The sequence below is a fragment of the Apus apus genome, chromosome 5 (genome assembly GCF_020740795.1).
Source record: "Apus apus isolate bApuApu2 chromosome 5, bApuApu2.pri.cur, whole genome shotgun sequence".
Taxonomy (NCBI): domain Eukaryota; kingdom Metazoa; phylum Chordata; class Aves; order Apodiformes; family Apodidae; genus Apus; species Apus apus.
The window spans coordinates 18025171-18541127 of NC_067286.1; the positions used below are offsets into that span (position 1 = coordinate 18025171).

The window sequence follows — 515957 nt, forward strand, 5'->3', positions numbered from 1 at the left end:
GAGAGGTGCGTGAGGACTGGAGGATAGCAAATGTCACTCCAGTCTACAAAAAGTGCAAGAAGGAGGATCCAGGTAACCGGTCAGTATCACGTCCATCCCTGGAAAGGTAATGGAACAACTTGTTCTTGGCACTATCTCTAGGCATATCAAGGATGAGGGGGTCATTAAGAGCAGTCAGCATGGTTTTACCAAGGGAAAGTCATGTTTGACCAACCTTACAGCCTTCTATGAGGAAGTGACTAGATGGATAGATGATGGTAGGGCAGTAGATGTGGTTTATTTTAAGCTGAAATAAGAGAGATTTAGGTTAGAGATCAGGGATAGATTCTTCACTGTAAGGGTGGTGAGACACTGGAACAGGCTGCCCAGAGATGTTGTGGGGTTTCATCCCTGGAGGTGTTCAAGGGCAGGCTGGATGGGGCTCTGAGCAGCCTGTTCTAGTGGAAGGTGTCCCTGCCCATGCAGGGGAGTTCGAACTTGATGATCTTTAAGGTCCCTTCCAACTAAAAAAATTCTGTGATTCTGTGATCTTGATTTCAGTAAAGCATTTGACAGGGTCTCCCACAGCATCCTTGTAGATAAACTGAGGAAGTGTGATCTTGATGATCAGGTAGTGAGGTGGATCATGAACTGATCAAAAGGAAGAAGTCAGAGATTTGTGGTCACTGGGACAAAATCTAGTTGGAGGCCTGTGACTAGTGGAGTCCCTCAGGGGTCGGTACTGGCACCGGTACTATTCAGTATTTTCATCAATGACCTGGATGAGGGAACAGAGTGTGCCCTCAGCAAGTTTGCTGATGACACTAAACTGGGAGGAGTGGCTGACACACCAGAAGGCTGTGCTGCCATTCAGCAAGACCTAGACAGGCTGGAGAGTTGGACAGGGAGAAACCTGATGAAATTCAACAAGGGCAAGTGTAGAGTCTTGCATCTGGAGAAGAACAACCCCGTGTACCAGTACAGGTTCGGGGCTGACCTGCTGGAGAGCAGTGTAGGAGAAAGGGACCTGGGGGTCCTGGTGGACAGGAGGATGACCATGAGCCAGCAATGTGCCCTTGTGGCCAAGAAGGCCAATGGCATCCTGGGGTGCATTCGAAAGGGTGTGGTTAGTAGGTCAAGGGAGGTTCTCCTCCCCCTCTATTCTGCCTTGGTGAGGCTGCATCTGGAATATTGTGTCCAGTTCTGGGCCCCTCAGTTCAAGAAGGACAGGGAACTCCTTGAAAGAGCCACAAAGATGATTAAGGGAGTGGAACATCTCCCTTATGAGGAAGGGCCTCTTTAGCTTGGAGAAGAAGAGACTGAGGGGCGACCTCATCAATGTCTATAAATACATTAAGGGCGAGTGTCAGGAGGATGGAGCCAGGCTTTTTTCAGTGACGTCCAGTGATAGGACAAGGGGCAATGGGTGCAAACTGGAGCATAGGAGGTTCCATGTAAATATCAGGAAAAACTTTACTGTGAGAGTGACAGAGCACTGGAACAGGCTGCCCAGAGAGGTTGTGGAGTCTCCTTTGCTGGAGATACTCAAAACCTGCCTGGACAAGTTCCTGTGTGATGTGCTCTGGGTGATCTTGCTCTGGCAGGGGGGTTGGACTAGATGATCTTTCGATGTCCCTTCCAACCCCTAAGATTCTGTGATTCTGTGATTGTGGTTGACATGAGGATTTTAGAGCACTGAGGATTAAACTATACCTTTAGTATTTGCTTTAGGATTTGGGATTACTGCCTCTTGATACAAGAGGGAATCGGTAGTAATTTTAAAATGTTTTGGTATTTACCGAATGAGATTTTTCAGTGGTTTTAATAAGAGAGTTAAAGATACAGAAAGTGGCAGGAAGAATATTCATCATCCCCAGAATGAAGACTTTCCTGTTCTTTCTAATACAGAGTTCTTAAACCTTTGGTATGAGCAAGGTCCCAGTTTTGTGTTCATATTTCATCTTCTCCCCTTGACAGTATCAACTGATTGTATCTGCCTGTCTCTTAAGGTGGTGGATAGGGCAGGAAAGGGAAGCAGAGTGCTCATGGCTGTTTGAGGGACATGAGAGAGAGAGAATGGGGCAAAAAAATGCTTTCAGAAATAAACCCACTTCATTCTTTTCTCCCTCTTGTAGGAGCAGCAGACAGCTAGATTAGCAAGGTCATCTCTGCATTTTTTGAGCCTTATCTTCTTGGAGCCAAGGAATATGAAATATTTTGGCAGAATCAATATCCTTGGCATAATTATTTGTAAAAACTAAGGTTACTGTTCTGTTGGCTTCTCCTAGTGCTTTTTGGCAGAGAATGAAGTTATTGATTGAATTTTGCAGATGACAACATGGATATTATAAATGCTCACTGTCTTCCCAGGTATGCATATTGGTATATAATTTGAATTTCAAGTGTGTGCAGTATTAAACTCATTTATCAGATATATGAGAAGCCTTTTCCCTGACCCTCTCAGAGGCCCTTGGTTGTTAGGGATAGTAATGGCATTATAAAAACAGGTAGGCTTCCCAGACTAAAGTTAGAGGAGGAGCAAAGAACACACAGCCTTGAACAGACTTGGTGGACAAAGTATGAAGAGGAGAAACAAAAGAGAAAATTTTCAGTGTCGGGTTCTAAGTCTGTCACAAAGTAAGATGGGAGCCAGTGTTTCTGACTCTCCCATCAGCTGCTGGCTAGACCCTTGTGGTGAATCGTCAGAAACTAGAGGGGTCCACGCTGACACTGTAAGGATCTTCCCAAAGTCATTCTCTGCAGAGCAATCTGTTGACAGTGAGTTGGGGATGTGTGTGTGTGCTGAAGCATGCTGCCTTTTCCGGGGATACTTGAGAAGTGATGAGTCCTTCCTCTCTCTCCACCACAGATGAAATGAAAATGTCTTTGCTTGTAGATATGGAGACAAGTAACTCTACAAAGAATAAATGGAAATAGTAATTTGCACAGAAAGCAATCAGGGGGAGGAATTAACTACTACAGTAAGTCACAAAGCAACAGACGGTAGCTGGATCTTAAAAAGGCCTTAATGTTTTCCTAGTTATAAATTCACTGAGTATACATTTTGAAGACAGAATAAGGTGTTTTTAGTCCTGCCATTACCTAAATTGCAACTTCTGTGAGGCATCTCTCCACTCCAACCCCCCACATTATTTAATTAACATTTTTTCCAGCACCTTGATACTTTTGGTATTTTCTGCATGTTACCTGGATAAGCTGGGGGAAAAAAAAAAAAAAAAAAGAGAGCAGGCTCTGTCATGGATCATGTTTTCATGGCTAATGTTGTGCTTTTTGATCGTGCTTGTGCATGAACTTCAGGGTACATAACCTCTTTTCTTTGACAGTGACTCTGTGGTCTGTGTTTGTGTGGTGTCAAACAGAGTCAAACTGCTGCTCAATTTAAATCTCCAAGCCATTTTCTTTATAAGTGAAAACTAGCATTCACATTCAAGCACTGTTGGTGTTCAGGCACCAGCACTACTTAAAGATTCCACAGGCCCCGTTTTGCCACTGACTCCCATGTTTGGGAGCCCATTTTTACCTAGGATTTTTGTTGCTGTTTATAATTAAAACAGAATTTAGCAGTGCAGCTGCAGCTTGATTGCAGCTCTTCTAACCTCAAACGAAAACAGTCCTGCTTCATCTCCTGCAGTTGTATTGACACGGTGAGAATGGGGGGACAAAAGAAGTAATAATGCCTTTCTCCTGTCCTGCAGAAAATGTAAAACCACTATCTGGCAGGGCAGAGTAGATGCTGATTCAGAATGATGAAAAGGGGAACACTACTGAGAACAGAGCTATGCTGTGAAGTTGTATAGATCAGCCACTTTTTATTGATAAGGCTACTTTTGTAATAATACCCTTTTGCTTTTGATGGTATTTCCACTGGCAGCATCAAATAAATGTCTTGCGGCTTTTCTGGAAGTAAATGGTTGCATCTGGAAAAATTTACTTCTCATTTCAGAGCAAACCCAAAAGAATGAAAGCTTTATTTAGTGCGAAGCATTCTGCAGTGCAAGGGCGAGGCACTAAAATTTGGGCAGTTTCTTCATGATGATGGGCAGCTGTCACCCAGCCTGACTGCAGCCGCTAACAAAGCAGGAGGATAACAGCATGACTCACTGCACATGAAAATGCTTTTGAATTTCTGATAGTATTGGAGTGGTCTGGAAAAGCAGTGCTGAAAGTGAGCAGCCCCTGGAAAGCCATCTGAGTTCTTTAATGGTATCTCTCCATCCAGTGTGGTTTTTTCACTGTAAAGCTTTGCTTTCTGTCAGACAGTAAAACTTGTGTTGCCTATCACAAGTAAAACTTGTGATAGGCAGGACTTCCTAAGTACACCCTTGAATGTGCATCAGCTTGAGCAAGGATGTTTGGTTTAGTTTAAGAATTCATAGAATCATAAAATGGTTTGAGTTGGAAGGGACTTTAAAGATCATCAAGTTCCAACATGGGCAGGGACACCTGCCACTAGATCAGGCTGCTCAGAGCCCCATCCAACCTGGCCTTGAATGCTTCCAGGGATGGAGCTTCCACAGCTTCCCTGGGCAGCCTGTTCCAGTGTCTCATCACCCTTACACTGAAGAATTTCCTCCCGATCTCTAACCTAAATCTCTCTTCTTTCAGTTTAAAACCATTACACCTTGTCCTTTCAATAGAATCATAGAATAAATTATCTGTGTCTTGGTAAATGTCTCATCCTTTTGTCATGACTAGTGGAATAGCATAGTTCCAGCTGGAAGAGACCTGCAATGATTATCTAATCCAACTGCCTGATCACTATTGAAAATGTATGTCAGAAGTTATTTAGGAAAGTGAAGCTGAGGTTAATAATTTGTATTAACTTAAAGATTCCTACAGTGCTGTGTTGAATAATCTTTGAAGGCACCTCTGGTTTTGAGTCTCCATCATCAGTGGTGTCCCATATATGGCCTATCTCAAAATGTAAATTAGGTGTCAGTAGGTCTGTCTGCAGGGTCTTGGCCTGAGGACTGACAACACTTTGGAGAATAAATCCATTTTATTTCCAGTTGGAACTAATTGGTAAAACGTGCATTCATAATAATGGTTGTTCTCCACTTAATTTGAACTATTCTAGGTAATTTCTGTAAATGTTAAATTAAAATTTAAGAATTAAGAAGAATAAGGAAAGAAATTAAATTATTATGAGCTAGTTCTGCCAGGCTTTATACTAGATCACACAGAATTTATGGCAAGGCAAACTTGGCTTACCCATCAAGAGAGGAAATATTAAAAGAAGTTGTTTAGAAAGAAGCTGAAATGCTTATTTTTATCTGCTGTCTCATGGATTGTTCTGGACATGATCAGAATAATTACTTCCTGTTCTTGTGTAAGTATCACATTTTTCTTCAAACTATTTCGCACCTCATGTTTTGCCCATTAAAAAGATTCTGTTTTGGTTTTGTTACTTCTGCATAAATAAGCATTTGTAAGCATGTCTAGTGAGTACACTGCAGAAGTGTTATCACCCAATTAAGTTTTGCTTATATAGGAGTTAATACATGGATTATGCATGTGTAACTGATACCAAATGCTGTGATTGTTGTACTCTCTTATTAATAAAGGGATAAGACAAAAAAGTTTTGCATAATTCTGCATGCTGTTACCCCTTCCAAGGGTTTTGAAGCCTTGTGTTTCGTAGCCATCAGTACTTCCTTATTTTATTGCAGTACCCACAGACCTTTTTACGAAATGGTAATCATGGTCCTCAAACGTGAATAATGAAGTACTTTGTTCCATATTGACAGGCCTGTACATGGCATGGGTCAGGGAAACACAAGTCTAGCCAAATACATCCAATTAGTAACTTTGCATTTTGAGATCTGACAACAAGGACAATTTTTGACAGTATATTTGTTTTGGAACTACTCTGTTGAGTCCACATATAAGTAGTGCAATGGGATTGGCAGTGTCCTATGCTACTTTTGTCAAAGTGGTGTCCCTAGCACAGAGTAGGGCATTGTCTCCACCATCCTGTTCTGAGGTCCCTGGTGTAGCCATACTGGAAGAATCTCAGGTAGCTGCTTGATGTTTTGCTTTACTGTGTTTTACCTCAGCACTAAAGCCAGAAGTCTGATTCTGATTCACCTCTAGGTTTGCATGTGCACACACAAACTATGCTCCTTATTTCTTTTTTTTTTTGACAACATCAAAGTTTTGCCCCTGTGGGGGCAGTGCCTATCTGACCATTGTTTGATATCTGAGCCTGAATAGACTCTAGAAAGGGGATTTCAAGTGGCTGTCTTGTATTGGAGACATACCCATCTTACGCATTTCAGTTAGCCTGATTTTTAAGCAAAAGTTATCTTAGCTGAGTGCTTTTTAAAAAGAATATAATGGAAAGTAGCAGAGATCAACTAGCAGACATGCTGCTGGTCCAGCTACCTTTAAGCAGCTGTTTATCCGTCTTTTCCTATAGTGTTTCCCATCAGCATTATCAGAGTAGTGTGAATCCTGCCATGAACCTTATTCCTCAGCTGGCATTTCAAGGTAGGAGAAAAGTGGCTTTCGTCCTTTCTCCCTGGGGGAGCAAAGTGTGTGATAATGTGGCTGTGGGGATGTACAGGTTGCTTTAAAATGAATGGATTACACACTTCTGCCAGTCTGGGAACATCTGCCTTTATATGATAGTTGTATGTCTATATAGATATATTCAGGGTGAAAATGTTTTATCTTCCGTGCACTGTTTAGGGTTTTTTAATCATGCAGAAGTACTTAAGATTAAGACTTTAATAAGCTCTCTACTGTTAGAGAGCAAGCCTGCCAATGTGAGATTGGGTTGGCAGCTCAGTGGATTAATAGAAACATTGAGTTGGATTTAAAGCCCTGAATTATAATCTTTAAATATGCTTAGGCATTGTGGTTATGCATTTTCTCTGGGGAATCATTACACTCTCTGCTTCAAAAATTGCAGTGAAAACGTAACGGAAACTAAAGCACAACCTTGCCTACTGGCAAATATACTTTTATTCTTGGGGCTTAAATTCCTTCTGTGTACGTTTGTATACCTGGAGTATAATTCTTTGTGAGTTTTGAGTTCTTACTGTATTTTTGCCACAGCGCCTAGACCTAAAAAGTAAGAATTGCAGAGCAGAGCTGAGGAACTTTTCTACCTGCACAGAGATCTTGCTTAGGCTTTCAAATAAGCAAATCTTGTTAGTTGGAAATACTGAAGTGAAAATGATGTTGAGGTTTTTGATACATGTTCTCAATAAGGTAGCCATGGGAGTTTTTCAAATTTGAGTAAGACTGGCTTGGCTGGCTACTTGACACCTTATTGTGTTGTTTTTGTTTTTTTTTTGTCCCCCTCTTCTGTGCAATTCTGTGATGTTTCTGGTTCATGTAACCCATTTTATTAGTATTTATCCTAAGAGATTTGACTAGTCCCACTGCAATGATAGTATAGACACAACGTGATGCATTCTGGGATGTCTGCAGACAAATTGAAAGGCTTGAGAATATTTACATTGTAGGAGATTGTTTTTTTTATTTATAGAATTTACCAGTCTGAAAGGTATCTGGAATTAAGAGTTACTTTACTTGTGTACACATTTCTAGGGATTATCTCCAATTTAATTTGACACTTCATACTGTAAAGCTCTCAGGGAATCTTTTAATTTTCAATGAAAGCTCAGTAAATTAAAATGAAAATCATTAGCACCGAGAATGGCAGTGTTGTCCTGAATCTCTGTTCATCCTTCAGGAGTGCTGTTTGTGCAGCTGAACACTCATCTGTGTCATTGCACTGATGTTAAGAAAGCTTTTTAACTTGCAGGACACTGTGCCCCATGTGACCAGTGACACATCAGCTGTAACACACCTTTAAATGTTAGGGATCTCAGCAATTTTCAGTAATATTTAAATTGCATAGAAATTCACACCCACTGCTCTCTGGATTGATTTCCTGTGAGGCTGGAAGTACTGAAAGTTGGAGGATATAAGAGAAATCAATGCCTATACCCCTTGTAATTGTTTTTTCATCATCTGAGTATTGGCAGTGTTCTTAAGTAGCTCTGTGAACCTTCCACACCTGGGAGGGAAGTAGATGGGACTACAGTCTGAAAAGGACAGAAAAGCAGCTGGAACAGGATGAAAGCAAGATCAAGGAAAAAAAGGGTAAACAAAATTACATTGAACATTTCTATGCATGCCTTTTACCTTGTATATGCTAGATGGAGTGGTGACTCCTGATGACAGTATCAGCTGCAGTACCTCTGCTAGTTACCTGTATGACTGCTGGGGGGGTTGGAAGATGAAGACCCCCAGCTGCAGTACCAGTAGGGCATCACAGCTAATGTCATACAGGACTGCATCACAGCATGCTCCAGAGGACTGGCTTAGTACTAGAACTGAGAGAACTACCATCTACACAAGCCCCAAGACCCTTAAATGTGCTAAATCATGGGGACTAGGAGGAATAGTTTATAGACAGATACCATACATGCTGCACTGTCTGTTGTAAATCAGCTGACTATTTCATGGGATGCTGCTCTATTTTTGTACATTACTTCAGGTCTGCTGAGGTGCCAAGTGTGGTCTGCCCAGGTTCTTGTCTGTTTCCAACCTTCTTCCATATTTTTAATCTATATGTCTCATACCTCTTGTGGGAAACTGTTCTTTTCTTCCCCATGTAAGTCTAAACCCCCGGTACCAGCTTGCGACATCTCTTATTTTTTGTTTCCCTTCTTCACTTGTCCTGGTGCAGAATTCTGGATTAAACTGGAGTCCTGTGGCAGCCATAGCAAAGATTGTTTGCATTGGAATAATCTAGTTCTGAGATGAAAGTATGTACTTGGATTTTTGAGTGTACATTAACTCTTTATTCCATCAGGAACAAGGGAATGTGATTTGCAGCAAGCTTGTAGTGGTGCCAGTTTTTCATGTGATAATTCTTCTTTCAAATCTGGTAGCACTTATTCCAAAGGATCTTTTGATAATCAAGATTGTCTTGTGTCAGGGTAACCAGCTGTAGTCCACAGGAATAGGAAGGTGTTTAATAGGGAAGAACCCCAATACATGGACTTCACAGGAAGAGATTTAAAACATCAATTTTTATTACCACCAAATATCAAGCAAGTTCCATGACAACAAGCTGTACTTCCAAGCTGGTAAGTTATTTTGTTTAGGGAAAGTGAGTTGGTAATTATATGACGTATCAGTTCAGTTTGTGTTTGCATTTGCAAACCCAGAAATCCTTCAGTTGTGCACTGGTCTGCATTGACAATTTCTGTTCTTCCCCCAAAAGCAGTAGTATTTTCAACCATGAGGTTTTGAGGCATCTCTGTTCTTGAGACCAAACAGCATAACTTAGCTGCTCAGCAGGAAAATAATCAAAGCACCTCTGGCTTCTAGGGGAAAACAGTCCTGTTTCTTTTTGTAATGCACTTGTGTGTCCAGTTCCTGCAGCTGAGATCATAGTGTGAAGAATTCTCCCAAATCACTTCACTTACAGCTCTGTGTATCCTCCCTAGTCAACTAATGCCAACATGACTTCCAAATGCAATTAAAACAGTGAGCTTTGGTGGGGGACAGGGCTGTGTGGTGCTCTCAGGACTATAAAGAAGCTTTTAGTGACTTTGACTGCCATAAGGACCCTCATTTCCTGGAGTATTTGCAAATGATTCCCCTTAACTGAGTCTGAAAACAGCTTTAACTCCCTCGGAGGGACGTTTCAATTCCTTGAGAAATAAGAGCCTGAAAATGAGAGAACTGAGAATTGCCTTTTTAAAGAACTTGGACAGTTAATCTGCTATAGCCCAAAATGTGGGGATGCATGTGAGCATTTCAAAATAACATCTGGGGCAACATTTCTAGGCTGAGGCATTTTTCAACTCGGTATTCTGGGTGCTTACTATCCACGTTGAGATACAATATCAGAATCCATTCATTTAATATGTGGACGGTAGGATAACACTGAGTGAGATTCCAAGGTAAATTGGGTTCAAATAAAAAAAAAAAAAAGAAAAAGGAAAAAGAATCCCCACAGCACTACTCCCTTTGGAGAATGCTGAACAACTAGTGACAATTCTCCTTGATAACAGTGCTCATCCAGCCATCGATCTGCAGGCACACATTGCAGATCTAGATTGAGAACAATTCAATTTAGTCTAGTCCAGAACTAGGATGACATGAATTACTTGGTTACTGTACTCACTTTTCCCTGCTGTGTAGGGACTGTGGTCTCCTAACTCTATGTCAAAACTGAACTTCGTAAAGCCATAGAAGATGCCTAACCTTGGGCACTTCAAAGTTATAAAATACAAATTAACTGCATTCCCTCTGCACTTAGGAGACTGGGACCTTGATTAACCAGGTACCCCGGCGTGCAGAACAGCAGGTTTAAATGGTACAGTAGAGGTAGAAGGGCTGCAACAGTGATGTGCTTAAGCACTACAGCCAAGGACAGGTATTTGAAGAGGAGGGAGATGATGAGGTGAATAGACTTTCATGAAACAGTACCTGAAAACCCTTTATTTCTATAATTTTTAGTATATTCAGGATGAATGCCTTATCCCTGAAACTCATCCTACTGTCCATCTGGAAAAAATAAACACATAAGCTATATACATTAACAGTTGGGTTTTTTGCTGTACCTAGTTTTATATAGATTTGATTATACATATTTATATAATTTATTTTGTTGGCTGTGATTTGAACCATATTCTGTAATAGCAGTGCTATGGGAATGTAAGGGGACATTTACTGCAGATAAGGATCCCAGGCTTCCCAGTTATTCTTGTAAGCACAAGTACAGGGAAGTCTCTGTTAAGCAATCCCGTAGTAACAAAATGTTCTACCTAAACAACTTCTGCATAAAAGATACCAGGGAGTTGTTTGAGAAACCAGTTTAACTGACCAGTAATTTCTTCATAAAACAAACCATACATTGAAAGATCACTTCTAGGCCCACTATGTAAGCTGTCTGTCATGCATTGATACAGATTTGGTAGCGATTGCTTTCTGGCTGTTGGAGAGGGAAATGTAAACTAACCCCTTGTTACAGGTCAACAAAACCAGTGATTTCTATTGAACAGAACAATCTGCTGTATTTCTGTGGTGCAACAGATTTATTGAGGGGTGGAAGGGAAGAAAAAAGCAAAGCCTAAGGTAAAATGACCTATATAGGTAACTGATGGGATTTCAGAAAAACAGCCTTTCAAATGGCACTGAGTAGCCAAGTTAATACTACTAGATGCTGTATTTGCTTGGGATTTTTAACATACAGGAAGGTAAGAAACATAGGGCTCTGTATTTTGCACCTTCATATGTCAAGACAAAACTTTGGATGAAGTTTCACAGGCTGCCCTAGAGTGTCTTTGAAAATTATTGCCATGCAGGCAGAAAGTACTTTGTATTGCACAGCTAGTCTAATCAACTAAGCATGATATTCCCAGGTTGTGCAAAGTGTATTTGAAAAATACAGCAGGATTTCAGCTGAACTACTAGACTAGTTGTTGATTAAAATAGAAACACCTCTGTCTATGCCAACGTAGTTCAAAACTAAGACAATTGAACTAGGATAGCTGCTGGAGGAAGGTACACTGGGCTTACTTTTTTGAAACAATTGAATCTTGAAAATCAATTACCCAAGTTTAAACTTTAGTGGAAAGAGAAATTAGACTGTAAATATAATACAGTTGCTTTGTGCCTATACATTTCTGTAAGAATCGTTACATTAGCATTCCTGAATTATAGAACCAATGGTGGATAAATGGACTTGAAAGGCAGCACGTTAAAATCCATATAAAAAGTTTTTTTTTTAAAAAATACCTACAGTGTGATGAAAATTTGAAAAATCACTGCTACAATATAAGACTGAAGTGGAGTTTTCCACAGTTAGAAAGGGATTAAAGACAGATGCAGTTAGCGAGACCATCTAGTGGTGCACTTAATGGGATAAAGAAAACTCAAGGAATATAAAAGTGCCTTCTGAATTAAGGGAGTTGTAGGACACTTCCACCAATGGATTAGGTTATCCTTCCTAAGGTTTCCTGCAATAACATCTAAAAACTTCTGGTCCTCCACTTTCAGGCTGCATCTACCTTTGCACTTTCAACAGTAAGCCTGAAATGCTGTTCAGGAGGCACCCAGTTCAGAGGCAATTTCACTTTGACCTGGAGGGCACAATAAATTGTATTGAAAAAGGCAGTTTTAGCTATGACTTCAGACAAGATAGTTGGCTAAACAGACGTTTTTCTGATCTGAATATGAGTTCCCTGTTGATCAGTTTTAATGCAGGCTGGTGTTAATTTTCTAAGCTTATGTAATTTGTGAATCTAAGCAGCTACCTCAGAAAAATGAAGATTTTTTTAATTCAAATTAATCAGTAACAAGACATGTTCTAAACAGAAAATGATTTGGTTTGGGTCTGAGTATTTTCTTACACTGTAAACCTGATTCCCCTGTATTTTCTGAATTGTTGTTGATGATCACAATTTCAGGTTACCCTTAAGAAGGAACAGAAAGTAGTGTAAATTTATCTGGGAACTGGGTAAGCCAATTAATAATTTAAAAAAAAAATCTATAAGGAAGGATAGGTCAAATCAAAGATAGGTAATGAGAAATGACAAAAAAGAAGTATGCTTTGTGTTATGTGGGTTTTTTTTTTCTGTTGTATTCACATCTCTGGGTATGTACATACTCACTGTATAGCTGGTAGAGTAGCTGGTTAGAAAGAATACAAAAGACATTCTGTTGTGAACTTTAAAGCATATTTAATAACTTCTAAAAATAAAATGTGTATTTTAAACTTTGTTCTTTATATGAATGCACAAAAACGTAGCATTGTAGTTGCAGCAACAAAATCCAAAGAATTGAGGAGACCTACCCACTGTGGCAAAATACCAGTGACAATCTAGGAGAATTCACAGTAGCATCCAAACAAAATTTCCCATGGTGGATCCTGACTTGTTTTTTTTTCTGTGAATTGTCTAACACTCTATCTATGAAGATCATTCATACTTAGCAAAAATCCTTGCAGACAAAGGTAACAAAGGATCTGGTTTTCACATAAATGCCATCTATGATCAACTGCTGGCTTCTGTTGCTTACCTTTGGTGCCACATTTATAGCACAACAATGAAACTAAGGGGAAAGTGGATGGCTTAAACTTTCTCCATGCTAACAACCTCCTGTACAATGGGGGAAAAGAGGCAGCTGGGAGCCACGTGCACTAAAAGATATAATCAGTTCCTAGTTTGTGAGAAGTGAAGGGGTTGGGTAGATTTGCATAGCAGCCATACTACTGATACAAGATAAAATATTTTTGCAGCATCTGTGCAATTCCTCCCACTCCTTAGTCTAAATAATACAATGCTGCATTCAAATAGTAATTATTAAATAGCAGAATAAACCTCTACAAGTTTATATTATTTGAGGAGGAAGAACAAAGGAGTGTTCATAGAACAGAAACTTGAGTGAATTTCAGTGATTGTGCACAGTAAGATGTGAAGCTGAATAATTCTGTTGTACAAACAGTAAGATTTGGCTGCTACCGACAAGTTAGTGTACTGGAAAATAAACTATAGTCTATTTAATATATGTATGTGTGTATATATTATTGTAATTGTGAAAATGAAAAGCCAGAAATATATTGGCCTGTATCTAAAAGCTAAATCTTGATACTGCTGAATTCATTAAGTCCAGCCATGGTGCCCTGTGCCTTCACATCTTGTTATTAAGCAGGAAGAGCAATGAATATAAATCAGGAGTGCTCTCCTTCAATGTCTTTATTGCCTTTGTTATGTCTTTAATTTAAATGTATTGAATCTTCCATAATGTTTAAAGATAAGAAGTGAAAATAACATAAAAGACTTCTCTAAAAGCAATAAAACACTAATGGAAGCCGTGAGAATTACTTCTGTGTTGCTCTGCATATATAGCATATAATCAGCCTTTTAAATGGGTATTATATACTACAAAGTATTTATAACCAACCAGTTCAACATGAAGTTTTATGCATAATATGAAACAATATTTTTAAAAATATTATTATTATTACATATCAGAAAATATTACGAGCTTGTCACCAGAGAAAGGATGCAATTATTTAAAAAAGAAAATGTGATAAATCTGTGGCTTCTTAGATGCAGTATATTCAAGGTTTGAAATTGGATTGTGCTGGTAATGCTTGAAGAAGCAGAACATCTGTTTAGCCTGTGTGAAGAAAGTTAGTAACATCAAATACAGAAAATAGTCCAGGTCATAGTATAAACAAGTTGCAGTAGTATCTCATTTGGCAGTGTAGGGGTAGTGTTTAAAGAAAGAATTATTAGCAGCAATATGTGGTCTGGTTTTTGTTTCCTTTCTTTTCAGCAGTTAGTGCAGTATGTTTCTGTTGCAGTGGCTGGGATCTGCAAAGTGAGTATTGCTCATACTCCCTCTAGATACGTGTTTTTTAAAACTCAGGCAGTTTAACTTGTAAAGACACCTGAACTGTGGAAAACCATTAGAGGGAACCACAAAGTGTGACTTGTCTTCAGTCTTCATTTCACATTTTTATTTCCTCTATACATTTAGCTGAAGTCTAGAAGTCTTCTCTATTATTCTCTATTACTCTGCCATATTACTGAGAGACTCACAGGATGAGGGTTTGTGATCTCTCTTCTCCTTACAGAAACACCAGGCAAACTGATGACAGCTGCCCCCTCAGGAAGCACACTTGCACAAAGGTTTGCTCTTACCCACTAAGCCTTCATAAGCCTGCTATCTCTGTGTTAATGTTTAGTGGCAGGGATCACTACAAATAGACTTGTCTACCTTTTATATTTCTTAAAAATCAATGTTCTATTAATGCATTAATCACTGGGTTATGCTGCTTTTCAGTGGTGGAAACTCTGAGCTGTCACCAGGAGGACCTGTGTGTACAAACTATAAACAACGTCAAGAATTAATGGTAGATCTAACCTGGACTCATGTCTATGCAGGTAAGAAAGGAACAGAGTGGAGAGAGGGAAGGAACAAATTTACACCATCTTTTGAAGAGCAGGACTGTTGAGAGAGCAGACTGGGCTCAGGAGCACAGAGCATTGAAATTGGTGATCCTAACACCAAGACTGTTTCTTGCTTGGGGTACAGGGTACCTGTGTGTGTGCTAGTCTCTCAGCTTAACCTCTGTCTTGGGTCAAGGTCTATTAACGATTGTCAAGGCTTGTTAGCATGGTAGTAAAAACCTTTAGTGGTGGTGAGGTTGCTGTTAATAGTGACTGGAAAACCACATAAAAGCATACAAATAGTACATTACTTTCAACTTAGCCTGCACTACAGAATGTCCCATGCTACAGAGGTTGATGCATAAAGGTGCAGAGTAAGATTTTGGGAGATACTTGCTCTTTCAGACACCAGACTGTCCTAAGCACTTCCTCACAAAACATAGAGTAGTTTGGGCCTGAGGGTGAGAATCACAGAATATGATGACCTGGAAGGGACCCATCAGGATCATCAAGTCCAACTCCTGGCCCTGTTTAGGGCACCCCTACAATCATGTCTGCAGGAAATTAGCAAAGAGGAAAAAAAAACAAAACACCACAACAAAACCTGAGCAATGAGTGTAGTATTTATCAATGGTGCAGGTCGAGATGTCAAGGAGATTGTTCAATAGGCTGTGGCTCAGCAAGTCTACCTTTACTGCTGGAAATTGCCTTTAAATCAGAGTAAGGAAAATGTCACTCATGGCTGAAAGGTGCTGTTTTAACTGCAAAAAGTACAGGATAACTTTTCCCCCCGTCCCCCCTAAACTTGATGCATGCTTCTAATCTGCCCCAGTAGTAATGGCTGCATTGAGATTTCTGGGAAAAAAGGGCACTAAGGTTGTCTCTGATCTCTTGTCAGTGGCTGAGCGGTCCTCAAAGACTGGGCTGGCTGCAGGGAGGAGCCCAGTTGCATGTTGCATTGCTCCGTTTGCCTATTCCCTGTTGTTCTGTTTCCCTGGAGTGCTTCAGCTTCTCACTGTCACATGTGCATTATCTGGGGTTTCTTGCTGATGGAGAATAATTTGTTTGTACAATAGGAAACATCTGTTTCTTAACCTTACCATAGAAGATGTGCACAGAATGGTACTACATTACTTGTGTTACCAATGCAGGGTGGGGAAATCAGAAAACTGGTGGCTCATTTTTGCCTAAGGAAAGTTATGATTTTGATTTCTGCTAATTCCGGGAAGCGTGGCACATATTCAATCCAACAGCCAGGTCGAGATGGGTCTGAAAAAAACAGAACTGAGAGCTAACTCTAGTTCTAACAAAGACTGATGTGTCTTAGCTGTTAGCATGCAGCTGAAAAAAAACCAAAATGCAAACAGCTAAGCATAAAGACATCTGAAGTCTTAATAACTCCCAGAAAAATAAGCAATGTGCAAAAGATTTTTCCTCAGCAAGGCAAACTCTATCATACCTGCAGATGATGATATCCCAAAGTACGTTAATGAAGTGGTGACATTCAGGAAAAGGAACAGCTGACAGGTCTGTAGAGATCTTCAAGTGTGGAAATGAGTGATACTTTCTGGCAGACTAACTTGAACCCGGGATGATAAAAAATAAAATCATAGTAAAGTGACAGAGAGAACCCACTCACAGGTTGTTTACTGAAATGAAGATACAGCTGAAAGTAATTATTTGTTTCCCAGAGGTATAAGTGATGGTGCCTCCAACAAGAAATACTACTTGTTTTTTTCAATTGGAATGTAAAATGAGATAGAAAGGTTCCCTCTTTCTGAAGTTAGATGCTGGGTATTTTCACCTTCTTTTAGAACAGTATGTGTTTATGAATGTAATATATATTACATATACAGTCAACCATCTATATGCCACTGGCAATTAGTGAGACAATGTCCAGTATTGTTTTCCCTCAACAGCCAGATCTCACTGTGCAGATTCTGATTAAAAGTCTGACTTGGCAGTGGCCAAGTTTAAAAAATACTCCTTAAAAAAAAACATTTCTGAAGATGATCCTCTCCTGGCTACAAAATCATATTGAGATACTTGGAGGCAGAGCTGCCCCATCTTGACATTTTACCTGTGTGCAAACTGTAGTAAAATTACAGTGCTAGCCATGCTGTACCCTCTTTTCATGCTGAAGAATACTCAATTCTACACCCTCTCTTCCAGACCATGAAATGCAGGAAGACAACCCAGGACATTTCACAGAGGTTGCCTCAGTGCAATCTTTTCCTAACATCCATTTGAAGATCAGCCCTTCATAAGCAGCTTTCTTTGCCTTGCCCATGGAAAAGGAACCATTGCTCTTTGTGCAACTTCATTGGAAGTTTTCTTCTTTTTAAAGACAAGGCTGCTTCTTTCTTACCTGTGTCAGTTCAAGTACTTATAGTTTCTTTTTTTCCTTCTTCAATAAAGGGGGGTAATTCACAAAATCTTCAGAAATATAGCATTATGTACAGTTTATAGTACAAATGGAAAAAAAAAAAGGTCAGATGAATGAGCATGAAGGAGATTTTTCCTGTGTCCTTTGTAGGAGGAGCGGAAAGATTGGGAAAGGTATCTATGCACAGTACGTGTCTGCCTTCACTACCTGACAATACATGGTCATTGCAAAGGTGAGTCCAAGAATCTAAGAGAAAAACAAACAAACAATTCTTTTTCAGTATGCAAAAAAGCTCCTATTTTTTGAAACAAAAAAAACCCACCAAAACAAACAAAAACCACAAACAAACAAAAAAGAGAAAAGCATGCTTACACTAGTTTTGTTCACACATGGAAGACATATCATTTTCCTGCTGTTTCATGTCCTTGTTCTGTCCCTACTTTCTGTCTGCTTTTTTTCCTTATCTGTATGGCTATTTTACAGAATGAAAAATGACAGCACGAGCAAGCTGATTTCTCCACAAAGAGTAGCCAGCAGATACTGGGAAGAGGTGTATTGAAAATAAATGTTTCATTGTCTTTTGCTTGAAACTATTCTACAGTAGCAAACCACAACTGTGGGGCTGTGTGGTTACCTCTGTAGCTATTTCTTTCAAAGACAACTGGGTTCATCCCTGACCCAAAGGATGCTGTGGTTTACTGTGCATTACTTTTCCAAAGGTGTGTGTGCACAGGTTCCTATGGGGGAATCACTGAAGAGTGTCCATGCATTAATCATAACCATCAATGCTTCACCAACAATCTGTGTGCCTTTCTTACTCAGCCGATTCAAGAGAAGCAGCAGGCAGGTGGTGGTTTTCTCTCAGCCAAGCTACTGACCTGCTGTGCCACATCCTGTAGATTATTTCATAAAAAAAAGGAGATGGGGAAGAGAGTCTTTTTTCCTTCAGTTGAAGTACTTACATGAGTGTACCAAGTGGTTGTTACTATTCCTTTGCAACACCACTCTAAAAATTATCATTGAAATTAAGGTTTACCAGGTAGAAATTTTTTGTATGAGTTCTATTTTAAGCACTGAATTTGACCACTTCATATTTACTCTTTACAAAAATAACAGTTCCTGTTAATGAGTGTTATGAATAAAAACTCCCATGAGGAGTCAGGCATTAGTATAAGTTGCAGCCAATATGTGACATATGATAGAGTAAGATACATGACCATGCTGCCTAACCTAACATTAGTGGGAATATGAGTGGAATTCTGATCCCAGGCTCTCTCTTGCTGCTGCCAGTGGTATCCATGCAAAATTATTAAAAAAAAAAAAGAAAAACAACAACCAAAAAAGGGTTAATCTGGAGTTAGTTACATGGTCTTAATAAACTTAGCGATGCCATTCTTGCTGCTTATGTGTTGAGTGTGAGAGAGAAGTGAAGCTGGAAACTAAAGCTCTGTCTTCACTGCATTTGGGAATGCAGTTTGAGCCATAAATGGAGGGCTGACATACAGCCAAAACAGCCTGAGCTTTAGCACAGCTTTCACCTGTTTATCCTCAGGCTAAGGTTTGTTCCATCAGGGCTACAGCTATTGGCACAACCACAGCCAGCTTGATTAAAGACACAAGTACATAAGACACAAGAGCCTGCGTTGACAACTGATTCTTCTCTGACCAGAGTTATGTGGAGAATAAATTAAGGTCAAAATCTAATAGGTAAGTCTATGCCAGTCTTACCTACCTCATTTCCCTGCAATTAACAGAAAAGGACCATGGATTTATTGGCAAGGTTGAGTAATGGTAGCAACTGCGCAACTTCTAACTTACCTTAGGACTGAGGATGGGGGTTGAAGAGTTAAGCTACTTTTAGGCTATCTTGAAGTTGGATAATTAGCCTAACTGGCTGGTCCTCTATGGAGAATTACTGGACAAATATAGGTATCCTAAAAGGCAATTCACCCCACCCTGATTAGGCTTCTCACTTTGGATGGCTGGGACTACCTCTCCATGGAGTCTATTCGAAGGCTCAGATAAACCACTGGGTAAAGTGCCTGCTCTTTGCAATGCATCATAAAACAGAAAATGTGTGTATTCCTAATGTTTACTTAAAATACTATGTACCTTGTGCATTGTTTTTAAACAAAATTATAAAAGTCAAATCTTGCAGAGGTTTACTCTAACATCCTGCAAATTTTGGAATTATTAAAACAGGCCTGGGCAGAGTACATCTGGATCTATTGTCATGTATTTAACTATGATTAATAAGAATTTGAAAAAATTGATCATTAACTGTACCTGCACAACAGCTGTGCACAATCCAAAGATTCCCACTGCTAGTAAGTTTTCCTGGAGCCATATTTTCACCGTTTCGTAGCAAGGCTAGAAAAAAACCCCAGAATATTGGATTAGCCATAAACATACATCTCCACTCATACACAGTCAGAAAAGAGCCAGATCAAACTAAACTGCTAGATAGCCTGGATTATCATTTCTGCATTGGAGCAACTACCATGTATGTCTGGGTTAAAGCCTGAACATGGAGTACTAATCATAATGACATCAAAAAGCGTACCTCCAAAATGCAAAGCAAAAATTTTGCCCTCTGTCTTGTAAATATACACAGCCAAGAATCATTCAGTCTTCAGTGAGTGGCTTTCTCATAGGTGTAAAGGAAAAACTGTTAATGCCCACCAGAAGATATGATGCTAACCTGCACTGCTTTTCTCAGTACCCCCAAAAAACCAGAAAGACTTTTAAGTCTTCAAATTGAAATTTTTATTTGGAGCTACTTGAAAAGGAGAAGGGAGCCATGCTTGCTTGGAGCTGAGCCTGTGCCACTTCCAATCCATGCATATGGAATCTCATTAGAGACAGCTTTACTTATTGTCTTCAGAAACCATTAGAACCAGCAAAACTTCATAATAATTCCACTTCATTGCCTGGTCTTAACTGCACACCCCTCCTGGGTAATTGAACCTTTAATTAGTATGAATACTCGCTGAGCTAATTTCTGACAAGAAGTTAGGCTCTGACTTGTCTGCTCCTTCTTGAGGACATGGTCAGGAAATTATCCAATGGAGTTTTGAATTTGATTACAGGCAAGTGCAGAAACCCATTGCAAAAAAAGTGCTGCTTGCAATTTAGTGACCATTTCCCATCCCCTGCTATCCAGTGGAAGCTGCTGAACTGGCACTCCAGGCTCCCATGGCCCTGGTGCCTCATGCTACCTGAGCCACAGGAAGCTACAGCTGCTGCTCCAGTGCTTGTTCTATGTGTGTGCACGAGCCATTTGCCTTTTTCTCTACCTGACTAGAGTAAGTGGGACATTAAAAAGGACAACTCTGTCATTTCTTAGCTAGATCAAACTAGATTGTATTCCAGATCAGTGTTGCAAGGCACTTGTCTGCAATGTGAAACAGCAGCTCAGAGCTTACTGGAAGAGAATACTTCAGCTTGTAAAAATAATGAAATTGGCATTTTCACTGCAGGTCAAATGCAACAGCTCAACATGAGCCTTCTGCAACCTTCTGATTAAAGATGAGTATGGTACAACATACCTTATCATTTGTATAGCCCTGCAGATTACTAGCTGCCTGCCCTTTATCTGGGTTGCAAGGCAGCTGCTGAGATGCTGCTTGAGAGCTACTCACTGCTTTCCACCAGGTCCCTGGAGAATGGAGTCCACAGTTCTCACTGAATTCTAAGCAGCAGGAATCTGGCACACGTGTTGTATTGTACACTTCAAACCAGTCAGTGTAGTTGGAGACTCCACAGCATCTGAACTGGAAAAAGAAGAATCGAGATGATATCCTAAGTATGATCTGTCACTGACTTCTTTTCATTTTGACTTGTGCCTCCTGGAGCTGGACATTCAGTACATTCCAGTTAGACCAACAGAGGCTTGATATTTTAAAGAAATGCAATATTTCCTCAGCTTTACCCAAATAGACCCTTTCCCCCACTCTTTTATATGTTTAAATACGGCCCTGTATGTAGGTTATGTTGATACAAGAAGGAAAGGCACCTATTTGCAGTGGCAGGACCCTGCAGGAGCTGAACCAGGACAATCCCAGCCATGTACTGAGGTTAAGAGTTGATGTGACTGAGCAGGATTATGACAAGCATTTGCAGCTTGTTGTCTGGAAAAAAACAATATTAAGATACAAATACAGGACCAAGGAGGTAAGAGATACTGGAAACTCTGTGGTGTTCTACTTCTGAAACTATCATTAGAGGTAACAAGGCAAATTTCTCTCTAAGCTTTTAATTATTGATCACCTTTAAAAATCTTTGTCAGTCAGTAAAAGATGTATTTCCTCCTCTTCCCTCTTTGGTGCAGTTCCTTAATGTCATCATCTGATGCTGCTAAATAGTGGTGCTGTAAGTGTCTGTATATGAAAAAAATAGTGTACAATGACTATGTCAGTGCTAAATGGGAAGACTTGTTTGACTTTGGTAGTGGGATGAAAAGTATAGGAAATGTACGTAACAGAGCAGGGAATGGCTCTGTGACCATCTTCCCCTTCTGGCAATCAGCATAGATTTCTGTGATACAAAATAAGCTAAGACTCATTACCATATAGATGTATACACCATCTGTTACTCCTGTGCTAACTCAGAAGTATGCATTTGTCAATACTTAGACACTTTACCACTAATGAGCAAAACAAGATGACACTGGACTGTAGAACTGCTCTCTGCTACTGGCAGTACTTCACACTTTTTCAAGGCTATGCCAGCCACCTACTTAGCCCTAAAATGACTTGCCAAGTTCTTATTTTTTATGTGATTTTATGTAAGCCTGTTCAGTATTTTTCACATCCCTATAGAGAGCATTCCTTTTGTTTCTGATAGACTCATATTCACACAAATGTCTTCTTCACCAGGACTAAGGACCTAATTCAGATACTGACATTTACACTGGCCTGAGGGAGAGTTTCCCCAATAAATAGGATAGTTTTAGTGCACGGAGGGCTGAGTGTTCAGGTCTTGTTGCACACACAAGATCTGCAACTCAAGACCAACAGAGGGCAGAAGTGTCAGGCACTGCCTTGTGCATCACATGCTGCTTCAAACACTCGCAGAAAGTAGTCCCCAATAGAGATGTTTCAGGGTTTACAGCACTGTTTTTCTTCTGACAAGCAAGAGTCAGAAATCTTTTCCCAACTAACATCTATCTCCTGAAGTTTCTGCTCAGAATTCTGATTTGGTCCATGGCAGGAATCAGTGATTAACTTGCAACTGTTTGATTTGTAAGTTTACAGGCTTCTTTTTCTACAAACTGACTTGAATGTAAAAAAAGTTTGTGACTTTCTTTTTTTACTTTATGTTCCTGCACACAAGACAGGAGCTCCATTCCTAACAGGTCCCAAAAGTGGATAGCAACAGCAAGAAACACATGGCATGCCTTTGAGAAAAGTTGATTTATCTGGAAAGCTAACAAGAAGGTTTTAAAGGCTGTCATCGTTAGAGTCAAGAGGCAGCTCTTTGATAGACAGCAAGAAGTGACAGCTTATAAACAGGAAGCCTTGAAAATGTGGTTCATCTGTGATGCAGAATGCAACAGTATGTACTGAGGCATTTGGGTGATGCTCTGGCCAAACCTAAGTGACATGAGTTTGCATAAAGTGGGATTAGACCCCTTCTCCTCATAATATAGCATGGCTGAGGGTGTCAAAGTCTGACAGACTAAGGAGATGAAGTACAAGTTTTGTAGTTAAGGGCTTACTAACAGCATTGAGGGCAGTTGTTCCTATGGAGCTTATGAAGCAGAATGTGGCTAGGCCATCATCTAGGGTTGGGACTCCAAAGAGTAAAAGCCAGAAGGTGGAAATAGGAGAGGATGCAGTTGCAAACACAAGGTGCAGTTGGACTTGTAGCTTGTTGTAAAGGAGCATGCACAGTTAGATGTGATTGTGCCTGCCCACATGAATAAACACGGGATGTTATGGCATAAGGTGACAATCGGGCTCTGTGGACACTGATACAGTGTTTGGCAGAGTTGCTCAAACAAGCAAAAACTTGTCAAATGCCTCTGATTATCTAAGCTCCTGTTGCTGAACATTTTCAGGAATGCTGACGATACGCTGCTGTCTGTTTTATGTGGGAGGCTCTGTCTCCTGAGGTGTCAAAACAAATTTTTTCGTTCCTTTGTTAAAGAGACACAAATCACTCCCCTACTGATTACCTGTGGGGTTCTGAAGCGAGCTCAGGTCACTCAGAGGCTGCTCAACACAAAAATTCACCAAAGGTCATGCTACTGAGAAGTGTTTTTCCCAGCCAAGCAGCACAAAACAGTGCTGAGGTCTCTCTACTGTATTTAAGGAACACAATGCTGCTTGCAAATAGCTTTATTGTTGTGTTAACAAGTAATTGCTTCTCTAGAATGGGGTATCTAGGGCTGGTAACTGATGTTAAACACAAAATTTCTACCTTAGTGCAATAGAAGTGTAAGGAGTTGGATTCTTGTATGTATTTTACAGGCAATCCCAATAATGAAGGATAAGTAGACCTTATTTTATTTGCCAAATTCCTGCAAAATCAGCCAGGCTGGGACAGGGTTAATAAAAATAAACAGACACCCAATCTTTGTTGCAGACAGATTTTAGCAATTCCGGGTTCTCCAGTTTTGTGAATGTGACAGAGAACTAGGGACAGGATAGGGTGCCTTTTTTATGCCTTTTTCCTCCATCACTGTAAAAAGTGGTGAATAAGACAGTTTTATTCTAAAATCATGTTTAATGAGGGAGTTGGATTACTGCAGCAGTAATCCTAAAGTATGGTTTGAGCTAACAGAACCAGTGACTAAGGTAGGGGGAGATGGGTCAAATTTTGTTCTCAGTTACAGTGGTCTAAATAAATATGAAAGCCATCACACAACAGTAAAAGTGAGCTGAACTTGCTCACTTTAGTGAAGCTAATGTGTTTTCTTCCTGCCTCTCAAATTACTGTCTGGTTAGTTAAAAGGAGAAGTGTTCAAATATTGATCACAAAAATGTTGGGGATGAAACAACATTTTAAAAATTAATGCCTATTTCTCATTTCCCAGTGATCTCCACCTGTAACTTTAACCAGTCCTAGTTGGTAAGGAGTATAATGTGGTTCAGGGTAACGTACATCCTAAACTATTAGAATTTTAGTAATGTTTAAAATCACTTTGTACACTTTTGTAGTCTTCAGTCATGACACAACAGCCAGCTGCTTGGTTTCTGATCCTTTTAAGGTTTGAAATGCCATTGAGAAAGGCTGTGAATTTGGTTAGCTGAAGATATTAAAAAGAAATCAATAAAAAGCTCTAATTTGAAATGGTTCCCTGAGCCAGAGGGGGAAAATGAGTCTAGTGTTTTCCTCTATCACGCATTTCATGTATGCAGCTCAACTCAGCTCCTTTAGTGCTAACCTGAACATACCAGTCACAGACCAAAACCACAACTTCGTCCTTAAAGATGGATCTGATGGACTCTTGTTTTTTTCTTGTTCCCACTTAGGAATTCTATGCTTCTGTTAAACAGCAGAAAACCATTTCCCAAGGCACTAAGGCTTCAGAGATGAAAGGAATCTCAAGGAAGAAATACAGTAAATCAACACTCAAAAGTCCTGTGTGCACACTGGGTATCCATACTCCCAGTTAAAACTCCCCTCTGATTTGTGATCAGCCAGTCCCACTAAAATGAAATGTGTGGTTCTGTTTCTGGGAAAAAAATATTCCAAAACTGCCATACACAGCTGTATTTAGGATGGTCTCTATCTAAGCTAATAGTATGAGAAATGAGAAATGAGGAACTGTGCTAGACCTAATATCCCTCATGTCTGAGCCTACTACTTTAACTACAGTGTCATCCTTCTGCTTAAGCTCTGTGAAATGCTTTTGGTAAGAAAGGAGTGTGAATTCAGAGAGGACAAGGGAGAAGGACTCCTGATTTCTGCTGTTTTTTACATAATGCTTTTTTCTGAGGCTGCTGTTTTTCATCCATGTGCAGACATGGCCCATAGCTCAACCGACGACTGATGTCTACTGGGCCTATTAGAAAAGTCAGTGCTGAGACACTGTCCTATGTGGCAAAGCATGGGGTTTTTTTGAGAGCTGTCTCTTAGCTAGAATGCAAACAGCAAGCCTGGGCTGGAACTTTCCTTTCAGAAAGTCCCCTGCCTTGCCCTAATCCTCCTATCAGTGATTACACACTACTGATTAGGGATGTAAGAGATAACAATTATTACTGAACATAAAAAAAAATAAAATACTTGGCATTTGCATAGTGCTATTAAACTGCTAAGTGTTTTACATAATTAACCATGCTGGAATTGTCTTCACTGCACCACTGCAATCATCTATTCCTAAATAGATTTGAAAGATACATGTGAAAACCAGTTATGCAGTGCGGTAAAAATGGATCTGTGGGAGCTCTGCTTTTCTCCTCAGTGCCAAGCACAGGGATCACAGAGACCTTAGCACTATGGCACTGTCAAGACAATGCATGATAATTTCATAGTTGCCCTGTTAGAAGAGAGAGTGATGTAAAATGACTATATATGGCTTGTTAGATTACACTTTCCTATTATCTTTTGGGGTCCTAAGAATTAGCCTATAGGCCAAAGGAATCATTAAGACAATTGAGCATGATCTGTAGCACTACAGAGACCATTGAGCCCTGCCAAACCCAAGCCTGTCACTGAACAAGACTTTTGTAAAAAAAATCCTGTCTTGAGTTCAAAGAAAAAGACTCCACCATCCTACTGTATAATGCATCCTTCACTCTCCACACTGCACAATATGATATGATATGATATGATATGATATGATATGATATGATATGATATGATATGATATTTAGGCATCAACACAATACAATTTTTAAAAATAAGTTATCCTGGTTAAAGGAGAAACAAAAATTACCATTTGTTACAAAAAACAAGTTCAGTTGCTAATGTTCTGACTGGGTAGGCGGAAGAGATTGGCTTGGGATATGGAGGGTTAATTAGGTTCACACCCAGAACATGCTGTTACAGAACCCAGAGGGTAAAAAGGAAAGAAAAAAATGCTCAGACTTACATCTGTTTGAATGATGCTCCATGCATTCGTTAGGCCAATATTTCCATCTGTCCCATACAAATGAAGCCCTTTCTTCAGATCCTGCTGAGCATACTTGTCAATCTAAAACCAAGAACAAAAGACACAAACGTCAGAATTTGCTGAGTACCACAGTTCAGAATCAAAGTGCACAAAGTAGGGAGATGCTGGACAAAAGTCCTATACTGAAATGAGTAAGAAATTAACCAACATTTCTTAAAGCCATCAATTAGGATGGAAGAGCACAGTTGTGTTGCTAGTCTGAGAGAGGCTTTGAAATTTAGCTGGTGTCCTACAGAGGTAGTGAGGTAAATGAACTGTTGAAAAACTAATTCTTAGGAACGGCCAGCAGAGAAGAGGAACAGCATAGTTGAGGGCAGGTGAGGACAGAAGGTCTATTTGGAATATTAATCTATCACAAATGAGAAAATCTGATCTGTTTGAAACTCTAGACATGATTCCTACAGGCTTTGAGCAGAGAGGGGCAAGAAAAAGCTGGCAAATGGTCCTCCTGGTCATTCTGTTTCCTGATAACCTCAATTTTCTTTCTTCCTCAAAATATTTTTATAATAGCAGGGACTTTTCAGCATGCTTTTATTCTAATTGTGTATTTGATTAAAATGAAAACTCACAAAACACCTCCAGCTGCCTATTCTGCCTTCGAGTTTTTCAGAAAATTATCTTTCTGAAAAGGAATTGCTGCACCACAGTGATTCATCCTGTCTCCTGACAAATGATCTCACCCAGCATTCACCAATCTGTCAGCTTCTTGTGTTTGTCTCTGTACTGCCAGTCCTCAGCTAGGCAAAAAGTCCATTGCAAAACAGGGACTGTAAGAACTATATTGAATATTCTGCAATTGGAATCTGCTGTGTTGTCCCATATGCAAGCCCAGGCCCTCACAAAGCACAACTCTATCTAGTGAAGGAGAACAATGAAGCATAATAAAAACTTTCAGCAGGCAAACCATTACTCTAAATGAAATGCCTATTTTCAGTCATGTGGAATACTGGAGATTTCCTTAGCAGAAAGAGATTCTGAAAGGTTAGGCAGTAAGAACCTTTTATCAATCTGGAAGTGAAGCAGAGAAAAATTCTTTTCCTCCTTGGGATTCATTGGTCAACAGATGAGAGGTGTAAGATTCCAGCTGGCATCACATCTGTGTACATTCCTGTGACTTCTGGCTTCAGACACATTGGAGGCTTGCTTATGCTTATCAGTGCCATCAGAATTTAGTAGAGTTTCTACTAACGTAAGTTAAATGAGTCCTATTGCTTATGTCTATCCACTACAATCCATGACTGCAAGAGAACCAGTTCTTAGGGTGGGGCATGCGTACTTCTAGCACTTTATCTAAGGGTCGATCCTGTTCCCACTAAAACGAGCACAAATAGTTTCTCACTCATTTCCACTAATTTGGATCTTAAATCTCTCATTGTCTTATTACAAAGTTTCCAAAAAACATGTACTAATCTAAGGTAGACAAGTTGTGCAGAGTTTCAGGCAACAAAGGAAACTCAGCATTTGAACTTGAGAAGAGAAAGCTACAAGAGGTGCAGCAAGACTGGAGAAAAACTGCCACAGAGGTCAGGAGAAGTGGCTGGAAGCAGCTGATGCAGTGAGAAAGAAAGGGCAAGGACCTATCTGTGCCTCAGCTGTAACAAAACATCCCTTAAAAAATCTTACTTAAACCTGCATTTAAATTCAGGCCAAATTAAAAAGTGGTTCCTTCTTAATCTGTATTCCCTTGGGCAGCTACTTAAACAGTAGCAATTTATATGTTTTATTGTTGGCTTTGTCCCCTCGTTGCCTCAGAAATCTAGAGCCCCAAGCAGAATTGTGACTGGCTGATTGACAAGCCCAGTTGCAGAAGCCAGAAATCCTTCAAGAGGACCAAGAACTGTCAGATTTCACCATACCTCCTTGAATGAGATAACAAAAAAATTATTATCAATTATTGAGGCAGAGATAAAAACTGTGTACAGCACCAATAACAAAAACGCTACGTAGCACAGACACACTGACAGCACTACATAAAATTCTGTGCTGCAAAAACCCAGAAAGGCTCATAATAATCTCTGTCTTTCTATTACAGATGGGGGACTGCAGCAGTCTTCTCAGTTCCTCGAGATGGTTTGACAAATCTCTCACCCTCTGCCTGAATGAAAAGCTTTGGAGTTTATCTGCTTACTGTTAAGACATGAAACAGAAGACAAGTACTACTCCCTGAGAAGCCCAGTCCTGTAATTTTGCTGCTGATAAGGAAGTGCTTTGGAGCAAAACTTCTTAGGCAAACAAGAAAGCTGAATCTGTGCAGAACACAAGTATTACCAATATTTACTTTTATTAAACTGAAGCTATACCAATTCCCAATTGCAAGGCTTTTGACATCATCTCCCCTTGCATCCTCACAGCCAAACTCAAGAAGTGTGTATTGGATGATAGAGCAGTGAGTTGGATTGGGAATTGGTTGAAGGAGAGTTGTGGTAAGTGGAGCAGAGTCTAGTTGGAGATCTAGTGGAGAGTTGGGCAGGGAAAAATTTAATGAAATTCAACAAGCACAAGTGCAAAGTCCTACGTTTGGGCAGGAGTAATCCCACGTATCAGTACATCTTGGGGACTGACCTGCTGGAGAGCAGCTCTGGGGAAAAGGACCTCAGGGTCCTGGTGGACAACAGGCTGACCATGAGCCAACAATGTGCCCTTGTGGCCAAGAAGGCCAATGGCATCCTGGGGTGCATTAAGAATAGTGTGGTCAGTAGGTCAAGGGAGCTTCTCTTTTCCCTCTGTTCTGCCCTAGTGAGGCCCCATCTGGAGTACTGCGTCCAATTCTGGGCTACCCAGTTCACAGATGGTAAGAAACTGCTGGAAAGAGTCCAGTGCAGAGCCACAAAGCTGATTAGAGGAATAAAATATCTGCCCTATGAGGAAAGCCTGAGAGCTGGGTCTGTTTAGCCTGAAGAAGACTGAGGAGGGATCTCATAAACACTTCTAAATATCTAAAGGGCAGATGTCAGGAGGATGGGTCCAGTCTCTTTTCGGCAGTGTCCAAATGACAAGGGGCAATGGGCACAAGCTGGAGCACAGGAGGTTCAAGTTAAACATAAGGAAAAACTTACTGTAAGAGTAGCAGAGCACTGGAACAGGCTGCCCAGAGAGGTTGTGGAGTCTCCTTCTCTGGAGGCATTCAAAACCTGTCTGGATATGTTCCAGTGTGATCTACTCTAGGTGATCCTGCTCTAGCAGGAGGGTTTGCCTACATGATCTTTAGAGGTCCCTTCCAACCTTGACCACTCTGACTCTGTATATACCAGCTCTTCAGCTAGTAGAAATCTGCCTGGCTCCACTAAGATAAATGGAGCTGCTCACATTTCTAGCAACTTGGCCTCATCACATGGTGTCTCCAGTGGTTCAAAACTGTGTTTCTATTAGGGTACATGCAAGCTTGTAAACCATTCCCTCTCCAAAACCTCTCTGACACTATGGAGTTTCAACCTTCAGCAATTAGAATTACTGTTTTAATTCTCAGGTACACTCTTCAGTGGAGATATTATAAATAAAATGTCTTGGAAAGCTAGTAGATAACAAAAGCAAAATACATTAATAACTGTATTAAATGCCTCTATTGTTTTAATGAAATAGACAGTTGCACCTCTTAATTGCACTTCATAAAAAACAGTCACTGTAAATGAATAAACTATATGGAGATTGCTTTCCATAATAACAGAAAACAAGGAAATAAACAAACTGCCAGTTATAACATGTATTACACAAAATGCAAGTTTCCAACATCCTCTCTACTTCTAATAAGATCAGAAAAAGCCATATTTCTCATTGGAAGTCACACAGCTTGAATGGAGAAGGAAAATAGTGGTTTCTCCATATGTTGAACAGAAATAAATGACAGTACCTTTAGTGAGTGAGGTGCTGGAGAACTGCAATATTTCCATACACAATGGAATTATACAAGATGGTTTTTCACCTAGAAAGTGGCATTTACCAAATGAGAAGCAGACACCCTGCTAAATGGCAGTGAAGTTCGTTGAAAGAAGAAACTGGAAATCTTGAAGGAAGGTTCACCTCAAACTGCTCCCGCACCTGGAGCCCTTTTGTATCCCAGAACATGCATATCCCAGCTGCCAAACCCAGCTGCAAAGTGGCAAGAGGCTTGGCTCCCCTTCCAGACCCCAGCAGCACTGCTGCTCTGAGGCAGATGCAGTGTTTCAAACCACCCAGAGCACATACCAACTTCTTCTGTAATTGCATTGTCACGTAAATGGTGACACACAGTCTGTATATCTAGATATCAGTGGCCATCTACTCCCCATTGACAATTAGTGGAGACAGGAGAGACCAATGAGTCTCAGTTCTTCAATTATGTGGTAGTCTCAAATGAAGGGAAAAGACATGCAGGGGTGGCAACTAGAAAAGTCAACAAAAGTCAGCATTAAAAATGCACATACTACTAATGTGAGCAGCAACCCAACAGTTTGAGCTACCCGATAAAACCCAACATATTAGTAAGCACTTGAAGATCACATGCTATGTGTAGTCCTGGACTAGATGTAAGCAGGCTCCCCAATGAAAGGGGATGCCCACATCATGAAAGTGATGAGTACCATTCCTAATCTAAAGAAGCCACCATTTAGGAAAATGGAATGTAAACTGCAGAATTGGTTCCTCTCAGCCAGACTACCCTCACAAGAACTGAACAAGGTCACATCTAAAAGTACATAGAGAATTGTCTAAAATAATCCAGACTCAAAACAACTGCTGGCCACACCACCTTCTCCTTCAGGTGGCAATCACTTTTTATCAGTTCTAAGCACAAGCTGCATCTTAAGCAGGATCCTTAAAGGGCTTATCTCCACTGGATATTTTCATCCTGACTTAACTGGCTGCCAGTCACCTAGAGGTCACTGACGCATTTGTAAAGGTTAGTCTGGACAATCTCCAAATACCCACAGTTTGCCTATGAGATCAAACTACAGAAATATTAGCTTGGCTCAGACATGTAGCTAGTGTCTATAAGTGCCTTTAAAATGTGCACATTGTCTGAAGCTTGTTTTCAATCAACTACAGCTCAACTTGTCCCCTGTAGTCAGAATAAGCCTACAGTACAGGCTATATCCTGTTACCTTTCTGACAGGAACAGAAACATGGCTGCTTTTAAAAAACTCTGGTTGTATTTTACACCTAACCTGCATTCATGTGATCTCATACACAAGCCTTCTGGAAGAGGTGCTGTTTTTTAAAAAAAATTGTGTTTGAGCTAAGGACCTGCAGACAGCTTGCCATATGCAAGTATTCCTTCTAGAAATGGCATCAAGTAATCCATGCAGACTGAAAACTGTCAATGATGACCTAGTATATTCAGAAACAGGCTCTGCCAGAAGGGTAAGTTAGGCCTCAGAGAGGAGCAGAAACCAAAGTGAAAGGTTAAATCTGCCACATACAACAACGGTCTCAAGAACACCTCTGAGGATGGTTCTCAGCTGCCTCTGGCTTATTTTGTATTTGTTGCTTATGCTTCTATATTTCAAAATGAGTCCCTCTTTCCTAATTAAGAGACTGAATTTTTGCCAAAGAGAAGCACTGATCCCAAGTCTTCTCTCAAAGCAACAGACTGTCTTCTCCCTCTCATCTCCTTTGGATTCCCTGATGTCTAATAATACTGGTTGAGGAAGCTCTGAGACCTTTTTCTTCATGAGGCATTCATCTGCATCTCTCCATCTATCTAAACTTACTGCTTTTGACCTCTGAAGAGCTCACATTTGACTGAAATTTGCTATCAGGTGAAAGGTTTATGGGGGCATATGAGAAAGAAAAGTCAGTGCAGCCACACTGAATGTATTTTAAAAAGTAAAATTTACAAATAAGGAACATTACTAAAAATAGGGGATTCATTCCATATTTTGGAAAGCAGGAAATCTGTGGAAAAAACAAGGAAATTGAAATGGACGTGATCTGATGGCAACAATTCCAACTTACAGAGGAAACAGAGTCATGGGTATATTCAACATAAACTGTATAAATGTTGAGTTGTATCATAATCTCTACATTGCAGAATTTACATCCATCAGAAATCTACTGAAAAGTTGAACAGATTTTATAGAATACCTAAAAGAAAAAGTCAATCACAGAGAAACACACTTTAACTCACATGACTGACAGACACTCTTGGATAAATTAGAGACAAGGTTAAAAAGCAGTCTAATTGAAGTCTTCAGGTACCTACATTGAGAAGCAATTCTCAACAGCAGACTGCACTTTAATGTATCAGAGAAAGACATAATGAGAATGAATGGTTAGAAGTTTAAGCTAGATGAAAACAAGACATAATTTTAACTGTGAAGAAAAAAAAAATCCTAAAACAAATTATTGAGGAATGAGGTGCAGTCAATGATGTGTTTGAATCAAGGCTCAAGAATTTTGCAAAATTATAACTCAGATGTAATTAGTTTGATGACATGATTACTTATTGAAATGCCTAGGACCACAGATGACCTTAACCATTTCATCTGGTCTTAAAATTTTTCCAGAAAGCTACAAGGTTTCCCAAGGATAGAGACATTGCTATTCATGCTATTCATGTCACCTGTACCCTGTACCTTGAACTTTGAAACAGAAGTTTACATAAAACATACCAGTTTGTTTACCACATCCCATCTTGGAGCTCCTTTAAAACTGGCACTGGTGATTTCAGGGCTCAGATCCCCCTAGATCAAGGCCCAAGCTTCCTGATTGAGCTCCCTATCTGCCAAACTCCCATCTCTTCACCCATGTCAGCACTCAGAAGCGCTGGTCTCAGTATTGCACTGGCTGCTGCTGTGTGACAGAGCAGGGGTCCTCCAGGAAATGTGTCATCCAAGCTACAAAGCCAGCTGCTCCACAGTCACCACCCACATACAGGCTCACTTCCCCTGCACTACATTTATGGCATTCATGTTGGAAGCTGCCTTTGCCTGGCTTCACGTGGAGCAGTGTGAGAGCCAGGACGCAGTTATCACCTGGTACTGTGGCTGAGCAGGAGACATCAAGCCTAGAGAGTCACAGGTGAGCAGCTCTGAGCTGTGCTGCCTTAACTCCCTTGGTACAGGCAAACACATTTTATTCCCTCTGACTTATAGTCAGGACTCCTAGATAGCAGCAAAAGGTGCCTTCAATATAACCTTAGTATTCAACACCACATGCTTATTTTGTCAGTCCAAACAGTTTATTCCTTTTGGATCCTTTAATTTCCTTAGTGGTAACACCACCTCTGACCCTTACCTGTCCTCCCAGATACTTCTGTGAGTTATCACAGCACTCACTTTGCAGGGTGAGGCATTGCCAGGTCCATCTTCAATCTATACCCAATTCATATAATGAAGGCAGGGCATCTGGCTTGAATCCCAGTCTACACAGACAGGGCTGTGTTGAACACAAAGCCCAGCAGCAAGATCAGTTACAGCCACAGCCACTGTGCTGTTTTGTTGCAGTCAGTCACTTGTAGGTGCTTTAGTTTTGCAGTACCTTCCTTCTAGAGAAGGACCCTGTGTGCAGCCCTGCTATTCAGAATCCTATTAACTTTTTGTTTGAAAAACTTCATTCATTTAAACTGTAACCATTTCAGAAAACACTGTATGGTGATTAGATGTGGTGACACCACCTGCCTTCCATGACTCAAAACACAGTAAAAGCTCACATACACTCAGATGTGACTGTGGCATGCTTTCATACTTATTTCAAAACTTAATATAGATAGATCTGGATCAATAGCAATAAATCTCCTATGGAATTCAATTATATTTGAAGCTGAAATAACAATTTTCCTTACATGGTCCTACAGGCCTAAAAACAATTGCTTTAGTGAAAATAAAATGTATACACATGGACATTCGAAGTGTAGATTTTTGTGCCTTCTGAGGTGTCACTGGACGTACTGCAGCATAATTACAATGAAAAAAACCCAAAAGCAACAGCTCTCCAACCATGTTATGTCAGAGGAGCAAGGTGGCAACACCTCTGACAGGAGGAAGAACTCAGAAACGACTGAAGCAGAATCTGGGGCATAAATACCAGAGAATTCAGAGTGTATTTGAAGGATGAAAGGCTTTGAGAAACTAGCTATGTGAGCACACCATGCAAACATGCAAGTGCAAAATGCTCCACTGAAGGTGAAATGTGACAGTGCTCACTGCTGTCAACACAGACAAGGGTCATCCAGAGTTCATTAGCACCCCTAAATTTGCACAACTAAAATTACTAGGACAACAATAGCCCTACAGAAAGTCTTAAGATAGGGACTGTATTCCAATTGCTCTGAAACTGCAAAGGTCACACCCCTGTGAACAAATTTAACTGAGGAGAAATTCTTTCCTTACTAACCTTGCATTAGTGGTAACAACTGACTTTAGTCTGTAAGAGAAGCATTCAGCCAAGAATCATAGGTGCTCTAAGCTGGAGGCTGAGCTACAAAGAACAGTGTTCATCTTGCAAAAGGGAATGTCTCATCACATGGACAAAAAAATTGTTGACAGATAAATGTACTACAGACAAGCTAATTATAGAATCAATATTGGAAACAGAGTTGAAACCATAAAAATCAAAAGCAACAGATACCCGGGTTTTGCATGAAGCAGCTTTGTAGATGAAAAATGACACCCAGCATACATGGTTTAAGCACTGAACAGGTAAATTAGATTATGGTAGGGGGATTTAGGTTATGGTTGGACTTGATGATCTTCAAGGTCTCTTCCAAGCAGGATGATTCTATGATTCTATGAAATAAATGAGTCCTGGCAACCTTAATTGAAAGGACTGAAACAGGTTTCACTTACTAAACCCACAGCACTCACCTCTTTCTACAACATAAATGGGACAACAGAAATGCTTAGACTGATCAGACCCACATCTGTTTTGACCTGATACATAATTTAGAGGAGGAAAAATGCAACCTTTGAAATTACTTTGGCCCTGTAGTTTTTAGGTGTCAGAGGCAACGTCTTAGAAATCTAATTCCTGTTTTGCAGGCTTCATAAAGTTTTCACAAGTAGTTTTAAACTTAAATCACTATTAATAAATCCATCATTTATTGATAGAAACATTAGGACTCTAATGGAATGTGACTTGTGATGAAAAAAGACAGAAAGGGATAAGGGTGGAAAAACGTGGTCTCTTCTGCCACAAAAGACCATTTTGACAGGGGAAAAAAATCAGACAGGAAAAAAATTAGTTTTTCTTTCCCCTGCCTCCACATGAGGAATTTAAGAGTTTTTGAAGCTGTTAAAATTATATTCTAAAACTTGGGTAAGAAGATACAGGCTAAAGTCAAGAACAAGTAAGCAGTAAGTTTTCTGTTTTCTTCTTATTTATAGAAACATTGTATGGATGGAGTGCAGTGAAATTCCATCTTCTGAAAAAGAAGGTAATAAACAAAAGCATGCCAAAGAAAGTAAAATACAACTGAGAAGCCCACATATCAATTTTTATCAATTTAATCCCTCGCCCTGCTGAATTCTGTGATTCTGGTTGAGGACATGCTGAAATGCTAGAAAGATTATTATTATATTTTGATTCATATTTAAGAAATCAGTATACAGTTGGCCCAAATTTTACCAAGTGGACAATTTTTAAACAAATTTAAGTACACCTCTCAGAGGCCCATTCCATATACAGAGGCCTCTATATCTCTGATCCTATCATGAAAAATCAACTTCATGCTGTATAGACATCTCCCTTCAGTGAAACTTTCCAGACAGTAAGGAATACATTACTCTTTTAATTCCAGATAGCAGTTTTATTTACTGGACTTTATTTATCATACCTTCATTCCCCTCAGCCAGCAATTATGATTTCTGGTCACTCATTTTGAACAGTGTGATAAAAAGTAAATTTCACATACTAAGTGACTTCATTGCAACTCCCCCAAAAAATCCCAACCGCCAGTGCAGTGCAAAGCACTGCTGTCATAGAAAGGTAGGCGATGCACAAGCAGAAGTCTCTGCATCTTCTTACCTACTGCAGATTGAGGCTGTGCCACAGCAAAAATTGACTTTATAAAGTCTCTAAGTACGTGGAAAAAGGTGAGAAAGAGAATCACAACTGAAAAATTGAAAAATGAATGAAAAATTAGGAATGTTTGGTGCAACTTAAAAAGAGAGGATAAAAGGGTTGCTCTGTCTAGGAGAAGCTCTCTGACTTCAGTGAGGTTATTTCTAAGTTCACACAAACAGAGTTTATGAAATGATGAGCTGCTTGCTGAGCTAGACTTTACCTATTTTAGAACACTTACCATCATCACTTAGAGCTGTGTAGGTATTTCTATGACTTTCTTATTTATTTTTTATATATACACAATGAATAAGAATATATGAGAACAGGAATATTAAATAAGGTTAATGTAATGCATTTTAAATAAACCTGCTACTTCTTATTTTAGATCTAAATTACATGCAAAGTAAGCACCTCTCAAATACTTGCGGCTAGATTTACCACTGAGAACTTAATGGTTGTGCTGATGAAAACATTTACATGCACCTGTTTGGGCCATAAAGAGAGAAAAATTGCACATCCAATACATCCAGCTTTATGTCCCACTTCTCTGCAACATGATTGCCTACTTAATATGCACAAATGAATTATAACAGGAAAAACTGGCAAGGTTAAAAGTCTGGACTATTTTTTTTAAAAAAACAAACATTTTCAGACAGCATTCAGCCACCTAGTACGAGCTGAAATCTATACAGTTCTGCTATTCACCTTTCAGTTCTACTGCAATAAATGCCATTATAAAGTTTTCAGACTAGTAATAAAAAAACTATGAATGTTTTTTTCATGTTAATTCAGTACAGGGATTGTGATGTTAACACTATGTTACCGCTTTCATAATTTCTCATTCTACCATATATATAATAAACAAAGGGATTTTGGATTCCTTACAGGTTAATTTTTATCTCAAAGTGAAAGCTGTGCAAGATTTGGGGCTTCAGACTCATGGTTAGCTTCTCCTTCCTTCCTCTTCCCAAACTAAATATATAAAGAGACTTTAACAAAATTAATTGCAGTGTTCAGTGTCCATGAATTTCTGTGCTTGTGTAAATAATTTCCTCGCAAAGCAAAATGAGGTTTTCTAGCTGCCATGGTTATAGGATACACGAGCAAGCCTGCTCAGGACTAATGCAGAGTAAGTAAATAATCTCCCTCATCACTTCTTTCACTGCGGGCTAGCTTTTAATTGCATTAATTTACTCTTGCCATTGGACTGCACTGGTTAGGACAGAGGGACAGCCAGGAGTGTCCTGAACAGCCTTTTCTGCCAATTTTTAGTAATAAACATTATTCCCAGCTTGGGGACCAATCATACTCCTATTATACTCCGGCAAAGTGCCCCTCACTCAATTCTTTCATCAGCAACTCTGATCTTCAGTGCAGCCATAACATGGGAAGGTGAAGCAGCCAGTGCTCCCAAAGGAAAAGTGGTAGCACCAAATCTTTGCTTTCCCCCACACCTACTCTGTCGCAGAGAGTCACTTACTGCTGAAGTCAGGAAAGGGAACTTGTCCTGATGGGGACCACAAAGGAAGACCCTGTGGGTGAGGTGAAGGCATAGAGCACTGTGGGATCAGTCTGGATGTTTCTCTTGTTGCAAACCAAGAAACTCACTTTCAGGTGCTGTACATACTTCTTAGAAGGAATAGCTTTATATGCAGGAAAAGACTCACTGAGCCACCCTTCCAAATCCTAAAGCCTTTCCTGTACGTTCTGAGACAGCCCAGACTTGGGGAGGAATATTGGTACATCCAGAAAGCAAGGAACATTTCCTAACTTTTTCTTTGAGTTAGAGGGAGGAAGGAGAATTTAATTTCCTACTGTATAAAATGCAACTCACCTTTAATTCCCCACTCACTTCTTGAAAATTCTGCTGAGATAAAGACTTACTCAATTTATTCTTCCATTTCATCTTGAAATGGAGGACCCAGTGAACTGCTAGTTCCTGATAAACCAAAGGAAGTGATCCAAACCTATACACTTACTAATCTGAATGTATCTTTACCCTTCACACACAACCATAGTTCAAATGGAATATGAGAGGCTCAGCAGTGTGGCCACACAACACAAAAGAGGGAATGATAAGATTCATTCTTACCCAAGGGATTCTTCCTTTGTGTTGCTTTGATGGGCAGTGCACTGAACCACGTCCCACCACTGTACTGCTCTTCAGCATCACTGTACCTCAGAGAAGACTTGCAGACATGAGAGGGGATTTGGGGCACCACACTTCACATGCCAGCATGTCTAATTTTCACAAAGTGTCAAAATTCAAGCCTATCTAAATTCTCTCAAAGTGGGTCAACAAGGGAGAGACACCCAAATCACTCAGCTTATAAACAATTTTTAATTGTGCTGGATGTAGTTAATTGTCAGTTAAATATAATTTCCCTTTAGTATGAATTTTTCCCTTGATCAGATTCCACCACCAACACTTAAAAGTGCACCTAGAAGTTGTGTAAGAACAACCTCTGTAAAAACTGTCAAATTCTTGCCTACTCAAATCTATTTGATCAGAACACAAGCTGTTTGTGTGCAACTTAAAATTTCCACTGAATAAGTGTTTCAAGGATAGAAGAAGAAGTGATTGACAAGTCAGAACTGACATGAGGACATCTCAATATCCTCTTCTCCTGGAAGGTTCGATTAACCAGTATATTGCAAGCTTTCAGGGATCAGAAATTTGATCCTCTTAATTAACACTATTTAAATTGTGGATTTATGTTGTTAAGCTGATCAAGGCAAACAGCCTTTGAGGAGAAACAGAATAATTGTGTGACTGAAGAAACATTCTTCAAGCATTTTTCACCTTTATCAGCTTTGTTTCTCAGTCCCCAAATGTGCCACTTTTCACAAAAAGCTATATAGACCAGGATTTCTTAACCTTCTCTGATGAATCTCCTCTGGAAAAGTTCATGTGGAAAAATCTTGAGAGAGAGTGATATTGGAATTATTGAATTTAAAATGCTATTTACAAACAAAACAAATCACAGAAAAAGGGGCGATTAATGAGCTGTATCAACTTCAAATATAAAAGCTGAGGGACAGACAAGGACCTTCTGAGTGACCCTTATGGGCACTGCACTGTCTTAACTGCATGGCATCCTACCAAAAAAACCCCACTCTCAGTCTGTGAAACAGTGATTTAAAATATCATGTTGCTCATTTGCATTGAAATAGTTTTAAAAGAGCATGTGGAAAGGGTTCATTGGTCCATCTCTAAACCTAGTTGTTAGCATCTATCTACTAAACAGGACATACCTGCTAAACCAAGGACCATATACAGGCAAATTCACACCAGGACAATGCCACAAGCCTCTCCACAGTGATGCTCCAGCCTTACAGGAGAGATTAGGTCTCCCAGGCACACAGCAAACCAAATGGCCAGCTACTCCAGGAAACATTGCTCAAAACATATCTGGAATGGGTGGAGGAAGGATGTTAGATCAGAAAACAGCCTTTGCATTTCCTAGATCAAGCAGGAGAGTAGTTTTCCTTTTTAGAGCCTGATCTAATCTCATCAAAGAGCTACACAGTAATGCTGACAGTTCTGTGGTGTCTAAGGAGTATGCTAGGAGTCGCCTCTGGATCAGAAGTAGGGAAATCAAGGAATCCAGAATCTGACTCCTATGAAATCTGCATGGTCCCACCAAAGACGTGGAAGCAAAAAGCCACATTCTCCATTTTACCATACATAGCACTAGCTGATCCTTATGGGATGAACACAAAAATATGACCATTCCCACTAACAAAATGTAATAAACGAGTTTGTGGAAAAGGACCACATTAAAACCTCAAAGCAGCTCAACGTGGAATGAGGTCTCTCCCTGTACATTCCAGGAATTCAAAGTAACTATTCAAAAAAGTAATTTCATATAAAATGACAGTGAAAAGCTATTTGGACAAGCACTCATTCCAATAAATACCAATGAGAAAAAGCTTCAACTCACATATTCACCATTGACTCAAATATTCCACTTGTGCTTCATCACTGCAAACTTGTGTCACCTGTGGGAGCATTTTATCATTGGAAAGTTCTTGCTGTTATATGCTTTCAACAAATAATCATAAAGTAAAAAGATGAAGTCAAATGGTTGGTAGACACACAGATTTCAGATACACTCAATTTTTTCATATACACTCAATTTCCACTTTTTTTTTGAAAACTGGTGACTAGTTGCAGCAGATACCCAAAATCAATACCCAGAACGAGGTTAAAAAAGCTGAAATTGGAGTGTAACAGATACACATTTCATTTTGTATTTGTGTTTTGTATTTTTTATGCCAGCACTTAGGGTGGTTTGTTGGTTTTTTTTGCCAGGGCAGTGATTTGAAGTACTGGACAGAAATGGCAATACCATACAGACAAGAGCGGACTCTCTGTCTCACTAAAGGATGGTGAGAAGTTCCTGAACACTGGAAGAGAGGAAATGCCTCTTCTATCTTCAGTAGGGACAGTAAGTGAGATCTAGAACTATGGGCCTGTCATTCTCACCTCAGTCTCTGGGAAGGTGAGGGAGCAACAGATCTTGGAAACTGTTCCCAAACACATGAAGAACAAGATGATTTGGAGGAGTTAGAATGGGAAATTATACTTAACTAACATGTCAGCTTTCCGCAATATGGTAACTAGGGGAAACAGGTTGCCCAAAGAAATTGTGGATGCCCCCTCCCTGGAAGTGTTCAAGGATATGTTGGACAGGGTTTTGATCATCCTGGTCTAGTGGAAGGTGTCCCTGCCCATGGCAGAGGGGTTGGAACCAGACGATCCTAAAATAAATAATAACAGCTTGACCCCATAGAAGACAACACACAGCTCCCACAGACTTCACTGGGGCCAGGATTTTACTATAGAAAGTGGCAACTTGTGTATTTATTCTGTGCTGACACTTGATATTTTTCCATATTTTACCCTAAATTCCCTTAAATGGATATGGCAAAACTCTGATATCCAGCAGCAGAGAGCCATTTCAGTGTCCTAGTCTTACTCATCCACTCATCTCTCATTGACACTCTCACATGAAAATCAACAGAGTTGAAACAGAGTTGAAAAAGTGATGTTAGGCAATCAGGAAACAATCCTCATTGCTCAGTGCTCTTCTGTGATAATAGCAGTCATTGTGAGAGAGATGAGTCTGCCATTTGAACGTAAATCAGCGTCAAAGACAGCACGACCCAGGCTTCCACTGAGAACACCCAACTATGCGAAGCCACACCTGGCCACTGACTGGCCATCAGCAGTGGTGGTAGCAGCAAGGGCACTCCACTGACATTTACTTAAATACCAGTCTAATCTTAACACACTTCAAGGTATGCAACACATTCTCCTCCTTCTTTCTTCATAGTCCCCATAAGAAAAAAATTTCCTTTTTTTCCCCAAGCTACCAGACATGGAAAAAACATTGCTTCTCTTTGTTTGAATGTACTCAGCTGCTTTTCTGTCAACTACAACATATTCCCTACTCATCAGGAAAAAGGTGGACCTGAAAGAAATGTGCAGAATGTTTTCGTGTGCATGTTGAATAGAGAGTAACGTTGATTGTCTTCACAGATTTTAAATATCCCTTCAACAATTTTGATTCATTCAAATCTTATTGCAACTCCTTTGGTCCTGAATTTTCAAAAGAAAAATGAAATGTCTTATGTAATAAATCTAACAAACACCTAGTTTTGAATCAAAATCCTTTTCTCTCACATGCTCCATGACTCTCCACTTCCATTATTCTCTAGCAAAAATTTTTTGTTGTTTTCTTATGTACCTTAAAATCGTCTTTCAGATCGTTTCTATTTCTGTTTTGACTCATTTACATCATTTACCAATTTTTAACATGCAATTCAGTTTGCACTTCAATAAGCCTCCAAATGTCAGCTCTGAAAAGGTTTCCTAAATGCTGAGGTTAGGCCTTTGTGAGCAGAGGCAATATCTGCACAGCTGAAGATGATGACACATATTGTTCTACTTGCCTGTGGTTCAGAGTGGCAAAGTGCAGATGGCAAAAACATCTGTCAGAGCAGAGTGCAAAATGGAATAGTCTAGAAAATAAAGACACACATTTTTGTCTAATAATTTAATATTCTCATTATTGAAAAATTAGGGGAAAAAACTCATTACGAAACTGTATCAAAGACAATTAGTAGCAGGAGGGGCTATGTAATTTGATGAAAGGGTTTCAACAAGGAAAAAAATGAACCTACATGAGAATTGTCCATTCTCAAGGATGCCTGCCCTTCAAATTAAGAAAAAAAAAAAGAAAAAGAAAAAAAAGCAGCACAACAAAACAAACTCAGATTGTGCCATGTGTGTTAAAACAATCTTTGTACATGCCTCATTCACTGGTAATGCCAGTACACAGTAGCAAAATTGGGTTATACTACCATAATCCAAATTATCAGAGGTATTGAAAGCTTCAAGTGGGAAATATGTGCACTCAGAAATGGTTGAAATAAAGTCTCTCTCTGCTTCCTGTTAAGATATATCCCTTCACACAAAATCTACTCTTTTCTATTCTGGCTCAGTCACCTCCTATTATCAAGCCAATCCCAGATTTTGGTGCTTATTTGTAAAAAGGCTCAGGGAGTCAAAGATCTGAAATTACTAGAGAATTAGTCTTTATTAAAGATTATTGCAGATACACCTTGTTGCTGTTTTACTAGCACAGACAGTAAAACAGCAAGCAGGTATTGATTACAATTGATTGGTCATCCTTATTGATTATGCTGGTTATGTAAATCAGGAATATATTTCAAAAGGTACAACAGCTGGTATCTAGAAAACTTGCTGAACTTCCCTCCTACACCTGAACTTTACAGCAAAGATTCAACACACAGTTATCAGCCAGAAAGACAACATGGTCTTGCAGTGCAGCAATATTTCCAATTAAAAGCTATGTTATAATGTGCATGCCTTGTAATCATGGAGTTTGGGTAATATAAAGCACCTCAACATGACTTGTGGCTTAAAGTCAACACACTCCACCCTAAGACAACTCAGAACTAGTAATGGTTGGGAGGTGCTGACTAACAGATCTCTCTTTCCTCAGTTTAACTAGGAGTCATTCTGTGTATACCATTGCTCAGTTACACAAAAAGGAGTTGAAAGAACTTTGGCTTGAAAATTACATCTAATAACGTGGTCTACCCACCACATCATTCTTTCATTGCAGCTAGCAAATCCAAGACAAGGCCTGTGTGTTCTCAGCCTGCTTACGGTCTTCCCTTGTCTTTTTGTATACATAAAAAATTTCAAACATTTAGTTTACTGTCATTTTCTTGTGTTGTCTGAAATACATTGTGACGCATCAAAAATGTTTGTAGAATGAATAAAAAATGTGCTGTCTCTTTCAATATACTACCTCAGTCATTACTTTGTATTTGATGTTGCCTGCATTTAAAAGTCTAAAGCTACCTTAGTAATTTTATCACCTTTCCAAAACATTCTTTTCTCTTTCTGTTATTCTTCCCCTTTTCAATTAAAATTGCATAAAGTGTGCATCAGCAGTTAAAACAGATGGAAAACCAGGATCAGTCACCAGCTAAAACTCATGTTGATCAGGTGTATATAAACCAGTGGCATTCACCTGTGTTCTATCAGCACTGACATCATAATGCATTCAGTTCCTGATCCACCTCGATGTTGAAGTAGCTTCTTATTTGACCACATGAGTCACGTAAAAGCTTGTCTTCTGGAATAGTAAGGTCCCATTACATTAATTCAGACATGAGAGCACCAAGTATTGCCCAGAAGACACTGAACCATCAGGATTTAACTTTCAACATATCTTCCCCCAGTCAGCAAAAGCAGAGCGTAATCACCACTTGTAACATGCTTTAAGACGCCTGGACAAAATATCTTGCAGTTGTGCAATGCATTTAATAAACAGCCATTACTGTCTCTAGAGTTTTCTTTTGGAGGGGCTGGCTGAAGACCTGCACCACCTGCACCATTTTGTCTGCTACAAAACCTGAAACTTGAGACATGGTGAGACATGAGCATGGGAAATAAAAATCACAAGAAAGATAGACTCTGACATTCTTCCACAGAGTATGTGTTAAACCTCCAATTAGGGATTTCAAACCAACAAGAAGGAAGCCCGGATACATCTCTCTCTCTTGTAGGCTAACTGATTCATTTCCAAATATTTATCAGGAGACTCTCAGATGATTTTAGTGATGTCAGGAAATAAAATACAGATCTAGCTGGCTTTAAGCCAAGCATGATGGCAGCAGCAGCTGTGTTTGATTCACCTATACAGGTCTGTAAATTAATCTTCCAGTCTGCCAGATCGGAGGTCAGAACTGGATTTACCCTGAGAAAAAGCACTATTCCTAACTGGGCAACAGGACAATATGAAAAATATTGTACTTATTGCAATATAATGCACAAAACTAGACTGACTAGATGATCTTTTGAGGTCCCTTCCAACCCCTAGGATTCTATGATTCTATGATTCTATGAAAACCCCTACTGACTAGGATGAGACACCAACATTCATCTTCACTTCTGAACTCAGTCAAAATAGGAAGATACATAGCATAAAGAACTGACAAGCTGCTGCATCATCTAATCTTTACAGAGAGTATTTGTATTAGGCATGGAGCTTAATTTAGGAAAGTTTGATTTTCCTTTCCCCACACCCATTCCCCTGCTAACACTTTATTCAAGGAATCAATTAGGCCTTGATCAACCAGTGATCAAGAGTTCCCAGTGGGGAGCCATAATGCATTGTATCTGCAGTTGTCATTCCTCTATAACACCTGTTTCTTAGCATGCACTTAATTATTTTCAACACTACTTTGCTATCCTTCAACAAGCCTGTTTAATAGCATTTTGGTGGAGTACTTTCAATGAAATCCTCCTTTAACAAATTAATTAGTGAAACTGTCAGGATTCCCTTTGGTGTGTTTGCTTTTTTCAACCCATCGGCAAATAAATTCCATCCCACTCACCTCTTCCTGCCTAAAAAAATTTTGAAGTGATGTGCTGGAGATCAAGATACTAAATGGAAAACTGTTCAAAGCAGAAAAAATAACCAATAATGCTTTAAAGTAATACTTCATTATTTTTCACTGATTTCCCTGTGGAGTGAAAGATGTGATGCATCTTAACAATCTCCAGAATTTTTCACTGCTATTAGCATTTCCCTAGCAATATTTATTTTAAAGGAAAGACACAAAGGTGCATTTTTACTTTGACAAGACTTCCATATATGATTAGGTCAGTCACATGGATTTAAGCATGCATTTAAGATATCTGCTGAATAGGGACAGACTTAAATCTATGCCTGAATGCTTTGCTGAAAAGAAGCCAAAATGAATTGGTTATAATTAAATTCTTTTGATGAATTATCTGTAACTCCCTATTGTGTGACACCAGTACTGAAATGCTAATAAAGTAGTTAAAATTAAGTTTATTACCAAGTAAAATAAACCATAAAGACACTTCTCTCTTTTCTTATTTTGTGTCACCATTTATATAACATTATTTTGCATTAAAGAAATAGAATACTTAAACAGGGCTAAAGCATCATCCTCACAGAGCAATAATTGCAGTGCATCACAAACTAGGAGAGAGATTCCTACATATACATCTGCAATGCTACTCCTGTTTATCTGAGAAATAGCTTTTAGCTATGTCAGCACTTCTGCAAAACCCTAACTCCATAACACTTCCAGACATGCTACATGCCAGGAACAGCTCAATCTGTGTGGAGCTCTTTTAAAACAAAACCCATACAAATACTGTTCTGAGATTGTCCCAACCTTGCAGTTATGTTTGCTGTGGTGAAGGAGGATACAAGGACCCAATACTTCAAACACCACTCCCAAGTTTCAACAGTAAGCAATTTTAAAACATGTGACAATGGGACTGTGTATGCAAAGTCAAACGCAGATGAAGAAACACTGGTAAATAAGGCAGGTCATCTGATTAAAGAGTGGTGCAGAGTGACCACCCTGCCAGTTCTGCAGGACTTTCCAAAGCCTGCTGTTTTCCAGTAACCATCAGTAAACTGCATACAATTTGAATGATCCTGTCCCTTCGGTTTATCCTCCACTCCTCCAGTTTTAAGAAGATTAACCTCTTCCCTGTGTTCACACCTTGGACAGCCCTGAGTGCTAGGCTGACTAGGAACTCAAGGCATTTTGTTACCCGAGCAGGCAACCTGCTCCTCTGAAGCTCTATCAAACACGGAAAAACTTAAGTGGTCTGGACAGAAGCTCAATGAAAACAAGAGTTTCTGCAGTAGGCTTGAACTAAACTTTCCACATGAATAATTTCTTCAATTTGATTGTGAACCCCTTCCTCAGATTGCTGAGTGGCTCATGAGTGCAAAAGGTGGAAGAGATTCACTTTTTCCACTTTGCCTTTAAAGACAAACATGAAAGAGGTTGTGAGGACTGAGCTATACTTGAAATCACATGAAATACATCCCAGTCTGCTGTCCATAAGCCGTATGGGATCAGGTAAAATCAGTAATTACAATAATTTGTAAAATGCTTTGAGAAACAAAGCAGGAAATGCCTCAATCTAAAGACTGTATTTTTATAAGCTAGCAGTAAAAGACATAGAGGAACTCATTACAAATTACTGTGAAACAGAAAGCAAGAACATTTCCACACATTTCATGAAAAACAGAAATAGCTGTTACTTTTCAGTTCTCTGCCATTCTGCGGGCAATTTTCAACATAGCTAAGCAGGCATAGAATTAAAGCTGTAATTTTCACAGGACGCCCAAGTGAGTTAATGGTATAATCTTTACTGAAAATTCTGGTCTTAACGTTAAGTTGCCAATAGCAGTAACTGCTCCCAAAATAAAATATCATAGTCAGTGATCCTTCAGTGCTTTTGTTCCTTAAACTGGCTTATGTTACTCAGTTTGACATTTCAAAAGCAAAAGAAAAAAAAAGGTGGTTTAGTTATTTGTGGGCATTAAATGTGGCATCACAGCTCTGTCTTTAAATCAGAAAAAATGCAGACATCTGAACAAACAATATGACTGGAAAAAAATAATGTATTACAGATGCAAAACCAATAATCATGGACTTTTTTTCCCCTGTGCCTTCAGGAAAATCACTGAAAAATAAACACTGATGCTAAAACCATAAGGATTATACAAGTTAGAACTGGTACAGGACTATGTATTTTATTAGCATAATTTATATTCTACCATTATACAATCCGGTGTTGATAAATATAAGGAGTATCCAATCTCTGACAGGATATGGCCAGGCTGCTTTCTTTTTATCACAATAAAGTTAACCCTATCAGTACTCCACAGATCTCTTCTAAATACATATAGAGCCTCACACAGAAAGGATCAACTTATAAAAATGTCCAGTGCTGCTCTGTAATAATGGAATTTAAAAAACACATATTAAAGACAATATTTAAGGTGTATATGGCTGGCCACTCACATGGTGCTGGCAATGTTACTGGAGTGTGGACTGCTTCAAACGGGGGCATAAATTTAGCCTGAAAAAATAATGTGCTCAGAGTGGTAACAACCTGCCTTCATTGACATAGTCACACAAAGTCCATTCAATACCCACATCTCTTGGGCTGATATTTCTACCCTCAGGTGCTCACTTTGAGCTGAAGACCACCAATAAATCAGTCACTCTACTGCTTTGGGAACAGCCAGGACAAAAGAGAAGTGCTATTTATTTTTTCTGACAACCATCCTGTAGGAATGCATTTCCTCATCCTATTCCCACACAGTCTACATTTCACTTCTGCAGAACTTAAGGAATTCATATTTTGCAATGTAACGAGCCAGGACAGTTGGAGGAATAGTGAACAAGGTGTGAGCTCAGGCCCTGCCAGAGAGATCTGTAGTGCAGCTCCAAGAAGCAAGGCAGTACTCTCCTTTCCCTTCCTATATAGGTACTCCTGAGCTTTCTCCAAGTCCCTCTCTCTTTACAACATCAGACTTCATAGCCAGTTCAAAGGGAGTTGTGAAACTCAGGGCAGCATTTATCTCATAAGATCAAGACAAATATTTCTCCAACAAGAAAAGGGATGATGACATTCTAGGGCATGGGAGCAAGTTGGCTGCTTAAAAGCTCAGAGAGGCTGCTGCCAACTCACTGCAGAGGCAATTTTGGAGCTTCTTACAAGCTGATGAATGAGAATGGATCAGTCTAGGCTACCTTGAGTGCCAGCAGCCTGCCCTGTCCACCTTCACAGCTGCACATTCTTCCACAGGAAAAGAATAAAAGCACTACGCCAAAATTCAACCGTGAGGAGCTGTTAAGAATTTTGTCTTGCTGGTTTTAGTAATTAACACACTACTAAAGTAACAGACCCAGCAATGGATACAGACAGACTACTGCAGAGTTCAGGGGTCCATGTGTTGTGTCCATATGCACCCGGGATGCACACACCCTGTGGCTGATATTGCCATGCAAGCACTAGCTTGCTACTGTACCCATTGTACAGCAGAGGAATCAAACAGACATCATCTACTGGGCAAGTGCTAGTAAGTCCGCTGCAACACTCAGCCCTGCTGTCAGCACAACTCAGTCTCTCAAATCTCTTGCCATCAGCCAAAACACCAGGAGCTTTCCATTTAGAATTGGTCACAGCTGCCTGCAGAGTTGTCCTGCTTTGAACCAGGATGAAGCCAATTTTCCTTTTACTGATTTTTTTTTTCCTTCAGTGAGCTTTCTTTTAACTAGTCACAGAGCCTTCCAACTAAGGCTGATAAGAGAGGAATGTTTTTCTAACTGCTGGGTCTTCAAGGTTGCATCTTCACTCTGCCGGCTCAGACACTATGGGGAGATCTATGACCCCCCAGTAGGAGGCTGAATTAGACAGACAGCAAAATGGGGCAGAGATATTCCATTCCATATATCTACGTAAGCTCAGAGGAAGGTCAGAGATCACAGAAGACAACTTCCTTCCTGCTTCTTCCCTTCTCTTCTGTCCATGGCCGGCATCCGGGGAGGACTCCGTCCATCCATCACCATTGACCCCCAGGCTCGAGCTCTCCTGACCCTCATCACTCTCCACTTTCTCCAGCAGCTCCAGGACTTCTCGGGACTGTTCCCAGCTAAGGAGAGTGCTGTGGGAGTTGCTCGGTGTGGGGGGAGGTGAGAGGCTTTTGCACATATCTGAACATATTTGTATATAATTGTATATATTTTCTTATATCATTAGTGTTTGATTAAAGCTGTGTAGCTTAGTTTTCAATCCAGCCAAGTCTCTCTCCTTTTCTCTCTCTCCTTCCCTACCCGGGTGGGAGGGGGAGGGAATCGAGAGCGTTGTTGTCGAACCTGAGTCAAATGGTGACAAGAGTCTTGGGAAACTCTCAGCTCCTGCCTCTCCATCTAAATAGAGTAATAACACCACCCTGCTTCACAGAAAGAGTATTGATTAAACTCTGTAGCAAGGGATGGAGTATGCACTCCAAAGCCCTTCTATTTGACAAAGCAGGAGTAAGTGAAAACTGCCAGGGAATCCATTATTCAACCTCTTCTCAAGCCAGAAATAAAAAATAACAATGTGCCCCCATTTTATGCTGGGAATAATTGCACATGTATATACACTCCTAATTAACAGAAGGCTATTAGGTACTTAAAAACAAAGGCTTATTTTATATATATACATATATATATATAATGTATATATGATACAGGAGCCCTCAAAGTCTTAATCTGCAGAGTCCCTTTCTGCTTTTGCACACAAAATTAGTGTTACTTTCTTCTGATGTGTGAGTGTTCGTTTAGGAAGTTCCTTATCTGATTTTCCAAAGTACTGCATTAACTGATTTACTGTGGTGGACTTTTCTGGGTAACCTACTTTCCCTTAGCAGTATGTGTAGCAATACTGTTCTTTGCATGAAGAAAGCCAGCACATAAATCCTAAGCATGCTGTATGAAAATACTAGTTTTATGCTACTGCTCTTTTATTCATTCTGTAGACAGGACTGTAAGTGTAACACAGAGACAAATATGATTTCCTCAGTGTAAGACCATGGATTTAAAGTCATGTAGGAATATTAAAGCCTAAAATTTGATAATCCACAATACACAGTCTACAGCAATTTCTTAATTCAGTAAAACTGCACTTGAACTGGAGCCCATCCTGTAGACACTGTTTTGATCTTATAAACAACTGTAGTGTACCTTCTGCATCAACTTGCAGTACATGACTTGGAGGAATGTTAGATTTCCTTATCTGTTTATTAAGAACAAATAAAAACCACCTTAAACCAACAGGCTGAAGGAAGGAGGGAATCCTTCCTGACACTTTTTCACTTTTTTACCTATGAAGAGGGAAGACCAGAATTCTCTGTGACACATGTGCTATGATAACAGTGCTGACTGATTAACGAATAAAAATGTTTCATTGTCATATTTTTTTCTTGCTCCTCCATACCCACACATTTCTCCAACTATCAGCCTCAACAACAGACAACAACAGGAAATTATACAAGATGATGATGTGGAGCAAAAGAAACATTTATCTTTTAAAACTACTCTGTAATATCATCAACTATTTCTTCTGTGTTCAGGACAGTTCTTTAGTATGTTGTTATTTAGCAACTCATACAATTTCTCTTACAATCTCTTTCCTTTCCCAAACTGAATCAGGGTAGTCTCCATAACCCCTCTTTGTGACTGCTCTCTATCACCTTTCTAGCGCTGCTAATTGTTTCTGTTACTCTTCACTGAAATAAAGAAACCAAAATTAATTCTTAAATTCACAGTGATGAAAGTTCATCAATTTATACAACAACATGATAATATTTTCTAACTAATTCAGGCTGCCCAGGGAGGTGGTGGAGGCACCATCCTGAAGGTGTTCAAAAAACAGGTGGACATGGTACTTCGAAAGATGGTTTAGTGGTTAGGGGTTGTAGGGCTGATGGTTGGATCTTGAAGGTCTTTTCCAGCCTCGATAATTCTATTATTCCCTTTCTAAACATATGCCAAGTGTTGTATTTGGGTTATGGAGGCCCATTGCTATTAACTAAATGCCTTTATCAAGTTGTTACGTAAGACATGTTATCCCAAGATCGTTATCCCAAGAGGTTACAAGTAATTTAGAATACAGTAACGCATACAAGTAATTTTGTATTGCCCCTTCTACTTGACTTACCTTGCAAGTTAATTCCATGTTCCAGCTACAGCATGCTGTCTGCTATCCACGCTCTTTTCAGTCCTTCAGAAGTGTACCTGACAATCACTCACAGTCCTGAATAATTTAGAGCCTTTCTAGAAAGTAATGTTGACATCATATCTACCACTTGTCTAGGTTATCACTAAACATACTGAATATATCTAGGTCTATTATTAATCTTCATTTTATTTTATGTAGGTTTTAATTTTTTTTAATTTATTTTCTGCTAATTTGTCTTTCCCTTCCAGAATAAGCTGTTTATTTCTCAGGTATCAGCTGACTCTTAATCCATGGCAAAATTTTGCCACCTACCCTGCAATTTTCAAGCTCCTTTAGATGTAAGTCACTTTGCTTGACAAATTTGCTTGATAGGCATGTTATGCATACTTAGGCCCTTGTTTTGGTCTAAGTAATGAAATATTTATTATTTTTTTTTAGAAAAAAAAAAAAAAAAGGATAAAGATAATTCAGATAGGCAATTTTGCCCTTACAACAGAAACACCAAGTAAGCACAGGAACGAAGATCAAACACAAGTGAAATTTGAAATCACAAACAAAAGCCCCAAACTTGTATACATTAATCTTGGCTTTCCACTAGAATCCGAGTACACATTTGCTGCAAGAGACAACTTGGAAAGATAATTGTGTGCCTTTGCCTGTGCTAAGGACATATCCTTTTTAACACCATTAACGTGGCTTTTCAATGATAAACATATTTCTTAAAAGTCCTATTAATTTTGATGGTTGTCTCTTCCTACATGTTCCTAATAAGGCTCGTTGGCTTTTTGTGTGTGTGTGGTTTTTGGGTTTTTTTTCTCTCTCTTTTGTTTTTTTAATGGCAGATGCACTTGGCAATATCTGTGACCTTCAATTATACACATGAGCAAGCAAGAGAGCCCAGTCCTGCAAGGCTGTTTATGCATTCTAAGAGAGCTCCTTCTGACTGGGGTGTCTCAAGGAAGACAGAAGCATTGTGTGCATACTAAGCCAAGTGCTTAATGATTTATTTATGAGAAAAAGGGGCATTAAAATTGCTGAAGGGAGAAGAAAAATGAAGAATCTGACTTACCTTGTCGGTGTAAACGAAGAACAGAATCACAACAGTGAGCTCCAACAGAAATATAATTAACAGCATGATAAAAAACTGTCAAGAGAAGAAGGGACAGGGGGGAAAAACACAAAGCAAAACCCATCAACATCTATTTCAGCTTTATGTGGATGCACAATAAGTACATCCAGCAGATCATGCAGAACGGGGAGTGGGAGTCACACAGGCAGCAAGATGCAAAGCTGCTGTGTTACAGCCGAATAGAAAGCATGCGACATGCAGCAACTGAAAAAGCAGATAAAGGACTAGTCAGGAAACAGAACAGTACCCAGGCATATGTATGGCTCATTTATATCACTAATTTCAGCAAAATAGCATAAAACCCCACAAAGATCTGTTGCCCCCAGCAGGCCAGTGCTCTGTTTGACAGTAACCCTTGAGGACTCTTCCAATGCTAAGATACCAGTGAAATCTACAGGTTAGAACTCTCATTGCAAGAGAAGATAGCCTGATGCACAAACCATAGTATCAGAACTCCTTTCAAAGGGAATTGTGGAAGAAGTGAAAGGCACACCAAAAAGCTTGTACACCAAATTAGCTTTACAAGCAGCTTCAGGTAGCTCCACAAATTAGCCACGGGTTTCAAATGAAAGGGGCTGATTTGTACTGAAGACATGAAAGCAAAGTAGGTATGTTTCTTTTTCTTCCCATAACCATGGAATTGTCTGAAACCAAATAGTCAAAAGCTCACAGGAGTGGATAAAAACACTTTTAACATAGGTAATTTCAGGTAGGTTCTCTAAAGCTCTCAGCTCTGATCAACTTCAGAAAGACAAAATGCCAAACACTTCCCAAAAAACATAATCTATGCTTTTTATGAAGATGCTGGATGGGTCTGCAGCACAGGTCTGGTGCAGGAGTGTGTCTTGGTTTGAGCCAGGATAGAACTAATTTTCTTTTTGTGAATTTACCTTTCAGTTAAGTCCCTTCTAAGTAGCTGCAGTTGCTGAAGTTAACAGCATGTTTTTCAGTCTATGACTGATCCTCGATGTTTATTGGTACTTCGGGAGAATGCTAGGCAGAGCCAAGGCCACTGCTTGGTTCTGAAAAATATCTGCTGCTCCAGAATCAGAAGGGAGTAGAGTAGTCACACCTGAGATCCCCCATCTCGGGAGGAGCGGTTCAGACTGGTGACCAAAATGGACCAAATTAAGTATTCCATCCCATACATGTCACATTGGGTAAAAATCTGAGGGATCAAGAGGGTCACTCCCTCTTTGTCCATGGCTGGTGTCCTGGGAGGATTCTGTCTGTTCATCTGCCTTTGATCCCAATCCCTGTGTCACTGTATCCCTGCATTTCTGCATCTCAGCTCCCATTTGCTGCTGTCTCCAGGAGTCTGGGACCCTCCCAGGGCCTGCCCTGCAGCCCTGGTGGTCACATGGGTGTTATTGACAGGGAGGAGGGAAGGAGCAATAGTGCAATAGTATTTAATTATTTTCCTTTTCATCACTACTGTTTCATTAAAGCTGTGTAGTTTAGTTTCCAGCCCGTAAAGAGTCTCCCTCCCTTATTCCTTCTCCCACCCCTATAGGGGGAGGGAGGAGGATTAACAGAGAGCAATCTGTCATTTGTTGAATTGCTAGCCCAGCATTAAAAGGTGACATAGTGACACAGTGGTTGCGTGGACCTTAGAACAAGTGCTATCAGAGCATTAAATGAAACTGAGTTTTGCAAAGATGGGTAAACGAGACAGAGCAATTTTGGAAACTTTTTCAGCTCAGGCAAAGCTCCTGGTCCTTATAACATAAACTCTATACACTTAGCAGCCAGCAAGGCTGGAATTCTAATACTGAGCAACACTGACTTAATTGAAATCCTGTCCCCTAGAGAAAAAAACCAACAGTTAGCCTCTCTTTAGTTTCAACCACAAGGCTGCAAACCTATGAAAGTTTAATAGCTTGAAGCCTTAAGAAAGCTTCTTCACTGTCTGCTAAGTCAACACCAAACCTTTGAACCTAGGGGTTTCTGTAACTGAATGGAAAGCAAAAGGTCAAGTAGGGGAAAATACCTTTCTCCACTAGTACAATTACACTGTCTCCAGAACTCATAGCATTTTGCCCCACAAGTCTTTAAGTTTACTTTTAAATCTGCATCACTAGTATCTTTACAGCTGCCTGACCCTAGTACTGTATCTATTACTGCCCAGTTTTGAATCACAGAACTCATTCACACTCATGATCCAAGCTGACTTCCAGATCATTACTATCCAACACCAATCTTCTGCAGGGTTTGGCAAACTAGCCTTGGTGCAGCTTGCTGATTTTTTACATTTCTGATTTTAGTCTGCTGCATAGCACTAATTGAGATAGGACAAAGCAGAACACTCTTGCAAAGATGCACAGACCCTTTGATAAATTTTCTTTGGTTGTGAGGTACTTTTTTGCTATTCCATAAAGCATGGCTTTTCCAAAATGTGCATGCGAACACCACTGTCAACCTGTGAATTCACTGGCATAAGCCTGGATTACACTAGGCAATTTCTAGAATGAAGGAAGGACTCATATGCATTACAAGCAGTGATCAGCATTTCCTACCACAGGACCCCAATTTTGTCAGCTTATAATTTTGCCAAACATCATTCGTCTATGCTGATACATTTTGAGTTCATGTCTGTCTAAAGCTTTTGGAATAACTTCAAAAATAGCACTTCAGTTACTTCTAAGAATGAAGCATGGCAAAGTATGTTATTCTGCCCAGGTTATACTTCTGGTGGCTTAAGATAATATCCTCTCACACTCAGATGTTTAGAGCAGGGACCTGAAACAAAGTGCAGCGCCATTTCAGGCACATGCTTTTTGTCTTTTCTGTGATTCAGTGATTCTGTCTTACCCAACTGAGTGGATTTTTGTGGCAAAGTTACTAGCATTCAAAAAACCGCATTTCGTACATCCAGTAGAGATGAGAGGGCTCAGCAGCCAAAACCTTCCAAATTTACAACCACAAAAAGCCTACTCACATCCTTCCCGCAACTCACGTGTGACCAGTCAACTCGTAAACCACCCCACAAAGCATCTGCCCCGCTCCTGTGGAACCTGCACATGCACACAATGCCCTTCTGCTGTCCCCTCAAAGCCAATGGCCTCCAGTCCCCCCTTCACAAGACATAACCTGGAACTGTAGGTGTGTCCAGGAACCAGAGTAAAATTCAGGGACCAGTTTTTCCTGTGCCCTCAAGAAAGCTCTCATTCCTTCTCTGCACTCATCATCACAGAGAAAGTAGAGATGACACCACAGAATTACTTTGCAGCAGATGTGGGAGCCTGAGGAAGAACATTTCTTAAGAGCAGAGGGGGAAAGGTTTGAATGAGGATCATAGAATCATAGAACGATAAGTGTTGGAAGGGACCTCTGGAGATCATTGAGTACAACTCAATGCTGCAACTCAGCAGCATTGAGTACAACTCAGTCCTGCCCAAGCAGGATCACCTAGGGCAGGCCACACAGAAACACATCCAGACAGGTCTTGAAAGTCTTCAGAGAAGCAGACTACACAACCTCTCTGGGCAGCCTGTTCCAGATCTGGCCACCAGTTTCACAGAAACTGGACCTCCTGACAGCAGCCCGTCAGGGCAGGTGATGGCACAGAAAAAGGCAAAGGCTGTGCAGCAGCAAGGGATGCCTGCACACATGGATACCCAGGAGGAGCTGTGCCTTGGAAAGGATGGTGGCCTGGGCAGGACCACACACTGGGGCTGTGGAATGGAAAGAGGAAGAAGCAGAGAGTGACAGAAAAAGGAATATACTCCATACTGACACCCATGGCTGAGTATAATGTGTGGGGAGTGGACTAGAGACTGGTAAGGGGAAGGAAAGTTGTCTGGCAGGAAGTTGAAGTGTTTTCTCAAGTATGTAACTGTCATTATTTCTTAATACCAGCATCAGTAATTAAAAGTTTATCTTAACTGAATCACCAGACTACAGTGCATGCATGGACACATGCATAATCAGCTCCTCTATTATAATAGCACCTTCCAACAGAAGTTCACTTCCAGTTCCATCCTCAGTATCATCCCTAAGGGAATGACTCCCGATGGGTATATCCCATTCAAATTTAAAAGGGAGAAACATAAGCCCACTAAAGGCTTACAGCACCCAAACATTCACCACACCTGTTGGAAACTCTCACAGCTCCTTTTCAAATGAATGATCTCATGGTGATAAATACAGAGGAAAAAAAAAAAAAAAGTTTTATTTTGCTTCACTGGGGCTGCAGGCAGTTGCTATAATAGAGATTTATGCATAGAGAAACAACAACCCCAAAACAAAGCATTTGTGTAAAACTCCATAAAAATAAATATTAATCTGACCTTGTACAATGATGCTTTACCATGCTACTTGTCAACTAGTGGGATGCAACCTAACTGAGGTTCACTGGAGAGATACCTACTGCACTACTTTTCCTAAATTACACCTGAAACAACCCCATGGAAGTTTTGATGAGAAGGGAGGTAAGATGATGCTTTTCTGCCTAGCTACCACTGATTTCCAGCCCTTAAGAAAACTAACACCAGTTTCTCAGCACTCACCTTAATATTCTACAAAGCTCATAACCTCCCACAGGTTTCCATTAAAGGAACAAAGGAAGTAGGCAATTGCTATAAAGCCTATATCATGGCTATGCATCACCCTCCTGATGTCAGAGAGAGAAATCTATTAGAGAAGTTGTCCCAGCCTACAGCTCCATCCCCATGGAGCTGTACTAGGCTTTGACACACTAGTTCCAGTTCCCTTCATCCAGCCTCTTAATATCACTGAAAGAATCAAGAGGTGATCCCTATGTAAATAATTTCGTCACAGCTCACAAAGCCACAGAGCAAGAAGTTAATTTTATTTTCTTCCCAAAACCCACAAAATTATTTGGTTTCTCAAATGTTATAGACACTTGCCTGTGCACGTGATAAGTGAGCATCACACACTAATACATAGGACTGGGGCTTTTGCTTCCCCATTGCCTCTCTTTCCCAAATTTTCTCAATAGTTCTATCATTTTGTTCAAATTGCCCATCCCTCCATGTCAGGAGCAGCTGACATTTGTGCTTGCATCTTAGAAATGACTTCTGCAACCTGGAAGACTTGTACAGAAATAGAGCAACAAATAAGAAGTGACAGGACAGTGCCCAGACAGTAACAATAACTGGAATTACAGTCAATAAAATCCCAGAGTACTGATCTACCACATGAACTTCACAACAAAAGGGAATAAATTTCCATCACAGTGCATTCTGATTCTACATCTCAGTACCAAAGTTTGTGCTGCTTGATTTGAATTCTTCTTTTGTTAGTTCCAAACCATTGTTTCTACTTACTCCTTTGTAGCATAAACAATGGTTCCTTTTTACCCATAGACTCCTCAGATATTTGTAGACTTATGTCCCTTCTGAGCCCTCTCTCTGCCGCGCTTTGCATATTTAGCTCTTCCTTGGAAGCAAATCTCTTTAGCCTGCAGATCTTTTTTTTTTTTTAGCATAAAAATGATAAGTTTTGTCATAAAGTGTGAAAATGCAATAATGTGTATGAGCAAACTTATGAACAGAAATTCCATTATGAAAATGGCATCTCTCTACATTTGGTTCATCAATTATTATTCTCTAAAAGCTTTAACAGTCAATTCCTTGTGATTGTGGCAAAGTTGTACATGTTTTATACCTACTGGATATATAGTACAGCTCTGTTTATGTTTGGACTATATTTATTATGAACATACAAAGACTCCTGCTGATCAATAAGGCTCAAAGAAATCTGCAGTAATTACTTCTGGGAAGATATATGACATATGTGGTTTAACACATTAACAGTGTTTAATTTTAGTCTCATTACTGCTTGAGTTGGGATAATTCAGTCTTACTGCATCAGTGAGAGCTGAGAGACTTGACATTCCCATAGTGTGTCACAGGATTTTAACTGGTATTTTGTGGCATTTCTAGTCATTTTCCATCTTCTCCAGAAACTGACTCAAAATCAATGATTTGTCATCAAATATTAGCCCTGTATCACTCTCACCTCACAACAGTAGGTAGCTGTAGGTCCATTTAACAGATCACTGATTATTATTCCTTAGCACAAATAAGTGTCTCTCTGGATTGACTTTTTTTATAAGTTGCTTCATCTCTTCTGCAAAGAAAATGCAAAGGTGTGATGGGATCTGGTGTTGATCTTTATCCCGGTCAAGACAGAAATTCATCCTGCTTGTGAAGTACAATGTGGCTGAAGAACTAAAATGTCTGACTAGATGTGGGAAACTGTCTTACAAGTCCCTGCACTACTCCATTAATAACGAAGCAGCTGATTGAGCCCATCTAACATAGCTAACAGAAATAGCAAATGCAATTAAAAGTCTCTGGCTTGCGGATAATCCAGTATTCTCCATTTATGGCAAAGACATGCAAAGTTTATTAGTGTCTAAACTTAAACGTTTTACTCAGACTTTTAACATCATTTGTGCACTTAGTAAATGGAGCTTCCTCCCTGAATCTACCATCCCCAGGATATTTCTTATCATCTGGAGCTCCAGCATGAAATGCAATCAGACAGCATGGTGCCCTGACAGGAGGAGGAGTGCAGCAGCAAGTGGTCCCCACACAGCCTAGGGAGAGAGTGAGCTGGCAGGGCTGGGTTCACACTTATGTTCACACCGAACATCTGGCTCACCCCAAACGCTGGGCAAACTGACAGAAGCTCCCCCACAAAAGTGGCAAACACAAAGTAGTTAGATATAAATGCAAGATAATTTAATAAGGTGACGTCTATAACAAGTGTGACATAGCTGTTGATAAATGCACTGACTATAATAGTGCTATTAATAGATGTGAATATTGCTAGAAATAATAATAAGTATAGAATACACAATACACCCAGGGATCTTTTCACTCCTACCCAAAAGGCGGAAGTCACAATATCTAACCCAAGGAGGTGTCCCTGCCTGGGGGGAAGAAGTAGTCTATAGACAGATAGAAGCAGCTTCATGTTCGCAAGCCATGGTACTCATGGTGGACTTCAACCATCCTGATTTCTGTTAGAAAGACAACTCTGCAAAGCACAAACAATCCAGGAAGTTCCTAGAGTACGTGGATGAGAATTTTCTTCTCCAAGTAATCGAGGAACCTACAAGGAGGGATGTTATGCTGGACCTTATTCTCACCAACCAGTAAGGGCTGGTGAGGAATGCTAAGCTCAATTGCAGCTGTGATTGTAGTGACCGTGAAATGGTGTAGTTCAAGATCCTTAGGGCAGCAAGGAGAGCTCACAGCAAGTTTACTACTCTTGACTTCAGGAGGAGGTCAGTCTCACCTCTGTGCCCAGCAAGATCATGGAACAGATCCTCCTGGAAAATTTGCTAAGTCATTTGGAAAATAAGGTGATTGGTGACAGCCAACATGGCTTCACTAAGGGTAAATCATGCCTGACCAATTTCGTGGCCTTCTATGACAAGGCTACAGAGATGGTGGATGGTGGAAGAGCAATTGATGTAATCTACCTGGATTTATGCAAAGCATTTGACACTGTCCCACATGACATCCCGGTCTCCAAACTGATAAGATATAGATTTGACAGATGGACCACTTGGTGGATAAGTAATTGCATGGGTGGGCGCACCCAGACAGTTGTGGTCAACGGTTCAGTGTCCAAGTTGAGGCAAGTGATGTGTATTGTTACTCAGGGGTCAGTACTGGGAACAATGCTGTTCAACGTCTTTGTTGAAGACATGGACAAGTGGGATTGAGTGTATTCTCAGCAAGTTTGCTGATTATATCAAACTGTGTGGTGTGGTTGACACCCTAGAGGTAAGGGACGCCATTCAGAGGAACACTGAAAGGTTGGAGAGGTGTGCTGTCCTTGTTTGATACAGGATGAAGCACTCTCCTATGAAGACAGGCTGAGAGAGTTGGGGTTATTCAGCCTCAAGAAGTGAAGGCTCTGGGAAGACCTCATAGCAGTGTTCCAGTACCTGAAGGGCCTACAGGAAAGCTGGGGAGGGGCTTTTCACCAGAGAGGGTAGTGACAGGACAAGAGGTAATGGTTTTAAACTGAAAGAGGGTAGACTTAGGTTAGACACTAGGAAGAAATTCTTCACCATGAGGGTAGTAAGGTGCTGGAATAGGTTGTCTAGGGAGGTTGTGGAAGCCCCTCCTGGGAGGTGTTTAAGGCCAGGTTGGGCAAGGCCTTGTGCAGCCTGGTCTAGTGTGAGGTGTCCCTGCTCATAGCAGGAGGGTTGGAACCTGATGGTCTTTCAGGTGCCTTCCAACCTTAACCGTTCTATGATTCTAATAAATTCCTGTATGGGCAATACATGGTGAAGAATCCCCTATGACATCTTAAGGCCTTTTTAGGCTTTAAGGTCTACACAAGCAGGACTCTGCCTCTTCTGACTGAACAACACATGTTGCACACTCAAATCAGAAGCAAAATCACTGTAGGAAAATTTTTTTTAAAAGTGTCACAAAACCAGAGGAAGAAATTAAGAGCTACCTATGGATCTTATTTTCTTCCAGGACATGGATTATTATTTAAGTTGCAAGTGTCAGGAAACATGGTATCTATGCAGGTGTGCTGTAACAATCAAACAGACATAAAAATCCTTCCTTCACAAACTGCCCAACAGTGTTTTTTACCAGTGACTGTGATTTCCTGGATCAAAAGTAAGTTCTAATTTACAATCACATTATACCATGTTCACATGCTCTTTCTGGCAGCTTCTTTCAATGTCCTGTTTCCCATTTAACTGAAGGTAACATTGCAATTGGGCCAACTGGCTCAGCTGGAACATCTTACAGTGGAGTTAATGGAAACTAGATCCTCGTGCTAGTTTCAACAAAATAAAAACTGACAAATAACTTTGCTTTGGGTATTTCTTTATCATTTGGACATAATACATATGATGAAAGAACTCAAAACTCTAATTACTAATATGTAAATGTGGACTAAATACTTCTTAAAGGTCATTGTAGCACATAAGACAGCTAAGCACATTGTGCTGTAATCACAGAAAAGTGACAAAGGCACTAAATGGAAGTCCATAAACTAACTTTCTCAAGCCAGACTCTCAGCTTATTACTTCTGTCACATGTTCAGGGCAGTGACCCCATTCAACAGAACAAAGCTGCAATTTTCTAATTACAATTGAACTTGTAGCAGAGGGACCTCTCTTATACAAACTTGAGCAATAAGAATAGCAGAAAAGTCAAATAAATCTTACTGAAGCAAGAAAGCATTGTTCGTCTGCTTCACTCATCAATTTACATCTCCATCCAGATGGAAGATTATAGATACCAGGTTGCATACTTATTCAAGAAATGGTAGTTGCTGATTTCCCTAGGGAAATCTAATGATGGAAAAGTTTATCATCTTTCACATTGTAGCTGAAGCAAATAAGAATCATGGCAGATATCCATTCTTTGTTCCCTGAGATCTTAGAATGACAGCTGCACAACTCAGTCCATCCATGTATTTTCACAGAATACACAGGATGTTTGAGGTTTCCTTTGCCGGCGGCGAGGGAAGCAAGCAGTCCAGAATCAATGTGATTGATAAAGCAAGCTTCGATTTATTGAATACACAGTGTTACTTTTATACCCTTTTCCAACCCTACATGTAGTGAATTCATTGGATAGTAACCATGCATAGTGAATTCATTGGATAGTAACCACGCACAGTGAGTTCATTGGATAGTAGCTACTTGTAGTGATTTCACTGGACTGCAACTACTTGCAGTGATTTTACTGGATAATAACACACATCTGAGTTCCAGGGTTCTTCCTTGTTTTCTATCATTCTACTTCTCTACCTTGTCCTTGAGTTAGTTTAAGCTAACAGAGATTGTTTATACTTGTGTTAGGCTAAAAAAAGAGATTGCTTGTACAGCTGCTGTTTGTGCCACACTCTCAAGGCCTCTCGAGGAGATAGCAGGGGCCCATGGCCCTGCTGCTCAAGCCATTCTGCAACATTCCTTTAATTTTTTTTACACCGTATTTTAAATTTTCATCTTATTCTACTCCTCCAAAAGCAGAGAAACAGGACTGGGTCTGTATCTTAAGAGATTAATGAGGTATTGTCCTGGCTATACATGGCTACAGAGTGAAAAGGCTGTTTCTGGGCTCCCCAGTTCAAGAGGGACAGGGATTTACTTGAGTGAGTCCAATGGAGGCTACAAGGATGGTTAAGGAACTGGAACACCTGTATTACGAGGAAAGGCTGAGGGACCTGGGGCTGTTTTGTCTAGAGAAGAGAAGACTGAGAGGGGATCTTATTAATGTATACAAATATCCGAAGGGTGGGTCTCAAGAAGGAGTGGCCAATCTCTTTTCAGTTGTGCCCTGTGATAGGACGAGGGGCAATGGATTCAAACTCAAGCACAGGAAATTCCACCTCAACATGAGGAAAAAAATATTTGCTGTGAGGGTTATGGAGCACTGGAACAGAGAAGTTGCAGAGTCTTCTTCTCTGGAGACTTTCAAGACCCATCTGGATGATGTGATCTGTGTGATCTGCCCTAGATTCTGTGGTGGTCCTGCTCTGGCAGGGGGCTTGGACTCAATAATCTCCAGAGGTCCCTTCCAACCTCAAACATTCTGTGATTCTGTGAAGCTCCTGCCAGCTCCTTGGTTGGTGGATACCATGTAAGTTTTTTGAAGTCAGTATAACTGTGAAGCTTAGGCTACCTAACCCACTCTATTCAGAGCGGCAGCACAAATTATTCCCAACTACTGCATGCATTGCAAAAAACTAATTTACAATTTAAACTTTACTTCTGTTTTTGAACTCCTTTCACCATCTACCCTCTGCCACTTAAAACACTCCTTCCTTTCCAAAATAATTGGTAAATGCCAGAGGTAAGCAATTATTGCCATTTACACCTAGCATCACAGCAGCCTAATAACAAACAGCTTACAAGTTTGCTCTGAAAACCCAATATAAATGTCATATGTGGAGAACACAAAGACATAGGATCAGAGGCTCACCTGTTCTGCAACTTAGTGTATGAAATATAAATAGATTGAAATGTCTCTTTGGTACTGCTCATTTCTGATTCACTCAACCACACTCCTTAAGCAATCTCATCCCTTATCACAGCACTGAACAGCAGCACCATTCATAAGGCAAAACCATACACAAACATCCTGTTGTATTTAACATCACATAAAATTCTGTTCCTCCAATGCAGGCGGGTTGAGCAAGTAAGTAGTTTGTCCTGACCTGCTATCTTCCACTCCATTTTAGGATCCTAATGGTGCTCCATGCCCACTGCAATATCTCCAACGTCTTCCTCAAACCATGCAATAACTGCAGCACATATTCCCAACTACATCCTCCCCCAGCTTGTAATTGCCACAACCTTCCCTCTTTCTCCTGCTTTTAGGAAGCAGAACAAGAGGTGCTCCTGCTGCACAGGAAATTTTTCTTTCCAGTCCTTACAGGTCTAAAGACTACCAGCAACCTATCATTAGGATGGGGTGCACTAAAGGAGAAAACAGCAAGTGGAGGTCTTGTGTACTTGACCCATCAAGTACAGTCCTCACTTCATGCACTAAAGAGCATTAGATTAGTCCTTACACGGTGCACTGAAAGGCATTAGAGTCTGAGTATTGTGCAAGTATATGTTAGGAGGCGCAGTACCCACCAACATTTGCATCTCCCCAAAAGCATGTTCATCTAGGGTTGGCTGAGCACATTCACCCTAGCTGCAGCAGTGACAGGTGATCTAGGCAGACTTTGCCCTTGCCAAAAGGAGTGATGACGGCCAACAAACCACACAAGCTAAAAGACTGAATTTCTTCCAGTACTAAGGTCTGACTGCCAGATCTTGACCTGATCCTGACACATAAGAAGACACTGTTCATTGCTGGTTAAACCTGAGCTAGGACTGCAATATAAAAACCACAAATAGGTGATCAAATTTGTGCATATAAGCTATACCATTAGGCTCAGCACCCTGTGGACTCCTGCTGCATTGGCATTGATGCTGTAATCCTCTAGTTACATCTGCCTGGCCAGGCACTTCCTCTACAAAGTAGGTATTTATAAGATTGTTAAAACTGTCAAGGACTTTCAGCCTTAGATTCTGACTTCAGCTTCTCAGTGTGAATTTCTACTAACAAAATTGCCTTAATTTCCATTTATGTTGCTTATTTTCATTTCAAACCACCTACCTGCCACAAAAAAAAGCCATTACTAGCCTAAACTGGCTAGTCTTTACTTTTACTGGTTAAAAAACAGCAGAAACAACAGTTAAGGCTGGGGATCTGGGAAGAGTCCTCTATAGAGGCTTGGAATCTCAGAGTCAGGTAAAGATTTTTACAGTGATTTTTTCTTGTGGGCTGTGTGCCTTGACTCATTTTGTAGTTATCAGGGAAGCAAAATTAATATGTGCAGTACAGTGAGTTACAGCCTTTTACAACGGATACACCATCTCACCAAACTAAACCCCAGCTTCAGTTACACTCTGAGGTTTGCCAAAGCCCTGGACATGAGCAGCAAGATCACCTCACTTCCTGGTCTTCAGTTGAACATGATCCAAAATATACATGAACATCAATTATAGCAGGCACTCACAACTCATGAAGTCCAGCTTTAAGAAGTATCAAATTACATCTGGCTAAATACACCAGGCATGTAGCTCAAGCCTCTGTTAAATCACTAACAGCTGGCACCTTATTAATCTTTGATTTCACAGCAGTCTCCTTGTGCAGGCATCTTTGCTTCCTGACATTTCAGCCTTTTGAGAGTTGATTGGCAAAACCAGCATTGCCAAATCTGAAGAACTTCATTTTAACCAAAATCAACCTCTTCATTATGTTTCCTGATTACATTGATCTTCCTGCCCAGGACTTCAGATCATCAGTCCCACCAGGGTAGACATTTGGAGTAGACAGCTAGCAAAACTGAGTAAAAAAAATAGTTCGAGGGTACACAGCAAAAGATATCTTCACAAACCTCTCCCTCTTCTCTGTAGAGTTCAAGGAAACCCACACCACCACTAACCATTCCCTTCTTGCAGGTCTCATTCTCCAAGCACAGACTTAAAGCATGGTCAGGAATGATCTACCAGCTCATAGAGCTATCAAAGACTAACTCAAACATGACTCTCATCTCATCCATGCCAAGTCAGCAACTTCTGTTGAAATACAAGACACTGTAACATGTACTGCAATAGCACCAGCACTTTAAGACAGCAAACACTGCAACAGCATAGCAGCTTAATACTCACACTCAGCAGGAGGCACTTGTTTTCTTTGATGGCACCTATGCAGCCCACAAAGCCAATGATCAAGACAAATGTCCCTGTGACGATCAGTAGGTTGGCAGCTGACAGGGATGGGAAAGAAGAGGAGAGGGTGGCAAAGTTCCCTTGGGTAACAGCCAGCCAGATGCCTACTCCAAGGATTCCACAGCCTCCCAACTGGGAAAATAAAGAGAAACAAAGAAACTCAGTTATTGTATCCAAAAAACCTCAGATATTAATCCATATCTATATGGCAGCTGTGCTGGGGTAAATCCAGCAGTGACACCTACTAAGAAATTATCTCTCCCTGCAGCACTTTCAGTAGAGAAAACAGACAAAGGACAAATAAAATTTATGAGGGGGAACTCATCAGTAAGATGCAACACTCAAGAAAAGGACCCAGATTTCCTAAATACAAGACACAATTTCAAATATCAGGTCTCCTTCTCTCCAGTGAAAAAGCAGATGCTGGGTAAAGGAGAAATTTCCAAAGATCTGGATCTCAAAGGAAAATAAAAAATCCATATCCTATTTAGGTACCGCAGAAAACTGCCAAGAATGGCTGAAGCACTTTTGATCCCCTGCTCTTCCCATTCCAATACACCACCTCCCATCCCTGGCACACGCCATAAACAAATCTTGACAGAGCACTCCCCGGTAGGACACCTCACATTTCCTACATCCTGTCCAAGGTCTAGCCTCCCTTGGAAGCAAGGGAGCATTTAAGAGTGTAAAGGGGACAGAGGAGAAGGGATAATCCTCCTGTAACATTAAAAACCCCACATATTTACTCCTAATAAATGGTTGCTGGCTTGGTAATTCAATCCTCAGAAGAGGACTTGGCTGGTTTAGGAAAAGTTTGAGAGAGACAGGTTCCCCAAGCATGTGAACAAGGAGAAGGGAGGATGACAGAGCAGGCAGCAGCCACCACACACATACACACACACACACACCACCACCCCCGATAAATAAATAAATAAATACACACACACACACACACACACACACAAGGAACTTTAAAAAAATTCAAACATTTATAGGCACACTGCTTATAATTGCAAGAAAGCCTGCAGAATTGCAACAACCTGGGTAAAGCTGAGCACTTATATAGAATTAAACCAAAGGACATTTTACATTATTATGCAGTTACACAGGAGAGCATCACTTAGGTTTCTTTCTTTCCTGCTCTACCTTTAAAATAACTAGTTTTTATTGAGTTTTATAACTGCACTTTATTATCCAAATCAATTAAAGGCTAGGAAATAAATTTTGTTCATAGAGCAGTAAGCCAGACCTAGGAGAATATCAATTAAACGTCTGTGTAAAGTGGATGAACATAAGGGAGCTCAGAAACCAGGGAAGAAAAGAGATGGAGCTGATCCTGGGGCAGAGCTAAGCCTCAGAAATGAAACACATAAGAGACATACAAAAGCCAAAGCATTTTTTTATAGTAATTGCTAAGGTCGCCTCTGCATGCCACTGAATTCCCCCACAGGAAGAGATAATAAACACAGCTGTGTCTCAAGGCAGAACTCTTCACACAAGCTGCAAAACAGACTATTTTGTTCAGAACTAAGGAGCCAAACCATACCTCATTGCAACGTACCTCATCTACATCATCCTCTGTATCTACACTGAGAGAAGACAGAATCCAGGACACAGAGACTCAAATAATCTCATACAGGCATCCCAGATAACCATATTCACCCTTTTGTGCTGTACCCTCTACAAGCACCACAGAGGGACAGTCCGTGCTCTGACCATATACACTGGAAATAATAGAATGGTTTGGGTGTGAAGGGACGTTAAAGATCATCTAGTTCCAACCCCACTGCCATGGGCAGGGACATCTGCCACTAGACCAGGTTGCTCAAAGCCCCATACAACTTGACCTTTAACAGTTCCAGGGATGGGACATCCAGAACTTCTCTGGGTGACCTGTGCCAGCCACTGTCTCACCACCCTTAAGTAAAGAATTTCTTCCTAACGTCTAACCAAAATCACCCCTCTTCCAGTTTGGAACCATTCCCCCTCGTCCTATCACTACACACTTGTAAAAAGTCCCTCCCCAGCTTTCCTGTAGGCCCCTTCAGGTACTGGAGGCACTACAAGGTTTCCCTGGAGCCTTCTCCAAGCTGAACAACCCAAACTCTCTCAGCCTGCCTTCATAGTACAGGTGCTCTAGCCCTCTGATCATCTTTGTGGTCCTCTCTGGACTCACTCCAACAGCTCCATGTTCTTCTTGTGTTGAGGGCTCCAGAACTGGACACAGTGCTCCATATGAGGTCTCACAGGAGTGGAGTAGTGTAAAATCACCTCCCTTGACCTGCTGGCCACACTTCTCCCGATGCAGCCCAGGACACAGTTGGCTTTCTGGTCTGCAAGCGCACACTGTTGGTCCATTTTGAGCTTTCATCAATGAACATCCCCAAGTTCTCTTCCTCAGGGCTGTTCTCAATCCATTCTCCACCCAAACTGTAATTGTGATTGGGATTGCAGGACCTTGCGCTTAGCCTGATTGAACTTCATGAGGTCGGTATGGTCCCACCTCTCAAGCCTGTCATAGAGAACATAAAAATTGTTGTAGTTGGTTCCATGCTGCCTGTTTTGATTTCTTTTTCTTGGTATGTAAGGAGCTGTTAATCTATGGGTAATTTTACTTATTTATCATGTTTCCTTTGCTCAATTTTTTCTTTCTCTATCCCATCCCCAACCCCTAGTCCCTGTTTGTGCCAAACAGTCAGAAGTAGAGTAATGAGATGCTAAGTCTTGACATTTTTCAGGGCTTGCTGACGTGAAATTAAACAAAACCAAAACTATTAACAGGGCTACACCGGACAATTTGCGGTCTTCCAAGCAAACAGTGAAGTCTTCACAGGTAAAAGAGAAAACATGAAACAAAAAGATTGGTAAGACGTCTACAGCTTAAACCTGATTTATTGGCAGCCAAATATGGGTTTGTATTGACTCCCTGTGGTGAGTGCAGGATTGACTTGAAAAAAACTACAACACAACCGAACACAAATCCCCCTAAAAGATATCAGGCTACTGACAACAGCATTTTTTAAATTCCCTTGTGAAATGTTTAACACATAATCTGCTTAATTTTTCATGATAATCCGTTCTCTTGCAAGCAAGAAAACTCATGGCAAAATATGAAACATGATGCAAATTCTTCTAACAATTTTCTTCCAATAAATGTTGCAATTTTTTGTGGAATCTTTTCTTCTAAGGCTAAAACAGTGTGTTATCAGAAGGGATACCATTATAGTGCTAAGGCTTAGGACACAGTAAAGCACCAAGAGATTCGGTTTAAGTGTCTTTTCCAGGAAAGATGTCAGCATAAATCTCGAATAGGTTGCTCAGTATGTCTGTCCTGAGTTGCAAAATCACGACTAAAGACATGAGTAGTGGGTTCTTTGCAAGCCTGGAAGCCTTGGCAATTGGCCAAGGAAGCAGCAATTTAATCTGATGAAGACAAATTGCTCCTAGGTGTTTATACAACAGTCAAACAGTAAAGCAGCTGGCTTATTCTAAAAGCATAGATCAGTCTGTCTCTCCTTCCACAAGCGATACACAGACATGTGCACTTGCTTTCTTGGCAGAAAAGCTGCCTACGGAATTAGATCCTCCAAACTGTTCTAATGGACTAGGAAATACGTTATTCAGATGTCAGTGCATACATTTAGAATTGATCTTACAGTATGGTAAACAAAGTAATCCCAAACAGCCCTGGATATATGCATGTTGTTGGAGACAATTATTCTGAAGTTACAGCTATGGACTTCAAATACTGCAAAAGACATTGCCTCATATAATGGTGTTGGTGTCTTTAAGTGGGTTTTTAATTTACATCGAAAATGCATCCAATTGAGGCTACTTATATTGTATCTGATTAAGATCTACCTTCTGTCCTTCCTCTTTTAGATAAAAAAATTCCCAGTGTATTAAAAAATACAGTGATAACAAATCCAAGTGGAAGGTAAGATCAGTTGTTTTGTAGTCAAACTAACTTGGAGGGATTTTCTTCTCCAGTGTCCACATATATAAAATAGAAGGGCTTTCTCAATCCCACTTGATACCCAGTTACTCTTGTGTGATTATGCTTCCCCTGCTAACTATGGAGCAAGGGTATACTGTGGAAAAATCAACATAAAAATAGTAGCAGCAGTGATGTGAACATTATCCAGCAAATGTTCTTGTAATGTAAGGGATACTTCAGTTACTGTTTTTTTCAGCTAGACACAGAGAGGACATGCAAATGGAATACATATCTACACTGACAGGATCAAATGAATAAAGAATCTTACACGGGAAAAGCAGAAGCGGTGTGTGCTAATGCAGGGGCTGTGACACTGCAAAAGTACATGCAAACAACCTATTGGTGTAGCTGTGGCCTGTCCTGGAGGAAGGAGTGGCCACTTCTGGAAAACACCTTCAAACACACTGGCCAGTTCTGGAAAATGCCTTCAAGCCAGCAGTTCATCGCCATTAGACTATGGAAGATCTTGTAGACATCCATCTGCACCACACCATCACTACTGCCTGCCAGTAGGCAGGATGACTGAATTTGCAGATTGTGACCCTTCACATCGATGGACACTTTAGCAGAGCTCACGTGACATACACTAGTAGTATCACTTCAGCAAAGCACAAGTTGCACTTCTTCTGCTAGTCAGAGGTCTGAAATTTAACAAATACAGGATGGCATACAGAAATGTAACAATTAAAGGATGGTATAAAAGCTAATTCCTTTGTGCCTTTGATTTTAGAAAGGTAAATGGAGTAGTAAATGGGAAAATGAAGCACATTTCTACCATTAGAATATTGAGGCTCTCGAACTCTACAGTGTGGAACTGAAAGATATGCACAAATCTCATCCAAAACGGCCATGAACTGAGCTGTGTCTTGTTAGCAACAATTTTAAAAGAATAAGGAAAAAATATTTGAAAAAAGATCAGTTAGTAGGGAACACATTCCTGGGACTGAAGAGATTGAAACAGCAGCAGTCCATAAACACGAACGTGAAATGGGAAAGGGGAATAGAGTATTATTATTCATTTTTCTTGAGATAAAAAAAGCTAGAGATTATTTGGTCTGCAGGCTGAAAACCAATAAAAGCAAGTACTTTTTCACAAAACATTTAATTAAATCTGGAATTCATTGCCACACAATTTTGTGGATTTCAAAACACAGCAGGTTCCCAAACGGATTATGCAAAACAAAGGGGGTCAAGGTATCACTGCATTTATTTAAAAATGATACTTTGCACGCAGCCCGTGCAGTGAAGACTTTAAACCATCCAAGCAACTGGTAAAAAATGCCATTTTTTCTCATATTCTAATTGACCATGATCAAAAATAAGGTACTCAGCTAGATAAAACCTTTTCAACATTATGGGTGTTTGTATGTTCTGCTTACTTCACCCTCTTCCCCTCCCTAGCTTTAACGTTCACATATAGTTTGATTTTGTTTGGGGTTTTTTTGTTGGTTTTTGTTTGTTTGTTTTTGTTTTTGTTTTTTTGTTGTTGTTGTTTTTGCTTGCTTGCTTTGCTTGGCATCAGCCTATTTTCAGAAACAGGGTTATAGATACAGACAACAATCAAGGAGGAAATTAATCATAGAATGGTTTGACTTGGAAGGGACTTTAAAGAACATCGAGTTCCAACCCCATGTCCTTCCTGTATTGGGGGCCCCAGAAATGGACACACTACTCCAGGCAGGGTCTCATGAGAGCTGAGTAAAGGGGGAGAATCACCTCCCTTGACCTGCTGGCTGTGCTTCCTTTGATGCAGCCCAGGACATGGTTGGCCTTCTGGGCTGCAAGTGCACATTGTCAGCTCATGTTGAGCTTCTCATCCACCTTCAGTCCCAAGTCCTTCTTCTCTGAACTGTTCTCACTCCATTCTCCACCCAGCCTGTATTTGTCCCAACCCATGTGCAGGACCTTGCACTTGGCCTTGTTGATCTTCATGCAGTTTGCATGCACCCACTTCTCAAGCCTTTCAAGGTCCCTCTGGATGGCGTCCCTTCTCTCCAGCATGTTGACCTCACCACACAGTTTGGCGTCATCAGCAAACTTGCTGAGGATGCACTCAACGCCACAGTCCATGTCACTGACAAAGATGTTAAATAGCACTGGTCCCAGTACTGACCCTTGGGGAACACCACTCATCAGGTCTTCATCTGGACACTGAGCCGTTGATCACTACTCTTCGCGTGCGACCATCCAACCAGCTCCTTACCCAATGAGTGGTCCATCCATCTAATTCGTATTGTTCCAGTTTAGATACCAGATCGCCCTCTACAACTACCTGAGAGGAGGATGCAGTGAGCTGGGTGTTGGCCTGTTCTCCCTGGTGACCAGCAATAGGACAAGAGGAAATGGGGTCAAGCTACACCAGGGGAGGTTCAGATTGGATATTAGAAAAAAATTATTCACAGAAAGAGTGGTGAGGCATTGGAACAGGCTGCCCAGGGATGTGGTGGAGGCATAATCTCTGGAAATATTCAGAAAAGGGCCCTTTCAAAAGAACTACAACATTGATGAGCTAATACACCCAATCTAAAAGTGATGGTTTATTTCATGGGCTAAAAATTCATTGAAACAGTTAAACATGTACTCAACTGCATCCTTATGCAGCAAAGCATTTAAAGCATGTGCTTATCTGCCACTGACTATAATTAGTCACTTCTGTAGTGCACTTAATTGCCCCTTACTGCAAAGTTGTATCACTGAGGATGCAAAAACTTGCAGAAATAGAACAGGTGAGGATGACATATTAAGGCAGCATTGCTGATAAAAGATTAAACATGATGATAGAATCTTAAAATAGGTGATCATCAGTGTCACAAGCATCCAATCTGGAAACTTGCCTAAACTCTAATTCAAGCTAAGGGTTATGAGTAAAATACTAAGTTAATGACAATTCACTGAAACACAGAACAAATGCATGACTCAAAAGAGGGAATGGGATGAACACCTGAAAACAAAAAGAATGTATGTTTTCAAGTTCTAGTTTTAACTACTGTCAAATTGAAAGTGTTGAGGCTTTTTCATCTGCTGCTCAAACATAGTTTCTAAATCCACCTGGGACGTCTGTAATGAAATCGATAAAGTTGTAAAGAGGAATGCATGTGTGAGGTCTGGAATCAGAATCCATCAAAAGTTAAATATTTTTAAAAAAAGCAAATGGAAGAAAACTGAGTGTGCTATAGATTCCCTGTTCTGTCCTATCCATAAAATAATACACGACTCTTAAAGTGATTTTGTAGCAAGAATTGGCAAAAGACCAGATCTAGAGCTTTAAATGCAATTTTAGTCACCTGTTACCACATACATAGCAGTAAATACTGAAAATACTAGAAAAAAATAAAAGGTAAAATTTGGTCTTTTATACAACACAAAAACTGTGATTTCTGTATAGGAGATTGTTGACAGAAAAATTTATGTAAACCATTTGGTAAGTCACTTGAGAGAAACTGAGAAAATTAGGATAATGATCATCAAACACTGACTCCAGAGGCCACAGCTCAGTTCACTGGTTTACTACAGATTTCTTTCGTTGGATAACATCCAGATTATTTGGTATCTTTAGTGCTTTTCTTTCCCCTAGGGGCATTGGATCAGTTTAGAGTAAGAGGTAGTGAAATAAAAAAAACAGGTTTCTTAAGGAGTACAAAGATAACAAAGAGGTTCTTTCGTATTACTCAAATATTATTTTAAATATGTGCTAACAGGAACAGTCTGCAGAAAAATAAAAGTATTTTTTATTGCATGTTTAATCCATCCATAGAAGTATGTAGATAGCACAATGCTGGTTGCTACAGAAACATCCATAGTGAATATAGATACTATAGCTGGAATGCAAAACGAGTTGTGTATCTAGAAAAGAAAATTGCTGATACTGTGAAAAAAAAAAAATGACAGCACCTAAAGCTTATATCCTCCCTCACAAAAGCTTTTGAGAAATAAGCACCTTGACTATATAAACCAGTATTTGATTAAATAGTCTGAACAAAGAATCTCCTGTGATCCACCTTGCAAGAAGCTGAAGTTAGTTCTGGAAGTTGAGTCAGATCAGAAAAAAAGTCTCTGGTTTCAGTCCTGAAATGGGGGGCATGTGGCTTTTACTAACACGTTTATCTCTCAAGGCTTATTTTAAAAGCATCTTTCCTCCAGGTCCCAAATTGTGGTGATGTATTCCACTATGATTACGGTTAATTTTCCTGATTGAGACCTTTCCAAAGAGAAATTGGTTTTCTTTGCAAAGATATGGTTCTACATGATACAACAGGTCTTCTCCAATTCCTGCAGTAGCAATGCAGCTATGCCATCCCCTCCCATCCACCCTTCTGAATTTCACTCAGCAGTCAGTAACAGTGTCAATAAGGATATATAGGGTCACCATCAAATACTGCTCTGAGATCTGCCAGCTTGCAGAAGAGGGCTGGAGGTAAGAACACCAGCAATACAACACTCCCTTGCCTTGGTGCCATCAAAGATACTGCCCCTCCTCTTCCTGAGCAGTTGCTGGAACACCTGAAGACAGAAGAATCCTCCACAGCACAGGAAGTCCCTTCCCACTATTCTCCAAATCCCTCCCTGAAAAGCAGAGGACTTTTAGGCTGACTCCTGGCACACCCAACTCTCCTCTTGAGCTCAAGCCCTGCTCAGAAATCGAGCACATTCTCAGAAAAGGACAGGAATGTTTTGGGAAGCAGGACTTCTACACAATATCTCAGCACCTAGAACACCAGATGACATGACTCCAGGACAATTGTCCTATCTGAATGAGTCACAGGCATGAAAATCTTCTAATTGCTATTTATTAAGAAGCTTCTTAATATTCACGTTCCCAGTAAAGCTAAAGACACATGCTAGTCCATATAATAACAACACTATAGCATCAATCAATGAAAGTAACATAAGGTATGAGGTTATTGTTGGGAACAAAACAAACTACAAAACAACGGGAGTACAAAGTGGAAGTGCTGAGGCCTCTTGAATAAAATAAAATTGTGTAATGAAAGACTGGTTCAGATCACTCCAACACAATTTCCCACTCTCTGCTTTTATCTTTATTTTCTCTCCCCACCTCCAGCCTCCCTGCCACATTTCACAGTGAAAATCTATTACTCTCTAGGACACAATTTAACTTCTTGACTGCCCTAAGAGCTCACATGCAAAATGAACACTCACCAGATTAACACTAAAAACAACTGGGGTATCAAAGATGCAAATGCAAACATAGCTACAGGGAGGACAGCTAAGCTATAGCTTAGCTATAGCAACACTAATGGTGAAATGTGAAATACATTAAGACACAGTAAGACCTTCATTTTCTGAGGTTTACCTTTCCACATAGATGAGAACGACCAAACTTGTACACCATAACTGGCGTTTAATGAGAAGCCTTTTTTAAACAGTCTCATCAATAAGCAGCTCACATAGTCAAAGGAAGGGTTTTAGTTCAATATCGATCCCTTGATCAGTTAGCAAACTTCTGAGCAATCACATCCTTATAACAAACAGTCTCACATCACAAAGCTCCTCTTTCTTTGAACACCATCAGAAAACTGAGTAAAACACACTCTGAACCTTTCATGACTTTTTAAAAATGGATTGTTAATATTTGTATAGGCAAACAAAGTATTTACTGCCATCACAACTGCCTAACAATGTAAGCACTTGTAACAAAATCAGTGTTATGACTGGAATAGCATCTCTCACTTCAACAGTTGTCATGGTTTCTTGTCTCTCTCCTGCCTGGCTCAACAATAATGTAATGGTTTGGGCCTAACATAACAACAAAGAAACAACCCCATGGCTGTTCACTCAACTCCATCCCCCCGCAAAGGCAAAGCCAAAGCCCAACTAGAAGCTCATGGGTTGAGACAAAGGACAAGGAGGGTTCTTCACTGATTAAGGTCACGGGCAAAACAGACTCAACTTGGGGAAAAAAAATAACTTAATTTCACACTAATCACACACACACAGGACACAGAGAACACAATGAGCAGAGCTTGCATATGTTACCCCACCCCTCCCTTCTTCCCAGGCCCAAATCACTTTGTTCCTGGTTTCTCTCCCTCCTTCCCCCAGCGGCACAGGGAGACAGGGGATGGGGTTTAGAGTCAGTTCACAGGCTGATGGTTCCTGCTGCTCCTTCCTCCTCAGGAAGAAGGATTCCTTACAGTCCTGCCCTGCTTCCCCACGGGGTCCCTCCCATAGGAGAGAGTCCTCCACGAATCTCTCTTTCATGAGTCCTTCCCACAAGGTCTGGAGAAACCTGCTCCACTGTGGACTTCTCACAGAGCCACAGGTTGCTTCAGGAACAGTCACCTCTCCTAGTGCTGAGGTCTTCCACAGCTGCATAATCCAAGTCCACTGTCAGCAAGTACAAGTCCACTGACCACAAAATCCAAGTCCACTGGCCAAGCTCACCCCTGCTGGTGCCTTCAGGGAATGTTCCACCACATTCCTCCATGAATGCAGGGGGACAGCTGCCATCTTGCCATAGGTTGCAGGGAAACTTCTGCTTGGGCACCTTCTTCCCCTTCTTCCTCACCAACCACCAGCACCGCTCTCCCTCTGCAGCTCAGCTCTTCTTTTTCTTCAAGTGCTCGCTCTGCTCAGCTCTTATTTCAGTTCTTTCGTATGTTAACCACAGAGGCACATCTATTGTGTCTCTAATGGCTCCTTGGCTGGGTTTGGAGCAGGGGGAGCTTCTCAGCTTCTTATAGGAGCCACCCCTTGGGGCCCTTGCCCTGCTACCAAAAATCCCACCAAATCAAACCAGCACAATAGTTCAAACACCTTGTCAAGAAAACTATTCTAATTGAGTGGGAGGACAAGAGAAAGCAAAGATTATTCCCTTGGTTTATGTTGGCAATTTTTAAAGATTGTTTATTTTTATTCAGCTTTTCACATCTGAGGCTTTTCTGCAGTCTTACTACTTCTATTTATGTACAATCGCATGCATCCAAACCCACTTCCAAGCAGGAGCAGTATGCCATCAGTAATGAATGCCACCTCAAATAACCCTTTTTTTTCTGTGCTAATTATCTTTAAAGGAAACATTACAGTCCTTTCTTATCACCAGCCAAGTATCTGCTATGGAAGCGTTTCAGATGGTTTGGAATAAACACATTTAGTTAGATCTGTGATCAGCAGCTACATTGCAACATACAGATAGAAAAGGCCACAGAATCCCTTGCTTTCACATTTTATTTTGCCTTTTCGGTTTCAGGGATCGTAGAAATGAGTGCCAAGAACATGAAGTAAAAACTAATATAAGCATTCCCATTGGGACTGTCCAAAGAACAAGTTTACACTAAGGGCTATCTACAAGCACCCTTCTGGTCAGTAAGTACTGGACTAAAGTCGATCTTCTTTTGTCAAATGCTACAGGGCACAACACAGAAACACTGCAAATATTTATTCTAAATTCAGGTCTATATGACCAGCCTTTAGATATCTGGAGTGGGATTCAGCTGACCTAACTTTAGATGTCAGTGCTGTTAGTGGTCTCTAGAAATATGCATGGCTCATCATAGTCCAAGGTCGTGTTTGGTTGACTGAATAGCTCCCTAAGACACCATTAATGGCATTGACCAGCATTTCCCTGACCAAAACAAAAGTCCAGATGCCTAGAATTAAGGCAACCTAGATCCCAGGTCAAATCCATATGCCCAGGTTCTACTTTCTTTGTCATTTGGAAGAAACAGGCATCTCCAAATGGTACTCCAGACTATGTTAGAATATGCATCTAGGACAAATCATCCTTTGGGAGACATACTACATGTACAGCGATTGCGAGTTAGCTGGACCTAAACAGTATAGACTTAGACATGAGGTGCCTGAGGACTGGAGGAAGGCCAGTATTACTCCAGTCTTCCAAAAGGGCAAGAAGGATGACTCAGGAAGCTACAGGTTGGTTAGTCTCACCTCTGTCCCTGGAAAGGTAATGGAACAAATTGTTCTGGATGTCATCTCTAAACATGTGGAAGAAAATAGTTATTGTGACTGGAACAGGCTGCCCAGAGAGGTTGTGGGGTCCCCTTCTCTGGAGATATTCAAAACTTGTCTGGATATAGTCCTGTGTAATGTGCTCTAGACAATCCTGATGTACTCTAGGTGACCCTGCTCTGGCGGGGGGGTTGGACTAGATGATCTTTCGAGGTCCCTTCCAACGCCTATGATTCTATGATTCTATGATTCTACTTTAGCAGGAGGGTTGGACTAGATGATCCATAGAGGTCCCTTCCAACTCTGACGATTCTGTGATCCTGTGAAACATTAAATCCCTCCTTTGCCCTCTTACCTAAAAGACCTTGTCACCAAGGAGACCAGCTCCAGTGCAGGTAAACCCTCACTAGGGGATGGAATCGTGGCAAAAAAGGCTGGCAAGGCGCTCTTTTGGGGCTTCTCACACCTGAGAGAACAGCCAGCCTGTGCCTAGTGCCGCAGCTTCTGCGTGGGCTACTGGGGCAGCACAGGCGGAGCCAGCACCAGCCCCGGCCTCTCACACTCAGACAAAAAAGCTGCCTCAGGCAGCGAGACGAATGGGACAGGCAAACAGAGCGTGGCACATCAGCCAGGGTGTGACAGCTCGGCAGTTCATGCAGGCAGGGCGAGCAGGGAGGGCATAGAAAGGGCGCTAACTTGTCCAGGTAACAATGGTATCCACCTGGCAGAAGACAATGGCATCTCTCAGCTTTGCACACTCTAGGACTGACACAGCTTCCCAGACTGAGCTCTCCGGGGAAAAGGCCACTCCTCGAAGTGTCAGGCTGCAGGGAGTGCCCACCTCACACAGCATTGTCTGATGGTAGCAGTGAGCACACCTGTGGGAGGTGTGCCCAGGTGGAGGAACTCCTCTGCCTAGTGGCAGAGCTCCGGGTGGAGGTAGGCAGGCTGAAGGCCATTAGGAAAGGTGAGAGGGAAATGGATGCTTGGGAGTTGCAACCTACCTCCCATGATAGAAACCCAGCAGGCAGTGAGAGCCCCTGCTACAGAGAACTCTGTCTTCTCTCCCCCTGACTCCATGTGATGCCTTGAAAGACAGAAGGCAATGATGTTCCTGCCCAGTGCAAGAGGCACCGCTAACATGTCTGCCCAACAGTTACACTGCCTTCCCTGGTGCCAGAGTAACAGGTATAGTGCTTTGCAAGTGGAGCAGGATAATAATGAGAAAGAAGGTGGCAGGACCATTAAGCCAGCTGAAATTCATTTATACCAATGCATGCAGTATGGGGAATAAACATGATGAACTAGAGATCTGTGTGCAGTCCCAGAGTCATGATCTCATTGCAATTACTGAGACATGGTGGGATAGTTCAGATGATTGGAATGCTGTCATGGATGGCTACATGCTGTTTAAGAAAGATAGGTCATCAAAGCAGGGTGGGGTGGAGTGGCTCTTTATGTAAAAGAGCACCTGGAATGTGTCAAGCTCTGCCTAAAAGAGAAGGAAGAACTTGCTGAGAGCTTATGGGTAAGAATCACCAGGAGTGACACTGCTGTTGGTGTTTATTACAGGCCACCTGATCAGGATGAATAGGTTGATGAGGCCTTTTACAGGCAGCGGAATGTATCTTCACAATCACAGGTCCTGGTTCTCATGGGGGACTTCACCCTGATACTTGCTGGAAAGGCAATAAAGCCAGGTACACACTGTCCAGGAGGTTCCTGCAGAGTGTTGATGACAACTTTCTGACACAGGTGGTTGAGGAACCTACAAGGGGAGGTGCACTGCTAGACCTGGTATTAACAGATAAAGAAGGTCTTGTTGGGAATGTGAAGGTTGGGGTCAGCCTTGGCTGTAGTGACCATGAAATGGTGGAGTTTAACTATTTTGCATGGAAGAGATAGAGAAATAAGTAAGATTACAATCCCGGACTTCAGGAAAGCAAATTTTAGACTCTTAAAAAATCTACTTGGTTGAATACCATGGGTCAGGGCGGTGGAATGTATGGATGTCTGTGAGGACTGGGCGACTTTCAAACACTACTTTCTCCACGCCCAAGACTGGTGCATCCCTATGAGGAAGAAATCAAGCAGAGGAGGCAGGAGACCTGCATGGATGAGTAAAGGTCTTCTGGAAAAAGTTAAAGGGAAGAAATTTACAGAATGTGGAAAACAGGACTGGCCACTTGGGAGGAATATAAGAACATAGAGAATGCAGGGAGGAAACAAGGAAAGCTAAGGCCCACCTGGAATTAAATTTGGCAAGGGGTATGAAGGACAACCAGCAGCAAAGACATGGGGAAATGCAGGCCTGCTGATGAATGAGGTGGGTGCCTCATTCATAGTGGCAGAAGACACAGAGAAGGCGCATTACTGAATGCCTTCTTTGCTTCAGTCTTCACTGCTAAAGCTGACCCTCTTCGATCCCAGACCCTGGAGGTAAGAGATAAGATCCAGAGAGAGGAAGACTTTCCCTCTGTAGAGGAGGCCTAGGTTAGAGGCCAATTGGCCAAAATGACCCTCCATAGTCCATAGGCCCTAATGGGAGATATCCACAAGTTCTGAGAGAGCTGGCAGATATTATTGCCAGGCCACTCTCCATCATCTTTGAGATGTCATGGAGAACAGGAGAGGTGCCTGAGAACTGGAGGAGGGCCAGTGTCACTTCAGTCTTCAAAAAGGGCAAGAAGGACTGAAGGAGCTAGAGGCCAGTTAGTCTCACCTCTGTCCTCGTTAAGGTGTTGGAACAAATCATTCTGGACATCATCACAAAACATGAGAAAGCAAAGAAAGTTATTGGGAGAAGTCAGCATGGATTTACCAAAGGGAAATCATGCTTTGACCAATCTGATTGCCTTCTGTAACGCCATGGCTAGCTGGCTAGATGTGGGGAGATGGATGCTATCTACCTTTATCTACCTTGACTTTAGCAAGGCCTTTGACATGATCTCCCATAACTAGATGATCTCTAGAGATCCCTTCCAACTCTGACAATTCTGTGATTCTGTAATTATTCTCTTTCCAAATGTCAGGTCAAGAAACTTCACAATCCTCCCTAAGGTTATTCGGAAATTACCTCATCTACTCTCGTTAGTTGAAATGACATATTGCTTTTTTACCTCCTTATGATAGAAATATGCCATTGCATAGGTAGTAAAACCCCATGCGTGTGCATGTCCCCCACACAAAAAGCATGATGAATCCAGTCATGTCAGTTTAGCAACTCCCTTCCACTCAATGCTCATGGAAAGTGTTCAGCTACACTTTCATTCTTGCATTGCCTGTTACATGGATTGCTTAGTAGCTCTTAGAGAAGTATAACTGACATGAATTCATAGCTTCTTTATTACTTCGCCCCCTCATGTTTTAAATTAATGAAAAAGTTGTAGTTTATTGTTTGTCAGTTTTATTTACACACATTTTCTTGCCATTAGAGGGAAAAGAGCTTTTGGGTTTCCACAGATCTTCAATCTTCTGTTCTGGGGCCTGAAATAAGATGGAAACAAAGACTTCCAGCTCATCTAAAAATAAAACTTTATGTCAAATGCTTTCTCAGCATGACCTTCCATCATAAAGCACTGCTACATAAATATGGCTTTATAAATTATACATCTTGAGTCTTTGCATGCTCACAGCAGTTTACCAATAAATGTTCTGCAATACCTGCTGTAAAAACCAGACATAAAATCATTGCCAGTGATGATAAATTATTAGAGCTTAGTAACAGTCAAGCTGAAAAAGCTGAAATGTCCACAGGGTGAATTGTAATTTAAATGTTACAGGTGGAAAAATAAAAAGCTTTCAGCTTTACTGCCTTCAGCAAAGAGAGGAAATCTACAGAACAGCCTTGTGACACTAGGCAGCGTACTAATTCCAGGATGTCCCCCAAAACAAAATGGTGGGATTTAATGCAAATTTAATACACGAGAATAAATGAGCTTCAGGGTAAAGACTGTTGCAGTGTGTCTGTGTGGGGTGATACAGGTCTAACTGGAAAATAAAATCAGAGAGAGAGTGGGATAGAAAAGGAATGAAAATCTTGAGAAGCATTACTTTATCCAAACAAGAACAAGAGGATATTTTGGATAGTGAACCATATTCTTGGGTTAACTACAAAATTACCTTCTCTGGACAGGAAGGTCGAAGGTGGCAACTGGACTCTCAGTATGAAATCTCTCAGTTCAGTTCAGGCTAAAAAATTGTCAATCAAGGGAAAAGTCCTACTTAATAGCTCATCATGAGGCCACTTATAGTCTGCAGCTATACTGTAGAGAACCTGTTCATAATTAATGATCCAAAGCCACTTAAAGCTAAATTACTGATTTAAAATTGTAAATTTGTAACTCAGCAACAAGAAAATGTCTCAAGATTATTTCATTGATTGCCATTCCCATTCCATAAACCATTTAACAGAAAAAACACCATCAAAGGGAAAGAAAGCTCTCATCGTTGGAGCCTGCCTTTAACAGCTTGTCTTCAGATGATGAAGTGAATCCCCAAGAGGCATTCACTTCAGTACTGTTTCTAGCATTTCGGTCCCAGCATGGTCTCCAGCTCTCCCAAGGGCAAGTGAGCTTTGCCTATCAAGTAACAGTAATGCTTGATGGTTAGTCTAGAATGAGGAGGCCACCTCACATGTGGCACATCTCAAGAGCTATTGTAATGCAGTGGGCTTTTGCCAAGACAAAAACAAACAAAAAAAGCATCCAATCTTCAGTTTACCTCCTCTCTTTCCCATGGCACTCTGCGAGTGTGACTGGCCAATAAGAAGATGTTCACTCACAAGAGAGGAAGTCAGGTATTAGAAGTACACAGTTGAAATATTGCAGAGAAATTTTTTGGAGCTCATACTGGCTACTACTAACAGGCATTTAAATAAGAATGCAATCATCAGGCACAGTCAGCATAACTACTTTGAGTACAAAATTTAACAATTCAAAGACACAATTTAACAAGTCCAAATGCCAGATCCTGCTCCTAGGACAGAGAAATGCTGGGCACAAGTATAAATTGGGAGAGGAGTGGCTGGAAAGCAGCCCTGCAGAAAGGGATCTGGGGATGCTGGTTGACAGCAGCTCAGTAAGAGTCAGCAGTGTGCCCTGGCAGCCAGAGGGCAAACTGCATCTTGGGGTGCATCAAACACGGTGTGACCAGCCAGTCAGAAGAGGTGATGCTCAGCGTTAGTGCAGCCTCACCCTGAGCACCGTGTGCAGTTCTGGGCCTCACAATTTAGGAAGGATATGAAGGTCCTTGAATGCATCCAGAGGAGGGTAACAAAGCTGGAAAGCATGTCCTATGAGGAGCAGGTAAGGACTTTGTGCTTGTCTAGTTTGCAGAAAAAGAGGCTGACAGGTGACCACATTGCTCTCTACAGCTGCCCAAGCAGGGGAAGTGGAGAAGGAGGTGCTGGGCTCTCCTCCCTGGTACCCAGTGATAGGGTGTGTGGGAATGGTTCAAAGCTGTGGCAGGAGAGTTTTAGACTGGCTACTAGGAAGCATTTATTTTCTAAGAGGGTGGTCAAACATTGGAACCAGCTTCCCGGAAAGGTGGTTGATGCCCCAAACCTGTCAGTGTTTAAGAGGTACTTGGACAATGCTCTTAACAGTTTTTAACTTGGTCAGCCCTGAACTGGTCAGGTAGTTGGACTAGATGATTGTTACAAGTCCTTTCCAACTGAAACCATCTAGTCTAATCTCAAAGAAATAGTTGCATGCACTTGGTAGAGAAAGCCAACAGAAAGCTCTCTCTCTTCCCTAAAACCAGAAAACTTCAAAGCTTCTAGACTAGTTAAAGGAACATGAGACTAGAAGGCATTTCTCACTTGCACATTCTGGGCTTTTGCGATCCCAGCTATTGGATACTAAACATCCAACAATGTGTAATGAAGAGATCTGGAATTCACCCTTCACTTCAGTCACACAGCCTCCAAGACAAACAGACCTGCTAACAGTGTTTCTTATCTATTTCACCCACATCACAACTGTTGGTGAAAATATGCTCCCTAGACGGTTGCTGACATGCTGCTGCTGCTGTCTTCGGGTTGGGGTACATTAACTCTGAGGGACCATATGTGAGATGCATGGTCTCATTTTTCACCAAGTACCTGTCTTCCCATCCCAAAACGCTTCTCTCAGATGCCACCTGCATCATCTATATCTTGTGTCTGAACTGTTCCATGCTGGAACTCAACATATGGTGGAGCAGGAAACAAAGTGCAAGTGTCAGTGCAGATGAATTTGCCCAAAGCAGCATGAAATGTAAGAGAATGTCTGTCTCTGTTGTTCCGGTACAAAGTGGCAGGGAATAAAGTGCATTCAAGGTAGAAGGACATACAGAAAGAAAAAAAGCAAAGGTTTAAAAGGGGAAATGTCAGAGGAAAGCTCTTGAGTAAGAGGCAGCCTTCTCAGACCTAGCCTGAGCCTTCCATTCACTGCAGTAGCGCCTGGAGATCTGATGAAAAGATGACATAATTGTGCCCCCTTGTTTTAACAGATAAAGTTGCTATTGGCAAGCTGTTATCTGGGTAATTGCTTCCTTTTCAGTCTGATGAATCTGAGATTTTTTTATCAGCCTTTCAGAGGCAATGAAAAGCTCATCCATTTTCTTCATTTTACCTGGATGAAATGGCCATGTGATTTGCTCAGTTCGGCAGCATTAGTGTGAATCATGATGAGGAAGTGCTAAAGCACAACCAAGACAAGCATGGAGCTACCAGGGATGTGTATTAAACCTCTCTGATAAAAACTAGTTCTTGCAAAGAATAATTATCCTTAGTTGTAATCTTTAATAGCCATGGTTGGTGCAAGAAGCTAGAGGAGTTTCTGAAATGCTTAAGTAAATACTTCTGTCTGGACCTTCAAGGAGCCGTGATTCAAGCATGACACAGTTTTCAGTGAGCAAAAAACTCAGCTCTCTTCAGGCTTTCTATGTAAAATATTATTCTGCTCTCCTAAGCCCAAGAAAAGTACAGTTAAGCTTACCCGGACACCTTTGTAAGTACAATCATGTATGTCCAACATGCTTAAATAAATGCCTACATTGGAAGAGGCAGAGTGGAAGACATTTCAGTGAGGAAGTGGAAACAGCTTGCCCTGCACTCTTCTTCCAAAGTGATTTCCCAACCATTACTGTTATTGAAAGAGATCCTTATTTGGTAGAGGTCTCATTCTGTCACGCTTGCTTTCACTCAGTACAGAAGTATAGGAGAGGCTTCCAGGAAATACAACAATTTTCAGACTGAAGAGGAAAACCACTGGCTCAGGCAAGATTCCTACTGCTTTGGTTTTACTCCAAACTGGTTCCAAGTCAGGTCCTTTCTTTTTATATATAATCCATCCAAAATATGCAGTGAGCCTTCACTGGCCTGACAAGTAGCTAGAACATCCCTGAACTCCAGTGATGCTGGTGACACAACAGCACTTGGCATTTAACACACTGAACACACTTCAGGGCTTTCAACAAGCAAAACTTCAGCTTCTCTCACTATTCAGAAGGCAAACCAAGCATACCATTACCTTAAAGCCAGCTAGAAATGGGAAATTATCTCAGACAAAGGACACAAAAGGCCCACAGTGAAACCGTCATGTCTCTTACCCAAGAGTGGCTCTCAGAAAGCCAGGCTTATTAAATACACAACTCACAATAAAACTTTGCTATAGGGCAAGAAAACCAATGGCAGAGAAATATTTTTTCTCTGCAAGACATCTGCTTGCTGACTTTATTGCTGTTGCCAACTCAAACTGCAGAATTAAATAGTGGCAATATTTGTATGCAAAGGAGAAATGTTCAGCACTTCAAATGAGAAATAGTTCTCTCTTTACATGGTCCCCCTATTGCTCTCCTTTGTAAAACAGACCTTGTGAGGCTCTAGCAGGAAAAGAAAGTCCAACATTTCTCCAGATGCCTCTCAAAGTATTGACAAATGAAACAGCTCTGCACAGAGGCTAAGGCAGAGCAGTTGGATGTGGGGTTGAACAGGTGCCAAACCCTTCTGTAACCCCAGGTATCACCTTTTGCAAAGCCACAGGGAATGGGGAGGCTGTCCCAGTTCTGTAGCTGTAGTGCTGATCACTGATCAAAGCGTGTTTGTTGTCTGTACCCAGAACTTAAGGTTACTATCCCTGAGCTGCTTTGGGGACATTACAAGACTTCTGCTGTATCCTGGGCAATATCCAGCCCCAACATTAAATTGTATCTCCACAAATTCTCAATACAATCTGTTCCTGGTGGCACTGGTTATAGGAAAGCTCACCCGTGGGGGTCACAACAGCTTACCACCACCTGTCCCACAGCAAACAGATTGATGCAAGGGCAGCCAAAGTCCTTCTGGCATAGACTGGGAGAAAAATATCAGCCATGCAGCAGACAGAGGGAGTTTGCAGCAACTCCAGCCTCATCTGGCCCATCTGAGACACTTCAACAGATTCAGTTCTGAGGAGATGATTTCTCTGTTATGCTGAATAGACACAGCAAGAGAGAAGAACCACATAATGCTCTGCACCAAGACATGCCATCTACCTTTCTGAAGTCAAAGCTTTTCTTACAACTGTGGTACTCTCAGCTAAATTCACACAGGTGTTGTTCATGTCTTCCACCCCCTGCTGTCTCCTCTGGACTAACTGAAGGTGAAGAGTTTGTGCAAGACTTTTTGCATCCACTCTGTTCCCAGCTTAGGTTTAGTAAAAAGCTGCTGATGTGGTGGCATTAATACATATGCAGACCTCAAGGTTTAGAGCTCAGTAGGTAGACTTGTATCGATGAAATGCTCCTTCCCTGGGTCTGCAGCTTCTTTAAATGGGTATGTGGCAGGATTTTTAACATACCCAGGAAAGTTTATCCAGTTCTAATCTGTTACCAGTGGTCTCTTCTGTCTGTATTTTAATGGGGTAAACCTGCAGTCAGACAGAGCCGATAAGAGAGAAAGAAATACTCTAGTTCAAGTCTGTCTGCACTGCAGAACACATCAGATAAAGCTGTTTGTGACACAACAGGAGTTAAGGGAAAGAAAAAAGAATTCCTATCACAACAAAAAAAGAACAAGCTGCTTTCCCTCATACATGCTCATTCACATGCCCATGAAATGCAATGAATACTCCTAAAGGGTATTCACTGGCCAAATCTCTGATGTAATTTGAAGTATTTCAATTGCCCTAAAAGCATGAGTCACATGACAGTTAAATCCAACACACATAAAACAGCACAGACCCACAGACTTCTAAGAAGTTATGCAAACATGCAGAACCTTTTCCCATGTAGTATATCTCCCCCTTCCACCTGATGCATGGGGAACATAGCAGCTAGTAATGTAGAAAAGCAAAATACAGACCCCTAACTGTCTTTCAATGAAAAGAACCATTGGCAATTCTATACAACTCACTAACTTTCTGCACATAAGCCAGAAACAAGTCAGCAGAGCACTTGCAGTGAGATTAGTGGTTTGGAAAATTTGGTCAACTCATACAATCACATTCAGTAAATGAGAGTTTAAAGTGGCAAGATGGTGTCTCCAGCACTCTTCAGAGGGAGAAGCAGCTTCAGCATGAAGTGTAATGAAGTTAAATGCACTGAGTCTCTTCCTGGTTTTAAATTCCACTTTCTGAGTTTGTTCATGAAGAATATCAGTCCAAAATAGGCCCAATTTAAAATGTTGAGCATAAAAGTCACCCCAAGGTTGGCTCTTGATAAATTTTGTCTTTTGAAAGACTCCTGCGTGGATTAGCCAGGGCATTTGTATAGAAGGACAGAACAAGGCAGTTCTCTCTCTTTTCTCACGATCTTCTCTTGCTGTTTCAAAGCAGGTGTGAAGAACTGATGCACAAATAGCATATCTGAGCTAGCCAGGGAGACCACGTGTAAACAAACCTTTTCAGTGCTTTTCATCAATTGTGCCTTTAATTGAACTACTGAATTACAAGGCAAGCAAGGAAGGAAAAGGCAACATTGCCACTTTCAAGCCTGTTTTGTATCATGCTTCACAACTTTGTAGCAGAGGCCCTAGTTTTGACTTGCATAGTGACACAGGTAACATAAATTCTGACTGTAAATTTTTATTACTGAGGAGAGGGATGCTAAGAACATACTTTTTTGTGCCTGTGTGTGGTGTGACCTTCATAACCAATCCACACGCCCTGCTCTCTTTATGTCCATGATCCATTCCCAAACTTCCTCTGATACCAAAGAGTTCTGGATCAGGTTTCCAGTCATTTAACCTTAGCAATGCTTATGGTCCTAACAGCACTACGTAGTATTTTCAGAGCAAACTTTTTTTAAAAGAAAAGGATGATACTGAATACAAATTCCTTAATTCTGGAGAAATTCCTTAGTTCTGAAGAAAACTGCCTGAAAGCCATAGACATATTCAGCTGGTAGGGCTTGTTTTGCATGTATACAAATGTCTCCAGATCATATAATCTTAGAATTTTTTAGGTTGGAAAAGACCTTTAAGATCATCAAGTCAAACTGTTAACCTAGCATGCTGCCAAGGCCACCACTAAACCATATCTAGATAGACAACATCCACCACCTTTCTCTCAACCACTAAGCAGGTCACCTTGTCATAGAAGGAGATCAGGTTTGTCAAGCAGGACCTGCCTCTCATGAACCCATGATGAATGGGCCTGATCGCCTTGTTGTCCTGCATGTGCTGCATGATGGCATTCAAGTTTACCTGTACCATAACCTTCCCCAGCACCGAGGTCCCATTGACAGGCCTGTAGTTCCCTGGATCCTCCTGCTGGCCCTTCCTGAAGATGGGCACCACATTTGCTAACCTCCAGTTAACTGGGACCTCTCCAGTTAGCCAAAACTCCTCGTAAATAATGGAATGTGGCTTGGTGAGCACTTCTGCCAGCTTCCTCAGTACCCTTGGGTGTAACATAGACTTCTGTGTGTCTAAGTGGTGCAGCAGGTCACTAACCACTTCTCCTTGGATTATGGGGGCTCAGTTCTGCTCCCTGTCCCTGCCTTCCAGCTCAGGGGACTGGGCACCCAGAGAACACCTGGTCCTACTACTAAAGACTGAGGCAAAGAAGGTATTAATTACCTCAGCCTTTTCCTCGTTCACTGTTTCCTCCCACATTCAATAAAGGATGGACATTCTCCTTAGCACTTTTTGTTACTAAGATATTTATAAAAACATTTTTTATTGTCTTTTAAGGCAGTAGCCAGATTAAGCTCTAATTGGGCTTTGGCCCTTCTAATTTTCATCCTGCATAGGCTCATGACATTTTAGTAGTCCCCCTCAGTTGCCTGCCCCTTCTTCCAAAGGCCACAAACTCTCCTTTTTTTCCTGAGTTCCACCCAAAGCTCTCTGTTCAGCCAACCTGGTCTTCTTTCCCACTGGCTCGTCTTTTGGCCCTGGGGGACGGCGGGATCCTGCACCTTCCAGATTTCCTTCTTAAAACACACCCAGCTTTCCTGGACTCCTTTGAACTTCAGGACTGCCTCCCAAGGGACTCTGTGAACCAGTGTCCTAACCAGGCCAAAGTCTGCCCTCTGGAAGTCCAGTATAGGAGTTCTGCTGAATCCCTTCCTCACTTCTCCAAAAATTGAAAACGCTGTCATTTCATGATCCCTATGCCCAAGACGGACTCCAACTGTCACATCACTGACAAGTCCATCTCTTTTGACAAACAGCAGGTCCAGGTCCAGCAGGGTGCCTTTTGTAGTTGGCTCCCTTACCAGCTGTGTCAGGAAGTGACCTTCCTCACACTCCAGCAATCTCCCAGACTGCAGTCTAGATAACTGAACTGTCAGACTCCTCTGAAGTTTTTTATGACACATGCTACCATAATAATAAAAACTCTTGTCATTTTTTAATACAGAACCTACTGCACATAAATATGCTGTGTTCAAGCACTTTATGAACCAATGAAATTGGCAGGTCACAAAATATTACATTAAAATAAACAGCAACAGAATTCCCCAAAATTAGAGCTGAGGTGCAGCTTTTCTCTGCACACCCTAGTTTTGCAACCTTGTGTTTCTAAAGACAGACATCAGTGTCACTGAACTGTGAACTTCAAAGTATGCAGCTTTATATGAAGAAAGCTGACAAAACTGAGTGAGTCAAAGGTCCTTTCATAGCCTTGGAAAAGCTCTGCCATTCAGTAAATGCCACACTCTCAAAAAACCTTTGATGGTGTATTATGGAAACCAGCAAGCCCAAAATAACTGAGATATCCTTCAACACTTAACAACATACAAATACAGAAAAGAAATTCCAACTGAAAGGGGACAAGTAAGAGAAAACCATATGACATCAAAAACACAAGTCTGAACTTCATGTGTGTGCAAACTGGGAAACCACCCCTCAGAAAAACCTCCATAATAAGTGCGATGTTCCACAGCTATAATCCATGGAGCTCCGTGGACTTAAAATTTACACCTGGCACTGTTGTTTATCAACTCTCCTTCACTAAAGGTTACTATTCCAGGCCCATACTTTTTCCCTTGTCCATCTAAGCGAGCTGCTCCCAGCTGCAAAAATGAGCTTTTCCTATCATCGCCTTGGCTGTTTCTCTACCCTCTGCAAATACAACTGTTGCCTCTTTCATCCTACTGCATCTTCCTTACAGCACTCTCAGCATCTCCTCCTCTGTTAGGAAAGGAGGGGAAAAAAAAAAAAAAGGCTCAAAAAACTTCAAGCCCTTCATCATATTTCATTGCCTTACTCACTAAAAATAATGGTCACCCTTCCTTATTCTGGACATCAACAATTCTTAAAACTCTGATTACAACCTTTATATTTGAGCATTGTCTTCTCAAAGGATTTTAACAACAATTCACTAAAGATGGATGTTTACTTGTTGTTATTCTGAAAATCCCATTATCGTAGCATGTGACAGAGTCTTCACTGACTAATCCTGTGTCACACGTTTAGGGAACATTGTCAAAATTACAAAGGAAGCCAATCAAAGCTGTTCTCCTAAAAAACTCCAGCATTCATTATCAACCAATTGAAAAGCCAAAAAGTTGCCAAGCAAACATAAAAGGTGAAACTGCTGCACTTCATGGTGATAACATATGTGAGGGAATGCTATCCTTGACAAAGTAATTTCTGGGAATTCAGAGCACTACAGCCCACTGTAGCTAGCCAATGCTATACTGTGGTAAAGCACTTCTACAGACCCCCTTGCTCTGACCAAAAGGCCCCTTGCAGATAGCCACATAACCTGACAGATCACAGCAGAGATGTTCTACCAACAGTTTGGTCATGCTATTTAACTTGCTTTTTCGGCATTTGTTAGTGACTGTGCTCATGATGGAAATCCTCTGATTCCTCTTCTCTGGCACTGCAAGTTTCTCCACTTCTAACAATTTATCTGGAAGAAAACTGTTCAACAGGTAGGTCAGGAGAGCAAAGAGGTAAATCAATCTAAGCCTGAAGGATCAACACATCCAAGCCTTTCTGCATGCTGCACACCTCTTGACCCATGCTGTAACTCCAGCTTTTATTGTTGAAAACAAACTCCTATTAAAACTCCTTTTCTATTAATCATTCATCTCTCTAAATTAAAAATTACTCTCTTCTGACAGTAAAGAATTAATTTGTGTTACAACACCATCTCCCTGCTAAACTAATGACTCACTGACAAAGTGGGTATCTGCAATTTGGCTACAAGATCCTTGATTGCTTGGGACCTGGAGGTTAAAAAATGCTGGCTGCAGGTGCTCGTCTGTTGTGAAGTTCATGTCTTGCAATAATTTCCACTAGCTGACCTAATTACATTGAATGCAAAGGTTAACTCCATGCCTTAGTATCCCAAGATATTACATCTCCAGGAAATTACAATTGTGGTTGTGTTATTCTAGTGAAACTTCTAAAGTAATTGGGGCGCATTATGGGACAAGGGAGCAATGAACATGCGTTATCAAGACTGTTATCACAATACAATAATAACTAGATGACTCAAGGAAGAGAGAATGCTGCAAAATTAGAAGCTATTTTCTTTATCAGCTTTTCCTCGTAGGGTTCCCTCAGGAACTTGCAGAAATTAAAAACTGTGATTGTGCTTTCTAAAAACCAGAGGTAAGCACACAGATACTGTGGCTAATGTTTTCAACATCCAACTTACTGCGTTTTGGAAGGGCGCAACCCCAGATCCTTTTCTCAAGCAAGCAGCTAAGAGCACGAACTGTCCCAGTAAGGGTTTCAGAGTGTAAACAAGAAACACAGATTGGCAAACAATAGTATTATAGCAAAGAAGGAAGTTATAAATGGAAAGATAGCAGGAAAGTCTCAGATCCACTGCTCCAATAATATTTCTACTACAGTCCACCAAGAGCTCTCCAAGATGTTTTGTAGAAGCAAAATACTGCTGTTGTCTAGTATGGTTTTGTTCGGGGTTTTTTTGTGGGTTTTGTTTGTTGTTGTTGTGGTGGGTTTTTTTTAAATCAATGTTTATGAAATATTTTTTATTTGTTATTGCTCATTGTGGGATGATTGCATTTTCCTGCAGAGCAGCATGAGATCTGTTTATTCAGGAGTTGCACAAGGTTCATACACTGCTATGCAGTATCACAGTAATTACCTACCCTTGCTGTCCATCTCTACACAACAGACACTGGCAGTAACTTCAGCTGAGGGCCACAAAGCATCATGTAGGACTATCAATGAATGTATACACTATAGAAATCCACCTTGCTCCTGAATCTTTCAACAGGTAATCAACAGAAAGCAGGAATTTTAAATTTTAAAAAGCTGTAGCCACAGGTTTGCTCAGTATGAACCATGCTGTCTCCATTACTTCCTTAGCCAGGTAAAGATCTGCACAATACAAACATAAGGGAGTAAGTTCAACATCTAAAATCCTTTTGCCAGTGAGGATTGCCTAGGCCTAAGTCAACATTATCTTGCAGTTCTTTGCCTGCTACTAGCTGGCTGGGATCTGAACTGGAAGGAAGCTAGTTAAACTGACAGAAATTATGCCTAACATTGATTTTTCAATTGATTTCACTAAATTCTTGTCCACACAAACCCCAGTGTGGACATTCCTGAATGGGTTTAAAATGAACTTATAATGATTAACTTATGTTGACGCTTTATTGACTCAGGTCCTAGCCACAGTAGGGAAGAAAAAAAAACAACCCACAAAAACAACAAACAAAACCAAACCAAAATAACCATGTTCTTTGAGTCAGAATGCAGCAACATGTCCTATGAAACATCCTAACAATACATCAAGGCTGTCCAATATATGCTCTTATCAAAATCAATGTTTACAGATTTGTCAAAGACAAGCTGTAAATGGGATGCTCATCCAATTTAAAAAGATCCATAGATTGTATCTAAAAGAAAACAACCCATTTCACCTAGAAGTTACTTTTATTCAGCTGAGGCAGGGAAGCCAAATGTGAAGTCTCAGCTCCAGCTGTTTGCTGTGTTTTGTTAATTTTATTCTGCATTTACTGGATAATCAATGTTCGTGCTGGCAGTTATCAGGCCCCAATGAAGGACAGGAACTTCTTAGAACAGACTACTCTGTTTCCAAGTGTTAAGCCACCAGGAGATGCTTAAGGTGACTTAATGTGCTTTGAATGGCAGTCATCTCATAACGTTATCCAGTCAAATCAGAACATCAAAGCCAATTTACAACTCACTTCCAGAGTGATGGCAGAAAAGACCTGTTGGCTCATGTCAGGCTACACAGCAACCTCTGTGCTAAAGCCAGACTCCAAACTATTGCCCAGAATGGGAACAGCACCTCACTGCTCTCTAATGGAAGGTGGCTCAAGAGCCACAGGTCTACTGTTGAGTCCTGTAGCAACAGAAACCATTTTCATAATGGTTGTGGAGCTTTATAAGAGCACTGCACATCCATGTAAGCTGGCTTAGGCAGAACTCCACCTCCACTGGAATCAGGGCATGTCTGAAACCAGAACATTTGCATTCCTGGTGGGAAGGGCTAAAGGCAGGTGGTTGTGGATCAATATGAGTTAATTAACAGATAGACATGCTCTATGCCAACAATTAGACTGAAAGGAAAAAAAAAAAAAAAAAAAAGGATACTTGTCTTTTGACCCTGGTAAAACCATTAAAAGATTAGCTCTTGACACAGGGCAAACCGTTTTGATTTGCTCATTTCTTTTAAACTTTGAAATATCCTCTATACAGATGTATTTGCCTTTGTAATTGCAGATGTGAAATTACAATCTTCTTCCCTGGAGAATTTTTTTTTTTTTTTGTCTCCTCACAGGAGCTCACTCTGATATTTTTTTAATAACTTGTGTGGTGTCTGGTGCTTGGGGAGTGCCTACGACAGAAAGCACTTTATTACTTCTCTGTTTGAGCTCACTGCAGAGTGCTCACCAGGCCCTATCACCGAAATGACAAATCTAGGCAGCAATTTAATCAAGCAGTGATTGAAAAATTAAAGGTGGTAGAGATTAATATGGATTTAGAACTCCTTTTGTTTGAACAGGTTTCAGCTAGAGAACATGACAGTTGGGGTGTTGGGGTTTTTTTCTCCTCTAAGAAAGGAAGGTGAGAGAGGTAATACAAAGGAAACTTCTTTAGGCAGATTTCTTTCCTCTTAGTATCCAAATGAAAGCAAATGGAAGAGGTTACACACAATGCATATTATTATCCTTAGGTAAATACCCATGTGTGATTTCAGCAATCATAAGCACACCTCTGTGTATAAACAAAGATCCAGCCCTAGAAACTCAGCTTCGACCAGCAGCAGAAGGGGAAAATTATGCCCAAGACATGTACAAATCTTGACATTCAATCATCAGCCTGTCTTATAAAGAAATAGATACTTTTTACTAACCACAAGCATACACTAAACATACATGGAATAAGGGTGTGCTACATTTGAAACACAGGAACTAAGATCTTTAAAAGCTGATAAGAAACAGCGAAAGAGTAATCTGCTAGACAGTTATACAAATGAAATCTGAAAGTCCAGCTCAGAAGCTGTGACCATAGAATTATAGAATGGTTTGAGTTGGAAGGGACCTTTAAAGGTCATCTTGTCCAACCCCCTGCAATGAGCAGGGACATCTTCACATATATCAGGCTATTAAAAGCTCTGCCAAACTTGACCTTGAATGTTTCCAAGTCTCTGTTCAGCTAGAAGGGGTTTTCTGTAAACACAGATATATATGGAGATATATATATATATATATATATATGTATATATAAAATATATATCCCTTGTAGAACTTCAGGTATACATTCACTGTTACTGCACTGCACAATTTAAAATGGTAAGGGAGGTGGAACACACCACCACAGCTTGGATCAGATTTCAAAGAAAGTCTTTGCATGATAAAATCTCTGCATCAGTCAACTTAGCTGAGGTTATAGAGAAAACAGCACTGTATCAAACCTTTTTGTATTACCCCCATTTACAAGTTACTACTATACATTTATAGAGTAAATTCACATGAAAGCTGGCTCAAAGTTGTTCTGTTTAACTTACTGTAAACACTTTGTGCATTTACTTCAATTTAAACATTTTTTTGTTTTGCTTTTAATCTAAAGTGCTATAAAAAGTCTTAACCAAACAGACATAAATTACAAATTACATATGATACTGGCCTTCATTTCCTCCCCAGCAATCAGTAGTTCCTGCCTCCTGCCTAGGCATCTTTGGAAAAATGTCAGACACACCTTATCTTCCACTAAGTGTTGAAAAAATTTAAACAAAACACAAAAAAGCATAGGGAAACAAAGATGATTATTTGTGGAATATTAACAAAAGCCTTGTTTGAATAAGGATTACCAGACCTTGCACTTCAGCTAATTGATTTGTTTTTCCCCAAATACTTATTTTTCCATTTTCCTTTTTTCCATGCTTGGCCAGAGTAAGTGATTCATATTTTCCCCAGATGTCTCCTGTCCTGGCATGCAGAAGAACACCTTGACACAGTCTCCCATAACATCCTTGTGAGCAAGCTCAGGAAATGTGGGATTAAAGAATGGACAGAGAGATGGATTAAGAACTGGCTACACAATAGAGCTCAAAGAGTGGTGGTCAATGGTGCAGAGTCCAGCTGGAGACCCGTAACTAGTGAAGTCCCTCAGGGATCAGTGCTGGGTCCAGTCCTGTTCAACGTCTTTATCAAGGACCTTGATGATGGGACAGAGTATCTTCTCAGCAAGTTTGCTGGTGATACCAAACTGGGAGGATTGGCTGATTCATCTGAAGGCTGTGCAGCCATTCAGTGAGATTTGGACAGGCTGGAGAGCTGGGCAAAGAGGAACCTAATGAGGTTCAACAAGAGCAAATGCAGAGTCCTGCACCTGGGAAGGAAAACAAAATGCACCTGTACAGGTTAGAAGGTGATCTGCTAGAGAGTAGCTCCATGGAGAAGGACCTTGAAGTCCTGGTAGACGAGTTCTGCATGGGACAGCAATGTGCCCTTGTGGCTAAGAAGGCCAATGGTATCTTGGGGTGCATTAGGAGAAGTGTGTCCAGCAGTTCAAGGGAGGTTCTCCTCCCCCTCTACTCAAACCTAGTGAGACCTCATTTGGAGTACTGTGTCCAGTTTTGGGCTTCCCAGTTCAAGAGGGACAGGGATTTAATTGAGAGAGTCCAACAGAGGGCTACAAGGATGACTAAGGGACTGGAATGTCTATAAATACATGAGGGCTGGGCATCAAGAAGGCAGGGACAACCTCTTTTCACTTGTGCCCTGTGATAGGACAAGGGGCAATGGACTCAAACTCGACCATAGGAAGTTCCACCTCAACATGAGGAAGAACGTCTTTACTGTGAGGGTTACAGAGCACTGGAGCAGGCTGCCCAGACAGCCTGTGGAGTCTCCTTCTCGGGAGACTTTCAAGACCTGTCTGGATGCCTTTCTGAGTGATCTGCCCTAGTTTTGGTGCTGCTCTGGCAGAGGGGTTGGACTTGATGATCTTTGGAGGTCCCTTCCAACCCCTAATATTGTGTGATTCTGTGATGTCTCCTTCAAATACATTTCTTCTCCAAACCCTAAATATTCTCTCTCCTCCCAGTTGCTGCAGAAAATTTGAGCCTGTGGAGTGATAAAGAGGGAACAGCCTTGCTAAGTCCTCTCTAACCCCTAACTCCACCTTCAATTTCCACCACTCCAAGATGAGCACATTATTTTATTATTCATTATTAAAAATACCAAGTGTCTCATCAGAACTGCAGTTGGGGCTGCAAGCAGATAGCCATTCCTGCCAGGGATCTATGGCCTCTGGTACCCAGCCAGGCAGACTAGCTGCAAATACCAGTCTCTTTCAGTCACTAAGATCTGGTAGCATCAATGCACTCCATAAACTTCCTTTTCATGCCACCCTGCTGCAGAGGCAGGGCCAACAGACAAAGAAGACTCCTGTTGGAGATCCATGAAAGAAAGGACTAGAAATTGAGAGAGTAAAGGTATAAACAGAGTAAAGGACCCCATAAAACACATCAAGGCTTTTGCTCCTCAAAAATTCAACCAGTAATGACTAGGAACTGTCAAACTTTCAGCTTCACAAACCTCCAAACTACTCTTCTCCATTCTCTTAATCTGCCCTGATTCAACCTCCCCCCACCCCATCCTTTGTAATTGTAAAGCTGGGTCATTTTGCAAGAAGCAAAGCTCTTCCAAAGCTCAGCAATGTCTTAAGTTTCCTTTTCATATTTTCCCTGCAGTAAATAACTGTTCACAAAACAGGGTGGAAAAAAATTCCCACCATCAACATGAAAAATAACATTACATCTATTTCTACAGTAATGAAGCAATTGCTAACTAGTAAGACCCAAACAAACCAAGCAGGACACAAACACAAGGAAATATTTGCTAATAAAGCTTCGTGCTCACTGAAGTGGCAAAGAAATGTGTGGCTATTTCCCCTTAGAAGGGTAAAAAAAAAAGTAATGTTTGTGAAGTTTTGCTCCTATCCTGGTATTTTTAATTTGGGTCACAGTTACAATTTAGTTCTACATTTAGAAGTGGGTTGAATGCAATAGCCTACATCCCTTCTCCCCTCTACACCAACCCAACAAATTCAAGTGGGAGAGGGCAGACAGAAGTCTAATAAATGAACCAAGGTCTCTTCCCCTTAGAAGGTCAAAAAATGATTTCCAGCTGCTATAATAAGCCATGATGGGACACAGGTGCCCCATGGCAAAGAACTGTGCTTCTTCCAAGAGGAGTTTTTGCTTCTTATCTTTGCTTAAGCCATATTAGTACCAAGAAGGAACCTCAAGTGAAAACACCACTTGACAAGAGATTTCAAAAACACTGATGTGGTGTAAGTCAACACACTACAGACGATACCAAGTGCCCATTATGCCCACTAATGCAATAACCCACTCAACACACTGTACACAGTTACAAGGTGCAATTTAGCAAAGCTAACTTTCAGTGAGACAATACAGGCATAGAAGCCTGCTACACACTGCTACAGCATTTTAATCAGGCTAACATAGCCATTGTTTTAGAAAAGCAAAGTTACCCAGAGGAAATATCTAGAGAAATTTAAGCATTACACTAGGCAGACATGACCTTTCTGCCTGGCTACTGCAGGGTCTCTTCCAAACAACAAGATCTCACACCAAAAACCAGCAATGGATTTTTTTCTGCTATTTCTTCGTCTTCTGCAGGGAATGGGAAGCCCAGCAACCATGCTTCAAACACCAATGGTCCTACCCACCTCATTAATCTTCCTAACTGGTTTTATTCCTCCCCTTCTTAAAATTTACCTTGCACAGTTCCTCTCAGTCTGCAGCTCCAAAATCTGCATCTCCAGCCTTCTGGCATTCACCTTCTTGCTAGTTTGCAGCCTCTAGTTCTCATCAGCTAACCGGTTCCAGCTAGGGAGGTAGCATGGCCCATCCTCAACCATTTCTCTCCATTCAATAAGCCCAGCAGAGCAAACAACACTGGGATTAGATTCACCTTTTACTAATACAGCAAAGAGAACCTCCAGTGACTTGGACCATACTTACACAATCCTGACCCATCACCAACCTAAAGCCCACACAAAATAGTGCAGCATTCTGTTTTAAGCTGACAAGAAAGTCATATATGCTTGCATGAGATGCAGTAATATTGGAGAGGCTGGCCCAAGTGAGAAAGAGCCGTGTCAGGCTTGGGAATTACTAGATAGGAAGAGTTAGACCCTTTGGAACCACAGAGTTTTGCTCAGTTAGTGAGCACCCAGAAAAGCTTATTTATTTTGCTGCCAGCTGTTCTGCCCCTGAAGGATGGGGATGCCACCTAGAAAGGTCTGCAGGAGAGAACATACATTGCTTTACCAGCAGATCATCTAAGCCTGGGTACAGATCTAGGCTGATCATATGGTCTCCTTTACATATTTACAAACCAGCTACTGCCCAAAGGGAGGAAGGTGACTTAAACCAGGTTAGGAAGGCTGAAGTGCCACTGACTGACTTTGTGCCCCATGGAGATAGAGTTCACTTTAGGCAATTATCTCATATGCTCCCTACCAGCTGCTCTACTCAATGATGATGGGCTGAAGTCCATACTAATAAAGACAATAAAAGTGATCTGGATACTGAAGTGATTCCAGAAATAAATTCCCACCTCCCCAAAGGCTGGAACAATCCATCAAAGAAGGAATCATGCAGCACATATGGCATACCAGAAGGGGAGAGCTGGAGCCAATCTATTTCATCACCTATGGAGAAAAAAGGAAAAGGAGCACGAAAAAGGAACCAATGGCTCATTACAAAGATGCAAGACACTATTTCATGTTACAGAGGATGACCTATTCAGTAGCGTAGGCATGAAGTAAGCAGTGTCTCTGAATCTACTCTTTTCCCTAAAAACCAGCCAATTTTAGACAGAGAGTAACTTGTCTTGCAAGCCTGACCAGTTACTTCAAGCAGAAATAGAGGTACTCGCCTGATTATTAGGAGGGGATGTGTTTCTATTGCTAATGGATGCTAAGTTACACTCACTGCTTCTCAAATCAGAATTCATAAGGTCAGATAAGGTTCCAGATCTCTATAGGTTTTAAGTTACACCAACATGAACCATGAGAGCATTTGGCTCTGCCTGAGCATAGGTGCACAGGTGAAAATAAAAGAAGATACATCTGAAAGTAGTAGATGTGTGACAGAAGATTATCTTGCTTTGCAGTGAACTGGCTGATCTCCTTTCCCACCAGATCTGATCTCTGTAATGGCAAGACAGCAGCAAGAGCACACAAAGCTCATACTTAGTTGCAGAAGGAAATCAAAATCCATGCTGTGCCCTGGCCATGGGGAGCCATGAGAGGTGATGCAGGAGTCAGTGCGTGAGGGTCTGCAGGGCTCCAGAATCGGTGCTCCCCTTGGACCAGGGCCACTTTCACCAGTTGTAATGCAATCATGGGACATCTTGTTCAGGTCTGCTTTCCTGAGCCATTCTGTGCACTTCTGTGGCCAGTTTTCAGAATTTAATTCTCACCTTAATTATCTTCTTACATATCTCGCATTCCCACAGCCCTGCAATGATGTGGGAAAGAAGGCTTTGGACCTGAGTTTTATCTAAATGTAACCTATTCTGAAAAGGGGCCTCCAAAAGTGCTATGGCTTTGTTTCACTGATTTCCCTTTGCATTTCCAGGTTTACATAAAGGTGCCTCAGTGGAAACTGGAATCGTGCTCTCTATTTCTAAATCCTCACATATAAAATTCAGCGCTTCTTGATTCCTGAGCCTTTTTTCCCTATCCCACAGACTCAGTGCTTTTCTTTAAAATACCACGTAATGGAAAAGGAGTTTAGCTGGATCATGCCTAGTTCTGTGAGGTTAGTACCAAGTGCCAATGGAGAATAGCTTGTTCCGTTTTTTGCCAAGTGCAAGTTACATGAAATATGCTGGGCCTGTGCAGGTTTCTGCTGAGATGCCTCTGTAAAACTGAAATTAATTTGTCTTTTAATTGGCTGGAAATGTTCATCCCCCTTCCTCACTTAACCTACAAACTTCATATATTGTATAAACATATGGATACTAAAATTACAGATAAGTTTAAAAATAAGTAGTATCTGCCTCTGAACCATTGGGCAGGTAAATTATAGCCTCAGAGACTATAGAAAAGATTTGGCAACCATGAGATACATGGTGATATGAACATCAAAAGCAGAGTAAATTAAAGCTGAGGTAATTAAAAAAGTTGGATACTCTCCAACTCCTCTGTAATAAAGTCAAATGGAACAAGGGCACTGGAACAGTGTCCCTGTGGGAACTGAAAGCAGAAGAGACCTGGACACAGAATCTCCATTTACTTTATTATTTTGTCAGTACTTAAACTGTCAATCTAACTTGGCTTTCTGCCTCCTCAAATTAAAGCAGCACAACTTTACAGCCTTAGTGCTTTGCTCTGTCTCTAGGGATCTTATGCAAACATTTACACCCTTCCGAGATCTAACAGAACACAGAAACTTGGAGTCCGCAGCTTTTTAAGGTGACAAGAACAATAGAAAAGAGAAACACAATGCTTCAGTCATACTGATCTTGCTTTTTGTTAAACTCTCTCTCAACATTTCAAAACAACTGCAAAAACTAACTGAACTGATTTAACATGTATTTCTAATTATACCTAGACCCACATGCCATCCTGTGCGTATCTGGAGCTGTGTGTAGGGTGCTGAGTTGCCATGAAGTAGAATCATAGAATCACAGAATGGTTTGTGTTGGAAAGGATCTTAAAGATCATCTAGTTCCAACCCCCCTGCCATAGGCAGGGACACCTTCCACTACACCAGGTTTCTCAAAGCCCCATCCAACCTGGCCTTGAAGGAGGCATCCGTAACTTTCCTGGGCAACCTGTTCCAGTGTCTCATCACCCTCACAGTAAAGAATTTCTTCCTAAAGTCTAACCTAAATCTCCCCTCATCCAGTTTGGAACTGTTCATCCTCATCCTATCACTACAAGCCCTCGTAGAAAAACCCTCCTAGGCTTTCCTGTAGGCCCTTCCAGATACTAGAAGGCTGCTGTAAGGTCTCCCTGGAGCCTTCCCTTCTCCAGGTTGAACTTTCTCAGCCTGTGATTATAGCACAGGTGCTCCAGGCCTCTGATCATCTTTGTGGCCCTCCTTTGAACTCGTCCCAACAACTCCATGTCCTTCCTGTGTTGGGGGCTCCAGAATTAGACACAGTGCTCCAGGTGGGGTCTCATGAGAGCGGAGTAGAGGGGCAGAATCACCTCCCTTGACCTGCTGGCCCAGCTTCTTCTGATGCAGCCCAGGACACAGTTGGCTTTCTGGGCTGCATGCACATTTTGTCGGCTCCTGTTGAGCTTCTCATCCGCCACCACCACAAAGTCCTTCTCTGCAGGACTGTTCTTAATCCATTCACCACCCAGCCTGTATTTGTGTTTAAATTTGTAAGTAATGGCACTTAAATCAGAGAGCCCTGCCCAGTAGGTAGGCCTTCGGCAATGCTCACTGCAGCTGACAGCTGAGCAGAACCACTTCCAGTAGCACACATGCTGCTGGGGCTTCACTGATCCTTGAGCACTTAACACTATTTTGGGTTTCTCATTCAAGTTTCTCATTCATTTTAGTTTATCCTCACAGGATCTGCTTGATACTGAACCCTGTGCACTCCTGATAGCTTTGATGATTTTTGTGTTTTGAGTTGGGGTTCATGTGCTCACAGCAAACTACTGAGCGTAAGGTCACAGCTGTTTCACTTTTTACAGCATAAGGACCTTTATCCCTTCCTATCTTGCCTTTCAGTACTTGTGGCAGAAGGTTGGGATGAAGATAAGTGCAAAAAGTTCCAAAGCCTTCTCATTATAGACAATTCTGCAAAAAAAAAAAAACAACCAGAAGTGCTTTTAAATCAAAAAAGCCAGGCTTTACTGAAGTATAAAATTGAATTGTTAACATTGTAATTAAAGAATAAAACTCAAAACAAGACTACTGCAGAGAGAAGAGAAATGAAAATGGGCTATAACCAAGACTCCCTTCACCCATAGTCTCCCTGCAAACAGGTCCTTGCTTTATTCCTGCCAGTCACTTTCTGCAGCAAACTGTGCCCACTTCTTTAGAAGTTCTTAAGGAACATGATCCTTAAGAAGTCTTCTCTGTCCCTCAAATGCCTGCTCTTAGCTCCATGCAGTGATTCTCCCACCTCCCTCTCATACTCCATGTCTCTGAAAGCCCCTTTCCTTGCTTAGCTGGTGTCCAGGGAAGGTGTGATTTCCTTCCAATGCCCAAGAGGTTCCCCTGACTCAGTTAACCCATTTGCAGAAACAAACACCAGCAAAATATTTGTGACTGCACAGGTCAAACACAGAGTCACAAAGCTGTTATCCTAGGAAATTAATGGGAAGTCTTGGCTGCTTCTTTTCAACAACTGCCAAAAGTCTGCTGTGCAGCAGACAGCATTCAGGGGTCATTTTTTTTTGCAAATATAAATACAGGGAAACTACAAATAAATGTGACCTGTGGGATATTAATATGTTGTCATCCAATGTCTACATTTTTAATGATGTAGTATAGTCTATGACAAATTTATTTCCCAATGAGCAGTGCTAGGGCCTCATCACCATTATTTTCTCCACTGGTTTAAAAGCTCTTCAATTTATGGCAGTAATAGCTTGTGCTGCTAGCAACCAACATGGAAACTTATACCTAGTATCTGCAGAGTATGCATGGACACAAGGGAATTGCAGCCACAGTACTAGAAGACCAAAGCAATGACAGCCTGCACCTTTGAGTCCCCTTAGATATACTGTGGCCCTGTTCAGGATTAACATGCTTCTTCCAGACTTGAAAAGTTTCACATTTTCTGGGGCTACATTATCTGGTGCCTACAGTATGCCTGCCTAGTGGTGTGCCCTACTACCAGGCATCCTACACCAGTGTTACTGATGGGCTCTGCTGATAAGCTATGTCTAGCACATGGAGGTCACCACACAGAAGGTAAGGGTCACAGTCAGCAGCCAGGTATAACTTCATGGGACTCAAAATGCCCCACATTGAAACCTTCCACTTCTCACCAAGCCAAGGAGGAGAGGAGTCAATTATCCTTGTTGTGTATCTCAGCATGCAAGAAGCCTTACATGGGGCAATAAAAAAAGCAAGCCTTTTTTTTTTTTTTTCTTTTAAAATGATTTTGTTGCTGCAATGGAATTGACTTTGCAAACTACACGGCACCTTTAATGCAAGAAAGCATTTAAGCAGGTGCAAGAGTCAAAACAGAAATGACATGAGAAACAGGTGAGAATGCTTAAGGCACAGCAGTATCTTAATTCTGAACTGTCAAGCACAGTGCCAGGCTCAATGATACAAGGAAACCCTATCACCTGACCAGGGGAGAAAATCTGTTGACTTTAAGTATGATATTTTCTCGGTGACTCAAGTAGATTAGCATATATAATCCAAAACTACTTTTCTCCCAATCTGCAGATACAGTTAAGCTTGTAAAGGATTCCATATAAGTAACTTTAAATATTCATGCAGTGCTCATTAACCATGTATCCCATCTACAAAGACAATCCTGGATTTTCCAGGCACTTCCTCTGCAAAAAATAGTATTCTTGCATACAAACATTTGCCTGCATGCTGCAATGACAGCTTACACTGCTGCTTGCAACATAAGACATTATTCAAATGAATTATGTTCATACTATTAACACAACAGCACACAAACTGTGAAAAGCCTTATTCCCTCTCCTAAGGCCAAGTGGAATTCAGAGCTCTGCTATACCTTTCCCTGAAGGGCCTTGTCAAACAGCATCAGTTTAATACCATATCCCCCTTTTCCTCATCACATTTAAAGAATACCCTGCAAAGATTTCTCCTGGCTCCTAAAAAGACTTATTTTGTCAAGTCTTCATCATCTGCTGAGAGCTGGAGATGTCAACATTGTCCTGCCTCTTATCTCTAGTGCCTTGCAGTAGAGGTAGAAGTATCTCCCTTCTGGACAGAATTACATACTCTCAGCCTGACAGTAACAGATATCACTTTACTGCATTGGGTAAATTGCATCAACTTGTAGCAGTCTACATCTATACCAAAGTGGAGCTGAGAGTTAGAGCGCAGAGAAACATAAAATATAGCTGTTCTGGGATAGTTTCAAAGATACAGTATTACAGCAGAAAGGAAAATTACATAAACTGTTATAGACCATTATCACTGATGTACCCAGGAAAGACTTTTGGAGAAAAATTGTAATACTCCTTTTACAAACTCCAGCCACCGCCAATCCAAGTCTCTAAGATCTGTGGTGAGTTGTGTTTGTGGCTATGAAGAAGGTTCCCAAACCATGGTACACAATAAGAAATCAGGACAACCATCTTTTTCTCTGAGAAGCCTGAACAACTAGTGATTTGCCTCTGTACATGCCCTAAAATGGAGTTGCAACCACTACTGCTGTCACTGCCATATGGTACCCCATAATGTCTACTTCTGGTATCTCAGCAAACTCAATATTCAAAAACCCCAGGCTACATTGTTAGTACAGTGGGATGTAATAAGACATCAAAGATTATGGAAGGATATTTCAGCAGCAACTCCTGACTCCTGAAAGGCAGAATTGGGTGTGAAGAGAAGCTTGGTGATGCTGACCAGTAACACCACAGAATGGAGACAGCTACTGTGTGCCCAAGTAGCTGCCTAGGCCAAACCAAGCCTTCTGATCGAGAAAAATAAATGTACTGTGATTGGGCACAGACATGGTCTGAATAACAAAAGTCCCAGAATTTATAGGTAAAGCCGCTGATTCTCCTGCTACCCTGCAAGGACTCTGTTCTTTCTCTAGCACCAGGAGGAAAAGTCCATAGCTGTATAAAACAGAATGGCAGTGTCCTCTGGAAGCTGACCTACCCAGACTCTTACTCACCTGTGATTAATCAGTTTAGCAGTAGGAACCCAATGCCTGTACTTTGGGTTTATAAGACAATTGATCACAAGCTTTTTATCCAATGGTACTAAATAGAGCTAACCCAATGCAGAACCTTATGTAAGAGAGTAGAGCTTTTCTGTTGTCTTAGTTTGCCAACAAGCACATAGCACTGAGATCAGTCAAAGACAGTACTATTCAAAACACACTTTTTGTAGTCCTTGGCCCCAGAATCTGCAATTCCCTTCAAATTCTCTTCAATTCTCACAAACACAATCAAAACCAAGAACATGCAGTCTTTGTATCTGAAAAACTACTCAGAGAGTACTGAGTACTCAGACGAGGCTGAGGGGTGCCCTCATTGCAGTCCACGACTTCCTCATGAGGGGAAGAGATGGGGCAGATACTGATCTCTTCACTCCTGTGACCAATGACAGGACTCAGGGAAATGGCAGGAAGCTGGATCAAGGGAGGTTTAGGTTGGATATCAGGAAAAGGTTTTTCACCCAGAGGGTGGTTGAGCAGTAGATCAAGCTCCCCAGGGAAGTGGTCACAGCACCAAGCCTGCCCAAGTTCAAGAAGCATTTGGATGATGCTCTCAGGCACATGGTATGATTCTTGGGGTGCCCTACACAGGGATGGGAGTTGGACTCAATGATCTTGATGGGTCCCTTCCAAATCAGCATATTCTATGATTCTATCTTTGTTTTAGACTAGAGGAAATGCTCTGGAAATCTGAATCTGATGTTGTCTCCTTTCTAATTTCCACTGCATGAGCTCTGATACTGTAAAGTGAAAGGGGAAAATCAGTTATCTTTAAATGAAACAACCACAAAAGCTTTTGCTTCATTTCCCTTACAATAGCTAAGGTTAGGCCTTATGGAAAACTGGTGCACTCTTACTGTTTACAAGAAACATTTTTGACCCTTTAAAGACGTTTATCTGCTTCTGCTATTTATCTGCTCACTGAATTTACACCGAGCTTTCAAAAAAATCTCTCCTTGGCTCTGTGCTGTCTATTAAATATCATAATTTGTGTCTTTTCCACCTGTCTGGTTACATGCTCCTACTGGGTAACAGAAAATACAGCTTAACTTTTCAGAAAACAGCCAGCCACGTCTTCAGTGTTCAACGTAACCCTTATATGGAATAAACTAGTCTTTGCCATTTACTTCTGAGACCTTCAAGGTGTGTAGATTGCAAAGAAAATGGGGAACCCACACTAGTGCCTGTCTCTGGTTTTTACCAGTGGAGGTGTTAGTTCTGCCGGAGAGCCCACAGGGGAAGCTTTCAGGACCATCAGACCCTTTTCTTGTGTTTCTACCGTCAAAGAGGCAATGCAGACACTAGAACAGAAATTATGGTCCTGAGGTACATTTATTGGCACTTGTTATGGGTGACATACCTAACTTGACGTGGATGTAAAACTTCAGGCAATAAAACCTGTGGCCCTAACAAAAACCTTCCATTCTACATTATCAAATATTTTCTCTTTCTCTAATTATATAGAAATACAGTAATATGAAGAATAGATAGATACAGCCATTAGGACATTATGAGATCCTTCTAACTGTGGTAAATCACAAGATATACCCCAGCCAAATCTCACTGGCACTAAGTTAGGAAGGTTTAAAATTTTTCACAGCAAACATATCTATGATTATCACACAGGAGTTGTCTGCTGTCTAGTTAAATTTTCTTTGCACCAAGCTGGTCCATGACTTTCAGGTATTTTGAAACAGTCTAAAACACTGTAGAGAAGGTCTGCTGCTGATGGAAAAGAGCTCTCCATTGCAACATGCAGGCCAGGAGAGCACTGTTAGCCCTCTGTGTGGAGACTAATGATGCTTTCAGAGCTGAAGAACCTGCTGCCTCTACTTGGTGCTTTATGTGCACAGCTAGCTAATGACCACGTTGTATTATGCATAAAGCCATTTTCTGTAATATGCTCATGTTGTTAATATGCTGTGGAGTGTTTTTGCTCTGTTTAAGGGGCAACCCTGGGAAACACTAATGCTGGGTGGCATGTAAAGAAGGACAATTCCAGTCCAGACGGCAAGAAGAAATCCATGAAGCGGCCAAATGTTTCCATCTGCTCAGTGACCAAAGAGACTTTCATGCCTCAGTTTATGCCTACTGTTGTGAGCTGCTGCCATAGTGAGGAAGGAATCTTCCTTGCATTCATAGAAGCCATGTTGCTGAACACTGCTAGTGATGCTTCCACTTAATTAATTGTCTCCACCAGCATATAGATGCAGCACAATCTTGTTGCTCACAGTTAACATCTAAGTCAAAGTTCCAGATTCTTAACCTGTTACTATCAAGCAGTATAGCATGAAATGCACTTGGAAAAAATTCCCATTTTTTTCCTTACCTTCCCCTTTTCCATCTTCTTTCTGAACAGGACTGTTTTCCAGAATGAGCATAACAACAGCTGTAGAGAAGCTCTGACTCCATGGGGTGGCCAATCTGCTACATCACTGATGCTACAAAGATGACTCAGCTCACTTTACTGTTTTCTACCTTAACAAAGAACATTCCTGATGTCTCTAGATTCCTCCAGTGCTTTGTGTCTCTGCTGGTGCTGAGGGGTGATGAAACTGGCACATTATGGAAATGAAATGTTTTTTGGGTAGCTGGCATCAAGGCTTAGTTTATGTGAAATGCTTAAGTCCCTTAGTCACATTTTAACAAACAAGTGGTGTTTCCTGAGATGCTGATACACTACCAGATGCTCAGGTACTCCCTAGCAGCTTTGTCAGCCTTCACTGTACTGCATCCTTCACACTGTTTGGAGCACTGACAAGGTCAATGATTGACAGCAATAATCACTGCAATGTGCTTCACCTGAAGGCCATTCAACAGTTTCATCTCATTCAGAAGGAAAGCCACCTGTTAAAGAGTTTCTGCGGAGCCTCCATTATACCTTCAGGTGCCTGGATATGCACTGTCTTCCAGATAATTATGCTCTGCTTGGATTAGTTGTTCAAAAATTCTTCTATTGACTTGGCCTGTGGATACATCTGCCTTGTTCATGAAACCTTTAAAGATTATTTTCTCCTGCTATAGTTCTGCAGAAGCAGGAATGGCTTTACTAGACTCCCAGATAATGCCATGGGAGATCCAGCACGCTGCAGTCCCAATCACTGTTTCACAGATTTGCCACCAATACTATTTTCTCAGGCAGCTACAAACAGAGAAAACATGCCTGACATGTGTTAATCAGACTTTATTGTATTTGTTTATAAAAGTGTTAAAGTCTTCTAATGTATTTTAATAAGTAGATTAAAAGAAGAAGCTATAAAGAAATCTAGTTGTCCTTTGGTGGAAATCTAGATTACAATAGGTATGCTTTCTTACACAGAAAATAACACAGTGTGAAGAGTTGGGATAATTTTCCATGACTAACATCCATAGAAGCAGCCTACACACTATGATGCTACTCTTGCTCCAAGGGTAGGAGAATTTTGTTATCATTCTGTGTGGCTTTGTGAGGAATTTTTCTCTGGAGTTTTCTCACTTACTGATTGTAACTTATGTAAGAACCTCTATGAGACTGCACTCATAATTGGACACAAATAGCATTAATGGGGAAAAAAAAAAAAAAAGTAATTAGTGACTGGAAAAATCTGGTGGCTGTACACAGTATTTGTTTTTGACACACATTTTGTACGTCTCATTATACTTATACACACTGATGACAATATTTTTATGCTGTGACAATTCATCCCTAAGTAAATAAACATCAATGCTTCAGTTAAAAGTAAACTCTAGAATGAGATTTGTCAGGACAGTCTAAAGCTGTTCTTCTTTGCAAAGTTTTAATTATGGAAGTGTTCTGGTGATGCAGATTTATTTTTTTAACTCTATATTTTACTATCTCATCTATCTGGAAGTTGAGATTGCTAGTACATTAATTAATGAATTGAAAATTTCTCTAGTTACACTGCTGTTTCACTAAGCACTTCTCTTCAATTCCTTACTGATAATCCCCAAAGCTCCCCTCAATGAAGCACAAACGGTATTCTTATACCTATGTTGCCCAGGATTCTTCTTCCCTCTCTTCCACCAGTCATTAAGAAATGCCAATTGTAAACTATACATGAAATCCAGAATCCAGGCCAGGTCCAATTTTGCAGGACAACAGACTGTAGCTAAAAGCTCAATATTGAGGTTCTACCAAGTGCTAGAATAAGTAGCTGACAAAACACAAACCCATTGATTCCAATATTTTGAACTTTTGCCTTTATCTTGCAACCATGAAGACAACCACCATAAAATTTATTGGGGCAGTTACCAGCCATTTAGTTTTCTATGTACATACTGTAGATTCAGAATGGTTTTGACAGAAATGGCTGTTTCTGCCTGAGGGACACCACAAGTACCAGGATCATGACAGTGTTAATCTTCAATGCTGATTATAGCACAGCTGAGACAGCTTTATTTACCATGCATGAGATGCTTTATGCAGCCACAACTGGAAAAGTTACTTTATATTCTGCTATAAATATGAAGAAAATAACACTTGGTGAATCTTCTAAGATAAAGTTAAATGAGTTGAAGCAGCCATTTTTTAAGAGCTACCTGTAAAGAGAAGCTGTGATTAACACAACCACTTAATCTTCCAGCAGATTAGAACTAAAGGAAGAACAGGCAGTGTATAAAATACGTGTTAGGCAGATGTTCTGTGAGGCCCTTTAAGTCAGTATCATCTCATATGAACTATCATATCATTTTATTGTACTTGACATGATACTGCTGCTCAAGAGTTTTCCAATGTAAAGGATATTTATAATTTAGGATGCTCCAGAAGTAAAATTTTGTGCAAACAAGGAACTAGGTCAGGTCATTAGATTCAGACTGAATGACATGCCTAAAGCCCTGTTTGTCCTATTCTTTTGAAATTAAATCTTTATTTTATGGAAGGATGACAGAGGTTTGCTTTGATCTTATTTGAAACCTAAAAGAATGCACACAGTGAAGACACAATGAAGGTATACCAGAGTAAATTAGTATATCCTAAAATATTAAAGTATGTGTCCTTAAAATTTGATTTTTAAAAGGCAAACAGAACTTTCTCTCTCCCTCTGTATATTTTATTTACTAGCTTTTATATAACTGGCATTATTTCTCAGCAAAACTCTCTGTGCTAACTTCAAGTTAGTTGCAGTATAGTGTGTGTGTACATATATATATGTATGTATGCGTAATATACCCTCACTCTAGAATAATTCAATCATGCTGAGATCCACTGCAGCAGGCTCCAAACTAAGAAGCAACTTGTTCAGGTACCTACCAGCTATACTACATTGTTTCTGTAATGTAAAAACAGCCTTAGCACAACAGGCATATGTTCAAATTAACTCTTGAATTAATGGTCATAAGCAGGTGATAAGTTAATCTGTTTGTTTGTTTGTTTGTTTGTTTGTTTGTTTTAGAATACCATTTCGCTGAACTCAGTATGGCTGTGGACACCTATTTCAATACAGATGAATGGAAATGATGGAGATTCATCTAATGTTTAACTTCGCTATATTGAGAACCAAGCAGGTGAACCAGCAGTTACCAAGTTAAATTTACATCAGTTTCAGCAGGGACTGGAAAAAAAAAGGAATTGAGGTAGAAAGTTCAGGTATCTCACACTTAAAAGAATTATGATACAGCCTCTTCTCCTTCAACCCATACTCTACCTAGGTACAGTAGGCAGCTCCTCTTCTCCATCAGTGACCCAGAAAATTTGAACTACAGGTCACACATATAGAAATGCTGTAGAAACTGGTAAGTTAGTAAGGAAATGACTTGTCAGGAACACAATCACAGTCTGTGAGTATCTTCAGGGCAGTAATATAAATGTATAAATGAAAGACAGGAATTAGTCAGCTTCAGGAGTTAGTAGGTAAGTTGGCAGTATAAATTAAGGAACAGAATAACTGGTGTGTCCAGAGAATTTGGCTAGGAACCATTACTGTAAACATTCAAGAACAGGTAAAATCAGGTATTAGTGGGAAAGACGCATTGAGAAGACCTGCAAGACCCCTGGAGCTAGACTAGATGTTTCTAAGGTGTCTTTCTGGTGCTACTTTCCCTATCCATGACGTTACGGTAAGGCCTACACTGAGGAAATATTTCATTCAGCAAACTAAATGTGGCTCCTTAAATTACAATGATCTGTAAGCAGGTGTTTCATTGACTCAGCACCTGCCATCTACTTCCTAACACTGATAGCTTTTCTTATGTGCTAACGTAGCAGGTACTGCACAACGTTCATAAAAAATCACAGTTGCTAATTATACTATTAATAATATTGAACCTATCTGCTGCTAATCTTATTTATATAAATAGTACTATTAATTCCATTATGCATCAGCAGAGATACTGAATGACACTATGTACTGTCATCTCCCTGAATGACTCATTAGGTTCACAGAGAAATATGATCTCCTTACACCTGGCTTGCCTGAGGCACCTATGGCTCAGATGTCTTTATTTCCAGTCAAACAAATAGCTAGTGAAGTACAGTGACATATTTTTATTAAATTAAAAAAAAAACAGAAAACCCTCCAGCACATGAAAGCTAGGATTGCAAAGCCTGACAGTAAAAGGTTGCCTGTCACACTTCAGGTCTCTCTCCAATACACGTGCATTGTGACGCACTGCAAAAATCATGTTTCCATAGGAATTATGGCTCACTTAACGACTCTACAGTTATTTGGTATTTCTTTTCAACCTCCACATTCAGTACATTGCACCACATCTTATTCTGTACACCCATAAACCCTATACCAATTGCATCATAATTCCAGGCCTTTATTTGCTACACTAACTACCATCAGAAAATGTCTCATTTTGCCTCAACATTCCTACAACATTTGGCATTATTACAGTCCTTTTATTGGTAGAAATTAAACTAACCTAGCATTGAGTAAAGCAAATGCAGCTAAAACTCTACATTTAAGTTACAAACTTTAGATCCCCAGAGTGTGATTTTCCAAAGTACTCATCATTTTTATGGCCCCCCATACATGCAGAGCACAGATCCAGGCAGTCATGCGTGCAGCTGGGAACGCTCAGCATTTATGCAAATCTAGCTTAACATATATCCCAACAAGTACTTGCTTAATTAGGTATGTGCAAACTGCAGCTCAGCACATTTCGGCATTGCCTAATCTATTGTCAATCAGCAATCCCTGGACATATTCACTGCATAGTTTCCAAAAAGGCTAAGGGCTCTACAAAGATCAGACTCATTCCCTGCCCAACCTTGCAACTATCCCATGTGTCCTGTATGATGGACTCTTGTGGAACAAAGTAGTATGGAAGCACCTAATTAAAGACCATGTCATAGTGCATGAGAACAAAGAGGGTGAGTGAAGACTGCAAAGACAAAGAAACAGAATTCCTGTGTCCACTAGACAGGAGGGTTTAACTTACTAACTTCTTAAAAGATTGCCACTTTTGAAAAAGAAGCAAAACAAGTGTATTTTCCTAGGTAATTAAGAAACATCATCACTAGATCTACGAAGGCACTATCCTACAGATTCCTGCAAGTCTTTAGAAACCCACAAACACTGGATGGCACAGTGAACACATGAGGATGTGTGGGTTTAGCAATAACCATATAGTGCCTCCTGTTCCCTATTTAAAAATTCAGAGATGAGTATGAACTAGCTCAGCCAGCCAGTGCTTTACTCCAGACCTGTGACCATTCTCTCCCACTATCACATAATGAAGAGATTAAAAAATTTTTAGCATAGAATTTTTTTGCTCTGTGTTTCTGTTAAATCTGGCAACCTTAATCTCTGCTTCATTGCTCATTCCAACCATGTGTTACCACTGCATAAATGATGCTTACAGTTTTGGGTAAGTCAACTTGAACAGTGATTAATTTTCTTATCTGCTAAACCTTTAAATATTTTATTTGCAAATGACTCTTTCTCCCAACTATCTTCCCCATTGTTTCACATATTTTTAATACGTTATACATATATTCTGGGAGATAGCCTTACCAGGCATCATACAAATGCAGTTTTTCTTTCTTTTTATGGACTTAGGATGTGTGTTCCTTTGTATTTCTATATTTAATATAACTTATTCCCAAGTTCATCCTGGAAGAAACACAGAACAACGAGTTAAAGCCTCACCTAAGCCAACCGCTAAGGAGCCCAACCCTAGGCATAGAGGAAAGCAGACAGCTCACCCAGCCTCACTCCTAGTGAGGTTTTCTGGCTCTATTTCTCCATGCTTCCTCTGAATCTGTACATGCGGCGTTTCAGGGCCTGCTCTAGGGGCTGATATTGCTGGGGGGGGAGGTGAGTTATTTGATGGGAGTGTGTTTGGTGTTTGTGTTTGTTTGGGGTTTTGTTGTGTGGGAGTTTTTCTAGGGGTGATGTGTTGTGTGTTGTGTGTGGTGTTTTGTTTTGGGTTTTTTTTATGATTTTTGGACTTGGTGATCTCAGAGGTCCTTTCCAACCATGACTATTCTGTGATTTTGTAATTCTGTAACACCAACAGGTCACCCACCCACCTCTGGTTTCAGAAAAGAGTTGTATCTCCATTCTACAAATAAATTAAATTAGGTTAGGGAGAAAACTTGCTTTAGCCCACTTGTCTCTCACCTTTACAGAGGAAAGGAGCACCCTCATAGATGATTATCAGCACTTTCCCATTGACCAATCACATCCCCTTGGGTTCAGTTGTTTGGCACGTTGCAGGACAACGATGAGAATCAGGCTCAGCTTTATTGTAAAAAAATTGTTCTTGAGTTGTGAGACAATCTGTAAGCTAAAGTCAAGCAAGATAGAAATATAGACTAAAATTAAAATGTTGAGGTAGCACCAGTCAGTGACTCGAGAAAAACACTGACATGAGAAGCTATAAAGCCCTAAGAAAAAAAAATGGAGAATCAGAGACATCAATTCAACACAAATGGTCAAAGATCAGCTTGACTGAAGTGACAGTGAAGACCAGCCCTTTCCTACTTGACTGATTACTAACAGACAATGAACCCACCACCCATTAAGTCTCTGCATCTGCAATGGAGAACACATCAATGTTCTGCTGTCCTGGTAGCACTTCTGTCCTAGGTGGCTACCATATGCATTAGTCAAAAAACTATGTCCTCTTAAATTGCATATATCCTGCTTGCACAGTCTCTGTGCACACAAAGATGCCCCAACAGAAGTGACCCACTAGAGGGAGGGTTACAGAGAGTCTGCAGAAGCAATTCACTAGTACAGTAAAATGATAAGCATCACAAACAGACACTTCCATGTGGCTGCAAAGAAGAAACAGAGAATGCTACTTTTTTTTCACAGCTTGACAACACAGAAGAAGGCAACAAGCTGATACAGACACAAAAAGGCAAGTAGTTCATTCTATATTTAACAGCATGCCAACAGCAGTATAATCTTTCTCTGAATATCCAGTATTTTTCTGAAAATTACATCCCCAGAGCACAGTAAAAGGGCCTCAAGAGAAAGAAAAAGACTGAGTGGCAGTGTTGCTACTGCTACTGCCATTGCTGCTCCTTACTCTGACTTGTGATATGAAAAGAAAAAGAACACCCAGGAGACAGCTGCTTTAAAGTAAAGACTGTCAGATCAGTTGTCTGTTTTCCACAAAGCAGCAATAATACATCTACATCTCTAAGGCCCTGAATGGGCATCTGAGAGAGCACTTTCCAGAACCTCCACTAGTAACTTTTCAATTCTTACGTACCTCTTTACACCACGTTCCACAAAGGTAACCTGTATCTAGTAGGATCAGACTGCCAAGCAAAATTTGTGGAACTCATGCAACCACTTCAAGATGCAGCAACTGCCCAGTTGCCTTCTTTACAGAGCCTACATATTTTCATTTCCTCTGTGTTACAAGAACTTAAAAGTTTTAAAAGAACACAAAGCTTGTGCACCTGTTTAAAGTACCAGAATATGGACAAAGTACAAGTCAACATACACAGATTTTTTCCCCTGGATGTTGAAAAGAAGGATGGAAATAACCTAATAGGCAGCTATTAGCGAGACAGTTTATCGATAAAGACAACCAGCCACAAACACTGTGACAATGTTTAAATTAAAACTCATACTGAAGTATGAGTATGCTGCTGGGACTCTAACACAAGCTGAAATGGGGTTTGGGTGAAACTGTGGAAACTGACAATTGTGGGCTGCAGCTGGTCACCAGACACTTCTACACTGCTGATTCTCTGCTGGAACAACTGTATGCCTATTGGCAAGTGGTCCTTGTTCAGGCAGAGAGCTGATTGCAGTGGACAGCTGGGGTTGACAGTTGCCCAAGACCTAGGAAATGGTACTGTAATTCTGAAGAAATCACAGCAATGTTACCTTCAGAACTGACTGGAAAAGGACAAATAGAATAAAATGGAATGGAAATTATTTCCTCTATTTTTCATCTGCATTGAAAATTTGTACTGTAATTTCAAGTGCATCCTCTCTCATTTGGGTAGGCAAAGAGTGGAGGACCTTTAGCACTCCTCCTCAGTGGACTTTATTCTTTGCACATCACAATCTGCCAATGTGATGCTCACTGGGACTGAATATGTCAAAGCCATTAGCAAAATAACAACAAACCACTGCACTTTTAAAAAATCTGTAAACAATTTTGGGATATGAACAAAAATAACCCTGTTGATGGGATCTTCATGTCCATGCCTGGGAATAGAATTCAGTCCTATGCAGCCCTGAAACTCAAACAGTGCACTGCATCTCTTACGTTAGAAAACTGAAATTACTTGTTTCTCTTGGTCTCAAGTACCCATTCCTATATGATCACATTTCTTTGTAATAGCTGAAAGAAAAAAATATTGTCACTTTACAATATGGATGTAAACAATCATACTGTAAGTGTGAATTAAAACCAGACTCCTTTGGGATAGGATTCACCTCTGTCTTCTCCCTTACTCCATGTTGTTTACTGACACTTGCTGCTTTCTGCATCTTCTCTCTAACTGTAGACAAATAAGACTCAAGACCGACTTCATTTGTCCTGCAATTTCTGACCTTAACAATTACCTACCTCACTCACTTCAGTATCTTCTTCACCTCACATTATCCATGCTGCTCTATCACTTTTCTTGACTTTTCAAGGCCAAAGTCCAACTTCCCCTGGTCTCCGTTCCTCATGCTTTCTTACCTCCACTGTGGTTAAAACCCAAAGGGAACGGTGACCAGGAAGATATGGAAAACCCACTACGTCAGGAAGAGCCAAGGCATGAGAAAACAAGCAACTGGAAGAAAAGGACTGAGCTATTTCAAGTGCTTTCAGATAGACAACTAGAAGAGCCAAAAAGTGGGGACAGTGGCAACACATGGAAGTCCAGACCTTATGTCAGGTATATACTGCTGTTTTAATGTAATGGGAAATTTTCTTCTTGAATTTTTGGTTCTGCTTCCACTTGATAGTGAGCCATAAATAGTCATTAAAAGCTGAGTGTATTTTTATAGCTGCTATTAGAATTGAATTTTATCTTTCTCCAAAAAGATTGTGTAATAAATTAAATTTCAAAGCCAAAAATAATCACTCACTGCCATATACATTTCCCCTACCTGCCCTATAAAATAAACAAAAAAGGAAGTTTTAATTTGATAATCAATATCCATCAAATTCTGCACTTCAGCTTCAAGCCAAAGGCTAATAACAATATTTGGATTAGTGACACATAGCAACGTGTCCCTCTTCTCTCTGGGTCCCAAGGCATAAGCATTTGCATGAATCACTAATGCACTGAATTGCTGATCAGATCAACAAAGCTTTCAAATACACTGTCTTGTTGATAACCTCTATAAACCACAACCATAGCTCTGAAATTATCCACACTCATGTACTTACTTTCCAGTACTTTACTATATAGTCCAACAAAAATATTAATGCACTAGAAATGCTGATGCAGCCCACTTAGAGCAAGATTTCTTCACTATACAAATGTCCTGGTTTTCTTTCATGTGAGCTATCCTTTTAGTAAATGTTAGATGTTAGGCTGGAGGATTCCAAGGAGGAGAAAATCTTCAGCAGTTCAGTCTTCATCTGTCCAACAAGGTTATGGTGATTCAGAAATGATGACATACTTCTTGACAAAGAAGCAGGGTGAGAGAAACAGGAAAAAAGAAAAAAAAAAAAAAAAGAAAAAAAAAAAGAGTATTATGGCAGATGGAGAGAAGGGACAAATGTTGAGGTAAATCTGCTCAGTTTTCTTCTGCTTTAATTTGGTTGCATCTGTCAGGTTGCAGGTCCTGTTGCAGGGCAAGAAATAAGCAGTTCCCCAGATGTGTCAGGAAGGAGCCTGGTAGTGTGGGGAAGATGATGCTAACACTGCTAACACTGACTCCAAATGCTGTGACAGACATTGGTCCACCCATTTCTCTCCTCTACAAAAGTTGCACAAATGTGGTAACAGGAGTTTCTCATCATATAATCTAGAGTACTGTTTTACCCAGCAGTGAGGATCCAGTTTTCTAAAGTGTAAAACTCTCCATTTGAAGAATGAATGACTTGAAATAGCCAATTCCACTGTTTCCACTTCCAAAGACTCAGTTTACTCATCACCTTGAAATGTGATATCAAAGCCAAATGAAACAGTCAACATCCTAGTTCTGTTTAACAGTATACTTGTGATGTATAAATTTGCAAATAAAAGGTATTTTATTAATCAAATAAACATGAAAGTTAATCTAACCAAGTAAATTGCTTCTTAAAAATGTCATTAAGGTAAGTAAACTGGACACACTGAGGTAGTAGTCTCTGAAGACTTCATATATTCTAACCAAGATCTGTACTAAGGAAAAAGCAAAGGATATCGGAAAGAAGCTCACAAAGTTAAAGCAGTTCTTTGAGTTTTAAAAAACACCAGAAGAAACGAGGTTGTAAGATTTTTCTATAGGAAAGCAAAAATGAATGTAAAATACTGTTTTAGAATAAACAGGTAGATGCCCAAGAGGAGGCTTGGCACAGTAGCACAACGCAACTTATGCCCAGAAACAAGTATGTTTTGTACATTTAGAAGGTATCGAACCTGCAGGTAAAACTCTTTAAGATCGGGAGATGAAAACCATTTGATTTACCAAACAGCTTGTAATTAAATTACCAAAATGTAGTCAGCTTTGTTTCCTAACAAGATGAAGCTTACGCAGGGACCACACTACCTACTTGTCCATCCATTTTTCTCTTGGCTCCTGCTCTCCAGCTATTTCTAAATCCATTCACTTTCTGAGCTTTCAAATTCAGACACGTGAAGATACTTCTAATACAATAAAGTTCCTTGAAGTTTTGTAAATATCCACAGCTGTGAAGAGGAAAGTCATACCTGTGGTGGCACCAAAGGAAAAGAAGGAAAAACAGCCATTAGACACTCTTTCTGGCAGCATCTAATCAGTATGTGCACATAATGTGCACATTGGGTAGCCAAAAAGCAGGCATTTAGCTCTGAATTTTATCAGATGTGTCTCTCTACACAGGACAGAGCCTTCTGCTGCTCTCCAGCCTGATTCTCACACACACACAACCCACTCACTCAACAGGCAGACAGGCACTGTAGGGAGATTTACTCAGAATATATAAAATCACTCAGAATTTTTATTTGCTAAATCACTAATGCTCAGCAATCATACAAATCCAGATGAAATAAAATGCCTGTTGGTTGTAAGAATAAATGACTAAGGGGTCCTGAATATTTTAAGCTTTTAGACCCATTTTCCCAAAGTCACTTGCATGTGTACTGGGTGTCCCTGGTGAGGTGGTGGGTGCAGAGTGGTCACTGTTAAAGAGAGGCCGTGGCTGCTCCGTGCTGGAAGTGGCTGGTTAGAGCTGGCTCCACAATGGATACACTGCAGGGCACAGCTCAGCCCATCAGATAAGATGGTGGTACCTCTGGAAAAACACATTAAAGGAAAGGCAGAAGATGGCACACAGGCACAGGAGGGGGGAAGAAAGGGAGTGGGAAACAGCAGAGGGAGCACCAAGGCTGGAGGAGAAGAAGGAGCTCCATGGCAGAGCAGACATTAACTACAGCTGGTGAAGGGTCTAGAGAGCAAGTCCTATGAGGGAATTGGAGTTGCTTAGTCTGAAGAAAAGGAGTCTCAGCAGAGACCTTATCACCCTCTACAACTACCTGAAATGAGGTTGTAGGGAGGTAGGTGTTGACCTCTTCTCCCAGGTAAATAATGATAGGACCAGAGGAAATGGCCTAAAGTTGTGGAAGGGGAGGTTCAGGTTGGATACTAGGAAGAATTTCTATACTGAAAAAGTGGTCAGCCACTGGAACCGCCTGCCCAGGGAGGTGATTGTGTCACCATCCTTCAAGAAATGTATAGATGTGGCACTTCTTTATCTAGTAACATCTGTTGATTTTGCCGTGAATTGCATACACTGTTCAGGAATTTACTTTTCCATTCCAGACTGACTGCTTTTACATCCTTAGCAAGCCCTCTGGTCTATCAGTTTTGGAGAAGAGGGAACTGATAAAGGCCAAAGGGATCATTTTCTACAAAAGGCCAATGTGATATTTAGCCTTACATATTTAGAAAGGTAGTACAAGTACCAAGTTTAACTACAGAAAATGTGCTTGCCCTATCAAGTTGACTCTGACAATGTCAGCAGCAGCAAGATCAGAGGAACTGATGCTGAAAGGTTTTAAAAGGCTAGAGTGCACAGAACAGGACTGTTTCTAGGACCAACGCATAAATCATTCAAATTCCAGAGACTTTAATCTACTAGGAGCATGGCACTAGCTTTGCTGTTTTGAGTAATTTCAGTCTCAACAGTTCAGACATTTCCCAGAAGCAGGTTAGAGAAAAAAATCATTGTTTTGTTCATGTTTAAAAACAAAAGAAAAAATATTTTCTTTTAAGAAGGTTTAGAGTTGCAGTGTGAAAGTGCAACTTGGCAAGGAAATAGCTTTCCAAGAATAACAATTCAAAAGCTGTTAGAAAAATTTAAGCCAAGTCCTCCTTAGCAAAAATATTCAAGTTTGTTGCAGCTGACTGGTGAAGATTCCACCCTGGGAAGTCTGCAGCCAGGACTGCCAGAGGCCAGCCAAGGTTTTTGTACAACGACAGATTCCTCACTCAGCATCAAAGGCAAATAAACAGTTTATTGTTTTCGTTCTCCTCAGGGTGGAGACAAAAAACCGTAAGATGTAAAGGTATAAACAATAACACAAGAAGGTGGTCAGTGTGGAAAGCAAAGAAGCATCCAAGTTTATGAAGATAAGGTAACATTTTTACATGCTAAAAAAAGCCCTAGGAACTTCCAAAGCCTAGAACGGAATCTAAAATCTGAATCTCAACATTTCAGAAATACCTTTCCTATTAGTAAATAGCTATGTAACATATTTGAAAATGTATTCTTTATTCCTACTTCTATTAAAAACCCAACCTACTATTTTTTCAGTTACTCCATTAACAAAATTGGTAGAAAATGCATGGGTTAATATGAATATTATGGTTTGAGGAGGCACAGGCTAATTTTATGGTATTAATACAAGGACCTATAGAGAGGGCATTGTTTTGGTCCCCTAGGGATCCAGAGGGCCTAACAGAGAGGGGTCAGTATTCCCTCCCATTTCCTGCCTTACCCTGTAAAAGCCAGGAGGGTGAGAAAGTCCACTCCTTCCTTTCTCCCTTCACTCATTGAGAGGGTACCTTGAAGAGAGGATCATGCTCTTTGTCTTCAAGCTTGCCATGAGCTCAGCAGGATGCAGCTCTGTAAGCTGCTGGGAAAAGCCTTGGACCCTTTTCCCAAGTTGGCTCCAAGAGACTTTCAGATACTTGTATCAGCAACCAGTGAAATCAAGTTTTGTACATACTCATATATTTATCATTAATATCCTACCTGTTACTATCCCATCCCTATTCTGTTAAATCTGTTCTAGTTTTAGCTTCCAACCTTCAAGTCTCTCTTCTTGTTGCCATTTTATGGTCCCCTGATAGGGGGTGGGTGTGCTTTGGTTTCCCTGATAGTGAAGCACCTTTCTCACTAATATATTACAGGATTGCCATTATTATAGGATGTAAGCACTAGATCTTTTTAATCTTTACCATAAAACATTTAATAAAAAAATGCCAAATAAATGCTACATAGGCTAGTTCAATTCTGGTGTTTTCTATTCTTCCAGGACTTTGCTGTTCTATTAAGTTACTTTTGGAATGTATCTTGGCACACAAATACACATGGAGATTGTTGCTATTTACACACAGTTTTATGACAATAACAAAAGCATTTTGTTCCACTTAATTCTGAAATACGGAATATTCTCAAAAAAAAGTTGTATTTCACAGGGCAGGATATTAACCAACTGAAGGACTGAAGTGTAATCCAGCAGTCACACCAAAATGATGGGACCCAGAACATCCTGGTGTTTATCCTTAAGTACTTACAAAATGGGAAAACTGGCTACCTCTGGCTTATCTCCATCTCATCTGCTGGTGTCTGGCACCGAATTCCTCAAGGGTGCCAGCCACATATAGTCAAGCATTTACAGTTTTTACACCTAGTGAAAGATACAGCTGCTGAAAGCTTTAGGAGCAGGAGGTATGAAACAATAACAATGTCACATTCTGAAATTGCTGTTTATGTATGAGTTTAAAAAAAGTTGTATCATCAATTCACTAACTTTTAGAGAGACTTAAAGTGCAACTTCCCTCTAACATACTTCCAATCTTGAGGCAGCTCTTAGCAGGTCTAAGTACTCTTGTGGCTCCACATGTTTATATGAATACTTGAAAGTACACTGATATTTCAGAGCTTGAATGCACTTACACAGCTCTGACTAATTTTTTATAATGCAGACATTGCTTATTTTGCAACAGAGAGGCTGGATTTAATGTTGTTCCTATCTTACGTGTTCAAACATGCATGCCTCAATAAAAATCTTCAAAATAGAGTACAGAGTATTCAAAGACATATAAATTATTAAAGTGGTTCAAACAAGCACACTAGGTAGGTGTTTTCAAAAACGTGTTTAAGTTATGCTCTTGTAGTCTCTGCATTGATATATAAATACAGCTTACTTAGTTTTCAAACTGAATCAGCATCCATGAGCTCACACCAAGACCTGTGGTTTCACAGCAGTTCATTTGCTATGGAAGGACACCTGCAGTTGACTAACAGCCAGGTTTCCAAGAAGAAATATTGAAGGACAGGAGAGATTTCCCTTGTTTTTTGTGCACCCCAATGAACAATCAGAACAAATTTGGAAACTGAATCAACTATGGTTTGATCCAGACAGGTTGGGAGCACAACTGGAACCACAAAGAGACACCTGAGCTCTAGGGAGGAAGGCAGTAAAGCAGTGTATCTACTATCAGTCCAATTAGGCACTTAGTTGAAAATGCATGGATAAATCCTGTCTTTCCTGTAGACAGTCCTCCACCTGAAATGTGGTATCTATAAGCATGGAAAGAAGCCTCGTGACTCTTTCTCTCCCTATATAAATAGTGAGTTTAAAGATAAGACAGACAACTGTCCTTTGCCATAAATAGCTCTCATCAGAAAGGACAAGGGTCTTCACTGTATCATCAAGAAAACCTTAACTGCTGCCCCTGCACATACAGCAATTTCAGCAAAAGCAAAATTATATTCCAGATGTCGAATCAGATTGTACTTTGGTTAGTTTCATGATATGATAGCAAACATTCAAGACAAGAAGTATCCTTGAAATTACTAATGAGAAAAACTAAAGCTTCAAGTCTAGACCAAACTCACAGGTCCTCTCCCCTTCCCTCCTTCACTTCAAACAACAGATTTATTAAGGCACAGCCCAGCAGTCTAGGTCAATTACTCTGAAAAGGCCAGGGCACATTTTATCAACTGAATGACTTTCCAACTCATTAAAGGTAAAAATAAAAGGGATTTGAGCAACAGCAGCTTCTTACGTGCTGATAGGATTTGAGATTTGCTATTGATTTTCCAAGTGGAGGCACTTACTTCTCCTTACTTTACCGAAAGGACATTTGTCATTAAAATGAATGACAAAAAATCTACCCTTACAAACCTCAGCTGTAGTTGAAGTTTCAGGGGATCTATGGACACCTGTTATTAAAACTCCTCCCTTATTGGCTACTACTTCTACAGTGTTTTCCTTAGCAATTTTGCTTTTAATGATATGGGAAAACTAGGCAGAGCACAAGGCCCATGTGAGTTCCAAGATGGAAGGTATTCTAGCACTTCAAAGACAACTAAACCAAATAAAGTTCTAAAATTGCTGTTGTAGGATCTTAATTCCTGACCAGCCCCAATTAAGTATGGGATAATTAATACGAAATATAATTCCATTAGCTGAAATACTAAATTTACGAGCCCATATGCTGAAATAAACAAATATGTGGGGAAAAAATGCATGTTATAAAAAACTAGAGCTAGCCCTAAAGCAGATACAGGCAAGTCAAAATTTCAGGAAGAAAAAGCAGAAGATCCAGAAAATAATTTCCCTGGCCAGAAGCACTGGGCCTTACAGATCTTCCTCTCTGGCTCAGACATCCAACTGCTCTAACAAAGTTCTCTCTCAAAAAGAGACAGCATTTTTGTCTTGATGAACTCAATAAAATCAAACTGTCTTCTTTTAGAGCAACCTCCTTCAATTCAGGACCTGCATATTCTTTAACTGAAGAAGACAGCAGAGGGACAAAGCATGATGCTGTCAATGCTGTACTGCTCATCAGCCCACCAGCTAAACTGCTGGTCTGAACTGCTGGTCCAAACTGTTAATCATGAGTCCTTGACTCTACAGAGCAATGACTTTCTCTGATGGAACACCCTGGAATATTTTTCATTAGTATTTATTTTTTGTTTCCTATTAATTGATTTAAAATAATACTTTTGCTCCGTTTGTATCCAATTTATTACATTATGAAGTTTCTGGCAAAGAACAGCATGCTCAAACATGAGCTTAGTAACAGTTAAAAAAGCACTCTGGCAATATTTTGTCACAGTTACTTAATGAAGACAAATCCAAACAACATCTAAACCTTGTTTTTTAAATAGCCAAGGCAATTATGAGCTTAAAAGAAAACATAATATGAAAGGTAACCACCAAGCAAAAATATGCCCAGCTCAATGGGACCTGTCACCTATCTTGGGCAAAAACAGGAAGCTTCCTTGGAGTTCTTGGCACTCTCAGGAACACCACAAACATTTTCCTGGCTTGGTTTCCTTTGTCACTACAGAGCTTATTGTAAAAAGAGGTCAAGTGATTTTTGTGGTATTTCAAATTCAGAGCAAAAGCTAGCCCATGTCATTCATCAAGGAATTTGCTAATGCCACATTCTGCGAAGTAAATTGCTTGTTATATCTCTTTTTCTGTAGGTCTGGTAAATGACACAGAAGACAAATGTATTCAGCCTTATGTCTTCAGACATAATGTCTTCAAATGTTTTCAGCCTTAAAATGTGGAAAACATGTATTTTTCATAAATTCACATGCTGCACTAGGAGGGCAAGTTGGATGCTTGGTCGCTTTTTAAAAGGTCACATATAGATGGGCATGCACCCAATAAGCTGTCCTAATTTTGAAGCTAAGTTTACAACAAATGTAGCTCACACAATGCACAATTATCTGAATCCCTCAGAATAAAATCACCAAACAAAATCAGAAATAGACATTAATTGTTGAAACACCCTTCAAAGCATAGCACAGAAGACATGGCAAAATGCCTTTGCATTCGGTTAAGATTTCTGAAGTGAATGAAGGGAATTAAGAGTTCAAATGTTACTGATGTTCTGTAGAAGCTGCACACTTTTCATCAAGATTAGTTTACAAGGCTGTATTTAAAACAGCAGCATAGGAGAAAGCCACATTTTTTTCACATGCAAGATAGACACTAAGATAACTGAAAGGTGGAAATTTTCTGACGTCCCTACACTAAACTGTGTGGACATAGAATCATAGAACTATTCAGGTTGGAAAAGACCCTTGGGATCACCAAGTCCAACCATCATCTCTACTCTACAAAGTTCTCCCCTAAACCCTAAACCACATCCAAACGACGCTTAAACACATCCAGGGATGGTGATTCAACTACCTCCCTGGGCAGCCTATTCCAGTGTCTAACCACTCCCTGTGTGAAGAATTTTTTCCTTATGTCCAATCTAAACCTACCCTTGGAGGGTAGCTTGAAATCATTCCCTCTTGTTCTGTCACTGATTACCTGTGAAAAGAGACCAGCACTAACCTTTCTACAATGACCTTTCAGGTAGCTATAGAGCCTGATGAGGTCTCCCCTCAGCCTCCTCTTCCTCAGACTAAACATTCCCAGCTCCTTCAAGCATTCTTCATAAGACTTTTTTCTCTAAGCCCTTCACTAGCTTAATTGCCCTCCTCTGTACTTGCCCCAGCACCTCGATATCTCTCTTGAATTGAGGTGCCCAAAACTGGACACAATACTCCAGGTGTGGCCTCACCAGTGCTGAGGACAGGGGGACAATCACCTCTCTACTTCTGCTGGTCACACTATTTCTAATACAAGCCAGGATGCCATTGGACTTCTTGGCCATCTGGGCACACAGCTGGCTCATATTCAGCCGCTTGTCAATTAGAACCCCCAGGTCCTTTTCTGCCAGACAGCTCTCCAGCCACACTTCCCCAAGCCTGTAGCATTGCATGGGGTTGTTGTGGCCCAAGTGCAGGACCCAGCACTTGGCCTTATTGAAGCCCATACCCTTAACATTAGCCCAATCATCTAATCTATCCAAGTCTCTCTGTAGAGCCTCCCTATCCTCATGTAGATCAACACTCCGGCCTAGCTTGGTGTCAGCAGACTTACTGATAATACACTCTATGTCGTTATCAAGATCATCAATAAAGATGTTAAACAGAAACGGTCCCAACACTGAGCCCTGAGGAACACCACTTGTGACTGGCCTCCAGCTGGGTTTGACTCCATTGACCACCACTCTTTTGGCCTGACTGTCCAGCCAGTGCTTGATCCAACAGACTGTATGCTCACCCAGGCCATGAGCAGCCAGTTTTTTCATGACAGTTCTGTGGGGAACCGTGTCAAATGCTTTTTGGAGGTCCAGATAGACAATGTCCACAGCCTTTCCCTCATCCAATAGTTGGGTCATCAGGTCATAGAAGGAGATCAGGTTTGTCGGGCAGGACCTGCCTTTCACAAACCCATGCTGACTCCTCCTGATCCCCTGGTTGTCCTCAATATGTCTTCTAATGACACTCAAGATGATCTGCTCCATGACCTTCCCTACTGAGGTCAGACTGACAGGTCTATAGTTTCCCGGAGCCTCCTTTCTGCCTTTCTTATAGATGGGTGTTACATTTGCTACCTTCCAGTCCACTGGGACCTCCCCAGTTAGCCAGGACTTCAGGTAAATAATGGAAAGTGGCTTGGTGATCATGTCTGCCAACTCTTTCAGCACCTTACGATGTAAGCCATAGACTGGTGTGCATATAAGTGGTGTAGTAGGTCTCTGAACACTTCTTCTTTAATTGTGATGACCTCATTCTGCATTCCCTCCCTGTCTCCTAGCTCATGTGGCTGGGTACCCATGGAACAGCTAGTTCCACTGCTAAAAGCTGAGGCAAAGTAGGTGTTGAGCAGCTCAACCTTTTCTTCATCCTTTGTTACTAAGATTCCCTCTGCATCCAATAAAGGGTGGAGATTTTCTCTAATCCTCCTTCTGTTGTTAATTAACTTATAGAAACATTTTTTGTTATCCCTAACAGCTGTAGCTAGTTTGAGCTCTAGCTGTGCTTTGGCTCTCCTAATTTTCACCCTGCATAGGTTCACTTCATCTTTATAGACTTCATGAGTGACCTGTCCCCACTTCCAAAGGTCATAGACTCTCTTTTTGTTCTTAACGTCCAGCCAAAGGTCCACATTTAGCCAGGCTGGTCCCCTACCCTGCTTACTGGTTTTTCGGCACACGGGAACAGCCTGCTCCTGTAACTTTAAAACTTCTTTCTTTAACACAGACCCACCACTTTGAATATAGAGAATTCCACTTCTTAGTGTGCAACTGGAAAGACAAAATGTAAATCTCCGTGCTAAAACAGTTCAACAAGATGGGTAACAACCCAGTTTCCATTTGAAGAGCTAAAAATTTAAAGAATTTACAAATGAAAGGAAGCTGGAGAAAGACAGACCTCCTTTCCCCTCATGTCAGACTTAAGAAAAGAAAGACATCTGTGAGAGCAACTTTCTGTCTCACCAGAGGATGGGTCTGCAGCAGCCTTTCTTGCCCCCTAAGAGTAATTTAATAGTGCACTTTCTCCAAAACAGCCAAGGTTTCTGCAGAATTAGTCAAGAGCAGGTGCTGAGCAGTATGAACTGTCTATCACTACGCTGAAGTGAAGCCAATAGGCTTATGAATGGAAGTCTAGACATACTTTTCTTGTATAGATTAATCTTTACATCAGCCTCCTCACTTCCTTCTCTCTTCCTTTGCACTTCTGCTGCCTTCTCTCTCATACATAGTAAGTACACCATTAGAATAACAAGCCATAGGCTCCATGACCATTCCCACCTCTTGCTCCCAAGCCTGTTCCATCTCCAGACCATCTGTACTTTCTGTCTCAGCAGAAAATTAACTCCATTAATAGCATCTGGGAGAAGATGAGGAAGCAACTAATTGGAATTTTAGTTGCTACCAAACACTTGTAAAGTGATGGAGGGACCAGCTAAGACCACTATAAATATACAATCCTTAATGATTCTGATGGGTCTTACAGTGAGCAGAAGGAAGCACATCTTAAGTACAAAGCAACTTCATAGGCTAAAATATTACAGAATGAGTCTCAAAATGTATCAGTTTGAAAGCGTGTTTGGATTGAAACACACGGTTACTCTAAAAACCCACATCTGCCTAACTTTTGTAGCCTGATGTTGCACTGTCTGCAGACCTCCAGCCACTAACACCATAAAAATAAGTAATGACAGTAATAATACAGAGGTTTCTGGAACAGCAGGGAGGGAATAAGCTGAGATAGATGTGCAGCAATAGCGCTAGAAAATTCAGCCACCTGCTGACTGCATAACAGAGAAAGCTCTTAAGAGGTAAGTCACAGAGGCAGTGAGTGCAAGTTCAGTTAGAGTGCTGCTTCCCTGCCTTCTACAGACCTCTGAATATTGTTTTCATTACTACCCTGAACACTATTCACAAGCATTTGTAAGAGGCAGTACATAAAATCTAACAGGAGCACATGTTCAGACCTTGAAATAGCCTGAGCAGTTCCTCTTCACAACAGCAGTGACAGTCACATCCAACTAACAGCTTTCCTACTGCTAAGGACATTGGCCTCATCACTGAGACAAATAAAATCCAAGCAGATTAGAGAGGAGCTGCTTAGCTTCTGTGAATACACAGATGCCCAGTTCAGTTTGCATCTTAGGCTCTATAAGCAAGGAAAAAAAATCAGCAATAAGAAAAAGGGAAGGATAGAATGAAGAAGACAAATGGAGAAAAGGAGGGAGGTAGAGATGGATACCACATTGACAGATTTTATATTGAATGAATGCTGCTGCCCACGAGCCTTGCTTCCCTCCTCACAAGACAGTGCTTCAAGGTGTCCAGAAATATTTGTCAGGTACCAGAAATAAGATGGATTTTATGGAGTTCTGAAGGGAGGCTGAGAGGGCAGGAGGAAATGAGGTGTTAATGCTGATCATAAAAAAAAATCACTGGAACCAGCCATAATGAGACAGTGGGAGTGTGTCTGAAGTGAAAATGAAAGTATTAAAGAACGTAGCACACTACATCACTGTCAGAGACTGCCTGGTGCCTCTGAGCACGTGGCATGATTACCCACGCGTGTCTCTTTGTGATTATGGCAGCTATCTGCACCGTCTCAAAAATTTAGCAGCCCTTTCTCATAAAACACAGCATGCCACATCACTGCAACTGGCACAATAAAGCACTTGATATTCAGAAGAGAACTGACCTTTAAGCACCCTGGGCAGTCGCTGTGACCAATGAGCCCTTGGGTGAAAGGGCTGCAGAGACACCACCAGCACTGGGTGGTGTTGGACTTCTCTTACGGCTGTGTTCCTGGAATGTCTGCCAGATGCAGCTTGAGATGTTCCTACATTATAGATTTTGATAAGTGTAAGCTATGAAGTAGGCTAGGAAATATAAAAAAATGCTTTAATCTCAGTATTTCTAATCTGTGTTTCATCATTAAACCAAACATTTATTCCCTTCAAGAGCTGCCCTCAATCTGATAACTAAGCCTAAAAAATTTGGGCAGGTAGATACACCAGCTTACTAATTAATGACACTCGTACAATTGGTCACATACAGGATCTTAATGAAGTCTGGAAAATTATTATTTTGGCAATTCTAAGGTGAAGAATGAGTTAAATAGGACTGTGCATTTCCATGCATTAAGATGATTGTAATGCAATTGTCAGGCCTAGCCTTTTTAGTCACTGAGAGTTACACTTTTATTGTTTATTTTGTCTGAATAAATTTGACACAAGAGTGCTCTCAGGCACTGCCATGAGGTTTCTGTATGCTTGGGTGATACAATCTGCATTTCTGTATTTTGAAATATTTAGGCTCATCAATAAAGCTAAGGGGTAGTGAATTAAAAATCAATACAAAGGCAGACTTTTTAAGGTAACACAGAGGGAGTTCATGGAATACATAATTGCTAGATTCATTAAAGACAAATGCAGGTAATGAATTTTAAGAAGGACCCAGTGTTATCATTATGCAACCTCACATAAAATGTCTAGAAAAAAAAAAATCACACTTCAGAGTATGAACTGATGGATACAAAGGTCATGAAGTAACTCTTCCGCCTTTTCAACCTTCAGTAAATTACTGCAGTTGATCAGATAAATTACTGCAAGGAGCTGAGGGTCACCTTGATAGAGGTCTATAATTGTTACAGACAGTGTGCTGATACGCCACAGGAGGCAATTCAATATGGCAAAGTCTGCATGAACAGGGTATTGTTTCCTGTTACGTTCCTAACATAAGGAATCTTGCAAAGCTTCCCTCATCCTTCCCAAATCATAGAGAGGGAAACAGTGAGTTCTTGTTTGCCTTGTGATAGCAGTGACCTTGGACAACCTTCAGAAAAAGTATGTACAAGCATATCTGTGACATAACGATGATGGAAAGAAATTCCTTAGACTTATGTTTTCAAAGGACAGCAAAAACTGAACAAGAGGGAAATCCTCTGCCAGCACAGACAGTGACAACCACATTTCTCTTTAAAGTAAAGCCCTCTTTTAATCTCATCTGAAAACCAGTGTCAGCACAACACTCAAAGACAACTTCAACACAAAATACTGGACTGCAGCTAGTTCAGGGAAAACTCATCCTAATTACTTATGGCACCCTGAAAAGCCATTAGGAATTTTTTATCCACCATCCTCTGCACATGTGTTGGCCACTGTCTTGTTTAAAGAAAAAATTCAAAAGCTGCAACTCCAAAACAAGTACTAAAATTTTAAAGGAATCCCCAAAGACTTCCCATGATACATTTACAGGATTGACTATACTAATAGCTGAACTGCTTAGCAGGGCTCACATGAAGTAGGTAACACCAGTTACCTAGTCATGTGGTAGATCTCTTCTCCTAACCAGTGTGACTCTGAGCACTTCTTTAAAACTCTGTCCAGTTCAGAGACAGAGGGTTAGGATTACTCTCACTACTCCAGCACAGCTGCTTTTCAGATTTCTTCTTTTTTGATTTAACATTTGTAAATCAAATTGTGTTTGAATTTTAGTGAACTGTAAATGGCAGAAGGCAATGGAAAACTGGACAGCACTTACAGCAGCTTCATAGAGAAATTTCAGAGAGGCTGACTGGTGTATTTTACAGCCATCAGCAGAAAAAAACATCTCAGTCACTGAATAAAATTTGTACAAATAGAAATTTTAGAAATACTAGGGCATGCTAATCAAAAACATGACTTCACAAAACCAGTATTTTCCACTGTAAAACTGATTTGCTGAAAAACGTTGAATACTATCACCATCTATGAAAAACATAGCCGAAATATCTCATTACAGTTTCTTGCCCCAAAGGAGTATGTAGCGTGTTTTTTTTGTTTGTGAACTACTCCACTACTACTACTACTACTTCCTTGAACTCGGATGAAGAAATTGCTGAACTGCATTTCCCTAACAGCATGTTGTTCTTCTTAAATTGAACTATGGGCCCACAATTTCTAATATAAACTGAATGGCTCAGAGATTACATTTCTGTAACACAATGCACCTCTTCCTCCTGAGGGTTCTCTACAATATGTTATAGAAACTGCACAATTCTGAATAATCCCTGAAGACATAATACAGAAGAGAAGCCTAACCCAAAAGGTAAAACGGAAAACACATCATGAGTCTAAACTGCAATCCCCATCTTGTATTTAGCTTAAATAATAAAGAGGCTCAAAATTAAATACTGCAGAACCAATGAATAATAGAAATTGAGCATTTCCAACCTGAGAAGTATTAAAATATTTCATCTGGATTAAAGAAAAGTCAAATGGAGTGTTTTGGAATTCCCACTATCTTAAAATGTCCTATTTCACATTTTTGTACCAACCTGGAACAAACTCAAATATGAAAATGCAAGCATTTCCCACTGTGATGGAAACTTCAGATTTTGCCTAGCTATAATCACTGTTAATTCCCTTTAATTTCAAAGGCAATGCTGAAGTCATGTGTAAAGAGAACAATTTGCCCTTTTCCTGTGGGTTTTTTTCCCCCTTTAAAGAACTCTCAGTTTCCTGAAACGTGAATGCTTCCAGTGACTTTTGGAGAGCTGCAATTTAGATGCTCAACAATTTAACAGGAACACATCAAGGCACCAAGCTCAGACAGAAGATAAAGCACATATTAATAATTCATAAAATCATAGAATCACAGAATCTTAGAATGGTTTGGGTTGGATCCAGCCACCCTGCATGTGCAGGGACACCTTCTGCTAGACCAGGTTGCTCAAAGCCCCATCCAACCTGGCCTTGAACACTTCTAGAGAGGGGGTATCCACAGCTTCCCTGGGCAACCTATGCCAGCATCTCACCACCCTCACACTAAAGAATTTCCTCCTAGTGTCTAACCTAAGTCTACCCTCTTCCACTTTAAAGCCCTTACCCCTTGTCCCATTGCTACATACCATGGTAAAAGTCCCTCCCCAGCTTTTCTACAGGCTCCCTTCAGGTACTGGAAGGCTGCTGTCAGGTCTCCCCAGAGCCTTCCCTTCTCCAGGCCGAAAAACCTCAACTTTCTCAGCCTGTCTTCATAGGAGAGGTGCTCCAGCCCTTTGATCATCTTCGTGGGCCTCCTCTGGACTAGCTCCAGGAACTCCACGTCCTTCTTATGTTGGGGGCTCCAGAACTGGACACAGTACTACAGGTGGAGTCTCTCAAGAGTAGAGGTGCAGAATCATCTCCCTTGACCTGCTGACTACTCTTATTTTGATGCAGCCCAGGACACGGTTGGCCTTCTCGGCTGCAAGCGAACATTGCTGGCTCATGCTGAGCTACTCATCAACCAACACCCCCAAGTCCTTCTCTTCAGGGCTGTTCTGATCTGTGTAAACAAACAGTAATACTTACATGGAAAAAATATTATCAGATAGTTCCCCTGGACTGCAGAATATAACAAAGACGAATCTCAATGAAACTATGACACTCCTCTTCTGAACTGTCCATGCATGACCACTCATTCAGGCATGTTTTTCTGTGAGCATTAGGTAGACTCTGCCCTTCTTGTTTCAAGAACATACATTAAGTTATCTCAGGTGCCAACTGAGTTGGTATGTACAAACCTGCAACAGTGACATGCAATCAAGTTCATGCAGTTAGGGAGCCAGCAGCAGCTACAGGCAGCTACAATATGTGTGACAAACTTGGGTGTTCCTAATGACACATGTAAGTGGTGATTTCAGGGAGGAAAATAACACTACATATTTCTCTCTCTGTTTGCCCATGAGAAGCCAGCTCCCCAAGCCAGCAACACATCTTTTCCACTCCCCATACTGCTATTTGCACAAAATCTTTCAGCATTAAATAGAAGTTCCCAAGAGCTAACTAGACTCCACCATGCCCAGGAGCAGTCTATGTGTAGACTCTTATGTGTAGAGAACAAAGAACTGCTAATCTCTTCCATGATGCTCCCAAACACTACATTAAATCCACTTTCCTGACTTCTGTTAGCTCTCACAAGTGTTTAAAGGTGATAAGCTTGATGCCACATTGACTAAAATATAAAGTTGTCATTTTCATATCACAGAGAAAAACGCTAAAACTTTCAGTTGTGTAGTGGTTAGTCCCATGTTCTGTAAAGCTCTGTATCCTCAGAAAGTCATGGCTTACTTGAAATTGCTAACCAGGGTGGCTTTGGAGGTAATGTGGTATATTAATCCTGTCTTGGTAGGTACAGAAAAGGGATATTGAAAGGATGAAAGCTAACTTGTCATCATAGCCCATTCTACAAATACTATCACAGGGGCACTCTAGGCCTATTCAGTTCTGTGTGGTTATCCTACCTACATTGTACAAGTAAATTTGGCAAGTTGAACAAAGTTTTGTTTAAGTGGTAGAACACAAGGCAAGATGACACTAATGAATCAGACCTAGCATCTGTTACCCATCCTCTAAGAATTCCCACATTAAACATCTATAATAACTGCCAGAGCAAAAAGCCAACAAGATTACCCCATCATGTGATGATCACCCTATAAGATCACTCCAGCACAACCAGCAACCCAGCTTTCTTTCTCCACCTATTAGGTATACGAGCTACAATCATCCTTATTCCTGCATCCTTACCTCAGCCCACCCCAGTGTCAGTGCACTGAGTCAGCCACTACTGCACTACCTTATGTCAAACAGTCATGTGTCATACTAACATGTGTGGGAAAGCTCAGCTTCATTCTAGCTGGCAATCAGATTATGCCCTGAGGTATCGATTGTGTTAAGGTCTGCCCTTTTATACACATTTGCATCATTGGGGACAGTGCCACTAGTAGCCTGTCGCACACTCAGCAGCTTAGGAAAGATTTTTCTTCTGGCTGAAGGAAGTTTCCATCTTGGCATGGAACACTCCCAATTAGTGATATTATAGCCTGGGCTTAAGATCGAGCCCCACATTGTGTGCCAATAAATTGCTGACACAAAGGAAAATGGGCTTAATCCTGGCTCAAACAAGGACGGATTTTGATGGCTTTTTTGTGGCTGGTTCCTTGTTGCATCTCTGCTGATAGGTCAGGAAGCACCAAAAGAAAGAGTACCAGGCCCCTATCTCCATTTAGTCGTATATTATAACCCAGCTGTGCTGCACTTGCCACATTTACCTTTTGCAAAAAAACATCCAACATAAAATGGTATCACGTGAGCCATGAGAAGACTAGAGAAGCAAAAAACTGAAATTGGATGCAGTCAATTAGTGAGAACCAACAGTGGCTCTTACTCTTTCCCTATGTTTTAAATGGCCTATGGGAAAGGCAGGCATCAGGCAGATACAAAAAAGGAGCTACTCACCTTCACGTTCAAGTTCATACTAAACCCCAAGTCTAAAACAGCAGAAAGTCTCTATTATCCCATGGAAGTTATTTGGTAGCTTGTAAGAACCTTGCTAGAATTAATCATTAGATGAAGCATTTATGTACTGCCAACTAAACACCTATCCGAAAGCAGCACTGATGCAAGGATAAAGCACATAGAACCACCACATCATCATGGTCCCGTTATACCAAAGATATGTCACCAGCAGAACAAGGAATAAACCAAACATCCTCCTGAAGCAGGTGGCATTGCCATAGGGAACTTCAAGGGCTGTTAAAAATACGCTTCTTTTTAGAAGTCTGTCTTACAGCAGTTCCTGTTTGGCTACTTTCTCACAGAAATACTTGTATTTTACAACACCCTTTCTCCTGTATAGAGTTACTTGGATGTCTGTATAGCCCCAGTCCTCTCCAATATGTGGCCACTGGACTTTTCTGGTGAATAAGTGGAAAAATGCATCTCCTGAAAATAATTATTCCCTTATTGCATAGTGGCAAGTACAGTCAAACAACAGGAAACCCACAAAGAGAGGCTTTCAGTAATAAGATCTTGTGATGCTGTACTAGCAATGCTAATTACTGACAGTCAGTCACCTGAGGCAACACCTGAACACAACAGCTATCTCCCACATTTGAAGAACATTGAAAGGACAGAGCCTCAGGGTACAACTACAGATATGCACTGATGCAAAGGATTCTGTGTCTCAAGTATGACATTCATTGAGCACAACAAAGGCACTTTGTGGTGCACCTACTGCAGCAGAGTGCGGCACAACACTGGCCAGGAGGCCCAGCCAGCAAAACTGAAGCCAGACACTGCCCTCAGTGCCAGTGGGGTGGGCAGAGCAGGCTGGGAACACCAGTGGGTGCCACTGGCATTCCTCAATGATGTGAGTTGCTGAGAGGAGCTTGGGGTCAGCTCGGGGATTCCAGTCAGGACTTGCAGGAGATGAGCTCAAGACAGGGCACGCCATCTGGCTATACTGAAGCCAGCACTAGGGCACTGCTACCAACAGCAGCCTTACAGGAAAAGCAGAAGCCACTGTCTGACAACCTGTTTGGCACAAGACTGTTTTTACAGCCATTCACAGCTTTAACCACCTTGAAATCTTACCATCAATGCAGCTTTCATAAAGGGATTGAGATAAACTTTAAGTAACAGGTAATTTCAAAAAGCAAGTATTTTCCAACATTAACTACAGTTGACTAGCCACTGATAAAGTTTACAAAATGTCTGTATGCCTACCTGTATATTGGGTGTGACTGCAATATGCATTTGCATGCAGACCTTTTGGCATTTCCCATGGAAGCAGGCATTTGCAGAAGGTTTTCTAAAGAGTAACAGGTATACAGTGCTGGATCACTGTTTATGATCCAAATAGTGTCAAGGTTTGACTCAGGATCAGCAATTTAACCAGCGACAATAATGCTCTCGATCCCCTCCCCCTCCCACTCAGGTAAGGAAAGAAGAGAGAGGATTGAGGAGACTTTCTGGATTGAAAACTAAACTAGACAGCTTCAGTTAAATACTAATGATAAAAGAAAATATGTACGATTATACACAAATGTGTTCAGGAATGTGCAAAACCCTATTGCCTTCCCCCACCCCCAGCAACTCCCCCAGAATGTCCTGAGCTGGGAGCAGTTCTAAAATGTCCCGGAGCTCCCGGAGAGAGCGTCAGAGCAGACAGGAGCTGAGGGGAGAGTTGTGAGGGTCAGGAATGCACAAGCCTGGGGAGCAATGGTGATGGACGGATGGAGTCCTCCCTGGATGCCGGCCATGGATGGAAGAGAAGGGAAGAAGAAACAGGAAGGAAGTTGTCTTCTGTGATCTGTGACCTTCCTCTGAGCTTACGTAGATATATGGAATGAAATATCTCTGGCCAATTTTGCTGTCTGTCTAGTTACAGATATGATTGTTCTGCCCTGCTAGCCTCTGTGGTGGCAGAACAAAGAAGCAAACTTGGAATCCCAGCAGTAACAGAAGCATTCTAGTGTTATCAGTTCACTAGCTGGAACACTTGCTGCTAGTTAAGAGAGCTCACTGAAGGAAAAAAAAAATCAGTATAAGGAAAATTGGCTTAATCTTGGTTGAAACCAGGACAAATAGTAAATCTGCTCTACATCAACACAATAATCTATTTATTACTATTCAAAATAGATTTATTTGCCCTTTATTTAGTTTATTACCTAACAATAAACTCTAAGAGGGAACATTATGGCCATGTATTATTACGTCAGTCTTTCATACTTCTGTTTGAAACAACTCTGCAGTGCAGCATTTTATCTCATTTACACTAGCTGGCTTATGCCTGTGAGATTTTTAAAATTTACTTTAATTTTTAAATATTTTTAACTTTTTTATTATTTTTAAAAATTTATTTTTACTTAATTAGGACAGTTAAATAGCCGTCTCTGCTATTCAGTCACAGCTCTGGGGCAATACATGAAATAATTTTTACTCTAACAGCACCTGAATGGAGAAATCCATGGGTCTGAACTGATGTCTTACTCACATCCTCTAGTATGTTACTGCATCTGAACAACAATAATTTCAATTAGATATAGAAATACAGATTCAGATTGTCTCTTAGGTGCAGATGACATCAGTAGCAGAAAACAGTGTAACAGCAACAGTCAGTTATAATAAAGTCACTCCAACATAAAGGGATCCACTGATGTTATAAAGGCTGCCATAGCACTATCTGTGTAAAAATAAATATTCCCCATTTCTAGTAACTTATAAAACAAGTATTTGCAGCTTATCAGCATTATTAACATCTGCAATCTGTTTAGTGTTTTCCATACAGTTCTAGTTCCTGGAACCCTGGATAACAGTAGTCTGAGCTAAGAACAAAAAATATGGTCAGGGTTTCACAGAACAGCTAAAAAATTAATGACTTTTAAAACTTTAAAAAATAAGACTGGAACAAAAGAATTCAGGTCTCTGTTTAAAGTATCCTAACTTTCTAGGTAAAGACTAGAATGATTGACTTAACTAACAAGTTAAGCCTTTGCTCAACACCATAAGTTAAAGAAATTGTAACATAAGCCTGTTACCAAACTTGTCAAAATGTAAATTCCATCAAGCACAAGAAGGATAAAAGGACCTAAAGTTCCACTTGCAGTATCTTTGGGTCTCAACATACATTTTAAGTTTTAAGCTGCAGGTTAGAACTTAAAGAGATGTCATTGAAGTCCATATGATGAGAAACATTATCCTTCTTATCTGCAGAGAACAGTTTTTCCAAAATCACAATAGCCTTATTTCCAAATAAATTCCAAATAAATTGCACTGTGCTGATGCAGGGAGACACAAAAAAATTGTAACTAGGTTTTATTATCTAAGACTAAGGAAAGTGCAGAAAACAAAACAGTAGATCTATTTTTAAAAATATATAAAAATTTGTTTTTCCAACAATATCTTAATGACTGCATGTAATACAGTCATTCTAAAACCTAAGTAAGTTTTAATATAATAGCTATAATAAACAGGTTTTAATACAAGAACTTCCAGTGAAAACCATTAAAGTTCCACCTAAAATTTAAATAAACAAAGATAAGAGTGTCATGATGTGCAATTGTTAGTTTTCTCACTTGTTTCCTTCCTTGGCACCATCCGCACTTTCCACTTTTTGCTGAAGTAGCAAGTGAAACTGTTAGGTGCCTTACCAGAGGCTCTCCTGGAGCATCATGAGAAGACACCAAATGATATGGGAGATGCAAAATCAGGCAGTGAATATAGTTCCACTCTGTAAAGATAATAACATCTTCAAAAACATATTTGCATATTAAATTTAATGGAGGCATAGTGCCTCAAAGGCCTCACACCAAATTGTGGAACACAAGCCATCTCTAAAGCTAGCAGGTATAAATGTCAACCCCCGTGAATTAAGCAGTAATACTTCCAATCAGATTAGATAGATAAAATGCCGCTCAACTGAAGTAAAAAATAAGGGAGAAGAGTAGACACAAGCTAATGGTGAATGAGGTAGTAGACCAACTGGAAATGAGCTTTTGAGGTTTCTCCCTAATTAGCCAAAGCAAAAATGGGGAAAATAAATCAGTCAAGACTATAAGGGCAAAATAAGAGAAAAAGATTAACTAGAAGGTTAGCCCTCAGAATTATTTATTGTTTTTTCCTGGTGAGTTGGAAGGGAAGCATTTCTGAGTAAACTCCCTTTTTTAAGTCTTGATTCATGCTGCAGTACTTTTTTGACCATGTGCCAAAGTCCTGTTTGTAGTACTTTTCTAAATTGAGACTTAAATCAACATCTATAAAAGCTTCAATCAAATCAATGGGAAACTTTTTCTAGACCTTATTAAAAGCTCTATCCGTCACTAAGTCAAAGAAGACTGAACCAAGAAGTGGATAAATCCAAGCTGCTTCTCCTGGAAGAATAAGCTCCAAAACCTCTGTGCTTAGTAATAAGTTTCTTTCATCCTCTGATATTAAATGACAGCACTAATAACATGCAATATCAAGTTATTAAGCATCTAGTCCTGAGCCATCCAATTAGTCTGCTACAATGTAATTAAAGAAAAACCCAGCATTAACTCAAAAGTGAAATTTCACCGCAGTTGAGATGAGCAAAGCCAGAGAAAGTTTATTAGAAGATAAAATTCATATTCATATTGGTCTAAATTCTGGGTAATTATTCTCCAAGGAGAATATGGATAATTGGGTCCAACATCCCTGAAGATCTGCTGTGTTTCTTGTTACAATAAACCATTTGTGCTTTGATGCTACTTCCCATTTTCTCAATCAGCTTCATCTGGCAAGGGCTATTGACCTGTTAATTTACTTGTCAAAATTTGTTAGTAGAGGCAGGAAAAAACAACAAAGCATGTGAGTAATACAACAGATTAATTTGTTGTAATGACTTTCAGGGATCCTAAACACTGTACTGGAGAAGAAACACATCTCTAAAACAGTTTAGTCTAAGCTAGGAATCACATGGTGGAAGAAGCAAAGCAGGCCAAGAGTTATTATACTATTTCATGTGAGGTGGCTAGAGAAAGATAAAAGAGGTGCAAAGTACACATCCAGCAAAGCACCAGACCACTTGACTTCAGTCCCAGGTGCAGTGCAGTCCTCTGCTTAATACACCTAGGTATGCTTAAGTTCAGTGTCAAGTAAGAGCCTTCTTGAATTCATTGTCCAACCACTATGCCTGATAAAGTTAATAGCTGAAGAAGGAACTTACCACCAAACTCTGACCTGTGGTGGTTTGTTAGCCTGCTATGGTGCCATGAAATATCATGTTGCAAAACTGACAGACCGTCGTCCCCCCATTTCTCTTCAATTCTCCTAAGAGAACAGTTTGCAGTTTAGTTCAGAAGATGGGACATTTTGTTCTCACAGGTGTAAGAAGGTATAGCACCCTCATATCATTCTTCACATTAACAGTCATGTAGCTGACACGTGTAGTGTCATGACTGATTCATGTAGTTATATATCAGTCAAAGTCGTAACAATAGAACCCTGACAACTTCTCATTATGCCCAGAATGACCTTTTGGCAACCACCACTACCTCCCACAATTTCTTCTGATGTATAGTCGACTAAGGTTGAATCAGCTATCTCTATTTCTTAAACCAGTCTGTTGTAGATAGAAAAAGGAATAAAATCCAGCTCATTTTAATACTGCTAATTTTACACATACAGAAATCAGGAATCAAACTCTTAAAACTGAAGCTGGATGAAAATGCAGGACACATTTCTTTTGTTACATGCTGTGAGTCTGGATCTACCAGAACATTTGAGTGACTCTACAAATTGTCACTTTTGAGTGACACCTTTTCTCTAGAAAAACAAAGTAACAAATGTGCTCACAGAAAAATGAAAACTAATATTCAGAAGTATTAACATGAATATAAAAGTTGGGATTTTAGGAAAAACAGCAAATACTTTAAGTATGACAAGAAAATTCCATGAGGACAACACTGTCATTTTACTACACTGGTCTTGTAAGGATAAGAAGGGTAAAAAAAAAAAAATAATAACATCTCTTTGTATTCAGCATCTCAAATTCTGATACTACAAGCAATACAGTTCAAAACATACAGCAATGCACCCCTTACACAGCTATTTTCCAGAACAGCAATACCATTTCAAAACCCTATATAAGTCAGACACATTTGGTTTTATCAGCTATACCATAATCTCCAGCACTACTCTTGGCAGTACATGAAGGTGTGTGTATATATATATATATGTATGTATATATATGTAGATGTGTGTTTATGTGTATATATATATAAAAGAGTGTGTGTGTGTTTATATTTGAATAATAGACTTTAAAGATCATCTAGATCTAACCCCCTGCATGGGCAGGGATAACTTCCACTAGACCAGGTTGCTCAAAGCCCTATCCAACCTGGCCTTGAACACTTCTAGAGAGAGGGTATCCACAACTTCCCTGGGCAACCTGTGCCAGTGTCTCACCACCCTCACATTAAACAATTTCTTCCTAATGTCTAACCTAAATCTACCCTCTCCCAGATTAAAGCCATTACCCCTTGTCCTGTTCCTACATACCCTTGTAAAAAGCCCGTCCCCAGCTTTCCTGAAGGCCCCCTTCAGGTACTGGAAGGCTGTTACAAGGTTTTCTTGGAGCCTTCTTTTCTCCAGGCTGAACATGCCCTTCTTATGTTGGGGGCTCCAGAAGTGGACACAGTACTCCAGGCAGAGTCTCAGAAGAGTGGAGTAGAGGGGGAGAGCCCCCTCCCTGGATCTGCTGGCCACACTTCCTTTGATGCAGCCCAGAATACAGTTGGCCTTCTGGGATGCAAGTGCACATTGCCAGCTCATGTTGAGCTTCTCATCCACTATCACCCTCAAGTCCTTCTCCTCCAAACTGTTTTCAATCCATTCTCCACCCAACCTGTAATTGTGGTTTGGGTAGCCCCGACCCAGGTGCAGAACCTTGCACTTGGCCTTGTTGAACTTCATGCACTTTGCATGAGCCCACCTCTCAGGTCTGTCAAGGTCCCTCTAGATGGCATCCCTTCTCTCCAGCATTATCAACCTCACCACACAGCTTGGTGTCATTGGCAAACTTGCTGAGGGTGCACTCAACGCCACTGTCCATGTTGCCAACAAAGATGTTAAATAGCACTGGTCCCAGTATTGACTCTTGGGGAACACACAACACATCACAGGTCTCCATCTGGACACTGAGCTGTTGATCATAGCTCTCTGAGTGTAATCATCCAACCAATACCTTATGCACTGAGTGGCCCATCCATTAAATCTGTATCTTTCCAATTTAGATACCAGGATGTCGTGCAGGACAGTGTTGAAAGCTTTGCAGAATACACACACACGTATGTAGAGAAGGGACTCTAGAACTGGAAATCACCTGGAGTTTCAGTTTTCAGGGCTGCAGGATAGTAAGTTTTTAGCATGCAGAATTCAATCCTACTCCGTGTCACAACTCCTTCAAGCAGCCTCTCTTCCACCAGCACACTCTGCATTTAAAAGTCTGACATTCACAGAAAAAAGGCACCAGGGGAAACAAAAAATAGCAAACCAAACATGTGAGGCCTCTTATATCCTGCTGATACACAGATACCACCAGCTACAGCAATCAGATGTTTTCTTTCCTGCATGCACATGGGAGAAGAAAGCAAAATTGAATTCTAAAAGCCAAGTATCAAGGGAAAAAAAATCCTGCAGAGAGTAAGGGCAATAGGGAAACCCTAGAAGCAAAATAAGGAGAAATCATATGAGAAAGTATGTACAGAAATCAGATACAGTAGCTCAAAGATTTTTGCTTGTTTGTTTTTGTTATTGGCTTTAATTAAAGAGTCTTTTTTCTGTTCACATGGTTCATTTTCCTCTCCCATCAGCCAGCAAAAATCTGGCCCCTAGAGATTACTTTACAGTAATTCCAAGGTTCATCATCAGTTTTTCCATCTCTTAGCTCTGTTTGTGGGTTTCTAGTCTCTGTCTTGCTGAGAACATTGACTATGCTGCATAGATCACACATAGAATCAACACTGGATCCTTCATAAGGCAGATTTCTTGTCAGATCAGACAAAAAGTTGTATGCTAATAAAGTCACTGTACATGAGACCAAAAAAATCTATAATTCTACAAGCTAAAGATACTGTTAATCAGGCTTAACAGGTAAAAAAATGAAATAGCTTTGCAAGCAGATCCATTTGAAATGGTGTGAAAAGAAATGTCATTTTAAGTAAAGTGGAGATGTAAAGGAAAGCCAGAGACTTCAGGATTTGCTCAGCACTCTCCAAAGAAAGAGGAAAAACAAGTTATTGAACTGGCTAAACAAGAACAATAAAAAAAGAGAGTGACTGAGAATATTACATCAGGCACCTGATGTTCCTGTGAGCCACTGAGGAACTAAAAATGCAAGAAGGCCTCCCACCATGTTGCCTGAGGCACTTCACAGCTAATTGACAGAAACACAAGCTCAATACCAGACCATCTGGTGAAATTCTTCAAGGAGAGCAGTTTAGATGATTCACTATTCATTTTTTTACCTTGGTAGGTATGAAGCCATTGACAATTACCTCCAGGGAGGAGGCATCCACAACCTGTGCCAGTGCCTCACCACTCTCACACCAAAAAATTTACTCCTAAATTCTAACCTAAATCTACCCTCTTCTACTTTAAAGCCATTACCCCTTGTCCTGTTGCTACATACCCTTATAAGAAGTCCTTCCCCAGCTCTGCTGTAGCCCCTTCAGATACTGGAAGGCCGCTATAAGGTCTCCCCAGAGCCTTCTCTTCTCCAGGCTGAACAATCCCAACTCTCTCAGCCTGTCTCCATAGAAGAGGTGCTCCATCATCTTTGTGGCCCTCCTCTGCACTTGCTCCCACGGCTCCATGTCCTTCTTAAGTTGGGGGCACCAGAACTGGACTCCAGGTGGGGTGTCATGAGAGTGGAGTAGAGCTGCAGAATCAGCTCTCTTGACCTGCTGGCCAGGCTTCTTTTCATGCAGCCCAGGACATGCACGGATGGCCTTCTGACCTACAAGTTCACATTGCACATTGTATTCAACATTGCCCTTCCCTCCAGCATGTCGATCTCACCACACAGTTTGGTGTCGTCAGCAAACTTGCTGAGGGTGCACTCAATGCCACTTTCCACATCACCAAAGATGTCAAACAGCACCCGTCCAAGTACCTACTCCTGTGGAATGCCACTCATCACTGGTCTCTACTTAAGACATTGAGCCACTGACTGCAGCTCTCTGAGTGCAACCATCCAGCCAATTCCTCATCCACTGCGTGGTCCATCCATCGAATCCGTATCTTTCCAATTTAGAGACCAGGATGTCATGCGGGACAGTGTCAAACACTCTGCACAAGTCTAGTCAGATGACATCAGATGCTCTGCCATTGTCCTCCACTGTGACCCCAACTCAAAAAGCCACCAAACTGATCAGGCACAATTTGCCCTTAGTGAAGCCATGTTGGTTGTCACAAACCAGCTCCACATTCTCCATATGCCTTAGCAGAGCCTTCAGGAGGATCTGCTCCACGATATTGCCAAACACAGTTTCTCATTAGATTTTCAGATGTCTCATTGCACCATTCTTTTTATAGTCATTAATTTACTGAATAGAGACAGAAATGAATGCTTGAGAGTGGTCAACCACTGGAAGAGGACCCCAGAGAGACTGAAGCATCTTCATCCTTGAAGATGCTCAAAACTTGACTGGACAAGCACATCATCCAGATTTAGTGAGAATTGCTTTAGCTGACCTATACAGTCACTAAAGATTCTTCTGAACCCAAATTATTCTGATTCTGCAATTGATTATCTTACATTGTTCTTCTACAGTCTAAGACAGCTGAAAGCCCTTCTTCCTCAAACAATCAGCTTCAGAGTGGCAATGCAACTACTTTGGCAGGGGAATGCAGCTGCTATTGGTGCTGCTGGAGGCCCTGATGTTGCCTCCATACTTCAAGTCAATCTACTGAAGTAATTCAACGCCTCACATAGATGGACAGCAATGTGGTTCCTTGAAAAGGAAAGACTATGAAATTTACTGGTACTCAACATAACAAAGCCATTTGCAAAAACTGGGTGGACAAATAAAAAATATTTATACAAAAATCTGAAAATCTCACAGGCATGACAGAATGAAGCCTGAATATTATGAACTGAGAATGTGAATACAGAAACCATAAAGAAGAGCTAGTAAATTCTCTTCACTCACTTCACATTCATTATGAACAACACTAACTAAAGAATGTGAAGGAACCTGAAGCCAAGCTGTAACACACCTTTTGATTTTATTTAAAAATATTTATACTTTTCATAGTGTGACACCTCCTCAATACTTTTCAGTGTATGAAAATTCATCAGAACTCAGGATAAATCCAGTTAATGTGATGTTTTTAACACACAGGAAGTACCTCTACGGAGTTTGTGGAGACCAAGAAGGTCACTAAAATGTATGCAGTGAGCTGGAAATTATTTTAAGTCATCAGATCTATAGAAGGTAAGTCATAACATTCCAAAGTAGAAAATGATCTGCAATTATTTTGCCTCTTCCTGGAAAGGCAAGACCCAGTGCCCTCAAGTCAAATTCAGAAACAAAGACTCAATTCAGAACTATTTCTTACATGTTGATTTCTTACTTATGATTCTATGATTCTATGTAGATAGCAAGGCATCTTGGGTTTGTTTATTCTTCTCTGAGGCTTGACTACAGCTTTAATTTTTAACTTTACTGTTAAAATCCCTTCGTGCAAGCTATTTAATTCAGCCTAAGGGACTTCTGAGCCACTGAAGAACCAGTAAGTACTCTTCATCACCTACTCATCCAGCTTCATGTTACTGCAGTGGCATCATCAAGACTTCCACAGACGAAAAAGAGGTTTTTCTCCCAGTAACTTTTCCTTTCTAAAACTCATTCATTTACTGTTAAGGAATTCCTTTCCCTCTTCTCTCATTTTACCCCGTGTTATCCTACTTTTTTTCCTCTTCTATATTCTGCCAGATTCTTAAACCATGCTGCTCACAATGACCACTGTTTTTCTTCTTACCCTCCCATTCCTCTCCCATTTTTTTACATACACTGTCTGAACCCCCAATGATATCAGAGGATTCAGAACCAGATTTGACAGATTTTATTTGAAAGGCAGCTAAAAGAGAAGTTGTCACCTCTTTGTTATGGGGACATAATGTATTCAACAAAACCATCCTGCACTCCTTCCTGCTTGTGCTTTCTATTGCCATACCATGCTGTAGACAAGTACAGTCTGATACATTCTGTTTACGACCTCTGAGATTACTTGTTTCCTTTGAACATCAGTGCAAATTATTTTATCAGACCTATACTCTTAAGTTCTACCATGAAAAATTTCATTCTCCTTCCTACCACTACTAAATTTTTCAAGTTTCTTTAAAATATTTCTTTATCTTCCTTATTATTCAGGGGACCTTACAACTTCTATCTTCCTTATCACTTCTTCCATAGAGTTAATGGAACTTCCAAATACTGCTCTTCTAGACAGTAACACAAAATATTTCTTAATAGGAAAACTTCATAGAAGACAACAAATCTAAGTCACACCAAGCTTCTTCTAATTAGCGCGTACCTAGATTTCTCTTAACAATTTATAAGCCAACTAATAAAAATGTAACAAGCTGTCTTTTATTAAGTACTCCACCAACTCTAATACAAATACATTGGCTCTGTCATTTTTGTCACTCCTTTCAAGTAGTTGTAGGTTGTTGATGGCCCTTTTGTTTCCCCTCACCTGAGTATGCAAATCCATTTATCCAAAACTCTGCCCATAATTCATGTGTTCAGCCATCCCAGCAGGTCTACGGGGCACCTGCTTCAGTTTCTTGACACCGTTTGTGAAGTGGGAGACCCAAAGCTAGACTCAGCATACCAGGCAAAGCCTCTCCAGTCTCAAATACAGAGAGAATAATTTCCTTCCATCTGCTAGCCACAGTTCTCTAAATGTAGCCCAGCATGTAGTTCACTGTACACACATACGGAGTGCGCTGTTGGTCAATATTCAGTTTGCCATCCCTCATAACTTGCAAGGCACTCACAGAAGGATTGCTACTCAGGCACTTGGGTTGCCTTGTTACTCTGCTGCAAGAGCAAAATTTTGCACTTCTTAAGGGGTCTCCCTTGGACTATCTCCAGTCTTCTTAAGATGTCTCTGGGCTGAGGCTCTTCCCTCTGGCATACCACCAACCGAAGCACATAGTTTCCATCCCTCAGGCTTTGCAACCAGAATTGGTCACAGCTATAGCTTCTTTTCCTTTCAAAAAATGGTTCCACATTCCACAGAAGATAGCAGGGCTCCAGCAGCATAACTGCCTTCCCAAATATGAGGTGTTAAATGCATCAGGCATCCTCAGGAGCAAATGTTTGAAGTTATTTTCCCAAGAGATAGCAATAGTGCTGCTGTATAAAAGGCAGAAAAACATTCCCATACATCTAGCTGAAGGTTCAGCATCCAATTTAAATGACATGTGCTATAAAGCAGAACAGGCACACACAGCAGCAGGTACCCAAAATGTGGTTTCGGATGTGTTCTGGTTTGTTTGGTGAGTTTTTTAATAGCAGGAGAAGGGCTGCAGGAGTGGCTCCAGTAAGAAGATGAGAAGCTCCCCCTGTTCCAAAACCCAGCCAAAGAGCCATCAAAGAGAAAGTAGATGAGCCTCAGCAATTAATATATGAAAACATCAACATAACACCTGAGCAGAGAAGCACTGGGCAAGAAGAGCTGTGTGGGAGGAGGAGAGCAGTGCTGGTGGCTGGTGAGGAAGAAGGGGAAGAAGGTGCCCAAGCAGAAGTTTCCCTGCAACCCATGGCGAGATGGCAGCTGTTCCCCTGCACTCATGGAGGAATGTGATGGAACACTTCCTGAAGGCACCAGGAGAGGTGAACTTGGCCACCGGACTTGGATTTTGTGGCCAGAGGATTTGTTGCCTGTGGACACTGATTGCACAGCTTTGGAAGACCCTGACATGTGGGGAGCACATGACTCTGTGGGAAGCCCAGGCTGGAGCAGGTTGCTCCGGACCTCGTGGGAAGGACTCATGAAGGAGAGGTTCATGGAGGACTCTCTCCCATGGGAGGGACCCCATGGGAAAGCACGGAAGGACTGTAAGGAATCCTTCTTCCTGAGGAGGAAGGAGCAGCAGGAACCACCAGCCTGTGAACTGACTCTAAACCCCATCCCCTGTCCCTCTGTGCAGCTGGGGGGAAGGAGGGAGAGAAACTGGGAACAAAGTGATTTGGGCCCGGGAAGAAGGGAGGGGTGGGGGTAACATATGCAAGCTCTGCTCTTTGTGTTGTCTGTGTCCTGTGTGCATCTGATTAGTATGAAATTAAATAACTATTTTTTCCTCCAGTTGAGTCTGTTTTGCCCGGGACCTTAATCTCTGAAGAACACTCCTTGTCCTTTGTCTCAACCCAGGAGCTTTGTCCTCCTCATCCCAGAGTGTGTGTATGTGGTGGGGGGGGGAGCTGAGTGAGCAGTTCGTTGTTGTCATGTTGGGCCCAAACCACAACAGGATGCCTCTAAAGCATTAAAGAATCTCTCCCAAAAGATACTGGATTTCTGCACGCACGTTCTAGCTTTCCTTTCCAAAAAGACAACTGCCTGTTAGACTGTACCACTGTAATTTTACACCAGTACAATTGCATTTGGCAAAACTTAGTAGCATCTCCTCCTGAAACCACTCAAAACACGGCCTGTGCAAATAATTTTAACATAACCTTATGTTTTGGGAATGGAAAGAACATTACTATCAAACCATTTGCATTTTAGGATACCCAGTTATATTGCAAGAACCTTTACTGCCTTACTGACTAGGTGAAGTAAAAGGTCCTCCTCTTGGGACTTTCTTCCTGAGGTAATAAATAAAACAAAAAAGTGCAGATTCACTTTGGTTCATAGATACATACTTTTCCCATGATGCTCTGCAGAGACACAGAGCTTGCCTGACATCCTGAATTGTCAAATTTAAGCCACTGAAAAGCACTAGCTGATGATAAAAGCACTTGGGCACTGCAGAATTATTCAGTTAAACTAGAATTATTTCAAGGAAAAAGCGATGTTGCAAGTACAGTTCTTATTCAACATCATACCTCTTTAATAGACATTTTTAATAAATTGTTTTTAAATGTTAAATTGCAGCTATGGAAAGGGAAGGGTTTTTAGCTTTTTACTCTCAATGAATAACTAAATTAGATTCAGACTGGAGATTCTTACGGTTAATGCAACCTGACCTGTGACTGTACCTGTGAGATGACTGCACTAACAAACGTTATTCATGCCAGGGTAGAGCAAACTCAAGGTAGACTGCATCACACATTTACTTTAACAAAAAACATCTATAAAACACATGAAAACATCTTTCAGATCTGCTGATGGATTCCATGCAGCTTCCTTCTCAATCTCTGCATTAGCTGCCAGCAGATGTTAATTTTTGGGTTTCCTCCCTGCTTCCCACTTCTTGAATTCTTGGCAGATGGAGGGTTACTCTCTGTTTTGGTCTTCAGCCATCAGGCTCAGATAGTTAATACCAACTGCTGTGCAGTACCTATTGTGTGAAATCAACTATTGGTTCAGGTCACATTTCTAGCTGACAAGCCTCTACATTCAAAATAAACCTCCCAAAAATGCCAAGTTATTTGCTTTGTTAACCCTTAGGACAGATTCAGCAGACGTTCACAGGCAATAGGCTACCACTTTTTCCTAACCACCTCTATTTGCCCACTGTCCCCTGAATCATATTAAAAAAAAAAAAAAAAAGTGAAGGCAGAATTGATTTGTTGGGGACCTCTGAAGGAGAAACTTTTTAAAGGATGTAGAATAGTGAATGTAGTCCAGCCACAGGCTTGTGGACAGCACAAAGGAAGCTGCTGCTGACTGACTCTGTCAAGGTCATCTGTCTGACTGTAGTTTGCTTCCTACCATCTGAGGCTTGTAATATCTGTGCACACAGCTCCTCAGCAATACACAACAAAATAGAAGTCAGCATTTTAGTCTTGAAAAAGGGCAATATGTCTCTGTGCTACAGAAATAGTGAGATAGTCCCTGCCATCCTCATGCCACTCCAAGAATCTTTGAAAAAATTATGCAAAAGCAGCTACTCTCCGAAAGGAAATCAAGCAATTTACAGCTGATTTATCTCTGTGACACACCACTTATCTGGAGTGCATGTTTTCCCTTTCTTGAGAGACTGAACAGACTAAGGATAATGGCACTAAAAAACATTCTAGCTAAAGCCATCAGACAGCCAAAATAGTAATCAGCATCTAAATTAGCATGAAACTCTGGGAGATCCCCAACAAGGCAGCACACACACACACTTCCATTCAGCCTACCAACATCCCCTGCAGCAAACCACAGGAATGCTGCTTCAGCTGCTAGCACAAAGCCTCAATTACCCCTGCATTTGAGGTAACAACTTAAAACTCCTGCTGCAGCAGCAGCACGTGGAGGCACTCCAAAGCTACACTCAAACGCCAACTGGCTGCACAAGAGCTCTGTTAGTCCCACTATCCTAACTATTGCAAGAGAAGAGATTGCAAGGTTGTTTGTTATTTGTTTTTTTTCCTATGAAAGCAGCAGCAGCTTCCTTACATCTACCTCCATTTGACAATAACAAGGTCCGTGTCAGCCATTAGAGCTCTTCCAATTCCCTGATGTTCCCAGCCCATATTTTATGTAAGGGAATGATCCTCTCCGCAGTCTGAAAGTAGCATTTGCCTCTCATCTACACCACTTTGGAGTCTGTACCAACTGCAAATGTCCCCCAGTCTGCTATGAACCTTTCTTCTTCCCCTGCCAGTGATGGAAAGAGAGTGTGAATCTCAGCTTTTCTAACACAAAATGCTGCAAGTTCAAGGTAAAGGTCTGAGTCACTCTGACTCCCCTGGGATCTCCCCCTATTCCCTCTGCCCAAGGGACTCACTCTAAGCTCAGCCCTGAGACTTCAGTCCCTGCCTCAGCTATTTCAGATAGGTGTCCATCTCTAGCTCTAGCCCTGCCTCAGTCTGGCAACAGACCTTATTGATCTGGACCCTGCTACGCATACTGATTTCCCAGCTTGACCTCAGACCTGCCTCACACACCTCTATGGACCAGCTGAGTGTCACTGAATGTGGTCCTGACCCTGACTTGTGTTCTCAGCTTGACTTTGAACCAGTATCATTACCACAGACATGTCTAATGATCAGGACTCTCAGCTGTCCCATATGCTCTCCCTAGCCTGGCTCTGCTTGTCTTGCTTCAGCTAACATGGACCCTGACCAGTCAGATCCCTGCCCTGCCTGCTGTGTTACTGTACTCAAGTGTCAGACTTTCATCTCTTAAGGAGCACAGTGGCCTTCACTGCACCTCAACATTCATTTCAGAGGTGACATATCCTGAATTTACCTATTACACAAACAAAACAAGCCCAAGACGTGCTAAAAAAGAACTGGATAAAACAGACATTCAAATATCAGGTGAGAAAGAATCATCATGGAATCATAGAATGGTTTGGGTTGGAAGGAACCTAGAAGATCATCCAGTTCCAACCTCAAACTCCCTGCAAGGGCAGGGATACCTTCCACTAGATCACGTTGCTCAAAGCCGTGTCCAACCCGGCCTTAAACACCTCCAGGGAAGGAGCATCCACAACCTTCCTGGACAACTTGTACCAGTGCCTCACTACTGTCACACTAAAGAATTTCCTCCTAATGTGTAACCTAAATCTACCCTCTTCCAGTTTAAAACCATTACCCTTTACCCTATCACTACCAGCCCTTGTAAAAAGCCCCTCCCCAGCTTTCCTGTAGAACTCCTTCAGGTACTGGAAGGCTGCTATAAGGTCTCTCCAGAGCCTTCTCTTCTCTAGGCTGAACAACCCTAATTCTCTCAGCCTGTCTTCATAAGAGACGTGCTCCAGCCCTCTGATCATCTTTGTGGCCCTCCTCTGGACTCACTCCAAGAGCTCCAGGTGGGGTCTCACAAGAGCAGAGTAAAAGGGGACAATCACGTCCTTTGACCTGCTGCCCAGACTTCTTTTGATGCAGCCCAGGATACAGTTGGCTTTCTGGGCTGCAAGCACACATTGCTGGCTCATGTTGAGGTTCTCATCAACCAGCTCTCCCCAGTTCCTTCTCTACAGTATTGCTCTCAATCCATTCCCTGTCTAGCCTGTAACTGTGCTTGGGATTGACAAACCCACGTGCAGGACCCTGCACTTGTGCTTGTTGAACATCATGAGGCTGGCATTGGGCCCACTTCTCAAGTCTGTCAAGGTCCCTCTGGACCTTTCCCTCCAACACGTCAAGCACACCACACAGCTTGGTGCCGTCAGCACTCAATGCCACTGTCCATGTCACCAACAAAGATGTTAAACAGCACCAGTCCCAGTACCCTTGAGGAACACCTCTTGTCACTCGTCTCCATTTGGACATTGAGCCATTGATCACTACTCTGAGTGCAACCATCCAGCCAATTCCTCATCCACAAAGTGGTTCATCCATCAAATCCATATCCTTCCAGTTCTGAAACCAGGATGTTATGTGGGACAGTGTCAAACACTTCACACAAGTCCAGGTAGATGACGTCACTTGCTCTTCCCTTGTCCACTGATGCTGTGAGCCCATCATAAAAGGTCACCAAATTTCCAAGGCATTATTTGTCCTTGGTGAAGCCACATTGGTTACCACCAACCACCTCCATGTTTTTTTGGGCCTTAGCAGAGAATCCAGGAAGATCTGCTCCATTATGTTCCTGAGCACAGAGGTGAGACTGACTGGTCTATAGTTCCCTGAGTCTTCTTTCCTTCCCTTTTTGAAAACAGGGGTTATGTTTCCTCTTTTATAGTCAGTGGGAACCACCAGACTGCCATGACTTTTCAAATATTACGGAAAGTAGAGTTGCAACTTCATCTGCCATCTCCCTTAGTAGCCAGGTCCCACAGACTTGTGCACTTCCAGGTTCTTTAGATGGTCTCTAACCTGCTCTCCTCCTACAGTGAGGAGATCTTCCTTTTCCCAGTCTCTGCCTCTGCCTTCTGTGACCTGTGTGAGCTGAGTCTCATCAGCTAGCTGCAGAAAAATACATCCAAAAATTGAGAGGACAACAGCTTTTGTTCTTTCAAAAGCATTTTGCATAGCCAAGGAAACTGGGGAGCAGACCTTCAGAGATCCAGTGCAGGTCAACCTTACATCAAGGGAACTAAGATCAACTTAAAACCTGAATGCAAGAACTTGGGATTTCCAGGGCCACGTCTTTCTGAGTCCACAGCAGAGCATACAGACATAAGGGAACTCATCCCGCAGCCATGAACAGGAAGTATCCATGTATTTTCATGTTCTCCCTAAAAAGCTGCTCTCTTCTTTTGCTACTACCATGTATTTTATATTTCTTGGAGAAAATTATGACAGATCTTGAACTTGTCAGCACAGAGAGAACCTGCTCTGATTATTCAAGTAGTGAATGAGGGCTTTCCAAATTGTGGTTGATTTGAGTGTTTAACATGCTTCTCTCCACTAGAGCCTATTACCTGATTTCATAAACTTCAGTGCCATCTGTCCTGCTGTCTGTGAAGTGTACCTTTTGATTACAGTTGATCACACACCTGGCCTCATTTGCTAAGGCCAAGACTTCCATTCTTGGATCTGCTGCCTTCTGAGCAGAACATCACTCTGGCTGATCACACTACCAAATGTGACCACAAAAGGGCTGCATTCTGAATAGGCAGCATTATCTTGGAATCACTCTAGGTATTTCATTCCTCTCAGTGGTAACAGACTCTCTTCATATGTTCACTGGCACTGAATTTAAGTATGCAAAATATACAGAGACTGAAACATATGCCACAAAAGAATGTCTGAAATCATCCTGGGAACTGGCTTCCACAAGCTGCCAGAACCCGTGGTTCTGGATACAGCTTCCCTCCAGTGGGGTATCTGGAAGCCCAAGATAAAATACCCAAGTATCAGAAGTTCCTACACCTGAAAAGTAGGAAGGGACTTTGAAAATACACACATTTCTGCACAGACACAGCAGAAAATACCAATAAACACCTCAATCACTTTCAAGCAGAAAATAAGAGATTCACCACTGTCGCAAGCCGGTACCGGGGGGCTACCGGCTGTCAGGATACTTTTGCGACTCCCCCTCTCAATGTGGAGGGGTTTGTGAACGAGCCCGAGGGTCACACGCGGCGCTGCCTCTCACGGAGCAACGGCCGCCGCGGGACCGTGTTTCAGGGTGGTAGCTAGAAAGCACCCGCACCCCACCACGCTCAGAAATTGCCTCTAAAGCCAAGATTTACTCCACAAACTAATAGGTTTATTAAGGGTTAACACAAACCGAGGGATGATGTTTAGGGACAATGCAGGTGTGAATGGCTACCGGGGATATCAATATGTATGTGGTGAGCAAGTGTCCTTTAGGGAGGCGATGCAAAGGTGCTTTTAAGGGAGAGGATTAAGGACCAAAGGGAGGAGGGAGGAGGGAAGGAAACCCGACGCCGGTCCTCCTTAAGAGGTCGCGCTGTGTGTGCAAGTATGAGGAAAGGAGTGTGTGTGTGTGTGTGTGTGTGTGTGTGTGTGTGTGTGTGTGTGTGTGAGGTGATGTTACCCTCCGGCGACTTGTCCAGCAGCGTCGGTCGGTGGCCGGAAGGCAGGGCGGCAGGTCCGTGGTGTCGGAGGGGCAGCCTCTCGGCAGCGGGTGCAGCGCCCGTTGGTTTCCCCTCCAGGGCAGCAACACGGGGAGGGGGCTCCGGCCCTGACCCCAGGGCTCGGGACCCCGGCACGCTCGGCGCTGAGGCTCAGGCTGGACCCGGGGCAGGCAGGCAGGGTCCCAGCACCAGTGTCCGCAGCAGGGGGGTGTCCCACGCAGAAAGCGTCCGAACGGGCCTCAGGTAGGAGGGAAGGGCCCACCTGCTGCCCTCGCCGCCTTTAATACCCCCGGGACCCACCTGTCCCCTCAGTGTCACTGCCCAGAGCCAATGAGCGTCCTTGAGCCCCAAGTTAGGGCAGTGACTACCAGTGGCACAGGATGACTTGTCGCCCATCCTTTCTGTCCCAGACCACATCTGTTGTTTTGGGTTCATTTGTCCTTGAGAAGCAAGTCTGTTTTAGTCCGTTAGCTGGGGATAATCAGGAGAGGCCTTCACTGGCTTAAAAGACATTTTGTGTAGACTTATGTGGGGAAGAAAAGAACAGTTTCCCACAACCACCCATCAGTTTCTTGCTTGGGTGTAATTACTGGGCATTACACTAACCTCACTGCATTGCTTATTATGCTCATCTTAATTGGCTTGCTGTTTCTTTGCACATCCTCCTGTCTGTCATTGCTGTTGGTTGTCTCTGCTCTGACACTTTGACTGTGAACTGATTTTCTGCTAAAGGTGCAGAAAGCCTGGGCTGATGTGGTCTTGGTCTTTGACTGGGGTTTTCAGAAACTGTAAAAACACTCACAAGTTAGTTGACATCAAACATATCTCAAATTACTTCTTTTTTTTTTTTTTTTGCCATTAAATTAACTTTCACCTCAAACCAAACAGTACTAAAGTGAAAAGGACTCTTTACAACTGTCAGTAAAACTGTAACAGGCAATAGCACTGACAGAATCAAATCTGTAACATAATTTCCCTTTCCTTTATCTCTTTCTCTCCCTTTGGTTTTAAACATCTATTCAGTAAATGAGTGAAATTGTCTTCTGTTTGGTTTCTCCAAGCTCCCGCACTTCCTAACAAACAAAGAACTTGTCAGCAACAGATGTTAAAGATCACGGCAAAATAAATGTCCCAAATGAGAGGCTTCTTTAGAAAATACTGTCTTCTATTCTGGTCTTTCTCCTTTCCTAAGTTTGTGCCCTGAATACAGCTTAAATCAGTAAGGTCATTCCCCCAAGGCAGCACTAAGGGCTACAGGGGGTTTAGTGTCATTTGAATCCTAAAGGATGAAATACCTGTTAAATAATGAAGTGTGCATCTCAGCTTGATGGAACTTCTGTTTCTCTAATTGTGGATTTATGTTCACAACCATACAGATGCAAGAGTATCAGGACAGTAGTATCCTTCCAAATGAAGAATGTAACACAGTAACATAGGAGATTTCAGTGGGATTGAGTGCACCCTCAAAAAGTTTGCTGATTACACCAATTTGTGTGATGCAGTTGACATGCTGAAGAGAAGGGATGCTGTCAAGAGAAACCTTGACAGGCTTGAGAAGTGGGCCCATGCCAACCTCATAAAGTTCAACAAGGCCAAGTACAAGATCTTGCACATGGGTTGGGACAATCCCAAGCATTAAAAAAAAAAAAAAGGCTGGGCAAAGAGATTGAGAGCAACTCTGAGAAGAAGGACTTGGAGGTGTTGCTTGATGAGAAGCTCAACATGGCCCAGCAACCCGCACTCACAGACCATATAAGCTTATAGAGTTATTATGGAAGTTGTGGATGTCCCCCTGTGGAAATGTTCAAGGTCAGGTTGGATAGGACTTTAAACTTCCCAGTTCAGATTCTATGGATAACACAGTAGGTAAAACTAAATTGAAATAAACAGCTCATCTCCATATCTATCCACAACATTTTGCCCTAGTTTGCACCTTCAGTTACAGTACTGAGTTGGCTTAATCCACACAAGGATTCACAGCCCTGCTTTTTTTCCAGCCCCTGCAAAATTCTCAGAAGCAGTTTGCTAAATCAGCAGAGGGAAAAAAAACCCCACAAACATCAAACAAACCACACTTCTGTTACCAGAGACACATTAAATGAGTGCTTATTATTAGCTTCAGGAAGTTCTGGATCCACATTTGCTGCCAACAGGAGAGACAACTGCCTCCCTGCTCACAGACATGCAAAAGGTTCATGTCAAGACTCCAACCCAGAAGTCATTTGGATATTACAGCTGTGTCACATCTGTGCAAGGATCTGAAACAAAACCCTTCATCAAGCGAGTCTCAAATTCCCATCTCTTGAAATCCAGGCTCAAATTGAGATTTTATATTTCTACTCCATCTCAAATCAGCAATGCAGCAGCTAAGCCTCAGCATGCCTGAGCAGTATGTGGTAGAAGTGAAAAAAAGAGCACAGTATAAAGTCTCCAGCTCTGCTTACTGCCAGTATAAGCACTGGACATGGACGCTCATTCTCCAGAAGCACAGGATGTCATAAGGTGCAGAAACATCAGCCTCTGTGACAGGAGTGAGAAGATAAAACATGGAGGAAGAAGTAAACTGTTCACAGTTTATGTGCTGCTCTAAGATGCACCTCTTACCCTTATCTTCTGACGTTGGCCCATGCTGAGCCCTGTGAGCACCAACAGGCTCACCACCTGAGGCCTTTATAAATCAGTTTATAAAGAAGTGACAGCAGAAAGCCTGCATTCATTCCATTATTGCTCAGTTTACAGCTCAGTTATGGGCTTTTTCTTCCCCTGACAATTCAGAAATCTCATGTCTCTAACAGCAGCAGCACAGGTAATAAAGAATTGCATATTCAGGATCATGCCTGCATATTCAGATCACATCTGCTACTTTAACTCATACTTTAACTTATCTGCATCTAGATGCCTAGAGGCAGCAAAGACTGCAGGCCATTCTTCCACAGTTTTACAAGGTCTGCAGAGAGAAGCAGTGTAAATACTTCTATTTGTCAAAATAATCACATGTATTGAAAATACACCAGAGAACAATTCTGGAACTAGGAAAAAGTTATTTTTACTTAGTCACTTCCCTGATCAAAACCACACTATAAAATTTATATTCTCTGACTTCAAAAACCTTTAAAATACAGCACATAACTCATCAGAGATAGCAGCATCGAAGGGAGACTGTACCAATAACCAAAATATCTGGACAAAAAGTCAATAAACACAAGTATCAACCCTGCAATAACAGGAAACAGTGGCAGGTGGGAAAACTGGCTTAAGCCAGTTTTGACCCAGCATATGTGTCTCCAAGGGTGCTTCTTCAGCCCCACTGCTTAGGCATTGACACAACAGATTGCTGTTGCTGCCACCCAACAGTGCAGCCCCATGTCTTTGAATCCATGCTGAGCCAGGCTAGAGACTAAGAAGCTCTGTCAGCATCACAAAAACTTCAAAGCTAAATTGTTACTACTAATGATCGTGTTGACTTTATTTATGGGTAGGAAAATACTTTTTCTTTTATTTTTTTTTTTTCATTTGCATATTTTTCTATACGGGAATGGATTTAAGTGCTTTGCAAAGTCTGAGGCCAAACAGAATGGCTATACTCAGGCAGAATATGGAGAAGTGTTTATGCACAGCTGTAAACACAACCCTGCTGGCAGCCCTCAGTGCAGACAACAGTTTTTCCTACCACTTCAGGTTCTTTTGGGCAGAAACTGTGAGTCTCATCAACCTGTCAAATAACTTAAGGGAAGGACAGAAAAACAATGCAACGAGAAGTGCCAGGCCAAGCACTCCCTAGAACCCTTGGGATCAATGCTGGTGCTTAGATCTCTAAAGCAATCAGCTCAGATATAGCAAGGTTACTTTGCCTACACCCAAACAGCAAACATGAAACAAGAACTTGCCTTTTCATTGCACTCTCATCTTGTATTAAAGCTGTCCTTGGAACATGCTCACTGATACTTAGACAAGTTATTTAACCTCACAGGGCTCAGCTCCTTTCAAGGGAAACTGCCTTCCTAATTTTCCTTGCCATTTTACATTTTTCTGGGCAGAAATACTCTTCCTAAGTGTTTGTGCTCTACCTTTCACAACACTGCCCAGTTTCAGCTAAGACACCTCAGTGATGCTGCAACACACACAAAAAAAACACCCAACTCTAAACTCATCTGCTCCATGTGTGGAGTCTGCTTCTAACAGAAGCAGGTACTGTGCTGCACAGGAATAACTCTCCTGGAGAGCAAAAGGCCAACAACCAAACTCCAAGCCAAAAAAACACAGAAACATGTGAAACACTTCCTGCTACCCTGCTCTTTTTGAAAAGTGCAATTTGAAAGAACCAGAGACTTTGAACAAGACATCAGTCCAAGGGTCCATCTCATGAGCTGGCATCACTGGCAGATAAGCACTGTGGCTGCTGGGTGCTGCTCAGGGAAAGCTCCATTAAACCAACGGAAAACCAGGCTGGACAGAGCTGGGAATTCTCCCAAGCAGACCTAGAGTAACCCTCCCTCTCCTCTTCCCACCCCTCTTTTTTTTGTGTGTGTTTGGTTTAAGGTGTGAAAACAAAACAAATCTGTACCTTGCATATTTTAAAGGAATTGCTTTTCTATTTAAAAAATACTTCTCTCATCAGAAAGTACACACATATCATAGCTGGCAATAGCTCCTTTGCATTTAACTTTTCAATCTGATTGTATAAATATGTGTACTGTGGAGCAAAAAACACTCTGACAGGTACACAAGGAGCCTGACAGGATAACTACTCCTCTGCCTACATGCACTAAACCATCAGGTAGGTAACTATTCTAGCTCATGGGCTCTTTTTTTTCTAAACACATTCTATTTACTTCATCATCTATCTGTAATGACTCCTCTCTGAAATTGTTAAGCTCTACCACATAGAATCATATTTAGATATGATTAAACTTATATGAAGAAATAAGATATCATCACTCACCTAACACTGTCACTTGGCATAAGGCTCTAGGCTTTTTGAGGTGAGAGGCACCAGAACTTTACACAACATTCAAGACTCAAGTGTCTTATTCTTGAGACTTCAATCCCCTTCAAAAGAGACTCACAGATTAAGCACAGCAGAAGTATCAAAAAATCACTTGTGCTTTTAAAAGCCTTGACCTTTAATGCATTTCTATTTATAGAAAGATACTTTTCTCCTCACACTGTTAGCTATATTATCTTTTTGAATAGGGAGAGTCACAATTAGTCCAGCAATTTATCTCCAACAGGAGCAGATGCATTAGAGAAGGCAAACTAAATTCTATAGTGCATAGTGAAAAAATACATTCCACATAGAAAACACCTTCCAAACCCTATGCTTTAATTCTTAACACATTAAGATTTAAATTTTTATTATGTCAGGAAACTCAAGAATTGAAGAGACTCAAGAAACCTAAGCATTCTCAATTCCAAGATATTTGGTAAAGAGGCACACAGGATCCCAAATTTCATATTTAGAAATGGTTTGTCTATATTCACTAAGATAAGAAGCTCTGGTAGGTTAATTTCCAAGTATTTTCCCTTCTTATTGAAAAAAGTGATCTTCAATATTTGCTGGACATCGTCTGTTCTTACTTTATGGAAAATAGGAACACATACCATCCTACACTTACCACACCTTCTTTGGTCAAACTTTGTCAAGTTTTTTGCATGTCAAAATGTCTTTTGACCTCAATAATCAACATTATTCATCAATAAAACCCTTTTTGAGGTTGATGGAAATGCAAATTAAATACAACCAGCGATTCAACCCCAGCCTCTTTACAGCCAAGTGGCCAGAGATAGTTTTCAAGGAAAATAAATTTCAGGCTTATTCTCACCAGAATTTTCAGCAGCTCAATTACAAATACTGTCAATGGACATGACATTTTGAGCACCCTTCAAGAATTTCACAACTTCAATGCAGTAGTGAATTTCACATACTATCTTGCATGTAAAGGAGATTTCTGACTTTGATTATATTTTTTTCTGAACTTTCATTGCCTAGGAACATCCCTAGTTCTTTATGTCCTGGAAGCTGGTAGCAGAAAGAGCCTAATCACTGCACCTTTGCTGAAGGACTGAAAGTATGTGAATACAAACATTATGCAAAATTCATATGGAATAGAAAGGCAGCAACAGAAGTGAGTTATTTAAAATTTAAGAATAAGGAGAGGGACATATTGGGAGATTCGCAATTTAAAAAGCAATAGCTTGTTAAGTTTGCTTTAATGAGCTTAGTTCATTAGTCATTACAGAGTGACAGGGAAAATAAAGCTGGAGGAATTGCTAATGATGTCAGAAGTCTGTATTATGCATTTTGTAGTTCCTAATCTCTTGAAACTAAAAACAAAACCAAGCCAAACAAAAAGTCCCATGATTTTGTATCAGATTGCCAGTAAACATCCATTTAAAGGGAATATTTTAGTTCCTTTTCTGTAGTAGTTCAATTAGATTCCACAAATAGGTCTCTGAAAGCAACATCATTTCTTGTTTCAAACCAGTTAGATGAGGCTTGCTCTCTTCATGTAACAAGAGCCTTTGCCATCCTACCTCCTTCTCCTGAAGTATTAGACACTGCTATGGCACAACCACCTTCTCGCTCAGTGCCTTCCAGGGTTGCCTATCACCATCACCTCCTAAAAGTCAATTATTTTGAACCTGATATTCCAAAGACTTAAAAGGTTGGGGTTTTTTCTTGTTTCTGCTAGGGAAATGTTAGGTTTTCTCTGACATCACTAAGGTGAGGCAGATCTTGATGACCTAATAAATGCATTTTTAGAGATTTCTGCTTTCATTCAGCTGTCTTCCAAATCACCTAAACCAGTGTTTTATCCAGCCTCTTTAATTTCAAGAGTTTGAAATGGTGAAAGCTGCAAGTAGAAAACTCTTCTTACATGATATTACAGTGCAATACCCACTTTGTGCAGCCATAGACACTGCAAGATGCAGCACTGTAGATCTTCAAAGCACACTCTCTCTTACTGATGCAAATCAAATGCTCTTTCTCAAATTCTTTTTTCTAAGGACAATTCAAACAGCACAGAGATTGCATATACATCCACCGTGAGGTCAGAACATGAAATACTGTAAATGTGTTTTTCCTCTGATAAGGGCAAAATACTTACGACAACAGTCAATTTGCTATCAACAACAGAAACTTGCCAGTCTCTGATTTTGTGTGGAGGATGTTCACTTGGGGCACTGTTTTTCTGCTCTCACATCTAGAAAGATATTTAGTATGATTTTGAAGGATCAAAAATCTGCTTTATACTAACAGGTGATTTATTGCAGTAGTCTCATTGAAAATAATAGGACTTAACTCTTCAAAAGTAATTCCATATGTTTGCTCCATAGACATCTTTGAATCATCTCTGTTTACTTCATGAATGCAAAAAAGCCTTCATTAATACACAGCTAAATATAGCATTCTCAGAACAACTGGATCTTCTTTATGCCTTAAAAATTTCTGACAACTCCTTAGCTGAATTCTGACAACAAAGACATTAGGAATACAATTTTGCAAGCAAAATTGTCACAGTGGACAAAAATGTCATCCCACTGGATTCATCAAAATGAAAACTACGAAATCAAACTACGAAAAAATGCCTGGTATTAAAATGTAATCTACATAAATTAAAATTAGATCATCAGGTCTTCAAAGATCCTCAAATGCCCATTCATGCCCTTTTTCACTATTCAGAAGAACTGTACTGTCATAATGTGAGGCTCTAAAAGGTGTAAGTGATTTTCAAAGTGTAGGAAAACAGAATCTAATGGCTGTGTGTAATTGTGCATCCACTGAAGCATTTGAAAAAAGATCCTTGACATCAGTGGTGCAACACTAAGTACCAAAATAACGTCCTTGAGGCTTGAGTTCAAGAAATAAAATCCTTTTTTGCTGCTGGCAGAGAAGATGCTCACTTGAAGGACATGACAGTTCTGGGTTCCATGGAAGTGTGCTAGCACACAACTGATTTTATTGACTCGCAGGATTAAAACCTTAATGTATTTATTCTAGTAGTTCTAGAATATATAAAAAAATCTCTTAAATGAACAAACCAATTGTCTTTGAAGTAGCCACTGTACACTTGGGAAGAGCCATGTAAAGGAAGGAGAATACAATGGTTTACATTGCCTTTACTTGCCAGCTTTTAGCAGAGAGAAAAGAAAAAGCAAAATACCTGCTGCAAGTTTGTGTGTTGCTTGTTAATCCTACTGAAAGGAGGTGGCAAGGAGGACACAGACAGGTAAGCAGTTGCATATGGTGGCCCCAAAATATTAGAAAATAACAAAATAATCTGTAAGTGCTTTTCCCCACCATTTTTTATTTAGTAGAAAGGCAGACTTGAAGAACGGCCTGCTGCAAAACTAAATCACCTTCTTCCAAATGGCTTAACTGGCTTTTGATAAGGCTTAACTTTTAGATTTTATTTCTCCTAATAATCAGGATCATTACAGTAATGCTTGAGGACCAAGTAAGTATGAAACCCCACTGCTTCAAGCACAATGTAAACAAAACAAAAAACATTCCTAACAAAGCTTTGTATATAATTAAAAAGTATAAGAGGGCAATCCACAATGATCTGCACCATATCTGATACTTTGCTACCTGAGAGCCAGGCATGTCCAAAGGAAAAGGAAACATATTTCTGGTCTAACTGCCTTATGCTATCAAGAAGCTGCTCAAAGAAGAAGCTCTGCAACGAATGGTGCAGAGCATAAAATAAAACACAGTCATTATGATCTTCCCCATTCCCTGAGACTGCACAGCTGGGTAACATGCATTTAAACTATGCAGTACAGTCTTGAAAGAGCCTGTGCAATCTGACAGAACAGTCGCAACTGCTTCCAGTTACTGCAAGGTAGTACAAAGTACATTCTTTGGTAATATCACAGAGAAAAAGGTCTTTCAAGGTACTTGAAAATATTACACACCAATCTCACTAACCAGTAACAAAAAGTATTAGGAAAAGAAAATCCAAAAATGTTAGTTTGGAGGAGCAAAGGAATCAGGAGTGTGAGCTAAAAAAGCAGCAGACTTGAATGCTTTGTATTGAGATTGAAGGTTTTTGCCTCCACAACAAGAAGTATTCAACCAGATGGAAACAATCTGATGGAATCAAAGTATCAACAGAAAGAATTCCTATCAAAGGGAAACACTGCTTTCTAGCTCACCTCCCCTTCTATACTAGCTGACCAGTGTCTTAGTTATTTCCGTAAGCATGTAGAGATGTATTTTTAAAGGTCAGAATGGATCATTACAACCACCTAGAACCTGAACTTGCTTGTAACAGCACAAACAAGCACTGTTGTACTCTCCAAGGTTCACATCCATGAAAGCAACCCTTGAATTCATTCCAGTGGTTGCCCCAGAATCCTTACCCAAACCCATGCCCTCCCATGCCAACTTTGTAACAATTTCTTAAATAGAAAATTCAATCTCACATGATAGGTGGTTACATATTAAAAGCTACACTGCCTTATTTGCTCAGCCCTTCCTTACACCTACTGACACTGAAATCCACAACCCCATCTTTTCACCCCAATGAGCACCCCTTCCTAAGTCCCTTCTGTTCTAGCCACATGAATATAGTTTGTAAATCCTTTTCATATCAAGGGACTGGATATGAAGTCTCCTCATCTGTATTCACAGCTGCCTTCACCTGAAGAGGTCTGCCACATCTGAGCTATTGATTTCTTTAGGCAGTTTCCTCTCATCAGCACTAAATGATTGCTTATTAGATGGACAAGGGGAAACTGAAGCGTGTGGGCAGCGTTATTCACTATAGAATCTAAGAGCTTTGCAATGAGAGGTGAGGCTGCAGAGGACAAGGAGGAGGAATTCTGTCAGGGTTGAAGGACGCCCACACCCAGGCAAAGCCCAGTGTTCTGGAAGAGTAGGTAAAATCAATTCTTTGCAACAGCTGAATTCCCTGAGAAATTGTCTTTAAGCTCCATCTTTAACCTGAGAGTGAACTTGGCCTTCATGATTACTGGGGAGCAACAAAGATAAAGAAGCTGCTGGATTAAGTATCTCTTACCCTTTTTGGATTAGGTCAGTGGTACCATAGAGTGCACTAGAGCTCAGAAAATTACTCTTGCAGAGGAAAACCAGAGCAGTATGTATTCCATAGCATTACTACAGACAATTAAGGTCTTTGAGTAAGTTTAATGAATGTAATGAAGCAGAGAATAGTGCCTTTCCTCGAGACAGCTGAGCAGCCCCACACCTTCTAAGTTTATGCAATACTGTAGTACAAGCAATTTTCTTTCTCCCATCCATGCATAGTTTCCAAACGGCAAAAAAAACTGAGGATGTCTACAAGTGTTCACTGGTTAATTAAGTATTTGGAAGGCATCATACTCCTACATTAACACCCTGAGGAGCCATTTGGGTTTGTCACCTTTATACAAGATTTCATGTCCTGGAAGTTAGATCAGCTTCCTGGGAACAGTCTGTAGAGAACAGTGTCTCAAAAGAATTTTATGGGCTACACTCGTAATCACATTGTTCTAGCCTACAATAGTTCTGATCCTAACAGCATTCAATCAGTATCAGTATTTAGGAGCACGACTTCAACAAAATGAAGGGAAATAGAAACACCACCACAAACAGTTAAATAAATTACATTTGGGATGTGAGGGGAAACATCCTTACTAAGATGCTTCACATCTCCCAGCTGCCTCTCCCCTGGCTTTCTTATACACTACACTATCAAGGACAATAAATTGGTTCTGATTACTTGTTAAAAATAGAAGACATCAATAAAAGTCACTTCCAACTTCTTTAACCACTTCATACTGCAGGAAACGTGCTGTCATAGGACCAATGTTTGAGCATGTTGTTCATTTCCATCTCTTGGTCATCTGCACTCTCACAGATAAAACACTGAAAACACAGGTGGCCTCCTCCTGCAAGACACCACTTTTAATCAGCCTCATCATTTCCCTCACATTGTGCACAAGTGCACACTACTAACTCAGTGCAGAGCATCACTGCTTTCAACACCACTACAGCTGTGCATGCTGCTACGGATTTGCAAAGTCATACTTTGAAGTCAAAGTATGACTTAACTCTGTAATCACTATAGGATAATAAGCATAATTTAAGAGTAAAAAGGAGTTGCTTAACTGAAAATAATTATGCACATAAAAGCTATGGTCTATTTTGGTTCCTCAACACTTAAAAAAACCTGTCTTTCTCTCCTTTGGGCATCCAGAAGAAAAGTGGCCTCTTTTTGCAGCAGCAATCTGACATCCTGGTGCCCAGCACTGATTAATCATTGAAACACTTCTGTTCCCCCAGCTTCTCTTAAGCTTAGAATGTTACATAGAAAAGAGCAGCTCAGACAGCAGTTGGTAAAACACAGCTCTTACAGCTGCATGAACATCAAACTGAAATGCTGCTACAACCTTTTCCCCTTGCTGCCCCTTGCCCCCTCTTTCCCCCCACCCCCTAAAAAAATAAAAGTATAATAAGCACACGGCTGCTGGGGAAGAGTGTATTTGCCTGGTAGCAGCAGAGCTATTTGTGAACACAATTTACAATTGGGATGTTATAAGTGAAGGTCTGTAAGGGATAGGATCACGGAATATGTCACCTAGCTTCCAAGCCATGCCTACTTACCATTAAGAGCTTCTGGAACATTTCTCTCCAAGGCTATGTGTGTTGAAAGGCAACTTTTTCACTAAAAAATGTGTATTAAGTGGTTTATGGCTTCAGGGTAACAAGAATAAGCAGTTTGAGTGAAAAGTCTCTGGAAGAACAGCATTCTTAAACAAAGCAAGTATTTTACCTTCAGAGGAAAGTGCCATCAGCCCTGAACTCAAAAGGCAGGGCGGAAGCCTCTGCTGCTGTCTTCTGTCTGTCAGACCAGATTCTGAAGCCTTTTCACATAGATTAGTAAATAAATCAATCAATAGGGCCACCAACTGTACAAAGCAGTGTTCAATGCAGACAAGAAAAATAACACTCGTCTACTCCATAACATCCATCTATCCATATATCACTGAAAGCCTGACCCTACTTGACTCAGAATACACCACCCAGTATCTCTGAACTAAAGTCTCAATCCACAATAAAATTACCTTGGTTTAAATGGTTACTATTTGTCAATTCATCTGCTGTAACAATGCCCGTGTGCTTTCAACAGTTTTTAATTATACATTAAGATAAGCAGAGTGTCCTCAAATACAACATTTATTTTAAGTGTATATATAAACTATCATCAGCACACAGCTGACATGAAATTTTAAACCAGAGATGTACAAAAACTGCTATGATATAAAGGCAGATGCATACAACAAAATTAACATTATCGCTGATAGTCAAACATGCCACCAAGGTACAAATCAAATTCCAGATTGGGGGCGCAGGGGAGTTGCCTATTAATAGGACCACCATACAGTGATAAGAAAATCTGCTGATTTCCCCATTGAAGTGTTATGATTAGTAATACTCAGAATCACAGAATCACCATCAAGGCTGGAAAATACTTTTAAGATCATCAACTCCAGCCACTCATGGTGGACTTTGCAATTTAATGGTTGTTTTACAGTGAACTCCGTGCTCAAAGCAGGACCAGCTGTCGTGGTTTGGGCCCAGCACTACAAGAAAGAAACAGCCACTCCCTCAGCTTCCCCCTGCGCGCACACACAGACACTGGGATGGGGAGGCCAACAGCCAACTAGAAGCTCATGGGTTGAGACAAGGACAAGGACGGTTCTTCACCAATGAAAGTCCCAGGCAAAACAGATTCAACTTGGGGAAAATTAATAATTTAATTTAACACAAATCACACACACACAGGACACTGACAACACACAGAGCAGGGCTTGCATATGTTACCCCACCCCTCCCTTCTTCCCAGGCCCAAATCACTTTGTTCCTGGTTTCTCTCCCTCCTTCCCCCCAGCGGCACAGGGGGACAGGGGATGGGGTTTAGAGTCAGTTCACAGGCTGGTGGTTCCTGCTGCTCCTTCCTCCTCAGGAAGAAGGATTCCTTACAGTCCTTCCCTGCTTCTCCACGGGGTCCCTCCCATGGGAGAGAGTCCTCCACGAACCTCTCCTTCATGAGTCCTTCCCACGAAGTCCAGAGCTGCTCCAGCCTGGGCTTCCCACAGAGTCACGGGCTGCTTTGGGAATAGTCACCTCCCCTGGCACCGGGGTCTTCCAAAGCTGCATAATCAGAGTCCACTGGCAGCAAATCCACATTCACCCCTCCTGGCGCTTTCCAGGGAATGTTCCACCACATTCCTCCACGAGTGCAGGGGGACAGCTGCCATCTCGTCATGGGTTGCAGGGAAACTTTTGCTTGGGCACCTTGTTCCTCACCAACCACCAGCACCGCTCTCCCTCTCCAGGACAGCTCTTCTTTTTCTTCAAGTGCTCGCTCTGCTCCGCTTTTATCTCAGTTCTTTTGTATGTTAATCACAGAGGCACATCTATTGTCTCTCTAATGGCTCCTAGGCTGGTTTTGGAGCTGAGGGAGCTCTTCAGCTTCTCACCAGAGCCACCATAACAGCTTAGATGCAAAATGGAAAATTGGATGCAAGAGAAGGTGTGGCCAAGGAAAGAAGGAATGAGAAACTAACCAAGGAGAAGCAGCAGGCCTGGTGGGGGGAGGGGGCGCCGGATGTGCTGTGTCCTTCTGAAGTCTCATGAAACAAAGAAATTGAACTCAACAGCAAACAAGTCACTATTAAGCAGGTATTTTTTACTGATGGCACCGTGCAGCCCTGGGGATTCTCCACCATAAATGCTCCAACAAGTTAGCAAAACACCCCAACTAATATACACCAAAAACATGCACATTCAGTTTTAGCCAATGAGTTCCCAGAATTCTTTCGCATAGTCATTTTACTTCCTGGAAATTTTACAGCAAAAGCAAATAATTTCATTAATAGAAGGTTCCTCAAAATTTGCTAAGGCAGGGAAAAATGTAACCTTACCTGCAGCTGAAATGGAGTCCTGCCTGCACCTATTCTATGGAACAAAGCAACACAAAAGGAATTAGAAATTCTGTATACCTTTGAAAGATACATGGATACTGAGGTGGTGAAGCTGCATTGCATACTGCAGTTCATCAAGGATCAAGATCGTTCTTTCACTAAAAGACTGTCACTTTAAAATCTTTGAAATGTTCTAAGCTAGTCCTATATTTTGGCCTTCACATCTAATAGTGTATTTGTAATCCAGCTACTGAACTGGACACTTTATAGCATCTGTCTGAACAGGATATCTTTATAGCATCTGTCTGAACAGGATGCATCTGCTTATGATATTTCATGTCTCCTGATGTCCTCTCCAGCTACTCCAAACTAGAGTTAGTTTACTGGCCTGAGTAGCAGCAGAAATGGTGCTGCTCTTACGTGGGATTTGGTGAATCCTTCTGCTAGCACTGTTTTCACAAAAAACTCTGGGAGGAAAGTTGAGAAATCTGAGCACAATTTTCTCAAAATTCTGGTTAGCAAGATAAAAAGCACCAGGCACTGTAGGTTACTCAATACACTTACTTTAAACAGAGGGTTTGCCATCTGTTCGGTCCTCTAATCACAAAATTTAAACCAAATGTAATTCACTACTGAATCATATAAAGTAAGCTATAGGAGATTTAAATTAATGGGGAAAGCTTTTTCTTAATGCAGAAAGCATCTGCAAGGTTTTTCTTACAGCATCTTTTAGGCAGTGATCCAATGAAAATGAAAGGCACGTCCTTCTCCAGAATGCTGCCAAACATGTTTCTGGCAAACCTGGATGAGTCCCTGGGGAGGACAGGCCTTAGTTTAGGAAAAATATATTGCAGGGAAACTTCTGTGCCCATTTATTTACCTATGCAGAGGCAGAAATATTACTGTAATAAAACGGGTAACACAGTCAGAATAGTCTAAAGATGTAACTAGGGCAAGAAAAAACATCAGCCTTTAATACAGTGATTGATAATATGGCAAAAAAACCCCAACACTCTAGTGATTAGTTTTTGACGATGCCATTTCTTACTTAGGGACTTATATGAAAAAAAGGCTTGTTTATTCTTTTTCTAACTATATCCAATTACAAGACTACAGTACTTCAGTTTGTTACGTGACACAGTCTCACTGTTATGGGAACACAGACAAAAGTAAGAGCTAAAGACAACACCAGTGTTTCTTAGAAGCTGGAATCACTTTTGTGTGAGAGCAGCAAGAAAGGAGGAGTCTGGTCTTCACTATTCAGCTTGTTGTGCCTACAGGCAGCTCTGCCAGTTGTCTGAACTACAAAATTTTGGAGACTCTGCAACACTCCTGTGGACTCTGACACTCAGTTTCATTATAAACTGAGATATGATGATGATAGCCAGCTGTCACAGGAAAGCAGCCCTTGCATCCCCCCATGTGATCTGGCAGCCAACACAGCCCCATGGAGAAGCATCATGAAAACATGGGCTGCTGCTGCTGGACTTCCAGTCCTTACTCAACCTGGAATTTCACAGACACACAGCATTTTGCTTGACCAGAAGCTCATTGCCTTAACCAGATTAATATGCCTAATTGCTACTTCTTGAAAAGATGTATATCAGTGAAATGTAATGAATGGGGAGGTGTGGGAAAGGAACAGGCAAATGTAAGGAACTTTGGATTTTGCAGAGTTGAACATAACTATCTCTTAAACACATTTTAATACCCAGCATCTTTCACTATAACTGAGCACATTTAGTGTAACCACATCTAATGATAGCACGAAAAGTCTTCACAATAAAGCCTGCATGGACAAATGCCTGTGTGGACTAGATCTCATATATGTAAAGAACTGCAATATATAAAAACCACTACTCCCATTAAAAAACCAGGAGTAGCGACCAACTTAAAAAGCGTGTGCTAAACAGAGCTACTGTGGACAGTCTTCCCTGACCTGACTGACTCTCATGTGCACTCTGGATTTAGACTCCAGACACTTATTTATATCAAATAAGGTCTAATCAGTTCGAAGGTGAGGAATGTAGCAGTCAATTATATGAACTGAAGGATGCTTCTTCCAGGGAACTCAGTCACTAGTCCTAATGTATACCAGCAAAACAGGCATTCATTAAGGGGTTGATAAAACAACTCCTAGGAGAGGAGAGTACTCACTTTTAAAGGCCAATTTCGTAAGAAATTTCAATGGTTTTATGGGTAGGGTGTCCTGTTTGCCCAAGCATTCCCCATTGCGCTATGTTAAAGAAAAGACAGCTTATAAAATTCTGAGCCGACAATCAAGACATAACTGAAGACAAGGACAGAATACTCAGGAGTGAACTACAGGAAAAAAAAGACCAGAACGGAAGCACGTTTTGGATACTTTTAAGGTATTAGGGTTATTGGGGGGAAAAAAAAAAAAAAAGAGAGTGAGAGAAAAAAGGCACAAGCCTAGAAATAGAAGCAATAAGGCCCTGTATGAGAAGCTCAAGTGCTAAAAAGGATGAGCCAGAATACCTGACAGTAAAAAAAGGCTTTGAAAAAGAGGCATTTCCTGAGCATGGCAAAGTGACAAAAATCAATGGGATGCTATTCAGGAAGAATAGATTAGATCACAACTAACGGGAATGTTACTGAAAGATCCCTGTAAACTACCAAGATAATAATAGTGGCTGAACAGAGGGAACTGTATCTTAAAAACTACAGAGCTACAAAATCTCCAAGCTATAGGAATGTGTGTCTTCTAGAAAAATTACAAGCCTAACCTCCAGAGCTAGCACAAACTGTCAACAAAATCCTGATCTTACTGGAGTCTGTGGAGTCTCTCACATTGGTTTCAAGAGAACTGAAACACCATTCCAGGCTTTATATACATGATCTTAATATCCCCAGATAAGACAACAATAAGTGATCTGGAATAACAGCCCCATTTTAGGTTTTCTTCACCTTCTCCTGAGGTGTCTGGGATGGGCTTGAGGTTAGACAATGTTTGAGTGATGAAAAATGAATGCCAAATAAATATGAGGGAAAAGGCTAAGGATATATCTGATGTGGATTCAGAACAATTATAACAATAATAAGAATCAGTTGCAATAAAACCATCAAAAGGAAATGTTTTAATCGACTCCTGTAGATAAAGAGAAGCAAGACATTCAGATGGGTCACCACTTCTGCAAAGAGAGAATCAGCAGCAAACCTTCCTTAGGAAGATGAGGAGAAGCTGGGTAAATGCTGGGTAAAAGACATAGAGTCTAGGCAATTGAGAGCAGTAAGCAAACATCCCAAGCAGACTGCAGGAGCAGCACTTGTTCTGCTCAAAGGTCTGCTGAGATGAAATCACTGTGCAGGCAAGAGCTGTTATAAGTACTGTTGATGAAAGACTTGGAAATTATAAGCAACAAAGGTGCTTTGTAAGACATACAAATGAAAGTTATACTCTCTTTGTTACATGCAAATTCCCACACATGTCCTCAGCACTTCTGTCATCTCTTCAATGCATCAACACAGATGCCTGTAGAAATCTTCCTACTACCCACAATTTCTTTGGGCAATGAGCGATGGCAAAAGGGTCTTGACTCCAAAAGCCCTATCTAGGGACATAATTTCTCAGTAGTTTACCATGGCATCATATGTGCAACTAAATGAGCATGGCTTGGTATCAGTCCTTTCCACGGAATTTCCATTCAGACATGACATGGCTAGAAGAAGCAGGAAGAATGCTCCCCAGGAACTGGCATGTTTAACTCTTTGAAGTCAAAACAGATGCCCTTTACAACCGAGTGACCCGTGCATATGACCAACGACTTTGACTTGTAGAAAAAAACCAAACACCTTGCAGCCTACCAATATCAAATGCTGCCAAAAGAGCATAATTAAACATTTGTTAAAGACTCGCACCAAATATGACAGTGCTGCTGCCTCTGTCTCTCTGTCTCTGGTATGCTATTTAACAGCCATGTCCTCCTCTGAAACACTCAATTTGAAGTGGGGGCAGCAAGTGTAGAGATGTCCAAATTTATGCTGCATTTTTACATTGTTTCTGTAAAGCTGCTTTCACATTTTATGAATTTGGTCAAATAACTCATGACTAAATATTTTTAATAGCTTATTTAGCTCTGCCTGATGCCAGAATTAAACTCTCCCAGTTTTATGATCCTTCAGTCAGGCTTACAGGTAGAAGATTAGAAGGAACTGTCAAAAACTTAGCATCAAGGGTAATTAAAAAAGATAACGTACATATATCTAGACCACTGCACAAACTCTCTGGAGAGTCAAGGGCAGCTATACAATTCAAGCCAATAATGCAACTTCCTGCTTAATTAAGAACATTTTCAGAGAAGCAGACAGCAAATTTAGGGCTTCCTAGGAGAGTACACTGGTCAATTACAAAGACAAACAACCACGGCAGAGTGGAAGACTTAAGAGACAGCTCATTAATAACATTTCCTTGGTGATAAAATCCTCTTGGGGATACACAGGTCCTCTGGTTCAATTTCCCCAGGTGCTCCTTCTGAAGGGTCAGGAAAGTACAATCTATCCAAATGAAATAAGAAAAAAAAACAAAAACAAAACAAAACAGAAAATCCCCGTCAACACTATGCGCACAATTGCAACATTCATCTAAAGAACAAACCCACCAGTCTGCACCTTCATGAGTAACTTCAGAAAGCAACAGAGTAAACTGCCAACAGAGGCAGAAGAGCAAAAACTGATGTGAGGAAGGGGAAATCCGAAAGCAGGGACTTGTAGAGGGGCATATGGAAGCCTGCCAGCACAGCCACACCCACAGAAGCAGCGGTATTTATCCATTGCAGGTAATTTTGTAAAACTGCAGCTCTGTTCTTCTCAGATTATAAAGGCTACACATTATTCAAGTCACAAGAAGCCCAAAGCCTCGGCAGCTGTTTTATTAGCCAATCCTATTTCCAAGTTTAAAAAAAACAACACAAACAACAAACTCAGTATGAGGTGCAGCAGCAGCCACAGAGGCAGGATGTCATGTGCCACAAGGTTAGCAGAGTGTTACAAGAAAACTCAAGTCTTGCTTGACATTCTAAGGGCTTTGCTTACTTGGAAAAAGGGACTTGATCAGACAAATAGAAGCAGAGCATTCAGGACTACCAAAACTACTTCAGCCTTCTGCCTTTCACATAAATCCTGAATTATATACACATGACATGGGTAATGCTTCTGCTCAGTCTTGGTATTTGCTAGAGAATCACAAGTCTGGAGTGTGTGAGGTGATGACCCACTTTTTCAGAGCCATGTCACAAATACCTTACTCAAGGGTAAAGCGCTCTTGCCATATTCTTCAGGCAGAAGCAGGGGGCACACGCTAGAAGTAGTTTTAACAGACTGAACAGTCTGAAGAGGGAGACTTGGAATAAAACTTCAAGGGATATAAAAAGTGTTCGGCTGTAATGGAAATTAAACTGGACACAGACATATAAGTCATATTAATCCTTTTGAACACACCAGGTTCAATATTGTTGCTATCATAAAATATCTACAGTACAGATGAATCAAGTAATTCCCAATCATATTCACTACATAGTAATTAACAACCAAGTAGTGGAAACTTCTTGAAGAAGTTAAGAAACACACAAACTCTTCAAACATACTCCTTTTTCCTTCCTCATACCATATGTATATAACTATACACAGCAAATGCCATAGACGCAAAGCACACTTCTTTTGGAATCCCTTGCAGTTATAATATTTGACAATGTTTTTTTGCCTTCTGGCACACCTATTATCCATCTAATAGCCAGGAATAGCTGCTATTAGATAATGGAGTTTTAAGGAGATGTTGCTTTCTAAAAGACTTCTGCTTTGCCAAATATTTTCGCATTTTATATATTAGAATTTTTTTAAAATAGGTCTTAACTTTAAGTAGAAAACAAAAGTTCAAAAAATCCTACAAGTAAAGCCAGTCTAACATATTACTACTATATTTCATTTATTATTTAATCCCCTTAAATTTTTAAAAGCAATGTCTGTATTAAACAGCACAATTTTATAGTTTCACGTGTACTGACATGAGTTAAGCTATCTGACACAAGCTAAATATCCCTCCAGCGAAGGAGATGAGTACTGGGTCTTGCAGCACAAACAAATGTGGGGATGCTGGCTGTGGAGAGGCCTAGATTTAGCTCACCATATTGATTTTAAAACAACTGTACAGAAACAAGGATTTTCTTTTATGCTATTGCTTAAGTGGTTTTCTGAGAACAGAAGTATTTATTGCCATGTCTTGTGTATTGTTTTTAATTGGACAGTAGAGGGAAATTGTTTATTTCAAATCTTTTGAGACCTTCCAGTAATAATCTTCTATTTTATCAAAAAGAGTTTAAATATAGTTCCACAGTAAGTAAACAGCCTGATTTGTAAATTCTTTCCCTAACAAGTAACCTGCCAAAAAAACCTATTGAGACTTTCTATTCCATGATCTATGGATCTTGATAATTATTTTGTACTGTATCCCTCTTGTATCTCTTATATAGATAGTGTCTCTTGTAACTCCCATCTCATCTCTTGTACTATTTATTTCAAGGAAACTGATATGATTTTATCTTAATAACCCTAAATATTCATATAAATTGATACATATTTTTGCTCTTGAACAAAGTATGCCTGTCTAATATATACACCTGTTGTTCTGGAGTAATCATTGTAACTGCCAAAACTGATAGATCTTTAAGTCACACAATTGTCACTTGTTACTTGAAATTCTAAGTGAAATAGGATCTCGTTAGCCAAAATGAACACTGACTCACAAAAACTCGGTTGTCACACTCTCCCATGCAGATGCCCACATATAGCACACAGCAATGAAACAATTCAGCTGAAGCAAATAATTCTGTAATCTGCATAAAACAAGAGTATGTCTGGGGTGAACATCCAGTGATTGTTTCCTATAGCTCTTCATTTTTTTAAGCATCTCTTTTCCACCTAAGGACAAAGTCACAAGCAGCAATGAATTGTAACAACAAAGTTGCTGTAAACCTGTTAGAAGGCTCTGGAGATCTTAGAACATGCATCTAAGACTTTTAAAACCTTGCAAAAGCTTCCTACTGTGCCTTTTACTAAGTCCAGCTTTACCTTATGAATCCAACTTCCTTGTATACTGGAGAATAGCCTCATTCCATTATACCTGCATAAAGCAGCACACACCATTACATTCCCATTAAAACCTCCCAGTGCAAATGCCAATGGCAACATTAGCACTAAGATGGGTGAGACTGTACTTGGTCCAGTACTTACAATACCCCAGAGAGGCAGCTTCCTTTCCTTCTTGTCATCACCTTTACAGAGGTACCAATACCGACTGGTACAAGGCTGTGGCACCAGCCTGAAACTCACAACACACACGCCACTCTTCACAACAGTGGCATGGGTTTCTACCCAGTCCTACTACATCCTTGGAGACTGGGGTTGAGCTGAGCATATGCAGGGGTCCCAGAGCCATTTTAGCAATGCTGGCATCCCTACTGCCCCATGACAACTGGTGCAGTAGAAACTATAAGGCACGTGTGCCTGTGGCTCAGAAGAGGCTGGACAACCCAGTGCAGCACAGTTACAGGCTTTTACACATCATCATAGCCCTCCGCAGTCTGCCCCGTCTTCTGCAGCAGGAGCCACATTAAACTTTGCGACAGAGACCAGGGGTAGCTGAGGCTTAAAGGTTTGCATCTAATTAATACACCACAGCTATCGGGAAACCAACTGTGCCCTTGCAGCTTCCTTACTTTACAAGTAATGCTTAGAAGGAATGGACAAAGCATTTAGCAAAAGGGGCAAAAGCCTAATTTGGGAACAGAACAAAGCAGGGTGTGGCTGCAGAGACAAAACCAAAATCAAACTAAAACTACTGTGTGCAGAACTGGACCAGTGAGCAACCTGCCATGTAGTGAGAAAAAGGCTTAAATTGGACTAATGTTTGAGGAAAATGGACCTGCTTGATAATTCAGTGGAGGATTTGACATATCTGTTGAGCACCTGAAACAGTCCATAGATACCTGTGATGAGAAAAAGGTGGCTGTTTTACTGAAGCCTGTAACTTGCTGTGCAACCTAACAGATCCTACTATACCAGCAGACAGCAAAGCATGTGCCAAGACATAGCCCACAGACACAGCACGTTTTCACTTTTACGGACACGATAAAAGAGGGAAAAATCCCACAAATCTCAAAATGTGGCTGGAATAAAAACAAAAAACCCTGCACAAACAAACAAAAAGCAAACACACAAAAAACAACAACCAACAAAAACCAAACCGAGCATTGCCAGTTAGGACAAAATGAGATGATGCACAAAGAGGATTAACTCACAAGCAGTAAGCAAAGGGAAGCAATCCAAAACCACATATTGATTTGGTCAAATGTGACTCCAAAGCACTAAGGTATGACTCAAAATGGAACATCTGTGCATCTCCTCAGCCACATGAACGAGGGCAAGTGCATATGCTTTATCTAACAGTGTATCCAGTAAAACACCCCTTATTGCTTTTAATTTTTGTTTTCCTTCTTCTCTTTAGTAACTTTTCATCCTACATAATACACCAGGTAGCTTTAAATCACCACTGAAATGTGTCCAGCCCCACATGTGTTTCCTGAACAAAAGCACACCAGCAGGAAAACGATGTGTGTGCTTTTGGTGTCGCAAGGGATTTTGTAAACCACATGAGACTTGGGTCAAAGGCAAATCCTGTAGGGACTGTGAAAAATTGTGATGTTTACAGAAGTTGTAAAAACACAGAATCACTGAATGGTTTGGGTTGGAAGGGACCTTAATGATCATCTAGTTCCATCTCCTCTGAATGTGCAGGGATGCCTCCCACTAGACCAAGTCACCCACAGCCCCATCCAACCTCATGAAATTAAAAGGAAAAACATGGTTTTTTGGAAAGAAATAGAGTGACATGAAAAAGTATAATCAGTTTGAAGAATAACAAGCCAGAGAGCTTAAGATTTCATAGTTGGTCAGTTCAGTTTGGAGACCATGGGAAACAGGGTACAAGTGGCCAGCACAGGGGAAAACAAAGTACTATAGAAAGAGATACTTACTCTCCCAGATAGTAGAGGTGAAATTTAAAATGAAGGGCCTTCTGCTTTCTAAATAACTTCACATCAGAATTATTAAGTTACTAAAATGGATTAGGTTGCAAAAGGGAGCACTCCCAACACATGCACAGGGAAATCCACACTGCTATTACAGAAAAGGTGACATGTAACTGTAAGAAGCTTATAGTCATACAACGGCTTGGTTTGGAAAGGACCTTAAAGATCATCTAGTTCCAACTCCCCTGCCATGGGCAGGGACACTTTCCACTAGACCAGGTTGCTCAGAGCCCCATCCAACCTGCCCTTGAACACTTCCAGGGAGGGGGCATTCACAATATCCCTGGGCAACCCATGCCAGTGCCTCACCACCCTCACACTAAAGAATTTCTTCCTAATACCTAGTCTAAATACTAGCTTGAGCTAAAAATACTAAGCAGGTAATTTAACAGGTTGGATATTATTTTGGAGATAGAAATTTCAACTGAAGTGACAAAGCATAAAGTATTTCCAAGCTCCAAACTCAAAAGTCGTAATTCACTGTAACTTTTGGGTAGAGCAAGTGGAATCTTAGAGGAAGGAACCAGCAACTGAGAAAGCAATAGAAAACAAAACCTGTGCTTAAAGGACCAGTTCCTTAACCTTGAAAAGCCTATGGAGTATTTGCTGAGAAATGAAAGCAAAGAGAAATGCAGTACTTATAAAATGGTAGAATTTCATCTAAGGTTCTACTAGGGTAATAATCTATGCTTGTATGAGTCAGAAGTGGAAAAAAATGAGTCTGTTTTTTCAGGATTACAATCTGACCACTACCATAACTGGAGACATACACTCACCACAGGAACTGGCTATTTTTCTGAGTGATAGTTAGCCTTTCTTCAAGAATCATCTCACTAACACTTATTCACAAATCAAAATTGGAGAGTGGTAAGAACACACAAGGCCATATTCAAGAAGACAGACTGATAAGAGTATGGTAAAGGTATTTAATCTCCTTGTGTTGGTTCTGATTGGAGGGGTTTGGTAGCACGGGAGGGCTACAGGAGTGGCTCCTGTAAGAAGCTGAGTGAAGCTCCCCCAGATCTAAAATCCGGACCTCCCTCTAAGGCCAAGACTATCAGCAGGGGAGGATCGACTTCTGCAGTTAACATATTCAAGAAGGGAAAAACCTCTAGTTTCAGCTTTCCATAGTAAGGAGCACGAGAAAGGCAACAGCCTGACTACAAAGAGGAATAGGATGCCTGGGTGCTCCGTGTTCTGACACTGAGCTGTAATGCAACAACCAAGATGAAGTCTTTTGTCATATTTGCCAGTGGGAGAGGAAGGGCATGAAAGCAGCACAATCAGCATGCTTTCCATGGAACAAACTGAATGCCACCACTGACAAAAGACATGGAGCAACAAAAACCTAAAAAGGAGCTCATACTGGTTATAATACATACAGCTAAAATGAATCAGCTCATACACACTTAAATTGTTCCTGCTTTTCTTTGCACTGAAAGACCCGCCAAAAACTCTCACGATTGCCTCCTTTTTTGCATCACACTGTTCTTGCTACCCAGTTTGGGGCTTGCGAACATCAGAAAAATACTAGTACACTACTAAAGTGAAAGTTTTACAGTTGGAGGTCGTGGAGTGACCCATGAATAAACAACAAAACAACATCTGCTCTTTCATGCCCAAAGATGCTTTGGTGTATCCTTTGGTAGTGGTAGCATGTGTACATAGGATGCATTAGACCATTTCTAGGTTTTTCAGTTTGCAAAGTCATTCTAAAACAATCAAGTACTCCGCATGGTTTTAACAACTACAAAGCAGATGGTGGATGTGTTAGAAAAGCTGGCCTTCAAGGATGGGAGCTCATAACAGATTGCAAGTGGTAGAGGAATTTGATTCACATTCAGGGTTCCAGTTGTTTTGTTCAAGAAAACAGTATCGAACATGCAAACTCAGCACACACAGCCACAAACAGATTAGTGAAAAGATTTATTCAGACATAAGCAAACAATATGTGCTAAAAACCTGAATAAATGTCACTTACAAAAAACAATGGAGCACAAATTTTCAACTGGTGAGTGTGAAGTCTTCTTGCAAACCTTTAGAAACTTGACAGGAGCAATGCAGTGGGTAGGTCAATTAAAGTCAATTTGAAGAGGGACTTTTAAAAATAGTAATGTAATAAAACAGCCACGAATAACTCCATCTAAATGTGTAGTTTCCACAAGGGGGGCAGGGATGTTAAATAATTGGTATTGAAACACAACCAATAAGATTTTTTAAACGGTTAAGTGGTTCAGGAGAAACTAGAGCTCTGTTTTATGTTTTATAAAAGAGCCATAAATCCATCTCACCCAGTATATTCTCACAATAGCCAGTGGTGAATAGTGAGGGAATAAAGAATGTCAGCAATGTCACAGAAATGCTGTACAGTTAAGATGACCTGGAGAAAAATCCAGCTGCTCCACAGAACCAAACATGCTCATGTATGGTGTTTACTGAGAGACTTGTAGCCTTGCTGCTACTACAGGTGACTCCCAGGTTGTCACAGGAACTGCAAGAAGCCCAGAATTTGCAGGTACCGCTACTGGAAGACTGTCTCCTATGGAGGAAGCCATCAGATGAGCCTTTCCAAGCAAAGGTCTTGGTGCTCATAGGGAAGTTAATGAACATGCTTACTGAGGATCTAGCTCCTTGTGCTCTCCCTTCTAAATATTGTGCAGATATCAAGGGCAAAACAACTGACAAGCAAAGAAGGAAGGAGGAAGTATATAACAAGCTGGAGCCACTATCTAATTTTGCCACAGCAGCTGCTGGCTGCTATCTTTGCTTAGAAATCAAGCTTTCACCCTTTTTTTTCTGCTCCTGGTGGAAGCACCTTGCTCACAGCTCAGAAGGTAGTGCTTTCTCATGCTGTCCATAGTTTGAGCCTACAACCACTGAGCAACAAAAAAATCTGATTTTCTACAGCAAACATTCACCTTCCCTTTACCTGCCTCCATTCTGCCTCTTCTGGTCCAGTGCTGTCCAATGGCAGCACAAAGAGAGCAACACTGCTCTTAAGACTTGTGGACTAAAAAAAAAAAAAAAAAAATATTAAAAAAAAAAATTGTTAACGCCCCCTCCCTTGCTGGGGGCTTTGCTGGTATATAATACTAACACTAATGCTAGGAATGGCACTTTTTGCCATTATAGCTGACACCAGTCCTCTGAACAAAACTAGCTTTCTTGGCACAAGTACAATTTTGCAGCTTATGTGAAGGCTTTTTAGTTCCACTGTAGACCTGCCATGTAGTCATTTGTTAAGTCAAAAAGATTTTTGCTCCCAAGTGCTAAGCGTTCTTTGAATATGAGACTTAAGTTGTTTAATGATAAGTATCACATGCTGTGCTGCCTGCTTGTTCATTACAGGCACATCTCTGTGCCAAAGAAAAACCACACAGGGAAAAAGGAAGTGAACCTCACATGGAAAAATAAAGTGCAAACTGAACTCTCCATGAAGGGCAGGTGGTTGATTTGGTTTCCACGCCTCACAGCACAGCTTTCCTTGCTATCCAAGTCTCAAAATAAATCCTGTTAGGTGCAGGGGGAAGACAGCTGTCTATTTCAATGGAGTGGGAGCAGGCACTTGGTAATTTTACTAATAAAGCATCTACTAATGACTGCAAGTGAAAGCTAAGAAACGTCACAGCAGTGGCTTCTACACAGATAGAACAAGGAATGACATACAGAAAAAAATAATTCCTTCCCGAAGAACTATGTAACTGTGGGGTGCTGGAGGAGGAAAAGCACTAAGTAAGAGCTGGCACAGATTAATTGGTATGCGAAATGAACGTGTGGAACACACAAAATCAGCACTAGTAATCACTAGCTTTTTGCAGTCATCAGATGTAGTGTTTACAGGCACCACAGTGGATGACTTCTCAAAAAAGAGTTTAAACAAAATATAGCTGGAGGGGAAGGGGAAGATTTAGTAACCAGGATTTTGCTGTAAAGCGTGGACTGGGGTGAAAGCATGAAGATGTTTGTGAGAAGAGCAGATAATCAAGTATGGCATAATGTGCAGAGCAGAAACGAGTATATGAAGCAATAATTTAATAAGCCAGTATGGATAAAGATGATCTGGATTTAGAGCCACCCCTAAAGCGCACAGCTCAGACTCCAAGAATAACATGACATAGAGCAATACCTGCTGCTGCACTATTTTGAAAGTGCTTGAGAACAAACGAAGGTATGGTAGCTGAAGAAAGAGTAAAAAGGGCTTTTATGAGCAATCTGGAAAAGCAAGAAAAACAAACAAACAAACAAACCCCAACAAAACAAACACCCAAAAGTCTTTGTATGAAAACTTAAAAAGCTGAACCATTCGGGTCTTTTGTCCTTGTACATCAACTTTCTGTCTCATCTAAACTAGTATTTCAAATGTATGGCATCTTTAGCATGAGGCTCAGTGGAATTGTGTTAAATTATAAGGCTCTGCATGTATTCACACTTAAAGTGGGTTGGGAGGGGTTTTGGAAGGTGTTACTCTTTCTGTTGAAGACAGATTTTAGATGCCTTACAGTATGACAGTCTAATCACAGCCTGCAACTTCAATTTCATTTACTTCTGTTGCATCTTGCAATAAGTTTAACATTTCCTGGAGAGAATTACAGGACAGTACTAAGAAATACAATTTACTCTCTCCAGTTTGCCTGAGTATGCAGAATTCATTCCATCCAACTCCACATTTCATATTTTACATAGCAGTGCTCATTTTACACTATAAATAGCAGAGAGAAGTGTCCTTACATATTTTATATTGATACTGTACATTATTCATATAGTAACATGTACAGATTTGCTACCTTAGCCAAAAGTTCTGCTCTTAATAAATAGATCACACAGTAGTATTAACAGATATCATGTTTGAAACAGTGCTGTCTGGAGACAAACTGAGAGTGGGATTTTATTCTTGCAGATACTCTGTGGGTACAGAGTTACAAACAATCCCCTTGCTGAAAGGTTCATATTCTAAAATATGTGCCCCACAAGTGTGAAATATGCACACCCAAAGTGGGTGAAAAGGATTTAAGACACAGGCAGAGAGAACTGGGAGGTGACAGTGCATGTTGATTAGTCCTTGAGTCACAGAATTGTTCTGGTTGGAAAAGACCTTTAAGATAATGAAGTCCAACCATAACCTAACTCTACCAAGTCCAGTGCTTAAATCTTGCTCCTAAGCACCACATCTATATGTTTTTTAAACACCTCCAGGGATGGGGATTCAACCATCTCCCTGGGCAGCCTGTTCCAGTGTTTTATTATCCTTTGAGTTCAAAAGTTTCTTCTAATACCCAGTCTAAACCTCCCCTGGCATAACCTGAGGCCATTTCCTCTTGTTCTATCACTTGTTACTTGGGAGAAGAGGACCAACCCCCACCTTGCTACAACCTCCTTTCAAGTACCTGTAGAGAGCAATACGGTCTCCCCTCAGCCTTCTTTTCTCCAGGCTAATCACCCCCAGGTCCCTCAGCAACTCCTTCTAGGACATGTTCTCCAGACCCTTCACCAGCTTCCTTGCCCTTCTCTGGACACGCTCCAGCACCTCAATGTCCTTCTTGTAGTGAGGGACACTGAACTGAACACAGAAACTGAGATGTGGCCCCACCAGTGTCAAGTATGGGGGCATGATCACTTCCCTGCTCCTGCTGGCTGCACTATTTCTGATGCACGTCAGGATGCTTTTGACCTTCTTGGTCACCTGGGCACACTGCTGGCTCATATTCATCTGGCTGTCAGTCAACACCCCCAGGTCCTTTTCCACCAGGCAGCTCTCCAGCCACTCTTTCCCAGGCTTGTAGCATTGGCATGGGGTTGTTGTTGTAGGACCTGCCACTTGGCCTTGTTGAACCTCATACCATTGGCCTTGGCCCATTGATCCAGCCTGTCCAGGTCCCACAGTAGAACCTTCCTACCTTCAGGCAGACCAACACTCCCTCCCAACTTGGTCTCATCTGCAAACTTAATGAGGGTGCACTCAACCCCCACATCCAGATCACTGATGAAGATGTTCAAGTGAACTGGCCGCAACACTGAACCCTGGGGTACACCACTGTGACTGGCCACCAATTGACAATACTGACGGCCAAAAAGTATATCAATGTTACTAAAGCCACTTAAAGCAATGAAGCTACTCTTTCTTGTGAGTAATGGAAGCAGAAAGCGGCCCACAGCAAGTAATTTGAAGATGGTATCTATTCTATAGGTATCTTTAAGGCAATTATTTTTCTCACCTATTAAGAGCCTTCTGAGCCTGGTTTCATTAAGGAAAGAAAATAATGAAATTAAACAGTGTTGTTTGAGTATCTCATCAATAACTCAGGATTTCCTTTGTCACTCTTAGCCTGTTTTGACAGATATGCACCCTTTCAAAGTCATTAAATTCCTAAAGGTTCAGAAGGTAGGCATTTAGGTAGCAAATGTAGCCCTTAGCAAAGCCTTCACTGGGAGAGAAAACTCCAGCATGAACCCTAGCCCCTATTAACAGAATCCACACAAGCGACTGTATGAATTACATCACCATGGGAAAAGCTCTAATCGGTACCTATATAAATCAGACATCAGATAATACAATCATCTGTCACACCTGATATCAGCACTCAATAGTTCTGCTTTTCATGGAAATGTCTTTTTTTTACATCTGTAATTCCGTATCAAATTACTCTCCTTTCTTTAAAAGCAATCCTCCTTGAAAATACATCCTCAGAGAGTCCTCACAAAGTCAGAGGCAGAGATAAGATGTCAATCAAACTGAGTAGTCTCTGGAGGGAGTAAGTAACAAAGGAAAATCAAAGACTTGGAGACAGTTAAGAGAAAATTACATAATGGAGTAAACTTCCCATGTTTTAATGAAACAGAAGGAAAGTCTGTATTGCTGCTTAATCAAATGTTAGTTTTTCATACATTATCCAGGTGTTTATACATATGAAAATATACAGCCTGTCCTATTTACAGTCAAACTGGCCTCCAAGAGCACCACCAATTGATAAGACATGTGACTGTCTTCCCTGCAGCATGCAGCAGCTCCAACTGATAAGCTCCACTCTATGGGATGAGTGGCAGGCCTTGCCTATCGGAGGAGAACCTGCACAAATGATGATGATGAGATGGAAAGCCTGCTCTTAAAATGCCTTACTGCTCTATTGGTAATTTTTTTTTTTCCACCAACTTAAGACTGCAGCCAAGCATAACTGTAAAAGATTGCTGTCCTCAGCCACTAACAATCTGTAATGATTCTGGCTGTTTTAGCCATCAATCTCATTCAGCTGACTGATGAAGGATGCAGATGAAGGACCAGGAATACAGTTCAACAAATCAGTTTCTTATTTCACAAAACTATCCAGGTTTGGGAATAAGCTCAGCTAACACCTCTGCTCTCAAGCTAATAATAACAGATGGTTTCCCAACAGGGTATAAAGAATCGAAGAGACACTCCTTTGCCTCCACCCTCTGGTCAAGTTCGGCCAGGATCACCAAAAGACCTTCCAATGCCCCATGGTGTATTGTCACATCAAGCTGTTTTTTCCGGTTACCCTGCACACTTAAAGTCTTCCATATATTATAAATCTTTGCATAGTTCTTACAAGACATAGCTGTGCCACTGAAGTTGAAGTGCAAGGAAGGAAAATTATGCCAGTAATGAGGGGAGTCTCATTTTCATTACTTCTCCTCCTTCTTTCCAATTACATCCAAGTAATAAAGATTGACTGCTGGCAGTGCCACTAGTGCAGCAGGCCAGCACATTAGCACAGAGCTTCCCAGACTGTGGTCTACAAACCATCAAGAGCAGCAAAGCCAGAAAACAAGACCCACAGCTGGTCCCTAAAATCAGGTTAAATAGGTTCTTGTTTTTTTCCACATGGATCCTACTTGCCAGTTCCTTGGCTCTGAGTTTCCATACATTTCAGATTTGCACTTCGTGTCTCAGAAGCCAGGATATATCATTCTCAGGGCAGTACCAGCTGGGAATTTTACATGGACCAAACACCAAAGCAAAGCGCCTTGCCTCATCTCTTTAGGCAGGAAGGTGGAAAGCAAAGCTTCAGCTGGCAACTCTGAGTTTCCAAAGCTACAAGATATTATAGCCCTGGGTCTTTGGGAGCCTACCCACTAGAATTAAGAGTCTTCACATATAATTTTGAAGACTTTGACTTCTTTAAAGTACATACAATTTTAATATGTTTTCACAACGGAAAAGAGACACGTGCATACAAATTATTAATTGTAAGTTTGATAGATAAATAATAAAACTAGTTAGTCTCACTTCCTTTTGTTGCTGTCTCCTCTATAACTAGTGTTCTAACAAAGCATTTTGCAAATTCTGTGATTTACTGAATTTCTCTATTGTTTAAAGCATCACCTGAACAGTCAGATATAGGTATTCTGTTCTTTGATGGGCAAATCACTACCAGTCTCAGCTAGTTTTCTCTAGCACAGGATCTCTTAAGGAAATCGGGAACCACTGGAAAGATAAGTACAGTTCTGTGCAGTGCCTGTTTTGAGTCTTGGGAGGTTTGGGAGAAGTCAAAAGAAAGTGGGAGTAAGTGCTGGCATAAGCCAAGGGGGATTAAGGAAATTACATTTTTCTTTCTATAGCACTCTCTACCTTTTTTAACAACAACAACAACAACAACAACAAAATATAAGGCCAGAAGAGCCTTAGATGACAAGCAAAGGAAGAAAACTGTTCATTTTACTGACTGTCATGAAGAAAATCTGGATGTTTGGAAGACAGAATGTGGAAAACAAATGTTCTTTCCTGGGTATTTCACAGTGAAATACAAATATTTAATTATTAAATAAAAATATTCTGTTTTGGGATCATATGAGCTCATCTTTAGTCTCAAGGTTTCAGCAAGTCAACAAAAGGAAATCGAAGTCCAATAAAAATGAATGAAGTCAGGCAAGTATCATGTATCAGGTGACAAAAGTTATTTCGGGAGCTTACAAACCAGAGCAGTGATACAATGATGGCTCCTCTGAATCTGGCAGTATTCCAGGAAATGGCCTCTGAATTGCAGTTTCCATTACAGCAGCATTGCTGCTGTCTAATAATTTTTTGTCCATGTTTCAGTACCTTAATACCTCAGAGTAGTTGCAAATACACCAAGAGCAATTTCTGCAGGAAAATGCAGAAATTTTTCATGGAGAGAAGACCTATTTGAGGACTATGAGATTTTTTCTCTACATTAGTAGCTGCTGGTTTGCTGTAACAATTGACTGATTCAGCACAAGGTAACCCCAGCCTCTGACATTTGTGAAGAAGCTTTGTGTTCTCTTCACCCATCAGAAAAAAGAGCAGAAATTTGCTCTGTTTTCACAGCTATAGAACAGCTTTTAATAATTTTGCAGCATGAGCGCAGCACCTAATCCAATAAAACTTGTCAGGAACATTCAAAAATCAAGATCTCTGAGATTTTGTTTCCTATAAATTCACCAGAGTTACAAAAAAAGGGTCTATTCCTCAGAAACGCAGCACCCATCAGAGCTGCACAGGGCTGAGGATTATTTTATCTCCCACTCTGCCGGAAAGATAGCTGAAAGTACTGGGAAACAGGCTGTAGGGATGTACAAAATGGATTGGTGTTAATGAACAGGAACAGGAAGAAGGAAATGAAAAAATTATTTTGAAGGAAATCAAAGCATTTGCTCAAAAAAAAAAAAAGCAGAAACAAGTTAAAATAGACATTTAATTCGTTTAATGCAGTAACTGCTCTCTATTAATGGAATAAACAACATTTTTTATTTGGAGGTCAAAGTATGAAAAAAAACATCAACTACTGTCTGTCACCAACCAACTACCTAGAGAAGGGTGGAAGGGAAAGGTAGAGACAGCAAAGCATGCATGCAAAGATAAACTCTGTCTTTTTGCAGAGATGCTTCTACTTTAATTTCACAAAGTAAAACATAACAGATAACTGACAACCTGAGAAACAAAACAGCATCATTATTAGTTTGTAATCATCCCAAGACTTTTAATCACTAGAAATGGAAAATTTTTTCTGCTTTTACTTAAGCCAGTATCTCCAAAAATCATCTCTTTTTAGTTACTTTCTCCTCTGTGAGAAGGTGAAGAGCTGCATCTATAACTTCATGCTGTGCAAACCTCATTTGGACATGATCACCATCAATCACTCCTACTGTGATGTAGCATGTGAAAGGGAAACAAAACAGAAATTGTGCTGCAGTATTTGACACCACCCACTCCCCTGCTCGTATGCTTTAGTTCACGGAGAACCCAGTTGGCATATGGTTATTCTCTCTTTTTGGGACCCCTGTCTTTTCTCTCCCTCTAAGCATTTGAAAATAGCTTTCATTGTTTCAGGAAAAAGACAAAACCCTTTTCTTGTCTCTCAAAGGATTAAGGCTTTCTTACTGAAAAGCACGAGAAAGACATATTTACTATGTGCCATTTTGCCTTAGTAAATACACATACATTACTTGCAGTGATACCTCTTCTTATCATACACTTCAGTGGAAGATGAATATTGTAAAAGGAATCAGAATGCAGTGAGTATCCTTTGTAGCAGTACCATGCACAGTCTTGAGAAGAGCTCTTAACACCAGCTTCCTATTGTAGCTCTCTAGCACACACCTCACCTATCTGTCAGTGCTATAATCTTGACCAGGAACAGTCAGTAGAGGCACAAGGCTAAAAAGAGCAAGAAGGATAGTGTTTGGCTTTTTCAGAAAGGTCTGAAGTAAGCAATAGATATAAAACAATATTTATTAATGCAGAAGCAACCAGAGTTGAAGTCAGACTGCAGTCTCACCGAACACTCTACCAGCTTATCTAGGATATAAAGAGAGCACCCTCCTTGTGTTTCACAGCTCTGGTTAGTACCACACCAATTCAGTGGACTTGCACTAGTTTATCACATCCTGATTCCTTGGTATGACTCAGGTCAGCAGAAGGTGCCTGCACTTTTCTGTTTTCTGATGCACCAGCACTGCAGCATGTCTGTTTTTAAACAGCTGTGCAGCAGTGCACATTAGAGAACAGCTCTTTCCATCTCACTCACAGTCCTCCCTGTACTTCTGACAATCCATGAGAGCACAGACAGTCATTAAAATGGGCATGGCAACATCCGATTGCAAACACACTCACCCTCCTCCTTAAATGCCAGGATAGAAGTGGTGCCACTTCACAATAAACCTTTTTTCCCTCAGCATGTTAATAAACCACTCTTGAACAACAAGGCACCTCCTGAGGACTTCCCACATACGAATCTGGACTGGAAACTTTGAACTAGAAATCACTTCCTCTTCTCCCCTAGCAATCAGGCTGCTCCCTTTTTTACAGGACAAAGAGCATTTGTAACCTGGACCACCCCACTGAGCTTCTTTAGTTTAGCCTGTGCAACCACTTCATGGCAGCAAAATGCCCAACCATCATCCTGCAGTTGAACAGCCACCTCATACATCAAAAAGATGGAGAAACACATGCCTGTATGTCCTAACAAGGTGTCCTGCTGACACATGCATGCCTCATAGTGATTTGATAACCTCTTGCCACAGAGTAGCAGCCCCAGAAGAAGTGAAGAGGGCTCTGGTTTCCTTCCACCCTTCAGAGCCATGTCTTCAGGAAGGAATGTCAGTGCTAGGACCCACCACTGATTGGGACAGAGTATGGTCACCTAAAGATTCCTGATAAAGGCTTTAATGTTGTGATGTGCCAAGAGTGCCATCCGCAATACAGCAATGAATGTAAGCATGTGCTCAACCTTAAAATCATTAATGGCCTTAGTGATTTCTCCAAGACTATGCATGGCTTTTAAGGCAAGCACACATGAGAATGAAAGATCAGGGCAACAAAAGGGCCTCTCAGTGGAACAAAGTGATGAAGGCATCCATGCAACTGGCTTCTATGAGCACACTCTATTGCCTTGTATCACAGTTTTGAAACACAGGGGCAGGCCAGGAAATGAGAGGATGAAGGAAAACCTCAGCAGCTTGTCCACATGAATGAGGCCACGGAAGGAGTAGCCTAGACACCAGTTTGTCCAACTTCCAAGTTTAAACTTCTAAGTTTAAAAGCAGCAACAAGTTCACATTCCATCTCAGTAAACAGACATAAATGCAACCGTCTCACTGTTTCAAACATGTACTCACCCAGAAGAGAAGGTTGAAGACAAACATTAGGTACTTTATACACTGCAGGCAGTTGTGAGCCATGCTGCACCTCTTCAGTTCTAGGAGAAAAATAAATGAGAGATCCAGGTAAAAGACAACGTACTTGTTTCCCTTGGGGGATGTGTACTTAGCCTTGGCGGCCTTAGGGCCTGGGTTGGTGTGGAATCCAAAAAAAGAGTTGCTGGCAGCTCCAAACTGGCCACCATACATGCTGCTGTAGCGACGAAAGGTGCCATTTGGGAAACTGTAATCCTTGCTGTCCAGGGAAGGGCTTCTGTGATAGGTCGACTCATCCGTGCTAGACCTGCGCATGGTGGCTTCAGCTTGTCCGGTCACAACTGCTGCGCTGACAATCGTCGGATGCCAATGGTGTGGGTGAAAGGTTTGTGATTTTTTTTTTTCTCTCTCCTTCTTGCTACAAAAATCCCCTATTGCTTTGCACCAGCTGTTCTTTTGTCTGCCATCCTATCAAGGAGTTACACGTGCTGTACAGCAGCAAAGTTTGTGAAGTCTGCTCAGCCAGGAGTTAGGGAGCAGCGTGCTTCCACATGAGAAAGACTTCTGCACAAGTAAACATGCCCTCCGGTGCCACAGTCGTCCCTCTTGGCCCACCCCACTACCAGATAGGAAAAAAAGAGAGAGAAATATACTGTACACAAAGCAACGACTTTTAAAAAAAGGAAGTGTGACCTCGCTTGGATTGCAAGTGCCATATAAAACCCCAGCTCCACATGCCACACACAGGCGAGAGTGCCGCTGCACAGGACTCGTAGGCAAGGACAGAAATTATCCAAACGGCAGGCACCTCCCGTGGCCCCTTCCTCTTCGCCACACCGCTCTGCCCCGAGATGCTCGGCTCACTTTAAAGATTCCCGTATCCCCGTGACGCGGAGGCAGCCCGCGGCCAGCCCGGCACGGCGCTCCCCTCCGCGCAGCCGCCGCTCCCCGAGGCTCCGCCGCGCCAACCGCGCTCCCCGCCCGCCGCGCCTCCCGCCGAGGCAGGGAACGGGCCGCCTCGCCCCGCGTGCCCCTCCCTGCCTCCTGCCGCAGCTCCCCGGTGCCCCCAGCCCGCTTCCCTGTGCCAAAGTAACCACCCTCCGGGGCCGGGGAGGGGCGGGCGCTGCCTCAGCCCAGCGGGGGCGCAGGCGACGTGATGGCGGCGAGAGCCCCCGCCTCGGGGCCGCCGGGCCCCTCCCGCTCCGAAACTCCGGGCTCGGAGTCACCGCGCGGAGATCGGGCCTGACGTGCCGTTTGCTTTAAAAGGGCTGCCCGGAGTGACACGCAGGCGGTGCTGCCGAAAGAAGCGGGAATGCTGTCATTTCTGAAGCATGAGCGGTCCCAGCACCAAGCCTGCCCGAGTTCAAGAAGCATTTGGATGATGCTCTCAGGCGCATGGTGCAATTCTTGGGGTGCCCTACACAGGGACAGGATTTGGACTTGATGACCTTGATGGGTCCCTTCCAAGTCAACGTATTCTCTGAATCTATGTTTCTATGTTCGGGATGCTTTGGGGGCGCAGGGTCAGCACGGGCCACGCTTTCTCTGCGGGAAGGCGCGTTAATTCCCTGGGAGATCCATTACTTGGATTTTTTCCGTTCAGTTCCATGGAATCGTAATTCAGCAATATGTATGTCCAGCTCATTAACGTCTCTAGCAGGTAACTCACTGATAGGCATCACAGCCCATACGCTGGGAGCCCTTCCCTAAAATCTGGCTATTCCCACAGGCAGTAATGAGTTGAAAATCTGCCATGCAACTTTTTCAGAAAGGAAAAATCTGACTGAACCTGTGGTAATTACAGTATTAACACTAGGGAAAGCAAGACTCATTTACCATCTTTGCCCGAAATTCCCTGTGAGAGTGACTCTTTTAGTCTCTGTATGTGTCACTCCTTAATCTGTAAAATGGAGATGGCCTTTTGCTGCCTTCCTTCTCTCACCTCTGCCTTATGATTTTGACTATAAACTACTGGAGCTTAGTGAGAACACGTCTCCATAGCATTTTTAAAAGGCTTGCCCCGGCAGAGAAATAATTCAAGATGGAAAGAGCTTTCTTGCAGGAATCATCTTGCCAGTCAGAGCACAGATCAAGAGATACAGGCACCAATTAATTAAAAAAATTAGTAAAAGTAAAATGAGCTGGTTTTACACATAGCCTGAGAAGTTCACCCTTGCAAACCACCCTCTATTTCTGTTCATTTACAAACTGCAAAGCCAGAGTCTAATTATCTCCCATAATTTCCTCCACAAACTAGAAATACATTTGGCATACTTGGTGCAAGCTTTAAAGAGAAAGAACTTGAACACAAAACACACGGGTAATATCTCCTGTACCACCTGTTTCAACAATTCTCAATGACTTCCAACTTCTCCACTTTTTAATTTCCCTGCCTCTAAGAACAGAGATACTACATAGCCCTGATGGAGCTCACTCTTCTACTCTTCCTCCCTCCCTTTCCTGCATAGTATAAACTGTCACCAGAAACCAGTCTTCCTTTCCTAGGATAAAGATGGTCCCATGCAAGCAGATCTGTTCTCAGTCTGAGTTTCCAACACACCTATTGTTTCTCCCATGGCACCAAACAGTTCTGCCTCCAATCTTCCTCCTTGTTTGTATGGCAACTAGACCAGTTTGGCAACGATATCCCAAAGGTGATTCCAACATTTTCTATGTCCCCTGTCAGTACAGAAATGTCTATGCTCAAAGCTCCATATTAAATGGCAAAAAGAAGTACTGGGTACAGCTATGCACAAAGATTATGAAAGTGTCAAGTTAGATAAGCGTTATTTAACAAGGGTGCCCAAGGTATTGGAAGCATGTAAAAGAGACCATTTTGGCGTATTTACTCTAAACTAGACATCTGAAGGTTCAAAAGCATCTCACTTGGATAAGAAAAGGGATAGAAATCACTTGATTTCAACCTTTCTTTAAGGTAAGAAACCATTAATTCCCAAGAGAATTAACTCCTTAATATGGGTAGAATAATTTATAAAGGCAAGATCTGAGGCAGAAGGGAGAGTTTCTAAATGTTGCTTTTTAAATAAAAAAATATTAAACATTGACACATAGTGGCTGTATTTCAGACAGATGCAGAAAAACACATTAAGTTCCACATGACCCTTCCCATTAAAGGGTGCTTTTATCCCAGCCTCCTTCCACCAACACCCCTTAGCACTCGTCATTGAAATAACAACTTGTCCAAGGCACTTATGAGTAAAATTTAGCTCTCAAGTCATTGCTGTTCTTCATTCTCATACCAATATCAACAGCTAATTAGAAGCAGTCATTTGGGATAGAGATTTTATATGGTTCCAGAATAACTCTTCTATTAAATCTTCTCTCTAGGAAACCCAACCAGAGTTGCTAGCCTAAACAGGAAATCCTTGAGATAGCAACATTGCACCATCAGGCTAACAGCAGCTTGGATGACATACTTACATGAAGAGATAAGACCTTGCATGGAAACAGCAGAAAAGCTGTAAAAAGAGAAGGGCTGATGTACTCTACTTTTGCCCATTGCTATTGGAAAGTGGATGAAAGGGGCAGGGATGTGCTGGGATCTGTGTCAACATTTAAGCCATTACAATAAAGCAATACTTACATGAACCAAGAATAATAAACATCCAAAGCATAGCATCACTGAGCCATTGTGTCCATAAGGGTGACTGAAGGGGCAAGTGAACTACAGCTTTCACAAAACTTTTTGTTGATGACTGAGCCTAAAATCACAGCCTAGAACTAGTGACCTCTGTTCACCTCAGCTTTCAATCTACCATTTCTCTCCCCAGCTGTATCTGTGTATTGCCACCCTGTGGCAAATTCATATTGATTCATCAACACAAGAAAGCAAGCACTGTGCAGTCCTGCACAGTCATATGAGCTCCAGGCAATAGGTAGAAACTGTAAAAGGTTTGAGCATCAGCAGTAGAACTGTTAACAGTGTTAGTCCTCACACCCTTTCTCAGAACAGCCTGATCCAAGGCTTCAGCTATCACCTGAAAACACACACCTATTGTTCAGCCCACAATTCCCACCTGCCAACCTCAGCCCTTACTGCCAGTCAGCATAGGCCCTGCACCACATTCCTACTTTCCTTGGCCAAATCTACTCCCAGTTCCCTCATTTGTTCATGTTGCTGTGACTGGCACCACTGCTCCCAGCCCTGCTCCGCCACCTTGCAGAGCAGGTGGCCACTACCTGCAGGTGGGCTGGTCATGGTCCCACTCCTCCTTTAAAGGGGGGCCAATCAGGATGAGGCCCATGGCAGAACAGGTAGCAGTGAGAGCACAGCCCAGGCAGCAGTGACACCAAGTGGGGCTGAGGTTGTGTGGTGCTACTTGGCCCTGATCCTGGGGGCAGAGACACCCAAGTGAGCTTTGTGTGTGTTTTCTGAGCTTGAGTGTTGGTTAATGTGTCATCGTTCTACCAAGCATCTCTAAAGAACCTACCTGCCCCCATAGTTTGGGTGAGAGCTGTTTTCTGGGCCTGTTCGGGCCCCTGCTCACCTTTGGCTCCTCTTGTGGTGCACCACATTTTTCCAAACCCAGCTTCTTCTTTTCCCTGTTCCATGTGCAGGGCTCCCCCTCCTTGTGCCTTTCTGTGTGTGATACCTCTGGATCCAAAGGAACCATCAAATGAAACCAACAAGTATTTCAATACTACTTTGGATCAGGCCTTCCTTTTATCCATTTTGAATATTACTTTCTCTTCCTGCTCTGTGATTTAACTCTCACGATCAGAAAACACCAGCCTCTTCATGTCACACAAAATGCAGCCACTAACTAACCTCCTCATTAATTTAGTCTCATTAGTCCTTTAGTGGTTGCACTGGCTTTCCCTCTACTGATGCCTCTTGTCACTGTCTTCAAAACTCTGCATACCTTCTCCATTTTGCATTAACCTCAGTAGCCTGTTTGTAAGCATCTAATAAAAACTGTTAAGAAGTGATCCATGAAATAAAATAAATTTTTAAAAATCCTGCTAGAAGCTATTACTGAAATATACTCTATAAATACGGAGTATGTATGTGACAACTCTTCCTATTCTGCAAAAGGGGGTGTGTGCAAAGGCATATACATGAGAGGTGATAATCTTTCCCAGTAGTTTCAGTGAACAAAATGTTTAAGATCAGTATTACTTCAAGAGTAGGAGCTTTTAATGGGTTAATAACATTGCTCCATACCACAATGTTACAATCAGCTAAGAGTGATCAACTGATAAAAACACTCCAAATGGTTGACTTTTTTATTTCATGTACATAGAGAGACCACCAGATAAAAGCATTAATCAAAACTGTTTGGCACTGCCTGACCCCTTCTTCAGCAATGTACCTAGCAAGCAATCTGTTCTCTCCCCCCCAGTGCACACTTCACAGCTACTGCTTACTTACATTTGATTCAGGGATGCAGGATTTGTAAAAAATGCACCTCTCCTAAAGCCTAGAGAGAAACATTACCTCTTCTGACTGGAGGGTGAACCAAAATTCAGGGCCAGGCTGGCTGTTTCAGCTAGGAGAAAAAAAGCTCGTCTTTGATTTGTTTGCTTTTGTATATTCATTTCGCATTACTACGAATGTCTAAAAGCATAAGGCAAAAGGGCAAATTATTCTTAATCTGGCAGCCTCATGCTGCCATAGATCTGCAGTCTCTGCTCAGCCCTGGCGAGTACTGTTCCATATAGTCATCAACAACATAGGCAGTAGGATCAAGCACTCCATCAGCAAGTTTGCAGATGACACCAAACTGAGTGGTGTGGTTGACACACTTGCAGGATGGGATACCACTCAGAGAGACCTGGAAAAGCTCAAGAAGTGGGCCTGTGTGAAACTCATGAGGTTCAACAAGGCCAAGTGCAAGGTCGTTCACATGGGCTGGGGCAACCGCTGGTATCAATACAGGCTGGGGGATTCAAAGGATTGAGAGCAGTCCTGTAAAGAAGGACTTGAGGGTACTGGTGGATGAGAAACTATACTGCTGGATGAAAAATTAGACATGAACTGGCAGTGTGCACTTGCAGCCCTGAAATCCAACCATATCCTGGGCTGCATCAAAAGAAGCGTGGCCAGGAGGTCAAAGGAGGTGATGCTCCCCCTCTACTCTGTTCTCATGAGACCCACCCCACCTGGAGTACTGTGTACAGTTGTGGAGTCCCCAACACAAGGACATGTAACTGTTGAAGTGAGTCCAGAGGAGGGCCACGAAGCTGATCAGAGGGCTGGAGCACCTCTCCTATGAAGACAGGCTGAGAGAACTGGGGCTGTTCAGCCTGAAGAAGAGAAGGCTCCAGGAAGACTTTATAGCGGCCTTCCAGTACCTGAAGGGGGTTTACAAGAAAGCCGGGGAGAAACTTTTTGCAAGAGCATATAGTGCAGACTTTCACTACTTAAAGGGGGCTTATAAGAAAGATGGGGGCAGACTTCTTAATAGGGCCTGTAGTGATAAGACAAGAGGTAATGTGTTTTTTTTAAAAAAAAAAAAAAAACGAGCTTAGATTCAGACTAAATATAAAGAATAAATTCTTTACAATGAGGGTAGTGAAACACAGGAAGAGGTTGCCCAGGGCAGTCATAGATACCCCATCCCTGGAACGATTCAAGGTAAGGCTGTACAGGGCTTTGAGCAACCTGATCTAGCTGAAGATGTCCCTGCTTATTGCAGGAGGGTTGGCTCTAGATGACCTTTAAAGGTCCCTTCCAACCCAAACTATTCTATAATTCTATGAAAATAACTGGGGGATCTAGGCATTGAGTCAGTTCTATACAACTAACTTGAGCATCACCATCCACAGGCTATGCAATGCAGAAATCTTCTGACATTGTTCTTGCTTGTCAGCCCCCTTTCTGACAGATCACACAGAGCAAAGCAGCAGCAACCAAAGGGCTTCCTCCCTAAATCCTGCTCTCTTCTAAAAATTTTCATTGTGCAAAGAGCCTGCACTGTCACATGTTGCCAAAGGCTATAAGAGTGGCATGAGTGGGTTAGACTTGGCGCCATAAAGCCAGCTCCTGAACCAAAAGCAAGATATGTCAAAGCAGCCCCCTAAGAAACAGGTAAATCAATCAGCCATCAGTCCTACTCTGAACAGGAGGTCATCCAGCTCAAGGAGGGGCTGTAAGCTAAGGATCTCTAAATAATATTTTATTTATCAAAGAAATAAGAATAATTTTTGTTAAGTCAAGCAGAAGAGAGCATGTTTCACTGAAACCTCAAACTTACTACATACATAAGAAGATCCCACAGCTTCACTTTTATTTCCAGGGTCCTTGCTCATCCGTTAGCAATTTCAGTAGGCTATATTTGCTGGAAAGTGGTTGAGTCCTGGGTTGCATGGGCAGGAGAGAAAGTCAGATGTTTTAGAGATTTCCTCAGCTACTACAAAGATCTTTTGATATTCACAGTTGTACCTGCAACTCCTGTAAAGATTTACTGATGCCTCTGACAAAACTTTGAAAAAATATTGCAGTCAGAAGCAATTTCACTTATATAGCAGACTTCAGGGTTTGGTGGTTTGTTTGTTTTTTTTCATTTTCTTTCTTTTTTTTCTTTATAAATAATCTGCATGAAAAAAAAAATCTTCAATACTCAATAGCTCATCTCCTTCTGCTCACATGCCACCTGAAGTCATGATCTTTAGTTTATGGCATAATTAGTTGCTATGGAAATAACATAATCATAGACACAGAGAAAATATTTTGGTATGATTTGCAATGCTATTTAAGCCTGTGCACAAGTTACTGTTGCAGAAACTCACTGCTATTTATATGCTCTCATCTGCATAATGGTTTTCCTCATCTCTTGCCTGTGCATTCAGACACAGTAGTATTGGTACACGCACCACTCGCACTGAAGGCATCTCCATCTCATGGTATTTGAGCATCTACATGTTGAAACACTGACGAGTGATCATGCATGCAGAAGAGCTGGTGCCAAGTCAGACTAAACAACAAAAAAATCTTAAAAAAATTACTTAGGACTGGGCCTGAAAACCTTGTACACCACAGATCTCCCTTGCCATTTCTGCTTTCTGGGCTTTTGTCATTATATTCTTTGCTAATTATTTCTTTTGCCCAAAAATACATTTTTTAATTAAGGACATTCCTTGTTTCCCCAACAAATTGTCTGTATTTAAGTCCTGAACAGAGAAGATTATTGCTACACATGAAAGACAAGGAGTGCCAGTCACTGAACTCCTGGAGAAGCAAAAGTGTGTTCCTCTACCACTGCCCTCAGTAATAAAAAATGAAAGAACAGAAATAAAAGAATCCATTTGACACATCATGCAAGACAAATTGTGGCCCAGCGAAAAGCTTTGTCAAGACCTCTTTGCGGTGTCAAAAGGTCTTGGCAGCATGAAGGCAATTGATGCACTTGTTTTCTTAGAATCAGGTTACTTTCTCTAACCTGAGAGATCAGCTGATGTTCAAAGAAATAGGACTTCAAACATGCACATGGCACTCAGGATCTTTCAGTCAAGTATAAAGCAATCAATCAGACATGAAAATCTTTAAACTACCCAGTTCTGATGGTTTATGAAAGCAGATATTGTGAAGCAGAAGCAAATAAACAATTACTTAGAAAAATTTTAAAATTTGTTACTTTTCCCTAATTGCCTTTTAATATCTTAATGGATTTCTTCCTTGAAGATTCAGAATGGATCCTTTCCTTGTCTTCCATCCTTAAAAATAGGGTTTTGCAAGCATATAAGCAAGAAGAAAAATTCATATAACTATATTTCAGCTCCATTTCCAAAACAATGAAGGCCCAGAAACATTCGCTGACCTCACAGGGATCTGAGTGCTCAGCACTTTTGAGAATGAGGTCACAGAAAGCACATTTCAGCAAAGTACTCAACCACAGTTTTCATTGCATTGAGATATCCATGTACTTAAATAGCAAGGACACACTTAAATGCCTTCATGATTGAGATTGTACACAAGCATGAGAAACAGTGGAAGGAATGCTGCTGCAGTGGAAGGAATTACTCCCTAAGCAGACATCCTTGTGGCTACTGCCTCACAGATCTGCCTGCAGAGCTGGCTGGGACAGGCCTTCAGCCAAAACAGGCACAGTTTGCTCAGGTGCCTTGAAATGGGATAAGGAGCTCTCCTACCAGCTAAACAGTCAACAGATGTGAACAACTATACAAAGACGCCAGGGCAGTGAAGTGAACTCTGCAGCTGCATTGCTGGTTCTGCATCTTTCTCCTCATTGCCAAAGATCTCAATTTGCTCCTAGCTCCCTTAGGCTCCTTCCAAAATCCTAAAGATAAATATACGTCTTTTTTAAAAAAAAACCCAAACAACACTGAAAATAACCCCCCCAAGGGAGCATTAGATGTCCTTTTCATCTTGAAAGACAACTCCTTGGACTAAGCAGACATTATGTTTTCAACATGAAAGTTGTGTTACACCAACTCTGCATTTCTTACCATGCAAGCTGTGCTGGAGAGTGCTTAAAAATAAAACTCAAGTATTTAAGAGCCTGCAGCAAATTAAAGAGTACTTGAAACAAAAACACTAGGTGATGATTAAATGCTAATATTAAAATGGAATGGACCTGTACAAAGCAAATGCAACTGGAAATACATTTTAAAATATTATGTTATCAGCTATTATTCCTTTTTTTGATGTTGTAAGGAATAGCAGGGCTCATATCGTCCTACAAAGTAAAAGTAAATAGCAGTGGATCTCTTATCCCTGATACCTGTAACCATTCAAGCGAAAAGAGGAGCTTCAGCTATCCAAAAGAAAAAAAAAAATCTGGGTAGGAGGCACAATCTTTGGCTTTCTACTTTGCCATTTTGAGCATTCATAGCAATGAACAGTCAAAAATCATTTCATGAGAGTTACCAGCAAACATTCTTTCAAATATATTTTTTTAACAGATAACACATAGAGGGTAAACAATTTAAAACAACAGCCTAGGCTTTACACTCCTAAAAGACATACTAGTGAGTGTAATAGTGGTAATGCTTGAAATTAAAATGCTCTTTTGGAACAAAAAGTACCACCTGTACTGGAAATAATTTATCTGTATCTACTTGTTCCCATCACCATAATCTGGCTCTTTTTTGTATTTCACTGTCACAATCTGTAAATAAGATCCTTCCTTAAGGAAGGGTACATCTACGCAGAAAGAAGAGACACCTCTATTTTAAGGCAGCACAGGTGATAGTCTTTCTGCAAAACATACCTTAACTCCGTTACCAAAGATGATACAGAGGCCCTAATTCAGCAAATTTGAGTTGTCTAAACAAAAAAAAAGAGAAACTCATCTTTAATTATTAAGGCACTTAGTGCTATTTAAATTTAATTGTGGGGCTTTGGACAGAAATAAGAACATAACTTAGAACTTTCATGATAAAGAATGAATTATAATCAGTGCCTGAATTTAGATGCTCTAACTGAAAAGCTGCTTCCAAAGTATCTGTTCAGTCTTTAAAGTCATCACCCATTTTGCAAACTGGCTCAGATTTTGGGTTTAATCAAAACCAGATTGGTACCTAAATTTCACCTCAGTGTTTGTGCTCAGTGTTTCCTGTTGGTTTGCACTAGATATTCCTACTCTGTAAGAAACACTTGGCACAGGACCTTTGAAAAATGTAATCCTACCCTAAATTAAGCCCTATTGTAGCTTAAACTGCTAAAAATTCAAGATCCAACATCTTCTGTGGTCTGACCCCCAAGCAGTTTGTTTACTGTGTTATATTTATGAGAAGTTTTATGAAGGCAAATTTATATATTAAAAAAATATTTCTTCATCAGATCACCAAAAAGCCAAGTGAAAAGTGATTAGGAGCATTTACTTACACACACACAAAAAGATATCTATTCATGATGGTTTTCAAAAATGGCAGGGAATGCAGAAAAAAGAACCCGCCCTACTACTTTCTGTATTCTGAAAGGTGCACACAATTTTGGAGGAGCTATGCCCTGTGCGTCCGGCACCGTGAAAAAAGATACCATACAACAGTACGTAGACTGTTGGGTGAACTTCATTTGTTTCAATTCTGCATTTCTGCTTTTAGAAAGGATTTCTTATTTCATGAGGAAAGAGGACGTCCTTAGAAACATCCTTATTTTACACATATTTCCAGGTATCTGAACACCATACTAAGTTTCCACAGAGCACTTGTCTTGCTAATGATATTTTCCTCAAATAATGCATAATTATTAGCCTATAAAACTGTAATTAAGATGCTTTATAGCCTTTTATAAGGATCACCTAAACCTATGCAGTAGTGTAAATGGTACTTATAATTTCCATTCATTCTGTTTACAGTGTGCAAAGAGATTCATTAAAAACTAGTTATTATTTATCCAAAGACTACACAAATTCCGTGGTCAAAGTCTGTCTGGATAAAGAAAACAAATAATCATTTTTTTTGCTTCCATTTTACTTGGAAATTGAAAAGCTAAACAAACTGCAACACAACTCTACCAGTTCCTATAGGGGTCAAACATTACTTACAAAGCCAAAACTGTACCTCTGCTGATTTCCATTTGCCCAAGAATCAAGGTGCTGAATGTACTTGCAAGAGCAAACAATGAAAACAGAATCATAGAACCACAGAATCATAGAATGGTTTGAGTTGGAAGGGACCTTAAAAATCATCTAGTTCCAAACCCCTGCATGGGCAGGGACACCTCCAACTAGATCAGGTTGCTCACAGCCCCATCCTACCTGGCCTTGAACACTTCAGGGAGGGGACATCCACAGCTTCTCTGAGCAACCTGTTCCAGTGTCTCACCACCCTTACACTAAAGAATTACTTCCCAATGTCTAACCTACATCTCCCCTCTTCCAGTATTCATTAATAACCTCTTCTCCTTTCACTACAAGGCCTTGTAAAAAGTCCATCTCCAGCCTTTCTGCAGGCCCCTTCAGATACTGGAAGGCCACTATGAGGTCTCCCTGGAGTCTTCTCTTCTCTGGGCTGAACAACCCCAATTCCCTCAGCCTGTCTTCATAGGAGAGCTGCTGCAGCCCTCTGATCATCTTCGTGGCCCTTCTCTGGACTTCCTCCATGAGATCCATGTCCTTCATATGTTAGGGGCGGCACAACTGGACACAGCACTCCAGGTGGGGTCTCAGGAGAGTGGAGTAGAGGGGGAGAATCACCTCCCTTAACCTTCTGGCCATGCTTCTTTAGATGCAGCCCAGGACACGGTCGGCCTCCTGGGCTGCAAGAGCACAATGTCAGCTCATGTTGATCTTCTCATACACCATCACCCCCAAGTCCTTCTCCTCCAGAGTGTTCTCAATCCATTATCCACCCAACCTGTATTTGTGCTTGAGATTACCTTGACCCAGGTGCAGGACCTTGCTCTTGGCCTTGTTGAACTTCATGCAGTTTGCACCTCTCAAGCCTGTCAAGGTCCCTCTGGATGGCATCCCTTCCCTCCAGCATGTCGACCTCACCACATACTTGGGTGTTGTTGGCAGACTTGCTGAGGGTGCACTCAATGCCACTGTCCATATCACTGACAAAGATGTTAAATAGCACTGGTCCCAGTACTGACCCTTGGGGAACACCACTCATCACGGTTCTCCCTCTGGACGTTGAGCCATTGATCATAACTCTTTGAGTGTGACCATCCAGCCAGTTCCTTACCCAACAAGTGGCCCATCTGTCAAATCCATACCATTCCAGTTTCGGCACCAGGATGACGTGTGGGACAGTGTCAAAGGCTTTGCACAGGTCCCGGCAGATGACATCAGTTGCTCTTCCTTTGTCCTTAAACCAGGACAGTCCACCAATGCTGTGACCCCCATTGTAGAAGGCCACCAAATCAGGCAGGATTTGCCCTTGGTGAAGCCATATTGGCTGCCACCAGTTACCCTTTGTTTTCCACGTGCCTTAGCAAAGCCTTCAGGAGAATACCCAGAAGATAATTACTCACAGCCTGGCTCAACCAGTATACCATGCTTGGAACCTGATGCAAAACACACTGAAATAATTGCAATGTGGTCTTCCAGTCTCAACACTTCAAAAGCCTGGTTACCCTTAATCCAGGCAAATCTTGGAGCAAGCTTCTGCCTCATGGATGCCTGGACATTGTAATGAGTCAGTTGGTTATACTTCGAGGAGATGGCACTAATTTTGTTTATGTAAGACAGAGAGGCAGGAGGGTTGAATCCAGGATTCTCTTCACCACTGTGTAATGCGATTTCTTTATTGATCTTTTAAGTGTCCTGGTTTGGTTTTTAAGGATTTTTTTTGTAGTGGGGGAAGGGTCCCAGGGGTGGCTAAGAACCTGAGAAGCTCCCCCTGCTCCAAAAATCAGCCAAGGAGCCATTAGAGGAACAATAGATGTGCCTCTGTAGTTAACATATGAAAGAACTGAGATAAGAGCTGAGCAGAGTGAGCAGTTAAAAAAGAAGAGCTGAGCTGGAGAGGGGAAAGGCAGTGCTGGGGTGAAGATCCTGGTGGTTGGTGAGCAAGAAAGGGAAGAAGGTGCCCAAGCAGAAGTTTCCCTGCAACCCATGGCGAGATGGCAGGCTGTCCCCCTGCATTCATGGAGGAACATGGTGGAACATTCCTTTAAGGCACAAGGAGAGGTGAACTTGGCCAGTGGACTCAGATCATGCAGCCATGGAAGACCTCGGCACCAGGAGAGGTGACTGTTCCCGAAGCAGCCCATGACTCTGTGGGAAGCCCAGGCTGGAGCAGCTCTGGACCTCGTGGGAAGGACTCATGAAGGAGAGGTTTGTGGAGGATTCTCTCCCATGGGAGGGACCCTGTGGGGAAGCAGGGAAGGACTGTAAGGAATCCTTCTACCTGAGGAGGAATGAGCAGCAGGAACCACCAGCCTGTGAACTGACTCTTAACCCCATCCCCTGTCCCCCTGTGCTGCTGGGGGGAAGGAGGGAGTCAATTTGAGACCAAAGTGACTTGGGCCTGGGAAGAAGGGAGGGGTGGGGGTAACATATGTAAGCTCTGCTCTTTGTGTTGTCTGTGTCCTCTGTGTGTGTGATTAGTGTGAAATTATATCATTAATTTTTCCCCAAGTTGAGTTTTGCCCAGGGCTTTAACTGGTGAAGAACCCTTCTTGTCCTTCGTCTCGACCCATGAGCTTCCAGTTGGGCTTTGTCCTCCCCATCCCAGAGTGTGTGTGAGAGGGGATGTTGAGTGAGCAGCCATGGGGCTGTTTCTTTGTTGTTGTGTTGGGCCCAAACCCCAACAGTAAGAAAGGAGAAGCACAGGAAGTATGGATTCAACAGGGCAGTAAAGCTCAAAGAACTGGGAGGGAAGAAGGACTGACATCCCTCACCACAGCCTATGAGGGCTCCCTGCTGGCCTGCCAGATCTGTGCAAGTGGTCCCAAAGGAATTCTGGAGAGTTCCTTCAGCCAAGTTCCTTCACCCTGTCCTATAGTGAAACATGCAGCACATTTCTAAACTCACAAAATAACCACAGCATTAATTTCAACATAAATATTGCCATTTTAAAAAATACAACCCAAAAGAAACCAACAAACATCAGCTTGTCAATAATGAATTGAAATAAGAAAAAAACAAATGTCTAGCAGTATGAAACTCCCCTGACTTGGCATAGCAAAGGCACACATTCTCCACTCCTCTGCTCCTTGCAAAATGAGCAGGATTCACTCTACTGCAGAGCATAACAACGGGCAGTCTTATGCTAGTTATGAGCTCCAGTATGAGTCCTGGCATAATCACAGAATCGTTCTGGTTGGAAAAGACCTTTAAGATAATGAAGTCCAACCATAACCTAACTCTACCAAGTCCAGTGCTTAAACCTTGCTCCTAAGCACCACATCTATATGTTTTTTAAACACCTCCAGGGATGGGGATTCAACCATCTCCCTGGGCAGCCTGTTCCAGTGTTTTATTATCCTTTGAGTTCAAAAGTTTCTTCTAATACCCAGTCTAAACCTCCCCTGGCATAACCTGAGGCCATTTCCTCTTGTTCTATCACTTGTTACTTGGGAGAAGAGGACCAACCCCCACCTTGCTACAACCTCCTTTCAAGTACCTGTAGAGAGCAATACGGTCTCCCCTCAGCCTTCTTTTCTCCAGGCTAATCACCCCCAGGTCCCTCAGCAACTCCTTCTAGGACATGTTCTCCAGACCCTTCACCAGCTTCCTTGCCCTTCTCTGGACACGCTCCAGCACCTCAATGTCCTTCTTGTAGTGAGGGACACTGAACTGAACACAGAAACTGAGATGTGGCCCCACCAGTGTCAAGTATGGGGGCATGATCACTTCCCTGCTCCTGCTGGCTGCACTATTTCTGATGCACGTCAGGATGCTTTTGACCTTCTTGGTCACCTGGGCACACTGCTGGCTCATATTCATCTGGCTGTCAGTCAACACCCCCAGGTCCTTTTCCACCAGGCAGCTCTCCAGCCACTCTTTCCCAGGCTTGTAGCATTGGCATGGGGTTGTTGTTGTAGGACCTGCCACTTGGCCTTGTTGAACCTCATACCATTGGCCTTGGCCCGTTGATCCAGCCTGTCCAGGTCCCACAGTAGAACCTTCCTACCTTCAGGCAGACCAACACTCCCTCCCAACTTGGTCTCATCTGCAAACTTACTGAGGGTGCGTTTGATCACCTTATGCAGATCATTGCTGAAAATATTCAAGAGAACTGGTCCCAACACTGAGTTGTAGGGAACGCCACTTGTGACTGGACACCAATTGGATTTAATTCCATTCACCACAATTCTTTGAGCCCAGCCATCCAACCATTTTTTTTACCCAGCAAAGTGTACACTGGTCTAGGCCATATTTAGCCATTTTCTCCAAGAGAAAACAGTGGGAAATGGGAAACAGTGTCAAAGCCTTTACTAAGGTCCAGGTAAACTAAATCCATAGCCTCTCCCTCATCCACTAAATGGGTCACCCTGTCATAGAAGGAGATTAGGTTTGTCAAGCAGGACCTGCCTTTCATGAATCCATGCTGACTGGGTCTGCTCTCCTGGTTGTCCTGCACGTCCTGCATAATGGCACTCAAGGTCATCTGCTCCATAAGCTTCCATGGCACCAAGGTCAGACTGACAGGCCTGTAATAATCCTGGTCTGGCCTTGGCTGCTCCTCCAACAGCAAACTCTGCTAGAAAGGAAACAAAGTCAAAGGTGGCTTTGGGAAGACAGAGTTACAAATCAGATTTTTGTTCATGGAGCAAGTTACAGATCCTGCAAACTTGTGCCTCCTGCAGCTGGAAGCTGACAGTTTCAGACGAGAGGAATTTATCATTATTATTTTAGTACGAGAGCAGCTCACTGATTGCAGCTTGACAGCTTGAGTTAATTAGCTGATGAAGGGTCTGCTGCAAACTGGCTGCTTCCACATCTGTGGACAATGACACAATCAGCAGAATGAAATCCATACTTAAAAGGTATTTTTAATCCCAAACTACAAATCACAAAATCCACAAAACAAAACCTGAAGATCAGAGGAATAACACAAGAGGTTCCCCTTCCCCTGATCCTCGGGAGAGTCTGGTCTCTGCTTCTTACTGAAGCTCACAAACAGACAGACTTGATTTTAAAAGGATTCTCTTTTAATTCCTGGAGTCCCAGTGGTTCTCAATAATAAGATTTGAGCTCAACCTGGCAATGTTCCCTTCTGGCTGTTTTCCCCAGCAGGGAAATACCAACTTGCAGGTTTTCCTTTACTCCTGCCAAACAGCAGGTGAGATTTTCCCACCTTGTCAGTTTTTGTCAAGATCATCTGGCCCCACATATCAGATCAGTGCACACAGTCCACATGCTATGTTGCATCCAGGTTTGCAAAATGTGACAGATCTTATGAAACAGTCAGCTAAAATAGTATGTCAGGCTGTAACATCCCAAGCTCCTGAGAAGTGGTGGAGAAGCACAAATGGCAGGGAAACCTGGCTGGGAAGTGATCTACATGGGCCTGGAGACACTGAAAGCCACTAAGCAGTGAGGGAGAACGGAAGCATATTGCCTATTGGGAACAAGAACAGGCCACTGCTGATAGACCAGGAGCCTTGTATCAGTAGGAACTACCGCACAAATTCAGCCAACTCTGCAAGACTCCATCTGTAATTATGCAGCATAGCTGTAAATCTCTCTGTGGTCCTAGTTCTTAGCACGGAGAAAAGCACTTTTTTCCTCTGCTTCTTATATCCACATTTTGCACTTTTTACACAGCCTGCTTCAGTTTCCCTTTTCCCTATCACCTAGGAATATGAGCTGAACTTCTAGGTGCACTCTTCCAACAAACAAAAAAACAAAAAAGGAAACTCCAAGAGTCATCAGGCATGTCTGAAATGTGGTCAATCAGAGGTTGCTGGAAAGCAAATAAGAGGAAGGACACTTCCTTTAGATGAAGATGATGACCTTTCAAGACAACCAGCTGTTGTCACCACAAACAATGAGCAGAGTGTATATAACTCAATAGTAATCTCACCTGGGCCTCCTCCTAAATCCTGAAAGGGGCTGCAGAGAAAGGCACACAGCTATAGGCACAGGAGCCAGCATTTAATAAGCAAGAGATGTGCATGACACACAGAAATGGCTGCATTCAGAAGCCACTACAAGGCTTTACTAGTTTAATTCTCGTGTGCTTTAATCTCGTTTTATTCATCCAAGCATGGACTCTGTTGACAGAATCCTCCAAGAGAAACATTTCAGTCCTGGATCCCTGCTTGTCTACACTTTTTGAAGTACCATAAAAGCAGATGAAGATTTTTTTTTGTGTGTTACAGGACTATTCCCCCCAGTTTGAGAGCACCTCAAACAAATTGGGTTCAACAACTTTACAATTATTTGTTTGTTGACCATGCTGAGCTCTGACGGAAGAGAGGCTCCAGTGAGAGTCATGCTTTATTCTGTCTCCACTAGGATGCTCCTGTAAATCTTGGGATGAATCAGGACAGCACAGGTGCTGCACACACAGTTTAAAAGTAAAAATTATACTGCAATGATGATTGAGCGTTTAGGAGACATCAAAAATTATATTTATTATTATACTCTAAACAAAAAAACTTTTCATGTTGGCATTTCAACAGACTGCACCCAGGATGGCAAGGCCTCAAAATTAGAAGAAAAAGAAATACACACATGTAAACACAAAGGCACCTTTTTATTTTTTGCAAGATTAATGAAGCTCTGGGGCTTATTCCCACCTCATCCAGCCAGAGGCAGGGACAGGCTGGTTTTTGCAGTGCATGAACACTCAGACACAAGAAGGAGTTTGTTTACCTGAACAACTGCATTTACTCTTCAGAAGTAGTGGTTCTCTCAAATACATGATGCTGAAGTTTTATCCTTCCTATCTGGGAGAGAGACCTTAACTTGAGAACTGCTTGTCTCATCTCAGCAGGTTGATGACACTAAAAGAATCTCCTTGGTCATCCCCAGGCAGCTGTTAAGAAATCCCTGCACTAGCAACAAGCTTAGCTAGAACTTTTCTATGGGATCAGGTTACAAACGCTCCTAATTTTAAATCTTCCGGCAAACTTACTGCGATGATGTCTGCAGATCTGAACCAGCAAGAAGTGAGTGTCAGTTTTTGCAATAACAGGGCAGAAGACATGCAGTTCCACACTTATCCTTACACATTCTTGAAGAAGCATCTGAATGCTGTCCAAAAATTAATTACATGGCATGACAAGCTCTGACAATTAGCTAACTAGACTGCTTGACGGCTAGAATTTTAAATAAGGATCTTTCAAAGGGGAAACTCTGGGACAGGCAGTGCTACTGTCATAACAGTCTGAGCTGTCATGAAAGCGCAGCACCAATGAGACAGCCCTACTGGCTTCACAACTGCTACTGCAAAGGAAAGAAAAGATCCTGGGGGAAAACGATCTATTTAACTTTACCTGTACCTCACATCCATCATCAGTACATCACCCCCTCCAAGATGACTGTAACAGAGAAGGATTTGGATCTTATCCAGACTACAGTCGGCTCCCCTCAAGCAGCAAGTAAAGCTAGGACCACTACCTGCTCTCACTGGGGGTGGAAGAGGCACTCTCTGTCACACCACATCAGGCAGAGGTCACAGGCAGGACTGCAAATGCAGCCAGTCCTTGTACAGTGTGACAGCAGGCCCAGCATCCTTGACACCTGCCTGACCCAAAAATGCACTGCCTCCCAAATCCCCTGTGTAACAATTCCACGCAACCCTGAAGGTTGCTGCTCCTCCACCTCATTCAGCGAAGAGCAGTTTTGGAAAAGGGCTCTTGCTGCTGCACACCATCTGTGCAGGTTTCTCTGATCCCTACTTGTGGAAATCAGTGTTACACTTGCACTTTTTATTCTTGGACTGGACTTTGTCAAAGTTGAGCTGCAACCTGCCAACTCATCTATCTTCTTTAGAATCAAGGTTCCAATCTCTGTCTAGATAGGTGCATTGAAGTGCTGTTCACTTAAACTAGATCTGCTTTTAACACCATATGCTAATAAACCACTGGGTTTTGATATTAATCCCTTAGAGGTTCACGCTCTTCAGTCATGATTCAACTGTATAAGCAAGATTCTCAGTTGCTGCAAAACAACTACAAGGAAATGAAAAGTACTGGATGGTTTTATGCCAACTGAGAAACCAGCCAACCATCTTAAAATTGTGGAGGCTTCTTCTCAGGCAAGCACCACTGTTGAAGTACTTTTCCCCATGTATATGCTGTCTTTTTCATTCCTGTTGGTGCTGTGGAAAAATACCCACAGCAGCACTTCTGAACTGCACCCTGGAATTTACTTGTATTTCTCCCTTTGTTTGAGCAGGGGCTCTGTTTTCCTGATTCAGTTGAGCTATACATGCCAAGGCTCGATATGTGTAGATTACAACAAAGGTGAGATGTCCTTCTCTCAAGCTGTCACCAGCCTCCCTGGAGAATGAGCTGCCAGCCAGGGCTCAGCATCTACAGAGGAACCTCATGTGTCACAATTAGACTCCCTCTTGCTCCTCCATCTGGGAGCAAGGCTGGCTCCTTTCTCTCTCAAGGTGAGCAGCCAATGACCATAACTCACTTCACACTGTGACTTGCTACCTGCCAATCTATGTACCCAAGCCAGCTTCATCTGAGAATCTGCGTTTTATATTTATTTTTCCTTCTAGGCAACGGGGTAGCAGGACCCTGCTGCTGAATACATTTCATTATAGCCTCCCATTGCTGCTGATTGCCATCGTTTATTCTGTATCAGGCTGCTCACCGTACCCCTGTTTTATGTTTTTCAAAGTGTTTTTGGAAGATGCATGGTCTGAATTAAGATGGCCCATACAGAGACACAGTGCAATATGGCAAGGAAATTTCTCTTAGGCAGATGAGAGGAGGCCAGGAGGCAGAATGGCTCCTTGGGTAGCGACCCACACAGCCATTGCAATGAGAAAGCCATTGGGATTTCTCAGCTCAGCTAGTCATAGAAACATAGATTCATAGAATATGCTGACTTGGAACGGACCCATCAGGATCATCAAGTCCAAATCCTGTCCCTGTCCCTGGGGTCCTTGGGCACCCCAAGAATTGCACCTTGTGCCTGAGAGCATCATCCAAATGCTTCTTGAACTTGGGCAGGCTTGGTGCTGTGACCACTTCCCTGGAGACTTTGTTCCACCGCTCAACCACCCTCTGGGTCAAAAACCTTTTCCTGATATCCAGCCTAAACCTCCCCTGATTCAGCTTCTTGCTATTTCCCTGACTCCTGTCATTGGTCACAGGAGTGAAGAGCTCAGTACCTGCCCCATCTCTTCCCCTCATGAGGAAGCCAGAGACTGCAATGAGGTCACCCCTCAGCCTCCTCTTCTCCAAGCTGAATAATCCAAGTGATCCCAGCTGCTCCTCATAAGTAATCCACTCCAGACCCTTCACCATCCTCATGGCTCTCCTTTGGACACTCTCCAATAGCTTGATGTCTTTTTATATTGTGGTTCCCAAAAATTGCATGCAATTGTATTCAAGGTGAGGCTTCACCAGTGCAGAGTAGAGCAGGACAATCACCTCCCTTGACTGGCTGGCAACACTGTGCTTGATGCACCCCAGGGCACAGGTGGCCCTCCTGGCTGCCAGGGCACTCTGCTGGCTCATCTTCAATTTGCCATCAGCCAGGACCCCCAGGTCCCTCTACAACACGCTGCTCTCCAGCCACTCGTTCCCTAGTCTGTACTTACCACCAGGGTTGTCCCATCCCAGGTGCAGAATCTGGCACTTACCCTTGTTAAACTTCATGTGGTTGGTGACTGCCCATCTCTCTAACTTGTTCAGGTCTCTCTGCAGGGCCTGCCGGTCCTTGAGGGAGTCCACAGCTCCTCCCAGTTTTGCATCATCAGCAAACTTGCTTAGAATTCCTTCAAGTCCTGCATCTGAGTCATTGATGAGGATGTTGAAGAGGCCTGGCCTAGGATGGAGCCCTGGGGACCCCACTAGTGACTGGTCACCAGTCTGATGTTAGCCCATTCACTGTCACTCTTCGTGCTCAACCTGTGATCCAGGTGCTCACCCATTGTATGGTTCACTTGTCCAGCTGGATGCTGGACATTTTGTCCAGGAGGATGCTGTGAGAGACAGTATCAAAAGCCTTGCTGAAGTCCAGAAATACTACATCCATTGGCTTCTCTTGATCAACTAGGTGGGTTACCTTGTCATAAAAGGAAATTAAGTTTGACAAGCAGGACTTTCCTCTCATGAAGCGGTGCTGGCTGCGACCAATGACTGCGTTGTCCTCCAGATGTTTTTCAGTACCTCCCAGAATAATCTTTTCCACAATTTTACGAGGCACTGTAGTTAGACTGACCAGCCTGTAGTTTCCAGGGTTCTCCTTCTTGCCCTTCCTGAATATTGGAACAACATTAGTCAGTTTCCAGTCAACTGGGATCTCTCCAGATTCCCAGGATCTCCCAAATATAATGGAGGGAGGCCTACTGATGACATCAGCCAGCTCTTTGAGGATTCTTGGGTGGATCCCACCAGGCCTCATGGACTTGTAGGGATCTAACTGTAGCAGCAGATCCCACACAAGTTCAGGGTCAGCTAAGAGTTGATCCTTGTTGCAGTCATGGTCCTTCAGTTCTGGGCGTTGAGTCTTGGTCCATCATCAGTGTTGAAGACAGAGGCAAAGAATGCATTCAGTACCTCTGCTTTGTCTGTATCCTTGTTGGGGAAGTGACTCTCCTTATCCTGTAAAGGTCTCATGTTGTTCCTATGCCGCTTTTTGCTGTTAATGGATTTGAAACTCTTTTTATTGTTCCCCACAGTTCTGGCCAGTTTCAGCTCCAGTTGTGCTTTGGCCTCTCGAATTTTCTCCCTAGAGTGGTTACCAGCACGCCTGTATTCTTCCCACATCACCTGACCAAGCTTCTACAGGGCACATCACCTTTCTTTTTTGCCTAATCTGCAAGAGCAGATCCCTGTTCAGCCAGGCTGGTCTTCAGCCTCATCTGCTTCACTTCCAACATTTTGGGATTGCTTTATTCCAATATTTAAACATCCTTTTTCTTCTCCCTGTGTGGGCTGATCCAATGCCCACTGAAGACAGTGGGAGGTCTACCTATGAGTCTGAAGAGAACAGACGCAAAGTTTTGAGAAACTTTTTCTTTTGGAGAATAATTTAAAGCTGTCTTCTTGTAGATGTGAAATATTTGAATATCAGACATCTGCAGCTATTTTACTGACAGATGCCCTTCTACACTGAGCCTGTTGTAGACTTCAGAAATCTTGATGTATCACCAGATGTGCTGAATGACAGGATTAGACCTGGCCTTTTGCTAACAGAAGGAAGGGAAATATGGGAGCCAATATACTTTGCAGGTGAAATAACAAGAAGGACTAGGACTTTTTCCCTGGAAATTAGGTAGGTTTTCAGACTGAAGCCAGAAATTAAGTTTCTAGTCCACCTCTGACACAGACCTCCAGTGCTGGGTAGGTCATTCAGTCTCCAAGCTCTGATTTTGATGTCCAGCTCTTTTTTTAATACCATCTCTTACCAGCTTGTTGAGGTTTCTAGGTATCAGTATAACACTGCTGGCATTTACGTGGAACTTCCTATGTTCCAGTTTGCACCCATTGCCCCTTGTCCTATCACTGGACATCACTGAAAAAAGCCTGGCTCCATCCTCCTGACACTCGCCCTTAATATATTTGTAAACACTGATGAGGTCACCCCTCAGTCGCCTCTCCCCCAGGCTAAAGAGGCCCAGCTCCTTCAGACTTTCCTCATAAGGGAGATGTTCCACTCCCTTAATCATCTCTGTGGCTCTGCGCTGGACTCTTTCAAGCTGTTCCCTGTCCTTCTTGAACTGAGGGGCCCAGAACTGGACACAATACTCCAGATGTGGCCTCACCAATGCAGAATAGAGGGGGAGAAGAACCTCCCTTGACCTACTAACCACACCCTTTCTAATACACCCCAGGATGCCATTGGCCTTCTTGGCCACGAGGGCACATTGCTGGCTCATGGTCATCCTCCTGTCCACCAGGACCCCCAGGTCCCTTTCTCCTACACTGCTCTCCAGCAGGTCAGCCCCAACCTGTACTGGTACATGGGGTTTGTTGTTTCACAGATGCTCTTGTTGAATTACATCAGGTTTCTCCCTGCCCAACTCTCCAGCCTGTCCAGGTGTCACTGAATGGCAGCACAGCCTTCTGGTGTGTCAGCCACTCCTCCCAGTTTTATAGCATCAGCAAACTTACTGACAGTGTGCTCTGTTCCCTCATCCAGGTCATTGATGAATGTATTGAATAGTACTGGTCCCAGTACCAACCCCTGAGGGATTCCACTGGTCACAGACCTCCAGCTAGATTCTGCCCCATTGACCACAACTCTCTGACTTCTTCCTTTCAACCAGTTCATGATCCAAACAACACTTCCTCAGTTTAGCTATGAGGATGCTGTGGGAGATGGTGTCAAATGTTTTACTTAAGTCAAGATAAACCACATCTACTGTACTTTCATCCTCTATCCACATAGTTACATCCTCATAGAAATGTATCAGGTTGGTTACACGTGACTTCCCCTTGGTAAAACTATGCTGACTGCTCCTAATGACCTTCTCATCCTTGATATGCCTAGAGACAGTGGCAAGGATAAGTTGCTATAACAACTACTAGTCTTCACTAAAGGGTTTTTTTGCTTTTACTAGAAGAGTAATTACATATGGCTGGTCATTCCAATGTTACTTACTCTGTGCTCAATTGTTACACTGACTGGGTGAAAACTCCCTTCAACCAGAACAAGTATTACAACTTATGTATTGACTTGATTTCTCCAAGAAAAGTCTGCAAATGGAAATGGAGGTTTGCCACATTTCTAGGAAACTTGGCATTGCCCTAAAGTAGCTCACTAACAGACAGTGCTCAGTATAAGCAAGGGAAGACAGCAGAGAAATGGGCATATACAGTGTGGACATGTGGTGATAGTGAAGAGGAGTGAGACACACTGTCATCACGTAGGGAGTATTTTAGCCTTGCTTAAAGAAATCAATTCATCACACAGCCACACAGTCAGAGCTAAGAATTTTATTGGATTTGGGCATGCAGTACTGATCACTTTCGCATTTCCTAAACATACAGCTTTTTCATAGTTCTGGCCACTGCATTCCCATCCTACTGATGCAAAACTACAGCTTTGGACCTCCTTTTCCGAGGTCTGAGTAATTTGCTCTCCTCTTCAGTGCTCCTTTCAGAGCAGAGAGCCCAACCCAAGTTTTGCTTTCCCTTCTGTCCCCCAACAGCCCTTGTCTCAACTTCCTCAAGCATATTTATAAGAAGGGAATAAGTTGAATTTCGACCACAATGACAAGTTTCCACAAAGGAAGAGTTCTGTTTTTATAGCTGGTAGGCATCTACACTGAAAAGATGCAAGCAAACATCTTTGAAAGGAACCACCCAAATGTTAATAATTGAGTGTAGGGATTCTTCAATTGATTTCAGATGAAGTCAGCTAATTCTTTTATAATGTGAACATATGGAAGCATAATGCAACATAGGTTGGTACTGCAGTACAAACTAGCATTCACTAACAAGGTAGCATTTTCAAAAGCCCAAATGAAAGCTCTGCCACAGGGATAAAACAAAATATAACTACAAGTCAGGTAGGTTTTGTTAGGAGAGACCAGTATCAAGGCTCAATCTTGTCCGCATTTACTAGATGCCTTGAGACTGTCTTTTAAAAGTCTGGTGAAACTCTCCTCAAGAAAGATGCTGCTGGAGCCTGAATTAAAACTAATAGATAAGAAACACTTGATCAAAAGCCCCAGAACAGAAAGGTATTATTATTAAATGCTCTTATGCTTTAATGCCCTTGCCTATTTACTTAATGATCTGGATTTTAACATCAGATCTCTTCAAACGTATTGCTGGTGAGGGATCTGTTCTGTACTACACCACGTTACATACCCCAATGCAAATAACAAAAGCCATAGTCAACAGAAATGCAACTGGATTTTTGGTCATGAATACAAATAATGAAATAAGAATTGTTATTTGTTCTTTTTTTACTGTGCCTACATGTGCAATTTTCTTGGTACTCAAGACAAAATACTGGGCTAAAATGGCCACTGCTGAGAGCCTTATGCCAATGAAATACAGTCATTCATAACAAGTAATCAGGTTCCACTTTAGATTGCTAATGTACATACAACAAACACTGGAAAAAACAAAGAGAATACACTGTTTCTTCACTTCCTCCTAGCCTTCTATTCACCTCATACCTAAATACTGCCTCCTGACAGAAGCAAGAGCTTTCTGGATCCATACTTTGCTAACTTGGCATGTACCCCAAAATAGATATTTTTATTATCATATTCTGCAGGCTAACAGAAAAAGAACCAAAACCCAACTAACAAACAAAAACAAACTAAAACTGAACTTCTGCCTTCACCATAGTCCTGTACCAACACAGAAGCCACCAGCACTGAAAGACGTCAGCCTCACAAAGAAATTTGCACAGGAGCTCTAATACGTAGGAAGATAATTGTGCAGAAAAGCCAAGTTTCAAAATGCCCTCTGCTGGCACCTGTCAGTATTACTAAGAATTCCACCCTGTTTCTAACTAGCCTTTCAGAAAAATAACTGAAAGTTTATCAGTTTAAGTTTTACTTTAATGTCCAAGTTTGTTGCTTTTAACCAAGCACAACAGAAATGTAAGTGCTGCCGTTCTCCTTGTACATAACATGGGTAGAGTATCTTTTAGTTATAGAGTAGTCTGAACATTTTTTCAAATCCACTAACATCTAGGGATTATCAACTTCATCGCTCTGACCAGTTGCTTTTCAAGAAGCTGCTATTAAGTTTTTCTTACCTTCCCACTGAGTACTAAAGCTCTAGGAAGAAAGCCATCCTCCTGCCATGGGCAAGTAGTGGACACTGAAATTGTCAGGATGAAGGAATGGCACGAGAGGCAAAACATGCACTTCAACACAAGAAAAGGAGGAACACTTTAACATTTACAAAATACATTCAGTGATGATAAAGCAAAATAATATCCATATAATAATACCATTTTCTACAGAGAGACAAAGTTTCTGCACTAGCAAGTCTTCCTCCCAGCATGATGATACCTGAAGCTTTGCAAGCTTTACGTCTCTACAGGCAACACAAGGAGAGCCCCTAGAAAAAAGACTGAACTGAGAACTGGAGCACTGAAAAGTCATTTCAAGAGAAGAGTTGAGACCCAACCCTTCAGAAAACATCAGCTTAAAAGCTTCTCACCCAAAAGCTGGCTCTAAAGCAGCACCTTGGTATGCTCTCACTGGTGCCCTTCACAGAGTTTCAGATCAAATAGCCTCAATTTGAAAGAAGGAATATCTTACTCCTCAAATCCTGTAAATTGACTGTGGGAGTCCCAAAACTCCAGCTGAATTCTTTCCTTCTTGGTAACAGATTTCAAGGGACTTACACAGAAATAGCAGATTAGAATTTAGGAAATAAACATGGAAATTAACCACAAGTTATGCAACAGTATCACTCATTCCTCTAGTTCCATTTGATCTGCAGTGGGGAGAAAAACTCCAATAAAACAAGCTAAGATTCAGTGCTGTATTTTCAGGACATTTTTACATATTCTGAAAAACAGGTCCTGGTAAGTCAGCTCACATTTGGCTCCAAATACTGAGATGAATTAGTTAGGTATTTCTTTATACTGAGCTTTTGCAGAATGATTAGTAGTGCTTGGAAAATAAAGACTCTAAAATAATTTATAACAAGATAAAAACTGATCAGGATATTACAAGTATTTAGTAAGATTTGGGTTTAAAATGAAGATGTAAAGAAAATACTGAATAAAGGGTCATGGGAGAATAATACATTTTAATAACATATTGAAAAAAAAAGTTAAGATGATAAACATATGATACCATCCTATTGTATCCTGTATAATTTACCATAGTAAATTGTTTTCCAGCCAGTCTACTGGAAAATGGCTTTGTGGAGAAGGACCTGTGGTTCTGGTGGCCAAAAAATTAAAAATAAATCAGCAGCTGCCCTCAAGAGCAAAGATCAGCTGTGTATTGGGCTGTATTAAAAGAAAGGAAGACAGAAGATCAATGGAAGTGATTAGTTTGCTCCACTCAGCACTTGCAAGACAGTGCCTGCAGTAGTGGGGCCAGTTTAGGGCTCCCCAGTACAAAACATTGACACACTGGAGTAAGCCTAATGGAAGGGCACCAGGATGATTAAAAAGCTGAAACATGTAATAAATGAAAAGCTGAAAACTGGGCCTGAACAGTCTTAACAGAGGGCTAAGGGAGGGTATTGTTGGCTTCAACTACATAAAGGGAAGGTATAAAGAAGATGAAGCGGGAATCCCTCCAGAGCTGCACAATAACAGGAGGAGAAGCAACGGCCACAACTTGTATTAAGGAAAATTCTCACTAGATACTGGGGTGAGGGAGCAAGGAGAAATCACTGTGTAGTTGTCCAGCACTGGAACAGGGGCTCCAATACATTGAGAATCTCCATCTTAGGAGACGAAGACAAAACTTAGAATTTAAGAAAGCCCTGAGTGACCAACCAAAAACAACTTCAAAGCTTGCCCTGCTTGGCATAAGGAATCAGACCAGATGACTTCTAGATGTCACTTCCAACATGAATCATTCTCTGATTCTATGATCTACAGGAAAGTCAGGGCTGTGTAATGCAGTAATAGAACTCAAACGGGCTGTATATTGAGAGCAAGGCAAGATGTGAAACACTACAAGAATCACAATGTTTTGGAAAAATAATGTGAAAAGACAACAGGCTGCCTGGGAGACAGAAGATTTAACCTACTGTGTCTCAGATTGCATCTCAAACATTAAATGACGAACATATTCTTACTGAGATCAAGTCACCTGACAGACAACAAGAGATACTTTGGCAGTGCTAAGCAGTAGAGAAAAAGTTTACAGAGACTTTTTACAAAAAAACATGGAAACATGGTTAGAAAATGTAAGTGGCTTGTCACAGAGGGACAGAAAGAGTTTAAATATGGCCACACAGGCATGGGCTACTTACACAGTTTTGTTAAAATAGAAGATATATGGCGGAAAAGCTGAACACCCGGAATGTAGGATGATGGGCCAGGCCCAAAGGACATTACATGTACTACTTTAGTTGATCTGAGAAGTATATGAAGTACAAACTGACACAGTTAGAAGTATTGTGCACTGAGAGCTCTGAAAAAGTATGACTTATAAATAGCGGAGAAGTAATACCACCATAGATCAGAGCTGTAGAGAAGAAAAGCATACAACTATCACAGCATTTTTCAGTTCTTTCTACTCCTGAAGCATCTGTAAAAGACCAGACACAATGACTATATGAAACGGAAGACAGAATGTTTCATCATAAACTTCCCTCTTTTACTTAATGAAAATAAAGTGATGAAAGGAGATAAGGTTAGCACTCCCCTTGGTAAGGATGGAAGAGGCTCCAGTGGCCTATACAACACACATATGGTTAAGGCACTGCCATCTACTTCGTGGCATCTAACCATCAACAACCCCATGCAATGCTGCAGGCTTGGGGAAGAGTGGCTGGAGAGCTGTCTAGCAGAAAGGGACCTGGGGATTCTGATTGATAGGCCACTTAATGTGAGCCAGCAGTGTGCCCAGATGGCCAAGAAGGCCAATGGCATCCTGGCCTGTATTAGAAATAGTGTGGCAAGCAGGAGTAGGGAGGTGATTGCCCCTGTGTACTCGGCATTGGTGAGGCCACACCTAGAATACTGTGTCCAGTTTTGGGCACCTCAATACAAGAAGTTCGTCAAGGTGCTGGAATGTGTCCGAAGAAGAGCCATGAAGCTGGAAAAGGGCCTTGAGAACAAGTCTTATGAGGAGTGGCTGAGGGAACTGGGGCTACTCTAGTCTGGAGAAAAGGAGGCTGAGGGAAGACCTCATTGACCTCTACAACTACCTGAAAGGACACTGTAAAGAGGCAGGTGCTGGTCTCTTCTCACAAGTAACTGGTGATAGAACAAGAGGAAATGGCCTCAAGCTGTGCCAGAGGAGGTTTAGACTAGACATTAGGAAGAACTTCTTCACTGAAAGGGTTGTCAGATGTTGGAACATGCTGCCCAGGGAGGTGGTTGAGTCACCTTCTCTGGATGTGTTTAAAAGTCATCTAGATGTGGAGCTTGGGAACGTGGTTTAATGTTGGACTTGTTAGAGTTGAGTTAATGGCTGGATGATCTTTAAGGTCTTTTCCAACCTAAGCAATTCTATGATTCTATGAAAAGTCCCTCAGATGTGACTGACTAGGGGCCTAAAATATCAATGGCAGTCGCTTTCAAAGCACTGACATCTTTTGGGGATGTATCACAGTAGTACAATACAAACTGGTATATTATCTGACCTCAAGTCCTTGAAAAAGCACTATGGACCAGGCAGCTCTAAAATACTTCAGAAGGCATTTAGAGTCCCTGACGCTCATCTTTCAGGTAGCAACTATGTATTTCTTTCTTTCACTCCTACCCTGTGGTGAAGCAAATAAAAAAATGTTTGTATCCAGATCCTACGTATGCTCTTCACTGGTTTAGCCCAACAAGCTTTAAAACGGAGATTATTATCATTATTGTCATCTGAAAGACAGAGGCACAGAAGCACAAACAAGTAAAGATTACTGAGCATAGCAGAAAGAAAGACAGGAATGGAAACAGTCACCTGTATCTCCGCAGCACTTCTTATTCAATAAGTCAACACACATTTTGTTGTTCAAAGCTTTGTTACTAGACTAGATCCACGAAGAAAACAGTCTGAAGACAGTTCAACAGCTTACCTCTTTGGCTTGCTAAAGGTGCATTTATATTTCATCCCATGCATACTGATGATATCTCCCATATGACTGGGCTGTTCTATCTAGTGCTGCACTCGTACTGAAAAGCTCCCTAGTAGGTAACTCCTTATTTTTAGGTTTTTTCCTGTGACACAGGAACTACTTCCACCACAGTGTGCTCAACTGTTATTAATCCATAGACAGAACTTGAATATCCCCCTATATTTGGCTGAGATTCCTTTCAATGGGGGGAGAAGGAGGGGAATTTATACAGATACATTTCCGGTGACTAGCAGGAATTACTAGCAGGAAATGCTTTAATGACAACAGAGAATAACAGAAAACAGCCTAAGCAAACACTATAACTGTAACAAGCAGGAGGCAGTTTTACATACTGTGAGCTTATCTTTTAGCTGCCTTGAAAGCTGAGGCTTGCAGTCAGAAGTGATTGCAATAATCTTGTTCACAGTATAAGTCCACATCCTCACTGATTAAACGATGCAAATCAAGGGAAATGTATGACTGGTGGAAACTGATACTGAGGTACATATTAGTTTACAGAGTCCAGAGAAGTCAAGTCCAAAAAGGCGAAGGGAATGTGGTGCTGACTTCTGACATAAAGTAAGGAGGCAAATTTGCCAGGCAAGGTCAAAATATTGTGCATCTGCTGTCTGTGACAAGAGTTCTCTGGTGTTAATACTTGGCGCCAAGCTACTTTCATTTAAGAAGCCAATCAGTCCTAGCATATTCCAAAGTATAACACAACTGGCTACATTTTAAAGACACTATTGATCAAAAAAATCCATGTCACATAAACAAAGTGCCTGGTTCCAGTCTCATCCTTGCAGCAGACATTTCTGACAGCATGTGGCATGAAGGGAGGGTTTGCAGCCATCTCCCACACACACACACTTCCCACCCCCCTACCCTATGCCAGTGCCCCCAGGGGGTACAAGTTTTTCTGGGAAGCTGCTTCAGCCCGACAATATGTTCCCATTCCTCAGCAAGAACAAATTAAGTATTTTAAAATTAATCTGAAATAGTTTGCTTTCACTTAAGTAAGTCACTATCTGCTCTTCCATGCAGCTACTTTGAATCTATTGTTACTGAAAGACACCAGATTGATAGCCCAGACTTTGATTTTTTGCAATGCTATTATTGTACTGAGGCAGTTTCCCCAGCTGCACTTAAAAGACACCAGCTAACAGGAAATTATTGATCCTACAGCCTAATTCAGCTCTGCAGTGCCATTTATTTGAAGTCCTACTATCCTCTGTGTCTACAACCCATACAGTACAGGCAACCACGGTAGGAAGCTCCTAGTCAATGATTTGTGTGTTAAATTTCATCCAACTTGATTAATCAAAAATCCCTGTCAGTAAAGCAAGCTATATCCAGTTTGATACAGCCACTGGCACACCTGCTAAGCCCACGACCCATGAAGCCTGATTATAGTGGAGGATTTCATGAGGTGAACACCTGATTCACTACAACCAGCTAGAAGTCACTAAACACATTTCACATCCCCAAAGACACAAGAAATCCAGTAACTGATTAGCAGCAGCTTCAAAGCAGCTGAAGGACTCTCTATTTCATTATAAGCTGCCAAAGCCCATGCATTTCCATCTCTGGCCACACAGCCTTTACTTTGAACTGCACAAATAGATTAAGGTTATCCTCAAAACAATAGGAAAATGTCACCCTGGATGAGCTGAACAGTGAGTGACAGAAAGCAAATAGTAGCTGCATGGGAGAGCAGACAGCAGCATGTTACTAAAGGAGAAAGCAAACTATTTTTCACAAAGGTGAAAACACCTGATTTCTTTATGCTAAGAACCCCAGTGGTCTGGGATGTTTTTGGCAGATGCTGACCAAATGGACAGCATTAAAACCACCTCAATGTCTGCTGCAGTGGGACAGAACAGCACATTGCAGAGGCCAGCCAGCACAGCTCTGAGCCACCACCATTACTGCTGCATACTAAAACATACCAAATAGAGCCAATGCCTCAGACAAGGAATCTGGCTGGTTTTCTGTATTTGTTTTTGCACCAAAGTAGAAAAGTGTTAGCCAGTGCAGTTTATAAAAAGGAGAATTGTAACTGCCTAGGACCCTTGCTCTGTGCTTAGGTTACTGTATCCTGTGTGACATTTTTGATTGAAAATCCTGGTCCCTGTGCATCTGAGGATTTTGCTGCAACAGACACATGGAAATCACAACTCAACAGCAAATGACTACAGAAAAACACACCAGCAACAAAGCAAACCCCACTACTAGGCTCCCAAAGCATGAAGTCACACAGAAGCAAGAGATGTAATGAAGTATTAGTACCTATGCAGGGCACAGTAATACACTTTCTTGCACACTAATATGGCAGGAGTCAGAACTGAAGGTTATTTAGACAAGATCTGTGAACACAAGTTTTACACCCTCTGGGATTATGAGTCAGCAACAGCTAAGGAAGGTGGGAAAAATGAGAAGAATAAAAATAGGAAAGATACATCCTCTTTATCTACAGAGAAGGCAGCCAAATTTCACAAAGGAACATCACTCTGAAGCAGAGATGTATATCTTTTGGGGGAGGTCACGGTTTGGGAGGGACAGGAATGGACTGACAGGACTACCTGAAGTGTCCAGGAAACTCAGCATGTCATGGAGATTGAGAGCACAAACAAGTCTCCTGGTCTGCAGAGCTGGTGATGGGAGTACTGTGGAAAAGGGAACAAAACCACTGCTGCTGGGAAGCCTGTTGGAGAGAGCCTAGAGGCATTAGCTTAGTTTGGACATAAACAGCATGGAGGGGGACTGTGAAAGCTGTGAACAGGCCTGTAAGGGAGAGAGGGAGATTCTGATGGAAGATCTCAGACCTCTCTGCTGAAAGACAGACAAAAAAATACTTGAACCAAAGGACCACATCCCCAAGCCTGATACCCAATTAGCTTGGCACATGGCTCTATTAATTTTGCTCAAATATTTTCTGTTTGATGACTGACTGAACTACTGCTCACTGAACCAGGGTTATCTCCCCTATGCATTACCAGCCTGGCAATCAGAAAGGAACCTGGCAAACAGGGCTAAGAAAAAGGACAAAGTAATCTGAGGCCTGCTGCCAAGTGACAGAGCTACCTGCCTGCCTGACAGCAACAGCACTTTCACTGGGAACTTGATTCAAGAGCTTCTCTTCCCTGCAGGTAAGCATGCATCACCTCAGGGGCAGTCCATCTGCTAACTTCACCACATGATGGACATGGAGGGGGATGTAGCAGGGAACAGCAGGAGTTAAGAAAATACCCTTTTGGCTTGTGTCTACCATCAGAGCTCAGTGATGCTCTCCCAAGTGCTGGTAACTTCAAGATAGAAGGTGCCAGGCAGTCCAATAACATACTTTCTGCACCCTGCTGCTCCAAGAGTCCATCCCACATTGTAAATAAGATTTTGCACTAAGTTCCCAAGGAAAGCAGAGCTCCTTGGTACCACTGACTGAGATTTTCCAGTGCATGCAAAGAGAGCAAACCAAGTTAGGTCAGACTCTGTAAGGGACCTGACGAAGCACAACCAATTAACAGAATTGGTCCCAGGACCCCTGAAGAGCCAACAGTGCAAAGGCTTGGCCATTGTGCTCCAGGCTCTTCACTTAGCGTGTCGTAAGATTTAATTGCTGTCCACCACTCCCCAGCAGTGGTTTATCTAAATACAGCTGTGTGATCTTCTAGTGATGTTTTCCTTTGGTGCTGCACTGTGACTCCAAGGAAATCATCTGGAGAGTGCAGTGGGGTGAAAAAGCCAGACACCTGCAATCACATAATAAACCATGGGTAAAATTTCACACAGCAGCTCATTGTTAACTGCTCTGTGAGATTTTCTGAGCTGACATTAGAATGACTCACTACGGCTTGCCAGAGTCCTCACACCCACCTCACCAAAGGCTAAGGCCAAAACTCTTCATAGTAGTTAGGAAATTCGCTGCTTCGCAGACAGCTGACACCTGAATATCAACTAAATTTCTGTTCAGATTGGGTTATCTATTCAAGAATATTATGCAAAAGACCGTGAAGTTTCTTTCTAACACTCATAACATTTTAAATTCCTTTTCCACTCTTCTTTCCACAGTCCCTGATGTCACCATGAGGAGCTGCTCCAAATCACTTGATTCTCAGCAGAGCAGCTGATCTTGGCTGACAGGGGTTCTGTTTTTTCCCTCTTTCTGAAGGTTTCCCTCTCCTCGGGAAGCACAAGGGGGGAGAAGGCACAGAGAAGGAGCCGGCAGCTCTTGTGAGAGTCGCTGATGAGACCCAGGGCACCGGCCACCACCGCCCTCCGGCTATAACGCCTGTCCCCTGGGAGCGCCAGCGGCCAGCAGTGCTGCTCCCCGAGCAGGCACGGAGAGCGCAGCGCGGCAGCGTGCGCGGGCAGGGAGGGCTTCTCTCCTTCGAAGGGCCGAGCTACGAGCTTTCTTCTGCAGGGCTCAGGTCACCCCGGTGGTGACTGATGCCTCCAGCAGACAGAGGCAGTGACAAAGGACGTAGCTGCACAAACAACAGGCTGTGGGAAATGGTGCAGGGTGCAATCCTGTATGCGAAAGGTGTGCACAGGTTGCGGACCTGCTGCAGCAGGTTGCTGAACTGCAGGAGGCAGTAAGAAGGCTGGAGAATACTAGGGAGACAGAAAAGGAGACAGATAATTGGCTCCAGACATGCTGAGGCAAACCCAGAGCCTAAAACTGCAGATACAAAAACTGCCCCGTTAACAAAAACGGAAAGAAGTGAATGATGTGGAAAACGATAAAGAGGAATGGAATATTGTAAAATCAAAAACCCAAAGGAAAAAAAGACTTCCCTCAAAACCTAAGGTGCCCCTGCAGAACCGTTTCACAGTTCTGCAGACTGAAGGGGAAAAACAACGCAAGTAAGACAAGCTGCTAGAGCCAACCAAGGCAGCTCACTCAGCGCATCATGTAATGACTGCTCAGAAGCAGCAGCAACAAGTAATAGTCGTGGGGGACTCCCCTCTCAGGGGCACTGAGGGACCCATTTGCTGACTGGACCTGCTTGCTAGAGAGGTCTGCAGCTTGCGGGGGGCTCGAATCAAAGACAGAACTGAAAGATCACACAAACTTGTACAGCCCACTGACTATTACCCTCTCCTACTGTTTCACATAGACACCAATGACACAGACAGGAGTAACCTAAAGACTATCAGGAAAGACTGTAGAGCACTGAGAGAGGCAGTAAAGGGCTCGAGCACAGGTAGTGTTCTCATCAATCCTTCCAGTCAAAGGGAAGGGGCTGGAAAGGACCAACCAAATTGGAAAAGTCAACAAAAGGTTACACGAGTGGTGCTTCAGTTACAGGGCTTCAGTTCCATAGACCACAGGACTAATAATGGAAAACCTGGTCTCTTGGGGACTGATGGGGTTCACTTGTCTGAGAAAGGGGAGAGAGTCTTTGGCCAGAGGCTGGCCAACTTAGTTAGGAGGGCTTTAAACTGGTGATGCCAGTGGAGGGGACCCTCAACTCATCCCACACCCACCACTTTGAGGACAGAGCCAGTAACAGGTGCCCAGGGCCTCCAGGAGGCAGGCCAACAGGAAGCATTTGACTTGCAAAATGTTATCCATGCCAGCATGACTGCTTTGAAGGGGGCCCATCTTAGATGCCTCTATGTGAATGCACAGAGCATGGGAATAAACAACAGGAATTGCAGATGTGAGCTTGCTGTGGGTAGTTAGGGTCCGGCGGCCGGAAGATTTCGCGCTGTACGGAAAGATAAGACCCCTCTCCTAACAGCCAATAGCACTTAGTTCACGATGTAAGCAGACAGAAGTGACACCACAGACCTAACTCATATAAACACCGTGGTAAACACTAATAAACGCCATTTGCCATCCACCACATTGGTGTCTGTGAGCTGATGGACCGAGCGGCCTGGGGTTGGCCGCCGTGCCGTTCTTGAACCAGGTCATCACGCCTTTCACGAAAGGCAACAGCTTGCCTGCAGGGCTATGACCTTATCGGTATCACTGAGATGTGGTGGAATGACTCCTGTGACTGGAATGTGGGGATGGTTTGGTACCAGCTGTTTAGGAAGTACAGGCTGGGAAGAGTAAGAGGGAGTGTCACCCTCTACATCAATGACCAGCTGGAGTCTGTGGAGATCCAACTGGCCATGGAGGAGGAGTTGAGTAAAACCTTATGGGTCAGGCTTAAAGGGAAGACAGGGGCAGAAGATATAGCAGGGGCCTGCTACAGGCCACCAGATCACTATGACTGAGTGGATGACGGCCTCTACAGGCAGACAGGAGCAGCTTTCCACTCACAGGCTCTGGTCCTCATGGGGGATTTCAACCACTGTGGCATTGGGGACAACACAGGAAAGTACCAGCAATCCAGGAAGTTCCTGGAGTGCATTGATGACAACTTCCTCCTCCAAATGGTAGACGAACCAAGAAGAAAAGATCCTATGTTGGACCTTTTTCTCAGCAACAGAGATGGGCTGGCTGATGATGTAAAACTGAAAGGGAGATTATGTTGTAGCAACCATGTCATGGTGAAATTCAGGATCCTTAGGCAGCGAGGAAGAAGCAAAGCAAGGTCACTACCCTCAATTTCAAGAGAGCAGATTTTGGTCTCTTCAAGGATCTGCTTGGTAGGGTAGCTTGGGACAAAGCCCTGAAGAGGAGAAGAGCCCTGGAAAGCTGGTCCATATGCAAGGATCACTTCCTCCATGCCCAGGATCTATGAGTCTCAGTGAAGAAGAAGGCACCCGAAGGTGCACAAGTCCATGGGACCCCACAGGATTCATGCACGGCTCCTGAAGGAAATGGCTGATGAACTCGCAAAGCCTCTGTCCATCGTATTTTAAAACTCTTGGCAGTCTGGAGAAATTCCCACTGACTGGAAAAGGGGAAATATAACTCCCATTTTCAAGAAGGGAAAAAAGGAAGACTCAGGGAACTATAGACCATTCAGTCTCACCTCTGTGCCCAGCAAGATCATGGAGCAGATACTCCTGAAGGCTTTGCTAAGGCATGTGGAAAATGAAGGGGTTATTGATTAGTGATAGCTAACACAGCTTCACCAAGGGCAAATCCTGCCTGACTAATTTGGCAGCCTTCCACAATGGAATCAAGGCTTCGGTGGAAAAAAGGAAGATCAACTGATGTCATCTACCTGGACCTGTACAAAGCTTCTGACATTCTCACATATATACATACATATCCTGGTATCAAAACTGGAATGGTACAGATTTGATTGATGGACCACTTGTTGGGTAAGGAACTGGCTGGATGGTCACACTCAAAGACTTGTGATCAATGGCTTGATGTCCAGAGGGAGAACTGTGAGGAGTTGTGCTCCCCAAGGGTTGGACCAGTGCTATTTAACATTTTTGTCAGTGACAATGGACAGTGGCATTGAGTGCACCCTCAGCAAGTTTTTCAATTACACCAAGCTGTGTGGTGAGGTCAACATGCTGGAGCGAAGTGATGCCATCCAGAGGGATCTTGAAAGGCCTGAGAAGCAAGCTCATGCCAAGTGCACAGAGTTCAACAAGGCAAAGCGCAAGGTCCCAAGCACAAATACAGGCTGGGTGGAGAATGGATTGAGAACAGTCCGGAAGAGAAGGACTTGGGGGCGATGGTGAACAAGAAGCTCAACATGAGCTGGCAGTGTGCACTCGCAGGTCAGAAATCCAACCACATCAAGGGCTGCATCAAAAGAAGCATGGCCAGGAAGTTGAGGGAAGTGATCCTGCCCCTCTACTCTGCACTTGTCAGACCCCACCTGGAGTACTGTGTCCAGTTCTGAAGCCCTCAACACAGGAAGGACATAGAGCTGTTGGACCAAGTCCAGAGGAGGGCCATGAAGATGATCAGAGGGCTGGAGTACCTCTCCTATGAAGATAGAGGTAGTTGGGGCTGTTCAGCCTGGAGAAGAGAAGGCTCCAAGGAGACCTCACAGTGGTCTTCCAGTACCTGAAGGGGCCTACAGGAAAGCTGAGGAGGGACTTCTTACAAGGGCTTGTAGTGAGAGGAGAAGATGTAATTAAACAAAACTGGAAAAGGGGAGATTTAGGTTAGACATTGGGAAGTAATTCTTTAGTGTGAGGATGGTGAGACACTGGAACAGGTTGCTCAGAGAAGCTGTGGAAGCCCCATCCCTGGAAGCATTCAAGTCCAGGATGGATGGGGCTGTGAGCAGCCTGATCTAGGGGGAATTGTCCCTGCCCATGCAGAAGGGTTGAAACTTTGATGATCTTTAAGGTCCCTTCCAACTCAAACCATTCTATGATTCTATGGTTCTTCAGCTTGTGGAGAAAAGGGAATCATGCATGTGTTCTCCTAGATCAGATAGTCTAGGGCTGCATCACACCCTAAAGTTGGTGTTTCAAATACTTATTTAATCATCTCCACAGTAGTTTTGTTACAGAGACCTCATCAACACCGGGTTTGCACGCAAAAACAACTTACTTCCTGTATCCTCCTCTCTGCCAAATCCCACTGCCAAATCTTTAAAAGGCAATATTATTCACAGCCACCCACAACATGTAGTTTAAGTTGAGAATTTTGCGAAACATTGGTTTTAGCTTCAAAATTATAATTAATTTGAATTGTAGTTCTAAGTGGTTGCAGAATGTTTTAGCAGCTGCTTTCTGGCCCTACCTCTCCCTTCCCATTTTCCCTTATCTCAGTTCTCTTGGGTGTTTTGGAATATTCAGCTCAGATAGAGGAATCAAATCAAGTTTTAATCAAGCATTCAAATCACCACAGGTAGGCTCATTCGACAGTTTAAATAACTAAACACTCTTGTGACAAAAGCCACCAACACGTGAAACTTGCATATGCTGTGGCTAAGTACCAATGCAACACAATCACTCTCACAAAAGACAAAGTGCAGATCCTTGCCAGACCCCTTGTACATATACCTCTTGGTGCTCTGGGCATGTGGGTACAAGTAGGAAGATGAATGAAATCTATGATAAATGACTGTCAGCAGGGAAAATCAACTTATTTTAAGATTTTTTTAATAAATACTACATGTAACTTCCATAAGATCTCCCACCAAATTTTGTTATGCTGATTTCCCTACTCACCTGTAATTTCTGTGATACTCAGCTCCTAAATGCAGCAGAAGATGAGCCCATTTAAGTTCCCTTCATAAAATAAATCTCTTCTGCTTGTCCACCCTGTATTCCCAGCATCTCACCATTCTTGGAGCTGCTCAGGCCACAGACTCTCTGTAGGTTATCCTAAGTGGGAAGCTTCTCCATCAAAAGCTACTGCAACGCTTCATGTGAATTCCTGGTTTTTACAGCTCAGGTAGTAATCACTGAGCAGTTATTCCATGGAGGTTAACAGGATAGACTACTGTTTATGAATTACCAAACTACTTAAACTAACACTCAATATGTTACTACCCTGGTTGAAAATTTAATGAAAGAAGATTTTCTTCACTGAGGGGAAAAGGGAAATTATTTCATAACTAATGGTACTTTTAGACATCTTAAAATAAATTTTCCATTTCATAGGAAGATTGTGGTGCCAGAATGTCTCTCCTGTTCTTCATTTATGACAAAACAGAAATTAGGGTTGGGCAGTTAATGAGCTACTTGTGTATGTCACACAAAGGAGATGCTGCAGTGCCGAACACTTCAGTGCCTGAGCCTATTGAAGAAAATAGCTTTATTATTCAGGCACATAACAAAAAACCCAAACCAAAACAAAACAGAACCTACACTAAAAGTAAGATCAGACATTGATAACCATATCTGCACCAGGCAGTCTGAAAGATGTAAGGCATCTCCCCGCCCAGCCTCCGCTAACATTGAGCACAGGAATTGTATCCCGCTTGTGTTGGAATGATACATTTCCTCCTCCCACTTTCTTTGTCGACAAGATTAGACTCCCCAGGATGAAGAGAAAAAAGAAGCACGCATGGCAGTGATGCCTGCAGTCCTGGTTCTGTGATAAGCAGAGACTGCAAACCCACTGCACTGAGTCCTGCCAAACATCTGCTCGTGTGAGCTAGATTATAGGACTTTTGGTTGGTTGAGTTGCTTATTTAAATTATAGCAGGGAACTGAATTTACATCTCTGAACCCTACTTTATTTCCTGAATTTCAAATTGCTTATTTGTTACTTTACCTGGCCTTAAGATTCATTGAGAAGGAAAAGAAAGCTCCCCAAACTCTGTCAGTATTCATATGCAACCTAGTGTAGGAAAAAAACTGAGTATGTGACACACACAATACTTGAAAATATTAAGTTATGTAAAGGTCAGGTTCTAACAGTGCACGGATAAAACCTATCCTACCTTGTGGATTAATTTACCATTAATAATGCTGCTACTCACATTAATGAGACACCCCTAGCACTTGATACTCAATGAAAAGACATTAAGATGTTGATCCTTTTCGAGTTCAGTCTAGAAATTAATAATACTTGAGGGAAGAATGACATACACAAGCACAAACAAATGCTACTTAACACAAAACCAGCATGTTTGAAGGTCTAGGCAGCCTTCATAAATAATGCTCCACTTTCAGCAAATGATGATTGGTCACTTCTTGCTCCTCTGCCAAAGGAAGACACTCTCTCACTGACATCCATTACAGAAAACAACATTTTGAGATTGGACTCCTGGGTTCAAAACCCCTGCTACAGGCTCCTTCAGGAAACAAAACTTCCTCCCCAAAAAACCAACAAAGACTATTATCACTTAGGTAAGCATCAGACGACTTTATACTATTTAAAAGCACAAATAAACAAGTTAAAGTTTATTTTATGGGGGATCCTGTGCCTCAAATACAGTCAGAACTTGGCCACAAAAATGAAAGTGCAACTTTTATAAAATATGTAATAAATTAAAATTCAAATCTTTGCTTCATAAACCCAAGTTATTGTGCTGATAGTCCTTTCACTTTAGGGCATGAAAATATCAATAAATAATTTCCATACATACTACTCAGAATTCCAAATTTCAAATAGGGCCAGGAAAGGTTATACAAAGGACAAGGAAAATAACATTGCACTGGCATCACTGTAGAATTTAGAAAAAGTTTGGCTATGAACAGCAATTAAACTGGGTTAAGGATTTACATACAGTGCCCTGAGACTAAGCTGGTTCCTAATTCAGCTATAGCCTTGCACAGAGAGTGTTGGCAGAATCGTGAGGTAATACTGTCTACATATTTTCTGTGAAGGCAGGGTTTATTGATATGACCATAATGCAGGTCCTTAATTGGATTACTGTATACATGCCTGAGCTTTTTGTTCCATGAAACACTTGTGAGACCTCACTATTTCATGATCACTTTTGTCCTACTACCCAGCATTCTGTGAAAAAAATAGCATCACTATTCTGCCATCAAGTACATTCAGCTCTGTTGTGGTTTGGAAAGAAGAAACAGCCCAAGGCTCAATTCCCCGCCTCACACATACTCTGGGATGGGGAGGACAAAGGCCAACTAGAAGCTTGTGGGTTGAGACAAAGGACAAGGAATTCATGTGCACCAAGTACAACATCCTGCAGAAAAATCTGCCGTTCTGGTTGGGACTTCACAAATAACTACAGCAGAATAGCCACTAGAATATTCATTATAAGGTATATGCAACATCCAATATATATTGCAATCCCTGAAGGCATATTTGTCACTTCTACAAGGACTATCAAGGGAGTAAAAAGAAAGTATTAGCATGCAGCACTTTTAAATTTAATTTATTTTATTAATCTCCATGGTGATTTTTTTTTAAGGTGGGCACATGAAAGAAACATAAAAAGTTGTTACTAGGTTCCTTATCTGACTGCTTTGGCTCTTAAGAACACAAAAAGCAACTGCAAAGCTGCTATCAAAACAAGTTGGGGATTTTCCAGCATCAGACACATTCCATCCCAGACAGCACAAAATGGATATAGGGGCTAAGGGCAGAGATAGACAAGGAGAGCCAGGTCAGCCACAGGAGGTTGTGCTGTTCAGGTGTCTTGAGTCAAGCAGTCTATTATGAGATCCATTACAGGTACTAAATCAGAAAGCATTAATTTAAATTAGCTCGCAGACTGCTCCAAGTTCTGCAAAGGATGAAAATTCCTCTTGTGCAACATCAATTTCGGCTGCAGTTACACCACCTGATTGCAACGAAGGATTTTCCTTTCCAAGACCTCTGCAGGATGTGCACTAGCATTGGACTTCAATATGACTCATAAGATCATTTGCGCTTATGTTCAATAGGATTTAGAAACAATTTCTAAAATATGAGAGCAACCAACCACTAAACAGTGCAGTATTGGCCAATGCCTAGATTAGTTGGGTCAATGCTTTGGCCCGGTGTGGTAATTTTTTGTTATGCGTCCAAAGCATAGCCACTTTTGACAGTGTTGCTGCTAAGTCAGAAGACTTATAAAATTATTTGAGAATCATCTGTAATCAAATCTATTGAAGAATATTAAGTGAAGTTTCCTTTTATCAATTTTTATTTGAAGAACCTTTTTTTCAGGGTTAATAAATTATGGTGGGCTTTTGCTTTGTCTTAAAAGGTTTCATGTTAGAAAAACAGAGCAAAGGATCTCGAGACAACACCTTGAAAGACATTAACAACAGAGTTTTGGGGAGAATTTCACAACTATACAATTTTTCAACTTCAAATAGTGATTTCCAACCATTACTCTAGGCCAAGTACAACTGCCCTAGAATGCAACCAACCCTCAAAGCCCTCTTGTCTCCCATAGCTTTATTTTTAGCTGCCTAATAGAAGAGCTAGATACCACAATACCTGTCCCAAATCTAAACATCAACCTTTTCATTCACTGGGAAAGGCACTATGCTCTAGAAACAGAAGACATTCTTTCATATCAGTGTACACCTTTTATTGGGTATAAAACAGCTTGCATTTTGTTGGTCTAAGGACTTCTCATGTGGATGTTCTTTTACCTGATCTCCATTTTGTTATAAATCTGCACACTGTCTGCTAAGAAAGTTCCCTCTAACAATGTGCTCCAGTGGGCTGACCCATCAGATCCTATTCTGTAACAAGCTGAACATCACCAGAGGTGCTTAGCTCTCATTATGGCTTGTGTACTTTTACCAGACAGCCTCTGCCATTGTACTAAATTGTCTTCTGTCAACACTTTGAATTGTTTGCCCAACAGGTAAAATTCATAGTTTATGCTTATCAACACTGTGGTTTTAGTGTCGGCAGAGGAAAGCTTGTAGACAGAAAAGCATCAAGAGTCTGCTGTTTGCATTACACCTCCTGGCATATCAATACCACATAGTCATGCCCTCACGACACATAATCCTAACAGACTGGAAGCATGTTAGCTACAGAAATTATTTTAGGATCATTCATAGTATCATCCTGCTAAAGACAGGAAGAGAGAAAAAAGTGACACACAGCATTTATGCAGTTTTTACATGACTTTGCTCACATACCTCTTGGCTATTTGCAATTCCTCCTATAGGCTGTGCCAACCTTCATACTGAGAAATGCCTCTCATGGTGGGGCTTCCAAATTTATCTTTAACAGCAAATACTTGAAACTTCACAGCACAGTTCTGGCTGTAAATAATCTAGGAAGCACATGCCCTGAAATTCCTGGAGAAGAACTGATTACCCCCCATGCCTGGGACTGAATTTTTGCTGCCTCTTCCCACTCCACCCCAGCTGCTCTACTGCACTTTCCAGACTGCAGTGGGAGTGCTGACAGATCACTCCTCAGATGGGGACAGAAGTTATCTCAGTCAGGGCTCTTCTTGGATCCTGACAGGAAAGGGCCTATTTTAAATGTGCTGATTATCATGCATGTGAATGCATCTACAGGTTGTTCATTGTAGACTGGAGAAAGACAAAACCCTCTTTCAGCAGACCCAGCTCTCTCCACTTGCGAATGCCAAGGGTGTAAGAACTGGACACAAACATAGCAATAGCCTCCAAGGCATACAATCTTAGCCTCCATCAACATGTGTCTCAGGAAATTCCTGAGCTGGATCTGGTATATTTACATTTAAATGCTTTTGACAGATCTGTTGGCATAATATTGTCAAATTGCATCTGGCATCCAACACATCTAACAGCAGTAAGTTCTTCGGGTTAACTACACATGGTGTGAAAAAGTCCTTCCCTGTTTCGCATTTACCACCTCACAATTCCAGTGGTTGTCCTACAGTTTTTATACCATAAGAAAGTGAGAATAATCAATCATTCCTGATTCATGTCTCCATACTGTTTACGATATACAAAAGATCACATATCCACCCAACCCCTTCCCTCCACCCACCTATCTATAATAGCACCAGTCCTAGATGCAGAACAGGTTCTCCAAGACACAGTGCACACTGTCAGCTGCAGAGGATTAAGGACATCAGTATCTAACCCAAAGCACATAATCATGCACAAATAGAGAATAATAGAATTGGGAGAGACTTGAAAAGACCTCATGGATGACAGGAGAATGGGTAATATTTTTGTCATACCAGACAGGCATTCACTTAATCTAATAACAAACCTGAACCTCCTACTCTGTGATTGAAACCTATTCGCTTTTTACATTATGCCTACAAAAAAGAGCTCTTCCCTTCTTTCCAGCAGCCATTTACACGTTGTAAAATGTTAACTATCCTCAGCAATCTCTGCCGAATTATTCTAATTCATGTAATCTTCCCTTTAGATTTTATTTTTACCTTGATCATTCTCACTGCACTCATATCAAATTGTCCAGTTGATCCACATGTTTCAACTGCAGCTCCCAAAATCTCATCTGAGACTGTACTCAGTGCCAAAGAGACAAATAATTTCCCAGGTCCCATGGGTGGTATGTTCTGGTCTTGCACTGCAAAATGGCTTTTCCTTTTGAAGCAACACAACATTCCTCACTTAAATTCACCTTGTGAACAACAATAACACCCAGACCTCCTCTTACAAGCCTATTTGTACTTAGGCAGTTAATTATTTCTCAAGTGAAATACATTGAATTTAACCATTTTTTTCAGGCTGTATCTACAATTTGTCAACATAATTTTGGCTACCATATGCATCTTCTCTGTTTTCTGACCCCTCAGAAAACCAGATCAGGACTGAGCACTACTTGTAACAAAGTATATGTGAACGCAAAAAAAATTCAGATTCTAAAACAGTATTTTTAAAATTATCTATGAATTGGGGTCTGAATTACCATCAAAATACTTTCCTCTTAGAATCACAGGTGCAGCTCATCTCTAACAATGCTTGGCAGGATAATTAAATCCCAACAGCTTGAGCAAACATCCAGATCTTTAGTTATTCACCTTAGCTGAAAACTCTGGGAGAGAGTTTGAAACCTTGTAATTCCTAACACAAAGGGTGCATAACATCTGGACCACTGACTGAATATTACGGGTATCTCTCATTGCTTCATCTACAGTAAGCAAAAATGGCATTAGATAAAGTGCTGCAGTTAGAAAGGACTTCCTCATGTTCTTGTTATGTTAGGCAGCTCTGCTATTGGTACAGGATATACCAAGAGTTTTGCCGTGTCACTTATTTAAAATACCCATTCAACTATTTTTGTGCAGTGCTCATGACTAACCTAATGTCCTGCAACTTATTTCTAACTCTTACTGAAACTCCCAAAAGGGGAACATACAGTGAGGCAAGCACATTGTACACAGGTAGGCAGGAATACAGGATCTATTCCTGTCCTCAGACTTTATACAACTCTTGGAATATCCTTTAAACTATCCACACTCTGTATTTACCCTCTGTAAAATGGCATTAGTGAGAAGAACACAAAACTCCTTTTTTTGGAGGTAGGATGGGCCTCCCAGGAGTGGTGCACTGGCAGCTAATTTGGCAGCTTTGAAGGTGTAAAGATGCCATCAGCACTAATACTTGTGATAAATAGTTTTTATTGCCACAGCACTTCTGTTGTAAAATCATCCTCATTATTCAGACTAGTGGCTGAAGAGCAAGAAAATTAGGTGACTCAATACCATCAGCAAGGCTGAAATAGAATCCCAGTCCTGCATCCAAGTGCAGTGCCTTAGACACCAAGATACCTCATGTAACATAAATAAAATAGATTTAAAAAATCCTGATGTTTGCTACTCATCCTGTAACTACTTAACACCTCACTGACTTAGCTTATGGCATGGAACAACTTTGACTTCTACAGTTTTACTCCTCATCATAGAGCGATATGCTTTACACTTTACATTTTTTTCCCTGTGAGATTTCCCAAACTCACTTCCATTGTCGGTCACAGATTAGCATCACAATGAGGGAGCTGAATTTGAAAACAATATTCTCTATTCTGAGTATGAGCAAGTTCAGGGAAGTAAGCTGTGCCAGTGTAACAGAAGAGAAAAAAAATAAGCACAAATAGCTTTGGGTGTTGGTTTGCTAAAGCAAAATCACTGGTGCACAGTGCCATGCTGAACTGTCAAGCTCTTATAACACAAGCCCACCCAGCAGTACCTGCTGTAGGCGCCTGTCTTACATGTCAAATGCCAGCAAAGCAAAAGGCAAGTGCCTGCAGCTGCACCAGGCACATGTGGGTAACGCAGAGCAGAGTAGTACAAGCAGTTGCACCGAGTGTCAGACAAGGGTGTGCAGCTACAACCCAGGGCCTAAAAAGAAAACAGCTGAATGCACTTGAACGCCATGCCTGGCTGCAAGGTTACCACGTGCGGATTTGCACTGTTTTGCCCTGGGCGCTAATGGAACAATCTGCACACTCAGCTGGCATGAATACTTCGAGCAACATGAAATGTAGCAACCCACTTTGGAAGGAGGTTCATACCTCACAGGGTGTGCCAAAAACTGCAGGAACATCAATTTCTCAAGGTCCTACTAGGAATGGCCTGGAAGATAAATATTTGAAATGCCTCAGAGACAAAAAAATAATTTAAAAAAATAAATAAAAAAAAAGGTATGGGGGGGTTTGTTTAGTGCTTGCAAAGGCAATGGTAGTCACAACAACTTTGGCCATAAGTACAAAATTCACTCTTTCATGAAATTGTGGCACGTTTTAAGCTACAGAGGATAATCCTCTGAACTTTGTCAAAACAGGATTTAAAGCTGTACATGTAGATGCAACACTACCAGAGTTTGAAAATTTAGAGAAATCTTTGAGATAGGCATTCATGTTTTAGGTACTATTTTCAAAAAGGACTATTGCAGAAAGACTTTGAAAGCCTAATTATTTATGAATTTAAGTTCCCAGGATTTTCCAAGAGTAGAAAATTTCTGCAAAAAAAATCCAAACCCGCCATGCAAAAATCAAGGACAAACACTCACACAAAAGGATTCAGGTGGGAATGAGCAGCACATCCTTCCAACCACAGTATATCATCATCCCAGGTCTCCGAAAGCTTGTAAGGTGTGAAGCTACTACACGTCTCTGAAGATGAATTCACACAGAAAAGACCCTTTTCAACATAACCTTTGGTTTAGTGGGAAATTTTGCACAGTTCAGAAGATTTTTTATTACATTCAGGAGACTACACTCCTACTGGAAAGCAAAATATTAATGTACAATACCTTGCCGAGAGTGTACAAGCAACACAGGTCCCTCCCAGAGTATCAGCGGTGTTGGGCTCAGACTCATCTCAGCTAGCTGCTCTGTCTGCAGAGCTCTCTCACAGTTAGTCTTGCACAGAACAAGAGCTGAGCCCTGAATCATTATTTCAGTCTCCAGCCATGGAATGCAGCCATTGAAAAGCCAGAACTATTTTTACCCCTGAGCAGCCGCAGCATTTCTGCCCCATGGAAGACTTCTAAAGCTAATGCCTTACCCTGAACACACACACACACCCTGAATTTAGTCAGCTAAGATGTGTGTTTCCCTGACATTTGGTGTGGTTTCTAAACTGCACAGCTGCTATCAACAGGACAAAGCAGCTCAACCCCTGGTACTGCTGTCAGTCCTCAGAAGTCAGACATTTGATCCCAGTTGTCAAAATTAGAAATTCCTCAGAAATTCTTTGCTCAAGGAGCTAAGACTAGCTCAGAGCAATGACTGTCTGTACAATTTTTGTACACCACCAGCCCCATCCTGCATTTAACAAATAGGTAGTAACATCTTCAGCTAACTGACAGACTGCAGACACAAATAAAAATCACTACATGTTGAATGAAATCACTACATGTGTTAAGGAAAACCAAAAGCCAAGGCAACCCCCAAAAAATTCACAAGACAGACAATAGCATTTTTTTTATATAGAACATCCAGAAATATGGAATTGTCTTTAGTAAATATTAGCAATATTACTAAATTAAAAATAATTAATAAATTAATAAATCGATAGATTAAAAATTAATAAGCAATTAACCAGAGCTAGACTAATTTTTCAAGATTATACAGAAAATACTGACCACTAGAAACTTTTGCAACTGTACTGTCTCAAATCTACAGTGTACTTCAGAAATAAAAAGGGCAATCTAGTCCTACTGGAGGGATAAATAACAACAAAAAGGAACTAATTAGATTTTTGCATAATCAAGTATAATTGACACAATATACAAGCACTTTGGCAGAGTTTGGCAAACTCAACACTCTGCAAACAAGTGCATAGCTGGACATATATAAAGGGTCCAAATACCTAAGGAACAGCAGACTCACTGACATAACTTGCTTGTATGTTGCTTTAGATAATGAAAAATAACTGCAGGCATTTCTCAGAGATATGTGGTTAAAATACAAAAGGCATGACACAAACGTGACAGAACTACTGTTTAAAGTCAATTATTAGTTCTTAACCTGTGGAAGCATGTGGAGGTTTAGGTAAGAATTAACAGCTCAACAGTATTACATCTTACTTTAAAAAATGGTCCCTGCCATCCTGAGTTTTCAGGATGATGAAAGAAATAGCATGCAAAGGGTGACATTGCCAAGTTCATAGGAAGACGTTCACGTTCACCATTAAGCAGCAGATGCCATAACCCACCAAGCCTCCCACTGAGATTTAGGGGCAGAAACCCCTAAGGTGCCTTCAGAGAATAGATGCAATGGAACACACAAACACTTAGAGTAACCTTAACGCTACATGTAACTTAAAGCCTAAGTTCTTGACTGGATACATCCAAAGGTGTGGCAATTTGCATTCTGGACATAATCCATTTATGAAAAAGTAATGGAATATTTACAGGGATATTTCTCAGATCACTCACAAGTGAGTACCTCTAGCATCACGCAGACTGATTCTGCAGCTCTGAAGGATGAAGCAAGACCCTGTACTGGCAATCCATCCTTTGCTGTTTCAGACACACAGGGAGGGTAGTAAGAAAGTCTAGTGGGAGCGCAAGGAAAACAGCAATGAAGGAAATGCCTTGGGGAATGAGAAAGCTACAATTAGAGTGTGTAGAGGAACATGACACATACTGTAAGAGGGGCCAGATTTTACATCAATGACCTAAAGCTCAGAAAATATATTAAACAAATAAAGGAGAAATACAAGCTTTAATGTCCAGAAGGCTGAGCCACTTTAGCCTAGTGCTGTGGGAAATAAAGTGAAAGAAATGCTGTTGCTGTGAATTCATGTGTCTATGAGAGATTACTCTCACTGAACAGCCTTCTGCTATTTCTGCAATGAGCTGACTCTCCACAAGTCCTTTCATTTGCAGTGAGACACCAGAAATCCCATCAGCTACAGAAAACCAAGAGAAAGTCTAGCTAATGAAAACCTTATGGAAGTAGCTTCACAGTTTCTATCACTTTTCACCTAAGAATTAGGATGTGTTTCCTACCTGCTAAATTATTAATAGTTCAAGAAGAGAGAGTGCCTCAAATTATTGACTCTCACTAATTAGTGAAAGTGTATAAGACTGGTATAAAACCCATTCCTTTCCAGCAGGTTCTTCTTGAATACTACCAAACAGAATTCAAAAAACCTTACACTAAGACTACCCCAAGGTTGTCTGATAATAACTTCTGGTTTTAATACCTTCTTCAGCAAGCTTCAAACCTTTGAAAACAAGAAGGTGAAGAGTCTGGATAACCTCAATGAATTTTTAAACAGGCTCCCTTGGAGACTGCCAACATGAGGCAGGAAATTATTCACCACAGCTGGACTCACTGGTTCATATAGTGACATTGAGAGAAAGTCAGAGAAGTGTCTAAAACTGGTAGTAGCAGTATGTGAGGCCACCTGAGGGCCTCAGTATTTGCTGATTTGTCTCTAAATTGAGAGTTTAAAATACTTCTTTACACACTTGGTTTTAAAACTCTCTTTTAAAACATTCTCTTTTAAAACTCTCTCTTCAACTACCTGAAGAGAGGTTGTACTCAGATGGGGGCTGGGCTCTTTTTCCAGGCAACTAGCAACAAGACAAGAGGACATGGCCTTAAGTTGCTCCAGGGGAAGTTTAGGTTGGGTATTATGAAGTACTTCCTCATGGAGAGCATGACTAGACATTGGAATGGACTTCCCAGGGAAGTGGTGGAGGCACCGTCCCTGGATTTGTTCAAGGAAAGGCTGGATGTGGCACTTAATGCCATGGTCTAGCCAATGTGGTGGTGTTGGTCATAGGCTGGACTTGATGATCTTAAAGCTCTTTTCCAGCCTTGGTGACTCTGTGATTCTGTGAAAAGCTAGTATTTTCCCCTCTGTCCTCAATTTTCTGCCATATGGAAGTGGATTGGGATCAACAGTCAAAATGAAAAAGAAAATATAAAACCCTACATGATGTGTACAAACGGTTTTTAGGTATCAAGAGAAGAAATCATGAAAAGTAATGCAGGAGTCACCACCACAATTACCAATTACCAAAAAGACTTTAACATAAGAAAGGAGGAAGGATCCTCTATGATTACAGAGGAAGAACTGTAATGAAAATATCCATCATTGGTGTTAAACAGTTCATGCAACTGAATGTCAACAGAACAAAGAATCTGAAAACAATTCAACAATTCATCAATTTTATAATTGCACTTTTCAGGACGAGTATCAAATTACTAGAAATAGCAGTTATAATGCAGAAACTCAGAGGCACAGAAACTCAAGTCTTCTGTTACTCCTCAAGTAGTACAGCCAGGTTGTGGATCCTGCTTAAACAGAAAGTGAAGGGAATGACCTGACAGCTGATATAATTGCAGCTATTTTCTAGCACCACACTGGGGAGATGGCACAGGAAGGAGGGGAAAGGAAGAGATTTTTAAAAAGGAGGTGTATTTCTAGCTTAGATCCCAAGCAAACTACCTGTTAATCCTTTTGCACTTGCATACAGACAGAAACCAATCACAAAAAGACACTCACAAACACACATTGCTTTCGTTTTCTTCAGCAGCCTCAAGTGCTAGCAGTCACAGTTACCACCACTACCCATCCAAAATGCACATGCATAAGAGAGAACACCTTTACAGCTACTAAGAGCCAGGTCTGCATTCCCAGTGCAGGACAGCTGCTAAGGCTAAGCTTCCTTGGTGTTTCATAGCATTGCAACTTTATACCTAGTGCCATTAGAAGTCTTATCCACTTCAAAGAGGTGAGATGTTTACACAATTAGCCCAAATTGGGAGGCAGAGGCCAAGAACTGATTCACCTGAACTGCTGTAAATCCAGACTGCAAACAAGCTCAAGTTGAGGTATTTGCACTTCAAAGAGAAAACTGGAATAGTATCTCTCAGCCTCTGCTTTGGGCTTGCACTAACGCAGCCATACTGCTCAATGGCTTCTAAGTTCAGCCACATTACTCAAAAATTATCACTATTTCTTTTCCCATTTCCCCTGAGCTACTGAGCATTTGCTCTGAGCTACTGTTGAAAAAGAATACTGTGCTAATGTTGCTCTGACTCAGAACTGCCTTCCTTCATGACCTCAAGACCTTGCAACACAGTTATTTAATATGTAAGTTATCTAAATGTATTGCCAAAACGAGGTACAACTACTGAAACTGAATGTGCCTGTAATATTAAGGGCACTCATTTTTGTGTACAATGCATGTGGTGCTGTTGCATATGTTAACAAGAAAGTTTAATTCTACATGCAACAGAAACACCAAATTCCCTGCAACAATAACATGTCAAAGCAGCAGCAGAAAAGGACAACCACTTTAAATTTAGTACTGAAGCCCACCTCCTATGTGTTTACCTTCAATTTTGGTATCTTTTATTGTTATATGTTACTTGTCGGATAATGCAAAATGCATCAAATTAGGAGTTTCTTTCAGAAAATTGTGTAGATACTTTCCCTACATTCTTCCATTACAGCTTGGTTTCTCCCTCTTAATTACTTCCCTTATCATTATCCCCTCTTTATTTTACACTCCTACATCAAGAGCTAAAATGGCAGCAACCTCTGTAAATATATATATATATATATATATATATATAAGGAATGTCATAGCACATACTGAAAAAAACAATAATCCATTGTGTTACCACATTCATGTAACTGCTCCTAGTCTTGTTCCTTAGAACACAGATTGGAAGGAAATGAAGGACCAAATCACAGCAAGATGGTAACACAGGTGTTCAGCATTTAACTTTTCAAAATGGAATCGCGCATGCAGCACTCAACAGAAAAAAACCACAACACTCTTCTTCCTCAGGCAGTTCAATTTGGAACAGTGCACGTAAAAAATGCTGTTTAGCTTGTATGACTTGCAGCAGCTGCCTTCCTTCCCATAAAGTCTCCTTTTATAAGTAGCACTGGCTATGCTAAAACATTTTTCAGGACTTCCAGGCTTTCCGGAGAGGAAAACTAAGAAAGCAGTGCATTATTTGGTTTTGTATTTCTGAGAATCAAGCTATTCTCTCAGTGTAGCACTTCCATATTTCAGCTCTTTCCCAAGTAAATCCAGCAGAATACCTCATTTACCCAAGGCTGTCCAACATGTGGGAGTCCTAACCGTATGCGCAGCATGCACAGTAGGTACAGCAGCATGCAGTTACCCCAGGTTTTTTCAGAGTAGGCTGGAAGAGTGAGGACAGCTTTTGCTGTGTTAGCTCAAAGCTGACACTTTTGTGGCTTATCAGCTATGCTTTTAACACAGGACAGCTAATGCCTGACCAAAGGATACCAGGAATGGCAGCTGGTGCAAGATGCTCTTACCTAGGAAAGTGCAATGGTTTATGTACAGTGTAGATCTAGAGATTAATAACTGAAGCTGTGATCAAAGGACACAGCTGAGCCTTGACTGATCACAACAGGACATCTTTAATTTGATGGATCAAAGCTAGAAAAGGTATCTCTCCAAGGGATAGATTGGATCCCACCAGTTTCTCAGCAGCACACAATGTAACACCACCCAAGAAAGAAATCTGAGACACATATCCAATATTCAGTAGAACTCTGCAAACATCTGATTGCTTGGAGGTGGGGATTCAAGACGGATCCAAGAGCAGTCAGTTTAGGTGATCCAACAGTCTGGTGCTACCTGAAGACCAGGTCCCTGGAAAAGGGCAGCTAGTGGGAGGACCAATATTGGAAGGAATACCTAGAGGCTAATGTCAATGCATGCACACTACATGGTTACAGGGCTACCTAGACAAGTGTTGGTAGTAAACATGATGACTCATACAGGGATTCCAAAGGTGTTACATACCTTGCTTACTTATAAGCTCTGGAAAAGCCACTGACAAACAAGCAATAAAATACACATTCAATTTCTTTAGCTTGTTCAGTCATGCAGCTTCTCTGCAAAAAATACATAATTTTCACAGGAGTGCAGAAAGTACTTTATTATGACTATTATTATAATTTCTTCATAAAAGTAATCTATGTAGAAGGCTATGGATTCAGAAAAGCATTTTAGCATATATCTAACTAAGCAACTGAATAGCCCCATTTCATATACAACTCTGCAAACCAAGAGGTGAGAATCAGGGGGCTCTCTACTGATGTCTGATGAGCCAAAACTGTGCTGCATTTTTCCTCAACTGAGACACCCCAAGTAAAACATCAGAATATTTCCTGATATACTGGCTAAATGCAAATGGAAATGCTCCTCTAGATCAAACCACTCTCTTTAGCATGAGATAAACAAGCAACCTCTATCGAGTATTAGGAGTGCACTATTTCTGGCAGGTCCTGCACACCACCAATACAGTCAGAAAGATCATAATGCCACTCGAGGCTTTGTGCAGTTCTTGGCCTCAGGAAATCAATTCTTCTCCTTCTTTTACTTCAGAATACACCAAAATAAAAAGAAAGTAATATTCCTGCAGACTGGTAGAAGAAGTCCCAAACACACGTTTCTCCCTCCACTTTTAAAGCCCACTAGGGATGAAGTGAAAACATGCCAGGGAATGAAATGGGAGAATCAACAATCAATGAAAGCTGGACCCAAGTTTCTGCTACAAACTGAAATCAGCTGTGTGGATCACAAATTAACAGCATTAGTAATTTTGCCATTTAGAATAAAATACTTCTGTGCATTTTCCCCACTACTATTGTTTATCATTATCACAGGGGCTGGTATTTAAATCTTCCCTGAGTTCCGTGGCATATAACAAAGACCTGCCAAAAGTAACTGGTGCTGCTTCACAGTCCAGCACTAACCCATGCATGCTTGATTCTTTGTAAACACTATTTTTTCCTAAAAGTAGTAATTTGCGTCAAAGATGCATCATTGTGCTCAGCCTCCAAGCACTGTAGATTGGCACAGCTCAGCTCTTACTGTGGAATGCCATGGATTTATCCCTGCTGAGGAGTCAGCCTGTGTATTCATAGGCTATGAGGATTGTTAGGCTCATGTACTTTGCATCACACCAGCATTTAGCATTCCACACCACATTCCGCACCCATATACTGGATCAAGTTTTTCTTGAGAGAATAAGACACATAAAGATGACAACAAATGAGCACATTAAACCTTTATAACGCTAAGATCAAATTGTGCTGGAAATAACCCAATGCAATGCACTGAAAAATTGTTAAGCCATAATCATATTAGGTAAGACCATCATATTTATGACAGCTTCACCATTTTCATTACAACTTTGGCAAACACGTAAAGCTTTTTACTCCCCATTTAACAGCTATTTTTGTCAAGGCCAACATCACCTATTAATAGTATACTATTAGAGGCTCTGGCTGCATTTTAATCAGAACTAATAACTCCTTTTTCATTTGAGGAAGAATAAAAGTGCTGTGACCTACCAGTTTGGCTGGCTGCTGATGTGAGTGTACAGAAGGCACCCATCTGCATCCAGAAGGGCAGCACAAGAAAAAGCAAATTCTGTCTACGGCATTTAATTCATAGATTTTTGTCTTGAGACAACAGAGTATCTAACCTGGTAAATTAATCTGAGGAAACAAAAAGGCAGAAAATACAACAATCCCTGACTAATACATCTGCTGCAGAAAAGACCAGGCAGTTAAGCAGAACTCAAGGTGATGCTGAAACCCCTGCTGCTGTCTGTCTAATTTCCCACGTGTAACTGCCATTTGAACTGCACATCTAAACCCACCAATCCACAAAGTTTTAAGGTTTTCAGAGTCTGAGCTTTGTCAATTACAGTAAAAAAATGAGTGTCAAGGTTGGCACCTCCAGTATCCCTGCTGGGGACCTTTAAATGACAACATTTAAATGACTCTAGATCTATGCAACACACAAAAGAATGCTTCTGCATAGTAAACAAAACTCAAAATTAAATATTTTCCAAGGAAGGAGCTAACTGGAACAGCAGTTGTTCATTTCTGCCTAGCTAGAAATTGTGGGTGACATTCGTGTTTAAGGCCTCAGATGAGTGATCTTTGTTTCAATTTGCCTCTCTTTATTCCCTTGCTCCCCTTCTTGCATTCTTCAGTGGCTCCTAGTAGCAGCTTTGCAATACTATAACCACAGCTCATGTGTATACATGTCTCTAGTCTGCCTAACACACATACTGCAATACTACAAAGCTAGTAATACAACTTTTAAGATGTCTAATTTGCAAAAATCCTCCACAACACAGAATTATGCCTAGAAATACACTCTTCATTCCACAGGCAAGACACTTTAGCACACATATGTTTATGGTTATCCTACTACGTTCTCAGAATCAGCAACAGTCAGTTTTTAAACTATGATTCATGAATATCCGAAGCTCTCCCCATAACATAATCTGAAATATTTACAAATACCTAGCTAACACAGGCATGCTTTGGTAAGACAAGATTTCATGTAACCTGCAGCTCTTCCTATAAGGGAAGCATCAATTTTCAGAGGCTGGGTTGCCTTTGTAAATATATCCAAGGAGATGCCTTTTCAACATCCTGGAAATACTGAAATGAAAACAGAAAGGTATACATATTCAAAAGGAAGGGAAGCTTTTCATCTCTGCTTCTGCTGCTTGCAATACTTGCTATGCAAACCTCTGTAAAAGCACATGAGGAAAATAAAAATAACTTTAAGATATGAAAAATAAAGAATATGACATAATAAGAAAATATTACATTTCAGACACATCTGAAAGGGTTTCTGGAAGGTTTTCTTCTGGTACATCAATAAAGAAAAGGAAGACATGAGGAAATGCAGGCCTGCTGATGAATGAGGTGGGTGCCCTAGTGGCAGAAGACACAGAGAAGGTGAGTAACTGAATGCCTTCTTTGCTTCAGTCTTCACTGCTAAAGCTGACCCTCTTCAATCCCAGACCCCAGAGGTAAGAGATAAGGTCTGGAGAGAGAAAGACTTTCCCTCAGTAGAGTAGGACCAGGTTAGAGGCCACTTAGCCAAACTGGACATCCATAAATCCAACGGCCCTGATGGGATGCATCCACAAGTTCTAAGGGAGCTGGCAGGTATTATTGCCAGGCCACTCTCCATCATCTTTGAGATGTTATGAGATGTCATGGAGAACAGGAGAGGTGCCTGAGGATGGGAGAAGGGCCAATGTCACTCCAATCTTCAAAAAGGACAAGAAGGAAGATCCAGGGAACTACAGGCCAGTCTCACCTCAATCCCCAGTAAGGTGTTGGAACTTCCAGACATTGTATCTTCTGGACAAAATATGTGAAAGCACAGAAAGTATGCAGAGCAACGCCTGGCCTTCTTTTCAGCCTATATGATTCAAGGTTTCCAGTATTGTAGAAGTGAAAATTTCACATGACAGCCATAAATTAAAGAATGATGACAAATAAAGAAACCTAATCTGTCACACTGCAGGGTTTTATTTTACTTGATAATGCATTGAGATATATATACACACGAGAATGAAAAGCATATTTTGACTTTTAAAGCCATCCTAGTTTGTCTGTGCCACACCGCCCAAGCTGTCAGGAGAAATGTGGGAGTGCTGAAACATTTTAAATAACAACTTCTAATTAAGAGATTAAGTTGAATTTTTACAAAGTTAAGAGTATGCACAGCTTCTCTCACACAAACAGAAAAATAAAAATCATCTGGCCAGTCACTTATCCAAAGCTACAACTGTGACAATTGCAGGTTTTTCTTTTCCAGAACAGCCTACTTTGGAGGTTGGCAGAGGTAGTTACCACTTGCCTGCCCCCTCCAGACAGCATCTGCAGGACCCTGCAGATATCTGCAGTATCTGCAGAAATACTCCTAGATATGGTCATGACTGACTATTCCATTCAGCTATCATCACCTCCAACAGCAGTTTAGTACTACTAGTAAAGTAGTACAAACTACTTCAGTAGTAGTAGTTTGGTGAAGGGGTAGTACAAACAGTCCTTCAGATTATTTGCTGGATGATGGAGTAACAGGATGGGGAAAGCAGCTACAGCCTTGTCCTCCTCTCCCTTTTTTTCTCTCCTTTCTCAGTGATCTAAGAGGCAGAAAAGTACTTGCTCCCTCCCTTTGCTCTTTCTCTCCTTTCCTTACCTCTTTGTATGGTTTATCTTGAGAACTGCTGGCCATATACATAAGTAAGAGTGAGGTCAAACTGTTTAAAAAGAAGATTGATTTGACCTAGAAATGTTACAAGAAGTACTGTGTAACAAAGATGCCTGTGGAAAGTACCAGGGAAGACCAAAGAAATTCATAGGGGTTCTTTCCCATGGGGACACCTACAAGGAAATACTTTCCTTTGCTCCCTGTCTCCACCTTGATTCTGAAAATAAGCAGTGTGATGCACATTTTGATATGAAAAGGGTGAAAAGGGGGCATGTTTCAGTCCCAAGACATGGTCAGCATACAGAATAAAGTGAAGGAGTCTCGACCACACCAAATACATAATTATTGGGGGGTTGGTTTTCCTATATAAAGGGAAAGAGACTCTCTGCAAAGAAATTCCCTCTAAGAATTTACATAGACACTGGTAATTTCTGCAACCTCACCTGCAAAGCATAGATTTTTTGTCAGAAGGGATTCTGCGGGGTCATGTTTTTTTACAGATTACATTTACTGATATTTATGCCTTACAGTGTTACAAACACAGCTTGCGTTTCAAACCAAGAAGGTTTGTGGATACCCCCTCCCTGGAAGTACTCGAGGACAGGCTGGATGGGGTTTTGAGCAACCTGGTCTAGTGGGAGGTGCCCTGCTGATGCAGGGAGATCAGAACTAGTTGATCTTTAAAGGTCCATTCCAACCCAAACTATTCTGTGATTCAAGCCACATTACAAGAGAGATACAGGGAATAGGGTTTTTAATTCATGCTTCAGTACTGGCAATAAACTGGCCCCTGCATTAAATGGTTCACAAGACTTATGATGCTGACAGAACCCCCCTAAAGGAATCAAGTACCACTACAGGAAATTGCCCATCAGTTGTTCTGCTATTTTTCTAAGGACACTAGGAGGCTGTTCTAAGTCCTTGCCCTTGCACTACAATTTAGCACTGTAATTATTAACATATAAATGTGGGGTCATGTGATAAATTGGGTCAGTTAAAGATCCAAAGACGCCTTTCCCTTTCTGCCATGTTTCTGACCCCCCACCACTTTGATGCTCTGTTTTCATGGTGCAGCCCCAATTACAATAATCTTGATGCAACTGGTAGGCAGCAAACAACACGGTAGGAAAGGTAAGTGGTCAAGGTATCCAGCAGGCAGTCATTTCATCCTATGGAATCTGTACTGCATTTTCAGAAGAGGTGATATTCACCTCACAAACTCTGCACCTGGAGAAGAGAAAGTTTAGAAAAGGTCTGGACAATGACAGCAGCATGACAAGAAATCTCCCCTTTTCTCTCTTTAACCTAGAAGAAAGTAACAAAGCTCTCTTTTGTCAGCATTGTGTTGTCTCATTTCAAATTAGCTCTCATACAGAGAGAAGCAAGACAAAATTCCCATGGAGAGATAGGGCATACTTGTTTTTACAATTGCTTTTGTTCCACGAAGCAGTACGGAAATGCAAGATAAGGATTTGTATTACCCAGAGGCTACAGGAGTACATTTCCACTCAGACCACATGTGTAAGTCCCATTAATGCGAATACGCACCAAGCATGCTCAGCAAGAGCAGAACAGTCACTGCTTTCACAGAATCACAGAATCTTAGAGGTTGGAAGGGACCAGGAAAGATCATCTAGTCCAACCCCCCTGCCAGAGCAGGATCATCTCGAGCACATCACACAGGAACGTGTCCAGGTGGGTTTTGAATGTCTCCAGCAAAGGAGACTCCACAACCTCTCTGGGCAGCCTGTTCCAGTGCTCTGTCACTCTCACAGTAGTTTTTTCTGATGTTTACGTGGAACCTCCTATGTTCCAGTTTGCACTCATTGCCCCTTGTCCTATCACTGGACATCACTGAAAAAAGCCTGGCTCTGTCCTCCTGACACTTGCCCTTAATATATTTGTAAACACTGATGAGGTCACCCTCATCTCATCACCCTCAGTCTCCTCTCCTCCAAGCTAAAGAGACCCAGCTCCTTCAGACTTTCTTCATAAGGGAGATGTTCCACTCCCTTAATCATCTTTGTGGCTCTGCACTCGACTATTTGAAGCAATTCCCCGTCCTTCTTGAACTGAGGGGCCCAGAACTGGACACAATATCCCAGATGCAGCCTCACCAAGACAGAATAAAGGGGGAGGAGAACCTCCCTTGACCTACTAACCACACCCTTTCTCATACACCCCAGGATGCCATTGGCCTTCTTGGCCACAAGGGCACATTGCTGGCTCATGGTCATCCTCCTGTCTACCAGGACCCCCAGGTCCCTTTCACCTACATTGCTCTCCAGCAGATCAGCCCCCAACCTGTACTGGTACATGGGGTTGTTCTTCCCCAGATGCGAGACTCTACACTTGCCCTGGAGCAGCTTCAGGCCATGCCCTCTTGCCTTGGTGTTAGTTGCCTAGGAGAAGAGCCCAGCCCCCACCTGACTACAACCTCCCTTAAGGTAGCTGAAGAGAGTGATAAGGTCCCCCCTGAGTCTCCTCTTCTCCAGGCTAAACAAGCCCGGCTCCCTCAGCCTCTCCTCATAAGACTTTCCCTCTACTCCCTTCACCAGCTTCATTGATGTCCTCTGAACCTGCTTCAGCACCTCAATATCCTTCTTGAAGTGAGGGGCCCAGAACTGTACACAGTACTCGAGGTGAGGCCTCACCAGTGCTGTGTGCAGGGGGAGAATTACATCCCTACTCCTGCTGGCCACACTACTCCTGATACAAGCCAGGATGCCATTGGCCTTCCAGGCCACCTGGGCACACTGCTGGCTCGTGTTCAACTGGTTGCCAACCAGTACTCCCAGGTCCCTCTCTGCTGCGCAGCTCTCCAGCCACTCTTCCCCCAGCCTGTAGCGCTGCCTGGGGTTATTGTGGCCAAAGTGCAGGACCCTGCACTTGGTCTTGTTGAATTTCATGCCATTGGCGTCGGCCCATCGACTCAGCCTGTGCAGATCCTCCTGCAGCTTCTTCCTACCCTCTGGCAGACCAACACTTTCTCCCAGCTTGGTGCCATCTGTGAACTTACTGAGGGTGGACTCAATCCTCACATCCAGGTCATCAATAAAGATGTTTCTTTATTCTCACAGTTCTTCAGAGTGCTTCCTCAGTGTGTCCTCTAAACACTGAATGCTCCCTATTCTCCACACCTTTCTGTTTGCTTCTGTAGTTCAATTGGCCTCTATGCTTTTTGCACCTTCTCTTTCCCTTCCACGTTTCATCTCACTTGCAAACACAAATTCAGCTATTATGATGACTTACAAAATTACACATCCTCTGTTCAAATGAGAGTCTCAGAATGTTTTCTTCTATTAGTAATTACCATGAACTCATCATGCTTAATGCAGATATCTTAATTTTCTTTCTTTTAATTCTCTTCTTTCCTCATGACTTGTGAACAATTACAGCATCTTCCTGTTGCACCAGCCCATAACTGGAATAGAGTACTCATCTTGGAGCTCACTCTTGATTCTTGAATCTAAGCTATATCTCAGCCTAGTGACCGTTTCCACATAATGCTGCTAATACACCATCCATCCTTTCACCTGCAGAGATAAAACTCTCTTGACAAATGCAATCTTGTTCTGCAGCTTTTTACTCAAAATGCTGCTTTAAAGGCATTTTCCTAGACCACTCCTTTGGCAATGTTACTACTTTCTATGCAAGACTCTTCTCGTTCCCTTCTCTCTTTCACAACAATAAGTACATATCATTGCTAAGTTTTCTACAGTTCTCTGTACAAGTTTCTCTCATCTATTCTTCAATATCAAAAGATCAATTTCTACTTCTGTTGTAGCCCCAGGGATTCTATCAGCTCTAGTCCAGAGCCTGAAAATGCTTTATACCCCATGGGTGGCTTCTAGCTCCACAGAAGTCTGTGGAATGCAGGGCCCAAATTTTTTTTCTTACATTTTTGAAAACAGTGAAATTATTTGCAGTATGTAAAGTTAAGCATGTGCCTCAGGCAAGGTCTGCTTCAGAAATCATTTACTGGTATCATTTGTGCAAGTATATCCTGTCTTGACACAACTGAAGCAGCTAATTCTATAATAGGCACAGCCTATAGCAATGACTTTGGTTGGTATGATTAGTATTAGTGGGTAGAATTTTTAAAGAAGTCAAACAATTATTCCAGGAAAAACATTTCTGGCAATGGAAACACAACTGTGTTAAGGCTGTTATTAGTATAGAAAAGTTCTAATAATCAAACAAACAAGCCAATCCCAAAAAACCTCATTCAATCCAATAAACTTTTGTGACATAATGACATCTAAGCTTTTCTAGGACTGGGACGTGGATATGAAAAAAAACCAGCCAAAATATAAAAGCTAAACCAAGTATATATATGTAGGATCTATAGATGCATGCAAATATAGAGATCAACCTAAAAAAAACACTTGAAAAGAATGTATTTCTACTGCTAAAGCTGAAAAACTGACAACTCAAAAATAAAACCCATGCAGCTTCAGTGTAGACTGTGATTCTTCACACTATTGCAGAAACACAAGTAAATCAGGACATTAAAAGATGCATCTAGGATTAAAGGACTGCTTAGACATTGCATCATCCATTGGCTTCTCCTGAGAGTATCTGGAAGAGGGATGATACCACTTAATGCTTATGGCTAGAATTATTATTACAGACACAGCACCAGTTATGGCATATATGTAGCGAAGATGTAGAAGTGTCTAATTTATCAGTTAGACACTAGCATTAGATGTCTACAATGCCAAGGATACAAAAAGAAGACACAATGGTTTTACAGTACTCTAATGTAAGAGTTTTGAATATAAAATACTGTCATTGATGGACCAAAAATACTTCATGCTCACACTAAAAGTTCACCTCTGAGTTGGTAAGCAGGACCACTATGCTTGTTTCCATTATGCAATGTAACTGATTTAATCAGAATTGTGTTAGTATAAAACTTTTATAACATACTAAAAGTATGAGAATATATTGATTTTTTCCTAGCTAAGCTAAGAAATTATTAAGAGACAACACAGACCACCTTGCCATCACTTTTGCAGCTCCTCTTTAGAAGGATTTTCTCTCCCTACTAAAAACTTCAGTCTGCACATAAACCAGCATAGTTGTTGAACTTTCAAGAAACATTTTCCATCATATGTACAAGGTAGTGGGAAGGGCAGAGAAACTACAGGATGATGAAGCACTGCTCTGAAATCAAAGGCATTGCTCGTACACTTCTTCAAAAGGAGCAGAAATCTGAGGTTTTTGGATTGAGACAATACTATAACTAAATGTAGATCAGCATCTTCTAATGAGGACTCAGGAAACAGATGTTGCTGATAGTACATTCACATCATGTGATGCTTTTTAATGAAGGTAGGAAACAAGTGGCAAAGTGTGCGTGTATTTCTATAGCATTGCTTTTCTGAGGGGCTTTGCACTTACAGTCTGATATCTATTTTATTCCTACAAAGAAGATTCACTTAATGTTAGTTATAGTTACTTTGTTCTACTTTAATAGCATTCTTTATTTTCTTGAAAGGCTGGCAATTACATATTTATGTTCACTAAATGCATATCTGCTTCTTTACCTACACTAATGAGAAGTTTATCTATTCTTCCATTCTATTTCCACAACTCATTATAAATATGCAAGGCTTGAACAATTACTATTCAGCTCTGAAGTCCAACACACACAAAAAGAGGGTACTCTGACCCACAGGAGTCTAGCAATAACACTGTATACTTTATAGAGGACAGTGTTTCATTGCAGCAATTCACAAAGCTCTACAAATACCCATGAAGTTCCACAGCTCAGTTTAGTCACATTCTAAGACAGAAGAAAGGAGTTACAACTGACTCGAGGGAGCAAGCCCTAGCTCTCAACTTCTCAACCAATGCATCAAGCCAGCTCCTCAAAATTATTAGCTCCATTTACTCTGCAAAGCCCAATCAAGAGAGATTTGTATGGCCTTGTGGCCATACCCATTTTTAAGCCTCCTGAAATTAAAGAACCTCCTTTATTTCACTGCAATTTCTTTATGTTTGCATAAAAACCATATAACTGAACTTTATATGCCTTTTCCTGGATTTGTAAGTGCCCTAGCAGCCACAGACTGACAGCTTTCCTCTAGAATGCATGTTAAAGGCAGGAACTCCGAGAAAAATAACCCTACAGGGGCTAACTTGCCCCTATATAAATATATGCATCCCATCAGGACAAGGAGCTTATTCCTTTCCTACCTTTTACTCACACTACCCCATGATCATCTTTTTATTGCTACTGCTGAAAACCATGTTCTGCAACTGCTTTCTTTGCTCAGATCTCTCCTGTTTATGGTGGATAACAAAAGTGCTCTTGTGTCTTACTCCCAAATCCAGCACCCTCCAAGCACAAGAGGAAAATTTTTAAACATGTCCCAGGGGACATCACCAGCAAGTACAGCATGACTAATTACAGTGATTAGACTAATGGGAGAATATTATCTCATTGAAACAAGAGGACATTTGTCACATCCTATCCATGGGGAATGGCTCATTTCCAATCCCCTGAGCTGCTGTTCAGCTGTCTTACATGGCTTGTACCTGGCACTTTGGCTTTCAAGTGTTCCTAAAGCTGCTTCCTTGGCAGAGAAGACAGAAAAACCCCTGACAGGCGAGGGTGCTGCGAGACAGGCTGTTGTGTGGGTTGCAATTGTCAGATCTGTCACCTGCAGTAAGGTGTTAAACCAGCATCTCCTTAGAAAATCCATGAAAGCACCACTAAACACCCCAACAGAATACAATGCAACATTGCCAAATGGAATTTAGCACTTTTGCCTCTTCAGCCACATGCTTCTCTGTACATTCTCTGTACACAGCTGTCTTGTGGCCATGCTGCTTTCAAATGTTTCTTCTGCTCCAGGCAGTTGAGCTTCTCTTATTTAAGCCTGAGCCCAGCCCTGCAAAAAAACCTTAACATATAAAGGCTCTTATGACTTGTTCTCTAGACCCTTCACCAGCTTGGTGGCTCTTCTCCGGACACACTTCAGCCCCTCAATGTCCTTCTTATAGTGAGGGGCTCGAGGTGTGGCCTCACCAGTGCTGAGCGCAGGGGCATGATCACTTCCCTACTCCTGCTGGCCACGCTATTCCTGATGCAGGCCAGGATGCTCTTGGCCTTCTTGGCCACCTGGAACACTGCTGGCTCATGTTGAGCCAGCTGCTCACCAGCACTCCCAGGTCCTTTTCTGCTGAGCAGCTCTCCAGCCACTCTTCCAGAAGCCTGTAGCACTGCATGGGGTTGTTGTGACCTGAGTGCAGGATCTAACACTTGGCCTTATTGAACCTCATACAATTGGTCTCAGTCCATCAATCCAGCTTGACTTGGTCCCTCTGCAGAGCCTTCCTACCCTCAGGCAGATAAACACTCCTGCCCAGTTTCATGTCTTCTGCAAATTTACTGAGGGTGCACTCAATCCCCTCACCTAGATCATTATTAAAGATATTGAACAAGACTGACTGCAACACTGAGCCCTGGTGGATACCACTGGTGATCAGCTGCCTACTGGATTTAACTCCGTTCACCACAACTCTCTGGGCTTGGCCAGTCAGCCAGTTTTTTACCCAGTGAAGAGTACTCTGGTCTAAGCCATGATCAACCAGCTTATCTACAAGAATCCTGTGGGAGACTGTGTGGAAGGCTTTTCCAAACTCTAGAAAGAAAATGTCCACAGTCTTTCCTTCATCAACTAGGCGGGTCACCTGGTCATAGAAGAAGATCAGGTTTGTCAAGCAGGACCTGCCTTTCGTGAACCTATGCTGGCTAGGCCTGATTCCCTGGCTGTCCAGCACCTGCCATGTGAGCTCACTCAAGAATAACTTCTCCATTATTTTCCCTGCTACCAAGGTCTGGCCTGCAGTTCCCTGGATCCTCCTTCCAGCCCTTGTAGATGGGCCTCCAGTCATGTGGGACCTCCCCTGTTAGGCAAGATTGTTGATAAATGATGGGAGAGGCTTGCTGAGCTCCTCTACCAGCTCCCTCAGTACTCTTGGGGACCCCTCAGTACTCCCACCCATAGACTTTTCAGTGTCCAGGTGCCAAGGTGAAACCCTTGGATGGCTTGAGAATGACAAGGTAACACAGAAATCACCAGCAGCTAAAGTCACCGCCTTCTGACAATCATGAATGGCTGTCACTAGACACAGTAACTCCAGCAGCAAAGAGATGCTCTGGAGTTAAAACAGACAAAAGTAGGTTTGAATGGCCATGTTCTCATTGAGCAAGAAGTCAGGAGGGAACACAGCTGGCACAGCTGACCCCAAGTGACCAAAGGAATATCCCATACCCCAGGATGTTGTGCTCAACAAAAGTTCAGGCACAGGAGGCTGAAGGAGGGTCATCTGTCTTATGGCATTCATCTTCCAAAGAAGTGCTTTGCTTTGCTTGCTGAGGCCTGCCTGCCCACAGGAAGTTGCTAAACATCTGCGTGCCCATGGGAAGGAGAGAATACATTTCAGATTTTACTTTGCTTGCCCACAGTTTTGTTTCACTTAATAAACTGTTGTGTTTTTTTTTTTTTTAATTTTGCTCTTCCAGTTCTCTCCCTCATCCTTCTGGGGGAGAAGAGGGGAGTGAACAATCAGCTGGTAGGTGTTTACTTGCTGGCTGGGATCAGTCCACACACTGTACAGTATATCTAACTGGACTTCAAAGAACAACATAAACTTAATTTCCTGGATTTTCCCACGCAATCATAAAATCATAGAATGCCAAGTTGGAAGGGAACTCAAGAATTAGCTGGTCCAGCCTTTCCAGGTAATACTATACTTCATATGAGATGGCTCAGCACCATGTCATGCTGAGACTTCAAACCGTCCAATGTGGCAGAATCTACTACTTCCTTTAGGAGACTGTCCTCATGGTGAAAAATTTACCTCTTGTGTTCAACCAGAATCTCCCCAGAAGCAACTCATACCCGTTACCCATGTCTTTTCCATGTGACTCCTTCTAAATAGGGAACCTCCATCTTCTTGGTATCCACCCTTTAAGTACTGGAACACAAACCCAGTTGTCTCAGCCTCTCCTCATATGGCAGGTCCTCCAGTCCTCTGATCATCCTTGTGGCCCTTCTCTGGGCCCTCTCCAGCCTCTCCCATCCTCTTTGTAGAGCAGGAACCAAAACTGAATGCAATACTCCAATACTCCAGGTGTGGTCTGACAATTGCCAAGTAAAGCAGGATGATGACTTTTTTATCTCTGCTGGTGATGCCCCTGTTGATGCAGCCCAGCGATGCTTGCTGTTGGCTTTCTTTGCTGCTGCAGTGCATTGTTTACTCATGTTGAGCTTGTTATTCACCAAGACCCCCAGGTTCCTTTCCACAGGGCTGCTCTCCAGCCTGAACTGCACTCCAGCCTGAACTGCACTCCTAGGTTACATGTTCCCAGGTGCAAGACCTTACACTTCTCCCCACTGAACTTCATAAGGTTCCTGCTAGCCCACTCCTCAAGCATGTCTAGGTCATCCTGGAGGGTGGCTCCCCCTTCTGGAGTGTCAATCTCTCCATTCATCTTGGTGTCATCAGCAAACTTCATCAGGGTGCTCTTCATCCCAACATCCAGATCACTTACCATAGAATCACAGAATCATCCAATGTTTTGGGGTTGGAAGGGACCTAGAAGATCGTTTAGTTCCAACCCCCCTGCAAAGTCAGGACACCTTCCACTACATCAGTTTGCACAAAGCCCTATCCAACCTGGCCTTGAACACCTCCAGGGAGGGGGCATCCACAACCTCCCTGGGCAACTTGTTCCAGTGTCTCACCACCCTCACAGTAAAGAATTTCTTTCTAACATCTAACCTAAATCTCCCCTCTTCCAGTTTAAAACCATTACCCCTTGTCCTATTGCTACACACCCTTCCCCAGCTTTCCTGTAGTCCCTTCAGGTACTGGAAGGCCACTATAAGGTCTCCCCAGAGCCTTCTCTTCTCCAGGCTGAATAGCCCCAACTCTCTTCGACCTTCTTCACAGCAGAGGTGCTCCATCCCTTGGATCATCTTTGTAGCCCTCCTCTGGACTTACTCCAACAGCTCTATGTCCTTCTTGTGTTGAGAAGTACTCCAGGTGGGAGTCTGACAAGTGCAGAGGGGCAGGATCACCTCCCTTGACCTCCTGGCCACGCTTCTTTTGATGCGGCCCAGGATGCAGTTGGATTTCTGGGCTGAGTGTGCACATTGCTGACTCATGTTGAGCTTTTCATTTACCAACACCCCCAGGTCTGTCTCCTCAAGGCTGTTCTCAATCCATTCTCAGCCCAGCCTGTGTTTGTGCTTGGGGTTGCCCCAGCCCAGGTGCAGGACCTTGCACTTGGCCTTGTTGAACTTTATGAGGTGGGCATGGGCCCACGTCTCAAGCCTGTCAAGGTTCCTCCAGATGGTCTCCCTTCCCTCCAGTGTGTTGATCACACCACAGAGCTTCATGTTGCTAGCAAACTTGCTGAGGGTGCACTCAATGCCACTGTCCATGTCTCTGACAAGGATGTTAAACAGCACTGGTCCCAGTACTGACCCCTGAGGAACACCATTTGTCACTGGTCTCCACCTGGACATCGAGCCATTGATCACTACTCTCTGAGTGTGACCATCCAGCCAATTCCTTATCAACCACCTTCTTCTTTCTTGGGATGCACTGCTCCTGGGCTTGGAGGAGGCAATATTTTAATATTGACCAGCTGTCCTGGGTCCTTCCCCAATCCAGGATTTTATGCCATGATACCCTATCAAGCAGATCCCTGAAGAGGCTGAAATCTGCTCTCCAGAAGTCCAGGGTAGAAAGCTTGATGCAGACCCTCCTTCTTGCCCTGCAGATCATTAATTCCGTCATTTCATGGTCACTGTAGCCAAGGTTGCCCTTAAACTTCACATTGTCCACCAGGCCACCCTTGTTGGTGAGAACGAGGTCCACCATAGCAACTTTTCTTCTTGGTTCCTCTACCAACTGGAGGAGGAAGTTGTCATCAATACATTCCAGGAACTTACTGGATTGCTGGTGTCTTGTTGTATTGTCCTTCCAGCAAATGTCAGGGTGGCTGAAATCTCCCATGAGGATCATGGTGTGTGAAAGGGAAGCGGCACCTACCAGCCTGTAGAGCGCTTGGTCATTCTGGTCAGGTGGCCTATAGCTGACTCCCACTGTAGTAACACCAGCCCCTGTCTTCCCTTTAACCCTGACCCATAAATGTCTGTCAGCTCCTCATCCAACCCCAAGTGGAACTCCATGGACTCTAGCTGGTTGGTTATGTAGAAGGCAATGCCCCTTCCTCTTCTCCCCTGCCTGTCCCTCCTAAAGAGCTTATACTCATCCATTCCCATGCTCCAGTCACAGGAGTTTTCCCACCATGTCTCAGTGATGCAAATAACATCATAGCCCTGCAGGCTTGCACACATTTGCAGCTCCTCCTGCTTATTTCCCATGCTGCACGCATTGGCATAGAGGCATTTAAGTTGGGCCCCTATTGAAGATGCCTCACTGCCTGGGATTCCATTATCCTTCATTTCAGGTACACTCCTGCTGGCCTGTGATCCCTCTTCAGGCCCAGGGCATATCTTACTCAAATTGGCTTCAAAAGGGTGGGAATGGGATGGACTGAGGACCCCCCCTCACCCAGCAACTCTTGCTTGAAGTCCTCCTTACCAGACTGGCAATTCTATTGCCAAAGATATTCACACCCCTCCCTGAAAAATGAACCCCATCTTACAAAGCTGTTAAACAACATTGGGCCCAATACTGATCCCTGGGGGACCCCACTTGTGACCAACTGCCAGAATGAGGAGGGTCTATTTACTATCACCCTCTGGGTACAGTCGGTCAGTCAGTTCCCCACCCACAGCACAGACCACTTGTCAAGGCTGTAACAAGTCAGCTTCTCCAGAAGGAGGCTGTAGGCAACCGTGCCAAAAGCCTTGGAAAAGTCCACCATTCACCCTGCATTAACCCAGCGGGTTACTGTGTTGTACAAGGCAATCAGGTTTGTCAAGCATGATTTGCCCCTGATACATCCATGTTGGCTTTTCCCAATCATGTGCTTCAACTGACTTGTGACTGTCCCTAGGAGGATTTGATCCATAACTTTACCAGGGACTGCAGTGAGACTAATGGGTCTGTAATTACCTGGGTCCTCCTCTGGACCCTTCTTATAGATGGGGGTGAATGTTAAGTCTTCCTCCAGTTTCAGGGACGTCCCCATGACTTCTCAAAGATTACGGAGAGGAGCTCTGCAATGACATCAGCATCTCTCTCAACATACTAGGATGGATGGCATCCAGACCCATCGATTGGTATAGATCAAGCTCCTGTAATAGTTGACAAACCAACTCTTTGATGCAGGTCAGTGCCTGCATCAACCTGGACTTCTGTTCCTATGGCTTGGGACCCAACAGCACTGGTAAAGACAGAGGTGAAGAAGGTGTTGAGGACCTCTCCCTTTCTAGCATTGTTGGTGACTAGTTCACCTCTCCTGTTTAATAGTGGGTGAATACTATTCCTCTGTTTCTGCTTGTTGTTAACATATCTGAAGAACCCATTCTTGGAGATTTTGACATCTCTGGCCAATTTCAGCTCCAGCTCAGCTTTAGTTTCCTAACTGCATCTCTGCATGCCCTGGCAATGCCCTTGTAACTTCTAGCTGGTAATGTTCCACTTTTCCACCTCTGGTACATTTCCCTTTTGGTTCTGAGCAGACCCAGAAGCTCACAGTTAAGCCAAGGGGGTCTCTTGCTCAGCCTGCTTCCCTTGCCTATAGAGGGGATGAACCGGTTTTGTGTATCTAGGAGAGTGTTCTTTAAAAACTCCCAGCACTCACTAGCTCCGTTACCCTCCATGGAAGCTTCCCACAGGATCCCTTCCAATAGAGCCCTGAGCAAGCTGAAGTTTGCTCTTCTAAAACCTAAAACCTTTGTCCTAGAATTAACCTTCACTGTGCTCAGCAGTCACCCAAACTCCACAATATTGTCGTCACTGCAGCCAAGTCTGCCACTAACCAAGATATTACAGAGCAGGTTTTCTTGGTTAGTGAGTAGTAAGTCCAGCTGTGTTCCATTTCTGGTTGGCACATCCAATATTGGTGCGAGGAAGCAGTCTTCTACACATTCCAGGAACTTGATGGATGTCAGGTGAGTCACAGTGTTGTTCCTCCAGCAAATGTCTGGGTAGTTAAAGTCTCCCACAAGGACCAGGTTTAGTTGACCCAAAGCTTTCCTAAGTGACCCAAGTATCATTTAATTGGTCACAACATCTTGGTTTGGAGGTTAGTAATAGATGCCTACTGTAAAGTCTCCCTTGGAGATGACCCCTCTGATTTTGACCCAGAGGCATTCAATAGGGCTACCACAATTACCACAGTTGACTTCTATACGTTTAACATTTTCCTTAACATACAGCATGACTCCTCCACCTCTTCTCCCCTGCCTGTCTTTACAAAGCAGCCTACAGCCATCTATCACAGTCCTCCAGTTGTGTGACTCATCCCACCATGTTCCAGTTATTCCTATGATACCATAGCTGTCTGACTGGGCACGGAGCTCCAGCTCCTCCCATTTATTTCCCAAGCTGTGTGCATTAGCATACACACACTTCAGGTGGCTGATCTTTTGGCTCTCATTTAAGAAGACAGTGGAGGCACATTTTACACTACTCTGGTTGGCCTGGTTTATTTCCCAGTTGGTTGCAGCCGTGATGGTGGTGCGATTGCTCCCCCTGGCACCGGTATGCCACTCCCAGGCTACTCTCTAGTAAGCCCAGTTTCACCCCTGTCCCCCCCTTCAAGTCTAGTTTAAAGATTATGGACACACACACACAAAAATGTATTTAAAATGTTTCCATTTATCTGCCCAACTCTTTCCATCTGCCTTCCCTACTGTGAATGTTGCACCTCTTATTGCATCTCTTCACTATGATTAAATTCTGACACACTCATTTCCATGTTCCCCTGCTCCTGCCAGTGCTCTGCCACCTCTGAGTGGATACAGCATCAGAATGTAAGACTGAGATGATCTCATCTCACTGCTAAACATTCAGCTCTGCAATTCCAGCAATAAAACTGTGGAAGTTTTAAGCCACTTCCTAATGTGAGGTCCTGTGATGACTTGATCCTCACCAGCCACCTCAATCTGGTGGGTTGTGCTGCTCCCTCCCTCCTGTCCCTCAGTGGATGACTGGACTAGGTGATCTTAGAGATCTTTTCCAACCATGACAATTCTGTGAATCCTTGCTGAAGAACAGGCAGACGTCTTCCTAGGGTAAACAGATTTTGATTTGTTCATCATTTGTTGATGTATGGGTGAATAAGAACAAAGATACTCAGCAGCATTTCTCTCAAGCCAGTGAAAAAAATGCAATGTAAAAAAGTCAATCATGCAAAGCACTTCTGAGTGCCACAGTCATTCTTCCTCAATGTAAAGTATTCTTACTGTTGTCCCTGTGCCAGAAATGGAAGGACAAAATACTTGTGCAGGATGTAAATGGATTTTGGATGAAAATGAAGGATATCTTGTAACCAGGAACAGATAATAGCTTTCCAGCAGATAGCTCAGTAACTAAGTAGATGCAAATTAAAAAAAGTTTTCTCTGAAAATTCACACTTTCCACATATTCTTAAGGATTTATCTTTCTCCCACAGCAGATGAGTAAACCCTGCTGACTTCTGTGGAGGAAGGCCAAAGTTTGCAGTAGTTAACATACTTGTTCTTTGTTCCCCAGGAATATCAAACTGTCACTCTAGAAAGGCTGCATTCAAAATGAGTACTGAAAAGTGCAGAAGTCCTGATTATTGTCCCATAACATGTGAATCACAGCACAATTATGAATTACACACTACAGAACCTGACATTTTCATTGCTAATGTCACCTACAGCTTAAGGCTATTTTCTCCATAAAATCAAGCAAGGTATTTTTTTCCTCCCTTCAAAAGTAAGTCTAAGGTCTATATTTCACAAAACAATGCCATAATTATCACACATTAACAACATTAATAAAAATGAGATGATTCTTTGGTCCATAAGCAAAAAGGTTATAAGCCACTGGCATCTCCCCCCTTAATAATGACCTTGTGTTTATTCACCTCTTTTTCTGGTCTGAGACTTCTTTTTACTTTTAGAATGCTCCAATTAAACAAACAAACAAACAAAACCCACACACAGACACAAAAAAACCCAAAGCAAAACCACAAACCAAAACCAAACAACTGAATAATCCTGAAAAATCTTACTTCCCTCTAATTTTGGAAATTTTTTTGTTTCTGGTTTGGTTTGGTTTTTTCTATAAAATAAATTGATAAATAAAACTGATGACCAGTTCAAGAATTGTTTCTATTCCCTAAAGCAAGCAAAGAGTGATTCAGGTGTAACGACTCTCCAGCTCCCAGCTGACACCATCCATGTTAAGAGTCCTCCATGCATCAATAAGCTTGTGTTTACAAGGCATCGACGTATTTTTACATTTCAGTCCAATTCTGGCAGATCTTTCCATGGATCTTCCTTTACCTTTGTCATTACACTAAAATCACTGGATTCTTAGCCAATGCCACAACACAACAGAGCAAATAATTAACTATAACTCTCTAGGAAATGGATCTTAAAATACTGACAGAGAAAGAAAGGGGAGAGTACAGGGGTCCTGAGGTAAAAGGAGACAGCAGGCAGACAGTGGTGACACACCTCAAAGGAATTAATGGGTGTTCCTCTGATAAGGCAATGTTTCTCACATGGCCAACAGGCCAGCTGAAGTGCCCCTACACCAATGCACACAACATGGGCAACAAACAGGAGGAGCTGGAAACCACCAGGCCGCTACAGAACTACAACATAGTTGCCATTAGTTAAACTTGGTGCAACAAATTCCATGACAAGGGGTTGCAAACTGAAAAGAGGGTAGATTTACACTGGCTATTAGGAAGAAATATTTTACAATGAGGGTGGTGAAACACTGAAACAGGTTGCCCAGAGAGGTGGTAGAAGCCTCATTCCTGGAACTATTCAAGGCCAGGTTAGACAGGGCTCTGAGCAACCTTGAAAATGTTCCTTCTCACTGCAGAGGGGTTGGACTAGATGACCTGTAAAGGCTCCTTCCAACCCAAACCATTCCATGATTTGCACGACTCTCCAAACAGCATGTTACAAGGATTAAAGAACCAGACTATATTCTCTGAAACCACTGCTCATTTGGCATATTCCCTTACCGGTTTTATTTTCCTATTTTGACCATCTTTATACTGTTTCAAAACACAGACAGGGTGACTCTCCTCTCATCTAACTTCTGATGTCCAGTTGAAACTTTTTCCTGCTGTTCCCCTTCCTCTTGTGAGCACTGAGAAATAAGCACCTTTCAGACAATCTGAACTCTTCTCAGTACCATCCATGAGAGCAAAGAGATAACATGTGAGGGGTAGAGCAGAATAGAATATTTTAGTTTGAAGGGACCAAAAACGATCATCTAGTTCAACTGCCTGACCAATTCGGGCTGACCAAAAATTAAAGTATATTATTGAGGACCTTATCCAAGTACCTCTTAAAATGCTAACAGGCTTGGGGTATCGACCACCTTTCCAGGAAGCCTGTTCCAATGTTTGACCACCCTCTCAGAAAATAAATGCTTCCTAGTAGCCAGTCTAAAACTCTCCTGCCACAGCTTTGAACCATTCCCACACACCCTATCACTGGGTACCAGGGAGGAGAGCCCAGCACCTCCTTCTCCACTTCCCCTGCTTGGGCAGCTGTAGAGAGCAATGTGGTCACCTGTCAGCCTCTTTTTCTGCAAACTAGACAAGCACAAAGTCCTTACCTGCTCCTCATAGGACATGCTTTCCAGCTTTGTTACCCTCCTCTGGATGCATTCAAGGACCTTTATATCCTTCTTAAATTGTGAGGCCCAGAACTGCACATGGTGCTCAGGGTGAGGCTGCGCTAACGCTGAGCATCACCTCTTCTGACTGGCTGGTCACACCGTGTTTGATGCACTCCAAGATGCAGTTTGCCCTCTGGCTGCCAGGGCACACTGCTGACTCTTACTGAGCTGCTGTCAACCAACATCCCCAGATCCCTTTCTGCAGGGCTGCTTTCCAGCCACTCCTCTCCCAATTTATACTTGTGCCCTACTCTGTCCTAGGAGCAGGATCTGGCATTTGGACTTGTTAAATTTTGTCTTGTTAATCATAGCCCAGTGCTCCAATCTATCTAGGTCAGTCTGCAAGATGTCCTGCCTCTCAAGAGAGTCAACAGCACCTCCCAGTTTGGTATCATCAGCAAACATGCTAGCGGTGAATGTAACTCCTGCATCCAGTTTGTTTATACATAGAGAGAGAGGGAGAACAGAATGGGCCCTGGAACTGAAATCTGAAGGACACCAGCCAGTCACCAGCCAGATGCTGCCACGTTCACTATGACCCTTTGAGCTCTGCACTTCAGCCAGGTCTTCACCCAGCACACCGTGAGCTCACTCATCCCACAGTTGTACAACTTGTCCAAAAGGATGCTAGAAGGGACAGTATCAAAAGCCTTCCTAAAATTAAGAAAAACTGCATCCATCACCTTCCCTTCACTCTCTAGGCAGGTGACCTTATGACAGAAGTATTCAAATTAGCTAAACAGGACTTTCCTTTTGTGAACCCATGCTAACTGTGCCTGATGATTCTTTAAATGCCTTTCAATAGTCTAGCAGAGTTGGGAGTTACAGCTACCTTTGTAGCCTGCAAGATTAAAGGCTAAAAACTTGACAGATTCCTACATAGACTCAAGAACATGGTGAGATGTGGTTCATTCTAGAGATCACATAGGCTTAAATACCCAAACTGTCTTTAGTGTCTATGCTGCAAGAGAAGATAACAGTTTGCAGAAGCTGCTGACAAATGGATCACCTGGTGGATAAGAAACTGGATGGATGGTTGCACTCAAAGAATTGTGGTCAATGGCTCTAAGTCCAAGTGGAGACCAGTGATGAGTAGCACTCCCCAAGGGCCACTACTGGGACCGGTGCTGATTAACATCTTTGTTAGTGACATGGACAGTGGAATTGAGTGCACCCTCAGCAAGTTTGCTGATAAAATCGAGCTGTGTGGTGAGGCCAACACAATGGAGTGAAGGGAGACCATCCAGAAGGACCTTGACAGGCTTGAGAGGTGGGCCTATGCAAACCACATAAAGTTCAACAAGACCAAGTGCAAGGTCCTGCACATGGGTCAGAACAATCCCAAGCACAGTTACAGGTTGGGCAGAGAATGGACTGAGAAAATCTCTGAGGAGAAGGTCTTGGGGGGGTGTGTTGACAAAAAGCTCAACATGAACTGGCAATGTGTGCTTGTAGTCCAGAAAGTCAACTGTATTCTGGGCTGCATCAAAAGAAGTGTAGCCAGCAGGTCAAAGGAGGTGTTTCTCCCCCTCTACTCTGCTCTGGTGAGACCCCACCTCAGGAAGTGTAAGTTAGAAGAGTGGACAGTGAGATGGATCAAGAACTGGCTAAACAATAGAGCCCCAGAGGGTTGTGATCAACAGTGCAGAGTCCAGTTGGAGACCTGTGACCAGTGGTGTTCCCCAGGGGTCAATACTGGGTCCAGTCTTATTCAACATCTTCCTTAATGGCATGAATGAGGGGATGGAGTGTATCCTCAGCAGATTTGCTGATGATACAAAGCTGGGAGGATTTGCTGATACACCTGAAGGCTGTGTAGTACTCTGTGTCTGGAGTACTGTGTCCATTCTGGGCTCCCTCATTCAAGAGGGACAGAGATATGCAGGAAAGAGCCCAATGGAGGGCTACAGGGATGATTAAGGGACTGGAGCATCTGTCATACAAGGAAAGGCTGTTCAGTCTTGAGAAGAGAAAAAGGGTGGATGTCAAGAACGGGCCAGACTCTTTTCAGTGGTGCCCTGTGACAGGATGAGGGGAAACAGCACCAAGTTACAACACAGGAAGTTCCACCTCATCATGAGGAAAAACTTATTTTCTGTTAAGGTGATGGAGCACTGCAACAGGCTGTCCAGAGAGGCTGTGGAGTCTCCTTCTCTGGAGGCTTTCACGACCCATCTGGACATGTTCCTGTGTGATTTGCCCTAGGTTTTCCTGCTGCAGCAGGGGGGTTGGACTCAGTGACCTTCAAAGGTCAACATCTGTGATTTTACGATTCTACTGTGTCCAGTTCTGGAGTGTCCAACATAAAAAGGACATGGGACTGTTGGAATGAGTCCAGAGGAAGGCCACAAAGATGATCCAAAGGCTGAAGCACCTCTCCTAAAAGGAAAGGCTGAGAGAGTTGGAGCTGTTCAGCCTGTAGAAGAGAAGGCTCTGAGAAAACCTTATAGCAGCCTTCCAGTACCTGAAGAGGGCCTACAGGAAAGCTCGGGCTTCTAGTGATAGAAGAGGGGGTAATGGTTCCAAACTGGAAGAGGGCAGATGTAGGTTAGACATTTGAAAATAATTCTTTACTGTGAGGGTGGCAAGACACAGGTTGCCCAGAGAAGCTGTGTGTGCCCCATCCCTGTAAGTGTTCAAGGTCAGATTGGCTGGGGCTCTGAGCAACTTGGTCTAGTGGGAGGTGTCCCTGCCCATGCAAGGGGGGTGGAACTAGATGATCTTTAAGATCCCTTCCAACCCAAATGATTCTGTGATTCTACTACTGATTGTGACAGCTATCCTGCACCTTATAAACCTTTACCAACCATCACAGGAAACCAGCAGAATAATGAACCACCGTTTTGCAAAACACTTCATATAATCTTCTTTCAAGCATACTCCCATTTATCACAAATTCACAGCTCTTTTCCTATTAGCCTATTAACAAAAACCCACTTTGTACCTCCTGCATAGGAGATTGCACATCAAAACTGGAATGGGCTGCCATCCTCAAGAAGATGTACAACATGCTAAACAGTAAAGCAAATTAAAATCCATAGATTATAATCTGATCCTGTCACTGAATTAGCTCCGGTATGATCTCCATTAAAAGGAAGATCAAAGTGCCAGCATCCAGGATTGGAATCTCGCCTTTTTACTTAATCTACTTCATGAAGGGGCTTTTAAATACAGAATTTAAATCCTGTTTCACTTTTTCTGTGTTACCTGTGCCCACAATGATCCTTTATTTAAATTTTCAACTTGCAAGACAGAGCTTGAAAAACACCTTCCCCCACAGTGAGTAGGAGGCTTTTTCTGCTGAAAACAAAATCAAAAGGCAATGTAAACTTCCAAGTGGAACACTGCTTTTTCCCCACGTTTCCCTCCCTTTGTGTTTGTCTGTACTTTTTTGACTCTTTAATTACAATCTAATTTTGTAAAGTGTAATTTTTAAAGCAGTATCAGAACTCAAAATAGAACCACCTGCATTGCAAGTTAAGACTCCTTATTACCCATGGGATTATCATTGAGGACAACTGACGAATCACACACTGCTGCACACTGTTGTCCTCAGTGCAGCTACATAGTTGCCAATCTGGCATTTTGTAGGTAAACCTCATTTTGTTGTAGAAGTCAATACTTCAAGGAACGCAACTGGCAGAATTAGCAAGCTTGCATGATTTTTCGGAGGCAGATGGTGACTGTTTATTCAGCTCCTGCTCAGGTTTTAGCACACAGCTCACACTGAGGTCTGGCACATGCTGGGAGCAGCACCATGGGGTCAAAGGGAGAACAACACATATGCAGGACACAGTAAGCAGGAATTGATAAGGGCTGCTCTGTAGCTGTCCTTACCTGCAGTGTGCTATCCCCTGCAGCCATCATCTACTGCATCTCTGCAAAGTACCTGCCTGGCAGTTTCTTCAAAATCCCCTAATCAATGGAAACAGTAAAGATGCAGCTTCCAAGCTGAGAGCTATAAATGTGGCAGCTCACCCAAAAAGCTTCTGATGCAATTCCAACACAGTAGCCAGAGTGCTGTGGCTTAAACAAACACAAACAAAACCAAAAAAGCCCACAGTTCTCCCACTCTTCCCCCAAATCAACAACAACAAAATAAAAAAAATCCACAAACCAGTATCATATTTGTTAACTTTGACCACAATTTCTTCCTGTTCCAACAAGTTAATAAACTTTTCCAAATTTGTGGGGGTTTAATTCAATTCTAATACTCAAAGTACTACGTGAAGACTAAAAGAGAAAATACTCTATCTCAACACTCATCACTTTTTTTTTCTCAAGCTAAATTGAAAACACCATTGAATAGGACCAGCATTTGAACTGAAACATGCTACAAAATGTAGGAGGTGTTCACAGGGAACAGTTACATGATCAGTTAAAATCATTTCAACATCTAGATTGTAAGTCCTCCCTGTAGCAAAGTCACCTTTATAGATGCCATTCTTTAAGTGATAAAAACACACAAAGTCCACTCCTCTGCATCATTCAAATATGGGTATCTGATCTCTGGGCTCCACTGATGCCTCAAGCCTCAGAGAATCTGGTGTTCATTTTGTTCAAAGTTAATGCCATGTGTATGACATTTGGTAAATTGAGTCTCTCTTTGTTTCGTGGGCAGATTTCTCACTTCTTATCTTTCCATGGTCTGAAAAAGATTGCTTTCAAAACTGAATTTGTCAAATCAACCACTTCTGAACAATCCTTAGAATGTGCACCTTCTGAGTTGATGCATTTTCTTTTGTTTATTTAGGACACCTAGAGAATCGATTCAATGAAACCCTGCTGGCCCTCTCCCACAGATGATGGTAAGTCATAATGCAATATAATTGTGTAAGCAGTTAGTATGTATCCATACACACATTTAAACATATATATCTATGGTCATATGCCTACACCTATAGCTGTCTTTACCACTTGCAAAGCAGGTTTTAACAAATCTGAAATGAAATCAGAAAACTAGGTGAAGTGTAATAAAGACCAGTCAGTGAGATAACTGGATGGCATTTCTGCTGTCAAGCCAAGGATTTACAGGGCAGCTTCTGCACCATCCAGAACACCAAGAACAATGGGACACAAAGCAAATGCAAGACCTGGGACCTGCTGGTACATCATTATGCCTGATGGATTCTGTCTTTATAGTCAAAAGCCTCCAGTGGAAGACTTAAAAGTAAAATTAAAAGCAATCATCCCCCCACAAAAAAACCTTTCTCCCCTACCCCCACTTATTCCTTAGAAATGTAAACCTTTAAAAAAGTATGACTTTTCTTTAATCTAGTAAGAAATGTTATATTTTCAAGATATTTATGGGGGGGGGGGGGCGGAGTTAGTAAAAATCTGCCCTTCAATTCTTACTAAAACTGAGACAGTATCTGGTTTGCTAGATGCTCAGGCTTAGAAGTATGTTCATGAAGTTAAGTGTCTGTTTCTGTGTTCTGTTAGGAAAGCAGAAGTTTAAACAACGAAATTGCATACACAGATTCACTGAAACACAGAACTGAAGACACAGGGATTTCAAAATTTTCTAGAGACTGAGCAATAGTCTGTCAAATGAACAGTTGGTTTGTTGAGGATATATAAGAGACTGATAAAACCTGTAGGAAGCTTTATTTACTCCTTCAGTGAGGCTAACCATGCCCAAATGCCTCATCATGCCAACAGCTGTAGGTGGACATGGATGAACAAGAGATGCACCCTGAGAGGAATCTAAATCCCACTTGAAGCAAGAGTCAGGAATTAATACTACACACAAAGAAACACTACAACTCTGTCCAAGAAAAATAACTACTCAGCAGAATGTGCTATCTGGAACTGTATTTCACTTCAAGTTCTGGGCTTTCCCAAGAGAAATAATGTCCTAATACTGGACAGGAGACCAACATTTGCAATGAGAGACAATGCAACAAGTAATTAACCATTAACAAACGTGTGGTTTTTGTTAGCAAATTAGACATAATAAGAGATTCCTTGCTCTTCGTAGTCCCACCTTGAGAGGCATTTTTTGTGGGAGGGTCTCAACTTCCTCAGCCATATTCAAAATCAGGCTTCATCAGGCCTTCTGGAGACATTTGCAAAGCATCTTTGTTCTCACTGTCTTCTTCACAACACTAGGAGATGCTGAAGATCTTCACACTTAGAAAGTGGGAAAGCACAACACCTCCCCATCATACTGTCACATTGGAGTTTGAACTCTTTTTGACACTAGATTGTGTCAGGAAGGGGGGGAAATGCAAATTGACAGCTTCTGCAAAGCTTGGGAATTGAGTTCCTTGAACTCAATTAATCTGGTTTAGAAACTATCCCAAACCACCATCTGACACACAGCAAAGCACAGAAGTTCTCAAAAGGAAAGTGGTTGCTGCCAAAGTTGGCCTTTGCTCCTCTTATTTAGAGGAACAAAAGAGTATGGGAAAAAAAAGAAATTATACACCCACAAACCATAAGGGGTACTTAAGGTTTCTAAGAAACTAACATAATGTTTTCCAAGTCTGCTTTTCTTTAGGAATAAAGTTACGTATATACAGATATGCATAAATACAACTATATTACAAATAGAGGATGCCAACTTAATACAAAATTTTGGACAACGCTTCCTTAACTAGAAATATAAGGCTGTGAAGTGTCTTGACTTTTTACAGATGTGACTATTTTGTCACAATTAGCTCTATTACAGACTTCCCACAGAACAAGGAGACAGAATACTTGGACTTCTCCCTGTTCATGACTGATCTTGATGGGTATGTTCAAAGGCTTTTCTGTGCCCTTATACTAATAAATGTACTACTGCTAATGTGCATCTAACAATGTGCCACCAAAAGATTTTAAAGGAGGTGGTTCAGCTGGCCATAGCAGCTCCATGGGCTGCTCTCCATGGACTACACATTACCTTTGCTGATTTCCATTGTCCACATGTGCTAGGTGAGATGAGATAATTTGCACCCTCCCATACATGCTGTATGCTTTGTAACTCAGAGAGCACAAGAGAGCTTTCCCATGACCAGAAAGGCCTCCTAGGAGTGGCAGTCTTCCTTTCCATGATAGCCAACATTATACACTGTCTGATAAATAATCTGACCATTGTATACTCTCTTTCGAAAGAAGACCTATTACGCTCCTTCAGCTTTGCTGGCAGGCCACTTCATTTTGACCTCAGGAAATACGTAATTCTAAAATTATAGAGATTACTCATTTTGGTCAGGAGATAAACATTATTAATTGTTTGGTAAGAGACGGGGCAGAGAATCAGTGACCAACCAATATATCTAAAAGTCTTTGAGGACATTTCAATTGAAGTCCAAGGACATTCCAGATATTCCTCAAGGGACATGGCCAACATCTGTCACAAGAATCTCCATTTTCTATCCCTCCACATTTGTAACAGAACTATACAATGGCAAAAGTGCTTGTACTTTGCAAGACCTTTGTCACGGTTTGAGGATCAGCAATTGAAGCAGTGACAATAGCGCTCTCAATCCACTCCTCCTCCCACCCTCAGGTAGGGAAGGAGAGAACAAGGAGAGATTTTCTGGATTGAAAACTTAACTAGACAGCTTCAGTTAAATACTAATGATAAGCACATATGTACAAATACATACTAGCATGTGCAGGAATGTGCAAAACTCTTATCGCATCTCCCCACCCCCAGCAACTCCCATGGCATCTCCTGAGCTGGGAGCAGTTCTGAAATGTCCTGGAGCTGCTGGAGAGAGCAGCAGAGCAGACAGGAGCTGAGGGGACAGTTGTGAGGGTCAGGAGTGCATGAGCCTGGGGATCAATGGTGATGGATAGATGGAGTCCTCCCTGGACACAGGCCATGGATGGAAGAGAAGGGAAGAAGAAGAAGAAGCAGGAAGGGGCCTGACTTTCGTGATCCTATACTGAGCTTATGTAGATATATGGAATGGAATACTTTGGTCAATGTTGTTGTCCGTCTAGTCTACTCCTCCTTACAGGAGGGCTGCAGATACGACTCTTCTGCTCCTCTAGGATCTGAGGCCACCGATTCAACAAGTAGGGCAAAGTGTCCTTGATGTCTCAGCAGTAACAGAAACATTCCAGCGTTATCAGTCCACTAGCTGGAAAACTTCCTGCTAGTTAAAAGAGCGCTCACTGAAGGGAAAAAAATCAGTAAAAGGAAAATTGGTTTCATCCTGGCTCAAACCAGAACAACCTGGTTACTCACAAGTGCTTTGAAGAACATTCTTCATACATCTGGAAAGCTGCATAACATGCCTGCAGTTTGTTTTCTGTACTTAGGTTTGACTATTGGCTCTTCTGATGGACTACTAGTGAAAAAAAAGGTCAGCAACTGGTATACAGAATTTCATTTGCTGTCATTTATCATACCAGGCTGCTTTTCAAAAAGCTGTATGAAGTCAAGCTTGTTGAAATTCATCCACATGACAAATGCTTATTTCCTGTCTCTGCTTCAATTGTATAGTGACATGTGTGCCCTTATTAGATTTAGTACCTGCTGAAGTCAAAATGGCAAAGAAGATCTAAATCTTCACCACATACATGTCTAGAAACCCTAAGCAGGGGCTGACTAAAAGCCAAAAAACAGGACAACCCTTCATCTCAGCTAAAGTATCTTTCACTTGCACACTATCAAAGTTTTTTAAAAAATTACTGTAACCTGAGGCTCTCTTCAGGAAGTTTCTATTAAACTATAAGGCAAGGCAATAGATAATACTTGGTAAAATAAGAAAAAAATACCTGCCGCTCAGTGACACTAAAAGCATTATTCAGTTGATATGAAGGAATTGCATAGATTTAACCTCAAACTAAATTTGAAACAGTTCTCTAACAACAGGAAGACCTGTTGAGATTGAGGTTATAAACAGACCTTGCATCTTCCAAAAGCATTACAAACAGCACTTCTGCAAAGGTTAGGCTTAAATTTTAGACTTAAATTATTAGATTAATATAAATACAATATGCACCTGCACTATAGAAATCACTTCCAGAAGGCTAGCTTCCTTTTATAATTCCACTGGCAGTAGATAACTAGCTTGTGCATGTCATGATACAGAGGGTATGACTTGCCCTTGGGTTATCTTTAGTGCCCTCGTCCTGAAAACTCTTAAGACCATTTCCAGAAGAGAGGCACTTTCATGATTATGATACTCACTATGAAGAGCACTGTGTGGTGGGTAAATTAGCTACAATTTACCAGTCATATCAGGAGCTGGTACAAAATTGCATCACATAGAGTGTAAGGCTGTAGTTCCAAGGCTGTAGTTCCACACGATTATTTTTACTAACAGTAGATCTTATTCAAGAGGGATAACTCTGCCTCTCCAGTACAACTCTGCTCTTCCCACTCCAGAGTCCACTGTCACCTTTCTTAAGCCAATTCAGCTACTTGCATTGCCATGCTCTAAATTAAAGCTGTGAGATTAGGCAGCTAAAATAATGCAAACATAAATAAATGAAACTTTAATGAAGCTATGGTAATTTCCACCAGTTTCAGATTTGACCCTGTGCTGGTTTTGAACTGTAACTACTTCTCAATTTCAGGAATTTGTGTTTCTGTCATTTGGGTCTAAACAGCAACTACAGGGAGACAGCGGCATCTAAACAGACCACCACGTTCATCTGCTGCTCACTGGGTGCAAAGTATTGAAGCTGTGTTGGTCAGTGGTATATTCTAATATATGCATAATATTTCTCCCTTAGCATAAATGAAAGATAAGGGTGAACTCACACTTGTTTGCAGGCAGTTAGTTTTAACCATCTCCTATCCAGCCAAACAACCCTGGCCTAGCAAGACCTTTTGAAGCAACCAGGGAATTTCTGCTGACCCCAGAAAATGAAGCCGTATCTAGCTCTTGAGGCTGACCTGAAACCAAGACCTCCAGTGAGAGACAGTGCTTCGTTTTCCACCCAGAGTCAAAGCAGATCCTCTGAGAACTGACCACAGGCATTTGCACACAGCCAAGCTAGGTCAGTTCTTGGCCAAATAAAAGATGCTGGTTCACCAGAACTGCAGGCAACAAAAAAGCACGCAGAACATCAAGAACATAAGGAAGCAGTGATCCAACACACCAAAGAACATGAGGCTGTTCATGAGCCCCACGCAGAGGAAAGACTTTTGATGGAGAAGCAACTATGCACACTCCCCAGTGGAAGGGGCAGGGGCCAGGCACTTGAGCAAGCTAAAAGTTATCCCTAGCTCTTGTTTATTCAGTAGATATTTGCCTTCAGTATATTTTCCCATTCCTATTGGAAATAGCTATGCTCTCTCACCAAACTTCTGTGAAGCTTCATCCAAACAATGCTAAAACTGTAAGGTCCATAAATGAAAGAAATCACAGAGGTAAACAGCATTTCCCCCCTGCCCCCTCAGCTTTAAATATTGCTACTCTGCCCATAGCACAGCTGAATGCTGCTCCCTTCCTTTGGGGACCTTGGAGAGAGCTGCAGGAGCTGTTCTGGGGCTTTTTTTGGGCTGAGACTTTACCATTTGGCTCCCAGCTGAGCTACAGCATCCATCCTAGAGCAACAGCAGAGCTCACACATTCAGCAGTTAGTGTCTTCAGACAGGCATAAATATTCCACAGTGGGTGGCTGCGATGGATGGCAGCCTCTGGGTGATGAAGACAAAGTTCTCTGCTGAAGCAAAATGGGACAGCATGGCTGGGAAGCCAGAAGAGCTCCAGTTCTGGAGGGCACATCCAGTGTCACTGAGCAATCCCTGTGTATTAAAAACTACTCATTTCAATTTCATGAGGAACTTGCAGCCTGTCTCTGCATTTTCTCCTCTGTTTCCACTCCTTTTATTTGTTTTTCTCTTCTTAAGTACTCTTCCTTTGCTTTTTCCAGTCTTTTCATAAGACACATCTGCCTCACCTCTTGCTTCACATGATGCACTGATCTCCTCCTCTCCTTCTCTAAGCCAAATGTCCTTGTCTGACTCAAGATGTTTCCATGTTTAAACTCTATGATTATGAAAGAGGTGAAGGCAAAGGGTGGGAGTTTTGTGGAGTCAGCACACAGATACGCAGTGCAGTGTTTCAACCTCTGGCACACATTTTTAGATGAAGAGTTGAGAAGATTGTATACTTCTGCGCCTTTAAATAAAATGAAAGGGCACAATCCTGAACCTGACTCATTGCTTGGGACAGTCTCAGAGCTACTTTAAGCAAGCAGTGAGGTACAGAAGCAATGCCAACTGTAACCATTGTAGGTCCTGGTATGTTTAGAAATTAATTGAAGTAGCTACTACAGAGTAAATATTTTAAAGTGGTTTCAGGAGTTCCATTTCTATATAGACACTCTTACTCCAGAACAAATGTTGTCACAGGGGATTACATCCATATAATTAACCTAAAATAGTTTATCCCAGGAAAAGTCCAGTAGATGTATCTTATTATCCAATGAAATTCAGTTCCCTACAACTTCACTCATTTTGTTTTAACTTACTGGCTACTTAGGGCACCTCCACTACAACCTGTGATCTTACAGAAGAAAGCAGAGAAGGAAGAGTATCCACTGCATTGAGAAAAATAGGGATAGGAATAAGAATAGACAGGGCTATAAAGAGAATACAACCTTTCACCCTTCAGTAACAAGCCATAGCAGTTTGTGGGTCAAAACCAGAGAAAGATCACACACAGCTAGGAGCTAATGAACATAGCTGTGACTCAATGCTGCTAAACATTAGGCAAGCAGAAGACAAGAGTATATATAGTTAAAGGGGTATGCTCCAGGATATTGTTATTTTAATATCTCACTTTTTCCTGAGTTGGCCAGCCAACAGTACTACAAGTTGGATTGAAAGAGACAGGTTCAGAGCTTGTTTCAAATCTCTTGGAATAGATGGAGGTCTTTGAATTCAAAAGGACTGCTGGATCAGAACGTCAGCACGGCTCCTATGCCTCACTGTGAGTCTATAGGCAGTAGCCAAGAATTAAACACAAAGCTTATGCCTCTTTACTACCTCACTCCCTCCTCTCTGCGTCTGGTGAAGTCCTGGCCAGACTGAGGTGGAAAAGCCTCACTTGCTATCGTAACAGAAGGAAAACACCCTATTTCATGCTAATAAAACCCTATTACTTTGAACATGATTGAAAAGCTCGAGCTGCCAGTAACTGCCATTTGCTTTTAAAGAGGGGTGCAGGTTGAGCTCACAGTGAAGAGAAGAAGAAACAGTTACACTGCTAATCACCCTCCATGGCTTGTCTCCATGACAGTGTGCTTTATGCAAACTTGTCTGCTCATAGAATAGAGCTCTTTTTCTTCTCTTTTCCTGAACTCCAGGATAGACTCCCCAGCATCACAACCTCCTCAGGTTAGGCTGGCAGAGCTTCAGCTACCAAACACGTGATGGTCCAAAGCAGTCTTTCTCAGCCACTTTGATTAAGAGAAAAAGTTTTCATGGCTTGTCCATTAACTGTACAGTTAATCAGAAAAACCCTAAAAGTGCAATTCATCTGGCTTCCCAAAAGCTCACCAAGTATGGAAGTAGCAGAAGATATGTGAAAAGCAGAGGCTAGAGATTTTTTTCTGAAACAGATTTTCTGTGTACTGCAATCACACTTAACTGCCCTTGGTAACACAGGCCATGCCTGAAAACCCATCGCCTCAGAAATGCTAGTATTTTCCAGATATATTATACCTTAGCATCACCTTCATATTTATTGGGGGTCTCCAGGGAGTTTACAGACCAGCTTGTATCTACACTATTGGAGTAGGGCAGAGCCAGCTCAAACACAAGTCCTTTTAGTAATCTCCACATTTTATCTTTGCAGCCAAATATTTTTAAGAGCCCTTTACTCAAATTTTCAGAGGAGCTTTTGTCTACCACTTAGGCAGCTGAAGAGCAGAAGAGCGGTTTATAAACACGCCTGGAGCTCTGCGGCTCCTGAGATGACACCAAAAGTAGGACTTTTTTTAGTATATAAGGGACATGTAGTATCCTAAAGACCTGGAAGACGGGGCTACCCATTTAAGGAATTAGGGACAAACTGAGCTCATAACTCTTGCCCCATTCTTACAGAATCCAATCCTGTCACCATTGCTTTCAGAAGCCTGATTTTATCTTTTCACCACTGCTGCCAAGAGACAGCTTGATTGCAATGAACATGTTTGTAATGAGATCAGTTGACCCAGAAAAGAAGTACTAACATCAGTCTGGACTAAAAAACAAATATAAGTAAAGGCTCTCTCTGACTGGAAGAAGTGCATGCTAAAATGTTGGACCAACATAGGTACTGACCTGTAAAAGGAGACCGGAACAAAGGTCCCTGGTTCTGTGCTTATGCCAGGTTCCTAAGCTTTCTTAACTTTTCCACAGGTTTAAACATGTTAGCAACCTACTTAAAATAATGTAATTAAAATAAGCAAAGAGTGCAATTATCTTTGCTTGAAGAAGGTCTAAAGTTTCCTAGATTTTTTCAAATTTTTTTCTCAAAAAGCAGAGGCTTTCTTGGATGTTTTATATTATTAAGACAAAGTAATTGATTTTCGCAGAGCTCATTTTTAGACTCCTTTTAGAACTGTAGATATTCATTTACTCATACAAAATATGCTTAATAATATATTCTGGTTCTACTTCCTTGTTTCATTTACCTAACGAAAGCTGCTTTTGAAAGGGACAAGTTTTTTGGGTGCCAAACCCAAGTTGTAAAGGACTCCAAAAACACTGTAACAGCACATCTCTTCACCCAGGCTTCTATTAATCAGACATTTTTCATCTTCACTGACTGAAAATGGCAATGTAAAGTAAAATAGTGCACTCAAGCAAAAAAAAAAACAACCTGCAAATCCACTCTCAAATAGTTTTCTTTGCTTCAGATCTGACTCTTTCTCCTAGCCTCTCAAAAAACCCTTCCCACTTATAGAACCTCCCAAAGATCATAACCAAATTAAATACATAACTTGTGTTAATGTAAAGTGTGTATGCATGCATTGAGGTAGAATCAGGCAATTATGAAGCACTGCAGACAGGACTGGACACCAGAATATAATTACAAAAAAAACCCCAAAGCCATTAAATTTAAGAGATTTTAGCTGATGTCAAGAATGGCTGGACTAGATGAAGAAGAAACAAGTTCCATTTAAAAGACAATCAGATATAAATGGCTTTTACTCCTCCAAGTAAATGGATTCCTTGTTAACGTATTATAGTTACGATTATAGTTCATATTACCGACAGTACAAATCCAGCAGCAACACCAGTGGATATTTTAAGCTACATCTGTCCTACTGTTTACAGCTAAATTCTGCTTAGGGAGCAAGAACTCTGCTTCACTTCAGTGTCCTCCTTCCATGCACTGCAGTCAGATGAAGACAAAGCTCAACCTGAATTTCATGTAACTGCTTTGTAGGACTGAGCAGCTTACCACAGAGGGTCTGGGATACTGTTTGTATTCAAATCTAAATCTCCTGAGCACTAGTTTGTCCCAACCACGAGCCCAGATTTCTCCTTTACTGCAGAGCTGACGCTCCAGTCTCTGAGCTCCCATTTCATAGCAAAAAAATAATGACAGGAGCTTCTGGATTTCCTGTTTAACATTTCAGCCTTCTCAGGGGAAATAAAACAAAATCTCCCTACAACAATAGATAAGTCAGACAAATGAAATGTCAAGCTACTTTAGAAATTAGCTAGTTAAGATAATACAATCTCTTGGGTAGCCATTAATTGCATTCTTTTATGCATTTGGCAAAGATGCTTCTAGAGATCATGTGACAGCTAAGAAAAAAGGATGTGTTATTTTTTTACTTCTTTAACCTTAATTCAGTGCTGACAAAAAGATACTTGATTAATACCTGGGGAATGTAAAATCTTCCTTGCATCCTTAGGAGAAACAATATCACTGACAGTTCTATTAACAAACAAAAGCAGAGGCGCTGCACTGCTGGACAGAGGGAACACTGTGCTGGAATTCCAGAGCAGGGATCCTGATGCCAGCATTCCTGCCAGCCAAGTGACCACGGGTACAAACTTGTTTCTCTGTTACATACCTGCAATGTGAGGTTAATCATACTCCATGAAACACTGAGATCTATCAGCATAAAGCATGTTGCAAGAGCTCTGTATTTTGATTACCACCAAATTCCCTAGCTGTATCCACTGCATAAAAGGAAAAAAAACCTCCATATAAACCAAATGAGCAGCTAAGATGTGAGTAAAACAGCAATTAAGGATACAGCTAAATTTATTGACTTGCACTGCTTCCTGCACAACAAAGATGATAGTAAGAGCCCTAAGTCACTCAACATCACAAAAACAAGATCAGTTAGACTTAACTTTTCCTATTATGCTTTCCAAATGACTTACCATTGTCATTGTAATAACAGCATGAAAAACATTGCACTCTTCAGCCTCTATCTTTTATTAACCAGGTGCTATAGGAATTTCTGTATATCCCTAATCATAATGAAAATTGTTATTCCCATTGTCAGCGTGGCTAGCTGGCAATTAAATCTATTTTGAACAAAACAACTTTTTTTCTTCCATAGAAATAATTTCCTTTGTAAAAAATTAAAGATATATTAGGTTAAAAAGCTAATTCTGATCCATCCTTCTGCCTAGACACTATTAGTGACGTTCCCTAATTTCCCAGCGACTCTAAGAAGAGCTGGGGAAATTCAGCATGTCTCAGAAACTGAGCAGGACCTTTGAAGAAGATTGTGATATGATAATAAAAGCACTTGCAGCAAACCCTGTTTCTGCCCTGAGAGCCCAGGGATGTGCTAAGCAAAGCTCCAGCTTATGAGCTGTCTGAGGAAGGAATTTTTGGGGCCTGCCTCGCATATTGTAATTCTTTCCTTCACAGAGATGCACACAGATGAGCAGAGAGAAACTCTTAGTTCGCAAATCTTTTTCCTGGGCTCAGATTCCTGGTCTTCTGCTGTCACATTTTGGTCTAAAATCAGGGTTTCACCTTCATTACTTTTGTTGTCATTTATAGTTGGAAAAGGGCTTCTCAAACTGAGATTTTTCACTTCTTATTGATTACAGCTGTCAAAGGAGCCTGGAGGTGTTCTCCATCCTGTCAGCCTCAAGGTGTTTAGTATGGCAAACCAGTTTCCCTGTCAGTAGAAAGGCAAGAAGCAGGAAGAGCTGAAGAAAAACAAAAACTGGTGGGGAAAGGAAAGCATTACTCCCTTCCTCAATCACTCCACTCCTAACATCAAGCACAGGGGCAACAAGTCTTTTCACAGCACAAAGATAATTTTAAATCCCTCAGCACCTACAACCTAATACCTTCTAGTCTAGATTCCTTGTCTGTGTATAAGTACTGCACAGACACAGGCAGACATTTCCCTCTCTTTCTGCCAGTAAGACAACACTGCCATTTTTTTTACTGTTTCATCTCCTCTTCTGTACAACAGAAGTGATAGTTTTGGCTAAACCTCATCTCCCAGTGATACTGCTCTTGAGATGATAACTTACACTGCCTGATTTCAGTGGTGCAATACTACTTGGGAAACTCAAGCATACTTTGAATAATTTGAAGTACAAACACTTTTTATATCCATAACAAAATACATTCACTATTAGCCTAAACAGATACCCCTAACATTCATTCATCATGTTGCGCTAGAAGCCCTTACACCACATAAAAAAAAGAGTATGTTCACAGTTTGTAAATACCATCTAAAAGACTCAGTATAAAAATGTGTTCCAGACAAATAAATGTTCCTTGTGGGTTTTTTTCCTGCATGCTTTACATGGTAGCACTGTGCACAATGCTGCAAGGATAAGGGAGCAAACATGGCCATAGAAACAGTATATTTTAAATTATACCGTTATGCTATATGAATATTTACAGTAATAAAGCAAAGAAGCCCTCTGATCCTTGTCTGCTGGAAGGTCTGCTAGAATGAAATATATAATCACACAAAACCAACAGAATTGTCACTGGCAATGTGGAAAACTGGGTCAGGCCAGCTGCTAACAGCTGCATCTCCTTGGCCTAAACCTAAAATTCAGTTTGAAAACTGAAAGGGAAGTTGCTCAAGTTTTGACACAGTAATTTGGAAAACAAAAACAACCCCTAGTCCAGTTACAGACTCTATTAGGTGATAAATGACGACCACTCTACCAAATTAACCTGCTCTATTTAACTGTAAAACCTACCTGGACAGAATAGCCATTCTGAGTGACCTGTAATAACAACAGATATTTTAGTCTTCACAGAAAACACACGGGAGGAAATGTGACAAGGAGTTTTTTCCTAGCTTTGACTGAATCAATTAAACTGTCCCAGAGTAATGTTAACTATACAAAACAGATCTTAATTCCAGTCGTAACTAACATGAAAGTCATAGATACATATAAAAGCAAAGGAAATACCATTTCACACAGAGAAACAGAGTTAGGAGCTGGAGAAGGGTAACTGAAAATCAAGAAACATATAATTCCTGATAGACAACAGCTTTTGAGAGTACAAGAACATCTGAATCAAAAGTAAATATTAATTAACATCAGATACCTGACTTCAATTCTGCTTCACATAACAAACCTTGGTCAAATCTTCAGTTCATGGGTTGCAGAGTTCCTCAGACCTACACAAATTTAAATAATCACCTGTAACTTCCAGTTAAAAGGCACACCATGCAGTGGTGACCGCTTTCCTGGTTGTCTCCAGTAGCTTGTCAATAGTAAATGCTTGCCATGGACTTCTGTTTCAGCTGCAAACCAAAAATTATTTTTCTTTCCAGATTTCTGACAAAATCTGACTTTCAACTGGAGGTTGGGGCTGGTCAGTACGCGACCTGAGGCCTTAAGTTCAAATGCAATTATCTACTTGGAATATCACTTTGGATCAATAAATCACAGCCATTCACATACCTGATGCAGGAATGAGAGCTCAGAGCACTTGACGTGATCCCAGTCGACAAGGTGGCCTTCTCAGCAACCAGCAAACCAGGGACCTGCAAAACAGGAGCCTGTATTTCAGAAGCCACATTTTTTTGCAAAAGACAAGGAAAACAACTCTCTGTGTGTCTTTTGGGAAGGACAAAAAAGACCCACTCATTAACTGGACTAAAATAGCTGGATTGAAACCTAGCAGAAGAAAACTTGGCAAGGTGCAAGAGTTTTCATCAGTGTGACTGTAAAGGGATGGTACATGAAACTCATAACTTGGCTCATGAAGTTACCAGGATGACAACAGTGACACCGACAGCAGCGGGAGCAGAGCCCAGGGGAGACATCAAGCTGATGGGATCAAGCTCTTCACTCTCAATGAGAGTTAAGCTCCTTTCTCCCATGGGCACTTCTGAACATCCCACTCAGCATGCTTCCAGCTAGGCCCATGTTCAAGCACTTAATTAAAACCGGGTAGCATTATCAGCTTTTTGCATAATCAGAATCACATTAAACACTGGATCAGATATGAGCACTTCACGGACTTAAGACTCAAAAAAGATGCAAACAAATTCTACACAACCAGAACATATAATGCATAAACCCTTTTTTTTTTTTTTTCTGGCAGGGGGAAGGCTCTTGAAGAACAGGAAATACCAGAAACAAATACTGCCAACTTAATCCAAAGAAAAATTAAAAATCATCTTCCTAAAATCAACATGTTTTCATAAAACACTGAGCATTACAATCTCTTTATTACCTAATATTTCAGCTTTTTAGAAAGTTATGCTTTTAATCTTTTTCTCTGTAACAACAAACACTAATTTTTTATTTATATATTTTTCAAAAAAATCTGAGATCTCCCCCACATCTCAAGAATAAAAAATTGGAGTTTTCTTAATAAATGAAAAATAAATCAATAATTTTTAAAAAAACAGTAAAATGTGTCAATAGTTGAACAATACCGTACAAAAGAATTAGATGACAAGATGGAGAAGACAAGATAACAGGGAAAATTAAACCTTCATCCCAGGTCAGGTCAAAGCTCATGTGATGTTCGGTATAAAAACTCAGCTTCACAGAATCACAGACATGTTGAGGTTGGAAGGGATCTCTGGAGGTCATATCATCCAACCACTCTGTTCAAACAGGGACACCCAGAGCCAGTTGCTTAGGATGATGTCCAGACAGCTTTTACAGATCTCCAAGGATGGTGACTCCACCACCTTTCCAGGCAACCTGTGCCAGTGCTCAGTCATCCTCACAGCAAAAAGGTGTTTTCCTGATATTCAGACAGAACCCTCTGCATTTCAGTTTGTGTCCACCGCCTATTGACTTATCACTGGGCACCACTAAAAAGAGCCTGGCTCCGATCTCTGCTGCACCCTTCCCTTCAGATATTTATATATATTGGTAAGATTCCCCCCAGGCCCAAACCTTGTTTTCTCAAAGCTGAATAGTCCCAGCTCTCTCAGCCTTTCCTCATACGAAAAATTTCCTCCTTTCCAGTCCCATACATCATCTTCATGTCCCTTCACTTCTGTAGCAATAAGACTTGCATACAAATGCATACTGCTTCTCAGCTACACAAAGCCTGACATCTCAAAGCCTGCAGGGCACTTGGCAGGTGCACCTTAGATTTTGTTCTAATGCAAACCACCTAGGAATCAACATTCTTCCAGCTTGCTCCCAGCAGTTTTTAGCACAAATGTGGCTTGGTGACACTTTCCTTCATCCAGGAGCCCAGAGAACTTTAAAAAATGTGTCGAGTTTATCTCATGCTATGGCTCTGCTCAGCTTTTCCCACACTCTTCATCCCCTAGCACCCCAATTATGGACTGGATGAAAGGCTTTGAAGGGAGAAATTTTAAGTGGAGACTATTATAAGGAGAATAACAAGAGTTTCCCACAGTAACTGAAAGGTGCACTTGTTCTAGAAGAACCTGGACTGGAACAAATCATTCTGAACATCATCCCAAAACATGTAAAAGCAAAGAAAGTCACTTGGAGAAGTCAGCATGGATTCACCAAAGGTAAATCATGCTTTGACCAATGTGATTGCCTTCTGTGATGCTGTAAGTGGCTGGCTAGATGAGGGGAGAACACTGGATGTTATCTGCCTTGACTTTAGCAAAGCTTTTGACACTGTCTCCCATAACATCCTCATTAGGAAACTGAGGGACTGTGGGCTACATGAGTGGACAGTGGATTGAGAGCTGGCTGTGTGACAGAACTCAGAGGGTTCTGAGTTCAATGGGGCAGGGTCAAGTTGGAGGCTTGTAACCGGTGGTGACCCCCAGAGGTCTATACTCAGTCCAGTCTCATTCAACATGTTCATCAATGACCTGGACGAGGGGACAGACTGTATCGTCAGCAAGGTCACTGATTATACCAAACTGGGAGGGGTGGCTGACACTCCAGAGGGCTGTGCTACCATCCATTGTGGACAGGCTGGAGAGCTGGGAAGAGAAGAACCTGATGAGGTTCAACAAGGGCAAGTGTAGGGTCCTTCACCTAGGCAGGAAGAACCCTATGTGTGAATACAGGTTAGGGGGTGACCTGCTGGGAAGCAGTTCTGAGGAGAAGGATCTGGGAGTCCTGGTAGATAGTAAATTACCCATGAGCCAGCAATGTGCCCTTGTCACCAAGAAGGCCAATGGAATCCTGGGGTGCATATGGAAGAGTATGGCCAGTAGGTCAAGTCATTCTCCCCCTCCACTCTGCCCTGGTGAGGCCAGATTTGGAATACTGCATCCCCTTCTGGGCTCTCCAGTTCAAGAGTCCAGCAGAGGGCAACAAAGATAATACAGGGATGTCACCGTTTGACTCAGGTCGGACAACAATGCTCTCGATCCCCTTCCCCCCCCCCCCAGGTAGGGAAGGAGAGAGAGAAAAAGAGAGAGACTTGGCTGGATTGAAAACTAAACTACACAGCTTTAATTAAAACACTAATGAATCACACAAGAAAGTATATATACAATTATATACAGATATATTCAGATATGGGCAAAAGCCTCTCGCCTCCCCCCACCCCCAGCAACTCCCACAGCACTCCCCTGAACTGGCAAGAGTCCTGAGAAATCCCGGAGCCGCTGCTGGAGAAAGCGGAGAGTTATGAGGGTCAGGAGAGCTCGAGCCTAAGGGTCGACGGTGATGGATGAGCAGAGTCCTCCCCGGACGCCGGCCATGGACGGAAGAGAGAGCGAGAAGAAGGAGGAAGCTGTCTTCTAAGATCTCTGTCCTTCCTTTGAGCTTACGTAGATATATGGAATGGAATATCTTTGGCCAATTTTGCTGTCTGTCTAACTCAGCCTCCCACGGGGGGGTCAGAGATCTCCCCATAGTGTCTGAGCCGGCGGAGTGAAGGTGTAACCTTGAAACCTCAGTAGTTAGAAAAACATTCCACTGTCTTATCAGCCTAGCAGAACACACAGTTGCTAGTTAAAAGAAAGCTTACTGAAGGAAAAAAAAATCAGTGAAAAGAAAAATTGGCTTAATCCTGGCTCAAACCAGGACAAGGGATTAGAGCATTTTCCTTATGATGAAAGGCTGAGAGAGCTGGGACTCTTTAGCTTGGAGGAGACTGAAGGGAGACCTTATTAATGCCTTCAAGTATCTAAAGGGTGAGTGCAAGGACAATGAAGCCAGACTCTTTTCAGCAGTTCCCACTGACAGGATGAGGGGCAAATGGGCACAAGCTGGAACATGGGAAGTTCCATTTAAATGCGAGGAAAAAACTTATTTACTATGAGGGTGAAAAAGTACTGGAACAGGTTTCCCAGGGAGGTTGTGGAGTCCCCTTCCCTGGAGATATTCAAAACCCACCTGGTTGCAGTCCTGTGTAATGTGCTTTAGGTGCATTAAGCTGCTTTAGCAGGGAAGTTGGACTAGATGGTCTCTAGAGGTCCCTTCCAACTCTGACAATTCTGGGATTCTGTGATTTTTACACCAATGCAGTGACTAGCGCAGTTACTGTTTAAGGCAAGATTAGTGCACTTGGAGTGACAGAAACCTAGCAGAATGGACAACTAAGAGTTCATAGAAAATGCTTAAAGATCCAAAAGTCTGAAGAGTGAGATCAGAGAGTGCTTTAACCCCTTCAAAAGGCCTCCAGGCTTTTGACACTTAGTCTCCTTCCATTCAAATTCATCCCAAAGGGTGAACTTCAAACACCTGTTACAACTGAAGAAGATGGCACCAGAGGATGTCCTTTATTCAACCAGTCAAACTCTACATGAATACACACAGATATTCAGCACTCCTGCCTTCTACTTTATGAGTAAATAAAAATAATAATAAAAAATTTTGTATGTTCTAATTACTGAATAAATTATAGATTTATTATATTAGGCAGACAGAAGAAATAGGGCCATTCCTTCCTATTTAAGCACACTCTCAGTCAACAGCTCGAAGTGCCACACAAGGTACAAAATCTACTTTCCCCCACAATGTCTTCAATCCAAAGTGCATCTTTTAAGACAGGAATAGATTATTCACAACTGAAAAAATGCTTCCAAACTCTTGTTTCCCAGAAGCTCTCAAGAGAGCATTTCACAGAAGTGAGGCATGAACAGAAGGACATCTTGGGAGAACTCTACATATTAGAAAGGATCTCACTGAGACAAATAGGTCCTTCTTTTCATTTCCAGCAGTGTTGGTTTAGTGGTCAGGGCGAACAAAAACCCAGAGAACAGAACTGCTCTCTGTTACTCCCCTCCACCCTCTCAGGGGAAGGTAAAAAGGGAATAAGGAAGAGAGACTTAAAGGTTGGGTTTAAGAGACAGGAAAAGGATAGTTACATGTGGGATAAAGAACAAACATACAAATATATACAAAACCCAGTTTCGATATAAGGGTCCGTAAGGACCATTGTGGCAGAGCTGACTTGGGAGAAGGGTCCAGGGATCTTCTCAGCACTGGATGTATTTAGATCCTGCTAGCAAGCTGAAGATGAAGAGCACAAGACTCTCTCCAAGAACTCTGAGAGCAGGAAGGGACAGAATTTTTGTCCTCCTGGTTTTTACAGAGTATGGCAGGGAACGTAGGAAATTTGAGAGAATAACTGACCCCTCTCTGTTCTGCCCTCTGGATTCCTTAGGGTCCTAAACCATGCCCTGTCTCTAGGTCCTTGTTTTGAAACCACCAAGTTACCCTATGCCCCCTCAAACCATAACACCAGCTTTATCAGACCAAACAGAATTCCATATTTGTTGTCATTTCAAATGGCAAAAATAGCAAAACCAACAAAAATCTGAGTAAAATTAAACTTGGAGGAATTGTTTCTACAATGTACCTATCTGTAGTTTCTGCCTTGTTTTCAATCTAAGAAAGTGTGTATCTTGTGTATCCGTTGATCCAGCTTGACTTAACGTTCTTAACATACCACCCTAACTTTAACTTCTCTGCCGTAGATTCTTTTGCACTTTAGCAGAGATCTACACATAAAGGATACAACTCACCAGAAATAAATTCTGGACTTTTGCCTGAAGCACAGTAACAGCTCTACTGCACACCTAATGAAACATAACTGTAGGCAAATTTACCAAAACGGTTTCTTCTCTTTTCTTTTTAATCTTTTTGTTTTATGAACTTATTATTTTCTTTCCTGCCACAAAATCAGAATAATAAGGAATGTCAGAATCCATTTTGTTGAACATTTTTAAAACCATACTGGCCCCATCAAAGTATTAACCACAAAGTTATTCTTTAAACTTTTCATTTAACTTTCACAGAGTAAATAACCCACTATCTCTTAATTTTCATTATCTACATTTTGTTAAATCTGGATGCTCTGTTAGCCCATTACTACGGTTGTTGATTTTTCACTGAGGTTAACTCACAGTATTGCAGATAACAAGCTCAAAGGCTATGCAACTTCAGGCTTATTTGCCTGTAAGTCACACTGTGACTCTCCAAACTCCTGCTACAGAAGTTCCCTTTAACAAAAATTCAGCGTCTGAGAAACAATCATGTATTCAATTTAACTACACTCTGTTAAAGCAAAAGAGACCTGAGGTGTAAGGTCAAAAAAATGTTTCTGTCCCTTTCTTTTGCTTGTTATTTAAATTCTGCCTCTCTGGAATGAAGAAAGCACTGAAAATGTTTTGATATATTAATTGAAAGGTCTTATTTAACATTACTGTACCCAGTACTAGAAAATACCATCCTAGGAACATGCTTAGCTCATTTTTTTATGAGAGCTTTAAAAATGCATAGCCAGTGCTGACAATGAAACACATCCAACCATCTTAGAATCATAAATTATTTCTTTAAAAGCCTGGTACAAAGACCAAATCCATTGCTCTTCAGCACCCACTCCAACTGATGAAGCAAGCTGAGTTTACAGGGGGAAGAAAGAAGTATCACAAATGTAAATCAGAAATCCAAAGGGTGGTATGGCCAAGGTTAAACAGATCAGATTAAATGAATGATGTTTCCATTGTGCCCTAAAGGCAACTAACAGGGCATTTTACCACCTGGGAGAGAAAACAACTCTTAGCTCAAGGCCTCCCTGCCCCAGTACCCAAGGTTCAGCCTTGGCCAAAATTCAGAATTAAGAGCAGGTATGAGCCAGCTGACAGGGACAACCAGGCAACTGAAAGGAGTGGGCAACAGTCCAAATCTGGCTTATGAAATACCTGAACACCAGCAATGTGAGCCACAGTCCTTGTCCTTGCAGCTGGAGAGAAGGTATAACTAGCAGCACTTTTCAGGTAGTTCCCACATGGGATGTGATTTTTAAGGAGAAAAAAAAAGAAAAAAATATTATGTACTTTACCACCTGTCTCTCATCCACATGTATACCTCTAACAGTGGTCAGTCCTCATCTCACTGATGTATGAGACTCCTTAGCAAGAGAAGGCTTTTCAGAAAACAATTAAAAAAAAAATAATCCTGGCACACTAAATGCTCTGTTTTTCACCAGGACTCAAAATCGGTAGATTTTCCAGTCCTTTGTGAAACACTCCCCTTCAGCATTATTAACTGCATTGTTTTCATTTCAAGGGGAGAATAATTGACAAAATGCTTCTCCAAAGAACAAAGAATGATTAATTCTGACAAATTCTGACAAATTCTGAAAAAGTGACTATCAAAAGAGTCACTTTGGTATAAGAACTTGACTTCTCATTGACAACACACTACCACCACCACCCGGCTTCGTGGTTTTACAAGGGTCTTCGTGGTGCTGTCTGCTGCCTGAACACAGCATCACCTACAAGGTCTGCTAACAAAAGATATCTAAAAGTCTGAGGTATCAAAAGTGAATTGATTCTGAAATTCCCTGAGGTATCGCATCCTATAGTTGATTTTCATCTTCTCTTTATATTCTCTTCTTGCTATCAGTGGAGATCCTCAAGAATCCTCTTCTCTGCATTTCCTGGAGCACCAGATCAGAAAAAGGGACTGAATTTTCTTTCTTTCTGTTGACAGAAATACATCTACACCTACATGGTACCTGAATGCTGCTATCTACTACATGAAAGCTGGGGAGCGACTTTTTTACAAGGGTGTGTAGTGATAGGAGAAGGGGTAATTTTTTTAAGCTGGAAGAGGGTAGATTTAGGTTAGACGTTAGGAAGAAATTCTTTAGTGCGAGGGTGGTGAGACACTGGCACAGGTTGTTCAGAGAACTTATGGATACCTCCTCCCTGTAAGTGTTCAAGGGCAGGTTGGATGGGGCTTTGAGCAACCGGGTCTAGTGGGAGGTGTCCCTGCCCATGCAAGGGGGATTGGAAGTAGATGGATGAGCTTTATGGTCCTTTCCAATCCAGACCATTCTATGATTCCATTCTATGATAATGTGTGATAAGAAAAGGCAGTAATGATGAGCTTCACAGGCTCCCAAATCTAAAAATATTTTCCTCGGCACTGCATATTATCTTGACATATAAATAATTTGTGTTCACAACTAAATAAGATTAGAGCTGAGTCTGGAAAACTCATTACACAAATAATACATTTCAGCAGCTCAAACAGAGACGCAGTACCATGGAGATTAGGACAATACTGAAGAAGTCACCCAGCTCCACCCTCAAGCAACTCATGTAGCTGAGGTTTTCCCAAGGATAAAGCCATTTCTTTTTTTCATATTTCCTCATCAGATACAATTTAGTACCAGGTATGCCTAAACTGTCCAGAAGCCAGTATGATCCTGAGGAAAACCAAACCTTACATCAGGCTCCTGAAGGTCACAGAACCAGATATACAGAAAAGAGACTGCAAGGAAGTGAGGATTTTACTCCCATCCTCAGAGACACAACAGACTTTAGAAAAATGGCAGGGGCATTTTGCAATACATTTAAGCTTCAACATGCAAAACCAGAAAGATTATTACATGTCAAGACAGTTCAATCCTTTGCTTTTGCTTACAAAGACCAAGACATTTATCTAACAAACAATGAGGTTTTTTTATCTTAGCTGATACTAAGAAGACATCTAAAGTAACAAGATAGGGCAGGCAAGGACAAAATTGGCGAGAATTCGGTGAGCATCAGTCCTTCAATACGTGGCACCACTGCTGGCAATCGGAGTTTTCAGGGCACTTTGCAGGTACAAGGCACTGTGAAATTAAGGAGTTGGGATGCTTTCTGCTTGTGACTGAGGAACAGCCTTCTGACTGGCCTTGCTGAGCAAGATTGGTCACACAGAGAGTTGAGAGGGTGAATTGCCAGCCTGGGAGAATGCTTGAGTCCCAGACCTGGAGGTCTGGAGAGCTTCCAGAGCACAAACATGAGAGCCATGGACACTGTCCTGGCTTAAGCCAGGATGAAGCCCATTTTCCTTTTACTGTTGTGCTTTTTTTTTTTTTTTTTCCTCTTCAGTGAGTTCTCTTTTAACTAGCAGCAAATTTTCCAACTAGTGGACTGATAACACTGGAATGTTTATGGTACTGCTGAGACATCAAGGGCACTACTTTGCTTTACTTGTTGAATCTGCAGCCTCAGATGCTACAGGAACAGAAGAGTCTATCTGCAGGCCTCCCTAAAGGAGGAGTGGCCTAGGTGGACAGCAACACTGACCAAAGTATTCCATTCCATATATCTATGTAAGCTCAGTGTAAGGTCAGGGATCACGGAAGTCAAGCCCCTACCTGCTTCTTCTTCCCTTCTCTTCCATCCATGGCCAGTGTCCAGGGAGGACTCCATCTATCCATCACCATTGATCCCCAGGCTCATGCACTCCTGACCCTCACAACTCTCCCATCAGCTCCTGTCTGCTCTGCAGCTCTGGGACATTTTGGAACTGCTCCCAGCTCAGGAGATGCCTGGGGAATTGCTGGGGGTGGGGGAGGCAATAAGGTTTTTCACATTCCTGCACATACTTGTATAGAATTGTACACATTTTCTAATAAGTAGAATTTAATTAAAGCTGTTTAGTTTAGTTTTCAATCCAGAAAGTCTCTCTCCTTATTCTCTCTCCTTTCCCTACCTGGGGTTTGGGGGGAGCTTATGGACATGGTTCAGTGGTGGACTTAGCAGTGCTAGGTTAACGGTTGGACCCGATGGTCTTAAAGGTCTTGTCCAACCAAAATGAATCTATGATGCTAATGAGGAACATCAGAAGTACCAGTTACTGCCTCTCCAAACTTAAGCCAAAAAATCTACAGTAGGAACACTGAAAGGCTGCATCTCCTTCTGTTCCACCTCTTCCCCTTAATTAAAATAATGTCTAGGAATTAGATGGCCTACAAGTATTTGCTTTAAACAGCAACTTCTTTACATTCCTACTAAAAATACAGAAATATACAAAGCATAAGTATGATTCTGCTAAAAAATTAAAATCCTATTCTTCATCACTATGAATCCAAAATATTGTCACACCAAGAGTGTTCTGAAGATGTAGACAAGATTACTGGAGTGAACATTTTAACAAACTGAAATCATGGAAGATCTGGGAAATGAATGAGGAAATTTCTTCTGTCGTTTCCTATCACGTTCACCAGCACATCTTCTGATGGTCCCAGGGCTGTATTTTACAGGATACTAAAAAAGGAAAGGCAGCCACTTGGAAATTTATGAGCAGCCAAGGGAACATACTGAACACCTTTCTTGCTTCATTCTTCATGCCACTGGCATAAACTGGGTTCACAGTCAGCTCCCTCACTTAACAGCCCTGTGTATCTTGCATTCATATATATCTCCCTGTCTCCTAGTTTTTAAAACCATTTACCAACATTCATTTCTTCTCAGCTGCCTTTCTCTCTCCAGGGTTCTCTTTACAGCCCTAAGAGAACTCAGGAAAATACATATTCTACCATTTATGTTTATGTTCCCAGGTCCTTAGCTTAAAGCACTGCATTCATCCTTCCTCAGGCTGAAGACAACCAAGTGCTACACTCTCCATTACAGGCTAAAAAGGCTGACATTTAAACTTGGCTGCTTACAGTAATAGAAGCTACTTGCTGGTACCACCAGCAAGAAGCACAAAATGAAAGGCTAGTCAAAGCCAAGGTTTTTTCCTATACAGGAGTTCTGTGCACAGGAATCAGGCCAAAGGGTTGGTTTTTAAGAGATAATGACAGTATAAAGACACAAAAATGTTTCTTCCTGGCAGGTATTTGCTTCTCATTGCCTTGGTTTTCTGTATATGTTCTACAGCATTTAAATCCAGCTTCTGGAGCCTCAAAAGCACAAAGTTATCTAATACAATAGTCTAACTAAATTCCTAAAAGAAATGCCTCAAAGCCATTTGACTGAATGAAGAAGCAGAAAAGCTTACCATCGGGTGGCCTTCTCAGCTATAGAATTTGCAGCACAAGCATCAGTACTCTACTGCTATTTGCAAAAGTTCAGTCTGCCAGGGCTGAAAATAGTATTTGGAAATAAAAACTACTGACTGTGGCTCACAGTGAAGGCAAACTTTTTAGAAAACAACTTCAAGCCATGGTTGAGATGTCAATTCCTGTATGAAACTGATCAACACTCTCTGTTAACAGCTGAGAGGCTCTGAGGAGACCTATCTTTACAGAGATTTCAACCTTGTTGTCCTTCAAATCAGGGGAAGAAACTGTAGTAAAACTGAACTGGCAAGATGCCAAACCAAAACTGAAGCTCAAGAGAGGTGACCACATTACTTCCTAACATAACCAGGGCTTGGGACTCACTGTTAGATGTCATGTACTTATTAGGGTTATGTGACTTGTTTCTATTAAGAAGAGGAAATAAGGACAGATATAGCATTTCCTGGATAATATTTATTCACAACATAATACTTTGAAAATCTTGTTTCCTCAAGTAAAGAAATCGAACAGCAAGAGATAGTTGTTTAGATTCTATCTCAGTTTCAATGTTCCTGTCAACCTGTCCTGTATACAAAGGTTTGTTGTCACTTTTTTCCGGGCCCTTGCCACAGGTAATTCCCTCATTACAAGTAGGCCTTCATGCCAGTACCAGCTTCAGAGATGCTTATCACATGTTTTCTACCTCTGGCACTTTTTCAAATAGTCATTCCAGCAAGAGATCTCAGACTCCAACTGGCTTTCCAGAAGGACCAAGGTGAGGCTCCTTCTGCAGAGTGTTCAGCACACCACCAGGATTTCATATGAATGCACTTAAAACTACTGCACATTGAGTCTAGTTTAATAGAAAGGGGGAAAACTGCTAAGTTCCTAAGTAGGTCTCTGATAATAGCAGGATGGAAAATTAAACCTCAGGAAAGATGCAACTTTAATGTTACATATACCGAGTACCTTCAACATATGAAGTCACTCAAGTATTTAATGGCACTTGAAGAGCAGTAAGCCCTATATTTAGTAAGAATAACATCTTTAATTGAGCTTTTAAAAAGTGACCAGGATTTTACAAGTATAGATTCACAGCATTACTTCAAATGAAAATCTTTCAAATAATTTCTTGTTACACATCATTAAGCTGCAGCATTCAAAACCAAGACAGAGAACACAGCACAAAGATGTAAAATGATCTGTCCGAGGTCACCTGAACATTTTTCTGAGAGGCGAGAAACTAATTTTTACAAAACTCTGTGTCCTGACCAGAAAAACAGTCTTTCCTCCAACACTGCATCTTATAGAATCACAGAATGTTAGGGGTTGGACTGGACCTTGAAAGATCATCTAGTCCAACCTCCCTGCCAAAGAAGGATCACCCAGGGCAGGTCACACAGGAATGCAACCAGATAGGTCTTGAATGTCTCAGAACCTCTCTGGGCAGCCTGCTGTAGTGCTCCGTCACCCTTAAAGTAAAGAAGTTTTTCCTCATTTTGAAGTGGAACTTATCTTGGGGTGATTAAAATATAAGTAGGTACAAACAGGTATTAATGTAAAAGCTACATTCCTCCCTGAAAAAAGGCAAGCATCTCCTGACTTACCCAAGCAAGATATATACTATAGCAAAAAACTGGGTCTGCACAAATCAGGATGGAGTCAGTTTACTGCTAAGGTTGCACTCTGTCCCTAAAACATCTTGGGTGGAATAAATGTCTTCATTATATTTATAATGAAGCTAATCAATTTTGGGATCGTAAAATAACCCTGTCCAGAATACTGATGAATCACGTGGCATGTCTTCCAAGGACTCTATTGTTAAAGATGCCTTTTTTACTGGAATTTCAATAATTAATCATGTTTTGGGGTAGTTTTATTTTTGTGTGGCTTATCCTTTGATGACCAAATTTCCATTTATAATGATCTATTCCTTTGTGGATTAATTGCTCATGTTATTTTCTCTATTAACCAGATGTCAACATTTGCACTATAGGAGACTGTTTGAGTTATTTTCATACTACTAAATCTGGCATCCTCAGTTTTAGGGGTGAATGAGCATCTTGGTCATTTTAAACAAAGGTGTTATTAGGATCTTACCACTCTTTTTAAGTAGGCTGGTGGTTCTGTGGTATTATCCACATATTTGTATTATGCCTAAGAATTTACTTTTTTTCTGTAAACTGTAAGTGCACAAGCATTTAGTTCACCCACTGCTGAGGCCATTACCTAGATTCTCATGCACCTTTAGAAGAGTTTCACACTTCCCAGCAATACACTGCAACTCCTTTCTGGATGCTATCACCCACAGTGCTCCCTGAAAAGCTGTTTTTGTCAAAATTGCTTACTTACATTGAGGAAAAATAAATTACCAGTGCTAGTATAAAATACTACAAATCATTGACCTGAGCTAGGTAACCTGATTGTTCCTGGAGCAGGTAAAGGAGTACACACGCACACACTGCTCTGTTCACATAATGGAGAGGCAGTAACCTTTGGAAGGTGGCCATGGACAATCACCTCCTTTCCAGCACAACAAGGTCCAAAAAAACACACATAGGCCCTGGAGGAATCACAGCCCACAGCCCTGATTTCAGTTGGGTGACATTACATCCAGCCCTGATGAGGGCTGCTCACAATCCTTTCCCCAGATGTGACTCAGTCATAGAGGCCAACAGGAAGAGGAGTAAGAACCTGGTTGCGCCATTTCCCACACTATGATGCTGCATCCTTCCCTACGTTCAGGGAATAGGAAGCAATAGCAGCTCAAATTATGATCCCTGGACTGCTACTCTGGCATGTAAATTTGGGAATGGTACAAGTAAATTTGTTCTTTGCACAGGAGGAATGGAGGTCTTCACAAGTCCCTAACTCTCTCATGCAGAAGTACAGTCAAGGTCACACTACATCAGATTTTTAAGAAACATGCTTTTTCTGTCTAGAAACAGCCCTGGCCCCTCTTCGTCAGCAGTTCCAATACAGACTTATAACACCTGAGTTTTACTTGCTAAGCCCTGCCAGTTGGCACTTTTACAATGGCAGAGAGCAAACTGGACATGTAAAGTACTTAGGTTAGTGTTGGAAGCATAAACAAATGGTGCATCAAAAGTAAACATGGTAGAAACCACACTTTTCATAGCATGACAAAAAATTCCCAGAGGATATGTCAGGTAGAACTGAAATTCCCCAGCTGTGGGCTCTCACTTCTCCTCAGTGTCCTTTAACCAGCACTACAACTGCTGCCTTAAAATCTGTTAATGAAAAAGCAGTTCTGTGCTTGCCACATATGTTTCCAAGCCATTTCTTTCATTCTGGGATGGTTAGCATTTCCACCATGTGACTCCAGTCAGACAGGAAGGAATAAATACCTCTCTCAGCTCAATCTCACATAGGAACCTTTTCCCTACCCCATCAAAGAAAAAGATTCATTCTGTCTTACAGCAGTCCACACACTGCACTGTCTGCACAAGAAGGACTAACAGTTTTGGAGTCCAGGAGGTTGAGGAGTCCAAGAGGCCTTCTCAAGTGGCTCTTGAGGAGGTACCTGGAACCTGGACGGCAACACTGTCAAGCTGTCTTACGAGGAAAGACAAATTGAAGGAAGTATATTACATCTTGAAACACTGAAGTCCTTTCTAACATGTTTGGTTCCTTACTCAACTTCTGTCCTAGGGCCAAACTACAACCTTTTCAATTCCAAAACCTAAGGAGGGCTGCTCATGGTGTAAAGCACTTGTCAAGGTGGTCCTCAGTGAGAACATCACCTAACCAACCAGCTCAGCAGAAGATATGTGCATGAAGTAATAAAGTACTGCCTGATAGAGGCTCAACTCAGTAATAACTGGGAAAGTAACTTCAATAACCCCTGCACGGAATGCCCTCATTTTCCAGTCCATGAATACAGTCCCTCCCTTGACTTCATGGTCTGGTTAGTAAAGATCTGCAGCTCTGTCCATTTTGGACACAAATAATACTTTCATATGTGCTGGTAGATGTTGTGCAGAAGGCTCCTCATTTCATAACATAAAGCTTTTCATACATATCTGATTCCTTATAGCATTTTGTTGGATTCTGTCATTCCAATATCGTATCAGTTCCTCCCCATCTCCTCATGCTATTTAAATTACACTGTTGCTCTTGCATCGTATTCCTGGGGTCATTAAGTACCTGAACTCTAAACATAGTCATTCTCTGCCCCAGAAGAGCAGGGGGACAATTGTGCAAGGCAGGTCAGAGCAGCCCCTTCTAAAAGAAAATGAAAGCCTGGACTTGTGCTGCTCTCTTAAACTTGTGCTATTGAGCTGCCATAATGACATACTACATCCCATTAATCAGCAATTACACACTGACAGGGACTGTCAATCTAACACCATATTCATTCAGCAGAACTAAATGTACCATTCCTGTCCCCAACACTGCTCCCATGACTAAAACTCTTCAAATTAAAGCTAAATGTGGGATTTAATGGAGTACAGAAAAGTCCAAATTCTGAATTAAGAAGGAGAGAGGTTAGAGCATTTACAGCCTCATCACATCCATGACTGTACAGCCTGAGAAAACAAAATTACTCTGCAAGAATCTGCAAGAACCAAAATCATCTGCTAATGTCCATATTAAATTTGTAGTTTGTTCTTACAAATACCCCTGGTACAACCAACTTTTTGTTATCTACATGTGCTTACTACATCTGAGACAGGCAGTCCTCTTCAGTGCTATCCTGTCAGAAGTCCCCCTTGGTACCTATTATACCTGCCCCCAAAAGCACACCTCAAGCCCTGATGTTTAATCTCACTCTGCTTGGCAGAACAAGAGAAGCCAGCACTCTGTCACACAACCGCAGCTGAGAGAGTGCAGCTTTTTAACATCACTGGAGGCTTAAGATGAAACACAAGCTAGAGACCAGCACGATCCAGTGGACAGAAAGCCGGCTGAGACTCCCTGTCTCCTCCATTCCGACTGCAGAAAGACATGCCCTTCACATGCTGTAATGCCACTGAAATGATTGTCCAAACGTTGTTGCCTTCGTGCTGCTAGTACAAGCATTCGTGCAAGTGCTGCTGGGTCCACTTTACGCAAAATCCTTTAGGACAGATCAGAGAAAAATCTGCAAACTTTTTACAATAAATTGATAGATTCAGCTCCCTGTAGACTGTCCTGATGTCATATCTCTGTGGGATTGTCACCAGCCCTGAGAAGTAGCCATGGATAGTGACATCCTAGCTGACACAGCTGAAGTCAGAGAGGGACATCTGGTAAGAGCCGGGGGACCCATTCCAGGAAAACACGCCTGCTCAGGGGGAAGAGAAGCAAGTGCCCAAGTGCTGTTCTGAGTGGAAATTGTATCAATCAAGAGCACGCAAGCAACATCTTAAATGACACCAATGAGGCTGCAAGCTCTACTGGACTGTGGGGTTGCCCCAGGGCTAAACTCAGTCACAACATCCAAACTAGTTCTCTATGTACCCTATAGCCAGGGGAGACAAACATCATCTGAGCCCGACTTACCCCACCCTAAAATAAGCATATTAAATAGCTGTATTGAAGCGTTTTCTGGCCTAGATGCATCAGATAGCTAAAGACAGAGAAGATTAATTCCACTTTGATTAACTGAGTCCTGCCATAATGGGATTCAGCATTCTAGGCTGCAGCTAAGTATCTAAATTCTAATCCAGAATAATCTAAATCCAAAATATCTAAAATATCTGAGTGACTTCAGGTTTCTTTTTAAAATGTATTAGACTTTCAACTTCAGTGCAACTAAACAACTTACATAGCTGTTTATATTTTGAAAGTATTAAAGAATTTTAAAATCCCAAACAAAATAAAGATCCAGAAACACACAAATGGCCTCAATGCTCTTCATAACATGTCACTTCCACAGCATTACAAAGCACACCCTGACTTCAGGCCACTGGGGCGACTGGTTGTGTTTTCTTAAAACCCTTCATTAGCAGAGAAGACCACGGAAAGGAACAGGAAAACATACCTCATTAACACATGGCTCAGAGGCTGGTGACATCAGCAGAATTTTGATTTTTTTTTTAATCATAGGGAGGCTTACAAGCCACTGGGCCTGCTGGCGACAGATGGAGTTGAGCTGTCTCAAAGGGGGAAATGGATGCTAGCTCATGAGTTGGTGCAGCTCATCAGGAAGGCTTTAAACTTACCGGATGTCTGCTGGAAATACAACACAGTGGAGAGGAAGCAGTCTATGAAGTTCTTCAAGTGTGTGGAAAATAACTTCCTGGTACAGCTGTGAGTGAGCCTACCAGGGGAGGTGCCTCACCAGAGCTGCTGTTTACAAACAGAGAAGGACTGGTGGGAGATGCGGTGGCTGGAGGCAGTCTTGGGCTTAGTGACAGAGAAATGAGTTCTCAATTCTTGGGGAAGTATGGAGGGATACCAGCATAATCACTATCATGGACTTCCAGAGGATAGACTTTGGCCTTTTCAGGACACTGAGAGAGACCCTTGGGAGAGAGTCCTGAAGGTCAAAGGGGTCCAGGAAAGCTGGACATCCTACAAAAAGGAAGTCTTAAAGCTGCAGAAGCAGGCTGTCTACATGTGCTGTAAGACAAACTGGTGGGGAAGAAGACTGGCCTGGCTGAGCAGGGAGCTTTTGCTGGGACTCAGGAGAAAAAGGACAGTTTACTTTCTTTGGAAGAAGGGGCAGGCAACTCAAGCAGGGTACAGGGATCTTGTTAGGTCATGCAGAGATAAAAATAAGAAAGCAAAAACTCATCTAGAACTCAATCTGGCCAGTGCTGTAAAAGACAACAAAAAATGTTTTTACAAATACATTAACAGCAAAAAGAGAGCCAAGGAGGATGCAGGGTGGACCATAACCACCAAGGATGAGGAAAAGCCTGAGGTATTTAATGCCTTCTTTGCCTCAGTCTTAAATTGTCAGACCAGTTATCCTCAGGGTAGTCAGCATCCCAAGCTGCAAGACAGGGACAGAGAGCAGAATAAATCCCCCATAATCCAGGTGAAAGCAGTTACTGACCTGGTATACCACCTGGACACACACAAGTCTATGGGGCTGAGTGGGATCCACCCAAGAGTACTGAGGGAGCTGGCGGTGGAGCTTGCCAAGCCACGCTCTAATCATTTACCAACAGTCCTGGTTAATAGGGGAGGTCCTAGATGATCAGAGGCTTGCCAACATGACACCTATCTACAAGAAGGGCTGGAAGGAGGATCTGGGAACTACAGGCCTGTCAGCCTGACCTTGGTACCAGGGAAGATTATAGAGTGGTTCATCTGGAGTGTGCTCACACGGGAACTGCAGGACAGCCAGGGGATCAGGCCCAGCCAGCATAGGTTCATGAAACGCAAGTCCTGCTTGACCAACATGATCTCCTCTATGAGCAGGTTACTTGCCTAGTGGACGAGTTGGAGCTCATAAGCCTAGCTCCTAGCTGGAACAAGTCCAGAAGAGGGTCACACAAGTGATCCAGGCTGAAGCACTGGTTCCGTGAAGTTAGGCTAAGAGACTTGGGCTGTTCAGCCTGGAGAAACAAAGACCCTCTTCTTCCCTGGGTACTAAACTGGCTGGATGGCCAAGCCCAAGTGTTGTGGTGAACAGAATTAAATCCACCAGCGGCCAGTCACAAGTGGCACTCCCTAAGGCTCAGTGTTGAGCCCAGTCTTGTTCAGTATCTTGGATAAGGGCATCAAGAAGACATGTTCTCCAATGTGAAAGATATTTTTAAATACATTTTTAAAAATACATCTTAAAAATAATTCATAAATTAGAAAAAAAATAATTTACAATTATTCCTACTGGAAACCAATGAAAGACATTCTCCTGTTTAGGAATCTTAATACTGGAAACTTTAAACTGCTTAATTCACCAGGTATAATCACCCACCTAGGAATATGATTTCCAGCAATGGAAAGGAACTATCAAAATAGTAGAAACATCAAGAACCACTCAAGCTAAAGCTGTGCAAAATGCAAACTGAAGAAAAGCTGGATAATTTATTACAGACTAACTAACTACTGCCACTAATTAATAAGCTGTATGGTACTCTGTCATTTCACATCCTCAACAAAAGCAGTATGGCTTCTGACAATGCAATCCAGCAGAAGGAAAAAATTACGGGCTAGACACAGGAACTGCTGAATGAGGGTCTTCAGCCCAACTTAACCAGGAAGCCTAGGTTACCATAATACTTCCTCCTGGAAATCTATTAAATTTGCTTATATTTATTAAACAATAGAGATAGTCTACTACTAAGAAAAGCAAATCCTGCCAACTATAAATCAGTGTATTACTATCAGGACAACAAAGCTGTCCTGACATACAAAAAATAAGGAACCAGCCTGATTCATATTCTACAAACAAAAGCAAAGGTCACTCATCTCCTAGCACAACGTCATACTGTATAAATTAGCAAGAAGGACACGGATGTAGCGAATTAGGCACAGACCTCTGTCCTAGTTCAATCAGGAGAAGCTAAATAAACATATTTTTAGAACTAGCAGAATGTGCTAATTGAGTGCATATTTGCAAAATCAATATATTTAGCCATAAAAAAAAAAAAAAAGTGCTGTATTTGAATCTGGATCATGAACATGTTAACTTCTGATAACAGGGTCACAGCAGGAAGTCATGGTAGAAAGTACAGAGGCCATCACTGACAGAATCACGTAACAGCATTTTTAGCTCTCACAAATAAATCACAGATCACAACATTTAGCACTTGCAAGGCTACTGCAAGAGTCCTTGATGTGAAGAGATTAGCTGTTCCAGCTCTATTATTTTTAGGCCTGCTAAGTCAACCAGAGTTCTGTGTAGGACCCTAATGTAAAATACTCCCCAATTATCTGATTTGGGGATTTTTTTCCTCCACGAAGGTACTGACAAAGTCTTCATTTTAAGACACAGCTGTACCCACCACGTTGAAACTCTGTCATTTCTTGTTCTGCAACTTGTGTACTGTTCTCCATTTTCCTCCAGCATAATTTTTTATTCCATATACCAAAAGGATACGTAGGAGAAAAAGTGCAAAGGTAGGAGAGGAAAGCTCAAAATCTTAAGAAATGTGGGTAGTGCTGACTTTAGCAGTCAAGAAAGAACAATGGAGGAGTAACTGCCTCAGCACACAGTGAAGTCTGTGAAGGTGAAAGCATTTTTATATGCACTCACAAACACATTCAAGACCTTCTCCAGCAAACAAAACACAGCATAAAAGTCAAAAGAGAAATTAAATTAAAGATAAATTTGCTTGGCCTTTTAAGAAAAAAAAAAATTAAGAATCTCATTATTTAGTTTGATTTGATCTCTTGAGATCAGCAATGTTGTATGGAACCCAACTCCCATCTCCAAGCAGCCAAGGACAGATTCTACCCTTCTTTATATCACAGAGGGCATCATACCCAAATATCTAGCTATCTAGAAAGATGCATCCCTTCTGATTGCAACTCAGCCAACAAGCTCCGCTCTCCTATTTGCAAGTGCACAGACTACAAGTCTCCCATTTGAATCCAAGCTTCTTGAGCTTGTCCAGGTCCCTCTGGTATCCAATCCCTCATCTCCAAATTTGCTGAGGTGCATGCACTTGATCCCACTGTCTATGTTGTTGATGAAGATAAACAGTTTTGTAAGAGTTTCTCTCTGCTCCTCCCTTCCTTCTCACACCTTTCCTCTATACAGTGTGGGCTCTCCACAGTCAGCAGATGCTTTTGGGAATATCCATCTGCTTCTGTGTGGGTCTCCCACAGGCTGCAAGTAGTATTTGCTCCACCATGGAGGTCCTCCTCCTCCTTCCCTGACCTTTATGTTCCCTCTGTTGTTTCTCACTGTTTTCCCTCTTCCTCTGCCTGTGTGGTGTTTTTTGCCTTTAAAATATGTTTTAACAGAGGCTGATGGCCTCAGCTTTGGTGTGCAGATGTTCCCCTCAACATCACTGAGGAGTCCATTTTTAAATATCAAATCAAGCAACATAAAATATGAGAAAGCATTCTAAAAGATATCAAAACAGCAAGAAGGTTTTCCTTTTTTTTTTCTTTTTTTTTTTTTTTAAGACATAAGAAGATATACTTCAGGTTTTTATATTTCAAGCAAATTAGTTTTGCCACTGTCCATAACCAGAATATGGTAAGTATATACTGCTGACTGCCAAACAGGATTTAAAATAAACAAAAATAAATTAGAACCATACTTTTCAGTAACACAACCTGCCAACGGACTGTAGCTGTTCAATTGGCCCAGACCAGAAAACTGAAACACAGTCCATGGGACACCAATGCCAAGCCAACACAAAACACCATGGGTAACCAAGGATCCATCAACACAAAAGAAACTGCAGCAGCAACCAAAACCTCAAAAAAAAAGGTAAAAAGCATACAAAAGCCAAAATGCTGAACACTGTCATTTATTGTTAAAATCTGCAGAGGAACTATTAACTCTCAGAATTATTTTTTTCTTAACATTTTTAATTAAGTTTTCATTTTTTTTAAATGTTCCTATGTTCCTCCTAGTCCTTCTCCCCATGGGAAGACTGTCCACAGCATAATCTGTAATAGCTGCAGAGAGGCAGCTTTTATAGAAAGAAAACACCAGGTGTAAAACCTAGGAGAGTGCTGAGGCTTTTTTCCCCACCTCCAAAAGGACATTCTCCCCCAAAACCCCAAACTCTCTCATAATAGCAAGGCTACACGTGTTCCAAACAATTATAAGCCATTGCTGCATTCCAAGAAAACAGCATCTTAAGAAAATTCAAAGAATCTTTCCAAACTCACTCAAGTCTTTGCATGCTTAAATTCCCTTTAATCCGCATCCATGCTCACAAGTCCCAAGTTGTATAGAGGAGCCCTGCAGAGGTGGTCCAAAGCTCACCCACCATGATCTTATGACAGAGCCACCATTAATGAAGAGCTATTTAGAGAAATTGCCCAACACCAGCAAATTTGTACTTTGTATGCTCTGCCACTGTCAGACATCATGAATGAAATGACAAATTATACATGCAGAACACTGTATTTAAATGCCTTTTCCTCTGCCTACTCCTTATCTGCCCTTTCTCAGCACATAGAATAATTCATCAGAATGGAATACTGAGAGGTTTTGATGCCAACACTTTAGTTTATGCAAAACCTCAGCAGTTTTGGCAAGTACTAATAGGTGTGGACAAACAGACCACGTCAGGAAGAGCCCAAGGCCCATAGCAAAGCCTGGCAAAGAATGCTTAGCACTTACCTGTAAAGAAGCTGAGCCATTTCCTGCACAGGGATTTCATGTATGGCTTGGGTACATGTGCTTCAAAAATCTTGCCTAGCTAGGGATAAGTCATTCCATCTCCCTCCTGTCTTAACTCCCCATCTGTAAGATGGAGACACTGATGTCTTCTCCTCTAGTAGACTGTTGCAATAACATCACGGAGGCTGTACAGTACTTGAACACTAACTATAGTTACAGGGGCTGTGTTAGTACTCTGGAGGGAGAGGCTCAGCAAGCCCTTGGGGAAGGGAAAGAAAGCATGTCTTTTAAGCATCTAGAAAGATTAACAAACACAAAGTCTGACTAGAAGCCAAAAGGAACCTCACACTAAAATCATTTAAGCACTTCTGAAAACCATTCCTTTGCTCAAAGGTTTAAGCACCATTTTTCTAGCACTTTAAAGAAGAATCAGTATCACAGAGTGATGGACCTGCCACAATTTAGCACTGCCTAGACATCTGCTGGAAACATACCTTTTGTGCAAGGACAATTTGGTGAACAAGCAAATGCCAGTCAGTGCAGATGGATGATGAAGACACCACAGAGAGGTACTTAAGATTCCTATTAATCTCTCTTTTTCTTGGCACAATGCTAAGAATTTACTGTCAAATGTTTAAAACCCTGAGCTCTGAGATATTCAGTCAATAAACTGAAAATCAGAATTTAACCCTGTGAAACAATGAAAAGTATTACTTTTTTTGCATTTCGCAGACTAGGCCTATAACTCCATAATGTTCAGTTAACCAACAGCTTTGAACAGGCATTAGCACTGTAAAGAATCCATGGCACTGCATACAGAACACCACTATTCATTGTCTTACTATGGTGTAAGGGTTCAAAAACCAATTTGAAAACATCCTAAAAAAAACCCAACACCATAAAGCTGATTTTATGGTCAGTAATTTTTTTTATCAAAGACAAGGGCGTAAAATTCACTCTCCATAGCAAAATTTATCCCTGGCACCAGGAAAAGAATCTCAACATCTCACCTGTATTCAGCAAATCAAAGGGATTGGGTCACAACTGTCTTCAGATGGTTCAACCAGGATGAGATGAGGAAATTATTCTAGAGTAACACTGAATCTCTACTTTTTAGAGTGTTCTAGGTCCCCTCATATTCATGAGAGACACAAGGACACTACAGTTCTCTTAGTTTGTGGATCTTCGGGGTTTCTTGTTTTGTTTTTTTCCGCAGCAAAAATGATCTGCAAAACAGGCTTTTTAGCTCAAACCAGAGCTCAATAAGCATTGGAGTTCAAGCTCTGGTGTCAGCCAAATGGACAGTCATTCCCCAAGCAATGAGAAGCATGAACAGCTGCAGCTCGTCAGAGCAGCTTGCTAACCCTGAAACCCAAACATTTCACTGTAAACAGAGACATGGAAAACATGAGTGCTGAAACAGCCTTCAAGATAAAGAAGAGCCAGGACAGAACAAAGCTAGATTATATTATTAAGATCTGATATACCAAGAGTGGTTTTGCCCTATAGCATCTCAAGATGGGGAGGGAAGTAGGCACAGAAAAATGATGGCACCGATACCTTCCTTCCACAACTTTCATCTGACCTTTGGTAAAGCCCAGCAGACATCTCTCCCGTCTGTGCTGGATTCAATGTGCCTTTTCTGTCTCCAAGACAGCCAAAAGTAGGGTCAGGGACAGGGTCAGGGACAAAAGTAGAAGTCAAAACATCAGTCAGCCTCTCCTACCTACAGAAAATAGTGGCTTTTCACATAAGAGACCACAGCACTGTACAAGCATTGGCAGGAGGCCTAGATCTGCCAGGTTCTGTAGCTGGCTGGCTGAGAGGGACAGATCTGACAAGGACAAACATTTCCAGGACACTAGCTGCAAGTACACAAATAGGCTTAGGGACAAAAAACAGTCATCCAGGAACTGCACTGAACAAGAGACAACTCCAAGGCACAGGATGGCTGGAGCTATGCAGCACAAAACTGGCAGTGTATCTGAGATTTTAAAAGTAACTTTATGCTGACCAGCCTCAATTGCATTTCAGTTTTCACACAAACACTTAGTCAAGGACAATCCCTGCTGCAGGCATGTAAACCACAGAGCAGCACTGCTCCCATTTTCTCCTCCTGCCTGTCACCCTGCAGCCATCAGTTCTCATGCAGGGCTCAACAGACATCAGCTTCTGCTGGAGGACCCAGAAACAAGAGTGACCAGAGACAAGACCGGGCAGGAGGAGAAGGCTTGCAAAGTATTTGCCTGATGCTCTTTCTGCAGGGTCCACTCTCACTTAGGACCAACGCGAAAGTCCTTACATGCCCTTCTCCCTTACTCTGACAGCCAAAATCACAAATCAACCTGTGTTGCAGTCCGAGTTCGACTCAGGCTAGCAAAACTCGAGTCGAATCAGGATCGCCCCTTCTCCTCAATTAGAGGAAAAGCCCCAATTTGCTGGTTTTACTGTCGCAGTGGGTCTGTCCCTAGCTTGGGACCAACTGGCTACACCGGGTGTGTCTCTAGGACACAAACTGCGCCCAGATGCACGCGCACCAGCACAAACACAGAGACTGTGCTTAAAATACCACTTTAGTGTAGCAGGTTAAAAAGGGGGGTGGGGGTAAATCTTTGGGTGCATAACGTTTACACTGAGGAACTGGGTATTTGAGCGTGATATGTGGTGGTAGAGAGAAAGAAAAGGAGGGAGGGAGGGAGGGAGGGAGGGAGGGAGGGAGGGAGGGAAGGAGGGAAGGAGGGAAGGAAGGAAGGAAGGAAGGAAGGAAGGAAGGAAGGAAGGAAGGAAGGAAGGAAGGAAGGAAGGAAGGAAGGAAGGAAGGAAGGAAGGAAGGAAGGAAGGAAGGAAGGAAGGAAGGAAGGAAGGAAGGAAGGAAGGAAGGAAGGAAGGAAGGAAGGAAGGAAGGAAGGAAGGAAGGAAGGAAGGAAGGAAGGAAGGAAGGAAGGAAGGAAGGAAGGAAGGAAGGAAGGAAGGAAGGAAGGAAGGAAGGAAGGAAGGAAGGAAGGAAGGAAGGAAGGAAGGAAGGAAGGAAGGAAGGAAGGAAGGAAGGAAGGAAGGAAGGAAGGAAGGAAGGAAGGAAGGAAGGAAGGAAGGAAGGAAGGGCGTCCCTGGCCCGCGAGCAGTGATTCCAGCTCATTTAGTTTTATCAGCTCTTTTACTGTGCTCCAGCTCCCTTCTTCCGTTTCTTCGGCTCCTTTCACAGGAGCGTGAGAGAGGAAGCAGGAACTTAGCCCCAGCCACAGAAGGCTCTCTTTTATTTGGTCTCTTATTCGTCTTTTTCTTATCTTCTTTTCTTCTCTCTCCTTTTTTCCTGCAGCCGTTAACAATGAACACAACAACCGATAATAGCCCACAACAACTGTTTGATCGGTCTTTTTGTCCGCTCAGGCCCAAGGTGCAGCTCCTGCAAAGGCTGGATCCTGGCTGCAAACACAGCAAGGTGGGGTTGGCTGTCTCTGCCCTTCATTGTGTAGGTCCCAGCCGCAGCCCACCCCCCCTGTGTCCCTCCCTCCCTCCCTCCCTCCCTCCCTCCCTCCCTCCCTCCCTCCCTCCCTCCCTCCCTCCCTCCCTTCCTTCCTTCCTTCCTTCCTTCCTTCCTTCCTTCCTTCCTTCCTTCCTTCCTTCCTTCCTTCCTTCCTTCCTTCCTTCCTTCCTTCCTTCCTTCCTTCCTTCCTTCCTTCCTTCCTTCCTTCCTTCCTTCCTTCCTTCTTCTTTCTTTTCTCTCTTTCTCTTTCTCTTTTCATCTGTTTGTCTCTCTATTGCAATCAGTTTCGGGGAGAGACATCTTTTGTGGAGGCCGGTTCTCCCAACCTGGTTGAAGTGAAGCAGCCATCCAGGCCACAATGCATTCACCTGAGTTCATGTCAGCTTTAGTACTCAGAATGCACTTCTAGTAAACAATAAGAATACAAAGAAGACTGACATGCATATGCAGGGACTAAAACACTGAGACAGAGATTTTGAGGCAGCAATATTTCCTCTTCCCACCCCTCTTTCCTCCTCAAGCCCTGTTCCTGTTGTACTTTCATGTGCCTCTCACTGCAAACAGAAGATTTTTGCCAAGCTACTGAAATGTCTGGGCTCTGTTGTGTGGGTGTATAAATGAGCCATTGTGGCCTCTCGTGTGCACAAGAGGAACTGCAGGAAACACATTCCCAGACCTGTCAAGACTGATTTCCTTATGAAGGAATAAAAGATGGCTGACTTATTTTTCCCCTTCAAGCAAGAAAAAAAAAAAAAAGAGAGAGAGAGAGAGAAAGGAAAATATATTAGTAACTAAAAGGTAAGGAGAAATTTCTGAAGGGTGCTGTCCTATAATTATTAGTGTAATAGATGTGCTAGGAGACCTGAGCTGCTTGTACAACCAGGTGCTGTACAAAGTGCATGATGCAGCCCCCTCCTGGAAGCTTAACAAGAACAAACAAATTGCCCAAGGTAGCATGACAGATCTGCAGCAGAGCCTGAGATCTCAGCCACAGGAAATACAAATTTCCTATATAAGCCTTGATGTTGCAGCTTTGAGACACTGCTTTCCTGCAGTATGTCTGTCAGTTGCCTGATCTCCTCACAAAGGCTACCCAAACTCCTAGTAACACTGCAGAAGCTGAGAAAGTAAACATCCAAGCCATGCTGAGGGACAGGGATGCAGTCTATGTCATTATCTGGTCCAGGTATGTTCCCCAATTCACCTATAAAACCAAATGACCTGGCAGAATGAACTATCATTTTCAAGAGCCAAGCAACCTCTTTGTCAAGACTTAGAAGCCACCAAACATTTTGAGGGAAAGATATTTTCATAGAATCACAGAATCATTTAGGTTGGAAAAGACCCTTAAGATCATGAAGTCCAACCATAAAACTAACACTGCCAGGTCCACCACTAAACCATGTCCCTGAAGTGCCACATTTACATGTGCTTTAAACACATCCAGGGATGGCGACTCCACCACTTCCCTGGGCAGCCTTGATAACCCTTTCAAGTAAAGAAAATTTTCATAATATTCAGTCTAAACCTCCCCTGGCACAACTTGAGGGCATTTTCTCTTGCTCTATCACTTGTAACTTGGGAGAAGAGACTGGCCTCCACCTGGCTACAACCTTCTTTCAGGTAGTTGTAAAGATCAATAAGGTCTCCCCTGAGCATCCTTTTGTACAGACCAAACAACCCCAGTTCCCACAGATGCTCCTCAAAAGGCTTATGCTCTAGACCCTCCATTAGCTTTGCTGCCCTTCTCTGGACACTCTCCAGCACCTCAATGTCTTTCTCGTAGTGAGGAGCCCAAAACTGAACACAATACACAAGGTGCAGCCTCACCAGTACAGAGTGCAGGGGGACAATCACTTTCCTAGTCCTGCTGGCCATGCTACTTCTGCTGGCTAGGTTGCTTTCTCTGGGCCCAGACATCCAGGAGGTTTTTTACAAAGCAAACATTATACTCATCCATAACTGATCTTAGGAGGCAGTGAGAATCTCTAAACCCACTGGGAGGCACTGCAGTTTTCCAGTGCACCTTGTGCCATTTCAGGGCTCAAAAGACCCTATCATCACTCATAAGTCCAACACTCCTGCTTTGCACTCTCTGCATGTTATCAGAGTTCACATGTTAGAGACAAGGAAGGAGCTGTCACCATACTAGATACTTTTTGGCGACAGAAACAATTCCTGGCTTCTAGCTCAAAGGGCTTACGTCATCATCTGCACCACCACATAGTAGTGGCATGCAGCATGATGACTGTTTGAAAGATTATGATGCAATCTAGTCCAAGATACAAATAAACTGCCACATTGTGGCTCCTTGTTCTTCTTTAGAGGGCAGTCTGAACACACAGACACTTAGAATCATAGAATCATTAAGGATGGAAAAAACCTTCAAGATCATCAAGTCAGCCCTACAACCCCTAACCACTAAACCACCTCCCGAAGTGCCACATCTACCTGTTTTTTTTAACACTTCCAGGGACAGTGCCTCCATCTCCTCCCTGGGCAGCCTGTTCCAATGCATCATCACTCCTTCTGTGAAATTTTTTCCTAATATCCCATCTGAACTTCCCTTGGTGCAACTTGACCCCATTTCCTCTTGTCCTATCACTAGTCCCTAGGGAGAAGAGGCAAACACCCACCTCCTTACAACCTCTTTTGAGGTTGAGACACTTGCAAACCTCTAGCTAATACACACATACTCATTTAGCACAAGGAATGCAGATTTGTTCCTTTTGATCTACAGCTCTCGGGTTCATTCCCCAGGGATGGCATTACTCCGGGTTATGTCCTTTTGTAGGAAGAAGCCAAAATTAAAAAGATCACATCTGTTGATATTTTATGAAGATTAACTGCTTAACAGATCTATGCAAAGTGGTAGTCAAATGGAAAATAACTTCTCTCCTGAATTAATTTCATAAGGGCAAAAGATTTGTTTCCAAAATGTTAGGTTGGAGTTCTTGTTGGCTCTTGGACTGAGTAGATTACAGTACTTGTCAGATCCAGGCCAAAAAGGCAGAACTAACCAGAATGCAAACTGCATATCCACCATATGTGAAGAGCCAAGAAAATAAATCCTAATGCAGGAAGTCCCCTGGGATTTATTTCAACACCAGGACTGAACACTGGAAAGCCACTCAGCACCTTTCTCTTCCCTTGCTAGGATTTTCCAGGATGTAGGGGACTGGTTTACAAAAGCCTCCATACCTATCTTAAATGAGGAGTACAACATAAGCATCTTGGGAGTGGGAAGACATACTTACTGCCCCAGATAAAAGCATTTCTCTTTGGATACCCCACCAGTTTTATTATCTTTATCATTTTGTGCCCACCAAGTCGAGTAGTACCACCTTCCTCACCTCATTCCTGGAAACTTGAGGCATAGAGAGGCTATTTGACTTATTCAAGGCCATACAGGAAAACCTAAGGCACCATAAAAGTGTTACACTAGGGTTTTTGCATCACCAGCACCGCAGTAGTTCTTCTGAGGCTGTTTTATGTATTAAGTAACTCTCACAAAGGGACTACTTGATAGTAAATCTCTACTGCTAGTAAGGAAGAGGATCTGTTTAAAGTGTAGCAGAAACACAAGACTTCCATTCAAGAGATAAATATCCAATGACAGTATGATGCTGTGCATTCTCCAATGGGAAGTCCTCAAAGGAGGTTTCTTCATAGTTCCCATCATAGTCCAGGAATCTAACCCTGAAACCCATCAGAAACAAACAACACAGTCTTCTGTTCCCTCTCCACCCCACACATGCACTCACCTAATCTTCCACTCTTCCACACTATGTTAGATACATTTGCATACTTTTCTTTTAGCAAATACAAAAAACCAAAAAAGTCAGGATTTTCCAACAGTCTTCATAGAGAATAGCTATGCAACCCTTCCCATGACAAAACACAGTCTCAAACCAGCTAATACCTAATTTCCTTTGTATAACTTGAAGCACTATGATTCTGTCTTCTTTTTGATTGACATCAGCTGACAAGGAATAATTTCTGGAACACTTCCAGGGTAAAATTTTGGTTATAAGAACAAAGAACACAACCAACGCTACACAGTTCTCATCCACCTCTTACTTTTTGCCCTCCAGTTTTCAATCTGCTGATTGCAAATTTTGGGAAATTACTCTTCTTATTTTTATTATTAGAGCAGTTTCCGGAGGATCCAGCTGAGATCACAGTACCATCACACAGCATACAGGCGGAGCACAACATTACTTGCATGGCCACAGAATGCGAGAAGGCCCTGTGCTCCTTAGTAGCCCTCCTATCCTCATTGCGGTGCTGCCTCACCAAAACTCTCTTCTACTACATAGTTCATGTACTTCCTTAAAAGTAGGGGTTGTTTGTTTTTTTTCCAGGCTATCATGCACACACTTTCCCACTATCTTCTGCACTGAGACCAAACTTGTCCTCTTCTGCCACCATCATCCAGTATTTCTCATTTGCCTTTCTCACCTTCTCCCCAGTCAGTCCCTTATCTCCTATCTCTTCTGTTCAACTTTGATCCTATGTTGCTCTGTACACGTAGTCAGAAAGTTTGTCAATATACTCGCTCTCTCGAGGCTGTTTTTTTGGTATAGTGCATAATGCAACATTTCTTATAGGAAGGATCAATAGGTCTAACATAACTAATCATACAACTTCGCTTGCTTTTCAAGATTCTGATTTGCAGAACAGCTGAACTACCACGACTCCAGCAGGTTTCCATGTGAGCTAGTGGGTATTCAATGCTTCAGAAAAAAAAAAACCACACAGTTATATTTGCTCCACTACATAAGCAAGTGCAGAGCCCAGCTTAAGAGCTTCGTTGTAGCTAATTTCTGTCTGAATACTTAACTGGGATTCAGAGCTCCCATTCATTTCCTACCTTTGTAAATTACTTACTGATTCTTGGTAAGCACCTGAACTTTTCTTCCTCAGTTTTGTCTGTAGAACAGAGGTGACCATATCTCTGTCACAGAATTGCTGCAGCTTTAACTCTCATGAGTTCACAGTGCTCTTTGAGGTCTTTAGATCAAGGCTGCTGGGAAGCACACAGTCCTACAGTCTAATAGGAGACATGCTCTTGCATGACAGAATGCTGAAGAGCAGTCAGTAATTGAGTGAACTGGTGCTTTCCTGACACTCTTGTCCTTCAACATTTTAAACTTTGAACACAGCCTATTTCACATTTGATTTCTGTTTTTGCTTTCCCTCTTCCTGTTGGAAGCAAGCATCTAGGTACAGCCTTGTCTGATGAGAGGAAAGAAAGAATTCTCATTTCACAATGACCTACCACTGCAGACAGTGTTTGCCAGCAAGCCAATCAACCAAGGAAAACAGGAAAGCACTTCTTGTGCCACTGCTATCAGGGAAATAAGCACCACTCTGCAGCAGCCACAAAGATCACAGAATCATACAATGTATGGGGTCAGAAGGAACCTTTAAAGGTCATCTAGTCCAGCCCCCCATGCAGTACACAGGGACCTTTTTAACTAGATCAGGTTTTTCAGAGCCCCATCAAGCCTGACCTTGAATGTCTCCAGGGATGGGGCCTCCACAACTTTCTGGACAACCTGTTCCAGTGCTTCATCACCCTCACAGCAAATAACTTCTTCCTAATATCCAATCTAAATCTACCCTACTCTAGTTTAAGACCACTGCCCCTCATCCTATTGCTACACACCCTTGTAAAAAGTACCTCCCCAGCTTTCCTGCAGGCCCCTCATATACTCAAAGGCCACTACAAGGTCTCCCTGAAGCCTTCTCCTCTCCAGTCCTCTGCTAATTTTTGTGGCCCTTCTCTGGATTCATTCCAACAGGTCCATGTCCCTCTTGTGTTGAGGGCTCCAGAGCTGGACACAGTGCTCCAGGTGGGGTCTTACAAGAGTGGTGTAGAGGGGCAGAATCATCTCCTTTGACCTGCTGGCCACACTTCTCTTGATGCACCCCAAGACGCAATTGGCCCTCTGGGCTGGGAGTGCCCATTGTTTGCTCATGTCCAACTTCTTGTCCACTAGCACCCCAAGTCCCTTTCTGCAGGGTTGTTCTCTATCACATTATCCCCCAGCCTGTGTTGATAATGAGGATTGCTCCTACCCAGGTGCAGGACCTTGCACTTGGCCCTGATGAACCTCATGAGGATAGTCTCACAAATTAAGCTCAGTTTCCACTGTTCCAAATAAAAAGAACTTCCTGCAAATCCTTATGTCTTATCCAAATTTTATGCCTGTGGAAAGGTTCTGTAAGGCACTGAGACTACCCAGAAAATTAAAGCTACCACCTGCATTCAAGCCTTGGTACTGCAGTGATTCCTACAAGCCTGCTTTTTTTCACATACATCCAGAAAAAACAAGGCCCAAGCAGGCTTGCCTCCTGGTCTCCATGCCTCACCCTCTGCAAAGTCAAGAACAGCTTCCATCAACATGCATGTCCCAAACATGTTTGTAGCCTGGAAAGTGACACTTAGTATTTTCTACCTTGATTATACTCAGCGCCTCCAATTAAGTTCAACATCCTGTTCTGTTAGGCACAATACAGGCATACACAGTAGGAGGCAATTTCTGTTTTCTCATGGAAACTTGTGAGAATCCTTTTAGTTTCTGTGAGGTAAGGCCTCATCAAGCTGGTGACAGAAAAATAAATCTTTCTTTTCTTGACTGCCAGTCAAGAATGCCAATAAAGAATAGCCTGCAGTGGCCTGTGCTGAGTGACCAACCCACTAATCTGGATAATGACCCGCTGATCCAGCTGTATGCAGAACCAGGACCTAAACACATCAGGGCAAAGGGAGGGTGAAGGCAGAGACTGAAATGCTGAAGGGGGATGGTAAGAAAACAGAAAAGGCACAAAATCCAAACAGGCACAGGGCAAAGACCATCCTTGAGAAAAGAAGGATATTTGATAGGAAGAACAGCTAAAAAAAAACCACCGCACCTGAGTCACGTGACATCCAAAATGTTTGTTAGTATTCTGGCTGCTGGATTAAAAATAAATAAAACATTGGCCAGACTTCTTCCTAGCTGCCTTCTTTTGCTAAACTTCACCTGGATGTGTTTCTGTGCCTTTTTCCTTTTCTGCTGTTTATAATGGCAAACAATGACAAGCGACACCTCCCCTTTGAGGCAGCAGGTAAGGCTTCATTTCTGTGTCAGTTAAGGTCACCTGCATCTGCTCAGTCTTGTATCTCAAGGGTGTCAATTCATCATTGCCAGCTCAGCCAGAGACTGGGATAATCCGTTTGCAGCCACTGTGAGTCTGGTTCGGAATTCCAATGCAGGCAAACACTTGCCAAGCTTTCCCCTGGTGGACATGCAGAAAGGACTAGAAAAATTTCCAGGCTCAGGCACACTGGTGATTGCTGCCCATGCACCTCTTGCAAGGCCAATGTTTTTCTTCCAAGTCTTTACTGAAAAGCTAACTCTTCTCTGCTGTGTATTAAACTGTGCTATACAGGAAGGAGGCAGGGTATTACAGGGCATTGATTATACTGATTTGCAACAGCAAAATCCTCATTCATGCCATACGCTGAGAGCACATGATGTATCTTGTGGTGCATTATTTGCTTGAAAGGCTGGATTTTATGGCAGGCTGATTCAGAAACAATGAGCTTCAACATGGAAATTCCAGTGCCTAAAACATGCACATGTTTTACTTTTTATTTCTTAGAAGTTACATGGATCCATTCCTCTCTTTGGGTTAAATTCTTGAAGACTTAATCAGACAAGATGGAAAATGCTGCACAAAGCCATCACGTTAAAATCTGTGTTCATCCTTAGCAGATTAATTCCACTCCCTTGAACCATGTTGCTCTATTCAACTCTCAGTGCTTAAGATTTCAAAACCTGGTCATCTGTTGAAATGCACTGTCCAGACATAAAGCAGCACATGACAATTCCACAGATTTCAACACTTGCTTTTTAAAGAATTAATATTAGCTTAGTTGATTAGCATTGTTAGGCGGGATAGAGAAAGAAGGGGAGAGGAAGAGAAAGTGTGGAAAAAGTAAGAGTATATTAGAGTCTGACATGGCTGTTCCTCTTCCAGGTAAAGCATTCAGAAAAAAAACATACATCAAAAGCAAATAAAGTCATGGAAGGGGAGAGGAAGGTCAAGGCCTCTCACCTAGCTGTCTCCTTTCCTCAGACACCTCTACGATCAGCACAGAGAAAGGACCTGCAGGATATTCAACACCTCACACTCTGAACAGAGGAGCCCTTCTCCCTTAATAGCAAAGAGAGGCAAGGGAGATGTGCTGGATGATTTACCTGGCTAATCTGAGAGACCCAAGTTGGGTATCCCTCAAAGGGACAAACACATAAACAAAACAAAAAAACAAAGTCCAAACCTAGTGAAAAGCAAGCAGCTGCAGCTATAGCATTTCTAATGTATTGCATTAACTCACAGGCTCAGATGTGTGAAATTATTTAGATTGGAAGGGACACCTGGAAGTTACCTAGCTCAAAGCAGGTCCAGCTAGATCACCTTACTGGTTTTGCTACCAACCCTCTCCCTTGACTTTCTTGCTTGATTTATCCTGTTAAGGGAGGACTCATTTTCCTTGACTGTGTCTCAGAATGGTGAAGGAAGTAGTGGGTCCCAGGCTTTTTCATCCTTACCTCGCTGCTTGGTAAACAGTGATCCTGGTAAGTCCTCCATCCTGGGAAACACTCCACTTCCACCAGCAGAGATCCGAGAGCTCTTTAAATAGAGTATAGCCCACTCTCAGGGAGGGTCTTCTGAATCCACAGCATCAAGACTTAAGCCCAGACTCTGAAACCTAGGAGACTGTGTCACTTCCTACAGTCTTCGTAAACTACAGTATTCTCCACTATAATCTGATATGCCTATTATCCAGCAAGGTGTAGTGACTTCAAGAGTTCCAGCTATTTGGCCTCCTTGTCTGGTCATGGTGAGAAGCTTCAGAGGCCAGCTGCTTTGCTACAAATGTCTTTACATGGTTTTCCAGTTTCTTATTTTCACTGATGGCCCATTTGTATCAGGGTTTGGAAGGGACCTTGGAAGTTCATCTAGTCCAACCCCCCTGCCAGAGCAGGATCACCTAGAGCACTTCACAGAGGAATGTGTCCAGGTGGGTTTTGAATGTCTCCAGTGAAGGAGACTCCACAACCTCTCTGGGCAGCCTGTTCCAGTGCTCTGTTACTCTCACAGTAGTTTTTTCTGATGTTTACGTGGAACCTCCTATGTTCCAGTTTGCACCCCTTGCCCCTTGTCCTATCACTGGACATCACTGAAAAAAGCCTGGCTCCATCCTCCTGACACTTGCCCTTAACATATTTGTAAACGTTGATGAGGTTGCCCCTCAGTCTCATCTTCTCCAAGCTAAAGAGGCCCAGCTCCTTCAGCCTTTCCTCATAAGGGAGATGTTCCATTCCCTTAATCATCTTTGTGGCTCTGCACTGGACTCTTTCAAGCAGTTCCCTGTCCTTGAACTGAGGGGCCCAGAACTGGACACAATACTCCAGATGTGGCCTCACCAAGACAGAATAGAGGGGGAGAAGAACCTCCCTTGACCTACTAACCACACCCTTTTTCAAACACCCCAGGATGCCACTGGCTTTCTTGGCCACAAGGGCACATTGCTGGCTCATGGTCATCCTCCTGTCCACCAGGACCCCCACCAGGTCCTTTTCTCCTACACTGCTCTCCAGCAGGTCAGCCCCCAACCTGTACTGGTACATGGGGTTGTTCTTCCCCAGATGCAAGACTCTACACTTGCCTTTGTTGAATTTCATCAAGTTTCTCCCTGTCCAACTCTCCAGCTTGTCTAGGTCTCACGGAATGGCAGCACAGCCTTCTGGTGTGTCAGCCACTCCTCCCAGTTTAGTGTCCTCAGCAAACTTGCTGAGGGCACAATCTGTTCCCTCATCCAGGTCGTTGATGAAAATACTGAACAATACCAGTCCCAGTACTGACCCCTAAGGTACTCCACTAGTCACTGACCTCCAACTAGATTTTGTCCCATTGACCACCACTCTCGGACTTCTTCCTTTCAACCAGTTCATGATCCACCTCACTACCTGATCATGCAAACAACACTTCCTCAGTTTATCTACGAGGATGCTGTGGGAGACAGTGTCAAATGCTTTACTGAAATCAAGATAATCCACATCCCTATCATCATCTATCCACGTAGTTACTTCCTCATAGAAGGCTATAAGGTTGGTCAAATATGATTTTCACTTGGTAAAACCATGTTGACTACTCTTAATGACCCCCTCATCATTGGTATGCCTAGAGATAGTGCCAAGAACAAGTTGTTCTATCACTTTTCCAGGGATGGAGGTGAGGCTGACCGGTCTATAGTTACCCCGGTCCTCCTTCTTGCCCTTCTTGTAGACTGGGGTGACATTTGCTATCCTCCAGTCCTTAGGCACCTCTCCTGTTGCCCATGACTTACCAAAGATGATGGAGAGTGGCCTAGCAATGACCGCCAGTTCCCTCAGCACCTGCGGGTGTATTCCATCCAGAAACATTGATTTATGGATGTCCAGATTGCTTAACTGATCCCTAATCCAATCCTCATCTACCTTTCGGGGCTTCAGGGATCTGGCGCTCCTGGGGAGAGTCTGCAGCAGTAAAGACAGAGGCAAAGAAGCCATTCAGTACTCTCACCTTCTTTATATCCTCTGTCACCAGGGCACCCACCTCATTCAGCAGCAGGAATGAGCAAGCAAGAAAATTGCCTCTAGTGTTAGTTCTATCTGCAATGTATTTGAAGAAGCCCTTTCTATTGTCTTTGACCTCACTAGCAAGGTTTAGTTCCAAGGAGGCCTTAGCTTTCCTTATTGCCTCCCTACATCCCCTGACAACTCATCCCTCGCACAGGCTAGAGGGACCTCTGCTAACAACAAGCCCCCCACCCTCTGAGCACACACAGTGAAATTCCTGAGCTTTGCCACTTTAAATGGAAGCGAGGGATGAGTTGACCAATCGTGTGTATGAGCGATAGAATAATGCTAGAGATCAAGTTCTTTCTCACATTTTTGGGTATAAAAGTAGCACTTGTGTTTCAGAAAACTGAGCTTGCTCTGTAGAATACCACCCTGCTCCCTTTTCTGTGCAGAATTGGATACTAAAGCAAATATCTTGAGCCTGTGTGTGGATCGGCTTCTTGCACACCGGGTAACAGACCCTGCTTTCGGGACAACATTCTAAAGGGGTATTATTTTTGAAAATTTTTCTGCTTCATGGGCTCCTTAAGTTTTGGTGCATATTGAGAACATAAGTGAACTTTGTGCTACCTAGAAAGAAATCAGGGTAAGCATGACATTTTGTTTTTCAGACTGTCATGGTACCACATTCACGCAAGGAGCAAGCAAGAAAATTGCCTCTAAGCAGCCTCACAGTAAATACAAATGCAGTATAATCCACTCATCATTCACCCACTTTAATGGAGAGAAAATCTATATCTGAGAAAGAGACAGGATCATAGTTCAAATAAAAAAAACCCCAAAACCCCACAAAATTAAAATCAAAGGTAGATAGTGAATAATCTATCCCTCTGTAAAGTACAGTAATCTCTTTGAAAAGAACAGCTGTAATCTGACACATCCATGGTGACATTCGCAAAGCCAAAAGAGAAGGAAAGATATTTGAAGAATTCTTTGTCCTACGTCATCATGAAAGGCTACTGCTGAAAAAGACACTTGATCAAAATAAGTTCGTGCTGCCTCAGTTCTCAGCTAGGCAGCAGATCTGGAACAAGCCCCTGAACTTCACAATTCCCTGACACATCCTTACTGTGCTCTGCTGCTGTCCAACACACCCCACTTTGTGTGATGACTGTTTCCCTTCAATAAGCTCAACAAGTCAAACCCAAAAGGACTATTATAAAAGCTGCCAGCAGAGGATCCTGCCTACTCTGCATACTTGGCACTGAAGGTCTACCAAGATTTACACAGGCTACCAAATTAGGCTTCAATCTCCTGGTACAAATCACTGCTTTTGGAAAATGCTGACTTAAGACCACTCCATCTCTTTTATCATTCCACATACATGCCTTCCCTCAGCCCAGCTCACTCTTCTCAGTGAGTGCCAGGTCAGCTCTTCACAAAAGTCAGGTAGTGAACTGGGCCAGGGAACTGAGGCAGCTTTAGAAAAACTACCCTCCCACTACCATCTCTCACAAAATATATTTTCTGTTGTTTTTTTTCTCTAAAGAGGTGAGCCAGGCTCGTACCCTAAGCAGGGAGGCCGAATGTGCAGTTGCAGAGATAGTGATGCTGCTGTGCCTCAGGTGTGCAAGGTAGTGGCAGCAGTTTGAAAAACAGGTAAAGCTGTTTAAAAAACTGTATTATGGAACACAGCCTTCATAAGGTCGTGTTTTACATTCGTTTTGCAAAGGACTTGATGACTAAATAAGTGGGGAGACCAGGTATAAAGACTACTTGTCCTCCTTTGTCATGGTAATGGATGATAATGTTAACATTAATAGTACTTTAATCACCCATCAAAATATTATCACCTACGGGTAGTGGGGGGGGGGGGGGGGAGGGGGGTTTACAATGTGGCAAAAATAAATGAGGAAAGGAGAAGAATGCTCCTGAAGTCTCTTCATTTATGCTGCTTAGGAGGGATGCCTTGCGCTAAGCTGATGTGTCGCAGAGTCATGCATCTGTACATCTGTTCAGTTATTTCAAGTAGTTCAAACACAAAGTGTGAAAGGCCATACATATAAAAAACAAAAGTGCATGAAAAATATATGTTAACAGTACTGCATCAGTTTTTGCAACAGATTATTTTGGGAACACAGGAGTCTGCGGAAAGCATGATTGTCAGGATTCAAAATTACTGGTTACATTTTTCACTAGTAATGAGCTATTAGAAACTTCAGAGTTTTTACAGAACCATAAAGGAGCCACTCCTTAAATTTCAAAAATCTTTCCACTATAATATTTGTATGAAACGAGATTTAAAGGGGAGAAAGACATTAAGAATACAGAGTTCTCCACTGCTTGGAAAGCACTGATTAGCGGGCTCATCCCAACACTAATTTTCTTCACTTTCCCTCCCCAGTAGATTTGAGAAGCTCAATGACTTCAGGTAGGCAGCCTGCTGGCATTAATCATCTCCAAGATTACTCTCACTATAAAGAGAGGTACACGTACAGCACCTGTCTTTATACTGTTAGTGTCTCCTTATGCTGAGGGGCTACCTTAGTCTAACTGGTGTCAACTACAAAACCAGCTACTAAACCATGTATGTAGGTGTACAACAACCTTGGTCAAAGCTGAGAGGGGAACTAAACAAATCCTTATCTACAGTAGATTTTGTACCTTAGATGTTGGACTATAATAACCACGAGAAGGAATAGCATTAAAAAAGAGAATAAAAGATCTGTAAGAGGCGCCTAAAGTAACAGAAGATGAAGTCTATGTAAACTATTCCAATCGATCAGTCCTCATCACTCAGCAGCCAGGAGGGCCCATTTATCTTGCATTCATTTTTTATGGTATGCTTTTGCCTTGAGCTGGACTTGATTTGTGGCTATCTGAATGGAGAACATTTAAATTTAAAGAAGGGAGTGACTGTAAATATGTAATGTAAGTACTTTACAAATGTTATTGTAAATGTAATGCAATTCAGAAGCTGCCTCTTTTCAATTAATACATAAGACAGAAACCAGGTGAGCACACTCCACTGTTTTAAAGCTTTGGTACAGCAAGCAGGGGAGCATCCCTCCATAAAGCATAGTATGTAAAACATGAGCCCCAGCTTGCCTATCTACAAATCAAGTGTAGTGTGCTCTAGTGTGTGTAAGATTAAATTCTGTAAAACAAAATGTAAAAAGAAAATGTGTGTTGAATTTTAGTGCCTAAGAGACCTTGTAGGTATTACAGCCATTTGCTACACCCCAAAGATGAGATTATCACCTTTTTTTGTGCACCTCAGAGTTGGCCTTTCAAAACTCTTGAGTTTATATCCATATTTTCCAAATACAGTACACACAGAGAACTTATTAGAAAGAGACAGGACTGAGCCTAAATTAGCAATCATCTTATTAACAGTGGCAGTTACAGAAATCATTTCCCAGGAAATAAGTGCTCCAGAAAAAAGGATATATAGTCAGCCCAAATTTGGACACAGAAGGAAGAGGTGGATTTGTCCTCCCTGTTTTTATTTCAAAAAGCCACATGTTAAATCAGTCACTGTGAGGCACTGGCCCTCAGGGCCATACTTGCTGGAATTCGAGTCAATAACTCCATTATAACCCCTAAACAAAGCCTAGTTTGCATCCCAAAAGGCCTCCCTAAGAAGATGGGGACAACGCTGATTCCTTTTTTCTATAGTCTCAACGATACAACAATTTCTTTGCAGATGTCTAAAGCAATAAATTCCCCTACTGTCCAATCTTTGTGCTGAAACATCAACATACACTTTGGAGCCACCACTACTTTCTCTTGTTCTTCTCTTTTTTCCTTCTTAAGCACCTTGGACAAAAAAACAAACGGCTCAAAAGTCATGAGCTGGGAATGGTATTTAACTGAAGAGTCATTAAACATCAGTACACTGAACAATGCTCCTTGAAACAAGGAGCCATCATTATTTTCCTCCTTTGACTAAGTTACAGCAGATAAAGACAAAAGGCCTACTACATTTTCAGGAAATTTATTGCTACTTCCTTGTTAGAGTCAGGAAGTTTTAAAGCCTGTGCTCTCACAAGCAGAGCCACTTAAAACCACCTTTTACACATTTAGGACTAAAACAGTCCATGGGCAGTCTATGGGCTATTGATTTATTCTGGCCAACTGCAACTTTACAGGACATGGCTCATTATAAAATGCTCATAGATGTTCTCTTAGTTCATGGTTCATTTACAGATTATTATAGCACTGTTACTTCATACATCAGTGCTTCATAATAAACAAAAGCATTACCCTGGAGGGGTTTCAGTTTAATCAACATTTCTTCAAGTCAAGTTCTGTTTGAAAATGGTGAAAAACTGCAGGAACTCTCCCAAGGACAACTGGCTTAGAAGGGTGCCCTATCAATTTTATGAAAGCCTGCACATAATTTTGTCGATGTGAGGCCAAATTATAAGTTTTCCTCCCAGAATGGGCACTTCCAAGGCTATGGTTTATTTCACCATGTCTTTGAAAGCTAAGATTCACAGAGTGATTTCAAGCACACAAATGGCTGAAAGTGAAACATCTAGTTTAACAAAGGTCGTATCACTGGCTTACATTTCACCTGAGCTCCAAAACTGACTAGGTTTATAGTTCACAAGTTTATGAGATTATTCTCCAAAAAAAAAATTTAAACTTTTTCACTAAGGTCCACTCAAGTGCTGGGCACTGCTGGAGATCAGAGAGCTTTAATGCTTTTTAGCTGGTAGGGATCACTACTGAGGGCTACCATTCTCTATTTAATTTTAGTTGTGGTCTAAGTACTATTTCTAAAATGTAATAGATTTGAAAGTTAGGTAGCTTCTTACTGTACAACAAATTAATGTAAAAAATAGACTCAACAAAATTATAAATTGCAAATGACCCAGCTGGAAATCACAGTTCAAAACAGAATGCAGAACCCTCTTAGATCTCTGTAGACCTCTGCATTGGAGCCACAGCAAATATGCCTGTATTTAATGGAACACCACAAACAGCAGTTTGCAATACAAATCTCAGACAGCAAAGACCCCAAACCTCTAATTTTCTTCCATGATCCAACTGCTACAACCAGCTCCAGTGGAGAGAGTTTAAACTGAAAACCAGAAATCTGTAGCACCAAAAAACTCCAACCCAGCAACAAATTATAAAGTGATAAGGCCCCTGTTCCTCAAAACTCTTTGGGAGCTTTCCCAAATTACATGGCCACAGATCTGAAAGACAGGGGTTTTTCTAACCATTCCTCTGCCTCACATCCCTCTTTTAAATGCAGTTTTGTAAGAAAGGATACAAGCAGGACAGCTCCATGATTGCTTAAGCTGTATGACATCCAAAATCAGCTAGCATTCAAGAAAGTCAGGAGAAAATACAGATTTTTCTTCAAGCTTCTCCAGAGTTTTTATATGCATATACAGTTGACATAAGTATGCATGCTCAAAGCACTACTGAAGGCAAGAGTTGAAAAGGTCTGTCCTGTTTTGAGCCAGGATTAAGCCCATTTTCCTTTTACTGTTGTGGTTTGTTTTTTTTTTCCGTTCAGTGAGCTCTCTTTTAACTAGCAGCAGGTTTTCCAGCTAGTGAACTGATAATGCTGGAATGTTTGTTACTGCAGAGACGCCAAGGTCACTTTGCTCTGCTTGTTGAAACTGTAGCCTTAGATGCTACAGGAACAGAAAAGTCTATGCAGCTCTCCTGTAGGGAGGAGTGGACTAGGTGGACAGCAACACTGACCAAAGTATTCCATTCCATATATCTACGTAAGCTCAGCTTAAGGTCAGGGATCACAGGAGTCAACTTCCTTCCTGTTTCTTCTCCCTGTCTCTTCCATCCATGGCCAGGGTCCAGGGAGGACTCCATCCATCCATCATCATTGATCCCAAGGCTCATACATACCTGACCCTCACAACTTTCCCCTCAGCTCCTGTCTGCTCTGCAGCTCCAGGACATTTTGGAACTGCTCCCAGCTCAGGAGATGCCATGGGAGTTGCTGGGGGTGGGGGAGGCAATAGGGTTTTGCACATTCCTGCACATACTTGTATAGAATTGTACATATTTTCTCCTATCATTAGTATTTAATTAAAGCTGTCTAGTTTTGTTTTCAATCCAGAAAAGTCTCTCTCCTTATTCTCTCTCTCCTTCCCTACCTGGGGGGTGAGGGGATCAAGAGCACTGTTGTCGCTGGTTTAATTGTTGATCCTGAGTCAAACTGTGACAAGGTCTCAAGAGTTCTTCTGTCCAGTTACCCAACAATTTATACACAGGTACATGGGAGAGATTATATACTAAAACCATATCATCAAATTATACCAGCAACAGCAAATACATGTCTTGGAACACATCAAGGAACTTTCTAGCTCCTTGTAAGTGTCTGAAATTGGGCCCCAGAAATCATGGCCCCAGAAATCACTATTATACACATTCACTATATCTGTAGCTTTTATGTATATATTTAGTATAATCTCTAGCAACATGCAGATGTATTATATGCATTAATTAACAACAACTTGTTTTTAAGGAGCTGGAACAGGTTGAGAATTTCACTGAAATGCCTTCTCCCTGTGCATCCAATTTTCTCATGAGTCTATATCTCCAGCTCTTACTCTACTACAGTTAGATTCAAACAGTTTGAACACCAACCGCTTCCAGTGATGCCACAGCTGGAAGCAAAGATGTAAAGAGGAGGAAGAGACGACAAACATAAACCAGGAATCAGATCCCAGCCAGAGAAACAAACTGACTTTTGCTGAAGGATGTTTTTTTTTTAATTAAAAGATTGAAGAAGTAGGTTGTCTGCCTGAAGAATTAACAGGTGGTGACTCTAGTTAAGTACTAATTTGAAGCACAGCCCAGGTTCAAGAATTAATAGAAATTATTGCTGAACTGTAAAAACATTAGCATCATCATCGTCATTAGTTATACCCATCAGAATAACAACTCACTGTGAGTCTTTCCTTCATAGTTACACTAGGATACAGTGATGTGAGGAAGTCTGTGGCAGCAGATAGGTATCTGTAAAGAAAATCAATTACAGGTTGTGGCCTGATGCTAAATTTCACCAAGCTGGTCTCTTTATGCATTAAAATGGGTCTTAAAAGCATGTGTCTTTGTATGGATGAGGGATGGGGGATCAGTGCCTGTGCTTTTCTTCAGACAGGACAATGCTATGGATATATGGTCAGATTAGGAGGAAAGGGGGGATTTATATGACAAAATGATGACCTGAACATCCAAGAGTGAAATTTAAGTGTCCTGCCAAAATATTCCATTTAAAAACAAAGATTTCATGCAAACCGGACTTACTTCATCTTAAAACATCAATCTGATCCGTTGTAATCTAAGATGCCCAATGTTTTAGCCAATGCCCATATTATGCAAGATTACAGGGACAGATACATGGGTTGAATACAGGAAGGACATGCATGATGGAGTAGCAGGCACCAATTCTTACTAACCACCAAGGGTCACTGTTGATTCACTTAGTCAAGAAAATAGTGGGGAAAGTACTTTTGATTATAATAACAAGAAACTGATTTCGTCTGAGAAGGCACTCTACTCCCTAAGACACCTGTCAAGAATGATGATACTCTGCTAGGGGACTTCCCTTGGCAAGAGCACTCCTGACTGTAGCGCACAGTCACTAAGACAGGATGCAGGTTGATTGCAGTTACCCTTCCATTACAAATTTCAATTTTACAATTACAAATTGTTCACATCTTACTGCAGAATTAAGTGTGCTAGTAAGATCCCTAGCTTATACATGCCCACAGACACCATCAGCAACTTGGATATCTGGCCTGTCATCCCCAAGCCATGTATTAGTCACAAGCAAAGGGCAACATGGAATATCTAAATTGTTGGATTTCTTTGCATGGGCTAATAAGGGGTCACAGGACACAGATAAGGATAGTTACCTATTTTTTCCTTGGAAATAGCCTTCTTGTTGGTTTCTGATCTTTTTCCTACTTTCAGGATACTTCTCAAATTCTGTCCACTGGGCCAATACCAGCTGATTTCACTACGCAGCCTTGTATTATCTTCCTTCTGGTTCAAAGAATTGCTATCATGTCATCATCTTATTTGAACAAAAGATTATTTTAAGGACCAATTTACTGTATCTCAGACCCTCTATCTTCAAATGGCAGGGGGAGAGAAAAAACTTCAGGACTATCAAGACAATGTGCTAACACATACACCAGAGTACTGCATTACCTCAGAAGATGGCAGCACATCTTACATACCTATAGGATTTCAGGGTTGTTCTTTTCTTTTTAAAAGGAATGGTGTGCAGCCATAAAACACTCCAAAAATTACTAATTTACACACTCTGGAATGGTCCAGCTGCTGTACTGCAGCTTTGCACGTGTAATTGCATGGTACAGCTTGCACAGACTCTGCAAACATTAATTAGCCTTTTGGATATCTCAAATCTAGAATCCTAGGGGTTGGAAGGGACCTCGAAAGATCATCTAGTCCAAAATCTACAAAGACTCTAGTTGCAGTGAGCTTGCACCTGTCTGAAGAACTGGGCAGGATCCTCTGCAACAGCAGCTCCAGTTTGAGCCATACCTGGTCCTTGACATTGCAAAGGAGAGAGAAGTAAATGGGAGTACTCTGAGCTCTTCCTATTATCATTAAGACAGAGAAAGCAGTGAACCACGCAAAGCAGTCTAGCACCACCCATGGAGAGAGACAGGCAGGTGAATGAAGACACAAGCATTTTCAAAAGCTTGTACAGGGCAGTGAGGACTGAGGGAAAAGCAAACTAAGACTTGAGAATAAAAGGAGCAGAAAATTGCAACTGACTGGGGAAAGGCAGGGAAAAATGATAAGGAAATATGGTGTTTGATGCAGTCAGGAGAGAAACTGTAGGTTGAAGGTAGACAAAAAGTTGCCAAGTGATGAAGGGCACAGGTACTGAACCAAAGCTATAGGGAAGGAGCCTGACACTAGCTCTAGAGCCACACTGGGAAAAGGCAGGCTTGGAACCAGAATAAGGTACAAAAAGAGACAAGAGCCATCACTCCTGGGAAAACAGACACATGCATAAATCCTGCACTCCAGTGAATATCCACCTCCTGACCAGGATGAATGCTTTCTGAGTCACTGCTTCTCTGCTGTCAACAAACTTGTGTGCAGCCTTCCGGCACAGCACCTCCAAAATAAGCACTGTTATATATAGATTAAGAAATCACAGAATTTGTGACTTAGATTTTTGCTAATGTGAAGTCACTCACATGGGCCTCTATCTCCACCAGAGGACAAGTGGCTACTCAGCTGCAGATAGAGGCAGGCAGCATCAGCCTTTAGGAAACCCGCTGCAGGAACTGGTGTTAGTGTATATGCAGCCACCTGGGATTGTCAGTCATTCAGGAAGATTGGCTGGATGAATATTCAAAGGCCAGTACTCAGAGGACAGCAGGTATCCAAGCCTCTTGTGCTGTAAATATTCAGAAGGAATATGACAGCAGCAAAATACCTTCAGCTCTTCACATTCCATTACACATTAATTACCTGCACATCTTAGCTATAACTTATATCACTTATTTGCACCTCTTTTGAATTAGGGGACAAATCACTTATGGGGCAGACACAAAAATCCCATTCACTCAGCATCAGCATGATAGCACCTTCACTTGAGATCATCCCTTACAAAAATGTGCAGTACATTAATACTGGGGCTTCAGCACACAGCAAGTCCCTGCCCTCCACACATTCATAGGCTTGTTTAATAGCAAGACCCTCTATGGCCATTAACAGGACTGCTCATGACAGGAAATCAGACCCATGAATATAGACCATGTTGAAACTCAGCTGAGGAAAAAAAGGGTGGATGAGCCTGGGCCAAGGAATTAAATGATAAAACAAATACAGCAGTATACATTTGAAGATCAGTTTCTCAAACAGACTCTCACCTGCAGTGTCACCACTGAAACTTCCCTTTCCAGGGAGATACAGCTGGCTACAACCCCACATCCAGAAATGGAGCAAGGAGCTGTGGCTCAGTGTCTCCTTCCCTTTGGACTCCTGCTGTGGCACCTGGTCTGCACTGTATGCACACCTGCAAAGCTCCTTCACTGGGATTCAGAATTGCTCAGTAACAAAACAATGCTTGAAAAGGAGCTTTGAATCTGACAATTCCTTCCTTTAGGAAATGACAAAATAAAACATGAGCAAGAAAAGAGCAAAGGCATAATTAATATGTATCCATTTACTAATGGCAGACAATTTGCACCATGCCAGAAGTTTCCCTTCCATTTAGCAGTACCAGAAAGAGGACTTCTGACCTGATGACAGGGCTCTCTACCTGACCTCAAGCATAATCAACCTAAGTAAAGGAAGAGAAACTATTACTGTGACTTCTACCACAGAGACTTGAAAGGTCAGAGTCAGCAGCACAGCCATAGTGAAACTTATGCTACTGAAGGACCATCACCATAGTTTCAACTGTAAATACTTTCTCTGCAATAGCAGAAATAGAAGATGTCTTGTGTTCATTGTCCAAACTGAATTAAAAAAACCCAGATATCAACCAGTCAGGTACATCTATATATACACACACAGAGAAACATGCACACACATAAATCTCTCAACAACTGGGAATGTTTCCAGTTTTTGATACTGTGTCTTGTTTTAATATTGCAGTTTCACTCTGAGTTATGCCAAAGCTATAACAGATTATATGACACTTGCACCAGTACCTGTGTGGAATGAACAGAATGGGAAGGTGGGAAGGGAAAGATGGCAAGGAGCATAGCAAGCTCACAGTGTTTTAGATAATAACATAACAACTGAGGCCATCTGAGTCTCACCAGGCTTTAGCACAAGACTGAACTGAATTGTTTTTGCAGTCATAAACACATAAGTCATCATCTTCACTGTGAATCATTCACATAAGCATGAGGGCAAAATTGAGCCCTGGCTGTGCCAGACACTCAAAGAAAATGCCCAACCACATAAAGCTGAAAGCTACATTTGAAAAACACATAGGCTGCCCAGACCTATCTGTCACCACCCATCCAGTCCCGTGCTGTCATTATCTGTCATGTCTATAACTGGCTGCAGCCTGCCAGGAGTTGGTTCTCAAAACACATCTGGAAATAGAAGATCAGTGAAGATAAAAAAGTGGGCAAATTCTGTCTCTGCACCAACATTCATCAGCTAAGGCAAGGAAACAAGCCAAACATTTGTGTAAGAGTCACCTTAACAAAGTTTTGTCACAGCACCCATGTCTCTCTTGCTGTCAAAATAAACAGTCTGAATGCCCTTTCTGTAGCTACAGAGACATCAGCCTCTGACATTTGATTCTGCAGACTTTACCTTGTAATCTTTTTTTTGATTTCACAACACTTCTACAGTAGAAATGCAAGTATCTAGCAACATTATTAGCTGTTCTGGTGGACACTACCTTGGTGCTTTCTAAGGAGGTAAGGGAGGAAGGGAATAAGTCCCAGCAATTACATTTACTTTGAAGTTCTGCGGCAGTCAGGCAATCTTCCTGAAAACAGACAGTAAATTGTGCATGTGCTTGGAAGAGGCTTAAGTCCCCACCTGCCAGTGTGGACTACTTATAAAATTATGCCCTGGCCTTTATTTCACAGAATCACAGAATGTTAGGGGTTGGAAGGGACCTCAAAATATCTTATCGCCCAACCCCTCTGCCAGAGCAGGATCCCCTAGAGTAGCTCACACAGGAACACATTCAGGTGGGACTCCACAACCTCTCTGGGCAGCCTGTTCCAGTGCTCTGTCACCCTCACAGGGAGAAGGGTTTGCCTCATGTTTACATGGAATCTCCTATGCTCCAGCTTGCACCCCCTGCCCCTTGTCCTATCACTGGACATCACGAAGAAGAGCCTGGCTCTGTCCTCCTGACATTTGTCCTTTACATATTTATGCACATTAATGAGGTTCCCCCCTCAGTCTCCTCCAAGCTAAAGAGACCCAGCTCTCTCAGCCTTCCCTCACAAGGGAGATGTTGTGGCTCTGCACTGGACTCTTTCAAGCAGTTCCCTGTCCTTCTTGAACTGAGGGGCCCAGAACTGGACACAATACTCCAGATGTGTCCTCACCAAGACAGAATAGAGGGGGAGGAGAACCTCCCTTGACCTACTAACCACACCCTTTTTCAAACACCCCAGGATGCCACTGGCCTTCTTGGCCACAAGGGCACATTGCTGGCTCATGGTCATCCTCCTGTCCACCAGGACCCCCACCAGGTCCTTTACTCCTACACTGCTCTCCAGCAGATCAGCCCCCAACCTGTACTGGTACATGGGGTTGTTCTTCTCCAGATGCAAGACTCTACACTTGCCCTTGTTGAATTTCATCAGGTTTCTCCCTACCCAACTCTCCTGCCTGTCCAGGACTCTCTGAATGGCAGCACAACCTTCTGGTGTGTAGGCCATTCCTCCTAGTTTTGTATCATTGGTGAACTTGCTGAGGGCACAATCTGTTCCCTCATCCAGGTCACTGATGAATGTATTGAATAGTACTGGTCCTAGTATGACCCCTGAGGGACTCCTTATACGAGAGACTTAGAGTCCCTTGAGGGACTTTATATGAGAGTGCTGAAATAGAAATGAATGGTAAAGTTCTGCCTAACTTTGAAATAAAACAAAACAAAACAAAAACATTTTCTAAGGTTCCAGGAGGAAACAAAACAAAACAAAAAAACCCACAGCCAAACAAACAGAACAACACATACTCCAGCCATGCTGATGGATGTATGATGCTGATACATGCTCTTTCTAAACTACCAAATCTGTTCACAAAAGCCCTGTATCAGCCATTGGGAATGGATAACTCTAAGCCATTTGTAAGGTAAAACACAACTGAAAAAGGGAAATCTGAGAGTAAAATCTGCTGCCTGCTAAGCACTAGCCCCTGTTTCTCCAGCAGAGTTTAGTGTTGTGTGAGATAAAGCAAAACCAAGAAGTCAATATCCTAGGAGATCTGTGAATGAGAGATGGTTGTCCAGATGGACCTGGGGGAGTCATGTAAATGTATTACAAGCATCAAGATGGATATTAATGCCTGACCCTGACAAGGTCTCTCTTCTTATTTAATTGCTCGTTCATGAGTAAGTTGAGTCCACACGGGACCATGAGTTAAAATTGGCGGGCTCTGTCTAGGCTCAACTCTGAATGCCATACAGTACTACTAAAAAGACTGAATCTCCAAAGCACAGGTCACTATATTATCAAGCACTTGCTGACAGCTAAAATAATCCAATTTAGGGGAGAAATACACCTTGCAATGCACAGACAGACTGGTATCTGCACACTGATTTGGCAATGATCTTGCTAGGAAATTTGCTACTGAAACATTTTCCTCTCCTCTATAAATGCAGTCTTGTTTTACTTAGATTTGTTTAAAATCTTGCTGTAGAGACTCCTCCCCAACTTAAAAGCTACAATTGCAGTAACTCATGATTCTCTTCACCAGCTCTTAGTTACTTCTTTTAACACTGAGGGTCCTTCCTGGCTTGTCACCACACTTATCCTGTATGACACACTGACCTCCCAGCTCCACTACACCAAAATCAGTCTGTATCATTCCTCTGCCAAGCTTTTCAGGAATCAGTTTTGTCCTGTCCTCTGTCCTGACAATGCCTGTATGTATGGATACCTGTTAAAAATCCTCATGGCCTCCTTCTGTCCTCACATCAGAGATCTCATCAGTTAGAAAGATCAGAAAGTAACCACAAACAGCAACCTTATAGTAGTTGGGCAGCTATATATATATATTGTACACCATTGCCATGTTCTGCCAATTCTCTTCATGTCCATTTATTGCCTCTGAATTGACTTGAATTCTTTAGGGGTATTATTTTTTTTTATTATTTTTTTTTCCTGGATAATAAGCCTTTGTGTAATACATTACTGTTGTCCATGTGGGATTCTAGGCACAACTGTGATAAAAATCCTAGGTGACAGCAGTAAAATAACTACTGGCGTTAGCTTAAATGCCAAGCTGAGCTAGAAGAGTCTAGACTCAGTGATAAATCTAGGTTTCTAAATAACCCATAGTCCCAGAGCATTCAAGTGACTCATTTACATCAAAGACATGGATAATATGCAAGATGTTGTTATAATCAGACATCTTGTAACTGTTCCTAGATAAGTGTGCCTCTGACATTAAGAGCCAGTAACTGCATTTAACTTGCTGAATGCTATTTAGCAATGTACTTCTAAAAAAAGCTGTTGACAACAAGGAAACAGCCCCATGGCTGCTCACTCAACTCTCCCTCTCACACACACTGTGGGATGCAGAGGACAAAGGCCAACTAGAAGCTCATGGGTTGAGACAAAGGACAAGGAGGGTTCTTCACTGATTAAGGTCACGGGCAAAACAGACTCAACTTGGGGAATAATAATAATTCAATTTCACACTAATCAAACACACACAGGACACAGACAACACAAAGAGCAGAGTTTACATACGTTACCCCCACCGCTCCCTTCTTCCCGGGCCCAAATCCCTTTGTTCCCGGTTTCTCTCCCTCCCCCCAGCGGCACAGGGGGACAGGGGATGGGGTTTAGAGTCAGTTCACAGGCTGGTGATTCCTGCTGCTCATTCCTCCTCAGGAAGGATTCCTTATAGTCCTTTCCTGCTTCCCCACGGGGTCCTTCCCATGGGAGAGAGTCCTCCATGAACCTCTCCTTCATGAGCCCTTCCCATGAGGTCCGGAGCTGCTCCAGCCTGGGCTTCCCACAGAGTCACAGGCTGCTTCAGGAACAGTCACCTCCCCTGGCACCGAGGTCTTCCACAGCAGCACGATCCAAGTCCAGTGGCAGCAAATCAGAGTCCACTGGCCACAAAATCCAAGTCCACTGGCCAAGTTTACCCCTCCTGGTGCCCCCAGGGATTGTTCCACCATGTTCCTCCATGAATGCAGGGGGACAGCTGCCATCTCGCCACGGGTTGCAGGGAAACTTCTGCTTGGGCACCTTCTTCCCCTTCTTCCTCACCCACCACCGGGATCTTCACCACAGCACTGCTCTTATCTCAGCTCTTTCGTATGTTATCACAGAGGCGCATCTACTGTCCCTGTAATGGTTCCTCGGCTGGTTTTGAAGCAGGGGGAAGTTCTCAGGTTCTTACTGGAGCCACCCGTGGGGTCCCTCCCCTGCTACCAAAAATCCCACCAAACCAAATCAGCACAGAAGTTTTCTAAACTAGTCTCAAGAAACACAATTAAAGCATTCATTATAAGCAGAGTCTTCACAGAGCCGAGTTAGAATTCAGGAAATCATAGGTATTTACTCAAACAGTTATAATTCTATGTGACTGTAACAGGCAACAACTGCCCGGTATATGTACTTATGATACATTGTAACACTGTTTCCAGCACAGAATATGTAGAAGAGAAACAGCTGCAAAAAAAATACAAGGGTCATGAATCCTCTCCAATGTTGAAGACTGCACTCAAGAGAAATTTCCACAGATTACTGAAGAGATGCCTGTGCCACGGAGGAGAGGAATGCAGGCACACTCACGTAACAAACACCCAAGCCCACAAAACTGTGATTTACACAACTAAACAGCTTCAGGAAACCACCATGTTTTTGCGGGGCACATTAAACCACATCAGTAAAGACAGAGCCACACCAATACCGTGATGGGATCTCCAAATTCTGCAGTACCGTCAGCTTAGTTTCATGCCACAGTTTTGGATGCAGAACTAATGGTTCAGCCTTAATGACACTGTGCATTAATTCCATCATTTACTTGAGCACAGCAAACACCCTGCAAAAGGAAAAAGAGCTCAAAAATAAAAGAGAACTCTCTTTTACTGGCAAATTCCATGTGAAAACTGGAGGATAGAAAAGAGCCTCTTCTCTTCCAGAGAGCCTCAGCTGGTACAAGGCTAAAATTATTTAAGTCCAGAAACAACACAAACTATAAGAAATCATGGATTTATTAAGTTACTGTTTTTAAGCATTCAGGCACTAAAGACATTGAAATGGTTAACCCTGTCTGAAAGGAACTCCTGGAAAGCTCCTGAGTGTTTGAATATGCAGAAATGATACCCTGAGGTTTTTGTTGTGTTTTTTTTTAAGTATAGTTTAGTGGGCATGAAAACTGCCATTGTAGAGGAGATTCTCTTTAAAGAGACTTCAGACTCTTAACTCTGCCATGATGCTGAGGAAGTGAATGAAACTGGTGGTCTTCAGTGGGGGTTCATTTTCATTTATTTCTAAAACAGATAGAATTCCTGCCTCGTTCCAACTTACACACATTGCATTTGGACTCCCTAGCAAAGGAACAAAGCCCAACAGAATGAGAAAGAGAATAAAAGATACATAACAGAAACTGACATTTTAAGCAAAGCCTAAACAAGCCCGGATAAAATCACTTAATCAAGTGCCTCAAAAACAAAGGGCTTCATCTTAGCAGAGAAAGCAAAACCTCGAATAATTAAAATGAAATCCTCATCTGCACAAAGTGCACCGTGGTTTTGCCAATGACATCAACAGGGTCAGGATTAATTTATGTGTTAAAATACACTAACCTTATTGGGATGCTCTTCATTGTAAGAATTTCAGTTAACACTGTGGAAATCTAATCTAAATTCTGTCTCTGTGCACCACAATACTGCAGTGGCAGCAACAGCACAGAAAACCACAGCATTTCAAAGATCCACAACTCATCAGAACAAGCATTTCTGCTGAAATCTTAGTGTTTAATAAAATCAAACCAATGTTGACAATATTAAAAAAAATAAAGAAATACCGGATATAAGTAATTTTACCCCCCAACATTTTCAAGATTGTTTTGCTCACTTTTCATTTTTTAATTACTTCCCCTTCTTTTAAATTCCATAGTTCTTTCTACCTATTACATTTACTCTTCAGATGTCAGAATCTAAACAAAATATTTCAATTTTTAAATTAAAAACAACAAAAAATATATACAGACTATAAGTCAAATATCTCCCTATGCACACATGTGAGGCCTTAAGAGTTTTCCTCCATGGAGTCTTTCAACGTTTTTAGGTTTTGCTCCAAGTGAGTAGGAAGCAGAACCCTTAACAAATTTCCAAATGCAAGAGGAAACTGGCTTCCCACTCCCTACATGGTTATTTCCACATATCTTCTTAGCAACTGATTTTAAACAGAGATCAAGAGAAAGAAAGGTGGGCCAGATTCTAAAGGTAATTAAGGAGAAATTCCAGAAAATCAAAAAAAATTTTTTAAACAATGGTATAACTGAACTCACACAAGAAGTACAAAGACACTTCATACTAAAGACTGGCATCCAAGGCTCAGAAGACAGTGTACGTTTTCCTTGAATTGAGCAGCCCAGGAAAGCTCCAAGGGGGAATGCTACATTTAACAAAATAAACAAAGCTGGCAACTGTGAAATGAGAATGATTCACATTCAAGAAGAAAAATTCAAATTAAAAATAAAAAAATAAAATTATTCAACTAAATTTAAAGTTTTGTGTTACATCACAATTGGTCTGTCTCAGAGATGACTGCTGGCATCAGCTGTTAAGTAATTAGGACTGCAGCTAGTAACAAGCTTTCAGCAGCTGCCACTTTGTTCAGATACAGATTGAATAAATGCCCATAGAGAAACATGGCAGTGTTATCACAAGCTGCCTGTCTGAACACACCACACCTCCCCACTCACTGCTCCCATTCAGACACGGATTATAACCACACATATTGACAAGTAATCTCAGGAGACAGTGCAAGACAGCACAACATGTTGGCAGTCAGCAGAGAGCTACAGCTAGAGCCAGTTCAAAGTAAACATCCCTGAAATATATACGAACAAGAGTGTTGAGTTCTTCAGCACCATTTTGTTCTACAAATTCTCATCTATGAGGCTGCTCTATTTTTTTTTTTTTTTTAATAAATACATATATATATTCTTAGATAAATGCCTAAAGAGAATAGGAATGGCATTGTGGGAATGATCTAACATGAGACCTTGAAAGCTGGAATTCACTGCACTTACCACTATGCTTATGATTCACATAAACAGTGAGAACTCATTCATCACTTTTTCAACAGCTTTTCCTCATTAACACTTCGTACACAGAACTAATCACATTTTCTTAGTAGATGAGCCTAAGTCCTAAAAAATACATATTTCTACAAACAATCCCTTCTCAACACCTACTGTACATGACACATCTGGCATTTTTCTCTCTTAATCAACACAGTTCCCATTGGCTTTGTGTTTTAAACACAGTTATTTTAAACAACTCAAATTGTCAACAACAAATCATGTTTTGTGCCTTTAGATGTCTGCAAATAAAATTACTAGAGACCACCTATCAATTACTAACCCCTGAATGTGTGTCTTGAGACACAGAGAGGACATGCATTCCTCTTTTCCTTGCCATCTTCTGAATACCTATACGGTTCTACACAACTGTAACAAAAGAGGAAAGAAGACATCTTGAAAGCCATCGTGAGATGTGAAGTAATCTCCTTTACACAACTCTCAGTGGGCAGCATGCATACAGACTGAGCAAGAAGAATCTTCTCCTTCCTATTTCTTGTCAGGAAATAAACTCCTATAAAGGGATCACATGCTATAAGAATGCCTGGTTTACTTAATTCTCTATTATTAGGAATTAAGGACTAAGGAAAAAAGGATGAACTTAATTTTTTTCATCCCAAGAAAAGGCTAGGAGCTATATAACCCTGTGTCAACAGGTGGTGTGGAATACTCAGACTTCTGCATATGCTTGATTACTACCAGAGTGTCAGTCAGCCACAATATCCAGAGTCCATGGTAGAAACAGGAGTTCTCTCTTCCACTTCATTTCATAGATGAAAAGTTTTCCCACATAGTATATAGCTACAGAGCTTTCTAAAGCTGCCTCTGTGGGAACTCTGGTGTTGGCTTTCCCATTACACACAACAAAAAGTGTTACCTCACCTCTGACACCAAAATTGCACCTGTCTATAAAACAGCTGTCTTGCACCGTTTGTCATTTAAAAGAAAGCCCTGAATATATGGAGAGTACATTGACATGTGGCTAAGAAAAACGTTGCTAAGACACACAGCTTAATTGCATCTGTCAAAATTGTATTTGTGCTTACTACACCTGATGAATCATCACCACACCCTTTCTTACTGCCAGACTGAACTCTTTAAGGACAACAGAAACCTTAGAACTCAGCCACCTAGAAGTCTTTAAATAAAGATCTATAAATAATAACAAATCTATTACATGAGTCTTCATGCAGTCCTTGTCATGTCACTAAAACCATTGTGCTTAAAGTCTTCCTGAAGTTTCACAGAAGGGTCTTATAAGTTCCTCCTCCCCCCCGTCAAACTTGTATAATCCACAATGGTTATCATAGCCCCTCTGCCCAACTACATTTCAGCTGGAAGATATGTGAATTTTATTGGCTTATATTTCTTTTGCACAGCAATTAGTCAATTCTTTGTAATCACATCTTGGTCAAGCTACACTGATCTGACTGCTTTCAAGTACCCTGCTTCTGCAACAGCATGTTGGTATGGTTTACATACTAAATAAGGCTCTAATCTTAATTTTAAAGTGCCCTTATATTCTTGATTGATGAAAAATTTCTTTCCTTAAGTATCAGCTTGCATCAGTTCTGCTCTTTTGCTGATGAAAAACATCTCTGCAAGGAAGAAGTAAATTTATGACCATAGCTCCTTATCTTTTCACCAGCATAAGACTCTTCAGTTCTTCCAGAGAACTCCACTAGATCTCTCCTTGATTGACAAGTTCCTGAAACTCATATTCCACCTACAAAAGGTAAGACACTGCTCTATCGGTTGTAATAACTGTGATTGCATGTACAGAAAGACCTCCAACAATAATGTTACAATCCTGGTCAAAGAACTCTGTTTTGGTTCACTGCATATCACTAGGGAAAGTAATCTGACTCTTCTGTATATCAGCATCTGTAAAATGGGAGATATTGACGTTTTACCTCCTCATAAAAAAGACCAAAGCTCATTTGTTATTTAAAAATTTCTGGATGGATGGCAGATGCTAAATATTTTCAGTAGTATTTCACACCAGTGAGATTTTAAGTACTGCAGTTCCTCATTTGCTGGATTTCCTGATGAACTGATAGGCCGACTATCATTTATTCACAGCTGAATACCCACAGTGTCAACTGGGGTTGAGACAGTGCTGTACACAACTTTAATCCTGAAGCGTTCTACAGTACTTGTTTGTTGTGTTGGGGTTTTTTTTGGCAGACACATATACAAAGAAAGCAGATCACCTCTGCTTCTCTATGCAAGAGAGTGACCCCATATGAGACTGATCACCATGAGTTACTCAACCAAAAACATATCATGCTCATAGCAATGCCTTGAGCTAAGCTACTTACATGGGTCTTATGGCTAGTGCTAAGCAAAAGTTGTAGGCTTTACGTGCACCGATCAAGGAGGCTTTAACTACCGTATGTGAAGAAGCATTTTCATTTGACTAATCCTGCAGTGATGCCCTATCAAAGTAAATAAACATCCAGTGTATTGGACAAGCTGGTGAAACCTCCCTCAGTGCTAATGCAACTTCCCAGGCTTTTCTTACCTTGCTATCGAGTTATCTAGATGCTGTCTCTGCATGGACCTTGTTTGGAAAAGTTAACTGCTCCTCAAACTTGTCTTCAAAGTTATGTTCAATCTTTCAATTTAGTTAAGCAGCTTCACTTCAGACTTAGTCTTAGCTGAAGTTGTTTAGTTTATCACGTACTTTATTCTTCAAGTTACAGAGACAGAACATTTTCACTTGAACTCAAGGTCTGGTTGTAGTAAAATTGAATTTTGTACAACTGTTAAAATGAAGAGTCAGCAACAGAACTGAAGGACGCCCTCCCAATCAAATCACACCTGTGTCTTGGAAGCAGCACCCTCTTCTCATATGCATGCAAGTAGGCTGGTATAAATTGACTGGTGTTACAATGCATTGATCCCTGCCTCAGACTTTTTGCTTCCACAGGAGACATCATGTAAGCACCTAAGAAATCACTTTTTGGCACCTCAGATTTTATGACAAAATGGCTTGGATCAAGAAAGCGATCAAACTGACTAATAAAGATTTTGAGCTGTGCAGCATAAACCATGAAAATGGTCACTTTATGAGCACAATAATTATCTCCAGCTAGGCTGCTCCAGCCTCAGGAACTTGTTTCCCAGGTGTTGTATACATTTGAGTTTCTATCTTTTGCCCCACAGCTACCCCAAAGCTGGCCCAGGTGACAGTGAAGTGGCAAACCTCATCATGTGTTGTTTGCTTAAGTTAATGAAAATCCCTCTTGCCAAGCCAACAGCTACCAAAAGCTTTCACAGATGCTGCTTGTGCAGGATTACTAAAACACTTGCTGAACAATAACCTTAGTGGAGAATGGTGAGACTTAATAGAAGTATAAAATAATCAAAAGGCAATCAAGAGCAGTAAGAAGTTTCTGATCATTTTCCCCTACTTTAAAATTTACAAAGTGGGGGAGAGGATTGCCTAATCTCCTCAGTTTGTAAATGGCTTTTAGAAAATGAAAGAATGAAGACAATATTAGACAAAGATGAGTAATAAAATTTCAACAAAGCAATCAAATTATGGAGTGATATAGTATGAGATTAAAAGGCACACATTTCTCATGCAAATAAAAATCCCGATCTCACTTACCTCTCAGCATATAAATGAAAAATTGTAAGTCCTGGGATACAAATGCATAAGTACCTTGCCCATTGGTTTCAAACAGTTACTTGTTCCTTTTACACTCAATTTGATCGCCTGAGCTCACAGCATTTCTAGAACATAATTATTTCAAAGAAAATCGGTAGCTGGAGCAGGAAACATTCTTTAACCTTGAAGAAACACCTTAAGAGCAATTAAGTTTCAGCTGATTTTTTTATTATTATTCCTTTTCAGGAGAAGAGAGAAGGGATTGAACAATGCTTTCTATTACATTTTATAGCAATAACTCAGCACAACACCTTTACTGTTAGAATGAACAAGTAATTGAAAAACAAATTCTGCCAGTTTCATTACATTAAAAACGGGATTTTTATGAAAACAAAATATTTGTCTTTAAATCCTGAAAAATGGGAGGTGTTTAGTTTTAGTTTGTGAGTGGGGTTTAGGTGTTTTTTTTGTTTTCTTTGTCTTTTTTAGTTTTGCTTTGGGTTTGTTTTGGTGGGACTTTTTTGGTGTGTTTGCGTTTCTTTTAAGCACATCTTTACCTACTACTTAAGCACTCAGAGACTACAAAAAGCAATTGATTTGTGGGGATAAGTGCATGCTAGACCTTTCCATCCACATAGCACAGGCTGCTTTGCTCTGTATTCCATCCTTGCTCCAGGAGTGTAGAGCACGAGTACTTATAGACAAACTGAGCATGTGAGAGGAGGATAGAGGCCATCCTAATTGTTCTTGCTCACTAATTCCATCACTGACTACTACCTCAAATTAGAAATGTTCACTGAAGCCAAGCATGCAGAGACAGGACTGTTTTTTCCTTATGAGCCTGCCAAGCAGGCAACTCCTTATCCATCTTCTCCTTCCATAGAGCAAAGGGAGCCAATACTGTCTGCATTGTTGATACAGCTCTCCTGACAGTAATGATCTACATCAATCCCAGGTATTATTAGCCAGGTTTACACTTGAACCTCTTTGCGAAGTGGGGCAGGCCAAATACAAGCCTGGTAGAAGAGAAAAATCATAAGACAGGCTTGCCAGCCAGCAAAACAAAAAAGGACAAAAGACTTTTGCAAAAAGAAATTAAAAGCCTGAATTGTGACATGTTTGGATTTTCCTGTGATATACTCAGACTGCAAACTCTGCATGACAATCAGCATCTCTCCCTAACTTCACAGCATAAAGCACTAACTGGTACAGAACATTGGTTCAACACCACATTACCACACAAAAAATAAAATATATGTGCTCTGAATCTGAACTTGTGACAGGCAGCGCTAAAGGTGGAAAAAGAAATAAGATGCTTATCAAGTTTGTGAAATGTATTATTTTTCTCAAACTCACACTGGCTTTGAATACAAGTACTAAAGAAATAAAAACAGGCAAAACACACACCTGTAAAACAGTTTACATTCACAGTGGATTTTTAACTGAAAGAAACCAGGGAAAGGAAAGAAACCACAAAAGAAACCTGGGAATAAGCTGCATAACACCTCTATAGGACCCCTACCTCTTCATCATTGCCAGCATCCTTTCACCAAATTCTTTTCAGTCCTGCTAACTGCCACCCAGAAAAATACTGATCAAAACTAAACCCAAGATGACTGAGACACTGCCATAGTCTTTTCATTTTTCTGTTATTTCTCCTCCTCCTAGAAAGAACAAGTATATTGAGATCATCACCTCTACAGAGAGATGAGTTATCATGCAGTACACATCCAGCAGCTGACATCCCAGGCCCCAGACTACTCTGGACCCTGGACAATATGCTATTAAGAATAATTATTCAGAAAGCCAAAACCCACAGAACAACACTTATAGATGTCTCCGTCTCTTGGATTTAAAACGATCCCTATCACCTTGTCTCAGAAAGACTCCATGGCAAAATTTGACACAGATATGTTATTTGAGCTCAGGACACTTTTACAGAAGCTGAAGGGAGATTGAATTGGTCTTAAAGTCAACTTTGAAATAGGGATCGAGTGGCAACTAGTGGAGATTTTCCTAAGTGCACCTTGATGGATTTCTCTGCACGATGTAACCTGCATCAAGATCCTATTTCATTCATTAAATAAATTATATGCAATCTAATTATGTAGAAAAGCTTTCCAGAAAAAAATGTGTACATATGTGTGAAGACACGGGGAATGTGAATATGATCACATGGCTCTAAGCTGCTTCTTACCAACCTGGTACAGATACTCAGATATATAGATTTACACTAACCAAGCACCAGAAGCCAGCCCTACAGGAATACACAAGTGTAACCAGTCTATCCTCCACTCTCAAAAAATGAACAGGTGGGAGTGAAAATGGAAGAACTGAGGAGAAGGTAGCATGAACTTCCTCCTGGTGCATCCTCTTCCTTAAAGTATTGTATCTGACTATTAAAAGCTTATAGCTAGGGGCTAGGATTGAACTGTTCTGTTTAATACCCCATAAATCCCTCCTCCATTAATTTCTCTAGTCTACATATGCTTTTAGCCTCAACAACATGATATAGCAATGGGTTCCAGAACTCCATTCTGTGTTGCAGGAAAAAACATCTTCATCTGCTTTAAAACCACTACTTATTTCATTGTGTGATTAATGGCTGATTTATGAGGTGTACAATCATTTCCTAATTTATCTTCTCTCCCTTACTCATGATTTCATTACCCTTCTTCTGCAATCTCTCTCATTTACCTCTACTCCAGGCTGACGAGTGTAGAAATGGATGAATTCAAGCACAGCTGAAAAAAAGATGTCATTTTATTTACCTCTTTAATAATCTCTGTACACAGAGCTACTGCTTTGAAAGACTCATTAGAAGCAACTTTCCCAAAGCAGCATTAATTGAGGTATGACTCAGCATTACTACCCTCAAGTAATTTGAAGGGTTTTTGGTAGGGAAAGGAAGAATATTATTTTCTTTTTATGTGCTACACTTTACACTCACTGATAATGCATTTTAAATGTCATTTTATCACCTGGTCACTCAGTATTGAGCAAACTGCAACATTTCAAACCGCTTTTAAGTCTGGCTACCCTGATTATTTTTATAACACCATCACATTTTATTAGTATCACACCCTAGTACTATACAGCTATAACACAGACATAAAAATATTTAGAAAATAATTTGCCCACACAAACAGCTAGGACCAAACAAGGACAAGAAATTCCAACAGAGCCTTTGTAGAAGTTTTTGGAGTTCACACTGCTCAGGCTTCCTGTCCAAAGCACTGTGCTCCTGGTGCATGGACACTGAGAAAGTGGTGGCTGAGGTTATTATAACAACTTCTAAATTTGGTAAAATGAAAACAAAGTTAAAGATAGGAGAAAAAGTACCAACTATACATCTGTTTCAAGAATTCTCAATTAATATTATTCATTGCTTGTCACAGGGAGTCTTCTCTTTAAGGTGCTTTAAATCTTAAGTGAAAATATACAGAGAAAGTTGTGTATCTGTCAACTTTTTCTATTATAGTAACTCTCTTAAAAAAAAAAAAAAAAGAAGAAAAGAAAAGAAAAAAGTACAAAACCAACTTTCTGGTCTTTTGGATTGCAGAAGTAAGCCTGGCAATACTAACTCTGAATGTTCATAAAGCAGAAGACAGATTGAAGACAAAACCCAACACTGTGAAATAACCTCATGATTTAAAAAAAATCTCCTGCTTTTGGAACCATGAGTCATCATTTGACTACTTGTGGATTGGCTGTGTTATTACAATAAGACTAGGAAATGTGCCAATTAATGTATTAATATTTGCAGTTTAAAATATCATGGCAGGCAGAGAGATATGAAAAACAATTTAATCTCTCTCCAGAGCACTTAATATTTTTTAATTGTCTCTCCATTTAATGGACACAGTGAATGCATCCTGTTCAATACCCAAATGCAAGAAATTAATGTAGGCTACAGGTAAGATTCAGATTCTGCAGAAGCTCAACTTTTTCAAGAAATAAGGACTTCTTAGCTGCTCCCCAAGATGCCCAGAAATATTTTTCAGACATGACTCCAAGCAGCAAACAATGCAGCCCTGTTCCTCTAGAAAAAAACACATAAAATGGTCACACAGGCACATGTTCAGCCCTTCCAAAAGGTAAGGATGTCACAATGAAGTCTCATTGGAGAAGTCTGTGATACGGGCCAGTCACTCAGATATTGCTGGGCAGATTGGCCAGCACAAGAGAAACACAAAGGCAGATTTGGAAGATACAATGACTACAGCCACTGCCCTTCCACCATCAGCAGCATACTAGGGTATCTAAAGATGTTTTTTTTGCTCAGGTAGAGGCATTTGTTCAGGGATCAGGAAAGAAAATTTGCAGAGCTCCAGCAAGCAGTCATGCAGCCCAGGTGAATATATAGCTAGTTTCTTTCAGTGTTTTCATAACCTAGAAAGTAGAGGGTTATGTGAGTGAGTGCCTAGTGTTCAAAACAAGAGCAAGGACCTTGCAACAAGACCACGAAACCCATGGCATTGGAGCTTGGTTCTGCATCGTTGCTTTGGTCTAGCTGCTTGGTTCCTCAGGCTCATCAGGCTGTGATCTGTTCCTGTTAATGCTCATCTAAACAAGTGCCTCAATTGTGACCACATCAGTGATACTCCCTCATACAAATCCTGTTCCTGTATCTTTTCTTCTGGCTGTCAGGAAAGACTCAGGTGATGATCTAGCTGGATGTATACAGAAAGCACCCACTGAGCTCCACAAAGGAGGGTTGGCTGCCTGTCCTTAAAACATAAAGTAGCCATAAAACAACAAATAGCAATATAGAAAGCAACATGCACAGAGTTGGCAGTAGAAACCACTGGGAAAAATGGGGACAGAAAGGCTAAACACACACAAAAAGAAGTTGCAAAAATATCAACGAGGTATAAGGTAAAGAGGAGCACAGAGAAAACCTGCAATAGCAACTAGGAATTGGCAAAGAAGAACCATAAAAGATGGGCAAGATAAGCAAAGAACAGAGTGACACATCATCCCTTCATTAAAGTAATATTGTGGGAGTTTTAATGTAGATTGAGGGCAATCACAGTCACCCATTTGTATGCTGGCCAAAGAAAACATGCAAGCCCCATGGGCACAAAGGTTCTGCACTAGAGCAGCTTTGTCTCCAAGGCACAGCTAAAGCTGCAGAACTTATCAGCATCATGCTGCCAAAACATAAAATGATCATTGTATAGATGAAAACAAGGAAGACTCCTGGGAACACATCTCACCACAGAACAGCACAATCCTTACGTTGTCAAACAAACAGAGCAGCACATATTCACTGAGAATGATAGGCAATTAGAGATACAGTCCAAACCTATCAAAAAATCAATTGACAGATTTACAGTCCAATCCAGATTCTCAATCAGACCCTTAGTTGTGATGCACGTATATTGATAACAGAGCTGGATATATCATTTTGCCACACTAAAAGGAAATAATTCCCAGCTTAGAACAGAACCAGAGTCAGCTAAATAAAAAGCATTAGAAGCAGATTCCTGGCTCTTTTGGGGAAGTGCAAACATTGGGAGGGGGTATAACATACTATGTCCTGTAAACAAAGATTTTTTAAAAAATTATGTGAAGCCAGCCATGAGAAACACATTGGTCCAACATGAGGGTGTTTGTTCAATAATTCTATCTTAGAGGCTTTATAAAGTGCACAAACAATGACACATACAAAACATAACATGATCAAAATTAGTCCATAAAATTGTCTGCCAAGGGAGAAAAAATTTGTTTTAAGAAGGCTTTGGTTGCTGTTAGTACTGAAACCACAGCTGGCATGATTTCTCTCATTGATGAGGAAACCTGCATTCTGTCTTATGCAATATTTACACTTCACTGTGCTTTTGTGGGGGCAAGAGAGGAGGACAAGGCTGAACCAAGCATATAGTGATAAGCAGTGAAAGTACTGAAGGAATTGCTGAGCATTTAAACCACAGTTCCTGCATATTTTACTAAGCACCTTACCAAACACAGTGGGCACACAGTAATGGGGAGATCCATCTTTTCTCCAAAGGGCTTGCCATCCAAGTCCCCAGGAGAGGAACGATTCAGACAGCTCTGAGGGAGGCACATGAAGGAAGCTGTCATGATGGCATAGCTTGCCAGCTCAAAGCTTCTTACCAGGGCAGTCCTTAGTGAACACTGAAAAAAGCCAAGCAGAGGCAGCCTTGCTGCTGCTGGAGAACAGGAGCAGAGTGGCTCAGCAGGGACCATGCCAGCCCTGGTATGCTTTACTCTCCCGTTCCATAGCCCCTCCTTCCTGGGCAGCAACAAGGTATTGCCATAGGCAAAAAAAGGGGAACATGAATGGGTATTCTGTCACCCTCAGAAGCTTTTCCCTTGGGCAACTACTTCCAGGGCCACACCTGGAGCTGGCTCTGCAGGTATTCCCCCCCATGCAGCAGCTGTCTCATCATCTCCTAGCTTGTTACCGGCACAGGCCAGAGCTAAGGAAAGACTGAAAACGAGAAAGGCTGTCAGCTTTGTTGATCTTTAACCAGGACTACTCTTGGATGCCAGATGTGACATGGAAGAAAAGATGAAGGAGGTTTTGTGGAAATGCATGACAACTGTGCACTCAAGACTGACAGAGCAAATGGGGGGTGATGTCTTCAGTTCTGCATTGGACAAGATATACAGGTTAAGGGTAGGATATGAAAAGCTGTCAATTAGGACAAGTACTTTGCACTTAGGTGGTGGAAAAGGAAGCCCTGTGAGATGGCAGAAAAGGTGTTAAAAGTAGTAAGCCAGAAATACAGGGTTTATAACCACATTCTTGGAACAGGGAAAAAACATGCAGCTCTGACAGACAATGAAATGTCTCAGGAGCCACACAGACTAGAATGAACTGCACAGGTAGAAATTTCACAGATTACTGTAGCAGAACTGTGCCCTGGAGCCTTACCTTTAAAAAACCTAGAAGGACTACATTTCAAGTTATGTCTTGAACTGGGCAAAAACCAAGCTGTACAGAACAAAGAATTACCATGACTGGGATTAAAATCAGTCTCAGCACTTGAAAAATATGAGTTTTGTGAGCAGTGAAGTAATGGCAGCTTTCTTCCTTTCATGTATTTGGAGAACTTTAAATTTGCCCCTAAGCTGTTTCCTGCCTCCCTAGCAGCCAGTTTTAGCAACAGGCAAAACCAACTGTTAGTCCCCTCCACAAGTGTCCTGGGGATAGGTATTACAAGCTTCTACATCTTACCTGAAGCTCTGAAACAAAGGGGTTTTTTCCAGAATGTTTAACTGAAGTGGACATGAAAGAAAATTAACTTGACTCAGAAGCAAATTTTACAAGCAAAATTTACAAATAATTGCATGGATCTGGCAATTGCAAATGCTGGGGAAGAGTCATTATTTTAATAGTCCTTCAGCCACCACTAACTCTTTCAAAGAAGTATCTGCTGCTCTTTGTGTGCTCTTTACCCATCATATGATGAAAAAAGTCACAAGCCAAATATTTGTTTTTTCTTACAAGTCACCTTTAATATTATAATCCATTTTGACATCAGGACAGGGAGTTAATTTTGAAGTTTAAAGTAATTAATCACTGAGCTAGGATCTGAGTAGCACCAAGAAGAAATGTGTTTCAAAACCATGTAATTACAAGTCTTCATCCAACCATTTGAAATGTCTAATGCAGTCATGCACTCCCGTGGTTTGCATTCACAGACAGGCTTTTGCATTTACCTTAATCTCTGGGAACTGAACTACACTACAGAAAACCACAGAGTGTTCAGAGTATTGATATGACCACACATTGAGCTGCAGACTCTACCTTTTGACTTCATGCTTGAGCAGAAACCTTTGAGTGACAGCACCGCATTGTGATATAAGGCAGTAATTACCCTGTGATGAGCACCCCAACTGAAAATATGTCTCCACTGCTTTAAAAATAAATCCTTAGGATAAATCCCTGGCACCTTTATACAGCCAAGCTGGGAGGTGAAAAGAGAAGGTAGTATTTTATTGATTTTGCAAAATAAGAACTGAAGTAGGTAGAGTTTTGATATATGAAACCATGTAGGCACCTAATCCTCTTGAGATCAGTGGGAGTTAGAGATCTAAAATATTCTTGCAGATTTGGCCACAGCAGATATGCCCACAGTCACACCAACACGATTTATGTTTTCTTGGACAGTTGGGGATCACCTTCAAGCCTCAGCCCCAAATCCCTAACTCTCAGACTCTGGCTTCAATCCTAAGAAACCAGATGGCTCCAAAGGCTAGCAAGCTCCACCTGCACAGTAGGACCAGCTCAGTCATGCTATGGCTCTGTCCCTCTCTGCAGCATGGACAATGAACCAGTCCCTTTGCTTTCAGGTGATATATGTGTATAGTTGCCAAAATCTGCATCAGAGCCCTTGAACCCTTCTCTGGGAGCTTACATGCTCTCTTCTCATACACATTTTGGAAAGCTGCAGGACACTATCCACTTGTTAAGCAGGCCACAGAAACCTAATCACTTTCCTTACTCTGAAGGAGAAAGGATAGTTCTAGGTCAGGGTTAGGCAGACTAACATAGAGGAAAACTGCCCTGTTATCATCCACCTACTACATCAGCTGTCCCAGCTCTCCCCATTTTATCTATACTTGACACTTGACTAAGCACCTAAGCATTTCATGTGACATCATTATACAATAATCACTTCATTCCTGGGAGCTGTGTTTTAGATTAAGTTTTGGCCTTCATATTTGTAAAGAAAAACTAAGTATGACCTTAAATGGTTTTTGATGTATGAATACTTGGAGAAAGCAGCATATTGTGATCTTCCCATCAGACTTGGGAATGCTCAGGGATCACAAGAGTGGAACAGAGGGCTTCAGCCTCAGAGGTATCTACAAAGTCATGCACATAAGAAAACACAAGAGGAAGAGTTCAAATCATTGGGTCATCTTAGGAGGGCTTCTTCTAGTCCTGGACACTGTGTGTGCATCCAGTAAATCAGCCTTGCTGGTATACTGCACCTCATGCACAATGAGAGCAGGCTCAGTGCATACAAACCAGATTGTAACAGATGCTGTGAGATGTGACATTCAAAGTGGCACTTCTGAAAAGGGACATAGTTGCAAGTCTTCTGGTGACACATCCAGAAGAGTTAAGTGGCACAAGTAAATACTTGAGCAAATGTCAGTGCTCCTACCTGTGTACTTGCAGCCTTCTTAGCCATCAAGTTCTTGCAACATTACAGAAGATCACATCAAAACATTAAGATTAGAATTTAAATAGTGATTATACCAATATTACAACATTCTGATAGCAAATGCAAACACCATTAAAAAATTCAAGAAAGGACAAAATTCTCACAGCAACACTAAAAATAATATATTTATCATGTGAATATGTTAATGTGCTGTCTTTCAGCCTCACAGGTTGTGCTAGGGGATGGTGAGGGTATTTTTATGTGTGTTTCAACAGTTAGGACCTTAAAAATAATAGTAATTCTTACCCACCCCCCCTCCAGAGTTCACACCCGGGATTTGCTGCCTTTAATGGGGCGGAAAACTTGTTTTGTCCTCAGAATCTCAGCAATGCAATTTCAAATAATACAATGGTATGGTTGTTATGCTACCAGTGAAAGGTGCTGCCTCCACAATCCTGTAAACTGAAATCCTCCCTACTGCAGCTTCCGTCCAGCCACCACAATACGCTGCCCTTCAGCCAGTCTTTGGCCTGATTTAGCATCACAGGTCATTTGGTTCCTTCTAAGGACCATTAAACTTTTGACCCATTAAGTTGCAGACCCGCTGTGGCTATACCAGCTTTAATACAACATACCAACCAGCTGGCCCTAGCATCACAGCACTTCATTAAAGCCATTGCAGAGCTAGGAGATGGCAGGATTAGACAGCAATGCCGTGTTGATAAGAAGGAACACTGAATTTTAGGACTGGAAATCAGGGTAGATCCATGAGTTTCTCTGGAAAGTATGTTGTCACAAAACAATAAAACATTGTACAGGAATGGGATTATTTTATACTGCAGCATTAAACTCTGCTTCTACCAGAGGATCTGATTCCCCTCCAGCCCAGCACAACATACTTCAAAGCCTTGAGAATCTCCACACTGATAAAGGGTCCTGAAGTGACAGGTTTACACACTGGACAATCCACCGTGCTCCGACCCTGCTGAGCGGCTGTGAAACCTCTCCTAAATCTCACCTGCACGTTCTGGTCTGTGCTACAGGAAAGGTCTCTGCACAGCATTCAGCCCCAGTTTGATTGAATGACAAAAGCAGTTTGGCCATAGATCCTAGTCTGTTACAAAGAGGATTTTGCAGCAGACAGTAAAACCACAGCAGGAAGCAGTGAGTTGAGAAAAGTTCAACTCTAGTACTCATACTGGCAAGGTACTGAATATTTCAAGCCTATGGAGCTGGGTTTTTGATTGCCCTTAATTCAACATAACTCTGAAGAACAAGTACTGCATTGCCTAACCTCAGCTGAAGCTTCATCCCTAAGTTCTCAGTACCTGTAAGAGCAGTGGTTTGATTTAAGTTCCCTCCCTCAAGCCAAGATTTGTAATTTCCAGCTGAAGGGAACGACAGAACAATGCTGAAGCCCATGGGACCCAGAAGATTAAATGGAAAAATATTTATTTATTTATTAACCAGATTTATTCAACTGGTATGGGCCAGATGAGACAAGATGGGTTCTTAAGAGGCTAGGTCCCCTGGTATAGAGCACAGACTGAACTACCAACATGGTACATGCCAGTCATTAGGATGCTAATTGGCCCTGACAGGCCTCTGCTGACTTAAGTGAACATCCTACTCTCATTACCTGGAAGCATTGCTGCAGGGAACAGCTCTAAGGAGCCTAAAGGAAAGAAGTAGGTGTTAGGAGGCAGAGAGATGGGGTGTGTTTATAGTTCACTACAGCTGCCTGCATCCCATATTTTTTAAAAAAAGAGGAAAAATACTTATGGTTTTCTACACGATGCTGCTAAAAATTTAACTGAAAAAAAAAAACAACAAACCACAAACAAGTTAGGGTAATTTACATTTAAATGGACTTTGCACATGAAGTAGATTATTTTGCTAGTCAAGTTTACAATTACTTTCTCTCCTCCTTTCCCAGGATAACATGATTCTTCTCCAGCACCATCTTTACTTTCTCTATCCCCAACCTATCCAATTAAAACATCAAAAATAAATTAACTTGTCAGACTTCTCCACCAACAACTCCTTCCTACTGCTCTCTTCCTGTCAGAGCTTTACTCCATCTGGAAAAATTGTGGTGTGTTGAGTGTTTTGTTTGTCTGCTTGGGTGGCCGTATTTGCCATCTAAGTACTAGAGTTCCAGGTTCAAAGCAGAGAATCAAAACTTTCTGAACAGCTCACTGGTCATGAAGAGTGGCTGTTTCCAGTTTTGGCTGGACAGCATTCTTGTAAGCCTGGGAGAGCACCAATGGGGAAGTGCAAAACTGAGACTTCGCATTATCTACAAATTAAAGGCTAAGAGTTATCAAAATGTGGACTGCTGAAAAATAAATATTATTTGAAGGTATGTTTTGTATTTCACTGCAAATGACTTTTCTCAGGTTAAAGCTGTAAAGAGAAAGCTTCCTACCCTGGTACAGCCATCAGATTATTATCCGTTATTGATTTTTCAGGTAGGTAGTGGTTAAGTTACTAAAAGAAGTCTGAGGACAATCAAAAGAGGCTTCAAAGCCTTGGGACAACTGGTTAAAGGGATCAGGAGCACAAGCAGAGCTCTCTTCTATCTGTACAGTTGCAGAGAATGATGAGAGAAGGAACAGAAAGACCCAGCTGATCAATACCTGGCTCCAAGCCTGGTGTCACAGGCGGAGTTTCGGGATTTCGATCATGGGTCAGTCTACATGACACCAAGCCTGATGGTGACGGGAGGGGGACACCTGTTCCAAAGGGGGAAAAGGATCTTTGCACAGGTGTTGGTAGGGCTTATTAATAGAGCTTTAAACTAGATTTGAAGGGGGAGAGGGATGAAACTAGGCTTGCTAGAGATAAGCCTGGAGGTGACACACCAGTGCTTGTGGCACAACATGCTAGGGAGACCCTCTGGTCTGCTGTCTTAGTGGAGGCAGGAGATGGTGAGCTACGCGGCAGGAAAGACATAAGCGCTATTGATGGGTTAGAAACCACAGAAGCACCTGAGAATGGTCACATAGGAATTAGGGCTTCTTCCCAAAAGCATGGGCAGGACCTGAAAGCCATAGTGCAGCAGGAAAACTATGATACAGATGCCGTCACAGAAGCATAATGTGATGAGTCGCACAACTGGAACACTGAAATAGATGGCTACAAACTTTTCAGAAGGAATAGGCAAGGAAGGAGAGGCGTTGGAGTGGCCTTGTATGTTAGGGAGTGTTTTGATTGCCTGGAGCTTAATGATGGTGACAACAGGGTTGAGTGTTTATGAGTAAGAAACAGGGGGAAGGGAAATAAGGCAGATATCATAGTGGGAGTCTGTTATAGACCACCAAAGCATGATGAAGAAAGTTCTGGTTTGAGGCAGGACAGAACAAATTTTCTTTCCAGTACTTTACTTTTCAGTAAAGTCTCTTCTAAGTAGCTGCATTTTCTGAAATTAACAGCATGTTCTCCAGTCAGTGTCTGCCTCCATGCCTGATAACACTCCAAGTTTACAGCTATTGATGGAAAATGGTATGCAGAACCAAGGCCACTGCATGGGTCTGCTAAACTTCTTGTGTGCCAGAAACAAAAGGGAAGGGGTCACCCCTGCAACCCTCCTGGTGGGAAGAAGCAGACAGGACAGGTGACCCAAAATTGATCAAAGAGGACTGTGGAATAATATTCATAGACAAACAAAAATAAATATTTCTTCTGACAGCCACAATTATCCATCACTTTTCTTAATCCCTCACTACCACAATACCGAGGCAATGCAGAGTATTAGCTCCCTAGAACTTCAGAGGGTGCAGACCAGAACCAAAGTGGCAGGTGAGATCCCCCTTCTACCCCAGCACACCACCCAGGTGCTCCTGCACAGCCTATTACATGCCATAAATACCAATTCTGTGGTCCAGATGAGAAGGTTCTCATGAAATAACATAAATGAAATAAAAAGCTTCCACACTTGAACACACTGATAAATACTTGCAATGCAGGTAAGTCATCTTTCCTCCCTTGCATGTCATGTGAATTCCTAGCCTTCTAAAACACGCATACAATTAGATTGTGTCAAGACTATATGACTAAGGTGATGAAGGGAGGGAAGGGGAGAAAAGTAACATGAGAACTATGTTCAGTTACTGGAACTCCAAAGTTATCTCCTAAAATTACTGTAGAACACAGAGGGTAGGGAAAAAACCCAACAATGGGGGCAGGAAATCAGGATGCAAGTCTCTGTGCAAGACTTTTGTACTAGCACTGCAGGAATAAAATTGAAGTTTGCAGTGCAAGCACACAAAGAATGGTGGGGAAGGTAAGAGAGACAGAGGTGAGAAAGCACCTGGGATTTCCAGTCCTCTATTACAAATGGGGAGAACAGGACCACTGTTAATTGCCCACTCTGCTCAACTAAACCCTTTCCAGCAAGCCTCTGCACAATCCTTCCCAGATGGACTGTAGAAGAGAACCTATCAACACTGCCAGAAGGATCCTGGAGAGCCACAGAATTTGTGCCTCTCTGCTGCATGCTAAGACCTCATTACAATCTTTTCCAACTGTGACAATTCTGCTTGTGATTCTGTGTGTAATTCTATAAAACATGACTCGAAAGTGTGTGCTTCCTATTGTCAGTTCCATCAAGCCCCTGCAACCAGCTTTGTTTTCCTTTGTAAACAGGTTTCATTGCTTCATAAAATGGATGTATTAGACATCAATAATAAACAAAAAATAACTCGGGAAGGAAGCAACACTCAGTGTCCCAGAGTCAACACAAGAAAGAAGAAAAAAACATTAGCTGGAGTGTTCCAAGCCAGTTAGTGTTACAAAGAAACAAAATATTGGTTATGACACAGGAGAAAGCTCTTCTGAATACCAATGTGCTCCATACGGTGACAAAGAAGCAGTACTTACCTGAAAGCAGATTAATTAATATACCATAACACCTGAGGAAATGGAAAAAGGTAGAAAAGAGAGGCAAGCAAGCATAAAAACAAATACAGCAAGGCCTCTGACATCTGCTTCATATAGCTTCTTCTCAAAGGAGATTTATATCTTTTCCTTGAAAATTCAGCATTCAGGGAAATGGACTTAGAAGTACAACTCCATAATAATAACCCCCTTTTCCAGTCCCCAGGAAACTATAATACTGATTTACTGACCAAAGAAATATATGTGCCTCAGAGTTCCATACAAGGCAGTTCTGTCTTCTGAAGTTAATCCAGCTCTAAGATAGATAAGCAAAAGGCTAACACTAGTGGAAAAATACCACAAAAAGTATTTGTGTAGATAAGAGAAGCTTTCTGAAGGCCAGTGTTCCTGTCATGACAGAATAATTATCATTCTGTAGATAAAGAGCTGCAGAATAGAAGTAGAAAAAGTTACTCTCTGGGTACCAGGACATGTTTGCTGGTTGGGGACTTTGGTTTACTGAAAATGCCTGAGCAGGAAATATTTTATATAGGATTTGTTTGAGCAAATGTTGACATCAGCATCTGTACTAGCTTTCTGGACTACAGTCAATGGTGAGAAATTTGCACCTGTAGGGCAGGATTCATCTCTTTCTAAAGCAGTTGTCTAAAACAGGGTCCATGAATTATATCCTAAAATATCTATTTCTCTTTACTGACTGGAAGAGCCCAGAGAACTCAGATGCAGACTGCTAGTTCGTAGGCATCTGAAGCTAATGGTGGACTTATTTCACCAATCATCCACATGACTGCAGCACCTCACTGGAGTCTCAAGTACAGACACAGGGCTTGCAAAAATGAATCTGCTTTCTTCTTACTACAATGACTGGAAATCTTACTCTGGAGAATGCAAATACAAGTCCCAAACTTCTATATAATCTATGTTACCAATTAAAATTAATCAAGATGCAGCTCTTATCGTTGCATAGATAATCTTTTAAATACAAGCAAAACGCAAGTAGGAGCAACGCTGTAACACTGAGTCTGCAGATTGATATAAACAAGACTTGAGTGATGCTCAAGAGCATGAAAAGAGCCATCAGAGTAAAATTCACAAGACAGTTTTGCTTTTACAAAATATTCTCCCTTAGATTCATGTCAAAAGAGCTGCCTCTCAGCTCCTAATCTTGCCTCTAAATGCAACTTCTGTGAGCAGAGAGGAAGATGATGAGCCCCAGATTTCTGTTTAAACAACTCTTTTTACTGGTTAACAAGGCATATAAGCACTAAAATAGAACTTAATAATAGAACTTTTGACACTGCAGGTGTCCAAATCCATGGCCAGGCAGAAGAGCCCATATAGCCCTAACTGACCAATCCCTGATTCAAGGGGAACCTAAGCTGTTCTTCTACCCTCTCCTGTGCTGGTTTATCCTATTGACACAGGCGGCTGGGAGCAGGCTGCAAGAACAATCAACACAGCCCACAGCTCCCCTCCCTATTCATTTGCAAGGGGTTCTCTGGGAAAAGCACAAGCAGGACTGGGCCACCCTCACCAGGATGCCAGCAGCTCACTGCTGGCCAGCATCTTTCTCCACATGCTACTCAGGAAGAGAAGCATTCTGTGTGCATGTTCACATCTGGGAAACATGAGACAACCACTGTAGACAGACCAACTGTACTGTGTATGCAAGAAGTACAGCTGTCACCAGCCTATAGTATAAACTGTGCGTTCCCTCCACCTGGAAGGGCTGGGCACAGCTAGGATGAAGTCTCTATTCAGGCAGGAATTTACTAATGCAGTGGACATTTACCCTACATGAGCTGAAACCTCTTTGACTAGGGACCATTTTCTTGTCCTGCAGCTGTACAATGTTTACATAGCATGAGTTGCTAGTTGGGGCTCATGAAGGCTGCTGTGGTACAAACAAACAAAAACAGCCTTATTCAGACCAAATTCCAAAGGCTTTTTTCCTGCCTACATTCAAGATTAAATACACAGGTTTGGGCTAACCTCTCGATTCAAAGTAAGCCAGACACTGACCTTCTCCATTGGCAAGAACAAATAGCTATGGAGAAGCTGCTTTAGGACTCAGAAGCAGTCACTTATTAAAACTGAGAGATTACTTCTACCACAGAAAGCCAAGAGGACTCAACAAGCATATCCTCTAGTACACATGAGAAACCATCCAAGCTTAACCTCCATTTCAAATGATAATTACTTTCCAGCATACTCATCTGAATTTTTCCTATCTTCCAAGGAGGATAAAAAAAAATGACTGATAAAGAGTTCTTCATCTTTCCCTTTCTAAATTTACATAAATTATGTAATTGTACTTTTAAAGGACTATAGCAAGTGACTAGAAGAGAACTGCACAATGAACTAACACTACATGTGACAGAGCAGGAAAAGAATACTTTCAAAAGCAGAATAGCACTTTCTCCTCCTAAGAACTTGAAAAGATAAGGTAGAAGGCACTATAATTGCACATGTGAAAAATTATTCAAAGACATGTATGGCAAGATATTTTAATTGCTGTGTTTATCATATAGTTTAAGTTATGTAAAGAATGCCCAGAGCACAAGGATGGATGCCATCTTCAATATGATGAATGCACTTAAAGATACATGCTTTCTTAACATACATATCTTATAAATTAAATACGTATATGTAAATATATATATATGTAAATATGTACACTGGTAGTACTATACAGCAGGAGGGGCTCACAGGCATTTTCTAAAGGCAAAAGCTTGTCATTGTGAAATGATTTATTAATTATTACAAATACTATTATGACCATGGAAATTAAACGCCTGAAAGTATTTTGCCAAATTCATTTAACTCTGGAATAGCACTCCATGAGAAGAGGAAGGAAAGAGCAATTCATTTTCTCTTGGTAGGATTTCAGAAAAATACAGAAGGGGGTTTATACGCAGTAGTATTTGGGGTTTTTTTAAGAGGTATGGGGCATTTACTCCACGGATTTTAGAACAAATTTATTAGTATCACCACAATCAAAACTTCACTGTAGGGGACTGTGAAGCAGAAGAAAACAGTCCTTACACTAAGAGTAACACAATGGTTCTCCAGCAGCAGCTCAACTGACTGGATAAATGTTTGTAGCCTTCACAATACACAAAATAAAGTGCATCCTGAATGCAAGAACAGTGATGTATGGTACACAAGGAGCTCAGTCTGCCAGAAACTTTGTGTTTGGCAACAGTCCATTGTTCCAAAAAGGATAGATGCCACTGAATTATGGTATATTACAGGAGACAGTGTGGAACAGTACAAGGAATGAAGAAGAAAACTCAAGCCAGCCTGACCAGTATCCTAACACGGGCACTCCCAACAGTGAGAGAGATACCTCATACATTTCAAGTGGGTTTTTGGGACCATGATCTAGCTCATCTTCACTAGCAGCCCTGTGCTACCATCACTGTAAGCCCAATGCAAAGCAGCCAGAGAAAGCATGTCAGCAGAAGGGTTTGGGAAAGGACAAGTGCTCAGCTGTGCCAGGTGAAGTGTCATTGTCCCCCAGTTTAAAAGCAGATACAGAGATCGACTGTGCAGCTCACTCACAGACAGGCAGAGCGCCTGCAGCACAGCCAGGTACGAAACCCTGCCTTTGTGCACAGCAGGCTGTGCCTTGCTCACAATAACATCCTACTATTCTTAAGTGCCAGTAGAAGGAAAACAGCACTACGCCAAGCAGTGGGAGAAACCCCTCAAATCTTCTTGTTATACAAAGCCTGAAGGAATGTGCATTATAGAAAGATTTACTTTGCTGGCATGAAATCAAGACAACCTTCAAAGAAGCCAGAAACCCAAGGAGAGGCAAAATATTTCCAAGTAGTTCCACTTTCCTCACACAAGCCAGGAAAGATCAGAGAGAGGGTCATAAATAATGGACTCATTCTTTGCATATACTCTTGCTGGTGCACCAGTGTCATCTGAAGATGGAAACTGATAGTGAACCACTTCTGCATACTCAAAGATACCCTAAAAAGGACCTTGTTGTGGAATGGAAGTGCTCGGTTTCTGAAGTTCAATCTCTTGTAATTTACTAATTTCTTTACTAAGTCTGCAAGTATAAGAGCTCTTCTAAGAAAAATCAGATTTCTGGTTATAAAAGCCTCTGTAAAATAACAAAGAAATGCATTTCAAGATGCAATGGCTAAAGGTAGCTTATTCAAATTAAGGTAGCTATTTAAACATCAAAGTAACCAACCATTGACAGAACTCCCCTAGAACACAACGAGTCCCCATTATTTGATGTCTTCAAAGCAAGACCAGAGGATCCTCCTCAAATACACAGTCTAGCTTAAGTCACAGTTAATGGTTAGATGCTGAAATTAGTGCTAATGAAAATAGCCTTTTCCCAGACATTCTTACTGTGAGCAGTTATGGTCACACCAAAATTCGATTATGATTAATTTAATTGAGAATAGGTGCACAGAAGTGCTGGTAAGAGTAAGAGACCTATTTCAGGGAAGCTTGGCTTGCTTAAGCTGGCAAAATACCACCTGATAAGGAACAAGATCACTGCCTGCAAATACACTCACTTGAGGAGCAAGAAATTAGAAGAGCCATTTAAACGACAGGATTATCTTGGTGCAGAAATGAGAAAAAACAACCATGAACACTTCCATGGCTGGAGGTTAGGAAAATCTGAATATGGAGCAGTTATGATCTGGAGCAGCCTCCCAGTGAACGAACTGAAAGAAGAGAGGAAAGCAGATAAAGACAGAACCTGAGAGTCTGGAGAAAAGTCTCCTGCTCCATATGTTGATTCCTCAGCAGCAGGGAGACTTCCCTGGGATTGAGGCTTGGAAAGTCAGACTGTGTTGTCCAGCTCAGAGCTCAGATAGTAAGATAGTAACTGTTACTGATAGTACTGATAGTACTGATAGTAACCAGCTGTTACTGGAGGAAAAGGATTTACTTGGGGTTTTTTTGCTGTTTATTTCTAAAACAAGTTTTTATTTTGTTTAGACAGAAACACAACTTCTGTTTTTCCTTAGTTCTCCAACAGCTCTGGGGAACACACAGCAGGAACAATACACAGTAAGAAGAGATCATTTTGGATCCAACCTTGAATAGCCTGCACAGTCAGACAGGGCAGCATGAGTAGCTCTCTACTCTTTCTGGTGGTGATTTCACACATGTTCTATTGTAAGATCCTTTGCCTCTTACCCACAGAGGAAGGGGAAACTAACAGGTACTAAAGAACCAACATTAAAGCCCAAGAGGTTCAGACAAACAAGCAGCAGTGCTCTGCAGTAGCCAGGCAGCACCAGCTGCTGGGTTGTCAATCTCTAAGTAGCATTCTTCTTTCAACTGACTAGATTCACAGGCCCCAGATTCAGCAAGCCTTTCTGCAGCACACCAAAGTCATTAATCGTATGAAAGTTAAAGGCAATATCATAGCAACCTAGTAAGGAAGCTGTTTGAGTTGCTCTTGCTCTCTCTTCTTCAGAAGCAGCTCACCACAAAATCATTAGAACATAAACACTAGGACTCAGGAGAGCTTGTTTACCCTTTTGACAGTTCACCTCCTACCCTTAGCCTCATCTCTTTAGATCAGGTTCCATCTCTTACCAGACATACACAGGGATCTTGGAGAGAATGTCTATCATTAGTGGCTTAGCAACATCTAAAATTACTTTCCCGCTTAGACCAGAAGCCTTCCCTTCATCTTGCAATATGAGGCATTTGAATTGGAAGCTGTGAGAGCAAACTATCACTAAGAGGCATCATTCCTTAAAAAATAACAGACTAACACTAACAGAAGTAACCAGAAAAAAATATTCAGGAAGCAAAAGTCCTAAGCTTTCCATAGCCACTCCATTGGCCTGCACTCACCCCCTCTGTACACAAAGCCTCCCCTCTTCGGAAAGCGTAAAGAGACTCCTGTGTGCTAAGAACTGTAGTGTGAAAACAAAATTGTGTGTTGATGATGTTGAATTGATTTAATGAAGCAGTTTCAATTCCACCTTTCCTTCCTCCCAACTCCACCAACCCCACCAACTCCTTCCAAGAGGGAAATTTGTTTGGCTTAATAGGGAGGGAAAGAAAAACCAAGCTAAAAATAGCCATGCCATTTAAAGCTATGAACAAACAGTATGAAACAGGAATGCAATTAATCTGCCCACCAAATTCCTACACTGCTTTCTCAGTCCATTCTTCAAAACATTTCCGTAAGTATCAAATACCCAGACTTATCTCTGCAGAGCCAGGGGTATCCCAGAACTACCTGCTTCCTTGCAGGTAAGATAACTGCCCTTGGTGTAAGAAAGAACAGGTTATGAGACTGGATGAACCAAAGATATAATCCAAAATTGTTAAGTACTAGAACATTTGGGTAATATCTTTGCATCCTATAAACCAATATGAACAAAAATTAAGAAAAATGCACCAACAGAACACAGAAATCTTGTTTTCCTTTACTGCGGAACAGACAAGTTACATGATCTCTTAAAAACTACCTTCCCACTAAAAAGCACTTGCACTGTTATCCCCATTTTAAACGCCACTCACATCTATTCCTGACAGCAATAGCTGTCAACACTGGAAGAGCAGAGTGATCAGCCATCCTTTCCAACCCGGGCTGGGAGCCAAAGCAAGGCTGGCTTATATACTGGCAGTGCAGAGCCAAACAAACTTAGTATCATAGGATCAGGGGTTGGAAGAGACCTCTGAAGACCATCAAGAGCAACCCCCCTGCTGCAGCAGGAACACCTAAGGCAGATCAAACAGGAGCACGTCCAGATGAGTCGTGAAAGTCTCCAGAGGAGAAGACTCCACAACCTCTCTGGGCAGCCTGTTCCAGTGCTCTTTAATCTATTCCATTCCCTATGCTACACCATTAGCAAGCAAGCAGATCAAACCCCAAGGAGTATCCTTGCAATCTGAATATTAGAACCCTAACTTGATTTTAACCTATTCTTTTTCCACTATATCATCAGTGAGATTTAGATAATGTCATAAGCGTCACATGTACTATCCTATCAGTGCAGACAGAAGCCTCTTGGCAGAGTTGTCTTTCATTCCCTCACTCCCAGTTTCCCATAGCATGAAGCATCACAGCATGATGCCACGGAGTGCTACAGACACTGCTATGATATACAATATGAATTACATTTTAAAAAAGAAAACCACCTCCCTCCTCTTACAGCAGATGAGCCTTCTGGAAGGAGAAAGGAAATGCCTCACTTTCATCTAAGAGTTCAGAGGGAATGTTTTATAGCCATCAATCCTATCAAGATCTAATTCATTGACTTACTATTTTGAGACAGGCTGTGCAGCCATGAAACAGCCAGGCGCTGAAAAAAACCTTTGCCCAGTGACTTTTGGAAAGCAAGGTGAAAGATGTTCCTGCTTAAAGCCAACACACAACAAGCAGGCCAGCTGAGTTAAGCAGATGTGACTACATAGGCAAAGCCACAAGAGGAACAAAGCAGCAACTGCTACAACAACCCCACGTGAGGAATGTGAACCCAAGCTCTTTGCAACCTCTGGTGTCACAGGTCCAGGCAAGCACTTTCTCCAAGAGAAGTGAGACACTCAGTGATCAGAGTGGGACAGTGGATGCTGGGATCTCATGCTCACACCTCGGTATCATTGGCATGGTACACAACCTTCTCCCTGCTTTTCCAATCCATACACAGTGCTCACCATCTCATTTTGACTACTAAAATGACTTCAGGCTGTGCAGAAATATTAGCGAAAGACATCTTGGTTAATACTTAGGCTACTTCTTCAACCATTATACTGGAGCATTCACTGGCTCTGTTTACTTTCAGTTTACATCCAAGGTGGGAAGAGTTAACAGAAAGGAAACTGGCACAGAGACTAAGTCATGCTACTGAATTCTCAGAGGGAATTTGCAGGCAGTTCAGTGAGCTGAAACTAGACTTGCAGAGCTCTAAATCAGCTACCAGATCATTCTCCTTTCAACAGGCATACCAGCCAGCATGCATTTATGCCGCTTACTCAGAAAGTCTGGTGGCTAAACAAAAGAACAAGCAAGTCAGAGCAGAAAGTCAAGGGTACTGTGGATGAAAGTTAGAAACAACTGCATCAGCAGGGCTGCCAGTGCAGCATGTACAATGCATCCAGCATCACATCAGGGCTGACCTGTTCCTCAGGGAGCTTTGCTCAAGCAGGTGCAACTGTAGACTCCTGCCTTCTCAAAGGTGCAGTAGTCAAATCTTATAGCATAGAAAAACTTTTGACATCATTCATCTGCAACCTCACGCTTCGCTGCCAGCTATTTTAACAGATGTAAGTAGAGGTGGCTTCCAAAGGTTGAACAGGGATTCAACTTTCTCGTGGCAGTGTAAAGGATCACAAGGGTATGGACATTGACTCAAGTGAATCAGAAAGCAGGATTAAGTGTGTGGAAGCAATCCTGCTTTTGATCTGAAAGCCAAAAACTTCAAAAAGCAGCACAAGCTGTTTCTATGCAGAAATGCATAGTCTAGGGCTCCTGTACAGTACTCAGCACAGTGCATCTCAGGTTTTATGTGCCACCACTGCTCCCAGTGACACCCCTTTACAATGACTCTCTTAAGAAAACATCCACAATCACTACAGATGATTCGTCAGGAATGCTAATTGATATAAATTGGCATGTCTTTGCCACAGCCAGTAGATTCAACCAAATACTTGTTCATGTACCATGAAGTTTCTGATTTGAGTAGTGTTCTCCATCAGCTGACACAGGACATACCTTGCTTAAACCCCTTGTCTTTCCTACATTTTACCCAGCCAAAATTCATGGGCTACATGATCCATTTCCATCAGGGAAAATGTCTGCAGGCAGGATCAAGGATCTAAGTGATTAAGAGAGGAACAGGGTGTGTGGGGAGAAATCACAGACAATCTCTGTCAAGATTATGCTAACTTCAGCAGAGGCAAAGCTCACTTATAGGTTTACTAGAGGATCTCAGAGGAGGTTACAGAGACTGAGCTCCCCATGGCTTTTTAGCTTTCTTGCCATTAAAACAGTCACTTCTGAACAATACTAAATTAGAAAGAAAGAAGGACCAAGCTAACCAAGCTCATACAATGTGGAGTTCCCCATCACACCAGCACCAAGTGTTTTGTACTTGATCAAAGAGAAAGGAACGGAATTAAATGAGTTAAGAAACCTTGATCACAATTATCAGGAAGACAAGTGGTAAAGTAGGGTATAAACACGGCCTTGATCAGTACTTCCTAACACATAAAATATGCATCTCAGGGCATGTCTGTAACACTGGAAGCAGTCTTCCAGCCGAGCAGTTGCTCTTTCCTTCAACTCAGTCTCACTTTTAATTACTTTTGATTAAAAATATTACTTTCACTCAATATTCAATTTCTGAAAGGTATTAAACCCTCCATATGTTGCAAGCTGGCTCTATCCTTCCAGGCAAAACACTAGAAGGAATCTTTCTTATTTTACAAGTCATATATAATTTATTCATCCACAATATTGACAAAGGCTAGAAATCCACATTGTGTCCAGTTCTCTTCCTGACAAGCTTTCAGTAGAGATTCTGGGGCCTTTTCCTTTTAAAGTCTTGCTTCCTCCTGCTATTGTCATTAGTTCTTAGGACAGCTCAGCATATTTACTTCCCTCATGCCCAAACCCATAACCCAAAATCTACACTAAGTCAACATTCAATGCCATGTAACTGTACAAGTGTCCTATGCTCCCTTAAGCACTTAGTATTTTTTTTGTTCATTGAGTCCTCAAGTTTTCCTCAAAGCAAAAACTTGCACATGCATAGATTTGCTCCTACCCTTCTAGTCTTACACATGGATTCCACACAAGAGATACATGACTGACATATTCAGCTCTCCCAACCAGCCCAGGACAGGTAAATAATTGTCTGAAAACCAGAGATGGCTTTGCAAGCAATTGTTATGCCATCATTTTAAAGATGCAAAATATCAAAATCAGCTGAGTGAGTTTTACTAAGTTATTGGCAGAAGAGAATGATTGATGAAAAGAATCACAGGCAAGTTACATGGAAATTCACAGATACCTGTAGGAGTAGAGAAGTATTTTATTCACTGTATTTCTTTTAGGCAGAAATCAAAGAGTTTGAAGGAATGAGGATTTTCAGAAGTTTTCACTTGTTATCCAAACAGCACTGAATTAGCTAGCTCCCTTAAACTGCTGGGAAAATTTCAGCCTCTATTTTACCTAGGAACAGACTCAAGAACTTTTCAGCACTGAGACACCCTCTCATCTGCCACTGCGTATGAAACACTTGGAGTATTGTGTCCAGTTCCAGGCTCCCCAGTTCAAGAGGGATAGGGATATACTGGCAAGAGTCCAATGGAGAGCTACAGAGATGATTAAGGGACTGGAACACCTGCCTTATAAGGAAAGGCTAAGAGACCTGGGGCTGTTCGGTTTTGAGAAGAGAAGACTAAGAGGGGAATTTATTAATGTTTATAATTATCTGAAGGATGGATGTCAAGAAAGGGCCAGTGATAGGATGTGGGGAATAGGATGAGGGGAAACGGCACCAAGTTACAACACAGGAAGTTCCATCTCAACATGAGGAAAAACTTCTTTACTGTGAGGGTGAGGGAGCACCAGAACAGGCTGCCCAGCGAAGTTGTGGAGTCTCCTTCTCTAGAGACTTTCAAGACCCATCTGGATGCATTTCTGTGTGACCTGCCCTAGGTGTTCCTGCTGCAGCAGGGGGGGCTGGACTTGATCTTCAGAGGTCCCTTCCAACCCCTATGATTCTATGACTCTATGACTAAATGCCATACACATATGATGTATTTGCTTCTGGCAATCTGAACAAGTAGTGAAGTTTGATCTTCTTGCCTAAGCAATAATTTTCTCTTCTCTTTGTATTTAAATTTTTCTTTCTGAATCTGTTCTCAGGTACAAAGTATTTTGTCCAATTCTTATATTTGACCATTGAATGAATAACCAGAACACACACTCAAAGTGCAGAGTCTTTCATCATCCCACCACCGCAAATGTCAGCACAAGGTGTGCAGGTGGCCAGAGGAGCTTGCAAGGGTAAACTTGAAGCATGAGCATTTCAGGGTAGGGGTAAAGGTATGCATCCATTTGGCTTGGCATTGTTAAATCCAATATTTTTGCAGAATTAAGCAAACTGACAAAGTATACATAAAGAAAAATATTATAATCACAGATTATATCTAATAAATCCTCACTGAGGAAAACAGAGTGTGTGTAGGAGAAACTCACTGTGACTGGTGGTTTTGCAGATGACACACAAGGTGCAGCTGGAAGTAGCTTTTGATCTCCCACAGCAATAAGAGCCGTCCCTTCAGTGCTGCCACTGGAAGACACAAAACAGATCCATGAGTAAAGCAGGCAGGTGGTGACAAGGAGTCACTTCAGGAACAGACTTTTCAATCCAGGATTACAGTTGGCTGCTTCACAACCCCCTTTACTCTCCCCTTTGTACTTCCCCATACACACTTCAACCTCAATAAAGTTTGTTACTAAAATAAAAACAAAATTTAGGTCACCAAATAAAAATTGATTTATTGGAGCACATTTCCAATATAGAATTTAAAACCATTTAAAAGAGGTGACTTTTTCTCATTGAATCAACACACAAACTGATCAAGTGACTGTGAACATGCAATGGCAAAAGACATAAGGCATGCTGGACATGCAGAGGGAAGTCCAGGTAAAGAGTGCCTATAGAACAGCAACTTGTAATTTATGGTCCACCAGCATCCTAAGAAACAAACTTTGTTGCTCCTAGGGAAAAATGCACAGAAAGTTTTCAGAAGAGAGCATAAGTTTATGTTTCCTATGCAGAGCAAAAGTCATGGCAAGGGAGTGTAAAATTGATAAATATTTCTAATCATTCAAGTTTCTGAAATGAACAAATGCCAACAAAGCAAGCTCAGCTGGCAGGAGTACTTTATGCAACAAATACCCACATATGAAAAGCACCTTTTGTTAGGACAGGTAAAATTACACTAAGTGATGCTGCACAGGAAAAAGTAAGGTTGTAGCTATACTCAAATCCATAGCAACATTGAAATGCATATCCAACCAACAGTTTAGTTCTACCTACAGAAGCAGCAATAAGGTCTGTACTGTAGAAAAAACCTTTTGGAAAAAAAAATAAATAACCCCTTCCTCTTCTATTGCAGGTTTCTCATTATAGTAGATAATGAATTACACCACTGCTTTGTGCCACAAGATGCTCCTTAGCATTGTTTCAAATTGCAGACAGATTTTAGTTAAGCACAACACTATTAGCTCCACTGTAAATTACTTAGGATTAAAAAGCCAGCCCCTACAAAAGAACTATGACATCCTTACTGACCACAGTCAACCAAGATTGCAGTTTATCTACCTACCTGAAAACATCTGGTCTGTAGATCAATTGTGCCTGGTTTACTCTTAGTTTTTGTTGTTTTTTATTTAATTTTGCTATTTCAGGTGCTGTACTGGTTTGGTGGGATTTTTTTGTAGTGGGGGAAGGGCCCCAGGGGTGGCCCCAGTAAGAACCCAGTAAGAAGCTGAGAGGCTCCCCCTGCTCCTAAACCAGCCAAGGAGCCATTAGACTGGCAATAGATGAGCCTCTGTGATTAACATACGAAAGAACTGAGGTAAAAGCTGAGCAGAGCCAGCAGTTAAGAAAGAAGAGCTGAGCTGGAGAGGGGAAAGGCAGTGCTGGGGTGAAGATCCTGGTGGTTGGTGAGCAAGAAAGGGAAGAAGGTGCCCAAGCAGAAGTTTCCCTGCAAGCCATGGCGAGATGGCAGCTGTCCCCCTGCATTCATGGAGGAACATGGTGGAACATTCCCTGATGGCTCCAGGAGGCGTGAACTTGGCCAGTGGACTCAGATCATGCAGCTATGGAAGACCCCACAGCAGGGGAGGTGACTGTTCCCAAAGCAGCCTGTGACTCTGTGGGAAGCCCAGGCTGGAGCAGCTCCGGACCTCGTGGGAAGGACTCATGAAGGAGAGGTTCGTGAAGGACTCTCTCTCATGGGAGGGACCCCGTGGGGAAGCAGGGAAGGACTGTAAGGAATCCTTCTTCCTGAGGAAGATGGCATGGCAAGAACCACCAGCCTATGAACTGACTCTAAACCCCATCCCCTGTCCCCCTGTGCTGCTGGGGGGAAGGAGGGAGAGAAACCAGGAACAAAGTAATTTGAGGCCAGGAAGAAGGGAGGAGTGAGGTAACATATGGAAGCTCTGCTCCTTGTGTTGTCAGTGTCCTGTGTGCATTTGATTAGTGTGAAATTAAATTATTATTTTTTCCCCAAGTTGAGTCTCTTTTGCATGTGACCTTAATTGGTGAAGAACCCTCCTTGTCTTTTGTCCCATGAACAGGAACACATTTCATGCCTTATTTTTCCTATAGGAATGCAGGAGGATGTATGTATCTGAAGTTTTATCTACTTTGCTTTCAACACTGTCCAGCTCCAGAGACAAGGCAGAGGAGATGCAGAAGCATGGACATTACACTGCCTCTGGTGAGGCTGTAGTGTCGTGTATAACCCAGGGGTGCCATTGTGCCTGATAAAGGACATTAACAAAAGCCAGGTCACATATGGCTATTCAGGCTGCAATCCTACCTCCTTTAACAGAGGTTGTCACTGACATCAGAAGTGCCAGCATTACACTAATGAGGGGATGTGATCTCAGCAGGCTGCATCTAAATCTATTCTTAGACTCTACAAGACATGCAAAATCCTCCTCTTTGAGTACTGCAGCAATTTCCCTTGATGTGTCCAACATGTGAGCCCAGGTAACTACAGTTTCAGCAAAGAAGGTCACCACTAATGCTGTAACCTTGTTGTAGAAGGCCACCAGATTTGTCAGGCATCACCAGCAGACAGACCAGGACTCCACTTTCCTCTGCTATATAACGCCAGGCAAAACATTTTGTCTGCTTGCATTTCACTTTCATTCTCAGGTTGTCTCCTTTTTTGACCAAGGACCACCTTTAAGATGGCACAACGAGGCCTCTAAGGATTAACTTTAGTAACAACAGGGAAGTCAGCTGCAGTGTAACTCCAATTAGTGCTACAAAGCTTCCCTCAAACCCAGCTACATCAGACATCCTGCTCCAGAGACCAGAAGCTTGTATTCAATCTTTCTGTCCTGGCTTGCGTCAAATTCTTACTGGCTCTCTAAAACAGTCACAGATTCATGGAATGGTTTGGGTTAGAAGGGACCTTTATGAAGGTCATCTGGTTCCAACCCCCCTGCATGGGTGGGGACATCTCCCACTAGATCAGGTTGCTCACAGTCACATCCATTCTTACCTTGAACACTTCCAGAGATGAGGCATCCACAATCTCCTTGGGATACCTGTTTCAGTGTCTCACCACCCTCACAATAAAGAACTTCTACCTAATATCTATCCTAAATCTACCTTCTTTCAGTTGAATAGTGTTAGCCTTTGCCCTCTCACTACATGCCCATGTTAACAGTCCCTCCCCAGCTTTCCTGTAGGCCCCTTCAGGTACTGGAAGGCCACTAAACAGTCTCCCCAGAGCCTCCTCCAGGTAAAACAACCCCAACTCTCTCAGCCTGTCTTCATAGGGAAGGTGTTCCAGCCCCCTATGATCTTCATAGCCCTCCTCTGGATCTGCTCAAACTGTTCCATGTCTTTCTTATGCTGAGGACCCTAGAGCTGAACATAGTGCTTCAGGTGGGGTTACATAAGAGTAGAGCAGAAGGGGAGAATTCACCTCCCTCAAGCTGCTTTTTTTGCAGCCCAGCATATAGTTTGCTTTCTCGGCTACAAGCACACATTTCTTGGTCATACTCAGTTTTCCACCCACCAATACACCCCCAAGTCATTCTCTGCAGGGCTGCTCTCAACTCACATATCACTTATCCTGTATCTATGCTTGGGATCACCTCAACCCAAGTGCAGGACCTTGCACTTGATCCTGTTGATCCTGAACCGTGTTTGCATGGACCCTACTCTCTAGCCTGTCCAGGTTCCTCTGGGATGGCCACCCTACCTTCTCGAGTATCAACAACATTACTCAGCTTGGTGTCATCCACAAACTTCCTGAGCGAGCACTCAATCCCACTGTCCATGTCCCTGACAAACATGTCAAATAATGCTGGTCCCAATAAGGACCCCTGAGGGACACCACTTCTCAGTGATCTCTATCCAAATATTGGACCATTGACCACTACTGTCTGAATATGACCATCCAACCAATTCCTTATCTACTCAATGGTCTACCCTTCAAATCCATGTCTCTACATTTTAGAGAAAAGGATGTTGTGCAGGACTGTATCCAATGTTATGCACAAGTCCTGGTAGATTACATCAGTTGCTCTTCCCTTATCCACTCATGCTGTAACCTTGTTGTAGCAGGCCACCGGATCTGTCAGGCACAACTTGCCCCCTAGTGAAGCCATGTTGGTTATCATCAATCACCTCTCTGTTTTCCATGTGCCTTAGCATAGTTTCCAGTAGGATTTTATCCATATCTTGTCAAGCACAGGGATGAGACATACTTGTCTGTTTAAAGGCAAAGACTGAATTTGGCAGTTAGGAGATACTTAATACCACGATATGCTAATATTGCCTGAGTTTTCACTCTTTTGAGACCAGCCACTTTTTTTTTTTTTCTTTCCCCTTAAACCAGAAAATAGCTTCACCCTCCTTATTTTGAGGTAAGACCCATGTGATAAACACCATTCTGCACTCATTTGGGCAGCAATCCTGAGAAACAACCATTGTCAAAAGAGACAGCATTAATGGCATTGAATGGTGACTCTACAAAGGAGGAAAGGCTTTGCTGTAATCTCTTCTTGCCAGTGCTCACACAGATATCCAGGACTAGGTATTTCCAGGGACAGCAGGCAGCAGGGAATTGCATCAACTTCTGTCACAACGGCACACGGGACATGTGTAGAACTACTCAACTTCCCTGCCTTGAAGGAAACAGAAATTCCTTGTGCCACACAGCTTAGACACAGCCACCTTCAGCAGTGTCAAGGTGCATTTTTCAGTGTCTGCTCTGCTTTCAACTACTTCAACTATATCAGGAAATGTACTGATTGCCTATCCTCTTGCACTAGCACACAGCACCTATAACAACAACAACAACAACAAAGCTATTCTGAAAACTCTACTAAACACAAGAGACTGTGGAAATTATGTTTTAGAGCACATATGAACACTGCTTGCTCTTGGTTGTAAGAGCAAAAAAACTACCAAAAGGAAATGTCAGTAAGTTTCATCTCTACACCATCACCACCAGTCTCCCATGCATCCTAGGCTTTTGGGTTTGGTTTGGTTTTTTAAATTATTTTTAAATTAAGGTAATATTTTATTTCTCGCCCACTTGCTCTTTCCTCAAATAAACTTCACTTGACAACTTGGAATCATTCTGTTTATTTGAATTCTCTTCCTTCAATTCCTATTGCTTGATACAAGATGTCTCCTCACCCTCAGAAAAAGACTACAACTCTTCCTACCATGCCCATACCCATCACCATGCACTCAAAACCCAGAAAATCTGCCAGATAAGCCATCTCAAGCTGATATCTGCTCAAGCTTCAATGCTTGAATTAACCCAATGGATTTTTATATTTATATAAAAACAAAGGGAAATATATAAATAGATACTTCCTTTCCACTCCTATTTTAGGATTTCCTGAACTGCACACTATTCTTAACCTCCTTACATCAGCATTAACCCTGACAACCATATTCCTGCAACACATGCTTCACTCTTCCCTCTGAGAACTACTGGGTGGATTTTACTCTTTGGATTTATTCCTTACAAAGTGCAGAATATGGAACTACAACACACTTGAATATCAGTTCTTAAACTGATGCATAGATGTAACTTCCACTGAGTTAGTGCAAACAGCAGATCACCACTCAAGCACTCTGCCCTAAACATTCATTTGCACTCTATATCCCTAGTGTGAGTTCTACTGCAAACCTGTTATCTTCTGAAAAGGACCACCTTCTATCAGCTTTGTCCAACACCACGAAAAGCTCTTGAGTAAACACTAAATCCCGTAAAGGTCTGACTCACAGCTACATGCCCTATATCAAGAAATGGCACCGAGCTGCAAGGCTACCAATGATTCTGTGTACTTGAGACCCATGTACAAGTTACAACTAAAGAACTCTCCCCTCTGACCAAGATTAAGGCTCCAGGGAATAGTTTTTCACCTTTACCAAACTACACTTAGGAAAACAAATAGACAACTGTTCCTGTTTTTTCAGAAGCAACTGAGGCTGAGTCCAACAACATGGCTGGTAAACTGTAAGATATCTGAACTCTTTCTATTCTATCATATGTAATACTGTACACTTTCCAGTACCGTATTAAGCAACATAACCATCTGTCACATATTGTTTAATCTTTCAGCAGCATTCCAGAGAGAGTTACATGACCTGCAGTACTCAATTGATAAGGTTTTCTTAAATACTTGCATCCTGTGTTTCTGCTTGAAAAACTATCTGTGGCTCAGTATGCAGCACTGAAAGCTGCAAGACCTGTGTTCCTCCTTTGGCTGTTCTCAAGTCTCAGCCTGACCAATGAAAAAGTTCCCTTTTCTCCTGTGGAGGAGCTTTCACTTTTATCACTTTTATTCCCAAACACAGAGCAGAAAGATGAGGCTTTAAGTTTTTATGTACCCTGGACACTCTAGATGGAATCAGCAAGACAAACAACCCATCCTTTAAGACTGTCCCAGTGAAGTCTGAAGGCAGTTACTCCTCAAAGTAGGCAAATCTACAAGGGAGAGTGAAATGCAGCAGACTCCTGAGAGCCTCTTTGCATCATCCATTGCTTTCCATCCTTGTCATCTAACTCTCAATGCCTGATGCTGACCATTCTTTCATAATTCAGATGCTATTATGAGGTGCACTAATAATTTAATCATTTCAATATTTGTAATTAAATCAAAGTGATTAGAAATCCTAAACAGGAAATCTTAAGGTCACCAGCTTTAAACTTGGTTACCATTTTCAGGTGTTATACCTGAAAAGGGGCTGATTCTCCCTGCTTAATAACTATGAAAACATATAGATGTTTAGATTTAAATACACCATATACTGAAGTTCCGCATGCAAATTTGTTTAGGAAGATACATCACCACTCATTTAACTAGGCAATTATGCAGCAAGTTCCACATTTATTCAGGTTTCGATTTTTTCCCTTTTTAGATTAATGAATTACAGATTTGCTTCTTACTAAAGTTGAGGTGGGTTTCTTTCCCCTCCTTCCCTCCCTCCCTCCCTCCCTCCCTCCCTCCCTTCCTTCCTTCCTTCCTTCCTTCCTTCCTTCCTTCCTTCCTTCCTTCCTTCCTTCCTTCCTTCCTTCCTTCCTTCCTTCCTTCCTTCCTTCCTTTTGTTGAAGGGTTTTGTTTAGCTTTTACTTAATGTCAAGCTATTCTTGGGGGATAACCAAAACTCAATTAAAATCTACAGAAACATTTATTTACTACCTAAACTTCGCCAAACCCGATGGCTCAACATGAGAAAAAAAGTAAGTTTAACAAAACACACTTTACACTTAAAATTGTTTTTTAAATAGTATTGTCCATAGTTAAAGAAATAACGAAATGCAACTATTTTATCTCACCAACTTAAATTTGGTCTTTCTTCATTCCCTCCACAGAATAAGCTCTGTACCATACTCAACTCCCAGTCAGTCTCACAACTTCACAAGTTACCCATCAAGAAACAGATATTGCTGAAAAACTTAAAGGAGAAATTTTCTTACATCTGATAAACAGGCTGTTACTCTCAAAGGTTATCCTAGCACTGCAGTAAACTCATTTTCCAGACAATTAAACCATTGATTTCACATGGTTCAAGCACTTCAATTTTCCTTTAAAACCCTAGCAAAACCTGCACTGGTAAACACTTTTTAATTTAATGGTTAAAGAAAGTTTAGATCTTAACCTGATTTGTCATTATTGCAGATTCAACACTGAAGAGGTTTCTCTTCAGAGAATACATTTAATTTCATACATACGATTACACACACAGATTACTGTTTAAATGCATTGATTCCAATACTTGCCCAGTGATTCTTAAAACTGTCCCAGTGCTTTTCAAAACATGACAGATACTTAGCTCCTGAAACATATTCTCAGTGAACATAGTCAGTTATCTCTCACTGCAAGCTTTTCAGTAGAGATTATAGGTATTTTCTAAAGGATTTACTTCAATCCCTAAAGAATCATAGAATGGGTTGGAAGAATCTTCTAATGGTCATCTAGTTCCAACCGCACTGCATGGGCAGTGACACCTTCCCCTAGACCAGGTTGCTCAAAGCCCCATCCAACCTGCCCTTGAACACTTCCAAGGAGAGGAACAACTCCTCTGGACAGCCTGATCCAGTGTCTCACCACCCTCATAGTGAATAATTTCCTCCTAATGTCTAACCTAAATCTCCCCTCTACCAGTTTAAAGCCATTACCCCTTGTCCTATCACTACACATGCTTATAAAAAGTCCTTCCCATCTTTCCTGGAGGCCTCTTCAGATACTGGAAGGCTGCTAAGAGGTCTCCCTAGAGCCTGCTCTCCTCCAGGCTGAACAGCACCAACTCTCTCAGCTTGTCTTCACAGGAGAGGTGCTCCAGCCTCCTGATCATCTTCATGGTCCTCCTCTGGACTCACTCCAAGAGCTCCATGCCCTTCCTGTGCTGAGGGTTCCAGAACTAGACACAGTGCTCCAGGAGGAGTCTCACAAGATTGGAGTAGAGGGGAAGAATCACTTCCCTTGACCTGCTGGCCATGCTTCTCCTGATGCAGCCCAGGACACAGTTACCTTCTGGGCTGCAAGTGCACATTGCCAGCTCATGTCGAGCTTCTCATAAACCAATACCCTGAAGTCCTTCTCCTCAAGGCTGCTCTCAATACATTCTCTGCCCAACCTATACTTGTCCTTGGCTTTGCCCCCACCTAGGTGCAGGACTTTGCACTTGGCCTTATTGGCCTTCATGAGGTTGGCATGGGCCCACCTCTCAAGCCCATCCAGGTCTCATTGGCTGGCATTCCTTTCCTCCAGCTCATTGACCACACTACACAGATTAGTATCATCAGCAACCCTGCTGAGGGTGCACTCAATAACACTATTCATGTCACCAACAAAGATGTAAAACAGCAGTGGTCCCAATACTGACCCAAGGAATGCCACTCATCACTAATCTCCACTTGGACATTGAGTTGTTGACCACAATCCTTTCAAGTGTGACCAACCAGCCAATTCCTTATCCATGAAGTGGTCCTCCCATCAAGACCATGCCTCTCCAATTTAAAGACAAGGATGTCATGTAAGACAGTGTCAAATGCTTTGCGTAAGTCCAGGTAGATCGCATCAGCTAATACATCTCTTCTAGTATCACCATACTGCATGCATTTGTCCCTCTGTCATTCTTCTAAGCAGAACAACTACCTTTTCCATGTTGTGATGGTTATGGACCTGAGGTATTATGAGGAAGGCAACACCACCAACAGCAGGATCCTCCCCACTCTTCAGGGGGGTAGCACAGGTAATGCAGCACTGCATGAGCTAACTGATGGAGCCTGTTCCAATGTCTGATAACCCTTTCAGCAAAGAATTTCTTCCTAACATCCAATCTAAACCTCCCCTGGTACAACTTGAGGCCATTACCAATCCCCACCTCTTTACAACCTCCTTTCAGGTACTTGTAGAGAGCAATAAGGTCTCCCCTCAGCCTCCCTTTCTCTAGGATAAAAAACCCCAGCTCCCTCAGCCAATCCTCTTAAGACATATGCTGCAAACCCCTCATCAGCTTCATTCTTTGGACATGCTTTAGTAGCTCAATGTCCTTTCTACAGTGACGGGCCCAGAGCTGAACACAGTGCTTGAGGTATGGCATCACCAGTGCTAATTACAATGGCATGATCACCTCTCTACTCCTGCTGGTCACACTATTCCTGATGCAGGCCAGGACAGTGTTGGCCTTCCTGGCCACCTGGGCACACTGCTGGCTCATGTTCAGCCAGCTGTCAGACAGCACCCCCAGGTCCCTCTCAGCTGGACAGCTCTCCAGCTACTCCTCCCCAAGCCTGCAGCCCTGCTGGGGGTTGTTGTGGCCAAAGTGCAGGACCTGACATTTGGCCTTATTGAAACTCATACAATTGGCCTTGGCCCATCGATCAAGCTTGTCCAGATGTCTCTGCAGAGCCTCCCTGCCCTCAAGCAGATGGACACTCCCTCCCAACTTAGTGTCATCTGCAAACTTACTGAGGGTGCACTCTATCCCTTCATCATTGATAAAGATGTTAAACAGGAGTGGCCCCAGTACTGAGCCGTGGGGAACACCACTCGTGACTGGCCACCAACTCCATTCATTTAACTCCATTCAACACAACTCTTTGGGCCCAGCCATCCAACCAGTGCTTCACTCAGCAAAGTGTGTGCACATCCAAGCCACAAGCAGCTAGTTTCTCTAGGCGAATGCAGTGGCAAATGGTGTCAAACGCCTTGCTAAACCCAAGATAAGACAACATCCACAGCCTTTCCCTCATTCAATAAGCGGGTCATCCTCTCATAAAAGAAGAACAGGACCTGCCTTTCATAAACCCATGCTGACTGGGTCTGATTACCTGGTTAAATTAAATTTATTTCCCCAAGTCATCTGTTTTGCCCATGACAGACACTGGTGAGTGATCTCTCCCTGTCCTTACCTCGACCCATGAGCTTTTTGTTATATCTTCTCTCCCCTGTCCAGTTGAGGAGGAGAGTGATAGAGCAGCTTTGATGGGCACCTGGTGTCCATCCAAGCATTTCACTTTGACTGTCCTTCTCTCTTGCTGTTTGCTAGAACCACACAAGAGTTGGTCGAGTAGATTAAATGCTACAGGTGAAGATTAAATTTGTAGAGATGACAGCTGTTCACTGGCCACTGGCATTCTAACAGCATTATGGCTACCCAGCATATTTCTTGTAAGAACCACACCAGACCCACAAGTCATCAACAAATGCAATGTCTGTCCTCTCCCCAGCAGTTTCTGCTATCTGCCTTTGCTCTTCTCTTCTGTCTCACCTTCAGCCTGGCACAGTCTACAACTGCTCTCTGGTTTATACTTCATATACATGCTGTTATCCACTATGTACAGCCAGTGTTGTACTCTTTTGCAAACACAATGCTTGGCTGGTGCCCACCCACTACAACTAGCATGCACTACTCTAATGAAGACAAAGCACCTCTCAATCCAGAACCAAAGCAAATAGGCTCCTTATGGATATGTCTGCTCATAGAGCCATGTAACCATCACTGAGGCACGGAGGTTGCCTGAAGCCCATTAGTTAGCCAGTCCCTACCCTGAGCAGAAGGCCAACCAAAACAAATGTTTTATTTTCAACTATGAGAAATGCCGCTGTTGCTACCTACAGTGAGACTATACTTAAGAAATATGCTGTGGCTGTATCATAACTTTGTGTCACTTAAGATATATGCAAACCCCTGCTATGAAGATAATGTCCTCCTGCTTCTGGTCTGCTTTAATACCAGGCAGTCCATGGAAGATCAGGCAGAGAGGTAAGATACCTCACAGCTGGATGGTAACAAGAGCCAAAAGGTAGCCACAGGAAGCCAAGCAAAGTTTGGAAGTAGCTGGAAGAAAGTAATTCTTCATTATGGGCAGGCTATGAAGTATAAGCTGATACAAATTGCTCATATTTTATAGAGCAGGAGAGAGGCTTAAGAAACAACAACCAAAGTTAGAAATACAAGTTTTTTCTTGTACTTGCTCATCTGTGCTTTCTGTGATATGCCAATGCCATAATATTCCCAACACTAAGCCAGGTACACAATTTCATGTCCAGTCAATGCAAATCCAGCCAGCAGTTCCACACTATTCCCTCCTATACCTTAATGTCTCAATGTAGATGACTTGTATCAACTATTACCTGTTCTCAATTACATCCAGTTCCCTGCAAATACAACTAAGATACGTACAATTACTTGATAGTTCCTGATACAAGAACGTGGTGATATTTCTTCACCATACAAACATATACACAGCTGTGTCCTCACTGCATCCCTCCACCTGGAAGGAAATCCAACCACTGGGGGAAGTGAGGAGGAAGAATGCAGGAAAAGAGGAGGATGAGACTGCAACAACTTGGAAGCCATCCTCTTTCCCAGAAAAGAAAGCAGAGATTAGCCTAGAGATTCATCTGTGCCAATACAGCACACTAACAAAGGTACCTGGGACCTCAAGCTTCCCCCCTTCACAGCCCTGTCATACTTGCTAGGACACAAGTTCCTAAGTGGAGCAAAACATATGAAACTCCCCCCAGTTCCATGAAGCAAGGCCAGTTTATACTGACTAATGACCTGGCTCAACATATCCACAGAACTGATGTACTATTTACCATACAGAGCAGGATATTACAGTAAATTATGACAGCTGCCATGTGGAGCTTTTCAATACTCTTCTCCATGCCTTTAAATACAGCTAGCATTGGAGATATTCTTTACCAGGAAAAAAACAAAACAAAAAATCCCAAAAATCTACAGATCAGCATGTCCTGGAGTCCAGCAGTCCATGAGAGTATTACTTGCCAGCACTTACGAAGCAGTAACATACGTAGCGTAAAGGTTTTGCTAACACAAATTCACATATATCATTTTCAACCTAGGTGAAGTAAAAAACAGTCTCCTCATCACCCCTGATTTAAAGCCTGACATCCTCCTCCCTCCTCTATGAACCAGTCAGTTCCCCTTTCTGTCATTACATTGTTGTATGTCTTTCACTTTTAAAAGGCATATGAATAAAGGCATAGCCTGAATTCATGAGGAGAAAAAAATTCCTACACCTTCTGAAATGTCTCAAATTCTAAACACTTAAATACATTCTCTTATGCCACTCTACACTAAAAGCTCTTTACACTCCTCAAAGTGTCACTCTACCTCTGCACCTTCCACACCCTTGCTGCTGTACTTAACACAAAACACTTGGCACAAGGGAGCAACGAAGACTGCAATGAAGTCACCCCTCAGCCTCCTCTTCTCCAAGCTGAATAATGCAAGTGATCTCAGCAGCTCCTCGTAAGTCATCCCTTCCAGACCCTTCACCATCCTCATGGCTCTCTTTTGGACACTAAATGCCTCAGACACAAGCTGTGATTTTTATACATCTTAGTCTTTACTATATGTTTTCTTACCTGTGAAACACAGGTTTTCATCATCATGAACACCAGAAAATACATATTTTTTTAATATGTTCACATTGGTTCAAGGTTCAGCCCCAAAGCAGACTACACATTCTGATTTCTTATACTGCCTCTGATGCTGGTTTTTGCAACACTGGTTTGCTGGTACAAACTGGATCATCAAAACAACCAGTTTGAAGCACATACTCCAACAAGCTCACTTGTCCTTCAGTACAGCTAAGAGTATACAAACACAGCCAGGAGAGACAAGGCCTGAGGCAGTTCCTTGGTCACTCTAATTGGTGCTGCTGAAAAAGGCAATCTGGTTCACACTTCCCTCCACCTACCTGCTCTTTACCTGTCTGCTCTCTCATGCTGACACAGAAAATAAGGAAGCCCTTAGAAGGCTCTGAATAAGATCTGCAACCTGGGTTCAAGTCTTGTGGTCTTGACTGCCATTAATAATTTAATTATCCTATGTAGCGCACAGAGACCCCTGTGTGCTTTCCGGGTTCTTACACATGAGCTGCCAGAAGGAAGACTGAAATCTGTACCTATACATGGAAATTCTATTCTCTGCGATCTCTTCGTTGTCTAACTCCTGTTGCAAGGCCAAGTACCCCAGGAACCCAGCCCCTTTGCAAATCACACCACTAATTCCTTAGTTCCCTTCTTGGCATTTTATTTATATATTGTGGATAATTATGCCTCCTTTTTCCATATTAAGCAGAGCTCTTTTCTCTGCTTAATCTGTACATTGTCTTGGGGAAGGGACTGGCCCTTCTACATGTGGCAGTTCAAACCTACTAGCACTCTTGCAATTCAGATGACAAGAACTTAAAAGCCATTACAAAAATTAATTAATGGCAAGTCTAGCCCACAGTTTATGAGCTGTACACAGCTAATGGAGCAATTTGCTGGGGCTCACAAGGTTCTCCCAGAATGGGTAATTTATAAACTAAATCCAAAACATTACTAACTCCAGAGCAAGCACAGGACAATCATGGCCTGTCCAGTGCTCAAACAGTACTTCTGACAGAAGCTCAGTCCTCCAGGTTGACTACTACAGCTGATTCCTGCATCTCATGTCTTATATTGAAAATGATGAGTGACTTTCTCTTAAGGGAAGGTTGCATACTGTTAAACCCCATCAAATAGATTCCATGCCAAGAGCAACCGCTTACTGCAAGAGCAGCTGAGGTCAAGTCAGCACCCTGCAGGTAGATTCGGATCTTGCTGCATTCACTGTATTAGCTTTGTCTGACTGAAGCAGAAGATAAGGCTTTCTGCAGCTCTTTCTACCAGCACTTCTGTAACACAGGAACATTTCTGAGAAGAAGGGTAAAAAGGTTAGATTTTGACACATCTAATCAAAGACTCAGATTACTGAAACAGAAAATTAAGTTTATTGGTACAATTGTATGCAGCTGATGAATTAAATTTTCTTTCAAACAGAATCTAGATAGGAAATCTTAAAAATAAATTTTGCCACTTTGAGTGCTAATACAAGAGGAAGGGCCTGGTTTTTTTCCAAAATGTCTCAATCCTTCTTCTTATTACTATGCATTGCTAGCACTAAAAGGTAGGTTCAGAATCTCCAGTGAACATGCAGAGAAAAAGAAGAAATAAGCAGACATCAGTTATGCAAAGAAGCAAACAAGATCCTTCTGATGCAAATTTTCTGTAAGCAGGTCCAACACCTCAGAGAGCTCAGAATTACAGAAAATCCCAAACCATGCCACCAGCACATTAAGGAAAAAATTTTGTGATCCAAACAAGCAATTATTAAGAGACCTAGAGAACAGGAGCAGTACAAGATACTTTTGCAGATTACATCCTGCTTCATCCATTGTGCATGAAGTGCTCTAAGTATACCACAAGAAAATATATGTGCCTGCTGAGGACTTTTACTCATTGTGGCTTTCATTTTCCCCTATACACACTAATGGATCTTGAAAAATACAAATCAGCTTCTCCCAAGCTTAAATGGGTGTTGAGTATTTTGAGCTCTAGGTATCTCAAACTTTAAATACAGCAAAACGAGTTCAGTTAACTTAACTTTGCTGGCTGCAGAAAAATATCCTAGAAACCTATCTCCTCACGCACCTAATTCATCTTCTCCACATGGCCACACAACAGCAGAACAGTGGGCCAGTGACAGGCACTGATGCATTGCCTTTTAATGTTAATGTTGGAATGAAGCCATGACACAGGCATTTGTTACTCCTTTTCCTCCAGTGTGTAACAGAACACAAACAAGGTCTTCTCAGTGAGACCAGTAAAAAATACTTACTTTCCTAAAAGCAACACAAAGTATCTTTACTTAATGCTTATTTTCAGAATGCTAACCTAGTTTCAATTTAAGAGGATTTTTTAAAAGGAATTATGTTACAGCCTAATTCATCCATATTCTACTTAGGACATTCAAATAACCTTTTGAGAATTCCAGAGAACAACGCCCATCCCGAATTTCAGTATTAAAATTTTCTTTTTATAGTTGCACACACACACATAATAAAGCTTTGACTTTTGAGGTTAACTCAAACTTTATAAATATAGCACAGTGTCAAGTAGGCTTTCAGTAAGCACCAAGGAGTGAATGCTCCTATTTGCATTTTCCTTAAATATCAATACTTCAAAAAATACAGTTGAAAAATTGGGACAGTTTCTTTCTCTTTCACGCTCTACAGCTACAAACCGGGTGGAAAAGTCATAAAACTACTTGTTCTAGAAGCCTAAATGTCACAGAACCTGTCTTTTCTTTCAAATACTGCCTAGCTGTATCTTCTAGAGTAAAAATATTTGTTGAAAATCAAGCTTCCAACTAGAAAACAAACACTGAGTAATGGCTCTGTTCAAATATTTAGTTAATGGTATATGCTGGACACATTATGATAAATCCATCTTTCTCCCAGCCAGGGAGGGAAGGCAGGGAAAATAAGTTAGAGCAAAACTAAAATTTAAGTACCATATAGCTGTCATTTCAGTCTCTACTCAAATATGTTCAAATCACCAGTAACCAACTTGGCTATAGCAAATGATGACAAAGCTAACTGAAAAAAGCATACAACACAAGATTTAAAAGGGCTGATGAAGTTTTCTGATTGTCAACACGGATGACAGTCACAGTCAAGAATGTGTGTCACTGGCTTCAATTGTTATCCTCAGCTTCACAGTCCAGAATCTTCAGAGTTGGAAGGGATCTCTAGGGATCATCTAGTCCAACCCCCCTGCTAAAGCAGGATTGTCTAGAGCACATTACACAGGACTGCATGTCCTAGAGCAGATTACACAGGAACACATCCAGGCAGGTTTTGAATGTCTCCAGGGATGGAGACTCCACAACCTTCCTGGGCAGCCTGTTCCAGTGCTCCGTTACCCTCAGAGTAAAGAAGTTTTTTCTCATATTCACATTAAACTTCACGTTTACCAGTTCGTGAGCATTGCCCCATTGTTCTGTCACTGGGCACCACTGAGAAGAGTCTGACCCCATCCTCCTGACACCCGCCCCTTTAGATATTTATAAGCATTGATGAGATCCCCCTTCAGCCTCCTTTTCTCTATGCTAAACAGACCCAGCTCTCTCAGCCTTTCCTCATATGGTAGATGCTTTAGTCCCTTAATCATCTTAGTGGCGCTATGTTTGTTTCAGGGTCCTTGAAGGATAGGAGACAGTTATCTTTTTAAAATCACACACTCAACAATGGTTGCATAACTACGCACAAAGCTGTGCTTCCCTGTGATTTCCCCACTGCGGCTAACATCTGACAATGTTCCCAAGCTGAACACCAAGAGATGAGGAAACAAATGCAACGTCTCAAAATAATTGGGGACTGAGGGTCATCTCCAAGTCTCTGAGACCATCAATACAGAGGACTACAATAAGTGAACTGTCTCCCACCCTGCAAGTAGTTTGGCTTTGTCATGCATGAGTGATTTGGCAACCTCTGTTTCTTACCAGAGACCTCCAACAACTTGGGATTGTTGCTGAACTATTGAAAAGTACTTAATGAGCACCACATGTTCCCCAAGTGTTCTGGAATGCAAGCTAGAACAATAGAAAAACAAGAAAGCTACACAAACAGCTCAATAAATGGCAACACAAGCATTTTGGCTTTCATGTGCATCTTGCAGCAAAATATTCAGTGACCAATGCTCTCTGCCAGCTTTGGAATGCCTCTGCCACCGACGTGACTGATAACATTGCCAACAGTAAGTTTATCACCCCAGCTGGCATGAAATACTCATCTTTGCAGCTGGAGCCCTGATCTCCAGCTGGATTAAGATACACAAATCTCTGGTGTTGCAGGTCACAAGCAGAATTCTGTGCATGCTCTGAGCATATTATGCAGCCCCATCTGAATTCCTGTTACCGACATGGAAGACAGACAGTATAAGAGGAGTGCTATTAGAAGGCCCTATTTTCAATATTTACATAGACTCTTTAAAAGAAACCCACAACAACACTGATTTAAGAGTTTTCAAATCAGGCCTTAAACAAATTTTACATTCAAAGAGAGCAAGCATCCTACACTTCCCTTTAGTCCACAGAGAAACTCAGCAGCAGAGTTAAAAATCTCCTTGGCCCTGCAAACCACCATTCTCACTGCTACAGCTACATTCATGCAAAAAGATATACACAGCCATATGTATTTAGAGCCTTATACAATAAACCAACACAAAAATCAATGCTAGGTTATATTGTGGGAAGTGTCATCCAGATTGCCAGCAGATCGGAATTTATTGCTGCAGGAGACCAAGAAAAAGTCCTTGGATGATGCACTGGCAGGCAGATGAAGTAGAATAGCAGCTTTCAAACAGCAAAAGCAGCCTCTTCAGCAAGGTGTTGATGTAATTGAGATGAGGTACTCAAGACAGCCTGCAGTATCCTAAAGTCGCCCTCCTGGCACCAGAATTTCAAGTCAAGGCACCTCTGCAAAATAGTTCAAGGTAGAAGAAAGTGGATTCCATCAAGGTGGGTGAAAGGGGGGAGGGAAATTATTTTTAAAAACCCACCCTTTCTCACCAAAAAAGCTACAGGAAACATGGGGACCACCAGGCAGAAGGATCTGACCAGCTCTCTCTACACAAGAGTGAGCTCCCAGGAAAGCATGTGCTTTTTTGCACATGCACAAGAGCAATCTGCTTATCTATGTCTCAGGAACAGCAATGGCTACAAGCAACCTGACATCATGCAGAAATCAGCTGCAACTATCGAAAAACCATGTCACCCTTAAGATACAAATTTCCACTCAAAATCAACAGATTTGACTGAGCTGGCTCAACATGCCCACAGACTTTCCCTCCCTCCACTGACTTACATTTACTGCCCCTTGCTGACAGACGTTTTCCCAGCCTTGTTCCTCACCACACTGTAGATAAATCACTTGACTTCACAGTTAAGAATAACACAGCTTCTGAGACTTAGCTGAGACAGCACAACTCTAAGAGGCACTCAGTTCTTTCAGTGCCAGGATTTAATCCCACCTTGCACAACAACTTAGGAACAAGTGCAGTGGTGCCACCACTGGCCCCTTCCAGGGCCTAATGCAAAGCTAAGGGGAGGCAGGGGTCAATGTAAAGTTCCAGTTGGTTCAGGAACTTTCATCTTTTTTATTCCAAAGCTGTCAAAATAAACTGCCATCAAATATCAAAAAGTCCCAGTGTTCTGCCTGAAGTGTAAGAACTTTTCCCCTCTACCACTAAGCTGTAATTGCAACTCACCTGAGTCATGGAAGAACATTTCTTAGTAAGCTCAGTGTGCATGCTGGATTTCCAAGGAAAATTACTGCACTTTTTTGTGCACTAGCTCTCCCATCCACCTCATCTGTAAGTTATGCAGTTAACAGACAAGAAACACAGATAAACAAACACTAAGGTAAATCCTCCCTAAAATACACAGCTGTTTCCATTGGCAGAAGGAAGTGAGGTCGTAATACTGTGCAAGCTGTATAAATCAATGTAAGCAAAATTCAATATTTAAGTAAACTTTCTTTTATACAAACTTTGTTTGAAGAAAGGATTTTCTTAAAGAATGAGAGCAGAATCCCCTCTTTGCAATGGAATGGATGCCAATTCCAAAATCCACTAGCCCTCTGTGCCTAAAACAATTATTCTAAGAACATTTGCACTATTGAGGATCAGATTTAAAACTGGGATGCATTTGCATTGACAGTTACTGTCAGCACACAAGTCTCCCAGGTGAAATCAATACACCTATAGGAATATGGACAGCAGGCAGATTTTAAACCTTGTCCAAGTCCTGAATGCTAAACAACAGGATCTAAAGATTTGCCAATTTATTGAGGAGATTCAAGGCACACAGACATGTAAAGGTATTTTCTAAAGCACCTAAGCAAGTTAAAAACCTTTGAAAATTTTACTAAGCATCTATTCACATCTTTAGAAACCTAGATACATTTTAAATCCAACCCCATGAGCACATTAAAGTCAATTCAATCTGGGGAATTTCATATGCATACTAGACCTCATTCTCCAAAAGTTGTGTTTATTCACACTTATCTTAGTTGAGGAAAGCTTTTTAAGATGTCTCTCTTCTAGACTGCCTTGCATGAGAAAACAGGAAAAACTGTGCATGTGAATGAGCAATGAATCTAAGAACAAAAATGGCAGCTTGGTCCAAGGGACAGTATGTTTATTAGGGGTTCAAAAGAAATGCAATCATGCAACATGATCTGGACAGTAATTTTTCCACTCTGAGCCAACATTTTTCATCCTAGTGAGTTTATGTGTTTTTTGATTCAGAGAATCTCTTACTATAGTACCTGTACCTGTCCATAGCCATGGTGACCTCTAACAATGTCTCTAAGCACTGCTGTAACTCAAGATACATACAACCTGATTTCCAGGTAATGGTCCTCAAGAGCTCCCCAGCTCTAGGCCCATTTTCTGATGAGAATCTGGTTAACCATATAACATTTAGAACAACCTGAGCCTACCACTGGGTATGGTTTTTCCATGTATATAGCATGACTTCTCAAATCAGAGTCCCTAAATACCTAAAATATGTTTAAACATGTTTTAATGTGCCTTTCTTCATATACATATATACAGTTGTGGGGGTTTTTTTAAATATATATAGACACAGAAGAATGCAAGTAGCAGGCTCTTGGGTATGCTATTGGCATTTCATAAAGGTCACCTTTTCATGCAGAAAGAAACACAGCTGAAGGTTAATTAAATTAAATTCCACATTTATTCAAACTCTCCAAAGGAAGGACTTTAATAACATCCTTAAATAACAGCCAGGATTTTTAAAATAACTTTAGAACCTGATGATCAGACGGAAAAATTCAACTGTGTTGTACATGTTTTATTTTTCATTTCTCTTTGAGAAGTTTGTTGTGGGTTTGGATTTTTGTAATTAAAAAAAAAAAAAAAAAAAAAAAGGAAAGAAAAAAAAAAAAGAGCTGGAACTAGTTTACAGCTTCACAACTTCTGCTGTCACCACTCCAAAACCTATGTCTAACAATAGCTGCTCAGAATGTAGCCCATGCAGTCCTTTGAATGGCAATGACAACCTTTCAGTCAGGACCTTTAGACCTTTATGCTGATGCATGTTAGCACAAAACCCAGCAGAAGAAATCATAGAGTAATAAAACAAGCAAAATCCTGTTAAAGGCCAAAGTCATTTCAACCATTACATTTCTGGGTCCTTGCTATGAGCATGCAACAAAATACAAACAAGGTGAAGCATGTGAGAACTCATTACTCCCCTCAATTGAAGACCACGCATAACACACACATCCTGCCTCCATTAGTATACTCAATCCCATACAAACCCAGTTAGGCCCCAGGGTTATCACACGCTCTGAACAGGGTGCTCTTATTCCTGTGAACTCACATTAAGAAGAGCAGAAAGAAAGGCTGGGAAAGAAGCTCTGCTGTGGCATCTGCTTCCACCAGACCAGGAGGGCAGGAGGATCAGCTCTCATGGTAGGAAGGATACAAGGTTACAGGTACCCAGCTGAAAAGGTTAGAAGATACTGCCACTTGCCCATGTCCTATAAATCACATGCTACAAGTTAACACTAAACATATAATTTTTAGTGATGCTTTGTTACACAGCACTAATTCTGATGCATTTGCATCACCAGATCTGCAAAATGAGACCAGGAGACAGTGCCCTGCACTGACATCAGGACAAGAAGAAAATCTACACACATAGCCTTTCAACCTTACAACTTAAACACATTGTTCCCAGAAACAGAATGAAAGTTAACAGCCCTGTGCAAAGGACAGCTATCACAGCACAGAACTCATAATTTCTCAGGAAATGTTTTAAAGTTCCTTGCTCTGGACAAAACTGACAAATAACCTAGAAATAGAAGAGGAAACAATAAGCAGCCACCTGCTTCAGGGTTCCCCCTCCATCCACAATGCCAGGTGAACTTCCAGAGAAGCAACGGCCGAGACGGCTAGTGAGACAAGATAACAATCTTCCCCCCTCTTCAGATTTTCTTACTAATAGCATACAACAGGGTCTGGCTTCATTAAAACTTCAGAGGAGTCAGGTGGAGCAGACACAGCCTTTTACCATCTAGAGAAACCCTGGAAAAAAATTACATTCTCAGATAACCAGCTATTCCCATCTAATAAACACATACAAAAAGCCCATCAGGATCTGTGTTCTGTACATAGGGCTCAGAGCATTTAAGATATTGTTACAGCAGTACTGTTAAAAACACACTACTTATAAATATTAATTCCATACCACAGATTTCATTAGCAGTAGACATACTAGTATAATCAGATATCTACTGTCCAGACCAATTAAAACAATTTAAAACTCTTATTCTGCAAAGAGGAATAAATAATAGATCCAGTATAGGCCAGATCCTATTACATGAATTGTTGGGAGATACTGATTTACACCAAACTGACAGAAGTCTCTCACTTCCCATATTGCTGCAAACATTCTGTCCTCTCACTAGCATTTAACACATCATTAGATCCCTCAGCGTGAAGGAATTCACTGAATTATATGTGGCCAAGACATCAACATCTGGTCCTTTTTACAACAGCAGACAACAGTCACTTCAAAAATTTGTTCCCTCTGACCTGCCCTTCCTCAAGTGCTGCAATGCTCTTTTCAATCTGGTGTGATCTATCAGAGTTTTTTGGCATAAGACAGATTCCTTGCAAATGCAGAGGAGGGATCAGAAATAATCTGCTTATCTCTCAACATACCACATATACGCATATAAATCTTCATAAACACCTCATGACAACAGACCACTCTAATGCAGCAGCAGATGTCATATACGCAGCTCTAGCCATGGTCCCATTAGAATTTAAATTGAATTGGCAGTACCAGATCCTCACATACGAAAAAAAAATAATAAAAAAATAAATTAAGCATACTCATTTGAGCCAATAGGGCAACATAAACCCACAAAATCTGTAGTTCTCTGCTTGGCTAAATGAAGAGCATCTTTTATCTGCTCTGCATGCTTATACGACTTAAGGACTTGACATCTTGTTTTCTTTTTGGTTAAAAAACCCTTCTTGAGTATGTCAGCTGGAATAAAGCCACATTAGTCTTAGAAAACAATATAATCTCTGTTGTTTATTATTTATCTACATGATCCAAGATGTTTATAAGATACACTCCCATGTTTCTGCTCCTTACAGGGAATCCTAGTATTATTCCCCTGAAAACCCCACTTTGTTAGGGGCAAATGCTTCCTAGTTAGTTGCAAGAAAACAATTTTATTTTAAAGGGATTGTCAGTCACTGGTATTTGGCCTAAGATCAATTTCCTTGTTTGTTGTTAACTAAAACACACAGAGGAAAAAGGGAACAAACTGCACCAAGCTGCCTGTTAAGTCATGTCACTTAAAATGCTAGTGGATGCACAGATACTATGCTGACAAGTAAGAAATACCAAAAAAAAATGCAGTTACATTAAATAAAAAAAGATAGGAGAAATCCAGAAATACGAACTTCAGCAGAGCTACCATTTAATCCGACATTCTAACCTTCTTCAAATACATCTGCTATTAATATAAAAGGAAACCTTTTCTCCTTGAGTAAAACTCATAAAGTAGCATGGCAATCCAACTAAGCTCGAAATCAGTAAAAGGCATTTAGTTCTCCCTTTAAACACACATATTTAATCACTCTTTCTACAAACAAATGAAATCAGCTCTTGTGGAATTTGAGAGAGGGGCTTTTCAAGTGAGATTTTTAATGTTTTTAATGCAGTTGTAAGAGTTAATGCCATTACTGAACAAACAAGTATCTTTGTGAAGTGCAGAAAAGCTATGAAATAATAATGAGGGGGAGAGTAGGGGAGTAGGGTTAGTGTTCAGGGGAGAAGAGAGAAGGACACAAGCATCAGAGGGAGCACAGAGAATGTCTGAAGAGAGAAAGAAACAGAAATAAACAACATAACACTTCTAAAAAGGTTTTAAAATAACAGAAAATATTCAGCCTTGGACCTGACAAGTAGGCAAATTTATTTAGGGAGAGGCCCTACTTGTTAGTAGGAAGGAATGCAAAATTTTCCTTGTCTGCTTATCTTCAAACCAGGGCTTTAACCTAAGTTTGAAGGGGGAAGGGATGTAACTGGACATGCTAGTGAGGCCCCAGTATTTGTGGGGCAGTGTGCTAGCAGTTTTGAAAATCATGCAGACTACCACCCCTCAAGAGCAGAAAAAAAGTGCTCAGCTCCCTCTCTGAAACGCTTATACACCAATGCATGCAGCATGGAGAATAAGCAGGAGGAGTTAGAAATCTGTGTGCAGTCAAGTGGTCATGATATGGTAGCAATTAGAGAGATGTGGTGGGACAGCTCATATGAATGGAATGTGGTAATGGATGGTTACGATCTTTTTAGGAAAGACAGGTCAACAAAGTGAGGTGGTGGAGTCGCTCCTTATGTGAGACAGCAACTATCATAGCACCAAAGAATCATAGAATACCAGGTTGGACGGGACCTCAAGGATCATCTGGTCCAACTTTTCTAAGTAATACTATAGTTCATAAGAGATGGCTCAGCACCATGTCAGGCTGAGACTTCAAACTGCCCAATGTGGTAGAATCTACCACTTGCCTTGGGAGATTATTCCTGTGTTTGATTGCCCTCATGGTGAAAAATTTACCTCTTGTGTCCAATCAGAATCTCCCCAGAAGCAACTTGTGCCCATTACCTCTTGTCTTTTCCATGTGACTCCTTGTAAATAGGGAGCCTCCATCTTCTTGGTAGCCACCTTTTAAATACTGGAACATGGTAATAAGGTCTCTCCTAAGCCTTCTTTTCTCAAGGCTGAACAAACCCAGTTCTCTCAGTTTCTCCTCATATAGCAGGTCCTCCAGTTCTCTGATCATCCTTGTGGCCCTTCTCTGGGCCCTCTCCAGCCTGTCTACATCCTTTTTGTAGAGCAGGGACCAAAACTGAACGCAATACTCCAGGTGTGGTCTGACAAGTGCCAAGCAGAGTGGGATGATGACTTCTTTATCTCTGCTGGTGATGCCCTTGTGGATGCAGCCCAGCATCCTGTTGGTGTTCTTTGCTGCAGCACACTGTTCACTTATGTTGAGCCAGTTATCCACCAAGACCCCCAGGGTTCCTTTCCACAGGGCTGCCCTCCAGCCAGGTGGATCCCAGTCTGAACTGCACTCCTGGGTTATGTGTTCCCAGGTGCAACACCTTATACTTCTCACCATTGAACTTCATAGGGTTCCTGCTAACCCACTTCTCCAGCCTGTCAGGTCATGCTGGAGGGTGGCCCTCCCTTCTGGAGTGTCAACCTCTCCACTCATCTTGGTGTAATCAGCAAACTTCATCTGGGTGCTCTTGATCCCAACATCCAGGTCACATGAAGATGTTAAACAACATTGGGCCCAATACTGATCCCTGGGGGACCCCACTTGTGACCAGCTGCCAGAATGAGGAGGAACTATTTACTACCACTCTCTGGGTACAGTTGGTCAGTCAGTTCCCCACCCACAGCACAGACCACTTGTCAAGGCTGTAACAAGTCAGCTTCTCCAGAAGGAGGCTGTAGGCAACCGTGCCAAAAGCCTTGGGAAAGTCCACCATTCACCCTGCATCAACCCAGCGGGTTACTGTGTTGTACAAGGCAATCAGGTTTGTCAAGCATGATTTGCCCCTGATACATCCATGTTGGCTTTTCCCAATCATGTGCTTCAACTGACTTGTGACTGTCCCTAGGAGGATTTGATCCATAACTTTACCAGGGACTGCAGTGAGACTAATGGGTCTGTAATTACCTGGGTCCTCCTCTGGACCCTTCTTATAGATGGGGGTGAATGTTAAGTCTTCCTCCAGTTTCAGGGACGTCCCCATGACTTCTCAAAGATTACAGAGAGGAGCTCTGCAATGACATCAGCAGCTCTCTCAACATACTAGGGTGGATGGCATCCAGACCCATCGATTGGTATAGATCAAGCTCCTGTAATAGTTGACAAACCAACTCTTTGATGCAGGTCAGTGCCTGCATCAACCTGGACTTCTGTTCCTATGGCTTGGGACCCAACAGCACTGGTAAAGACAGAGGTGAAGAAGGTGTTGAGGATCCCTTCCAATAGTGCCCTGAGCAAGCTGAAGTTTGCTCTTCTAAAACCTAAAACCTTTGTCCTAGAATTAACCTTCACTGTGCTCAGCAGTCACCCAAACTTCACAATATTGTCGTCACTGCAGCCAAGTCTGCCACTAACCAAGATATTACAGAGCAGGTTTTCTTGGTTAGTGAGTAGTAAGTCCAGCTGTGTTCCATTTCTGGTTGGCACATCCAATATTGGTGCAAGGAAGCAGTCTTCTACACATTCCAGGAACTTGATGGATGTCAGGTGAGTCACAGTGTTGTTCCTCCAGCAAATGTCTGGGTAGTTAAAGTCTCCCACAAGGACCAGGTTTAGTTGACCCAAAGCTTTCCTAAGTGACCCAAGTATCATTTAATTGGTCACAACATCTTGGTTTGGAGGTTAGTAATAGATGCCTACTGTAAAGTCTCCCTTGGAGATGACCCTTCTGATTTTGACCCAGAGGCATTCAATAGGGCTACCACAATTACCACAGTTGACTTCTATACGTTTAACATTTTCCTTAACACACAGCATGACTCCTCCACCTCTTCTCCCCTGCCTGTCTTTATGAAGCAGCCTACAGCCATCTATCACAGTCCTCCAGTTGTGTGACTCATCCCACCATGTTCCAGTTATTCCTATGATACCATAACTGTCTGACTGGGCACGGAGCTCCAGTTCCTCCCATCTATTTCCCAGGCTGTGTGCATTAGCATACACACACTTCAGGTGGCTGATCTTTTGGCTCTCATTTAAGAAGACGGCTGAGGCACATTTTACACTACTCTGGTTGGCCTAGTTTATTCATCAAACAGTTTTAGTGGTGAAGGTGGAATGATCATTGCCATTTTGGATCCCTCTCCCCAGATCCTTCAGTTTAAAGCCTGCTTCACCAAGTTGGCCAGCCTGTAGCCAAAGATTCTCCTGCCTTCTTATTGAGGAGTATTCCATCCCTTCCCAGCAGGTTACAGTCCTTGTAGCCCCGGTACATGAGTGTTGTTGGTTAACAAGGAGGCTGTAGTCTGAAATCCTGTGGCTGCAATGGGAGGGTACCCCTCCACCACACATCCATGTCACACACATACTTCAAGGCTTTTTGCCTTCTCACAACACCCCTCTTACTCACACAGTAATTGCACCTTGAGTTCTCAATGAAAGCTCAGCAGCCATAACAAATCAAGTGCATGTCCAGGTTTGCTGCCCTTTACACTCACAGGAAAATTATATAGAGAATCTTGAAGACAGCACTCATGCAGTTCTGTGGAGAGTCATCCCTCATATATATGACCACCATAAACTTATTTCTACATAGACTATGTTTTGCCCTTTAGCATATTAACCCATTGCATACATCCCCAAGTATGTGTATGAAATCTCTCTCCACAGGTGCCCTCTACTTCTTTCAGTCAGGGAGTTTAAGTAGATGCTCATTATCAGAAAACTGAATGATGTGTCTGACAGGGCAATCAGTGGCTTTTTAAGCAAAGGTAATAGACAAATATTAAAATAGCTATTATACAGATCTCATTTCCATCTACCATTCACAGCGCTCATAAACTCTGTTCCTTTCATTTGTACAGTTCCATTGCTAAAGAGTAAAAAAACCAGACAAACAATACTTCATGATCCTTCTCTCACACAAAAAGCCTTGTTTTCCTTCCATGTGCTTTATGGTAAAAAGTAAACTCCAAGAAGAGATACTCAACTTTGCTGAGTATTTTTTTAGGTTTACTGCCTTTGAGACATACAGATTAAACCTCTCTTTACAAAGACCTTAGAAACAGCTGCATTCTTTCAATGGCAGATGCATGGATAACTCTCTCCTCTCTGCATTTCTATGAATGGGACCTTGTAGTGATATAATTAATTTATTCTTTAACGCACAGGCACACAAACTTGTCCCAGCTGAAAATACATCAGCTAACACTGTATAGCAAGGAAGCCAGAAAAATTGTATCTGCAGGAACAAGGTGTAGAAAAAGCCTGCTTCTGTGCAAAGCAAGCTCCTGGGACCTGAAGAGGTAAGAGTGATGCACTGTTCACACACTTCTCTATCAGGAGAAACTTATGGCATTTGGTTGACTTAGAGAACCAGTCAATCAGAAGTCAGTAAAGAAAAAGCAGAGGGAGAGAAGAAGAAATGAAGCAGTCATCTGCAGAGGGAATTATGACTGAGAAGATGGGCTGATCTTTGGGGATGCCTGCCACAAGCTGGCCTGGGGTAGGGCTGTGGGCCATCCTCTGTTCTGTGTCACAGAAACCTTTCCTTCTTAAAGGAAAAGGCAGCAGCTTGTATGCAAAACATCAACATGTACAAGTGCGTGCAAGAAAAGCAAAACAGTACTGGCCCGCAGGCCAGACTAGGTCCAGCTGCTGAGACAGTTGAACCTCTGAACCACATCAGTAGTTTAAGCCTATTTTTGTTACAACCTTCTTATCTCTGTCTGATTCCCTGGTCTTCACATTACAATATTAATTTTTAAAAAGATATGTATTAACTCCTATAAAATTACAGCTCATCTCAGAGTTAAAGATATTAATCTTTCCTCTCTGTAAGCTTGTTGCTAAAGCTCTGCTGTATTATCTGGAGTTGTGTGCTTTGCTATGAACCACTACGACACGCACCATGACCACACATTCAAGGTTGAAATGCGCAGAAAGACGAGACAACAGGATCACAAGAAAATAAAGAAGTAGTTTTAAATACCTGGTAACCATGATTCCTCTTGCCCTCCCTCACTATGATAGTTTCCTGCTTTTGCAAAATCACAGAATCGTTTGAGTTGGAAGGGATTTTAAAGATAATCTAGTTCCAATACCCCACATGGGCAGGGATACCTCCCACTAGATCAGGTTGCTCAGAGCCCCATCCAATCTCTCTTTGAACACTTCCAGGGATGAGGCTTCCACAACTTCCCTGGGGAATCTGTGCCAGTGTCTCACCACCACTCACACTAAAGAATTTCCTCCTAATGTCTAAACTAAATCTCCCCTCTTACGGTTTTAAGCCATTACCTCCTGTCCTCTCACTACAAGCCCTTGTAAAAAGCCTCTCCCCAGCTTTCCTGCACACCCCATTAAGGTACTGGAAGGCCACTATGAGGTCCCCTCAGAGCCTTCTTGTCTCCAGACTGAACAAACCCAACTCTCTGATCCTGTCTTCATGGGAGAGGTGCTCCAGCTCTCTGGTCATCTTCATGGCCCTCCTCTGGACTTGCTCCAACAACTCCATGTTGGGGGCTCCATAATTGGACACAGCACTCCAGCTGGGGTCTCACAAGAGCAAAGTAAAGGGGGAGAATCATCTCCCTTGACCTGCTGGTCACACTTCATTTGATGCAGCCCAGGTCATGCTTGGCTTTCTGGGCTGCAAGCACACACTGCCAGTTCACCATCACTCCCAAGTCTTTCTCTTCCAGACTGTTTTCAACGGATTCTCCACCCAGCCTCTATTTGTGCTTGGGACTGCCCCAACCCAGGTGCAGGACCTTGCACTTGGTGTTGTTGAACTTCATGAATTTGGCATGGGGCCGCCTCTCAATCCTGTCAGGGTCCCTCTGGATGAAGTCTCTTTCTTCCAGCGTGTCAACCTCACCACACAGCTTGGTATCATCAGCAAACCTGCTGAGGGTGCACTCAATTGCACTGCCCATGTCACCAATAAAGACGTTAAACAGCACCAGTACCAACCCTTGGGAAACACCACCCGTCACAGGTCTCCATCCGGATATCAAGCTGTTGATCACAACTCTTTGAGTGCAACCACCCAGCCAGTTCCTTACCCACTGAGTGCTCCATCCATTGAATTCATACTGTTACAGTTTTGATACCAGGATGTCGTGTGGGACAGTATCAAAAGCTTTGCACAGGTTCAAGTAGATGACATCAGTTGCTCTTCCTTTGTCCACCGATGCCATGACCCCATTATAGGCAGCCACCAAATTAGTCAGGCAGGATTTGCCCTTGGTGAAGCCATATTGACCGTCACCAATCACCTCTTTGTTTTCCACGTGCCTTAGCAAAGCCTTCAGGAGGATCTGCTCCATGATCCTGCCAGGCACAAAGGTGAGACTGACGGGTCTATAGTTCCCTGGGTCTTCCTTTCTTCCCATCTTAAAAATGGCAGTTATGTTTCCCCTTTTCCAGTCAGTGGGCACTTCTCCAGACTGTCAAGACTTTTCAAATAGGATGGACAGACACTTTGTAACTTGATTGGCCAGTTCCTTCAGGAGCCGTGGATAATCCTGTCAGGTCCCATGGACTCGTGCACCCTCAAGTCTTCAAATTCTCATGAACCTGCTCTTCTCCTAGAGTGGGGAGATTTTCCTTTTCACAGTTCATGCCTTTGCCTTCTCTAACTTGGATGGTGTGACCAGAGCCTCTGCTGGTGAAGACTGAGGCAAAGTAGTCATTGAGTACCTCAGCCTTCTTTAAGTCCTGCATGGCCAGGTCTCCACATTCCTTCTGAAGTGGGCCCACATTTTCCCTCATCTTCCTCTTATTGCTGACATACCTGTCAAAACTTTTCATGTTGTTCTTAATTGATGAAGGCAAGCAAAACCCCTAGTACACAGACAGCTGACCACCATGGCAACAAATCAGATATTGGACCTTAAAATCCACTGAAATCTAATGACAGACCACCAGCTCCAGTAAGCCTTCGATCAAGCCCAACCTCCAAGTCTCATTAAACTCTTCTATTTAAAAATCAATAGTTCATCCCTCAGCTATAACAGAAACAACAGAAGCACTTGTTACAATCAGACTTACATCTTGTGCAAGCAAGAAGAATAAACAGCTCCATAATGAGATTAATCAAAGTGAAGTAGTTTTAATAAGCTTAAAAATGACAGCACATTAGTAACTGTTCCTTTGTGGTAAACAGAGCTGGTAATCAAGCCAGACTCTGCAGAACTCCTTACTCATCATTGAAGCAGAATTAGGTCTGTAGCAACATGAATGAGCAAGTGGCCTGGACAGTCACAAACCAGGGTGGAAAGGCTCAGAAGAAATTCTATTCATCCATCAAAAACCCAGAAAAAGACACTACTGTCTTAGAAAAGCGATCATCTTTATTGGTCACTTCAGTGCAAAGCTCAGGTTTATCTGTCAGACATCAAGACATCTTGCACTGTCAGCACCTAGCACAGCAAGGATAACAGCAGTCCCTGAAAGCAATCCTTTCTCCCTGTGCTAGTTTGGTTTGGTGCTTTTTTGGAAGTGGGGGAAGGGCCCCAGGGGTGGCTCTGGTAAGAACCTGAGAACTCTCCCCAGCTTCTAAACCAGCCAAGGAGCCATTAGGGGGACAATAGAGGCGCCTCTGCGATTAACATACAAAATAACTGAGATAAGAGCTGAGCAGAAAGAAAGAAAGAAGAGCTGAGCTGGAGAGGGCAAAGGCAATGCTGGTGTGAAGATCCTGGTGGTTTACGAGGAAGAAGGGGATGAAAGTGCCCAAGCAGTTTCCCTGCAACCTACAGCGAGATGGCAGGCTGTCCCCCTGCATGTCCCAGACCCCGAAGATAAAGAGGTAAGGTCTGGAGAAAGGAAGACTTTCCTTCAGTAGAGGAGGACCAGGATAGAGGCCACTTAGCCAAACTAGACATCCATAAATCCATGGGCCCTGATGGGATGCATCCACGAGTTCTGAGAGAGCTGGCAGATATTATTGCCAGGCCACTCTCGATCATCTTTGAGAGCTCAAAGAGAACGAGAGAGGTGCCTGAGAACTGGAGGAGGGCCAACATCACTCCAGTCTTGAAAAAGAGCAAGAAGGAGGACCCAGGGAACTACAGGCTGGTGAGTCTCACCTCTGTCCCTGTGAAGATGTTAGAAAAAAATCATTCCAGATGTCATCACAAAACATGTGAAAGCAAAGAATGTCACTGGGAGAAGTCAGCATGGATTCATCCAAGGGAAATCATGCCTGACTAACCCGATTGCCTTCTATGATGCCATTACCGGCTGGCTAGATGATGGGAGAGCAGTGGATGTTATCTACCTTGACTTCAGCAAGGCTTTTGATACTGTCCCCTATAACATCCTCATTGGGAAACTCAGGAAGAGTGGCCTTGATGAGTGGACAGTGAGGTGGATTGAGAGCTGGCTGTGTGACAGATCTCAAGAGGGTGATCAATGGATCAGGGTCAAGTTGGAGGCCAGTAACCAGTGGTGTCCCCCAGGGATCACTACTCAGTCCAGTCTTGTTCAACATATTAATCAATGAAGGAGGAGACAGACTTTATCCTCAGCAAGTTCACTGATGATACAAAACTGGGAAGCATGGTTGACACTCCAGAGAGCTGTGCTACTGTTAAGTGTGACCCATACAGGCTGGAGAGCTGGGCAGAGAAGAATCTCATGAGGTTCAATAGAGTAAGGGTAGGGTCCTGCACATGGGAAGAAAGAACACCAAGCACCAATATAGGTAAGGGGTGGAGTTTTTGGAAAGTAGTTCAGAGAAGGATCTTGGAGTGCTGATAGACAGTAAATTATCCAGCCAGCAGTGTGTACTTGCTGCCAAGAAGGCCAGTGGAATCCTAGGTCGCATAAAGAAGAGTGTGACAAGTAGGTCAAGGGAGGTCATTCTCCCCATTTGTTCTGTCCTAGTGAGGCTACAGCTGGAATACTGCATCCAGTTCTGGGCTCCCTAGTTCAAGAGAGACAGGAAGCTACTGGAGAGAGTTCAGAGGAGGGCAACGAAGACGATAGGGGAATTAGAGCATCTCTCTGATAAAGAAAGGCTGAAGGAGCTAGGACTCTTCAGCCTGGAGATGAGAAGGCTGAAGGGAGATCTTATCAATGTACACAAGTATCTAAAGAGTGGATGCAAGGAAGACGGAGACAGGCTCTTCTCAGTAGCTCCCAGTGTCAGAACAAGGCACAACGGGCACCATCTGGAACATGGGAAGTTCCATTTAAATATGAGGAAAAACTTCTTTACAGTGAGGGTGATGGAGCACTGGAATAGGCTGCCCAGGAAGGTTGTGGAGTCTCCCTCTCTGGAGATATTCAAAACCTGCCTGGATGCAGTCCTGTGTAAAGTGCTTTAGGTTATCCTACTTCAGTAGGAGAGTTGGACTAGATGATCTCTGGAGGTCCCTTCCAACTCCAGAAATTCTGTGATTCTGTGATTCATGGAGAAACGTGGTGGAACGTGCCCCGAAGGTGCCAGCAGGGGTGAACTTGGCCAGTGGACTTGGATCTTGTGACCAGTGGACTCTGATTATGCAGCTTTGGAAGACCTCGGCACCAGAGGAGGTGACTGTTCCCAAAGCAGCCCATGACTCTGTGAGAGGCCCAGGCTGGAGCAGCTCCAGATCTCATGAGAAGGACTCATGTAGGAGAGATTCATGGAGGACTCTCTCCTATGGGAGGGACCACACAGGGAAGAGAGGGAGGACTGTAAGGAATTCTTCCTGAGGTGGAAGGAGCAGCAGGAACCACCAGCCTGTGAACTGACTCTAAACCCCATCCCCTGTCCCCCTGTGCCACTGGGGGGAAGGAGGGAGAGAAACCAGGAACAAAGTGATTTGGGCCTGGGAAGAAGGGAGGGGTGGGGTAACATATGCAAGCCCTGCTCTGTGTGTTGTCAGTGTCCTGTGTGTCTGTGATTCATGAGAAATTAAATTATTATTCTTCCCTAAGTCGAGTCTGTTTTGCCCGAGACTTTAATTGGTGAAGAACCCTCCTTGTCCTTTGTCTCGACCCACGAGCTTCCAGTTGGGCTTTGTCCTTCCCATTCCAGAGTGTGTGTGGGGGGGGAAGATGAGTGAGTGGCCACACGGCTGTTCCTTTGTTGCTCTGCTAGGCCTAAACCACAACAATCCTCTATTACTCTGAACACAGAACAGGACCCCAGGCTCCAGATGGAATGAACCATGCTTCTTTAGAGCAACTAATTTGTGAAGACCAGCTAATAGGTGTCCAGTTTTCTTCTTCCATTCTTGTGACAAGAACTTATCCTGACAGTTCTTTGCTGCCTTTTTCTTGGGTCAGGAAATTTGCCTGGAGGAACTCAATCTCCTACTGATCTTTCTTTTGTCAGCTTGGCAGCCTATGGCTTTGTGATGCTCTTTGAAATTTGTTTTGCTTTTTCTGTTGAATTAAGTCTCATCTTTATTCGAAGTTATAATTTTTCAGTGATACCTCTTCAGAACTTTCAAGCTAAAACACTGAAGTGGGAGAGGAGAAAAGAAAGACTATCTGTATGAGACTTTTCACTAGACATTCTACTTATACAGGAACATGCAGTACCTTCCTCTTTTCCACCTGCCTATGGGCACTCAGTATCTGCAGTCAATATCCTCACTGTACCTACCTTCAGAAGCCCCCTGGAGACAGCTACCTTCATTTCACAGATAGCTAAGCGGTTTGACAGAAAAGCTGGCTTACTCAAACTGTGAAACTGAAGCTCAGCATTGAACTGCATGTGACTGCATTTCACTTTTATTTATCTATCAGTTTTAGCATTTTTAAATTCATTTGAGGGAAAAAAGTTGGATGAAGTGATAGGAAAACCAACCATTACAGGAGAGAAAAAGTTCAAACATGATACGCTAAGAGAAAACCCTTCTGAACTTGCTGAAGTCTTTACAGCAGAGCCCCTCATGCACTCCTTAACCAACTCCTAGACAAGTGACTTCAAGCAAGAATACACCCACATTGACAAAAAATGGTAGAACAGCTAGATAACCACTCAATCCTATCGTTTATCTTCCAAAACAATTACAACCTGCCAGGAGGAATGCCAGCTGGACCCTGAAAGGTCTGTAAAACTTGGAAAATAGTGGAATTACTCAGTGAATTCAAGGGAGGAAAACAGACTCCAAAACCCAAAGAATTGACTGCTAGCTCCAAAACCTTTTCTTTTATTTAAGTTCCTATTTCAAAAAGCCATTTTTTCATTTTAGATATATTCAGTCTGTTTTTATGAAAATTCATCGTCACTACAGTAAGTGGTTAACTGTTCAAGCAAATAGACTGAGCTTCTTCCAAATGCTATGAAGTCTTTGCAAATAGACTCTGTCTATCCAACATAAGAAACAGGCTCTGAAGTGGAATCTCCGTCACACCATTACCATCACACTCAACTAAATACATATAAGCTACCAGCACAAGAACCTAACAGAGCATCAGCCTTCAAAGTAGAATGTCTGTGGTCACAAATGCTGCATGACCTCTCAGTAAACAAGTCAGATGTTGCTCTAAGGACTGTGTTTGGTATTCAAATCACACACACAACTTGAGCCAGATGCAGTCTCAGAGGGACATTTTGGTTCCCTGTACAGCCAAAGGAACGGAATAGCAACTCCAATACATCCCATTTTGAGGTAAGTCGTGTTTGAGGCGGGATGAATCTGCTTCTTTCTGTTCCCTTTCTCTTTCTTTTCCCCTGTCATCTGCAGAAGAAGGAAGCCCTAAATGACTGGCTAGATGTTTAATTCTTAGACAGCTTTAGTTATACAGAATTAACATAAAACTGAAGGTTTTACTATTGACCAGAAAAAAAGTGGTCCACAGCTGGATCACTCCCTGTAGCAGCCAAGCATGTCCTTTTCAGTAAAAGCAGCTAGTTGATTTGAAGAAAGAAAAAAAAAAAAAAAAAAAGGCTGGATAATAGCCAAAATACAGCTTTAGGCTGTAAAAAGAAACAGATTTTGTTCTTAAACACCAGACTACTCTTCCCCTCCTCCCTCCAATGCATACGTGAATTCAGGACACCAAAATAAAGGTCTGGGACAATTATAAATGTGATGTAAAGCATGGAGTTTTTCCATGATCTTCAGAGATTTTATATATAACCTGAACTGTCCTGTTTGCCTGATTCACATAACGAAGGTTTTCAAAACACTATTTTGTTCTTAAGTGATAAAAAAAAGTAATCACTATAAACAACATCCTCAAGTGGCATTTCACCTGCTGACTAAGATTAGATGCCAATTTAGATCACAGGAAGATATAACACTTCAATTTCTTTGTATTATGATATTTTTACTAGGCTGCAAAGATTACCTACATAATTCTCCGTATTTTTAAACCATAAAAATATCTTGTCAATTTTATGTGAGGCCTTGAACAAATCTTTTCAACACTAAGCTACTGGAGCTAATTTGCATTGCACTTTGTCTTGTTACTTCTGCCATTTTTACGTCACCCCTCCAGCACAGCTGAGAAGATGACAGAGTATCCCAATTCAAATGCATGACCGTGTCCCTTAAAGAAGAGTGTCCACAAAAAAAGGGCCAAACAAAACAGAAAGCAGGTAAGAATTACACTGCAGCCTTGTTTCTGTGCACCAAACAGTAAAAAGAAGGCAGGAAAACTTATGCAAGAAAAAAATATCTCCAGGTAATTGTCAGCTTGAAGACATTATTACATTTTATGACATTTTATGGCCTGGCTTTAGGCCTCAAAAAGAAGTAAAAGTCTATTTGAACAAGATACAGAGAGAAGCCTATCTTTGACAAGGAATCAGCACAGGAACATGCCCAAAGGGCTAAGATACAATGCCCATGCAGACACAGCCTTTTTAAAGATGAAGTTTCTTAAATTAAAACTGTGCTTTTAAAGCTCGGTGGTTCATTGCTAGAAATAAAAAGTTCTCTCTCAGGAAACACTTTTATAAACAAATTCAAAAATCAAAAGGCTAGTTTGAGCACAGTAGCTTTGTTATGGCAAAAAAAGAGATGGAACAGCCAGTCTTTTAACATTTTTCATGCTGCCCAAAAAGCAAAATAACTACAGTTGATTTCAGAGTAAGCATGGGAATTTTACATAAAAATTGTGACCAAGAATCTGGCATACAAGGCATGTATGCTCTGACACCGTCACCCCTAGTAATATCAAAGTATTTTTTTAATTGGCAGCACTTTCCACTGTAAGTCCCAAACCCTTGCTATAATCTACTCCGCAGGCATAAGTGGAGACAATCTTATCCCTCCCCACCCCACAGATAAACAGTTGATACATAAGCAAACCATTTCTCTCCTAGGCCTATAAGGTCTCAAGAACTGCTTATACAGCATTGTCAGCACCTTCAGAAGGATGCTCCAAACACTCTTCAGATAGCCTCAGGGAATCAATGCTCATGCCCCAGGGAAAGTCAATTGCAAGTAGGTTGCTAAATCCCAAAGACAGTTTTGGAAAAATCCTGTCCATAAAAATAAATTATAAAATTGTATTGTGTTAGGTGTTGGATTGATGTGTGGTTTCAGTAACAGGAGAGGAGTCTTGAAGGTGGCTCCTGTGAAAAGCTGCTGGAAGCTTCCCCCATCCAAAAATCCAGCCTCACTTCTGGTTGAGGCCCAGCCCATCAGCGATGCACATCTGCGATTAACATATTCAAGAAGGGGAAAACAACTGCCCTAAGACCTCAGGGCAGAGGAGAGGAGAGGCAAGACCAATGCTGGAGCAGAGATACCAAGGTCAGTGAGGAAGGATGGGGAGGAGGTGCCCAAGCAGAGGTTCCTCTGCATCCTGGGGTGAAAGGCTGTGCCTCTGCAGCCCATGGAGGAGCATAGTGAAGCAGATGTGAACCTGCAGCCGGGGAGGACCCTGTGCCAGCAGAGGTTACTGCACCCAAAGCAGGCTGTGACTCTGTGGGAAGCCTGTGCTGGAGGAGCCTGTTCCTGAAGGACTGCACCTCATGGGAAGGACTCATGTTGGAGGGGTTTATGAAGGACTCTCTCCCATGGGAGGAACCCCACACTGGCGTAGGGGAAGACTGTGAGGAATCCTTCTCCCTGAGGAGGAAGGAGCAGCAGAAAACATGGGATGAACTGGCTCTAAACCCCATTCCCTGACCCCCTGTGCTGCTGAGGGGAAGGAGGTAAAGAAATCAGGGAATAAAGTAATCTGGGCCCAGGAATAAGGGAGGGGTGGGGTGAAGTATTTAAGCTTTAAGTCTTTGTTTTGTCTTTGTCCTGTTTGCATCTGATTATTGATAAATTAATTTATTTTTTTTACCTGAGTTGAGTCTGTTTTGCCCGTGACTATAATTGGGGAGTAGACCCTCCTTGTCTCCACCTTAGCTGGATTTTCTCCTCTCCATACCATAGTGGGGTGAGGGAGCAACCACATGGTGCTTTGTTGTTGGCTGGGCCTAAATCACAACATTAATTCACTAATTCATGCTTTCTTTGATCAGCAAACAGCACAGGGATGGCAGGAGCTTGTGAGCTATGCTGAAGTGAGTTTTCCTGGCAGATGGATTGCCTCCATCTTTAAAAGAACTACCTTTCCTATTTTTTTTGCATTTGCTGGATCCACAAGGTGCTCTCTAGCTGTATTTACAGAGTAGCTGTGGAGCAAAAATGCTTTTGGCTTAGGTGCTTAAACATAGATGTAGTGAACATTAAACACAATCTGCTGGTGTAGACACTTTCTCTTCTGTGTTACATTGTTTCTGCTGCTGACTGTATCACTGTCACATGCAAGTGCCTCCCAGCAGCGCATGAAGTGCAGAAGCTACTATCTGATGTTCAGTTTATTCTTTCTTTTCCCTGAATGAGAATCATGCACTGCAGCATGACTTGTCTTGAGAGGGTATAGATTTTAAAGAGGTACAAAGAGTTTTTTGAAGCTGAAAGCATGTGCCTCGAATGAAGGGTGGTCAGGCACATCATATGCAATAAAAGTCCATTTCAGACACTATGACCAATATCCTCCTCTTCCGTCTATTAAAACAGCCTCTTCTGCATTTTGAACAATGTCCCACTGAACCAAAAGCCAAATCATCAACCACTGTCCTGCCATAAACATTCAGGGAAGTTATTATGACACATACTAGTACTGAAGTACACCCTGACTGTAACAACAAATCATTCACTGATGCTTCTAAAGTATTTTGGAATCCCTTAATAAGAGGAGCTATCAGTTTATTATCCATTGTATAGAATACCAGCCATTTTTTCCACTCTGTTTTGCAGACTTCCTCATTTTCATGTCACCTGTACCAAATGCTTATACTGTCCTTGAACTAGAACAACTGTTTTCCAGTTCCTTGAGAATACTCCTCACTATAATTTGGCTTTTTACATCTTTATCCTTACATCCAGTTCCTGAAACAGGCCTGCCTAGAATATTTGATAAAATCTGAATTAAATTGTCTAGTAATAAGTAGGCAATAATAATGAATATCAAATGGAATAGTAATGTTGTTATGAAAATGCTGTATCCCTAGGGAATTATACAATTCCATTTTCTTAATAGCTTGTGCACCTGATAGACAGAAAACACTCGCACAGAACACTGGAAAAATAATTAGATTTTTCAATGCAAACTTTTGCATGGGACAAGAATGGTTTACAGAGGTGTTACTGTTTTTTGACAAGTCATCAAAATCCACTGGCCTTAATACTAAAAATCTTTGTTGACAGAGCAGAGAAAAAGACAAAAAAATCCAAAAACAACAAACAAAAAACAAACAAGAGCCATTTAAAAAGTATTCCTACAGAGAGGACAAAAGAAAAAAATAATGAGTTCTGCTCAGAAAGAGTTTTCCTGTAATTCCCCAGTGGACCTATAAATAGCAACTGATAAAACACCTGTTGATGTAGCATTCTTCTCCATGAAGAATTAAAGTTCATACCACCAGCAGAAAAAAAAAAAAAAAGCTACAAGAGACAACAGCATCCCTGTTACTATACTAGTTATTATTGTTACTAATACTATTTCAGATTTTCAACAATAAAAAGCCTTCTAAGGCCCAGAAAGTCACATTTTAGTCCCATATTTAGGTAAGAGACAAACTGTTCTTTTAGAAATAAATTAGCAATTAAAATATAGGTATTTGATTTGACACCAAAAAAAAGCTTCCAAAGAAGCACATCTGCCATTTCTGTGCTGGGAGACTGAGATCCTGCGAGTGTTAGAAGCACTGTCAGCACAGGAACCTAGAGATCTTGGAGGTCTAGAGCTCAGCTCCAAGCTGTTAAGTTCAAAGTCACCAAAGAAGTTCTGGTGATAAGCAGATGTTTTAAACTGTAGGGGTCTAGCATGAATAACCATCTGATTTTCCTGGATGAAAAAACAAGTCTGAGTTGCACAGCACATTGCTCTGATCACAGTGGTCTTCTCTAGAATGAGGACCTCCAGATCTCAGCTTAGGACTCTTCTTGAGTACTATGGCAGGTGAAAGTGTCAACCAACACTAGCAGAGCAATGGAAAGGATGAAGATATAAATATGTATTAAAAAATATACATATTATTACTGGATTTTGATGAGTGCACTATATGAATGGGATTGAAGTAACTCAAAACCACTGCAACCAAACAGAACAACAATTCTCAGGGGAAACCTGTATCCTGAGTTAAAATTTTTCAACCTTTACACACTTCAGGCTGACTTGTTTTGCATGCTGTCCTCTATCACAGCGCCACAATGATTTCAGAAATGCTTAACACACAAAGCAGTTATAACATGTAAATAACAGAAATACTATTCTTGCAAGAAATATTAAAAATACCAAACCTCTGCAAAATGCTACAACAGAATTTGCACAGATCATCTAGTTCTAACAGCATGACAATCCACTTTGAATGGGTGCCTCATGGGAACCACAACATTGAGGTCCCCAGACAGCCATTTCACACATTCACAAGTTTGGAAGAAATACATGCATAGCTTTGCAGTTGAAGACACAGAAAACAAACTTTATTTAATGCATGGAGTCTCCCCACAGCAGTATCCCCTTTTCAGCTAACAGGATTCAGAATGACACCATTTCTTTCCCTGAGGAACAGGATTCAGCTCTCATGTAATCTCCAGTATTAGAGCATACATTTCTCTTTAGGAACTGACCCTTGCTACCCTCAAACCACAATGCAGTCTAACTGTAATGCATGTACTTGCATAATTTCACTAGGAGCATTTTTTTTTCCTCAGCAAGATCCTGCTTTGTAATTTTTGTATGTGGGTTGGTGGAAGCCTAAGGAAGCCAAGAAACAAAGCTTTGCATATTTTTCAGTTAACTGGAAAGACAGCTTCTTTAGAGAAACACTGTGGTGTAGTCAGCCTAGGGAAAGTCCCCATCCCACTTCCCTTTGCCCTACTGCTGTAAAATATACAGGGATTTTGGTAGCCCAGGTCTCCAGCTGTTATTGCCAGCCAGTCACTGTAAAGATTTAGAACTTTACCTTGCACCATATCAAGCAAAGAGTGTTTGCTTTTGCACACAGGATCACTAATAAATCTATATGAAGAGAATGTTGCACATGGGTAGAAGGACAGTATCATAAGAGTCAGATAAAAGCTTATTTTATAATAAGTTATTAATTATGTTATCTTAGAGTATCTAAGTTTCTTCAGCTAGTTGCCCCAGAAGAGGTTGTCTTGGAATTCAGATCAGTTTGGTTCCTTGAGGGGAGCAGTCTGGAGAAAAATTGTGTCAAGGCAAAAATGTCAACCAAGTAGGTAATAAATGTTCTGAGTGGGAAGATAGGAAGAAGTGAAGCTGCCCTGAGATAGCAAAGAATAACACAGATTAGTACTCAGAAGATAGTCTGTTACTGTGGTATTGCTGGTTTCACCTCTTCTACTGTTTTTATATACGGATTCACCTTTCTGATGCCAAATAAATATTGTTTACTAAAGCATCCCCTTCTCTGGAGAGATTCAAAACCCACCTGGATGCAGTCCTGTGTAATGTGCTGTAGTCCATCCCACTTTGGCAGGGGAATTGGACTAGATGATCTTGAGAGGTCCCTTCCAACTCTGACAATTCGGTGATTCTGTGATACAAATGACTCCAACACTCCCAAAAGCAAAGGCATCCTTTCCGCACTCCTATTGTGTCAAACCTGCTACATACCGCTGGTTCCAGTACCAGCCCCCGAGGAACACTACTCATCACTGACCCTCACTTGGACATCGAGCAACTGACTGCAACACTTTGAGTGCGACCATCCAACCAATTCTTTATCCACTGAGTGGTCCATCTTTCAGCTCCATGTCTCTCCAATTTATAGACAAGGATGCCATGTGGGACAGCATCAAATGTTTTGCACAAGTCCAGGTAGATGATGACAGTTGCTCTTCACTTATCCACCAATGCTGTGACCCCATCATAAAAGGCCACCAAATTTGTCAGGCATGATTTGCCCTTGATGAAGCCCTGTTGGTTGTCACCAACCACCTCCACATTTTCCATCTGCCTTAGCAGAGCCTTCAGGAGGATCTGCTCCATGATATTGCCAGGCACAGAGGTGAGACTGACTGGCCTGTAGTTCCCAGTTCTTCCTTTTTTCCCTTCTTAAAACTGGGGCTATGTTTCTCCTTTTCCACTTTCTTTTTCCACTTCTGCTTTTCAACTATAATCGAAAGTGGCTTTGCAACTTCATCTGCCAGTCCCCTCAAGACCCATGGGTATATCCCATCAAGTCCCATGGACTTGTGCACTTTCAGGTTCCTTAGATGGTCTCAAACTCCATCTGCTCCTCCCACGAGTGGTTCTTTGTTCTCCCAATCCTTGCCTTTACTTTCTGTGACTTGGGCAGTATGGCTTGAGCACTTGCCAGTGCAGACTGAGGCAAAAGAGTGACTGAGTCCCTCAGCCTTCTGTATATTCCTGTTAACCAGGTCTCCTGTTTCCTTCCAGAGAGGGCCCACAGGAAGACTTCTCTAGAAGAAATTCTTTAACCATGAGTGTGATGAGACACTGGCACAGGCTGCCTAGAGAAGGTGAAAGTGTTCAAGGCCAGGTCTTTGAGGGACCTGTGTCCCTGCCCATAGCAGGGGGATTTGATCTAGATGATCTCTAAGGTGCCCTCCAACCCAACCATTCTATAGTTCTATTAAATTCCCATTTATAAGGGCATGCCTCATAATAAGAACAGTTAGTGAGCAGGATTTAAGTGGTCAGTCTAAGCTGCTGCAGTATGACACAAGATCATGCTGCTGCAGCACTCTGATCCAAGAGCAAGGGAATGAAATACATCTCTCCTACTTCATCAGCTTGAGAACATGGAACAGTGATTACTAGACTGCAAGCAATAAGATAACACTTACTATTCCATCACATTACTGTTCTCTTCACTGCCACACACACAGAAGTCTTTTGTCTTTCTTACTTCCATGTGCTACCAACTGCATTTCACACAGGACTTGGTCTGATCAGAACTCAGAGATCCTCAAGAAAGGAAGCGGATTTAAAACAAAGCACCACACTCAAATTTTCAGTACCTTTCTGACCTCTAGCTTGCTGTGGGGTACACACTATGACAAGCATCACAGAATTTTAATGCAAAGATTTCTTTCTGTAAGGAATATTTATAATCCTTTTAATGGAATATCCCTTAACAACTCAGATAAACTGCCCTAGAAGAAGCACTTGCACAGCATTCCATAATTCCATTAGTGTCCCTCCTTTCCAGCCCACTGTAATCTATTATGGTGCCATAATTTGCAAACTCAGACTCTAGCAAGATAGAAAGAGGCAGGCAAGTAGTTTGACTGACACCACCATCAACAACAAGAAGAGTCTTTCAGGAGAAAGACCAGAAAGTGATTATTTGCTCTTTGCTTCAAAAGAGGTTATGCTTCTTGGCAAATCAAACATATTTTGGCTGAGCTTGCAACCTCTAGAGAAGAGGCAGGAAATAGCAAATTAATTACAGTATCATTATAACTATAACTGGATGGAACTTTATACAGCTTTTATTGAAGACTTCTGTTGAAACTAAAAGGATTTTGCATATTATTTTTTGAAGTTGTTTGCTTAATCTTTATAGAACTTCAACTACTGGTAGATAAAAACAATGCACAGTATCTAATGAAGATTACTATGAACACTATCCTTCCTTTGGGAAAGTATCTTCAAGTAGATGAGTCAGAAATACTTATGCAAGCAACAGGTATTTTTTAATTCAGTTTCTCAGAAGTGAGAAACTGAAGAAATGTTAAAATTCCTGCCCACTTGGCAGAGCATAGAGTCTGCCTCTCTCTCTGAGCCATGACATGGTAATTTGCAAAATGAATTCAATGCTGAACGTATCTGCTATTTTACATCTGGTTCCTGTTATTCTGGCTTCCTGAGAAGCCAATTGAAAAAAAATAAAATTCTGATACCTGCTGATTGCTTATACTTCTCAAAAACTCCCTTCATTTGCTCTGCATTCACTGCAGCCAGGTTATTTAGAGGCTATTACCTTAATCCAACAAAGAACTTAAACATATTAATATGTCCAGTGAAGGCAAGGACTCTAATTGAGCAAAATGCTCATATCCTAATTACTAAACTGAAGTACCCTTGCAGTTTAATAATTATGCCTGTTTTGTAAGTGCTAAGTCAGGCACTGAGCACAGTGGGAGTTCAGTTCCACCTTCCTAGGGACAACTTTTCATACACCAACTATCAGATTCTTCTTCCTCCAAACTTTTACCTCAGCTATTTACAACTGACATTGGGCCAGAAGAACAAGCAGTCAGAGTGCACATGCAACATCCTGTCTGCCTTGAGGAATAACCAGAAAACTAGCAGTACAACATTTGTACAACAAAAAAGTTTGCTGCCTCCTGTCCTCAATACAGTCGTGACTGCTCAACAACTTACCATCAAATAAGACACGACCAGGCTCTCCTAAGTTACAGTGTGACAGTCCTACATTGGGATTTGCTCCTTGAAATCAAAACAGCATGTAACTTTGTATGACCACAGACCTATCCAATGCAGTTTAAGAGCAAAACCTGCAAGCAAGTTAAAAAACAAGTTTGTAAGGGCTAAAATACAATTGCAACATTCAAGAAGTCCACAGAAATGCACAATAAGACAGAAGGGTTCTTCCTGGACTGCTGCTGGCTTGTTGTGTTTGACACAGGCTGTCAGTACTTTCACAGCAACTGCTCTACTCTGCTCTTGCTCCTTCCCATACCAGCAGGCAACCCAGGAAACATCACCTCTGTAACACAAAAGGGGGGCAGGGGACATGATAAGCAACTACATATTCCCCTGGCACCTTCTTTCTCAAAGTCATATTGCAGTAACTCCACAGTACCTTCTGGGTTTTGGTCTCCTTTAAAAAGAAAAAAAACAAGCATTACCTTTGCCAGTGGGTATCAAGGAAATAAACAATCTCAAAGCTCAAGAGAAGCAAGACGCACTCTCACTTGGAGCTCCCTGTAATCAATTCTATAGGACTGACATGGGACAACCCGACTGGGGGGGGCATACATCCCTCCCATAAAGAATCTTCTGAAGCTGAACTGCAAGTCCACAACTGAGAAGCAACACACAGATCACAGAACGGTTTGGGTTGGTGGGACCTTAAAGATCATATAGATCCAACCCACCTGCATGGGCAGGGATACCTCCCACTAGACCAGGTTATTCAGAGCCCCATCCAATCTGTCCTTGAACACTTCCAGGGATGGGGCTTCCACAACTTCCCTGGGCAACCTATGTCAGTGTCTCACCCTCGTCACACTAAAGAATTTCCTCCTAATGTCTAACCTAAATCTCTCCCTTCTTCTGGTTTTAATCCATTAACCCTTGCCCTCTTACTACAAGTGCTCTAGGTGATACTACTTGAGCGGGGAAGTTGGACTAGATGATCTCTAGAGATCCCTTCCAACACTGACAATTCTGTGATTCTGTGGATAGGGCTTTGAGCAACCTGATCTAGTGGAAGGCATCCCTACCCATACAGGGGGCTTGGAACTAGATGATCTTGAAGGTCCCTTCCAACTCAAGCCATTCTATGAAAGCTAACAAACATCTTCCTCTTCTCATAGTGCTCAGGTTCCCCTAAATTTTCCTGTTACAAAATTGTACAAGGGACATTGTTTTCTCACAGGACAAGGAAGAGGAGCCCAGATATTGAAGGAACATACTAGTGCAAAAATATTTCAGTGGATTTCTTTGGACTACTGATGCAGAATTCAGGTATTGGTGATAGAGTGACCAAATACCAAAATATACATTTTTCCAATAATATTATGAAGTAATAGCAATAAATTATCTTGGTAAGGAATCTGGTTTACATTAAACAGAAAAAACCATACCGTAATAGCTTGGACACGCTAGCAAAAGATTACAGTATGCAAATAAGAAGGTGGAGACAGGGTGAGAAATGGAACGTGACATACTGCAAAGAAGAAAAACTATTGGCTATTTCATGGAGTGAAAGATTTTTATTTCTAAATTCTCCAGATTTTGAAAGCCTAACTATCTTCTTTCCCTCCCTTCCTAAGCATCCTGGCTGTGATGCACAGTGGGGAGAGGGGACACTACATCACCCCACTGCCCCCTAGAAAGGTTTCATTTCCTTTTCCAGAGGGACTGTATGCCAATTTTACAGTAACATGCTCTGCAATTCCTTACCCTCTTCTCACCCCAAAACACCAAAAACAAACCAAAATCCTGTACATTTCCAAAGCAAAGCATGACAGAGTGTAATCCTAGGAGTTCTACTTCTGTGTGTCCCATGAAGCTTGCAAGAGAGCAGCCCTAAGAAATATGTAGATCCTGAAATTCCTCAACTGTTTGGTTGGCCTCAGTGTTGTTCCAAATGTTGTCTCTTGTTTCATGGTCACACAGCCAGTAGCACGGAAGAAAGCAAAGTGGTAGTTGGCATCCATGAAAATTAGAGAACATTCTTTAGCTCAAGGAAAGAGGAAGAACCTTATTCACTCAAGGCAATGCAAGAGTCATTGTCACTCACCAAAATAGCTTATGAACTTCGTCAATTAAGGCAGACAGTTTGATCCTGGTGTGAGTTTTAAATAAGAAAATGTTTTTCTCCCTCTTGTGCAAGACCACTGTCTAGAATTACTCATCTTTACCATAGCAGAAAGAAAATAAAGTTAATATGCTGACAAAAATGTTGCTTGAGAGCTTGAAGTAACTGCAGCCCCCGACATCTTCTTTATAGTTGGCACTGTATTTTGAAAATGGGAAAAGGAGGAAGGGGAATAAGTCACATCACACATTCACAGAACATGACTGATCTGTCTGAAAGAGAAGCCAAACTCTGAGTTTCTCCTGTCCAAAACAAAAAAGGACACTTACACCTATTAAGTGTCCTATGCGAGCACCAGTACACTGAATTCAGCTCTTACACAAAGCTAAAAGACACAAGAAGGGTACCTGGGTGGGAAGGTGAGACCTCCACCTTCTGACAAATGGTATTAAAATTGGTTGACAGAGTCAAACATTATCAGCATGGGGTGACTGTCTGTGTGTGACCGACAACCTTAACCATGCATGATCATGTAAGTTCATTTTTTCATTTGTAGTTTCCAAAGGAAACATAAGAGGGAAAGGCATTTTCACTGGCATCCAAGCAAAATCAGTTTAATCTATCTCCCTTCACAACTATGCAACTAGTTTCCAATTCAAGAACAGAAAAAAAAAAAGTTAATTGACCAGTAAAGGCTTAGAACAAGCCTGGTACTTCACCATCAGATGGAAATGAGGGGAATCAAGCTACGAACAGCCATGCTGCAGGCCTCCAAATTTCTCCTCTGCCAACACTTTTCTCACAGGATGCCTTCAGGTCTAATCAGAAGAACCAACATAGTATTTGCAAGAAAGACAGTAAGTGTACCAAGGTAATTTCCAGTAGTCAAAATCCACACACAAAAAACTAGTGAGCTCACATACAGACATCCACACACAGATAAGACTGGCAAGTGGTCTAGCCTACACAAATGTTGAGCAAAGGACACATCAGTACTGAAACACACTAAGCAAAAGTGAATGGAAGAAAGCCACCCAAAAGCTGCACCCCGAAATCCATCTTTACACAGGAGGGTAACTAGAATGAGTAAGCAAGTGAATGTTTTAACTTCCGCGTATCCAATATTCTCCAATGGTTTAGTCACTATAGCAAGAACCCAAGCCTTTAAAGACAGATGTGCCTAAGAAGCTAACACTTCAGAGAACTTGGCGATTAGCTCCCCCTCCCAAAGAACTGAATTAGACAATTATCTTCAGAAGCCAAAATCAGGCCAACATTTAAAGGCCACAAGGGGAATACAATGATTGCAAAGGAAAAAAGCAAATATGAGCACCTAGCCATTGTTTAAGTCAAACACAATGGCATTAATAATTAATACTAATTTTGAGTTCTTCTTTAAGACATATTCCTACAAAGACTTATTTTCTAATTACGAGCTCCAGTGGTCATGCACATTAAACAATGAAAACAAAAAGCAGCAGATATGAACATTGTGACAGTCCCATTATCTCTCAAGCAATGCATGAGGATAAAGCTGTTAGCTATCCTCATAGGCAAACTTTACTTGAAGTGTCACTTCTATCCAAGTTGTGTATCTGTCTGTTTACTCTCTATCTATACCAAAAGCAAACAAGTAGAGAAAACACAGTTGTAGATTTAAGTTCTTGCTTACAAAGAATATCTGTAGTTTAGATATCACATCCTTAAAGTGTTCTTGCTTGCTTGCTTTTTAAAAGCACAAACCTGAATCAATCACCCTCAAGAGATTTGGAAATGACTGGATTTTCTTCTTTCATGATGTTGAACTTCTAAGGGATTCCTTGCTCATTTTTCTCTTTAAAAATGCAGGGGCAGCAAAGATTTGATCTTCTAGGTTAAGTGCTCTTCAAGCGCACGTGACATTGCTGTTTTCCCACAGAGCACTTAAGGCTTCTAACAGTCCTTCATTACCTCCCTAAGAGCCTTCATTGGCAAACAGAGCAGTACTGTATTTCTCAGCTGAAAGGGTTTAAGAAGTATTTAGATGTCACCTCAAGGCCCAGCTGAATAAAACAAGCAAAAGCAGAATTTTGATGCTCAAGAGTCCCAGCACACATAGCTCCCTAGGGTTTTATCTCCTGTTTTACTAGATATGTTAAGCAAGAAAGAGAGGCATGACAGTTTATGATGAGATTCACTTACAGCTTCATCCTTGAAGCAGGTGAATTTCAATATTACTGAGAGCAAGAAAACACCACCTGATTGAGAAGCAGCAGGAGATGTGCAGCCTATGCTAAAGTTAAAGCACTACCCTACAAAACAAAACTATATTGCTTAATGGTTTTGTGTCTGCTGCCTTACTGTTCTCCCAGCACCACAAGTGATTCCAGACAGACATCAAGCCCAGAAACACATAAAAAAGCCCAGAAGTCTCAGAGAAGGTAAAACCTACTGTTTTATTAGTGGAATAACCTACAGGCATTTACTAATGCTGATTTTAGCTTAAGGTTAAAACCAAAACTAAAAGAGCTACTGCACTGAAAAACACAGGCTTCTCCCAGGACATCACCCAGGATAGACACATGGACAATGAAGAGTTATGTTTGGAAGACATTTGAGTTATCCCCGTGAGCAAGCAAGAGACCTGCACTCAGGTATCAGTAGCTGACTTCAATTGGGGGAGAAGGATTGTTCAATTACTTCTCAATATTCCAAATGTTGAAGATTAACCTCTAGCAAGTCTTTCATGGATTACACAGAACAGACTTTCAAGGACAATAGAATGTGATGAAAGAAAATTCAGAGACAAGACTGTGAAAGACTTTTTGCCCAATATGCACTGTTGCATCTTCTTACTGGGGTAAAGGAATGCAAGCTGGTCCATGCCTTAGCCTGAATTCCTGAATAGAGACATCAATAGTAGTAATACAGGCACACAATTGAAACCAGTATTCCTGTGCTGATTCATATTGAAGGTAGGACAAAGAATAACACGTTCCACATAGCACATTTCAAAAGATATCAAATTTACATTTCATTTAATAAATATAGATCTGCTTTATTCAAAATTGCTGCTATTCCTATTGTAGTTCGTAACAAATGCAAATTTAAAAAATGCATTATTCATATTCACTGTGTGAATCAAGAAAATTTGCATACATTAGACTGACACAAGGTGAGTTCAACTAATGTCAATCACATTAAAAAAATAACTATAGGATCTACTCATTCCACAATAGCAGTGACTGACATCATGCAGCAAGCGAAATATTTTGACCTATCATATGATGCTCCCAACATACAAGGATTTCTTTTTTGATGTGAGCACTTAAGTGTAACCTAGCAACAGCCAGAGTTTGTACTGTCTTTCACATGCATCTGACCCAAATAAAGCATATATTTTTGTCCTAAACCCTAACAGCTTTTCTAGCAGAAAGTAATAAAATAAAATTATGAACTACACGCAAATATGAACATATTAAAATGGAGGAATATATTTCAGTAGATTAAAGGTTTTGCCAATTTAGTTTTCAGTCTCACATTCAGTCTAACATTCCCTGGGTGCTGCTTCTTACCAATATGTAAGAAAAACCCCACTTAGCTCAGGAGGGTTTACTGGCACTTCATTTCAAGTCCAGGATTGTGATCCTGCTTTTTGTCATCTCCTCCACGCAGGATCCTGAGCTCCATCTCACATTCACTGTGGCCAAGGCCCTCAACCATTACTTCTTTGTTTTTAAGATGTATCTAAGCAGAATACCTTCCACTTTTGCTCTGCACACTGCTTGTTCCCAGCACTTTCTTTCCCCTCACCCAGCCCTTCATAGATACACAACCCAGATGAGCATTACTAGCCTTACCCAAATTACTCCCATCAACCAGAAGTTGATGCAGGCTGCCTAAATGCAGTCCAACAGGGACATACCTGTAAAGCAAAAAAGCTGTTCCCAAGGGCCCTCATCACTCACATTATCAGCATTTTGGGATGAGGCACTATGGACTAGACTGTGTCATGTGCACTCCTGGAACACAGCTTCTAGTTTAGCTTTATACAAAAAAGGAATAAAATACAAACTCTAAAGCTACTTCATTATTCAAACTTAAGTGCGGTAAGCTGGGACAATCAAGAGAATTACCTTCAAAAAATGCATTCCTAATGCAAATGAACTGCCCAACATTGGTGCACAAACAGAAGTCCGTGGTCAAGTTCACACTACATTTATTGCAAAGGGCTAGTACTACAGGTTTGGAAGATGCAAGATGCTCTGCAGAAAACAATGTGGGGCAACCTGAACCCAAGAAAATCTTGTCCTAGTTCCTAGAACTTAGGTAACTGTTCAAAATCTCCAAAACACAATAGGCTTGGTATCTCTTCCAAATATACCAAATAGCTGTTCTACCTTAGTAGCATCTGAAAAATGTACATTGCTAAGACATACAGGCACTGTTTTTGAAACACATTAGAGGGAAATATTCAGGTTAGAAATAAGCAGGCATATTAAGTGGAAGTCAGGCTGAATAAAGATCAATCTTTGGCTACCAGTCTAGTGTTTTACTTGCAGCAATAAGGCAACACTTCGGTGAGCAGTAAGATGTATATGCTAATATACAATTCTGTGTCCTACATCCCAATACATTGCTTAGGTTCTTTACAGGAAATTCTGTCAAAATGGGCTTTAAGGCAAACGCTAGTGTTTTCTGTGTGCATTCTGACTAGATAAAAGATATCAACATACACTTTCCTAACTATCCAAAGCTCAATGTTAGTTAGAAAGATATTTTTATACATACATATGGGGGGCAGTGTTTGGGCTCACATGCATAGCACTGAGTGTTACAATTAACTGAAAATCAGATACCTACTTCCGTGCTCAAAGGTTAGGTCTTCAAGAGTCTTCACTGTTTACTGGACAGACTTTGTACAACAGTCAGATCTAGCATACGGAATGCTTCTGAAGTTACACACTTGAATAAGAACATCCACATTTTAAAATCTTTAGATGCCTCAATAAAGTAAGTGAATGCTTTTATGTATGCATTTTTAGAGGAGGAAAATAAGAATGAGTGAAAAGCCTAATTTAGTTGTGTTTATCCAGAAGTCAAGCTTATCTCCTATTTACGGATACACACACACCTTCGGAGAGTCAATGGAAAATCCCAATTGTAAGCATAATGAAGGAGCATTTATACTTAACAACTTGGCCTAGCTGTTTCAAATACCTAGACTGAATGCCTTGAGGAGTGGTCATTAAATACATAGACTAAGAAATGAGTTGGTGCTTTTCAAATGAAGTGGCTGTAAGCAAAAAGGGAAGGAAAAATCCTTTATGAGGTCTTCATCCTACTCTTTTCTGATTTTCTCTATTAAATGGCATAAGGAAAATAGACATCAGCTTCATCAATGGCCCCTCTGTATGGGAATTCAATACTAAAATACACTGATTAAAAACAGTCAAATCTGCAGCCTGGAGCAATTTTTGAAACCTAAGCAAGACATTTGTAAACCTTCCTCCTCCAGACTTCATAACAATACACAGGCATCCACAAGCATCAGGAAGAGAATCACAGCCTCTACTAGGAACTTGGGCTCTTACTTATTTTCATTCCAATTATTTGCACAACCAAGTTCGAAAATTCTTCAGCTGAATAGCCATAACAGAACAGCTATTTCCAGAGAGCAGCAGCAGCTAAAATATATAACACATCAAAGATCAAAAATCAGCAGGACAGCAAGGAGTGCCACATAAGCCTGTGTACCCATCTGATACATCATAGAATATTTGTTAGTAAATTCAATAGAAATATAACCTAATAAAAGTTTACTAAAATAATGAATTTCTATACTAAGGGTTGCTTTTAAAACAAGGTGCTTTGTGAAACTATCAGTCAGCTATGCCAAGCATCCTGTAGGTTGTGACAACATCAAGTCTTCTAAGACCCTGGGCGCCTACAGACACACTGATGTGGATTCTGACCCACCTGGGCAACCTGCCAGCGGGAGACTGGAGACAGGACCAGGACAGAGACAGGAAAAAGACGACAAAGGACTAGAATCAACAAAGACCCCCACAGGAGACCCTCAAGCACGCATAATTACAAAGATAGCCAATTCCAGGAAATAAAATGACTATGTAGAAGAATTCTGGGAACTCATTGACATGGAACTGAATATGCATGTTTTTGGTGTATATTAGTCGGAGTGTTTCACTGACTCGTTGGAGCACTCATGGTGAAGAATTCCCCAGTGCTTCCCAGCGCTGCAATAAAGAATGCCTGCTCAATAACAGCTTGTTTGTTGTTATTGGGTCTTGATCTCGGAATCCTTACCCAGCCGCACCTAGCCTCCCACTGTGGTGAGGAGTGTTAGAAAGCAAGGGGGTTTGGAAACTCCAAATTTTTGTTTCACATCAGTAGCTGGAAGGCTGGAGCTCAGGAGACTGGGGCTCCATTCCCAGCTACAAGTATGCTAGAGACATTTCCTGCCCATCTTCTTTCATTCAGAGGACATATTCCTGAGGACAGCACCTCTCTTTCCTTGTGCAATGCCTTAATGCTACAGTGTCTCAAATAATCAGCAGAGCTAAAGGTAATGTCCTCCTCTTCATGCCTGCAGAAGGAAAAGCCTGGCTGACACGAAACTGTCGTCCCAAAAGCAGGGTCCGTCATACCATGTGCAAGAAGTCAATCAAAACTGCAAGCCATCAGTAACTGTAAATAAGAGAGAAAAGTGCATAATCGAGGCAAATTAGATTTGAAACAAAACATTGAAGGTAAAGGAGTAAAACAGCACTCTTCATCAGATGAGACATCACTTAGTCATGATCTTGAGTGTTCACACCTGCTCCACAGTCACAACTCCCACAGCTCTGAAATGCACTGCAGCAGCACCCCAACACCTCTCTTTCTGCCAAGTCTAAGCAGTATGAGGTTCATTTTGCAATTCAAGTTCCAATTTAGTTAATTGCTGTAACACCTTCCAAGCCTCTACAGTATGTTTTGTGCAGAACGTCTGCATGAAGCAAAGCAGCTCTGGGAGTCTGCCTCCCCCAGCCTGGTGCAAACTCCCAAGCTGCTGAACACAAGGGCAATCTTGCCACCAGATAACAGTGGACCTGGGCTGCTAGCACAGCAGCATCCTTATTGATCACGTACTTACACGGTCACTTGGTCCTAAGAACCCTGTTCTGGTCACAGTTTGCCACCACTCTTTTTTTTTTTTTTTTTTAAATCTGTTATATCACAACGGCTCCAGTTCAGTGAACTGCTGCTCTTTGTGCCTTCATAGACTTGAAACCCTTTGGAAATGCACATCAGAATACTTAGCTGGATAAAGATTTGTCAGCACTTTGCCAAAAAGGGACACAGATTACAGGAAAATAAACTATACAGGATCTTTATTTTCTCTGCATTGAAAATCCTTTCCAGTTCCCCTTATTTCACCCCTGCAGCTATTCATCTGTGTAACATTCACACGAACCTGTTTAGTTTAGCTCCTACTCTATTACCATGGGTTTGGCAGGTCATACAAAGAATGTTTAGGTGTTGCAATAAACATTCTTTGTCATTATGTGGTATTTTCAGCTATCTAAACAAAAAGCACCTATATTGCACCTTTCAACTGCCAAATCAGTCCTTCATTTGAGACTCAGTGGTGACAAAAAAATTCAGCAGCATGACCCCTCCATCCTGATTACAGCTGCAAAGAGCCACAAGAGTTGGTGCCAGTAAAATGTAAGCTACTGCCTCATTGGAAGTGAAATAACCTCTGCAAATGAAGGAGGAACAGAATACCATCTGATCTTGTAACTCATATCAGTGCCTGAATGTCGTTGAGTGTTGAAAGTTTCCAAGACACTGAGTAACATCCTGACCACCCTCAAAACTTACCAATACTACCTCACATTAGGCAGGCTCAAACACTAGCTTGAGTCCAACGAAATCTTATCTCACCACTTATGCACGACAAAGGTGCAATGAAATCTGTGAAAAACAGCACAAAAGCAAGTGATTTGACCAAATATTGTGTCTGGCTGCTGGCAAGTTTATCTGTTTAATGACAAAACATGGTTCAGAATAACCAGGTACCCACTCAAAGCTGAGACAGGAAGAAAGAGCTCCTGGTAAGAGTCAGCTGTTTCACCAGCTATTACATTGCAAAGCTTTCATCAGGTAAGTTAATAACAGCAGAGAAAGCTGCAGCATGGATACCATTACCTGCAAACAACTGAGATGTCAACACTTCTAAATGCTTCTAAGATTGAATGAAGGGGAGAACTACTCTACAACAGACATTCATATTTTGTTTTTTTTCTGGCCTAAATCTATGAAGGAATTCATTTATTTTTCTATATTACTTAATAACTACTGAAAATACTACTGATTAACCATCCAAACAGAAAATACTGACTATCACAGCTATGTTCTTTCCCTCTTTCAAAAGATATTAGCCTCAGTTCAGATACCTGAATATATCATTTCAGCCAGGCATGTTTAATGAAAGCTTTACCTACTACCACAGAATTTTTGAAGTAGGCAATGGGTTGCCTTTTACCCTTCTAGCGTCCTAATGAACAAATAACTCTTTCCTCGGAATTGAAGAAAATACTGCAGCCAGCAGAGCTCTGTTGAGAGACATTAATTACCTACTTGAGTACGCATGCAAAAGCAAGCTTCTTCACAGCTAAGAGAAAAAGAAAAAAGCCAACCAGTTAGGAAAAGGTAGCAAAGCTGCTGTTACAAGTTTCTCCTTCCTTAGACCTTCTGCACAGCTCAGTGCAATGAGAGGTACAGTGTTCAGAAACAGCAATAAAGCTAATCAGCCTGGGGAATTTGTTTCCCTTTGAAATGGACAAGACAGGTTCTAGTAACAACACATAGTGCTGCCTTACACAGTGCCACCCGACTCTTTTCAAGAGGAAGAAACATTGTGAGCAGAAAACCTAGAAGGGAACACAATGTCCTAAAACAAGAAAACTGCACCCACAAACTGTGTCCTCAAACAAACATAACCGGAGTGCCAGCTTTCTAGGGACTGGATGTTGCTTGGAGCTCTGCATAGCCCAGAGACACCCAGTGGCTGAATCGTACATCACAAACGTGTAATTGATGGGAAGGTCAGAGACAGTGTGTTCCCAGTTCATTTACTCAGTAGAATCTCAGATCGGCATGATGATTCTCTGCTTACCTCCAGCTCTCAGACTGAGGGTGGGAATGGACAGGAAGGTCTATGAGAGACTTGATTCTGAATCAGTGACAAACAACAAGAAAGTTCAGAGAAAGGAGGAAACTGCAAGGTTGCAAACCAAGCTTTATCCTGCACCTGTAGATGTTACAAACATTCCCTGGCCCTTTCTGTGCTCTGCCGTTCCTGAGGAACTTCCTGCAGGCAAGGCTCTGCCTTATTTGATGTCTCTGGCTGAGTTTGGTTAACCTTTAGCTGCAGTCTGAATTGGGGCTGTGCCACGCTAAAATTAAAATGGCAGCTAAATGCTCCCTGTTGAGCTGCTACAGTTCTGTCCTGGTTTGAGCCAGGATTAAGCCAATTTTTCTTTTCACTGATTTTTTTTTTCCTTCAGTAAGCTTTCTTTTAACTAGCAACTGTGTGTTCTGCTAGGCTGATAAGACAGTGGAATGTTTTTCTAACTACTGAGGTTTCAAGGTTACACCTTCACTCCGCCGGCCCAGACACTATGGGGAGATCTCTGACCCCCCCCGTGGGAGGCTGAGTTAGACAGACAGCAAAATTGGCCAAAGATATTCCATTCCATGTATCTACGTAAGCTCAAAGGAAGGTCAGAGATCATAGAAGACAGCTTCCTTTTTTTTCTCGCCTTCTCTTCTGTCCATGGCCGGCGTCCGGGGAAGACTCTGCTCATCCATCACCGTCGACCCTTAGGCTCGAGCTCTCCTGACCCTCATAACTCTCCGCTTTCTCCAGCAGCGGCTCCGGGATTCCTCGGGACTCTTGCCAGTTCAGGGGAGTGCTGTGGGAGTTGCTGGGGGTGGGGGGAGGCGAGAGGCTTTTGCCCATATCTGAATATATCTGTATATAATTGTATATATTTTCTTGTATGATTCATTAGTGTTTTAATTAAAGCTGTGTAGTTTAGTTTTCAATCCGGCCAAGTCTCTCTCTTTTTCTCTCTCTCCTTCCCTACCTGGGGGGGGGGGGGGGGAGGGGATTGAGAGCATTGTTGTCGGACCTGAGTCAAACGGTGACAAGTTCACAGCAGCAGTTACACTTCCTGGCTTAAAGGAGTCTTAATGACTCCCGACAACTAGTCAAGATACATGCACAGAAGAGAAGTAAGGTGTCACTCTGCACGTTACTAGCAGCACAGGACCAGACTCTATACTAGAAAAAGAGAGAAGGAAAATAGATCCAGCTTGAAACAAACTTTTAGCAGCTCTACAAAAGTATATAAGCAGAGCTTCCTTTAAACTAAGTAGCAGCACAGATGCAAAAGGTGGCATGTACAATAGCTGTCCCATGCATTGCATGGGCTTTCCAACTATAGGTTTGACTCTATCCAACCCAATTTTAGGCATTTGTGAAATACCCAAGCTAGGTGGATCATAGTCAGCTACCTCTAAAGTCATTGGAGAGATACGGACACCTCTCCCCACTAAGATGGAAGTCATCATCTAGACATAAGCATCTCTCCATCTCTTATTTTAGACCCATCAATTTAGTGGCATAAAACTAAACCAAAGAGTATTAGGAACAGCTGGGTTACACAGGACCAACTAAACAGAATTATATTATGCTTCCTTACTTGACCTACACTATTGTTAAATCTGATTAGCAGTGCTAATCAGATGAAAATAAAATGGTGAAAGCACAATAATCTCCAGTGAAACACAAAAAAAGTGTATTTTAAGCTTCTTGTGGTTCCTTCTAAAAAACAGAAGTGCAAACCTTGTTTACAAACCATACCACATGCACAGAGACAATTGCAACCTTCAGCAGAATTCCAGTAAGACAACCGTTTTTTCTAGAACTAAATTGTCATTTTTCTAAGGAAACTGCGCTTTTTGGAAATAGCAACTATACTGTAGCAAGGGACTAGCATTAGGAAAAAGTAATAGGTGTGAATGGGTGACCTTGACATGATCATTCTACCATATCAGACTTAAGAATAGTTTCATTCCTGCCCAAACGCTCAGAAATGCAGCAGCACCAGTAACCCAGAAACCACGAAGGTGACTCACTTGTGTTCAACCAAGCATCAACTCAGATGCTCAGAGGAAACAACAAAAGGCATCAAACAGGAGACAGGCTAGCCATGCAATACAGCAGCATGAACTGGACTTGAGCCATTCCTTTCACTGATTTGCTGGGCACCTCACTTTCTGCCTCACTTTTAACCCCCATAAAATAACCCCTCTTTTAGCAGAGGTTTGATCTACAGGTGAACATTGCTGAAAACCAGTAGGTGTTCTCGGAATTTGATCTGCTCACTGCGTTCTGATGACAAAGAAAATAGTACAAGGATATTTCATGTCTCAACACCCCCAACCCTAATGCACATCTGAACGCAGAGAGGAAGTGAGGGAAACATCTCAAGTTTTGCAGGAAAACTCACAGACAGAACAGCTGTATAAGCCTGAGAAAACAGAGCAGGCAAGGCTGATCACTGAGAACAGCACATGACCAGTATGATATGAGAGAGCATAAACAAGCTTGGAAGACTTAAGGTCTTCTTGCAAACAAGGGGCAGCACTTAGGATCCTGCTAGTCCCCTTAAATCACACTCTGTATCTGGTCTTGTGCTCTGCTATCAGATCAGCAAAGTAAGAAAAAACAGGTCAGGGACAGAGCTAGGTCAGCTGCAGCTCCCTTCTCCCAGTTGGTCAGAGCTCTAGCTTCCAGTACTCACCTCTCTCCTTCAGCCCTGCACATGCAATCCCCTTTCAGATATCTCCCATATGACTCAAATTCGATACACTTGCTCTGCTCGGCTATGCATATAGAGACACTGCCACTCACACCATGTTCTACTTTGTTAGTGACATATAAGAAGTAAAAAATTAAGAGGGAAGGCTCCTTCTCGCTTCTTCTTCCTACATCGTTAAAGCCTCACCTTTTGCATGAAGCTTTTAAAAAGAGAAAATAGATCTGAAATTAAACGGGAGGGGTGTAAAAAAGTGTCTGGAATAAAATACCATATGTGCAATGCCTCTTCTGCTGTTCTGTGAGCTGAAAAAGAAAACATCACCTTCACTGACAGAAGCAACAGGGCTGTCTTAAATAACTGGGGGATAGGAGGAGACAAAAGGGGCAAAAAACCCACACATTTTCCACAGTTCAGAGAAGAACCCCTTTCAGCAGCCATGAGTAAGAAACTTGCAGAAGTGACAGCTTTGCTGCCTCTCTGCTCAGCTGGCTCTCCAATCTGCCTAAGAATCAGAATCCAACACCATAGGAAGGGAAGGTTTTGTTTTCAACACTGTTGGCTAGTGGCCTCACACACAGGACTACAGAATGCCATTTTCCTCACAAGTTATGATGGGGCAACTTATTTTAATTGGCATAAGCTGTGAAGGAGAGCCAGTCTGATCTATTCTGGCAGCAGGACACTGTGAAAGGCAATTTCACATGCATACACTACACAGCCATAACAAAGTATGCACATGACACACACTCTGTCTTAGAAGGAGACCTTTCAAGAGAGACCTTTGACTTCTTAAGATAAACTGAAGCATCTACAATCAGATTCTTTAACTTCCGATCCCCATCATCCTTTTGTTGCTACATCAAAGTAAAATCCTGTTTGGACTTCTTTCGTAACCTTCAAGTGCCCATTCCCTCATATTTTCACAGTAGTCTGCCCCTAGAGACACAAGAGGACTTTCCCACCCTGTTGGCACCATCTGCTCCTTGTGACACCCAGTCCAATCCATGCCACTCAGCATAAGCTCCAGGCTGAGTGCTGGGTAAACAGTACCAGATCCATCACACTCCAGTGATACTTGCTGACATTAAGGCTCCTACATAGATATTACACATCAAGGCCAGACTAGTGAGTAGCAACTTTTTGTGTGTCTGTGGTGACGCAAACTGTTTCACAGTAAATCTAGAAACTACTAACAGTCACACTGCTCTCATCATCATCACACACACATGCGTTTACTACACTCACAGATGCCAAACACCAGCCTGGCTTTCTGCATCCTCTGTGACCTCTTCCCTCCCTGGTCCCTCTAATTTCTTGTGTCCCCTCTGACTTTTCAGACTTAATAAACACTATGGCAGCTTGGAACATCAGATTTCAGAAAAGCTTTTTTCTCCCCAATACTTCCAACTTTCAATGAGTCCCCAGAACGCCAGTTCTTCTGAACTATGGCTCAGCAACATGTCACCTGACTGTCTTGCAGGTATCCATAAAGCGGATCTAGTGCCTAACTCTACTGTAGCACTACCATATGTAAATCTTCAAATACTTCACATCAAAACAAGAAGTTGCAAATTTAAAACAAAACAAACAACTTAAATTAAACTTAAATTAAACTTAAACTAAAATCATCAACATACCAGCTGCAACAGCAGCATTTTCAAGAGGATTTTTTTTTAGTCTTTGTATTATTACTATATCATATCTGCAGAAGGCAAGCCAAGGAAAGACACAGAACCAAGCCTTGCATCCAAACAACCTCTCTGCAAGCAAACGCAGATGTATTTCAGGGCTGGCAGAACACCGTGCTGAAATTAAGTGGTGCGGGTTCTGACAGAAATTCAGTTTTTCAGATCTGGTATGAAATCTGTAATGCATGTCACTGAATAAAAGCTTCCATAGGCTGCACAGAAGCACCTAAATATTTGTCCTGCTGCTGTTTATCCATAGCTGGCACACATTCAGAGACTGCAAAACAAAGCCAAATCAAAGCTCAGACTGACTTTTCTACCTCCTATTTGCATTTCACTTTTCCCTCCAGGGATCTTGCATGGTTTGGTTTGGATTCCATCCCGGCTCAGTCATGAACAGAGAAATTTATCAAACATTTTCAGTGCACCAAGACATTTCATTTTAAATTCAAGTATTTGAAATTACTTTGAATGCACATTCTTGACATTTTAATATTATTCTGGGTAACTTTTTAATCCACCTATTTTTTACTAAGTGGTTAAAGTATAGGGCAACTGGACCAAACTAAAAACAGAAGATTGCATCAAGACAGACAACCAGAGAATGAAAGCTGTTTGGGTGGAGTACCACGTTCCCATAGGAAATGAAAACTTCATCACTAGCTGTTCAAAATTCACTTATACCAAACATTTTCCTCCATGAAGCAAGACAAAGCCATGAGCCAGCAGCAAAAAAGGAAACTCCGTGAGGCAAAAAAGCTAGTTCTGATTTTCACCTCTTTCACTGCAGAGGCAAATAAGGGAACAACAAACTGCCAAACACCTTGAGGATGTGGAGCAAATATCATAGAATGGTTTGGGTTGGAAGGGACTTCAAAGATCATCTATTTCCAACCCACCCTACCATGTGCAGGAACACCTTCCACTAGACCAGCTTCATCCAGCCTGGCCTTAGCATCAGAGCCAACTTTGCAAGTTATACAAAAGGTTGCCGAACAGAACTAGTCACCAACAGGTAAAGGCAGGGTTACTACACACACTCTGTGTGTATATGCGTGTACAGTTATACATATACTAAGGAAATACCACGAGGAAGGGTCATCAAAACTGTTTTCCTCATTGTAACAAATAACTTAGGCAGCAGTAAAGAACAGTTGGCTCATTCACAGCAGCACTTCCCATCAGAATCAATATTCATACAGTAAACGGGGCTTACAGTTACCAAAAGCCACATGTTACAAAAGCAATCTGACTTTGGATATATCACTGCTAGTACTGAAACTGGAACCTGTTAACTGGGGGCATGGAGAAAGAACCCAAGGGGGGGGGAAGCCAGAAAACAAGGGTTATTCAATTGTAAACATTTTGATACCGAAAATAGTGTGTTCTTGCATTAGTGAAAACAATGGTCCAGAACTGGATCTCCTTTCACAATACAGTACAAAGGAACCTGAAACCATTCTTGTCTAGCAACAGCTCATAATGGGTCCCACGAATAAAGGACTTGGTAATAACCCAGCAGCCACAAAGCTTATGACAGCTTTCTCAGGAACTTGGGAGAATCTGAATTCTTTCCAATAACCTCCTTTGTCTCCCAGAGGACTCCCCAAACAGCTTTTCAAGCCCTAGGAGTTGGGCCAGTTGACAGCAAAGAGGATACCCAAAAGGCACTGTAATGACAATCCCACATCAGAGCAGGAATGCAGGCAATCAATAAAATGGATATTAAACAGGTTCACAATAAACTGGCCCTAAAATAATTTAAACAGTAGGACACTGCCAAAATGAAATGGTCATTTACTGACAGAGCAAAGAAGCATAAAACCCCAGTAACAGTAAGAGATTACAGACAGCTTTCAGAAAACAAATGCTTCTCAAGTCTACCAATGCATCTAGATGAAGAAATCTCTTCTAGTTCTGAATGAACCTGTATCCTCAGCTCTAGCAGGGGAGCAGGATCTTTGGGCAGTTCTTGTCTTCTGATATAGAAGCACTTTCTTATCCATTCTTCTTACGTGTGTGTGACAGAAAAGTCCTAGTCATCCCACAGTCTCTTTCCTCCAGATGCCCTCCTTCACTCTGACAAAGGCAGAATGCCTAAGCAGCAGTAGCAGTACAGGCAGAGCCACTGTAGCACAGCAGGCCACTACCCCTGTGGATGAAGCTAGCAATGCTTGAAAAGAGGGCGTAACTGGCATTTCTCTACAGCAGCAATAGCTCTTCTATGCTCCACAAACCCTTCCTTGATCCATAAGGAGGCTGCACATGTGCCAGAAAGAAACCCAGTCTTTCATCCACATACCATTTTCTTCTGCAGGATAGAAGGGAAAGAGTATTTGTTCAGCATGCACTTTAAGAAGACGGAGCACCTCTGCTTTAAATTGCCCCCCTACAGTGGGGATGTAGCTCAACAGAGAAGCAGAAACATACATCTCCCATGGAGAAATACAAATATGTCCACATACACCTCTGGCCCAGATGCAGAAAAGTGGCATCCTTTGTGTAACACTGCACATGGCTAACATTCACCCACACTTCAGATAAAACACTGTACAATTCAGTTATTATAAAGCTAAGCAGAATCCATACACACACAATTCATCTTCAGATTTTTCTCAATACAAAGAGAAAAAGCTGTTTTTCACAGAACACAAACATTTCCTTAATATTAAAGTTTTTTTTAACTTCTCTACTGAGAATGGCAACTGTCATAAATCAAGAAAAGAAGTGAAGCAGCTTGACAAGGTAACAGTCTGTAGGAAAAGCCTTGGCTAGGGGGATGTCACAGGAAAGAGAACCTACGTCCATTCACTCAGCATACCACTCATCACGCTAGAGGGGTGGCAAGCGTGAAAGGTGGAAAGATGTCTTTAGTTTATGCCTACTTTGGAAAGAGTCTGTTTAAGAAATCAAAATAAACGGGGGGGTCCTCAAAATACTCAGCATATCCTACAGGAGATGAGAAAAGTGCTGTCCAAATAACTTTGGCAAGAGTAGAGTTACATACAGTTAAGTACCATTTTAGATCAGGCAGGGATTTGAAAGCAAGCTGCAAAGAAAACTGCAACCTTGATCTTGCTGTTCTTTTCACTTAGACCAAAAATGAATGCAAAACCCCAACCAAACCCATCAGTCCCTAAGCACAACTCAAACAGCCTATTGTTCCGAGAGGACTTATCAATCACTACAGACAACTCTTTCTGATCAGATCATATGATTGAAGGCTTTACTTTATTATTCCCTCACAGCACCACCAAGCAAAGCAGCAGCAGTGTATCAGATCAGACAAAGGAACTGCTGCCTTTTAGAACAGTCTCCTGAATAACTGCTCCCTGATGTGCACGTGTGCGTGATTTAGCTGTGCACAGCACACCATTACTTACTGAGTTTAAAGAGGCAACACAACAAAAACCAACCAGGACATTCATAAGTCAAATTGGTCTTCTATCTCGAGTTTATTAAATCTTCATTACTATTTAACCCAGTATGATGCAGCATTCCCAAGTACTATACATGTGCTGAAGAGCATTTGCCTTGAAGTGACCTTACTCAGAACAAACATGACCAATAAAACTAGTCCTAAACAAGTTAAATACTGCTGACATCTGAGGAAGAAGAGAAATGAGGGAGTAGACGTGTTTTTTCCAATCCTATATCAGTGCTTAAAAAAAAAAAAAGTTTAGCGGGAGTTAAGGACGATAAACCATTTCCATGAAGGACTATCTTACCTTTTCATAATTAATGTTATGTACACACACACAAAACTACGCTCACCTGCCACATATAGCAACCTCTACAGGTACAACAGCACATGAAACTGAACAGTGCAAAATTCTGTTCATGGCATCAGACACAATGGTGTCTGATTATCATCATGATAACCATCAACAAATAATTCTTATATCTGTCTCTAACACTAAAGAACCTTACACCACATAAAATCTTTACCAAAGCAAGAACTGCCTTTCCGGAGTGCAAATCCCTAGCAAGAACACCTCAGCTCACTTCTAAGCACAACCCAGGATACCCTAGAAATGCAGATGGCCCAGCTATGCTTCTCCATAGCAACGCCCTGCCTCTGAGGGCCCAGTGCAAATGGGAGGACACCTGAAATAGCACTAATGTACACAAGCAGCACAGAAGGCTCCATAAATCTTAGAAAGATACTAAACATCACCATTGCTCGCCATCTTCTCCTAGTTCATTACCAGGAGCAATCTAGATATGCCACAGAGATCACTAAAGATATCTAAAGCCAACCGCATCCTGGGCTGCATCAAAAGAAGCACGGCCAGCAGATTGAGAGAGGTGATCCTGTCCCTCTACTCCACACTCCTGAGACCCACCTGGAGTACTGTATCCAGTTTTGGAGTCCTCAACACAGGAAGGACATGGAGCTGTTAGAGCGAGTCCAGAGGAGGGCCATGAAGATAATCAGAAGACTGGAGCACCTCTCCTTTGAAGGCAGGCTGAGAGAGCTGGGGCTGTTCAGCCTGGAGTTGAGAAGGCTCCAGAGAGACCCGATAGCAGCCTTCCAGTACTCAAAGGGCCTACAGGAAAACTGGGGAGGGACTTCTTACCAGGGTGTCTAGTGATAGGACAAGGGGTAAGAGTTTAAGCTGGAAGAGGGGAGATGTAGATTAGAAAGAAATTTTTTCGTTTGAGGGTGGTGAGACACTGGCACAGGCTGCCCAGGGAGACTGCGGAAGCCTCATCCTTGGAAGTGTTCAAGGGCAGGATGGATGGGGCTCTGAGCAACCTGGTCTAGTGGGAGGTGTCCCTGCTCATGCAGGGGGGGTGTGGAACTAGATGATCTTTAAGGTCCCTTCCAAACCATTCCATGATTCTATGATCTTTATGACTATATATACACTGTCAAGAGTCCTGAGCACCATCTCGACACCCTTACCCTTGTCCAGTGAAGCCAAACAAAGCCTCTGCCCCACAAAAAGAGCAAGATAAAGTCTCTGCCCTCTTCTAAAGCAGTAAGCAGTGACCTTTACATCTAACACAAGGACACCTTAAATCATTTTATGGAAAAACATTTTGCATTTTTTAATGCATCTGTGGGACTTCCTCATACACTCTATTTAGCAGAGACATCTGTTATTCAATATGTCTATATATTTTTTTACATAAATCCCACCCTCTGAATCTTTTCCATCGGTTGTCACTAATGAAGCTTTGTGTGCAAAACCAAGTGCATTCTGCCCCCATTAGGAAGCTTATTACAGCAGGAAAAACAAGCAATTAACAAGGTGTAAAATAAACATCCTGCCACCTGCCTTTTAATAGCAACCCCACTTCAAACAAGTCGCAGTCTCAACACAGCTCTCAGAATTGGCAACTGATATTATATATGTATTTATGTAGCAGCTGCTCTTCATTGCAACAAATATTAGAGACTTACCAGATAAGGTCAGCATATTTTTAAAAATACATAGCAAGTATGAAACCCTGCTTTGAGGCCTCAAATGTTGCTTTTAATGAAATTAGCAGCATCAGGCTTGTCTGGTATTACAGTGAAACTGCAGTCACATCATCAGCATAGAGAGGTTTCCCTTCATTTCTACTTGCCTCGCAGCTTCTGTATTTGTTTCACTAAATCCAGGGGCCTGAGCAGCTATTAAACAGCAGGCAGAGCAACTGAACAATGCAAAGCTCTACCGAGTAGGCAAGTCTTTCCTCTTTCCATCATCCCTGCTCCTCCTTCTTGGCTTTCTTCACTTCCCCACATCACATTTAAATCTATATTCAATTGCAGGCAGGGGGGCAGGGCACATAATGGGGCAAAAAGCCACGCACTCAAAAAATCAAGGGGAAAACAAATTAAGATTCCAGCTTACTCTTTGCTCCTTGAGCCTGCAAGCTTTGAAAGGCAAAGAGAAAGTCCTTCCAAAGTCACATGAGATAACTTCAGATAGAGCCACTTTTCTTTCTTTTTTGTGAAACAGGGTGAATTACACACTTTTGAGTAGTTAACTGGGAGTAGAAAAAGCCCAGCAGTAAATCTGCAGGATTTAATAGAGTTGGAGTGGAGAATCTGCCTGAGAAAACAGCAGCCAAGCTTTGTCTTGCATGGATTTTTTTCTTATCTTTCCCTGTCGCTCTGGCTCTCTCCTGCTACATATTTATTTGTGAAGTTTTCCATGTCACATTTCATTTCCTGACTAATAATGTTCTATTTAATCACTCAATTCATGCAAGTCTTTTTTCTTTTAGGCTTCTCTCCCTGGCTTGTAGAGATCTGAGGAGTACAACATTGAATATGGTAACAGGAATTTCTGCAATCATGTTCACATTTCTGAAGAGTTAGTCAGAGATGGAGTGAAAACTGGTAACAGGAAACAGCACTTTTAACTTCAAAAAGAGCCAACAGGGCTACACACAGGTTTATAGAAGGTCATGATCAACAGTACCAAAAGAATCCTTTGCTGAAACATTACGCTAAGAAGCCCTGAATTTAAATAACAATTCACTACTCTTGAACACAACCCCTACCTAACTGGCAAACCATATCATACAAGTCTTCAGTTCTCGTGATTATGTACGTGTGTGTAGAAAAAAACAAGTCAGAAGAAGGGGAACACCAGAAAGCAAAAAGCAGTGAAGTCTCCACACCTATGAGGATACACACCTAAACTTGACTTACTGCAACCAACAAAGTTAAAAAAAAATAAAAATACCAGTCACTGTTTTCTCATGCTACTAGTATGAGTGTAGAGATCACATGACTCCTTCCTACAACCTTAATTACAGAACCAAGGTCACGAAGGACATAATTTGCCAAATGAACTGCAGGAGGTCATATGGCCACTCAAGCTATAAAAGTATTTTAAGAGTAGTTCAGCTAGGTCACTTAATGGAATTTCAGTTGGTCATTTTTTTAAACAAGCAGCAATATTTTTCCTTACATTTTGTGGATGCGAGACTAGGAAGCAGGATCTACTTCTTGGTCACCAATCTAGGATTTTAGTAATCATCATTAACAGCTGCAAGGAGCTGTCAAGCCCAGCTGCATTTCGTGTGTCTAAATAATGCCAAGAGTAAAACTCAACCCAACAGTAATGGTGGGAAAGAACACTGTCAGCTCTCAGATGTTGTTCAGATGACAGGAAAAAGCCCTGCACCATATTAAGCAATAAGTGGGATTTATTATCTGCAACACCCCACAACAAAGACTCACATGACAGAATCTGTTTCAGAAGGACACCAGAAAAGCAGTCCATAGTTCTCAAACTTACTTCAATTATATGGAAGTTTCTTCTACTCAATGCTGAGGAGTGTTCCAATGGATTACCAGATCTTTGAAGGCCCAAAGAATGAGCAGTTCGTGGAAAGAGACCAGAAATGGGATGAGAATTTACTGTGAAGAAGACCCACGCAGTTCTAGGATTACTTCTTGGAAACAGAACTCCAACGCTTCTTCAGAAAGATGCTTAAAGAAACCTAATTCTCCAATTCTGCCAGTCCTCATCCCTCTTCAAAAGAGTGGTTGAAGAGACCAAATTTGACTTAATACTCAAATGCAACAGCTGAGTATCAGCACCACCCAGCTCACCTGAAAAAGAGGAGCTGAAAGGTGGCATGCCACAAATGGGAGCTCACTCCACACAGTCACCCTAATCAGCATGAGCTACAGCCCATAAAACATTGGCTCTGATTCCTAGTAATCACATGTATGCACATCACCCCCAAAATCTTTTAAACAAACTTAGGCAGTTTGGCAGAAGGCAGTGAGGTTGAACAGATAATGTTCTCAGGGTGTAGCAATCCCTGTATTTCCTAGGATCAAAGAAGCCACTGCCATAAAAGACCTATTAGTTGATCAAGCCCACCACCCAGCCAAAGCAGGTTATCCAGAAAAGACAGAACAAAATTATACTGTAAGGACAAACTGAGTAAATTTTTCTTTGACTAAGCAAAGTCAGACATGGAAAATAGGTCTGAAAATTTAAAAAAAATCAGGGTTTGGGTTTGTTTGTTTTTTAAGAAATAAGCAAATATATTTCTACAAAGCAGCTATAAGATACTAACTTTAATTATACAGCTCTGCCATGAAGCCCCTGTGACAGCCCCTCCTTCTCACTTCCAATTACAAATTTCCATCTCCACACACAAATGCTTTTCACTGCACAGTTCTGTAAGGAAACAGCTTTGGAGCCCTGGTGCTGAAAATGCATCAAGGCACAATCTTCAAATTCTCAACCCCCCCAGAAAAAAAGAAATCAAAGGACAAAAAGAAAACAGACAGTTTGGCTCCTGCTGGCCTATAATAACAGTAGATTGCATCTACTCTCCATGCCAAGTCAATTATTTTTATTCACAACTGTGCAGAACTGTTTCCGGGACTGCAAAAATGACTGTCTTTTCACTAGCAATCGGAATGGTAAAAATGCTTTCAAATAACCTCAAACCCTTATTTTGTTAAAATCATTTGCTCTTTTACAGTTCAAGTTAGGTCTGGCATTTCTGTGCAGAAGGTCAATAATCCAGTTGTTCAAAAAATAGTCACGAAAGACGTATTAACATAAGCTATGCATTAAGAAAGAATTATTTATATGCCTGACAGAAATGGCTCTGTGCTGTGCACTGTATCAACTCACAGATAATTTAGCACGAAAATAAAACCCTTTTGGAGAATTTCTGTTCTGCCCAAGGACAATTAGCATACTGCTAACACTGTAGCAAGTGAACAGTAAGAACTTAAGAGTGTTCAGACTAATGTTTCATTCCCAGAGTCTCCAGAACGGCAGTGTCTGTCCCTAAAGTTTGTAGTCACCACAACGCGCTTTCCTTTGCTAAGCACACACAGTCTGTGCCTAACGCTTCCCCAATCCTTTACATTAATGAAATACAAGTAAACAGTTTCAAGATGAATTATCCTCTGCTACCAAACCTCCACGGCTTGGGGTACTCAATAAAATCGGTTGCTTTTCCTGCAGCCGCTCATTGCCTTCGAAGCAAGGGGCGCTTCCCTTGTGCCTCAGCTCCCGGGGACACGGCTCCTGCTTCCGCAGGCTGCATCGCGCGGCGCTGCCCCCGAACAACACGCGGTTGCCCCGAGGGCAGCACACACCTCTGCTGAGCCGCTTCACTTCTGTCTCGCCCACGTACGCTTCGTAACAAGACGGAGCAACACCGAAAGTTTAACGGGACAGCAAGTCCAATCTGATCCCAGAGTTTAAAAACTCTGGCTAAACCTGCCGCCACAACAGCGCCCACAACTTGACTGGAACAGGACGGCGGGTTTGCCTTCAAAGCAATAAACACTGGGCTGCGCAGAACAACGAGAACAGCAGCCCGGTGGGGCGGGCGGGCAGAGCAGCAGTCGCTTCTGCCCCGAGGGAGCGCGGAGAAAAGCCGGGAAACAGCCGGGAAGCGGCGGCGCGGGCAGCCTGAGCGCCGGCCCCTGCGGCGGGGCCTCGGGAGCGCGCATCACCCGCCCGGAGCCCCCCGCGCCCTCCCCGGCGCCGGGGGGATCTGCCTCCTGCGTGTACGAGCTCTCAGCCCGCGGAGCCCGCGCGGGGCACCCCAGCTCCGTCCCACAGCCCTACCCGTCAGGGTCCCCGTCGCGCCCGCCTCCGGGGCCGGGCTGGCGAGCGCCGGGCTCCGGCACCAGTTGCGCCTCCCGCCCCGGGCGGCGCGGCTACCTCCGCTGGGGCGGGCGAGGAGTCTCGTGGCTGCCGGGGCCTCGCGCGACGCAACAAGTGCCCCCCCCGCCGGGAAGCGCGGAGGCGCAGGGCGGACGCCGCGCGCGGTGCCTCGCGCCGCCGCTGCCGCCCAGCGCGGCACACGCGAAACGCGAAAGCCAGCCCGCCCCTCGCGCGCACTCTCTTGAGCCGCGCGGGACGCCGTACGGGCGGCGCCATCCCGCGCCGGAACAGGGGCGCGCGCGTCGCTTCCCCGGCCCGCGGGTCCCGGCGGCCGTTCCTGGCGCGCGAGCCGCCGCTGCGGTAGGTGGGCCCGGCGGGGCCGGGCGCTCCCCGGCGCGGCTGGCGTGGCTGGCCTCCTCCGGGAGGCCTGGCCCGAAGAGCGGGGGCTGCCTCAGCTCCGCCGCTGCCCCTCGTGCCGCCCTTGGGCGTTGGGTGCGCGGCTCCCGGCGCCGCTGCCCAGCGCCCTGCTCAGGACGGCCCCGAGCCCGGCGCGGACAGGGCTGGCGGCCGGGACCGCTGGGGTGAAGCCCCCTGAGCGGCGTTGCCGTCGTTCAGCGCTTCCCCAGCACAGCAAGGCCTTTCTCTTGCGGTCACGGAGTCTGTTGAGCTGCCTTTTGAGACTTGCAAGAAGTCTTAATTTCTTATATTTTCATGCGGTATTTACTAAATGATCAGAGGTATTAAACTGTATATATTTTTTTTAATGTTACAGCTGCGGTGCAAAAATGATCATTCCAGTCCGGTGTTTCACATGTGGCAAAATAGTTGGAAACAAGTGGGAAGCCTATCTTGGCCTTCTGCAAGCAGAATATACAGAAGGGTGGGTATTATTTCTGTATGTTCTCTGACTCAGATTTCAGATGAGATTGCACTGAGTGCAGGAACACGGTATTACAAAGCAGCTGTGAAGAGGCTAAAAACTACTGGTATATTCTGAGGCTGTTATCAGCGGTTATGAATTAGGATAGGTAATAAAAGTTCTTGTTACCCTGCTAAATTTTTCTGAGTAGTAATATAGGAGTTGCTAAGCCATAACCTTTATAGCCAAAACAGCCTCAAATATTTAGCTGTATGGAATGGGAAGGAAAGAAACAAGCAGTACAGTCAGTTTTGATAGCAGTGTGTTTTTTTTGAAGGGGAGAGAAGTTACAAGTATAAGGAGTAACTAAGGTTGTTAGGTTTGCCACTCTTAGGTTTTCTTAAAATAATTTCATGTTAGCTACCTAGAGTTGCTAACCTTATTTGAAAGTCCTGCTTTGCTGGGGAGAAGAGGAAGTTTTAATTGCTCTAAATACCAAACTGATAGTTCTGACGCTGCTAAGAAGCCTGTGCATGCTTTGCATAGCCAGAATTGTCTTGTAATAGTTGAAGGAGGGTCTAGCTGTGGTGGCACTACTTCAGAAGGGTTTGAGAAGAACCCTCTTGAGAAATATTTGCAGTGTCATCAAGTTTAAGTATGAAGAGGAAAAAAATACATGTTTGCACTTCAAAGGACTGAAAAATATTTAGAAGTTCGAGAGACTTTCTGAAATGATGTTGAAACTGTTAAGTAGAAAGAGAAGAGTTTGGTTTGCATTCACATGGTTAGGCTTACTAATAGGTTTTTTAATGGACTTATGTCTATGAACTATCAGAGCAACACAGATTTCACTGCCTTTTCTCTAAAGTAAATCTGAAAATGTTGTAACAGTTTAGGATACTATTTTATCACGTGTTAAACAGTGGAAGACAGAACAAGCAGGGAAGGAAAGCTTTGAGTCTTGAGCCGCATGCAAACTTGTAGGAAGTTAAGATTAATCTCTGCAACACAAAGAGCAGAGCTTGCATGTTACCCCACCCCTCCTTCCGGGGCAAAAATCACTTTGTTCATGGTTTCTCTCCCTCCTTCCCCCCAGCAGCACAGGGGGACAGGGGATGGGGTTTAGAGTCAGGTCATAGGCTGGTGGTTCCTGCTGCTCCTTCCTCCTCAGGAAGAAGGATGCCTTACAGTCCTTCCCGGCTTCCCCACGGGGTCCTTCCCATGAGAGAGAGTCCTCCACGAACCTCTCCTTCATGAGTCCTTCCCACGAGGTCCGGAGCTGCTCCAGCCTGGGCTTCCCACAGAGTCATGGGCTGCTTTGGGAACAGCCACCTCCTGGCACAGGAGTCTTCCAAAGCTGCATAATCAGCATCCACTGGCCACGTTCCTGGCACCTTCAGGGAATGTTCCACCGCGTTCCTCCATGAATGCAGGGGAACAGCTGCTGTCTCACCATAGGTTGCAGGGAAACTTCTGCTTGGGCACCTTCTTCTTCCTCATAAACCACCAGGATCATCACCCCAGCACTGCTTTTCATCTCGCCAGCACAGCTTTTCTTTTTTAACTTCTCGCTCTGCTCAGCTCTTACCTCAGTTGTTTCGTATGTGAATCGCAGAGGCGCATCTATTGTCCCTCTAATGGCTCCATGTTTGGTTTTGGAGCAGGGGAAGCTTCTCAGCTTCTTACTGGAGCCACCCCTGGGGCTCTTCCCACGCTACCAAAAATCCCACCAAACCAGCACAGAAATGGATAGACAAAATGGAAGAAATAAACTTGTCTGAGCAATTTGTGGTTAAAAAAATCCCCACACCTTTCTGTTTCTCCCTTAAAATGGCTTTTTTTTCCCCACAAGTTCTTGGAAATTAGAGGAAGAAGGGAAATACAACTGAAGTTGTTTTAGCTGAAATGTATAGTATGGCCTCTAAAGTTGTGGTTAATGTTAGCATTTTGTGTCTCTGATAACTGCATTTCAAAGTTCAGAACTTTCCAGATAGCTCTTAAATAGCAACAGACATCAGATACTTTTGTCCTCAAGTGTTTTGGAAAGTTTAGCTACCATGTGATATTATTATAAACATACTTTTTTAAAAAAACATGCTTTCTCTTAAATAACTTCTGCAACTGCTAGTCCTAGAATGAATAGTCCTGCTATTTAAGCCCTTGAGTTACTGTTAATACATACAAAGACTAACTGACATAATCAGAAAAGCTGCTGGAGTTTGACTCCATGAAGTTAGACCATACTGCTTGAAGCCAAACAACCTTTTACCATGGCCCAGCTTTCGAGGAGGCTTCCTTTCAGTCATGTGTACAAAATCAAGGAAGTAGAAAAATATCTGACAGCTTCTTACAGGAGAATTACAGGTTTCAGGAAATTACATTTGTTTTAAGCAAATGCTGGCTTGTTGTACTGCATCATATAGACCTAAATGCCTGACTTCAGTCATATTTAATTCATGTCAAATTCCAAAGGAGTACCAGAACAGCTTTATGGTTAATAGGTTGGTGCTGGAGAGCTTGAATAGTGTCACTAATCTTTAAGAGTTCTGATAGCAATATGCATTGAAGACAAGCAGTGGTTTAGGCTAGCAATGACAACCTCATACATTCTCCACCCAAATGTACAAACTTTGAGCAGTCTCTCAGAAGGAATTAAGTGGAAAGACAGTAAAACACCACTTTTTTTGTTGAGTAGTCTGCACATATTTGTTTATTTATTTGTGGGGACCAGGTTGTATAACTGAATGGCTTCTTATATGGGAAGTGGAAAGGACTCTACCCTTCTTCAGAATTAGTATCCCATCCATATATGGGGTAGTTTGCATTTTTAGTTATTTTCGTTTCTGTCTATCTCTCACCCTTTTAACATGGCTTAGATGACAAATTTATCTCATAAAGTAGCCAAGTATCATCCTTGGTTATGTAGAAATGTTGTGTTATAATGGAGCTTATGCTAACAATAGCATGGATAACAATGCTTGGAGATGCTGTTCCTTATTCCTGTGTCAGGTGACTGTCTACTGATTTTGTTCTACCTTCTAACATACAACTAGCAAGACCTGTGGCCAGCACAGGTAATTACAAACTGTCCAGGATTTTTAAAGAAATGGTAATGACTGCCCATTTTTCATAACTGTGTTTTTGTTACTACATTCACACCTCTTGATTGATCAGACTTTTTTAACCAAATGAGCTCCTCTCTTTTTTTTGTAGACAGGTGTTTGTAAAAGGAAGACTGAGTTACTGTGAAGACAAAAACTTTCTTTCTGAAACTAAAATACTTTCTTCTCAGATACTTTGCTATTTTATGGCCAAAAATGCCCTTACAATTGGGGTAGTTAAGAAGAGGAAATTTGTAAGAATTAGTCTGTTCCTATGAAAGTTTTGCAGACTTACCTGAAAATCCTGTAGCTGTGTCAGCTAGATGCTATCTTAAACACAAGATCATGTGGTCTTGCAGGCCAGAGAACAGGCAAACATCCTGTCAAAAGCAGTAAATGGAAAAGAACATTAATACCACATGCTAAATTTCTACTTCTTCATTTGAACTGCAAACTAGTTTTCCTCTATGACTAAGCTCGAAGTAATCAGTATGTCACTTAGGAACACACACAAGTGGTTCTGACTCACTTTATCCATTTTATTTTTTTTCAATTGTTGTTCATTAATAGAGATGCCCTGGATGCCCTTGGTTTGAAGAGATACTGCTGTCGGCGAATGCTGCTAGCCCATGTGGATCTGATTGAGAAGCTTTTAAATTATGCACCGCTGGAGAAATGACATGAAAAATGTACTATGCTGCAAGCCATGTGGAACGTATCTCTAATTCTAAACTTCAAACTGGACTTCAGGCAGTCAGTTGTGAAAGCCACCTGTAGCAGAAAGAAAAGATCAAGTCCATTTAACCAAGAGTTGGAGCTTAAATTTAAAGTTTGGATGCTTCTTTTTAAGTATGTGTTTGGAGTTGTTTAGTGAACTTTTAGATGCTTCTGAAATAAACATTTGTTCATTTAGAGAAATTATATTTAATAAAAAATGTTGAACAGAGGAGGTCTTTCCCTTTAGCCTTTTCTACAGTTTCTGGATCAAGTGTATACTTGTATCTTGGCATTTGCTTGTGCTGGTTACTTCGAGGTTAGGAGTACTATTAAGTATTCAATTCAGTGTTTTGTGCTAGGCAGGGAAGAGGCTTAGAAATAGTGGAACCTCAGGGGTTCCAGCAACAGGGAAGTGGGTAAGTCTGGTAAGAATGGATGTGAAAGCTTCTGGAGCTAGCAGTGTGTGCTTTCTAGTGTAGTTAAAGCTAACTTGCAGTCTCTACCCGAATTTTTTAATTGGTGCTGCTTTATTATAAAATCACATGCTGCAGCGCCCTTCATTTAGATAGTGTTCCCACAGAAAGCACTGGATGTGAGATTTTACACATGCTGGTGTGAACAGGATCAAAGTCTTGATCTTGCCAAGCACCTGCACCATTCTGTAGCTGGTACACATGCAAGCTTTCCAGTTTTTAGTAATTTTATTGGTTTCACATTGCAGTGTGGTACTGGCCTGGCCAAAAGGAGGGTGCTCTACTCTCCTGGTGGAATGGAACACAAATCAGCTGAACATGCAGGGCTTGTGAAGGTTACCTACACTCAGAGCCAGGCACTGACCTTGCCAAAAGGTCTTGCCTTTTTGTCTCACAATCTGCTTGAAAGCTGAACCACATTTCATGCTGTTGTCTGACATCCAGAAAATAAATTACTCAAGTGTTTTGTGCACAGATAGACATACCCACCTTACCTTAAAATGAAGGAGTCCAGAGCCTGTATCTGTGCACGCTCAGGGTTCTGTTTAAATGCATCATTAGCCCATATGGAAATGTAGGATAAATCACCTTTTACAACCACCTTGAAGAAAATAGGCTGGAACAGGTGAGAATCCCTTAATTTGCAGCCCTGGTACAGTTAAAACTTTTGGCACACACCTACTGGGTGCTGGGTAAGAAGTGTCTCTGGATTCTTTTCTGTAGCTGAAGTTGGCTTGAAAAAAAACTGGCCTTCCAGAGATGGTAATTATTTCATATGCTTACTGGGTCAAACTTGTATGCACAAACATTAAAACTAGATTGGCTCACAAAATAAGTTAAAGAACAGCTTGCACTTGGCTGTCACTCCCACTGATCTTTACACTTGAACTTCATTTTCTATTTAGTACAAGGTAAGAGTGGATGTTTCCCATATTCAGCAGTTCTTCACTGAAGACATGTTAAAACTATATGCTTTATCCTAATGAAAAGAGAAGCCATTTCAGCATAGTTGGTTGGATAGCTTATGTTGTTCAGACCTGCTGTATTAGGTAGCTAAATGCACTTAAAAATCCTTCACTTATTTTTCAGGTATTTTTTAAAAGGGACACTATGAAATATTATATATTGTACTTGTGTAGGGCACTTTATCATGTTTCAGTGGAGCGTTACATGGAGATACATGCTAGCTTGTTCACAGAAAGATCAAAATGTCAGGCCCAGCTCTCATTCTATGAGCTGTGCTGAGAAAGCACAGCAGCTCCAGCTTGGTGTGTCTGGCAGAGGCAGCTGTGCATTATGCCGTGCAGAAAGCTGTCCTGCATCAGAGCCAAGGAGCTGGATTAGATGAGCCAATAGGACTCTTATCTATCTGCAGAAGCATTTTTCTAATTTAGCTTTCTGCTTTGGAATAACATGTTCCTTTTCAAAGCTGCTGCCAAGGTACCTGATATGAAAGCTATGGCTCTTAAATACTGCAATGAAGATGCAATTTGCAAAAACACGGCAGGCCTCATTCAAAAACTCAAAGGAAAGAGAGAAACCACCTTGGTTGCTCTCATCGCTGCTTTTCAGACAGAAAACAGGGTGAAGTGGAAGCCAGTCATAGTCTGGTGTTGCTCTTGTCAGACAGACAGATGTTACACAAGGAGGAACAAAAAAGCTCAGGTAGCAAAACTAAGTCACCAGAGACATTAATATTAGCTCATGCAGCATGTGACAACCTGTCTCCATCACAGCTTTTCCTTGGAAGTTTGCAAACGCAGCATTGACCAAAAAAAGATAATTCTGTTATGTGGCAAAGCAAATGGTTTATCGTGTTCATATGAAAGGTTGTCTCAAGAGTTTTGTCCCTGGGAGGGTTAGGAACACTGGCAGAGCATAAATCCTGTTCCTTAAAGAGTAAGTGAACTTTTCAATGCATTGCTATAAATCTCAGCTTTTACCCCTGCTCTTTGGTAACTAGGAAAGTAATTCCCTTTTTGCTGTCATTTCTCCTGTGCTTGCTTCTGCAGCTGTTCATAAGATAAGTGTATTGGAACAGCTTTCTAACTTGCCAGATCTTTCTGAGAAAAGCCATTAACTGTGCTTACAACAACTGTACTTTTTTAAAGCTAGTGGGGGAGACACATGCTTAGTAAAAAAAAAAAAGCCTCTGTTTTCCCTGAATGTTAATAAAAAGAAGCCCTTAGCAGAATCAACAGGTAGGCAGAAGTGCCAAAAAAAAAATATATAAAAAAAATTGGTGGATATGCAGCCCTTAATTACATGCAGAAATCTGTCAATTAGAAGATTTCTGGGGAAAAAAAAAATAAAGTCCCACCACTCCTTTGCAGTAATTTATCCACTTTCTATATGAAGCATTTTGGAAATCCGTTTTGTGAGACTGTTGCAGGGATCACACTAACCTGATACTGGAAAAGCAAGCAAGCACAATCAGAAGTGTAACAAAAGAACCCATCACCCAGGTGCAGCCTCCCTGGGGCCAAGGTGGCCTCAGACAAGACTTTCACACATCACTATCATAATAATGATAAAATAGTGCCTGAGCAGCACACAATGGAAGATGAGGTCATGAAAGTACAGAGGAATCTGCTTGTGGAGCCCAGTATCTCACTTCTACCTGGAGCATCAGCACCAAAGTTGTATGTGCTTGGAAAGCTGTACATTTCTTGAAATGACAGCTTTAAATAAAAAAACCCTGTTGATCATGATTCTGAGTCCATCTGCAGGAAGGAACTGAAATGCTTTCATGCCTGTCTGTAACAGCCTTGTATTTCAAAAGGAGTTTTGCTCTGGAAAACAGCCTCTTGCTAGGACCTTACCCCAGGGTGATTTACTGAGAGAGATGTGTGCTGGGTTTTTGTTCTTCCCATGACCTTTTGTCAAATGCAGCCTGGAACTGGATACTAAAGTCTGACTTCTTGTATGTACTTCTTGTCTATACAAAGGAAAACGAAACTCTGAAAGACCCGATTACAACCAGAATATAAACTCCATAGCTGTATGTTTCCACAGAGATGTTTAACTAGCCCTGTGGCTGCAAATCTACATTTCACTGGTAATAAACTATGAGAATCCAGAACACACACTACCTCTTTCCCTGCAAATAGCTCTATAGGAAAAAACGATTCCCCCAAAAAACCCAATCCCAAATAGCCTATTTGCATCTAAAAGCAGTTTAACTCCAAATAGGTTCTAACTTCAGTACTGATCCTAGTAAGAAAATAGCATTTCTTCTTAGTCCTCTCTCTGAACAGACCCATGTATACCCATTTGAACTTAATTAGCCAGCAAGATTTTCTTACTTCTGGAAATTCTCAGTTGATACATCTCCAAAATAACGTTGTTTCAACCTGGATCTGACTGCTCAGATGATGAACACAGCTTTGACTTCCCTTCAGCGCGTTTCTGCCATGATTTACATCCCAGATTTGGTTTCAGATCCAATTTTTATTCAATTCCTCCAGCCAGTGATAAAACATTTTAAATTGTTCAATAGGGACAGCACAATAGAGGTGTTTGAAAACCAAGGACAGGAATCTCATGGCTGAGACTTTGGCTTTGCTGTGTTGCATGGCTTGATGTGTTGCTGATGAAGTCTGTGGGAGTCTTTTAATTAACTTGAATGTGACTTAAAACAGCCTGGTCTCGTGTGGTGCCTTACCCCACTTGAGTGTCCAGGATTGATTTGTTTTGTTAAGTTCTGGTAAGAAAGGCTGTTTGAGGTGCCCAAGCCTTAAATACTCAAAACAGCTTTCAGATCTTGCTGCAGACCTCAGCTGTGTGCACCTCCAGCACATAAGGCCATTAAAAAAATAAATATTACCTTTGGCTTCCATGACTCCAGCCATTCAGGGGGAGCTGCAAAGGCAGCCTTCACTTTGGGCTAGCTCTTGGTCTCAGCACAATATTTACGTGGGAGTAGGTGTCATTTAAACCCTTATCTCTTTCTCCTTGACGCTTCCTTAAAGAAGTAGGGAATGTAGAGCAAATACATGCAGAGAGGATTAGGTTTCCTACCCCAATCGTATTTCTCCTTCTCCACAAATGCCCGTCTTCCAGTGTTTGTCAGTTATGCATTTTTGTGACCTACGCTTTGCCTTGTGCTTGGAGGTCACACAAAGGTGGGGTGAAGACATGGAGTTCCCAAACACCACACAGGTTTCCCCACACTTTCCTTCCAGGTGCACCTGCTCCTGCAATGAACACTGTGTTATTGTGTCTTAAGCAGCTAAGCTAGAAAATTCATGCAGGAAAGTTTTTAATTTATCCCTCTCAAATACAAAACAAGTGTTTTAATAAAACAGGTCCATTATTTCCTTCTTTCAGGAGCTGAACGAACAATGATCAAAGAAAGGCATGGAACAGCAGCCAAAAAGCTAGAAGTTTGAATACTTTGGGGAGTGCAAGAAACCAGCAGTTAACAGCAAACTTCAAGGCAAGCACCAAAGGCTGTGGTCAAGACTTTCCATAGGCACTAGCAATTTTGAATTAAACCACACACCACCCCAAGGGCTGAATTTGGAGCCAGCTAGGAAGAATGAATACTGAATAGCTGCTCTTCAGGAATCAGACCTCCTTTTAAAAGCATGTCTACTTGGAGCACTCCAAGAAATTAAATACTTTAAAAATAAAAATGGAAATCAATCAGTGCCAGCAGTCAGAGAGCTGAGATCAGCACCCACCTTTAGGTGCTGACCTTTCTTGAGCTGCTGCTTCCCACATTTACTAGTGGTTCATCACACTCGAAACATATAAATGTTATTGTCCTTACCAAGATCTCCACAGAGACCCAGTCCATGTGCATGAAGGTCAATGGGAATGTTTTTTCCAATGCTGGTGTATTTTGTGTCCATTCCATTCCACGCTCTTTACTTTCTCCAGGCTGCTCACCTAGAATCACAGATGGTTTGGAAGGGACCTTAAATACCATCTAGTTCCAATCCCCCTGCCAGGAGAATGGTCACCTCCCACTAGATCAAGTTGCTCAAAGTTCTATTCAATCTCTCCTTGAACACTTACAGGGAGGGGACATCACAACTCCTCTGGGCAACTTGTACCAGTGTTTCACCACCCTCACAGTGAGTGAAGAACTTCTTCCTCACATCTAATCTAAATCTACCCTCTACCAGTTTAAAGCCATTGTCCTCTCACTACACGCCCCTGTAGTAAGTCCCTCCTCTGCTTTCTGGTAGCCCCCTTCAGGTACTGGAAGGCCTCTACAAGGTTTCCCTGGAGCCTTCTCTTCTCCAGGCTGAACAATCCCAACTCTTTCAGCCTGTCTTCACAGGAGAGGTGCTCCAGCCCTCTCATCATCTTTGTGGCCCACCTCCAACAGCTCCATGTCCTTCTCATATTGGGGGCTCCAGAACTGAACACAGTACTCCAGCCAGGGTCTCACAGGAGCAGAGTAAAGGGGCAGAATCACCTCCCTTGACCTGCTGGCCACACTTCTGGTGCAGCCCAGGACAAGGCTTGATTTTACCCACCAACCTGTCCCTGTTAGTGAGAACAAGGTCCAGCACTACACCTCTGTGACTGAGGCACCCAGAAACACACAGGAACTGACTGAGCATTTATTCCAAGCAACACTATTTAGCCCTCTGATAAATCTAAAAGAATACCACAGATCCAGATGTCATTTGGGAATATTAATACACTACACCACAACTACTTAGGAATTCCTAAGCTTTTTTGACTAGACTTAACATCAATAATCTTAACCTGGGTAACAAAAATACTAATCCCACATGTGCACACTCACTCAGACAAAATGGAAAGCCTCCTCCTCAAGTGCTCAGAATCACTTGCCCAGCAGGGACAAGGCTTACAGATATATCTAGAAGAAATATATCACTCACCAAAGATGAGGTCACTCAATCCTGAAAAGTGTCCTTAGGTGGTGTCCCAACCTAAGGGGGTAGGCTTCCTGGTAGACCTGCTACTCCAAGGGAAAACCCAACCAGCTTCCCAGCAGGGAACTCTGTTTTTATAGACCAAGTCACATCTAACCTGTCATTCATTTGTTATTCTACCTGCGGTTGAGACACCCCATGGCTGGGACCCTGTTCATTGTCAAGAGGGCTCCCCCCTGGCAATTCTCAAATTGCCTGTGAAAAGCAGGTGCCACGATGTCTGCTGGCAGGTCCACAGCCCAACAGGGGTTAAGACCAGAAATCAGTCTCAGTACCATCCACTCCGACCTAAGGTGGGAACATCAGGGATTCTTTTGCCATCTCCAGAGAGCTTAACAGATAATGTAACAACCCCAGCACCTGTGGAAAGGGCAGGGCTCTGCCACAGCCTCTCTTCATTGACTCCTGTATCCCATGGAGAAGGAAGTAGTAGTCAATGCATTCCAGGAACTTCCTGGATTGTTAGTGCCTTGCTGTGTTGTCCCTCCAGCACATGTCAGGGTGGTTGAAATCCCCCATGAGGACCAGGGCCTGTGAACACTAAATGCTCCTATAGAGCCTGTATCTGCCTATAAAGGGCCTTATCCACTTGGTCTTCCTGGTCAGGTGGCCTCTAGCAGACCCCCACTATATCACCTACCCCTGTCTTCCCTTTAACCCTGACCTAGAAGCTCTGGGTCAGCTCCTTTTCCATCCCCAGTCGGAGCTTCATGGACTCCAGCAGGTCACTGATGCAGAGGGTGACACCCCCTTCTCTTCTTCCTTGCCTGTCATTCCTGAGGAGCTTGTGTCTATCCATTCCCATGCTCCAGTCATAGGAACAATCTCACCACATCGCAGTGATGCCAATAACATCATAGCCCTGCAGGCGTGCACACATCTGTAACTCCTCGTTTGTTCTCAGTGCTACATGTATTTGCATGGAGACATTTAAGTTGGGGCCCCATTGAAGCTCTCTTACTGGCTGGGATTACATTCTCCTGCATTTCAGGGGTTCTCCTGCTGGCCTGTGATCCTTCTCCAGGCTCAGTGTACCTGTTAGTGGCATTGGCTTCAACTTGGTGGCAGTGGGATGGATTGAGGATCCCCTCATCCAGCAAGACTTGGCAAGCATGTGGCCAAATATGGTCTCCCCCTTCTCTATGAGATGGACCCCATCAGTCCCCAGGAGAACAGGTTTCTTGAAGGGAGTTCCATGGTCTAAGTAGCTGTAGCTACATCTGAAGGCTGTGACACCCTTAACCATTAATTTATTTGCCCAATGCAATTTGCCCTTGCAAGCTCATTCCCTCTGACTGGGAGGACTGATAAAAAGACTACCTGTGGTCCTGAGTCCTCCACTGCCACTCCCAGGGCTCTGTAATCCTCCATGGTCTTCAGATTGCTCCTGGCTACACCACTGGTGCCTAGGTGAAATGTCAGGAGTGGATAATAGTCAGTGGAACTTTGAAATTTTAAGTAGCCTTTCAGTGATGTTCTTGGTACAAGCCCCCGATGAGCAGCAGAGCTCTCTGGAGAGTGGGCTGGGTCAGCACTTGGGTGCCTCTGTATCTCTCAGGAGACAGCGTCCCACCTACTATCACCAGTCACTGCCTCTGGTTTGCACTGGTTGTTACTCACCAAACCAACTGGGCTGCCTTACTGGGCTGCAACAGCTTAGCTGATACAAAGAGTTCTTCCCCGCTCAGGATGCAGAGCTGTGAAACAGTTCTGCAAGGGCACCTCAGGCTTTGAGGGAGGTCTCTTCCTCGTGCTGGTTTTTACCTTTGAAATTTTCCATTCCTCTTTGTTACTTCTCTCCTTTCTGTGTGTGCTGGTGGGGTAGTCATTGGCTGTTTGGCCTCAGGCTGTGGATTCACTGCAGCCTGGATTCCTGCCTTGTGAGTGAGGTCCGATGAGTGCCCCTGACCCGTGCAGCTGTGCCCATTAGAGGAGCTCCACACCACTCCACTCCCTGGGCTGCCTTTTGTGTGAGAGGCAGATGGGCTCCACCCATGCCTCCTCAGCAGCTCTATCCCTACGCTGTCTGCGCTTCCCTAGCTCAGGGAAACTCAGAAAAAGCCACCCTTGCAGATGTGTCTGCCCCAGTTTTTTGCCTCGGCAACGGAGCCTCAGCAAAGAAGCCTCGGAGAACATCAGCAAGGGCAAAAATCAACCCTTTGCCTATCTCCATGTCATTGCAACATCATTGCTCATGTCTTCCAAAGAAAAACACATCACGTTTAGGTGTATATTTAGGGACAGACCTTGACAAGAGCGAACAGGCTTGTTACCCAGGCCACGAGCAAGCCACCGGTGCAGTGTCGCCGTTTCCCTGCCTGAGACGACACTCATCTCACCCTTCAGAAACCATCAGAGATGGGGAACAAGGAGAAGCCTGATCTCACCCAACCCTCAGTGTCTTCTGGCCTACCTCTTATCAAGGATCCCTATCACATACTGTCCTAAAAGATTGTAAAAATGCTTTTTGACTGTTAGCAGAGCCCACCCAGTGCAGGAACTGCTGATGGAAAGCTGCTGCCCTGAGCTTGTGCAGCAATTCCAAGATCAGCAGCATCACTGCTGATGGTGACTAGTGTCCAATAGTGTCTGATCCAGAAGGTAAAAGAACATCTCTAAAGCCCAGTTATCTCCAGCTACTTACTGAAAGCTACCTTCTTCCCCCTACACCCTCCCCTTTTTTTTTTTCATTTTAACTAAGTCTTCCCTTTGGTAGCGCATGGGAAAGCGTGCTCCTCCTCAGACAATGCTAGAAGAGAGAATGGATAAAACATCCACTTGATGGAAAAACAGCATAAATGGTAATCAGAGCAGTGTCAGCTACTCACAGTGAAACACTGCACTGGTGAAACAGGATGTGCTCCTACCAACATTCACCAGCCACTACCCACCAGATGACAGGCTCTGCCCAGCATTTATACAGGAACAGTTTGTGATATAGCCAAAGCTTCAAGCCTCCTGTTTCCAAAGAAAGTGGAAATGCAGAACTTTTATAATCGAGTTTACAAATCTATATGCAGCTATGGAATAGCTACCACTGGGACTTGAGATATAATAAGAGGTTTTGCTGAAATCGCCCCTGAAAATCTAAAAACAAAAAGATGACCACTGCTCTCAGCTGTAGACCTTTCCTTGTAATGAGCTGCGCAGCTGAAGCCACTACTAACTTTAGGTTTTTAAAGGAGCAATAGCATTTTGGCTAGGAGGTCTTCCTCCAAAAACCAGCTAGTAAATGACAACATGAATAAGAGCTTGAGCGCTTCAGATCATTACAGAGATGGCCTAAAGCTCCACATTTCACCTTGATTTTTTTTTTATTGCTATTGTCAAAACAGCTTGAAGAAAACTCTAGATAAATGGCTGCTTTCCTCCATCAAGCAACATTTTTAAAAGGCAAAAAAGTAAAAGTTAAATTCCACTGATGAATAATTACTTCTAATAAATAAGAAGAAACAAATGCCATTGGCCTCATCAGCTTCCATGTCAGGCACCCAAGCTGCTACTGAACCAAATGAACATAATTTGCTGCAATGGCTGGGAGCAGCAACATGGAGAAACTCCCATTCATCTTGAAACATGGGAGACAGCTGGTGGCTCCTGACAGCCTGGCATCCCCTGTCCACCCCAAAAGCCCCATGCTGAACACAGTTAAACCCTTTTTAGCCTGTCCTTGTCTCAAACCACAGGTGGGCAAACATGCTTTGGCTTTGGGCCAGGACATAGATCTGTGTTACCCAGAGCAAAGATGGAGCCTCCACTCAGAATCAAGATGGTAACACACTGCCTGAGTGAAGGTCCTTCATGGAGACCATACTGCCCCAGACAGTGGTATTTACCCTTACTCCCTGCTGATGCAACAATGTCCAGGAGGCCAAAAAATTCCAGCTGCTTCCACATCTCAACCCAGGGCAGATTTTCACAAAAGAAGGTGACTCCTCCAGAGGATACTGGATCAGCAGAGCTCTTCCATCTATTGAAGTAATCTTAGAAATGATCCTCATCCTTTTTACCTCCTAAGCCACCTCCCCCATGTATTTTCCCAACTCAAAACACCTGAAACTTATTATAAATGGGATCTGCCAAATGTAACCAGAGAAGCTTCAGGCGTTTGCTTCCTTCTGCACATCTGCTTCCAGGGGGCTCTGCTGGCAGAAGTAAGGAAGTCCTACTGCATGTGAGGTTACTGTAATATCACAAACTTAAGCTGGTTATTTCTTTCTTCTCTATTTTAAAAGCTACAAAATTCAGGTAGCTCAAGGAAAAACAACCTTTGGATTTTGTCTACTCATAAATCCATCACAACAGCTTGGGGGAAAACAGTAAATATGATATTGGAGGAAGAGCACAAGTAGCCAGAAGAGTATCTGCCTTTCTGGATGTGCTATTTGCAACTGAAGGCAGGTACGAGGCTGTAATATTAGTATATGGTATTGATTTGTTCATAATCCCCAGAAATGCCCCTGTAATGAACTCTGCTGTGCCCTTAATGATTTCATATTGAAGGATGTTAGGTGCTTCACTCATAACAGAGTAACAGCAATACCAAAAATAGCAAGCCTCTTAATAAAATGTTATTGAGGAGCCTGAATTTCAATATAAAAGGGACTCTGCTGTACTCAAGGGCTTACTAGATATAAATGCATACTTTAAAAAGTTGTATTAAAGCCATGTGAGTGCCTGAGTTACAGAGGCAATGTGAACTACTACTCCAGGGAGCAGCTGAGCCCTAGGTCCCCAGGAAACTTTTAGGCAGATATGATACAGACTGGGCTTGAATGGTGTACAGACTGGACAACATGTGGATAGGGTGTTGGATTAGATGCCATGTGCCTGATCCTGGCTCTGCTATTCACCCCCTCAGCTTCAGGCAGCAGCCTCCCAGAGTGCCACCAGCAAGCCGTGGCTGCAACTGGTGGAAACAGGCTTGCAAGAGAGGGCAGCCACCACTGGCTTACCGGCTGGAAGAAACGGGCTGGAAGAAGCCAGCATCCCCACCAAGCTCTGGACGACCATAAGGAGGTCAGAGTTGGGAGCATCATGGCTAAGGTTGACCTCACTTGCAGGCAATTCCTCAGCCTTAGCTTTGAAAGTGCAGCAAACAGCAGCCCCAAATTAAACCTGCCAACCAGGCTCCCCAGCCTCTATCAGCATGGACTCAGCCTGCAGGCTGGCCCAATCAGTATGACCCCTGCAGCTGGGAAGGATGGTAGTTGTTGACCTCCCAACACATGCTGAGACAGTAAGGAGCCATGGCTGATGTACCACCTGGTGTCATGATGTGCAGGTGGCAGTCAGTATGAGTTATAGAGTGTATGCATGTATAAAATCAACACACCAGAACCTGTGGTGAGGAAGAAAGCATCTTTCCAGCTTCAGGTCAGATGATCTCTCCAAGGAAAGGGGCATATGATCTCAAGGAGTTTGGCTGAAAACACAAGAGATGTCTGTCTGCACCTAACAACACATCTGGCTTTGGGTAGGTCTTCTGGCTTAGAAGACATCAGAGATATGGAGTGTGCTATCCAACTTCATACCCAAGTCTACCAGGACCCATTTCCACCTTAAGCCTTGCTCACACTCCTGTTACATGTATACCACCTATTTCTGCTGGCTTATTCCTCTCCATTATTTTGGGGTGCTGCAGCCCAGGATGCAGAGCAAGTAGTTTCCAAGGTATTCCAGTACTGACAGGAGAGAACCACAGGAAGTGGGCAGCACTGCTTCACTTAGGGAGGGGACCCCGCTCTTGCCTCATCATGGCTGCCCCTTTGCAAACCCACTTTTTCCATTTGCCCCTTTTTCAGTCCACCTTCCCCACACCTGCCTGAGGTGGCATCCCTCACTGTGTCAGAACAGATCAAGATGAGGTCTCCCCTCTCCAGGAGACGTCAGAGATTTTTCTCTTTGAGTATCATGGGAGGAATGAGCCTCCTCAGTAGGCAAATACTTGACAGCAAGTTCAAGTAGATGTTTCAGTCCAGATGCAGAAGAGGCCAGCTGCAAAATATCATCACAGAGATGGGCACAGCTCTGTGAAATGGCTAGAGCAGAAAGATTCTCTGTATTCCTCCCACCCTCCCTCCCTCATTGCTATATCACTTGCCCAGCAGGACCACTGTTTACTCTGGCCTTAGGACCATCTCTTGCTCCCTTCACTCTGGTGGGAGAGACATAAAAATTAGGACTCACCTTTGTAACAGTGGGGTTGGGTTTGCTCTTGGAAATAACAATGGGAGCAAGCCATAGCTGAGGAGGTAACATTTGCTTTGTTCACTGCAGAGTTTATTTAACCCTTGATCCCACCAGACAGGATGCATCCCTCATCTCCAGGTCATCCTATAGCTCCTGTGTGGGAAAGAGCTTGTTGCTGAGCTGCTGGAGATAAAGCCAGTGGCATTACTATGCCACTGCTGCTCCTTACCAGCTCAGGCCACCTGCAGTGTTGCCTCCCTCTTCTCAAACATAAACTGCCTCTCTGCTCTAGCCTAGCTCCTACATTGAGTTAAGCCACAGCCTGGCAGCAGGTGGTCCCCCCCAGGAGACAACAAGCATCCTTGGACCCTGTCTCTGGGAAGGACTGTGAATCCTGAAGTGGTGAAATAAGACCATTTCTCCATCAGTGCATGGAGAGCAGAAGTTATTAGCATTTACACTGTAGAAACTTCTGCCTGCAAGAGCAGAATCAAGTTTGCTCAAGTCTTCAGGCTATGCAAAACTAGAATTGCTGATGCTAAACCAGAGGCAGTTTGACACTGATTTGTGTTTCCCATTGTTGGTTTCAGAAGAGGAGTGCCACCAGAGCTCAGCAGTTTTGTATGATCCTAACTCCTTTGCAGCAGTACTTTTTATCGTTCCTTAGACTAAAGGCAGCACTTCAGTGGTGCTGCTGCAACGAGGACTGTGTGGGGCTTGTCACTGCTTGTACAGACACTATAAAGAAGTTTTCAATCTAAGGTGACAGGGAAATGGAAATATTATTAGAAGGGAAAAAGAAACAGTGACAGGAATTTGTCTGCTGTGCTTAGCAGGCTCTGGCAGCAGGCTCGCAGGTGCAGAGGAGCTCAGCTCTCACTTCTGCAGGTGCAGGACAGACAACTCTTGTGGTGCTGTGTGCCCATCCAGCACCAGCACTGATAACATCTGAATATCTGGTCATTTCACTAAAGTGGTCATTGACCTCTGCCAAAACCCCAATGTAAGGTGTCCTCAAACCTCCAGGCAAACTAGGCACACAATCCCAAACTCCCGCATTCCCAGTCCGCATCCTAACCCCTTAACTGCATACCTGGCGACCCACAGCTCTTGTGAAAAGCTGCCTCTTCTCATTCATGTTCATTTAAATTCAGTTCACTTCCAGAAGGCAATGCTGGGTTTGGTTTTTTTTTGTGAAACGGGCACCAAGAGACCACATTTGTAGGAACTTTTTAAATGGCCCCTATCCAGCGCAACTAACTATAGTAAGTGAACTGTATAATATGTTTGAATAACATATGGGAGTCTGGGAGGGCTTTTTTTTGTCATTGTTTATCCCCATCTGTACTATGTAAAAGGTCTGACTGAGCAGGAATAGCCCGATTGATGGATCCCCTGGTATTAACTAACCAGGTGGCCTTTGCCAAATTTTTGTCCCAGTTTTTGAAAGTTCCACCACCCATTGCCTTCAGGGTAGCTTTCAACAAACCATTGTACCTTTCAACTTTCCCTGAGGCTTGTGCATAGTACGGGATATGGTAGATCCATTCAATACCATGCTCTTTAGCCCAGTCAGTCACAAGACTGTTTTGGAAATGAGTCCCATTGTCTGACTCAATTCTTTCTGGAGTCCATGTCTCCAAAAGATTTGCTTCACAAGGCCCAGGACAGTATTCCTGGCTGTGGCATGAGGCACAGGATATGTTTCCAACCATCCTGTACTTGTCTCCACCATTGTAGGCACATAGCACTTACCCTGGCAGGTCTGAGGCAGTGTAATATAATCAATTTACCAAGCCTCTCCATACCTGCACTTTGACCACCTCCCCTCATACCACAAAGGTTTCAACCATTTTGCCTGCTTAATTGCAGCACATGTCTCACAGTCATGGATCACCTGTGCAATAGTGTCCATAGTTAAGTCAATCCCTTGGTCACGAGCCCATTTGTATGTTGCATCTCTGCCCTGATGACCTGAAGTGTCATGGGCCCATCGAGCTAGAAAGAGCTCACCCTTATGTTCCCAGTCTAAATCTACTTGGAACACTTGAGCTGCCTCATCTGCTCGTTGGTTGTGTCGATGTTCCTCAGTGGCTTGACTCAGAGGCACGTGTGCAGCTACATGACCCACTTTTACCACCAGTTTCTCTATCCGAGCTGCAATGTCCTTCCACAGGTCAGCAGCCCAAATAGGTTTACCCTTTCTCTGCCAGTTGTTCTGCTGCCACTGCTTTAGCCAACCCCACAAGGTGTTTGCTGCAATACATGAATCACTGTAGAAATAGAGTCTTGGACACCCATATTGTTTGGCAATGTGCAAAGCCAGCTGGATGGCTTTTACCTCTGCAAACTGACTTTATTCACCTTCTCCTTCAGCTACTTGTGCAACTAGTCATGTAGGACTCCACACGGCAGCTTTCCACTTCCAGTGGTTCCCTACAGGACGACAGGAGCCATCAGTGAAAAGAGCAAATTGTTTCTCAGTCTCTGGTAGATGATCATATGGTGGAGCTTCTTGAGCCTGTCTCACCACTTCTTGTGGTGGCATTCCAAAGTGTGTGCCTTCTGGCCAGTTTGTAATTGCTTCTACAATACCTGGATGACTAGGTCTTCCTATTCAAGCTCGCTGGGTGATTAAAGCAGTCCATTTACTCCAAGTCACATTGGTGCCATGATGGACAGGAGAAAGGTTACTCTGGAACATGAATCTCAGCACTCGTAATCTGGGCGCCAGGAGAAGCTGTGCTTCAGTGCTGATCACTTCCAAAGCGGCTCTAACTCCTTTATATGCTGCAAGTATCTCCTTGTCAGTTGTCGTGCAGTTGGCCTTGGAACCTCTGTAGCTCCAGCTCAAGAATCTCAAGGGTCGACATTGAGTCTCCCCTGGTGCTTTCTGCCAGAGACTCCAGTTAGGACCATTGTGTCCGGCTGTGGCGTAGAGCACATTATTGATGTCCAGTCCCATTCTAACTGGTCCAAGGGCCATTGTGTGCACAATCTCCTTTTTGATCTGCTCAAAATCTCTCTGTTGTTCAGGACCCCACTTAAAGTCACTCTTCTTTCAGGTCACCTCATAGAGAAGTTTCACAATTTCACTGTAACCTAGAATGTGCATTCTCCAGAAAACAAGTTTCTAAAAAGATTTGAGTGTCCTTTTTAGTAGATGGTGGGGCCATATCTGTTGTTAATCACGTTCATTGGAATCTGGGGATGTCCATCTTTCCATCTAATTCCCAGGAACTGAATCTCTTGTGTAGGTCCCTTGACCTCCTTTTCACAGCAAAACCAGCTTCCAGAAGAATATGGATGATCTTTTTTACCTTTCTTGAAGACTTCTTCTGGCATGTCATTCCACACAATGATGTCATCGATGTACTGCAGGTGTTCTGGAGCTCCACCCTTCTCCAGTGCAGCGTAGATCAGTCCATGGCAAACGGTTGAGCTGTGTTTCCACCCCTGGGGCAGTTTATTCCAGATGTATTGGACTCTCCTCCAGGTGAAAACAAACTGTGGCCTGCACTCTGGTGCTAGAGGAATAGAGAAAAAGGCATGAGCAATGTCAATAGTGGCAACACCACCTGGCTGCTTTCGACTCCAGCTCGTACTGAAGTTCTAGCATGTCCGGCACAGCAGCACTGAGTGGTGGTGTCACCTCATTCAGGCCATGATAGTCCATTGTCGGCCTCCACTCGCCATCAGGCTTTCGCACTGGCCAAAAGGGCAGCTGAAGGGTGACTGAGTCCTGCTGATCACTTCCTGGCTTTCCAATTGCCAGATCAGCTTATGAATGGGGATCACAGAGTCTCTGTTGGTGCGATATTTCCGTCTATGCACCATGGAAGTGACAATTGGCACCTTGTTGGTCTTCGACCTTCAGCAACCCCACTACAGAAAGTAATCTGAAAGGCCAGGCAAAGTATGCAGCTGTTCAGTGTCCTCAGTCTCTACAGCTGCTATACCAAAGGCCCACCGGTACCCTTTCGGGTCACGGAAATATCCTTTTTTGAGATAGCCTATGACAAGGATGTATGGGGCATCTGGGCCAGTCACTGTAAGGTGCATTTGCCACTTTTTACCACTGAGGCTCACACTGGCCTCCACAACAGTCAGTTCCTGAGATCCTCCTGTCACTTCAGAAATAGAGATGGATTCTGTCCCTTTATGATTCAATGGCATTAGTGTGCACTGTGCACCAGTGTCCACCAAAGCTTTATATCTTTGTGGTTCTGATGTGCCAGGCCACCAAATCTACACAGTCCAGTAAACTCAGTTGTCCCTCTCCTTGCCCTGGCTGGAGACAGGACACCTCTAATATTGAGCATTCGAGGTCAATGCACTATTCTGGCTGGTGACCGGTGCACCCTTCTTCTTGAAAGAACCGTCTCCTGCCTTTGTTCTGTTTAGTAGCTCTTGCACGCATATCTGGAGAATATCAGTGGGTTTCTTGTCCCAGATTCTCATGTTCTCTTTAAAATAATTTTTCAAGACACCCCACAGGTAGCATCACAGTGGGTCCTCTGTCTCTCTCGCTGCTCTCTCGTAGCAGGACTTCTCCTCTTAATGGCTGCAACATGTGACCAGTTGTCTAGGGAGATTCTGGAATTTACCTCCCTGTCTGTTCAGCATCTTATTCTTTCTGCCAGTCATTTGTTCAATGGCTGTGGTGTGGAACTGATGGGAATCAGAGATTATGTCTCCATACTGTTGTGCTTTGTAAGCCACCTCACACACAGTTGGTTTTGCATCATCTTCAAAGTATCACATAAAGGAGAATATATGGGCACGTGCTGGTGGTACAGCCTGTGCAAACCTCCGGAACATCTGTGTGTTGCACAGAACATCACCAGGATTTGCAAGTCCATCTGTCCTGGTTTGAGATAGGATGAAGCCAATTTTCCTTTTACTGATTTTTTTTTTTTCCTTCAGTAAGCTTTCTTTTAACCAGTACCAGAGTGTTCCAACTAAGACTACTAACAATGGAACGTTTTTCTAACTTTTGGGTCTTCAAGGTCACATCTTTAGTCTGTCGGCTCAGACACTACAGGGAGATCTATGACCCACCCCCAGCCCCTAGGAGGCTGAATTAGACAGACTGCAAAACCGGCCAGAGATATTCCATTCCATGTATCTACGTAAGCTCAAAGGAAGGTCAGAGATCACAGAAGACAACTTCATTCCTGCTTCTTTTTCCCCTTCTCTTCCGTCCATGGCCAGCGTCCAGAGAGGATTCCATCCATCCATCACCATTGACCCCCAGGCTCGAGCTCTCCTGACCCTCATCACTCTGTGCTTTCTCCAGCAGCAGTCTGGAATTCTTCAGGACTGTTCCAGCTCAGGGGAGTGTGGTGGGAGCTGCTGGGGGCAGGGGGAGGTGAAAGGTTTTTGCACATATCTGAAGATATTTGTATATAATTGTATATATTTTCTTTTACCATGGTGTTTAATTAAAGCTGTGTAGTTTAGTTTTCAATCCAGCCAAGTCTCTCTCTTTTTCTCTCGGAGAGAGCTGAGATCACTTGGATTATTCAGCTTGGAGAAGAGGAGGCTGAGGGGTGACCTCACTGCAGTCTCTGGCTTCCTCACGAGGGGAAGAGATGGGGCAGGTATTGATCTCTTCACTCCTGTGACCAATGACAGGACTCAGGGAAATAGCAGGAAGCTGGATCAGGGGAGGTTGAGGTTGGATATTAGGAAAAGGTTTTTCACCCAGAGGGTGGTTGAGCACTGGAACAAAGTCCCCAGGGAAGTGGTCACAGCACCAAGCCTGCCCGAGTTCAAGAAGCATTTAGATGATGCTCTCAGGCACATGGTGTGATTCTTGGGGTGCCCTACATAGGGTCAGGATTTGGACTTGATGATCCTGATGGGTCCCTTCCAACTCAGCATATTCTGACTAATTCACCTTGGTCCCTCACTAATCCTGGGCTGAGGAGTCCGTTTGAGAGAGGAGGCTGAGGCTGTGACTGTTGGCCAGTAGGGAACATCCCTGGCTGCCACCTGCACCACCAGGGGAGAAGACATTCCTCTCCTGGGAAGGAAGAGAGGGACCATGACTCTGGAAGGACTGAGCACATTTCTATAGTGGCAGATTTCTCCAGTAAAGGGGCTTCAGCATTTCTGAGCAAAATAAGAAATAAAAAACTCACCTGTTCCTGCGGGCATTGGAAATCCTCCAGGGTGGAAGAGATATAGAGATACAGCTGTGTACACACACAGATGGTCAAGTTTGTGAAGCATTGCTTGACACATACTGCACCCTGCAGCCAATGCCAGGTTTGGGTTGGCCTCTAACCAGAGAAGGGTGCTAGGGGCTTGGTGTTACCCCCACACTTCCTCCATAGCTATTGGAGACATGTGCTGCAGCCACCAAAGCCACCTCTGGGACTGTAAGGGGGGAGGGCTGGCTTTTGCTGTCTCAAGTCAGGGGAACAGTAGCCATATGCAGGGTCAGACCTTGCTGGGGCACCAGACTCTCTCTACCCTATGTGCAGGCAGGAATTGTTTTTCCCTGGTCAAAAATCTACTCAAAAAAATGAAGCCTGGAAATGCATGATGCTCAGCCACTCCTTTTCGGCAGGAGGGAGCAGTATCAGGAGAGAAGGCTGCTGATCTTGATGGCCTCAGCACATGCAGCATATTTTCTCCTAATGCAGGTAGCCAAGAAAAGAGGAGCAGCTCCCTTTGCAGGGAGCAAGAGGACTTCAAAGCCCCTGCGTACCCGACAACCTGCTGTGCCACAAGAAGTCACTGAATTAATTTGGTGGGCATCAGCATTCCTGCTTTTCATGCAAGATGAACATGCTAATTTGAGAGCATCATGCTCCCTCCAAACAAGGAATATGTAACTCCTGAAGGCATGTAATGCCTCCTTGGCTAGCTGGGCAGTGGTACCAGCACAACCACCACCTCTTTTCCTGCTGGAACTTTGGTGCAGGAAGATAGGAGGCAGACATGCGCCTCCTGCAGAAGCAGCTTGCCAAGGACACGAGGCACAGTGCAGCCAGCAGCCCCAAGAGCCCCTCTTTAATAGTAAGGGAGCCAGGTAGGACCCCCACAGCAAAACCAGCCATGCTAGAGGATAAGTTGTTGGTCTCAACTTACACATACTCATGCCCCAGTTGAGCGATGCTGCTGCTTGAGGCATCTCTTGTCACTGCTCTGTGCTGTGTGATAAGGAGCAGCACAGAGCACCCAGCAGCTTCCCCCAGGGATGCATGCACACAAGTACACATGGAAGCCTGGGGAGGTTTCACATGAGGAAAGGAGAAAGCATTCCCCTTTGCCATTTCCCAAGCAGGATGTATTTGTGGTATTTTGCCAGGGAGGACAGTATCGGTGCCTGCTGCTCCTCTTCCTCATTCCACTGTCACAGCCCTGCTAAGTCCTGGCCCAGCAGGAAAGAAAGGCCATTACAACCATTGCCAAAGGGAGGCTTTATAAAGCCAAAGAAAGGGGCACCAAGGCCTCCCTGGGGGAAAAATTCCTCCCAATTAAAGGGCAGGGGCAGAGGGGGCATGTTTGTGAACTGGTTTGTTGATAGAGGGAGCTGTGTAAAGGAGTATGAAATACTTGTATCTTATTTGAAATTGCAGGAACAGGGTAACTGCTGCAGAGCTGGACCCTTCAGAAACTGCTCACTGCTACATGTTCTCCCTTTTATTCTTGAGCAAATTAGGACAAGTTTACTCACTGAAAGGGTTATCAGGCATTGGAACAGGTTGCCCAGGACAGTGGTGCAGTCACCATCCCTGGAAGTATTTAAGAGACATAGTACTTAAGGATATGGTTTAGTTAAGGACTTGTCAGTTTTAGATTAATGGTTGGACTCAGATGATCTTGAAGGTCTTTTCCAAACAAGGTAATTCTGTGAAATTGTACTGACCATCTGGGCATCCTAAGAAAGGAGACCACCAACTGCTGCAAAGGGCAAATAGTACAGCTCAAATCTCCAGGTCCAGATGGGGAGAAATCTGCACTCCCACCTCAAGAGAGGCAGTAGCACCAAGAAACCTGAGGCTGCACAGCCCTCAGGGATGTGGAAAGATGAAAATTGCACCTTGATCACAGACACTGCAGAAGAAGCCAATTCAAACAAGAAATAACTTTTAAGCAATTGCCACATGCTGAAAGACACTGTACAACAAACTTCACAGACACCACCCCTTGACAGTTGTGCAGAAGGGAGGCTAATTTCCCTTTGAGGGTGGGAAAGGGCAACTGGAGTCACACTGAACCCCTATGACACACAGGAACAGGACAAGGCACTAAATGGGGAGTTGCAGGCATTTCTCTCTCTGCTGTTGCAGAACAGCCAAGGTGGCCCAGCAGCTGTCTGGGACACACTGTTAACACAGAGCCATTCATGTCACCTTCCAAGCCCCCACTGCAAGTGTGTGGGCAGGAGCCCAGCCTGCCCTGCTCCTCTCACACCACCTCAGTAAACAGCCCTTCAGGATAAGCCCTTCCTTCTTCGTTTGTGCTCCACCTTCAACTCACCTGTCCTGAAAACAGGCTGCCAGAGCTGAAGAAGTCCTGGGACAAGGTCTCATAAATGGATGCAACCACATTCCTGCCTTACCAAATGCATCTCAGGAGTGCATCTGCCAGCAGCAGCTGGGCCAGCAAGGTGAATGTAAAATTACCCAATGGCAAAGGCCCTGTTCTGTCTGCCTCAGTGCTCTGCACATGACAAGAAAGGGCAGCCTGTGTGACAAGGCTAAAAGAGGTCACCAAGTGCGTCAGTGAGTGCAATCAGGTGTACCACAGACCCTGAAGCAGTTCTGGGTGAGCACGCATCTGTGTGCAGATCGTGGCTGGTGTGCCATACCTGAGATCCTGCAACTTCAACTCTCAGGGTGCTCACACCAAGGAGCAGTCCGCAGCACCTCACACCCAGGTTGCCAAGTTAGGTGACGTGCAGCAGATTCTTCCCCAGCTGCTTTCCCAGCCTGGTCCCTCAGATCAGCTTCTGCTGCTGAGAAGCCAGCTCCTTAAGGATCTGAGGAATCCATATAACCCATCTGGTTCACAGTACCCCTTCAGTTTTACTACATGGAACAAGTACAGAATTGTAAGCTTTATTTTTCTATTGGCCAGCAACATAAACTGAGTTAAGAAAAAAAAAAAGCAATTAATATTATTATACAAAGAAAAAGTATAAAACAACTCAATGGACACAAGCCAACTTACCATATCTCAGGCTTCCTGACCTCTCCCAAACCAGTAAAATATATTTGAGGGGACCAGGCAAAGGCAGATATGAAAATATGCTTAAGAAACCCTTAGTTAGTAGTCAATACTTGTCAGAAACTTGATTATAAAACAAGAAATAATGTTGAGATTTCTCCTTTAGATCATTACACAATAATTTAGATTTCTTTCCCCTTTCCTGCTGCTGTGGAACCTAGGATACACCTCAGTTCCTCCACCTGTCTTTCTGCATTAGTTACAGATTATTTAATGGGTCTGATGTTGATGGTGGTATTTCAGATCAATCTGTTCTGAATTTTAACTTGTCACCCTTTAGTCCAAGTTCAAGATTTCTGCTCTGTGAACTAAAAACCCCAATGCTGCAAGGGGTCTGGGTGATTTTGCTTATGTTAACTGTCTGCTGTCAAGGGACAGAGCTCAGCTAGCACCACTAAAAGGCCAGGAGAGATAATAAATTTATTTGTTTATAAAAGGGCTTATCTTCACTGCTTAGAAACACCAAAATCCCACAGCCCTTCCTGCTTCATGGGTGTAACAAGTACACCAGGAAGGTGAGAATAAGATAAGAAGCACACAAGATCCTATGAATTCAGACTAAGATTGTGTTGGCATCACGATGGCAATCAAGTCCACAGCAGCAATGATGTCTATGCCCTGTAAGTATACAGGATCCCAATGCAGAGAAAATATTTAATTAAACCTATTCCTCTACAGCAGACACAGTCAGCACTACCAATTTACCAAGTACACTGGGTCAACTAGTAGACACTGATCCTTGACTCTCCTGACCTTCTCACCAGTAACCAGTAAAGTGGACTTCCAGTTCTCAATAAAGCCAGAAAACACTTAGCTGATGAAAAAGCTCTTAGGAAGCTGATAAATCATTTGTATATATTAATTTTCTGCCTAAGAGAGACAAGCCTGGATGTTTTAATTAGAAAAAATCTAGCTAAGGGAATCTCTCAACATGTAAGACATATGAGAAGGTATTTCGTCTAACTGAGCAGGCCAAAAGGTAGCAAGATATGCCAGCTTCAAAAAGAGACCAGTTCTTCACCAAACCTCAGCAGGGTATGGGCAGGGGGAAACAAAGTTTTCTTAGTCACACTGGAAGCCACTCTATAAAACAGACTAACCCAAAAGAATTACAAAGTAGTCCATCATCTTTGCTCCAGAATCACTAGGTGGCAAAGGCCTCCTGTGGCTCCTAATGGCACTGTACTGGGGGAAGCTTCAAGGAAGAGGAAGGATTGCTGAGAAATCCTGAGGCAACATCAGAGTCATGACAAGATTTCAGCTTCACCAAGTTGTGCTTCTGATCCACAGGGAGAGTAGCTCCTGCCCCAAGCAAACAAGCAGGCATCCTCTCGGGCAGCGAACAGCAGTGTTAGGACACTAGTGCGCACTTGGGAAGAGGGAGAGAAATCTTCCATCTATGAGAGACTCAGCCCTGGCTCCAGCTCAGCGCAGAAGCATCATCTGTCCTCACAGTCAATACATGGTGCTGCTAAAACACTTCTCAGAGAATATACCATGGTTCTTGTATAGCATCCTGATACCTTCATGTTGGCTTGGGAAAAGCATCAAAAGAAAGGGCCCCGAATAAATCTTGCTTTGTAGTTATATCAAGGGACTGTTTCATTAAAGCTTCTAGCAGAAGATCCACAGGTCTTTTGTTTTGTGACAATGAAGAGGACCTGATGAACTCCTGGCTGCCTTGTATACAACAAGGAGGTGACTTCCCCCAGCGAGGCCCTGTAAGGTGGTGCATGGTTTGAGAGGAATTTAATTACTGAGCCAAGTCCTCAAGTTACAGACATTTCTGTGGTAGCGGTGGTGGAGAGTGGTTGGGCTGGCAGGCGCTAAGGGGAGTGGCAGAGGAGGAACAACAGAGTTCCCACAGCTATTAATATGGTTCTGGCTTTAAACTCTTGTACAGGCAGCAGGTGAAAATCATCCCAAAGATCTACAGGGGCAAAGAGAAGAGAAGAACGCATGAAAAACCAGAATTGATGCAATGCAGGCAGCAGCTTGCAAACTAACAGCCTGGACCCAGACTGGAGTGGCAGCTATCTCCTGCCTGGGGATACCAAACTCCAGACTGCAATAAGTAGCCTGAGAGAACATAATCTGTGCTAATGCTCACAATTAATCACCAGCAGCTTCTCTGGGGTGTAAATTAGCTACTTGCCAAGACAAAGGGCAAGATGAGGAACTTCCAGAGACATCTGCATTTGAAAGAAAATATATTGTGCCCTCCCCTCTAAAATGGGAGGGCATCCATATCCTATCCCTTTATTCCTCACCCTCTTCCAAATTTGCAGAGCCACAGAGCTGTTCCTCAGTATGACATAACTGAGGGAGAAAGTCTGGATGACTTAAAATAATTCTGATAAACTGAGGTAGGAAACTGCTCCAGACAGGGTCCTCAGCTGCGCGGGTAATCACAGCACATCCCCACAAGAGGGCTCTCTGAGGCTGCCAAACCGCCTGCCACAACCAGCACTGCCTTTCCCACACACCTGGAGCAGCTTGCACTCCTTCACCAGAAGCAAATTTTACAGACCAGAAGCTTTTGCTTTGGAGCTAGTAAATCCTCGGGTCCCCGTGAAATACCGGGCAGCTTCTCCTTGCCAGGCAGGAAAGAGCCTAAAACACCTGATTTTTTACATCCTTCAGCTCTAGGGTTCCTTGAACTTCCACCCAGCACCCCCAAAACTCCACACAGCCCTTTTACCTGCACACAAGCAATGCTGATCCCCACTGCCCCGATGATTTTTAGATGCTCTTGAATGAAGTTTTCCAGCTTGGTAATGCAACCACTCTGCAGGGTGAAATAGGGACATGGAAAAGCAGCTTCATTTTAGCCTCCTGTGTTGCTGAGTGGATCTAGTACCAAGACCTTTAACATGACAGGAGCCTTTCAAGAATAAATTCCTCACACTGCTATTTATGACACAAATGAGTTTCACTGTGGACCTGGAAAGCCAAGCTCTGCCTGCCTCTGCCTTGCAACTGCATCCTTGGCTGGCAGCATGATCTTTCCCTTCCTCTTTCAGGCCCAAGTTTTTGTTGTCATAAGGCAAAAATAAATCAGTAAGAGCATTTGCTGTTTCTGTTGTTTTGGTTTGGGTTTTTTGGAAGGGTTCCCTTTAAATAATTAAGCTTTTTAATTTGTTGAAGAAGGTTTTCCACAGTAACATGAAACGGATTTATTTGTGTAGGCTACAGCAGTGCCCCAAGGGTGCCGGTGAACCTCCTGCTCCAGGAGTTTACTGTGAACAGACAGCTACACTCGGGCAGGCAGAGGGAAGGAATGAGCAGATAGCCACCCAGGGAGGGAAGCCAAAGGTCTCACTTTTCCCATGCCAGCATTAGCTTTTAAAAGTCACCCCCAGCTGCCCCGATATGAAGAAGTTACTCATGTTCCTTGATCTGACACTCTTCTCAGTTTTTCTTTCCCAAAGATGCTAAAATCCCTTCTGAACTCTAACTGAGACCTCATATTAAAATATGCAGCACCTGACTGTAGATGCAAACATTCTCTTACAGCTTTTTCTCCTCTAGAGCTAGCCCAACACATTTGGCAGCCTACAGGGCCTCTCAATAATACAGCTGGGCAGCCACCTGCAGCTTCATGCAGCACAGAGAGAGGATGGAAATTGTCAACCCTCCCTGTCAAACAGTTGTGGGTTTACAATCTCTAAAACTTCATCAGCCCTTGAATTCCCTTCTGCATTTTCTTATGGGATCTTGCCTGGAAGGCACAAACTTTATGGGAAAGCCTTCTTCCTGAAAAGCAAAACCCAGCCAAGCAGCTGGACATAAGAGGGATATGGCAGATCTGAAAGACTCCCTGTTCATTTCCCAAAGCTTGATGGGGATTAGCTGTTTGAGTTGCTTGGCTTAATGGCAGGTGTTATTCACACCCGTCTTCCGAGTCCTGCTCCAAGCACAGACTGCAAGAAGGAATACTTATGTTGAAGGGGCTATCTCTTCACCCACAGCCCTACTTAATTGTCAGTGGGACAGGAACAAGGAATAAACTGTTGCTCCCCAGGCTCAATACAGCCAGCTAGCCAAAGTGCTGGTTTCACTGATGAGAAAAAGGACTATGCTACCCCATACAGAGTGTCACAGCAGGTAAGTTAAAGCCAGGTGACAGGACAAGAGGGTGCCAAAATAAATGCAAGAACTTTTAATAGCCTTATGCAAACTAGAAGAATAAAAGGTCTGAGAGCTACCTGTTTACTTACTCATCTAGTGTGGGACTCAATCTGCTTCTTCTAGAAAAAAGACAAGCCCCTCTATCTCAACTCCAGCCCTCTTTTCAGTCCAAACTGCAGCCCACTGAAACTGGCCTAATCCGTCTGCTACATGGCTCTCTTTCTTCCTACACTGTTTCTTCATGCTGTAGATCAAATCCTTCTATCTCAGTCAAGGACCAAAAGTATCTCCAATTACACTTCACTGAATAATTCCAATGACAGGAAGTTGTGTCAAATGCAGGGCTCAAAACCAAGACTCCTGCCAGAACCAACAACCTCTCCCACTTCCCCTATCACTAGTATACTATATCGTAACAGTTTTTTATTCTTTTCTGTGTCTACATATAAAATAGTACCCTAGATAGCTGAATGCCCAACTAGAAAAAACACTTCTGCTTTCTAAGGAATCTTACTGACTTTTAAGTCTACTGACAGCATCCACCCAACACCCTTACTCCCTTGCCCATCTTCTTTAGGCAGGTCTGAAGCCCTTTTGCTCTTTACCTCCTTGTAGATGTTGGAAGGATGGTCTCTTCGGCCACACAAGTCGGTTATTGTCTTGCAGCAGCTGTCTGGGACTTTCCGTCCACTGGCCTCTGAAGATTTGATCCACAGGCTGTCAGCCCAGTCTGTGTAGTTGTTGCTGCCACAACACTTGAACTGCATGCACACAGAGCAAAGGCTGAGCCTGCAAGCACTGCAATCTCCTCCCTCCAGCCTCTCTCAGAGACTCCAGCTATCTCAGGGTGTGTTTTTTTGTTTGTTTATTTGTTTTGGGGTTTTTTTTAGGCTACTATAATTATTAGTGACTTTTGCGTTAAGGGTCCCCAAAATGGCCATTAAGTATCAGCTTCACCCATCTTTCAGCAGCTCTGCTTTTGTTTACTGCTAGGATGAACTATAATCAGAGTGCACCTGCAGCTGTCTCAGCTTTTAACCACTGGACTGGAGAGCATCAATAGTGATAACTGGGTAAGTTACCAGTTACTATTGTAAATGCACCTAATGTGTCTAATAGGCCCCATGCTTTGAAAGATCCTGTGCAGAAGTGTCCTTTTTGTGAGAAAGCGAGTCAGAACTGCAAGAACCCTAACCCGAACCCGAACCACCCCTGAACAAGGCACAGCTAGCAACAGCAGCAAGAAGGCTGTTCTTTCACTATAGCTTGCTCTCCAGGGTACTGAGGAGCTTAATGATTTTCTCAGCAATTTCTCCAAAGCTTTGAAGTGGAAAATAGAAATAGCTGTCAGAGTGACTCAGTAGCTCCAGTTCACTCTGGGAGCAATTCAGATGTTGCTTCCCCAGTGCTACTGGGCATGCAACTCAGAGATCACATCCTGCAATTCTGCCAGTTGCACAGCCCAGGCCTCACATCCCACCCAATCTTGTCTTCAATCAGAAGCAGTAGAACATACACTCAGATACAGAAGAAATATCTGTATGTTCGATGTCAAGAGCACACAATGCCTTTTGTGTGTTTTATATCAAGCCCAGCAATTGACTTCTCCCTGCTTCTAGAGATACCTACCTCCTGCTGCAGTTTGTCTACTGCGCTGGTAACACTCTCTTCTCCCTCCTGCCGATACTTCTGGGTCATAGTGTTCTTCAAATTTTGCTTCAGTTCCATGCTCAGCTGAATGGAAGAGACAAGAAGAATAAAATTACAAGGCAAACTCACCCCTCAGAGCAAACCAGAGCCCTGCACAGAATTCACTACCTTTGTTCCCAGAGAAAAACAGAGAGCCTAGTGGAAACTACAGCTTACTTCAAGATCATTCTCCAAGACTGGACAGGCTTATTTCCAATTGATTATAGATCATGCCTCCATTTTAATAACTGGAAGGATGAAATTTCAGCCTGAGCTACGCATCACTACATGTGTCCTCACTTTGAATATATATGATTGCCATGACATGCCTGCACTGAAAGAGAATACAAAACTGTGCCTGCTTAAATATAAATATGCCTATGAGACCACGTGCAGTGCTCTCCCTCTGAAGCCTGGGACAAAATACTAAAAACCAATTGACTTTGTCCAGGAGCAAGAAGAAATCAGAGTTGTGGGCACACTGGACTGAAGCCATATAGTCTGAATAGCTCATGTATCAGCATCGTCCCCACAGGAGGGAGTTAAGTGTGTGACTGCAGAAGTACTGCAAGGCCTTTCCTTGTAACAGTGTCAGGGAGACAAAGTCTGATTTTGGAAGTACAGAGTTTCTGAAAGTCTCATCATAAACCACTGGTATGTTTTATGTTGACTAGATTCAAACATTTATTCCTGTGGAAGCTCTTTTAATCTAGCTGAATTCTTTTCACCTATCCAGGTGACAGCCAAAAGTGCCAAAGAGCTGCATCTCTTTTTAGTGATCCTGGTTCATACAGTAACATTGCTTTAGACCAAAACCTGTGAAATTATAAGTTTCCTATATCAATAAACAACACCAACATGCATTTTAGATGGGGTCAATGAATGAAACAGCTGGGTAGCCTCTCTATACATCTTTTATTCTACACTGTAAGTAACAAATACATTTGAATATGCTGAACTGTGCAAAATGCAGTCTGCAGATTTTTCTCCCTATTTTCTTCTTATTCTCCCAAGATTTTTCCAACCCCATGTGTCAAACAGGGACAACAACCTACCTCACAAAGATGATAAGGAGCTTCGTTCACTAGTTTTTGCAAAATGCTTTGAGATCCTGGGCAGGGAAGCTCTAGAGAAGTGCAAATGACTTAGTGCAATAAAAAGAAAGGAAAAGCTTTAGCAGCTGGAAGGCATCAGAGGCAAATAAAAGAGTTCATTAGCAGAATTATTACTTGGGAGAAAAGCAGTTACCTGCAGACTCACAGGGAAGTACTGCAGCACGGAACAGAGATAACAGAAGAAACATTTTAGACAAACACATGCAAGCCTTAGACACCAAAGCAAGGGCTGAAATAAAAACAGTGGCAAACAGAGCAAGGAGCCTGCAAGCAGCAAAGAAGGGGGGTTTGTCAAAGGGCAAGGGGAAGTGCAGCTACTGATCAGATTTCCTGAAGTGATCTAAGGCACTCAAAGGTATAGCTCCAAATATGTTGTCCCTTATTTCAACCTAATGATCAGCTCCCCTTCAACTACTATCATATATAAACTTCATGCATTTGCATGGATGAATGGACAGACCTCAGCTTCTTGCTATGCCTGCCAGGATTATCTTCCCCTGTTAAATACATGCACTCATGCCACATCCCTCCTGGCAGGGGCTGGAACAGTTCTTTGGCTCTCTGCAAACCATCAGTGCCCATCCTAGCGAGGCAAAGCACAGAAGGCCCAAGCAACAAAGCAATGGCAAGGAATCCTGGCAGTGAAGCCAACAAGAAGGGATGCCCCAGCTGCTTTTCAGATAGGCCACTTGACAACAATCCTAATTTGCTGCTTCCAAACAAATTTCAGATGTGATACCAACTTCCCAGGCCGTTTGTGTCTTCGTGGCTAAACTCCCTTTGAAAGCAATGTTATGACTAAAGCCTCTGCTCTCTGTAACTGCAAAAAGTGCCAAGCTAGAATTGCAGCTGTTGGAAGCCTGTGCTGTTCTCCAACCCCTCATCTGGGCTGGATGTAAAGCTCTCAAAAACTTCTTGACCTCTCATCTGAACTTTGCCAGTCTTATCTTTGCCAGTTCAAACATATGGCTCTTGCCACACAATGCAACAGTTCCTGGACACAACAGAAACTGTTCCTATGTCCTGAATACACTAAGTGACATTAACATGATGTCAGTTGCTTACACTATGCCCTGGAGGACATTAGGAGAGTTCTTAGGTCTACACAGCCTCAAAAATTGTCTTCTATAAGGCTTTGCAGAAAAACAGTGCACGAAGGTGAACTGCAGCAAGGCTGAGCAGTTGCCACAGAGTAACCCCGACGAGTTTGTCAAGAACAGTAACTAATCCAAGGACTTCCATACTGGGAGGGTGTGACTACTGACATGTGGAAAGGTCAACCACCACCAGACCCTTGGTCTCAAGACTCCAAGCACAATTTTGGCTGGAGAAATGGATGATAACCAGCTGTTTCCCCGGTTTGAGTCTCTAAGGACTAATGTTCACTCACCTGCTGGTAGTAGATATAGGCCAGGATTCCAGCAATAATCTCCAGTAGAAAGATGCACAGCAACAATATGAAGTACTGTAAAATAATGGGAATAGCAGGACATTAGAACAGAATGTAAGGAGATGCTGGGACCCAGCTGTTCATTAACTGGTAAAATGCAAGACTGTCTGCACTGATGCTTTTCTGCAGCAGCGTTCAAAGGCAGAGACTGGATTTAAGACCCCAAGACAGTAGGAAAGGAACAATCCCAGATTAAAAAAACACACAAAAAACAAAGCCAAAAAACCCTACAGGATAACTGAAGACAAGCAGCAGCAAGTATGAGTTTAACTCCCAAAGCCAGAGGGATGCAGAGAAAGGAAAAGTGCAGGCAACTGAGATAAGATCACTAGAAAAAAGGAAGTGGTTGCTGGATAACCTGATGACTATGCTCAACATCATACAAAACATCTGATTCTGACATCAATACAAAAAAATATTAAAACGTTGCTTGTTTTGACATTGTTTAGGGCACTTCACTAAGTTACTAAGGAGCACTGTATGTTATAATTACAATGCAATAAAACAACAAAAGACCCATTCCACCAAGGATATAGAAGAACATATAAGCATAAACCACGTATTTCTGTTCCAGTGACTTCTGTGGGGCTCAAACACAGGCTTAAGAGCACATTTGAAGCAGATGGACTTTAGCACTGTTTCACACTCAGGACTGTGACTATATGCTCTGCTGAACTAGGATCTAGGGGGAAAAAAGCTCAGTATTTCTCACTTTAGTGTTGAGGAGCTCTTAGAAGAGCAAGAGAAGAACATTATTGTTTCTCAAAAGGCCTTAATGGTAGTGATATGGAAAGAAATGTGCCCTGCTTACCACAAGGAGAATTAAATGAACAGTACATAAAACTTTTTGGGAGCACTTCCTATACATAAACAGGAAGTGAAGTCAAACCTACGAGGAGGCACCTGTATACTCAATCATAAAGATTGGGCAGGCCTGAAGACAGATGGCAATGTGGCCACTCCCTCCTTAAGGTCAAAGAGAGGTTTTCAAGTAGGACCCCGGTTCAGACACACAGCTCCTAATGAGCAATGAAATTTCTTTACAGATCCAGGCTGCTTTGTGACTGCTACTAAACTAAACTTTCTGTAGATAAAGCTGAAGAAACATCAGTTCCAGCCGTAACAAGGACCTCATGCTAAGTTGGCCGCCTCAGGACAGAATAAACAAAGTATCTCCCATTTTCTGTTTTACCCCTGAGCTTAAGAAACAGCTGTTGCAAACAGCTCCCTTCAAATATAATTGGATATTAAACAATCTTTGAAGACCTGGACACAGCAAGCTGACCCACACAGCATGGATGCCTTTTCTTGCACAAGGTTTACACTCCCACTGTGCACCCTCATTCCTTTGCTGGATATTTCCAAGCCCCTTCACAGGACTAAAACATCACAGACACAGTCTTCCTCTTTCACCCCTGTTAGGATTCAGCAGCTGTGAACGATGGACAGCTGGGTTTTATCTGCAGATCAGGCTTTAATCTGAGCATACAATCTCAGGCTTTCACTCCCCAGCCCCACACTCTCTCCTAGTAGCTGAGGCAGCCAAACACTGACTTACACTGACCATCTCTGCAGAGGCAGCCAAACACTGACAGTCACTGCAAATGCCTGTACAAGGTACCATTCATACCCTGGGAATGAGTCACCCAGTAGAGTGTGGGATAGCTAAAGCTGGTCCCAAGACAGGAGGCTGAAAAGGGGCAATAAAGGATTGGCATGTTTTGATACAAAAGCTGCCTATTTTTTTGGGGGGGGACACCTCTTACACCCTAACTGCTCTGACATCATCTCTCTACTAAAGGGGCAGGGAGGGTGGAAGGATGCTGAGAACAACTAACGAACTGGCAAGTTTGTTTATTTTTCCAGGCTCTGTGTCATCATGTCAGAGGCATTCAGGTAGAGCTGAGTTGTTTCACAACAGCTTGGCTCACTGTGCTGGCTTATGGTGGATAGACAAAAAATACGTACCCAGCAGACCTTAACAAAATTGAATCACAAGACCCTTTTGTAAAACCTTATAAGGGAGATTACTGCATCTGCCACTCACATGTCCAGCCTGTCTCTGCTGATACACTGCATCATTACCCTTATCTCAATCGCATCATTCTCTCTAGGCCACTTCCAAGTATCATGCTGAAATAGGGGAGCAGCAGCTTTCACTTTAGAGACACACAGAGCACAGTGCTGTTCTCCTTGCTCTTCATTAGGCATTGCAGGGCTTTCTTACACAGGTCTTCTCTGGGAGTAGCAGGCCAGCTCTGGCATAGAGTTGCGGGGACATGCCCTGCTGGCTTCCTAAGAGGCTGAAGAACAAGTCAGAAATGTGGGATCAGCCAAAGGCTGGCAGTAGACACACGCCTGGACCTGGGTGGGCTCTGGGCAAAACTTACTCTTACTCTGGCTCCAAGCTGTCTCTGGCTTACTTCAAGCTTACTCTAGCTCCCAGATGTCTTCTCAGATCTACAGGATACAGGTCTCTCCCATCCAGCTTCAAGTGTTTGAGTGAAGTGCCAAGCTTCAGTGTGTTTTCCATGAATAACTCAAAGTATAGGTCAACCCACCAAAAATCCAAACTGATCTCTGGAGAGATCTTTCTACTACATGAAAAAGCAGTATCACTTTAAGGGGAGGGCTCCAGGCGGAAAATGCAGCAAGAACAGAAATCATAACCAATGCATTCATTTCTCCCTATCCATGGTAGCTAACTATATGTGGCAGTATGAGGGGCCAAGCCTGAAGAATACCGCCTTCTCCTTTACCTGCAAGGTCTGCTATTTGATGAGTACTTTCCCCAGACTCCTGCTTACAGACCTTTGTGTATGAAAGCCTGCATCTCAACTCAAGTGTAACACAGTAGCAGTTTCTGTGCTGGTAAAAAGCTTGACTGCAGCATCACCACCAGCTGCAGAACCACTTCCTTGCCTGCCCACAGAGTCAGATAAACTCTACATCTGCTGCCCAAGCCCCAGCACATCATCTGGCTAAAGAGGAATGAGGAAAGCAAATATGCAATGACATAAAAATAGTAGTACAGCTGTGAGTGATGAGTAATTAAATACTATGAAAAGCCTTGAAATAGGCCCATAACACCCATAGCTGGGTAGAAAGGCACAAATAAATTCATAGCTTCCTGAGTCTTCAAAAGCAAAACAAACTAAAAAACAGATATGGATTTTACAAACAGCACTTATAAAAGCTGTCAATAATTGATTTTTGTAAGCACCAACGTGGCACTGGGGATAGTGGAGAGTGCCACTTACAGCACTTCCTCCCATATTTATGTGGGCCTCTGGTACAGAGAGATATTGGGACAGGCTGGCACAGACCCCAGGGCACTTACTGTGAAGCTGTCAGGATTGCTGTCTGAGCTCAGAGCTGGCACAGGCCCCCAGTCAGTCTCACCCAGTCCTGGCAAGTACAGCCCTATCTTTTTTTGTGTAGATTACTCACTGGCAACCAAAGCAGAGGACAAGCAAGAAGAGACAATAGGCCTGTCAGGACCAGTCATTCTGAAAGGATGTGTGGTGTAGGGACATAGAGTAACTTTTTGTTCCCAAGAGACAATTATTAGTTTTCTGTTGCAGAATAACAAAGAAAACCCCACTGGATTTTTATCTGTAGCTTCTGGCTAAGGCAAAAAGACAAAGGGCAATCTTTTTGGCAAGGCAAGTAGGTGAAACTGAGCCAAAACAGACTGCTGCAGACCAGGAGCCTAATGAACAAGCATCAGCAATGCATGTACTGTGTTCTCTGAGGTTTAGTTTCTCTTCCTGGCCCTACTCTGCCTCTCACAGAGATTAGTAGGTTTTCAACACAGTGGTACAAGCACGAGGCTTGCTCATGACTCCTATTTCTACTCCTCTGTCCAAATGAACAAGAGGAAATGGTACAGTCGGCTGAACACAGATTTGCAAAGGAAGAAGCTGGTAAACAGTTGCTTAAGTATCCTTTTCTGTAACTGTGAAAGCAAAGAGCAACTGTTATTGTTGTTTGATTGTTACTTCAGTCACTGCACTCACCACTGTAGACCAGATATTAAAAGGGACTGCTGTTCCACTCCAGACTGAAAGTGAGATTTAAGAGAAAGCAGAATAGAAACCCTAGGGAAGGTGGGTGAGCAGGGAGCTCAGGAAGTAACACAAGAAAAGGTCTAGAAGAGACAGCAAATTATCAAAACAGTGTAGCTTTTTTGTGGAAGCAAAACTAAAATAACTTTTCTGAAACTAAAGAAAACATTAATAGGAAATGTTCTGATTTTTGACAACCAAGTAAAAAAGCGTGCTAACTTTGCTTGAATCTAGTTTCGGTAAAAAGCAGTTTTGTTACACATCTCTTGCACCTTCTTCTCTCATTTTCCAAAAAGAGTAATAAATGGACAGGGAAGAAGAGAGTCAAAAGCTAGGAGATTTTGTTTTGAATTGTTTCAAACAGACATTCATACACAAAACATGGGTGTTAAACTATACTATGTGTTTCTGAACCATGCAGTAGTAAGCATATTCTTTGGGTGGATAAAAGCAAATGCTCTGCAGTAGAACCTGCTGCCAAGGACAAGGACAGCACTGCTCTAGGGCAAATAAATAAGGTTGGTGCAGAACACAACTAAGGTGTTTCCCTCCCAGTATGGTTCACGTTAAAATGGGGTGAATCCTCCACCAAAAAAACCAAGCAAGGAAAACTTACCACTCTTAGCAAATTCCGACGTTCTTTGAAAGTGGCACAGCAACCAAGGATGCCAGTGACCATGACAACCACTCCAGCCACCACCAGAATATAAGCAGTTGCAGAATATGTGCTGGAGGAGAGCAGGCTGATGTAGTCACTCTTCTCAGCTAGGGTCCAGATGCCCACTGCCATAACAGCCCCACCAGCCAGCTAGGTAGAGAGAGTAGCAAGCAAATGAGAGGCATCCGAGGCATGAACTTCACCTCCCAGAACTGGACTGGGATATCAGGATGTGCCTCAGCTCTATAAGCTGATTTACACTAAAAGGTCTCACTAGACCAGGAGCAAGGCTCAGTGCACTGGGAGGGGCTGGTCTTCAAGGTGGGTCTGTCTAGCTTAGAGAAAAGGAGGCTGAGGGGGGATCTCATAAACAATTAAAAATATCTAAACAGCAGGTGTCAGGAGGATGGGGCCAGACTCTTCTCAGTGGTGTCCAGTCAAAGAACAAGGGGCAATGGTCACAAACAAGGGGCAATGGTCACCATCTTATATTCAGGTTAAGCCTGAATATAAGAAAATACTTCTTTATTCTGAGGAACAAGCTGCCCAGGGAGGTTGTGGAGTCTCCATCCCTGGAGACACTCAAAACCTGCCTGGACACATTCCTGTGTAACCTGTTCTAGGAGATCCTGCTCTAGCAGGGGTATTGGACTAGAGGTCCCTTCCAACCCCTACCATTCTGTGATTCCGTGTGGTTCTGTGAAGCCCAAGATTTTTGCATTCCTTACACCAAAACTGTAGTGCCATCTCAGTGCCTCTGAAATAAAACTGAAGCTTCTTACCCAGAAAAAAAAGTTGAAGATGAAGAGCAGGTACTTGAGACAGATGGTCCCACATGTTTCCTTCTGTTCTGTATACTCACGCATCTTTCTGGCTCAGCAAGTTTCTGGAAAAATAAAAATAATACAAAATAATCAGAAAAATCAGTCAGCCATCATACCGTTCTCCCAAAGGGCCAGCATTACTACTCTCCTCCTGCAAGAACTCACAATTCTGTCCATCTGCTGAAGTAAGCCAGTTGAGCAAGCCACTCAAGTGACTTCAAGGATGCTAGACAGTGTTTGCTTAGATATAGAGCTCTTGTATTCATTTGGGTGAAAATACATGAGACTTCATGCAGTGAGGGAGGCAGATGGTACCATCGAGTGGCCCTCCTGTACTGCCTTCATCTTCCTCCTCTCTGCCCATCCTACAGTCAATTCCTGGAGATTTTCCTTTAGATCAATACTTCCAGTGGAAGGATCATACTTACCACTGGTCAAGCCAAAAGCACAAATTGTGATCAATGTGAAGAAACTTCAGTATAGTTCATGTTCACTTCTTTCTATTTGAACTGAAATAAATGAAATCCCAGACCAGCTATCCAGAAAATCCGAGTATCTGGCTCTTGACTGCATCCTGTAACTGCTGCTTCTGAAGGCAGCAAGAGAAACCCCTGATATTTATGGAGCAATCTGTCTCCGAAGAATATTCTTTGCCTCACTGGCATTAGTTACAGCTGCCTTAAATAGACTGCTCTCTCAGTTTGGGGTATTTTTAATCTCTACAAGTTTAACTGGGAACAACAAATGCCCTATCCAAGTGCAACTACATTTTATTTACAGGGAACTGTTTGTGTTTGCTTCATGCCAGCTCACTTGAATACCTCAGCCGGGCCTGTGCTTTAGCTAACAGGGAAGGCAAAGGTGAGAACATACCAGCAATCCTACCCATGCCTGTCCACTATCACCATTTCACAAGACAGTATTTTTCTCTAGAATAACATATGGCAACAACAGCTGGCAGCAGAAAGGTGTTTCACTGACAAAGGGAGCAGCTTTAAGATGGTGGCATATATCAAGAAGAATAACTCTTCAGTGTTATCTTCAGAAGATACCAGAATCTCCAGCAATGCTCAGATTAATAACCATGTCGCAGCACAAAAAGACCCAGGGAGGTGGGGAGGAACGGGTGCTGGTGGCACCATACGCACACCACAGACTTGTAAATTCTGAATGAGAAGAGGCCAGGTGAATGCAACATTCATGGAAGGTGACAGATTTATAGCTCCCAGAGGCTTAATTTAACCACAGAACAGGAACAGAAGCAGTGAGGCAGGCTCCCACAGTCACACACGCCTGCACAACCCAAAATAGGTACCTCAGCCCATAGCCTAGAGATGCCCTTCCAGTAAGAGATTCTAAGGGCTGCACTTGGCTTTTTGTCCATCCCTGATAATAAGGGCCATATGCAGAGGAAAATGCACTACAGGTTTGTTGAGTCTTACCCGGTTCATATAATTGATAGCCAGTATATGTTAACAATGCTTGCTGTCTTTGGGCCAGCTTCTTGGCCCAGTTACCCTCTTGTTCCAGGGGATTTCAGGAACCTTTCCCTTTTCTTCTCAAAAAAATAAAAAAATGCCACTGCAGGTGTTTCCACATATCCCCATACAGTTGCTGGCTCCTAGCAAGGGATACTAATTTGTTCCTGCTCCACTGAGTGCTGCCTACTTCAGAAGGCTTGACTTTACTGCTGGGAGGAGAGAATCCATCTGTTTCCAGAAAGCTGGCAGGAAACAGCTGCAGGTTTATAAAGCTAAGTGATTCACACAAGGATGGCAGACCACGAAACAGAAAGGAATCAGGGCTGTCTCCTGTTTGATCTATCCTTCCTCATCAAGAGCAGAGCTGATGGCACCGGCTCCCTCTGCATGCCTAATGACTCACTCAGTGAGCTGTTCAGGGAAAGAGAGATGGCTCCAGACCCTCTTTTTGGAAATCATGGGTTTGTGCTCCTTGTCTCACATAGTGTGACCTGCCACCACCCATCGCCTGCAAAGACTGGGTCAGGCTTTAGGTAACTATGTGTATCTTCAGGGAAAGCAATCAGAGACACCAGTGGAATGCCTTTCCCCAAGAGCCCAGGCAGTGGAAAGGTGAGCCATAATCTGCCTCACGGACTAAGGGCAACTTTGGGCTCTGGGCCTCGTGGTCTCAAAAAGCACAAAGGTGCTGATCTGTGCCCAGCACCAGCATGAATATAGGGGGTCTCAGCCTAAATTCACCATGCTCTCTGGGTTTCAGCTGTCTTCATAACAGACCCTCAGAAGTGACATAAATCACTCTTGAAACCAGACAAGAACAAGTAACATTAATTATCACTATAGTTAAATTCTATTTTAAAGCAAAAAGGCAAAGGTCTATTCTGAATTGTACTGATTATTATGAAAGAGCTCTCCAAGGGAGAGAAACTGGTGACCTATGCCATGGGGTGTACTTACAAATGCATATAAATATTAATTCGACATAAGCTTCAAAATGGGAAGTGCCTTGCTAACTGAAAAGGTGGTTAGAAGACCACCAAAAACAATTCCATAATGAAGTTCACTTGGTCCAGTCCAATAGACAGTAGCTTCACCAGCAAGTTAAATTTAAGCAAGCAATCACAGGATACAGGCTGTGAAGTTTAGTCATACAGTGAAGAAATGTATTTTTATATAGTTTCCCAGAAATCAACAACAGATTCTACTATGCATACACATACTGCAATGTGACAAGTAGAAATAATGCTCTAATGAAAATAAAAGGTGGGAGGAAAAAAAACAGGACAAACTCAGTATGACAGACCCTGCACATGAAAGGGAGGGGTGATTATTTGAAGATGAATTCAAGAAACTGGGATTTGAACAGTGTGAAACTGAACAGTGTGAAACCAATTCTCCATTCTGACACAAACTTTCTGCATGGCCTTGGGCAAGTGTCTTAGTCTGTTCCTTGCCTCTGCTCTTCCTCCCCAGCAGAAGACCCTCATCTTTCTCTAAACCTAGTGACGTTGTAAGGCTCTGCACTGAGAACTCCTGCTGACAGAAGAATGCCAGCTTTGAGAAATGACAGGCTCCAGGTGACTGGTGTGTTAGCAAAAGCCCTATAGCAACACAATTACACTGCCTCAAAAGTGCTTGCCTAGGCAAGCTCTGAACTGGTAACAACCTTGAAAGTACAGACAGCCAAGTTGATGTCTGTAACATCAGCTGCTCTCTGGTGTTGAAGAACAGGAAGCACAGCCTAGCCACAGCCAGACCAAAACAGAAACAAAACAAGAATGAACAGATAACAGAAGAGTTTGCTTGATGAGAAAAGGGCCTTCTTGGTATTTCCACTCTTTTCCTTTTGTTCTCCAATAAGAAATTTTGCAGCTATGGCTAAGTACCTAAATGATAGCAGTCAATCCACTTTATTCTAGAAAGGCCTGGTCCCATCTTTGATTGGGAAGACTCCTGTACACTTTCCCTATGAGGTGTGCTGGACCTTCTCCTCTCCAGTGGGGACACCTGCTTGAGTGCTTACTCCTCAGAGGCTGAAAAATGAGACAAGGGACACCTGGCTGTACCCGTAAAAGGATAAGAGATATCAATTCATATGTTTAATGAGCCAGCTTTAAATATTAAGAAATCTTTCACTGTTAAGTTCTAAAACTGTAAGACCTTAGGATCCTTTAAGATAATTGTCATTATTGTATTATCATCTGGCCTAGGTGTTATTATAAACACTGTTTTAGATCTAATATAAGGCCTACTATTCAGTAAGTTGCTAACATTTAAATGGTTAACTTCTGCCAACTAACTATTAGTTGTGCATTTTATTGTTAAGATACCTTTTGCATTATTGCTTTAATGTTCTGTTCTGCTACAGTAATATCCCAACACTCATACAATCCAGATTGTGCCTTTTTTAGTTCAGTTTTTAAGACTCCAATGCTGTTTGCAATAAATCTTGTTTTGTGTATATACATCTTGTCTGCTATCTGGCCCCATTTGGGACAGAAGTACAAGAGAACAGAGTAATAGTGAAGCACTTACATGAAGAGCAAGAAGGAAAAGGTGATCCACCTATACAAAGATCTCAAAAAAAAAAAGAAAAAAGGAAAAAAGAAAGATGAGCACATCCTGCCCTATCTGACCACAATCCACAACCTCACAGTTGGGTAAGAACACATGGTGCATACTGCCAGGCAAGGCAGGAGTCACTTCAAAAGCCAAACCATTCCATGACCTGACTTTCTCAGTCTCTCATCCTACTGACATTGAATCCTTAGGACAAACTGAACAACAGCAACACACGAGAAGTTGAGCAGTTTGACTCCAGATCTGGGTGCTGAGCTCTAGGAAATACAAGCATTGCACAGTTGTTCTGTTGCACTGAGCCACCTAAAATCTCAATGGCAGGACTTGGTCTGGTGTCCCACATCAGACCACTGTATTTTTATATTTGCAGGCCCAAAGGCACACACAGGCACACACCTACATCCCAGCTCATGAAGCACATGGCATGTGTGCCTGCACACGCACACACACAGAGTCCTGCTGGCTAGACCTTCGTTTAGTCAGCAGAGACGTTGCTTGATACATTTGCCTCAACTTGCACAGTAACTGTACTTAACCAAATAGCAAAGAAAGCCAGGCCTGCAGGCTTTTTCTACACAACCTGCCCTAAAGCAGCATCTGATGGATGGGCAAGAAACAGTGCTAAAGCAAATGAAATAGTTCCCAGGCCATTAAATACATCACTATTTTTAAATATTGATTTTTGAATGAGAGCAAGAAAATCGGTATCCAACACATCAGTAAAATCTATTCCATAAATAACCTGTATGCCAGCAGTTAGATAACTTCTAACATCTTTGCTAATGCACACAAGAAAGACTTGATGCAGAATATCCCACTGCACCTATGCTGCTATAAAAGCTTCCAAAGGGCTGCAAGTTCAACTCTGTTAACTCCCTACCAATACAGACACCTCACACACCCTCAGAAGGCACACTGCTAGTGTGGAGGGTAAGGTTCAGCTACCCTGAAGTCTATCTGAGCTGGGCCAGATAACCCTGGCCCTGAGGCACCTCTTAGCAAACAAGCGGATGTCCTCCCCTTGGTATATGCATTGTAGGTATAGGCCAGTAACATATAACCTTCAGCAAACTAACTGAAGACCTCATTCTTCAGCAAGGCTAAATACCAACCTTTGAAAGCATGATCTAAGTTCCCTCTCTGTAAGATGAAAATATTACCACTGCTACTTTACCTACCTCCCTGAAAATTCTCAGAAAAGGCCTTCAGCTGCTTATCAACTTGCCAACACATCTCACAGAGCCCAGCCAGAAGACATTAAGTAAAGCCTTCCCCAGTGCAGAACTCTAAAGCATGCAGGTTAACAGCTCTGATTTACACAACTACCCAGTGCCGCCATCCACCCCAAACTGACAGCCAACATGGGTCAACATGCTTGACACTCACCTTTCCCACCAAAGCAGCTCACTGCACCAGTGCAAACGTTCAGTCCTCTTCAAGTGCTTTCTTCCACACCCCCTCTTCTGGTTGGCTCTGCTGGATCTCTGCTGGAGCACTGCTAGATTCAGGAAAGTAGAAAGCTGAAAAAGAACAGAAAAGAAATGCAGAGACATGAACTACATAAAAGATTATTCCGAGAATCAGTATCTGATAATGCACTTCACCATCAAGTACACCAATGGGGTTGCAGCATCAGTGGACAAGGGGAGAGCAACTGATGCAATCTACCTAGACTTGTGCGAAGTATTCGACACTGTCCGGCACAACATTCTGGTCTCTAAAATGGAGAGATACGAATTCAAGGGACAGACCACTTGGTGGATAAGGAATTGGTTGGATGTTTTCATTCAAAGAATAGTGGTCAACAGCTTGATGTCCAATGGAGACCAGTGATGAGTGGAGTTCTTCAAGGGTTGGTACTGGGATCGAGGCTGTTTTACATCTTTGTTAGCAATATGGACAGTGGAATTGAGTGCACCCTCAGCAGGTTTGCTGATGACACCAAGCTGCGTGGTGTGGTCGACACACTGTAGACAAGGAAGGCCATCCAGACGTGAGCCCATGCCAACCCCATGAAATTCAACAAGGCCAAGTGCAAGGTCCTGCACCTGGGTCGAGGCAATCCCGAGCACAGATACAAGTTGGGTAGAGAATGGATTAAGAACAGCCCTGCAGAGAAGGACTGGGTGCTGGGTGACAACAAGCTCAACATGAGCTGGCAACATGTGCTTGCAGCTCAGAAGGCCAACTGTATCCTGGGCTGCAGCAGAAATGTGGCCAGCAGGCCAAGGGAGGTGATTCTCTCCCTCTACTGCACTCTTGTGAGACCCCACCTGGAGCACTGTGTCCAGTTCTGGAGCCCCCAGCACAGAAAGGACATGGAGCTGTTGGAGCAAGTCCAGAGGAGGGCCATGAAGATGACCAGAGAGCTGGAGTACCTCTCCAGCCTGGAAAACAGAAGGCCCCATGGAAACCTTACAGAAGCCTCCTAGTATCTCCAGGGGCCTACAGGAAAGCTGCGGAGGGACTTTTTACAAAGGCAAGTGCTGACAGGACAAGGGGTAATGGATCAAAACTGAAAGTGGGTAGATTTAGGTTAGACACTAGGAAGAAATTCTTCATTGTGAGGGTAGGAAGATATTGGAACAGGTTGCCCAAGGAGGTTGTGGAAGCCCCATCCCTGGAAGTGTTCAATGGCAGGTTAGATGAGACTTTGAGCAACCTGGTCTAGTGGGAGGTGTCCCTGCCCATGGTAGAGAGGTTGGAACTCTATGATCTTTAAGGTCCCTTCCAATGCAAACCATTCTATGATCCTATTTTAAACAGTACTGTTCTCATTACAGATCCCTGACAGACACCACTTGTCACTGATCTCAATTCGGGCATTGAGCTGTTGAGTACTACTGCAACTGTCCAGCCAACTCCTTATCCACCTGTTGTGGTTTAGGCCCAGCCAGCAAAAAAGTACAACACGTCCACTTGCTCACCTCCCTCGCTCCCAACTGTGGGACAGAGAGGAGAAAATCCAACTAAGAAACCCATGGGTTGAGACAAGTACAGGTAGTGTTTCTCTCACCAATTATGGTCACAGGCAAAACAGACTCAACTTGGGGAAAAATCAATTTAATTTATCACTTATCAGATGCAAATAGGATAAAGAAAACAAAGACCAGAGCTTACATACTTCACCTTACCCCTCCCTTCTTCCTGGGCCCAGATCACTTTGTTCCTGATTTCTCTACCTCCTCCCCCTCAGAAGCACAGGGGAATATGGATTGGGGTTTATGGTCAGTTTGTCACATTTTTTTCTGCTGCTCTCTCCTCCTCCAGGAGGAGGACTCCTCACAGTCTTCCCCAGTTCCACAGCAGGGTCCCTCCCATGGGAGAGTGTCCTTTATGAACCCCTCTGCCATGAGTCCCTCCCATAAGGTGCAGTTCTCCAGGAACAGACTGCTCTAGCACAGGTTTCCCACAGAGTTACAGCCTGCTTTGGGTGCAGGGTCCTCCATGGCTGCAGGTCCACATCTGCTCCACTGTGGTCCTCCTTGGGCTGCAGGGGTACAGCCTGACCTTTCACCATGAGCTGCAGGGGATTCTCTGCTTGGGCACCTCCTCCCCCTCCTTCCTCACCCACCTTGGTATCTCTACAAGTATTGCTCTCACCTTCCAGTCTCCTCTGCCTTGAGGTCTAACAGCAGTGGTTTTCCTCTTCTTGAACATGTTAATCATAGAGGTGCATCCATTGTTGTTGATGCGCTTGGCCTTAGCCAGAGGCAGGGCCAGATTTCTGGAGCCAAGGGAGCTTTCAGCAGCTCCTCACAGGATCCTCCCCTGGGGCTTTTCCCCAACTATCAAATAGTCTGTTTCTCAAATCCATATATCTCCAATGTAGAGGGAAGGCTGAGGGTGACCTGACTGACATGACTTTTCAAGTATCATGGAGAGTGGCTTGGCAACTACATCAGCCAGTTGCCTCAGGACTCTTGAATGCATCTTACTGAGCCCCATAGACTTATGTTCAGGTTCCTCAGGGGTCTTGAACATGATTTTCTCTTACAGTGGGAGGGACTTCGCTTCCCTAGTCCCTGCCTTGAGGTCCAGCCACTCAAGAGGTGTGGGAAGAAGGACTGCCAGTGAAGACTGAGGAAAAAAGTTGCTGAGTACCCCAGCCTTCTCTTCCTCCATTGTTACCAGCTTGCCAGTCACGTTCACCAGGGAGGGTACATTTTCTTTGACCTTCCTTTTCTGGCTGACATACCTACATATTATTATTCTGACATACCTTATTATTACTCTTTGGATGCCTTGCAAAATTCAGCTCCAGCCACACCTTGGCCCTCCTGACTCCATCCCTACACAACCAGGCAATGTCCTTATACTCTTCCCAGGATACCTGTCCCTATTTTCATGTCTGTGCTTTCCCTTCTTGCCCTTTAGTTTGACTAGTTGGTCTTGACTCATTCATGCTGCTTTCTTGCTGTCCATTCCTCACTTCTTACACCCAGGGATCAACAGTTCTTCTACTCTATGGAAAGCATACTTAAAGATCTGCCAGTTCTGTTCTGCTCTCTTGTCCCTGGGGGGAATTTCGCAGGGGATACTAACTCCTTGAACATGTGGAAGTTTGCTTTCCTAAAACGCAGGGTCCTGACTTTATTTTATTTTTTGCCTGACTCCTATCCCTCAGGACTGCAAATTCCACCTGTGCGTGATAACTGCAGCCCAAGCTGCCTCCCATCTTGGCATCACTGATTAGCTCTTGTGTGTTGGTGACCAGCAGGTCCAGTAATGCATCCTCTCTGGTAGGACTGTCTATTACCCGTCTTAAGAAGTTATCCTCAGTGCACCCAGAAGTCTTCTGGATTGCCTCCAGCTTGCTGTGCTACTTTTCCAGCAGCTGTTGAGGTAGCTGAAGTCTCCCAGCAGGACAAGAGCCTGCAAGCATGATGCTTCCTGTAGCTAGAGTAAGAAGGCTTCAGAAGTAGGCCCCCCTCTTGATCAGGTAGCCTGTAGTAAACACCAGCCACAAGACTTCTTACTCATAAGCTTTCAACCTGCTCATGGCTACTCTTCAGAGACAGTTCTTCACAATCTATTCATTTCTTGATGTGGAGAGCAATCACTCCGTCTCTCCCTTCTGAGTAGCTTGTAGCCATTGATAGCCACACTGCTGTCATGGGATTTGTCCCACCAAGTTTCAGCTATGGCAAGTAGGTCATAGGTCTCTAGCAGCATGGTGGCTTCTGACTCTTCCTGTTTGCTGCCCATGCTTACTGCACTGGTACAAGGCACTTCAACTGGGCTGTTGGCTGTGTTACTTTTTTAGAGGAACACTGCTTAATTCCTTTGAGATATTTCACTGGTGCATCCCAGTTGTCTCCTATTACCTCAGGAGTCCCTGACATGACTCTACAAGACTTCAAGTGTGCTCCAGTGTAGCCAGCATGCTGCAAGGCAACAGGCTGAGGGCCCATGCTAGCACCCTATCCCTATAACCTTGGCAAGTCCATTACTGTGGAGGCAGCTAGGCTGCCTAAGGTAGTTGTATTGGAAAACAGCCTCTACCTCTTTTAAGCCCCTGCTTTTCTAAGGCAGAGGGTCTCAGATGTTTTGCAATTGTTTATATTGTCACATCTTCAGCCATCTCACCCTCATCCCACAGCAAGCAGGTTCAGTTCTCTCTGTAATCTGTTTACACTGGCATAGCCTGTGGCAGGATGGAGAGGAGAAAACAGCCTTTTTTTCTCCCTAACCTGTCTGTTTGGATGCTGACTTAGTGATCCTTTGATCTACACCCTGACACAGCCTAAGGCTTAAGTTCTTATCTATTGCCCATACCAGGGTACAGAGGCAGTAATCCTTCCTGACTTGCCTGCGTGGGATAATGGGGTGTTTGTGAACCACCCAGGAAAAGAAAAAAGTTACTTTTTATTAGCAGATCAAATTTAACACAATTCCTGACCATTTTAACTTCCTATTATCTTCAAGGGGAGACTCCTGTATGTCTTTACCTTGCATAGTATGGGAAGCACAACTTCATTTATAATCACCTTGGATAACCCCTGAGCAGATTCCATCCCCTATGAAAAGGAATGCTCTGGTAAGACCTAGAAACTTGTTACTTCAGATGACTATATAGCCTCTAGACCATAAAAATACCTTGAGAGAAACAGTGGAAATCCCAGCACTTGAGCCATCGCTAAGTAGAATAAACAAAGGTCCTAGAATCATTAAAGATCAGATAATGGAGCTTTCTGAGGAACTGGGGAGAGGAGGAAAGGTGTAAGCAGCAATCACCTGCACAGCAAACAACAGCTCTGATGCATCCTCAGTCCTGAAGCTGGGCCCAAACTCCCCCCAAGCAGACCTTGTGCCACTTCGTTTACTCATCTGCTTCATGCTGCTCCTATACTCCTACCCTTTAGAAACAAAAGCTGACTCAGGATGCAAAGCGAAACACTTTGCTTTCCACCTCAGCATGTTGCAACATGCTGGAACATTAAATTACTTGTACCTCTAGGGCTGGGGAGAAGGCAAAAGGAGCCAGACACCCAGTGAGGTGAAGAAGCTCTTTCTCAGGAACTGTCATTTATATTGGTGTGTGGGGCAGGCACACAGAACAGATTTTGTTCCAAAACTCTCTTGCCTGACCCTTCACATGGAAACTGAACTCATTTGGCACTGTTCAATGAAATTCCCCAGACCACAGCGTGGAAACTGCCTTTATTCTCCTTCTTCCTGTTGTCTAAACTTATCACATGCTTCTGAGGGCATGGAATAATCATCTTTGCCTGTAAAGTACCCAGCACAAAAGGACATCATCTGAGCTTCTTAGGAGCTGCTGAGAAGTCTGGAATACAAAGCAATGTTTTCCCACTCCTATCAGGAGTGTGTACAATTGTTCTGGGAGAGGTGGAGACAACTTAGAAACCCACTGACATTCAACAAGTAGCAAGATCTTCAACAGACCTTGCTTGGCCCTACCTACTCTCAACCGGAGAAGCACCTTTCTGAAGAACTTACAGAGGGAAAGAGAGATCCCATCTGGGAGTTTGGGAGAATCTCACCCCATCACTCTGAGACTAGGCATCACCTCCACAGGTGTATCAGAGTCCCTCTGTGACCTGTGGGATGCTGGCCAGTTCCCTCCTTTCCTCTATCCTGGGCTCAAGTTGCTGCGTTTTGAACAGAATCTTCAAGAGAGATGTTCACCCTGTCAGAGTCAGGTACCCAGCAAGGATACCTGAAGGATATTACTAATTTTATTGGCGTCACTGAAGCAAAGGGCACCAGAGCAGAGAATCACACCAGGGAACCCTTTCTTAGTGGCAAAAAAAAAAGCAGCAAGAGCACAAGGGGAGAGGGCGCCCCAGCCCTTTGCCCTGCCCCTCAACCCGAGCGGGACGAGCGAGCTCCTGATGAGCAGCAGCTCCGACTGAGCGCGGGTGGGACAAACTTCAGGTAGAGGAGCAGCCTCAGGGAGCAGGAGCGGCCGGAGCGCGGGGAGCAGAGCGGGCAAACGGGGTGCGGCAGCTTGTGCAAGCAGGGTGGGCAGGTGGGCTAGCTGGACTGGAAGTGCTCACCCTCCCAGAAAAATTCCGACTATGGTCTCCACTCAGTCTAAAGCCACGGTCAAAAAAAAATGTGGCGACCCAGACTGACCTATCTCGGAAACACACAGCCATCCAGGTGTTGGGCTGCATGGAACGTCTGAGCCTGTCACTCTTGCCAGAGGACAGCAAAGACAACACCTGTGTGTGCTGTGACAACCAGGTAAATGATCTGCTCAGCCTGGTGGCAGAGATGAAAGAGGAAGTGGAGAGATTAAGGACTATTGGGGAATGTCAAAAAAAAAAAAATAGCCTGGTGGAGCCCTTTTCCTTAGGGAAAAGGCAGTGGTTAGAGGCTCCATGAGCAGTAGAGGATCTCCTGTCCTCTTGTCCCTGCTCAGGGTAGCAGGTGAGTCCCCTCCAGGCCTCCTCCACCTCCCCAGATGCCCTTACAGAACAGATATGGGGCTCTGGAAATAGAGGACCAGGGAAATGAGGATGCTGATAAAGCCCCATCCAAGGAGTTGCCAAAGCAGTCAGCTCCACGCATTAAGACTTCTTCCGTTAAGAGCAAGAGGAGGCTAACTGTTACAGGAGATTACCTTTTGAGAGGAACTGAGGGTCCCATACGCCAGCTGGACCCTTCACATAGGGAAGTCTGCTGCCTCCCTGGGACCCGAGTTAGGGATATAACCAGGAAAATTCCTGGTCTGGTATGGCCCTCAGATTACTACCCTCTTTGATCTTTCAGGTAGACAGTGATGAGGTAAAGAGAAGAAGTCTGAGGGTAATGAAGAAAGATTTCAGGGCCTTGGGGTGACTGGTCAAGGGATGAGGAGCACAAGTTGTGTTCTCCTCTATCCCTCCAGTTCCAGGGAATGATGAAAAGGTGAACAAGAAGACCCAACAGATCAATGCTTGCTACCAGCAATGATGCTACCAGCAGGACTTAGGGGTTTCTGACCATGGTTTGATTTACAGGACACCAAGCCTACTGACAATGGATGGGAAAACCCTATATCACAGGGGGGAAAGGGTATTAGGTCAAGAGCAAGGCAAAAGCCCAGCTGGAACGCAGCTTGGCCACTGACATAAGGGACAACAAAACAAGTTTTTACAAATACATCAACAACAAAAAAAAAGAGCCAGGGAGAATCTCCATCCCCTACTGGATGCAGGGGGGGGCACTGCAACCAAGGATGAGGAAAAGGCTGAGATACATAATGCCTTCTTTCCCTCCATCTTTAATAGTCAGATCAGGTCCCCCCTGAGGGTGTTCAGCCTCCTGAGCTGGAAGATAAGGACAGAGAGCAGAACAACCCCCCCCCCCCCTCTCCATAACACAGGAGGAAGTAGTTAATGATCTGCTTCTGCACCTGGACACGCATAAGTCTATGGCGCCTGCTGGAATCCAGCCTAGAATACTGAGGGAGCTGGTGGGGAACTCACTAAGCCTCTCTCCATCGTTTATCAACAATCCAATGCAATGCTACAGGCTTGAGGAAGAGTACCTGGAGAGCTGAGTGGTGGAAAAGCACCTGGGGGTGCTGATTGACAGCCAGCTTAACACGAGCCAGCAGTGTGCTCAGGTGGCCAAGAAGGCCAAGAGCATCCTGGCCTGCATCAGGAATAGCGTGGCCAGCAGGAGTAGGGAAGTGATCGTGCCTCTGTACTCAGCACTGGTGAGGCTGCACCTCGAGCACTGTGTGCAGTTGTGCCCCTAACTATACAAAGGACATTGAGTGGCTGAAGTGTGTCCAGAAGAGAGCTACCAAGGTGGTGAAGGGTCTAGAGAACAAGTCCTATGAGGAGAGGCTGAGAGACTTGTGGTTGTTTAGTTTGGAGAACAGAAGGCTGAGGGGAGACTTCACTGCCCTCTAAAATTACCTGAAAGGAGGCAGGTGTTGGCCTCTTCTCCCAAGTGAATAATGACAGGGCTAGAGGAAATGGCCTGAAGTTGTGGCAGGGGAGGTTTAGATTGGACATTAGGAATAATTTCTTTACTTACAGAGTGGTCAGGCACTGGAACAGCCTGCCCAGGGAGGTGGTTGAGTCACCATCCTTGGAGGTATTCAAGAAATGTGTAGATATGGCATTTCAGGGCCCGCTCTAGTGGCTGAGGTTATGGGTCTTTTTGGTGGGGTATGTGTGGTTGTTTGCCATTTGGTTTTGTTGTTTGTTTTGGTTGTGTGTTGTTTTTTTTCTGGTGGGTTTGGTTTTGTTTTTTTTGTTTTTGTGTTGATGGTTGGACTTGGCTATCTCAGAGGTCCTTTCCAACCATCATGATTCAATTCAAAAGGAACTGCATGCCTAACACACCTCAGGAGCTGCCTGCTCTTCAAGACAAGAGCTGCTCCCCAGGAGAAGAGCACTTAGCCCTTCCACTCATTTTTATTAGACTATTTACTACCCAGGAAAAGGCCTTACTGAGACATAAATAACAACAAGCATAAATTTCTAACTCAGTAAGGATTTACATGTTCAGCACCACACACATCTGCAAATTAAGTGTTTATGCAGGGATAAGTCAAACCTGGGCAAGGTGATGAATGGCTTTGGGATCCTTGAGGATAAAAGGGACCTTAGCATAAATATAATTTCACAGAAAAGAAGGAAAGTGTGAGAGAAAGAGCAATCAAGTACGCCCAGCACTGCATGTGTCCGTACTCTAGCAGCACTGTTCCACTACAAAGCAAACAAAATAACCTACATATGGCTTTCTAGTCCTAAGAAAATATGCACTGAGCCACATTCAGAGAGCCCAAAGCCCCTGTCTACTGCTCCCAGAGTGGATAAACAATGGAAGCAAATGTCCCCAGTCCTTATCAGGAGCTGAAAGACAGGCTAGAGACCAGCACACACTGCACAGCCAATGGGAACTCTTCCTGCATTAAACAACATCCTCTTGTATCTCATAAGGCGTCCTTTATCCTGAATGATCCTGAAGCACATTATGCTATTTATACACAGAAACCACTTAACTAGTCACTGAACTGAGGAGAGGAGCAGTAACTGTCCCTTTTCACTCACTCAAAGCACCAGAAATCAGTGCCTGGCATGTGTTTACAGAGAGCTCATCCCAGTAAGGGTTTGCCATGACAAGGAACATTGGTCAGGGTTAGCCAATAGGCAAGGTAAACTCTTCACTGCAGCCTGCTAAGGGTATTTTAAAGTCTGTCTTCCCAATTCTGTTTACAGGCATCGGGGTGTTTTCTGGGTTTTTTTGCTTTGGTTCAGGGTATTTTTTTATTTTTGTTTTGTTTTGGTTTTTTGTTGTTTTTTTAAGCAGGGCTTTGTCTGCACAGGAGAGCTTGCCAGTAGCATTAAACCACATTTCTAAACAAAACAGTTGGTGCAGAATCAGCTTTCCATCAATTCCTTTCTATTCGTTACCTTCCTAATCACTGCATTATTTTCAGCTCAGATCTCAGAAGAGAAGCTACTGGGTCATCAGCGCTTTCAGGAAGTGCTAACAAAACCTCACTGCCCTGTAGTAATGCCAGTACTAGGATCAAGCCAACAAGCACTAAAAATCATAGAATCATTTGGGTTGGAAGGGACCTTAAAGATCATCTGGTTTCAACCTCCCTGCATAGGCAGGGACACCTCCCACTAGACCAGGTTGCTCAAGGCCCCATTCAATCTCTCCTTGAACACTTCCATGGATGCAGCTTCCACAACTTCCCTGGGCAACCTTTGCCAGTGTCTCACCACCCTCACATTAAAGAATTTCCTCCTAATGTCTAACCTAAATCTTCACTCTTCCAGTTTTGATCCATTACCCCTTGTGAAATACCAGTGAAATCTTCAGGAGCCTCCCTTCTTACCCAGCACAGCTACCTCAAGCGGAAACATTCTTGCATCTGGAACTACCCACTTTACCAGAAATGCAGCACCAGAAATGGACAAGAAGTCTCTTCTGACCATCGGTCTCTATATATCCTGATATCTGTGTCTCCAGGATTGTTTTGGAGTGATCATTGAATGCTTCTGAGGAGTTATATTCCTCTCCAGAGCTAAAAAAAATTTTTTCTAGAGTCAGATCAAATATCAAGCACAGTGCAGGGCAAATTAAATGACATTTAATTTCCCAGAGCTTTAAGCCCAAGATCGTAATAGCTGCCTCTCTCCTGTTATTATAGGAGCAATGCTGGAAACAATGCTCAATCCACACTGCTTAAGGCTGCCTTGAAAAGGTCAACACTACCAGTAAAAATTAAACAATCCCAGCCAAGAAAACCCCAAACATTCCTCCCCCATGTTCTTTTGTAGCAAATTTTAAAAACCATTTATGCAGCTCTTTTTAGATGAACCTGCAAGCTTGACAGGGAGGCACCAGTATGTGAATAAATAACCAGGAGGCAAAGGGAGTAGGGTGATATGACAAAGCTTCACTAAGCCTACAAGGAGCTTGAAACCTAACAATCCACATGCCCCTCTGTGCCTTGAAGGTCAATTTTCAAGTCAAGGGGACAATATCATCTCATCTGATCTCCTGTTATTTTTACAGATTAAAATTTTAAAGGCTAAAAATAGTCCATTCTACAGCTCTTTTGAGCTCAGCAGAAAGCAGCATAACATGTAGCAGGGTCAAAACCCTGGATTTCAGAAGAGCTAATTCTGGCCTTTTCAAGAAACTGCTTGGAGAAATCCAATGGGATAGGGTACTGGAAGGAAAGGGGGCCCAAGAGAGTTGGTTAATATTCAAGCACCACCTCATCCAAGTTCAAGATCAAAGTGTCCTGAAGAGTAGGAAATCAAGTAAGAGAGCCAGGAGACCTGCATGGTTGAGCAGGGAACTACTGAACGAAATTAAGTGGAAGAAAGAAATTTATAGATCATGGAAGAAGGGAATGACCACTTGAGAAGAATACAAGAATGTGGTCAGAGAGTGTAGGAATGCAACAAGGAAATCTGAGGCCTCCCTGGAATTAAAACCGGCAAGGGATGTCAGGGACAACAAGAAAGGCTTCTTCAAGTACATTGGAGATAAAAGGAAGACCAGAGGAAATGTGGGCCCACTGCTGAATGAAGTGGGTACCCTTGTGATGGAGGATATGGAGAAGGTGGAGTTACTTAATGCCTTCTTCGCCTCAGTCTTTACTGCTAAGGCCAAGCCTCAGGATTCCCAAATCTTCCAGACCACAGAAGAAGTCAGCAGTGAGGAAGACTTCACCTTGATTGAAGACAATTGAGTTAAAGATCAGTTAAGGAAACTGGACATATTAAAATCCATGGGCCCTGATGGGGTGCACCCATGTGTGCTGAGGGAGCTGGCAGAAGTCATTGCTAGAGCACTCTCCATCATCTTTGAAAAGTCCTGGAAAATGGGAGAGGTGCCTGAGGGCTGGAGGAAAGCTAATGCCACTCCAGTCTTCAATGAGGGCAAGAAACACGACCCCTATTATTCTATTATTTTCCTCTGCATGTAAGAGACAGAGACATTCAGCTTTGGGCAGACTCATTTTCTGTCTCTGAATGCACCCCATGCCATTAGTGAGCAGAAGGGGTAAAGCAGTCCACAGCATGGTTCCCTTGTACATTACTTAAGATGCTCAGCAAATCCTTAAACATTAAAAGCAAAAAATGCTCTGAGAAAATCCAGAAACAACACAGGCAAAAGTTTCTGAAGAAACTGAGTAAAGACTTTCACTTTGACCTGAGTTTTAGCAAGTACTAAATGCCCACTCTGAAAATGAAGTCCCTCTAGGACATTAGGCAATAGAGGAACCCAGAAAACCAAAGTCACTTCTGGCTTTTGAAAAATTTAGATAAAAACTCTAAAATTCATGCTGGAAGTAACCAGGGAAATTCTGGCACAGAAGAAAAGCCTGCCATTACGGACCTCAGATGAAAAGTTGTTTCAGCAATGACCGTTCTTGTGTCAGGTCCGTCTTCCTGCCACTCAGAAAACTCACTGCAGTGGTATACACGCGTACAGCAGCAGCATCTGACTTGATAACCACTGCCATGTGCACAGACACAAGAAAATAAAAAAAAACCCTCTTTGGTCAGGGTGATACAGGGAGAGTGGATCTAGGCTGGCCAGACATGGTTATCAGTGTCAAAAACTGGAAAGATACTGCTGATCTGCAGCAGTTATGCCCTTCATAACAGGGAAACCAGCTTCCCTCTTACACACTTGTAAATATACTCTTGGTAAGAATTACTTTGATATAACTACAGTAATTTAATTTGGATACTTTCACTTCTTTCACCAAAGCTGGCTTCTCCTCTCCCTTTTTTTTTTTTCCTAAAAACTTTTCAAAAATTCCTGTTGAAGTAGCAAACAATAAAACCCCTTTTTTCTACAAGGGGGTTTTCTTCCACATGGAGACACATGCAGCCAAAGTAAAGCTCCTCCCACCAGCAAAAGCAGAGTTTTTTCCACTGCAACTGTTCCTGTTTCCCTGCTCAGGAGGAGGAAAAAAGCAAACTGAGACTCAAAAGGTACAGAAACCAGCCTGACAGTTCCTCCTCCTCCAACCAGAAAGAGGTCCTCCCAATACAAAGAAATTTGTTCCTCCAAAAACCCTCCAAATGGACAAGATAAATTGGAGACATCCAGTCTCTCATCTCACCTCTGGCAGACCTCTCACCTGTCTCCAAATAAAGATGGAAGATGGCAAGATGGGGGACCTGTAACTAACACAGCTTCCAGCTCACTGGCAGCTCAACTCCTCAGCAAATTGTACTTCCGTGCAGGGCTATTCTTATCCCTTCTATGCTACAACAGCCAAACCCACAAGCATGAAGCCCAGCACTTTCCCATGCACACATTCCTGGCACACAGAAATCAACATGCACACCTGAAACCCCTTCCTGCTTCAGAGCTGGCATGCCTGCCACACACTTGTCCATGTGCCTAGCTTCCACACTGCTGTACACCACTGTGGCTGCACACACAGCCCGCCACCACCTTCCCAGAAGCTCTGCAAGCAGTGACCATGGAGACAAATAACAAATCACCACTGTTTCCAGGGCAATGTGGGAGAGAGGCATGGCATATGAATTCCTCCCTTCTGGATTCCACCCAACCTAGGAAGAAATACTGACATTCACAAGCCATGACCCATGCCTGTCTCATCCAGGACTCTGGCTGGAGTACCAGAAATGGCTGGCATCTGCCACCTGGCTCTGTTATCATATACAATTGACCAAAAGCATCCTTTCCCCTTATTTTCTTTATTGCTGCAGTGCAGTGGTCACTGAGGATCAGAGCACTGCCTGCACATACAACTACACAGGTATCATGGCTTTTGCTCTGGGAGGTAACAGGTCAGCAAGGCTCAAAACACGATCCACTTCACTCAAAACAGAAACCACTCTCCCAAGAAATTCCTACATCAAACCACTCTTGGTCCTAGTTTTAACTGGATTTCATTAGTGAAAGAGCCAAAGAATTTGTTTGTCATACTCCAGCTATGCTGATAACTCATACACTTGTATTGAAAGAGCCGCCAAAGACACCTCTGTTAACCATGACAAAGTGTAATTCCTGACTGCCTCCCCTTCTCCCACTAGACCAGTATCTGTCCCATTAGCAGCCACTTATGCTTACATCCTTCTACAGATGAGCTGGCTACACTTTCAGTCCCATGTTGAGCTTATTCCACTACTGCCCAAAATGCACCTTTCAAGCTGTACAGCACTTTCCCAGCTCAGACTGGAGAGCCACCTGACTAGCAAGAGGAACTTAGATTAGAAACACAGACCAAGCTAGTCACGCTCAAACACAGTCTAGACTCCAAAACACACCTCTTATTCTGCCATGCAATACCAGGAGGGCAAAAGAGCAATTATCTGCTTGGTCTTTCTCCTGTCTACTTCTCCCATACGGACAAAAGTGCTCCAGGGCAAGGTATCAGACATGCTTTCACATTACCCATTTGTACAGCACGTCTAGATCTTTCTCCCACAGCATCTCCAGAAGATGTTTGTTCCTCTCAACCTGTCCATCTCCTACAGCAGCAAAGACATCCAGGAGACACTGCAATTTCAGCCCAAACCCACAGCTTTTTAGGAGCATGCACAAACTCTACCAAAGCACAGGCACAACTGTGCCTCACAACTCTTTCAACTGCCCAAGCTTCCCACTGCTCTGTTTAAAACCAGCTCCTCACTGCTGATTTCTTTGCTTTAAAAGGAAAGAGAACCTGGGTTGAAAAAGTGAACTTTGCTCCTTTTGCATTCAGATCTGGTACCAGCAATAGATAAGAAACAACAGTCAATGCCAAACATTTTATGTCATTTACTTCTGGCTCGGTATTTCTTTATGAAGCCTCATTACTGTGGCCAGCAACAATTCATGGGTCTGAGCAACATCCTCTCCCACACCTTCCACATGTCTCACTTCCACCTCTCTTAAGAGGCCGTGCCACACACTCCCCCACTCTGACGAACTCACCACTTACACACATGCTCAGCAGGTAGAAAAAGGGACTGCAGTAGCCTATATGGATGCAGGCAATACATCCCATGCAACCCACTGCACAAGTAAAATTGCATTTGATTGGCTGTACCTGCTGGCAGTGGCTGTGAGTCAGCACTCAAATTAATTTAAACAGCTGCCAAGGACCCTCCCTTCACATTTGCAGAACATAATTCCTGATGTCCTTCCTTATCCCACTAAACCAGTATTCCATCTCCAATCGTGTCCAGCACCTGTTGACATCAAACCTATGCATAAAATGCACACACACAAATATATATATATAAATAACCCAATGAAGACTGCAGCTGGAATGTCATGGAAGCTACTAATCTTCTAAGGAGCAGGCAACACTTTTAGTCCCATGTTGAGCTTATTTCACTACTGCCTGAAATGCACCTACCAAACCGTGCAGCATTTCCCAGCTCAGACTGGAGAGCCATAACCACCTGACCAGCAAGAGGATCTTATGACAGAAACAAAGACCAAGCTGGTCATGCCCAAATGCAGCCCAGACTACAAAATATATTTCTGAATCTGCCATGCAATGCCAGGAATGCAAAATATCAATTCTCCTCCTCCTCATTCTGCTGAGAGTTTTATTGCTGTGCAGCAGCCACAATGCAGGACCAATAGGACTGACTGAATTCAGTCCCCAGGATGCCAGGATGTTGAGATCATGAACAGAGATGGTCAGGCGGGACAGAGCAGAGATGCCCATCAGCAGTGCTGCTATTACAGTGCTGTTCCTTGCCAAGAGGGCCTGGCAGCAAACAGGTTTTGTGCCATGGGGAGGGATGCTATGAGGAGATGCTCTCTGCAGAACTGACAAAACACCTCATCTCCATCCTGCACATACACAGGGAGAGCTGGAGATAACCCTGTGTCAAGCCCAGACGCAGAAAGCAGAGGGGGGGAGTAGGAGAGAATCTTCTCAGGAGGTTTCAAGAGCAAGACTGGCAAGACCACAGGGGACAGCAGCAGTAGACTGGGACATGAAAAAGCAAAGCTCCTCCTTTTTGTTTTCCAGAGTCAGTTCATCCACCTTTTATTTTTCTAAGCTTGTCTTAGCTTTGTAAGTGACCAAATCACCTGGAAATGTCCAACAGGATAGTTCACCATATACAGGTATAAATAATGATAGAGAGGTTACATGTAAAATACATACTTTCCTCCTATGCAAAACAAGTAGCCCAAGGCACTCCTTAGTGCAGAAGCCAAACTTCGTAGAAGCAATGAGTGAACTTACCTGTGACATGACTCAATTAGACAGCTCAAAGCCCAGTCCCCTCAGGACTGTCTCAAGAGCAAGGGAGTTGTCTGGTCTGCATATGTGCAATGGGAGCAGCTAGAGTTGTGCTACAACTCTTATTAGCTGGGAATAATGCAATACACCTGCTGGAAACTTCCTAAGAGGGACAGATAGCACTCCACCAGCCACTCCCACCTAGCATTTTTGCTTGACAAGGGAATACAAGCAGCTTTCTTCTACCCCCTTGCTAAAGAATCTCTGACATCCATCGACACAAACTTACAGAGGCTGCACAGAAAATACCCTTCACAGAGCCAAGATTTCAGCTTTACTTGAAGAGAAGCCTCAGAGTGCTGCCTGCTTCTAAACTGGCATATGACTTCCTTTCTGCACAAGGGGGCTGGGAAGCTAAGGTACTGAAGAAAAATCTTGGGTTGGTATTCCCTGCTTACTCAGAAGATGGCTTTTCTATTAGATCCACAAGAAGGAGAGCCATAGCCCCAGCTGGGCTGTCAAAACTTCTTCTTGGTCAGTGCTCCGCTCTCTGCACTAAGAACAAACCCTTCTTTAACACACCTGCCTTGAGACAGGAAAAAGAAAACTTGACTGTTAAGTTCCCAAAAAAACATGCCACAGGCAGGAATAACCACCTCAGAATCCACAGTAAAATGAGACCTCATACGTGGGACATTATCTCAAGCATATAGAAAGTTATTGTTTACTGGAGCCAACATACAGCAGTGACTGCCGGGACTTTTACCAGGCAGCTGGGGGAGTAATTCTCTTCCACTGCAGAAGGATTCCACCAAGAAGATAAGCCATCATTTTTAAAAAGCCACAGGCAACATATATGCAACAGTTTGAAATAAAAAATGCATTGTGCAGAAATACAGCTAATGGACAGAAAGACAGCCAGGTCAGAAACTCAAGGACAGCATCAGAGCAATGATGTAATCTCATGGTAGTTGTATGATGGAGTTCAAATGCTGTGAGCTCCTCCAACTCACAACTCAAGCTTTCAGCAAGGGCATCTGACTTAAAGTAGTGGCACTTAAGAGCAGCTATAGCAAACCGGAACCCAGACCCATCTAAGCAAGCTAGCGTTATGTCTTTAAGGACCTGTCACCAGATGCCTCAGGTAAAGCTGAGTGACGCAGTCCCACACATTGCCCAGCTTCCAACAACTTGCAGATTGGGAATTGCCTGTCCCATGCACATAAACACCTTCAGAGAATCTAAATACACTGAAACTTCTGCATTGACTTTTCTAGTTCCTGTTGAACTCAGCAACAGCTCAGAAGAGACAGATGCTCTACTCTCTCCACCACAGGCAGACATATTTGGTAGCAGTGAGTTGTGCAGGACTGGGATGGACATTTATCTTACTGGTTACACACTAAGGGGCCACTCACCACTCAGCCTCAACAACACCAGGCAGCAGATACACCATCACACCAAAAGCTTCCTTAAGAACCTAGGCAATGGCCTCATGGATGGCAAGGAAATGCATTTTGGCAAAAGGGACCGGCTTAAAAACTGTTTCAAAAAAACAACCACCAGTGGGCATTATCTCCAACAGGTGATGCCATTTTTATTAACCCTGGTTCTAACAGACACCATGTGAACTCTCAAAGCAAGCCAGGAAGTGCTGTAGGGTGAAGTGAAGCAGCATAATTTAAGGGATGCTACAGAGTAGCCAAAATAAAGACATGTCATTGCTAAAATTCAACAGGATACTGCAACAGGTTAATTACAAAAGCCCCTGGGTATAGTCAGGATACTTTTTTTTACTTTACAACAATTTGTTTTCATGAGATGACACGGAGCAAAGGCTACTGGGAACGGCTCCTCATGGCAAGCAACACCATGGTGCAACAACAACCCATCACCATCAACTTCCTATCTCATTCAGCTTCCAAGAAAATGAAAGAAACAGAACATCATCTGCAATCTGTGGAGAACAAGCGCTTGCTCTCCCGCTCCTCCACAGGTTCTACAAGCCCAGTCTTTTTTGTACAATAGGGAGACTTAGCTGAACAAAAGGCAGAGAGAGATAAACATCGTTTTATAAGCTTATGGCAACATGCAGAAAACATCTGCCCTAATGCACGGGCTGCGCAAGGCACAGGCCCTGCCTCTCGCAACAGGTTAAAACATTAGAAAATAAATATATGCAAAAGCCAAACCTCCGTGAAGTTGTACCGTGCCACTGGGTGCCGACAGGGAAACAAAGCAGCGCTTCAACGGAGCTGGCCTTGGACAACCGCAGCCAGGTACAAAGGGACGCGAGGGCCCGGTGGCCGCGCGCGCCGGCAGGGAGGGAGCGCAGCAAGCGGGGCCCTCGGGCAGCGCCCCGCCCCGCCCCGCGCGGGCAGCGCCCCGCCCCGCCTCCCCTCCCCACGCAGGCAGCGCCCCGCCCCGCCCCGCGCGGGCAGCGCCCCGCCCCGCCCCGCCTCCCCTCCCCACGCAGGCAGCGCCCCGCCCCGCCCCGCGCGGGCAGCGCCCCGCCCCGCCCCGCCTCCCCTCCCCACGCAGGCAGCGCCCCGCCCCGCCCCGCGCGGGCAGCGCCCCGCCCCGCCCCGCCTCCCCTCCCCACGCAGGCAGCGCCCCGCCCCGCCTCCCCGGCCCGCCTCCCCTCCCCACGCGGGCGGCGCGCACTCGCCGCCGCCCCGGCCTCCCCACGCCGCGCCCCGCTCCCGCTCCGCTCCGCTCCGCTCCGCTCCGCTCCCCTCCCCCGCCGTGACGCGCCCGCAGCCCCCCGGCCGCCATTTCGCGGGCGCCCCGCCTCACCCCTCCGCCGCTAGCCGCGCCGCAGCGAGGCCCCGCTTCACGCCCAGACCTGCCGCGCGGCGAGACGGGGAAGGAACCCGCGGCCAGAGGGCGGGACCAGCAGCGCAGGCCGGGACAGCGCTACAGCCCCCGCCCCAGGGCGGGTCCTCGGCGGGCCGCGGCTCCCCTCGGCCTCCGGGCCGCCGCGCCCAGCTGGGGCTCCGCGCTGCTGCTGCGTTTCGTCTCCCGCAAAACAGCACCCGCTGAAACCCGGCGGTTTGGCGGCTCGGCCGTGCGCGCGCGGCGGCCGCAGGGCGTGCAGGCTGTGCGGGGCGAGCCCGCCCGCGCCCGCCGCTCCGGCAGCGATCCCTGACCCACCGGCCGGGCCTCGCCCACTGCCGCGGGCAGCGCTGCAGCAAACCTGAGCCGGAGCGGCTTTCGCGTGCTTTTGTGTTGTTGTTGGGTTTCTTTCCTATTTGGGTTTTTTTTTTGTTGTTTTGTTGGGTTTATTTTAAGGCTCAGGCTTGCTTGTTAAAAAAGTTTTCCATGAAACATCCTGTAATCAAGATCAAGCCGTGACTGGCACATTTGCCTCCTCCTTCCATAGTCTCATTTTAACTTTAGCCCAAACAATTCTGTGCTAAGCAACAGCCCCACGCAGAGCCTGGTCTCAGAAGAAAGACCCTTGCCAGCTCCCCTCAGCAGCTGAGTGGCCTCACATGTTTTTTTATGGATGGAGATCTGAGTAGTGAGGGAGAGAAAGGGCCTTTTTAGGACTTCCTGGATGTTTGGACTGTGACACTTAACCTCTCTCAGCCCATGGGCCCAACTGAAAAATCACTTTGTCCTTGCCATTGAGTAAACCCAACCCCTCTCTCCTCAGACCACATGGATTCTACCTAAGGTTTAGCCTAAAGCCCCTGGAGAGCCAAGTGATTAAATAAAGCCTTAGGGGACCAGCTCACACATTGAGACATTTCTTGCAGGGAATGTGTGGCATAGCCAGGAGGCAACAGGAGATGCCAGCCCTTACCCCAGCCCCAAGCCCTCCTTGGCAGAGTCCTGACCAGCCAGCTACACTGGGCTGCTACCTTCTTGCCATGTCCAGAGATTTCATGTACAAACAGGGAAGAACGTAACTTCCCGCCCTGGCTGAATTGGGTCAGCAAATGGTCATGATGAGGCACAACTGCTGCCTGCACTGCAGGTGAGTGCTTGGGAGAAAGCCTGCAGGTAGAGGTGAGATGTACCACCACCACTCCCCCCTTCCCAATCTTCAGCTTATTACTGAAGTAATATATATTTAATGGAGACATATTTACCTTGGAAAAACTAATTTTACCTGGCCAGGTCTCCCATGCACTACTTGTTTCAGGCAAAGAACACAGCTACATTTGTGTTTGCAGGATCGGGGCCTTATTAAATGAGATGGCTTGATATGCATATAAAACATGCCTTACAGGCCTGAAGAGTCTGACAGATTATTCTAGCTGTGCCAAATTAAATTTCTGTGTGATTCATAAACAGCCAGGTAAGTAATAAGCAGACTGATGGTGGCTCAAAGAGCTAACAAACCTCTGAGCTGCAGGACTGTGAACCTATTTGTGCTGACCAGGAGATTTTCAAATAGAGCAGTTAAAGGTGCATAGCATGAGTTACGACATACATTTGTATTTGGAGCTTAAATACTTGGTCAATATATATATATGTGGACTAGTCAATTAGCAAGTAAAAACATGAAAAGACACAAATAAAAGACAGTGACAAGACAGAAAATAATGTGAGAGACTGCATGAGCCCCATAGCAGGAACTGATAAAAATGGAAATTGCCTCTTGGAGTTCAGGCTGCTGGAATAAAAAACGTGGAAGAAATCAACATCCCAAACCTCTGCAATTCCTGCATTTTTCTGGTGGGAAAGCTTTAAACTTAACACTGTGGCTTCAGGTTCTTTCTTCAGCCCTGTTTTGGGTTTTTAATTATATGCTGTCAGACCAATCCTATTACGCTTATCCATAGCATATTAACGTGAAAGAGACAAGAGAAACTACAAGGCAGTGAAGTCTCTTCACCTGTGTGCAGAGCTTTGTGGGACTGTGGCTGCTTATCAGAGCAGCTGTTTTTTGTCTTTGCCCCTAGATCTGATTGTATACACAGCTGCAGTGTTGCATGTGCCAGGATAAGGCTTCCTAGGCTGTAAGAAGAGTAATTTCTTGCAATATGATTCCAAAATGCTTTACAGTTTATGTGAAAAAGTCACCTGTCCCCTAAGAGACCGCAGCCAATACAGCATAGGCATAAGCCCCCAGGCAGAGTCTGTTTTGTGTCCTTTGTTTCAATGCCACCTCAGGATATCCTGATTATTTGCTTTTTATTTACCCTGCAGTTTCCAGCAACCATTTTGCAAAGGGTGGCTGCTCCCAGAGCTTCCATTCAGAGGCAGGAGAGATTCTGAAAAAAAACAGGGGGAATCATAAAATCATAGAATGTTAGGGGTTGGAAGGGACCTCTAGAGATCAACCCTCCTGCCAAAGCAGAGGATGTAGTAAAATTAGGCATTTTGTGGAAAGTCTGTTTGGGTCTAGTATCAGACAAGTTTAAAAACTAATTACATGCCCCTCTAGACTGTGTCCAAGTTGTCCAAGTGCAACCTGCTCAAACTCTGTGCCACTTTGTCACTGCTGAAACAAAAGTCCACCCTGTTCCAGCTAAAAATAGATCTTACAATGAACAGTGTTCTATCAATTTATAGCAGGGGAAATAAGTAATAATTTCTTTCATCAAACAGCAGAGAGATTAGTTTTGTAATGCACAAACATCCAGCTGGAGCCATGGAGGACAGGCTTCTCAGCACTTCCTGAGCAGCAAAAAGGGGAGATCATGCTAAAGTCAGTAACTGAAGAAGGGAGGCTGAATCTCCTGCAGTGCCTGAAAAAAATCTCTCAGCACAACCATGTGTAAGATGACATTTCTTTATTGTCTGTACTCTGCTTGCACACTAAAGAAACATGCTTAAGGTTGTACATTAAAAAATCTCACATGGTAGTTATTGCTGTTGCAATATTACGGCACTGATAAAGGTATGCTTTGATAAAGGTATGTTAAAGTATACATAGACTAGCTGGTATTCATGTGTCAGCAGTATTTCACACCTGTCTTTCATATGCTCTCTATGCAGCCTTGGAGGTGTGCATTCAGACCACGCTAGCAGACCAGCTACTGCTGTCTTCCTTCTGCAGCTACTTCCCAAGTCCTTCTGCTGCAGGTAAGTAAATCTTAGCATTACTGATGTGTCCTGACCAAAGATATCAGTTCTTAGTCAGTGCCACTCCTTATTAACCTGCAACTGGAGCATGATGCAGAGAAATCATAGACAGCAGCTTGCCCAAGTCAGTGGTTTGACCTATTCAACAGGTGACAATGCCTGTGCACCTTCTCATCCATATTCACTAAAAAGACAGAAAGCCACATCTGTGTTCAGATTACAGGTGCTTTCTGAAAACAGAAAGGTTTTCCCTTCCCAAACACCATTTCTTGCAAACACAAAAAGTTCCAATTGCAGCACTGCTGGTGCTACCATAGACTCCACACCAGCAACCTTGGTTTCTGCTGCATGTCTCTTTAACTTTCCATTTCACAGTCTCTGGAAAATATTACTGCAGTTAAACAGTGTGAACCCAGCCAGCCAGCAGGAAGGGCTGAGCAGCAGCTTATTATTTTTAGCTATTCCTTTTAGTCACAAATCCTGCTCTTCAAGAGGAAATCTTCCTCTTCCCTAACAGGCACCAGGACGAGCTGTGGAAATTATATGTAACACTGATGGACTTGTGGCTGCAGCTGCTGCTGCAAGAGTGGGGGCCCCAGCATATTGGATGGTTAGGTCAAAGTGGCCTGGGAAAAGATAAGATGGATCTTAACCAGTCTCATCAGGATGTTCTAAATAGTACTTGTTGTGAGTGAAAAGACATGGCTGGAAAACCACTGTGTGTGTGTGAATGTACCAGCTTGGAAGACCAAGCTAGCAAGCATGAGTGCTTCACACGAAGGCTGCATGCTCAGGTATTATGAAAACATCCTGCTGGCTGATGTGCTAGAACTGTTTCTGTATGGATATAAGAGAGGACTCATGGAACAATAAATTAGTCACTTTGCACCGCAAGACAGCTCGTGCCCTTTTTCTTTTCAGCTATCTCAGACTGTAGGTGACTCAGAGCACTTTTCCTGAATGGGATATTCCCAGAGAAATTTGTGCAATAAACAGACATTCAGAGTAATTGCCATATCCCAAGAGAGAAAAGACAGTGGACAAATATAGGCCTTCTCTGTGCTGCAAGGTTGCGGGGACTGCTTCACAGCTGCAGTATCACTTCTTACACCTAAAATGTCAGTCACATACACAGAAACAAGCTCAAAGAAGCTCACTTAGTCTCACAAGGCTTTAAGAGCAACTGAACTACAAAACAAAAATCATCACACCCCAGGGAACACCAAGGGCTTCATGCCCAGGCATGGCTGGTGCTGAGTGGTGCACTTTTTGGGCCAGTTCCTACCTCAGACTGTACTCCCTCCCCTTGCCTTGCTTTATTTCACTGCTTAGTGACAAGAAGACCAATTCCCAAAGGGAACAGATTCAGTCCTGCTCTTTTCTCAGGTCCTTCGCCAGAAAAGTGAGGTCATTGCACAAGGTCTCCATATGAGGAAAAGCTTTCCTAGATCCATTTCTCAGAGACACCTGTGCCTTGTACTTTCAGTCCAGGTACATTTGAAAGCACTGTGGCCAAGCTAGCAGAGGGGAATCTGTCAGTACTGTAGATAAAGTCAGTCCCTAGTTGCTAGAGATTGTTCAGGAAATTATAAGAGAATGGGAGGAAACAGGAAACACTGAGCCTTAAACCAGTCTATATATGGCCCCCCTAGCATGTACAGCACATGAATCAGCAGCACATGCCACTGCCTCTGAGTCCCAGGGCAACTGTTCTGTAAATAATGAGAGGGACAGTGACAAGGTTTTTAGGGTAACAAAGTGAAGAAAGTCACTGGGATGACTCGTTTTATCAGCTCATACTATATTCACACATAGAATCAACAATATTGGCAAATCAAACCAAATTATGCAGTAATACAGGGCCTGATTCAGAAATTATAGGAACTGATGGAGGTTTTCCTGCATACCACAGTAGGCTTTCAGCTGGGCTCTGCAATTACAGAACCAAGAAATGATGATGGTCTTTGAGATGTATGGATCACTACCTAGAGCTAGCCCAATTTTAAAAGAATGTCTTTATCTCTTACACTAAAATTCTATTTAAGACAGCACCCACTGTGTTCTTCGAGTGAAGTTCTGCTGCTAGGTCACTCCTTTGCCAGAAAAAAAAGGAACAAGACTTCATCCTTTTTACAGGGAAGTGACTTCTCCAGACAGAAGGCCCAGTTTGTGCAATTAACTGAATTCCCCAAAACAAGCAGAGGTCTCCAGGGACCAGGGCTGTGTGCAGGTTAGGGAAATGGAACAGTGCAGATCATATACATGTTTTAGCCTGATGTAGTGCCTTGAAATTCCCAGATGGGGAAAAGCTGCAGTTTTCCCAAGTCTCTGCAGAGCTAATACCATCAGATTTAGCTTGCTCAAAAGCAGCCCCAGCTTCATGAAACAAGGTTAGCACAGGTCTCTTGCTGACATACTCATGTGCCTTATGTGCAGCACCCTTTCCTCCTCCTCACATTTTCCAGCTGCAGGACACTCTCCCTCTGCCTGTCTTCTTGTGCCATCAGCAACCTGGAATAAGCAGCACAGATCAAGTTCACAATCTAGTTACTAAGATCTTCTTGCCAAGGCATTTGGCTCTGCCCTTTGCTCCTCATCAGCAGTAGACATTAGGATAGTAAAAAGTGACTGGCCTGAAGACCAGGCATCTCTGCACGTTGGGGAACAAGGAAAGAAACTGGACACACAGAAGAGGGGAGAGCATGGCTCAGTACTCAAAGCACCAGACCTAAGTGGCCTGTGCCTTATTCCCAAGCTTTCACATTGATGGCAAAATCCAAGGCTGTGTGCTACACCTATGTGGGCCATCTTAGGCAGCAGCACGGTAATCAAGCATGTTTAAGGCCCTAGTTAGAATGTTTATGTTACAGCCACTTAGAGATGCATGCAGATTTCAAACTGAAAATACCAACTTAGAATCTCTGATAGTACACAAGGTTTTTGTGATTAAATATTCAAATTAAACTCCCAGTCTTTCAACCGTCAGCTCTGCCAGATGAAGCTTTGCATGCAATAATGTCCAGTCTACACTTGGTGCTTGTTCTTCAGGCACAGAATACAAGGACCTGGAGTCAGGGGGAAGAGCACATTGCTCCAGGTCTGTTTTATGACATGGCAGAAAGTCAGACTCTGACAACCCCCTTTTCTCACCCATTCCCCCAGGACAGCCCACACTAATCACCAAAAGATAGGGAAATATCCCAAGGTGATTGTTCCTGTTCACTGACCTGGCCATGTGCAGCATGGACTCCACAATGTTACAGCCAGTCAGCACGCTGCACTCATAGAAGATAGCCTTGTATTCCTGCCAGAAAGCACAAGCAGCACCTATGCTGCCTGCCAGCTCTTCCCCACCATTCACCCACACCCCTGGGAGCTGGCCCAGGCTCACTGCTGGAAACTGTGTGGAGAGCAGGTGGGACCTGGAGGGTGGCTGTTACCACCCTGCTGATGCACACACCCTGCTCACCAACCCAGCAAAAGGAGATTATTTTTCAGCATTAGGAACCCAGCCAGTGTGTCCAACAGGAAACACTGGGGGAGTTATGTTGGCAGAGAAAACATCTGCCCAGGGTACTTAGGTTCCCTTACCTTTGTGTTGTGGAGTTCATGAAACGTCACCTGCCCCCACCCAGGGGCTGGGGTACTGGTGGACATGCAGATGCAGAGAGTGAGGAAGGAAGCAGGACATCTATTACGGGCATCCTCAAATGGGAAAACAGCCACACATGCTTCCCTGAGAAAGACTAAGCATCACTGTAAGGAGGTGTCAAGCCTCAAGAGAAATAAGTGAGCATGCCTCAGGGGCTATTGTCTGCAATGTGCTGGCCACCACCTCATCCTCCCTGGTACCACAGGGACCTCAGTACATGTTTTCATTGGAGAAACAGGGGGCCAGGGGCAGGGGATGAGAGGAAGAGGTGTGGTACCATCCTGGGAAATGGCTCCAAGAAGGGCCGGGGCTAACAGCTGTAGGGAAGCTATAGAGCAAGTCGAGCAGCAGAGCACAGAGTCACACTTTTGCCAGCCTTTCCCCCTACACCTTGGGCACATTCCTGGTCTCTCTCTGTGCAACATTCATTTTATTTCCAAGCAGAAAGACCACAGCTCCATCCTCAATGCCTTCCTGCAAAAGAAAGAGTAAAGCACCCATGAGACTCAGCTGAGGGAGGGAAATACATTGGAGCAGATCCTGTTCCGGTCATGCAAACAAGGCCTTCACTGGCAGCCAGATCAGACCCTTTAGCTGGTTAGTTTTGAAAGTCTTAACCTTTGATCTTTTGGAGTCCAAAGAAATAGCTAAGGTTTGTTTTTTTCTTTTTCCCCAGCAGGCCTGTGGAAGTTAATAATATTAATATTATTAATAATACTAAAACCCTCCAACCTACGCTTGTTCGTTTTGCTGAGATCTTGTTTTTTGATACTCAGCACTAAACCACCCTTGACAATTTCCCTTCAGCTCTGAGTCATCTACACAAAACCTATTTAAATTATCCAGACAGGTATTTTTGTCTCTGCAAGCAGATACAAGCCACAGATGAATGCTTTTATTGAGACATTGGAAATAAAAAGAGGGGGGAGCAAATTACAGTATTCATACCCAGCTACCAAATAGAAGAGAAACAAAAAATCAACTCTTAAAGTTGAAACAAATGAATAATAATAAAGAAAAAGCTACTACTAATATTTCAGTCTTATCTAGAAATCTCAAAGCAGAGTGAGGATGGGATTGTGCATGCATGCTGCAGGTCTGACCCTAAACACATCAGTGCCCTTTCCTGTGCATAGGCTGGACACGAGAAGATCTCCTTGCCTGGGCACAGATGTGATGTAACCATGTTTAGGAGATATTGCCAATGCACATGAGCTGCTTACAAACACACTCTACTATTTTGGCAGGTCCCACCATGTTCTGCCATAGAAACAGCCCTCCCTCATTTAATGGGCTACCACTGGCTTTGGCATCTTCAACAAGAATCCCCTGGTCCCAAACTGACTGCCACAGGCAGTACCTATAGCATCTGCTTTGATAACTCATCTTCCCATGGTCAGTAGGACCTCCTGGGCCATCAGAGAATGTCGCTCCCAGACAATTGGAGCAGCACCACCAGAACTAGAAAGCCAAGGCCTTGCTCACACCTGGACACTGCTCATCCAGTTCTGCACTGCCATGAAAGAGCACTTGGCTGTAATGTTGTACGTCATTAGGATCCCATCCGCCTTTCCAAATGCATGGTGCTGAGAAAGCAGGAGGTAAGAAACAGATAATCTGTTTAGGTGGGATAGGTAAAGGTAATTGCCTATAAAAAGGGAAATGGATGGAAAAAAACACAACCTTTCTCTAGAGTATGAAGAATCTGCAGGCTAAGCTGTACCATAGTATGAACTGGGTGTGCATAATGTCTGCTCCAATGCTGCCAAAACAACAATTAAAATCTCAGCATCAATACAGTCTGTTTCTGGTTTTGAATCTATAAAGCAATGCCATCAGACATAAAAGGAGTAGTTAGACACAATTTCCAGGAGAAACTCTAGACATCTACTTTGTCCTGTAGGTACCAGGTAGAACCACAGACTTGTATTTTGGGAACAAATTCCAACCAAAAAAACCCCAACCAAACCTTAAAATCTGTAAGCAGTTTGTAACAGGGTCATGATATAAACACATTGATTGGAAACTGATGGAATTAAATGCAACACAAGTACTGAGATCTCACTGGAGAGCTGTGTTTTTCAGCTCTGCACAGAATAACAAACTCTTCTATTATATTAAAAGCTTAGAAAACCTACAGCAATTAGTGACCCTCCTGAACTCTTCACATGATTGTCTGAGGCCTGTTCTTTCTTACTACAATAAGGACATGACATTCTGGCAACTACCCAACTGAGAAAGCACAGACTATCTTTGGCAGCCAAGGTATACCTCTGGAAATACAGGACACGCTAGATACTCCAGAAGAAAAATCAAATGTAGCATGCACTTGTCTCAGGGAGGTCACCAAGGAGCTCTCCTTGCATGCTCCAAGGAGTTCCTCTAGCTCTTCCATAGAACAGTCACAGCTGGACACCTCCAGTTAGAATTAATTAATATTTCTCTAGAACTAAGAAAAGCTTTTTCTTCTTCCCAAGACTCCCATTCTATATCAGCATTGAGCCAAGCTCTGTCTTGCAAGTACATGTGCAAGACCTGCTAATGCTGTAGGGGCCTACCCATAAGGTCCCTCTGCAGAGACAACATCTTTAATTTGGCCTCTGATGGCCTCAGTAACATGCACTCTTTGAGTCTTAACAACTCCCCTTACTGCTCAGATTTAGCACTGAAATAACTACAGAAGCCCCCTCAGAAATCCTTATTTCTTCAGCACAAAGCTTGATTTTGGAAGAAAAAGTTTGCTTTTCAATAGATACTCCCACTGGGTCTGCATAGCTGAGGTAGACTGCATATTTACTCTGCTGGCACAGCTCAGGATTATAATATTCCCATGACCTCAGCTGCCTCCTGAAGGCCTGCCCCCAGAACATATTTAGCCCAAAATACCCAGTACTTATTTTTGCCAGGCTCTCGAGGTTAACAGTCCCTTTGAAATAGCTTTTCATGTTCAGCTTCAAAGTGCCTGCTAAATAAAGTCTAATTTACATTAAGGCAGTTGCGAGCCTGTGTAGCAGATGAAGCCCGAGTGTGTCCTATACTACTCTGATCCTCACAAACAGTGTTGGGATGGCCCAAGCTTTTGATATTTTTTGAGACTTCAAATAGGGAACCTGTGTTCACGGTTGCAAAAAGCTACATTGCCCTTCTACCAAGGATTATCAATTCCACGAGTCTATCAGCAGAAGAGACCATGGAAGATGCTAATAATGTCCCTGACAGAGTCCAGCAGGGTAGTTCAAATCACCTTGAAGCTAACTCTGCTGTCTTTGCCTGAATAAGATCCGGAAAGGTTCACACACTCCTTTCCACCCGCTGAATAGCAAGTGGTGGTGAGCAGATAGGATTGGCAGCACAACTGAATCTGATATCCATTTCTATCCTAATCTGCAGCCCTGTCCTGCAGCTTTTCCCAGAAGCAGGCTGACTGAGGAGAAATTTGAGGACTGAAAGAGCTTCAAACCCCACACCCTACAGTGATTTATGAATATACAACCCGAAGCCACAAGCATGCAGGTCATATGTATGGAAAACTACTTTTCCATCAGTCCTCAGAGCAATCTCCCTGACCCTGCTTCACAGCAACAGCTTCTAGAAATCTTCAAAACAGACCTTTGCTGCAGGTTGAGCAATGGAATAGCTGCTGTGACCCCACTGGTCCTTCTGAAGCGAACAATTTTCCCAGAGACAGAAACCAGATACACACACTCTTTCCCTAACACTGAGCATTTTAGATGGGCATCCTCACAGAAATTGCTTACCTTTCTTGTCCAGCTGTATCCCACAGCTGTAAGGCAACCTGGGTGTTATCCAAGATCAGACTCCTCACCTGTCAGGAAAATAACTATAATCATAAGATAGGATGGGGAGAGAGCAGCTTGCCATAGCAAGGCCAATGTCCAAGATCAACACTATTTAGGTTCAAGGAAATCACAAGATTGATTCAAAATTGGGTGAGGCACCATCTTTACTTTTAGTTGGGCTAAAATACAGATAAAAACCATGGGCCTAGGCTGACTTTCCCTCCCTTCTTAGCCAGATGAGTCAGGAACCCTATCACTTACCAATGGTTGCACTGAGCTCATTCAGGAACATATCATAGCAGAAGTGGTGGATGAAGGAAGTCTTCCCAATGCCAGAGTTCCCTACAAACATCCCTTTAAAGATGCTGTTAGGGGAACAGCTGGTTGGTTCCAGTGCTTGGAGCTGCAATGGAAGAAAGGGATGCAGCTTTGAAAAGCCCATCTGCAAGACTGATTTAGGCATTGGACTCTGGCACTGTAAACCTATGGACATGGAGGTAGATGGATAGAGAGTCAGAAACCCTCCAGTCCCTTCTAGCAAGTGTTTGAGAAAGAGTTCCAAGTAATTACTCATCCTGGTTTTGGTGCCAACAGGCTGCCTTCTAGGAGGCAGTGGAGCATAATTTAATCCATTTGTATTTTTTCTACAGTCAGTGTCACCCATCAAAGTCATCTTCAACCATTCAGCATGTTCTACGAACGACCATCTGTCCTTCTGTCCACTCATCCCTCCGAAGGTTGTGCTGCTTCCGTCTCCTGTCTTCAGCCATGTCTTATTGCCTGGGTAGTATTTACACTTCTTTCTGCTGGCTTCTTCCACTGCCACATCCACTGGGAAGGTGAAGGGAAGGTCCACAGAGGCCAATTGTCTGTATTAAAGTCCACAGGCACCATAAATATGGTGGGAGGGTGACGGGGTAGGGGAAGAGGAGGAGGTTGCAAATTCCCCGAACAATCAATAGGATCCAGTTAGTGTACATACAACACTTGCAGGAACTCTTAGTTCATGTGTACAGTCCCCATCCTCCCTGTGTCTAAGGCACCAGCAGCACCCTTAGGGAAAGAAAGGCAGCTCCTCTGAGCTATGCTGTACTTGTATGTGCCAACATATATTTCATTAATTTCAATAAAAATTCCCACCTTTTTTTTTTTTCAAGGATTCTTTGCCTCCCACTTCCCCCAGTACTGAAAAATTAGGCAAAGCATGCAAAAGTGGCACCAGGAAAAACATTTAAACAAAAAAAAAACAAAAGCAAACCTCCTTTCTTTTTGTTACCAAATACAAAATTAAAAAAAAAAAAAGTAATGAAGATTTGAGGTAAGTGAGAAGGGTTTTGGCTGCAGGCAGTAGGGGGAGGACTGGCTGCTTGTGCCGGGGAAGGTTGCAGGCAGTGTGTGCCCTCTGCTGAAGGCACATAGCCATGTTCAAAGAAACGGGCCATCCCTGCCAAGCAGATCCCTACTGATTTCAGGCAGCAGAAACCTGTCACAGGTGTGCAAATTGCAGGGAGCATGCTCACACAATGGTCACTTTGCCTGGTGCTGGATCTGCTCTGGCCTGCATCCATGCCTGGCCCAAGGTAAGGGAGCCAGGACCCAGAAGATGTTTGTTTTATAAAGCTTATATAAAGCTTCCAACCAGACATGCTGTGTTCTCCATAGCAAGAAATTCCCAGAACCTCTGCCTAAGCTGTGGTTGTGGGGAATAGGTGTTGTCCTGACTATGCCTACACAAGAGCAGGCTGCTGCACTTTGTTCACTGGGGTTAGACCTGAAATGGTAAGTAGAGGAACAGTGTTCAAAAGAACAGCTAAAATAACTGTTTCAGACTACTGGAATCATTGCTAGGGAGCAAGGCAGCATCTTGGCTCTCGTTTGGCATTCTATAGTTAAAGAACTAGACAAAGGGAGTGAGAAGGCCTAGAACTCAAAAGGATTTGTCCACCACAGGTATCTCCATTGCTTTCATTGGCCACCAGATTGCATTTGGAAGTAAATTAGAGAGACCAGAGGCTTAGTACAGCCAAACTCTTCAGAGGCAGCACATCCCACCTCTCTTTGCAACATTTTTCTCTTGGTACTAGCACAGGAATCAAGGCAACGAATCTCTTCTGTCAATCCTTCAAGTATACCTCATCAGGGCTGCAAAACTCACCTGCTGCCATGCCTACACCTTTTTTGTGAAAGGGAGCTCACATTCCCGGTTGTCCTCCCTGCATCTTCCCCGAATGTCAGACCAGAGCCAGGCCAGCTGGAACCTCTCCTCATGGAAATCAGGTGTCTCAGGCTCAGGGGAACAGGCCTTATCTCCCAGGGTTGGCAGGAGTTGCAGCAATGAGGGGCTGAGACTCACAAGCCTCTTCAAGGGAGCAAGAAAGGGACAAACACAAGTCTTTCTGAACAGTGACTCCATACCTAATGAATTTTATTAATGTTTCTCAGTCATTATGGTATGACACAGCACTGGGACAGAGACAGGACAAAGAAATACTTCTCCCCTTCTCACATCATCCTCACTGGAAAGACTTCTTCACCTGTTAAGCCTTTCCAGTGGGTTTATGCCAGGAGCAGCTAGCAGAATCTCTGCAAGGAAAATCTTGGGAGAAGGATGGGAGAAATTGGTTGTCTGATCCCATGCATAGCACGTCTGCCAGTCACACAGCCATGAAAGAGCTCTGCCTCAGACCTATTCAAGCAACCTCCCAGCCTGGGCTGAAGAATCAGCCCTGCTCCACCTGCTTTTCCATCAGCCTATGAACTCAGGAACCACAAACTCAATTTTTAAATGCCACAATTGCAAGCATTAAGGGCAAGTTGAATCTGGAAGAAACTCTGAACCTAGGCCTGTGTCTCTGCTTGGCACCAGGAGAAACTGTGCCAGTGGAGAAGCGATGGAATGTTCTGCAGAGACCTGGTAAGAAACAGGGAAGCAGGCCACCTTTAAAACCTGTTTAGGACCAGCAGTTACAGGGAAGATCCAGCTCCAAACCAGGTCAGGGCTGGGCTGGCCTCTCCTGCCTCTCAGATGAACCAGGCTTTTGGCCAATACCAGTGTGCTGGTCACGCAACTAGTTAGTTGGTAAGGGCTAATGCCAACACAGTTTAGGCAAGCAGGCATACATGGGTATTGAAGCCACTGCACAGTCTGCATGTAGAATGGAAAAAAAAATAAGACCTTGGCCACACAGACACGTTTGTCTGCCCTGGCTGAAGGAGAGGCCTTATGTGCCAGGTGAGCATCTGCAGAGGTGTGGAGGGAGATGAAGCTGGGCCCTCTGGGCTTTCAGCTGCCAGAGAGAACACAAGCTTTGTGCAACTCCTGCCCTGCCCTCTCCCATGCCCCAGGGATATGGGCTCTGGCATGAGGCACAAGTGGACAGGATTTCATGCTGAGCAAACACCACCTGATGCTGAGAGACAGCTAGAGCCACAAGCAAGCTGCATATCCATTTCCCCCCGCTCTGTGTGTCCTGTCCACGCCCCCCCCACACCCCCCCCATGGACTCAAAACCAGCACTACGGTGGGAGAACTAGACAAAGGACATAGCTTGACTGAGAAGGGATTCCAGCAAGCACAGACTGACACCACAAACACAACACAGACACCCATCTAACCGTTTGACCAAGCTTGTTGTCCAGCAGCTAACTCTCTAGCACTGACCTTTTCTTCAATAGGGGCTGTTTGCTCTGAGATGCCTGAAAGTTGAAAAGAGAAGGGATGAAGACTGCAATTAGGACCCAGGAACCTGAACAGCCCTGGTTCAGCCACTCACCACCTCTGCAGACTACTTTGGGGAAGCAAAGGGCTGAAGCGCTTACAGTCCTGTACCATGCAGTGATAGTGCCCCACCAGCACTCATGCAAGAAGTCATCACTTGATGCTGCTTTCTCCTTTGCAACAAAATCTATCAAAACTGATCATGCCCCAAACTGAACTCTTCCTCTAGCCAGCCAGAACTTTAATTTCTATGGCTTTTTCTCTGCTAGGTCTCACAGCTGAAGCTCTTTCTTCACCTGCCTTCTTATTATGTTCATGTCCTTCCTTAGAAGGCACTAGTACCACTCCTTCCAGTACTCACCCATATGCATGGTAAGAAAGAAAGGAGACTGCTCTGCAAAGGGTAATGGATGTGCTCTGCCTTACACAAATGTTCTGCTCCATGCCTTCCTCCTACTTACCTCAGACTACACACTTGTGTTTACCAACTCCCCAGAGAAGGAAAAAGCAGGACAACTCCTCTTGCAACCCTCTTCCTCCCTTACAGCAGCTCTGTCATTGCCAACAGAGTCAACGATGAGCAACTTGCCCAAGATGACACAGGAAAAACTGTTGCAGAGAGCAGATTGACCTGCCAGCTCCCCCAAATGCCATGCTAAATCCTAGCCCCCCCTCCCACTCCCAAAAGGACTGGCTAACTTCTCTGGCTACACACACATCATGAACAGAGAGACAGTGTGGTAAGGTGACCACCACCTCAATACTGGGGGAAAAAGAAATGTACTCACTCTGGAAGTCTGGAGATTTCTGACACATCCTCACAAGTTTTTTCTAGAAGTGACGGTGTGGAAAGAAGAGTCTGCAGTCTGCCAGATTTGCCTCTGGCAGCAGTTTTGAATTGACCAAACACCTGCAGGCAGCTCTGGACAGGCCGTGGATGTGCTGCTCACAGCCCAGGAGTGGACTACAAGTATTATTTCTTCTATTACCCTTGGTTTATTATAAAATGCAAAAAATTAAGAAGCTGCTTTGTTGGCCAGAGCTCCCAGGACACCTTTACTGCGATGCAGTCCAACAAAAGGAGACTGTGCTGGACTCCACAGAGGACCTCACCCAACTAGGAACTTTGAGGAGGGGAAACAAAAGCCCAAACATTTTTATATGTAAAACCAGTGCTCAGGAGAAGATCCAGCCTCAGACACAATCCTGCACTGAGAGGTTCACAACCGTGGACCACTGATTTTCCAAGGCAAAGGATCCTAAGTAAAGAGTGGCTCTTTGGTTAACACTGCTAACAGGCTGAGGCTCAGCCAATCGGTGGTTCTCCAGTGGGGAAATTCTCAGGGTTGGAGCACATTCACTCAAAGACACTCTCCAGGCACACAAGGAAATTGTGTTGCAGCCCCCTGGAGCTGAGTTGCAAGTTTCAAGTCACTTATAGAGCAAAGGGAGTTCCCGGCAATCTGCAGAGTAGGTACCTGGCTAAGAAAGGAGAAACAAGAAGGTATATTTTGCCATTGTTTCTGCCATGCCTTGTAGGCCTGCCAAGTTTGTGTTTGGCTCTTCACTGGGATGGTAAAGGGACAGATAAGACCTCACAGCTGTACAACACATGATGGCAAGGATTCCATAAAAAGAGCAGTGCATGTACAGGCATTTTGGAAGGGAAAGATCCTGGTTTATCCATGGGATAGGAAAAATTCTCGTTTATCTGTGAAATACAAACACACGTCCAATGTAGTCCAAGTCCCAAAACACTCTTCATGACAAGTAGACATGAAATTTGCTCTGTCAACATACAGTATGAAAACACAGCTCCATAGCCAGGTGGCTCATGGTGGGTCATGGGTGTGAAACTGAACCTGCAATCCCTGGGTCTTAAAAGCACCCAGCAGTGGTTAGCACATAGACAGAAATAGCCACACAAAGCCATCTAGCCACTGGGGCAAAATAGTGTCCCACAGTGCTGTGGAGCCAGAGTCTGCCTACTTGGCAAGGGCAGAAACTCTTACAAAGAGCAAGGTATTAAGCTGGGCACAAAGAATTGCAAAGGAGCAGTGGCAGGTTTGCCACCAGCCACATACAGCCCAACTCCTCCTTCCAACCACTTCACAATCTTTGCTATGGAAGAACCACTGTTCATGACACCTTCATTTCACAGCAAAACCACCACTCTTCCCAGCATGAACAGAGGTTATCAAGGCCTTGGCCTTTTTAGCCAGTAAAAGCACTGGTACACTCTGCCAGAGAGTGTGTCACATACTAGGCATTCTCATCAGAAGGCTAGACTCTCCTTTTTGCTGCTGCAGGGAAGGATTGCTGTTTTCTTTCCCCTTACAGTGAAACAGGCTGGATAGCAGATCTTCTGTAGGTGTACAATAATAACAGCATCTCTGCA

The 515957-nt window shown here is 42.4% G+C and overlaps 3 protein-coding genes and 1 non-coding gene across 9 annotated transcripts; 2 read left to right on the plus strand and 2 right to left on the minus strand.

Moving 5' to 3' along the window:
* Positions 1–13709: 13709 nt before the first annotated feature.
* On the minus strand, positions 13710–434837 carry TSPAN4 (tetraspanin 4). Of its 5 annotated transcripts, XM_051620365.1 has the most exons (11): positions 434647–434837; positions 365361–365454; positions 325411–325480; positions 282432–282514; positions 189841–189920; positions 65840–66031; positions 52597–52671; positions 26357–26458; positions 20958–21089; positions 19603–19686; positions 13710–17562 (listed from the first exon to the last, which is right to left on the minus strand). In XM_051620365.1, exons 5-11 carry the CDS (start codon positions 189901–189903, stop codon positions 17494–17496), a joined length of 717 nt encoding a protein of 238 aa, XP_051476325.1. In that variant the 5' UTR covers positions 189904–189920; positions 282432–282514; positions 325411–325480; positions 365361–365454; positions 434647–434837; the 3' UTR covers positions 13710–17493. The 5 variants fall into 5 exon arrangements, 4 of the variants coding, with proteins under 4 accessions (XP_051476325.1, XP_051476326.1, XP_051476323.1 ...); XR_007889583.1 differs by lacking the exons at positions 282432–282514; positions 325411–325480; positions 365361–365454; positions 434647–434837 and having other exon boundaries at positions 13710–14154; positions 16390–17562; positions 189841–190773; XM_051620366.1 differs by lacking the exons at positions 282432–282514; positions 325411–325480; positions 365361–365454; positions 434647–434837 and adding an exon at positions 268466–268475.
* On the plus strand, positions 218653–218776 carry LOC127386125 (U6atac minor spliceosomal RNA). Its single transcript, XR_007889817.1, has one exon. It is a non-coding gene; the product is annotated as a U6atac minor spliceosomal RNA (small nuclear RNA).
* Positions 434838–434929: 92 nt separating the features above from the next.
* On the plus strand, positions 434930–439592 carry POLR2L (RNA polymerase II, I and III subunit L). Its single transcript, XM_051620367.1, has 3 exons — positions 434930–435045; positions 435458–435565; positions 439216–439592. The coding sequence occupies exons 2-3, from the start codon at positions 435471–435473 to the stop codon at positions 439322–439324; spliced, it is 204 nt and encodes a 67-aa protein (XP_051476327.1). The 5' UTR covers positions 434930–435045; positions 435458–435470; the 3' UTR covers positions 439325–439592.
* Positions 439593–461003: 21411 nt separating this feature from the next.
* CD151 (CD151 molecule (Raph blood group)) lies at positions 461004–499230 on the minus strand. 2 transcript variants are annotated; one of them, XM_051621616.1, is made up of 9 exons: positions 499147–499230; positions 480570–480703; positions 475081–475184; positions 474257–474448; positions 469514–469588; positions 466949–467053; positions 465925–466080; positions 463890–463976; positions 461004–463118 (listed from the first exon to the last, which is right to left on the minus strand). In XM_051621616.1, exons 3-9 carry the CDS (start codon positions 475162–475164, stop codon positions 463059–463061), a joined length of 759 nt encoding a protein of 252 aa, XP_051477576.1. In that variant the 5' UTR covers positions 475165–475184; positions 480570–480703; positions 499147–499230; the 3' UTR covers positions 461004–463058. The 2 variants fall into 2 exon arrangements, with proteins under 2 accessions (XP_051477576.1, XP_051477575.1); XM_051621615.1 differs by lacking the exon at positions 499147–499230 and adding an exon at positions 498543–498699.
* Between the last annotated feature and the right edge of the window lie 16727 nt (positions 499231–515957).

Coding starts and splice junctions, on each gene's coding strand:
- TSPAN4 (XM_051620363.1), bottom strand. CDS start 190,173: ATGCGCAGGTCTAGCACGGATGAGTCGACCTATCACAGAAGCCCTTCC. Junction 66,032..189,840: donor TCTTCAACCTTCTCTTCTGG/GTGAGTACATGT, acceptor TTATTTTCCCAG/TTGGGAGGCTGTGGAATCCT. Junction 17,563..19,602: donor TGTGCACAGCTGTTGTGCAG/GTACAGTTAATG, acceptor TTTTTCTCTTAG/ATTCTTGGACTCACCTTTGC.
- POLR2L (XM_051620367.1), top strand. CDS start 435,471: ATGATCATTCCAGTCCGGTGTTTCACATGTGGCAAAATAGTTGGAAAC. Junction 435,566..439,215: donor CAAGCAGAATATACAGAAGG/GTGGGTATTATT, acceptor GTTCATTAATAG/AGATGCCCTGGATGCCCTTG.
- CD151 (XM_051621616.1), bottom strand. CDS start 475,164: ATGCGTGAGTATACAGAACAGAAGGAAACATGTGGGACCATCTGTCTC. Junction 474,449..475,080: donor TCTTCAACTTTTTTTTCTGG/GTAAGAAGCTTC, acceptor CTCTCTACCTAG/CTGGCTGGTGGGGCTGTTAT. Junction 463,977..465,924: donor CTTCCAACATCTACAAGGAG/GTAAAGAGCAAA, acceptor TTCACCCTGCAG/AGTGGTTGCATTACCAAGCT.